Source organism: Eretmochelys imbricata, chromosome 2 (assembly GCF_965152235.1).
Source record: "Eretmochelys imbricata isolate rEreImb1 chromosome 2, rEreImb1.hap1, whole genome shotgun sequence".
In the NCBI taxonomy this organism is placed as follows: Eukaryota; Metazoa; Chordata; order Testudines; family Cheloniidae; genus Eretmochelys; species Eretmochelys imbricata.
This window is the reverse complement of record NC_135573.1, coordinates 46,980,471-47,557,186: the sequence shown is the minus strand read 5'-3', so window position 1 is coordinate 47,557,186 and position 576,716 is coordinate 46,980,471. Positions and strand designations below refer to the sequence as shown.

At 41.3% G+C, this 576,716-nt stretch overlaps 2 protein-coding genes across 2 annotated transcripts; both read right to left on the bottom strand.

The window, feature by feature from the left end:
* Positions 1-25,757: 25,757 nt before the first annotated feature.
* On the bottom strand, positions 25,758-29,566 carry LOC144260110 (uncharacterized). Its single transcript, XM_077808674.1, has 4 exons — positions 29,454-29,566; positions 26,683-26,790; positions 26,422-26,482; positions 25,758-25,872 (listed from the first exon to the last, which is right to left on the bottom strand). Exons 1-4 carry the CDS (start codon positions 29,488-29,490, stop codon positions 25,758-25,760), a joined length of 321 nt encoding a protein of 106 aa, XP_077664800.1. The 5' UTR covers positions 29,491-29,566.
* A 109,411-nt stretch (positions 29,567-138,977) lies between these two features.
* Positions 138,978-382,930, bottom strand: MMP16 (matrix metallopeptidase 16). Its single transcript, XM_077810049.1, has 10 exons — positions 382,799-382,930; positions 266,877-267,025; positions 256,273-256,395; positions 231,426-231,730; positions 204,388-204,549; positions 200,983-201,200; positions 163,210-163,348; positions 153,443-153,593; positions 147,928-148,043; positions 138,978-143,395 (listed from the first exon to the last, which is right to left on the bottom strand). The coding sequence occupies exons 1-10, from the start codon at positions 382,928-382,930 to the stop codon at positions 143,061-143,063; spliced, it is 1,830 nt and encodes a 609-aa protein (XP_077666175.1). The 3' UTR covers positions 138,978-143,060.
* Between the last annotated feature and the right edge of the window lie 193,786 nt (positions 382,931-576,716).

Sequence of the window (576,716 nt, the reverse complement as noted above, 5' to 3'; positions counted from 1 at the left end):
TGACGGAGGGCTTCGGAGAACTCGGCCAGGGTGAGAGGCAGCTCTAGTCAGTCTCGGTCGCCCACACTGACAGTGGGGAGTTCCTCCCAGAGCACCCTGCAAGCGCCAGGATCAGTCAGATCTGGGGAGAAAAGGCTTGTGTAGAAGTCACGGGCCCTCCCACACATCTCCACCGGATCCGTGAGGGGGGTGCCGTCTTCTGCTAGAAGGCAGGTGATGTGTTTCTTGGCCCTCCTCGTTTTCTCCAGGGCATAGAAGAAACGGGAGCCGCAATCCATCTCCCGAAGGAGGCGGATGTGGGATTGAACAAAGGCACCTCGGGCCCGGTGGTCCTCGAGGGCCCGGAGCTCCTCCCGCTTCTCCCGGCACGCTCCGCAGAGGAACGGATCCTCGGGGCTGGCGGCCAGACGCTTCTCCATCTCTAAGACCTCCCGTTCCAACTGCTCTATCACCTCATTTCTCCGTTGGCTGGTGCCCCGGGTGTAGTCACGGCAGAAGAGCTTGGCGCGCACCTTCCCTAGATCCCACCATCGCCGCGCCGAGGGAAAGGCACGCTGCTCTCGCCAGGGCAGCCAAAACTCCCAGAAGAATGTCACAAAGCCCTCATCCTCCAACAGGCTGTTGTTAAAGTGCCAATAGGATGGCCCCGGCCTCTCTGCATGGAGGGAGGCTGTTATGGTGGCTAGATGATGATCGGAAAATGGGGCCGGCCGAATGTTGGAGGAGTGGGCTTGTGAAAGATGGAAACGGGATAAATAAATACGGTCCAACTGAGAGTGGTGTGACCGATGGGCCTCCACCTGAACAAAGGTGAACGTGGAAATGTCATCTGGGTGGTGGTCACGCCAGACGTCTACTAGGGAGTGATGTTCGACTATTTTTCGGAGAACGTTCACAGTGGCCGGGCTCAGCTCGGCCCCTGAGCGGTCCTGTTCCTCAAGGGTGTTGTTAAAGTCCCCTCCCAGGACTAAGCACTCGTGAGAATCTCGGGTGCTGAGGAAGTCAGACACCCGCTGATAGAATTGCGGCCGCTTCGGGCTCGTTGTCAGGGCATAGATGCTAACAAAGTTGACCATGAGCCCCTCCATACGGACTCGGAGATGCAGCAGGTGGCCCAGAACGGTCTCAGTGACCCCTAGCACCTCGGGCCGTAGGTTGGGGGAGAACAGGGTCGCCACTCCAGCTTGTCGAATCGTGAAGTGGCTAAAGTAGACCCCGTCTCCCCACTCCAGCCGCCAGCTGTCCTTGACGGTCGGATCCGTATGGGTCTCCTGCAGGAAAACCACAGAGTACCCCCCTTCCCAAAGGTAAGAGAGCACCTGGGACCTGCAGAGAGCCATCCTACAGCCCCTGGTGTTCAAAGTTGCAATAATGAGAGGCGTCATGTGGGGGGTTGGGAGGGGTGGGGGTTCCTTGTTGGCGGGGGTGTTCGCGGCCCCTGGCGGGTCGCACAACAATCCGTGACCCATCCCGTAAGTGAGTAAATCATCACGGAAGCTGCGGGCCCGCCCGTAGGCCACGGCACCGTGCCTTCCTTTCCCTCTACCCTCCTTTATAAGGGCTCTTGTGGCCTGGAGGATTTGATCAAAGTCCCCCATAGCTGGAGAGCTAACTGTACCCTGTAGCGGGAGCCATGGATGTCTTCTAAAAACACTTGCAATGCTTTTCGCAGTTAATGGGGGGCTGGGCTTACAATTTCCAGGTTATTCCCTGGTGGGGCTCTTGATGCAGCCTCGTGGTCCGCTGAGGTGGCAGGCAGGGTGCAGACCACCGACGGGGTGTCTGACAGGCTAAAGTTATTAGGTCCGTCTTAAGCCTTGGGGTAGAAGGGGATGGCGGAGGGAAAATTGCAGCTCCTAATGGGTCGCGGCAGGAAAATACAAAGGCTGCTCCTTGGGGGGAATCCACAAAAAACGGGAAAGAAATAAACCCAGGGGTGGCAATAGCATTGCAGGAGGAGGTGGATTGGGCAGGGGCAGGGGTGGGGGCGGGGGCAGGGGCAGGGGCGAGGCTCTGGGCTTCGGGAGGCAAGCAGCTGAAAGGTGGCACCTCCCGAGCAGATTCGAGGGTTAAGGGGGCGGGGAGGGGGCTCCCAGTGATGCTAGGCACAGGCTCTGTGGTGGATTTGGCAGCCACGGCATCAGGTGGTGGACCACTTTCTGTAGGGTGCCTGCCCGGGAAGGCGATTAGGGGGAGGGAACATGGGGAAAGGGGGACTGGGGTGAGGTTGCCCAGATCGAGGCTGGCCAGCAGTAGGTCATCCTCTCCCTGGGTGACTGGGGTCAAACCTAGGGCCCTGATCTCCTCATACATGGAGGAGAGGTTGCCTTCCGCCACCCCGGGGGTCACCCCTCTGGCGCCCGCTACGACGGTCGCTTCGGGGTTTGCGGGGGGGTTCGGGTGATATTCGGGCAGAAGGGGCTTCCTCAGGGGTCTCGGAGGGGAGGGTCTCCCGTGGAGGGGAGATTCTACCTTCCAGTGCTATTTTGTCTTCCGCTCCCGACACCGGCAGATGGATCTCACTCGTGGGCATAGCAGAAGGCTCAGTGCCAGCGCCTCCCTTCCTGGTCTTCCGGGAGGCCTCCGCATCAGATAGGTGCAGCGGAGCTCGAGCCTTCCGCTTGCCTCGCTTTCCCTGGACTAGGGTCCAGCCCTCCATAGCATTGTCTGGGGGCTGGTTAGCAGGGGTCATGTCGGGAGGCAGAGGCGATGGTTCAGGAGCTCGGGGGGGTAACGGTGAGGCAGCATGGGGGGGGTGGTTCTCCTTGGGCGGGCCCTCCCCTATGCCAGGTAATATCTTTGCTGCATCCTCCTCCATAGGCTCTGCTGGATTGTTAACAGCAAGGGCGGGACTCCCTCGCTCGTCTGGGTGTTGTAGGGGAGGTGTCTCTTGGGCCCGGGCAGGAGCACCGGTGGATCGAGCAGGAGGAGAGGTGGTTTCAGGTACCGGGCAGCCAGGGGTGTCGGCAACGACGGAGTCGATGTCTTGCCGGGTCTCGGGGGTCTTGGGTGCCCCTCCCTGCCAGGCCAAGGGGCAGTCTCTTCGGACATGCCCTGCTGATCGGCAGAGGTAGCACCAGGCCTCTCCCGTGGAGTAAAAGACCCGATAGCGGGCTCGCTGGTAGGGGACTAGGAAGGACCCCTTGAGCCCCTCTCCGTCACGCGCCGCTGGCAGCGGTACAAGCTGCACTTGCCGGTGGAACGAGAGGACGTGATGGAGGGTGGGGTCCTTGCAGCCCAACGGGAGAGGGCTGATGACAGAAACGGGTTTTCCCAGGGTGGAGAGAGCGGGTAACAGGGCGGCATTGGGTAGAAAAGGAGGGATGGAGGTTAGGACTAGGCGGACGACCAGGTCCTCTAGCGGTTCCAGGGGAACGAACACCCCCCCACCGCCAGGCCCTTCTCCACCGCCTCCTGGGCGGCAGCCTCCGATGCTAAGAAAAAGACGACCTTCCCGTACATTTTGGAGGCTGCCACAATAGCCGTGGGTCCTACCACCCTTGCCAACGCCTGCACGTATGTCTCCACATGAGGCGAGGCGGCACCAGGAGGCAACGGATGCCATGCTTCCTGGTCATGGTGGGGAAGGGGCCCCGGCCGCTATTGGTGGTAGCGGAGGTGGTGGGTGGGCGAGATGACGAGGCGGCAGGCCTTGGGGGGGCTGCTACCACCCGGGCATATGCCCTGGGGGTTGGGGGAGGGACGCTCGCAGAGCTGGTGGAGGCAACAGCGGGGAGAGACGCCATGGTCGATGACGAGGCCACAGCGGTGGGGGTAGCCCCTGCCATGAAGGGCTTGGTGGTTGTAGCGGGGCCCTTTCCCTTTTTCACGCCCTGGCCTTTCTGGCCAACTGAGGGGGCTCTCCTAGAATCTGGGGGGGCGGTAGGCATAGCAGCAGCAGTAGTTGCCCCAGTAACTCCTGCTGCTGATGCCCCAGTGGGGGTGGTGGCAGGTGTTTTGGCAGCAGTGGGGGGGGGAGGGTTGGGTAGGGGGGTAGGTGGGGGAGGGGCAGCTGAGGTTGTTAGAGTGGTCTCACCCCTCTCATTCCCCGTCATTGTGAGCAGGGAAAGACGGGGAGGCACCAGAAGGAGAAGTGGGGAAGGGGAAGCAGATTAACCACTTCTGCTGGGCTGCAGGCGGCGGGGGGGCAAAATGGGTCAGACTGGACAGGGGGAGGAAACAGGAGTTGGGGTCAGGTAGTAGGGGCAAACTGTGGGATGGGCAGTCAAGGGGCGGGGGGGGGGGGGAATGTGGACCCACGGGCGTTTGTCCAAAGAGTCTCGTTTAGTCAGCTGTTGTGTCTGGTCCGGATGACGAAATTCAGAGCAAGCAGCTGAATCCAGAGGCAGACGGCAAGTTGCCAGCAGGGACGGACGGCGGGGGGGCCGTGACGGTTGTAGTAGTGTTGAGGGAGCACCGATGGATCGGGGGGGCAGCTCCGTGCCACACCCCCTGTGCCCCTACAAACGCAGTTAAGACACAGTCAAACTCCCCCCACACGAGAGTACAGTTCAAAAGTTACTCAGTCTTACGGCCCCCTCCACGATGATTTGTAGCTTCCCTGGGCGATGTCTCTGTCGGCTGTCTTCTCTCCCGGGATTTGTGCAGCATTCCAAAAATGCCAAGCACATAAGAAGAAAAAAATAACTTGTCGGTTAATTATGGGTCCACAAACAAGCAGCAAAATGGTTGGGTCTGGGGGCTTCCACTCCCCTCCTCCAGGGAGCGGGTCAGCAGTCCTCCCCCCCTCCTCCGGGGGTTTCAGCTGAAGCAATAGCAGCGTCCGAGGGCAGGCGTGGGGGGGCTAGCAGGCAAGCTGGCAGCCGACCAGCACTCGAACGGCAGCAAAAAAAAAAACAGCAAAAAAAACAAAACGAAGAAAAAACATCTGGCCCGGTCTGGGGGGTGGAGGGGGGGACTGAAGCAGGGGCGAAAAGCAAGGAAAGCCCAGGCCAGAGGGCAGCAAGAGAGTGTGAGAAGGGAGCCTTCTTCCCTGTAGAGGGAAGAAAGTTTGCTATAGATTAATTAAAGCACCTGAAGCCAATTAGAGCACCTGAACCAGTCTCCTGATAAAACCCCCCTACTTCAATCAGACAAGGGAAGGAGTTGAAGTGGGGTGGATTGGAGTTGGAGCAGAGAGCAGTTTGGAAGGAAGCAGAGGTGAGTTTGGAGAAGTGCTGTGGTGGGCTAAGAAGACCAAGACCCTAGATAAAGGGACACCTGGTTTGTGCAGAGGGAGGGCAGGAAGCCCCACAAACTGAAGGGCAGGAGAGGGAAGTAGCCCAGGGAAAGGAACCGCTAGTTCAAGTGGTTTACCGCTTTCCCTAGGGCCCCTCGGCTGGGACCCGGAGTAGAGGGTGGGCCTGGCTCGCTCCCTCTCCACTCCCCTCCTCTAGGACACTAGTGGGGTTGTTAATACCCCAGTTCAGGGGTGAGAAACGGTGCCCTGAACCCATCCCAAGAAGAGAAAGCACGAGACCCATCAAAGTAGTGCTGGCAATTTGCCACAATAAGTAGATTCCATTGTATTTTCTTTACTCCTTTAAGCTCTTAGGCTCCACCTTATTTATTCCTTTGTGTGTATTACCATTGTCCTAATAAGATGCTAAGATGTTAAGTGAGATGGTATACAGTTTTATTAAACCTTTCAAATGCTCCACAGTCCACCAACTGCAGCTGATACAGAACTTCAGTGAGAGTTGCAATAGCTCCACACCTCTCAGGGTCAGGCCCAAGAAAAGAAGCAAGCTACCTGTAGCGAGAGAAACTGTTTCCTTTCACGGAGAGAGACCAAGCTCTAAGAGCAGGTAAAGCTCAGAACGAAGGGCAGCCACTTGCTAATCTGGACATAAAAAAGATGAAGGATTAGAAGGAAAGTTTGGAATTGCTACAACAGGAATAAGTAAATCATTTTCTTAGCATTGAAGTTACTGTTGTGGGGGAAAAAGTGCCAAACTGACAGACCTGGAAACTATCACCCTCTGTAACTACAGGCCCAACACAAGCCTATGCACCACTTAAGTCCTATTTGGAGGATTCAAGTGGAAATTAAGTGGTGCATGAGCCTTGTGCTGGCCCCTCTGCACGGGGGGGGGGAATTTTACCCTCCCACAAAATGAGTACAACCCAGACAGTGGAACTGAAAGCTTTCCCATGCAATAGGGTCGCCAAATTTCTAGTTGGACAAAACCAAACACTCCTGCCCTGCCGTCTGCCCTGCCCCTTCACCAAGGCCCTGCCCCCCAGCTCGCTCCATTCCCCTTCCTTCTGTCGCTCAATGTCCCTGACCCTCAGTCACTTTCACCCTGCTGGGTCAGGAGGCTGGGGTGTGGGAGTGGGGTGAGGGCTCTGGCTGGGAGTGCAGGCTTTGGGGTGGGGCGCGGGATGAGGGGCTTGGGGTGCAGGTGGGGGTCTGAGCTGGGACACATGGTTGGGGTGTGAGAGGGGGGTGAGGACTCCAGCTAGAGGCAGGCTCTGGGGTGTGGCTGCAGAAGATGGGTTAGTGGTGCAGGAGGGGGCCCTGGGATGGAGCCCAGGGGTTCCGAGTGTGCGAGGGGGTGTGGGCTGCAGCTGGGGGTGTGGGCTCTGGAGTGGGGCTGGGGATGAGGGGCTTGGGGTGCACGAGTGGGGTCCGGGCTGGGGAAGGGTGTTAGGGTGGGGGTAGGGATTGCAGGGTGTGGTCTCTGGGAGGGAGATTGGGTGCAGGAGGGGACTCCAGGCTGGGGCAGGGGGTTGGGATGCAGGAGATGGTGCGGGGTCCCAGCGGTGCTTACTGTGGCTCCCAGGAAGTGGCTGCCAGGACCCTGCAGCCCCTAGGCACATGGGCAGCCAGGGTGGCTCCATGTACTGCCCTCATGCCCACAGGTGCCACACCCACAGCTCCCATTGATCGTGGTTCCCGGCCAATGGGAGCTGTGGAACTGCGCTCGGGCCGGGGCAGCATGCGGTGCCACCGTGGTTGCCCATGCACTTAGGGGCCACAGGGACCTGGCAGCCACTCCCTGGGAGCCGTGCGGAACCAGGGCAGGTTGGGAGCTCCCCGGGTGCACACTGCGCCACCAACCAGACTTTTACCCATGTGGTCAGCACTGCCAGGCTCCCTTTTTGAGCGGGCGTTCAGGACGAAAACTGAATGCCTGTCAACCCTACGCATACAACCTGAGTGTATGTGCTTTAATTGTAACAGAGGGGCGAGAGGGTATTTCATTTCTCCATGACAATTCAATCCTTGGCCAGAGACAGCCAGAAAGGGTACTAATCGGCGACCGTGATGATGGCAGCTTGTTGTGATGTAGACGCATGTTTGGTCAGAGCTGTAGACCACCCACCCATGGTGTGTATCTTACATAAACCACTGAGCACCTGCCAGAGCTGAGTGCTAGATTAGAACAATTGTCAGCTGTGGGGGCTCTGAGTCAAACTGGAAGCAGTGAATGAAAGGTGAAAGGCTCCATTTCCCACTAACTTGACCCATACTTTATTGTAACTAGACTGAGTGAGTCAAATCCTGCAGGCCTTATTCACTCCTTAAATAGTTGAGATTTCATCCTAGTTAATGGGAGCTTTACCTGAACAAGGAAGGTGGGGTTTGAACCTATATGATTTGATTACAAAGGGATTCCTTTTAAATGGCATCCTTTTCAGGTAAAAGCACTATTCACCCATAGATCTCCATGTGCTTCACTAATAAGGTGAATTAGTTAATATCCCCATTATACAGATGTGATAATTGTGGCATGTAGAAGATAAGGCCAACATTTTCAAACTTGGATGCCTAAAGTATGGCAATCAAATTCATATTTAGTACCTAAATAATTGTCCCACTTTTTGAAGTACCAGCAGCTCCTATTGGCATGACGAAATTCAGGCTTTTCATTTAGGCCTTATCTACATGAGGACATCCCAGGAAAATTAATCCAAATTAATTAAAAGTGTGAATCTGAAGTGGATTGTTAAACCACATTGAACCCCCTTGTGAACACTCTCATTCTGAACTAAAGTGGCCTGAATTCAGTTTTGCATAATTCACAGTTTTAGGCCCTTGGGTTTGAATAAGCTGATTTAAGGAACTTGTTTGAGGTCACAATGAGTTCGTGGCAGAATAGGGATTAGATTCCAGGTGTCCTGGCTCTCAGCTTCACTTAAGGCTCAAGCCCATAATTGACAACACAATTGTCCCACTGGTGATTGATCTGCTCAGCAACAGAATTAAACAGTAAAGTGAAAGTCCATTAAACTGTAAAAGTCCTACTGGCATATCCCATTTTTTAATCTTTCTTTCCCCATTCCTCCCTACCACTTTCAGTTAGTAAGAGAACGGGATATAGTACAATCAGATAAGGAAATGTTTGGTAAAAGGTGAGGGTTCAGCTGGAACCTGAATCAAGTGATGCTGAAATTCCACTAAAAGATTGATCAATGGTGTAATGTCTGAAATTGAAAAAAGAAACTCAAGCCAAGCCATTAGGCAAACGTAACCCATTACGTGAGCAGACACTCTAGTGCTTCAGGGAACTCTTTGTCTTTTTGGTTCCTCTCCATCCTGCTCTTTTAATTTTGCTCTGTGACTAGCTATCTACAATTTGAAATGTGTTGTCTGGATCAAATCTTCTCCTCCAGGCTCCTTTCCCTGTTTATAGAAACTTCAGTAACTGTTCCTCTTAGCTACTTTTGCACTGGTTTCTCTGCTGATACATTCTCTCTTATTTTAATCATTCTCTAAGTGACATTAAGTAAAATAGCAGTAGCTGCAAAACGAAACAACCCCCTAAAATAATAGCGGTCTCTTTCATTTTTATAGGTACCATTATTCCATGAGCAGCTCCAATTGTTTTCAAAGGGCAATGAAAAAAAAATGGAAGACCGTTTTACTTGTTCTAACAAAGGCTCTTAATTAACTGTGATGTTACAACAAATTCTACAGAATTAAAGGCATAGCCATAGAACTAACCATCACTATTCCTATGGCAGCAAATGCTGCTCTGCTCGGCTATGCTGGTTAAAATTCGTTAATATGCATCTTCAAAACAACAACAAAAAGGGAGAGTGAGAAAGGGGTAAAAGAAATGGAAGAGGCAATACAAGAATAGAGGAAATGATCTAATAGATAGTGGAAGAAGGGGAAAGATAGAAAACAGAAGAGAGCGAGGAAGAAAATTTGAATAAAGAAGTAGAAAAGAGGGGTAAAAAGATTAGATATGTTTTTTAAAAAATCTTAAATGTTCTATGCCTCCATCCCACAGGAACAAGCACCAGAGAGACTTTTATATATTTTCCCATGAAAGTTTAATTGGGAACTTGCAAAGTTCCAAATAAACTCTTTAAATTAAAAGGAACAATTAAAAACAGCCATGGATAAAGCTATTAAACCCCTCACTCAGCTCCAGGGGTATGAAAGTAATATTCCAACTGCATATTGACACTACAGTAGTGAAACAATGATTAAATGATTTGATTTTAATACGAGCTGGCTGTGGATACTCCATACACATTTTTGGCATATTTTTATTGACAGGGCACCATTAAATAGTAAGCTGTATACCACAATATTAGACAGCATATTTGTGTTTTGTAGTATAGGTTAGATTAAAAACACAACACTTGCAACCAACACCACATAGTTTTTGTAAAGTGGTATTTCTAGTTACTTCAGGTATCAAAGGTAGTGAATGGTTCATTTTAGTGATATCACACTGAAAATTCGGCAGGCTGAATGATGTCCTAATTTACACTAGAACCAATGTCAATTCCTTCAAATGATGTCGTCACTAACATATGGACAAATCCTATTGTCTTCACTGGGTTTACACAAGCGTGATTATTTAGAACTTAAGTATACAAGCTATTAATCATACACAAAGTGGAACACAATCCATTTCTAAGTCTCTTAGCTGTTGTTGGCTACAAAGTAAGAATATGTAAGTCATGATTCAGATCACAGTTTCACTGAGGTAACTCCATTTAAATCAGTTAAGTTACTCTGGATACAAATAAGATTGGAATCTGGCCCACAAGCAGTAAAATCAGCAGACTTCATTCAGAAGGCTGAAATACAGTAGATGAAAATCATCCCACTGTAGAAAGCCAGCACAATGCCTCAAGGAGCTTCAGTGGGACTTAAGTGGTGCATAAACCTTGTGACCACTCTCTGTGCAGGGGAGATTTTTCTCCAGGAATCACATCTATCAAATAATTTTTAATATAATCGCTTCCCAGATTAGAACCGGACTGTAAGGGCCAGATTCTGCTCGCATTAAATCAGCTGAATTTTTTTTCAGTGACTTCAACGGGTGTACTGTCAGGATCTATAGCAGTAGCAATGTATGCTCCAGCCCCATGTTTCCCCTGCACCACGCTTCCTACCTTTCTTCATCCCAGTATGTGGCTTTTAGGTTTTATGCCGTGCTATAGCCACAATTATCTGTAAGGGGCAAGTCTTAAAACAAAAAATAAAAACAACTTATTCTGGAGTTCCACCAGATGATTTTGAAAGTCTAACGCACAAGAGCATTGTGATGATGATTGAAGAAAAACGGTACCTTTCACAAGCTCTTTAGTAGCTGGCTTGTTTCAATTGATAGAATTTATAGGTGCCATTCCAAGGAGAACTAGTTAATGGTTGTTTTCCTTTTGATATACAACTGAAATAGTCATCACTGCATGATGTTTATGAAATCTTAACAGTTTTCCTCTGGTCTTAATACTATAATTTTTCATAAATCTGTCTGGCTGAACATTATATATATATATATATATATATATATATATATATATATATATATAATATATATATTACACAAACAAACACACACATATATGTACAGAGGAGCCCACTTCCTGGGCTGTGCTTGACCCTCGCTCCACCCCAAGCCCCGTCTCCACTCCATCCCTTCCTGCAAGCCCCCACCCTGACTCACCTCTTCCTGCTCCCACTCCACCTCCATCCCACCTCTTCCTGCCCCTGCCTCCTTCCCACCCTGTTCTGCCCTCTCCCACCTCTTCCTGCCCCCTGCTTCTCCCCTCCTCCAGCACTTCCTGCATGCTGCTGAACAGCCAGTTGTGGCAGACAGGAGGGAAGAGGAGGAGCTGATCGGCGGAGTCTGCCAGCAGGTGGGAGGGCTGGGGGGGGGAGGGGTATAAGCTGATCCATGGGGCTGCTGGTGGGTCCTGAGCACCCACTATTTTTTTTTCCATGGGTGCAGCCCTACAGCACCTATGGAGTTGGTGCCTATGTATATAGATATAAATTAAGAAAAACTTTCTAACTATAAGAATAGTTATATACTAGAATAGGTTATCAAGGGAGGTGGTGCAATCCCATCACTGAAGATTTTTAAGACCATTTTAGGCACAACTGATGAGAGTGGAGGAAGGGGGGGGCAATTGTACTGGCGTCCTGAGATCAGGTGACCCCCAATGTCTTAAACTGCGGTGAAATGGGAAAGGATAGGGCCTCACGGAACGTGATGCACTAGGGCCCCACATTTATCTTTAAAAGCCTGGGTCTAGGTATGCTTGGTCCTGTATCAGCAAGGGTGAATGGACTAGTTGACCTTTTGAGGTAACTTCTGGTCCTACATTTCTGTGACTGAATGATTTTAGGTGCCTTATTTCAGTGCTGCTGGTGAAGGCAGAGATCGTACAAAGATGAGGGGGGGTTAACCTTGTCCACCAAACAACCCTCTCTACTCTGCTGTATCCCTTTTTAAGGCCAGTTTCTCCAGAAATCCATCCTTCCTTATTTTCCTCAATATCTTCTACAGACCTTTGTCCACCTAAACTGTTAGTCCATGTCTTAAAATTCTTGTCCTTTTTTGTTTTAAACATAGGTACATAAGAAGAGCCAAACTGGGTCAGACCAATGGTCCATCTAGCCCAGTATCCTGTCCTCTGACAGTGGCTAATGCTATGTGCTTCAGAGGGAATGAACAGAACAGGTAATCATCAGGTGATCCTCTCGCCCATTCCCAGCTTCTGGCAAACAGAGGCTAGGGACACCATCTCTGTCCACCCGGGCATCTCTGTCCACTCTGTTCATCAGCCATTGATGGACCTATCCTCCATGAACATATCTAGTTCATTTTTGAACTCTGTTAGTGTCTTGGCCTTCACAAAATCCTCTGGCAAGGAGTTCCACAGGTTGACTGTGTGTGTTTTGTCTCTCTTGGAGAAAACTTCCTTACTTACCCTGACTCCACCAAAGTTCATAGGACAAGTGTTACAATATAATGGCCCCCTTTTTTTAGGGAGTTTTTTGCCAAAACTGTGACGGATTATCATTACCAATCTGCCCGAGTCCACAGTTGATCAGGCTGGGGCCACAGGATCTTTCTGGGGAGGAGGTGACGAGGCACACCAAGTGTCTAAATTTTAAAGCTTTATTAATAAAATAATAAAATAACAGCAGAGAGTGTTGGGAACGCTCCCACGTCTCTCGGGGGAAGAAAGAAAGTGTTAATGCCCCAAGCCCTAACTCACTTTCATACTCACACACATCTCCCAGATTGGCCAAGTCTGGGTGTAACATCAGAAGAAGATGGGGCGGGGGGTGGATGGGAGTGCTGTCCTGGGCTCAGGCCGTCCTGGTGCAATCTCTAGCATCCATGCAATGAGATGTTGGGAACAGATCAGGGAACACTTGGAGAAGAGCTATAGAGTGGCATGTGGATTTGTGGGCTGTAGTACTGGCTGAGGAGTAGCTGTGTTGGTGTTTTGTAGCCTGGGAGAGGTTTCCATCTATTAACTCCCTTGTGCAAAGGCTATTTTCCAATGCATCCTACAGAGTGACCTGTGACTTAAGCTGTTCAGTACCAGGCACATGTGTTTGATCTGTTTTGCAAAAGTTCATGTGTAGTTGCAGCTCTACTGAAATCATTAGTAATAGGGTGCAAGAAGCTGCATATTATTTTAATTATTAAACCTCTTAGGAAGAGGACTACAAAAAAGGTGCTTGGTCACTTTACAAACTCTCAATATAGACCTATTTCTTTCTTTGAAAAGGTGGCCAGTAGTTTTCTGGTACTTCCTGTTCAGAATTAAACTGTAAAACCCAAGCACAGACTGTCATGGTATCATATTTCAACACATTAAGGTCTTGTCTACACTAAAGGGAAAAAAGGAAAGGAGGACTTGTGGCACCTTAGACTAACAAATTTATTTGAGCATAAGTTTTCGTGAGCTACAGCTCACTTCATGGGATGCAAAGGGAAAAGTTGATCTAAGCTACGCATATTGAGTTATGTCAATAGCGTAAGTCAAATTGACATAGCTTAATTCTGTTTAGCACAAGGTCCACACTATGCAACATTGATGGGAGACGCACTCCCATTGACTCCCCTTACTCTTCTCAATCAGAGTACAGGAGTCGAGGGGAGAACGATCGGCAGTCAATTTAGCGGGTCTTCACTAGACCCACTAAATCGTCCGCCAATACATCCATTGTCGCAGGGTCAATCCTTTGGTAAGTGTAGAGAAGCCCTCAGTTCAGAAGTTAACTCAAATTTTTAAACCTCAAAGCAGGTTAATTTTCAGTGTTTAATTTATCCAGATTCTCCATCATTACTTGTACAAATTCCTGTTAAGGAAGGTGTTTCCTTGCTATATACAATATCTGCCATGGTAACTATACACGTATGGATAAATACATCTCATCTATTTACATCGTAATTGCAGGTTCATGTAACCATTTTGAGCTTCCTGAACTGATATTTTTTTTGTCTGCCTTCCTTATTGATCTCTGATTTTGTCCTACATGTGAATACTGACATGCTGTGGTGGGGTGGGAAGGGGTGTTTGAACACCATTAAAACATGGAGTGTCAAAATCTCCACCAGGGAGGTATGGGTTTGGGGTATTTTTGTTACCTACATATATCTGTTTTACAAATGGCTTTGGTTCTAAGGGAGAGCTACTTCACAGAATATGTTTAGTCTATAATATGTTTTTCCCTGAATTGCTAATTGAACCACTTAGAAATACATTACTTCCCTTTAATTTTTTTTACCTTCAGATATTACAGAAGAGACTAGCTACTTTTGTTTACATTGTGCATCATAGAAAAATGTGACCACAAGGGAAATTCTAATGCATCTGAGCTCAGCTAACTTAAATACCTCCTTGAAGCTCAAAACCTTTGCTTTAACTTCGGTGTGGCAGTTAGGCCAAGTAATCCACAATCTGTTCACTCTCCCTCATGCAACCAATGAAATCGTTGCATGAAAATTAGCTGCAGAATAAGATAGTGAGTGGTTCAGTTATCTCTGATATCACAATGGTCTAGGGTGCCTGGCATGGCATGGATACATGCCTTACTGTAGCTGTGCATTACATGGGTGTCATTTGTAAAGTCAAAATGGCTGAAAACGTAAAAGTTGGATGGTAACAGACTGAATCCCAGTGATTCTGAACTTTATTTTAAACAAAAAGAGCCCTCAACCATGCTTGTAACTCTTTCCATTGCTTCATACCGACTCAAGAGACATTCTAGGCTTCAGAGTGACACACAGACAGAGTGATAATCCTGGCATCTTATTATATAGATATGTCTGATCCAGCAAAATGATCCATTCAAGCAGTTCCTTCTGAGTCCAGCTTTGCAGGATTGGGACATAAATGAGGAATGTAGTAACTGAATACCCCTGGTCAGAATGCAAGTCTACGATAACAATGATATGTTGTTATTGATGTTTCCCCTGTCCTCATGAACTAGACAGGAGTAATGAAAAATGAAGCTTTCTACTTAATGATATTACATAACCTAGAACTGCAGAGAACCACGTCCACAAGAAGAGCAATTATAACTACATAACAAAGAGATGGGAAGAACTAGATCCATTTAATGAATCTCAAAAACCTTTAGGACTTTTTGAAGTCTGCATAAGTTTTCCAAAAATGTGTGTCAGGAAAAATATAATCATAATAAACCAGACATGTTTTCCCAAACTAAATAAAAGTATTTATATGCTGACATAAAATAGTAGAGCATTAAACTAACATCATCTCTCATGTTCAGGGCCATGATATGATGAACCTTTTAAGATTTTGTAGGGATCTGATAAAGTTCTGGTTGTACCACAAGCTGAAATCTGGACATATTAACAGTCTCCTGGATCTCTCCTGTAGAAGGTCAGCATTTATGCAACAACCTCTCCCATTACCTAGCTCAAGTGTTTCATGCTGTGTCCTTGTCTGTGACTCCCTTTCACAGAAAAGGAAGGAATGTGACAGAATAGTTAATCTGTGCATGAGTCATATGTGAAAGACCACAATTAATGCTAAAAATAAATTATAATAATTATATAAGCCTTGCATCGTTAAAAGCAGACTAAGCAAGACAATTAGCATGCAAAAGCATGGTCATTAAGGCCAGCACAAAGGGCAAATGGTATTGGAGTGGGGAATGGTTTCTTGTTAAGATCCGAATTTGAAAAAAGAAAGCAGGTACTGAAACTGTTTATTAACAGCAGTGAATACAAACCCGAGAACATGCAATAGACAGGGCATGACAAACCCTTGAAAATACAAAGACCCCAGCTAGAGTACGGTATCAGATCATGTTTAAAAACGTGAAAAGAAAAGGAGCTATAGCTCACGAAAGCTTATGCTCAAATAAATTTGTTAGTCTCTAAAGTGCCACAAGTACTCCTTTTCTTTTTGCAAATACAGACTAACCCGGCTGCTACTCTGAAACCTTTAAAAATGTGGTAGCACACATTTTAACAAACCTTTTTTTTTTTTTTTTTTTTTTTTACATTATCATATAGCAAGGACACCTTTAAAACTTGATAACTGGTTGCTGTGGTATTGGGAACTGCACATTTAAGTGGTTTCCAGACAGGAAGTCTGGGAGAAGAGAACTGCAGAAGCTTATTTTCTGTTATATAGAGGCAATTGGGAGCTTCATGACTGAATAAAGGACATAAGAAGGGTCATATTGAGTCAGATCAAAGGTCCATCTAGCCCAGTATCCCGTCTTCCGACAGTGGCTAATGCCAGGTGCCCCAGAGAGAATGAACAGAACAGGTAATCATCAAGTGATCCATCCCCTGTCACCCATTCCCAGCTTCTGGCAAACGGAGGCTAGGGATACCATTCCTGCCCATCCTGGCTAATGGCCATTGATGGACCTATTTTCCATTAACTTATCTCATTCTTTTTTGAACCCTGTAATAGTCCTGGATTTCACAACATCCTCTGGCAAAGAGTTCAACAGGTTGACTGTGCATTGTGTGAAGAAATACTTCCTTTTGTTTGTGTTAAAACTACTGCCTATTAATTTCATTTGGTGACTCCTAGTTCTTGTGTTATTTCCTTATTTACTTTCTCCACACCAGTCATGATTTTATAGACCTGTATCTCATATCCCCCCTTTGTCCTCTCTTTTCCAAGCTGAAAAGTCCCAGTCTTATTAATCTCTCCTCATATGGAAGCTACGGTGACCAGACAACAAATGTGAAAAATCGGGACAGGGAGTGGGGGTGGGGGTAATAGGAGCCTATATAAGAAAAAGACCAAAAATCAGGACTGTCCCTATAAAATCGGGACATCTGGTCACCCTAATGGAAGCTGTTCCATACCCCTAATCATTTTTGTTGCACTTTTCTGTACCTTTTCCAATTCCCGTATATCTTTTTTGAGATGGGAAATCCAGATCTGCACACTCAAGATGTGGGTCTACCATGGATTTATATGGAGGCAATATGATATTTTCTGCCACTGCCCATTGAGTGGATTTTTCAGAGAACTATTCACAGTGAGTCCAAGATCTCCTTCTTGAGTGGCAACAGCTAAGTTAGACCCCATCATTTTATATCTATAGTTGGGATTATGTTTTCCAGTGTGCCTTACTTTGCATTTATCAACATTGAATTGCATCTGCCATTTTGTTGCCCAGTCACCAAGTTTGCTGAGGTCCCTTTGTAACTCTTCACAGGCTTCTTTGGACTTACCTATCTTGAGTAGTTTTGTATAATCTGCAAATGTTGCCACCTCACTCTTCACCCCTTTTTTTCAAATCATTTATGAATATGTTGAACAGTATTGGTCCCAGGACAGACCTCTGGGAGACACAACTATTTATCTCTCTCCATTCTGAAAACTGACCAGTTATTTTGACCCTTTGTTTCCTATCTTTTTACCAGTTACTGATCCACTAGAGGACCTTCCCTCTTTTTCCATGACAACTTACTTTGCTTAAAAGCCTTTGGTGAGGGACCTTGTCAAAGGCTTTCTGAAAATCTAATACACTATATCCAGTAGATCACCCTTGTCCACATGCTTGTTCATCTCCTCAAAGAATTCTAGTAGATTGGTGGTGCATGATTTCCATTTAGAAAAAAAAAAACATGTTGACTCTTCCCCAAGAAATCGTGTTCATCTATGTGTCTGATAATTCTGCTCTTTAATAGAGAGGACTTCTTTCAATCGCCTTGGGCCCCAAATAATTACTGAATACCATACTTGCATCCAGCTCTTGTCTTTGCTAGTGTTTAAAAATGTGTTAGCTAAAATATTTTAATATATGTTTTAAAACATATTAGCTAACATATTTTGACTTATTTTCCTAGACCAGTCAGGACCCAAATATTTTTCAGAGTTTGAAGAGGGAAATGACATGCAAGACACCTGAAAGCAAAAAGGATGTGTCGCTGACTGGCTAGATAGGAGAAAGCACTCAGTAGAAATATGTTACTTTACTGTCACTAAATATAAAGTGTCTGTGTAACAGATATGATAATATCCTGGACAGCCCTTACTGAATTAAGTTAAACCTTGTTACATTAAGTACTTTGGAAGTCCACTGTATTGAAAATGCAAATATCTATGTACTGGGATTGCGTGGAACTTCAAGACATGACTATTGCAATCAACTACAAAGGATTTTTTGGGATAATATGTATGAAGCAGATCCCCCAGGAAATACCTGAGGGTGAAAGAAATGCAAATGACCCATCTCAAATCCATCCTTTTGAAGAGACACTTTGAGCAGAGACCCACTGTTTGGCTGATTATTTATTCATAGTCTGTTCAAAGAGCCAAACTGGATAAATGAGTGACTCAAAGAGTCATGGGTTGTTCTTGTTCTGAGTAAAGAGTGTGGGTAGGTGGTGCAACTCATTATATATTACATATTACAGTAGGCTGAATCCAATCATCCTTCAAAATCCACAGTGAGTGCTCTGTATGCCTTTTTCCTCTTTTGGAAGTGTAGGTTCTGACTTTTTAGACCTTTGAGATTGTTAATGTGTTGTGTTAGTGGCTGTTAGTTAAGAACTTCCCTCTATGCTTTTCCTGCATTTTATAACTTCCTGCACAGCATCTCACCAATGATGGGATCATACTCACATTCTAAATAAGAATCTATTTTCAGTGAAATGTAAGACATGTAATTTCCTGTTTGTGCAGCAAAGGAATGCCTGAAGGAAGACAGTTTCTCATGCAGATGGAGTAGCCTGTGCTGAGTCCCTGTCCTGTGGTGTGTGACAGACTTCCTACAAAAAGGTTAGAGAAAGCTCTAATCTCTCTCTAAGAATGTCAAGATCCCCTCCACCCTATTAAATCACACGTGATGCCATTTATAAATCTAAAATAACTCTTAAATGCTCTGCATTTAGTCAGTTCTGAACACATTGTTCTTGGAATTAGGCATGGTGTTAGGCCTATTTTCCCTGGTATGATTAACAGCTAAGCTGCTTATAAAAACTGCAGACTAAATACAAAATCATTTTGTTCAGAATATGCCTTTATATAATGTTTACTTGGCACTTTCTAGATGAGCCCTCAAAATAATCTAATTCTAGGGATAGCTTAATCAAAAGGTCACCTATTTCTGAAAAAGACATAACAATTTCCAACATAAATTTCCTCTTTCTTCTTTCATGCTTAGATTGTTGGTGTGAAAGGCCCCAGCAGGGTATTACTTACCTGCTATATGCCCCTTGGAGTCTCCTCCGCTAAGAAGTGTTGAATACTGGAGTTATTTACTGGCAGAAAGTATGTCAGAAAAACATGCATCAGGGACAGTGGGCATCTCTATATTCTGATTGGCTGAGACAATTCCATTGCAGTCAAGTCAGATAATGTGGGGATCGTCCCTGTTTCTCGGGCATTATTACTGTACAGGAATTGTCTCAACCAATCAGAGCGCAGGGAGCTATCTAGTCGCTGACCTATATTCATACATTTATTTCTCAGCACCGCAATTCCCTGCACTTCAGCTCAGAGGGTCTGATTTGCATAGAGATTGCATGGTTATTTCCAGTAAACATATATTAATATGCTAATCACTATTTAGCTAATCTGACTGGCTACTATAACTTGCTCCACTCTGATTCACTACTGAAATATAGTTTCCTTCCTATACCTTCTTCATAGCCTGCCCCCTTTCAATTCTTGGACATCTTTAGCAAGATTAGCTCCTTGTAACAGGTCTCACTCACTGCTGGGTGCCTCCTTGTGACTGGGTCTGGAGTTTAACTCTCACACCATCTGGCACTCTTTCCATTGGTTTCTTGCACCATGGCCTCATTCTCTCTGGGACTCCCAGTGCTCCCTCTTCATGACTTAGCCCACCAGCCAGGTCACTATTCAGTCCTCCTCTTCTGGGGTCTCAGAGTCCTGTTGTACAAGCTGTCTATGCCATATCAGGCAGTCTTCTGACCAGGTCCAGTGCCACTTTCCCAGTGACTTGTAGGGGAACCAGGCCAGCCCACTACTCTGAGTTAGAGCCCAGCGACTCTCCTTCTAGCGACCACAGTCTACTCAATCTCAGACCCAAATATTTCTTGGGCTCCTTCATACTTCACTTATCTAGTTTCTGGTCCACTTCTGGGTTTACCAGTCCAAGCTTCCTCCACTCCCAGTGGCCTCTTCACCCCTCTCAGCTTCTTGCAAGATTTTGTAGTCCAAGGCAGGATACCAGGGCTTATTTCCCCCCTGGAAGTCCTCCTTGTCCCTAGCCACACCCTCTTTCTCTCTGGGAAGGGAGAGCAGAGCTCCTCCCTGCAGCCCTCTTCTGTTCTCCCCTTCTGGGTTTCATAAAAGCACAGCCTGCCCTTGCCCAGTTGTGCTTCATCATCAATTATTTTATCAGTTAAATTTAAAGTTAAATCAAATTTATCAGTCCCTGTCTCTCCTTCAGGTGCAGCCTATAGGATCATAGAATCATAGAACTGGAAGAGACCTTGAGAGGTCTTCTAGTTCAGTCCCCTGCACTTAAGGCAGGACTAAGCATTATCTAGAACATCCCTGACAGATGTTTGTCTAACCTGCTCTTAAAAAATGTCCAATGACGAAGATTCCACAACCTCCCTAGGGAACTTAACCACCCTGACAGTTAGGAATTTTTTGCTAATGTTCAACGTAAACTGCCCTTGCTGCAGTTTAAGGCCATTGCTTCTAGTCCTATCCTCAGAGGTTAAGAAGTACAAATTTTCTCCCATCTCCTTGTAACAACCTTTTATGTGCTTGAAAACTGTTATCATGCTCCCCCTCAGTCTTCTCTTCTCCTGACTAAACAAACCCAGTTTTTTCAATCTTCCCTCATAGATCATGTTTTCTAGACCTTTAATCATTTTTGTTGCTCTTCTCTGAACTTTTTCCAATTTATCCACATCTTTCCTGAAATGTAGCACCCAGAACTGGACACAATAGTCCAGGTGAGGCCTAATCAGCATTCAGTAGAGTGGAAGAATTACTTCTCGTGTCTCGCTTACAATAATCCTGCTAATACATCCCAGAATGCTGTTTGCTTTTTTTGCAATAGTGTTATAGTGATTCATATTTAGCTTGTGATCCACTATGACCATCAGATCCCTTTCTGCAGTACTCTATCTTAGACAGTCATTTCACATTTTGTATGTGGTGCAACTGATTGTTCCTTCCTAAGTTGACTACATTGCATTTGTCCTTATTGAATTTCATCATATTTACTTCAGACCATTTCTCCAGTTTGTCCAGATCATTTTGAATGTTAATCCTATCCTCCAAAGCACTTGCAACCCCTCCCAGTTCAGTATCATCCACAAACTTTATATGTGTACTGTCTATGTCATTATTTAAATCATTGATGAAGGTATTGAACAGAACCGGACCCAGAACCAATCCCTGCAGGACCCAACATGATATGTCCTTCCATCTTGTCTGAACCACTGATAACTACTCTCTGAAAATGGTTTTCCAACCAGTTATGCACCTACCTTATAGCAGCTCTATCTAGGTTGCATTTCCCTAGTTTGTTCATGAGATGGTCATGCGAGACAGTATCAAAAGCCTTACTAAAGTCAAGATGTACCACATCTACCACAGGCTTGTTACCCTGTTAAAGAAAGCTATTTGACACAATTTGGTCTTGACAAATCCATGCTGACTGTTACTTTTTACCTTATTATCTTCTAGGTGTCTGAAAATTGCTGAATTATTTACTCCATTATCTTTCTGGGTACTGAAGCTAAGCTAGCTGGTCTGTAATCCCCAAGGTTGTCCTTATTCCCTTTTTTATACATTGGCACTATATTTGCCCTTTTCCAGTCATCTGTAGTTTCACTTGTCTTCCACGACTTTTTGAAGATAATCGCTAATGGCTCAGATATCTCCTCAGTCATCTCCTTGAGTATTCTAGGATGTATTTAATCAGGTCCTGGTGACTTGAAGACATCTAATTTGTCTAAATAATTTTTAACTTGTTGTTTCCCTATTTTAGCCTCTGATCCTACCTCATTTTCATAGGCATTCATTAAGTGCGATGTCCAATTGCTAATAAACTTTTTGGTGAAAACTGAAACAAAAAAAGTCATGTAGAACTTCTGCCATTTCCATATTTTCTGTTATTGTCCTCCCCCCCTGCATTGAGTAACAGGCCTACCCTGTCCTTGGTCTTCCTCTTGCTGCTAATGTATTTGTAGAATGTTTTCTTGTTACCCTTTATGTCTCTAGCTAGTTTAATCTTGTTTTGTGCATTGGCCTTTCTAATTTTGTCCTTACATAGTTGTGTTATTTGTTTATATTCATCCTTTGTAATTTCACTTAGTTTCCACTTTTTGTAGGATTCTTTTTTGAGTTTTAGATCATTGAAGGTCTCCTGATTAAGCCAGGGTGGTCTCTCGCCATACTTCATATCTTTCTTAGGCAGTGGGATAGTTTGCTCTTTTTTGCCCTTAATAACTCTTTGAAAAACTTCCAACTCTCTTGAACTGTTTTCCCCCTTAGACTTGTTTCCCAAGGGCTCTTACCTACCATCTCCCTAGGTTAACTGGCCCTTTTTAACCTGCTCAGGCTTTTTGTGTGGCAGACATCCCATCACACTCCTATCCCACAATAAATAATATTTTGTACATTACCATTATCTTAAATCTTACCTCTCCTTCCCATTCTATGTCTCATCCCACTCACTTCTCTTTATTCCCCCTCTGCCATCTTGCCACAATTTTCTCTTTTTTTCCTCCCTTGTCCTTTTCTCTGGCTCTGGGGCATTCTCCCATTCATAGGGCATGGCTACACTTGCAGGTGTAGAGAGCGCTTTGAGTTAAACCCACCTTCGGAGAGCACGGTAGGAAAAGTGCTGCACTCTGTCCATGCTCACAGGAACAAGCGCACTGGCATGGCCACATTTGCGGCACTTGCAGCGGCATTGGGAGCAGTGCATGATGGGCAGTTCTCTCACAGAGCACCACTTCCCATTCTGGCGCTGTGGCTTGTGGGAAGGGGGCGGGGCGTGCGGGGCATTCTGGGTCCTGTCCCAACACCCCATGATCCATCGGATCGCATCCCAGCAATCCCTGTTTTTCTGTCCACATTTGGCACCATCTTTCAACGTTTTTTGTACTGGGTGCTCTGTCTTCCCTTTCGGTCTGCGGGAATGGAGCCCCAGCACGTCACGTTTGGCAGTCGAGTTATTCCTTATGATCCAAAGTGACAGTGAGGGCTGCGACGATGATATTGAGTAACGCATATGACATGAGTTTGCTTGTGGCATACACAGACATGCTCACCACCGTGGAATGCCACTTTTGGGCTCAGGAAACAAGCACTGAGTGGTGGATCGCATCGTCATGCAAGTCTGGGATGACGAGCAGTGGCTGCAGAACTTTTGGATGAGAAAAGCCATTTTCATGGGACTGTGTGAGGAGCTCGCCCCCACCCTGCAGCACAAGGACACGATATTGAGAGCTGCCTTGACAGTGGAGAAGCAGGTGGCTATTGCAATCAGGAAGCAGGCAACTCCAGACAGCTACTGATCAGTTGCTAACCAGTCTGGAGTGAGGAAATTGACTGTTGGAATCGTGTTGATGCAAGTTTGCAGGGCCATTAATCGCATCCTGCTCAGAAGACTCCAGGTAACATGCATGACATTGTGGATGGCTTTGCACAAATGGATTTCCCTAACTGCGGAGGGGCAATAGATGGCACACACTCCAATTCTGGCACCAGCCCACTTAGCCTCCAAGTATGTTAATCAGAAGGGGTATTTTTCTATGGTTCTCCAGGCACTTGTGGATCACCGTGGGCGTTTCATTGACATTAACACAGGCTGGTCCGGAAAGGTGTATGACACTGGCCTGTTCGGAGCACTGGCCTGTTCAGGAAGCTGCAAGCCGGGAGTCTTTTCCCAGACCAGATGATCACCGTAGGGGAAGTCAAAATGCCCATTGTGATCCTTGGAGACCCCGCTTACCCTTTAATACCGTGGCTCATGAAACCCTACACAAGGAGCCTTGACAGCAGCAAGGAGCGGTTCAACAGGCTGAGCCAGTGCAGAGTGACTGGAGTGTGCTTTTGGCCATTTTAAAGGGCCGCTGGCGCTCTCTGTATGGGAAGCTGGACCTGGCTGATGACAGCATCCCCACGGTTATATCCATGTGCTGTACCCTCCATAACATTTGTGAAGGGAAGGATGAACGATTCACGCAGGCATGGAACTTGGAGGTTCAACACCTGGAGGCTGAACTTGAACAGCCAGAGAGCAGAGCTATTAGAAGGGCCCAGCGCAGGACTGCAAGGATTAGGGATGCCTTGAGGGAGCAATTTGAGGCTGAAAGCCACCAGTAATCTCTGGTGCCCTGCAAGGGAGTGAAGTGCAGTGGTTCCAATGTTAGTAGGAATCTGTGTTTGCTACAGTGACTTGAAGTGCCTGTTTCTTTCCTGGGCTAAGGTATCTTTTACTTTATGCAATAATAAATAATGTTTTCAAAGCCAAAAATCCATTTATTGAAAATAAAATTCATTTATTGAAAAGAAACACAACTGCTTGGGAAACAGAAAGCACCAGGGGGTGGGGTGGGTTGGGGAACTGTACAATCCACAGACTTGTGTATGTCCTTTTATCATACTCAGCCTTCCTGAGCAATGAATGCTGCACTTCAGGATGGCTATACTGTGTGGTGATGGGGGTTAAGTGCAGTGGGTAAGGGTTGTAGTTTTCAGGGCTAGGTGGTGAAGCTACAGGTGTTGGAGGCAGCTGGTGGCAGTAAGAACCCGGATGTTTGGGAAAGTGGGTTGGAGGTGACATGGAGGCACAAGGGAAAGTTTTGGGACAAGGACTGCAGGGGGGGTCAGGCACGGTAGTGTTCCGCCTGCATGGCTACGAGCGCCTGGATCAAGTCCACTTGGCGCTCCATTATGCTTATCAGCCAATCCGTGCTTTGCTGCCAGAGCACTGCGCTTTTGTGCCGGTGCGCCTCATTCTGCTGGCGGATCCTCCTTTCACTGTCCCGCCACTCCTGCACTTTTTGATTTTCATTACTTGAACTCTGCATTACCTCATGCAACATGTCTTCCTTGCTTCTACGTGGCCTCTTTCTGATTCTTTGGAGTTTTTCAGCCGGTGATAACACTGACGGCTGAGATCTCAAGGTTGCATCTGTAAAGGCAAAATGCAACAGGTCACAGAGGCAGCATTGTTCACACCAGACAGAGCAGTGATTCCCCCATACTTAAGGGCAAGCACAGTCTGCACAATAGCATAATTTGCCTGTCCCAGAGTGAGTGCACATAACCCACGGGAGCCCCAAAATGGTGAGTAAGCACAGGGTCAAGCGTGACTGATTGTTTCACGACTGTACTGTCCTCTGGGATTCTGTGCCTTGGGGAGAGCCAACAGTGGCAGGGGCCCCCTGTACTGAACACTGTCCCCACATTTTCCATGGGAGTTCATCCTGGAAGATATCTTGCAGATGAGGGTGACCTGGGAAGTAAGGGAGGGTCTTCGACTGCAATGTGGATTCTGCCATGGCCCATATGCACTTACTTGTGTGCAGCAATGGTCTCCCCGCCCCTCACGGCACAGTGGTGTGGACAAGTTAGCTTTACTGGGACAAGGAACAGAGTGGCTTTCCCGAGAAACCTGCCAAGTGCATTGCCCAAGTTCTGGATGAGATCTTTGAAGAGATCACTGAGGCCGATTACCACAATGTGAGAGAGCACATCAACGCCCTATTCCACATCTAGGTGTGCATGCAGCCCTAACCCCCCTCACCCCAAGAGCCCGCACCGAATAACTTCTTTCCCAGAATAAAAGCCACTTACTGAGAACCTCCTCTGGTGTTTGTCCTTCCCCAAGCACCGGCCACTGTGACTGGCTACCTTCCTCCTTGCTTGAGAACAGCTCCTGGCTGCATGCATCTAGGGATTCCGGGGTGTCTTCCTCCGCCTCAGCACCCTCACTCCCGCTTTGCTGCTGCTCCTCCTCCTCCCGTCTTGTTGAACTGGGCTCTGAAGTGTCCATGGTGGTACTCGGAGTGGAGGTGAGGTCGCCCCCAAGTATCTCATCTAGCTCTTTGTAGAAATGGGGCTCCTTTATTGCGCTGTAACTCGCAAGTGTAGCCAAGCCCATAGTTACTTGAAGTTGAGTGGAAGCTCACAAGTCTCAGACAAGGAAGACTGGATATTTTAACAATAAAACCACAGTGAAACCTGTTAGTAATGGTTATCATAGTAACAAGTGGCATATTAATACAATGTGATTTTTATATCGTCCCCATGAAGATCTAATCTACCTGGGAAGAGCCTGAGCTAGAATCACATAAATTTAGGGCTGAAAGGAACCTTTTCTGTAGTACTGCCACCTAACCAGTTATTCCCTATTTTGTAGCTGTGCATTTAATTTTTCCTTCCTACGTGAAGTACTTTACATTTGTCGTTATTAAATTTAATGTTGTTAATTTCAGACTAATTCTCAAATTTGTCAAGGTAATTTTAAAATTTTAATCCTGTCTTCCAACATGCTTGCAAACCCTCTCAGCTTGATGTCATCTGCAGATTTTATAAGCATAAGCTCCACTCTATTATTCAAATCCAAATGGTAATACTGAATAGTACTGGACCCAGGACTGACCTCTTTGGGACCCCATTAGATACACCCTCACTGTTTGACAGCAAACCATTGATAACTATTTTCTGAGCCAGCCTTTCAAACAGTTGTGTACCCACCTTATAGTAATTCCATTTAGACCACATTTCTCTAGTTTTCTTATGCGACTGTTATCTGGAACTGTGTGAAAAGCAATATTAAAATTAAGATATATCACGCCTACTGCTTGCCCCATCCACTAGGCCAGTAACTTTGTCAAAGAAGGAAATTAGGTTTGCTTGGCATGGTTTGTTCTTGACAAATCCATGGTGGCCATTCCTTTTAAGACTATTATCCTCTGGGTGCTTACAAATTGATCATTTAATCATTTGTTCCAATACCTTTCGAGGCATCAAAGTTAGGCTGACTGGTCCCTGGGTCCTCTTTGTTCCTTGTTTTAAAGATAGGTATGATGTTAGATACTGTGGTGATGGGTGGTATACAAAAACCTAGGATGGATGGAGTGTGAAGCACATTAGTCACATAATAAGACAGGTTCCTATGTCAAAACTCTTACAGTATAAATAGTCAGTGGCCAGACAAAGGAGAGTAAAAGAGAATGAACTGCAATTTTTCCTACCCTTTATAATTTCCCAAATCTGAGATCATCAATCCTTAATTACTTTTCTTGATCTTGCTCCATCCTTTCTCATTATGACCCTTTATTCACAGCCACTTCCTAACATTGCCACCCACAAATCAGGATCGATACGAGTAGCCCTGTAAAAGACAGACGATGTGGCTGCTGTTAAGATGCTAGGTCAACGTTCTTTTTAAAACAAAAAACTAAAGGTTGTTTCAGCTGGGTAGTTTCACATTATGTACAGTTTCTAGTATGGTCATTTAAAGTAATCTTTTATTATCAGTCATGTACCATATGTGAAGTACTTGTTGATTTTCAGAACCTGTGTCATGAGAACTGAAAAGGCTTTGTCAAACTGAAAACCTGGCATAGACAGTCCATGGGAAATTAGACGTGTTTATTACAACATCCTAATTTTATTAAGGTTCTTTTTCTATTTTTCTGTTCAGATCTGTGTTTCATAGAAGTCTACAAATTTCATCAAAAGATTTTCCTTGGAACCTCCAAGCAACATTGTGAATCAAACTCAATTGATTTGCTTAGAAATTAGGGTGAGTCTTCTTCCAGAATAGATACAAGCGATCCTTAGTCACCCTTTCCATCTCTACAAAACACAAAGACTGGGCTCCAGCTCAGCTAAGTCAAATCCTGTCCACTTCATGTCGCATGTGTAATCTGTTTTACTTGGCTTGTATTTCCAAAGTGGAAAGGATATCTAAACTTACACAATCTCATCTGAATTAACAGCACCGATTCCAAGAATTACATTTTCACATGGCTATGAAAATTTGTAATAGCAACATTCTGAACCCGAAATGTGTCCTTCTCTCTGTCTCCTTTTTGTTTCTTTTAAAAATTAACACACCTGGTAGAAGGATCTGAAATTAAAGGTGAAAGCACAACACATCCTTTCAGTGGTTATGGATGATCTCTACTGGACTAACACATCTAACATTAATGTTTATGATGACAAGCATACTGTTGATTATCTTCCCTCTTGGATTGAATTAATGTGAATACAATATGTGAAGCCAAAGATCCGAACTCATTGCAAGATACTATTCTTTTTCCTTTTTCTTCCTCTTGCCAATGTACTCAAGAGGAACTTTTCTGTTTTCCCAAAGAACAAGGATGAGAGGGACGTTAATTAATTAATGTCAGTTGCAGTAGAAAGCAATCTGCATGTCAGACAGAAAAAAAGGAAAAAGTTCAATATGGCATTTAAGAAGGAAAAAATGAAAAGAAAAGAAAAAAATATTTTAAATGTATCTTGTGCAGCTAACATCTTGATGAACCCTCTCTGCAACAAGTATTGATCAGTATTTCATTTATATACTAGACACAGGGCAAACGTCAGTCAGCAGTTGCTGCATGTGGGCAGCTCCTATTAACTAGGTTCATAGGAGCTGCCCACATGTATCCTAGCAATCAGTCTATCTAGATTCTTACAGCAGTGTTCATCTCTTTAGCAATAATAAGAGATAATAAACAAAATCACTTGCTTACTTCTCAGAAGGCAGTTGGAAGGGGGGTTGTTTTTTTCTGCATAATTTATTATGGCCATTCGAAGGGCAGTAAGATTTGTGAGCATAGTTATCTCCTTAGCATTGAGTTCTAAAGCCCTTGGCCTGTAATTAAGAAAGTCCTGCCTCCTTCAAACTTCACGCTAATGCTGGCAACTGAAGAGTTCTTGAGGTGAGTAGTTCTTGAGGGAGGCAGTTATGAAGAAAGAGGTGCTTTCTGAAAGGTCATAGGTCAATTCCATGGAGCTCTTTGGAGGTTAACTCCATGACTTTGAATTTAACCCTTTGAATTCAAATACTTGGATTGTGAAAGTTGGCCAGTTTTCCCTTAGGGAAGGGGAAGTCTTGGAGGCATATTGCGTTTTGTATCTCCAAGTCAGTCTACAGGTTGTTTGATAGCTGGGTGAGCTGGTGGAGGCTGACCATTGCTCTCAAAGGAAAGAGAAGACCTAGCTATAGGCTAGTTGGTTTGGGGGATTGACAGAGCCCAGCTCATGCTGGACTCTGGGCCACTATCTTTAGATAATTGGTTTAATTTGTGAATTTATATATATATCTTTTTTTTCCAGTCTTGCTCAGGAGGCTTATTCATCTTTCTAGCTCCTGCAGTGGCCGGTTAGCCTACTTTTGGTGGGGCACCCAGACAATGAGAGTTTTTACACCTTATGGTTGTTTGCAAGGCCTGCTGGGCCCACATATAGCTTCCTAAAAATTGGCCAGTCTGTGGCATCCTTTAGGGTAAATGTGTCTTCAGAGTGATATTGACAAACTCTGTCAGAAAGAGTGCTAGATAGTCTTGTGCATCTCTCTTCAGGAGCAATGGATTTGAATTTGGAGGGGGAAAAAAAACAGTTGGTGACTTTGGTTTCTTTGAGCCCTTCTAAAACATGCTGCTCTGTGACTATGCTGAATTCAGTATTGCTAATCCCAAGTGTTCAAATTCATAAGTCAAGCCCACACAAAGTCATGAGATTTAAAAAATACATTTAGGGTTCTGTTTATTTACCTTTTCGTTTTTGAGCCCCTAGGTCACACTTGGTCATCTTTTTAAGCTTTCCTGTGCAATCATGAGGGCTAGAAGCATTTTAAAAAATAAAAAAAAAAAAGCTGAGAGGCTCGTGTAACCACAGCAGCTGGGACTTGAAGAGAAACCCTAAATATACAGAGATATGTATATGACACTTGACTGCTCTAGCATGATAAGCAATTAAAAAATTACAACCTCACGATGACATGCTTATCCACTGAGATAACAAAATGCGTGTTTCTACAGACCTTTTTCACTGCTTGGAAATTCTTTTTGTAACCCATTGCACACCCTTAATGTCAGCATGGGTGTAGGTGAAAAGAAAATGAAATAACATGCCCCCTGAAATTCCTTGGGGGAAAAAAAAGCAGTTAAATGGTTTCTGTTATGGTGCCGACAGGAGACTGTCAGTTAGCATTCAGCAGTTGTAAATGTAATTGAGGGGTTTAGCTGGGACCTGGCTAGGACCCAGGGACAGTCCCCTCAAATAGAGGAGCAAGCCCTGAGAGATGCTGGGCTCCTTACTGTTCTAGCTGCAGGTGTTCAGCACGTTGTCAGGTTTGGGCCAGAGGAACAAGCAGCAGTAATCGGTTTGTACGGCTAGACGGACATTCTCAAAGCAACAGCCAAGAAGTGATTTTCAAAGTTTTATTCAGTGGGGCTGAACCCATTCCGGTCCTTCAGTATCTGTGGCAGCATTGCTGCTCTGTGATAGGACCTGTGTGACTGTCAAAAACCGCACAGCAGTAACAGGAACATCTGTGCGACATTACCTTTTGGGCAGCAAGAACGCATCCCAGCGTTAGAGTCTACTCAGAGGCAGGGACAATAGCCAATCATAACACTCTTTGACTGACTACAATCCAATAATAATTTCACTCTTCCGTCTGTTTCTGTCTTTAATCTATTTTTTAGTTACTCCACCAAATAGGGAGGTCTTCCATTCACTTATATTCGACTAAAGGTTTTGCTGTAACAGGCTGTCAATGCTACCATTCTTTCAGTTTCTCCAGTGTTTTGTCTTGCAAAATATCAGTAAGAGGTGATTACAATGCAAGGCTTTTCCTGCACTGCTTTCATTCTTTGCCTTCAGAATATATTAACAGATAGGCACATAAAGTCTTTGTTATCAAATATGTAATAGCCTGCTCTACGCAGTGTAAAATATATACAAGCTGCTAAAACAAAACAAGCCCCACAACAAAACCTTTCCAAACCTCAGTCTGATCCTGCCTCAAATGCCTGGGGAAAATAAAAGATTTCTCACACTTTCTACTCTGTCTGGGTTAGATTTTCCAGCTCCTTGGACTGCTGGACATGAACACACACAAGGCAAAATTTGGACAGCTTTACAGATCTCTCTCATCACACTAAAGTTCTAAACCTCTACAAATAACAAAGCTATGAGTTTGTACCACGAATAACTTGGGAACTGAGCCTGTTTCCACTGAAGTCAATGGCATAACTCCCATTGACTTCAGTGGTGCACAACCAAGCATCTGCCAAGGCCCCTTTAATGTGAATACAGTAAGACTGACAATACAAATTAGCACTTGCATAGTGCTTTATGGTTTTGAAAGGCCAGATTTTTAAAGATATTTAGGTGCCTGACACCTATTGAAATCAATAAGCCTTAGGCACCTAAATACCTTTCAAAATTTGACAAAATGTGTTTTACAACGTAAAAGCCCTGGTTTTTATTATCCTTCCTCTGGTGGAGTGGTTGTACATTGTGTGACTAAAGGGAGCAGACTTTGTCCCTAATTATGTATCCCTATAACATTGAAATATATAATTATGATGATCCTTGTTTTATAGTGGTCTCCACCTCTTCCTTTAGCGGCTCTCTCATGTCACTATCACACCCCCTTATAAACCAGGATTCAAATAGGGGAAAGTAGAATGGAAAGGCAGCTCTCCCTACTCTGCTATAAGCAGTGTGGGAGCTGCACCTCCTCTTCTTTTCTCCCTCCACAACTCTCTTTATTCCTTCTGCTTTAACCACTGTTGTTGTTTTTTTAAAAAAACAACAACAACAACAGAAAAACATAAGTGTGTGCAATTAACCACCATCCCCACTATTCCCTCCTGCCCTACCAAGCCACAGAAACCAAAGATAGGCGGCTTCCCATACAAATAACCCGGGCTGCCTCTTTGCTGGTTTCCCTGGGAATTTCTCCATTTTGTATTGTCTTTATTAATTTTGTCTCCAGTATTTTTCTCCAAATATTCAAGCTGTTTGTATATTTCGGCAGAATGTCTATTTTCTCCACAATGGCTGCAGAAGCAGCCTGCAGCTCTTCCAGCAAAAGATGTACTTGCCTGATCATTATCTTTATTGGCATGGACAAGATTTACTGGAAACCTCAACCATTTTTTCCTAGGGTTATTTTCAGCATCACATCTGAAGTTCTTTAGAGAAATATCCAAAGTCAAAGCTCCACTGGGTAATGACAGAGCTTGCTTATCTGTTTCTGCAATGTGGGCATCTCATTAGTACCATCCTTTCCTTTGCAGCCTCCATCATCCTACCATGTGTTCTGGATGGAGGTTTGTGTTTTGCTTTGTTTATTATAGGCGGCTTCTTCTGTTCTTTAATAACCTGCTTTTCTTCCTTCTCTCTCACTGTCCCCATTAACTAGGGAAAAGATGGAGGATTTTGCAGCCTCTTAGAGGTTGATGAAAAAGATGCCATCAAATAGGATACTTCTTAAAACCTGGTTCAGTTGCATATGATTTTATCATAGCTTGCTGTATGCACTCCTTTACTAATACTAGCCCTTTGCAATCATTTCTGCTGATGCTGGTAATAACAGGAAAGTTTCCCCCTATCCTTATGGCCTAACTGATAATTCCTGCCTTGTCCCACAAAAATCCTTTGTAAAGTCATCAGCAATGATTTCCTGGTTTGTAATGACCATATTATGTTTGTGATACCTGTCTGACACCACTTTTTTTCTTCGCCTCAGTTCCTTATTATCCCTGAATGATTTCTGCTGTCTGATCAATAATCTTGCCAGGGAGTCAAGTGGAATGCCCAAATGGTGTGAGTAGCATTGGTTCTAAGCTCCCACCTGCCAAGGTCTCCTGAGAGAAATAATTTAAGGAAACCCCACACAGGGAGAGACCAGAAGAAGAGAGAGAGAGAGAGAGAGAGAGAGAGAGACACACTCTCTCTCTCTCCAACTAATCGGAACCTGTACATCCTCATAATGAAAGAATGGTCCCTGCCCCAAACAGCTTACAGATCTGAGTTAAGATTAGCATATGCCAAATTGTCCTCCATACCTCACAAAATGAAAGACATGGAGTTTTGGAATTTGACGACTATTAGGATGATAGAGACAATAAGTGACAGACAGCAATTTTAAAAGCTGAAACAGGAGTGGGGATCTTGCCATCTCTAGTACATGTGTATATTCTACAAAGGTGTTGATGCATGTGATGAGATTACATCATCTTCTATAATGGGATAAAGTATACTTTGAGTCTCCAAAAAGACCCATAGCTAGCTATGCAAATGTACATGCCCAGGATGGGTAGTAATTTACTGCTGACGTGGGCCGGAGCTAAGAGTAGGTTGGGAAGAACTGAGACTCCAAGTTGTGTGTTGTCTGAATTGCTCCTGGTGCTACCATGGGCTGTTACAGTTTATGCACCACCCTTTACTTACCACCTTATACCTAACATCATAATTTAGTAATTTAATTTAGTAATTAAATGAGCTCTCAATCCATCTACCCATGCAATAAAGCTAAAGACTTTACCCACTTTCTTTTGTAGCTAAAGTGGGAAGCCATCTATCATCAATCATTAGACAAAGGGCTTGACTCTCCCCACTTACCTTCGTGTAAATCAGGAGTAACACTGGTGTAAAACTAGTGAGAAGTGAGTGTAAGTGAGAAGAGACCCAGCCCCAAACTGTTTTGTTTTTCATTCTCGTGTAGCAAGAAAAGGTAGAAAAATGGATTTTTTGGTCTCAAACATTTATTAAATACACTTCCTTCAAGTGAGGGTAATACGGTGATGAAAATCATCTCTGTATTCATGAACAAAAGACTAGAAACTCATCTCCTATATTACTCCCAATGGAGCTTTAATAACCTGCTTCTGCAAGAACATTATACAAAATAAAAAGGCAAAATATATTTGGAAGCAAACAACACAGAGGAAATTTCTCTCTCATTGCTATGAGAAACTACAAAACCAGACTGAGAAGCTATAGAACACTGCATTCAAATGACAAGAAGAAAGAAAATGTTGCAGCAAAGTAAATTAGCAAAGAAACTAAAACACAGACGTGCTTTACAAACCCTTCCAGAAAAAAAGTGGGTGGAGGTAGGAAACACTGTAAAGCCACATTGTTGTTGTTCAGTGAACACCGAAAACAACCCAACCATTTTTATATCCAAAACAAAACTTTTTCTAAAAATTGAGTATGGGGAATAAATGAGGGACAATGCTTGGTAACTTGATTCATAAAGATCCCTCAGCGTGAGTATTGTAAGTGCCTTGCAACACAAGGGGTGCAATCACAATTACTAAATCTCAGCAAATAGTGAAAGAGCTCGGCAGTTTCTATGAGCAACCTGATGCAACTGATTACAGTCAAGGAGAAGTCAGGGTCAAATGTTTGCCACTGGTTAACTTTCAGAAACCTGCAGAATGCTTGGAACCTCACTAGAGCAGGGTGAGATTGAACAAGCCAATAAAACCACCAAATGGGGAAAGGACTCAGTTCTAGATGGACTGAGTATAAAGCTTGACAGACGGAACTAAATCCTACCTCCAAAGTAGGCTTAAAGATGCTTTTCTGATGATAATTATTATGTTTTCCATATACAAAGATCAACACATGAGCTTTTAGTCTGCATGACTTTCATTACTAGTTAAGGAAGCCAAAAAGGAACCTACATCTTTTAAAAAAAGGAGAGCGAGAGCAAGCACAATCCCTCTAAAACAGCCATTTTGGATTGACTCCCAGCACTACCTGAGAACAGCCAGGCAGAGGTATAGCACACAGTGAACAACCATTAGTGCAAGAAAAATTAGGGGCATTTTTTAAACAGGTAGGAACTGGCTAATGCTGTTCATATCATTCAGTTTCCTTGCTCTATGTTGATGTTACTCCAGATCAGCCTGGTACATTGATTTGGTTGGAGCTGTGTTGTCAGAAAGCCACAAGAATCCCAGCAGACAACAAGAAAAGCATTCAGTGTGGCAGTGAGCGGGAGCAGAAGCAGAACTCCTTGGGGCACAGGACTGGCTGGAGGGGGGCAGACTTGGAAATTGTTAGCAAGGAAACTACCTGCTGCTGTTTGTTCCTACTGTGTTTGGAGAAACAGGACTTTGTGAACATTCTTTTAAAATAAACAGGATTGCACCTAATACCTGAGTTATGTCATCCATTTCTCCTTCTAACAGAAACAAACTGGTAAGACCCAATATATTGGCTAACTGCTTGGGCCAAGGGGCATCTTACTGAGGATTGATTGAATGGTATTTGGCAAATTACACTATTAAATTTTGTTGTGCACCTTGTACCTGGAGGGATTGGGGGTCACAAGCCCTGTGGCAGTGCAGGGACCCCACTGCAGCTCTTCTGTCATGGCCCCACTCAATCACTACCAAGACTGCAGAGCTACAGAGTGCTCCCAGTGCTGCTGCATGAGCCAACCATGCAGCCTCCCCCACGGCCAGGGACTTTTCCTCATCCTCCTTTCAGTCCTCGCTGGAGGCCTCTGCTATGTTACCTGACCTATGTATTGTCTGAATCCCTTCCTTGTCCCGAGCATGAGGTATATGGAGGACAAAGAAGGGATGTGGCTAAAGCAGTGGTTCGGATAATAGGATTTAGCAAAAATGAAGCATACTTACTGTGAACTCTGTTACCACAGAATGGGGCAAACTGAATAGGTGACCCAGCTGCAGGGATGAATCATCACCTAGCAAGAGGCAGGCCATCATGGTGTTGGAATGATTGCTGGCCTGAGGCACTGGAAACAGGGGAAAGTGGTAGCTCAGCAAACTAACCAGTAGACAACACCACTGGTAAGCCTAGCCCCTGTCACAGCTTGGTGGAGAATGCAGGCAGCATCCCAGGACCACTGTAAGGCTTAGAAAAAATCACAAGGGGGAAGGAGATGGAGATGGATATAGACAAATTGTTGAAGTGGCTGATGAGACAGCCAACAACAACAGGTGGGCCAACAGCAGAAGCAACAGAACCAGCTATTCCAGGAAATGGCTGCACAGCAACAACAGCAAGAGCAGCAGCTCATTTTTGTGGATTAGCTGTGCAACCGAAAAAGCAGCACAGTGCCTGGTCCAGCAAATGGTGACCCTTTGACAACCACAGGGGGGCAAACATGAACCTTGCAGCAGGGCTCCTGAGCCTTCCTGCAGATGCAAACATTCTGATGCAATGTACAAGGAGGAGGCTTGGAGACGACACAGAAGTCTTCTTCGTCACCTTTAAGCAGGTCACAACGGTGGCACAGTGGCTACCTGAACGCAGGGCTATTGTGCGGACAGCTTACCCGACAGGACCAGCCCAAGCTGCATGTCAGCACTGCTATACTGCGGCTGCATAAGACTATGCACAGGCTCACGTGACCATCTTGGACATCTCTGATATCATGGCCAAGACCCACCGACAGCACTTTCACCTGGAAAGATACCCACCGGGGCCCGGCCTCAAGCAGTGGCCCAGAGCCTTAAAGAACATTGTAGGCAATGGCTCCAACCTGAAAAGCACACTTGGGAGCAGGTGGCCAAGCCGTTTGTACTAGAAGAATTTACAAAATCCTCCTGACCGGGGGATGGGAGTGAGTGTTGCTGCATAGGCCCAAGACATTGACTGACACAGTGAGGCTGACAGAAAAGTTATATGGCAGCCACAGACCCGGCCATTGAAACTCCAAAACCAGAAGCTGCTTGTTCCAGGGGATCGTTGCTTGTAGATAGTTTCCCAGGGGCCACCCTCCTTGCATATCCAAACAATGTATCTAGCCCCACTTCACAATCAGCAGCTATGACAACGCCACAGCGCTCTGGCCCCATATGGCCCAAGGGGCTGGGGAAAAGCCTGATGCTGAGGAATAGTCCTCCTCGAGCACCCAACTCCCCCTAAGACAATCAAGGTACATTGCAACTGCCCCTTTTTAGGCTGTAACTATGGGCAAGCATGGACAGCTGATACCAGAGCTCAGAAAAAAGATCTGGCCAAGATGTTAATCCCACTGCAGGTCAATGGGGTAGAAATGCCAGAACTAATGGACTCAGGCTGCAGCCAGATTTGTTAATTAGGAAGCAGATAGTGTCCCCCAAGGATGCCTCTGGGGTCTGCTATCTACCTCCAGTATATTCGCAGGGCTGTACATTCACAGCCCACGAATGAGATAGTTAACCATGGGAAACCACTCAGGACTAATACAGGAGGTTTTCACTATGGGCTACCACTCTAGCTTATCCAACGATTCTGGACCATGATTGAAAGTATTTCACGGGTCTTAAAATTATGGGGCAATGACCCCTTGAAAGTACTGACCTTCGTGCGGAAGCCCCCGTGTCACAAGAACCATACGAGTTAGCAGGAGTTGGAGAGACAGAATATGCCAGTGAAGGAACCTCCCAGCAGGACCAAACCTCTCCATCCCCCCTTCTCATAATCAAGAAAACTGGAGGCCTTGCACCCCCTGGACATAGACCAGCTGGCATCAGGCATAGACTTCGTATGCAAACAGAAGGATGATCCAACCCTGAGCACGGGTATGAACAACTCACCTATGTGGCAGGCAAAATAATCAATCCACAACTGATGAAGCAGTGGCCCCAGTTTGAACTGAGAGAGAAGAGGGTGTACTAGGTGTCGAAGGACCCCCAAACCTGAGAAATGAGGGTACATCTCCTGGTCCTGAAGAAATTCCACAGGGAAGGGTCATGGTGTCTGGAGCGACTCACAGGTGAGAGTGCCAACCTCAGGACAGACTGTTAAGAAGCAGGGAACAAACCCCAAACTGATGGTGGGTTCTATAAGTAGATTTCACCAATTAACAATCAAGAGTAAACTCCTCAGGCACTGCAACAGCCTTAACATGGAGTCACAGACTGTCCCCATGGGTAGTTCAATCTATCTTTTCACCCAGGCAAACTTGACTGTGTGATAGTTGGTCAATTTACACCAAAGACCACAGAATATTCAAGTTACTCCTAGTACCAAAGGACCAGTCATTCACCACAGGTCAATTTGCAGGAAAGACAACACTTGTACGCAATCCTGTAATAAATTAACTAAAGGTTTATTAACTAGGAAAAAGAAATTATAGTTATTTACAAGATTGAAACAGATAAACATACGAATACAAATGAGTTACAGTCTTAGGCTTCAGATGGCGATAGAGTTGCTGAAATGTGCTAGCTTTATATGTCCATTATGGCTAACCCAGGTCAGTCCTAGGGACCTCTTACTTGTGTTAAGGAATCTTTGCCCCTTAGAGTCCAAAACAGAATAAAAAGACCCTAATTCCTTCTGGTCAGAGATTTTTATTCCAACCTCTGTACATAACCGCTTCATGGCTAGAGAAGGGTGAGGGAGGAGAAATCAACAGTCTTTGTTCTACAATGGCTCATTTGGATTCAGTAGTCTTTCCTGATGGGAAGGTGACAATACCTTTTGTAGGAATCCAGCCTTTTGTATTAGGTGAAGTTTTTTCCCTCCATTTGGTGAGCTACATAGTTTCAGAACAAACATTTTACAGTTATAGAACAAACACATAAATATTGTCTTATACCACGGGATACAGATATTATAAGTAGGATTAATACATGCAGCATCCTACAAGCATTCCATAAAGTCTAAACACAATCTTATAACACTAATGTCTATTGAATTATACTAACCCACAGGTGAGCCAGACTGGTTTCCAGCTATGCATTTGTCAGTGTTCAGTGAGGCCCCGGGCCTTGGTATGAGTTGGCATCTGGTCTGCCAGCATCACAGGATGTATTGTGGTGGCTCATGTAGGACTTTGTGATGTATACCTGGGGAGAGAAGACCTTTGAAAGATAACAGTCAGGCCTTGCTGGCCATGTGTACATGAAGAGATTAGAAACTACTGCTTGTCATGCCCTGAGTGTCAGTGGGACACAAGAAAATCCCAAAGGCCTCACTAGTGCTTCCCCCGGTCATTGGGGTACCCTTCAAGAGGATCAGTATGCACCTGATGGGACTGTTGGAAAAGAATGCATCTAGATACCACCACATATCAGTAATCCTAGATTATGTCACATATACTGTGAGGCCATCTCCCTTCGCTTAACCACTGTGGTGACCACCACTCCTGAACCGATGAAAAAGTTTGCTTGGGTAGGAATACTGAAGAAAATACTGACCTACTAGGGAATCAGCTTTACTTCACAACTAATGAAAATGTTGTGCCGTATGTTAAGCCTTAAAGACATTGTTTTATGACCCTGAGATGGACAGACTGATGGAATGCTTTAATAGGACACTATTCATCCCCAACCGCTTCATGTTTCAGAGGCCTTTCACTCAACCTGCAGCCGGGGGCTGTGCTAGGCTGGAGCTCCCCAGCTCCGTCTACCCTTCCCCAGCACTGCTCCACTTCAGGTATCTTGCTAGTACCTTTTGTGGGTCCTTAACTTGGTCTGCAGCCACAGGGTTTGCTTGGCTGGAGCTTCCCAGCTCCCTCTACGTTTCCCCAACACTACTCCACTCTAGGTACCCTTCTTAGCTTCCCAGGCAGCCAGGTCCTTCTCTCTAGGAAGCTAGAGAGAGTGTCTGTCTTTGCTTCTGGCCCACAGCCCTCTGTGGCTGCTTTCCCAATCAGCCTGCTTTTCCTATTCACAGCCCTCTCCCGGGCTGCTTTAATCCCTTCAGGGCAGGAGTGGGGTAGTCACCCCGCTACATAACCCCATGAACAATACTCCGTACCTTACATCAACAATATCGTCTTTTAGAGCCACAGTTGGAATGACTACTTATGGCACATCACTGCAGTCCTGAAAGCTTTCAGCGAGGTAGGACTAATGGCCAACCCTGTCAAATGTAGGCTGGATAACTGGGAAGTGACTTATCTGGGCTATATAGTGGGGGGTGCAAAATTATGGCTGCTGGTTAGCAAAGTCCAAGCCCTATCCTGATCATCAAAAAACAAGCACTTCTCGGGCCTTGCTGGCTATTATAGATGCTTTGGGGCAAAGTTTGGCACAATTGTGACACCCTTGATGGACCTGATGAAAGACATGAGCTTTACAAAAATTCAGTGGTCAAAGCCCATTGAAGACAATTGAGAGGCTTTTATCTGTAATGATCTTGAGATTAATTAAATAACAAACCAGTGAATGAGAAAGGAATAAAACTTTAATAAAACAAACTGGAGAGCGTCTCTGGTGAACTGATGCACACAGCCATGTGATGTTCCCCACCCCCACCTCCAGGGCACATCTCCAAATTCCACACTCAGAACACAGTCCCTTATGAGGGGGCATCTCTAATCACAATATTTCATAAACATATCTCTACATTATCAACTTCGGAAGGCTTTGGAACAGACCCTGCCAGCATTAACTTTTAGCCTGAAAGAAAACTCCTACAACATTGTTGACTAGTGACTAGCCTTTAGTAGTTTGATTTCATAGATGTATTCAGTTATGGATGTGCTCCAAAAGATATATTTGGCTGCAACCACATATTAATTTTCTAAATAACCATGAGCTCATGTTTGACAAACATTTTCCAGTACTGATTTCTAAAACAAACAAAAAAAAACCAGTCTGATAAGATGGGTTCCTTCAAATTTTAAAATCTGCTTGTTTAAAAAAATCTGTAGGGAGCAGTTCTACAACACTGTACAAATTTCACTTTGTTAAAGATCTCAGTAAACATGGATAATGGTATTTCTAATTTACAGATTCAAGAGTTTATTTGTATAAACAGTGTAAGAATGGCACACACAGCCTCAATTTAAAAAGCAAAACAAAACCCACAGCTATCCAGGAATATACAGCATTTGTGCTGTGGTTATTACTAAATTTATCTTTTTTATTCCTTAGAAACCAATGATTTCCTTTTACATAACCACACCATGTATCTACAATATTCTCTTTGTATACAGTGAAGCAAGTAGCAATAAAGCCTCAGCTAACTGAAAAACCACTTATAGTCAATGTAGTGGGGCGAGCACCCTGCTCTGGAGCGAAAGGGGTTAATACCAGCTCTGGGAACGAGGTGCACCGAGGAGCCAATCAGGCGAAGTCAGGTAGCAGTCAATCTCGGGCTGGTATAAAAAGGGCTGTGAGCTAGGAGGCAGGCAGTCTCACTCTAGCCTTGGGGTGGGAAGGACTGGGCTGCCTGGGAGCATAGGGTACCTTTGATAGAGCAGTGCTGGGGAAGGGGCAGGCTGAGCTGGGGAGCTCAGGCCTGGCGACCTCCCAGGCTGAGGCCTGGCAGGAAGGCCTAAGGAGGTGCTAAGGCTGCCGGTACAACCCCCTGGCCAATGATGAGTGGCTACTTCAGACTGAAGTTTGCTCCTGAGGGACAGGGCTAGATGTAGACTGGCAGTGGGTCACTGAAGTTAGGTGGGCTCAGGGGAGTGGGATTCCCTGGATGAGGGGGCAGCACCCCAAGGTAAGGGGCACTGTGGTCCAGGAGGGACGTGGGGCCTATATGTGGTGGAGATAAAGGGACTGCAGAGGGGTAAGTAACAGAGGGTGAGACACTGGCCTATAGAGGGCGCTCTAGGGCTGAGAGAGCTAATTCCCGGATGACCAGCAGGAGGCACTATGCCAGTGAGTCAGCAATCTGCTACAGTCAATGAATCATACCTTCTTCTAAAAGGTCTCCTTTTACTATAAATTTCGTTGATTTTAAATTGCCTTTCAAAGGTCTGATATCCTTGTTCTTCTTCTAAACAAAATCAAACTAAAGTAATTCATCAGTTTACATATGTAAAACTACAATCCATATTGGAGCGAACAAATTCCTTAAAGAGAAAAGCAGTTGCTAAGTGGAATGCACTTTACTAAGGTCTTATTGATACTACTGCAGTAAGTCAACCTAAGTTACGCTACTTCAGTCACGTGAATAATGTAACTAAAGTAGATGTAGCTTAGGTTGATTTATGGTGGTGTCTACACTGCGTTGTGTCAACAGGAGATGCTCTCCTGCAGACTTACCTTACTCTTCTCAAGGAGTCCACAGGAGAGCACTCTGCTATCGACTTAGAAGGTCTTCACCAGACCCGCTAAATCGACACCCACTGCATCAATTGCAGCAGTGCCAATCTACCATGTAGACATGGCCCAAGGTAAGCAGATAACACCCTGAACTAAATGGGATGGTTTTTCTTATGGTAAATGGAGCAAAAAATCGGCTTTTGAAACAAACTGAAGTTCACTTTTGACAGGAATTACTACCCTGCTTTCCCTAGTCATTAGACTAAAGATGATCTGATGTTTAGAGGCCAAGAAGGAAGTCAGGAGGCCTGGGCTCTATTCTTGTGCTACTGATTTACTGAGTGACCTTGGACGAATCACTTTAAGTATCTATGACTTGGCTTCTTTATCTGTAAAATGGGGATCCTAATTACATCCTTAAGAAGATGTTGTCAAGATAAATTATCTGATGGTTCCAAAGCATACTGAGCACAGGGAAGCGTCATTGGTCCAGTCCTCCCAAGTGTTATACATCCTGATTTCAGGAAGCATACAGCACCTCGTAGAATCAGTTCGGGAAGCAATACATTTCAGAACATTTCAGCCCTTGGGACTTAATAATTATAATCCTGATATTCCCTTTCCACCTCTACATTTAAAGTTCTTTACTCTGTTAACCTTTGTGACTTAAGATTTTGTTGCCTCAAAAAATATCCAATTTTACCTTTCTCTTCAGTGGAGGTGAAATCATTTTTATTCATTTCAACAGACTCAAGGTTTAAATTTCATTTTTAAAAGTCAGTTAACATTTGATATTATTTGTATTTAAAAATGTAAAACCACAAACCTTATCCAACAATGAAGATGGAGGCAAAGAGGCCAAAGAGGAAATATGGAAAAGAAACAGATAAAGATATTAAGATACCCCGACATTCATTAAGTACAGCAGACATAAGTCAGATGTGAGCGTGAGGGTCTGTTTGCTCACCAAGCGGCTAAAGGGGAAATTAAAGAAGATAAACTCTAGAGAAACGTTATATTAGTCTTGACTCCTAGGGATGAAGAGATTCCTATTCAGAGATTATTTTTCATGGGAAATCCAGGAGCAGCACGGACAAAGATAGAGATATCTCAGAAGCGTTGTTAGCAGAATACAAGAAGAAGAATAGCAGTAAATCATCAGGGCTGAATGGCATTCATCCACCAAGAGCTCTGAAGGAGCTAAAAAGCAAAGTAGTTAATGAAAATAATAAATTTAGCACAGTTCCTAAGGACTAGAAGTTGGCCAGTGCTGTGCTTATTCTTTTAAAAGAGTTAAAGGTGCTTCTGGGATTATAGGCCAGGGATCTTCACTTACATACCAAGAAGCTAGTTAAGAGTATGATTAAAAGCCGGGGAACAATTCTACCTGTTGGCAAGTTCCTTGTACACTGCTGCAGCAGCTTATAGAAACAATAAATGCCCATATCTGGCTATGGGAGCCCAAGCACAGGCACTGCCTAGGATAGCTGTAATCTGTCCCACACAGACACCCTTGTAGGTACTAGTGTAAGTGGTTTGCCAGGGCTGGGGGCAAGTTGAGGGCAGGAAGGGAGTCCTCTGACTTTATGTTGCTACAGGAGATTCTGAGCTGCCAGGGGCTTCAGAGAGCTCCTCCCCCAACACAGGCAGCCCTTGCGGAGGGGGGACTGTAATTTAGAGCAGCTCCCGGCTGCTATAATTTATAAGGGCCTGTACTGGTCCCCAGAACAGCCCAGAATAGGGAGTGCAGCTACCTTTATCACCCCAACCTCCTGGGCTGGGGCTTTTTTTATATTGCGCCTGCCAAAGGCGCAACGCAGAATCTCAACCCACATGAATAAAAAAATAATAGGGACAAACTTGCATGTGCCTGTCAAACCTAGGATTCTTTGAGAAGCTGAAGCCCTGGGATTTCTTGCCAATATAAGTCATTAGGACTTTATAGAAACAGTGAGCAGTAGTTCTCTCAGAAAGGAGACCCAGTAACCTTGGGATGAGAGGCTAACTCCTGTCACAGATTGAAAACTAGTTCAACTAAAGATTCATAGATTCACAGCTTGCAAGGCCAGAAGGGCATATTGTGATATCTAATCTGACCTCCCGTATAACACACTACACAATAGAACTTCCTCAAAATAATTTCTAGTGGAAACGTCAAGGGAAAATAAGGGGACAGCAGCCACCTCCACTGGTGCTCGATTGTAGTACGGGGGCTGAAGCAACAGACCCTGCCCCCAGAGTGATGTCTCAATGCCTGCTACGAGGCATCCCCACATTTACCAAGGGAGCTGCTATTGATCAATTCTGGTGCCTTTAATAACCATCTCATGCAAATTAGGCTTCAACTCATCTTCCATACCACAGAAAGTTGGATTCACAATGAGACTAGTGTTCTTGAGATGAGGCCGAGGATGAGACTTGACAACCCTTGGCTTCATCATGGGTTTAAACAGGTTGGTTAAGCCTGGGACTTGTTAGGATGTTCAGGCTATGAGTATTGAAAGAGAGGAAGGCTGGTGACAAAGCAGTGGCAACAGAGAGTTAGGATCTGTCTCTTTAGTCCAAGTTATATCAATGTAAAACCTGTGTAAATATAAAAGATCAGCGTCGAACCTGAAACTTTTCCCCAAGACAGACTTTCACTGAAGTCAGAGCAAGTTTGGCCCAGACATCATAAACCACAAGGACAGCAGGATTTGGTTACTACATCTCATTCTTTATTTACACGTGTGTTTTTAGATAAGAACTCTGCAAATCACATGGGAAATATTAGTGTTCAAAGTGAAATTGGGTCAGTTGATCCAAAGCTGCATTTTGCCCCGAGTCCGTTAGTATAAAAACATTCTGCTTCGTTTTTTAAATTCATTCTTTCTTTTTTCTTCAGTCCTTTCAACTTCAAGGGGTTCCTTTGGTCTGAGTGGATTTTTTCGACTATATTTTGCCTGCATTATTATTATCCATGTACTTTGTGTGTTTAAATGTATGTATAAAACTCTCAAAAAGCCCAGTTTTACAATGTCCTGTTATCAGTCATTTCAATTCTCAGTGCACTTACGAGTCAGGATGTGTTTGCCATTACTGGGCCAAACTGTCTATCGGTTTCCCTAGTCCTAGATGGAGCATCCCCTAGGCATTCCTGGAGGCTATCATGCTGGAGGTGATCTCACACCTCTGCTAGTTTAGGTCCAGATCCTGCTGCTCTTGAAGTTAATGGCCAATCGTCGACTGAGCAGGATTGGACCTTTAAAATGAGCTTTCTAAATGCATTGTGAGAGATGATGCACTAATATTATTTGTAAAAATGATTTCCTTAGGAACTTTGTGTGAATATGGATCAGGATTTTGTCTCTAGAGAACAACTCCTGAACTTATCAGTCCAGAATTTTCCTGAAAACCTGAATAACAGAACTGGCTGCCATTTGCTCCAATTTCTCATGCACCTGTGTTTCAGCCCTTCCTTTTGTAACCCATCTAGTGGGGCTCTCTAGCCCCCTCTAAAAGCTGGGCCACTGGGAATTATTGTGAGGTAGTGCTATGGTCTTTTACGGGAGGTCACATTAGATGATCACAATGGTCCCTTCTGCCCTTGGAATCTATGAACCCACAGAGAGGTTTATGAATCTACTACTAGCTTTGAGCTAACAGAGTTTTGTATTTTTTCTTGGGGAGTAGAGGTTAATATTTGTAGCTCCAAAGGTCCCAAGTTCAATCCTCCCTACCCCAGGGCATTGTGTTACACTTGCATCTCAGACACATTTAAAAGATCTTTAGTTCCCCCCTAGACAATAGAACCAGGAGCACTTTGGTTGTTCCGCTCAGTAATCAAATTGCCACAGTGCAAAACAACTCTGAATTTACTTTTTAAGCAGAGAAATGTTAGCTGAACTACATTCACCGGGTAGAATTCTGTTTAGCCAGTGACAGTGACTTGATGTGGTGCCGAAAGCCCCTGTGAGCTGCAGGGTCAGTCGACTGAACATGGTCACTTCTGGGTTTCTGCCTCCTGAAAGAAACAGAAAAAGAAGTAAAAGGAGAAGACTTTTTTTTTTTGCTTCACAGAAGTACTGTGTTTTTGTCTGGTTCAGTACTGTATGTATATATATATATATATATATATATATATATATATAAACACACACACAATGGCAAAAAATTACATTAACACTGAGTTAATCCCCTTTTGTCTTTTAATCGTGTTAGATGGAATACTGTGGATGCGAGTGAATGGGTTGTTAAAGAAGGTGAAGCGCTTGTACATTTCAGCAACTAGCAGACTAAAGATATATGTGCTATTGGGGCATTGCCAAAAGAGGGATGAGTTAACTCTGCATGAGCAATCTTCACTGTGCATTTGCTGGTTTTGCTTAACCCAGTGTTCAGCAAGGGAACGACCCACCACCAAGCAACCTTAAATCTGCATTACTGTTGATTTTTACCATTCAACGTCCAGTTTTTTGAACCAGAAACTATAGGTTATTGGTAGGAGTTAGCAGCTATTTAGACAGTTGTACATATCCTGACCCAGCCAACCCACCATCCCCATGTCAGCCTGGGACCATCAGCCCTGCTTTAGCACACCTCCCTAGCCATGCCTCTGACCCATTCACTGCATTCATCCATCCAACGTGGCCCCGCTCCCTCTACTGTATCTATCCCCCCCTTCCCACCATAAGCAGGGCATGCAGCTCCCTGAAGTCTTATTCTATGATATATAAATATTTCTATTGCTGTTACTTCTCCCCCTCCTATATTCCATCTCACATGAAATGCCTGGAGTGAGGAATAACTATGTTACAATGACAGGTTTCAGATTAGCAGCCGTGTTAGTCTGTATTCGCAAAAAGAAAAGGAGTACTAGTGGCACCTTAGAGACTAACCATGGAAAGTTGTTCCTGGTTGTGTTTCACAATGGTAGGATGCTGACATTTGTAGCAGGGTTGGTGAAAGAAATCAGCGACAGGGTTTCATATCCAAAATACTGACAGTTTATACTTGAGAGAAAGCTCCTCTGATCTCTGTCACCAAGAGTGAGGTGTCAGAGCTTGTAATGTTTCTATGCCATACAGTACACATTTTCTGGTCAACCATGAACACTCTATTTTCCTGATTAATGTCCTTCCAACACTTGTTAATAGCTTTCATAGTGTCGCTGTAGTAATTACTCAGACTCTCAGCCAAATCAGAGAAAACTATCACAGCTCTTGGACACAAATCTCTCAAATGATCCAAAGGAGCTCTCATACATGGTATGAGGTGTACACCAGGAATAAAGTCCAGATCATTTCTGCCCAAGTGAATCATCACAGTGTCTTGTAGATCACAAGCTCCTCAGTCATGGGTTAGATGTAGAAGCATGGGCAAAACATGATGCAAACACAGGCTACCTCTCTCCACTTAGCTGTAGTCAGCAATCCCCATGTCATGATGTACTCCTGGTCCTCCTTCAAACTTCTACAACTTCATGATCGAGGAATCGTCCAGAATCCACACATTGGCAATGCTGGCAATGCACATATTTCTTTCCCCTCAGCCATCAAGGTGTCTGCACGGTTAGTTCCAAACTACCATGCCATGTATCTTTGGAGACACCACATTAACCTGCCCTGAGATCAGGAAGTAGCCACTTCCCTCCACGTCTGCACCCTTGGGGCAAGGAAAACACAGATTTCTTCAAACAACCAATCCAAGGCTTGCCTATCACCTGTCCTCATTTCCTACCCCCTCCAGAGCCACAGCCCCTGTCCCTGCCCTCACCTCTCGACCAGAATCCTTTCTTTCCAGCTCCTCCCCACCCAATATAACAAAAATGTTGCTTAGACCAGCTGCAGGCTATTCTTCGGTGTTCACAATAAACCTCCCCATAAAATAAAAACACATTATAACAGAGGCCACTCGTAGCAAGCAACATGTTACTAAATCTTTATTGCACAGCTGTACAGACATTTGGAGAAGAAACATCAGTGGCAGGGTGTTCATTGGGACACTGTTGTCGGCACTTTCCCTCAAATTACCCAGGCCAGCATCAAGTGGCTGCATAGAAACCCTTACCTCGTCTTTTTCTTTATTGGCGCACGTGCACTGTGTCTAGGCCACAGGTCTATGCAAGCAAAGAAGAGCACATGGTCTTAAATACCACTCTCAGGTTGGGTCCCTCAAAGATTTAGTGGGTGCAATATACAGATTGAGACCATTGACCTGCTTCACATCAATAGTTTGATCTCTGGGGCTTTTGTTTACACGAGCACTTTTGTCGGTAAAACTTTTGTCTGAAAGTCTGAAAAAACACACCCCTGAGCTACATAAGTGTCACCAACAAAAGCACCGGTATGGATAGCACTATATCAGCAAGAGATACTCCCCCCCAACACAGTTACCACCACTCACTGGGGATGGATTAATTATGCCGACGGGGGAGCTCGCTCTTGTCGGTATAGAGCAGCTACACGAGAGATCTTACAGCAGTACAGCTGTGCCACTGTGAGGTCTGTAGTGTAGACATAGCCTAATGCACCCACCTAGAAACTTTTTGAACGATATCTTTTTGGGGGTGGGAGGGGATCTTAAGTCTCCACAACACCTAGACCATATTACCTTGGATTTGGGTCACAAACCCTACCCTTCACCCTGCTAAGACAGCTTTCAAAGGAATAGGACTAAGCTCGGACTTAGAAAGGTTGACCTTTAAACAGAAGTTGTGATGAAGCCTTAATTACAGTGGCACTATTGCACCACTATAATAACAGAGACAGACCCTGTCCCAAAGAGCTCACCATCCAAGTGAATTGGTGGATGTGTGTGGGGTTTATGCATGAGTCAGTGTTGGGTAATGAGTCATTACCAGAACTGTGGCATGCAGGAAGGTTGGGGTGCACAGGGAGAGCTGCTGATGCAGGAGGTTGGGGTGCAGCGTTGGGGTGCACTAGCAGACCTGGCATGCAGGAAGGTTGGGGTGCATTGGCAGAGCTAGGGGTGAAGGGGGTGAGAGGCTGTGGCATAGCTAGGGCTGCATAGAGGTTTGGGTTCATAGGAATAGCTTGAGGTACCACACCTTCCTCACCTGAGCCCCCAACCTCTCTTCCCTCCCTTACCACCCATCCACATTTATCCCTGCATCCATCACCCCCCTCCCCTTGCTGCAACCCCAAACTCTTCTCCTTCTGGTCCCCCGTTCCTTTGTGGACCATACCTTTCAGCCATCCCTAAATAATATACCCTTTAATTCAGTGTTTCCGAACCTGAATGTGAACAGACCAGATTTGACAAAGAGGGTGCAGGTTAGCATGGGAGGGGAAAACTACATAACTCATCCCATTCTCTACTGTAACCCAGGTTTCTGCTGCTCTGGGAATAGTGAGGTAGGGGGGAAAGAAAGTCAGGGAAATTTATGGGGATGGGAAAAGGGCGTGGGGACCTACAAAAAGAGGGGAAACAAAAAAAAAACAGATAACACTACACTGAAAAAGAGGGGAAAGGGCAAGAAAGGGGGGAAATGACATAGTCCACGAGATAGTGCTCTGGAAGGGAGGCTGTAGGGGGAGTGAAGACGGAGCATGGAGTCATTGTGGAAGGAGGACTAGAGAGAGGGAACAGGGAGGATAAGCTGTCAGTCGGGAAAGTGAACTGAGGTTAAAGGAGATGTGAGCACATCAGCAGGAGCCTGAAAAGAGAAGGATGCTGCAAGTCACTGGAAAGGGGGCAGAGGCTGCAGATGAAACAGGAGCTTGTGGGAGCCATCAGAGAGAGGAGTTTGATTGTAGAGGATGTAATGAAAGTCTGAAGAGCCAACATAACATTGAAAATGTCTGGAAATACCATTTTGACTTAAATACCAGTAATATCATAAGCACACAGCTATCAGGTTGATCTGGTATTTCAGTTGGATTGTCCAGTTGTTTAGCCCATCTGTTTCTAGCTCAGGAAGAGTCTTTCTTTCTAACACACTCACATCTAGACACACCTATCTTCTCTTCCACAAAGTCTGAGATGTATTCAGGGTCTCTGGCATGCTGCTGCCATGGGTTCCAGCACTATTTGAAAATTCCCTCATGACTCAAAACCTCGACTATTCAAACTAATCAACTCTCCCTGCCTCCATCACCCAATCTGCCGATCCACCTCATGAAAGTTATACTTTTCTACATCAGTGCATTTCAAACCCCATGTAAGTGCTATCAGTGGGACTGTTATGCATGCTTAGATGAGCATAGTTCTTGGCTGGCCTTCACAATTTGTGAGAATACATGGTGCCACAGGGGAAAGGAAGGTCCAGGTTATCATTTTCCTTCATCACCACCAATCCTACTGCTAAAAGAGAGGGAAATTTTTCCTTCCCTTCTGGTACTGCTGGCAAAGGAAGATAGAGAACAGAGTTTGCACATGCCTCCAGATGCCTCCAAACTGTGGGACTTCAAGTGGCTATTTACTTACTAAAGACAGGCTTTACCAGAGATGTGGCTATTTGCCAGGATGGGCAGGAATGGTGTCTCTAGCCTCTGTTTGCCAGAAGCTGGGAATGAGCGACAGGATGGATCACTTGATGATTACCTGTTCTGTTTATTCCCTCTAGGGCATTGGCCACTGTCGGAAGACAGGATGCTGGGCTAGATGGACCTTTGGTCTGACCCAGTAGGGCCATTCTTATGTTCTTATGGTTACATGCAATTCAATGCAGCTGATGACCCACCGAGAGAATCTTCACCATCAAGATGTAAGTGGTGTTTATTCTTCAGGAAAGCCTGTGCTGAAAATTCAGTTTTGCAATATAAAAGGAAAAGTACTTCCTTTCAGCACTTCGCTCAAGCTGTGGGGTTTTGTTCTGCTCTTGTTCACTACAGCACACTGCACAGTGCAGCTGTTGGTTGTGTTCCAGACCAGTACTTGTGAGAGCTAACAAGATATTTAAGGTTATATCTCCAAGCTCTGTTTACAGGAACTGCTTTTCTTTCCCTGATTGCTGCAAATTACTGCTTTTGCTAAAAAAATAACCCCCCTCTCACTGACAATCAGACCACAGAGAGTGTTTTAAGTGGTAAGAGGCAAAACACAGTAGCTAGTCAGCCAGTCAGTCAATCAAGCAAATAGTGAAGATTGGGTGTGCAGCAGTCTCATACATATCTATCCCCCCTGCATTGCACATCAATGTGAGCGTCACAATGCAGGCACATGAAAGCACTTTGATAGCTGCACAGTCCGTCATCACTATGTATTTCAGCCACCTGATAGCTGAACTTGATTGAGTGAGTGAATCCCTAGTCAGATTTCCCTATCACCACTGTATGTGTTTTGTTTTCAGACACCTTTTTCCTGCAAGATCTACCCTTCCAAAAAATAAAAAAAGAGATGGATGAACCACATAGGAGTTGTGACCCACTGGTGTGAGAAACTGATTTAAAAAGCTTTCTCTAAGCTGTCTCATTTCCTCTTCCTTCTCTTTTGACCTTTTCTCTATCATTTATGTGTTTTCCATAGTCTTGTACCTTAAAGTTATCCCACTATATAGACATAGTCATATAGTCCATTTACATTCAATGACACTTAGGCACCTAAGCAATTTAGGCATAATTGAAAAATGTACCTCAACTCTCCAAGTCCCTTAGAGAAAGTTAAAATTATATCTTTTGTCACTTATTTATTGCATTGTACAGCCCAGTATTCTGTTTGTCTTTTTATCAGAGCCATACTTCGTGCTGACAATTTCATGGTCCAGTTATTTCTCTCTACAGTTTCTCTCCCATTTTCTGTTCTATAGCATACACCCATGAAATGTATTCTCTCTATTTCTTAACTTGCATAAATTGAAAGTCATGAGCTATAGGTCTGGTCATATGCCTAATACATTTAAATCTCTTTGGATTCCATCCCGTTTTTTCTACACAATTTGCTGGTCCACCTATTTTAATCTCACCTGGAGACATGGAGACCATATTAATGATAGTTTTATCTTCCTCTACATCATTTAGGTACACAGTGAATGCATAAGAGTCAATAACTCTCCTTGTGGTACTATACTAACTGTTGAAAGACACTTTTTTTTTAAAGAAAGAAAATAATCTTATTGCTACACTGTACCAATCTTTTCATTATTCCACTAACATTAGTGTCTCTGTTTTCTTAAAGCTTGTCCTTATAAGCTTTAGTGGTCTCAAACCCCCTTCTAATAACAACTCCCCTGTTGCTCATTAGTTTATTAGATTATCTTCCTTGCTGCCAAAATGTGTTTCTTGTTTTCACCTCTGAGACTACATTAACTGACCCTGAGTGGGGTAGGTGAGAACAAGCATTACTTACAGGATCACACTTTATATTGGAGACACATACGTATTTGAGGTTGTGGAAAACACTGGTATTATGTTACAGTGTATTATTTGAGATATAATATGTGATTTCATAATCAAAGACTGTAGCATCGTAGACAAAAAGAGAACAGAGGTAAAGTTGTGAATGTAAAGATGAATGCACATGCTTTAACTTTGAAAGTGCTTCACTGTGGACCTTCATATGGCATGATTCCTGAGTTCAAGTATGGATGGAAGCAATCCTTGAAAAGGTGTGATTTGAACTGGAAGTGAGTGTGACATGGATATTCCACTAGAGTGTTTATTTTGTAAAAGCTTTGGAATTCCTTTGTTTGGAAAGTTTTACTTCTGCTAAGTGGGAAGTATATTTCCTTTTCCATTTTCTAAACAGAAAGATACTTGGCGCCCAGTGCTAGTCACTGATGACAATAGATTAATGTTATAGTGCTTCTGAAATGAGTAGTGCATAGGCTAGAGTCCGATACTCTGACTTGCCCTGAATAGTAAGGCAGGGTTTGGTCTGGCAAAGTGCTGAGCACTCTTATCCCTATCAAGTAAAGCACATTAGCATGTACTTAATTTTAAGCATATGAATGGTCCCACTGAAATCAAGCAGTGTTAAAGGTGAGTGAGGATACCAGAAACTGGCCCACACAGCTTCCATCCCATGCTTATTCATCTACAATATTTAATTTGAAAAACATCTTTTTCTGCTGTTCTTTCATCCAAACCTACTGAAACTTTTGCAGGCAATATATCTAATCCTAACACTGATACGAAACATAATCATTTTACCACCATGAGCTGAACTTTCTAAACAAACTTCAAAGCAGATTGTATGCTGTGATAACTGTTTCCCGGCAGCATCATTTGTTAAGCAGCAGAACTTTTAAAGGTGACCTTAAAAGGAATAAAAATGAGTTTTGCACTGTTTGGCTTCTTTATGATAGGTCTGTGTTTTGTTTTTAAAGGGGAATGGGAGTAGCCAGCCAGTGACAGTGGTGGGAAGGGAGGGTGAATTTTTGTTTGTTTCAGGTGTTATCTGCTCTGAAAGAAGATTCTGTGTGACTTGAGTCTCAAGAACTAGTGTGACATCACAAGGACCAAGAGAATGAAGGTTGTGGACAGAAGGTTGTGAGAGAGTCCAGCGGAGGACAATGAAAATGATTAGGGGGCTGGAGCACATGACTTACGAGGAGAGGCTGAGGGAACTGGGGTTATTTAGTCTGCAGAAGAGAAGAGTGAGGGGGGATTTGATAGCAGCCTTCAACTACCTGAAGGGGGGTTCCAAAAAGGCCAGAGCTAGGCTGTTCTCAGTGGTGGCAGGTGACAGAACATGGAACAATGGTCTCAAGTTGCAGTGCGGGAGGTCTAGGTTGGATATTAGGAGGGTGGTGAAACACTGGAATGGATTACCTAGGGAGGTGGTGGAAACTCCATCCTTAGAGGTTTTTAAGGCCCAGCTTGACAAATCATCCTTGGCTGGGATGATTTAGTTGGTGTTGGTCCTGCTTTGAGCAGGGGATTGGACTAGATGACCTCCTGAGGTCTCTTCCAACCCTAATCTTCTATTATTCTAAGTTTGAATGAGTGAGAGGTTAAGGGATTTTTAGTCAGGCTGTTTAAAATTTTGATCTATTGTTAATTTTTGTTCACACTTATTTCACTTCAGTGCCTTAATATTGTGGATAAAGAATTTTTCTTTTACAATTTCTCCCTTCCCCCTTTCAATAAACTTGTTAATATTCACACCAAGCATGCTCTGAGGTGGCCCCTCAAAGAGATCCTCCAGCAAAAACAGACTTCACAGTCCTACTATTTCTAATGTAAAACAGCAAGAAAAATAAAAAAAAAACCACTAAACAAAAAAGCCCCACTGGCATTTTATATAGCTCGCCAAGATAGAAACAAAGAGCACACCCCAAATTTTTAAAAAATCTGTTGTAGATTACCTTTGAATTATGGATCTACTATCTACAATTTTCCTGTAACAGCTGCCACTGTTTATTGAATTGGTTTCATTTGTTCATTCGTTTGTTTATTTGAAAAAATCCTGGGTTACAGTCAAGGACTACAAAAGGTTCCCCCCCCCCCCGCCCCCGGCTCTCCTGCTGGTAATAGCTCACCTTACCTGATCACTGTTGTTACAGTGTGTACGGTAACACCCATTGTTTCATGTTCTCTGTGTATATAAATCTCCCCACTGTATTTTCCACGGCATGCATCCGATGAAGTGAGCTGTAGCTCACGAAAGCTTATGCTCAAATAGATTTGTTAGTCTCTAAGGTGCCTCAAGTCCTCCTTTTCTTTTTTAGTCAATGATCATTAGCTCTGTGGACTTTAAATGACCTTGAACATCTACATAGTGAAAAAAGTTGCAGACTTATTCATTTGTGCTTCTTATGTCACTACCCAGAAAACAATATTTTTTCAGGTTTCAAAGTAGCAGCCGTGTTAGTCTGTATCTGCAAAAAGAACAGGAGTACTTGTGGCACCTTAGAGACTAACCAATTTATTTGAGCATAAGCTTTTGTGAGCTACAGCATGCATCCGCTGAAGTGAGCTGTAGCTCATGAAAGCTTATGCTCAAATCAATTGGTTAGTCTCTAAGGTGCCACAAGTCCTCCTTTTCTTTTTGAGAATATTTTTTCTGGGAGTCTCTCTTCAGCATGTCAGTAAGAAGGACAGAGATGAAATTGTCAGAGGGTCTTTCAACCACCTCTAAGGAAGAGGATGCATCTGCAAAAAAAAGCTATGGCTCTCTTTAAAAGCTTGAGATGTCTTTCCAAAAAGCTCATATAAAGCAAAGGTATGTAAAGCTTCTCTATGCATTCAGAGGCCCCTGAGCCTACTGAAACTGAAATCTTTCATAAGTTCCCTGGAATATGCTATTTTGCTCTGACAGTAATGTTGTTTTGCATGGTGCTTAATCTACTTAAATAATGAGGAAATTCTACACGATTTACTACCATGTCCAAAACCAACTTTCTTATACAGTATGAACACAAACATTGACTCCAACTTCTTTAACAGTCCTGAACTGTGACTGTGTTGAGAAACTAAAATGCAGATGTTGCCTGTCACATATGTTTACCTATAGTGGCCTGAGTTGTCATAAATGTCTGAAGCTTAGTTTAAGTTTAAAATGTATGAATAATAACAACAGCTAGATTAACTGGGACAATTATATGAGGTTCTAGTCAGCAAAGCCCTGTGCCACCATAATCCAATTGCTGGTGTGGCTCATTGGTGACAGCCTTTACATTCTCTCTCCTTATCTTATGAACTGCAAAGTTGTTGCCAGTTTATGGGATAAGAGGTTCATTAGACCTTCTGTTCAAGTGCCTTAACGCCATAATCCATTATGGCTCTGCCATTAGTCGTGACAATTTTTATATGTAGCCATATTCTCCAATCTCAGTGTGATATAATATAATTTGTGGTGACTCCTCACTTCTCTGATAATCATGAATTGAAACAAAGGCATTTGGGGTGGGGGAAGGGAAGTGATTATGCTTGAATAATGTATGTTTAATTTTATTGTTTCAGCGCGAAATAATAAAATAGAGGATTATGTAGATGACAGGTATTAGAAACATCTGTTCTTTGTAAACACAGTTTATATCAAATGGCAGTATAATTGGGAATAGGTATTGCCTCAGGCTGCTAGCGGGTTCAATCAAGTTAAGACCCTGCTCTTCCGGGGGGAGCTGATTAAAAAAAAAAAGTATGCCTGTTTATATCTTTGATTTGCATGTCTATGAGTTTTGCATAAGTGCAAAGTATCAGCGTCATTGTTTTAGACTTGATCCCGGAAAGTGCTGAGAACCTCTCATGAGGTCAATGGATGTGGAGGGTGCTCAATAGATCAATGGAGATGTTCAACATCTGACAAGATAGGTCCTCTATGCAGACAAGCTAGGACATAGGATTCTGCTGAGTAGGTTGAGGATAGTTGTTCCTACTCAAATGCCATAACTGTAGCTGAACCTAAACAAAGATTCTTCTTTCTTTCCCGCAGACTACTGGTTTCTGAACTCATTTGAAAAATGATGAGTAGAAGGCTGTCAGTGAAGGCATTAAGACAGGTCTGACCCAAAGCTTGGAGTTAATTCATTAAAAACTTGCTAGGGTGCAGTAGAATTTAGATACAAGTGATATGAAGATAGAATCAATCTCAGGCAGGAAGACCAAGGATTTGAGTACAGGTGCAAGAAATTGCGAATCCCTAGACTGGGTACTATGTCATTTTAGAGAAGATTTTAAAACATAATAAATAACCCATGTGTGTTTGAAAGGAGTTCTTTTTCACTAGGAAATGAGAATCAAAGGGTCTAAGGACTTGTATGTTCGCAGGTGAATTGCCAGTGGACTTGGAAGCCAATCTGCCTATAGTTATTGATAAATACCTGAGAAAAGCAGTCCAGAAGCTGTGAGGACTATCAAAATAATATAAATGTCATCTTACAGAGCAGGCTATAGAAAAATAGCCTAGTCCTTCACTGAATGACATGAGCTTTTGTGTTTTGCTGAATAAGGATGGACTTAATCACATGTTTTGAATGCTTTCCTGACTCAGGGACCAAGTGACTTGCTCAAGGACACAGAGACCGTCTATAAGGAGTTGGCAACTGAATTTCTGACTCTGGTCCACTGAGTTGAGCACAAGACCTTCCTCATTCTCTATTTATTACTGGAGACAAGAGAGAAAAATAAGAAGGTTTTCCACTAATATTTTGAATAGATTTATAGCTCATTAATGTTGTCTAACTTTTTTCTTCGTTTGAAGGTTCCATGGGCTGTTCGTTGCAGATCTCATCTCCCTCTTCTTCTCCCTAGTGATCTAGGTTGCCCTTTCAACAGCAGCTTATGACCCAACAGCCATGTTCAACTCATCTTCTACAATAAAAACTGAATGCAGTTACATATATTAATCTAAAAATTGAATTAAAAGTGTCAGGAGTTCCCAAGCTGTAAGGAGGACTTAGTACTTTGGGTAGATAGGACAGTTTAAAACTATTGCCTTTTCTCTTCTATCCTTTTTTCCTCCTCTAGCTGCTGCTCTTGCCACCCTTCACCCTCCCTCTGAAATAACCTGAGTTATGTTGGTCTGACCATTATTTTTTTGCCCATCCATTTCTGATATTGCGTGTAAGAGATTTTTAGAAGTTTTTTTGTTGTCAATGATGGGGTATCAACTGTGCCCCAATGTGAGTAGGCAGAGAGGTGTGGCATTATCCAAAAGGCCCAACCAGACAATCAGACTATGGCTTTGAACAATGAAGTCAAGATTTTCAAAAGTGACTAGTGATTTTGGGTGCTCCAATTTTGGGTTCCCAACATGAGACACCTTTAAGTTGTCTCATTGCGAGAAAGTGCTCAGCACATGTAAGGTCTCATAAACTGTGCACCAAAAACTTCAAGCACCCAAAATACCCACCCACTTTTGAAAATAATGACCATTGTGTCCAAACTCAAACTCTAATTTATACACAGAACAGATACAGTACTAACTTCTCCACATGGCCCTATCAACAGACCTCAGGCCCGTGCTGGAGGGACCATCTCTGCGGGTGTGAGAATAGTTCAGTTCTCATGCCCATTCAGTCAGTCACTGTTCCAAGTGTAGGTCCAGCTAGCCAAAGTTTTGTCACTGAAAGTTTTAAGACATCAGGTTTAGATGTCAAAAGTAAATAAAAATACCCTAATAGTTTTCCAGATATTATTTTCCCATGTAATTCTAATTTCTTACAATTGGAAACATAGTGACAGGGATGTCTATAATTGTGAATGAGAACGGAGGCAGTAGATGAGGTAATCTATTACAATATGGTCTATCTTGTTTTTTAAAAATTTTGGAACCCCAACTATGCTATTCTGTACTGCACTACATTATACATAATGGCTAGAATACTGCAGCTTCTCAGAGAAAAATATTAGGTATTTAAGACAATTGGCAAGTTTTTAAGGGTGACCACTCTAGGTTCAAACTCTCCCTTGACTTTCATCCCATGCAGCCTCAGTGACTTTAAAGGGTTGCACAAGATGTAGGTTATGGCAGAATTTGGCCTTTAGGGTTCTTCTTACACAGTCTACATGCTGGTAGAGATTGCAACATGCTAGGGAATGAATTGCATTTGATACTGTCTTTGAAAATTTTCATGGAGAGACAACAGGAGATAAATGAGAAGTCTGCACTTGAATCACTGAACAATCTACTTGCTTCAAACAAACATTCTGGATTTACAAAGTTGACATTTGTAATTCAAATACCAAATGGGAGATATATGGATATAACATTAAATTTAGCCTGTTGCTCCAAGCTAAATTTCATTTATCCTGGAAATGGGCATTCTTTGAAATCCTACAGATCACAGAGCAGCCAAGGAATTGTAATCTAAACAAAAATATTTTGTTGGCTGGAATGTCATTGTTTTGGATAGAAAGGACTTTAGAAATAACTAAATAACATTGCCACTATGAAAGCTGAGTAATTATTTCTAATAGCAAATGGGAGATTCTAGCCTCATAAACACCCTTTCCTCTTGACATCTCTCATCTGAAATGCTGTCCCGAATAAACTACTCTTTATATGCTTCAGATGTGTTTTGTTTCTACAATTAAATAAAATAACAAACAGGTAAAGCTAAATGCTGCCTTTTTGGGGGTTTTCAACTAAACAAAACCACTTAGGTTTTTGTTTCCCCCACACCATCTTCAGGAGGAGAAAACTTAAAATTTTGAGCCAAGCAACAATGTTTATTTCAGTTGAAAAGCTATTTTTCCTTAAAAGAAAAGAAAGTTTTGCCAATATACATCAACCAGTTCTTTTGTTTAGATCACTTGACTAGCTGTCACTCAAAGTCACCAACACTTGCCCACAGCCATATCAATCAAAATATTGCCTTAATTTCCACAAGCCATTGCAGATTCATCTGGCTTGTTCAGTTGGACAAAAGGGATCTACTTTATTAATATATTTTTGAAAGTAACTCCTGTATTTGTGATAATGGGTGAGACAATGGGGCAAGAATGATCTAAATTCCCTACTGAGATCACTTAACTTAATTCAGTAACCCCGGTAGGATGTTGGTTGGCCTGAAATGACTTAAGTTTTCCCAAAGAGAAATGCAGTCATCTCAGATATTGCCTATGAATTCAAGAATTTTTTTTTTGCCTTTGCATCTTTTACTACATTTAATTGTTGTAGCATGTTGCCTGCTTTTTCATTTTTCTATTACATATGACAAAAGACTGGAAAGTGGCGGGAGGTGGGGGGTGTTTTCTTTCCAGCAAAAAGATTTTTCTGCCTTTATTTTAAATGAAATACCAGGAATGGAAAGTCTTTTTAACTGGAGGTCTTCAAGCATGACTCATAAATGTAGAAGGGGAGCTTTCTAAAGCCTTCATTGAAGGAGAGGAGATGTTGAATCCGTAACAAAGAGTATTATTCTCTTAAGGGTTTTTTGTTAAATAGATGTTAAAAAGTACAAGCCCAAACACATAATTTTAAGCAGTTTGAATAAAAATAAATCACTCCTCCTCTGAATGAAGCATCTTTCACTTTCTTGGTATCTCTGATATCGAAAAGCTACTAGATTTACAGTCACCCATACAGTCTTGCACAGTAGACAAGATGTGACTTGAATGTCTAGCATAAAATCAAGCAAAATCTCTCCCTTTCTAGAAGGAAAACAAATAAAAATGTTTATAACTTGTAATAACATGATAAACTGTGGTAATGATGCTGGCATTATCTGGGTGATAGTGTACAACTGTGTATTTGAAAAATCATCTCTCAGGCCCAGTGGTACACACAAGAAGCTAATGAGATATCTCACCACTGGAATACAGCATAACCAGTAAATCACAGCAATACATAAGCAAGAGAATTAATATCCTGGATTCATAGATTATTATTTGTATTATTGTAGTGCCTAGGAGCCTCAGTCACGGAACAGAACTCCATTGTGTTAGGTGCTATACAAACACAGAATAAGAGAGTCCCTGCCCCAAAGAGCTTACAATTTAAATATAAAACAAAAGACAACAAATGGACACAGATGGACAGATGGGGAATACAAGGAAACAATGAGACTATATTGATCAGCATGATAGGCAGTGGTCTCAGCACACCAGAGCGTGACCATTGTCAAGTTTTGGTTGTATCACAGAAAAGGAGAGTTTTAAGAAGGATTTTGAAGGTAGAGAATGAATTCGCTTTGGGGAAGTTTATGAGAAGTGCCTTCTAAGCATGAAGGACAGTATGGGAGAAAGCATAACAGTGCTTGTTAAAAAAATTAACAAGAGGCCAGTGGAGGTCGGCTTCATGGGCCAATCGTAGGCAAGGGGCTACATGTTGAGAATGAATGGGAGATGGTAGATAGGACAAGGATAAGCTGTGAAGGGCCATGAAAGTGACTACAAATATTTGATGCTAGGGGCAGTCAATGGAGGGATGCAAAGAGAGAGGTGACATGGTTGAAGTGATGGGCTAGGAAGACGATCTTTGCTGAAGCACTGTGAATGGATATGAGTGTGGAAAGATGGCATTTGTCAAGGCCAGAGAGAAGAATGTTGCATTAACTGAGACACAAGATGTCGCCAGCCTGGATGAGAGTTTTAGCTGTTTGGATAGATAGAAAAGGCCATATCTTGGAGATGTTATACAGAAATAAGAGGCAAGATTTAGACATAGCCTGGATGTGAGGACCAAAAGAGCAGTGTGAGTCGAAGGTGACACCCAGGTTCAGGTCCAAGTGAATGTCGGGGTGGTGGTAACTGAGAAAGGAAGTAATGGGGAGGGCTTCTGGAGGAAGACTAAGAGCTCTGCTTTATCCATGTCATGCTTAAGCTGATGGCTAGATATCCACAAGGAGATGTCAGAGAAATGGGCCAAGATTTTAGTTTGGGTAGAAAGGGCTGGAATAAATATATAGCCATCTGAATCATAAACATAGAGATGGTAGATGAATTTGTTGTTATGGATGAGATTACTCAGAAGTAAGGTGTATCAGGAGAAGAGGTGCAATTTGAGAGAAAGGAGGAGGAGAACCAGGAGACGACAGTGTCACAGAAACCAAAGGCAGATAAGACTTGAGGAAGAAGAGCAGGGTCAATGGTGTTGAAGGTGACTGACAAGTCCAGAAGGATGAGGATGGAATATTGGTTCTGAGCTTTAGCTAGGAAGAGGTTGCTAGAAATTAGGGGAGAGCAGTTTCAGTGGAATGCAAGGGGCAGAAGCCAGAGAGGGAAGTCTATGAGGGAAATGGAGAAAAGGAACTCCAGATATCAACTGCAGACAGTACAATAATTAAACTTAGACATGAAAGAGGGAAGGCAGATGGGTTGGCAGTTGGAGAAACAAACAGGACAAAGGGTGTGTGTTTTTAAGAAGAGAGAAACCAAAGCATGCTTGTATTATAAGGGGAAAGAGCCAGAGGAGAGTGAGAGGTTAAGGAGAATAGTAAGAGAGGGGATGAAAGTTTGGGGGTTGGGGGTTAGACGAGGAAAGCAGATGAGCATTTTCTACATCTGTGACAGGGAAGAGGAGTTGAGAGTTGTAGGAGAAGGGAGGCAGTCCCAGGGGACAAGAAGGGTCATGTCACATTTTGTCAGTTTTCTTTTGGAAAAGATCAGTGAGATCCTGTGCAGAGAAAGAAGTGGAGGCAGAACAAAGGGAGGGTTTCAGAAGTCAGTCAAAGGCACAGGTGCCGGAACTAGAAGTGCAGGGGGTGCTGCAGCACCCCCTGGCTTGAAATGGTTTCCATTATATACAGGGTTTACAGTTTGGTTCAATGGCTCTCAGCACCGCCACCATAAAGATTGTTCCAGTGCCCCCGGTCAAAGGTGGCAGGAGGGTGGCTGATATTGACAATGTGGGATTCAATTAAATTGGAGAAGTAGAATTGGTAAGCTAGGGACATGGCAAACCTGAAGGAGCAGAGAACAAAACTGTAGTGAAGGAAGTCAGCCTGGTCATAGAATTACCACCAAAGACACACTCCAATGCAAGAGTGGAATAGGGCAGTGGTGGAATCTCCATCCCTAGAGGTTTTTAAGGCCCGGCTTGATAAAGCCCTGGCTGGGATGATTTAGTTGGTGTTGGTCCTGCTTTGAGCAGGGGATTGGACTAGATGACCTCCTGAGGTCTCTTCCAACCCTAATATTCTATGATTCTAAGAGCAGGAGTGGGAGAAACATATATTAGGTGTGAGCGAGGACTAGGAGTGGGCAGGTTGGTCCTTGTGATGGAAGAGAGGGGCAAAAGAGGCCAGGGTAGAGAAGAGTGAACCATGGAGAGAATAATCAGCCATATCAATGGAAAAAAGGAAAGAAAAGACAAGGAGGAGCGGGCTGAGAGCTGACAAAAAATCATCAATGCTAATGGACTGCAAATCACAGAAACGCCAGGTGACAGGTCATAAGGAAGGAGCTGATGGGTTATATTGAAAGAGACCATGTGATGGTCAGAGAAGGGGAAATCAGCAACACAGCAATTAGATAGAGAGCAGTGTTTAGTAAAGACTAAGTCAAGTGAATGGCCCTTGGTGAATGGGAGAGTTGAACCAGGGCTTCAGATTGAAAGAAGAGGTGTATATGAGGAAACATGCAGCTAAAGGGTTGGATGGGTCATCAATGTGGAAACTGAAGTCTGAGTGTGAGAGATTGTGAGGAAAGTAAGAGAGCTAGCTCATGGACCCTACATTCAAAAATACCCTGTATACTTTCCAGCCTGAAGAAAAGCTGGAAAAACGTAGGCCTTTTCTATACTGCAGGCCTGGTCTACACTAGGTGGGGACTGACCTAAGATACGCAACTTCAGCTACGAGAATAGCGTAGCTGAAGTCGACGTATCTTAGGTCGATCTACCTTGCATCCTCATGGTGCGGGGTCAACTGCCTCTGCTCCCCCGTCGACTCCACTTCCACCTCTTGCCGTGATGGAGTACAGGAGTCAACGGTAGAGCAATCGGGAATTGATTTATTGCATCTGCACTAGACACGATAAATCGATCCCCGATAGATCGATCACTACCTGGGGAACAGGAGACAGTTGTAATCTTTCCTTTCCACGAGCTTGCTGCTAGTAAATCTCATTTGCTCAAATATTCCCTTCAAATTAATATGCAAGGTATGTTAACATGGGCAAAGCATTGTACCTAAAAATGTAAAACTGAGAACAAATAAGGATAAAGAGCATTGATTAAACAAGATGGGAATAAAAACTTGACATTCAGAGATCTCACATATAAGGCCTTCAAGCCAGATCAGGCATCTAGAATTATTTGATTCAACCCTGTAATCTAAGAAACACTTTAATCTGAGTCTGGAATGTCAAAAAATGACAAATTCCTCCTAACTCTTTTGAAATGGTTGTAGCCCACAGTGCTGAATCAGCAGAGTCATAAAAAGCACATTCTGTCAAGCTGAGAAGAAGCACTGCTTCCAGATCTGCTGATTCTGCATGGGGCCAGTAGTCCCACCGCAGCTGGAGAGTTTACAGAATCTATTTAATAAAACACAGGAATCCAGTGGAGGGCTCTTTTCCTAAACTAAACAGTTTGTGTAGACTGGAGGCAGACCATTGATTATTGGGGATCAGGGTCCCATTGTGTAGGTACTGGACACTCTCCTCTGTTGCCTCACAAACAATAGCCCAGAGGCAGTGATTTATATCCATATTGGCTTACTTGTTTAAAAGCTTTGATGCTCAAGTATTTGGAGTACGACACAATCAATTATTGTAAGCATCTAAAGTGATTAAAGATAAAATACTTTTGCACACAAACTTGGAGCGTGTGGGGCTGACTGTCAGTGTAGTACGTTTTATGTAAGTAAAACGGAATGCTATGTATTGGAACAGTGCAAGAAACAGGCGGCAGTAAAAATCATGACAAAAAGCACTGATTTTTTCTTGTTTGACTCCCAAAGTCACTGTGCTATTATTTTGGGAGATCTGTTTAAAATTAATTGCAATTATCTCTGTTTTAACTGCGAAAAAATAATTCAAGAACAATGTATTAAGAGACATAAATTTGAAAATACTGTAATGCTAAGCTTAATTATGACACATTTGTAGCAATGTACAGAGAGAAGTCCATGCAGCATGCATACTATATATAAGGTCTGGCAATCCAATAAATAGTTGTATTTCTTTAAGGGAGGCTCAGTATAACATACAATTAATACGTCCTTTGAGCATGGGATAACCCCATTCACATATCAGAGGGTATTCCTGCAAATCATGATAAAAATATAAAGAAATAGGATTTTGGTAAATTAAAAATTGAAATCTTACTTACTCTGCTTTTGATAGATTTTTGAGTGATACATTTTAGAGTGAGCTTTTGAAAATAAAGTATGTTCAAGATTCAAGCTCTGAAGGCTTGAATTATATTGTGTGCAACATGATTCTCTTCTCACTCATGCTGGTGTAAATTAGGAATCACTCCACAGAAGTCCATGGAGTTATAGTGAATTACAATCCGTTTTAGTAGAGATTCTAGCCTCTTGTTTTTATTCTCTGTAACTTTTCAGCTGTTTTGAATATTGATTTGCTTTTATCTATATTGAACATTATTGTGAGATTTAAAGGGGAATAGGAAATATGTCCATATAATACTTATATACTTTCATCTTGATTCTTTGCACAATTGCTTTATATGTATAAATAGTCTAATATTTAATGAGAATAAACCATTAAGAAAATGTAATGTCAAGGTTTCTGGGAGTCCCCATTAAAGGGGAAAGGATGGAAACATGAAGCCCTTCAGGGGAGAAATATACAAATGGCTTTTCTTCAAGCATTGAAAGAGACCAGAGAATAGATATTAAAAAAAAAATGATGAGGAAATATCTGAGTCTTATCAATATGCCTTAAGCTATTATTCTGCAGTTGGAGGACTCTTAGGATGATATATTTCACTAGTGGGTGAAATTGATGAAAATATATTTTTGGTAATATAATTAATATCTTTATGAGTATGTTTCTTTTATGGACAATCCTGAGATTTTTCTCATCTAATGGCCAAAAGGAGCATTTACTGTAGATTTGTTTTGTAATCCAAACCCCAGTGCTGGAAGGCACTTGCCTTAGGGTATGTCTACACTACCCGCCGGATTGGCGGGCAGCGATCGATCCAGCAGGGATCAATTTATCACGTCGTGTCTAGATGCGATAAATCGACCCCTGAGAGCTCTCCTGTCGACTCCTGTACTCCACTGCCACGAGGGGCGCAGGCAGAGTCGACGGAGAAGCGGCAGCAGTCGACTCACCATGGTGAAGACTCCACAGTAAGTTGATCTAAGTACGTCGACTTCAGCTAAGTTATTCACGTAGCTGAAGTTGCGTAACTTAGATCTATTCCTCCCCCCCCCCCGCCAGTGTAGACCAGGGCTTATTCTAAGGCTGGGATAGCCTTTGCTCTGTGTGATAGTTAGGTTCTTTTAAAGCTTGTTAAAGTTCTCTATATTTCATGAACATGGAGGAGCTCCAACCAGAATGAATCGGATAATTATTTGTCTCCTGTTTTCATGGTAGCTATTTTACGATGGATCTTTTGTTCCAATCGCTTTAACTCTGCTATAGACTAAGATAAGATCTATTTCTCAGTGAACTCTATGTTTAGATGTAGATGAAAGGCCATCTTATTACTATCCGACTCATCTCTGAGTTATTCATTCAAGTTCAGAAAGAAGTTTTCTCTTAGATTGACTTCTTCACTGAAGAGGAGGAAATGGCAGGAACTTAAGAAATATTGAAGCTAAAATCATTATGCCTAAGAACTGTCATAGAATATCAGGGTTGGAAGGGACCTCAGGAGATCATCTAGTCCAACCCCCTGCTCAAAGCAGGACCAATCCCCAATTTTTGCTCCAGATCCCTAAATGGCCCCCTCAAGGATTGAACTCACAACCCTGGGTTTAGCAGGCCAATGCTCAAACCACTGAGCTATCCCTCTTCCCAGAAGTGATTTTTTTTAAAACTTGCCTGGGACTGACAAACTTGCGAATATATAAATAATATATTATGAATTCTCTTGCATCAGCATCTGTCACCAATAAAATAATGCAAAGGCCCAGAACCAAAATTAATATTTGAACTGTGAGAAAAGGGCAACCCTGAAATCCCCTTGTATGAAAAAAATTGATTTCCCCGCAGAAAAGGACACAATGCCTGCCCCCAGGTAGCCCAAACCTGGATAAATATAAGCTAGAGTCTACAGTAGTACTGTATCCAGAAGGCTGTGAAAGGATTTATTTTGGTCATATTTGCTGAAGTTTCTCTTTTTAATTTCATTTTCATTGGCTACTTTTCCTATGGTTTTTTGGTCTTGTGTTTCTCGGACCTGGTGAGTAATCATTTGCCAGCTATACATAGTTGTTGTTCAAATGTCTCACTAGCTCAACATACTTTTAGTTAGACAGTCAGATTGGAAGTCATTGGTGAAAAACTGTTTGACACAGAAGGCATATCCTACAATAAAAGAAACAAGTACAAAGATTTTTGTTAAGCGATCAGAATGCCCATGATTTTAAATGTCTCAAAATGCTGGGTTTAGCAAAATCTTCTTAACAAAAAGCTGCATTATCAAAGCACATTGATAAAATGTTTTCTTCCCAATGCCACACAAAATACAGAAGTAACACTTCTCAAGTGTCTTTAAAAGTACCATTAAAAATTAAATGATAGTAGCAGATACATGAACTTAGCCAAATACTTCAATGAAGCAAAAGTAATTTAGGCACAAAAATGGTGTAACTAAGCAAAATGGGAAAGCCTCAATGTCCAAATATCCACAGTTATACATGAGGAGCCTAAATGTCCTTCATCTGGAGAAAAGGCATAGAAGAGTGGTGTAAACCAGACAAAGGTCAAGCCCTGGTACAGGGCAGCCACAAACATGATCAGATCTGGACGATGTGTCAAAAGTAGGGGCAAAGTGATTGCTGCTCCTAGAGGAAATCCATCAGGCACTGTATGCAAGACCATGGTCAAGCATCTGCCAGGCTTCAGGGAACAGGGTAATTTAAAAAAAAACAACCCAACCCTTTTTACAACACAGTGAACACCTTGCTCTTAACTCTTAACTACCATCCGAACTAAAAGTAAGCTAGAAAATCATAAGCAGCCTTCCTCCCAGTGAAAACACACCCACAAAGCACACACCATGGGAAGCCACAACATTGGCCGCCATTCTGTGCCACCATTCTAGCCACAGGACGCAGTGAGCGCTGAAAACTTCTATACTGCTTTCCTGAAGGCTCTCTGGATTTCTGAAATCTGTGAGCTTTTTGTGTGTGGGACACCCTACCTCTCAGTCTTAGCAGCTAACTATGCCCTCTGTCACAGCTATAGACAGTTTAATTCACAGATTTTGCAGAATCCTTCTCCCAGCTTTCACACCCCGGAAGCCCGATTTTCCATGCTCTGTTTTAACTTATGTGGCTTTTTCATTTGGTATTGAAAATTTTTGACCATTATGCCCCTCACCTCAATTCATTTTTCAAGAAAATGAGAGAGGAAATGCTGCTGTTTGTAGATGTGAGGTAACTATTTGATTAACTTCTTCTTGGTCAGGTTACATCTACTGAGGAAATTTTTTTTTTAAATTTACTATAACCACTTACAATAACCAATTTACAACTACAGTGGTGTTTGTATGCACAGTGATGGGCAAACTATACACATGGCAGACAGATGGCTGGTCAAGCCTTCTGAAAATTATAGATTTAAAAATCAAAGGAATGTAGGGCTATGGAAAGGTGCTGGACAGAAAAGGCAGTATTCTGCTAATCCACAACACAAAACTGCATCACCTATTAGCAACAATCATAGAAAATCAAACAAGAAAATAGCAAAATCCACACATTTTCTATTTTTATAAAGAAAATATAAGAACAATATCATGTGATCTCTGTACTAAGTTTCATTTATAGATAGGTTTCAGAGTAGCAGCCATGTTAGTCTGTATTCGCAAAGAGAACAGGAGTACTTGTGGCACCTTAGAGACTAACAAATTTATTTGCGCATAAGCTTTCGTGAGCTGATGCATCCGATGAAGTGAGCTGTAGCTCACGAAAGCTTATGCTCAAATAAATTTGTTAGTCTCTAAGGTGCCATAAGTACTCCTTTTCATTTATAGATAGTTTATAAAGGGTTAATACATGAGCCACAAGCATACTTCAGACATGAGTAATATGTGTTATTGATGGTTATAAGCACAACAATAAAAGGTGTTGTAAATTGCTATACACCATTGACCTGCTGGGCTCTATAGTAATCTATAACAATTGAGTAATAATGTATTAAAATATCTATTAGTCATGTATTAGCTCTTTATACATTATTTATAAATGAAACCTTAATTGAAAGTGTAGCCCACTGCCATAAGGAAGAGAAAAATATTATAAATGAAAAACAATAGAATAGTTCACAGTATCAGGCATTATTATAAATTATGTCTGTCTATCTTTGTTAGTTACATGGCCCCCCAGTACCATAGTGTGTGCATGCCCCATGATCATTAATGTGTTTGTACTCAGAATATCCCTTTGAGATAGGGAAGTGTTATTATCCCCATTTTACAGATGGGGAACTCAAGCACAGAACCTCAAGGGTATTTAGGCTTCTGACTCCCACGGAAATCAATGGGAGTTAAATGCCTAATACTTTGGAGAATCTGGGCCAGAGAGACTAAGGGCTTGTCTACTTGGTTGGGTAATGTGCTCAATGGGGGTGTGGCTTCTAAAGCTCACTAACATGTGCGTTAATTAGGCCATGTAGATCTTGCTGGTGTGTACTAAAGGTTCCCCAATGCACTTTAATGTAGTATCATTTCAAATAGCAGTATGTTAAAGCAGACCAGAAGGGTCTGCACAGACCAATTAATGCGCAACATGTTAGTACTCTTAAGAAATCACACCATTGAGCACATCATCCCACCGTGTAGACAAGCCCTAAGTAATTTGCCCAAGATCACACAAGATGACTGTGGTGGAACAGAGAATTAAACCCAGGCCTTCCAAGCTGCAGGCTAGCCCCCTAGCCCCTTGTGAGACCTACATCTGAAAAGGGGCAGGAAGCAGCACAAACTACTGGCTGCAGAGTCAAGAGACTGGGCTACTGGTCCTATTTCTGACAGTGACTCAGTATGGAACCTTGGGCAAGTTGCTGCACACGCTGCTTCTGTTTCTGATCTACAAAATGAGGATGAAAAATGCTTTTCAAACATTTGAAATAAGTTTTTATGCACTGGTAAAGTGAAGAGAGGGAAAATATGAGGAAAAAGTGAGAGAGAGAGATTTGTAAAATGTCCAACAGGTATAGAGAAACTTGAAGAAAGAAAACAAAACCAACACTTGGATAAACACAGAAGTAAAGAGATGAATTCACTGTACAAAACACTGCATTAAAACCTGTTTTTAAAAGATAGAATAAAAAAAACCCTAATTTCTCCATAATTCTTAAATGAATGCAGATAAGTCCTTTCACTTTATGTATTATGGGTCCTATGAATGTCTGGGTTTAGTCTGCTTTTCTTTTGCAGTTCAAGTTAAAAACATTTATCTCCCCATCATTTTCTTTTCCAAGTCGGGGCACTTGACAGATGTTGTTCATTTTCCTTCTTTGTTCTTTTACTTACTCAGGAAAATTGTAATTCCAGTGATACAAAAATCGGCCCAAGTATAAACATGAGATATAGATGAGGGACTCAACTCAATATGTTCTCATTTTCACCACCAAAATGGGGTGGGTAGGCCTGTGCTGTCCCATTGCACCCTAATGGCCTGCACTTATACACACACAAATGTCAGTGGTACTTGTCCTCAAGGGATTGCCAGACATTTATAGGAAATCTTGATCTATTTAAAAAGAAGCTTCTTATGAGTCATTTAATTCCAAAAACTGTTTGAAAAGTGTCATAATCTCTGAAAATCTCCTTTTTCCTTATGGACTTCAACAAAAACTCCAGCTAGATGGAACTTTCCCAAATATTAAAAACATCCCCTTTAGGTGAGAATAATAAAGAAAAGAGACAATATGGCCTGGTAGCAGGAAACTTGGATTCTAACCCCATCTCTGCCACTTCATAGTGTGTGATCCTGAGCAAGTCACACCAGGACTGACCCTGGAACCCTTCCTCATGTGAGTTGTCATAAATATAAAGGGAAGGGTAAACCCCTTTGAAATCCCTCCTGGCCAGGGGAAAGCTCCTCTCACCTGTAAAGGGTGAAGAAGCTAAAGGTAACCTCGCTGGCACCTGATCAAAATGACCAATGAGGAGACAAGATACTTTCAAAAGCTGGGAGGAGGGAGAGAAACAAAGGGTCTGTGTCTTTCTGTAGTCCTCTTGGCCGGGGATAGACCAGGAATGGAGTCTTAGAACTTTTAGTAAGTAATCTAGCTAGGTATGTGTTAGATTATGATTTCTTTAAATGGCTGAGAAAAGAATTGTGCTGAATAGAATAACTATTTCTGTCTGTGTATCTTTTTTGTAACTTAAGGTTTTGCCTAGAGGGGTTCTCTATGTTTTTGAATCTAATTACCCTGTAAGATATCTACCATCCTGATTTTACAGGGGGGATTTCTTTATTTCTATTTACTTCTATTTTTTATTAAAAGTCTTCTTGTAAAAAACTGAATGCTTTTTCATTGTTCTCAGATCCAAGGGTTTGGGTCTGTGGTCACCTATGCAAATTGGTGAGGCTTATTATCCAACATTTCCCAGGAAAGGGGGGGTGCAAGTGTTGGGAGGATTGTTCATTGTTCTTAAGATCCAAGGGTCTGGGTCTGTAGTCACCTAGGTAAATTGGTGAGGCTTTTTACCAAACCTTGTCCAGGAAGTGGGGTGCAGGGTTTTGGGAAGTATTTTGGGGGGAAAGACATGTCCAAACAGCTCTTCCCCAGTAACCAGTATTAGTTTGGTGGTGGTAGCGGCCAGTCCAAGGACAACGGGTGGAATATTTTGTACCTTGGGGAAGTTTTGACCTAAGCTGGTAAAGATAAGCTTAGGAGGTTTTTCATGCAGGTCCCCACATCTGTACCCTAGAGTTCAGAGTGGGGGAGGAACCTTGACATGAGTAATCCTCAGTCAGGTTTGAAGTCTCTACGATTTCAGTAATTGCCCAACTAAGGACATACCTAAGGGGTCAAAATCTGGCTCAAAAGCTCTCTGTACCTCAGTTTTTCCATCTGCAGAAGAGGGATGAAATAGTTACCTCTCTCACAGGACTAATGTGAGGCCCTGTCTATATTAGAAAAGGCCATCAGTGAAATACCCATAACTGTAGTTAATCGGAGGTGTCCAGCTGTGATTGTGTTTGAATTCTTGGAGCTGTGTCATGTGCTCTCATTGAATGTGCTATCATTCAGTTCTGTCCCTTGTTTATACTGATACTGCACTGCCGTGGCTTTGGCACATTACCTTCTGCGTATGTATCCCACAATTCCTGGCACTGCTTGTAGACCCACTGCTTTCTGTGCAGTCTTTGCTCAGTTTTATGGGATACCTCCAGTTGAATTTATTAGTCAGTAGAATGTATCCCAAGGCAGATGGTTTACACAAAACCCTATGCACTCCTTTTGCTCTGTATTAGTGTTTTCAGCAGTGCACAGGGCCTTAGGCAAATCCTTTGCACTGAGGTGAATTTAATGCCAGAATCCTTTTGAGAGGCAGCATGCTCTGGTGGATAGAAGACTAGACTGGACTAGGGTTCTAAACATGGGTTATAATAAATGGCTGATCTTCTGTGTAACCTTGGGCATGTCACTTCACCGCTTTATGTGTCTATTTCCCCTACCCCTTTGGTCTGTCTTGTTTACTTGGATTGTTATCCGTTTGGGGCATGCACTGTCTTTTATTGTGTTTATAGAATGCCTAACGGGGCCCCAATTTCAGCTGGCGCCTCTAGGTGCTCCCGTAATACAAATAATGATGATTTGATGAAAGGTGCTGTGAAAATGCAAAGAATTATGATATTCTTATTGTTAAAATGTATTTTAAAAATGTGGCTCCCTCAGAGGCTGACCAATTTCCCTAATGGTTAGAGTCAGCTTAATCTGCATGAAAGTCTTACCTCACTCCTAGATCTCTTTCTGTCTCTCTCTCTCTCACATTTTTATGGAGCAGATACATCAATTTTCAAATGAAGCACACTGTCTAGCAACTTGAAGGTGGCCTAATTTGCTCTCAATTCCATTATTAATGAGAAATTCAGCTTAATTATATTTTCATATGCCTTCAAATTATAATGGACAGACCTTTGCAGAACACAGAGACATTTTCCAGTCAGCCATTAACACTAGCATACACATTGTTTATTTTTTCTGGCAACTGGTCTTTGCTTTTTAAACTCCAAAGTAATGTTAATTTAATAATACAGGATAGAGTTCAATACTGGAAAAGCCATCCTGTCCCATTAGGGCTTATGCACAATTCTAAACCTTCTCATTCCTCTATCTGAAAACCCAGAAATCCCCTTGGTCGCAGCAGGAAATAGTTTCTGGATCCTCCCATGGCAGTATGTAGGAATTAAATGCTTGTATCATGTGTTTCTGAAAGTGCTATTCAGCAAACTATGAAAAAGTTCTTTTTTTGCTTGGGTTTTTTAATGAACTTTTCTTTACCAGTAACCTAAAGAGGGAAAATATGGATTTCTGCCCTTTTTGTCTCTTTACATTGTATACAGAAGGCTTGGAAGGTTTTTTGTTTTGTTTTTAATTTCATGCTTATTTTTACATTAGAACTTCAGATCTTGTCTGTCCTACCTTTCTGAAACTGGAAGACTGTAAAACTAGTCAGTTTAAGACATCAGAGATTCCAAGTAAGTAAAACATGATTAGCTTTAGAAAATTAACTGATTTATTCAGATTGTTTAAAATCCTTTTGCGATGTTTGTAGTTTTTAACAACTGTTTACCTCAAACACCTAAGGGACACTTTCAATCTTAAACAAATGCATCTTTTCTCCAAACTCTCTCCACTTCAGTGAAGTGCTGGGAAAGCTCCTAGGCCTCACTTGAGACCTCCATGGAGTCTCCCAGCAAAACCAGGGCAGACCAGATGTGACATTTTTTAACCATTTTTAAGTTATACAAATGAAGCTAACAAACCCATACCTTCAACCCCAGTCCCCACTCCAAAACAGCCTTTTAAAACATCATAAAGAAACACGATAGGGAACAAAACCTAAAGGTTTTTTTTCACTTTACAGAACAACTGTATTGAAATGAAAATGACAGATGTTGCCCCAATTCTGCTTGATGCTACAAAACTCCTGGTTTTCACCAGTGCAGTGTCACATTTATGCACAAGCTCTGCAAAGCTACGGACTCAGTGCTGAGACGTGCTAAGCCTCCTCTGAGAGAGGCTCATTACCCTCAACTAACACTGACCTCAACAGGTATTGTGGCCACTCCACATTTCTCAGGGTCAAACCAACCAGGCTGTTTTTTCCTCCCCAGCCCAATACACCTGATCCTATATTATGATCTGAGCTGCAAAATCAAAGATGCAAATCATGTTTGCATAGTGTACTACACAAGTCTAACTAAATGCCTCAGAGATGTCTTTTAATGAAGTGACCCACTGATGGCACATGACCCACGGGGATCCATCTGGAATGAGGCCTAGGAACTATTTCTCTGTAACAATATACACAAAGAAATTTAGTTCAAAACTTATCACATCATCACTACAACTCAAGAGTTTCTTCCTGTATGCAGTGATGAGCTGCCAAAATCTTAACAACCAGTTCCCTATAAAAAGTTCTGATTTAAGGGATGTGCCAAGAGGTGGAGGGGGCGGGGGTGTAGTGGCAGGGAAGAGATTGCACAGAGGTAAACGGGGCTCACTGCAGGGGGAGCAGTGGCAGGGAGGAAGTGGCACAAGGGAGAAGTGGGCAGGAAGGGGTTGTTGCAAGGGGCTGGCAGGCGGGGCTTTGTATGTGACCAAGGTTGTTGTAGGGGGGGTGAAGGTGGCAGGGAGGGGTTTCCACAAGGGAGAAGTGGGCAGGAGGGAGATGGCAGGCTGGGGGGAGGGGGTCCCGAGGTTGATGCAGGGGTGAACGTGACCTTGGCTGGCTGCGGGGGCATTGCCTGGTGGAGGTTGCCCAGAGGCAAAAGTGGCAGGACGGGGTAGGTTGTTGGGGTGGTGGGTGCACAGGGGAGAAGGTAGTTGGTCGGTGGGTGTTGGAGGGGGTGGCACTGGCTGGGGGAGGGGTGCCCGGGTTGCTCCCACATACACCATTCCCCAGGCCAGGGACTGGACCTGCTCACCCCCCGGCACTCCGCGGGACCGTGAGGCTCTCTGCGGCCCGGCTAGGTACCTTGCAAGTGAAGTAGACACCCAGCTTCTCCGCTCAAAGAGCAGAGCACAGCTGCACCTTCTTCCCCGCGCCACGGGCTGAGCTCGGCTCGGCCTGCAGCGCGGGGAAGAAGGCGCAGCTGCTAGTGCTAGACCCTCTCCTTCCCCGCTCTGCCGCCGGCTCTTCCCCCCGGTGGAGGGACTGGCTGTGCCACGGGTGGCCCCTCTGAAGCCAGGAGGCGGGGAGCAGCGGCAGCCTTGTGTTCCGCTGTTTAAAAAAATGGGGGGGCACCTCTTTTTGGCACCCCAACCACTTGGCGGCCGCCTAGTCTGCCTAGTGGTTGCACTGGCCCTGCCCGACAGACCCCCCCGGAACTCCCACGCCTACCCGACCCCCCCCCCCCCGTTTCCCGTCCCCTGACCGCCCCTGCAGAACCTCTGCATGCTCCCACCACTCCCTGCCCCTTATCCAACTCCTCCTCCCAGCCCCGGCCCGGCCCCCTTACCACGCTGCTCAGGGCAGCGTATATGGATGCCGCGCGGCCCGCTGGAGCTCACCGCCCCACCCCCTGACCATGCTGCTCAAAGCGGCAGGATCTGCAGAGCTGCCCAGGAGCGGTCCAGGGCGCTGGCGCCAGCAGCAAGGCAACTGAGGCTCAGCGAGAGGGGGGAAGATGGGGGAGGGGCCGGGGGAGCCACCCCGGCCGGGAGCTCAGGGAGCCGTAACAATTTTTAGCAACCAGTTCTAAAACTGGTTCAAAATTTAACAACCGCTTCGCGCAAACCAGTGCAAACCGGCTCCAGCTCACCACTGACTGTATGGCATCTCACTTGCATCAGCTCCCAGTCCCAAATGTTTCTGCACTGGGTATCTATCTCAGCTTTAATACTCATGTCTAATAAAGCAGATTTTTCTATCTCAGAAGATTTCCACTCCTGGTAGTTGATATAACATCTGGCAAGCCTTGCTTCAAAAAGTGAAACTCATACTGCATGCATCTACCAGCCACATTTACTGTACAATAGTGTCATGGAATCTCCTGATTTGGAGAGGTGTATTAGCTGAAGCATTTCTAAAGTAACATCAGACCAGGAAATCTGAATTCTCCATCAACTAAACTAGGGAAACAAATCCTTCTGGAATCTTTCTGGCAAACAGTCCATCACAGCTTTGATCAGTCTGAGGTGCATCTGGTTTTTCAATATATTACATGATTGCTGTTATTACGTCTAGGGCTGCAGACATCCACCTGGAACCACATGCAGCTCAGAAAGTTGAAATCAAGTTCTAAATAATAAAGGAGTCAGTCAATAGTTATGGAATCAAAATTACATGAGCAAGCAAATATTCATCTGCTAATTATTATCCATTGTCTACTTGTTTAATGGACAGTTACTCAATCTTTCTCTTGGGTTGTTTTGTTCAAATATTTTTTTCTTTTTAATATTTTTTGCAAAAAGTACAAGGAAAGCAATGTAAGTTTAAACAATGATTAAATTCTGAGGATCATAGTTATTTTTAAGAAAGCAAAAAGTTGTCTCACAATTCCACCCCAATTTTTTTTCATTCCCCCAATGCTTCTAGCAGAATTGACATGTGATTTCATGGACAAATCTATTTCCTTCAGTTATATCATGAATAGAAATCTATTCTGCATTAAATCAGGGGAATTAATCTAGGAAGGATTTGGAAATCTTTTCCACATTCCATTCAGCTGGCCTTTAAGATTATATGCTCGCTGAAAAGAAACATGAGCTGAACTTAATAAAAAGAGTTTAGATGGGTTTATTTATTTATTTTTAATAAAAAGCATCTCCCTAGTTTAATTTGGAGTCTAATTTAGTTTAAGTATAAAATCCATCTAGATAGCAGCTCTGTTAGAGCTAACCACATGGGATAGCGAAAATGTTCTTTCAAGAAGTTCTACTAATAATCTATGAACTTGCTGTATATTCTGTATTTATTTTCCACTCTATAATCTCAAAGCATGTTACAAAAATTAACTAAGACTATGTCTACACTAGCACTTTTTTCGGTAAAACTTTTTTCGGTCAGGGGTGTGAAAAAACACACCCCTGATCGACGTAAGTTTCACTGAAAAAAGCGCTAGTGTGGACAGTGCTATGTCAGTGGGAGATCCTGCTCATTGGGGGTGGTTTAATTACGTAGACAGGAGAGCTCTCTCCCACCAGCATAGAGTGGCTACACGGGAGACCTTACAGCGGTGCAGCTGCAGTGATATAGTTGTGCTGCTGTAAGCTCTGTCGTGTAGACATAGCCTAAGACTCACAACCCCACGCATTATCCCCCATTTAATAGTTGGCAAAAGTGAAGCACAGAGATGTTAGTTGACACGCCCATGGCCACAGCTTGGCAAATTAATGGTAGAGTTGGGAATGGGACCCAACAGTACTCACTATAGCTACGAGAAACAGTTGTATGTTTTATTATCAATTCAAAGCTGAACCCAGGTAGTCCAAACATTTGCAAACCTGGGTCAATTGAATGAGTCACATAGAGTCCATGCAAGACTTGCAGTTTGATACAGAACTAGTAGAAATTCAGGGGAAAGGCTTAGACTGTGTTTTCTTTTGAATTTTTAGGTTAAGTGGAATCCAAGACAAAGCCAGACCAAAGGGATACAAACCTCATTGAAAATGGAGAATAGGTTTCTCCTCTCCTGGCAACCTCTAAGTGCTCATTTTGTATGAGTCTAGTGAACTCTAATTCCACAGCTGTACCCAATGGACACACTGCACAATGATTTTCTCACTGTACATCTATACAAAAACAAGGACAAAAAGAGGGGTTAAAATAAGTTCTATCACAGCTCCATTTCTCTTCCAGCCATTGCTTATGCTGGAGAACGTAAAAAGCTATTCAAAACTGAAATTTCAAAACAGTCTTTTAAAAACAGTCTCATATTCATTTCAAGTTGTAAGCCACATGCCAAGAAAAGACATAGGGAGCTTTATAATGATACTAAAATATTGAGTGAAAATGTTACATTTCTTGGAGATAAGGTTGGAAGAGCAGGATGCAGAGAGAATGGAATTAAAGTGACAGGTGAAAAGGCAATTCTGGAAAGTCTTTCACATAAATAAGATGGGGAGAGGAAGGTAGAAACAGAATATAAGAAATGTGTACCATGATTGAAACCTACTGGACAACTTATTTCTGTTGTAATGTAAAGGCTGATGATGATGTACTGCTTATGTTAAGAACTTATCCCTGTTTTTGTTGGTTTGCCTTAGTTTGCTTGGGTGTATGAAGCAAACAATGGATTACATCATAGATGTATGGGTTCCCCCACCAGAAGGGACCAGTGTGATCATCTCATCTGCCCTCCTGCATTGCACAGGCAATAGAACTTCCTCAATGTAATTCCTAGAGCAGAACTTTTAGAAAACCATCCAATCTTGATTTAAAAATTGCCAGTGATGGAGAATCCACCACAACCCTTGGTAAATTGTTCCAATGGTTAATAATTCTCGCTGTTCAACATTCACCCTTTATTTCTAGTCTGAATCTAGACTTCAACTTCCAGTCACTATAACTTTCCCTGCTAGATTGAAGAGGCCACTATCACATAAGTGGCAAATCTCTGTACCAAAGAGATTATTCAGGTTGCTTGTGCAAATGCCCATTTGTGTGTACACAAAATGGATGTCCTTTATAAATTTGGCCCATAAAGGCCTTATAGTTGCCTCTATGTGTGATAAAACAATGTAGCACCAAAGGGCAATGCATGTCAGCATATGGAAAATCTACATTTACAACATACAATACCTGTTGTTGATAAATCTCTATTTGCAGATCTGGCTATGAGAAGGGTTTTCATACCCAAGTATTTTGCAATAGGGCTTATTTTCAGCTCAGAACTGCGTTTCTTATTCTTTCACTTTATGCCTCACTGAGTAGGTCTACACAGGGATACAAAACCCACAGCTGGCCTGGGTCAGCTGTGTCAGACTCGCAAGGGCTCCAGGGCTGAAAAATCACTGTATCAATGTTAGGGCTCAGGCTGGAACCAGAACTCCGGGACCTTGTGAGGGGTGAGTGGGTCCAAGAGCTCAGGCTTCAGCCTGAGCCCAAATGCCAACACAACAATTTTTAGCCCCACAGCCCAAGACTGAATCAGCTGACCTGGGCAATCTCTGTATAGACTTACCCACTCTGTCTATCTAATCCTAGGCATTTTGCCATTGACCTCAGTGGGTCAGGATTGAAAGATCCTTAAAATTCCACCTGCAGGAGGAAATGTCTTTTCTACAGGAAATCAATAATATTCAGTGGAATTCACCCTGTGGGGCAGGAAGTCTCATTCAGGACAGGTGGAATTTTAATGCCCCAGTTGCTAAACCAGTTACAAGATTCACTCAGTAATTCAGTTTATCATATCCCACATCAGTGTCTAGTAGAGACTGCAGTGTTTCATAGCATACCACAAGCCTCTCTGTGAAATGAAAGGTTCATCATGCTGGTTATTTCTCTGAGCTAGGTCACCTGCTTGAGGTTGTGACAGAGCACAGCAGAAAACAAGATGTGTGGCTCACCACAGAAGTTTGCAACATGCCAGAAAATGCTACAACCTCTCTGACATTTTGTATGAGCAAATTTCACTCTGTTGTATTATCTGCCTTGAATTGCCCTCAATTCACCCACTTTTACACTGGTTTCAAGGGATTTACTTCTGACATCCACTACTGTGAAAACAGAATCAATCCCATGGTGTTTTGCAGCATTTAAATCAAAGGTGTAATATTTTTACCTATCATCAGTACATAGTATCTACCTATTCTTGGAACACTTTCTAAAGCAAATTATTATGTATACCACTGTATATATCTCACAGACAAAACAAAACAAAAAACACAGAGAGAGTCACAACGAGCCCAGAGTATATAGCTAAAGGCAATGGGCATGCACAGATTTTTAGCTAAGTGGTGGATTTCCCCTGCAGAGTCTGTAGAAGACTTTGCAAGAAAGAAAGAATCCAGCTTGACTTTGAATTTCCAGGCTGAGTTATCAGGGTGGCCTGTTGGAAAAAAAAACTTTTGAACTGAGGAAATTTGACATGAAGTTAATAGACACAGTAAACATTAAGTCCCACATTGGTAGTTCTGTTAGTTTTCAGAGTGGGAGCCTCTTGAATTCTCTGGAATATTTTGATTCTACAAATAAGTGCATAATTTATGAAATTATATAAATCATTTGAAAGTGCCATTTAGTATCAAAAGGTTTTTAACGCTGATTTTGTTGAAAATTAATGTACTGGATTATTAAAAAGCCAGACAGAGCTTTCTTTCAGCATGCATGTCTTAATGTAGGTTCTGGCACTGGTCATAATAGTCTTTGACAATGAATATAAATGTTTAGAGGATAGGTACCAAAGATTTCTGTTGATAGCTAGAAACCAGCCACTTTGTCAGTTTGTGTTTTCTGTGGATATTTCCTTCCTCAGCCCAGATAGGGCCTTGTAATGTCATTCTTAACACTGTGTGAAGTTTTGTTGTAGTTGCGTTGGTCCCAGGATATTAGAGAGACAGGATGGGTGAAGTATAAAAGATATTACTTTACCATTCTTAACATTCTTAATGGTCAGTTTCTAGAGTTAAAGGGGAGTCAGTAGGGGAAACTGACAGAAAGAGGAAGGATTTCATGTTTCTTGTAGGCAGGACTTTTGCCTCAATTTGACCCTCTCATTGGGAATATACTTCTCTTCTGGCCTGTCCCTACTGTTAGTGAGCTATGTCCCCTTGCCCCACTGCCAGAGAGCGTACCTACTACCTTAGTCCAGGAACTAGCAAGGGACAGGCAGTGCTCACTATGAGAGTAAGCTAGAGGTAGAGAGTTTGAGATCTGGGGTCCAGACTAGCTGTGTGCCAAGGCAAGCTGATGACCAGAACTATGGCACCCAGTAGTGTGAAGTTCCGCACTCCACAGTAGCAGGGCATGGTCTTCTGCTTCTTGTTGGTGGGAGGTAGTGGATGGGTTCAGGAATGGAGTCTGACAGGTGCCACTGTAGGTGAAGGAAAGGAGGAGGAGCTTAGCTCCCAACACTCCCAAGCCTCAGCTGAACCATATGGATGATTGTACTTGCCCTTGGAGATCTAAGGGTTTAAGTACTCAACCAGCAATACCCTGGAACCATGTTGCAGTTGTGTTGTTTTATATTCAAGTAATCCACTAGTCTTAATAATAATTCATTGCTAGTAACTTAACTGTCTTTAATAGGTACATAATGAACATATACCCAGAGCATCTTAACTCAAGTCAATCTAACCGTTTAACCTAAAACCAGCTGCCTCCTCCCACTGTCAGCTCCTACACCCTGAAGATACGTTTTCATTCTTTTAAAGCCATAGAAAATCCACATTTCTTTTCTTTTCTCTTCTGTTCTTTTCTCTTTTTTTGGCACAAATGTATTCATACATACATCTTTTAACAGGTCTCCTTTGATGCAATGACTGTATAACTTCTATATTTGCTGTATTGTTGAAGTTATTCTTACTATTTAGAGAAATTATGTCATTTTCATTTTGTTGCTGCTCTTGTTGCTGTACTGTATCATTTCTTCTTTCAGCTGAGTCTGGTCTTGCAGATAAAGATTGCAAATGTCTCCAGTTTTGTTTTTATACTTGACCATGATAAGAATCATAAGAATACTTTTGTTACAGTGGCTTGCTGAGCCCAATTTCTATCTTTGTAGATAGGTACTCTATCATTCGGTCATATAAGGTAGTTTATGCCATCCTCTATAATAATAATTATTTTGATACAAGCTCAACTAATATTTATACTTATTATTTTCCTTATATTCTTCTTGAAAAAACATAGGTAATCTGTTTCTTAGCTTTTCGTTAAATAACAACTGTTCAAGTGATAAACCTTGATGGAATGGTGATGTTCTATAATTTAATAATGCCAAATATAAATCAGTATTTGTTTCTTCATCTTTCGTTAGTAATCTTTTTACTATTTTAACACATTTTCAACTAGCCCATTAGATTTTGGGTAACTGGACTTGATGGAATATGTTCAAAATTATGCTATAGCAAAACTTTTAAACTCTTAATTGTGAAACTGAGGTCTGTTATCAATCATTACTGTACTGGGAATGCCATGCCTTGCAAAAATTGATTTAATGTTATTAATGACTTGTTTGGCACTTGTGTTTTCTGGTGTAGATATTTCAGGAAAATGTGAAAAATAATAAAGAACTATAACATATGTCAAAAATATAGAAATGTTCAGTCTAAACAACCTATACCATATATTCAAGAAAACTGAAGACCTTGGTATAAAATAATAGGTTTCAGAGTGGTAGCCATGTTAGTCTGTATCAGCAGAAACAACGAGGAGTCCTGTGGCACTATAGAAACTAACACATTTATTTGGGCATAAGTTTTTGTGGGCTAAAACCCACTTCATCAGATGCATGGAGTGGAACATACAGTAGGGAGGTATAAATACCCAGCATATGAAAAGATGGGAGTTGCCCTACCACGTGTGTGGGGGTCAGTGCTAATGAGCCAATTCAATTTAAGTTGGAAGTAGGCAATTCTCAACATTTGACAAGAAGGAGTGGAAATCACTTTTGTAGTGTTAATGAGGCCAATGTAAACAAGGTGGCCCATTTCAAACAGTTGACAAGAAGGTGTGAGTATTTAGCAAGGGGAAATTCATTTTTATAAAAACAACGAGGAGTACTTGTGGCACCTTAGAGACTAATAAATTGATTTAGTTTCTGTAGTGACCCATCCACTCCCAGTCTCTATTCAGGCCTAATTTGATGGTGTCCAGTTTGCAAATTAATTCCAGTTCTGCAGTTTCTCGTTGGAGTCTGTTTTTGAAGTTTTTTTGTTGAAGAACTGCCACTTTTAAATCTGTTATTGAGTGACCAGGGAAACTGAAGTGTTCTCCTACTGGTTTTTGAATGTTATAATTCCTGATGTCAGATTTGTGTTCATTTATTCTTTTGCATAGAGACTGTCCGGTTTGGCCAATGTACATGGCAGAGGGACATTGCTGGCACAAGATGGCATATATCACAGATGTACAGGTGAACAAGCCCCTGATGATGTGGCTGATGTGGTTAGGTCCTACGTTGGTGTCCCTTGAATAGATATGTGGACATAGTTGGCAGCAGGGTTTGTTGCAGGATTTGGTTTCTGGGTTATTGTTTTTGTTGTGTGGTGTGTAGTTGCTGGTGAGTATTTCCTTCAGGTTGGAGGGCTGTGTGTAAGCGAGGACTGGCCTGTCTCCCAAGCTCCTGTTTTTCCAGACATCTCTGTTTACAAACTTTTGCTAAATGGTTCTGTTTGTTGATGATATGACAGGTTTGACCATGTGCTGGACATTGTCTAGGCTGGTGCCTCCTTCCATATCTAGAGCATGCTTTCATATACTTATATGTTTTAACTGTAATACTTTCACTCTGTTTTCCTTCAGAGACTTGTTTTTTACTTTTCTTTATTAAGTCTATATTCACATGTTTATTTTCTTTCTAAAATGTGCTATCCTTGTTGATTAAATTCAGCAGTTTGGCAAATTCTCATAGCTTTCCCCAGATTTAGATCTGTCTCTTCTAACAGTCTTTTTCTTAAACTAGTATCTTTTATACCCATCAACATTTGATCTGTTATCATTGACACAGATAGATTCTGGAAATTACATGTCTTCCTTCTTATCTTTAGATCTGTTGAAAATTATTCAAAAGTCTCTTAGAATCATAAAAGTGTAGGACCTCAATAGATCATCTGGTCCAGTCCCCTGCACTCTAGGCAGGACTAAGTTATTGAATCATAAAATCATATGACTGGAAGGGACCTTGAGAGAGAGAGAGAGAGAGAGAGGTCATCTAGTCCATTCATGGCAGGACTAATTATTATATAGACCACCCCAACAGGTGTTTGTATAACCTGCTTTTAAAAATCTCCAATGATGGAGATTCCACAACCTCCCTATGGAATTTATTCCAATGCTTAACCAACCTGACCGTTAATGTCCAACCTGCCCTTGCTGCATTTTAAGCCCATTATTTTTTATCCTCTCCTCAGAAGTTAAGGAGAACAATTTTTAATGCTCCTCAGTGTAACAACCTTTTATGTACTTGAAAACTGCTATCATGTCTCCCGCACAGTCTTCTCTTCTCCAGACTAAACAAACTGATTTTTAAAAAACTTTCCTCATAGGTCATGTTTTCTAGAACTTTATTAATTTTTGTTGCTCTCCAATTTGTCCACATCTTTCCTGAAATGTGGCATCCAGAACTGGACACAATATACCAGTTGAGGCCTTATCAAATCAGAATAGAGTAGAAAAATCACTTCTCATGTCTTGCTTACAACATTCCCTGCTGATACATCCCAGAATGATATTCATTTTTTTGGAATAGTGTTACACTTACTCATAAATATACATATATGAGTAAATGGTATTCCTCAAATGTTTTTAAGACAAACTCAGTCAGCTCATTTTCTAACATTAAGTTAAAATGAATAATATAATGAAATTGCTTCAGTATCTAAAAATATTCAGAATGATGTGCTCTTTTGTTCATCTTCCATATAAGTAGATCCAAATGCCCTCAAAAATAAAACAAATTTTGGTTTAAATCTTTTCCAGTTTTCTGCAGCATTTCTTGACATTCTCATAAATGTGGGAACTCTTAATTAATACAGTTTATTTCATTCAAATATGTTTTTCACTTCTGAGTAACTTTTACCTCAGGGGTTTATTTTTGTTTGTTTGTTTTTAATGTCTTCCAGTTCTTTTTGTCACTTCCTTCACTCCTGGTACCATATGCTGTTTTATATTCAAGTAATCCACTAGTCTTGATAATAATTCATTGCTAATAACTTAACAGCAGTATTTATTAGAGACATAGTTAATATATACCCAGAGAATCTTACCCGTGGTCAACCTATCAGGCTAAACTCCCACAGTAACACCACAGCAGTGAGGTTATATTTACAAATTGTCTGAAAACTGGGAATTGCTATAACCAGAATTTCACCTGGTAGCTGACAAACAATTAAGGATCTTTATTCTCACTATAAGTAGAGTTTCACTTCGTTCATTGCCACTTTCAGTGGGTTCATCAGTATTTCAAAAAAAAAATATTAAGCACAGCAATATTGGACCGTGATTCCTAGGAATACTGTCTTCTAGGGCATTCTGGGTCTGGTTAGAAAAACACTGCAGCGTTCACTGGTTATCAATGTCAACAGTTTGAGTAGCAAAATATTTATTCTTCCCCCATAGGCCTCTGAACAGAGCTTCCAAAGGCTTTTAAATGGTTTCAGTTCACCATTACTACAAGTGTTGTTAAATGACAGGTTAGACTCTTATTTAAACAATAAGACATTATTGAATTGTCAAGACTTTAGTTGAGAAACTTACATGTTCTCTTGCTGAGTGTCAAGGACAGCTCTTTGGATAGAAACCAAATTCTATTTAATTTACAAATCTTACCTTCCATGAAATAGTAGATTTTCTTATCTACAAAGGACTGTTATCTAGTATTATTTCCATTCCTATTAGAAAAACAAGAGGCAGCAATGAGGAGAGAAAATACTGACCCTAGATTTTTTCAGCAATATTTTAACTTTACATATTTAAATAGCTGTTAGGGAAACATAATGTATCCTGTGTTCTTGATAAATTTTGGAATACAGATCCTCCCATTATTACTATAGCAAACTCTGCTGTTTTTTATGCTGATTAATTGAAAAAAAAATTGCTAGAAATGATGAACTATGTTATTTCTATTTTCAGTGGATTTTCTAACATTGTTTAATTTGAAATTTTATGGTATTTTAAACTGCTCTGCCCACAGCAAATATTAAGTAGCACTTTTCCATCTGGATAGGGTGACATGTCATCCAGATGGTACTGGTATTTACTCCAAAGCTGTCTTTAAACATCTGTCAGGCTGAGAAATTAAAAATATTCTTTCTGTTCTGATCAGAAATTACTTTCTGATTTTATTGTACCATAAAAGCATTACATTCAGATTAGTGATAGGCAACCTATCTATTATTCCTTTAGGAGAGGTTGTGACATGGATCGGAGTGGGTGGGGAGAATGCTTAATTGAAAAGATAAAAAGCTTAAAATCTAATCCTGTGCATATTGGAGTCAAGTTAAATGGCAGAGATGAATCAGCACAGAGTCCAGATGGAGCTGGCTGTCAAAGGCAGATGTGCAGTGAGCACGGAGCTCTTGGGCCAGTGTAGTGAAGAGGGGATAGATGAGGGTTTGTCCTTGGGAAGGTGGGTGGTATTTTGTTTTATTCAGGAGTGGAAGAGGCAAGGAACATGAAGGGACCTTGGTCCGCAGCTGGTGGGAGAGAAGGGCTGAGGTGCCAAAGTTGAATATATTCATCCCTCAGCATTCTAAGGACTAAAATAGTGTTGCTATTGAAAATAGGGTACTAACAGGCAGATCCTTCTGCGCTGAAAAACTGAGAATTGGTCAGAGTAATTTGAGTTAATATTCCTCAGTGGAGCTGACTGGTGTGGATAGTGCATGGGATCATTGCCAACCATTGTCCCCCACCCTTTTAGGGTGGCTAGTGACAGCAGCAGTGTTACCCCTTTGTAGTCCCCTGTGTTTGAATTGCCTCAAGAGAGGCTCTTTGAACACCCACAAATGGGCAGACCACAGTCTGCACCATAATTAGAGCAAGGTTCTGAAACAGTGCAGCTGCTCTATTCAGCATGTAAACTAGACCGCCGTGGAAGGCACAATAGCAATGGATGATGTAACTTAGGCAGTGTGGTCCATCCGATAGGGCTCTGGACTATAAGAATTCTGTTCCTGGCTTTGCCACTACCCTCTGACCTTGGGCAAGTTGTTTCCCCTCTCATCCTTTGTTTGTCTCATCTGTTCAGACTGTAAGCTGTTAGCGTACTGTCTCTTACTATGTGTTTGTACAGTGATTAGCGAAATAGGGTCCCAGTCTCAGTTTGGGCCTCAAGGCACAACTGTAATATAAATAATAATATATCTAGTCCATCTCTCTGCCACTACACAGTTGTTTTCCAAGGTACATTTTCTAGTGTTATTACTATTCCCTTAGTCATTATTTGGACAAGCTATGCATATTTAATTCTTTTGTTCTTTCCAAATCAATCCTTCTAGCCCCTTCATCATTTTTGTTGCTTTTCTCTGAAGGAAGGAGGTAAGGAGACACTAACAGAATAGTAGCCATACATTTTTCATTATTTGTATCATCAATGAAAAGGAAAGAGTTTTCTTTTATCCTTAAGCAGTGGGGTATATATGTTTTTTTTTTAAAAGGTGCATTGATCTCAAGAATGTTTGCTTGATTATTGTACCACAAACTTCAGTGTGCTACAAATTAGTTTCTAGTATAACTTCCTGTGTCTTCACTGTCATACATTTCCAGAGCATGTTCTCCACACCTACAGCCTAATTTTCAATGGGGCCTCATACCACCCTCCGCTAGTGTGCATACAACTTTTCACCCACATGGCCATGCATGTTGATGTACTAACACTTGAGTGCATAGCTTACAGCTTCTAATGCCTAAATGTGCATTTGGAGAAATGGACTTTTACGTATGCAAAACATCTCTTGCTGTGACAGGGCAAGGCCGGATGGCCACAGAAAAGTAGTGAGAAACAGGTACGTTAGCCCCAGGCTAAACAAATCCCTGTTACCATGATAACCAAATGACAGTTGCTCCAGGTTAATCAAGACACCTGGGGCCAATTAAGATCCTTCCAGAAAGCAGTGGAGATAGCTAGGTTGATTGGGACACCTGAAGCCAATCAGGGGCTGGCTGAAACTCATTAAAAGCCTCCCACTTAGTCAGGGGGTGTCAGGAGCTGTAGAAAGGACTCATGCTGCTGGAGAAATGGAGCAGTACAGACCTTATCAGGCACAAGAAAGGAGGCCCTGAGGTAAGAGTGATGTAGATATTGAGGAAGTGGGGGCTGCTGTGGGGAATTGTACTTGTCCTGGTTCCAAAAAAGTCAGCTACCAAGAGCTGCTACTATCAGGGTCTCTGGGCTGGAGTCCGGAGTAGAGAGTGGGCCTGATCTCCTCCCTCCCCTCCCTGACTAATCACTGAGACTGGGAGACAACAGAGACTGTGTGAGGGAGGATAGCGTCTCCTGACCTTCCTTGCTGGCTTATGATGAAAATAGCTCAGTAGGCTGTGACCCTTGCCTCTAGAGAGAGAAGGGTTACGTGGAGGGTCACAATGAGCCTCTGAGGCTAGCATAATCCACCAGGAAGCGTGGGACCCACTGAGACAAGGTTGGAGCTTTGTCACACTGCTTACAGGTGACAGCGTACAAAAGGGAGCAGATATATGTGCCATGCAAAATTGATGAGCACAAGTGGAGACTGCCCATTGAAATTCAGCCTCATATGCTACCAGCTTTTGGAAAAGTTTGAAGAGAGTCTCTAGTAGTTTTTTAGGTCTGTAAGTGTGGGGAAAAAATACACTTTTTCCATGTAAAAAAATCTAACCACAAATGTTAAAACTGTGTTATAAGAAACATGGATGAAGACTGGATCTTGAAATGTACTGTGGGCATAATCCTCATGGAGAACTAGTACCTCATCTTAGATTGGAGAAAAAAGTGGTTTTTTATTATTATTATTTGAAAATAGTCCTATTTAACAAATGCACTGCAGATGCACACACAGCTACTATAGTCACTGCTAACTATGTGAACACCTATTGTTATATAGCTCTCACAACATCATCTCTAGTTTCTTAGGAACCGTAGGTAATATTGTGATCAAAATTAAATTGTTCATTTTTTTCCTGTTAAATTTAAGTGAAATATGTAATGAACACCTTTAAAAAATGGCAACAGCTATGCATACGTATGCACAGGCAAATATTGGTGAAGCAGTTTAAGGAACAGACTGTGAATGCCTTGCTCACACTAGTGGGCAGTTACTCACATGAGTAACCCCAATGGAGTCATTAGAACTATTTATGTGAGTTCCTGCTCACCTGAGTGAGGTGCTCAGTCTGTCCCTAAATAAACGAGAGCTAAATGTTTCCAAATTTGCTATAGGAAAGAGGAAAAGATGTGATTTTGTTGTGAAAAAGATCACTTTAGATCTGCCAAGGGAATAGACAGACCATTAAAGGTGGCACAATATATAACAAGAATAGGCAGAGCAATCTAGATCACTGAAGAGCACAGTACAGATAAAATTAATCCAGTTTGTATAAAGTATTAATTGCCTGAACCTCCAGGCTACAGGAGTACACACTGTTATATGCCCTAGTTCTGTTGGGAGGGTTGGCTGTGTGCTCCGGGCCAGCAGTATTGCCTAATGGTGATACTCCAGGGTGTAACACCTAATGGGGAGAGTCCAAGGGTTAGTTTCCCTGGCAGGCACGGCTTGGGGTAGTGGCTCACTGGTGAGAGTCCAAAGGCTGCTTTGCCTCGAGGCAATAGCTCAGAGTAGTATCACCCACTGGAAAGAGTTCAAAGGTCACGTTGCCTAGCAGAAATAGCTCAAGGTACCATTGCTCACTGGTGAGAATGTGGGAGGCAGGGAACCCAGGCCCATCCTACTCCACTGGGTTCCAACCCAGGGCCTTTTGGAAAAGTAGCCCTTGTCCAAGGTCTAGGACCTGATACCCCTGGGTCACTTCTTTCTCTGGGTCCAGTCCCTCCAGCGTCATCTTGGGCTGGACTGGGGGGGTCCCTCCTGTGTTCTCCCACAGAGCCATCTCCTGAGTCTTCTCCACTGGCAAAGGTGAGTTGTCGCCTTCAACTTCCACAGTCAATGGTCTTCTAGTGGTTTGGCTATGAGCTCAATCCTAACGACTTGGAGTCCCAGTGGCTTCCCAGTGGGCGGCTGCTGTACCCAACTGCTCTCCTCCGCTGTCAGCCCAGACAGAGCTGAGTTGTTCCTTATTAAATGCTCCCTCCACTGGGAGCATGCCCAACAGAGGCAAGGGGGCATGGCCTCTGGGGCCCACATCAGCTCTTTAACCCTTGTCGAACAAGTATAGACCCAAACCAAACTCTTGAATATGAATACCCACAGACTTTCAGTAAGTTTGGATAACAATCTGAGTTTCGTAACTAGCTCTTATTCCTATAACAGATCCAGCCTTAAGGTACTCAGTTTTAGGGCTAGTTCAATCGGGATCTGGCCTTTGTGATTTAGGTCATCTCTAATATTAATAATGTTCACACGGGGCTTGATGCAAACCTATAGATTTAAAAGAGAAAATGATGATTCTGTATCAACCAGTCTGAGTAAAAAAAATATATCCTTCTTCTCTGATTACTGGAATGCAGAAACAATAGCTACAGCACTGTTTGATTACTGAGCTGTTTCTCAAAATTATTGAAAAGAAATCTGAGAGAAGAATTGATAAATTAACTCTGCATGACAAATATACATAAATACAGTCTTTCAAACAGGCGTCTGAAATTTAGTGTCAGGTGTAAGCTCACTTATACAATCATGGTGTAAGATCGTGAAGTATTAACGTATTAGTCAATAATATAAGTCTAGATAAGGTCAAACACCTGAGGTGTTATCTCCAGGGCTATAATTGCTGTTCGTAGTGGGACGGCTGCCCCACACCATGAGAAAAAGGGCTGGAACAGGCCAGAGAGGCTGCACAGACCAGCAGCCAATCAGCAAGTGCCTGTGGAGAGTCAATCAGGGCTGGGCTGGGCCCTATATAAAGGCTGCCTAGCAAAGGAGAGAGAGTCTCTCCCTGACTAGCAAGGGAGGAGGACTGGCTCCCAAGGTAAGGAGGTAGCACCTTGGACAGAGCAGTGCTGAGCAGGTTCTGGGGAGCAGAGGACAGCTCTGGCACAGTTACCTGCCAGGCTGCAGCCCCTGCTAAAAAGGGTCGAGAAGGTGCACGGGGGCCAAAGGGGAAGTGGCCCAGGGAAGACAGACTGACAAGAGGGAGTGGAGGAGGGCAGAGAGGCTGCCACTAGAGGGTCCCTGGGTCGGGGCCCAGAGTAGCGGGTGGGCCTGGGTCCCCCCCTTTACACTGCACCTGGCCACAGAGGAGTGTGGCCGAGACAGACTGCAACTTGCCCTGAGATGAGGGCTAGACTTTGAGGTTGTGGTTGGCCATGGAGGGAGGTGCAAGCTGAAGGACTGTCGTTACCCCCCATGCCAGAAGGGGGTGAGAACAGAGTTGTGGGCACTGCCGGAGGGCAGTGTCCTGAAGCAGACACCACCGAGCGGGGAGCAAGGCTGTTCCAAAATCAGCAGAGCAGACAACGGGCAAGACACCAGCCCACAAAGGGCACTCCACAGCTGACAAGAGCTAATTCCTGGAGCAACCAGCAGGAGGCACCAGCGGTGGTGAGTCATGATGCCATTACACTGTTATGACATGAGTTCATGAGCAGCATGTAACATTTTCCCTTTTAATAGGGAAAAGAATAGTTGGCAGTAACAGGCTGTTCAAGGATAAACCTAAAATATGCAGCAAAATGTTGCCAATAACTATACTATGACGTACATATGGTGCACTGCTTCTGTAATTATAGCAAGGGTTGTATTTTTGGATGGCTTATTCAGTCCCCTTATATGATCCTTTTGTGCCAGTTAGGTAGTGCAAAGAGAGTGGAAAGTATCCACTTCTCCATGACTTGAGATGTCCTAGCCACAGGGGACTTTTCAGCAAATACAGAATTGATGCAAATGGCTCCTACTCCACCACCCCCTTTTCAAGGGCTGCATCGGGGCAGGAGGAGGCGCAGCAAGAGCATATCATGCTCCAGCTATCCCCAGCTGGTAAATGATCCTTTGAGAAACCATTGATAGCTGGTGTAGATTAGAGCAGCCCAGAGGCTGCTCTAACCTACACTGAGGTCAGAGCAGAAAATCACATAGCCATAATTGACAATACCCATCTCTGTTTTGCTGAGCAGATCTTGACTGCAGTAGCAAATCTCCCGCACAGTGTTTGTCAGTGCTTTAAGGGGTAAAAATGATTAACAGTGCATTGAAAAGGGAAAATAGGAAGAAGTCCCAAATAATGAGGTACTTTAGTTAAGTATCTAATGTTCTTGAGTACACGATGAGAGGAAATGAGAGTTGTACAGTATTCATAACTCTCTTGTAGCCAGCGTGGAGAAGCAAGCTACAATAAGTTACTAAAGGCATAAAAGAATTGTTCCTTTCAAGCAGGGATTAAACAGTTGTCACCATTCAAATGTATGGCATTGATTAGGCTGCCTGCAAAAGCTGACAGATAATAGAACTCAAAGATATATTAGATTAACTTTAGATCAGGAGTATATTTTCCTTAATATTGAAGGTCTTCAGACTATGAAACACAGCAGTGTTGACTAGGATATTTATAAGGAAAAACATATCTTGGAAGTGAATGCAAACTACAAAAAATATGCACAGAGTAATTGAGATTACAAGTGCACAGTAAAATACAGCTTTCTCAAGCTGTTGAAAAAGCCTTAGCAGGATTAGAATATGTCAAGACTTCCATATGGATTTGTCTCCTCTTTCACATTGCACAGCACTAGCATGTTGATAGAGGTTATCAGTATGCAAGCCTCAGAAAATATATTTACTTTGAAAGGAAACAGCTGTATATAGATTACATGCAGCTGGGTTACATATTATACTGGGTTACATACTGTACATACATACATAATATTAGGTCCCAATCCTGTAATCCGATCTACTCAGGAAAATCCTTGAGCCCAGGTGAAGCCTCGTGGACAGGGCCGGCCCTAGACCAAGTGGAGCCCTCTCCATTTGTTAAACTTTTTAATACCTTATTTTTCTATTGCACTTGTACCCCATTTCATGACTTTGATGCACAACTTGCATGCATGATTTATCCCTGTCATGTAAGATGATAAATTTGCATGCTAGGATCTGTAAATCTGGAAAATTTGCCAAAGTTAATTCATGAATTTTTGTTTCCTTTTAAAAAATGTGTTATATAAAATATGGTGCATTCTAAAAAATTAATCTACCTATACTATTGATCTAGGAACATGCAGTGTGCTCATCCCCTGGTAAATCTCATCCCCCCTTTCAGAGCAATGAATGAGTCTTGAATGCGCAGTCTGAAATTGGTTTCTCAAACATTTTGTTAAGGGCAACTTCGAAAACATTTGAGCTGAATAGAAATCGAGGCTTGGATTCTCCCTTCCCACAAGAAAAGCAGAGGGAGGAGGAAAAACTCCTCTAAGTGGTCATGCTAGTCTTATCGGTCAATGATCTCCTGTATGCAATGGATAAAGGTCTATCTATCTGGTTCTTTTACAAGGATGGATCAGTTGCCTTCAGCACTGTTGACCACATGATGCTGCTGACAGAGCCTGACAGCAACTGGATTATTGTGTTTAGGCAGATGGAGTATTTTCTCTGAATGGACCCAGAGGATCTTCCTGGGCGATTGTTCATTGTCCCCTAAGGTTCATTTGAGGGATACTTCACAGCTCTATTCTGTCACCGCACCCGTTCAATGTGGATGTGAGCCTGCTAATGGAGATTTCAAAGCTTTTCCTGAGGGGATCATTTGAAGCAGGCTTTTTGATAGGGTTGGAGAATATTCACTGCCATTCCCTGACACCTGCTCAAATGATCATTTAATAGCACACTCCAAGAAAAAAAGCCCCAGCAGAGACAATTAGCCATTTGGCCTTCTAGCACCACATGACCCCTCTCTTCTCCTGTGACCCCCTTCTCCAAACATTTCTGAAGGAATTTGTTGGTAGTCAATCAAACTCCTCATGAGAGAGAAGTTTGGTGCTGGTAGGGATACAGAGTGCATCAGTAAGGATCATCAGGAGCTCAGTGGACACCTCATTAGAACAAGGCCAGCCAGAAAAGAGAGCCCATGGGAGAGGCATTGTTCTGTGCCTTCATAGTGTAAAATTGTGTGTGACAGGGCACACTCACCCCCACATTGGAGGGGAAGGGGATAATCCTACATTGTGGACTGAGGAAGTCACACCCCCTTCACCCTACTGTGCATGCTCCAGGTGAACCAGGATGAAAGGGAGCAGCTCGGGTCAGTTGGGGCTGGCTGCCATGGAGGAATTACATACGCTGTCTGCTCCAGCCAAGGCTCAGCAGAAGCCTGCGACCCTAGGAGCTGGAGATGCTGCAGCCCAGGCAGATGCCAAGGCAACCCCAGAGACCTTGCAGGGTTCAGAGGAAGGGCAGACCAGAGAACCTAGAGGTAGCAGGGAGGCCCAGACCATGAACGGCAGGAAGCAACCCAGGGGAATCCGACGGCAGACCGGTGAATAAGCTGAAGCCTTGAGTCAGCGTGTTTCGGTAGGAACCTTTCCACGCTGACTCAGTGGCCCATGCTATGGCCACTACCAGGGCCGTGGGCTGGGATACAGTGGAGAGGGAGGACCCAGATCCCCTTGCTGGGGGGCACAGAGGCTGCTAGACCTTACTGCCCTGCAAGCAGGGGCTAAATTATTGACTTGGGCCACTAGGCCTTACTGCCTTGTGAGAAGGTGCAGGTTTCCTGACTCTGGCCATTAGGCCTTACTGCTCTGCAAAAGGGGGTGAAGTTATTGACTTGGGCCACTGGGCCTTACTGCCCTGCGAAAAGGGGCAGATGGACACTGGCCCCTAGGCTTTACTGCCCAGTGACAAGGGTGAATGTATGGACTCCAGCCACTAGGCCATACTGCCCTGCTGCTAAGAGTGAGCATATGGACTCCAGCTGGGAGGGATGTAGATGTAAGATATGTATGCTCCCCCCCCCACTTCTGTAAAAGAGGTGGATGCACTTGCCCCACACAGGATGGGGTTCCCCCCAAGCCTATCACAGTGTGCTTTTTGTGTTGTGCATTGCTGATGGAAGGAACGGAAAACAGCATACAGCCTGAAGTATGGGAATCTGTCTCACTGAGCAGCACCATGTTTGTTGCTGCACCAAGGTAAGAAATCACTAAAGAGGAAGAAAGGAAGGAGATGCCAATATCCTATTACAGAAGACAATACCCCTGCAGAAGCAACATCAAAGGTGATGAGGCACCACTGTGGGCTGCAATGATCAAAAGGAAGCACATCCCCAGCTACCGAACTATGACATCTAGCTTTCAAACAAGCCTAAAATCTTCTTTGCCTTTTCAACAACAATTTCTGTGCCAGTATCTTACATACATACATACATATATTACACACTGCAGAGTTTTTCAGACATGCTAAGAAACTGTAACTGATGATATTTATAAAATCATGTGTATGTGCTGTTATGTACATACCCAAAATTTATTGGGAAAAGGACATAGGGTCTGATCTTGCTCAGTCTGACATCCTTGGGAGCAGGATTGAGCCCATATAACAGGGATTGGCAACTTTTGGCACGCGGCCCACCAGGGTAAGCCCCCTGGCAGGCTGGGCCGGTTTGTTGACCTGCCATGTCAGCAGGTTCGGCCAATTGCAGCTCCCACTGACCGCGGTTCGCCGTCCTAGGGCAATGGGGGCTGCGGGAAGCAGCGGCCAGCACATCAGTTGGCCTGTGCTGCTTCCTGCAGCTCCCATTGGCCTGGCGCTGCGAACCATGACCAGTGGGAGCCACGATAAGGTGAACCTGCGGACACGGCAGGTAAACAAACCAGCCCAGCCTGCCAGAAGGCTTATCATGGCAGGCTGTGTGCCAAAGCTTGCCAATCCCTGCCATATAACCTAGTTTTGGAAATATTTTCCTTGTCATTCATAACACATCAGTGATTAAATTCTGGATGGTAGTCTTTAGCCCATCACTCAGATAGGAAAAATCAATTTTAGAGTTCTGGATTAAATTATTCGCTATGTTTAGTTTTTCAGTTAAAAGTATTTTACATGAACTCCTTGCTACCTTGACTGTGATTTTAATTTTTAAATAGTAACGGAATCGGTTCAGGCTCTTCAAAATTATTTGAATATTCTTTGAAAATTTATTTCCAAGTTACTCTAAACTACATTCTAATTGACCTATACTCATAATAGTAGAGCCATTATGCTCGTGGAGGCATATAGTTCCTGCAGGCAGGGAGTGTCTTTATTTTCTTTTTACAGGAACTCTGTGTCACCCAGTGAAATTCACCCTGCAGGCAGGAAATCCCCTGCAGAACAGTAGAAATTTTCAAGCTGTACATAGATTGTTGTACCCATTCATTTATTTGTTCTGGTCTCTGATGTCATTCTGTAAGATATAGAAAAATACTTCTTGCAACGTGTTGAGCTCCAGATGCACTTTAAAATTTTGATAAAAAAATGTCTCTAAACTTATCTTATGCAGCTCACTTTGGTTTACAAAGTATATTAATCTGTCACAGTGTTTTTGTTCATTAACTCTAACTTCGGTTACTGTCTACAGAGGCAAGATATATCTGATTTCATTTGGCAGATATTTTATATAATGGACTTCCCCCCCAATGTTAATATAATTCTCATTTTTTTGTGGTTTGTTTGCATATTCTTGCCTAGATAGCTCAGAAAGTGCTTATTTTAAACAATGGTCAGAATATATAAATGTTTATGCAAATAAGATTACTTATCATCCTAGACTAATTAGGTATATTTTTTCAAATGCTTACATATATCAGAGCAAACTTATGTTTGCTGCATTTTTCTTAGTCATAAAACTCACAGGACAAAGTATATCCGATTCCATTTTACACCAAGAGCCTTTGGTTTAGGCCCAATATGTCACAGAAGAAGTGACTAATTACTACTAAAAAGTACAGTTAATGTACAAAATGGAACAGACTCTTCCATTAAGAAGTCAGCCTGTAGTGCTAAACAAAAATTAGCAGAAAGCTTCCCCCACTTTGTTCAGTCAAGTTTTTGAATGTTTTCTATTGCCGATTTCTAGATATTCACCCTGGACAGAATCCCACACCACTAGATTCACCAGGGAGCTGTTCCCGGGCACTAAGCCCACTGGATTAGCCTGTCCAATCACACAGCCCAGCATCCAACCTCTAGCAGCATGAGCCAAGAGGGAACAGAAAATGTGTATCAGACAGGAACTACAGAATGACCTCCTACCCAGAAGTACCTCACTTTATTAACACAATGTGTCTGGGTCCTATCTAGGAATTGGAACACCAAGAACTTTAAAATAATAATAATTCCAGAGTCCACATGGGGGGAATATAAAATCTCCCAGAAGCCACTGAGCTCCAGCAGCATGAACAGGGTAGAGAGCAGGGTCTGCCAATATTGTTCTACTGATTCTACCACTTGACAGTCTAGGGTACTGGCCTCAGTTATCTGCAGCAACCTCCAGGGGTGGCCTGTAAAGACCCAGTTCCCAGAAGCCATTGCACTTTGGTAACTATCATTTGGAGGAAAGAGCTGGCACAGCCTCAACCACCTCCTAACTACAGTTGGGTGAAATTTTGCAGCCAGAAAGTGGGGGTGGGGGAGGCGTTTGGTGAATTCATATCAGTTTTGCCAAATTGTTCATGTAGAAAAAAGAATTGCAAAGAAGCTGAAACACTTCATTTTGACATTTTCAAAAAGGAAACATTTCAATTTTCATTTAGAAATCCCTTTTTGTGTCAACATTTTCTTCAATGTTAATGAAAAAACAAATGTTAACCACTCAATCATTTTCGGGTCAAATAAACCATTTTGTTTGACCCAAAACTATTTATATAACTTTTGAATTTACTGAAAATTTGGAAAAAAATCATTTTTGCATTAACAAAAATGATTTTTTTTAAAGGAATTGCCTGTGGTCAAGCTGTCTGGAGTGGCTCAATCATGTGAATACCAACCTCAGGGCAGACTGTTACAAATCAGGGCACAAACTCCAAACTGGCTGTACAGTCTATACTTAGATTTCACCAACCAAGCATCAAGTATGAACTCCTCAGACTTAACAGTCACAGACAGTCCCCTTGGGTAGTCCAGTTTATCTTGCCACCTACGCAAGACTGCCTTTGTGATAAATGGCCCCTTCCACCAAAAGTCACAACAATATTCAGGTTACTCTCAATCCCAAGGACCAGTCACTTACCCAAGGTGAATTGTACCTTAGATTTCACACCAATGACAATGCTTGTAGTCAATCCTATAATACATTACTAAAGATTATAAGCTAAGAAAAAGGAATCAGAGTTAGTTACAAGGTTAAAGCATGTAGGCATACACATGAGTTACAGTCTTAGGATCCATAGGGTGGTAGAAGCTTCTATGATAAGCAAGTTCTGTATGTCCGTTAGGGCTAATCCAGGCCAAGCACAAAGGATCTTTTGCTTATGCCCCTCAGAGACCAAGCAGCATGAAGACACAGTTCCTGCTTGTCAGGGATTTTCATTCCCTTCCCCCAGAGTTCAAGCTGATGGGACGAGTCCACCTGCGTGTCTCTTCTTCATGGATTTGCAGGGAGCAATCAACAAAGTCTTTCTTTTTAGACGTTTCACAATGGCTCATTTAGTTTCAATGGGACTTCTTGGTGGGCGGGATGTAACCTTTTCTGTAGGAAGCCAGCATTTGAATGCTCCTTTCCTGTTCAGTGACTTACACAATCACAGAAGATTACAACACAAACATGTAATATCACCTTATAACATGGGGTACAGATGTTATAAGTGAGATTACTACCTGCAGCATCCTACAAGCATTTCATAAAGTCTAAACATTAAACACATCCTTATGAACATAAGATCTGTTTCAACAATACATACACACAGGTGAGCCAAACTTGTTTCCAGTTCTTCATTTGTCACTGTTCAGTTGAGGCCTAGGAGCTTCTGCCAGGGTCGCACCAGTGAACTGATGTCAGTTATTCACACAGCTCTATTCCTAACAATACCTACATTTATACAAATATTGAACTTTTCAACATCTTGGCTTTGGCAATTGAGTTGAATCTATTGCCATTAGTTCCTGCATTACTTCTTCATCTCCTCCTACTGCCCCTCTGTGACAGATCCTCCACTGTGCCGCCTCACTCTTTTCTCTTCCCTGAGCATCACAGCCTCCTCTTCTTTATTGCTGCCTCCATCCAATCTTGCCCATGTGCTCAGGGTTCAGCTGATCGCCATATTTGCAGTCAGGAAGGAATTTTCCTCCAGGGCAGATTGGAAGAGACCCTGGAGGTTTTTTGCCTTCCTCTGTAGCATGGGGCACGGGTCACTTGCTGGAGGATTGTCTGCTCCTTGAAGTCTTTAAACCACGATTTGAGGACTTCAGTAGCTCAGACATAGGTGAGAGGTTTTTTGCAGGAGTGGGTGGGTGAGATTCTGTGGCCAGCGTTATGCAGGAGGTCAGACTAGATGATCATAATGGTCCCTTCTGACCTAAATATCTATGAATCATCCCCTCCCTTACAGTTCTCTGCCTGGCTACTCTCCTCCTCCTCCTTGCCTCCATCTCCCCTTTCCTCCCCTCTTACAGTCTCCTTTTGTTTCCACAAACCCAATCTCACCCTCTTCAATTCCCTGCCCCAATTTACACAAACTGCCCCCAAAAGCTTAAACAGTCAGTTACAGCATCAAGAGCGAACAAAGGAAACCACAGCAACTATTTTCTTACTCTTGTAACCCTCCTCTCTCTTGCCTTTGTGCCTCGCTGTAGTCGCTCACCAAACTATGTCTCAGTTTAGACTGTAAACTCATCAAGGCAAGGGCTATTTTTCATTTGCCTAGAAAGTGCCACATCCGCCTATTGCAGTAGATGAAGATTGGCATACATGTTCAGAAGTGGCTACTCATTTTCTGCACCTCGGTTTTCAGGTGCTCAGCTCAGGACAACTTAAAGGGGCCTGATTTTTGGACGGCAGGTGCTCTGCATTTTCTGAAAATTAGGCCCCTTTATGATATCTCATTTTGGGCATCCAAAATCACTAGTCAATTTGAAGTATTGGGTCAATAATAACAGTAATCCCCTGCCTTTAGCATATGCAAATCCTACTGGAATCAATAGACATTTTTTGTGAGGAAGAGGGGAGAGGTCGGAGGAAGAGCAGCCCAGAACTGGGAAAGAATTCACCCTCAAACAGTAACTGCATAAAAAAAAATCAAATTTGAATTATTGATCCTCCAACTGGTAGTAAACGTCTTGCTGGGAAGGAACATCATTTCTATTTCGAGCAAACACGGGAGCCCACTGACAGGGCCTGTAAAGCAGCTTCAATAATGTGTTACCACTTTAAGGAAATGTTTAATTTGAAAACATTAGATGCAGTGATTGTTAAATCAGAATAGAAACTACAGTAAACTATTCTCTCTGACACTGAGAGCCCATTAAGAAGATGATAGAAATGGATGCGATGGCACTTTATAGAAAGAGAGTTGTCACCAAGGCGGGTGGAACATTCAGAAACGGTGCTGCCACAGCAGCAAGTCGGTTTGTTTTTAAATCGGCTACAATTCAGAATAAAATATTCAAGATGGAAAGTGATTCTCACCATGAGAATTTTCGGAAAGCTGCACAGAGGCAGAGAGGTAATACTTTCTTTTGAACAGATCCAAAATAAATATTTTACCCAGAGACAAGCAACAATATACATACGCCAAAAGAAGGGCAATTCTCAGCAAGTTCAGCAACTGCTATAATTACGTCTGCAGCCAGTAAATACACTAACTGCAAAACTCGAGGAGACAGTGCCACGGCAAATAATGCAAGCTTATCTAAAATGATAAAGTAGGATTACTCCATGGACATTGTCCCTGAAACTTTATAATCTTAGGTACAAGAGTTCATTCGGATAGTTTCACACTGCCATTTCATTAACCTGATTACTCATAGTTTTGCTGAAAACTGGACATAATATTTACTCTTTTGTCTATTTGAGATCCATCCTGAGTCTTTATAGGTTTTAGGTTTGTTTGTTTTTTTTAGTTATAGTTTAATTATAATAATGAAGTAAAGAACAACCATATACCTTAGAGTTAGATGATGCTTGTTAGGCACAGGGACACTTTGGGAGTGGTGCAGAGATTCACTACTTTGGGAAAGGTTTGAGGAGTGTCCTCCCCTTTCTCTGAGGGATCAACTCCCTGGCATCTCTGATTCCCTCTTTTGTGATTGTTGTCACTTCAGTGGTGCTGAAGAAGAAGTTCTTAAACGCAGGAAACAGCAAGGACTGCAATTGTGACTGGCCCCTGTGTAGGCAAAGAGTGACCATTCGTCCCCTCCCTCCCTGCAAGTGTAAGACAATCTGTCTCTTTTTGCTTTACAATTAATAAGATTTATCCTATATAAGAAGCTCTGTATGAAAATGGTGTAGAGAGCTAGGCTGCTGCTTGGTGGCACATACTAGATAAACATATCATAGACTTTAAGGTCAGAAGGGACCGTTATGATCATCTAGTCTGACCCCCTGCATAATGCAGGCCATAGAATCTCACCCACCCACTACTATAACAAACCCCTAACCTATGTCTGAGCTACTGAAGCCCTCAAACTGTGTTTTAAAGACTTCAAGGTGCAGAGAATCCTCCAACAAGTGACCCATGCTCCACACTGCAGAGGAAGGCGAAAAACCCCCAGGGCCTCTGCCAGTCTGCCCTGGAGGAAAATTCCCTCCTGACCCCAAATATGGCGATCAGCTAAGCCCTGAGAATGTGGGCAAGACTCACCAGCCAGACACCCAGGAAAGAATTCTCTGTAGTAACTCAGATCCCACCCCATCTAACATCTCATCACAGGCCATTGGGCATATTTACCGCTAATTGCCAGAGATTAATTAATTGCCAAAATTGGGCTATCCCATCATACCATCTCCCCCATAAACTTATCAAGCTTAGGCTTGAAGCCAGATATGTCTTTTGCCCCCACTGCTTCCCTTGGAAGGCTGTTCCAGAATTTCACTCCTCTGATGGTTAAAAACCTTCGTCTAATTTTAAGTTTAAACTTCCTGGTGGCCAGTTTATATCTGTTTGTTCTTGTGTCCACATTGGTAATGAACTTAAATAAGTCCTCTTCCACCCTGGTATTGATTCCTCTGGTACATCTGTAGAGAGCAATCATATGTCCCCTCAGCCTTCTTTTGGTTAGGCTAAACGAGCCAAGCTCTTTGAGTCTCCTTTCATAAGACAGGTTTTCCATTCCTCAGATCATCCTAGTAGCCCTTCTCTGTACCTGTTCCAGTTTGAATTCATTCTTCTTAAACATGGGAGACCAGAACTGCACACAACATTCCAGATGAAATCTCACCAGTGCCTTGTATAATGGTACTAACGCCTCCTTATCTCTACTGGAAATACCTCGCCTGATGTATCCCAAGACCACATTAGCTTTTTTCACGGCCATATCACATCGGCGGCTCATAGTCATCCTGTGATCAACCAAAACTCCAGGATCCTTCTCTTCCTCTGTTACTTCCAAGTGATGCGTCCCCAGCTTATAACAAATTTTTTTGTTATTAATCCCTAAATGCCTGACCTTGCACTTTTCACTATTAAATGTCATCCTATTACTATTACTCCAGTTTACAAGGTCATCCAGATCTTCCTGTATGATATCCCAGTCCTTCTCTGTATTGGCAATACCTCCCAGTTTTGTGTCATCAGCAAAATTTATTAGCAAATTACCAATTTTTGTGCCAAGGTCAGTAATAAAAAGATTAAATAAGATTGGTCCCAAAACCGATCCCTGAGGAACTCCACTAGTAATCTCCTTCCAGCCTGACAGTTTACCTTTCAGTGTGACCCATTGAGGTCTCCCTTTTAACCAATTACTTATCCACCTTTCAATTTTCATGTTGATCCCCATCTTTTCCAATTTAGCTAATAATTCCCCATGTGGAACCATATTAAATGCCTTACTGAAATTGAGGTAAATTAGATCCACCGCATTTCCTTGTCTAAAATATCTGTTACCTTCTCAAGGAAGGAGATCAGGTTGATTTGGCACGATCTACCTTTTGTAAAACCATGTTGTACTTTTTCCCAATTACCATTGACCTCAATGTCCTTAACTTTCTCCTTCAAATTTTTTTCCAAGACCATGCATACTACATGTCAAACTAACAGGGCTGTAGTTACCTGGATCACTTTTTTCCCCTTTCTTAAAAATAGGAACTATGTTAGCAATTCTCCAGTCATACGATACAACCCCTGAGTTTACAGATTCATTAAAAATTCTTGTTAATGGGCTTGCAATTTCATGTGCCAGTTCCTTTAATATTCTTGGATGAAGATTATCTGGGCCCCCCGATTTAGTCCCATTAAGCTGTTCGAGTTTGGCTTCTACCTTGGATGTGGTAATATCTACCTCCATATCCTCATTCCCATTTGTTATCCTACCATTATCCCTAAGCTCCTCATTAAAGACTGAAGCAAAGTATTTGTTTAGCTATTGGGCCAAGCCTAGATTATCCTTAACCTCCACTCCATCCTCAGTGTTTAGCGGTTCCACTTCTTTCTTTGTTTTCTTCTTATTTATATGGCTATAGAACCTTTTACTATTGGTTTTAATTCCCTTTGCAAGGTCCAACTCTACATGGCTTTTGGCCTTCCTCACTTTATCCCTAGATGTTCTGACCTCAATAAGGTAGCTTTCCTTGCTAATCCCTCCCATCTTCCATTCCTTGTAGGCTTTCTGCTTTTTCTTAATTACCTCACTGAGATGCTTGCTCATCCAGCTTGGTCTACAACTCTGCCTATGATTTTTTCCCCTTTCTTGGGATGCAGGCTTCTAATAGTTTCTGCAGCTTTGACTTGAAGTAATTCCAGGCCTCCTCCGCCTTTAGATCCACAAATTCTTCAGTCTAATCCACTTCCCTAACTAATGTCCTTATTTTTTTTAAAGTTAGCCCTTTTAAAATGAAATAAACCTTTGTCACAGATCTTTTTTTGTTTATCCTTCCATTTAGTTTGAACTGAATTAGCTCATAATCGCTCGAACCAAGCTTGTCCCCTACAACCATTTCTTCTATGAGGTCCTCACTACTCACCAAAACCAAATCTAAAATAGCATCCCCTCTTGTTGGTTCAGCAACTACTTCGTGAAGGAATCCATCAGCTATCACATCTAGGAAAATCTGAGCCCTAATATCGTTACTAGCACTTGTCCTCCAGTCTACATCTGGGAAGTTGAAGTCTCCCATAATCACACAATTCCCATTTGTATTTACTTCATTAAAAACATTAAAGAGATCTCTATCCATATCCAGATCGGATCCCGGTGGTCTGTTGTACACCCCAAGCACTATCCCAGGGGAGGCTCTAGTAGCTTTCTTCCACAATGTGATTTTTGCCCAGACAGACTCTGTCTTATCCATTCCATCACTTCTTATTTCTTTACAGTCTACCTCATCATCGATATACAATACTACTCCACCACCTTTGCCTTTATTTCTATCTTTCCTAAACAGCACATACCCTTCAATACCTGTAGTCCAGTCATGACTACTATTCCACCATGTTTCTGTTATCTCTATATCTGGTTTCATTTCCTGCACCAGTAGCTCTAGTTCCTCCATTTTGTTACCTAGGCTCCTCACAGTGTACAAACATCGTAATTTTTGCTGTTTGTCTTCTCTCACATTCTTTACCTGATTGGGCACGGACATTCTACCACCAGTATCACCTATTAGACTGGTATCTACACTACCCTTCCTCCTTATATCCATTCTCCTACCCTCGGCTCTATCTTTTCTTATTTCGTTTTCTTCCCTTCAATGTTAAAATCCGGCATGGAGATTACATGGACATCTCCCAACCATCTCCCCCAAATTCCTAGTTTAAAGCTCTCTTAATCAGTTGTGCCAGCCTCCATCCTGGAAGTCTATTTCCCTCCCTACTCAGATGGAGTCCATCCTGAGAGAACAGACCTCTGTCCATGAATGTTTCCCGGTGGCCATACATCCCAAAGCCCTCCTTATAGCACTGCTGCCTGAACCATCTGTTGAGCATCATAATCTTGTCACACCTTTGTTGCCCTTCTCTAGGAACAGGCAGAATCCCACTGAAGATCACCTGAGCCTCGATTTCCTTAAGTGTCTTCCCCAGCCTTGCATAGTCTCCCTTGATACGTTCCAGTAAGAATCTATCTGTATCATTTGTTCCCACATGAAGGACAATCAGTTGATTCTTTCCTGCTCCCGTTAGGATCCTCTTCAGCCTCAGGTCCACATCCTGTATCTTAGCACCCAGCAGACAGCACACCCTTCTGTTCTCTGGATCAGCTCTTGTTACAGGCCTGTCTATTCTTCTCAGTAAGGAGTCCCCAATCACATAGACCTGCCTTTTCCTGGTGATGGTGCGATTCTCCGCTCTGTCCCCTGTTCCCTCTGGCTGCAAGTCCTCACAATTACTATTGTCCCTTGCAATTCTCTGCAACCCATCCTGTATCCTCCTGGGGCTCATATTTGGTGTTAGCTTCATTGACTCTTCCCCTCTTCCTATAGCACTAGCTGCTCTTCTCTTCTTCCTTGCCCTCTCACTTTCAGTGACCACCTGCTGTGCCCCTTCTTCATTTTCCAACTCCACAAACCTGTTCCTGAGCTCTATTTCTCCTTCACTACCCTGTATTTTCCTCTGCCTGGTTCTCTTAGTCACATGCTTCCACTGTCCACTTTCCTCACCCAGCAGTCTCCCCTCAGAGTTCTTTGGTCCTGCTTCTATCTGCAAGTCTGAGCTTTTCCCTTCAGCCTCCTTATGTCTTTGCTCCAACATATGTTAAGAGCACTCATATTGTTTAATGGTGGGTGCTTCAGAAATGCATATAAAAATGGTACACAAATAGAAAACAAAGTAATTCTAACATTTTAGTATTATTAAGTATTATAATTGTATGGCACTCATTGTGTACATGTCATTTACTTTTCTCAGTATATTTCAGCTAATGGTATTTGCCTATGTTCTTGTCACTAGGCCCTTTCAGAGGTGGAACCATTCTGACATACTTTATACTTCATTTAGTTTTTCTGATACCAAAATTGATATTTCGCTATCTTAACATCAGATTATTTTACTTACTTTTGAGTAACTTTTCTGTTTATGCAACTGCATGCACCCAAAATGTATGTCTAGTGCTCAGGTTAAATGCAAATGCAATTGTTTGCTTAATTTGTATGTGCAGTTATTGTAGCAGCAAACACAAACTGAGCCTTTACATATGCTAATGACTCATTAGATAACTAGCTGGACATGGTCACATGGAACTGAGTTTTCCAGTTTGTTACTCAATTGCAAGTACATTTCCAATGACTCTCTAGCCCTATGAATAAATTTGCTTTACAGGCAAATTTTACAGGCAAATTTTAGTCCCTGGGCCCAATTCACTATTGATTACATCAATCTAACTATTAATTTCAGTGACCAGCATAATACTGAAGGAATTCAGTAGTCATGTGTCACACAACTATGTAAATCATTAATTAGCCTGTACCAGAGATTTCTATCGGAATAGCATTTGCTTATACCAGGCATGTGGTGTAAGAATGTGAAATAATCGCTTGTCTGAAGAAGAGAAATAGTCTGAGTTAGAAAGATGCATAGGGACAATGCAGGAAAGTGCTTCTCTGCTTTTAACCAGAAAAAGGCCATTAGACTAAAGCCTTAAGAATATTCCAGCATATTCACTGTCCCATGAAGATAGAATAGTTTGGAGCTTGTTCAAATGAGATCCCTAAGTCTTTTGCTCTCACCACTCTCTCAGGAATGTTCTTTTCACATATACATGTTTTTTTTCCAGGTTCCTCTCAGCCTACAGCTAAGAAAACAGACAGTTTCCAGGACTCAATAACACTCCATAAACAGCTACTGGTAAAGACAATTAAGTTTCAAATATGATCTTCTTTGGTAAGGATTTTGAATGGAAAGCCTGTAGTCAGCCAAAGTAGTAAGCTCATTTTTTATATAATTGTCAGAGGCTTCTATTCCAGATGAGCCAACCCCATAATAAGTGCTCATTCTTATGAGACAGCTTCAAGCCTTTAATGGATGCTTAGGTTTACATCACAATGATGTAAGCTTCCTTTTTGATCTTCAACATAAAACATGGGGTTGTTATTAAAAACAAAAACAAAAACCCTCCTATTTGTCCTGCCTAAGGAGGACTCCCATAATGAGCATTCACTGGAAGTGAAGAATCATGCCAAGCATAACCTCCCTGAAGTACAGTGCAGTCAAAAAGGACTTTAGACCTGGGAGTCTCATTCTACACAGTGCTGAATGGTCTTGAACTTCAAGGGGAGGGGAGAAGACTCAGATCCTGGAAGAATCAAGCTCATAACATTTATTTTACACTATTTTCAAGATCAAAGCTGTCAAAAGAGAATAAGAATAAAAGGGATTGTATAAAAGACAATCTCTACTGAAAAGTAACTGAAAGGTCACGCAGATAGAGGGCCAGTTTCCACCAGCTGAGTCTATGGCCCATTTATGGCCCAGGATGTTCTCATTAAAAAGGAGAGTTACAATCTTTGCGATCTCATTTCTGTAAAGGTCAGGGCATCTAGGGGAGAGAGCAACACTTCACCAGATACTGGTGGAGACAAATGGTGAGCAGGGGAACTGAACATCTGACTTTTATTAAAAGGTACAGCAGAGAAGCTGAGGGAAAGAGTCACAGAATTTATGTATTGAGAAATAGAATCAATCAGCAAATCAATTAATTTGGGAGTTAAAAAATGATTTCTGTGTGGTGTCAGAAATACTGCTTTGGGGCACAGATACCAGCTATCATTGGCTCTATGGCATTAAGTTAAGAAGAGTTATTGCCATTGTAACAACATTAGGCCAAATGATGTCCTTAGGCACATTTATGCAACTTCTTCTGCCAATATGGGGAATTGAGAATGTTCATATGAGAGCAAGATTTGGATGTGTCGACCTGCAACAATGTTAGATCCTGTGGTGTGTTGAAAATCACCCTTTTTCAGAGAGAGAGAGAGAGCGCATACTGTGATGGGATCTATAATGCAGTGGCGACCCACTCAAAAAATAAAGGGTCATTACATCTTCACGCTGACTTTTGTTGTTCGGTTCTGTACTGCCAGGCTACCATAGTGCCTAATATTCTCTCATCTTTTCTTTTCCTGCTGTTGACTAATTCCTGCAGTCTCTGCTTGCAGGAGGATGGTTTCTAATGGTAGAAAGAAGCAATTCCGTTTTTATCTGTATACTTCTTCTCACAGCTACAGTACTTATCAGCCCAGAGTGCCCCCCCTTCTGTGGAGAGTTTATCAGGCATTACATTATTTCAAGTTTCTATTACTGGATGTTTGAAACTCTTAAAATTTCTCCTCAGCATATGATGCAATTCAGCCACATATTAGGGGAAGTCCACGTTTCCAGAACTTTCCAGCAGAGCTGCGTTAGCCAGCGGCCATGACTAGCTTTGTTAGTTTCCACCTTCAGGTTGATGGATTTTATAGTCATGAGAAACAAATTTACAAGTAGGAACAAAAGGCTAAATCCACAAAAGGACTTAGGCATTGCAATCCTTAGTGTTGCAGTACCTAACTTTTAGGTACCTAGCCACCCAGTAAAATCCACAACCCATGAATTAGACACTTAGGCTCTCTATACAATGCATGGAGAGAGATAGGCATCTAAGAGTGGGATCTACAAAAGCCAGCATGCTGAGTGGGGAGCTGCCTAAGTTATACAACAGCAGAGGGTGAGAAGAGGAGTGGGTCCCAGCACCACCTCTCTCAAGGCAGGTTGGCACCTACATGTGATCCTGAGTGAAGGGCCTATCTCCCTTGAGATGATCAGGTGCCTCAGCCATTTGTTGCAGAAAGGTGGTCATGCATGCCACCTAAGACCATACAAAACAGCTCAGGGAGGATGGGGGGTGCAATATCCTCCCTCATAACCTTTTGCCTGATGGTTAGGGAACTCATTCAGGATATGGAAGCTTTCACTTCAGTTCCCACCTCCACCCTCCATGTGTAAAAGGGATTGGAACTAGGGTTTTCAACTTCTCAGGTGAGTGCCATAACTACAGGATGATAGAGTCATTCTGACTAGGCTTCTGGCCCAATGCATATTTAGTTATTTCACAGTGGAACAGCTTCAAGAGAAGAGACTGAGAAAGACTCATGGCAGACTGTCCCATTGCCCAGTAGTTAGGATGCTCATTTAAGAAGTAGGAAAGCCTACTTCAAATCCCTCCTGAAAGGGGCATTAACTGGAGTCCTGGATGAGTGACCTAACCATTGAGTTAAAAGTTACAATAGTGGCTTATTCCCCACAATCCACTCTGTGTGGGTTCAGCATGCTCTGAATGGATTAGGCCACACAAGCAAGCTAGGCAGGGCAACACTTTTAGTTTGAGGATCCTGCTGGGGCTTATGCATGAGACAGGTGCCGAGCTCTTTGGCAGGGTCAAGACTGAACAAGCTATGCATACGCCCAGACACCAAGGAGAATTTTTCAGCACGGTGGGAGGTTCCAAGGGACTTCAGGCTCCTGTCAGGTTAGGCAGCAGCTAAGTATTGGTTTTCAGGATCTCAGTGGCACCTACGTATTTCATGGACCCGGCCCAACTGCTCTCAATCTAGCACACTATGGCATATACTAACCTTTGTCTGCACTATGACATGCAGGGTGAAGTTCTGATGCCACTGAAGACAATCACCAAAGTCCCATTGAGAACTCTTTCCAGAATGCAATTCTGCAAGAGTACAGTCCGTTTTAGCTGTGAACTTTGCTAACATGCTGTAGTTATTCGTAATGCGTTCTTAAGGACTGTCTGCCATCTGGAACAAAAATTATCAAGTGTTTGCTTTGAAAATTCAAAAGGTGGCAAGCTGGATGGGAAATAAGAACAAGATTTGCGTTCAGATACAGTGGCCTTATCCAGGCATCAGTGAAGATAGTACAGGCAACACCCAGTTATTTCGAATTAAATGCCCTGGTAACCATCAGCCTCGTGTTACCAAAACCTGGGAGAATCAAGGTCAGAGTTTCCTTTTTGACTGATTTGTTTGCTCATCACAAACAACAGTTGAAGGAGGGATGTGGTCATTTTTTGTTTAAAGTATTTTTCACTGCCTCTCTCCTTAATTACAGGTCTCTCTTCCAAATTCTACCAGCTGCTGCCCTGCAATGGCTAAACAAATCAACTTGAGAAGCTGCTTAGCAAGATGGGTTCTGAAAATATATATGGATTCTAAGGTAAGAAAAATCTTACTGTGAGGAGAGTTGGTGGCTGCATGTTAGGAAAGGTTAAGACTGCCTTTTTTTAAACAGATGTAGAAGATCATTAATATATATGAAAAAATCAATACATGTATGAAGTATTACTCATTATTTATTCTCATAGGGCAAAGTACCATAAAGTCACATCACAATGAACAGTAAATACAACACATGGGAGTTAATGGCCAGCAATCTTCTTCCACATTTTGTGGTCTTCATACAGCCTTGAGAAGTGTACCATACCACATCCTGCTAGTCAGCCAAATCATCAGATAAAACTCCCCACCATTGCCCTTTGCCTCTGGCACCTGGAAAATGTTTTTCAGCCATCTTCCTCCACTGATCTGACCCACATCTCCCACAAACTCAAGATTTCTTCTTCTGATTCTCTTGATGATATCAAGTATCTCTCCGGTTATGCTGTAAATTTGGTTGATTACCTCTTTCTTAGTTGTGTGCAATGTATAGCTAATGCACAGCAAACACATGTACCATTTCAATTTGAAGGCAGAAAGCTGCTTTATGTCCTGTTTCCTTAGCATCTGTGTCTGACATGCATATAGCAAGATGCTGAAGACAAGCTGAAGTAATTTAATTTTACAATTCATAGTAATATCTTTCTTTGTCCAAAGGTGGTTGAGTGTTGCTAGGGCAGCAGTCATGAGTCCAATTCTCTGTTGGATCTCTAAGTGATCTTTAGCATCCCTTACATTCATGCTACCAAAATATTTGAAGTACTCAACACACTCCAACACCTCCTCAGATCTGAGTAGAGATATCTTCACCTTTTCAGCAATCTTAGATGTCACCATTTTTCTTATCTTTTTGTGTGATATCATTAGAAGTATAAATTGATAAAACCCTGCATTCTATAGATACCACAGATTAATACCCAAAAAGTGGTGTTCAGTGTCTAGCAGTCAGTTGAGGGTCTAACGTAGAGATACTAAAGTTAAAGAGCCAGAATTCAGTACTCTCATTCATACTGAATAGCACTTCTACTCCACAAGTTGACCCACTTGGAATCCATACAACCTGTGACACAATCAACCTGTACTCCATATCTGTTTTACAAATGACACCCCCCATCACACCCAGACCTCCAGTTCTTAGCTAGCTGTTGATGCTCTGCTGAGGTGGCTAAGCTGTCAGCAAATATAATTAAGTAATAGAACAGCTGATGAGACCCAATCAAAAAAAGAATTAAAGTGGGGTCATATAAGTAATCCCAATCAAAATGGATTTATGGAAAATCAATCTTTATTTAGCTTATCAAAAAGAAGATTGAGAGGTGACTAAATTAGTGTGTAAGTACCTTCATGGGGAGGAAATACTAGGTACTAAAGGCCTCTTTAACTAAACAGAGAAAGACATAACAAGAGACAGTGGCTGGAACCTGAAGCCAGCCAAATTCAATCAGAAATTAGGTACAGATGTTTCTCATTGATGGTAATTGGCCATTGAAACAACCTGCCAAGTAAAGTGGTTGATTCTCCATCTCTTGATGTCTTCAGCACAAGAGTGGATGCTTTTCTGGAAGAGATACTTTAGTCACACACCAGTTATTGGGCTTAATAGAGGGGTAACTGGTGAAACCGAATGTCTTGTGATACACAGGTCAGACTGGATGGTGTAATGGTCCCTTCTGGCTTTGGTTTCTGCACAATTCTATGAAATACTGAGTCACAACTGTCCCCCACCCCCATTCCAGAGTTAATCAAATGAATCCATTGGGAAAAATCTTCCAGGCCTTCTCAGACTACAAAACTCTTCCCCTGTTTGCTCAAGGATTATCCCTGCAGAGCTACAGAATATCAACCTTCACTGGATACAATTCCTCTTCTGGACTCCTCCTGGTCTTGCAGTACACTTACCCTGATGGCAGAGGGCCAAAGAAAGAGGACATCCTCCCACCATTGCTGACAGTCCCAGTCTGGACCCGTAAATAAATGAAGTGTCAACTCCATTCAACATCCCTCTACATTATCTTGCCCAGACAGACCTATATAGATAGCTCTTCCCAGGTTCTCTCTAACCCTAGGTCTCCTGCAGGAGTCTGCGTACTCCCTGCAGGTCTCCCTCAGTGAGTTACTTGTCCACCTGCCTTCCTGCCTCTTTTCTAAAGATCAGGTGACATACAGGGCTATCACATGACCCATGGGAAGCTCATAACTGAGCACAGGTGGCACTGATACTAACTCTCTTAAAGGACCAGCCACCCTGTGACGCTATCCACTGCATTGAACTGGACCAATGCGATTTAAAACCTGATAGTCTGATTAGTTCAATTTACATATAGATAGTAAACAAGTTCCTTGGGAAAGCAAGGGTTAAGGTTAGATACCAAATCCAAAATATGTCCATTGATGTCATTGGGAATTGAGGGGATTCAGCATTGTGAAAGTTTGGCCCTTAGTTGTCAAGGAGTTTTACCTTACTAGTACATACTGAAGTCACACAATCAACACAACCTAATGTTATTACATAGTAGAGCTGGCCAAATAATGCCAACATTTGATTGTATATCATTAGTAGGTGAAAAAATGCCTGAAATCCCATTTAAGATTTTTGTCACAATTGTTATACTTAGATTGTAAACCATCTAGATTGTAAACCTTCTGTTCTGTGTTTGCACGTCGCCCAGCACACTGAGGTGCTGGTTCATGACTGGGGCTCCTAAGTGCTATGCTAATACAAAACTAATAATTAATAATAATAATAATAATTAATAGCTCTTATACCCAGTTAACATTCCCCCTAATCAGATACACTCTCCCCAGATCCTTTCACATGTACTCTACCAACTTCCCAAATACCAACATAACAAAAACTCAAAAGACTAATAATACCCATCCCTCCAACTTCTTGGATGCTAGATTATGACGGTTCCTGCCTGGGTGCTTGTGGTGGTGGTGTGTATGAGGGAGCGGCACAAAATAGAGATTTGAGAGTGCCTTCCATCTTGTGCCTCCCCCACCCAGTGCCAGGGACAATTACCATCTTGTGTGGTAAGGCAGGGGCTGCTTCCTCATAGCACTCCTGGGGTACAAAGCAACCCTCTCACCATGCACCAGCTGGCACTGCTGGCCTGACTTTCAGAGGTGCTGAGCACCTGTCCTTGAGGTCATGTCTTTGAGTATTTCTAAATAGGTTTAAGCACTCAATTTTGAACACATTGGTTTATTTTCTAATTAAGTATTATAACTGGGCCAAATCACGTAGTCTTTAACTGTTCTACCTCCCACTGAAATCAAGAGTAAGGCCTGCATAAAAACTGAATAGGCCTTAGAACTTGGCCCATTGTTGTTATTACTAGGGGGCTGCACACTTAGATGCTTTTGTAGGCTGAGCTCATTGAACCCACCAATGATTTCTCTTTCCCCCATACCAGTGGCCCCATTCTCTCCCCCCATGCTAAGAGTTCTGTGTGCTCCCATTCCCCCTTTCCCCGTGTGTCCCCTGCAGTCCCCCCACCCTCAACAAGCTTCCAGTGTAACATCTCTACTTCAGGGACTTGCAACAACCCACTCCCTTCTTGTGGGTCAGGGGCTCTGTGTGCCCCCCATTCCTCCCTCCCCTCTACCAAGCCCCCCAGTTCCACCTACCCATGGAGGTTTTTGCACCCCCCCCCCAATTCCTCCTTCCACTACATGCCAGGGGCTCTGTATGCCCCCTAGTCCCCTCCTTCTTCTAATGCTAGAGAATCTGTTTGCGCCCGTTTTCCCCTGCCCCCATTCCAGTGTCTGTGTGTGCTCTCCACTCCTTACCAGGGTCCCCCATTCCCCCCATGCCAGTATCTCTGTTTGCCCCCCATTTTCCTTTCACTACATGCCAGGGGCTCTGTGTGTCCCCCACTTCTCTTGTGGAGTGTTCCTTTCAGCCTACCCATGTCTAGAAGTTTACACAGTTCATTGCTTCGGTAGGCCGACGTCCCTGGACACACCAGAGGCTGCTTGCATGCCTCCACTCCCCCTACAATTTGTAATTTATGATTTTTTTCCCTTTTTGTCTGGGAGATAGATCATTCATGGCATCAACATTTTAAACTTTATTGGGACAACAGACAGAGCTTAAATATGGGAAAATGGTATGCTGGAGGTGTCAAAGGCTGCCATCAACTGGTTCTTGGATTTACAGACAAATATATAACTGGATGAAGCTGCTTAGTCTGCTAATCAGAGCTGAGGGGCTCCATATAGCCCCCATTTCTCCCTTCCTGTTTTCTGATTTTCTCCCAGATCAATGAGAGTCTAGGGCTGACACCTAGAAATTTCCTGAAATATTGGAATTGATCAGATGCAGCATTCAAAAGTTATCAAGTTACATCCAGACAAACAAGTCAAGAAATGCTGTTGAGTTGAGTATAAAGCCTCAGTTCACTCGACCACTTATTAGATTTTTAGCTGTATATATTTTATGGTTAAAGGGAGAATTGAAGGGGGATTTTTTTAAAAAAAGCAGTCATTTAAAAGGAAAAAAGACCTGGTTGCAGATGCCCATTAAATGGGCAGGTTATCCTCTAACATCTGAAAATCTCTGTTTAGAAGGAAAATGTTGACACACTCTAAATAATAGCTGTAATGCAGTTAGGTAACTTCAGAGTGTGCAGGTACATTGTTTTTAATTTAATAGAAGGCTAAATGATTTATGAATGAGACTACTCAGGCAAGGCAAATATAAATGGCTTCCTCAACAATCCATAACATCACAAAGTCCCAGACTTTACTTTAGACTTGGAGATTACTCTACTCTGTGGTGAGATGCCAATTTTCCACCCTAGAGATATGATCTGCAAAGGATATTTTTTCAGCTTTTTAGGATGGGAAAATATATTTGACTATAACCCAGATGTCTGAATGTATTTGACATTTCATGGCCTTGGCCTTTCCATGTTTTCTCCTCCTTGCTGGATCTGTCCCTCTCTGTTTAGCTGCCAGAGGAATGGAGCTGATATGTCTAAGTCGTTTCCTTGTTGTATCATAACTGCTCTGATTTACGACTCACTACTTTACCTGATGAGATCAATCTGCCCTTTCTATAGACACAAAGTAACAACTTTTCCCAATATGCTGGAAGCAAAATCATTCCAGCTTCTCAGAAATGCTTATCGTCGGCTTCTTTTCGATAATATGCAGCTGCAATGTGTTTGAACCATTTTGTTTTGCATTTACCTAGCTAATCCACAAGTTTGTTCTAGCCTATAATCCTAAAAACCTAGCTCTCCCTCATTATTGCAGTTAGCACAGGGAAAAACAAACGGAACATCCTGTACCTTTGTGGGTGTTCTAAATCTGGTATACTTTATGCAGATGTCAGCTCATATTTTCTGTGCCATTTAAGTGACAGTGTCATGGAATATGCCTTTCTCATTTCAATTTCATGAAGCTGTTAGTCTTCAATTCAGGTTATTCCATGTTACCCAACTCATGTTACATTACAGTGAAAAGAATTGCACCTGAAAAGAAAGAGGGATCAAGCGAAAAGGAATGGGATTGGACCAAAAGAGCATTTTATACACATTCTCTCCCTGGAAAAACAAGCTGTATGCCAAAAAATTCCAATCCTGTAAATTAATGTTGACTCAGGGCATCTTTACCTTTTGCAGCCCTTTTGTTACACTTCATAATGGTGGAGCAATTCCTTATTTTTTCATGAACAGCTAGCAATCTCTCTAATCTTAAAGGAACAGTCATAGATAATCAAACATGCAATCACTCACACACTCCTATATAAATAGTGCCAATAAAAACAACATTAAAACATGTCAGCTACAACCATTTTGTAATCCTAAATTCAGCTCTAAAAACATTCTTTGAAGTGAAGTACTCCTCTCTCTTCTAAAAAATAACCTGTTATAAAAGCAATAATGTATATTTATGCATAATATCATGTTAAACTGCTACTTTCCCAAGCATAGGGATAATGCCAAGCAAAAATATAAATTATTTTCAAGTCCAATTTACTGTATCATTTGGTTGTGGACTTCAAGGGTACTACAGGTTCAAGCCCCTAACTCTCTCTGGATTCTTCCTCTCCTTCTGAATTTCATAAAACAGAACAGATGTTAAAGAATTTGATCCTGTCTCCACAGAAGTTTGTGTGTTGCAATTCAGTTCAGTGCGAATATGACCAGGCCCTAAGATGTTACTGGAAAAAGCACTGACACAAAGAATGGCTACTTACAGACAAAGTGTAAGACTTTGAAACAACGGTAGGAAGAATTTTCTTATCTAGGTTTCTTAACCAGAGGAACTTACTAACATTACTTACTATTAGGGTCTGGAATTGTTGATTCTAGCAGCCAAAAGGAGAGACAGATTTCCTGGTTTCAACTTTTTTTCTGGTCAGGGGACCAATAGCAAAGGTGATGATGAGACAGGGAGGAAGATGAGGTGAGTCAGAGATGGTTTTCGCTTTATTACTCTTGGTACTTCTGTCTGTCTTCTACATGACATAATGAAGTACCATTTGCTGTCCTGATTATGCATTATGGCTCAACTTGGAAAGGTTAACAAAGGGTGGTTCTGGGCTCAGTCTATACTTGGATGGATACCTAAGGGTCTTAGCAATCCCTACCTGCCATTAGAAGACTATGGGTAGCTATCTGAATCTTACCCTCACAAAGAAGCCTTCTTCTGTTCTAACTGGACCTGAGGGCTGATAAGGATCTTACTTGGAACGATGTAACTTTGGGGGAACGCCACATAAATTACTAGAATGCAGTCCCATGGCACCATCGGGAGAGTGCGGGGAAGAATTGAGAAGAAATATTTTCACCCCTATTTCGGATTCATTATATTCTCTTAAGTCAGAAACCTGGCAAACCTCTTAACTTTGTGCCAAGTAGTGATTACAAGAAAAGAAACAAGCAACAAGAGACACAGAAGTTGTTGAACAAAGCCAAGCTGAAAAGAATTATCTGGGCTACCCTCCCTCATAAACACACTTCATGCTTACACGGCACACATTCCAGGTGATTTTGCTCATGCAATTTTGAAAACTATGTTTACTATGAAATGGTTTGTTGTTCGTCTGTTTCAGTACTGACCAATCACAATACAACAATTACAATGGGAGTCCTGTTGACCCTAATTGCCTGATTTTTCAGCACCTTGGGCACATAACACAATTGCCTGTGCAAATCATATAACTCTGTAAATGATCATAGTGAGTCACTTGTATGAACAATTACCCAGTCTCTACCTGCAATCACGGTAATGGCACATGCACATTTAGATTGTGCTTTTGAAAAGCACAAAGTCAGTAGGAGTCATGCGTCTACCTCCCTTTATCTATGCGCCTAACTTGTTATTAAAACAATCAGATTCTTAATGTTGTCCACGTTACTAAATTAACATATATGTGTGACACAAGGACCACGCTATGTGGATTTAATTATGTTAGCAACAATGTTTTCTAGAACAGTGTCAGGCAAGATTCTGCTTTGGTGCTCTTTGACTCACAGCTGATTTCCAAACTGGGTGTGGCTGCTATGAATGTGGCATGGTTTCCCTGTCCAGTATTGGCAGATATTTTTGTGAAGAGCAATGCTAGTTCTAGCTATGCTCCACCCTCCATAGTTACTCATGGGCATCATTATTTGCTCATTCATGCTATGGTTTATATGTTTGTTAGGTGTGGATGGAAATCAGGTTAAAACTGTGTTACGCAAAGTGCGAACCAGGTTTTAGATATTTGTTTGGCATTTAAGTTATCAATCAATATCTATCTTAAGGTTTTCTACTGCTGCCCACCACTGCAGTCTCTGAGCACGCTCACACTTTGTGACATCCTATCTTAGGTTCACAAATAATGCAAGGAGATAAATTCCTTTTTAAACTAAGCCCTGAGCTGTTTTGAAGTCACCACTTTCTCAGAAATACAAATTAAGCTAGTTTAAAGCACATGCCATGAGACTCAGTGTCACAAATGCCGATGAGCGAGCCTCTTTATGTTGTTTGTAAATCCTTTTCCGCTGCCATAGTGATTCACATCCCTTTAATTTATACTTTGCTTGGTTTTTCTGGCTTTCCTCAGTTTGGAGGGAACATGCACAGCTGATGTATGTGTCATCCCCCCCAGGGCAGCTTTAAACAGACAACTCAGGACCCATTAAAATTAGTTATCCTGTTCCTTCCAGTCTCAAACCAAATTGACATATTTGTTGGATTTCCTGTAATTCATTTAACAAACAAACAAAAGAAAAAGTTAACCTGTAGGATGAAGACACCAAGCAATTGAAAGCTGATGGCAGATGTTCTTAGTTGCCAATCACAGCAAAATTTCACGTAAACCAAAAGCAAAGTTTTAGGTTTACATGAGGTGCCTCTGTGTCAGTTCTATATTTAAAGTGCAAAAGATTAGGGTTGAACTTGTATTGCAGATCTGCACCTTTCCAAATAAAAAGGTGTTCTCAACTTCCAACTTCTCTGTATGGATATATATATCTTCTTACTATATGCTCCATTCTATACATCCGGTGAAGTGGGCTGTAGCCCATGAAAGCTTATGCTCTAATAAATTTCTTAGTCTCTATGGTGCCACAAGTACTCCTGTTCTTTCTTGTCACATGAATGCTATTCACCTTAGGGCCTGCCTACATATTTGTGGATTATGAGACCCAGGTCATCGGTATGCATATAGATGAGGCTGACCCAGGCAGATTTATAGGCCTGGCATTTAGATTAACTTTTTTCAGGATGACAAAGCATAACCTATTGTTACAATTAGGTAAATAGAGTGGCTTTATGTGCAAAACAAATTTTTCATCCTTCTGATATTTGTTATGAGGTAAAATTCTTCAGGCTACTGAAGAACATTCCGTAACTTGCATTCAGCTGTCACTTTGGATTATGTAAGAAGACTTTCACCATTACCAACTACAGCCAGCGATTTAAAATCAGTATTGTGAGCTGTGCCCGGTTCAGCTAAATGGAGGCTAGAACTATGTACACAGCATAGCAAGCTTGCATCGTAAGCTAAAATTTGGTACTGTCATCTTGATGATGCCATCTGTCTCCCTGAAGGACAGCCCTATTCAGTCTGCTGAGCAAATTTAGAAATTAAATCTAACTTCGAGGAGAGAAGCATTCAAAAGGATCCACAAATCATCACATGCAAAAATACCCCAGAAACTTCAGGTCCTATTCTTTCAGGTCAGGATATAAATAATTTGCACTAAAAGCAGTGGGAGTAACTCTTGAAGCCTCCTTACTGACTGACCATCTTTGCCTGAAATACCTGACCCAGTTAGCAGTTGTTGATCTGGCTCTGGAACAGTAAGTGGGACACTCTGAGGCAGATGTTTCAACCAATCCTGATCTAAGGTGAATGGGGGAAACAAAGTGCAAAGGGAGGATTGGCCAAGGATGGGTGTAAGGTTTGAGCTAAACTTTGTGTTATAATATCTGTCTTAATAAAACCAAACCTCAGGAAAGGTAGGGATTGGAGCCTACAATTGGCTGTTTTTCAGAGAGGTTTGCAATGGTACCTCCTCAGAGAGGCTTACCTCTTTAAACTGGAATTGAAATAAATGAATGTAGCCTGAATGCTTTTTTTAGGTCCAGAGTTCAGCCTCTAAAATGCAGGCTGAGAAATTTTTTTTCTCCTAACTGACAAACTTAGGCTTTTCAGACCAAGAACAGTGGTACATTCACATGCATGACTGACTTCTCTCTTAATATTCCAAATCTGAAAAAGAAAAAACCCTATGTTTACTGACAATAGATTCATTAGAATTTCTATCCTGATGCTAACAGGCACAGGAAAAAAAATAAATTTCTCTGGCTAAATATCTTGGCTGCTTCTAGCGTTGACGGAAAAACTGAAATGTCTTTCAATAGCATCCATGGTAAAAGGAGATCTTTGTTCTCTGTTCTGTTGGGTCTGAAAACATTCATTTTAAAACTCAGAGGTGTATATTCTAGGAAGTCTTAGGAGACATTTGTTAATATAGTGTGCTCCAACAGGGGAAGTTAGGTTAACTGTGTCACCATTAAATTTATGATGAGTTCCAGAGGCCCAGAGACTTTTCATTTCCATGGAATCTTGAATTAGTGCCGAAAAATTAAGGAATTTTTTTCATGCACTTCACAAAAGTAGATTAATTGGCTGCACACTTCTACCTGAGTACAACTTTAAACTATACAGTTTTAATTTTGAATATTAGGAGCACCAGATATATCCAAAGTATAGCTCACAATGGCTCTGAAAGGATTTTTTTTTCTATTATTCTACGAGACCCCAATCCATGTATGGTTATGAATATTTCTTTGAATTGCTTGCAGAAACTAGTAAATATCTCCAAGTATTGCAGCTTTTTTAATCTGTGCTTGCAATTTGTGCTTTATTTTTAAATTGATAATGGCATGGTTTAAGGAATGGTTTTTATGGCACAGAATGGCTACCTATTTTGTTTCCAGATCCATTTCAAGGTCTCTGAACTAATTTTTAAAACCCTATATGGATTGATTATACAAAAAGTTATAGTGTTCTCAACTTCCAGTGACTTTAATCAACATTAATGGGAAATGAGGGTGCTTAATACCTCAAAGGAGGTTCCCAGCACATTGCAAGCCTGAACCCTTAGTGCAATAGGATGTAGAGGACGTAGTAGTTTTAGAGATTGTTTCATCTTCTGTGACTCACTGTAACAGCTACATTTGTTGGCTGAAACTCTCATGGGGCAGAAGGCCTGGGGGAATGGGCCTTTTTGGTATGGGGATCTCAGCTATCCTCCTCACCATGAAGATCAGGATGAGCCAGAGCCAAACAATCAGACCACAAAGCAAGGCTACTCTTCCTGAGCAAACCTTCTCATTCACAATGGCAGTAGAATGGCAATGTTTCTCATTTTTTAATAAAATAAATAATAAGTGAAAATAATAAAACATTGCAGGAAAAAAGTCAGTGAAACAAAGTTCAGTGGATTCTTTGTCCTTATTGGAAAAATGTATGTTTTGGTCTAATTCTGCATTTAGTACTCAGACACCACAATGAGAGGCACCCTATAGATGGAATCTGGCAAGGATATAACACAGTTCCTTACCAGATATTTGGCATGTTTCGCTTGTCTCTCAAACTCAAAAGTTGCTAAAGTGTGTAATACTGTATTACCTCTGGGTGATGTTTACAATAAATGCAATCTTTGAGAGATAACAGTTTGTGATGACACTAAGAAGAAAACAAAAAAATTCCAAACTCAATTAAAGTTTCTAATATATATAACTTTTAGCAACACTAGGATGATAAACAGCATTTGGTGTAGTATAATCTTCCAAGTGACATATAATTTCCTGCAGTTAGATAAATCAGTTTTCTGTGAATAAAATCACATCACACTACAGGTTCATGGTCAAGATTAAGAGGCATTGTAGAATACAGATATGGATTTGTATTATTGACTAATCCTTCTCCAGTACAACCAAATACCAAAGGCAAATGGGTCACAATTCAGCAGTCCATCCCTATTCAGCAAAACACTTAAGCATATAAGTGCTTTACTGAATAGGGATAGATTTAATCACCGGCTTAAATGTTTTTTTGCTGAATTGGGGCCATAAAGGGTCAAAATAGGTGCATATGGATTATCTATCTATTCTCCCTTTACTATGTGTGTATGACTCATTACCCCTTCAAAATCAGCTACTGCTTGTGTGCATAACTATTTGAGCACACCCCTTTTCCATTCTATGATATTTTAACTGGTTTCAAAATTGCAAGTATATAGCCTTAATGGGTGTTTTGGGGACCATTACTGAAATCATTACAATGGATTCAGTTAATGAATGAGGGTTTCATATGCAAGAAGTCTTGTTTTGATAATCAGTAGTGTTGGTCTATTTGGTGTTAACATGGAGGCATATATACATGTCCAGGAAATAAACCATCTTTAAATTAAATAAATGCTTACATTATTTCTCATTTAATATTTAAAACTTTTGGGATGCCTGTTATTGACAAGAAATGCATGTCTTTTTATATTCTCCAGTGCTGACAAGAGAGGAGAAGGAACTAATGCTGGAGCTATTTGTCAGCAGTGTCTTTGGACAGACTCATTTTGTTTTGATTTTTATTTCACTGTTATTCTATTTTGTATGTAATATGTAGTCTACTGACAAAATCAATTTTTCTTGGCCTCATTCAAAGTACTGGTAAAAATATGAACCATCGGAACAAACGCTGTACTTTCACTCAAAGAAAGACTCTTTCAAATTTGTTGACAAAGTTCATTCTTTTAGGATTAAAAATGTGTCACCCACCACCTGCGTCTTTCTTGGCTCTTTTTAGTGCATCTGTCCATGAGAACATGTCAAATCACTGAACAGCCTTTAACTGTTTAAAGCAGACACTCAAGACACCCCCATACAAAATATGCTACTGTTATCATGGAAGCTTCCAAGGGCCAACATGTTTTTGTGGCTTATTCCATGCTGATCAGAGTGTACCACCATTATTAAATCCATTGCAGCGTCTCTTTGAAAAGTCAAGGACTGAACTCATAAGGGGATCTTGCTCTTACATTCACATCTAGAATGAAGGACATTGGTAAAGCTGGGTGGGAGGAGCTGGTCTGTTCAACATTTTTATACATCATGTTATCTTGAAACATTTTGTATTTATTTAGGGAAAAATCCTGCCTTGTTCTTCACAACTCTGAAGAACAACCCTCCTCCAGTGGAACTGGTGTGGTTCTCTGTACCAAGGAGACAGGGTTCACAGAGATAACACATAGGATAGACACCTCTTGCACATAGCTGTACAGCTGCAGTTTAGGTGGGGTGGGGTGGGGTGGGGATGGGGGTGGGCTGCATGAGGGGTGGGAACTGGGTACTAAATGAATCCACCTGCTATTACCCCATGTCAGGGATGTGCAAATAATATGGAGGCCACTCTATGTATTACTATTGATTTTTATTACAGTAGCACCCGGGGCGGGGGCTGGGGAGGGGGGCGCTCCTTGTGCCAGACACACAATATACATGGGACTAGATGTTCAAATATACCTGGGAACAGTTTTAGATACCCATGGTCTCATAGAATGTTACTTTATAGCAGGCCTGTTTCCACTGAAGTCAGTGGAACTACTTGTGGAGTAAGGGCATGCCAATCTGACTCACAGTAAGAGACAATCCCTGCCCCCAAAGCCTTACATTCTAGACAGACAAGATGAATAAAGCAGAAAGACACATAGATATAAAGTGATTTACTTGAGTTCACACAAGGCTTTTGTGGCTGTGCTGGGACTTGAATTCAAGTCTTCTTATTTCCAGAGTTAGTCGTGTGCTTTACCACATGGCTAGCCTTCCTCTCCTAGTTCTCACTGCACTCCCAAGGCTGCAGAACAGCTGTGGAGAAGCTTCAATGCCACATAGTCTATGTGGAGGGAAGGTTCTTAATCCCCAGGCCCAGGAAATCTCCCCATCATACAATCTGGCTGCATGGCCTGTGGACCAGGACTTTTGCTATAAACACTATAAACAGAGTTTGAATGGACAGATAAGTGGAGGGAGCCTGATTTCCAATGTTAAAATAATAAGTTTAATATATAAGGAAAGGAGCCCTCCATGTAATACCATTAAAGGCATATTTCCATAGATAAAGAGGCACACATAATTAAGCCCCTATAATTTAGAGCGAGATGTGACTAGAATCTCAGTCCCTTAAGGAGCACCTTCTCTAGCTCAAGCCAACAGAGACTCATACATAATGCACAATTCCACACACCCTGACCGGTCAATGGAATAATTTAATCTTTAGAAATTTCAATTTCTTGTCTCTTTGAACCACTTAAATTCAATTCTTTTAATTAACATTTAAATGAGATTACAATTCCCAGTTTGAGTTTTCAAAGGCCAGTAGGGCATTATGGCATTTGGCAATGTCGCTTTCATGGCATAGGCTTTGAGCAATCTCACACTCAGTCGTTTTTTGACTTTCCCAATAACATTGGGCTAGATTATATTTCCCCCCTTCTTCTTTAACTGCTGGATGTACTTTCATTTAATAAATAGCCTGTCTGGGGGAAAATTGCATAGAGTACAAAGTCTCACTCAAGGGAGGCATACAACAGTGTCTGCTCTCCGAACATCTTCCTGCAACTATGAAACAAAGCTAAAAAGCTTTATTTCTACATAGTGCTATTCTTTGCTTTGCCCACCCTGCCCCGTTTTTTGCAGAATGTTTATCACTGTAGCATTTTCATGTTCCATTACTTTACAGCAAGATCGGTATTCTCCTTCATGTGTCCACACAATTGCAGTGGATTGGTGATATGCAACATAGCTATATTTCTTTATTTGAGCCTAGCGAAGCTGTAGGTGTAGGTTAAGATGGAGGTGGTGCAGAAACCTGCTGCCCTAGGTTGTCTCCATGCAAAGAGTTGTGCTCACTGAGCATATTCATTCCTACACCCCTTATGCTCCCCCATTCACATGTGTCCAGCTCTGCGTGATGGTGTGGAAAGAAGGCAGGCTTATGACCCAGGTTCCACCTTGCCCTTACTGTAGGGTTGCCAACCCTCCTGGTTTCGCCCGGAGTTTCCTAGTATTGGACTTTATCTCCCGGAAGCTACTGAAGCCAAACTGGGAGCTTTTAGGCCACTAGAAGTCCAGTGGTGCAGAGGGCTAAGGCAGGCTGCCTGGGGCAGGGGGGAATCAGAGGGCTCAGCATGCTCTGGAACAGGGTCTCTGTGCGCTGCCCCCACCCTGAGCACTGACTCCATAGCCCCCATTGGCCAGGAACTGTGGCCAATGGGAACTGCAGGGGTGGTGCCTGCAGGCGGGGCAGCACATGGAGCCCTCTGACCCACCCTGCAGGGGCTGCAGGGATGTGCTGCCTGCTTCTGGGAGTGGCATGTGGAGGGGGCAGTGCACGGAGACCCCTGGCCCCAGTCAGCAGCACAGCCGGCCTAAAGCAGGCTTTGCCCCCGCAGATCCCATTGGCCGCAATTCCCGGCCAATGGGAGCTGCAGAGTCGGCACTCAGGGCGGTGCGACTGCTTGGAGACTCCTCCCACCCCAGGGCCACAGGGATGTGCTGGCCACTTCGGGGAGAAGCACAGGCCAGGTCAGGCAGGGAGCCTACCTTAGCCCTGCTGTGCCACCAACCAGGAGCTGCCTGAGGTAAGCGCTGCTGGCCAGAGCCCACACCCCAACTCCCCTGCCCCAGCCCTGAGTCCCCTCCTGCACCCAAACTCCCTCCCAGAGCCCACACCCTTGACCCCCTCCTGCACCCCAATCCCCTGCCCCAGCACTGAGCCCTGCCCCAGAGCCTGCACCCCGCACCCTCTCCCACACCCCAACCCTCTCCCCAGCTCAGAGCCCCCTCCCGCACTCTGAACCCCTCAGCTCAGCCCAGAATCCGCACCCCTTCCCTCACGCTAACCCCCTGCCGCAGCCCGGTGAAAGTGAGTGAGGGTGGAGGAGCACAAGCAATGGAGGGAGGGGGAAGAAGTGAGTGGGGTGGGCATCAGACAAGGGGTGGGGCTTGGAGAAGGAACGGGAAAGGGGCGTGGCAACGGTGTTTGGATTTGTGTGATTAGACAGTTGGCAACCCTACCTTATGGTGTAATTTGTGCTCGAGGAGGTGCTAGGAGGAAGAGATTCCCATGCTCAAGAAATTTCAGGGGCAGCAACTGTACCTCCCCCCATCCACCCAGGCATGGTCCTTTCCCAGTCTGGGCCCTGAAAAACCTTGAAAGCCCTTAAAGAAGAAGAGGATATAGCACAGGCTGCTAAAGTGAGGTGAAGAGACAATATGTATATTGGCTGAAGACATCTGAATACTGAGATCAATTTGCCAGTACCAAGGGCACTGTTTCTAAGAGCGCAATTCAGTGTAATATTTACAAGAAGCTTCACTGCACAAATAATTTTCAGGACATCATCATCTGCGTGTAGAAGTAAGGTTGACATACTATAACCTACTTAATAATTATGGCCCTTCGTATTTACAGCTAGATTTTGGAGGGCCCTAAGACAAACATGACCTTACTGCTGCTAAAGCCCCAACAATGCAATTAATTAACAACGTCTGCAAACGGACACTGCAACTGATTCAAACAAACAGTGGAGAAAAGAGCACATCTGCACTGGGAGGAAGTGCTGCATCTGGAAACATCACAACATTTCCTGTCTCTGTTGAACAGGAGACTCTGGGTGAAATCCTGGCTCCATTAAAGTCAGTGGGAGTTTTGCCATTGACTTCAGTGGGACCAGTATTTCACCCCAATGTCCAGCTGAGTTGCATTAGCATAGTGTTCCAGTGTATTCAGGCAAGCAGCTAGATGACTGATATCCTAGCACTGAAAAATGTTTGTGGAGGTTTCTTCCTTCCTTCCTCTCTCTTTCTGTTATTCTCTTTCACTCTCTTTCACTCTCTTTCTGTTATTCTCTCTTTCACCTAACCCCCGCATTCCACTAGTATTCCTGACATTCCTCATTCCCTTTATCTCAATTATCATGAGGCATGAAGAAGGATCTTCTAATGCTGCTAGTGCAGTAGCTGCTTCTGTTGTCCCTTTGCTCCCATGCTCTTCAGGGATTCACTGACTACAGTAGACTGTTGCACTACAAGGAAAAACTGCTAGGGCTGCAGATTTGGGGGAGTTCCAAGTTTGAAGCCCCAGTTCTATTTCATTGAAAGGCTGTATTCTAAGAAGAAACCCCCTTATTCAGGCAACCTCCAGCTGAGCAAGCCACTAGGTGGTGAATATAGGAGTTTCTTACAAAATGAATGAGGCCAACAGAAAAAACACTGTTTCATTATCTTCTAACCTGAATCTATGACCCAAGGGGAACCTGATAAAAATGACTACGTGCAAGGACATGTAGAAGGATGATGCCAGGTGTGACTAAGCTACAGTTTCCTAATGTAAAAGCAGAGGACATGCACGCACAGGTGTCTGTTGTGATTGTATGGACAACCTGTTCTGTATCAAAAACTAAAGTGTCAAATACCCAGAGACCTCAGAGCAACAGGCAGAATTAAACAGTGCACAAGAAGAAAAGGAGTACTCTTCTATCAGTGATCAGACAATAGACTAGCAAGTCATGGATAACAAGGTTGCCTCTACATGTCTCTTCAGGGGACCATTTAAAATAGAAGAGTGCTGGAAAACAGAAGAAACATAATCAATACTGTGATTAATTACAGTAATTTTACACAAACAGCTTGGCAATTAAGCATGCTCTTTAGGAGGTGTTTCTCACAGTGACTCGTGAAAGGATGAATGAGTTTCAAACCAAACTTCACATCAGTATATTGAACTGTGCAGCAGTAAAGACGACCACCTTGGGTTGGAAACTTTCCAGCAACCAAATATTCATTTAAAACATCTCTGAAAAAAAGAGGCTCTTGAAGTGCTCTTCTTTCTTGGATGCTATTTTACCTTACAGGTTACCCACTCCTCTCTCCTAGTAATTGACTGCTTTTATAACAGCAAAATTTTGGACACCAAATAAAACAGAAGACATGCACAGGAACATGATACTTAAGTTACAATGGTCTACACTCTGGGCCTGACCCAATGCCCGCTTAAGAAAACAGAAGTCTTTCCAGTAAGTCTCACTGTGATCCAGAAGGTTGTATGGAGAGTGGTAAACTACACTTCCCTAAGCCTGAAAACCTCCTCACTCCTTGGGGTTTTCCCTCTGTTGTCCTGCCTCAGGTTTTCCACTGAGGACAGAAGTAGCTTTACCTCCTGGCTGAAGCTCCGTAGGGGGCGGAGCTGTGGAGGGTAGGCATTGAATCAGTCCACAGCCATCCTCCTTTCTGGACTCCACCACCTGCTTCCTCCACCACCTTCAGGCAGCACTGGCCACCTACGGGGCATTCCAGACACATGGGAGGTTACGGCATTTTGTCACAATGTTATGGATTATCCAGTGTCCGATCTGTTTACTAACAAAAACCCATTATCACTACTGTCCACACTGTACAGCCAATGTAACCGGGGGAAAGCACGCAGCCTTGTATGGGTTTTTAAATTTGGAATTGGATACAGTGTTTGTTAAAATGTGTCCCACTTAAATAAGCCATAGCTCAGGCAGGAACACACACAGTTTTGCCATTGCGTTTAATATCTGACCTGCAAAACACTCCTGTCATCCCAGTCTTAGGCTTCCCCTGAGGAGAAGTCACCAGTGTGCAACTAGACGCTGCATAAAGCTGGAAGAGCAACTAAAAATAAATCATTTACTCCATAAATTTAGCCTCTTTGGAAATTATTCATGAGCAGGTGTGGTTTTTATTAATTTAGTTACGGTTTGTAATTGTTCGAGCAAGTTGTTTGTATGAACAAATTTTAGCCCGTGGGTTGCTGGAAAACTGTTCTATAAATATTTATTATCACAATTTATTATTCGCATAGTCTGACTGGTCACCTAATTCTTATGGTGTTGTTTCTGTTTCCTGATTGGGAGACTTAAGCTTTAATTTAAAAAAACAAAAACAAAAAACAATTCCTGAAGAAATCACACACAGTTGTCCATACAAAGCTCAGTAGCAGCGTGGAATGGCCAACTTTTCTCAGTAACACTGGACAGTGCCCCACATGCACGCTAAAGCCCTATTATTAAATATCGATGCTTGACTGCCTTTCCGTTCACAAAAAGATTGAAGACTCCTAGGAGCTGAGGGCTGCTTCTTCAGTGGCAGGTGCTGAATAATTTGCTTTCATCAAGAACCAGCAAACAGCCCTTTGCCAGTGCTAGATGGCTACATCCTGGCATCGTCTGGAGAGCAGTGAGAGTAGGAGAGTGCTTTTGCCTCCTGACATGTAACCTCATACTAAAGCCACTGATCATCACAAGTCTGTTGGCATATACTATATCAGGCTGTGCAGCAGTAGCAGCTCACAGCATGAGTGAGGCCCACTGAGACAGGCTGGTGGACTTGGGCAAAAGACTTGAAATCAGGTTTGGAGATGGAAAGGGGAGATAATGGATCCCAGATGACTGGCATCCTCAAATACATTCTTAACATTCATCAGCATACACAATAATAATTAGATACTGGGCGGTGAGCTGCCAATTATGAAATACCAGATCACTTCTTGTCCTCTAATAGCTCAGCATGAACTGGACCCAAACTGCTTGAGACCTGAAGGCAAGCAGCTATAAAATCATCCAGGTTCTTCCTCAGTAAACCAACCATAGCCTCGATTTGATTAGGACACTGGATGATCCGTCAGTGTGTGCAGGCATTTCCTTGGATAGAAGGGAGAAAAATTGAGTGGGGTTGATAGTGGTAGTAATGAAGTCTGTGAGGGAGATCATGCTGGTTTGAGAAGGTGTTCTGTGAAATTGGTTTAAAGATTTATTTAATGTATGTTTTAAAAGTATGTGTTTTTAAATATACAAAGGGCAACTTGAAGGTTGGGACAGGTACAAGTAAGTGCTAATAAAATTAATTAGTTTACAAGTCAAATAATTTGTTTTTCTTTTTCTTTGACTGAACATGTAGTACCCACAGGTCTCAAATACGCCTGGGGTCTCATTATGCTAGGCCTGTACAAATGCAGTCTCTATCCTGAAGAGCTTACAATCTAATTAAGGCAAGCCACAATCATTGAGTGTAACTCAGAATAGCAGGGAAGGAGTAGGAGGGTCAGAATAATGGTGGCACCATTGGTAACAAAATAAAACATAGATTTTAAAAAGAAAGTTTAGTATTTTCAAAATATTGTAGGATGCAGCAAAAATGCGAAGAGAGGTGACATCAAATAACAGGCTACTTAATTTTATCACTGATTATCTACTGTCATGTTCAAGGAAGGTATTGTTGGGAGGATTTTACTCTGTTTTTATGGAGCCACTTACAATAACCCAAAGGCACCTTGCTCCAGCAACATCTTAAGAACAACACCCAAATCCCCGGGTCGGTCCAGGAAGGATGGGCATTTTGATATCACAAAGGGCGCAAGGTCACATTAGGCTTTGCTGAACTCTTCACAAAAGCCAACTGAGCATGTTCAGAAGTGATTTGTTTCCAGTCTCGTGATAGCTTTATTTTTAATACTTTTCTCTAAAGTTGAGAACAAGCTCGGCTTTCATCCCAAACAAGGGAAAGTGTTCTTGTAATCTCAAACTTTTTTTTTTCTGTTTGCTCTGTTCCAAGAAGCATGGCTTGATTTTTTTTTTTTTACACAATAGGTAAATTATTTCTCTTATTCTCCCTACTGTAACTCAAGTACATCTGAAGGGATTTTGCCCAAACATTAAAATAAAATCCCATACCACCTGCAGGCATACTCAAGTCTGCCAAATTTCATCATTAAAAGATGACTATTTTGGAAAGTAATAAGCATATAAAATAGGATTAAACTGGAAACTGTTTTGCAACCTTAGCATGATATAGTGTGCCAACTATGGATCACTAGCCATGTAACTAATAAGGTTTTCCTCTTCTGATAGTGTCGTAAACTAGCTAAAGGACATTTTGTTTTTAACAGATTTGAGTTCCAGCAACTTCAGGGTTGATTTATATGATCTCCATAACATTCTGTTCAGACTAAGTTGTCATGGGATAAGAGGGAAGATCCTGTCATGGATTGAGAACTGGTTAAAAGACAGGGAACAAAGGGTAGGAATGGTAAATTTTCAGAATGCAGAGGGGTAACTAGTGGTGTTCCCCAAGGGTCAGACCTAGGACCAAGCCTATTCAATTTATTCATAAATGATCTGGAGAAAGGGTGAGGTGGCAAAGTTTGCAGATGATACTAAACTGCTCAGGATAGTTAAGACCAAAGCAGATGGTGAAGAACTTCAAAAAGATCTCACAAAACTAAGTGATTGGGCAACAAAACGGCAAATGAAATTTAATGTGGATAAATGTAAAGTAATGCACATTGGAAAAAATAACCCCAACTATACATAATATGATGGGGGCTAATTTAGCTACAACTAATCAAGAGAAAGATCTTGGAGTCATTATGGATAGTTCTCTGAAGACGTCCACACAGTGTGCAGCGGCAATCAAAAAAGCAAACGGGATGTTAGGAATCATCAAAAAAGGGATCGAGAATAAGATGGAGGGTATCTTATTGCCCTTATATAAATCCATGGTATGCCCACATCTTGAATATTGCGTATAGATGTGGTCCCCTCATCTCAAAAAAAAATATACTGGCATTAGAAAAGGTTCAGAAAAGGGTAACTAAAATGATTAGGGGTTTGGAACAGGTCCCATATTAGGAAAGATTAAAGAGGCTAGGACTTTTCAGCTTGGAAAAGAGGAGACTAAGGGGGGATATGATAGAGGTATATAAAGTCATAAGTGGTGTGGAGAAAGTGAATAAGGAAAAGTTATTTACTTGTTCCTATAATATAAGAACGAGGGGCCACCAAATGAAATTAATGGGTAGCAGGTTTAAAACAAACAAAAGGAAGTTCTTCACACAGCTCACAGTCAACCTTTGGAACTCCTTGCCTGAGGAGGTTGTGAAGGTTAGGACTATAACAGGGTTGAAAAGAGAACTGGATAAATTCATGGAGGCTAAGTCCATTAGGGGCTACTAGCCAGGATGGGTAGAATGGTGTCCCCAGCCTCTGTTTGTCAGAGGGTGGAGATGGATGGCAGGAGAGAGAGAGATCACTAGATCATTACCTGTTAGGTTCACTCCCTCTGGGGCACCTGGCATTGGCCACTGTTGGTAGACGGGATACTGGGCTGGATGGATCTTTGGTCTGACCCAGTATGGCCATTTTTATGTTCTTATGACTTTGATGTTTTACTTGTCAAACTGTTCCCAGACCACCAGTGAAGCTTTCCTCTCTCTTCTAGCCTAGTCTAGTCTAATTCTTATGCTGGATCCATAACTGCAGCATTTTTGTGTCTTCCAGTCGTGTACTGAGCGACAGGCCTAGCAGCTGTCACATATGGTTCTTCCTTCTCTCTCTCTCTTCCCCTCTCTGCAGGTGGAAAGTCATAGTTGGATTTCTTGTTATGATGCTTATGTTTATATACTAGCAAATGCAAAGGTCTGAGATAGTTCAGAGCTCTGGAGGCAGTTTGCTTTAGAGTCTTGGACCAGCCCCCAAGAAAGCTCTGTCTATGATTGTCAGGCATTGTCATGCTGCAAAAGCACCAAAGCACCTTCATGTTATTTCTAATTTGTTTTTGATATGTTCCTGCTTTCCACAGTGAACGTTTTTGAAAGCACACACATCTCATCCGGTGCAATACTGAGATCTTTCTGCTGTATGAATTGGGGAAGGCTCAATATCTCCTGACACAAAAGGAGCTTAGAAAATGGCAGTAATTATACACACTGAGTAAAACCACAATGCCTTTACGAAACTTCTTTTTTCCTGTTCTCTTATTTATTGACAGATTTTTTTTTAATTACAACACAATGAAACAATGGTAAGTACATAAGATGCAATAGTATAAAAAGCCATTTTAACCCTTCCCTTGGTTAAGACACTTACAGCAGACAAGAACTGCCCCACCCCAAACCCCCCCTCCTCAAATGAAAACAAAAATAAATATAAATTAATAAATATAAAACAAATCACTGCACAGCCCTTAACTCTTTGATTGCCATGGCAAGAACCATAATGATTCTAGCATGTGACTTTTTTTGTGGTTAAAGGTTGCCGCAGCAGTCAAAGGGTTATAGTGTTGTAAACATAAGTACTTTGTTGAAAATGTTCAGTTATGTTAATGGTCTACAGCAATGAGATTAATATCATGACCCCTTGACCTTTAATGATGCAATGTTACAAGGAGTTAAAGAGATAATAGCTTGGTGAGCTGTTACATAGAGTAATTCACCCATTTTATTTAACAATGCACAATGAGGCCTTGATTTACTAATAAAGAACAACTTGTGTATAATAAAACACTGTCCAATGTATTGATCAATAAAATCAATGAAAAAATCAGTCTAAGCACCACAAAATTTTGCCTGATTATATCTGACAGACATAATACACTTTAGCACCATTGAGTCAGCCTTGCATTTGCACACAAACTCTGTGTTTGTCAGTAGACGCTACCTGAAAGAATAACATATGTCCGTTATAAAAAGATTACGGTATAGAATGCTGTGTGAGCAATAGAATAAAATAAAATAACAATCATGAAAAGAAAGTTAGTTAAAGAAAGCAAGTAAAAATGCTCCAGTTATTTTGTTGCCAATACAGAACATAATGAGCAAAACTCTGGCATGAGATGCATGTGGGGCTATGCAGCAAAACCAGAATAAGGTGGGAAAATGCGCAGCACGCACTGAGATCGTTACACCTATATTCTGGCTTATTTGTAGGGCTATCTAAAGTCACATGACCAGTTGCAGTATGTGGTTCAGGGTGCAAAGCTTGAAAAGAGTTTTGGTTTGTCCAAAGGTGGATTATGTCACGCCTAAAAACCCATCTAACATAGTCTAAGCCTAAGTATTGCACCAAATGCCATGAATGCACATGAAAACCCCATTCATACATCGTATTCTATCTCAAAGGTGGAGTAAAGCGAGCACACAGCAATGTGGAAAGGGCCACTAAGTTGTAATATGCACTTCATCACATACTGGGACCAAATCAGTTTCTACAGCAAGTATAGAGAACAGCTAATGGCAGGAAGAAGTGGTATTTAGATGGAAACCTGAAAAGGCTACTGAGATCAGAACCAACATAGAATCACTCGAACTGAAGCAGCAGTTGAGTTATTGCAGCTACTAGGGCACAAAGCACGGAGAGTAAGCAGGCATTCAGGAGAAAGAACAGTTGAAACAAGATCTGTGTGACGCATCAGATACAATGGACCCTGATCAGTGTATGCTTGCCAACATACTAGGGAAAACAGCCCCAGAATCAGATGCTTTAGCAACTGACAGCACTAACCACAGACCTGGCAAGGAGCAGACATCCCCCTCGCACCACTCGGCAATGGCTTCTGTGTGAACAAGCACATCTCTCTCACACAACAGACCTACAATGTCCAAACGCGTGACTCTCCCTGAAAGCCATAATTTACACTTCCAGGGTTTTAAACCCTGTGCATGGTAGCATATGTTACAGAGACCTGTGCATAAATGTGCTATGAATAGGTATGAGTTAGTGGAGATTGGAAACAAGATAGTAACACAATGCTTAGGAAAGGGTCCCACTATTTAATAATGTTGGCTCAATAAATTATGATACAAGGCTGGTGGATATGTGTGAATGAACTGAGGTGTCGGAAATAAAATACCCCAACAACTCAATAGTATAACTGTAGATTACCTACCCTCAAGAAGAAAAATAACATTAGAAGGAGAAAACGTTAAATCACAATGTTTGCAGCTGCCAAGTATTGGTAGCATGATAGAAATGACGGGCGTATGTGCAGAACAATGCTAGCACTGTTGAAATACAGCCTCCTGGACAGCTCAGCCATCACAGCATGAACACGTGTGGACAATGCACATGGGCTGACACCAAGATAATACACTACCGCTGTAACACCATTCACAAAAGATGTACAAAACCAGACATGATAACCTGAGCAAGCAGTTTGTGATGCTTACTGCAGGCTGTGCAAACGTTTTTATCCACAGTTTAGGAAAGAAGCAATGGGCAATGGTTGAGGGAGACTTTAAAAATCATGCCTGAATCCCCGGAAACTTGACTGTCCATGTGAATATATGGATGCAGCAAATCAACCCTGTGGATAAGAAAGATTGAAATACTAAAATTAGATGTGTAAAAGATGTTGATGTTGTCTAACGTCATTTTAGTGAAAGGTGTGCACAAAATGCCTCAAGTATGCATGTGGAATGACTTAAATAATAGTAGCCACCATCACATCAGCAATAGACACAAAAGGGGTGGATTTCCTTGTGACTGATTGCAACTCTGGGTGTCTGTGTCAGAGTGACCAATGAGACATGGACAACATTTTAACACCTGCTCCCAGTCCGCATAGTTCACTTGTTACTGCTTGCTAGTCTAGCTAAAGTGGAGAGCATTAGGCACCAGCCTTTTCAGTAGGAAACTCACAATGAAGAGAAATGATGGATCAGAGGCGTACATCAGCATACATGGAGAAACAAGCAATTCATCCAGTAATTGTAGCCATGCTTCTACCTATCACCGAAACATATCATACGCTGTGGCTGTCATGGAGGCAAAGAAGTGTTTCTTCTCTTCCATCATAACATCTGAGAAGTCTTATCCAGTGGAGCTCTTCACATGGCAGAAAACGCAAGTGAATCTAGGATGCCATCATCTGAAAATAGAGTTGAGTACTTTTCACTGTGACAAATTGGATTGGATTCAGAGTGGTTTTACCATATCTATGAGGAAAGATGAAAGCTATGTTATGTCCAGTAGGTTTTCAGTTGGTTTTACTGATTGAGAGGGCAGGGTTCCAGTGTCACTAAGACAAGCCATCACTAGGCCCTTGCACAAGAAACCTTTGACACTGATTATCTCTCTATCACATTTTCTCTAGCCTATTCTTTTTGGAGTAAGGTTACTGAGACTGGTTGAAGGCAATTCTGGCTGCACCTAGAATCCTAGGTCTCCTCTATTCCAGTGAAACTGCTTTCAGGTGTGGGTATAGAGACTGACCTGTTCTCATTTGTTATTGGTATCTCCTCCTAGAGATGAACAGTGGTCAGGTGCCTATGCATATACTGTTATATCTCTCAGTAACCTTTAATCAGGAGGTTGACTCAACTGTGGTTACTGGCAGTGGTGGAAGGAACTCCTCATGAATAATTTTAATTATTTCTTTTATGAGAGATGTAAGTGGGTGGTGCTGGGTAACTGCATTTGTCCTCACTGTGAGCCAAGGAATGCCTCTGGCAAAGCCAACATATACAAAGAAGGTGAGAGCCCATATATCTTGTGCAATGTGAAGGACCACGGACACAGATATAATCCAATGCGATGGTTTTCATCCTTACACAGTAAAACAGAAATACTGAGTTACATTACGACTCAGATGTGTAAATGGTGAATTGAGAGGAGATAGCCTCATGGCACTAAAACTATGCACTAAAGATGGTAGTAAATGGGTGATAGACACTTAGTTAATAGAAGATGTTTTATCAAATGTATTATATAGAGGAAAAGATGAAGAATGAATGTAAATGATGTATAACTGATTGACACCATTACAGACTTGTTGAGTACTGGATTCCTTTCCTAACTAAACATGCATGCTCAACATGAGGATGATGGTTGCATGGGTATAACTTCATATCTGTCTGATATTTCAGATCACCATGGATATTGACAAGCAATGAACTCTGACAGGACATGGCCATGTAGAGTTATACTAGGGGTATCATCTAGCTTTTGGCACATGGCCATGTCATAATTTGGTAGCAATTGTTTACCTGCATACAGTAGTTAGCTGGCAGGTATGTTGATAAAAACCAGAATCTGTATCATACGTAGCAGTGAATATCAGAGTTTGACAAGATCAGTTAAAACGGCAGATGATCATGGCAACACAGCAGCACTACCAGCTGTTGGCAATGCCTACTGAATGTATCTCGTCGAGAGATTCTTCCTCTGAAAGCATTTATCCATGTATACCTCCAGACAGCTGACAAAAAGGGAATCAAATCTATTGGTGGTGCCAATATGTAATCGAGAAGAGCATCCACTGTTCTTATGCCAGTATCCAAGAAGAGCACATATGCTGGGCATAACCGTTTGCATTCAGATTCACCACATGCATAGATTTGGGATTGTCTAGTTATTAGTCAGGATATGCGGTCCTATAATACTGCTTGCTGGGATATGCCCAAATCTCATGTAATGGTACACACTGGAAAACTCAGAGCACTATCAGCAATCACTTTATATTGTTGACTATTCTACCACAGCTCATACCTGAGCATAGTAATGGCAGTAGTGGATTCATAATTTGTTCATACAGCACAGTAATTAGCTTGACATGCACGTATGTTTTTAGGGTGACTGTCAGTTCATCACATGGATACTAACTCGTGGTTTATGGGAGTATAGGCAAATGTGCCTCATCAGGACAAGAGCTGCATTATGTGAGCACACTGGAATGATAATACAAGCAGAAAATTGTTATTATATGACTTCACACCCCAATGCTTGCAAGTGCTTAACCATTATGGGAATGGTACTAATTTGCAGGGATACATTATGCTTTGCCTGCTGAGTGAAAGATGAAGTGCTTCACCCAAGTCACTGATAAATGTGGGTTTATACTGGTGAGGGTGAATGACCAGTTGTGTATAGAATTGTTATGTGACTATCTGACCTTGGCATCATGTTGAAACAAAAGGGAACCATAACTGACAACTGTATTGTGTAAACCACATGTGAAGAAGGATGTTGATGAACATACCATTTGAGGCATGTCATGGATTCAGCACGATCACTATGTCTGCACTTGTATCACATGATGAAATATGGCAACTGATCACTGTGCACTATTGTAACAGCGAGAGGTGACTAGGTGACTAAGATTGTGAATTCAGGTTTGTCCCTGAATATGGGAAAAAACAGAGACTGGCTGGTGTGCGACCATGCGCCACTGCAGGTGACTGAATGGGGCAGCAATTATGAAGGAGGTGGTATGTGGTTTGATGGGGACATCTGGTTCAATGGGTTTAGGGTCATTGTTGACTAATCAGGGCTTCACAGTGAATATGGATCACTCACCATGATAATAGTTTGTGAATGCTGTCATTCTGCATAGGTTTATGAGTTCATGCTGCCTGACTGCAAGGCTGATGTATATCATCAATAATGGCTACACTGTGTAACACTTATCATGTATGGGTTTTTGCTGTGATGGCAATTCACACTATAGTGCATACATAGAGAACTGTGGATAGCTTTTTCTTTAGGATGTCATCCGTGTTTCTGCAGCTATCACTTGCACAGGTTTCATTATTCTGTAGCATTCCCTTGACTGTCTACACATTACAGCAGTGTACAGTGGTGTCTACAACCACGTCTACACACTGTCTATGTCATATACTATGGGATGAGATATATAGTATACATAACATGTGTGAATGCACACATAAACATTGATGAAATGAAGACAATTGGTGGCTGATATGCTACAGCTTATCTACGTTAGGAAAATAAGAATTTTATATCATGTATCCTTGGTTAGCATAGTGTTAATCAATACTTTGGAACAACATTTACTTGCAATGATCATGTATTAATGTTACTCAAACATCTGGAACCCTATTTATTAGTGAGCTATTCCTTCTACATATTCATCTATAAAATAACATTGTGCCATATGGAATCTACATTGTATGATACTAGATGGCCCCAGGGTCAGCTGTTGCATGGGGTCAGCCATTGCAGTCTATGATGGTGATAAGCTGATTATGACTGTTATATGAGCTCAGTTTCTTTGTGCCAGCTGGTAGGCAAAGCACAAGAGTGGATTAGAGAAATAGGAGCATGATCATGTACTGCCACGGTATTTTGTCATGAGAACTTTGAGGGATACTGTGATGACTTTAATGGGCATACAGAGGTTGTTACTTTTATGTATATATGAGGTACTTTGGCTGTGTTTTTGCCCCTGACATGGCTCCATGTAATCAGCCTCACCTCAAAATAACATAACCACTATTTTGGCCCCACAATCAGCGTGCTATGACCGAATAGTGTTGAGTGTTACAACAGTGAGGTGTCAGTCATGCTTTTATCACTACACTATCTGTGCTCTATCAGTTCTTTAGTACACACAGAGGGACTATTTGCTTTACAGCACAGTTCAACACCCAACTAGACAGGTGGTCATTTGCACCTTCCACTGATGAAGGTGCCATTCTATGTTGACTGTGGTGCTGCAATCATTCATTCAAGGGGCTGGAAGCACAGCAGCCAAAAGGCAGACAGGGCCACAAGCACAGATAAAAGGCAGATACTGAACCCAGCCTTGTCTCCTTCCCCTCTCCTACTGCCTGTATGACTGAGGCGGTTCTGGCTGTGCATAGCTTCCTCCACCTCTAGAGCCACTGCCAAACTAGCAGATGGGTCGAGCCTGACTTTGAATGGGAGATAGGACCCACAACAAAACAAGAATCCTGGAAGCTGTTTCCTTGTGCTTCAGTCTGTTCCTCTTTGCATGGTTCCAACTTGTGCTACTATGTGTGTGGTAGTTTGGGTCCCTACTTGCTTTAATACATAATTAATGGAACATGCTCTGTTTGATCTTCACTATTTGATTATGTGTCTTTTCAAGCCATGCCCCCACCAATAATACAAATGTGAAAAGCTAGAATGAGAGTGTAACGTTCCACTGTTTATAGGCACACCTATTTTTCTGCTCTATGCACTTTTTCCTACCAACAAGCCAGAATTTGATTCCATATATTTAACTAAGTACCAAAAGCTGCATTTAACTAACATCAGGACTGCATCATAAGCCAACAAAAGCCAAGGAATTCCGAGTTAAGTCTTACACTCTATTCTTAACCCACAGTATTATAAAGTCAGGGGTTCTGGGATGGGCGGGTGGCGGAAGGGATCCACACACATACTGCTGTGGGACAAGAGAAGTTTGGTCCTCCATTTTGAAATTTCCTGGCTTTCATCAGTGTTTCACAATCTTAATCTTTTTTTTAACCTACTCCCCAATTCAACTCCCAAAAAAAGAAAAGAAAAAGAAAAATCGTTTACAGGATGTTAAAATATGTGTATTACATTTATTCAGGGGATTTGACAGGGCTCATCTGGAGCCATCTGAGTCTCTCCATTTCAACCTATCGAGTAAATATACAAATACATATTCTGTTAAATTTATTTTCTGATAAAATTTAATTTAAATGTTTTTCTTTCTATAGGAAATAGCTTTTTGTTATTCTTGACTTACACTAAATCTGTATAATCAGCTTGCCAGATTTTAAGAGACTGATGAAATCCATATTTAGTATTGTATATATTCACAGTGTAGATTGTGACAATACTAATATGGGATTATTAAAAACAGTAGGAAAAAAGTTACTGCACATGAGCAGAAACCAAACGTTCAAAACATAGTTCATCTGTTTTATTCTATTCTTTGTTGACACCAACAATTATTAGACTCTACTGAGGAATAACTGTTTATCAAATTTCATTTTCTTAAATCATAAGGTGTTTTTGATTTATATGAGTTCAAAACTAAACCTGGGAAAATACCTCATTTATTTTGAACTCCTATAATTTAAAAGCAACCAAATATACATTTTTGAAATTAGACTGAACATAAACTGCTCCTAGATCTTTCAGCCTGAAGCAAATGTTAATGGCTGTGTTATAACCTATTGAAAATAGAAATGTATAATCATAGAAATGCTGACACAAACTTAACCTGCACGGCATGAACATGCCATACAACACTCTTTTTATTCTTCCTCTCTCTGTATATAATATATGTGTACTTTTACCTAAAAGAAAATAGATTAAGAATCAAGTTATTATGCATTCATGTATCTATGATGTACCATATATCAAGCACTAGATTATCACACTTACCTTCCAGCGTAATTACTGTAAGTTAAATTCTCCAAATACAAACATTTTTTGTTACCTTATCAATGAACAACAGTCAACATGCTGAGCACTTCATTATTCTCAGGGAAATAGTTGCACAAAAAGTCAAAGCTGCCATGAGAGAGACTTTGAAAATGAAGTGAAATAGTTAAGTGAGTAAGAAAACTGATGAGATGCTGTTCTGTTTTAAGGATAATATCAAATTGTCTGGTTCTCTTGTTGCAGAGGAAAATCAACTGCAGGTTAAATAATTTTGTCAGTGGTTTCCACCAACTATCCAAGGGACAAAATCAGAACAAAAACATGAGTCCTTTTGTTCTATCTGTTGCAGAACATAATTTATAGTTGTTTATGGACAACAAAAGTCACCCCGTGGATTAAAAAAAAAATGACATGCAGGCATAGTATTTTGAATTCCCTAAATGAGCTGATGTGTAGTAAATATTATCCTATGCTCTGTAGTTGTGAATTCACTCTTTACATTTTCAGCAACAGCTGAAATGAATCTACTGAAGAAATGCTATGGGCTGATACTGGTGCACTTCTACCATACAGTACCTCTACAAAACATCTCCAAAATGCCATCTGCATTGCATATTTGCTGTAAAACTATACCTTTTTTTCTAACTGTTCCTTTTTGTTAGCCATACGTATATATATTTCTGTTTGTGTTCTAAGAAATAACAGTTTGCGATGCTTTATAGCATGCCACACGTGATCATAAAATAAGTCTTCAAATCAAAATCAAATCATGTAATTGAACATAAAAGCATACTAATTTTTCATGCTAGGCTCAATACAAATATAAATTCAAGGCAGTCAAGCTATCCATTACCAAAATAATCATAATAATCACCATAATATATTTATATGTATATATATACCTACACTCTCTAAAAAATGATCCAGTAATGTATATTAGGAAATCAGTAAGAAATCTGTTGAATCTAGTATAAAAATCTTGTTTTATGTAAAAGCCAGTGCTGGCTGTTTCAAGTATTTAAGTACTTTTCTCGTAACTTTGTCACTAATAACTAGTTATTTGTAGAAATTACTAATTTTATATTGAAAATTGTATTCAAGTTAAATAAAAATTCACTTCTACTGTAGTTCATTTTTAGAGTGTGCACGTATACATAGCAAAACGCCCATCTACAGATCTACCTTAAAATTTTTTGTTGCTGTCACTTCTTTCCTAAGAAAACACTTCAATGCTTTTCTGTAATCTTGGATAATGAATATCAGGCCATTTAAAAACAAAAACTAATCCAAACTGATTAGCAACACCAGATTATCTTCAGTTTGTGCCAGTTTGCAAGTTAAAGGTCAAAGAGCGAAGACATAGGACAGTGCAATTTAAGGAAATTCAGACAGTGAAGCTTTTCACAGAAGACAATGTTTAACTTGGTAATGACAGTCAACAGATCAATAATCGAATTCAAGGCAAGCTGTTCATTATTTCAAAAGCGACTCCCCTCAAATCCTGGCTTTCATACAAAGCCAGGTGTCTTGACTCATGGGGTGCATTCATTCTGACCATCTCTAATAAGTTCACAGCCCAATGACTGTAAAGCCTATCACTGCAAGAAGCAGCTCCTAAAATCAATAAAGAGGTCTGTCAGTTACTGACTTTTCTCTAGGAAAAAAATATTGATACAAACCTGCTCTGCAGGTCACATGAAGATGACAATACTGCTGTTAGCACAAATTACCCACAATGACAAAATGCTTTGGTGGTCCCTTGGCTCTGTCAGTGATTTAATGTACAGCTAAATGCCAGAGATCTGACTAACCCTTTGAGAACTATGTTAAACATGCAATAGGTAATTCACCCGATATTCATGCAACATCAGAGTCATCATTTTAACTTTCCTTTCAAACTGTAACACTATCTTCATGTATTCATGTACCAAGGCAAATTGAATTATCATGCAACATAGTTTAAAACAGAAATTCAATATGTCTAAGATAAAAGGCTAAGCAGTAAAACTATAGCCAGTTCAAAAAATCCTATGTGAGTGCTACAAGTTATTAAAATAAGTATTTATTGAACCAGAAAGTAGCTGGCAAATATATTTTTGTTTCTGTTCATTTGTTATAAATGCTTTTTATCAATAATGCAAGTAATTAAAAGCCCTTACTTACACTTACAGGATATCTGTTTTAAAAACCTGAATTTCATTAACCTGTATTTCCACATACCGCTTCTGCAGTTCTATACTTCCATGGCAACCAAGATTAGCATCCTTCAGACTCTAAAAGCTAATCCTATAGTTCTCAAAGGGTTACACCAATGTAATGCTAGTGTCAATTTTCTCTATAACATGACTGTCACTTTAGTTCATTGCAATCCACTTCAGAAACATGCTTTTTTCGCTATGCTTTGGAATGAGTGTTCCTGACAGACCTATGAAAGGCCTGGGGCGGTTGGCCTGGTACAGCTTGGGAAAAAAATTGATGCAGGAAAATCAACAAAAGAAAGAAACAATAAAAAGGTTCCGTTTGAAATATAGTAATCAATATAAATGTGTTAAAACATTGAGGACGTAGCTCAGAACAGCTGTATAAAACACAAAATGAATGTATCATTAAGGCTGTTACTATATTGCAGATATTTTGGCCCCTTGTTTGTTGGAAAATGGCTGTCCGAACAGTCTGAAGTCCTGCATGTCATCCTGGTCTCCCACTTGACAAAGATCGTGTGTAGGAGTATACAACTATATCCATTGCAGACAGAAAGCAATCCTCTTTGGAGACAAAGCTGTTTGGGTCTTCACACTTTCCTGAAAGTTCAATGTGGGTTGTTGTGTTGTTTTTAATTAAAAACAAAACAAAACAAAACGTTTACTTTCAGCAAAATTATTTTCAAAGGGGAACAGGCTTTAGGGGAAAAACAGTAGAAACATTGGGTTTTTCTTTTCTTTTTTCCTCTTCGTTCGTTAATCCTGATAGTTTATTGGGTATTGAGCGTGCAGAGGAAAGGCCTGGAACCGAATGACAAAGAAAGACAAAGGACTGAAGAAACGGCAGATACTGTCTATCATGGAAGCTTCCCAGTAGAGTGAATCCCCACTCATGTGCAGGACAGGCAACCCCCTGGGTTTTATAGATCAGCTCTGATTCAGGCTGACAGATTCCTGCTCCTAGCTAGGAAACCACACAACAGCTCTTATGTTGAATCTCAAGTTACCACAAACTCCTGGGAGACAAAAAACCCCCTACATCACACCCACTCTTGCATAGAGCGTTTGCAGTACAGTATGTGACGGGGTGTTCCTTTCCTCTTGAACTGGAACACAGTGTAAACCAAGACAAGGAGGCACAAGGCCAGGATGCAGGGAATGACAATGGCTATGGCTTTCACAGTGCTGGCTGTGTTGTCCAGTTTGATGACAATGTCCACGTCATCTTGAGGGCTGTGTCGGTCTTTGTCCCGGTCTGTTGGTCCATCACAACCCATAAAATCCTTGAGGATGGATCTGGGATATCCAGGTTCCACCCTGAGCATCTGGTTATTGAATTTCCAATACTCCTTTCCTTTGTAGAAATATGTGAAGCCTGGGAAACAAAAGTGCAGTTATTCATGGTCATGTCGACAATCTGCTTATAAAGACTGAAGTTAAACAGCCTCCAATATTCACCAAATGACACTGAGCTATTTTCTGAGCAGAGGAATCTATAAAGTTAAAGTAATATAGGTTATTCAGGTGCAGACCAGGGTAGGAAACTTTCAGATCTTCTTGGCACTAAGTATATGGCTCCTAAGAAAGCTCTTGTCCAAACTAGCCTCCAAGGCAGAACTTCACTTCCTTCTTGTCTTTAAAAAAACCTTAAACCTCGAGTTTCCCATATGAATAAACTCGGATCTAGTCTTAGTCTAATAATGTGACTGTGAAGAAATGCTAGAGAAAAAGAATTGAGGAATTTAGGGGCCGAACGAGTCATCCGTTAATTGAACATTTGACCACAATTAGAATTATACCACAGTGCCAGGGCTGAGTCCCAACAGTTCAAGGAGTCAGAGTCCCTCTCAGGATGGGAGATCAGTTTAAATGAATTCCAACTCTGTGCTAGACCAGGCTGAAATGAGAACTGATTCTCTTCAATGCCATTTTACCTTGCTGCTGTTCTTCAGATGGAGGAAACACTATATGAACGAACAGCAGCCTTACCAAGAGAGAACAGGTGTACCCAGCCTCACATTTTCTGCAGGGAACTGGTATTTGATCATTCAGATGCAATCCAATATAAATTATGAAATATGCCTACATGAAGAAATCCTAGTATCCTGCCAAAAACCTAAATTATGTTGCTATCTCAGCTGAAAAATGGCATTGATCTGGCATGAAACAAACCACAATGGGTGCACTTCCTCCTATTGTTTATAACCTGAATGCATACAGTTGGAGGTTTCCTGAGCTTTACTTGATAAGCCTCATGTTCTTTCCTACAGTGCTAAAGGCCACTACAAGCACTAAGACAGATTGGGTATCACCTGTCATACTAATAATGGCATACTAATAATGCTTGCTGGAAAGATTAGTGGACCAGATATTAGAGAGAATATTAATAATCTCTTACTCAAACAAAGGTCAGGCACTTTCATTTGTGCAGAAGAAGACATTTTAGTCTAGTTCTTTTCCAATTCAGAACTACACACAAAAGCCTTTGTCCCTCCCACCTGCACATTTATCAATGTGAGGAATTAAAAAAAAACTTTTTGCAGTCACTATTTATTTAATTCTAATTATTCTGCAGACAGTTGAGTAGTATTATTTGACATTGCACATGGTTCCCTTCAGTTTTATTGTCTAAGACTATGTGCGTATCTGTATCTCCATATCTATAGCTCTAGCTAGAAAGGTACACGATTGGCTGAAAAAAAGAAAAATAGTGAGCTATATCAAAACAACTGTTAGGACATTTGGTCATGAAATGCCTTCCACTCATTGGATCAAAGCATAAAACATCACTATTGTTAATTCTGTGCCATCAAATTTGAGTTGCAAACGGTGAGATTTTCAATAGATTAAAAAGATCTGAAAGGAATCTGTAGTTTAAGCTTTGAAGCAAACAAATGTGTTCATCAGCGAATGGAAAATTACAGATGTCTAAACCATAGTTTACAACAGGGATCTACACTTATGTCTTCCATAAAATAATGTGTTTTTTGAAAAGCACTGCACGTGTTGACTCTTAATAAGACTCCACCTTTGGCAATGGTAAACAATATGGTTATTAACAAACTTTATAGACTTGCATGATCAAATGAGAGGGGATAAAACCACAGGGATTCAGGAATTGCCATGCTGTGTCACACCCTAGGTGCATCCAATCTAGCACCCTGTCTCTGGCAGTGCCCAGAACCAGATGGTTCAGAAGAAAGAGTAAGAACCCTGCAGTATGCACCTATCGACAGTCTGCCCCTGCCCCCACCCCCCCGACCTGACTTTCGGTCTCATCCTGATCTCTAATCGAGAATGGCTCAAGCCCTGATGCCTGAGGGGCTTAATATCCGTTCCAGAAAATTGTGGTGACAAGTTTATACTACCTACCAGTCTGCAAAGACAGACAAAGCTATAGGCCTTGGCAAAGTTATTACTCAAGAAGGCTAAAGAACTTAAACAGAAAAATAAAGATGTACCACTCAGAAAACTAACTGGCTGCAGTCCTCATGGCCCCGGCATTAATTGCTTGAACGTATCCAGCCCCCACTCTTTGCCATCCTTCTGAATCTCTCTTCTCTCCAGCTACTGCCTGGCTCCTCACCCATGCAGCAGGGATCTCTGGGGGCAGAGGTGCTGTGTTGCACAGGAGGCAGAAGGAGCAGCAACTGTATGTACTCCGTGGGGTTGAGCAGTTCTTGTGAATGCAGGCCACGTGGGAACAGAGAAGGAAAGTTTGCTGCTTGCCGTGTCTGCTCCTGCCTGATAAGGGTTCCTGCTGCTGCACTAGAAGACAAGACCACAGTGCAGAAGCAGCAGGGAAAGCTTCACAAGCATCACACATGGCTTACTGAGCTTCTAGATCATCAAATGAGTCAGAAAGCATTCAAAGTGCTGAGCTGGCAACAGCAGAGGATCTGGGATTGCCAGCTTTTACACACCCCATCTTGGTGTGATTCTACTCAATTTATTGTTGTTGTTTTGTATAGTTTTTTGGAGGAGTGGATTTAGCGCCACTCATCTGCCATCTCTAGCAAACCCAACTCCGTTTTTAATAGAAACTAAAAGAATGAGGATAAAAAAAGATACATTCTTTCAGGTGATATGGGTTAAGTGGCAGAAATTCTTCCTAAGTTTTCTCCCTAAAGCAATCTGGTAAAATTTCATGTCAAATCTTTATCTAAGCAGTGGAAGGAAAATGGTTTGGGGCAAAATGTAATCAGAATTCTTTTAAACTAAGCTGTGGTTTTTCTCTTTTGTATCTTTTCTAGTTTCATTATCTCCATGTGCAATCGCCAATGTAATCATGCTCTTTAAAGAAATATCTGTTATCCTGTCTTCAGGGACTTTCCTCCGGGTCTCCTCTAAGGCTCTCCAAGAATCCTGAGCATCTCTTATTTTCCCTCTTTTTCCCTACCCCTCCCTGAAGAACTGATGCCATGTTTCACTGCTCTTCTGGCAGTTGCATGCCAGGGGAAAGTTCATCAGTGCGACTCTTGAGATGGGCAGAGGGTTTGACGCAGGGTGACTCAAAGAACTCCCACTGCTCCAGGGATAAGCGCTTTGTCTCTGCAGCACTTTCATACCGTATCTGTCTGTGTGTGAGGGGAAGACAACTTTCATTGCTAATAGGAGATACATGTATAATCCACGGAGCACAACACTGACACTTTACATGTGATGGTGAGTCTACTCTATCCAGAAAAAAATATGATTATAGTTCCATGAAATAAGCAAATATTAAGAAGCAAGTCTAAATGATCATTTGTTTAAGGGAGCAAAGACTAAACCCATTATGTATATATGTATACACACAGAGAGTGAGCTATTGAGTGTGATATATGCAGAATGTCATCCTGCCTGACCTACTTTCCTGTTTAAAACAAAAAAAATCTAGCCAAATGCCAGAATCAGGAGAGAGTTTCTGTTGATGGATGAAACAGAGACAAAGCAAGGAAGTGATTTAGCATATTTCCCCAGCAAATTAGTTCATCTAGTTATAGGAAGAAATGAAGACTCTGAAATGAACTACACCAGGAAAGCAAGCTTTATATTTATCTACTAAAGGGAAATGAAAATAAGATAGCAAGAAATATGTGCACTGTCTGAAAAAACAAACAAACAAAAAACCGCAACCTTCCATCACTAATAAATTAATCCCACATGTAGTAACACTTGAATATTTGCAGCAATGAAAAGTTACCGCAAGCACATATTTTTGTTTACATCAAGGACACATCTAACTTCATGCAGCTGAGGGCTGTGCTGGCAAATTGCCGTTAGCCTGAGGGCAGCACTTAATTTGCATAAAATGGAGCAGATTTCAGCTGCTCTCGTTCATATGGAGGTGCGGCCAGTTAGAAACTATGGGTTGCAGGATGAGATACTCCATCTTGGTGCAGGTACTACCATGGCATGCTGAATTTCAAAGTCTCTGTGAGCTGTAGCTCTGCAGTATACATTTACGCCATCCTTGATTTACAGATTCTTCAGGATACTTCTATTCACATACCAAAAGAGCCTGGTTCTGGACTACAGTACAGCAAAGTGAATGTAAAAGCTTTTATCCTATATGAACCATTAACATCATGGAGATTCAAACAGATGCATGTGGATAGGAGACTTATTTTATGAAGTACTAAAATCCTGCAAAACCAAAACGAATACCCCAAACCCAAATGAAAGCTTATTCCATAAAAATTAAGAATCTTTTCTCTCCCTCATTGTGATTTAAAATAGACTAATCAAACAATTATATGCAACGATTTAAGAAGAGATGAGTTCCACAGCATGAAACATCCCCTGTTTGCAAAATAATGAGAGGTCAGCCAGCCCACCAACCTGATTAGCCAATCATTTCTAGACATCTCTACATCATGATAACAGATGTTCGGAAATGACTAAGCTCGGAAAGTGCTTGCATACCATTTTCTTTGTGGACAAAGGCTCCCTGAGGAGATTCTGGGATACCTTTCCAGATCGTGATTGGTTTGGGATAACCAGGGTCCATAGACCTCATTTCTTCACTGTATCTCCAGTACCTACATAAAAAAATACAATAAAAATAGATAACCAAATATGCATTTATAAAGATAGCTGAGATGCTAATTGCATGCTGTTTTCTTTCTAACAAAGTGCTGCGTTTAACAACTGAAACTGGGGCAACCGGAGCTCTCCTGTTTAGCAATACTACCCGGGAACAAAGAAATGTAATCCTGCTTGCTGATTGGACAGCTGTTTCAAGCATGTACACCGAAGATAAAAGACTTCTCCAGCTTGACAACTAAATCAACATGCACCTTATTTATGATCAGAGCAATTCTGGTGCCTAGGGCCTCTTCACAGCACCACAAAGAGATATAATATATGCAAAAAACTACATTATGTTTCAACTGATTCTTAATCATACAAAAGCCAGTGAATTCAGAGTTAAAGCTCCCACAGCAAGCTTAACTCTACTCTTTAGTGTATTCACTACAATAGTCTTTCATTAAATCTATGATCATATAATATGTATAAAATAATAGAAAATGCTATGTACTTTGTGTGTCTCTTTGGTCGGAAGGAAAAAAGTTCAATGTAGAAATCAGAAGCACACAAGTTCAAGGCAATCTGAACTTGTGAGAAATACGAATAAATAATTGATCTTATTTACACTGACAGAGCAGTGTTAATATTCAGCGTATGTTTGGAGGCAGCAATACAAAATAATGTATGTGTGCATCTTTGGTTATAAAAATATGTGGTTTCATGGTAATACTGTATCATATCATAACAACAATGGCATCTTATTTTATGTAGACCTCCCTCTGTTTAAAGATCTAAGCTTGTTAGGATGTATTAAAGCTTGCTGTAGGATCCCCAGGTCTGAACTCCTCTTCCCTACTCTTGAATAGTTGCTGTTTATGAAAAAGATCAAATATCCCCTCCTGAACATTTGGAACATGGCACTTTTGTGCATGCTATGATCATTAAGAAAAGTTCAGTGATTTACTGCACATGCTCAGTACACTATAGCATTTGTAAGTGATCATAACTTGTTATTTCTAAATCAAATTATCTTATGCAAAGTTCCTACAGTTTAACAGAGAATCATCCTATATATATATAAATATAGTTTAATGTATTATATTCCAACTATATAATTCTATAGACTGACTAAATAAAAACATTAAAAAGGATTCTCTTTTAAATTCCATGAGTTTTTGAATAATTTAAATATTACATTCTTTCCATACATTTTTCATATCTTCCAGAAAGGCATCCAGTCTTGATTCAAAGACATCAAGAAATAGAGAACCCTCCACTTTCCTTAGCAGTTTGTTCCCATGATTAATACCCTCGCTGGTAAAATATATACGTAATTTCTTATTTGAATTTGTTTGGCTTCAGCTTCCAGCCATTGGTTCTTGTAAAGCCTTTCTCTGCTAAATTAAAGAGCCCTTTAGAGCCTGGTGTTTTCTCCCTGTGAAGGTATTTATATACTCTCATCAAGTCACCTTTTAATCTTCTTTTTGATAACTAAACAGGCTGAGCTCTTTCGAACTCTCAATGTAAGGCTTTTTTTCACTTGGCAGTGAAATTAAAAGGTGACAAATTTAAAACTGATAAAAGAAAATAACTGGCGTTCATAAAAATAAATTTTCTGACTGTGTCATAAAACATTTTTAAAAGCCTGATTCCTTAATCTAGTTACATATTCACCAGTAATCAGACTCCAACAAGTCCCATTAGCAACATCATTCTGTCCCCTCATATTAACAGAGCTTTTGGATATCCTTCAGAGCACTATAATAAATAGGGGAAACAACATATAGAAATAATCAACACACATCTAAAATATTAAGTGCATCAAACCTTTTTTCCTTCACCATTTTAATGGTGCATTCCTTAGTTTTCCATTTTCTCTTCCCCATTTTTTTTGACCAATCTGCTTTTCTCTTCCTTGGCTTGCTGTGTCTCTGAGTTTAACATTGCAATTTCCTTTTTGTATTCTCTCCCTCCTCCCTTCTATCATCACTGGCTGTCTGACCTTTTCACTTTATTCTATGTTCATTTTTTCTTGACCCTCTTTTTTCCCCTCTTGCTTATCTTTCCTTGTTCTTCCCTGAATTCTTTGTTGTCCTCTCTGCTTTTCTTCCTCCTCCCTCACTACATAATTCTCTCACTGCTTCTGTTCTTTAGTATTCCCCCTCCTTGGGTTCCTTGTCCTTCCTGCCAGGATGTCTGAGATAGGTGGTCGGTCCTCTTGAGCTTTCAAAAATAGGCGCTCTGGTTGAAATAGGTTTAAAAAATAGGTTCCGCTGGAGCACCTAGCTGGTGTAGGCCTGGCAGCCCTGTGATTGCTGACTTTTCTACATTGCTAGGAACTCTCATTGTGTATGGGTTGATTGTAGTTATCTCTTAAGGTCTGTATTGGAGCAGGGAATCTATCTACAGTGTGAGGAATAGTTCAGTCCAGGTCTTCCTCAATACTCAGTGGCTCTCTAAAATTTTAATATTTTGATTTTTTTCACCAACAGGAATTAAAAATAAGTTTTTTTCTTTTACAAAATCAGAACCTCTGAACGAAAACCCAGACTTCCCAAATTCCAGTAGGCAGACTCCCTCCGCCAGTGCCAATTACAGGTGCCTTGATAACACAGGACAGGCTGGGGCTCCTCAGTGAATGGTGGATTAGCAATTATGGGGGTGCACTTAATGGAATTCGAAAAGGGAAAAGACACGCACAAGGTAAAATAAAACTGCACATTTGCTAACGTACTTTATATAATGCTGGTTATTTAGGCATTCAGCCATTTCGAGTAATGTTAAGATTTTTAAAAGAAAAAACAGTTAAACTTTACAATGCAGAAAAACAATACACCTGAGTTACTGTACACCTGAGTTACTGTAAACAGGGTCATGGGTCAAAAGGTGCGAGCCTGTCATCACCTGAACAGACACTGTTGCATTCCAATACAAAAGAAATAGATCATTGAGCTGTAAGCTTTTTCTCCTCCTAGCTCTCTTATTCAATTATTCAGGAGCACTATCTCCCTTATCTCCCTGGCTCACTTAAGAATACATGTTTATGGCAATCCCTGTCTCCCCACACATAGGTTAATTTGGACATGTCTTATTCTATAGATGTTTTTTTTAGTACATATGTTCTATTAACAATTGGGTTTAAAATAATCTTCAAGTTGTCAAAAATTTGATAGCTGATGTTTAAGACCTCATAAGCTACCATCCTTCATACCTTTTATTTATATCACCGTCTTGGGACTTTTAAAACTATGTCTAGATTCTCTTATGCAGCACATACACCACATATTACTGTCAGGACAAAAACCTAGAGCTCCTTGTAATACATAACTTGGAGAAACACACCTTCCTATTTTGACATTGGTATAACCTCTTGCCCGTTTTTTCATTCCTACATCATACTACAAAAGAAGCAATATTGTGTTGTACCTAGTTCAGAAAAAAAACTATAACAGGCTTATATATATAATTAAAACCAGCAGGAGAATTCAACCCTAACATTACATTAAGAAAAAATTGTGATATAAACAATACATACTGAAAAGCTTAGTGGGATATGGGTTTATTCCCACTGGTGGTCAATATCCTATAATAGCTCAATTATCTCTGCAAGGCTCATGTTCTTTGATTTTCTCCTTACATACTGTACTGCATTTTCTTTCCTGCTGAGCCTCATTATGCTTGTTATGGCTCTAAGTAGCAACTTCTCCATCAATAGAAGTTTTCTTTGATAGTTCTCTGGTTTGTGTTACTGCTAACAGGATTTTTAGGAAGGTCTTGACTTGAACTAGCTGTCTATGCATGAAAATCTATTATGTAATGTCTCTTTTGAGTAAAGCCGAAAGAAAGTATAGCTCACATAAGACTCTTAATGTACATGTTTTCCCAGAAACATGCAGGTAGAAAACTATTAACTGATAATAAGCTTAAATAAAAAATCTTCTCAGTCACAGGATGCAAATTGTGGAACTGGTTTTGTTCACAGTGGAGGCTGATTGTTTGGAATACGTTTGAAAGAAAACATATGTTTCAAACACCAGAAATTTGGTTCAGTTGCCTGCATCCTTTCCCATGAATGCTCCAGAAATATGAAGATTATCTATATATTTTTTAAAAATTGTGGTTTCTTTAGTATACTGTTAACCTAGTTCCACCAAAACAAACAAACGAACAGAACACCAGTATGGTTAACAGCAGTATGACTGACACGCTATATAGCATATTAAAACATATGTCTTAAGATACCCAACAACACTTTTAATGTCCTAAAATACTGAAATCCAAATGACACAGAGTAATAATAGTAGTAGTTATAATAATTTGTTTTTTGAAGCGAGATGCTTCAAAGAAAGCAACAAACACAAATATAATTTTAATAATAGTAATGTGTTGTATGTCTACAAAGTCACATCACTTAAAGTGCTTCACAAAACAATTACTCCTCTCGATAAATATTCTAAGCCTAATTTTATAGATGTAAAAAGCCAGGCACAGAACCTGCCCAAATAACCTGCCCAAAGTCACATAGCAAATCTGTTTCACATCTGGAACAAAACACATATCTCCTACCTCCCAGTTCTGTGCTTATTAACCACAAGAACATGTCGCCTCCTGTAAAGGGACTGTAAAATTTATTTAACAGTAATTCAATTAAAGCATGATCTTAAACTGCTCAAGAAGTTCTCTGACTTTTTTCCCTTTCCAACCTCATTTCTAAACAGTAGCACAGAAGCCATTTTAATGAACTTCAACAGGCTTTGGATCAGGCCCTTCCTGCTTACATGGTAGGGATTAGAAATGAAGGGGGGGAAGCATGAGAAAAATGGAAGCTAAGATTGAAGATCAGAGAACTATGACTGAGAAACTGAAATTACATTTTAATTACATTACTTTGAATATTTAAGTTTAAATTAGTTGAAATTCTGAATTTCCTGCTGATTCTTAAAAAAGCTTGCCCACCAAAAAAGGAGACCCAACATTTCAGTGAGCTCATTCAAAAACAAAAATTTCTCCTGGAAAATTCAAAGAAAAATATAAAAACTCAGAGAAAAATAATCTGAAAAGAAGCCTCAAATTTGAAGTGATTTCAAATAACCCCGTCCCACCCCCAACCTCCCAGCATTTTGGTGAAATAAATTACAGACACTGAAGAGGAAAACATGTAGAGTGAAACTCAGCCCTTTGTAGAAGGATAGCACAAGTAAAGGCACCACTTAAGTCCTCACAATAGGCATTAAGTAATGCATATGTTTTGTTGATGGCCCTCTGTACCGGGGTGAATCTCACCCACACTTCATATTTAATAGTCTAAATGGATCAAATTGTTTCTTTGGGGAAATATGAGGAAACAACAAATATGTCTTGGCTGACATTAATCAATCAAATAACTTCCTTCTAGGATTCCTCTACCAACCTATCTCCTTTGAAGAAGTAGGTTTTCCCAACGTCCTCCCACCAAATTGCTGAATCAATACCATGGGGAGGAATTCCACTTCCAAGTGTTATCAAATCATGAGGGTACCCTGGCTGGAGAGTGGTATCCTTGAAGACCCAGAACTGGTTACCTGAACAAAAGCAGATATATAAGTTAACTTCCAGAGCTTTCAGTATTACAATTAAAATACTCTAAGGAAATAAGAAAGACACTCAAAGGAATAAAGCAATATGCTGATTCTGCTAAATATATTCAACTGGAAAATGTTTTATTAGTGAAGATACTGCAAAATAAAATGAGGTATGGCCGACAGACATCTTATATTTGTACAACATTTTTTATTCAATAGTACCCCAGAAAATTGTGCAGACAATCCATATAAGAATCATACTCAGACTGAAAATCAAGTCACCTCGGGAGGTGGTGCAATGTAATCCATTTTACAAGAGCAACACTACACAACAGATTTGTTTTTCACAAGGGCAGCTGGGTGAATTTTAGGGTAAAATTTATATTTTTTAAAAAAAGCATAACCCCTAGAAATTCTGATTTTCCTAGACACCATATACTCCTATTACCATGTGCTCTATTGTGATACAGAGAGCTAAAATGTTTACACATGATATACTAGTTCATTTTTAAAGTATTTTAGGAAAATATTTGAACATAAAATCTATCACTTTTCTTTCATTGGGCAAGCAAAGAGAGGAAATGAGGCACTAAAGACTCTGGGGGACATCCTGGCCCCATTTAATTCAATGGGAGTTTTGCCACTGAAGTAAATTGGAAGAAAATTTTACCTTTTGAGAAAAAATTTCAGATGCACGAAAGTGACTTGGGTGCCTAAAACACATTAGCACTTTTAAAAATATTATAATCTGTGCTCCTTTTCCTCACCATTCAATCTTTTCCACCAGTCTACAACTCCAGCTTCCTCCATGCATCTATTTCCTTTCAATCTTCTCCCAAGTCATAGAAGTCTGGAGAAGGTCCAGGGAGGATACTAACTTCCTCCACTACAAAATTGTCTTTTCTTTTTTGTCAGATAGCTTTATTTCTCTTTCCTGATCAACTTCTACAAACCCCCCACCTCTCCCTGCCTTGTCAGGCCCCTTCTGAGTTTTTTCGCTCCCTCTGAAACTTTACCTCTAGCTAGAGCATTTTCTGCAGGTGTGGCTGGGCAGGGTCTTTTGGGCCCAGAATTGCTTCTTAACCTTTTCAGTTCTAGTGTGGGGTTTATACACAGGGCTCTTCAATCTAGCAGAGAAAGGCATAATATGATCCAATGGCTGGAAGCTGAAGCTAGACAAACTCAGACTTGAAATAAGATGTACATTTTTAATGGTATGGGTAAGTAACCATTGGAACAATTTACCAAGAGTCATGATGGATTCTCCATCATGGGCAATTTTAAAATCAAAACTGGATTTTTTTTTCAGAAGAGATGCTGTAGGAATAATTTAGGGGAAGTTCTATGACCTGTGTTATGCAGGAGGTCAGACTAGTTGATCACTAGATTTCTTACCACAGTCACTTCAATAATGGCTCATATTCTCATGGCAACCTAATACAATCTGTGTTAATTTTAAAAGGTCGGGGAGGAGTCCTAATATGATGCATACCTTAGGACTAGTAACATCCCAAAACCTTAGTTTGTTCAGTGTCTTCCCTTTTCCTGTGTCTTATGTCATCTGTCCCTGTGTGATGTCATATTGTGTTTATGCTAGATTGTATGCTCCATTGGGTAGGGACCATGTATTTATCCTCTCTCTATATAACATTATGGTCATGCATGTTGCTAAAAATGTTATTACTAATAACAATATTAATCTCTGAGAGGAGTAACTATTACTTAGAAGGCCTGTCAACAACTTGACAATCCTTTAGACTGGCATAATAGAAAAGGTCCAGAGAAAGGTAATGAAAATCATTAGACCTCTTGGGCCTTCCCGTACAAAGAGAGAGAATGAAGACCAATGATCAGGGACCTGGCATAAAACAGGTGGAACCCATCTGAAATTCACTGCAGCTCCCCACAATAAGACCCTCTCAGGGGAGCTGGTGCATCAATGGACTTGCCTGTGTTGAACTTTATTTCCACCAGTGTCTCCCTTTCTGAAGTCATAACAGTCCTATTCATCACTTCTAAGTTGCCAATAAGTGGAGTTTCAACCATGACCATTAACACTAGTGTAAATTTGAATAAATCAGTGGTGAATCTGATCCAAAAAATGTAAATCAAAAATGGGTCTCTCCCAACCCACTATATCCAGAAACACCCTTATTTATGACAGCCAATGGAAAAGACATTTTAAAATGCATTTGCCTAACTACACGTCTACGCAGATAGCCCAGTGGCACATGACAGATATAAGAGTGGCAGTACATACTATTCATTGTATGAGCTATGTGGCTGGGCAGGCTGCTTCACAAACACTTATCTATCCTTAGGCATTCTCTTATGTAAATATTTTATGAGGAAACTTAACTTTGCCCCACAGACCTAGGATCAAGTCTATGCCAGAGTCACTGGGATGGAAAAACCAGAAAGCTGTATTCACAGTTTGTTTTATATTTTAGTTATCCCTCTGTGGTATTAAATAAGGGAAGTCTTAAAAAAAGTAAAGGAAGGCTTTATCCTGTCACCTGTACCTCATCAATTTACAGCATGCTTTCCTTTTCATCACATTTTTAATTAGGAAAGGGGATACAGTTTTAATCCCTCCCATGTGGGCTTGCAAAGTAAATCTTTTATCAGTGTCTTTGCAGCTGCTTGTCACCCTCACTATCAAGCAGAGGCATTCCAGCTTGCCTGAGGATACTTCTCCTGGCAAATCTCAGAACCATCCCTTTTTCACATGCAAATTTCCTATCCTTCCATCTTCTGCCCTATCCCCAACACTACTCTTTAGCATCCTTCAGGTGACACAAAGTCCCAGGTCAGTAGTGGTGCTCAAGAAAGCATTTGTAGAAGCCTGGTTCAATACATTTTCCAATGTATCAGACCAGAGGAAGGAAGTGTGAACATATGAGATTTATAGGTTTCAAGAGTAGCAGCCGTGTTAGTCTGTATCCACAAAAAGAAAAGGAGTACTTGTGGCACCTTAGAGGCTAACAAATTTATTTGAACATAAGCTTTCGTGAGCTACAGCTACAGCTCACAAAAGTTTATGCTCAAATAAATTTGTTAGTCTCTAAGGTGCCACAAGTACTCCTTTTCTTTATATGAGATTTATAGTTTCTCTAGGAAATTTCTGTCATTCTACCTAGTTTTCTCATATTCTCCACTGGTGTGCTCCTATACTGCGAACCTAATACTGCCTTCCAGTAATGAAAAGAAAGACCTTCTGAAAGGTGTCTTACAGAAGATTCTCATGGAAAGACTTCCCTTCATTTCATGTCTGGTGGAGAGACCTACGCACATATAACCAGACTCTCTCTCTTCTTAAGCAAAATGTAGAAAACTCATCAGGACCATGTACAGTAATGACAGGTTTCAGAGTAACAGCCGTGTTAGTCTGTATTCGCAAAAAGAAAAGGAGTACTTGTGGCACCTTAGAGACTAACCAATTTATTTGAGCATAAGAATGAAGTGAGCTGTAGCTCACGAAAGCTTATGCTCAAATAAATTGGTTAGTCTCTAAGGTGCCACAAGTACTCCTTTTCTTTTTATGTACATTAATGTGGCCTTAAAAATACTGAAGCAGCTATTAGCACCTTTGTGACAAAAGAAATCATAAGGAAAAGAGTGGTGAACCCACTTGTATGTTCATCATAAAACTTGAACTTTTTACTTAATTAAAAAGATAATAAAGATAATTTATGTTTAATTTTCCAATATGCAATAAGACAAGAACCACAATAAAACTCTTTTTGAGTTCAGATGTTCAAGCTGTCAACTGCATAATTTGGTGTCTTCTCTAGAAATTTCCTAGAAGGAAGTAAGCCATGATTACATTTCCATTTCAAGCAGGGGCTGCCGCTCAGTGTAAAACAGGAAGGTGTGGTCAACTCTCTTTTCTATAGGTTGTTAATGTGTATTTATTTGGAAGATGAGGACATGAAGGTGATGTGATACAGGCAATCAAAGACACCAGCTTTGACATTATACATTGAGAAACACTGATCCTCTTCACAGTTATTGCATGTGCCAGGCAGGAGGAAGAAAGTGTTCAGAGAAGACCTACAGGGAGCTTTGTAAAGTGCAGAAAATAAAGAAGTGCTAGCCTATGAAGAGTGATCCTTTGAAATGCACAAAAGATTAGGTCTGTGATAACCTAAAGGCTATTACATTTACTTTAATTAGGGTGTTCTACAAAACTTAATCCTAGGGAAGATAAGGCTCTATCCTGAGGGTTTCAGACATTCATTTCAGGTGGTCACACCTTTAGTATTTCACAGTTCTCCTTCTCAGCTGAATTATACCTCTGAGTCTCAAAACTACTGGTTCACTTGGCTGTATATAAATAGATGGCTTCAGAAAGGCATCATAGTTGGAAGTTCAATACTGAGAGAAGGATCATGCTTTTTGGACCCTTCCAGTTGGTACTTACGGTGCAAACAACAGATGGTGTTCAATGACCGATACTGTGCCAGGTCATTTCTGTTGTAGAAGATCATTCAAAATGACAGTTGCTGGGCAGCATGAAGAGGCATGTTCTACAATGTATGCAATATTACTGACTATTTCCATGTCTCACAAGGAGTAAAAATAAAGGAAGTTGTTAGGAAATGATATTTGCCAGCTGTATCCAATGAGTCAAATTTTGCCCTCACATATGCATGATCAACCATTGAAATAACCAGGCTGAACATGAATATTATAAAAGGACAGCATAACTGAGCCCAATATCTTTCGTATATCCAGGGGTTGTTGGAGCAGGAGCACATTTGAAAAAAGTGCAAGGTGTACCGGGAATGCAAGACTAGACTGAGACTCTTAATTAAATCCTCCTTAGCAAATTTCTTACTTTTATTTAAGCAAGTTCATTGCTGAGGGTAACTGGAGAGAACTTAAACCTGAGACTGCAGGACACTGAGTACTTTAGCAATTATAGGCAAGACTGCTATTGGCTGTAACTAGACACCATTTAATATTTGCATTCTAAGATATGTTTAGTTCGCTTTAACTGTGACCATTATTAAAGTGTTCTGTCTGGCTGCAGCTTTTTGTTGTTGTTGTTCTTCCCTCACATGGAGAAATGATATTGGAAAGTGGTTGACTGTTGGTCAGGGAAGCATTTTGTGGGAGGAGGACTGCAGTTCAGAGAGTCTCAGCAAGAATCTGAAGCTTTCACACTCAGACCTGAATACTAAGGGGAATTTAAGTTACAGATCAGAGCAAAGGAAGCTTGATTTTAACTAGGATTAATTCCGTCTATTTCTAGTTTTAGCGAGCTAATTTGAAGTGTCTTAAAAATGTATCCAAAATGAGGACTTAAGTCACATTACTCATTATTTGCTTTCATTTAGTTTATATCTAGTTTCTTTAATAAATTATAAGAACAATGTATTGAAGACCTGTTTATTCATGATGATTATAATAAAAATAAGGAAAGAAAACCAGATATTATTTGAATAATAATGGTTTGATCCTTCTTCCAGATACATGGTCACTCATATAATAATGCAAGTGATGCATCTCCTTGGCAGCAGCAAGCACTACATTTGTTTTACAAAGTTGTTCCTTTCAGGTCTGGTTTGTGGATTTATTATTCTCATAGATTTTAATAAATCACCATGTTTCATAAAGTCCGGTCAATCTTCTGAATGTTTCATTTTTCACCATCTATTCCCTAATATAACAACAAGCAGGATGGCAAGGTCACAGGCTGAGAATGAAGCATGTGATAAAGTCAAAATGTTTTGGTTTTTTTGCAATAATGATTAGCTAAATACCCAACACCACAGGGAAACAACTTGAAAAATATGGACTGTGATTGTAACTACCTGAAGTCTTTGAAAATCTATTGTTGACATTCTGAAAATTGGTGAGAAATACAGGACACACACAATGAGTATATATGTTTGCTGTAGCATACTGAGGTTTTGATAGTAAATATTGGTTATTTTGGACTTTTTAATTATCTACTGACCATTACAACCAACCACACAGAAGATATCAACTATACTACATCCCCTTTTGTATATAATCAGGATGTAAATTAATCAAAGGTTTCTTGAGTTCTCAAGAACTAAGTGGAGTATTCTGTTCATGTCGTTATTATGCAAAAATGGAATTATGGTATGTGCATTTTATAAGTACTGTGTACAGTATTTAAAGTATTTAATATAATAAATATTAAGAAAAACTCTACTCATGGCAATAAAATCCATTAAAAAACCTACTCTCGTGTCTCTTTGTCTTCCTCATTCACATTCTGGAACTCTCTTCTCCCCAATATTTAAATATTTTGGACCTCAATCCCAGTATGTTTTGTCCTCCTCCCTTTTTCCTCTAAGCTTTTCCAAGTCCTCCTATTTATCTAGCTGGCCCCTGTCACTTCCCTATTTACTGCTTCGTCATGCCGCACTACAAGTAAATTTTAGTTTTCAAAATGAAACTGTCAAGTAGTGGGATAAGAATTATTGAGAGTTATGGTGGAAGTCATAGTATGAATTTTACAATAGCTTTGCCATTGCTACATTTGGCTGGCGATAGGTTTCAACAATGCAGATGTCTTGACAGTTTCATTTTTAACACTATTTAAATTCCAAAAGGTACACAGAATAAACTTTACTATCTACATTTTTGCCATTCTAAAAATATATATGTACCTTTCTGGTGTTATTTTATTATTATTATTCAGTATGGATGTTAGTACTGACTAACAATAAGAATATAAGCATCTGTTTTTTATAAGCAGCCTTCTATGTTACACCACATACCTTGCGTGCATTATGAGCCACAAGAAAGAAGGCTTCAGAGAAGTGAGCTGTAGCTCACGAAAGCTCATGCTCAAATAAATTGGTTAGTCTCTAAGGTGCCACAAGTACTCCTTTTCTTTTTAAGAAAGAAGGCTGACTTCAACTCCCCAAAACAACAAGCATTGCTTTATAGTCATACTCTCCAAGTGTACTACTGAATTTTTACAAATGTTTTTCCTTGTATAAATAAATATTAATGTAAATTGAAGGGACATAAAACTAGTTCACATTGAAAACCAAAAAGTCTCAATGCTCTTCAGAGAAAGGGAGACTTGATTCCACAAAAGCAGCAAATTTTTTACAAGTAGCCATAATTTATTAAATATGCCCCTAAAATCAGTGGTCTCCACAGACAGACAATACAGAAAATATACGGATGTGGTGATAGGATTTATTAGTATGAATTTGGGATAGCAGAGCTATAAATTATGAAGATTGTCCTAAAGGAATGAGAATAACACTTGCATACCATATCACCGTTACAGATCATCTGCATGTTCCTTGTATTTAACAGCACAGGTCTGCTAGAAAATGTAAGCTTGTTTTAAAGATTTTTATTTAGTTCCTATTTTATATTTCTTCTTCTTTAAAGTAGAATTGCCTTAGTGCCATTAATCCAATTGGACAGCTGGCGGGAGAGATGACTGAGTATGAACAAATAAAACCAAACCCTCAAAACCTCAAAAAATTATCTTTTTTTCTAGGTTTTTCTAGGTTTTTTTCTAGGTTTTCATAGCTGGGCTTATGAAATCCACTGGGCCACTGATAGAGAGAGGTTCTAAATAACACAGTGATGGGCAACCCTATAGAAACCCAGACAGAAAACACCTAACCAGGAACCTAGATAGAACAAACACCCTACAACAACATGGCTAGGCCGAAAGGTGGGGAGAGGAGTTGAGGAGTTGATATGCAGCACATTGGTCGATTCCTCCCTGATTCCTTGGTTCCTGGATGGAAGCAGAGGAGGTAAATCTCTCTCTTCTGCTGCTTTACTCTCTGTGTAACTGGGGCCCTGGAGAGAGCAGACACGGGAGAGTTGATGTCTCTTTTGTGCTGCTTTTTTCTCCCTTTCCCTTTATCCTTGCTTCTATGCTTCTTCATCTTTTATTGGGCTAGAATAGGAAAAGAATGAATAAGGCAGAATGAAAGAGAGCACAGCGGGTGAATTCGGAGACAGCTGTTGCTCTACCCTTCCAGCATGCAAAAGGCAAACAACCAGGAAGAAAAGGGTAGACTGGTCCTTATACACTACCTGTGACTGACAGATCTTTGCCTCTTGCTCGCTGATTAGTTCAGTCATAACACCTTCCTACAAGTGCTTTATTCGGAAGGATGGGAGTAGAGGGATGCATGACAATTTTTTTGTGGTACAGTATAACCTTTATATTAGAAAATGCCAACTGTTGCTTGGAGGTTTTGAACATTGTTCATAATGGAGAAAGATTAGGAGGCAGAGTGTTACTGAGAAGGTTAAAGTGGAAAATAAAATTCAGTTTATCATATGGTAAACATTTTATGAGCTGGCTCTAGAATTTAGCACATGCATGCATGCAGACATAAAAGGCATGTGTTGTGTGTTAACATATGGTAAATAATGTAAATAGAAAGACCTGTAACTTCTACATCTCAAACAAGGTGCAAGTTCTTTTTATTAAGTGAACACACTATTCATCTTCATTGCCTGTATTAAACTGTTGTGTAGTATTTCTGCACAATTACAATTACCCCTTCACACTCCAGAGGTGACCATAGTTCTACTACAGTACAGGTGGGTCCATTTATTGACCTGATAACTTTGTTCATATTTTGAAAAAATGGCAGGGAAAATGTCTGCATTGTTCTTCTGCCTTTCCATAGGCACAATTATATGAAAAAGGACAGAGCCAGTTACAATCCAGATAGCTAACTCTAATAGCTTCACAACTGGATTCCTCATTCTCAAATCACATTCTCCTTTGTTTTCACAATTCTTACCTTATAAGTAATTACATTTTACATTGGTTTCATTCCCAATGAACAGGTTCCAATGATAAACTACTATTTATCTAACATAAAGTATAATTTTCACATTAAATCTAAATTAGATGCATATTTAAGAACTTTCATTTTAAAGAACAGCTGATGCCTGGAGTAAAACTTTAAAAAAAAAACAAATTGCTTAGCAACAATTCAATCCACATAACCTTATTTTCTGAGATTTTTCCTCTTCTTAAAAAATTACTAGGGACATTTGCATGAAACAGGGATATCTGTTAATAATTCATTTCCCACCTCAAATTTGTAGCATCATAATTTCCAGACCAAATAATTAGAACGTGGCACAGATAACATGATAAAATATATGCAGCAGGAACAGATGCCACTTAGAAATATGCAAATACCCTAGTAATAAGAGAGATGAAGAAAGAGAACTAGAAAAAATATAAAGAATCTCATTCATTCATATTTTCTTAATCCAGACAACTTGTAGTTCACACATACAAAGTGTGAGCAAAGACTTAATAGCAGATCATTGCTGTATGGTCTTTACTAGTAAGACTTCACTAGTTTTACAAAATATACCCCAAAATTACAAATATGAAGCATTATCATTAATAATAACCATAGTTGCCAAGTGTGCAAAGTATGTTAGATGCTTGTTTTTTTATCTGTTCACTTATTTGCTAATTCTCTACATTCTGAATTTGCAGTGGGTATGACAAGCCACTAGTGAAAATAAATAAGATTTTACTTCACTATAAGAAGAAAGTTTTAAAATGTTTCTATTGGGTGTCGGCAGGCCTGTAAATGTCACCTAGATTTCTTGCCCTTCTTACCTTTAAAGAAAACAAAATTCCCTTCGCTGTTTTCATAGACTGCATCGATACTTGGAGGTAAACCCCTCCAGAAGTAGGTAATCTGCATGGGGTATCCATCCATCACCCTGTTGTTTCTAACACGCCAAAACCACTGATCCTGGAAAGCAAACAAATGCATCTCTTAGCACATTGGAGGCCTCTATCCTTGTTGATCTGTTTCTGACAGATGGAAAAGCCATTCAATGTCAGTTTAGGACAACAAACTTTACTATGTGTCTAACCATATTTGTATTAATATTGAAGGAGCACAGAACTGAGTTTTCCCTCAGAGGAGAAAAGGAAGGAAAAAAATGTCCCTCTTAAAGAGTGATCTAATGATTTCTTAAAAACAAAAATAAACAAAGCAAAGGTGCATTCAAAGGAGAGGCAAAAATTTGGGGATAATTCTTACCAACGAGCTGACAGTCCTATAACAGATGTCCATTTTGCTTAAAAATGAAATGTAGGAGAGTGTGTGTACTGCAAAATACCACTGCTCAAATTCCACTCAGTTACACTGGTAGAACACTATTTTAGGCTTACAATGGGGTAGCTAAAAGCAGATTTGGGGTCCACGTTTCCATTGAATTACAGCACTAATTTTAGAATATCTGATATATTTGCAATGTCTAAAAGTAAGATGTGCATAAAACACCCAAGTCCACTCTAGTTAAATTTGTTGTTCTGTAGGAAAGCCCAGTAAATTTAACATAACCAGTCCTTTGTCAGGCATTTGTTTAGGAAGAGTTTATAATAAAAACCCTATTGGTCTGTTTCTTTTCAAAGCCCCTAGTTTGAGTGAACAATCAAGGCCAGATTCGAGCCCTCAGTATTTCACTGCATATTTCCGAATCCTGTATTAAGTTATATGAGTGAGTGCCTGGCAGCAGCCTCATCATATATTTGGCAAACAATCAATTTCATGTCATCTTCCAAGACTGCAGATACCCAGATCTGTATGTTCCCCATGATGTGAATTTATTATTAATCTGAAAAGTGTCAGATGGACATCCCTGGAGACTGAAGCCTTCTCTGCACAGAACAGATACAGCCTAGGAAGAATCACTGTGATCTGCCCCACCCCATCCTTACAATGGGCCTAAAGCAAAGCTCAGGGCAGTCAGTGGAATGAAGCCCGCCAATTCTAACTGGATTGGGCTCAGTTATGGTGTGCGAGCCCTGGTATGAATGGACTATTTCCAGGGCTGTGTGGATAGTTCATTCTGCAATGTGATTCACTTCTTCTCTGCAGTGACTGAGAACAAGGAGACCAGGATCAAAATTTGTGATAGGAGATTTGGAATGTTGTAGTCTTAGTGTCCACATTGCAAATCTACCATCAAAACTGTTGGCCCTGGCCTTCCTGTTAGCAGTCATTCCACTAAGAATTGCACTAAGACCATCAACTCACAGCACATGGATCATCACGTGGCAAAGACTTTCTGTCCCTATATGTGATAATAAACAGCATCCAAGCTGGTGAAAGGTTATGTTTCCCATGGCACAGTCAATACCATAGACTCTCAGTTCTCTTGTGTTTTCATTGTTTACAATGGCATATCTTTATGGGCTAAACCAGCGTTTCTCCAACTGGGGCTGGAGTGAAGTGGGGGTGGGGCCTGGGGCTGAGCAGGGGGCTTGGTGTCCGTGGAAAATTTTTAAATCAAAATGGGGTCCTCGGGTTGCTAAAATTGGAGAACCACTGGGCTAAACTATGGCTGCTGAGTGACTGAGCCAGGCTGAGGGTGCACTGCCCAAGCTGGGGAATGTATAGAAGTTATTTTGTCAGCCCGAGGGGAATGCAGGAAAAGCTGCCCTGGCTATATCTCTTCAACACTGTAACCACAACTTCTTCCAGTGCAACCGTATCAACATGCCGAGATAGGGGCCCTGATCAAGTGCTTACCCCTTTTGTGTGTGGACTGCAAACCTAATTACTCTACGACAGATGATAGCCCTGAAATAATGAACATGCTGAACCACCTTCCTGGGACAAGTAAAGGTTATCCCTCTTCTTACCCTTTATTATGAAATCCCAACGGTATAAGAAATAATACAGAATTAATATTACTGGGGAAAAAAACGCAAAACAAAACAGAAAAATATCGCATCCTGTCACATCTCTGTTGCACGGCAGCCCAGACATTCTCTCTGAATAGGTCAGCCTGTCAAGCAAAGCAGATCTGTAGTGTTCTAGGAACTGGTGCAGCTTTGAAACCAAACTAATATTTTTGCTGGAGCAGGCATACAATGGGTTGTATTCATCATCCTTCTCAAGCATAAGTTACATCTCTCTCTAGTTCATTTTCCCACAGACGCAACTATTCACAAATTTGTGAAGAAAATATTAACCTTACATAGACACTGCCTAAGTGCATCCAGAATAGAAAGGGTTGTTTCATTGTACAGTGCAGGAGAGGAGCCAGTGGTCATAACACATGTAGGTACCAGTGATATAGGGAAAGGTAGGAGAGAGGTCCTGGAGGTCAAATTTAAGTTACTAGGTAAGAGATTAAAGACAAAATGCTTCCAGTTCCACACACAGAGCCAGTTAGATAGGCAAAACTGCAGGTACTGAATGAGTGGTGTTTGGAGGAGGGATTTAGGTTTATTAGGAACTGGGAAAACTTTTGTAAAAGGAAGAGCCCACACAGGAAAGAAGAGCTCCACCTAAACCAAAACAACCAGATTGCTGGCATATAAAATTAAAAAAGGTTGTAGAGAAGTTTTTAAACTAAGGGCTGAAGGAAAGCCGACAGGTGTGAAGGAGCACATGGTTTGGACAGACACATCCTTTAGGGGAGGATTTACTAATGGGGATTCTCTATATCCTAGTACAGAGGAGAAGATAAAAGTTGATAATGTGCAGATAGTATCTGAAGAGAAACAATCAAATGAAAACGAGTCCCACTCACTTTCATCACATGAATGCAGACAGCTAAATATTGACAAATTTTATAAGCATACATGTAAACTATACGTAGAAAATGATGAGGTCTAAATTAGCTGTTACCACTCAAGAGAGAGATCTTGGAGTCACTGTAGATAGTTCTCTGAAAACATCCACTCAATGTGCAGCGGCAGTCAAAAAAGCGAACAAAATGATGGGAATCATTAGGAAAGGATAGATAATAAGACAGAAAATACCATATTGCCTCTAAAAGAATCCATGGTATGCCCACATCTTGAATACTGCATGCAGATGTGGTCACCTCATCTCAAAAAAGATATATTGGAATTGGAAAAGGTTCAGAAAAGGACAACAAAGATGATTAGGGGTATGGAATACCTTCTGTATGAGGAGAGATTAATAAGACTGGGACTTTTCAGCTTGGAAAAGAGACGACTAAGCGGGGATATGATTGAGGTCTATGAAACCATTACTGGTGTGGAGAAAGTAAATAAGGAAGTATTATTTACTTCTTTTCGTAACACAAGAACTAGGGGGTCATCAAATGAAATTAATTGGCAGCTGGCTTAAAACAAACAAAAGGAAGTATTTCTTCACACAACACACAGTCAACCTGTGGAACTCCTTCCCAGAGGATGCTGTGAATGCCAAGACTATAACAGGTTTCAAAAAGGAACTAGATACATTCATGAAACATAGTTCCATCAATGGCTATTAGCCAGGATGGGCAGGGATGGTGTTCCTAGCCTCTGTTTGCCAGAAAGCTGGGAATGAGAGACAAGGAATGGATCACTTGATGATTACCTGTTCTGTTAATTCCCTCTGGGGCACCTGACATTGGCCACTGTTGGAAGACAGGATACTGAGCTAGATGGATCTTTGGTCTGACCCAGTATGGGTGTTCTTATGTTCTTATAAGTGTTGTATACAAATGCTAGAAGTCTAAATATTAAGATGGGTGAACTTGAGTGCCTGGTATTAAATGAGGATATGGATATAATAGGCATCACAGAATCTTGGCAGAATGATGATAATCAATGGGACACGGTAATCATAGAATCATAGAAGATTAGGGTTGGAAGAGACCTCAGGAGGTCATCTAGTCCAACCACCTGCTCAAAGCAGGACTACCCCAACTAAATCATCCCAGCCAGAGCTTTGTCAAGCTGGGCCTTAAGAACCTCTAAGGATGGAGATTCCACCACCATCCTAAGTAACCCATTCCAGTGCTTCACCACCCTCCTAGTGAAACAGTGTTTCCTAATATCCAACCTAGATCTCCCCCACTGCATTGCTCCTTGTTCTGCCACCACTGACAACAGCCGAGCTCCATCTTCTTTGGAACCCCCCTTCAGGTAGTTGAAGGCTGCTATCAAATCCCCCCTCACTCTTTTCTTCTGAAGACTAAACAAGCCCAGTTCCCTCAGCCTCTCCTCGTAAGTCATGTGCACCTGATCATTTTCATTGCCCTCCGCTGGACTCTGTCCAATTTGTCTACACCCTTTCTGTAGTGCGGGGCCCAAAACTGGACGCAATGCTCCAGATGTGGCATCACCAGTGCCGAATAGAGAGGAATAATCACTTCCCTCGATCTGCTGGTAATGCTCCTACTAATGCAGCCCAATATACCGGTAGCCATCCTGGCAACAAGGGCACACTGCTAACTCATATCCAGCTTCTCATCCACTGTAATCCCCAGTTCCTTTTCTGCACAACTGCTGCCTAGCCAGTCGGTCTCCAACCTGTAGTGGTGCATGGGATTCTTCTGTCCTAAGGGCAGGACTCTGCACTTGTCCTTTTTGAACCTCATCCGATTTCTTTTGGCCCAATCCTCCAATTTGTCTAGGTCACTTTAGACCCTATCCCTATCCTCCAGCGTATCTACCTCTCCCCTGTTTAGTGTCATCTGTGAACTTGCTGAGGGTGAAATCTATCCCATCGTCCAGATCATTAATAAAGATGTTGAACAAAATATCAGGTTATGAAATATATAGGAATGACACCATACATTATGCTGGTGGGGAAGTGGCACTATGTGTGAAAGAAAGAATAGAGTCAAATATAGTAAAAATCTTAAAAGAATCAAACTGAACCATAGAGTCTCTATTGATAGAAATTCTATATTTGAATAGCAATAATAATATACTACTGACCACCTGACTAGGATACTGATGGTGACTGTGAAATGATCAGGTTGATAAAAGAGACTACAAAAACAGAAAACTCAATAATAACGGGGGATTTCAACTATCCACATATTGACTGGGCAATTGCCACTTCAGGACAGGATGCTGAGATAAAATTTCTAGACACCATTAATGACTGCTTCTTGGAGAGCTGGTCCTGGAATCCACAAGAGGAGAGGCATTTCTTACTTCAGACTTAAGTGGTGCACAGGATCTGGTACAAACTGTGAATATGGCAGAACCACTTGGTAATAGCAACCATAATGCAATTAAATTTAACATTCTTGGGGGTGGGAGGGAATACTCAAGAACCTACCACAGACTACTACTAACTGATATGTAACCTATTGCTTAAATCAGCCTCTGTTCCAGATGACTGGAGGACTGTTAATATAACAAGGCACTACAGGTGACTTCAGTTCCAGGGAAATTAGTTGAAATGATAGTAAAGAACAGAATTATCAGACACATAGAAGACCACAATATATTGGGAAATAATCAACATGGCATTTGGAAAGGGAAATCATGCCTCACCAATCCATTCAAATTCTTTGAGGGGGTCAATAAATGTGGACAAGGGTGATCTAGTAGATATAATGCTTTTGGACTTTCAGAAAGTCTTTGACAAGGTCCCTCACTAAAGGCTCTTCAGCAAATAATGAGTCATGGCATAAGAGGAAATGCCCTCTCATGCATCAGTAACTGGTAGGAATAAACGATCAGTTTTCACAATGGAGAAAGGTAAATAGTGGGGTCCCCCAAGGATCTGTACTGGGCCTAGTGCTGTTCACCATATTTATAAAAGATCTGGACAACAGTGAGGTGGCAAAGTTTGCAGATGATACAAATTTACTCAGGTAGTTAAGTCCAAAGCTGACTGCGAAGAGTTACAAAGGGATTTCACAAACTGGGCAACTGGGCAACAAAATGGCAGATGTAATTCAATGTTTATAAGTGCAAAGTAATGCACATTGGAAAACATAACTCCAATTGTACACACAAAATATTGGGGGCGAAAATAGCTATTAACAGTCAAGGAAGGGATCTTGGAGTCATTGTGGATAGTCCTCGGAAAACATCTGTTCCATGTATAGCAGCAGTCAAGCAAGCTAACCAAGTGTTAGGATCCATTAGGAAAGGGATACATAATAAAACAGAAAGTATCATAATGCCACTATATAAAACCATGATATACCCACACCTTAAATACTGCATGCAGTTCTGATCATTCCACCTCAAAAAAGATATACTAGAATTGGGAAACGTATAGAGAAGGGCAACAAAAATGATTAAGAGTATGGATCAGCTTCCATATGAGGAGAGGTTAAAGACAGTGGGATTGTTTGTTCAGCTTGGAAAAGTGGCAAATGAGGTGTGATATGATACAGGTCTATAAAATCATGAATGGTGTGGAGAAAGTGAATAAGGAACTGTTATTTACCCCTCATACTCCACATAACACACAAACCAAGGGCCACATAATGAAATTACTAGACAGCAGGTTTAAAACAAAAATATTGGAATAATACTTCACACAGTGCACAGTCAACTTGAGGAACTCATTGGCAGCGGATATTGTGAAGGCGAAAAGTATAATGGAATTCAAAAAATAATTAAATAATTTCATGGAGGATAGGTCCATCAATGGCTATTAGCCAAAATGGTCAGGGATGCAACCCCCTGCTCTGGGCGTCCCTAAACCTCTTACTGGTAGAAGCTGGGACTGGATGACAGGGGATGGATCACTTGATAAATTCCCTTCTCTGTTTACTCCCTCTGAAGCATCTGGCACTGACCACTGTCAGAAGACAGCATACTGGACTATGTGGACCATTGGTCTGACCCAATATGGCTAGTTTTATGTTATCCTGTTAATCCCAGATTTATAGGAGGAAGTTAACCTAGCAAAAATTACTCAAATAGATTTCTCAGTATGAAAGGTTTTCTTCTGAAAAAATTATGGTTGGCTGGAAATAGTTCTATCAAAAAAATCCTTCTAATTTCTAGCTGTGTCATTGCTCGTGCAATACTATTATACATTATAGTTTCACTATGCTTGTCTGACACTAGACTACTATTTTCAGCATTAGCCACTTTATACTGTAAGATATATTACGACACTTAAGGAAGGACAGCAAAACAATTTTTAGGATTAATTGCCTAAATTCCAGTATGAGAACAGGAAAAAGGAAAAAAAAAATGAAATGGTAACTGAGAGAAACAAGTATCTAGGAAGACCTAATTGAAGCATATGTTCTGAAAGCCAGTGCAGAGAATGTCAGCTTCAGTTACTTTTTCATTATAGCACAATGCTGAGACAAGAAAGCTTATTGTAAGTAAAAGTTAAGGAAAAACATCCTCAAAACAGACTTTAGGAAGCACTTTTTCACTCTGACAGTAATAAATGCTTAGAACAGTTTTGCGGGCAAGATTTCTGAGGCATCATCAATCTAAGAATGAGTAGGTGCTGTTCTGGGACAAATGATGTAACGATAAGTCTCAACAGGCCAAATGGCTTTTCGTCATGCCCAAATTTTCTATAAAACCCTCATAACACAGACAATATCTCAGAGATCAGTTATTAAAGAAGAAGAAGAAGAAGCAAACAAGCAGCAACAGTTTGGAATTGCTGTATTTCTAATATCTTTTGCCACATTTGCTGGATGGAATTTTCCCACCTTGTCATTTTGCCTCACAAGCAAGATATTTCAGATTGTTTATCTGAATTTAGTAGTAAAAATAAATCTTAGAAAAATATTGTATTTACACTACAGGCCTGAGCCAACTTCCATTAGCTCTCCCAGAAATTGGTCCATTGACTTTAATGGGTATCGATCCAGGTATAGGTTCAGATTAAGCAAAGCACATCAGGTTAAGCAAGTGCTTAAAGTGCTTTGCTAAACAGAGATGGAATTAAGTGTGTACTTAAGTGCTTTGTTGGATTGCAGGCTCAGTGAGGTCCTCAGGCTTCCAGCAGTTTCCCAATGGGAGCCTCACATTTAGCAAAGTTTGGACATACCTTTACAGACAAAGCTTATAAAGTTTTAGGGTAGCTAATAAAGCTAGAATTTCAGCTGGTACACTAAAGCATATCTTGTAAATCATAGTCATGCATTTTAGAGAGGACTTTACATAGCTCTAATTTCCTTTTGCTTGGACTTAGTCTGTAGCATCAAGCTGCCAAGAGATACAATTTACAAAATTCCAAATGTATTTTAATTTTAACAGAGTTTAAAAAAATAAGTATGAAGAAATTCAGACAAAACATTGGAGAATGGTGAAAGGTGACTCTACTGCAACAATTTCTATAAATTTCTGTTATAATAGAAAGGGAAAACAATCCTTTTCCATAATAATAACAATAACATGAGGGCTAAATACTATGATGATGATGACTGAATCCCGTGGCAATTTGCAATATTCAGTGGACTCATGGCTCAGACAGACAATGTTCTATTTTCTTTTAAGATTCAAACATAAAGAGAAATATAGATAACTCCAGGCAATAACACAGTCCTGTCCAGCACCACTTTCCAGACTATAGGGGACAGTCTAACTCAAATGAGATTCCCCTGGGATCCATATAGGCCGTTGTCAACAAAAAAAGGGTGATAGTTCTTTGCCAAATTGAACATTTGCTTCTGACAAAAAGGGAAGGATGGGTCACAGAATTTCCACTGGCCTACAGAATGCAGTATAAGTAATTGCCAAACTCCTGAGGGACTTTCTGAGTTCAGCACAGGGATGACTCCAGTTGTTGCCATATCTGGGGGGACTTGCACTCATTAGCACTACTTCATTACTTTATAGCAGTATATTTAAAAAACAAAAACAAACCTACCACTACCCTAGATTGTTTTGTCCTCTTATCTAGCTTATTAATTTTACAGCTTGGTTCAAGAAGTTCAGTGCGCTGCTTTCTACCCAACATAGCACACTTTTGTAAAGGTCAAGAAATAAAGAGCAATCCAAGCCTTTAAAGTAACACTGACAACCTATTTAGGCACCTGAAACTACCTTCCATTAGGTAAATTGTATTGGACATCACTTATAAAAATCTTAATTATAACCATCTTAGGACCTGGCCTTGAGGTTCTTCTCCAGCAAACTCCCACTGACGTCATTATTATTTTTTTTAAAAAGATAGGAGTACCCCTTACTCCACTCAATATTCCCTGAGTTTTCAAGTACTAATACAGCTGACTGGACTTGCCAGGTATAATTTTTTTTTGTCTAATTTTGCACTGGCTACTGGCTTTTGTCATTTCATCACTGCCGTAGTCATTTCTGGTGTAATACTACTGTAGCCAAAGGAATTACACAAAGGATTAATCTGGATCTGGTTCTTTAGCTGAAAGGGCTAGTGAGCAGTTGCCTCCCTGGTCATCACAAATGCCACAGTTAAGATCAGCTTGTTAAATCACAGAAAACTGTACTGAGCCAGGGCTTTTTTATTTTACTAGTGAAAATATTAGGCTATTTATTGTCTAAGTTATTTAGTGAGGCAATAAAGGACTATTATCTTGCTATAACGTGGTGCACATCATTACAATAGACATGATTATAGCAAAAGCAGGACAGTTTTCAACCATTTGCACAGTATATAAAATTGCATAAACCCCAGGAGGTTATATTTTTTTGTCATAAGTCTATGCGAGACATACACACTTTCTGTCTTTTTCTCAATAGATAATTCACTATGGTCAATTAGAACTTAATACATCCAGAGTGTTATTGTTCATAAATATCAATACTTGATCTGCACAGAACTTTTCCCCTCAGATATTAGAGACAAATGTCTCCATTCTGTGCTAGACTTATTTTAAAGAGCTGCCATGTAAAAGAGGTGTCCTTAACTGAGTACATTTAAAAAAAAAAAACTTGCTTCATATTACCTGAAATGTTTGATCCAGTTTTTAATATCTCGCTAATTCTATTTAGGAGCAGAGGCTACTGCTTTTAAATAGCTAGATGTTTGCTGCTTAGTGAGTTGCACAGCTAGTTTTCTGCTTTTGACTCCTGATTTCAGAGTCAACTATCACAATTTAAAGTAGGCATCAACAGTCTCTGAAAGCCATTAACTTGCTGTTTGTGGTGTCAGGCCTTTTTGACTCCCTTCTTCATCAGGACATTCATTTCAAGATCTAGTTCAAAATTGCTCTTCATGTTCTTTAATCCTCTCTAGAGTCTTGCTCTAACCTATCTCATATGCCTTGTCTCTTTGCTCCATTCTTCATCTCCTCTGCATATCTAACAGCAGCACTAGACCCAGTTATGTCATTTCTTACATCTGGCCACTACAGGTGCAAAACAATCTTCTCCCCTATTGTGCCTACCATCTGGAACAACCTTCTTTGCCTCAAAGAGTATGTCTCTCTTTTCAAATCTCAACTGTAAACATACCAGGCCAGCTTCTGACTGGTGTAAATTGGTATAGCAACATTGAGTTCAATGACATCAGTGGAGCTACACCAATTTATGCCAGCTGAGGATGTGACCCATATTTTTTCCCCTGTTTCTCTTAACATCTTTCCCTGTGCTATTATACATTATTCAACGGTACGAATGTATTATTGAACTCTAAAGCTTTCTGAAACACCATTCACATGAAAGACAGTAGAAAACATCAAATTATATTGTATCATGTGGCTTAATTTTCTTCTTTGATATAGACAGATAGCTTGGTTTATTTAGAATAAAATAAACCTCGTCAATGTGGATCAGGTGATGATTCATGTTCTCTCTCTCTCTCTTTCTCTTTCTCTCTCTGTTTTCCTTGCCTTTCCCTTGTTAAATGATCAAGGCTTACACTTAAAAACTCAAACAAAACTTCTTACTTGCCTAAAAAGCGTGTTAGAGTGGATTGCCAAGTTAGACTGTGAAGTGTCACAATTAAAGCAAGCTCTATGCCTACAGTCCATTTATGTGAGAACGTGACTGGCACACTGAGGTCTATGCTTTTTAGTAAAAGCTATCTACCTACACGTTACCAGTTGTGAAGCTATCTAATCAATCTTACTGACAACTGCCCTCTAAGAAAAGAACACTCAGTGCAGAAGTAAACCACACATCTAGTGTATCACACTAAGGTCTAAGAACTTGAATCCAATTTTACCTCTCCAGGTATTTCTTCTTTAATCACCAATGGCAGTGATTCACTGACACACTCCAACAGTAGGACACTGAAAGCCTCTAATTTTCTGTTCAAACCTCTGCATTTACATCAACATTTGGTTGTGAACTAAAGACAGTGGGTGTACACATCATGCTAATCCAATGCTTTAGGATTATGCTTCTCTTTTATTTGCAAGAATAAAAACAAAGAATGTGCAATTACATAAAGCAGCTCTCACTTGATGTATAGTAAAAATATTTATTTTATAGTGACCATTTCTCCTTTAGCAGCACTTCAAGGGTAGTTATGTTTAATCTGCAGTTGCCTGACCTTAAACAACAAGGATTGTGGCAAAATACATAATCATTTAAAGTTTCTTAACCTTGGCTTTATTTATTTTTCAGTTCAGTTGGATCCCAAGAAATTGCCCACAAGCAAGGGACTTGCTGGTAGAACTCTTTAGGGAATATGGTTTACTGCTGGAGCTGGCTGCTGGGAGCAGAATCGCAACCAGAACCATTTGTATCATGGATTGCAACATGGGAAGAAGGAATACATTGTGTGTGTGTGTGTGTAAGTGCACACACATGCATAGACAGATACTCCTTAAGACTAATTTTTCTCTGAGAGAATACAAATCCTATGAGAATCTACTTATGTTCTCTTGTATTTGTGAACTCAGATACATCTCTTTGTCAATATGAGGAAGCTGCAGTGGCAAGCAGCAAGATGTATCTATTCTTTCTATCCTTCAGATCATTGAGTCCTCTCTGCACCCAAAACGGCTCTTTCTGGTCCAGGCATGTCATAGCTTTGGAGGGACGCTGACTTTCTTACACACAAGGAATTGCTTTCACTGCACTTCAGCTCCTCCAAGGTCAGAGTTCTGTTTCTGATGAGCACATCAGAAGGTAATAGCCTCAAAATTAATAATGGAAATACCCAATTCGTTTTAGCTTAAACAAAGTTATCTGACAAAGTTTCGTGGTTTTAAAGTTTACACAGAGGCAGAATATGCACATAAAGTGTCTTCAGTATGATTTAGGTAATAGAGAAATGGGAAAGTGATTTGCTCCTGAGAAATGCGAATGTAGTCTAGAAAAGCTCCCAAATACTAAAAGAAAGTTTCCATCTTTATTGAACCAACTTCTGCTGGTCAGAGAGACAAGCTTTCAAGCTTACACAGAGCTCTTCTTCAGGTCTGGGAAAAGTACTCAGTGGATATGTTTGCACTACAATTAGGCACCTGAGGCTGGCCAGGGCCAGCTGACTCAGGCTTGTGGGACTCAGGCTAAGGGGCTGTTTAAATGTGGTGTAAACATTCAGGCTTCAGCCCAAGCTCTGGGATGCTCCCACCTCCCTGGGTCCCCAGCTCCAGCCTGAACCCAAAAGTCTACACTGCAATTAAACAGCCCATTAGCCCAAGCTTTGTGAGCCAGAGTCAGCTGGCACCTGCCAGCCACAGGTTCTTAATTACAGTGTAGACATACCTAGAGCGTCACAGCTAACTACAAGGTGGAACACACTGTTTAGCATAAGCAGGGGAGAAAGGAAGGGGCAAGGAAGACAGCTTGAGGGAGCACTGTTAGTGGATTATAGATTGTAATAACCCATAAATGCGGCATCTCTGTACAGTCCACATTTATTAGTGCTTAGCAAAATTATGAATGCAAGTTCCCAGGCTTGTCTTTTGAAATTGTTATACTTTGAGGTTTCCTTTGAGGATGAGGACTGATAGGTCATAGATAGAGTGATCACTTTGTGAAATTAAGTAAAATGCATCAGGTACAATTTGATTTGGGGAGATCAGTTATCCCAGATCACACAAAACCAGAGTTGAAATTTTATCAGGGAAGTGGCAATGGGAATAATATATATTAGAATTGGAAGAGTGTCAGCATTATAGGAGAGAAATTCTTTAAGGTGGCTCAAGAAACAGCAAGAAGAATAATTAGAAATTTTAACAGGTTTCAGAGTAACAGCCGTGTTAGTCTGTATTCGCAAAAAAAAAAGGAGTACTTGTGGCACCTTAGAGACTAACCAATTTATTTGAGCATGAGCTTTCGTATGGGCTGTAGCTCACGAAAGCTCATGCTCAAATAAATTGGTTAGTCTCTAAGGTGCCACAAGTACTCCTTTTCTTTTTTAGAAATTTTAAGGTGAAGTTGAGGAATGAGAAATTGCAATTGGACATTAGGGCAAATGTCCTATCCATAAGGGTGGTTAAAGTCTGTAATATTCTTTTGAGGAAAGAGAGTAAAGCCTTATGGGTAGTTACTTAAAAGGAGACTGAGACAAAGACATTATATGCTAATCATCCTGCACTGGCAGAGGATGGACTAAATAACCTTAATCTGTTTCTGTGAGCCCTAATACTTAGCAATAGGGAACATGAATCAGTAAAACAAGATTCTATTGTCAGTTCTGCCACTGATCTGTTAGGTGATTTGAGGCAAGTCAATTGACCACTGTATGGCTCAATTTCTTTATCTATATATTGGGTATATTAATAACATATTCTTACCTCTCTAGAGTATTGTGAGGATTGTTTGTCAACAGTTATAAAAACCTGTGAGATGAAAGGTGTTAGATTATAGTGCTCACCACTAAAATCAGTATTTCCCAATAGTTCCTACACAATGGTATTAGATACCTGAGTTTCCTCCTATTCTTAGAACAGGCAAAAGGTAGTGTCTCAAAGACCATAGGTGAAATGTTATCTTTTTAGGAGGTATCACAGGAAGGGCACATTCTTCTTATTATTTAACTTTATGAACATTAAGTCTAGAGCTTTACTGAACTCTTTTTTTAAACATTTCCAAATGCAAGAGAAGAGTTTGCTTTCTTCTTTTTCTCTATGTCCATTTGCCACCTACAAATATCACTATCTTCTCATTTTTAAAAATGAGCTCACTAATCTGTATTGCTATGAATATTTTATTTCAATATAAGTCTTTATGCTGACCCTAAACTGTCCTTCACATTCCTTTAGAGACTCATAACAATGCTGATGCTGAGGAGAAATAAAAGCCATTTGCAGATCTTTCAATTCCTCTGTAATAAAAAATCCAGTTGAGTTTTCAGGGCAAATTAATGGAGCTTTTTTGCCTTTCAGCACATCATTTTCTCCTTCTCCTCTACCAATAACCAACAGCAACAGTAAAACATTAATGTACTGTAAAATCTGTGGAGATTTGCCCTTTATTTTTTATACCTAATCAACTCTATATATAACTGTCTATCTATGAATTGTACCCTGAATTACAGTAATAGGAAAACTACCATATGCAATAGACATTAAAACCATGTGCATAGACTTGGGGCACAGAAAGACAGGTGGAAATCTTTAGAGCAGCAACTTTTGTAGCTACTGGCATTCAGTAAAAATACTTGTTACGCAGGAGCAGAGGGCACATTTACCTAATACCACATTAGGAAAAATGTGTTCACTACCAGCACAGTGAATGGGACACAGAATGATTTTCAAGACTCAGAAAGCTAAAATTATGCTCTCAGATTTGCTAGTCTTTCAATTCCAGAGAGGAGTGCCTTAGTTTTAACACAGAGAAAAAGAAGACAAAAGGCCTTGTCTTTGTTTGACTGATGCATATTCTTCATTCTATGATGGTCTTCCATGTGACTTGCATGATATTTGGTCCACCGTAAAAGACCAGTTCACAGGCACAGAGTACACCAGCATCAAGGGAGAGAGAGGGTGCATTTGATTTTACCACTAATTTTGTTCAATATCTGCTTTTCACCTTTGATGATCTAGAGGCTAATCCAAATGCACTGACTGCAACAGCCCTTTTTGTTCACTCTGGATAAAGTTCACCCTTTAAAATAAAGCTTAAGGTGAATTTCAGTGGTGCATATGTAACCCACACACCTCCTGGGTGTGGTGTTTTGTCCCATTTAGTGGCACTGAGAGAGAAATAAAATTAGTCTGCTTTACAACCTTAGCTAAGAGGCAGTTGGCTTTTAGCTCATGCTGTAGAAGCTCATGCACTAAGCTCCAGAGGTTCCCCAGTTCAGTCCTGCCCACTGGGGTCTGTCGGTGTTACACATAGGTCTTGTGCTGCTGCACTGGGGTGCTATGAATATGCACAGTAGGATGGAGGCAGTCATCAAGCCATCTCCCACGCATATTACTTATTTCTTGTATTACAATGATAATAAATATATATACTAATATATGCACTATATATGTACTAATAATTAATAGTATGTGACTATCCCAATAAATTATAATGATTTTGAATACCTACCAGCAGAAGCAAACAGACAGAAGTACACGTGAATATACTAATACAAGGTGCCACACAAAAATGGACCCAATTAAGTCAATGGAAGCTTTGCCAAGTATGTTGCCAATATGATTGCAGGGACAACAACAGCATAATCCTGAAAATATCAGCCAAGGAGTAATAAACCATCAATAATGAAGTAAGTTGTCTCCATCCAAATAACACATGGAAAGCATTAAATCAAAAATGGATTGTAATACATTTGGATCATCAAAACTTTAGTGCTAAAATATGGTAACGTTTGTTCTTTCAATTATCAACTTTTAAATTATTTGTTATGAAATAAACAAAACCAGTTAACTAGAAATAGAATCTTGTACCAGTTTATTTTTGGCTGATGTTTTCAACTAATCCTGTTTACCACTGGATCAATTATATAAAATTGAGAGACATATTTATTAAAAAACGAATCATGATCCTACTCATCAACAAGCTGTATGGCTTATATCATAATTTTTTTATTGTCTTGCAGCTATGCTGCTTGTCCTCTACATACTAAACTCAAACAATAAGCAGGGTAGGCTCTGAAGATTACTTGGATGTGAGATATTCAGGGAAAACACAGACTACCTCAGGAGTAATGCTGTGATTCAGTAGGGATACTCTTCCATCTGAGTCAGGACTGAGCCCGTGCTCCACCATGATGTTAAAGTGCTGCCAGAGGTAGCTTCATTCAGGTAAGATGCAAATCTCAGATACTGATTATTTGCAGCTATTAAGGGTCCCCTGGCGTTTTTGTAATAGCAGAGGTTTCACTCCAGTGCCCTGGCCAAATTTGGGTAATTTCATTCCGCGTATTTAGCTTCCCGCAGTAATATCAACTCATGCAGCATTCTTCACTTCCTGTCCTGAACTGTTGTATAATATTGCTATTAGTCATCTGCTGAGTTCCAAACCATATTATTTATGTATAAACATATATATTTCATACACGACCACATGCTCCCCCAGCATCCACCTCTTGCCGTGAGCACAGGGGAGCGTATGCCAATGGAAGATGGAGTTTGCCACTGCAGCATACTCCCCTGATCCCGTGCACGCTCCTCCCCTAGGCTTGGCAGGGCTGGAGGGGGCATACTGTGCTGAGGAAGCAGACTGAACTCTTCTGGAGTCTCCCCATCTGACACAGGCAAGAGAAACCAGTGCAAGTTAACAAAGCTGAAGGCTTAATACATTGTGCTCTTTACGTTATTTCCTTAAGGGGATAGGAGAAAACCCAGCTGTGGATGGAGGAGCCCCCTAGAAGACAGCCCCTGCAGCGATTGTGCTTTCAGGGCACCAGTGGGACTAATGAAAGCCCTTATCCCCCTGCAGAGCAAAATGTGATTATTGAATTGCTTCCTGTACTTTGTGAGTGAGGATAGTCTCGAAGGTTATTAATATAATGCAAACAATGGTAAATTAGGCAAAGAGTCCTGTGGCACTTTATAGACTAACAGACATATTGGAGCATAAGCTTTTGTGGGTGAATACCCATTTCGTCAGATGCATGGTAAATTAAAAATCTAGCAGCCTCCTTTTTTTCAGGGTCATATTTTTTTTCCCTGTGTAATTTTCCTCTTTATGTTCATAATCTTACAGTTAATGGGAATTTCACCAAAGGATTTCTGTGGTGGTAGTCTTGGTCATAGAATATCAGAGTTGGAAAGGACCTTAGGAGGTCATCTAGTCTAACCCCCTCCTCCTCCAAAGCAGGACCAATCCCCAATTTTTGCCCCAGAACCCTAAATGGGCCCCTCAAGGATTGAGAACTCACAACCCTTGGTTTAGCAAGCTAATGCTCAAACCACTGAGCTATCCCAAGTCCCTCCTATAGACCTGTAGTGTTAAGGCTTTGTTGTTAATCCTTTCAGCCTCTCAGACATTTCTTTTGATAACTTCTATTTTCCATATTGGAAGTTCTGAACGTTTAGCGTTATATTCTAAAAGGCAACAGAGCATGGAATAGGAATATGAAATAAAATAATTTTTAGTAACTAGTCTGCAAAATAATTTTTATGGGGCAGAAGAGAACAACATAACAGCCTAGAGGGCTTAAATATAGACGACATAATGAGACAATTCCATTATTTGAGGATTTCACTGTTTTGGGTGGTGGTGTGTGGGGGGGGGGGTGGGGGAGGGGGGTTTGTGGTTCTCTTTTTAATCTCATTCAGAATTTAAAGCCTGCTGCTACTTCCACGGAAGTAAATAGCGAAGAACCAACTGACGCCAATGAAATCAGGATCAGGCCTTGCTTTATCATATAAAATGCATGTGACAATCTAGATATCACCCAATTTAATTCAATTTAGGCAACAATGAAATTTAAGAGTGCATGGTACCCTTTTTGAGTCACTTTATTGTAAAGCTGTTTCACACTGAGGGTATTTCTACACTGCAGCTGGGAGTACGCGCCCCAGTGTGGGAAATGTACTCTCTCAGCTCAAGTTCGCACTCTAAAAATAGAAGTGTAGCTGGGGGTAGCATGGAGAGAGGCTCAAGTGAAGTACTGGAATATGTAGCCAGGTGGTCTGGGCAGGGTTGTACTCAGGTGGCTAGCTTCAGCTGCTGCCCAGGCTATCTCAGGCCAAATGGCTCGAGCAGAGCTAGTGCGTGTCTATCTACCAGTGCAGGGAAGCCAACTCTCAGCTGCAGGGTGGACGTACCGTCACTCATTTATACACTCTAATGTACTTTAATATAACTGTAACTAGTATCAGTTCATTAACAAATCAATGTACAGTTGATTCCACATGATGTATCTAAACTGTGGAGGTTGAAAAAAAATACAGCTCTTCCAACAGGTTTGAGACAGCAGAATGTGTATGGTAGGTTAGTACATGAGGGGCAAGCCCTGTGAGGTGAGAATTCAGGGCACTGAGCACCTCTCAGGAAGACCACAGCATCTAGTTATCTGATCCTGATCGTTAGGCTGCAGGGGCTAAATGCCCAAATTCATTCAAAAGGAAACAGGATGCAAATACGACATCCAGAAACCTGCCATAAACTCCCACAAACACTGAATTTATTTCCCTTGCAGTCTATTAATAGCATTAGTTACATTTCTGCCTGAAAACGACTATTCAGCAGTAGAAACGGCTCAGATACTGAGGCAGTCTTATAAATGTGAACACATTAAATGCATTATCTGTTATAGATTTACTTAAATTCCTAGCAACCATCTTGTGTTGTACTTGTGTTAACATGACACAAGCAGCAGAGAAACTACTGGTTTTATATACCAAGAGATGATTGGGGTAAATAGCTCCTTCAAGCACAAATGTTATTAAATGATTTTATCCAGGAAAGGCCTGTTCAGGAGCAGTATAGGATTATCAGCAAGGTCCATTCTTTTACCTGCTTTTCTACCTGAGTTGACTGAGGTACAGGAGAATCACATGGTTTTTCCAAGGCCAGAAATGGAATTCAGTAGCTTAGTTTACGTTAGAAGCCCAGGCTTTTGGGGGTCCCTGTTCCATAACCCAATCATTAGACCATATTGCCTCCTTAGCACATTTGAAATATATGCAAAATTCTTTATCACTGCTTAACCTGGACATTTATAGTCTTCTTGAGAGCAATTGTAGAGACATATGGTTTAAATATGAGCAGCTGAGATAAGGAAAGCAGGGTTCAAAGACTAAGGAAAATGAAAACAAGTGAAGCTTTTTGTAAAAGGAATGCGGTAATCCATCTCCACTTTGGCTGCCTGCTTCTTTATAAGTACAAAAGAAAGCATTTTTTGCATTTTAAATCTCTTGTATACATCTCTTTTATAAGCTCCAAAAGAGGCATAATGGTAACATACACTCCTGGTCATCCAAAGTCTGAATAGCTGATTTCTATTTTGTAGGCTAGGAAGACGAGGATGTAATAGAAGACAATATTACTGAAGTTTCAACATGAGAGCCTTCTCTATACAGCAAGTTTCAAAGAATGCTCAATTAGCCAAACTTTTAACAATCCCCTGGAAACCTCTTTATAGTAACCGCAATAAAACATTATGCTTGTCACATTCCAGTTTTTCTACTTCTAGTGATATATGATATTGGGTCCAAAATACATGGTTGTACATTCCTTTCACCATCCTGTTCTCTGTTTCCCGCTCCCCTTTTATTTACATTCTGCTCTTCTGTCTCTTATTTTCTTCATTAAAAAGTGGGCTGTTTTCTTTCCAGAACAGTATCTTATCTCCGTTCTGTGCACTTCCCTGTGCCCTGCATTCTGTGTTGTCTCTCTCATTGCCTCTGTGTCCCTTTCTCTCCCCCCACCCCATTCTTTGGTCCTCTCTCCTCGCTTGCTGATTCTCTCATCGCTTCATCTCTCTTCATCACTTTCCTGGTTCTTCCTCACTGCTTTCTCCAGTGGTTCTCTATCCCACCTCACTCTTCCATGTCATCAGGTTGCTTTCTTTGTTTTTATTTCAGTTTTTATTTGGCTCTCTCCCCTGTGTCACTCGCCTCCTTCTGTAATTTTCTCACACTCCGGGTGCTTAGCCCTCAGCAGTGTGTAAGAGATTTAGGAATTAGAATGAAACCCTAGGGATAGTGAAGACTCACTGGATATCAGCAAGTAGGCCCGCTTTTAGCCCAAATGGCCAGGAGCTCAGCCCCACTAAAACTATCCATAACCTTCCCTAGTATGAAAGCTCTGCAAGACTGCAGATGCTCTCTCGGTGATGGGTCCCACACACCAACTGCAGATCTGGCTTCTGGTCAGCAGAGGTTTTGTTTTTTTGAACAGTTTTATGAATTGTTTATCTATTAGTATTTTTCTAAACAAACAAGCAGAGCCGGATTTACACGCCCCTAGGCACAGCACCTTCATTCCTCCCCATGCCCCACACCTATAGCAGCTTTTGTGTTTTCCATAGAAAATGAAACTTTCAGACCACTTTTAACTTTTAAGTGTCCCTAGAAGACCGGCGCCCCTGTGCCTAATTGAAAATCCGTCTCTGCCATCAAGTAGAGATTGAGTTTAGAAAATTTCAGTCCCGAGATGAAAGTTTTGGAAATGCATGAGCATGTCATTACAGGAAATTATATTGTAACTAGGTACCTGCTATGTTATGGCATAATTAGCACAGCCTCCCAAAAGTTTTTGCTCCATCCCATACTTCAAATTGCTTGTCTGGTGCATGTAAGGGCTTCACTCTTTCCCCGCCATCTTTGGATTCTGATATAAATCTTTTCAAATCCTTTCCTGGGTGAGTGATATATAATTAACTGAGGGGAAACCCATATTGTATTATGACTTTCCCAGGAGCATACTTGGAAAGTATATGTTTATTGGGCTCAGCAGACACTAAGACTGCACCCCCGAAGTATTAGGGAGAGACTACTTCCATTTAGAAATAGGGAATAACCTCAGCAGCTGCAAAGACCAGGAGGCCCTTGTTACTGTGTGAATAAACAAAAACTGATTAATTGACTTCACAGGGAAAATAGTGAAAGTGACCACACCCTTATGGATGTCAAAATGCTAGGCTTCCTTACTCCAAACACTCTTCTGCTTCTATGCTATCCATAGAGTCTGCCTGGTGGAGAACACCTGCTGCAGGAAACAGGCCTACCCCAGGAAAACTGATCTCTTTCCCCTTTAGACCCCGTGGTTGGGAAAGGAAACACCACTACTAATTTTAGGATAACAATTACTGAGTATTATTAGATGAGCCTATGATGTGGACATCTTATAAAATCTGTATGGACAGCATTTAGCACTAGCTGGGGAGTAAACATATGTCCATCAGCTGCTATCCATGGCAGTCACAGATTTTCAAAAGTTCTTGCTTTTTTGTGTTTGTGTCTGGAATTTAAAATTCTTGGGATGCGAGTTATTTCAGTTAACAGGGGATTTTTACTATAGCACTCTTCACATCTGTAACAGTGGGTTCTGATCCAATAGAAAGCAATCAGAAATTTCTATTTCATTTACATTCAGAATGACCATCCTAATACTATATTTTCTACCATATGGCAATCCCTATATGTATATTATCATGTACACTTCATCTAGGACACCTATATTTATATATAATACACAGATGACTGTAAAGCTTCTGGCAAACAAAATATTCAGGAAATATGCAATTCTTCAACTAAGCTCTCAGCACACCCACACATATTTAGAAAATATTCCATATATCATCTTTTGTTTGTACACCTGTCACATCTGCAAGACAAGATTATTTGTTCAGTTTGTTTTTTTCATTTTGTTGAGAACCAGCAAGATTAAAAGGACACTACCCAAATAATCTTTTCAGAATAAGAGATTGGATTTTGGGTGTGAGATTCTACTTTTGTTAAATATATTGTATATAACAAAGTGTATTTTCTAAATTAGGCACACGGTACCTTGAGCCTACATTAGCTGTGCCTAACATATACAATAAAGTACTCTGTGCAATTTGGATATTTGCTGATGCATATGGAAATTTGGGCATCTGATTGGCTGTAAGTGTGCACAGATACTTGAGTTGCCTATTCATATTGGGTATTTGGATGTATAAATTACATGCACAAAGTAATGTGCATAATAAATCTGAAAATCACGTCCTTAGAACAACATCCAGAAGAGGTCGTTAAAAATCTTTCTTTTTTAAGGAAAATGTTCTCAGCATTTTTTATACAGGAATGTCAGAGAAATTAATGTTTTTAACAGTGGCATATTTCCAGAGAAATGTATGGTAATCCAAACACTTCCAAAGTAGAAGGGTACATCACTCACTATTTTCTACTAAATTAATCAATGAACTCTACTTAGAATTTTTTACTTGCCACTAATTCATTTAGGAACATGTTCTGAAAGGTGTGCTCTCCTTGATAAGTAATCCTGGGATATTTTATCCTCCCTTTTCTCCAGACCAGGAATCTACAACAAATGCCCATTGTAATTCAACCTTTGTAATTTCAACCTTACCTTGTACGTTACTCAAAATATTTAGTTGATACCTTCTTCATTATCAAATTGTATCTCAGCTTTTGAAAATGTTTTTGACACATTTCCATTTATCCTCGCTGGTTATTTTTTCTACATAGACTGTATCAATGACATTTATACACTACAGCACTTTTTATCCAAAAAGATTCCAAAGTGTTTTACAAACTGCAGTAGAAATATTTTCACTTGTCACTGATATACAGGCCCCCCAGTAATATTACAAAATATTTTAGGAGAGAAAGTAAAAGTGCTGTATCCAGCTGAAACTGTAAGGGGATATTAGTTACGCTGAATACCTGCAAAACATGCCACAGCTTCTTTCTTTGCGCAGGTGCTATTGGATATTGCATTTTATTTGAAAGTCAGCACATTCAGCAGTACAATGGGCCCCAGCAACATGCTGATTCAATCCTGATTCAGAAGATTGTCACCTACTGCGTCATCAACAGTACTTCCAATCACACCTGGCTCTTCCCAAAAGGTCTTGCCTACAAGAACTCACTCAGCCTAACTGCTTAGTTTCTGAGGTCTGACAATATTACAGACTTATAGATTCATCGATTCATAGATACTAAGGTCAGAAGGGACCATTATGATCATCTAGTCTGACCACCTGCACAACACAGGCCACAGAATCTCACCCACCCACTCCTGCGAAAAACCTCTCACCTATGTCTGAGCTACTGAAGTCCTCAAATCGTTGTTTAAAGACTTCAAGGAGTAGACAATCCTCCAGCAAGTGACCCGTGCCCCATGCTACAGAGGAAGGCGAAAAACCTCCAGGGCCTCTTCCAATCTGCCCTGGAGGAAAATTCCTTCCCGACCCCAAATATGGCGATCAGCTAAACCCTGAGTATATGGACAAGATTCACCTGCCAGATACTACAGAAAATTCTTTCCTGGGTAACTCAGATCCCACCCCATCTAACATCCCATCACAGCCCTTTAGGCCTATTGACCATGAATATTTAATTACCAAAACCATGTTATCCCATCATACCATCTCCTCCATAAACTTATCGAGTTTAATCTTAAAGCCAGATAGATCTTTTGCCCCCACTGCTTCCCTTGGAAGGCTATTCCAAAACTTCACTCCTCTGATGGTTAGAAACCTTCGTCTAATTTTAAGTCTAAACTTCCTGGTGGCCAGTTTATATCCATTTGTTCTTGTGTCCACATTGGTACTGAGCTTAAATAATTTCTCTCCCTTCCTACAGAAGCACAGCCAGAGACTGTACTCATCAGTGCTATCACTTCTCTACTTACCATGTTGGTATCAGAGCACATTATTGCTAATGTCCCAGCTGTGAGAATTATCCCAAGTTTTATTTTTGCCAGCTATGTAAATCTTTTTTCTCTTTTTAGTAACTAGCTTGTTGTGTGTGTTCTCCATCCCCACAATGTAATTAAATATTTCTTTCTACCCTTGTTTTTTTTCAAATAATTTAAATGATTAAATCCCAGTAAAATGCTTCAATTGTCCCACGCTGACCATTCAACATGAACAAGTAGACAGACACAACGGAGACACTCTGAAGGCAGAAAACCTAGGCTAGCAGCAGAGTGTCTGGAATGTTCCCATTTCCTCTAAGGCTCTGTAGATAATGGCTCATTCACCTACAGTACAAGATACAACACTTCATCAACATGAATATCAGGAGTTTTCCGAGGAGTTGACTATTTATTTCCAAACACAGTGATTGCCTTTTTACATAAGAGATGCTGCAAATTTCGCTGAGCCCAGTTCTGCCACCTATACACATACATGTTCATGATTTCATAGCTTTACCTGGGACTATTCCTTGAAAAAAATGGCATTCAGCATGAGGAAAGGTGGCCAAACTGGGCACATCTATACTAGAAATATATAACACTTCCTCAATTAAAATGGGAAAACTTTTTCCTGGTCTTGAACAAAGGGCCCTACTAAGGTATAAAATATATTGAGGGCCAATATAATCTAACAGTGATGCCTATGATGAAGCCACAACTTGTTCAAGCACAAAGCTTGAAAATGGGCATAAAATGGGTAACTGGAAACCTAAATAATATCTCTCTGTGAAACTGCATCTCTTGTGGGACATTTTACATTGCATCTTCATGTGCATATGCAACAGCCCATATTTGAAACTTTTGCCCCTGGGCAATACACAATAGAGCAGGCTGCAGGGGTCTGGGAGCTCACTCAGTGGCAGCATACAGGGTGGAGCTAGGGGATCTAGTACTGTGCAGCTGTTCTCATCCATGGGAGTGTGAAGTGGGGGTGGGACTAAAGGTTACCCTGTATGGAAAAGTTTAACACAGATGAAATCAATAGCATGCAACTTCAATTAATGTAAACATCCCTCGGCCTAAGCCACTTCCCGCAGCCCCCATTGGCCTGGAGCAGCAAACCGCGGCCAGTGGGAGCTGCAATTGGCTGAACATGCAGATGCTACAGGTAAACAAACTGTCCCGGCCGCCAGCAGATTTCCCTGATGGGCCGCATGCCAAAGGTTGCCGATCCTTGTTGTACACTTTTAATCAGTCAAGTCAAATGAAGTTATTCAATTTTTGTTTACAAATATTCTTATTTTCCTTCACCGTTTCAAAAAGATGCCCATTTCACCTATATTCACCATTATAGAAACCATCTCCTCAGATCAGTTATATACATACCTCTTTGATGTACACTTTTCCTCCTTTTTACTGGGCTTTGCTGGTAAAGGGTGTTGTGAAATGGACCCATCTGTTCCCAACCACCTCAGCGGGAAACAGGGTGGTGTTTAGACTGCCACCCTTCGGGGCTCCACCATGGGAAGACAGCTTTAATCTTTGGCTATGGCTGCATATGAGACCTGCTCTTGCAAACTTCCTGGGCTATGTGCTGAATCTGTTCCAGCCCTTGGCCAATCTGGCCTTATCCTCTCCCCAATCTGCACCTCCCATTTTTGGGTGCTGATGGTGTACAGACCCCCTGAACCATTACATCCCCCTCCAGGGGAGCTTTCTGGGAGATCTAATTTATCCTATAATCACATTCAGGCCTGGGGTGTGTGTGTGTACAGATCAGCATTCATGTCGCACTCCAGATCAGTACCCAGCCCAAGCTGGGGAAGCTAATGATCTAACCAGCAGACCAAATTCAGTGATGAATCCACCAGAGGCATGCTGCACATACACTAGATTCAGACCTTCATGTTAATTGCTAGTTTAAATAAAACAATCATGTTGCTTCTTAATCGTGTCTCAAAACTAGATAAATCTTACTGTCATTACCCTTGTCTCATAAATTAGGCCTTCATTCCACAAATCAAATGTGATATCCTATGTTGTACTTTCTTCAAATAAAACAGTACATTACAACCTCTTTAGGGAGAAAAAGATTAGCCAGGATACTGAGATTATCCTTCTCTCTCAATGAAAAGTGTCAAAAGGATTTGAAAACCTGTGCAGAAAAGATAAAGATAGGAAAAGAAAAGATAGAAGGACATCAGCATAAAAAAGCTTTCAGAGATACACAGCCCCTAATTACACAACTTTCCCTCGAACTACTCTGTGCTGGCAGGGCCCATATTAGTAAAGGACCTATAACAGAAACCTTCTTTCTCATAAAAAATGAAAGTGCTGCCAACTAAGGCACACTGATAATCCTCTGGAGAATCAGAAGGTCTGCCCCACTGCGCTCCTTCCATAGGTTTGTTGCAGTAAACCCTGCACCAGTAACGTGTCACATGGACATTAACTTGCATTTATCACAGCTCTTTCTTGAGTGAAAAAACTACTTTCTGAATTTCCCCAGCTGGGTCTAGGACCATTGGTGAAGCAGCTTACGTTGCAGTGCATGTCTTCTCCCACTCTTTGGCTGAACTTTTGCCACCCAGGCCCACAGCCTATTTGCCACTACAAATCAGTCTTTATATTTGAAAAAAAAAAATGACTTTGACCAAGTAACAGACACAAGCTCATATAAACATAGAACAGGTTTGCACTCCTCAGGCCTACTTGACTTGCAAATGTGTCTGAGTCATCACAGAGTGGGTTATGACTCAGAGACATTTGTAGTAATAGATAAAGAAAGTAGCAGGCTCATCTCTCATGCCGGAGGTAAAGCACCACACTAAAAGTGAAACAGATGATATGGGCAGACAGGTAGAGAAAACCGCAATCATTCTGATTTAGCTAGTATGAAGGTTGGGCAAAGATATCAAGGAGAAAAACTGACAATGCCCCAGCCAGCCTCCACTCGCAGAACACAGCAGGAGCTCAAAGCTACTTATCCCTTCCCAAACTCCTACTGGAGGGCAATGGGGAAAGTGGTAAATCCATTTGTTATAGAATGGCCTTGGCTGCAGCAAGTTATACATAGAAAATATATCTGGTTATTGAGACATTAATGGAACACTACGGAAGGGGGACTCGGAAATATACTTTCACAAATGCAGGTAACACAATGTTCACTATTTTCTATACAACGGCCTTTTCAGCTTAGAAATTGCTATTATAATTATTATTATGTGCTATTAATATTAATGTTCATATTACTGATGTTAATAGGAGTTTCATATTTTACTATAGACACAAATATGTACATATCTTTACATCTAAATATATATTGAATATTTGTGACAATAACTGGGCTGACACAACACTCCCAAGAATGCAAGAAGAAACCATTCAAAGACTTTGAAGGACAACTGAAAGCTGTGCAATATCTCTAACTGGGAAAAAGGGGCAAGCAACAGAGCTCAGAGGAGGCCAGCAATTTCCAAAGACACCATATAATCTGATCGAAACCACATAGTACGTGTCACAAACAGAAAACAGTCCCAAGAAGAATTCCACATCAAATACAGCTCTGAACAAAGCTGCAGTTGTACCCTTTGCATTGACCTAGTTAGCTATCTGAGGACCCACAATAGGTATGCTCTTCAAATTACATAATAACAATGACCAGATTTGATGGTTTGATAGACAACAATAATTAAATATACAATCCAAAATATATTAATAAAGAATGCTAAGAGCAGTTCTCTCTCTCTCTCTCTCACACACACTGTATCTGTAAAACAAAAAGGGTTAGTCATCTAAATGGCATGGGTTCATCCAGCCATACAGGACAGTGAGGAATCCAGTGCGGGATGATTTGGAACACTGTATGGTTGTTGACCAGAAAAAAATACAGATTCGACAGCTATTTGATCAAGTTTGGGGTAGTATTGAGCCAGCTGAAAAGCTGTGGATTTCTTTAAAAACTTTTGAAAATCTAGCTCATCATAGTTAGCAAAATAAAATAGTGGCTTCTTTGCAAAACCAACCAGACACCTAGAAACAATGTAAAAAGTTTTTTTTTTTTTTATTTTTTTATCTATCAACCAGAGCACGGGATGATACCTTTATGAATGCAAATAAATAAATAAATACTTCTGCTTTGTTTATGTCTTTGTTCTTATACTAGCAGCAGTGATGATCTCATCAAAGATGACAGCAGAACGGCATATCTAAAGTTTGCATGTTCCTAATTCTGTTGTTTGGCTGGCTTTGCAAAAGACATTGTACCACCATCCAGCTACATTGGCTATTTCATGAAGAATCTGGAGGATTTTAGGTTAAAGATGAAAACACTTAAAGTTTGTTCAACCATTGGAACCAACGTACTTGATATTACAAATGATATGTAATTATACATAGAGCTGGTAGCATTTCAAAACACCAATGGAACACAAGCATTCTAAAGAGCTCAGCCCACATCACTTTCAAAACAGCAGCACCACCACCACACCATCGCACACTTTACTGAGAACGCTTGAGAGCTGCTAGAATACTTGGAGCAGTGAGGGTGGGTGAAAGAGCCAGGTTGGGCCAGGTTTCACCCTCTCCAACCACACCATTGCACTCAGCACATAGCCGGAGAATCCCATTCCCCTCACTGGCTACCACATGGAGAAAGAGTTCACCCAGACCTCACTGGGGAAGAAAGCCTCCTTGTTTATATGCATCCAATATTTTACACAAGTCCCATGACCAGTTGACTACACAGGCTAGACACCAAGGGGGAACAGAATTAAGGTTGCGTGGCAACCATAAGACTGGCATTTCCTAATTTTTCAATGCTTGACACTGCTTGGCTTTTGTTTTAACATAGAAATTACATGCAAAAAACTGAGTTTTATTTTACTTAATACATGTTGTTCAAAAAGGTGTTTGCTCCAGTCACACTAAACATGTTCGCAAACAATGGGTGCAATCCAGCTCCCGTAAAGTTAATGGAAGTTTTGCCATTGACTTCAACGGGGCCAGGATTTCACCTTTTTCCAGAAAGATTATGCGTCCATATCATTGGTACCATGTATTTTTGATTACCCCATCCAGGAGGTACCAATTTCCCAACTGGATGAAGCTTCAAAAACATTTAAACCACACACATACCACTAGCATTTGGGTGAATATATATAAAGTTTCTCTGCTACGTGGAAATAGGATTTATAATAACACTCAATATTTGAAGAACAAACATATAAATATTGCTCTAAGTTACCATGTGTGACACCAAATCCTTCCAAAGGGAGAGAGACTGGAGAGGAAGATAAATAATTCAGAGGAATACATTAACTGAGTCTCTTTTCAACCCTGTTGAACAATACCTGCACTGTCAATTGCCTAACACATTGAAATGCCCCCTCCGCCCCAATAAAGAGCAAATGCAAAAAATGAAAATGTTTAGAATATAGAGCTTTAGTTGTAATTTCATGTTACACAAATATTTTCAGAACAATTAATACCGCTGTTGGATAAAGCTTACATTACAAGCAATTCCAATTGTTTCCCAAAATGTTTACCTAAATTAGTTGAAAGGCCATGATTTTGTGCAACAAGAAATTTTAATTAAGCCTTGTGCTTGAAGTGTTTTTGCAATTATTCCCTTTGGTTCCATTAGACTGTAGCCCCAATTACAATGTATTGTTAATATTACAAGATAACACTTGCTGGTGGTACAAAATTGAAGATATGTCTCAGTGTAATTTTAGATTATTCCTTGCTGTGAGATTTTGTAATTATTTTGTCAATGATGCACTTTTTTGTTTTCCTGCCAACAAAATATTTTTAATCAGTTCACTCAGTTAAAAGTGTTGAAAAAAACCTTTCCCTTAGGTCCCTAAAAGAAGGCAAGTTCCAAAGGATGTAGCATCTTCTGTCTGCTAAATTTGATCTGTATTCAACTAGAAATGTTGTTTGTTCGTTAATTTCACCAGTTTTGTGGAAGTTATTTTGTGAAGAATAAATTATGCTAGCTAATTACTGTATTCCAGTAGAGAGCTGTAAAAGGATGAAGAAAAAAGTAAGGGACTGATTCTGCAACTTCTAGTCCTGTGATTAGGCCCATCGGTTGCTTAAAATGTAAGCATTACCTAAATCTGAATGACTCATATGAGTGGTGGTTGCAGGATCAAGCCCATAATGTAAATCAGTTAGTCTGTATTTTAATCTTTTTTCTAACTCTTCCATAGCACTCTGTTGTATTATATCTGCTTTATTGTCTCTCGTATTCGGAATTGTGTAAAATATGCAGTTTGAGCCTGCTCCAAAGCCCTCTGAAGTCAACGGGATTACCTCCATTGATTTAAGTAGGCTTTGGATCTGACCCTTTGAGAAATGGAGAAAAAAAATAGACATGACAATGACTAGCAATGTGAATAATTCTAGCTACATGTACCGTTATAACATGTACAGTTTCCCCCCCCAGGCCCCAGCTTGAGTCTGGAATTTGCATCCCGTCACTTACTTTATTCTGGAGTTATAGTTATGGCTTCTGGATTTTACATCTTTATTATTTCTGATTTTCAATGCTTATTTTTTCAGGTGCATAATTCAATTTTTAATCAGTATAATAAAAAGAAAATCCTTGGAATACATTAAAAAATGGGCCCTTCTGTATTTCTGTGCTCCCAAGGATAAAATGAGTTTGGGAAAGAGGACCCACCAGCCCTTCCACAAAAATAATAACAAAAAAATGAATTCTATGAAAATGATAAATTTCTGGTATTTTGGGTTACATTTTATAAAGATCTATTCTCAGATATTTGCTTCAGTGGGGTTTATTAGCTTCAAACTAAATAAGGAACAAGGCCTTGCTAATGTGCATGTTTAACACCAATACATATTTTTAACTCACAAGACTTTTATGGACAGTAGCCCCAATCCCACAAACATTTACACATATGAGTTTCTTTAAGCACTTCAGTAATTCCATTAAGTTCAGCGGAACGACTTAAGTGTGAACGTTTTTAAAGGGTCTGTCCTATGCCTCGTTCAGGGCCGGCTCCAGGATTTTTGCCGCCCCAAGCAACATAATTTTTGGCCACCCCTGCTTTTTTTCAGCCCTGCCCCCGGCTCTGCCCCAACTCCACCCCTTACCAACCCCTTCCCCAAATCCCCGGCCCCGCCTCCTCCCCCAGGCGTGCCGCTTTCCTCCCCCCATTGCTTCTTGCGGCTCCCGCTCCCGCCACCCTCCACCCTAGCTCACCTCTGCTCCGCCTGCTCCCCTGAACATGCCGCCGCTCCGCTTCTCTCCCCTCCCTCTCAGGCGAGGGAGAAGCAGCGCGTTCAGGGGAGCAGGAGGAGCAGAGGTGAGCGAGGGGGGGAGAAGTGCAGGAAGTAACGGGGGGAGTAGAGGAACTGCTCCCCGCCCCAGCTCACCTCCGCTGCACCACCACCACCACCTCCCCCGAGCGTGCCGCCACTCGGCTTCTCCTCCCTCCCTCCCAGGCTTGCCGTGTGGGAAGGGAGGGAGGGAGGGGGGAGAAGCAGAGTGACTACGGCGTGCTCAAGGGAACAGGCAGAGGCGAGCTGGGGTGGAGGAGGAACACTTCTAGGGGCGGCATGGCTGGCGCCGGAATGCAACCCCTAGAAATGTGCCACCCCAAGCACCTGCTTGTTTTGCTGGTGCCTAGAGCCGGCCCTGGCCTTATTAATCTACTCCACCAAGGCATAAATTGGGGGCCCTTTCAGTTTCTCAGTGAATCTTCCTATGATCTTCTCACTGTTGCTACTGCTGCTGGAAGTGGTTTCACTGCCTTTGTAGGTAGTACTCTCCCTTGTGAAACAGAATTAAACCAATGTTTAATTGCGGTGTTAGGAGACACAGGTTCACAGTTCATGTTAAGTTTACATTTATAAATATCTTTTAAAGGGTTAATAACTGATAAATAGATGTTTTAATACATGGTTAATCAATTTTATAGATTGTTAATGAGTCCAACAGGTTAATAAGCTGCTTATAAACAGCTATAACAGATACACTCTTAACTGTGACATTCTTATAACATCTATTAAGCATTTATGAGTCCTTTTAAAATGTTTTATAAATAGAACCTTAATCTAAAGTGTGACCCTGGTATGGTATTGTTTGAGTTGCCATCTCTGGTATAGACATAAAACTGAACTCCTGGCCACTTGTGTGACCATCCTATGACACTTTAAAAAATAAAGAGTAGGGGTTTAACCTTATTGTTCTGGCCAAAACATAACTCAGGTAATTACAGTCTGCTTACCTAAATCCCCCTGAAGTTTGATATGGGATACTCCCACATTTCCTGGCCTATAGCTTTGTTGCTGGGCAGAGTGATCACTCAATCCCTTACCTGTCTCACATGTGTGTGGAAAGGCTTGAGTAATACTGGTAGCGGGGTGAGATCTTCAAATAAAAAAAAACTATATAAGTGATAAGTATTATTAATATTAACTGCTGTCCATCATTATTCCAATGCAGTTCCACCCTATTCTTCTATTTCCTGGATCCCTTACCATTTATTCTGATGCCAATATTTCTGGCACATCCCTTGTCTCTTAATTTCCAGTGGTCGCCTACTTTAGATGAACTAAAGGCTAAGGTCCCTGCTGAGTTTTGTTTTGCACTTCACTTCCTCAATGCTATTGAAGCTAGAGTTACTTGAATTACAGCTGTCCTCTTCATTACTGAGCTAACCCACCAGAGTGTTCTTTCTAATATAATAAAAGGAAAAGTAGTGTACAGGAGTCTGCTGTCTACAGCTTTAACTAATCCTGACCTCTTGCTCTCACTCTTTCATGGCTGAAATATTCAATGTTTTTTCCCTTCTGGACCCCAAAGTGCGCTCTGCTGAACCTTCCCAGGCTGCCATTGGCAGTCCAGACATTCACAATGCCATGTGACACAAAAGAGTTACACAGGCAACCCTGGAGACCTTTGTAAAAATCTCCACTCTCACATACAGTCAGGTTCACTCTCTTATTGCTGTTGTTTCTTTGTCTCTTCTGTTTAATATTAGTTTCCCCACCCATATACTCTTTTCTTTCCTGTTACTACCCAAAAATACCAAAGGCTATATATAATGCATGGCGGATTTCTTTCAGAATTCCTCACTTGTTTGCCACAGACTGGAAGACAGATTTTCTTTTTATTTATCTGTGTTTAATAGGGTACTCTATGTAAATGCACAATTCTGAAATGGAATTTTAATTATATCCATATAGTTTCATGTGAATACAACTGTGGTCTAGACTAATGTCAAGGGGTAATGACAGCTACCACTTAATTACCAGAAAACCAATCACAATATTGTTTGTACTTTATAAATGCTTTTTTTCAATGTTTCTCTGGATGTGAAGAGTCAGAAAACATATTTCTACAAGTTGTGAAGGAGGCATTATAAGATCATAAAACACAGCCCATTTAGTCCAGCCTAAAATCCATCTTCTACCATCCACCGCATCAAAATTTCAGAAGATAAGTTTCTTAGGAGTACATGATATTTCTCTCCCTCCCTAATTAAATGGATTTACACCTATCTTGCACTTGAACAGACACAAGCAACAAATGGAATAGCAGAATTTTTAACCACTTACTACAGATTCTCTCAAGGAACCTGGTACTATTATAGTAGGTAGGAGTATGTAAGGATAATTTTACTGTTTCTTTAAAGCTGTTTTATTAAGTGAGGCAGAAAGGGCTGGAGAATTGTCTAGCCAGAAGTTCTGAAGTGAAGCAGAGAGAGGCAGAATACCATTACAAATAATAGTGTGGTCCTTATTCTGATCAAGTTCCTTTTCCAGAACTTTCTGCAGCTTCTTCTGCCATTCTTTAACATTGTCACATAGTGATGGGGAGAGGACTATGTCCCCTATATGCTTTGCAGGACAAAGTCCAAAAATATAAGTGTAACCCTAGTGTGCCCTTTCCTGGTAACCACAACCACCTATTTTCAGATTGAGCTGCTACAAAAGCCAGGGATTTTGTGAAAACTCATGAAACTGAGAAGTGGCCAGTGAGCACACTACTGATGATGAGGATGAGGATGATGGCGGCAGAGCTGGTAGGCACTCTTGTTGGTAAGGAATAACCATGGTGTTGAATTAATCAAAAGCTGTGAAATTCCCCTGAGCAATAGTTAGAAAAAATGACTGGGATGGCTCCATCTAGAATCCCTGGGAAGCAATGAAATGGTACAGCTCTTTCAAGACCAGGACAGATCTGTCCTCTTAAACATTTTTTAACTATGAAATAGTTTGTCTGAAGAGATTGATCATCATTGATCCCACAGATCGGAAATACTGGACTAGCTTTAAACTCTGGCTCTCTGCTTCAGAAGACTAAAAAAGCAGAATGAATGATATAAAACAGGGGAAGTAAAGGACATTTATAAAATAACCACCTGCAATAATGGATCTTGCCAAATGATTTGAGAAAATGAAGTTCCTTTCAATGAAGCAGATAGCCCCAGATGTGCTGACTGTCAGAGGATTCTTTCTCCTGAGACTGAGGAGCAGATGAGACTGTGAAATGCAGATACAGAGTGCTACACACAGTGACAGAGAGATTCTGCATTAAAGACAGAGGGACAATGGTGTGACAAGTGGCACAGCTTCCCCATGAGAGAAGTACCAGTTTGTTTTCTTTTGTTTTTCAGCCATTTGCTACATCCCTGTGGGAGGCATAACTAAATAGGGAGGGAAAATTAGCTGAAATAAAACACTGAAAATAAGAGTGAAAGCTAAACACTCATCCTATTCAGCATAATTGTGGGGTCTAAGAGGAGCTTCTGGATAAAAACTGTTGGTGCTCAAAATTCTGCTATCCCATTTGTTGTTTGTAGCTCTTCAAGAATGATTAAGCAACTCCCACAAGTTAGAAATCGACTTTGTCCATATGAAGAAACTACTTAATGCAAATGTCATCTATAGACTCATAGACTTTAAGGTCAGGAAGAGACCATTGTGATCACGTAGTCTGATCTCCTGCACATTTCAAGCCAACTATAAATGTTATTCCTATGCTTCCTTTAACTAAAACATGTTTTCCCTTTTTTCTCGATAGCAAACTTCTCCCCCATGTATCAGAACTGGCAGGGGTGTTCTAAGGGCAAGGGGATTCCCTAGTGTTTTGAGGAGATTTCCTTGTGGAACTATACATTTATGTGGCTCTAATTATAGTGTATTTGAAGAATGGTAATTTGCTCTCCCCAGAAATCTAAACATTGTTACTAAAAAGGTTCATCCACAAAATTAAGTACATTTGCTGATCTGTGGGAAGTCTTAAACAAGTGAGCTGCTTTGCTCTTGTGTTTATAGTTCGAGTCAGAGCAGGGGCAGCTCTTCCTCTTATTTGAAATCATCTTTCAAAAACTTTACAAATCTATCAAATACTGTTAGTTGGCAGAATGGTTATATTGTAAAAGTAATGATAAAACTCAATAAAAAGGGGTGAGAAAAAATCTTTATATTGTACTTTTCTCTTAAAAATAGTTTTATTAACTTTCACTCTGGAAATATCCAATTAGAAACTGATGTTTTTAAGATGGTCTTAAAAATTGCAAACAAAGATCATGAATTTGAACAAAAACTCTGATGCCCTTGAATACATCCTAGTAGCTGAACTAAAAAAAATAAGTTTCCTTGAAATTAATATTGCTTGTAGTTTCCTATGAAAATACACTGTGAATCTCAGACTGTTTCCTTTTACATCTCAGTTCTACTTTTAACTTTCTAACAATCAAGCCAAATTTTCAGAAGTGTTCAAGTTCTGCAACTGTGTATCCAATTTGTATAAGCAATTCTGAGAGTACATAAAAAAAAATGCATATTTTAGTTTGCCAGTGATCAACTGGATAATTATTAACTGGCAATTTGCAAGCACAATTATGCATATTACACCTGTCATTGTGCAGGTAAAAATTGCATATACATTGTGGAAAGTCAGGCCTCAAATATGAACCTATGTACTCTGCTGGTTATTAGAATTGTTGGAATGAGCTTTAATCATGTTTTGTCACTGAGGCGCAGTAGCGTGAATAGAAATCTGCTTATTACTGAAACATAAAACCATCTTTGCGTTGATGATGATGATGAGTTGAGTTCATAATGTATGGTAAATAAAAGATTTTAAGTTAGTATATGAAACTGAATTGAAATGATTTTCTCTTAACTGCTACAACTTTTATTTTCACATATAAAGGAAAAAAGTAGTTAGGGATTACGTTGAATCTATTTGTCTGGAAGTACAGGCTTAGCTAGACAGGCAATTCTGTATTAGTGGTAGATCAAGTCAGTATTTATTGACACATGTCCTCAATAAATGAGAGTACGTTCTGTTGTTCTTGAGATGGATGATATGAGATGAAGTAGGTATTTTAATATCCTGTTTAATGTATTTCAGAAAATTAGATTCTTCCTTAACCTTTTCGTTTTATTCACAAAGATTGATGGTATAGCACTTCCAAAAGAAAGGCACACAATGTTTGAAGAGAAGCCAAATATTCAAATGATAGGTTATTTCCTTTTTTCAGAAGGACTGACAAAATCCTCAGTCTTTTATGGAAAAATAATTCATTTCTTGCCCTTTGCTTGTGAAGAGAACCCAATAATCTGAATGAATTAACATAAAATAATCAGCATATAAGTAAATTATTTTTAAAGAAGTCTTAAAGCAATTCAAGGGCTGTTGAATACTGATAAAAGGTTCTTTGGAGAAGGTATATAAGGGGAAAATGTGTTGAGTATTCTATCAATCTCTGCAAAGACAGGGCACAGAAGAAAAGAAGACAAAAGCTATGGTAAAATATTGGATTTGTGGACCAGAAGGTCAATCTGATAGGACAAATTAATCCTGTTGCTAATGTTTTCCCCTAGGGCTTGGCAGAAAAACTTCATGGAGGAAAATGCCTGTTCTCACTAGGTATAATTTTGAAATCAAGAAGAGTCATAACATATATTTACAAAACAAAAATCTCACCTAGTCCATTGTTCAGCCAAATTTAGGACATCTCTGTGGATTCCAAGATAATATACTACATTAACACTACCTATCGCTTATTGCTGGCAATTTGCACAACAATAACTGTCAGCAAATTAATTTACTTAAAAGACTGAATAATGATTCTGTTATTTCTGTAGCCTGCAGTGCAATTTGGAAATTATACAAGGTGCTCTGCTAGATCATTCTTCTAACAAATGGCTTTGCTTAGATTTGTCGTCTTTGAACCTTTAGTGAAGCCGCTCCATGAAAAGGCTAGTCCAGTTGGTGAGAGATGCACCATATATACGCAGCTCCAGACAAAATCATGAATTGAAATAAACAATAAAACATCTGCAAGGAAGTTCTTATAGCAAAGACCTTTACTCAAACATGTATCAAAGGAACCACTACACTATGACAGGTTTCAGAGTAGCAGCCGTGTTAGTCTGTATTCGCAAAAAAGAAAAGGAGTACTAGTGGCACCTTAGAGATTAACCAATTTATTTGAGCATAAGCTTTCGTGAGCTACATGAAGTGAGCTGTAGCTCACGAAAGCTTATGCTCAAATAAATTGGTTAATCTCTAAGGTGCCACTAGTACTCCTTTTCTTTTTACACTATGACAAACATCCCTTATAAATGACTGATCTAATTATAAAGTTAAATTACAAGGTCCTTGTAAAGAAGTGTGTGCTGAAGACACAATAACTGCAATGTGACTGGAAGTGGCTAAGTTCCCAACAAAATCATTCCTATCAGCTTCTATTCATGCCTTGAATTATGCAGTATTTTTAATCTGTGCATAAGATGCTGCATTTACTTACCCTTAAATTTCGAGGCATTATAGCTTCTGCTGACATGAATGTATTCCAAAAATAGAACATTACAGCAATGCTCTGCTAGACATTTAAGCCATTTGTATGTTTATTCTTTAGTTTCTTTTCTTGAACTTTCTAACTGTGAGAAGGCTGGGAAAGTGGAGTCATGATGAATGAAAGCTTGTTTCCTGAAAAAATTAGAAATGCAGACACTTGATGTAACACTAAAAAATTCACAGTGTCCTACCTTGAAAACAAACATTTCCCTGCGAAGAATAGCTAGAGTGTTGAAGTTCCCATCACAGATGTTTGGTTTGGCTCCAGGATAGGAAGGTTTGTCAGCAGTGGGCGGCCGAGGTGGTTTAGGCTGCCTGTCATTCTTCCGAGGGTCTGCTGGAGGGACAGAACGATGCGGGGGCACTGTTGGCAGAGGTCTTGTTGGTGGTGGGATCTTGTCAGGTGGACCTTAAAAATGTCAGCAGCAGGACATTGTTTAGATCACTGTAAATTGGACTGCAGACAGCCCTACAAAAATATACCCCAAAGAATACTCCTGCATTGGCAGAGGAATGGCTTAGCTGGTGTAATATGCTCTTTTCCAAATTCTGATCTGTGAAGATAGAGTATGACAATGTGTGCTTTGGATCCATAAAGTCAACGTACTTATGAAGAAAAAAATGACTGCTGGAATTCTGATACCTTCCTCCTTTATTCCCCAACAAGCTTTCAGACCACAAAATCCACCACAATTTAAGATTACACATGGTAAACAGTTTGTGCTTGAACAACAGTGTATAGAACTGTTTTGGTGAGAACAAAACTTTCATTGGTTATGTAAAATGTGGGAAATTTGTCCTGACAAATGCATTTAATAATTCTACCATCAACCCATGTTTTTGAACATTCTAATACCTACATCCATCCATCCATCCATCCACACACACAGCACATGTCGTGGTTATGTGATTAATGATACAGGCATGTGATAAATTGCATTTATTATGCACCTTTGACAAATTAACCTGCTGTCTTCTCACTAATCTATCTTTTCTTGAACTACTTCTAATATTCAATGCTTCTGAGCTGCTTCTGTAGCTGCCTTTTTGTTTTATAAACCAACCAGACTCAAAAATATTTCCTTCTTAACCGCAGAGGTGGAATTTCTCTCCCGAACCCTCCAACTATACTGACCTAAGTTTCCAGCCAGGTAAAACTGAGTTCTGAACTAGTGATAGGCTTGAACCATCAGGGATACAAAGAGAAGGTCACAGGAAAGGATATTTTCCCAGCTCCTGTTGGGGCACAAAGCACCTTTCTAGCCGTGGAAGGTCTTGAGATTGGGCTTTAAATGTTGGGCATTTATGTATATAGAATGCATATTTAGATTTTTTTAAAGAAATGTTTGAAATTAATTGTTAATATTTTTCCCTATGAATCCTGTAAAGTTGGACTCATGGCAACCCTGACATTTGATTTTATGGGCAAATGGATTGAAAAGGTTGTCCAAACTTAAAAATAGTGCAAAATAATAACAATAAAAACCCTCTGTGTAACATTTCTAAAATATCTGTGCTATAAACTATTTGACTTACACTGAATAAATCATGATGTGGTACAATACAAAGCTTTTAATGGCACTCATTTAGGATGATCTGATTAGTCCATTCTTAGTTTTACTATTTGTAAGTAATACGGTCATTCTAGGTTCATGCTGTTAAAAACCCTTATGTGTAATGGGCAGCATAAGAAACTTCATTCCAGGTCTAGAGATATTATTGGGTCTAGTGATATTTTCCATTTTAAATATATGACATCTCTGTAGGACCAGTAATATCTCTGGAAGTAGGACACACTTTTTAAGTCTGCCCATTCTGTGTAGCTATCTATCTAGATCAGTTTAACTGCAGTGTCTATTTGTACATGACAAAACAGTCTGCTTTAATTCATCTGCATGACAGTAGGTTAAGGAGCATCTTTGCAACCTGAGACAAAATTAAATCTAACATAAATGAAATCTGAATGTCCAGTACTTGATCAAAGAAAGTAAATTAACTAGGATAAATGTTTACTGATTGAATATTTAAGGCAACCCAAACTACCATCAGTGAAATTTAATAAGACATTTCCTTCATAATTTTAAGGAGCATGACATTCATAATTTACAGTTAATTAGGCTGTGATGAATAGTGTAGCTCAACATAGTTACTTTCATAGGGGTAACATTTTTTTCAGACATTCAGTCCAAATCACCTTTTGATTTTAGTACAGGCAGCAAAGAAATTAATTTGCAATGGATAATATTTGAATGATTCTAAATCCAAACCAAAGTTTCCACATGCAATTTGGTAGTGCTGTCAGGCATCACTTCCCAGGAGCAATAAAGTCAGCATACAGCTGTTAGAGCTTATTATTTAGTATATGGGCAAAATGTCCTTGTCTAGACTACCAACTTATGAGTTCATGAAAAACAACCTCTTTTTTTCGGTTAACCATATACAATAAATTTTAACAAGCCAATCACTTTGTTCCCTTTCTGGACCATCCAGAGTATAACATCACTTAATATAATATTTAGCATAGATGTATTTGGTTTCTAATCAGAGGTGCACCATTATTCTTTACGAACTCATCCGGCTTTCCTAACAGCAAAAGATCAGCAAGAAATGTGACCTTGTTAAAAGTCAGTTTAACCCAGAGAGAACACTTACCACTTAGACATTTAAATTGGAAAAGTAATGAATGCAAAACAAATTAGTGAACTTAAATGACATCGTTTGCACATGCAAATGATATCTACCAGTCACTTAGCATTAACATACAGATAGAACAGATTTTTCACTATAAGAATGTAAATGTAAATGCTCCATTAATTTAGCAAAGCAGATTCTTTAATGGTTAACTGTGTATGTCAAGCTTTTTAAAACTTATGTACTACAAAAGTTGCCTGTGGAAATGTCAGAGAGAGTCCTGTGTTACCTTAAACCTGCAATGAGTAAACTGCTTTTTTTCTTTCCAATTATGTTTCTTTCTTTGACTGAATACAATAAAATGAGAAATTATTTACAGTGGATGTTTCTTTCATTTTAGGCCACAATAGCCAAATCTGATATATATTTTAAAGAGCAGGATTTTCCCTCTCCTCCCCACCCCAGCTATGTCATGTTGTGCAAAACCTTGGGTTGTTAATAACAAGCTTTTGAAATCAATTTGCTATATTTATTGCAATAAGAATGGGGGGTGGTGGGACCACAAAACTGCTTTACCAAGGGAACTGCACATTTTTATAACTGATATATTGAGAACCAACCAATCCTCCAGTTATATAAGCTGGTGCCACAGAGCACTTTGGAAATGAGCAGGTTATGGTTAAGGCCTGCGTTTCTTAATATTTTAATAGTTTAGGATCCCTTTATAGATATTCTTCACTAGCAGTTTAAATATTTAAGATTATCATTCCAGCGGAGTGCAGATTTAAAGGCAAACTGTGAATAGTGTGGGACTAAATAAGAGAGTTTCATCAAAATCCATGGCTTTCTCACAGCAAGAAATCAAGGCCTCTGAACTACAGCTGACAGAGTATATATATATATAATTTGTCCTCAAATATGTTCTTAAGCAAACTATTTAATATGTGTAATAAAAAATGACATACCATATATCTTCTGAATGCCCTGTAAATCATCACTAGGTAGTTTGAAGTTGTCTGTTTCCATATACTGGTAAAATGGAGCCATGATTGCAGTAGGGTCATTGGAATGCTCCAAGCCTAGAGCATGCCCCAGTTCATGCACTGCAACTAAAAATAGATCATTTCCTATGGAAACAAAAAGAGGAAATGCTTTAGAATAATATGAACAATAAAATAATACAAATACAGAATCCTGGACACTGAATGACATTTTAATGAGTTCAGATTTTATAACAAAAATCAAGAGCCAACATATGAAAATGAAACATAAGGGGAACTGTAGAACCGTAGTAGACTTTTTTCTTTTAAACAAGTGAAGAATTATTATCACTGTGTGATGAAAGAGATGTGGTGATCATTTTATGGATTCAAATGACTGTATTAATCTTTGTTCAAATAGCCTTGTAAAGAGTACACAGTGCAAAAACATATTACTGTACACAAGTCTTGATAGTCATAGCTAGCTTGCATGCTATTTCAAATTCTAATTGAATCTTATAATGAGACTGAATAAAAGCATTTGCATCGGGAAGTAGGCTTGAGCTCACAAGGAGAATATTGCTGCCATAAGTGGTAAACTTCATAAACTGTACACTACCTACTTAGGATAAGTCCTGCAGAGAATTTTAGTCTCCCAACTGCTTACAGTTGGACCCCTGCTGATGACCTGAACATGGGTGTCCATTTCTGAATCATCCTAAGTTAAATCATTAGGAAGATAAAGAAAGAGGTGGGTGTCCCATTATCTCTCTCAAACCAGGATGCTACCTCTATGTATATATTTTACAGTGGGGTATTAATAGATTCCTCACTGTGTGATCTGTTTACAGAAGTAAGTGGTTATATAAAAATTAGAGCTTTTTATTTTAGGTAGGTCTCAATAATACAATTATATGCAGTATTTTCACTTAGTAAAAAGAAAAGATTAAAATCAGTTAATTGATTTGTTGCATATCACCCCTTGATTAACTCAGACAGTGTTATTTACTAGAAAACAAACAGGGCAAGCTCACGTTTTGTTTGTGCATTTTTGAAAATCCACAAAAGAAATTAGAGATGTGTGAACTGATTTCACTTCTTAAAGTCTTTCCCTCTGCATAGCAACGTTCCATTTTTATTGCAAAGAGCTGGGAATAATTAGAAATGCCGATCTCTGCCAGTATTGCAGCCTTGCTGAAAACTACAAATATGGGCCCTAATTATGTAATTCCACCACAAAGTATATTGCAGTATCAGGACTATACATTGCTTATTGTTTAATCATCTCTCTCCCCCCCCCTCCAATCCCCCATCCACTCAAAAAATTACTCTGTGTTTCTTCATGAGCTTTCTTTTTAAAATAGAGACTTAAGCCCTAATTCTGCAAACTTCATGCAAATAGACCCATTGAAATCAATGAGACTACTTGTGTAAAGTAGTAGTGTAAAGTGTCCCTAGTATCTGGCTTCTTGTAGCAACACCACCACCAAGAGAGCCAGAGTAAATGTGAGATGTAAGAGCCATATTGTCCCTAGACAAGCTAGTCCCAGGTAGGGGAAAGGAAATACTCAGAGTCAGCACTTGTCACAGAGTGTAAGATCTTTGGAGCAGGTCCCTGATTCTCCATATATTTGTATAATGCCTAGATCTTCCAGATGCTACTGCAATGTAAATGATAAATAACAGAGAGACAAGGTGAGAGAGGTAATATATTTTATTGGACCAACTTTTGTTGGTGAAAGGGACAAGCTTTTGAGCAACTCAGTGTAGCTCAGAAATTTGTCTCTCTCACCAACTGAAGTTGGTTCAATAAAAAATATTACCTCACCTGCCTTCTCTCACTAATATCCTGGGACCACCATGGCTACAACTACACTGCAAAAAATAATAATAGTAGAAGTTCCTTTTAGTTTGTCTTTGCCACCTGCCCAAAACATTGCTGGGGGGTTAGTCCCCAAACTTAGTGGCTTTCCATCTAAAGAGACCTGTGATTCCACACTGCCTCCTAAATTTCCAGGTTTCAAGAGTCTGTCATACCAGCTGCTATTCTTGGAATCCTCTTTAACAGGAAAGGGTTTCACATCATGGAGGGGGAAAGAATGTTATTGCTGAACCTATTCTGACTAGTCTGAAGGCAATGAGGGGTACACTGCAGCAAAGAACAACCACACAATGGAACTGGTGAAAGGTCTTCTTCAGGGACAGGGATGGGGGAGTAAGAGTGATACCAAGGAAAATGTTCTTCTCTGTCCCCGTCCCCCCACCTTTCTTTTCTCTTCTGCCAAAGGAAAAGGAAATCAGAAAGATACTGAATCTCTACAAAGAAATCCAATCAAGATGCAATACTGGTTTTCAAAACAACATAGCAAAAACAGAAAAACAGACAGACAAACAAAAAACCCCAACCACACACATGCACACAAATTAGAATGAATAAGAAATATTTCTAAGTATCAAGTTGATAGCACTTTCAGTTTTTCAAATATTGTCTACTGCTGCCATGTAAAAAATAAACCTTATCCTGAGTACCCATGACAATATGAACGCTTAATGCTAAATACCTTCATGATATATGGAGCTATTATAGAATCACAAAATCATAGAAATATACGTCTGAAAGGGCTCTCAAGAAGTCATCTAGTCCAGCCCCCTGAGCTGTGGAAGGACCAAGTAAACCCAGACCATCCCCGACGGGTTTATTCAAGTTGTTTTTATAAACTTTCAAAGATGGGGCTCCCACAACCTCCTCGGGAAACCTATTCCAGAGCTTAACTACCATTGTAGTAAGAAAGCTTTTCTTAAATCTCCTTTGCTGCAGATTGAGTCCATTGCTTCTTGTCCTATCTTCAGTGGGTCTGGGGAACAACTGATCACCATCCTCTTTATAAAAACACTTAACCTTCAGGGTTTTTTTTTCCTGAGACTAAACATGCCAGTTTTTTTAACCTTTCCTCAAAGGTCAGGTTTTCTAAAACAGTTGATCATTTTTGTTGCTTTCCGTTGGACTCCCTTCACTTTGTCCACATCTTTCCCAAAGTGTGGCACTCAGAATTGGACACAGTACTTGAGCTGAGGCCTCATAAGTGCCAAGTAGTGTGGGACAATTACCTCCTGAATCTTGTTAATCTACCGAGTTACAATAATAATAACTATAATAATATAGTAATATATAGTATAATAATATAGTAATAATATAACAACTAGCCAGTTATTTCCCCCTTCTAGTTGTACAGGTGATTTTTCCTTCCTACATGAAGTACTTTGCACTTCTCTTTACTGATTCTGTTGAATTCAAACCAATTCTCCAATTTGTCAAGGCCAGGCTAATCCTGTCCTTCAAAGTGCTTACAAACCTCCCAGCTTGGTGTTATCTGCATAGTTCCCACTCCATTATCCAAGTCATTAATGAAAATATTGAATAGTTCTGGACTCAGGATGATCCCTGCAAGACCTCACTGGATATGCCCTCCCAGTTTGACAGCAAACCATTGATAATTACACTTTGAGTATGGTCTTTCAACCAGTTCTGCACTCACCTTATAGTAATTTCATCTAGACCCCATTCACCTAGTTAGCTTATGAGAATGTCAAGTAGGACTGTGTCAAAAGCCTTATTAAAATCAAGATATATCACAGCTATAGCTTCCCCGGTACCCAGCAGGTCAGGCAAAGAAGGGAATTAGGTTGGTTTGGCATGATTTGTTCTTGACAAGTCCATGCAGGCTGTTGCTTATAACTAAGGATACGATTTAGTCATGCAGGTCACGGCAGTCACGGATACTGTGACTTTAACGGACTTCTGGGATTTCTTTGGCTTCAGCTGCCAGTGGCTGAAGCCAGGACTGGAGCCGGGGCTGTGCACTGTCATCCTTCCCCCACCCCCACAGCTGCCACCAGGGCTGTAGATGGGACTGTGTGCCCCTGTCCCGTGGCTGCAGTTGTGGCTGGAGCCTGAGCTGTGCACCCTTTCCACACAGCTTCAGCTGTGGCCGGACCTGGGGCTGTACCCCGCTCCCCCCATGGCTGGAACTGGGGCTGTGCCCCCCACAAAGGCATTGGGGTTCGAGCTGTCAGTCCCCACCCATGGGGCTCCAGATGACATTCCCCACCCCCACCCACCCTCGCCACCAATTATTTTGAGTAAAATTACAAACAGGTCATGGGCTCCCATGAATTTTTGTTTATTGCCGTGCCCTCTTCATGACTTTTACAAAAAATAACAGTGACAAAATCTTAACCTTACTTATAAACCTATTAGCTTCTTGGTGCTGACAAGCTGATTGTTTAATAATTTGTTCCATTATCTTTTCAGGTATTGAAATTAGGCTGACTGGTCTATAATTTCCCATGTCCTCCCTGTTCCCCTTTTTGAATATCGATACTATGTTTACCCTTCTCCAGTCCTCAGGGACCTCACCCATCCTCAGAAGTTCGCAAAGATAACTGCTAGTGTTTTTGAGATTGTGTCCGCTAGTTCCTTAAGTACTCTAGGATGAATTTTATCAAGCTCTGCTGACTTGAATACATCAAACTTATCTAAATAGTATTTAACCTGCTTCCCTCCCTCCCCCCCCCCCCCCGCCCATTTTGGCTTGCATTCCTTCACCCTGGTTGTTAATAATAATTGTGTTCAGTATGTGGTCACCATTAAACTTTTTAGTTACGACTGAAGCAAAATAGGCATTAAATAACTCAGCTTTCTTGCTGTCATCAGTTATTAGCTCCCCTTCCTTGCTAACGAGAGGACCAATACCTTTCCTTTGTCTTTCTCTTACTCCTAATGTATTTAAGGAACTACTTCTTGCCCGTTACATCCCTATACCTTTTATGTAACTCATTTTGTGCCTTAGCTTTTTTGATTTTTTTCCTACGTGATTATGTCATTCTTTTGTACTCCTCCTTAGCAATTTGTCCAAGTTTCCACTTTTTGTAGGATTCCTTTTTGATTTTCTGATCATTAAAGAGCTCCCAATGGATACATATTGGCCTTTTACTATTATTTCGGTCTTTCCTTCACATCAGGATAGTTTATATTTGTGTCTTTAATATTGTCTCCTGGAGAAACTGCCAGCTCTCCTGAATTAAATTTCCCTTAGATTTTCTTCCCATGGGATCTTACCTACCAGTGCTCTGAGTTTGTGAAAGTCTGCTTTTTAGAAATACATTGTCCTTATTCTACTGCCCTCCCTCCGTCCTTTCCTTAGAATCATGAAATTTGTAATTTCATGATTGCTTTCACCAATGTGCCTTCCTCCTTCATATTTGCTAGCAATTCCTCCCTTTTAGTCAGAATAAAGTCTAAAATGGATGTCCCCTTTAGTTACTTCCTCCACTTTCTGGAACAAAAAGTTGTCCCCAATGCATTTCAAGAAATTATCAGAAATGTTGCATTTTGCCATAAAACTTTATCAACAGATTTCCTAAAGTAGTTTAAAACTGAATTTTAGCCAGGTCAAGATTCATTGTTTTTACCCTAGTGCAAACAGGAGTTAAGTGGAGATCATAGGACTTTCATTAGTGGCTTCGTTATCGGCCTCTTTTTCCTCTATATAATCATTTTTTTCTAATCTGTAGCAACAGTTTTTACTTTCATATTCACCCTTTTGCGAGCAGACAGTCACTTCCAGAGTCACATAGTCACTGTGACTAGCTGACTAGCTGATGAGAGTGCAAAAGGATAACAGAAGCTCTGCTCTTTCCTCTTCTCCAGGCCAAGTATCACTTTCCAAATGTTTCTAGCCTCAGCCAATCTCAGAAGAGTGTCCCAAATCACTTAACTCCTGACATGCATCAATTGGAAGCAAGTACTTCAGTCCACTTGCTGATTGTCCACTTGATGTTCACTGCTCAACTATTGTATAAGTATTTGCTGGAGGTTGGAGAAAGACTGCATAGCACATGTTCTCCCCTCCAAAGCAATAATATTATTCATCAGCATTGCAGGGACTGGAAATATTCCTGCTCTGAGTAAGAAAGCCCCCCAGATTAACAGTACTGACACTTTTCCTTCCAATGCACTTTTCTCTGAGACCTATCGTGCTCTCATTGCAACTGACTGGAATTTTGCCATTGACTTCACTGTGAACCACTACAGGACCTTGAGAAGAAACGGTACATAGGCCTCTAAGTTTTCCTATAACTAGTGATAATGTAATTAAATTGTACATGCAATTTCATAACAGTACACACACAGTTACATGTTAAGTAAGTGGTTGAGACAAAATGCTTATTTTTACATGGATATTCTTGTATGAAATTATATAACATTTTAGGCTTTAAATCTGCTTTACTTTACAATTACTGACCAAACTCCAGATTAAAAAAACAAAATGAAAAACTATTCATAATATTACCTCAGTTGCCAACACCGTGTGGGATTTGGGCCTAACTTTTTTGTTTGTTCCAATAGCCATTATTTTTGCAAGCCACGTGATAAAACAAGCTTGTGAATGTGCGAGCAGCAGATTATTAACCAACCCGATCTCCAGAGACTAGCTGAGGAAGGCAGTGAGCTTGCTGGTGTAACAGTCCCTGAATTCATCACCTGGACTTCTTTTTGGAGTAACAGTAAACCTCTCTTCATGCCCTCAACTTTCCCCAGTTTTCCTGAGCTATCCTGGCAGGATGGCTTGGTCTAGTGTAAAAGGCTACCATTAGCCCTGCTCTTCTCTTTGGTAGATGAAAGTCACCCCTATAGAGATGAGCTCAAGGACTATACATCACTTAAATTCCACCTAAACTCTATTTTAAATACTTAAGTGGTTCATAGGTCTTGCATTGATCCTCTGCATGGTGCGGGAGGGTGGGAATTTTACACTTTTGGGAGTTAGTGCAAATTTTTTATTTTAAAACCCAAAGGAAGTTGAAAACTACCAGAAAAAGCAGCTTATCTGGTAAGAGATCACTAATCTAAAGGAAGTCCTATTTTTAAGTGAAATGCCTTATTTTTCATATGCCTACATTGATAATTTCAGATTAAATCCACACTGTGCTGAAAAGTAAATCTGTACAGGACAGACTTCTACTGCATTCCCTGTATTTACCAAACAACACCCCAAGTAATGTGTTACTACACTGAAGAAGAAGTTTAAAACTCAGAGCACTGTGAACCCAGGTTGGCAACTTTTTCAGCAAATATTATGTGTGCTGACCAGAAACTTATATTTTGATATATTTACTGCTTTAATTTTCATCATTCACTTCATTCTCACTATGGAATGATCAGATTACAGTTGCCGAACTCCAGCTGGTTTAGCTTCTGAAAAGCTCACAATAGGATTCTTGCTTTTACATAGCAACCAGAAAAAATGTTATAAATCTACAGTATTAATATTTCTGGTTATTTCATCAGACAATAATATCACAGATGTTCTCTCTCTTTATTAGATTAACTTTTGGACTCTTTTCAACATCGAGAAATTAAACATGTGTCTGTCTGTCTATCTATCTATACACACACACACACAGAGTGGACCTACATATAAAACAAGAGTGGCACAAGCAGAAGCAGCAGGTTCACATGGCTGTGATGTAGCCATGATGGGGCGTGAAAAGGACTCCCATCTTGAATGATCCCTTGCAAGTCTTCTTTCTTCCACAAGGGTCAGTATGGGAAGATTTAGGCTTTGTAAATCCCTAAACATTGCATCTTCCAACCTCATTTGTGGCTGACTTCATGCTCTGCTTCCTTCAATCTCAGATCAAAACTGTTTCAATTGCTTATTAAACTATTTTGGTAAAACATAGGTAGACAAACACCTATCGTGAAGGTTTCACAAGTGTTTTCAATCTAAGATACTGTTTTCAATGATTTGTAACTCAAATTTTTGCCACTCTCAGTGAAATCTGGCAGCCTCAATATTAATCTTGGAGCAAATTTTTGTGGAAAGTGAGAGTCAAAACATTTCAGCCATTGGGAAAAAAATACAAGAGTGAACTGACTCCCGCCCCACACTTTTCCCATCATGTATATATTAAAAAAATAACTATTGTTTTAAAAACAGGCCAACACATCACTAGTAGATACCAGAAATTTGGCAGAGACATTATTTCCTATGTTGCAGATGTGCCTTTCAGTGATGATTGTTTTTGATTTGTTACAGCGATATGAGTTTAGGAAAAAAACATGTTTTACACATATGCACTACATATTTTAAAGTGATTTCTTAACTGTCTGCCAATGTTCTGTTGGTTCTGCACATGACTGCATCTATTAGAAAAGCTCATTAGTATGATTGGTAAAGCTTCATATGAAAAGATGTAGACATTTGCAAGGAGTTCACCTTCTCCCAGGTGCATGTGTACTCGGCTCTTCTGAGTGGAAGGCTAGTGTCCTAACGTGTGGACCATCCTTCCACTCTTTCCTGCCACCACGTTACTTACATTTATTACACAGTGCAGAGCATTCCAGTGCTGCCTAGTAAATAGTTCAAGCACGGTGGTATTTATTTGTTTCTTCATTTTTTATTTTCCCAAAGCACTGATGCAAAGGTCTTCTCCTGTTGTCTCTCTACAATCACAGTCATTGCACACTCAGAGTCTAAGGACTCGTAAGATTGGTCCCTAAACCAACACCAACCTGCCCAGAAACTGAGAGGTGAAGCAGAGCTGACGCCATGAGGGAGTGAAAGCAGAGGTGAAGCAGTGGCTGTGTGCCACCTGCATTTATGGAGCTCTGGAAGCATTGCACTTGCCTTAGTCTCAATGTGTCGAGGAACCCTCATTGGGGTGGCAAACCTTCAAACTGCTCCTAGTACCAGCTCTGGCTTATGTATACTACATAAGCCACCTGCCACACACATATAGCCCAATCATCTGGAGTCAAATTGCTTACTATACAGATCATCACAAACAAAGGTCATTACTGTTTAACTCATGCTATTTTTGTTTGTATATTGTGCTTGTAAGAGACGTAGATCCACAGTCACTGTAAACTTCCAAGATTAGCAGGTGCACTATGCAGAAGATCACTAGTTCAACGAAGCATTATATTTTATATGTTTTCCTGTGAATCAGTTGCAACCATGCTGTAAATAGTCCAGAGGCTAACTTCCTCTGTAAGTACTGAATTTTTAAAGTCCCATTTATATTCTGCTAGTAATAAAATCTTTTCAAAGAATAGTTTTTAAAGGTACTTCTTTTATTCCAATACAGCATAGCAATGGATATCTTTAGAAACTGCAGATTTAAAGTAGAACTGGTTGAATTTTTTCATCAGAAGTCTGCATATTTATGAGGGAGAACCAAGAAAAAACAAAGGAGATTTTCATGAATTCCCACCTTTCAACAAAATTACTTTAAAGTGCATGCCTTTAAAAAAGACTTGGAAACACACTGGTCTCCCATATAAAATTACAAATGACTAAGTAACTAAATAAAGTTACCTCTCCTCTTGCAGTAGTCTCAGTGCAACAAGTATTTCAAATACTGTAGCAATCGTATCTAATTATACTCTCCCCCATCTTCTCTCTTCTTTGTTGTTGGTTTTAGTTGTTGCTGTGAGAATGCTAAGCCAAATAAGTGAGTTTTACACTTCATTCTGAAGGCCCTGAGAATGAATTTATGCTGGGATTGAAGATATGGACATACATATGAAAAGAGCATGCACCACTCAATTCTCTGCTGTCCTGCACTGTTCTGTTTTTAAATATCACTCATGGGAATGAAATGGACAAATTTCCAGTTCCATCAATACAAGGCTACGGGAGCATGCAAGAAACTTTAAGAGTTCCTGTGCCCCTGCTAAAACCAAGCTTTTGACTTCAAAGCCAACAAATCTAGTCTTGTTTTTAGGTCACCCAACTCAAGTACTGGGATGTTAAGATTCTGGCAGTCCTTGTTTTAAAGGGATGACTTTTTTCATTTAATATCCAATGAATCATAGAATCATAGAATCATAGAATATCAGGGTTGGAAGGGACCCCTGAAGGTCATCTAGTCCAACCCCCTGCTCGAAGCAGGACCAATTCCCAGTTAAATCATCCCAGCCAGGGCTTTGTCAAGCCTGACCTTAAAAACTTCCAAGGAAGGAGATTCCACCACCTCCCTAGGCAACGCATTCCAGTGTTTCACCACCCTCTTAGTGAAAAAGATTTTCCTAATATCCAATCTAAACCTCCCCCACTGCAACTTGAAGCCATTACTCCTCGTTCTGTCATCTGCTACCATTGAGAACAGTCTAGAGCCATCCTCTTTGGAACCCCCTTTCAGGTAGTTGAAAGCAGCTATCAAATCCCCCCTCATTCTTCTCTTCTGCAGGCTAAACAATCCCAGCTCCCTCAGCCTCTCCTCATAAGTCATGTGTTCTAGACCCCTAATCATTTTTGTTGCCCTTCGCTGGACTCTCTCCAATTTATCCACATCCTTCTTGTAGTGTGGGGCCCAAAACTGGACACAGTACTCCAGATGAGGCCTCACCAATGTCGAATAGAGGGGGACGATCACGTCCCTCGATCTGCTCGCTATGCCCCTACGTATACATCCCAAAATGCCATTGGCCTTCTTGGCAACAAGGGCACACTGCTGACTCATATCCAGCTTCTCGTCCACTGTCACCCCTAGGTCCTTTTCCGCAGAACTGCTGCCTAGCCATTCGGTCCCTAGTCTGTAGCGGTGCATTGGATTCTTCCGTCCTAAGTGCAGGACCCTGCACTTATCCTTATTGAACCTCATCAGATTTCTTTTGGCCCAATCCTCCAATTTGTCTAGGTCCTTCTGTATCCTATCCCTCCCCTCCAGCGTATCTACCACTCCTCCCAGTTTAGTATCGTCCGCAAATTTGCTGAGAGTGCAATCCACACCATCCTCCAGATCATTTATGAAGATATTGAACAAAACCGGCCCCAGGACCGACCCCTGGGGCACTCCACTTGACACCGGCTGCCAACTAGACATGGAGCCATTGATCACTACCCGTTGAGCCCGACAATCTAGCCAGCTTTCTACCCACCTTATAGTGCATTCATCCAGCCCATACTTCCTTAACTTGCTGACAAGAATACTGTGGGAGACCGTGTCAAAAGCTTTGCTAAAGTCAAGAAACAATACATCCACTGCTTTCCCTTCATCCACAGAACCAGTAATCTCATGATAAAAGGCGATTAGATTAGTCAGGCATGACCTTCCCTTGGTGAATCCATGCTGGCTGTTCCTGATCACTTTCCTTTCATGCAAGTACTTCAAGATTGATTCTTTGAGGACCTGCTCCATGATTTTTCCAGGGACTGAGGTGAGGCTGACTGGCCTGTAGTTCCCAGGATCCTCCTTCTTCCCTTTTTTAAAGATTGGCACTACATTAGCCTTTTTCCAGTCATCCGGGACTTCCCCGGTTCGCCACGAGTTTTCAAAGATAATGGCCAATGGCTCTGCAATCACAGCCGCCAATTCCTTCAGCACTCTCGGATGCAACTCGTCCGGCCCCATGGACTTGTGCACGTCCAGCTTTTCTAAATAGTCCCTAACCACCTCTATCCTACTATATGGAGAAATATATGTAATTTTTGGCAGAAAGGTCAAACTTCTGCTGTCAACCTTCACAGTGGGTGAAATTCACCCCTACACAGAGGACCAGTATAAGGCAAAGGGATCACCAAAGTCTCCAAAACTAAGCGGAATTCAATATGCACACAAGTCTTGTGCTAGTCCTATGCACTGAACTGAATTTCATCCACTGTTCCTTATGTTAGTCTTCAATTCAAACAACACCCAAATCATCAGACATGGGTTTCTCAAACCTACTCTATGTAATGAAATCTGACTTCCAATTGCATATTAGCTAGATTTTTTTAAAGTTAAAATAATATGCTCTAATAAATATTATGGCATTTAATATGATCAGTCCTTTTCCTCCATCAGTTCTATATTTCTTTAATTTCCTATTCAATTCATATTAAAAAAGTGTCATGATGGAATTGTCTGTATTTTTCTTTGCCCTTGGCCAAAAGATAGGAAAACCTGGAATTTAGCTTCAGAACAGGCAAAGTGTTTAGAAAAAAAACATTAAAAAACACTCTAGTCTGAAAAATAGAAACATTTTCTAAGTCTGCTGACTTCAAATAAAATGGTACAAATATCTATAATATTCTAAAATCTAGGCAAATAGATTGGATGACAAACCTATTACTTTTGTTTTCACTGTTTTATAATTTATTAAGGTATTGAATGGTGTGATCTGGTTAAATGTACATCCTAAATTTGCTCCTACCAAAGACATGTGAGCTCATGAAACGAAGGTTTTTTTTTAAACAAATGCTGTAATACATTTATGCTGTAATACATAAATTATTCTATTAAAAAAGGGGATAACACAGGCTAAGATTCTGAAAAATAGGCACCTAAGGGCATGTCTATACATAAAAGCTGTATCACTTTAACTATGCTAATATAGTTCAAGTGGTTCAACCTCCTTAGTGTGGATGCAGATCTTCCAGTATAAAGGGGCTTAAACCAGTATATCACATTCCCATATGAGAAAGGGAATAAACTATGCTGGTGTAAGACACCTTTAAATCAATAGAATTGTGTCCATAGTAGTGGTTGTGTAATGCCGAAAGACCCCAGTTGCCATTGGGCGGGGTTGAACCTGGGTCCTCAGAAGCTTAGTGTATGAGTCTCTATTGCATGAGCTAAAAGCCAGATGGCTCTTAGCAAAGATAGCACAATGGTTCTCAACCAGGGGTATACGTACCGCTGGGGGTACGCAGAGGTCTTCCAGAGGGTACATTGACTCATCTATATATTTGCCTAGTTTTATAACAGGCTACATAAAAAGCACTAGCTAAGTCAGTACAAACTAAAATTGCATACAGACAATGACTTCCTTTTACTGTTCTATATTCTTTACACTGAAATGTAAGTACAATATTTATATTCCAATTAATTTATTTTATAATTATATGGTAAAAATGAGAAAGTAAGCAATTTTTCAGTAATAGTGTTATGAGACATTTTTATCTTTTTTTTGTCTGATTTTGTAAACAAGTAGTTGAAACTTGGGGTATGCAGGACAAATCAGACTCCTGAAAGGAGTACAGTAGTCTCAAAAGGTTGAGAACCACTGCTATAGCAGACTCATCCATCTCTAGATGGTCTAGGTGTCACTAGAGGGTGGCAGAGCACCACACAAGCAGGCATAGGTTACAGTTGAACTGATAAAACTATTTAAGTAAAAATCATGCCTCTAACTTAAATAGTTTTATTAGTACGAAATCTGTGTGTGGGTCAGGCCTAAATGTTGGCTTCTAAGTCTATATTTAGGTTTCAAAATTAGGGCTTGATCCTACACTCATTTAAATCAGTGGCAAAGCTCCTATTCACTTTAAAAATGCAGGATCAGGGCCTAAACAACCTGATATTCAAAAGTACTGTGCAAGCATCAATTATCTGAACTGGAGTTCAGAACATGCACACTAGCAAACCGTGAAAGGAACAGCAATAATGCGGGAAAAGTGTTGTTTTTCAACTACCTTGTTCTGATCTCCCTGCTCTGATCTTCCTAAACTGCTGGTTTAGTACTAGATATTGTCAGGCAGGTGCTCAGAACTTTTGAAAGGTGAGCCCCTTGAAAGTCAAGACCCGGTATCAATCAGAAAGCTCGAGCCCTGCAGGGATCTCAGAGAATTTATGGGTTTGTGGTGCTAAACCTAATGCTCATTCCAAACAGAAACAAATGCCACTTCCCCCCATGATGAAACAATCTGGGGATTCCTAGAGATAGTTTCTCCCTTTTTTGTGCCCTCCCATTAGATTGAACCATCTTTTAGTTACTAGTAAAGTTGCCTGAACCATTCATTTTAAACAATTTATGTATCATGTCTTTTAGTTGTGAACTGATCATGATTGTTATGAGTTTGTTCTAATTATAGAGGAACTTTTTTAGCAACTTATCTGGGTCTTTCACAAGCTTTCCTTAGCTAATAATTAGGGTTGCCAACCTTACAGGATGGCCTGGAGTCTCCATGAATTAAAGATTTATCTTTAATTTAAGATTATGTCATGTGAGGAAACCTCCAGGAATGTGTTCAGATGAGGAAAGATAGAAAATGTTACAACATTTAAAATAATTTCCTTTCCTTTTTCATCTTAGCCAGGGCACTGTATTTGCCTCTGTCCTGTACATGAACCCAGATTTCAAATTAGCTAGGTCCTTTAGGACTGAGGGAAAGGTATGATACAAGCTACCTTTATTTATAGGCAGTATAGTAGATTGGCCTTGCCATCCAGACCACCTTAAAGACCTAGCTAGAGATCAATACGGGGGGCTGCTCAGTCTGCTCAGAGGCCATGCCCATGACAACAGCATATAGTAGATTTTACATTCATTTTTCTCTTGTTACATTCTCACACCGTAATTGTGGGTATGTATAGAGCCACGTAAGATCATTAATATATTAATGAAAACACCTGTTTACGTCACATATGCTCATTCATTCAAAACAGTCTCATTTGCGTGAATAAAACCCCCTACCCCAATGGTTTTTCAAGCAAAAATCAGTCACACACATTTTTGGAGAAAAGCAAACAAAATGATAGAAACGTGGTTGGATTCAACCAAAATTTTGATTTACCAAACGGTCCAAATAAATCTTTCCACTTTTCTAGGTATTAGCATATGATTAAATAAAATACAGAGTTTTACTAGGCAGGGTGGTGAAGTCTCCTCTTCCCCATAGTACATCCAATTATGGGACAAAGAAGTATTTGGAAAAAATATGTTATCTGCTCACAGAGACTAGAAAGAACATTCAGAGTGTTGGGTCAGGTCTCTGTACCTTTCTGGTGCATTGCCCTGATAGTGACAATCTCTGTTTGGCAATTAAGCATCCGCATAAATACAACTTGGCTGCTAAAAAGGCTAAATGCTTAGTGTGGGATGACCACAGCAGTTTACTTTTTTATTGCTTTAATTATATTATTACAAGTTCCATCTAATTCCTGACATGTTCCATTTTAGACCAGGAAGGGAGCAAGGAGTATGATGTTGCACATTGACAGACCCTGGGATACGTTAAAAGCAGCCAACTAACTAAACATCTAGAATACTGTACTAGATTCATCCACAAGACTCTGCCTTCGCTGACTGTTGGTGTTTAGCAGATTTTTTTTAATGACATGTAAACAAAAGCACTTTTCTCAAAGCTGGAAGAGCGTTCCATGAAAGGGAAAAAAAATCAATAAAAATGAGCTCATACCTTGCCAACTCTTAATATTTTCCATCGTCTGGCTTCCTGACAGTAAATAGAGTCTAGCAGACAGATCCTCTTCTGACTGTACAGACCTATGCCTAATGACTGAGTCCTCACAAACCGGCCAGCATAATTTTTTTAACAAGTTTTCCATTGCTTGAATGGTTGAAGTGGTGTTTCTGTTTGCAAGCATAGCTTTATATCCCAGTGGTAATATTCTCAAGGAGGAATTTTATGCAGCAGACACTGACACCATTTCAAGTTAGATCTTAAGGTATTTGGACACTGAATAAATGGAGGCTGTGTTCACAATGTGTAGGAAAATCCAGCCAAGGGGAGACTGAGGAACCTTGTGAATAGATTACTCTATGAGGAAAGGAGTACTTGTGGCACCTGCCACAAGTACTCCTTTTCTTTTTGCGGATAAAGACTAACACGGCTGCTACTCTGAAACCTGTACTCTATGAGGGTACATCAGCAGAACTTATAGTTGCTGTGTGAGAGACTGATTTGCATTTTCATTTCCATCATGTAGGTCTCATGGGTGCATTTATTGCCAAAATTGAATTTTAGCGACAGAAAATATTGTCTCATGGCATGAAGGGGTTCAAACTTTGACGGAATTGGATAGTGACTATCAGCAGGATAAGAAGAGGAGAATTTTTGGGGAAACGTATGAAGAGAAAAGAACTAGTAACTCCCTCATTTCATCTGCAACTTCCAAAGTCATTTTTCTGTTGGTAAGCAGCTCATTGAAATATTAGCTTGGCATCATCATCATCAAATGTCATTACTGTAATAGCCAGTTTTGTTTTTCACATTTGTACAGTATCATCAATAGTCTAGCATTACACCATATACACCTTCTGTTCTAAGTGTATGGTACATTTTTTTGACCATGCCTTTTCTAACAAACATATAGCAAGGTGCATGTATGTATATAATAAAAACAAAACCCCAAAGCAAAGCACTCCATTGCGCACACCTCTCCTTTTGGGGAGAGGATGGGAGAACAAACTCTTGACTGATGTTAGACACATAGCTTAACCCATTACTGGAAGCTGCTCAGATACTATGCTGCAAAGTATGGTATAAATACCTATATAGAAAAGGACCAATTAAGTAAGAGCAGCATGCTATATGAAATATCAGGAGTGCAGATACTGTAATTTAGAGCATCCATTAATCTGAGGTCCTGGCTCTTATTATAACTGAACACTGCACATGACATGACCATTACTGAGACAGAAAGCCCCCTCAAGAGACTTCTTTTTCAACTCCACTAGTTTGTGTTTCCAGCAGCACATATCTGCTTCACTGTGTCAACCATGCTGGCAGCAAAGTGAAATTTACTAGAAGCTGATCTCTGCAGTTCAGAGATCAGGATTTTCATCAATTTCACTTGGCTGCTAGCAACTACCCAGGGTAAACTGACTGTGTGCAATCTATGTACTAAATTCTAAGTATGTTTCACTTGACATTGTATTTACATCATGTCTGAAAAGACTTAGCTTGCGAATCTACAAACCATGGGCATAGGCAACTCATTTTTGTGGCTAATAGTTTGCAAAAGATCAATAATTTTTCAGAGAACTGAAGAGTTAACAAGGAATAATCAAATCCCTGCAAAGGTTTTCCCATAAGACAAACTTTATGTACATATAGATTGCAAATGTTCTCTCCTAATGCAAGCCCGTTGCAAACATATTTTCCTTCTATTTCAATGCAAACAGTTAGCAAAACATCTATTGCTTATCTACTGTTACTGTTTAAAAAGTCTTCACTGTTGCTACTTCTCAGTATCCTAGCTGTATCTTGAAGGATGAACTGACTTCTGCAGGGCTTCATTATACTGCAGTCATGGTATTGGTGAATCTGCAATAGGACAAAAATTTTTTCCTCAGATCCACATATTCAACTTTGACTCCAAGATTCTGGTTCTTCACAGGTAAGAACTGCACACAGCGAGACTAGATTAAGAGAGCTGAGACCCACCATATAGATCTAAGCAGAGATTTGAGGGCGTCTGCGCTCAGCTTTTGCCTACAGTTTACCATCATTGCTACCAACAGTAGGAATGCTAACGTAGACAAGTCTCCAGGCAGCAACTGACATTTAAGCACTATACCTTGTTGTCCAACACTGTTCAGCTAACAAAATACAGGAAGGGAAGGTTTCCCTGTTTTCTCTGAGCAAGGTTTCTAAGGCCTTGTTTATATTAAAAAGCTACCCTTGGGCGACTAGACCAATTTAAAATTGACCTAGTTAAACTGGTGCACATCTGCAAGGTGTATGCACTTAAAGTGGTTTACATAAATTAGGTAATTTACCAAAGCAAATTAAACTGATTTCAACAAAGGTTTAAAATAGTTTAAGTGCATCTACATTAGGGATATGAACCAGTGTAATTAGGTCAATTTTAAATCAACTTAATTAAACCAGTGCAACTTTTCTAGTAGAGACAAAGCCTATGTTTGAAAGTTAGAGGCTTTTCTTTTCTGGCAGAGAACAAAAAATATTCAAATTCACATTGCTGAAGAGAGGAAAGCTATAAATTAAAAAGGCAAAAAATGTAAGATAATGTGAATTAGTGATGGGATTGTATCCAGAAAGGCATTTCTAATGTAAGTTTCTTTATTAGAAGTTTCATGGTGCATAAGTCTTTATCCATGATGTCCTGATTTATAAACATCTTCATCTCTCTTTTGCTTACATTTATCTTTAAGATTTTACCTAAGAACTTGTCCTATTTAATAGGAATTATGTTTACAAGAAAACATGCAATCACGGTAGAAAAGAGATAGATGGAAAAAAAAGATGCAAAAAAGATGCAAGAGAATAGTGTGATGGGGCAAGGCCAGATGGCTATAGAAAAGTAGTGGGAGATAGATATATTAGCTCCAGGCTAAACAAATCCCTGGTACCAGGATAAGTGAAATGGCAGCTGCTCCAGGTCAATTAAGACACCTGGGGCCAATTAAGAACTTTCCAGAAGGCAGGGAGAATGCTAGGTTGATTAGGACACCTGAAGCCAATCAGGGGCTAGCTGAAACTAGTTAAAAGCCTCCCAGTTTGTCAGGTGGGTGTGCATGTCAGGAGCTGTGGGAGGAAGTTGTGCTGTTGGAGAGGCTGAGTAGTACACACCATATCAGGCACAAGGAAGGAGGCCCTGAGGTAAGGGTGAAGTGGAGCTTGAGGAAGTGAGGGCTGCTGTGGGGGAAGTAGCCCAGAGAATTGTACATGTCATGTTTCTAAAAGGTCAGCTACCATAGCTGATACTATTAGGGTCCCTGGGCTGGAGCCCGGAGTAGAAGATGGGCCCGGGCTCTCCCCCTGCCCTTTTGTCCCCTGATTAATCACTGAGACTGGTAGACAACAGAGACTGTGCAAGGAAGGATAACTTCTCCTCACCTCCCTTGCTGGCTTATGATGAAAATGGCTCAGTAGACTGTGACCCTTGTCTCTAGAGAGGGAAGGGTTATGTGGAGGGTCACAGTGACCCTCTGAGGCTAGTGAAATCCACCAGGAAATGTGGGACCCACGGAGGTAAGGACAGAGCTTTGTCACAACAGTAAGGAAGAGAAACTGACAAAAATACTGTCAAGAATACTTTAAATTCATTTTTGGCTATGATTTTAAATACACAAAATCTGTTACCTATAACTGCTATTTCTGCACCTTAGTCATCATGACAGCCCCACCAGAAGAGGCTACCTATAATATGTGCTGAACCAACATATTTCTTGTATGTCCTGGTTATGCTCCTGACCCAGTCACCACTCCAGCATCTCCCACATTCTGGGCTGCACTTAATGGTTCTTGGACCACTACATCCCTCTCCCTTCAAATGACTTTTTGTCACTGTGGGCCCTAGATAGTGAAATCAAGCCTAGTGACCATTGAAAATAATATCTGGAGATGATTAATGGAAATATTTAAAAATATTTGCATTATTCCAAGTGTGTATGTGTGTGTTTAGAGGAAGACGTAGCTACTCTCAGTACTACCTTTGCCAACATATTATATTCTCTTAACCAGGTAAAGTTGAGAGGTGGGTCTCCGTCTTAAGTTGTGCCACTGCATGAATGCACTCTTCTTCTTTTTTAAATTTATTTTGCTATTTGTAAACTTACAAGAGGGACAAATTCACAATTTTAAGTAAATGTTTGGCACAGATTTGTAAAGACCGTCCGCCCCTCGTTTACACGGACAGCACTATGTAGGTGAACAGAACTTAATCCTTCCATATCTTAAGGACATGAAATCTCCTGTGTTGCAGGCATAGCACTTGGCTTGTATGACCATACCCATGCATTGGAACATCATGGAATAGTGCTCACAGAGGTGCGTCAGGAACAGGGGGCTTTGTGATTCTCGAGCACAGCAGAGCTACTACAGAACTGGCTCTCTAGTGGCTCTACTAAGTAATCTCCTGCGACCTCAACAGTGTTGATTTATTGTGGCTCACAGTGCATCAGAAACATCCAGTCTATGGATTTAACAGTGGCCAGAGGAAGATGTGTTGCTGGAAAGCCTTCTAACAAGAAACAAGACATCCAACAAGAAATATGTGATCTTCCGTTTCAATGTGAAGACTGATAAAAATCTTCAAATGTATTAAGGGCTGTTAAAGAGGATGGTGATCAATTTTTCATTGTTCTCCATGTTCACTGAAGATAAGACAAGAAGTAACTGGCTTAATTGGCAACAAGGGAGATTTAGGTTAGACATCAGGAAAAAAGACTTTCTAATTGTAAGGATAGTTAAGCTCTGGAGTAGGCCTCCAAGGGAGGTTGTGGAATCCTCATCATTGGAGGTTTTTAAGAACAGGTTGGACAAACTATCTATCAGTGGCGGTCTAGGTTTACTTGTTTCTGCCTCACATTAGGGTGGAGGAAGACCCACTAGATGACCTCTGGGGGTCCCTTCCAGCCCTACATTTCTATGAATCTATAAATACAGGGAGCAGTGTACAGTAGAGGATTTTTCTGATAGCAGCAGGAAAATTTAGTTCTTAAGGCACCTCTTTTTCTTGTCTTGTGACTTTAAATTTCATGACTGCAGTTTGATATTTGTATAATTAGATGAATTCTTTGAGATGGGCTCTTGTTGGGGATTTTGACAATAAGAACATAAGAATAGCCATACTGGGTCAGACCAAAGGTCCATCCAGCCCAGTATCCTGTCTACTGACAGTTGCCAATGCCAGGTGCTCCAGAGGGAGTGAACCTAACAGGTAATAAGCAAGTGATCTCTCTCCTGCCATCCATCTCCACCCTCTGACAGACAGAGGCTAGGGACACCATTCCTTACCCATCCTGGCTAGTAGCCACTAATAGACTTAGCCTCCATGAATTTATCCAGTTCTCTTTTCAACCCTAGCCTTCACAACTTCCTTAGGCAAGGAGTTCCACAGGTTGACTGTATACTGAATGAAGAAGAACTTCCTTTTATTTGTTTTAAACCTGTTACCCATTAATTTCATTTGGTGACCCCTAGTTCTTATATTATGGGAACAAGTAAATAACTTTTCCTTATTCACTTTCTCCACACCACTCATGATTTTATATACCTCTATCATATCCCCCCTTAGTCTCCTCTTTTCCAAGCTAAAAAGTCCTAGCCTCTTTAATTTCTCCTCATATGGGACCCATTCAAAACCCCTAATCATTTTAGTTGCCCATCTCTGAACCTTTTCTAATGCCAGTATATCTTTTTTGAGATGAGGGGACCATATCTGTACGCAGTATTCAAGATGTGGGCATACCATGGATTTATATAAGGGTAATAAGATACTCTCCATCTTATTCTCTATCCCTTTTTTAATGATTCCTAACATCCCATTTGCTTTTTTGACTGCCACTGCACACTGCATGGAGTCTTCAAAGAACTATCCACGATAACAACAAGATCTTTCTACTGATTAGTTATAGCTAAATTAGCCACCATCATACTGTATGTATAGTTGGGGTTATTTTTTCCAATGTGCATTACTTTACATTTATCCACATTAAATTTCATTTGCTCGTTTTGTTGCCCAATCACTTAGTTTTGTGAGATCTTTTTGAATTTCTTCACAGTCTGCTTTGGTCTTAACTATCTTGAGCAGTTTAGTATCATCTGCAAACTTTGCCACTTCACTGTTTATCCCTTTCTCCAGATCATGTATGAATAAGTTGAATAGGCTTGGTCCCAGGACTGACCCTTGGGGAATACCACTAGTTACCCTCTCCATTCTGAAAATTTACCATTTATTCCTACCCTTTGTTCCCTGTCTTTTAACCAATTCTCAATCCATGAAAGGATCTTTCCTCTTATCCCATGACAACTTAATTTATGTAAGAGCCTTTGGTGTCGGACCTTGTCAAAGGCTTTCTGGAAATCTAAGTACACTATGTCCACTGGATCCCCCTTGTCCACATGTTTGTTGACCCTCTCAAAGAACTCTAATAGATTAGTAAGGCATGATCTCCCTTTACAGAAACCATGTTGACTTTTGCTCAATAATTTATGTTCTTCTATGTTTCTGACGATTTTATTCTTTACTATTGTTTCAACTAATTTGCCCGGTACTGACATTAGACTTACTGGTCTGTAATTGCCAGGATCACCTCTAGAGCCCTTTTTAAATATTGGCATTACATTAGCTATCTTCCAGTCATTGGGTACAGTAGCTGATTTAAAGGACAAGTTACAAGGACATAGTTAATCGTTCCGCAATTTCACATTTGAGTTCTTTCAGAATTCTTGGGTGAATGCCAACTGGTTCCAGTGACTTGTTACTGTCAAGTTTCTCAATTAATTCCAAAACCACCTCTAGTGACACTTCAATCTGTGACAATTCCTCAGATTTGTCACCTACAAAAGACGGCTCAGGTTTGGGAATCTCCTTAACGTCCTCAGCCGTGAAGACTGAAGCAAAGAATTAATTTAGTTTCTCTGCAATGACTTTATCGTCTTTAAGTGTATCTCGATCATCCAGGGGCCCCACTGGTTGTTTAGCAGGCTTCCTGCTTCTGATGTACTTAAAAAACATTTTGTTATTACCTTTTGAGTTTTTGGCTAGCTGTCGTTCAAACTCCTTTTTGGCTTTTCTTATTACATTTTTACATTTAATTTGGCAGTGTTTATGCTCCTTTCTATTTACCTCACTAGGATTTGACTTCCACTTTTTAAAAGATGCCTTTTTATCTCTCACTGCTTCTTTTACATGGTGGTTAAGCCAACTATTTTTTTTAGTTCTTTTACTGTGTTTTTTAATTTGGGGTGTACATTTAAGTTGAGCCTCTATTAGGGTGTCTTTGAAAAGTGTCCATGCAGCTTGCAGGGATTCCACTCTAGTCACTGTACCTTTTAATTTCTGCTTAACTAATCTACTCATTTTTCCATAGTTCCCCTTTCTGAAATTAAATGCCACAGTGTTGGGCTGTTGAGGTGTTCTTCCCACCACAGGAATGTTAAATGTTATTATATTATGCTCACTATGTTGATGCCATATTTCCCTAACAGTGCCACACTCTGGAACAGGTATTTTTTCTGGTTTTGGACCCATTGTCCAGTATCTAAACTTTCCATTAGGAAAATGAGGTGATATATAGCATCTAAATGGCATGGAGTCATGAGAATGATCCATCTCTCTCCAGCAGAAGGCTCAAAAAAGTCATATTTCTTTTTTTAAAAGCATCAAAATCCATATGGAATGGGGGGGGGGTTACTCTCTCTTTTGCTTTTCTCTTCCTTTGCAACTTCTTTATCCCATTCTTTTTCAGTATTTGGTATTTTCCTTTTGTTTAATTTTTAAATCATGTTTCATCTTCTTTCCCTTTAAAAATCTTGCCTCATAGTTTCCCCCCCCCCCACACACACACTTTCTGATTTGACCTCCACTCTATTTTTTACCTTCAGTGTTTCTTCTCTCTGTCACTGTCTTGCCCATCATCTTCTTCTACATCATTACTCATGTTTGTTTTAGAACCGTATGCAGAGGTTTAATTAGGGTTAGGGCCCCGTTACACTGGGTGTGGATTAAACATACATGGAGTCACTGTCCTCAGCCCAGAGAACTTAAAGAAATCTAAGGCCCTGATCTGGTACTGTACAGAGAGACACCAGAAGTAAATGGGGCACCTACATGAAAGGGCCCACTCACATGGAACAACTGGAAGAATGGAGGCCTAAAATAACAAGTGACACATGAAGGATGGGTGGAGAAGGATACAGTCCAATATATAAAATACACAGACAATCATATCTCTATCCTTGGCTCCCCCCCCCCCGCCCCCTTGGCTCTCCACACACACAAACTGCTCTTGTTCCCATTCCTCTCCCTTAACCATCTGTTCCACAAATGCATTGTCCCATAGAAACAAATGGTCTTAGAGACACAGCTACTCTTGAGTTGTGAGAGAGGAGGACTTTATCTAAGTGGAAAGCCCATTTGCTCCATGAGTCTCTCCTGTTCTTCCTTCAGAATGCAGGTGTGGGGAGGGCTGAGAGTGCAGTGCTCCACACAACATGTGCGACTTGTTAGCTTTGTGGTCCATAGCGATATACCACTGGGGTGAGAATGGAGATAAGCAGCACTAAAATATAGGGAAGTCATATTCCTTTGGATGTGTCATTTCAGACTGTGACATTAATAAACCCATACAAAGTGAGCATAATGAGAAAACTCAGAACACCAGGACATTAAAGGAAAAAAAAAACATGATTGTGACAATCAGGATAAAGTAACATTAGAATATAACCACAGTCAGAGCGCTGGTGCAAAGAATTAATTTGTACATGTTTCCTTCCGGTCAGATTTTGGTTTCTAACAAAACTTGATTTTTCTCGTTGTTTTTGCATTAACTCAAGAGCTTCAAAAGTAGGGGTAACCCAAACAAAATTTATAGAAAACAGGATAACAATGTATTAAGGTTTTACTAGCACTCCAAGAAGTTGTTTATCTCTTTTGAGGTAGACAGAATTCAAATTGCCTTCATTAGCAGTGCAATATACTGTGGAAAATGAGCTTGGTACTTATCAAGAGGGTCCCTGATTTGCATTTTTGCTAAATAACCAAGCTGTTCTGTTTTTTTTTCCAAACCACTCTAGAGCAGTAGAACAGGAGAGAGAGAAAAACTCATTTAGCTAAGTAATACGTGCAGCATTTTGGGGGTAGATTTTTTACAAAAATCTGTCACTGAAGTTCTCTGCTCTTTTATTAGATTTTTAAATTATATAGACTATACTAGATAATGACTGTACTGCATCATACTGAAACTACTATATAAGCAATGAACCTTAAAAACATAAAGGCTGTCTATGAAGAATAAATTGTGGTTCAACACCAGAATATGCTTTGCACCCCTTTGCCTTTCAGCGCACTGACACTGAATTCAGACAAGGTATTCAGACTTCATTATATATCACCTCAACAACCAATCCAGCAGTCCACAAAATTTGGAAGCACTCTTATTTTTCTAAGAGAATTGTCTCTTTCATTTCTCACAATACTGTGGAATCCTGGTTAACATCACCAGCCAGTTTTGTTCCTGACAGTATGTTCCATTGTAACAGGAATATCCCCTCCTTAAATATAAATGGATACACAAAAGCACATGGGCTATTAACTGCACAAAATGCAAATTGTGAATGGATAATATAATAAAGTATATTAATTTTCACTGATACCTACCATGGTATAATAGTTTACCCTTGATACAGATGTCACAATCTTCCCCTCCAAGTGGTCAAAGTATTAATTTTTATAAGAAACTTCTTTTTAGGGATAGTATTCAAACACCTCAGCTAACCCTTTGCTCTCCAGTCCTCTCCCACTTTTTTCTCCTTACTGAAATGTATCTCTTAAAGTCTTAGAGTTTGTTTACATAGGGATATTAACCACAACTGCTAACCCACAACAGTCATTCAGCAACAGACCCCATGTGGACGCTCTTATTCAAGAATAAGAGCGCCTTTTCCTGATGGGATTAAACTACAGGCACAGCTATTGCTCCTAAAATTCACATTTTGCCTTAATTCAAAATAACTTTCAAGTGCATATCAATCCTCAGATTCTACTGAGGGCCCAAATTGATGACAAAAAGGAAGCACACAACAGGAGGTTCTGTGCAGTTTCCTCAGTGAAGTCTGTATATACCAGGGGTTCTCAACTTTTTTCTTTCTGAGCCCCCCCCTCCCTCCCATGCTATAAAACTCCATGGCCCACTTGTGCCACAACAACTGTTTTTCTACATATAAAAGCCAGGGCCGCCATTAGGGGGTAGCAAGCAGGGAAAATGCCTGGGGTTCCATGCCACAGGGGGCATCACAAAGCTAAGTTTCTCAGGCTTCAGCTTCAGCTCCTGGTGGTGGAGCTCGGGGACCCCAGCTGCAGTCCCATGTGGTGGGGCTTTGGCTTTCTGCCCTGGGCCCTAGCAAGTCTGATGCCAGCCATGCTTGGCAGACCCCCTGAAATCTGCTCATGGCCCCCCATGAGAACCACTGGTATATAAAATATTTTAATTGAGGTCTGCAACAGCTTTACTATTAACTCTACCTAACTGAACTGTGTCTGTTCGTGCTGAACTGAGCAGAGATTTTAAATTATAAAGGGGGTAAAATACAGCAATACAATCCCACAGATTTTTCTGCATTGTCAAGAATTTATGCTTTCATTCAACATATAAATGAAGTTTCTGGTAGACATTCTATTAGTTAAGGACTTCACAGTCTAGATCAATGTATTGCTGTCTCATTGAGCCTCCTACACTGAAAGAACTGTGCCATTAGAAGCGTTACCATACCCTATATCCATAGTAATGAAATATTAACTTAAAGCCTTGTTGCTAGCACCTATGTGAAAATGGTGTTTAACAATAAACTGAGGCTCTGACTTGGAAAATCCCTAAGGAAAAAAATTAAAGCCAGAAATTCCCCTCAAACTGAGCAGCATTATATTTGTGTTCTTAATTGCTTCTTTTATTTTTTTCTTGTGGGTTAATGGATTTATCACTTCAGTTGAGCAGATATTTAATTAATTGTTTCTGCAGACAAAATAAAGATTTCTAAAGATAGTTTGTCCAACCCCTCCCTCGTGAGTGATAGAGGTCCTACTGAAGACAACCAAATTCATTATCTTAATAACCTGTGGCCAACTTTAACGCAGGCCTCTTACAAGAAGCCGGTATACTCATCCAATTAACTAAATCTTATAATAAACTAACAAAGCTTAATTTGATGAGTCATCCCAACTAAGGAAGCATTAAATGGTTCTCAGCTGCTTATGAGGTATTCAAGCACTTCCAGTTTGAATTTCAAGAACGGATGTGTAGACACTGGGGATAAATGAACTATTTTCCTGAAATGGCAAATCAAGGGTTGATTTTGCACCAAGGCATGGCATCATCATGGCAAAAAATAGCAGACCAGGTTGTAGGTTCTAATTTGCTATTGGTCCCTGTTGTTAACTGATATTTTTCTGTCATAATATCCCTGCTATTAAATGTTCATTTTTTCCTCAACCTAATTAAAGATAGTATGGTAAACAAAATGCACATGAAGGGCACATTACATAAATAATTCAATGGTTGGATGAACTCAGTAGCTCCTAAAAGGAATTTCATCTATCTCCAAAGAGGAACAATAATTATGTAACTTACATTTACAAAAAATCATTTCATGTCGAAGATCCCTAACAGACCACATATTAATTGACGTATTTCTACACTAATGTGGAATTAGTGAAACACTGACAGGTACTTCGGTGCCCCAGGATAGTATGGAAATTGTTTTTTTTATTGCAGAAATGCACACCACACTTGAATTCACTATTTTTAAACTAAAATCTGCTCTTACCATCATGATTAGGATTTCCCAAAGTCCATGGCTCGTCTGAGTCAAAATGAGTGTCTCCCCCAATTCCTGGCCCAGGGAAGTAAGCATGGGCCAAAAATCCTCCCTCCCCGTCAAAGGGAGAACTGTCTCCATGAAAACCGGATGCAAAAATTATTGTAATATCCACGTCCCTCTTGCCATTTTCTAATTCAATGTAAGGAACTTCTTCAAATGTCAGAGGAGTTACATTCTGCCACACATCAAAGGCACGGCGAATGGCTTTGCGGGTTTCGGCATCACCTACTTTTGGAGTGACGTTCTTTATGCTGAAACAAACAAACAAACAAATTAATCTGATATAGTGCTCAGTGACACAATTCACGTTCATTTTACTCTGATTACTGCATACACGGACATATACAGTGCTGGTAAGGCATTATATCCTCAGAGAAAAATAGCTTTAAATAAATAGGTGAGAAATTACTACATTGATCTGTGCAGTGTTTTATGCTAGATCTCATTATGGGTTAGTTATTCGATTCTCAGCAGTACACATTTCTTATTCTAATATCATTAAAAATATTTTATGAAGAAAAAAAATGCTTAACAGTGGGGTAACTGGATTAATCAACCACTGGCCATTTATCTCTTGGAACACAATTAGAATCAAGCTCAGCCAAAGGACTGCATGTCATTCTGATCAAAAACTGCAAATGTTCCCAGTTTAAATGAGGTTTTAATTTCTTAGTGGTTACAATTAACAACAGAATAATACCATGCTGTGCCCACCAACCAGAACTTAAAAGGCCCTAAAAACAATTCTTGCTACATTCAGAACGACACAACTAATTCGTAATTAGAAACATTTTTTTCCATTTCATTACAGGTTAAGATGTCCTTTTGCTGTCTTATTAAGCACACAGTGACCTTCTGTTAAATTAAACAGTCCACAGGAAGAATAATTTGACAGAAAAGTTTGAACTACTTCAGGAATCCGTACTGTTCTAAACTATTTCATCAAAAGCAAGTACTCCATCTTAATTTCCATAAGAAATGTGCAGAAGACGCAAACAATGTTGATTAAAATGAGTGATGGTGGAAAGTATGCTACAATCAGGGGTGAAAGCAGACCAGTACGGGCCGGTATGGCATACCGGTAAGAAGCCAGTACCACCCCGGAGGCAGACCATGTTAAAGAGCTGCCGCAGCAGAACTTTAATGTCATTTGCCTCCCCTCCTGGGCCGACAGGAGGGGGGGCAAAAGGGGCAGCTTCTCCGGGGTCGGCAATTTAAAAGGGCCTGGGGGTCCCAGCCACGCCGCCACTACCGCAGCAGTGGTTGGAGACCCGGATCCTTTTAAATCGCTGCCGGAGGCCCAGGTGATGGGGGTCAGGCAGCGTGGAGGGGTCAGTGGGGGAGGTTGACCCCCCCAGCCCTGCCCCTTCTGCCTGGGACCCTGCCCCTTCTGCCCGAGGCCCCGCCCCTTCTGCCTGAGGCCCCATACCAGTAAGAATTTAATGTTCCTTTCACCTCTTGCTACAATGGAATCTTTACCAAAAATACGTATTTAAAATAAATAAACACACACACACAGAGTCCCAAACTAATCAATTTGGAATCAATCCAGTTCCGCACTGCTATTCAGAACACATTTTTACCTGATATATACCAGCCATTCAAGCCTTACTTTGCACCCTTTTTTGTGTCTGTATTGGAACTATTGCATTTGGATGAATATTGTTGATTTGACATGTGGTTTATTAAATGCGCAGCAAAGATTTTAAAAGAAATATCATTTCAGAGTACATTAAGTTGAGTTATATAAGTTCTCAGTGCGATGTGTTGATGGAAAAGAAAAATATTTTATCAATAAAACTGGAAAGATCTGTCTTTGGTGTTATGAAATGTGTTTGATTTTATGATGTGGTATGTTTAAGCAAGTGTATATAGATCTTTCAAGTTTCTGTTTTCTAAACTCATATGTTCATAGAGTTTACGGGATCAGTAGATCATCTAGTCTGACCTTGTGCATATCACAGCCCATTATATTTCACCCACTTACAAATGTTTTGTACCCAGTAACTTGTCTTTGGCTGACTACAGCATATCTTCCAGAAAGCCATGCAGGCTTCATTTGAAAACATCAAGAAATGGAGAAACCACCATTTTTCAGTTTGAGTAACAGATATGGCAGTTTCTTGCAATATCCTGGACAAAACTTATTGATTTCAGTTTAAGTGTCGTAAGAGATCATTGTAAGAACATAAGAATGGACATACTGGGTCAGACCAATGGTCCATCTAGCCCAGTATCCTGTTTTCTGACAATGGCCAGTGCCAAATGTTTCAAAGGGAGTGAACAGAACAAGGCAGTTATCGAGTGATCCATCCCCTGTCGTCCAGTCCCAGATTCTAGCAGTTAGAGATTTAGGGACACACAGAGCAGAGGGTTGCATCCCTGACCATCTTGGCTAATAGACATTGATGGACATATCCTCCATGGACTTATTTCATCCCCTGGCAATGAGTTCCACAAGTTGATTGTGCACTGTGTGAAAAATTACCCCATTATTTTTGTTTTAAAACTGCTACCTATTAATTTCATTGGGTGATCCTTGGTTTGTGTGTTATGTGAAGGGGTAAATAACAGTTCCTTATTCACCTTCTCCTCCTCATTCATGATTTTATAGACCTCTATCATATTCCCTTTCAGTTGTCTCTTTTCCAAACTGAACAGTACCAATCTTTTTAACCTCTCATCATATGGAAGCAGCTCCATACTGTTAATAATTTTTGTTGCCTTTAAAAATTTTTGTTGCCCTTCTCTTTTTCCAATTCTAATATATATATATTTGTGAGATGGGGTGATCAGAACTGCATGCAGTATTAAATATGTGGGCATACCATGGATTTACATATTGGCATTGATATTTTCTGTCTTATTATCTATCCTTTTCCAAATTACTCCTAACATTCTGTTAGCTTTTTGACTAAGGCTGCCCACTGAGCAGATGTTTTCAGAGAACTTTCCACCATGATTCCAAGATCTCCTTCTTGAATGGTAAAAGCTAATTTAGATCCCGTCATTTTGTATGTATATTTGGGATTATACTTTCCAATGTGCATTACTTTGCATTTATCATCAATGAATTTTTTCTGCCATTCTGTTGCCCAGTAACCTAATTTGCTGAGATCCCTTTGTAATTCTTCACAGTCAGCTTTGGACTTAACTATTTTGAGTTATTTTGTATCATCTGCAAACTTCACCACCTCACTGTTTACCTTCTTTTCCAGATCATTTATGAATATGCTGGACAACAGCCAGTTACTGATCCATGAGATCCTTTTTATTCCATGACTGATTATTTTGCATAGGAGTCTTTGATGTGGGGCCTTGTCAAAGGCTTTCTGAAAGTCCAAGTACACTATATCAACTGGATGACCCTTGCCCAGATTCATAGATTAATAGATACTAAGGTCAGAAGGGACCATTATGATCATCTATTCTGACCTCCTGACAATGCAGGCCTTAGAACCTCACCCACCCACTCCTGCAAAAAACCTCACTTATGTCTGAGATATTGAAGTCCTCAAATCGTGGTTTAAAGACTTCAAGGAGCAGAGAATCCTCCAGCAAGTGACCCGTGCCCCATGCTACAGAGGAAGGCGAAAAACCTCCTTCCAATCTGCCCTGGAGGAAAATTCTTTCCCGACCCCAAATATGGTGATAAGCTAAACCCTGAGCATATGAGCAAGATTCACCAGCCAGATATTACAGAAAATTCTTTCCTGGGTAACTCAGATCCCACCCCATCTAACATCCCATCACAGCCCTTTAGGCCTATTGACCATGAATATTTAAAGATCAATTAATTACCAAAATCATGTTATCCCATCATACCATCTCCTCCATAAATTTATTGAGTTTAATCTTAAAGCCAGATAGATCTTTTGCCCCCACTGCTTCCCTTGGAAGGCTATTCCAAAACTTCACTCCTCTGATGGTTAGAAACCTCCATCTAATTTCAAGTCTAAACTTCCTGGTGGCCAGTTTATAGCCATTTGTTCTTGTGTCCACATAGGTACTGAGCTTAAATAATTCCTCTCCCTCTCCAGTATTTATCCCTCTGATATATTTATAGAGAGCAATCATATCTCCCCTCAACCTTCTTTTATGCTTGTTGACCCCCTCAAACAATTCTAAGAGATTGGTGAGGCATAATTTCCCTTTACAAAACCTCTGACTCTTCCATAACAAATCGTGTTCAACTATAGCTTGTCTACACTTGAAATGCTACAGCGGCACTGCTGTAGCATTTGATTGTAGACATTACCTATGCTGATGGAAGGGGTTCCATCTTCACTGTAGGTAGTCCAAGTCCCTGAGAGGTGGTAGCTAGGTCAATGAAAGAATTCTTCTGTCGGCCTAGTGCTGTCTACAGTGGGGGTTATGTTGGCTTAACTATGTCACTCAGGGATGTGGATTTTTCATACCCCTGAGTTATGCAGCTGGGTCAACCTAACTTTTTAGTGTACACTAGGCCTAAGTGTCTGATGATTCTGTTCTTTACTATAGTTTCACCCAAACTGCCTGGTACTGAAGTTAATTTTACCGGCCTGTAGTTGCCAGGGTTGCCTGGCAAATATGTATGTATTCTCGTGGAGTAGTATGAAACCTCAAAGGTGACTACTGTAAATTTAGGAAGTGTTATGAGTGTCAAAGGACTATTTGAAACAACGTACCCCTGCCAGTTATGCAAGTCCCTCAGCCTTTGCACCTTCCATTATGGTCTCTCCAATGTCATATACAGAGGTAAAATCACCTGAATACTCCTACTCACCTGTTTATACATGGATAGATCACCTTAGCCTTTTTTGTCAGAGCACTGCACCGAGAGCTCACCTTCAGTTGTTTGCTCTGACCCTAAATCCTTTTTAGAGTCACTGCTTTGCAGGGTACAGTCCTCCATTCTGTAGTTATAGTGTACATTCCTGGTTCCTTGATGTGTGAGAACACATTTTGTTTGAATGGGACCAGCTTACCAAGTGATACAGATGTCTTTGTAGGACTGCCCTGTCCTCATTATTTACCACTCCACCAATCTTTGTGTCATCCACAAATTTTATCAGCAGTGATTTTATGTTTACTTCCGGAACACTGATCAAAATGATGACTAGCACTGGGCCCAGTACTAACCCCTCTGAAACCCCAAAAGAAACACCCCCATTCAATAGTGATTCCCTATTGACAACTACTTTTTAGATCTGTCAGTTAGTAAGTTCTTAATCCATTTAAAGTGTGTTCTATTGATATCATGTACTCCTAATTTTTAATCAGAATGTTATGTGGTAATAAGTCAAACATTTTACAAAAGTCTAAATATGTTACAGTTACGCACTTATCTTTATCAACCAAATTTGTAATCACCTCAAGGAATGAAATCTGATTTGTTTGACAAGATATATTTTTCATAAAACCATCTTGATTGGCATTTATTAATCATATTAACTATTTCTTGTAGCAACTAACAAAGACCTTGATGATAAAATGCGCTCTGTCTGAGTGGATCCCTAGGCCTTTGCAGAGCTGATTGCAAGATCAAGGCTGTATTAAGATTTTTTGTACTGAACACCATTGTACTAAAGGTTATTGTTAAAGTATATGGGAAGAGAATCCCTTGAATAGGAAGTGGTATTTAAAATCTCCTAGCAATTTGTTGTTTTGGTAAGTTTTAGAGAGCAAATTTAAACTTCGGGGGGGGAGGAGGGGGTTGTATGGCAGGTGAGGTAAAAATGAGTGAGGATGAATTATATGGTGGTGGGGAATTCACTGGATCCCTCAACTACTAATTTCCAGAGTTGTTAATATTTGGATTTTTTTGAAGTACAGGTTGTATTTTTTTGTAAGAGTATGCAGCATTTTTCAGAACTCCACTGAAATGCACTTTTGCATGTTGTGAAAAAGGTTTGCTTTTTACACTTTAAAGATTATTGATCAAAAGGACTTAATAGCAAATTAATTTGTCCTGAGATGTTTGGGTCTGAAACAAAGACTATTAAAATCAATTGGGGAGGTGAAGTGGAGGGGGCTTTCCACTGACCTCAGGGGGGTTTTGATCAAGCCATTAATGAGTGTATCAATTTGCTGAAAAATCATTAAGGATTTAAAAAAACAGCAACAGATTTTAGTCCTGCTTTAACTGCAAATCTTAACACAACCTTAACAATGGAGCTTCTAGCAGCACTTCCAACATTTTTTTTTAACTGTCCAAGGCTTTCGGTTTTAAGAAGCAACTTCTATTCATATGACAGGTTTCAGAGTAACAGCCGTGTTAGTCTGTATTCGCAAAAAGAAAAGGAGTACTTGTGGCACCTTAGAGACTAACCAATTTATTTGAGCATGAGCTTTCGTGAGCTACAGCTCACTTCATCTAATGAAATGAGCTGTAGCTCACGAAAGCTCATGCTCAAATAAATTGGTTAGTCTCTAAGGTGCCACAAGTACTCCTTTTCTTCTATTCATATGCTATATTATAACTACATTTTCTAGCATACTTTGAGGAAGTATAGTGTTAGCAGCATAGTGAACCAACATTGATCTGGTGATAGATCATCAGAATGCTGCCAAGTCAGATTTTCACTCCATTCACACTGTTGTCTGTGGAATTTCCCTAGACATACAGGTTGCTGCAAACCTTAGGCACAATGGTGTAAGTTAAGTGTAGAATGAAAAGTTTAAAGTTGAAATGCCCAGCCTAAGTGAATTTGAGTGAGACCTTTAATGTTATCTTAATACAGATTTTTGTGCACTACATTACACGTTTTAATTTCATAGTGATTACTCTACAAAGGACTGGCACTGATTACTCAACAACAAATTGTGCAAGTCACTGTAGTATTATGCCACTTTCACAAAGATTAAATAGCCTCAGGCACCCTTTTCATCAGGCTTTAGCTATCAAGTTACTTCTGATAGTTCTCCAAATCTTGCCTTTCAAATTCAAGAAAAGTCCATTATTTATGGCTCTTCCACAACATACACTTCACACACTAGAACAAAAGACATTCTTGGTTTCCAAAACAGCCTTGCAGAAGGGTGAATTACATTTAAACACATAGCATATGAAGAAAATAATATAAACTATTTGTTTATAACAGAATGCCTTTTGAAGTTTTCTTTAATAGCTACTGTGTTTTGGAAAACTCCTATAATAATTGTGCATTTTAAAATGTATGTAACACTAGTAAATGTGTCCATGACTGACTAAAAAGGGGCAGATTTTCATCTCATTGACACTGGTGTAGATCCAGAGTAGTTATATCAAGAATCTTGCTTAAAATATGCAACAGAAGGGGACATGGAAAAAAATGTGTCTGCATTATAGGTATTATGGTGGCAAATAAACTAACTGGGAAAACAGTTGTCCTATTGGAAGCAACAAGTTCATTATAGCAGTAGTACACCGCATTAGCACAATGGTGCCCCCAACCCTTGCAGTCTAGGTGTTACTGCAATACAAACAATGATAATCTCTTAAAAGACTTCATTTTGAACATGTCACTGAAATAGCAAATTAAGAAGTGAAAAGGCCTAAGGACTGCCCCATAATACCTGAGCTATAAGTATATATCTCATAAAACCACAGCTCACCTTCCCTCGCTAGAAGAGAGGGACTGTTGACAACTACACACATAGAGGTACAAGAAAGCTTATTCACAATGTACCAAACTTACAGATGCAGGAGCAAACAGTAGGTTAGGAATATACCAGTGGGGGAGCAGTTATACTGTATGTCACCATAGTATACTGAGGGTTTTCTTAAAGTAGGGTTTTCCAAACATTCAGACCTGGCAATCTCCTTCCAGAATAAGATGTGTTCTGGGGAGAGAGTTATGAAAATTCTAATTCTAACCTTGAGCTGGTGACATTTTGTAACTGTAACTAAATCAGAAATAACTATGAAGATTTGAAACAGGAACTTTAATCACATAGAAGGGACACAATTATAAGCACAGTCAAAATTCCATGTGATGGATGAGGCTTTCTTGTTGATGAAAGAGGTTCCACAGGAGGAAAAAATGAGGAAATACACAGTTCCCATAATTTTTGATCAACAGGTAAATTGCTATATAGTCACCTTTTGTCAGTTTTGAAAGAAGTTGTTCTCAAGACATCCATGGCCATATAGCTAATAGTATATCCCATCATGGAACGGGGCACCCAAATATCCCAAGAGAACCTGCTTCAATACAGGGGGGGAAAAACCTCCAAACACACACCCATAGTTGTCACCTATCACTCAGCACTGGAACCCAAAGGGTTATCATTAAAGAATTATAACCCATACTCAATGGGGACCACCTGCTGAAAGAAATCTTTCCCAAACCCCCTCTTCTGGCCTTCAATCGACTCCCAGGCTCACCAAGATCATACTCAGAAGCAAGCTCCCCACAGACCAGGCCACATGAACTCAAAAGTGGCATCAGACCCTGCCATAACAACAGATGCAAAACCCACAGACATATCTCCACTGGTATGATGATCAGCACTACCCACAACACACCTTTCAAGAGCCATAGGTCCTACAGATGCCTATCAGAACATGTGGTGTACCTCACCCAGTCAGTAAATGCCCCAATAACAACTATGTGGTGAAACAAGACAATCACTATGCTCTTAAATGAACTCACACAGAAAAATAATAAAAGGCACCCATGGGCCAACACTTATCACAAAACCATCATTCAATATCTGACCTCTCAGGCCTCATCCTGAAAAGTAACCTGCACAACACCTTCAAAAGATGAGCATGGGGGCTTAAATTCATAGCTTTGCTAGACACTAAAAATCATGGTTTTAATAAAGACACTGGATTTATGGCATATTACAACAATCTGTAAACCACTAACCCCTCCTTTTTTGTCCTATAACTGGAGAGGCGTTAATCGGTCATTTCATCTTGAATAGTCTCTCACAAAATGCGCTATTTATGCTAAACAATCTGTTCCATTTTGTACTTAGTTGCGATACTCTGAGTACCTTTCCCAGATGTGAAAATGAGTTCTGTGTAGCTCAAAAACTTGTCACTTTCACCAGCAAAAGTTGGCCCAATAAAAGATATTACCTCATCCACCTTGTCTCTGATATATATATAATAGGGAAGAACTCAGTGTTTTCTTCTTGTTGTTCTTTTTTGACACAAACACTATTTTCAATTTGTTACTTGCTTCAGGCACTAGAACTTCTGAATCCATGTCTTTTGCCCATGAAAGAATACAGTTTTCTTCAGTGGAATGGACTTTTCATTGCTATATGATTTCTACAGATATCAAATACTATGTCTAAAGGGCTTTCATGTTGACATTGCTAGTCTGAGTAATTGAATCTTGTTGATTTTAGAAAGGTCTCAGGTTTTCTTCTCCCCCCCCTGCCACCACCCCAAGAAAAAAAGAAAGAAAGACCAAACGTCTTCATCCTTCAGTAACAGAAGTTTTCTAAATGTCGCAGCAAATTTGGGGGCATCATACACTCAGTAACTAGCTCTTCAGGACATATCTCACCTGATGATTTGAAATCAGTCAGCATAAAGCCAGATGTCATATATTTGCCATCATACTTTGGCGTTTTCTTTTTCTTCCTTCACTATCAATAAAATAGTTTCCCGCTGTCTGTATGCCAATTGCCACTGAGTTTTTTATTAAATGATCATCCATCTTTCTGAACCAACCCAATCCCAGAAGGGAGTCCCAACAAAGCCTGAAGGATGCCCGTAATGTCTGCATGTGAAGCTATCACAGCTCAATGACATGTTTTATCATGATCTGTGGGCATGGATACTTGTAGTGCCTGTTGTACGTAATAAACAGACGTTTTTAATGGGGTTTGTACTGCTTTACCTAGGTTAAATTCAGTATACCAATTTAATATTTTATTAGCAGGGGCTCTAGTGGCTTGCTGTACTGATCTCACTGGATCACTAGCTAGAGTTCTCAGAGCTATGACAAACCCCAGTTACTCAGGGATGAGGTGGTGTATCCATTTTTAAAAATAATTTTAACTCTACAGATTTTTCCCATAAAGATTTATATTTTTATTTGATTTTCCATGACTCCGCCTACAGCATCCCCAAACACAGATCTCCTCTGAGATCTGCAAACCATGGGCTGGGACACTCTGTTCTAAAGACATGAAAAGCACAGGATAACAGTGTGGGACAATTGTCTGAATGGGTAAAAAACTCCAGTCCTCAATCTATCATAAGCGTCAACCAATTCTAGATTCATACTTGATATGAAAAGGTTAACTTACAATGAAATTTAAACAAGGGCTAATCTGGGTAACTTGTTAAAACCTTATCTTCTCATTGGTTCTGCCGTCAATCAAAGCTAAACTGAGATGAATACCTTTTTTTGCTTCTCCTGTCTGACTGCTTGTCTTATTGAAACGAATGGATTGCCTCTGGTCAAATACAGATTTCATTTTATGCCACTCTTTCCCCAGAGACACTCTCCATCAAGTTACTTCATTAATCTGTCACTGGTTTGGGTTAAGTTTTAGCTTAAGCGTCTTTCTAGTGTCATTTTGATAACTTTTTGTAGCCGAAAAACCTTTTTCAAGTGAAGTGTGATCTTGATTCACACAGTTACAGAATCAACTGATTAAACCTAGATCAGAGATACTGTTTGTGGTTTTCTTATTTCACAACCAACAGTACTGTCATATTGGATAGGGACTATAATTCTTTTGCCTTTTCTTCTCCAAGTATGATAACTCATTAAAAATGAGAAAGAAAGGAACAATTAAAGGGTAGGTTTCCAGGATCCAAACCCAAGAGTAACAAAACACATTACAGACAAATACTTTTATTGAGCAGATGTTTTATGAACCCTGAAATCCATAACTTACTGGCTTGTTTAAAATGTGTAAAACTTACGAATAACACTTTTAAATTGAATCTATGTTCCAATATTTTATTATTTCAGGATTGCTGAGATAGGTAATTATTAAAGAAGTGAGAACTAGTGTTTCACTATGGCGGTAAATTTTAGATGAAATCAGCTGACTTAAAAAAAGACGTGGTAAAGAGGAAACATTTTTCTTTATTAATTAGCTATGCTCTTCCACAATATAATCAGCTTAATTGACTGTTATGCATGGATCCTCTTGGATGTACAGATATCAGGCCTTTTTCCATAGCTCACAGTTTACTGTCGGCATGGTGTAACTGAATCACCTTTCTGGGCATACAGGGTATATTTTACCCCCTTATTAACAGGTTAGAAGTGCTGAGGTATAAAACAATGGATCCTCTATTGCTAACACCGCTGTAATACAAAAAGGGCAAACATCACCTTTTAGTAAATCTCATTTTAGGTAACCAATATGCTGTAAGGTAAGGGAAGTTATGCTTAATCAGCACATTGGAATTGATAACTATTCTATGATATTCAGATTCTTATATTATGCCCAGCACTGTGGTATCTTAGGCCTAGTAGACCCTAGAAACTTTTGCTAGTATAGTATACTCCCAGTTATCCGAACCCCATGGGGGACATGGATTTTATTCGGATGAGTTTGGATAATCAAGATGGCGGTAGCCATTCAACAGCAGGGTGGCTTCTCACACAGCCGGGGGTACGTCCTCTTCCTTCTCACAGTCCTGGCTGGGATCTCTGCTCTGCCTTGCACACTCACTCCCATGATAGCCAGGGTGCAGGAGGCCCCCTGCATTGTCAGAGGGCCAGTGACACCCAATCCCTGCAGACTCAAAGTGCAGAGCAGAGAGCCCCGGCCAGGACTCTGCCCCACCAGGACCGCAGCCAGGTGCAGGGATCACTGAGGAGTCGCTGGCCCTTCAGGGAGCCCTCTGCAGCTCCTCTGTTATGGACCTGCTCACTCACTTCTGGACAGTGGGGTGGTGGAGGGCTCCCATGAGCGCTACTGCATGCCAGTGACACCAGATATAACAGAGAAGTATCTGTCGTGTGGTGGGCTGTCCATTCCTCCACTCAGAGGGAAATGCTGTGTGTGTGTGTGTTTGTTTAATTATATATCTCAAAAAAAATTGTGTATTATATGTTGCTTAGCAGGAAAGGAGGGTGGGGGAAGTGAATATCACATTTGAACTGGGAAATGGTGAGGTTTGTTCTCATTCTAAGCAATATGATGAAAACAGAGGAAAATGTTACAGCGTAGCATTGCCATAGCGATATTATGTAATATAATGCAACTTCATTTTGTATAGACTTTTTCATATTCACTATGTCCCAAAATGCACTAAAAAGTCAAATAATGCAATTGCAAAGTTAAAAACAAATGAAATCAGAGGGAGAAATAAATTATGAGTCCACGGAGAGAAGAGAAAACCTGTTTTCTGACAAGAGCGGAAGTGGACATTCTAGAAGACACAAATACAGAGGAAGTTGCTCGAGAAAGTTGGAATTGTGCCAACAGTGGTGAGATTTTTGTAAAGAGAAGAAGTCCTCAGTAGATAAGCAGATGAAGAGTGCAGAGAATGTAATGCATGACTCATGAGGTAGTCTGCAAGAAGTTCACAGAGGGTTTTTTACAAAGAATAAGGGCAATTTTGTACTGGATACTCAAATGAGGAGTAATTGAAATTACCTGAGGATGAGGCTCATGTGTTTACCTTTGTAGATGTGAGAAGGTAGGCAACAGCATTCTACAGATGCTGGAATATGTTGAATTGGGACTTGGGGAGGCCACAGAGATGGAAGTTGGAATAGTCAAGGAGATGAAAACATGGATGATGACTTCAGCTATATCCAAGTAAAGGCAGTGGCAACATGCACACTTCTTTGTTGTTATGGCAGTTTAGATAGGAAGATTTGAGACAGGAGCTGTGAGAGGAAAAGTGAATTTTAAAGTAAGAATGATACAGGCATTACAGACAGTTAAGACAAAAGGGAGGTCTGCATTTTGGAAAAAGTTGTGTTTGGCCATAATTGTCTTGCCCAATAAAAAGGTTCTTTTTCCTTTTAAGATTTTGAGGTGAATTAAAATTAAATAAAGCCATAGATTTGTTTGGTTAAGCCAGGAACAAGAGTGAACCTGGAGAAGTTATTAAAGAAACTGAACGATATACACAACTGTGAATCATCAGTGTAAAAAGAGTAGGTAAAGAAAGAGGAGATAGGTATCAGATAATTTAATGGAAAAAGTACACAGGAAGAGAACTCAAACTTAAAACTCCATGTAGGAGAGATCTTGGAAAACAAGAATAGTTTCTCTATAGACAGAGGGAGAATGGCTTGATAAACAGGAGACACATGACAAAAGGGCCCTGGAGATATAGGCATAGCTCTGCTGGAGGTCCTGGAAGTTGGAGTAAGCCACAGAACTCAAGTAAATTACGTAGTTATTGTAATTAAAGGAATAAGGAATAAAGGAGTAAGTATATTTCAATCATTAAAAGAGAAAGGAAATCACTAAAGGGCAAATCCTAAGGTCCACTCAGTTTTATTTTGTCTTCACAGGCAAAACCTCCACTGACTTTAAACATCACAGTGACTTTAGAGGGAGTTTGCCCAAGTAAGCACTGAGTAAAAACAGAGAGGGGTTCAGAATAACACACTAAAATATCCACAACTTAAATAAAACAAACAGTAATTAACAATCCAACAGGAAATGGCCATCTTGGTAATTTTGGTGTAAAATGGGCCAGAAAGAATTAGCTTTACCATTAAAACACACTGAAAATCAAAAATTTAGTTATTCTAAGACATATTATTAATTTCTTTAAAAATTGTGGAGAAATTTAAGAGTCGATTTAAAAATGCTAGATTTCCAAACCGTTCTAGTGGCAACACTGTTTCTTTCAGTCTTACTTCACGTTACAATCCATGACCCTGGTGGGATATATTAAAATTCAACCTCCACTAATGGGAAAACAGTCTCATTCATTAACTGTAGAAATGAAATAGTGACCAGAAATTCAAAAAGAGTTTTGAAAACTCTCTCTTTTTTGGATTCTATTCTTATCTAGTAAATAATCAAAAATGGCCAAATTGTGCAACCTGCTCTCATGCTGGTGAGCCCTTAATCATGTGAGTAGTTTATTGGCTTCCATAGGATTACTCACATAAATAACACTAACCAGTATACTGGTGGCAGGATCAGGTCCTACTGAATGTTAATACTGCTTAACACGAAGAGTTATCTCATTGCAGTCCCATTAGTTCTTAAGGATCAGGCCCTATAATAGCATAACAATTCATGGGAGTTTTCCTATAGGGAATAATTAGTATTTCTATTATAAATCTCTATTTTCTGGAGTCTTGATATGCTTTTACATTTAGAGTCTGAAGTAATACTGTCATGTCCTATGACAATAATGCATAGCATAAATTTACAGGTGTCTGTAGCTGTAAAAGATCACTTCAGTTCTTACAAAACACATAAGGCTAAATGCTCATAAAGTCACAGGCAAGTAATTTTGTTCATCTAGTCCCAGAATGTATTTTTTGTTGCATCCTGGCACATACCCAGATCGTGTAATCAGTTTCAAAGGATGTAAGAGTTCCCAAGTGTTTGAAAATCTGTTATTTGCCCACACAGAGGTTCATGACCCTGAGGTACTAGAAAACAAGGCATTTTCCAAGTACTATATTTTTGTCTTTCAGAGAAACTTCAAAGCTACATATGTAGTCACACCTCCTTCCTTATAAGCTCTTAATCACTCTCTCCACATATGAAGATATCACTACTCAATAGCGTATCTCTAAGCTCTTTTTCTATACTATTTACAGAGTATGCTCAGTGACAGAGTAAACTAGATAGCCTCAAATACTTAGGGCCTGAGCGTGGAGCCCTTATTCACACTAGCGAGCACTTATTCAAGTAGTCCCAATGGTTTCAAATGAGGTGTCCTCAACCTGGCACCAAACAACAACAACAATTAATATGTATGCATGTAAAAGTAATGTGCTTATGAGATGTGGCACTATACCCTACATGTGTTTGGAAAGTTTTAGTAATACTCTTAGGATATAAATGAATACAACTGAATTACAGCTGGTTGTTTATAGGGAATAGATCTATAGACGTTAAGTTCAGACGGTACAGTCATGATCATCTAGACTGACCTTGTACACACTGCCGGCCACAGAACCTCACTCACCTACTCTGTAATAGACCTCTGACGTCTGGCTGAGTTACTGAAGTCTTTGGACCATGCTTTAAAGACTTCAAGTTACACAGAATCCACCATTTACATCAGTCTAAATGGGCAAGTGTCCCATGCCCCATGCTTCAGAGGAAGGCAAAAAAACCCCAGGGCCTCTACCAATCTGACCTGGCGGGAGGGGGAATTTCTTCCCCAAATATAGCAATCAGCTCAACTCTGAGCATGTGGACAAGACCCAACAGCCACACACCTGGGAAACAATTCTCTGTACTAACTCAGCGTCCTCCTTTTCTAGTGTCTATCAGGAGTGGTCTCCAGAGTTAACAAGTGCCCACAATTTCAGGACCGCTGAAAAAAATCAGTGGTTAACATTTCCCATCATATCTTCTTTTAATTTTTGCTCATATCTTGACCTGCTTTTTTCATTTGGAGTTTGAAATAATACTGTCATGTTTAATGAAAACAATGCACAGTTTATCCTTACAGTCTGTTGTTGACTGCTGGTGTATATTAAAAGTCAATATGTAGGCATTAGTCCCCCTGCAATCATCATCTATAAATTGATGTATTTATGCTTTGTACATTTAAGTGCAATCTGTCTCTATGCAAATTCAAAATATTTGATTGTTTTCCTGCATGTCAGTTGGGCTTCATGGAACGTTTACTTTTCAAAGACTTCAAGCCCAATAGCCTCTTTCTCTATTTCTTCGTTTAGAGAGTGTTTCCTGAAGATTTAGCATGACATTCTCTCCCCCGTTACATCCATTTAGGGCTGCTCAGGCAATGCAAGGTAGCAGAATCTGTTGCAAACTGGCCAGGGGAGAATTTCCCTGCCATAAGGTAGCTCACATCTGTCAGTAAGCGGTATAACTGGCCAGCATAAAATGCCTCCCTTCCGCCATATTCTGAGCAGAGCTCACACAGAAAGAAATTAATCTGGATCAGTGATAGAGAAGAGGGTCGCTTACCTGGGATCTGATCCAGTGCCCAGTGAAGTCAGTGGAAAGATCCATTGATTTTAATGGGTGTTGGATGAGGTCCCTCACCCACCCACATCAGTTAAATAAACCCTGAAGATGAACTGAATGATACATCTTGCAGAACTATCAAAAACTGTTTTAAACTCAGGAATACAAAACAGAGCTGCAGAATGGTGTTTAATATATTAAAAAAATTGTGAGTAACCCTGCTTTAAAAAGTAATCTTGAGTTTTATATAACAGGCTTTGTTCAAAATACATCTTTACCTTTTGATTAGCATAGTGCTACTTCATTTCTAAACATTTACTACAAGCTGAGGGCTCTTTGCAGACTCCCCTTTGTCTGACTCCTAATGCTAGAGTTCAAATTATGAATAGTAAGATTACCTTTCTGATTATGGAGATTTTATGGTCAATAATTCTCTAATGTGTTTTTCTAACCAAATCCACCTTGATAGTCATTATTATAAAGATGACAGTTTTATTCTCATTGATTTACATCATGGTATCTTGTTCAAAAAGTTAAATGGTTTATTTCCTGAAGCCATAAGTGGAGGTTGTTATTGTGACAAGCTCATAAAATATTTTCATGTGAACTGAACATTCTATTAAAAAAAAATCCTCCCTAAGTACCACAGACTTCTTCCCTGACTCAGTATCATGTTCATTAAATCACTGGTTATATAACACAATCCCAAACTCTGAGACAAAATCAGGTTGTACCACATTAGTCTCTGGCTTGCTTTGGAATGGGAAAATAGTTTTCTAGCACTCAGGACCAGTGGTTCTCAACCAGGGGTACATGTATCCCTGGGAGTTCATAGAGGTCTTCCAGGGGGTACATCAACTCATCTAGATATTTGCCCAGTTTTACTTACAGTAAGCTACATAAAAAGCACTAGCAAAGACAGTACACACTAAATTTTCATACAATGACTTGTTTATACTGCTCTATATACTATACACTGAAACGTAAGTACAGTATTTATATTCCAATTTATTTATTTTATAATTATATGGTAAAATGAGAAAATAAGCTATTTTTCAGTAATAATGTGATGGGACACTTCTGTATTTTTATGTCCGATTTTGTAAGCAAGTAGTTTTTAAATTAGGTGAAACTTGGAGTACACAAGACAAATCAGACTCCTCAAAGGGGGTATGGTAGTATGGAAGCCCTGGCTGGGATGATTTAATTGGGGATTGGTCCTGCTTTTGAGCAGGGGGTTGGACTAGATGACCTCCTGAGGTCCCTTCCAACCCTGATATTCTATGATTCTATGAAAGTTTGAGAGACACTGCTCTGGACTCTCAGTTTAAACACATACTCTCCTGCCAGCTAACATGTTCAACACTTCTCAGTTCATAATGGACTGATTTCTCTCTTGGGTAAAATCCCTCTGAGTGCTGAGCGCAACATTTTAAATATGGTACCAGTACAAAGAACTATGATTACAGAATGTATTAATATTATATACAAGGCAAAACTACTGTAACACAGACTGACCCTGGTCATTGGCAGCTAGGATCAAACCTGGGAATCTCTGGAGTTTAATGCATGAGCTTCTACTGCTTGAGCTAAGAGACACATCTCTTTTAGCTACTCCTGTAACAGGCTCATCAATCTCTACCTGGTCTAGCCAGGGACAGAGCGCCACACCAAGCAGGCATGGGTTGCATAATACATCACAGGACATATACTGTATCATCCATATAGAAACTGAATTACTAAAAATGTCCAGTAAATACATTTATGTAATTGGAAAGTTATGTTACAGAGAAAGAAAAGGGGAGAATTAATAAAAATGGTAAATATCAATTCTGTGCTAAGGACTGACACGCATACACTTAGCCAGTGAATGCAGGAATCATCTTCCTTTCTTGTGGTGTCATCCTTACCCATCTCCTAAAGACCAATAACCCCACACTGTGAAGGACTGGGAGGCTGGCTTCATCTCGATATAGGCATCCTATTTGGTTCACACACATTATTTCTCTGAGTCTCTATTTCTTTAGAAGGTCACAGGAGACAATGTGGGTGCTCAGAACATCTTTCTGAAATGACGTAACTTAACCCCATGAAATAGATTGGTTTCAGAGTAGCAGCCACGTTAGTCTGTATTTGCAAAAAGAAAAGGAGTACTTGTGGCACCTTAGAGACTAATCAATTTATTTGAGCATAAGCTTTCGTGACCTACAGCTCACTTCATTGGATGCACGAAAAGCTTATGCTCAAATAAACTGGTTAATCTCTAAAGTGCCACTAGTACTCCTTTTCTTTTTATGAAATAGATTGTGGTTCTACCACTGTTCCTATGGCAGCCAATCATTTGAGCCTCAACAGCCCATGTGAAAGATCAGAAACCATTTTTCCCTCTGGAGTTGTTAAAAAATCGCCATTATGCTTCAACACGGACAGTTTTTAAAAATTATTTGCACAGCTGAGATACTGGCGTCTAATTCCACCTCAGTTCAAAATTTTGGTATTTGGCAAAAAAGATACACCTATGCTGAGAGAAAATTATTCATATGAAGTTTCACTGAAAATGTGTCAAGTTTCATTGAACATTTCTAAAGTTCCATGAAACTGCTTCAAATTTAAGAACTTAAAATTGAAAATAGGCAAATTTACAAATTAATACATTTTCATGCAAGTTTTTTGTCTGCCTGAATTGATATTTTTTATTCACCACTGAAAGGGTATCCTGCCATGACAAAGCAATGGATCAGCTGTGAACTTAAGAGACAACTTAAGTATAATAACTAAAGTAGCCCTTTGACACCCCAATGCTCCTTTTCTACAGTAGAATGGACCAAAGGATCCATTCAGCAGTGACTCAATTCTATTCAGCTTCTGATACTGCACTCAGTCAGTTTTTGTAAACTGCAGCACCTAGATGTCTAAAATTATAGTAGATAAAAGCAGAATTGTTTTAGTGGTATACAAGTTCAAAAATGATATAATACCAGTAATATTTTCCACTGTTACTTCTCCAAACCTACCTATCTGAGCTTGTCTTCCCCGCTCCTTGTTTCCAGTTGCATTAATTTATTTAAATTCAACATGGGTGCCAGAAGAAAGTTCCAAAAGTTTGGCCTAAAGTTCTTGGGACCAAAATAACAGTGACAAAGAGAAAATACAGAAAGAAAGACAAAAGACACAGGTAAACATGTCCAATAAGTTCTTGGGATGTATTGGGGACAACTTCTTGTTTCAGAAGGTGGAGGAAGTAACCTGTGAGGCCGGCCATTTTAGACTGGATTCTGACTAACAGAGGAATTGGTTGAGAATCTGATGGTGGAAGGCAATTTGGGTGCAAGTGATCATGAAATGACAGATTTTGTGATTCTAAAGACAGGAAGGAGTGAGAACAGTTGATTAAGGACGATGGGATTTCAAAAAAGCAGACCTTAAAAACTTCATAACTCATAGATAAGATCCCATTGGAAGGTAATTTAAGGGAAAAAAGCAATTCAGGAGACCTGGCAGTTTCTTAAAGAGACAATATTAAAGGTACAACTGCAAATTATCTCAATGCAAAGGAAAGATAGGAAGAATAGTAAGAGGCTAATATGGTTCCATCAGCAGCTCTAACGACCAGAAAAATCAAAAAGGAATACTATAAAAAGTGAAACAGAAAAATTACTAAGGAGGAGCACAAAAGAATAGCACAAGCACATAGGGACAAAAGAAGAAAGGCTAAGGCACAAAATGAGTTAAACCTATCAAGGGACAAAAAAGGCAATATGAAGAGGTTCTATAAGTATATTAGGAGCAAGTGAAAGATGAAGGAAAGTGTAGGTCCTATACTTAGTGGGGAAGAAGATCTAAAAATGGATACTATCAAGAAGGTGGGGGTGTTTAATGCCTATTTTGCATCAGTCTTCACTAAAAAGGTAACTTGTAACCAGATACTTAGCACAATTAATATTACCAGGAAATGGGAAGGAACTCAAGCCAAAATAGGGAAAGAGCAGGTTAAAGAATATACATATTGAAGTTGGCAGGGCCTGATGAAATGCACCTTAGAATACTTAAGGAACTAACTGAAGTAATCTTGGAACCACTAGCAATTATCTTAGAGAACTCCTGGAGTAAGATCCCTGAGGACTGGAGAAGGGCAAACATAGCTCCTATCTTTAAAAAGGGGAGAAAATAAGACCTGATGAATTATAGATTAGTCAGCCTAACTTCAATACTTGAAAAAAGATACCAAAACAAATTTTTAAACCATCAATTTGTAAGAATTTAGGAGTTATTAGAGTGATAAGTAATTACCAACACAAGATTTTTCAAGAATAAACCATGCCAAACAAACCTAATTCCCTTCTTTGACACGCTTACTGGGATAGTAGATAAGGGGAAAGCAGCAGATGCAACATATCTTGATTTTAATAAGGCTTTTGACACAACATTGTCATACATAAATTAGGGAAATGTGGTCTAGATGAAGTAACTATAAAAGTGGGTGCACAACTGGTAGAAAAACCATACTCAAAAGAGTAGTTATCCATAGATAGCTGTCAAACTGGGTAGGACATATCTAGTGGGTCCTGCTGGAATCTTTCTTGGGTCTGGTAGTAGTCAATATTTTCATTAATGACTTGGATAATGGTGTGGAGATTATGTTAATTAGATTTGCAGGTAACACCAAGATGGGAAGGGTTGCAAACAGTTTGGATGACAGGATTAGAATTCAAAAGGGCCTTGAAAAAATTGCAGAATTGGTCTGAAATCAACAAAATGGAATTCAATAATGACAAATGTAAAGTACTACACTTAGGGAAGTAGAATCAAATGCAAATGACAAAAGAGAAATAACTGGCTAGTTGGTGCTGAAAAGGACAGGTAGGTTATAGTGGATCACAAACCTGATATGAGCCAACATTGTGATGCAGTTGCAAAAAATGGGTAATATCCTTCTGGGGTGTATTAACACAAGTGTCATATGTAAGACATTTGTGTTAATTGAGGTAATTGTCCCGCTCTACTTGGCATTGGCAAGGCCTCAGCTAGCATACTGTGTCCAGTTCTGGGCACCACACTTTATGAAAGATGTAGACAATTTGGAGAGAGTCCAGAGGAGAGCAACAAAAATAGTTAGAAAACCTGACCTATGAAGAAATGTTAAAAAAACTGGGCACATTTACACTTGAGAAAAGAAGACTGAGAGGGGACCTGATAGCAGTCTTCAAATATGTTGAGTGCTGTTAAAAAGAGATAGTGATCAACTGATCTCCGTGTCCCTTTAAGATAGGACAAGAAGTAATGGAATTAATCTGCAGCAGGGGAGGTATAGATTAGCCATTAGAAAAATTTTCTAACTATAAGGATATTTAAGCAAGGAAATAGGATTTTAAGGGAGATTATGGAATGGAACAGGTTGGACAAACATCTGTCAGGGATGGTCTAAATCAGGGGTAGGCAACCTATGGCACGTGTGCCAAAGGCAGTACGCGAGCTGATTTTCAGCAGCACTCACACTGCCGGGTCCTGGCCACCAGTCCGGGGGGCTCTGCATTTTAATTTAATTTTAAATGAAGCTTCTTAAACATTTTTAAAAACTTATTTACTTTACATACAACAATAGTTTAGTTATATATTAAAGACTTATAGAAAGAGACCTTCTAAAAATGTTAAAATGTATTACTGGCACGCGAAACCTTAAATTAGAGTGAACAAATGAAGACTCGGGACACGACTTCTGAAAGGATGCCGACCCCTGGTCTAGGTACATTTGTTCCTGCCTCAGTGAACTGGACTAGATGATCTCTCGAGGTCCCTTTCAGACCTACATTTCTATGCATCTACATATGATCTCAATTATATTTTACTATTAGAAAATATCTGACAATTAAAAAAACCCATAAATATTTGATTTAAACACAGCACCTGAGGATATAATCTAGAAACCACTATCCAGAAAGTTAACAAGGGTAAATCCGGTCCTCACCTCTGCGGGTCAGGGGCCCTCTTAGCATTAGAACTGATGCAGTTCTGCTGCGTGTGGGTCAGAGGCTAGATCTCAAGAAGAAACCCACATTAGCACAATGTGGAGCCTAGCCAAGCTTTGGACTACAGTGTTTTTAGATGTCAAGGACGTGACGATGGCCTCATTCTGCTCCCACTGAAGTCAACAGTAAAACTCCCAGAAGCTGAACACTTTTGAATGTCCAATCTACAGCAATTATGTTCTGTGAACTCATGCTGATTTTCATTTGAAAGGAAAGTAGTGCTTGCTACTAACAGTGGAATATTGAAATTTTAGAAAACTTCAATTTTAGAAAACTTCTGGCAAAGTTTGATCTGGAGGTTAATGTTAAAAGGCAGAGGCATATGATAAGGTGACACAGCAGAGTGAAAATTTTGGAAAAAGGGCAGGAAGCAAAGAACAGCCATAAATTCTTCAAGCTAGAAAGGTTACTAGAGGGTTACCAAACAGATTAATCTTGGGATCCCCCTTTGTACTTGTCATAAATATAAAGGGAAGGGTAAACCCCTTTGAAATCCCTCCTGGCCAGGGGAAAGCTCCTTTCACCTGTAAAGGGTTAAGAAGCTAAAGGTAACCTCGCTGGCACCTGATCAAAATGACCAATGAGGAGACAAGATATTTTCAAAAGCTGGGAGGAGGGAGAGAAACAAAGGGTCTGTGTCTGTCTGTAGTCGTCTTGGCCGGGGATAGACCAGGAATGGAGTCTTAGAACTTTTAGTAAGTAATCTAGCTAGGTATGTGTTAGATTATGATTTCTTTAAATGGCTGAGAAAAGAATTGTGCTGAATAGAATAACTATTTCTGTCTGTGTATCTTTTTTGTAACTTAAGGTTTTGCCTAGAGGGGTTCTCTATGTTTTTGAATCTAATTACCCTGTGAGATATCTACCATCCTGATTTTACAGGGGGGATTTCTTTATTTCTATTTACTTCTATTTTTTTATTAAAAGTCTTCTTGTAAAGAAAACTGAATGCTTTTTCATTGTTCTCAGATCCAAGGGTTTGGGTCTGTGGTCACCTATGCAAATTGGTGTGGCTTTTTATCCAACATTTCCCAGGAAAGGCGGGGTGCAAGTGTTGGGAGGATTATTCATTGTTCTTAAGATCCAAGGGTCTGGGTCTGTAGTCACCTAGGCAAATTGGTGAGGCTTTTTACCAAACCTTGTCCAGGAAGTGGGGTGCAAGGTTTTGGGAAGTATTTTGGGGGGAAGGACGCGTCCAAACAGCTCTTCCCCAGTAACCAGTATTAGTTTGGTGGTGGTAGCGGCCAGTCCAAGGACAACGGGTGGAATATTTTGTACCTTGGGGAAGTTTTGATCTAAGCTGGTAAAGATAAGCTTAGGAGGTTTTTCATGCAGGTCCCCACATCTGTACCCTAGAGTTCAGAGTGGGGGAGGAACCTTGACAGTACTGCTTTCATGATTAATGTCTTGGGTGGCAGAACAGAATGATATTTCAGTTGCAGGACTTAACAGTGGTATCAAAATGGTGTAATAGGGTGGAGAACCAGGCCTACTGATTTGAGATTTGGGATTACAAATGAAGAGGAAGAATATTAAACACACACACACACACACACACACACACACTTCCCATTTAAATCCCTAGATTAAGAAGTTAAAAATGTGGATAAATGTAAAATAATAAATTTAGACATACTCCTGCTAGGTGCTAAGCACCTTCAATTCCCATAGACTACAATACTCAGCAATAAAAATACGAGTTACTTATCTACTGGAACAACTCACTGATGATATGGGGGATTCCCCCATCACTTGAAGTCTTTAAATCAAGATTGAGAATGCTTTTTTGAAAGCCATCCAACCAGAAAATATGGGATTGATAAAGGAATTACTGGGTAAAATTCTATGACTCATGTTACGCAGGAGGTCAGGCTAGATGATCATAAAGGTCCATTCTGGTCTTAAAATCTATGCATCATATAGTACTGTAAATAGCTGGTCAATGAATTTTATCCCAGAGAACATTCAGTGCCATGGTAGATCCCATAATCCTGAACAGATTATGATAAATTTCTAGAGGACTACATACAAATCTCTGCTTTGCTGACAATTTTTTGGGCCACATACTGTGTACACATGACACTTTTTGGCTGACAGCACTAACAGCAGGTACATATTTTTGCATAATATATTTTATTTGCCAAGCCAAGGTCAGCTTTGATACAGCATGCAACACATCCTGTAAATTGCAAGTCAGATTGAGAGTTTCACTGATACATACATGCCCCCATGCCTATTACTATGTGAGCATGAGACGGCTGTGTAACTGACTCACCAAAATTTAATGAAATTCATTTATATTTTGAAATAGACCTGCAGGCACCTGCATTTGCAGTTACTGCCTCCCTCCAATGACCTAATTTGCATATTTAAATTAGAGCCCCCAATTCCATTAGACTGTTCCTGCATTCAAAGTGACTTTTCCTGAGAAGTTGCCAAGTGGGTTGAAAGGTACAGTTGGGGGGACATTGGAGGTTAATTTGGTGCTGCAAGCTTCAAAGAACATTCTGTTTAAATGCAGACAATTTAAATCCAAGAAACTCATTCTGTGCTTTTGCAGCATGTGATTAGTTACTCCAGGGATACTGAAATCAATATTTTTATACCACACATCAACATCTGGACAATGCATAGTACACATTTAGAAAATAATATCTTAAAAAAATATTTGTTTTCTTTTAATAAAATGCTTAGTGATATCACCGAAAGGTTTATTGATTTTTTTGTACCTGTAAGTGATATGTTTGTGTTGCCACTTCTGTCCTGTTAATGCATATCGTTTTCGACGAATGTTAAACTTGGAGTTACCTCTTCTCTGGTCAGGCACACCACATCGAGGCTTCTTCATCCAACTGCAAAAATCAGTATTGCACAGTTACACTACCTTATCAGCCATATTCAGGCCAGAAAGCAAATTGCAACAGACTTATCCAACAGACGGCAATATCAACACCTCTTAAAAGTTATACATTGTTCGCTTTTACATTTACTCACAATAATGATCACAAATATGAGAAGTTGCATGGCTAAAGAAGTTACATGGTTGGTGGGGGGGGTGAAGAATAACATGGGGCAACAGAGCTTCGCCACCTCCCATGCCTTTCAAATATAAATTCCTCTCCCATTATTTTTTAAATTTGTGTTCCCTGCAATCACTGCATAATAGCGCTTTGCCATCTCTCAACTGGCCAAGTCTTTTAGCATTAATAATTTATTCTGACTCTAATGAGATAACCAGGATCTATATTATAGATTATTGACTACAGGTGAGGTTAAATATTTACATGAAGATTTAAAGTCTTGATTCTTTAATCATAATTTTTCATTTCATATTCTTTCTTTTCTGCCACAGTGTCTTTATGTTTGGACAAACCCAATTCCCTTTCATCAAATGGTCCACTCCAAAAACATAAGGGGATTTTATCCAAGAGTCTGGGACTGTTAAAGTAACTATATCATTGAGTTCCCCATTAAATATTTGACTGCTCTACTGCCCCTCTATATTAGGAAGAAGAGCCACCTTAAATAGTAAATGTAGCATCTCAAACTCAACAATTTGCCTGAACATTTTGAATGTGCTGTGTAGCATTAACTTCAAAGCCTCTGATCCACTTTTGCTATGTCCCACAAGAGTTCAACCAGCTAGTGCCAACTGGTGAAAAACAGAGAGCAACATGAAAGTGTGTTGAAGCTCTAGTGTTTCTGTGGAAGGTGTTTACTTGGAAAGGTGGGTTTCAAATATTTTAAGTTTTAAGAAGTGTATGTCAGAGTTATAGATTTGGTTTGATGGTATGATTTAGGTGTACATAAGAAAGTACCAGATTCTGATATTCATGCTCTAGTTGAATGAATGGTTTCTCACTTGTGGAGTAAGGGGTTATTTACCATGAATAAAAGTATCAGAATCCACGACCACAGAGATTATGCAATAGAACTGAACACTCACAAAGTAATTGTCCAATGCCGCCACACACATAATAAGACATTTACTTTCTAAGTGGAAGACATTCTGTGGCAACTTTCTAGTCCATTTACTTGATTTCTATTATGACAAATAATTAATGATGTAGATGCTGTAGTTTTATCTGCTGTTTTCTGATACCATTGTCCTTACTATACCATTACTGAAAAGCTGTATTCTGATTAGCTTGGAGAACAGATTTTCATTTCAGGCAAGAGTTTAAGCACCCTTTCTATAAATTGCATTTATCTCTATATAATGTATACTGTAAGTATACATATATACATATGCATTTTTAATGTCCCCACCCTTTGATTGGCTGACAAAATTCACCTGACCCATCATCAAATTAATATTTAAATTACATTTACTATATCAGTCCCCAACATACAGAGATAAAAAACAGACTTTCATTTGTCCTACAGAAGCTCTTACTGCAGTACAACTGAGAGAGATACAGAAAAGTCTTTGGGGTTTGTCACAGTGGAAACAGTGCATGCTATTGTGATAAGGAGCACTTTTATAGATGTGTTCCAATGACATCATTGAAGTGCTAAATGAAACAGATCTTGTCAGACAAACTGCAGACAGAGGTTTAACAGTACTAGTGATGTAAATTTTCAGTCCTATGCTCAAGGAATTAAGTGTGCATTCTAATTTTTACACACCTTAATACAATGCAAATCATATGGTAGATTAGCTAAATATTTAAAGACAGGAAAATGGAATATGGTGCTCTTCTCTAACATAGGTCATGCTAACTTCCACATTTTAGATATTTATATACACATAAATTCACATCTATGCATGTCAGGCATTATATACACCAGAGACATGCATATATATATATACAAGCTATTATTTATGTGACTACATATGAGTTGAGGTGCCTAACTTTAGGCAGTTTGAAAAGTTTAGCTTTTATGCTTCTTACCACATAAAGGAGACATATCAATATCATCTGTATATGCTGCTTGATATGTACAGGCATCTCCTGTAAGATATGATCCTACAAACATGGAAGTACGTGCAGGGCCTACTCATGCCAGTAAGGGTTGTAGGGTCAGGTCAATCTTTTCAAAGACCTTGACTGGTTACATCTCCATAATGTAGCATAAGTATAGGAGCCAAAATTTTCAAACTTGGCTGCTTAAAGTCAGACACCTAAACCATATTTAGGCAGCCTGATTTTCAGAGGTAGATATCACCATCTATTTAGGTGCCTAAATATGGCTTTCGGTGCCTAACTTCTGGCAAACAAGCCTGAAGTTTTGGTCATCATGTTTAAAAATTACTATTATAGATAAATTACAGAATAAATATAATTCATTTTCTTAAACCTAACTACAGATTCATGTCTTGCGTGTGAGGCAGTTGATGATCATCAATATTTTCAGAAGGATTCTGTAGCCTCTGCAAAGATAGCCACACAATCTGTACTCCTTTACTTTCCCCCAACCTGCTAAACTATTCTTCTGGATTACAGCTGGTTTCTCATGTCTTTAAACAACCTGGATTACACAAAGCAGATGTCAACAATTTGCAGGGATATATTATGACTGCCAGCTAAAATTTGTTCTAATAATAAAATAATAATAACAGAGGGCCAGTGTGACATTATCTGATTAAAATATAACCATGCAAGTCATTATTGCTATTACTGTCATATAATTGCAACAAATCTTATACAAAGTGTGACATGTGCCCAGAAAGGGTTAAACATCCTGCAGGCTAATTGACCCAGAGTCAACCTGTTGAGCCATGTCAGAAATGGTAAGGAGGGCCATTCTATGCTAGATAGGCTAGAATTTAGAAGTGCAAACCTGTATTGTTAGAGAATTAGAGGTGATATTAATTGTGTGTGTTTACTTATATCCTAAATGCTAGCCATGTAAGCATACAGTTCCTGTCTGTCACTATAGCTATTGATTCAGAGATCAAAATGGAATAGTAACATTTAGATGACTCATTGTTTATATATCTCGTTAAAGTTTGTGATAAACTGCTTAATGGATAAATTATCTTATGTTAATCCATGTAGTTAATTACTGGTGAGATATAGGAAACAGAAGGTTACATCAAAAGCCTATTGTTCATCCAAGACTGTATGGTCAAGTGGCTGCTAGAAAACTGTATAAAAGACCCTTGGGTCCTGATCCTGTCATCTCAGACATGCTTGATGTTTCATGCAGGGGAAGCTTAAGTTGTAAGGCTGAGATCCCAGTCCTACGCTGGAACACCCTGAATATGAACATTGGTCTATAACCCATGGACTAATTATGAAAGAACTCTTTGCAACTACAAAGCTCACCATCTCTGCTATTAATCTGAATCTCAAGAATTGTACTCATATCTGTATGTATATTGATTTTATAACCAATACTCTCTCTTTTTTTTTAAATAAATTTTAGTTCAGTTAATAAGAAGTTGCTATAAGCGTGTATTGGGTAAGATCTGGAATATTCATTAACCTGGGAGATAAGGTGTCCGATCCTTTGGAATTGGTAGAACTTTTTTATATGATGAATAAGATTTTCAGTAATCCTCATCATATTTGACTTGAGTGTCTGGGTGGAGGCCTAAGGCTGGGTTACCTCAAGGGAACTGTGTTCTTGTCTTCTGGGTAATTATAGAAGCTATTTTGTGTTGGCTTGGTCAATCTAAGTATTGGACCAGCTTTGGGGATTGCTTGCCCAATTCTTTCAGTTCACCCTGATTGAGTGACCTCAGCTGGCTCCCCTGGGACTCTGGTCACGGTCAGTAATTTACCAGCAAAAATTTGTTCTAATAATAAAATAATAATAACAGAGGGCCAGATTTAAATTTCAGTCACAACAATGGAGATAAAGGGGAGTACCATTCTTCTCAACGGAATTACCTTGGAATTACATCTGAGTAAATGAGATTAAAAACTGGCTCAGAGTTTTGCATGTTTTTATATATACACATTGTCAATAAAACTTATTCTCAGTAGATGTTAGATCAACATGCAGTTACCATGCATTTAAATTACAGGACATATTTACTCTATGTAAAGGAAAACACACCCACACAAACATTGTAAAAAGCAGACATATAAGTAACAAAAGACAAGTTCTCTCACCTTAAGGTGGTATCACTACGTCAAATGAAAGAAGCAGGGAATAAAGCAAAAACCACAGAACTATTAATATTTTGTTAGAAACACTGCACAGAAAAAATCAAGCTCTGGGACACATTAAGAAATCTCTTGGAAACAGAGTATGTTAACATTGCTGTCTTGAAATCAGTTGAATTAGTCCTAAATGAAAAGATGCCCAGTTTTAAATTAGTCAGCTTAACTGATGGAGATCCGTACTTAATAACAGGGTTGGCTCACCTGAAAGACACTGGCCTGATAAACACTGTAAATATCCAAAGCTGTAAATTGGAAAATGAATCCTTAAAGCTATTATTGGAATGAGCTCTGAAGTTATGTAAAAGTTTCAATATTCTTGGAGAGAATTTTGTTAGCATTCTAAAAGGCTTTATACTCAAGAGAGGGATTTAATATAAAAGACAAGACCAACTCGTAGCCAATGGGAATTCAAATTTCAGCATTCTATCATTTCACTTCAGGTTTTTACAATCTAAATAATTTACCAAATCCCCAAACACCATGATTTATTACATCTTTTTTTTAAGTAATTACTTCTACATAAGGTTTTAAAATGTCATAAATCTGTCAAATTGTATCCTTTTAAATTGGAATGGCCAAATTATGACCTTCATAATCAGACCATGTTCCCGACCTCTAACCTAACGTTAAAGGGAGAAGTGTGGCCCACACAGACTATAAATCCCAGTCTAATTCAAACTGAGGCCTTTGCACATCACATGTTGGCTCTCTAGCCTTGTATCAAATCATACCTCTCTGTATTAAACCTGAGAGGAGCTTCAATCTTCTTATTTTAGTGCACATTAAGGATTGGACTCCTAGCAAACTGACAACATAGCCCTCAGCTCAGCTATTTTTGGTACCTCAAAGTTTTAAGTGATTTCTTCAATGTCCAATGTCAAGAGTCCAAATGCAAATCATCAGTGCACATCCTCTTTATCACAAAAGTAAATGCAGATTATAAACACTTTATGGTATACAAATTCCTCTGGGCTTTTTTATTCTTAAAATGATGTAGTGAATATCAACAACTCTATCCTCCCATTGATTGCAGGGAAGCTTCACATGGATAACACAATTGATGGTTATTAAATCTGTGTATTTGGGGTATATTCTTTCCCCCAATCTCCCTATGTATCAGTAGGTGAACTGACAACTATAAAGCACACTGACTCATGCATTTCTGGTCAATTTGGAAACAGCATAAATTGACAAAAATAGAAATGAACTTTCAACAATAAAATATTTTCTCAAGCAACAAAAGGGAAACAACTGTTGTTGTTTACGAAAACGGAGCCTTTCTAGGAATGTCTTTTTCCTTAGTTCATTATTTACACTTCTATTTGAACCTGTAGAACTCATCTGTGTAACAGCTCTTCTAGAGTATTATTTTAAGTGAATTCAACACTTAAGAAAGGTGCCAGATTGACAGCACTTGTGACTGAAGTCTTTGCTTTGGCTACAGGATACTGCACACCAAATTCTGCTCTCAGTCCATCAATGTAAACAGTGAGGAACTCCACTGAAGTCAATGAAGTTACACCAGGGTGGATCCAGAGTAAATGAGAGCCAAATATGACGCAATATATACCCTGAGCAGCCCCAGACTCCATATAATTCCACCCTAACTTTGTAAATCTAGAGAACCTTGTACTGAATATGTCCATGATTATTATTCAAGCTAAACAGAGCCCTAGATAGGCTTTGCTTCACAAGTAGGGATGGTGAGCAACTTTTTGAATAAACTTTGAGTTGGAAAATGCCAATTTGTCAAAACCAAAACTTTTCACAGACACAGTTTTGAACGTAGATCGCAGATATCCAAAGAGAGTTCCCTAACCACCAAGCTATAAAATCAGTCTCTCTTGTGCTGGCCACATGAATATTTAATTTATACAAAATGGAACAGTTCAAACAGGAGAAATTGAGACCGGCTGAGTCTATAACCTAGTGGGTAGGACACTGGGCTGTGGGACACAATGATTCAAGTCCCTGTTCCAAATCAGGTACAACAGGACTAACATCAGGTCTCTTACTTTGCAGGTAAGTGTCTAACCAATGGACTATTGGCTATCATTTGCCAAGAGGGGAAAGAGTTCCTCTTTCTCTCTCTCTCTCATTTTTTTATGGACAATTTTGAAAGGTTGCATTTATGTTCTGATGTGGAATAAAAACAAATTTCAAAACTTCAAAAATGTCCACTAATGGAATTCTTGTTTTCTGGCCAGCCCTATTAACAGGTGCTCTCAGTTGTTAAGATTATTTAAGATCAAAAAAAGTATGTGAGCATCAGTATCTACATTTTTCAGAAAGAAATAGAGGAATGATCTGGACCATTTTTTTTAAAGAAGAAACAACCTTGGCTACCAAAACAAGAAGAGGCAAAACTGGGAGAGAGAGAGTTACAAAGACTAATGTTAGATTCAGCAACTGAAAAAAACAAACAAAAAAACAACCCATTGACAGTTTAAGGATCCCACTGAAGGGTATTTTTTTTCTTCAGGGTTTCCTTCTCTTATCCTTTATTTCCTTCCCAGCCCCCCTACCTCAAGGACCCCACCATGGCATTACATCATTTCCACAAGAGTCTGATTTCAAGTCCATTAGTCAATGGAAATCTTTTCATTAGCTTCAGCAGTCTCTGGATCAGGCCCTTAGTCAGCAAAGATGGATGTGGTTCCCTTTCCTCCTTGTGTTAGACAAAGGGAGTCTCTGGAGATTGATGTAAGATGTTCCATTTCATGCCAGGGACTGAGTGTGCTGCCTCTGTAATAGCTCGTATCCACAGCTAGTCTAGGAAACCAAGTTCAAGGCTTCAGCTCAGAAAATGTGCATGGCTAATCCTCATATGTTGTTTTCATATCCAGTGCTATGGCAGCTACTAAAACAAACCACTGTTTTTGATTTAATAGCTCAAAATTTCTGCTCATTATCATTTCTGAGTATTAAAAACTGACAATTAATATTTAAGCAGCAGAGGCCACAGAGAAGTGGAACTCCACCATATCCTAATTGTTTCTGCAGAAACAGGCTTGTAGAGAGCTCCTGAAAAGAGTATTACTGGAAGCATGCTCATTATTTGACTTAAAAAAAATTACAGAACATTTCTTTCATGAACTTCATCAAACATCACATTCTATTTAGAAACTTGTGAACTATAATACTATCACTGGGGCAGGCAATGTTCTACACTAGAGCACTTATTCTAGGGTATCTGTGTTTTAATTAATACAGTTTTGGCAGAAATGTACATCAGATGACTGCAGAATGGCATAGCTACTCTTTTTACCATAGATTGCTACAGTAAGCTAGACTTTCGTTGATTTATTTCAGGCAAGTGAAAATGTAGAAAACTGATCAAATGCGTTAACTTTTGAAAACATCATTTCTATGAAGTGTTGACTGAGGTTATTAATATATGGATGTCATCATGTAAAATACTAATGAAAACGCCAAACAATGTTCTTACTGGATACAATCTCCTTCCTGTTGGCATGTCATTACAATGATTTCTTTCTTTTCCACCTCTTTCTCCCAAGCCCCATCTATAAAACAGTTATCAGGTTTCTCAAGTTCCCTGATAAACAAATTCCAAAATACATCAACAAGGCCATTATGGAAACAGCATGTAAAAAGGGACAGGTGAACTCCTATAATATTTTTGTATGCCAAATATTCCTTAAGGGATATTTTGTTTTATACAAAAACAAAGTCCTCCCAAGAGACTTTTGATGATGCTGTTGCTGCATATATTTCTCTACTAATATTCCCAAAGTTGGTTCCTGTCAAGCAACTGTATTAAGCTCTTTTACTTGTTTGTCCTCTGATGACTAAGTGGTAATCTCTTCTCAATGCATGGGAAATGGGCAGGTAAAGCCCTGTGCAACAAGATGAGAACAAACTCTATTTCTACTGGTTTCAGAGTAACAGCCGTGTTAGTCTGTATTCGCAAAAAGAAAAGGAGTACTTGTGGCACCTTAGAGACTAACCAATTTATTTGAGCATGAGCTTCTACTAGGTCCTCACTGCAGTATTTATTTTGTACAGTGAGTGTCGTCTGTTGGTTCCCAAACTTTTATTACCAGGTTTATTATTCACAAAGGAAGAAATGTAAAATTGTCAGATATTTCTAGCTGAAAAAAAAGTGTTTCCTCTCTCCAGATCAGACTGTTCCAAAATATTACAATATCTGAATAATTTAAAAGGACTAATTCTGTTATTAGTTACATAGATGGAGCTTCCATTGATTTCAAATGTCAAATGGATGTAACTGAGGGCCAGCTTTGGCCCTGTATGTATGCTCGTCTCTCAACATAAATGCCCCATGGGCCAGATTCTGCCTTCAAATTACTCTCATGCAACCTAGTTGAAGTCAGAGGAAATGCAAGTGTGCAAGTGAATGCAGAACTCACCCCAAGTGGCTTACATGTGCCTAGGAGAAAAAGACAACATTCCAGAGTTTGTACAGTGTGCTTCTGGATGTGAACAAGCACATCATGCTTTACTACGTACATTGAGGAAGACAGATGGTCAAGTATACAAGAGAACACAAAACAAAAGATTAGAACTGCTGTGTAAGACAACTTTACTTGTATCCCAGGTGGCATGGAAATAAGACAGGCTTGCCAATTTTCTAGCTAACGTGCCCACTTTAGTTTAGCTTCGTTTGAAATTTCTGGGCATTTCCAAATATTTTTCGTTCAGACAGAAGCTCTTTATATCTGCTGCTCGACACCCAGTAGCAGAGAACGGCCACTACCTTTCCCCTGCTTTGCCACGTCCTATCCTTCCCTTGCCACCAACTCACAACAGATTCTTTTCCTTTTTCAGAAGAATAAAGGGGCTCCTCAAAACCACCACAAATGCAGCTTTTAAAAACCCAGTAGTGGGTGGGGCAGCTACACTCTCCCTGCAAAGCTCAATCATTTCAGCTCCGCAAGGAACCTTATCTGTAATCAGTACTCTGGAGGCTGAATCCAAGACATGCTTCTGAACCTGGTTATTTCACAAGGTAGCATACACTTTCTGTTTCTCTTCCTGCTGCATTATCTGTTACAAGGTCTTTTAAATTCCTAAGTCTAGGGATGTCTGACCCCCTCATCTCCCCTTAGGGCTGCCCTAAAACTGCTTCGCTTTATTGCTTTTCAGTGCAATAATGCATGTGCTATTGGGATACAATGATTTTTCCATCCTTCTTTGGCATCAGCAGTTTAGGCAGACCCTTTCCTAAACTGCCAAGTGATTGAAAAATCATTCCTGTCAGCTATTTTACTGTGAAAGAATAACAACATATGCCACATTGGGGGGAGGGCTGGGCACAAGAGAGAAGAATTCTTTTCAGAAAGCTTTTTGTTAATTTTAGAATAAGAGTATGGATTCATTTGCATGTAATAACCAGTGGATATATTGCCATGGTGCTATATTTTTCCTCTCTTGATATTCAAGCAAAGTAACTTATCTAAAAAAAGAAATAAAATCCCCGTTAAGTTTCCACAGAGAAAAGGCAAGCAAGCAGTTTATTTGTTACAAGTGTCCAGGTTCGTTTTCTTAAGCGTGCACTACTATCCTTTTATGATTATTCTTTTTCTTTGACATTGCTTTATGTCTTTGTACATGAATTTCAATCACGGTGTTGCACCAAGTTAGGCTGTGTACACCAATATAAAATGCAACATGGCAAGGAAATCATACATTATACGCTCCACATCACTCACATTTCAGAGAGCTTGCAAAACTAAAAGACCTATTTTATATTAAAATAATCACATGTGTTTATGGTACTGGAAACCATTAAATGAATGGACCAGTGGACAGCCTGAAATATTTTTGCATTGAGGAAGAGAAAGGAATCTTCCCTGACGATTTTCCACCAAAGGGAGAGTCACCTTGAAATGTTTATGCCCACCAGGATACTTTTTCTGACATTTTTCTTATCCATGATCAGCTGGCTTCTGTGTCGCCTTCTGTGTTATTAGCCGTTCCCACAGTTAACCCTCCAATCCTTTATTTTTAATCACACTTCAAAAGCAAAGGGCAAGGGGCTGACAGTGGAAATTTGCCAACTGGCCAGTATGAAATAGAGCAGAAAAAATGAAGACATTTCCATTCCCCCTTTGAAATTGCTGCACTCTTTGGATATCCCAATCATTGCAGTTCATGTGCTTTCAAGTTCCTACAGTCCTACTTTATTTTGTTGAAATATAGAAGTTGAGAGCACTTCAGTGCCAGTTACTTACTCAATTGTGTTCCTGTCCACTTTTCCTGTCATATTAATGCCATAGAACTGCTGCATGGCAGCTATAGCTGATTGCATGGTCTCTGCAGAGCGTAACACCGACATGCTGGGGTCAGTTGGTGGAAGGTAGCCATACTTTTGTAACCATACCTGCAATGACAAGTACAGTTCCTATTACATAGAAATTACAGTTAAGTAAAATATTACCTAGTAGTTAGCCTCCATGTCATATCTGATGAAGATTTTAATTCACTAAACATAAACCATGTTAGTTAGTTTGTAAAGAAGAAATTCTTTGGGGCTTTTATCTCACCAACTTTACTCAGGATTCTGCTGTTTTAAGACCAAGAGCAGTTTATATTCTTGAGACAGTTCTCATTATTATCTGCAAGTGCCAGCTTCAATTATTTACAGTATTTATTTATTTCAAGTAACAATTGAAGCACTTGTCCCTGGCTCTAGGCACTTCTACCAATTTTTAAAGCAGACAAATTATAAAATCCACCACACATATGTCAGATATAATTGACTACCCACGTGGTGCATAATAATATTTGCCCACTATAACAATAAATCTACAATGGCTCTTATACACAATAACACTGTTCTTATTTCCTTCTCAAACAGTCATGAAGAAGATGGGTTTGAAACATGCGAAGAAGGTTAGCAAGTCCTTACTCTCACAGGCAAAAGGGTGGGGAGGAGGGGCATGAGGAAGTACCAGAGTCAACGCCGATTCCTGGTGAAAAACCTGCTAACAGCCTCCTCCTTTCTAAATCAACATGAATCTAGCTTAGATGTTTATGATGCTCCTAATTGTGATAGTATGGTACATGATCAGAGGTGATTACTCCTGGGGGAGGGGCAGGTCCCAAACCATTTAAGGCTTTATAGGAGGGGTGGCTAAACTGATTGACCCTCCAAGCCACATATGACAATCTTCAGAAGTTCAAGAGCTGGGGTGCACCTGCTGGGGCTTCAGCCTGCGTGAAGAGGAGTCTTGTGGCCAATGGAAGGTGCAGGAAGCGGTGGCCAGCACATCCCTGCAGCCCGTGTCATTTCCCACAGCTCCCATTGGCCAGGAATGGCAAACCACAGCCACTGGGAACTGCAGGGGGCTGTGCCTGCAGATGGTCAATGTAAACAAAATGTCTTGCAGCCCTCCAGCAGATTACCCTATGGGCTGTGTGCCTAAGGTTGCCAACACCTGCTCTATACCAAGGGTTCTCAACCTTTCTCTTTCTGAGTCGCTCCACCTTCCCCAATATCCTATAAAAACTCCACGGCCCACTTATACCACAATAACTTGTTTTCTGCATATAAAAGCCAGAGTCGGTGTTAGGGGGTAACAAGCACGGCAACTGCCTGGGATCTCATGCCACAGGGACCCCCCTTCTCCCCCCCACCCCATAAAGCTTCATTACTGGTGGGGCTCAAGACACAGGTTTCAACCCCATGCAGCAAGACTTCAGCTTTCTGTCCTGGGCCCCAGCAAGTCTAATGCTGGCCCTGCTTGTTGCCCTGCCCCCCCCCCCAAAAAAAAACCTTCTCACAGCTCCTCACAGGGCCTCGGACCACTGGTTGAGAACCACTGCTCTATACCCAAGGTACCTACATTGGCTCCATCACCACAGTATCTGAGATGCTCACAATCTTTAATGTATTTATCCTCACGATATCCCTGTGAGGTAGGAAAGTGCCATCACCCCCATTTCACAGATGGGGAACTGAGGCATAGAGGGCTCTTTCGCTGCAGCCCCAATTTGTGAATTCGAGGCTCTCCCCTTCACTCATCTTATTCATTAATCCACAGCTCTACCTCCAAGCAAGCTTTTCTAATCAGTGAATTTGGGGCTTCTCCACCATAAATGAATTTCAGGCTTCTCTCTCTCCACCTAATCACTGAATTATGATCCTTTTCCAACCTTCTAAAGTTGGGGTGACAAGACTAGATCCTCTGGCACCCTGAATGAAAGAACACTTAGGACATGTGAGAAAGAACTATCCTTTACGACCTCTCACATAAGCAGCCACCCTAGAGCAACTCCATCCACCCTCGCAAAGGAGCACAGATACGTAGCAACACTTTGTGGTCAACAATATCAATATCAAATGAATCAGATGAAAAAAGTACAGCCACACCTTCTCAGTCCTACTTGGCCTCATGTTAGACCATATGCCTGGCTGGATAAAAATGCAACAGCAGAGGTCTCACTGTGTCATTCATCCAAGTCTTGGTTATACTTGCCAAGTTGAAAGCCTTATTGTTCACCAAATCATTGATGGTGATAACTTTATTAACTACCGACCATCCATAAAAGATGAAGACATGGGTCATTGCCAACACAGGAACAAGCCTATTATATATGACTGAAATGAAATCCTCATGTTTATCAGCAGCTCAGAAGTCTTAACTCAAGTAGGCTTAAACTGTACCTGCCTACCACATCCACAGTTTGTGTACAATCAGAAGGATGATGCTGTGCTCATCTGGCTCTACAAAAAGGGGAGGTGTTTTACCAAGTCATTATTAGCATATGCCCTGCCCACTGCTGCCTCAACATACCAACTCAAAGCACAAATGCGGCTTAGCCCAATAGCAATGTTCCATGCAATGGAAGAGATTATACTGTCAGGTCCCATTTGACTCCAGCTTCCTCATTTTGGGCCAAAGTTCATTTACTTCATACAGTTCTGCTCTCTGGACACCTTCTGGTTGATCAGGTCTCTGAATTTCAAGACTTTCCGGTAATGTTTTCAAATAATGAAAATCCTACCTGCTGCAATGCCCTCTACAGGAGGTCCACATCTGTTTTCATTCTTGGATTCTCACTCCCTAGGCTGGGGCCGCAGGAGCAGTGTGAAATGTGAGGTGGAGAAATGGGGAGCATAGTCTCCAGCAGATTAAACACAGAGTGGATGGGCTTTAAAGGGAATAGGTACGACTCCCCTAAGCAGAAAGTTGATGGTGACACTATGAAGACCCAAGAATGAGGTTATTTTCTGGGCTCACACTTATCACCTCAGAACAGAGCAGGTCAGGGGAAACAGAGACTTGCAGAGAGTGAGAACTATGTAGGAAATGAAAACAAACCAATTAAGTAAAGTGTGAAAGAAAAACCATTCTTGACAACACTTCACTGTTGCCTGAGACAGTACCAGCTTCTTCCTCTGGTATTCCAAATATGGATTTGTACCCTGTGGAGCAGAGACTGCCCTTCCCCAGTACTAAAATTAGATGTATCCTCTGTTCTAATCCAGTGCAGTGTTGTCAGGGAAGTGCACTTTCAGAACCCATCTCATACTCTAGGGAGCTCATCTATCATGAAATAAGAAAATAGTGAAGTACACTCCTCATACATGTAATGACTGGGGTTGCAGTGAAGACTGCATTAACTCTGTTACCCAGTTAACAGTGACAAAGTGTGTAATAGATTTCACTCATTTATGAGATTAATATAAAAAGATGCATGTTATCCCAAGTACAGTTTTCCAGGTAGAACTTTCCCATCATGCAATAAACTGTATGGGGTAGTTTTCATATATATGTTTTTTACTCACTGTTCACAATAACCTCTTGGAAACCTGAAGTGTTTCATAACCAGTTTCCCCCCCTCCACTGCATATGCATACTAGTTTCCTACTGGGTTACCAATAAGCATTGGGCTGTAACAAAATGATTCTGGGATTATTTTAAGAAGAAATAAAGCATTGGGGCTGAAGCATTTTACATAAAAAAATAGAATCCCACAAATTTTAAACAAATTATATGAGTGACTTAGGAGGCAATTCTTATTTTCAAAAAGGGGCAAAGGTATTTACGTACCTGAGACGCATTGAAAGATAATAGGATTTAGGCACCTAAATGCCTATGTCACTTTTGAAAATGGGACACAGGCTCCTAAGTCATGTAGGCACTTTTGTAACTGTTACCATATGTCTATGTGAAAATGTACACCCATGGAGTTTCTTGAGTTACACTACTGTCCTTCAACCATTACATGGCCTTCTTAGGGCTGCCCCAATAGTGCCTGTTGTAAACTGGAAATTGGTGTATTCTAATTACAAGCCTACCTGCTGTAACAAACACTGACGATTTTTCAGTGACAAACTGTTGAGGCAGATCAGAAACTATTGTTTACAGAGAACAGTATAGAGCAGAGGTGGGCAAACTACGGCCCGTGGGCCACATCCGGCCTGCGGGACCCTCCTGCCTGGCCCCTTAGCTCCTGGCTGGGGAGGCTAGCCCCCTGCCCCTCTACTGCTGTGCTCCCTTCCCCGTTGTTCCCCCCTCCCCCGCAGCCTCACCTCGCTGCCAGCGCAATGCTCTGGGCGGCGGGGCTGTGAGCTCCTGGGGCCTCACAGCTGCAGAGCCTGGCCTGACCAGGTGCTTTGTGCTGTGTGGTGGTGGTGGCAGCATGGCCCGCCAGCCTCCAGTACACCAGGCAGCGAGGTAAGGGAGCAAGGAGCAGGGGGATAGAGGGCAGGGGAATTTGGGGTGGTGGTCAGAGGGTGGGGTGTGGATAGGGGTCGGGGTGGGAACAGGGGGTTGAATGTGGGCAGGGGTCCCGGGGGAGCAGTCAGGAAGGAGTGGGGGTTGGATGGGGTTCCGGGGGCAGTCGGGGACAGGGTGAAGGGGTGGTTGGATGGGGCAGGGGTCCCGGGAGCGCAGTCAGGAATGAGAGGAGGGGTTGGATGGGGCATGAGTCCCGCGGGGCGAGGGGGGGGGAGGGCCACGACCTCCTCCTCTAACCGGCCTTCCATACAATTTCCGAAACCCAATGCAGCCCTCAGGCCAAAACGTTTGCCCGCCCCTGGTATAGGGTAATTTCTGCTCTGCTTCCCGCCCCCTATATTTCTGAGTTCACCAGTCCTGTACTGAAGGGCTCTTCCTCTTTTTAATGTCCTGAGAAACAGCAGGGCCCTTCAAAGAGCACCGAAATTTTGGATGCCTTCTGCAGCAAAGCTATTCGGTATGAAGCTTCCCCAGATGATAGGATAACAAGTCTTGTGGATGGGAGGAAGCAGTAGATATCATCCTATCTCAACTTCAGTAAGGCTTTTGACACTGTCTCACATGACTTTCTCATAAACAAAGTAACACAATATATCCTAGATGAACCTACCATAAAATGGATGTACTACGGGCTGGAAAACTGTACTCAAAGAGTAGTTATCAATGGTTCACAATTGAGCTGGAAGGGTATATTGAGTGAGGTCCCACCAGTTCTGTTCAATATGTTCATAAATGATTTGGCATAGAGAGTATACTTATAAAGTTTGCGGACAATACCAAGCTGGGAGGGGTTGCAAGTGCTTTGTAGGACAGGATTAGAATTCAACGTGATCTTGATAAACTAGACACATGGTCTGCATTAAAACGGTTGAACTTCAGTAAGGATAAATGCAAAGTACTAAGTACTTAGGAGGCAACAAGCAACTGCACATACAAAGTGGGAAATGACTTCCTAGAAATAGTACTGCAGACAAGAATCTCGGGTTGATAGTGGATCACAAACTAAATATGGATCAACAATGTAACACTGTTGCAAAAAAAGCAAACATCATTTTGGAATGTTTTAGCAGGAGTGTTGTAAGCAAGACATGAGAAATAATTCTTCCACTCTACTCAGCAGTGATAAACCTCCATTGGAGTGTCATGTCCAGTTCTGGGCACCACACTTCAGGAAAGATGTGGACAAATGGGAGAAAGTCCAGAGAAGAGCAACAAAAACAATTAAAGGTCTAGAAAACATGACCCTGAGGAGAGATTGGAAAAAACGGGTTTGTTTAGTCTGGAGAAGAGAAGACTGACTACAGTCGTCTAGCATGTAAAAAGTTGTTATAAGGAGGAGGGTGATAAATTGTTCTCCTTAACCATCGAGAACAGGACATAGGCTTAAATTGAAGTGAAGTAGATTTAGGTTGGACATTAGGCAAAGTTTCCTAACTGTAAAAGTAGTTAAACACTGGAACAAATTATCTAGGGAGGTTATGGAATCTCTGTCCCTGGAGTTTTTAAGAACAGGTTAGACCAGTGGTGGGCAACCTGCCGGCCGCATGTGGCCCATCAGGGTAATCTGATTGCGGGCCACGAGACATTTTGCGGACATTGACATTCCACAGGCACGGTCCCCTGCAGCTCCCAGTGGCCGCAGTTTGCCGTTCCCGGCCAATGGGAGCTGTGGGAAGCAGTGGGCAGGGATGTGCTGGCTGCCGCTTCCCGCAGCTCTCATTGGCCGGGAACGGAGAACCGCAGCCACTGGGAGCTGCAGGGGGCCATGCCTGAGGATGGTCACTGTCAGCAAAATGTCTGGTGGCCCGCAATCAGATTACCCTGATTCACCGCATGTGGGCCTCAGGTTGCTCACCACTGGGTTAGAGAAAGACCTGTCAGAGATGGTCTAGATAATATCTAGTCCTGCCTCGGTGCAGGGGACTAGACTAGGTAACCTGTCAAGGTACTTTCCAGTCCTACATTTCTATGATTTCTAAAACTTACCAAAGATAACATGTTAATATGTCATAAATAACAGCAACATAAACAGTGGGAGAAGGTATCCGAGCCTGTTAACAGTATCTATAAACATGGATAATAACTATAGCAATTAACAAATGAACTCAACAACTCTGACTGGTGTGTTTGGTGGAATCTGAGATAAAGGAAACAAGTTAACAACTAAGAAATCCTGACTCCTCAGAACCCACTGACCTGGATCTAATAAGCAAGCCCTTTCTTTGAAACCTCATATTGGGGTGGAAGAAAACTTAATTGGAAACAACCACCTTCAGAAGTTCACAAACAACAATTCTGTCTGCTAGTACAAAGATGTCAAAACAAGTGTTTAGATGGAACAAAGGAGGAACCAAACTGTTGGCCTGCAAATTTAACAGATGTCCTCTCTTTCCAGACAGGAAAAAAGGTGACTGAGTTCTTGTCTAGTGAAAATACTGAAATAAACTGGATTGCTTTCTGAGCCCCACTGCCAATACAAACGATCATTGTGACAGTTTGGGGATATGTCTGTGTCATGTTATGAATTTCAAGTTGTTTTATGAATGTCATTTATGATTGTAACCTTCATTGTGGATTAGATCATCCATCCTGAAGCAGGGAACTGACACCCAGTGGAGACACCTATGTCTGGGAATCAGTGACAGAGCAATAAAGGGCCAGCAGCACTGGAGTGGAACAATAGGTCTGCAGCTAGCAGGAGCCATTTACATTGAATGACTTTCTACCCAGAAGCTGACTAGGTAGGTATGGGAGCTAGGGGCCAGAGCCTGGAAACTCCCCAATACAATTTCCTGGGCAAGAAAGCCGACAAAGGCTTTTCCGAGCAAGAAGCCATTCCCTCAGCGGAAGCAAGACAGTTACCCCAAGAAGGACACACGGGTTGCCTAGTCCAAGGATTCAGACCAAACCCAGGACTGTCAGAGATAGTCACAATGAAGAGGGATATGTTCAGAATAGTTGCTCTCCTAAGATCTAACACTGTACTGTTGTTTAAGAGTAAAAGTGTTCAGAAGGGCTGTGGCACTGGTTCCAGGGTCAGGACAGCTGGACTGTGGGGTCTCACTTCTTAGACCTGGGATTTGTACTGAGGAGTGCAACTGAAAGTCCCAGTCACTACCCAGACCCAGGGTACTTGGAAGCACATGGGATTCAGCAGTTGGACCCAACAGCAACAGACTGCTGTCCAGCTAGAGAGCGGGTTGGGACCAGTTGGGACATATTATGACCAAAAGCTTGGCCCTGGAAGGAAATTTCTTTGGGAGACATGATTCAATTATCCACAACAAGAGTGGATTTATTACTTTATTACTGACTGAAGACTGAGAACCTACTTCACAAATTATTCAGGACAATGCTCTCCAGTCACTAACAGAAATCTCTGAAGAAGTCTATTATGAAGCCAGGCCCAGGGAACCACCTCCAGATATGAAACTAACTGTCCAAATAGATGTAAACATTCCCTCAGAGAGCATATGTTAAGAGACGTTATCCTCCTTATGGCTTGCTGGATTTTCTGTAGCCTCTTAGAAAATGAGAATACTTTTATGAGGAGTGTGCTGTATGGAAGAAATTGGCCAGATAACTAAGATGCTGGAAAAGGTGAAGAGAAGCTCTTGAAACTTATATAACTAAGTCATAGAAAGCCTGCAGAACCCTGTTTATGCCTAATTTGATTAATCCACAGAGAAGTCCCTAGAGGTGTCAGACTTCCATGTACACAGTTAATGACATTCTTTTTACTGAGGGCTGCTGCGATATCTCTGTCATATCTCTCCAGATCTTCTGTGAGATGGCCAAACCACAGGCAAGAGCTATTGTGCACAATATATCCAGGGTGAAACAAAGATAAATCTGGTGGGACAGGACAATGTGCCTATGAAAATCTGTCCTGGAGCCAGATAATTCCATACAATAACAATTTTATTCACACCAAAACTTAACTCTGAAATCATAGAATCATAGGACTGGAAGAGACCTCAAAAGGTCTAGTCCAGTCCTCTGCACTCATGGCAGGACTAAGTATTATCTAGACCATCCCTGACAGGTGTTTGTCTAACCTGTTCTTAAAAATCTCCAATGATGGAGATTCCACAACCTCCCCAAGCAATTTATTCCAGTGCTTAACCACCCTGAGAGTTAGGAAGTTTTTCCTAATGTCCAACTTAAACCTCCCTTAATGCAATTTAAAACCATTGCTTCTAATCCAATCCTCTGAGGCTAAGAAGAAAAATTTTTCTCCCTCCTCCTTGTAACAACCTTTTATGTATTTGACAACTGTTATCATGTCCCTGCTCAGGGATATATGCTCCTGAATTTACCTGAGAATAAATCCTTTGCAGTTTGTGTTCCTGCTGACCCAACAACATGAAAAAGCAATCCCATGAGAGTACCCTTTTATTTTATTTTAACTGGAAAGACACTGGGACAGAATTATCCAGGAGAGGAGCCCATATTGAGTACACTAATCCTTTATTATTTCTGTCATGACCCACACATGTGCAAAGTACCACTCCAAGTCCTTTGAAATGGGATAACCTATACTCTAGGAGCAAAACCAAACATGCACCTGAATAGTCACAATGTTTCCCCATCTCTCTAATCTTAGGTCTGCAACTGTCTGCTCCTACCATGAGGATTAAATAAATGATTCACAGAGAATCAGGAAACTGAATAAGTGTCCCATTTTATTATTTTGGGGGGAGGGAGGCTCTAATTGGGAAAGGGCCCTATTGTGCTAATCTGAACAAACCCAAAATAAAAGATAGTCCCTACCTCTTTCATGATGAAAGAGTATTTGTGCATTTTCATAATCATTTTCTGAAGTTTTTGCTCAATGGTTTCTGTAATGCAGCTTCCAAAGTTATACAGTCAACTTCTACTCAGCTAAACATCCCAGTGCGTTGGATCTTTATATAAAGTTGAACAGGCTCACCCTAAAACCTCACAATCTTCCATCTCCAAAACAGGCTCACCTTACCTATAGATATTGTCCTGGGGAGAAGCATTCTCAGAAGGATAATGGCTGGTCTACCTCCATCTTGACCTACCTAAGAGAGGGAGATACTGGGGCTGTAGGGCACCCCCTTTCTCCAGGGAACTTTCTACAGAGGGGACATGGGCTTCTCCCCCTTCTTTCACACACAGGAGTTAGCCTCAGGCATCTGCTAAGGGTCCCCTCTTCCCATTTAGATCCCTCACAGCTCACCCTATTGAAATCCTGTTTCTTTCTCCCCCTTACTTTGCCTCACTTCTCCTGTGAATGATATCCATCTGTCTCTGTGTGCTCTCCGACAGATGTCCTCCATTTGTGTACCACTTCATGCACATCCTTTCTGTCTTTATGCCTTTCTATGCTCCACCACCTAAGCCTGCTCTGTACAGGCCTATCTAATGGCAGGAATATACAACAGAACAGCTCATTCAGCTGCCCAGGACACAGAGCACTGCTGGCCGATCAGGATAGTTGACATACATGCAGTGTGTTCTAGAGGAGTGAGCATGAGGCTGACAGTCAGGAACCAATCCTGCCACTGACTCTCTGTCTGGGTTGGGAAATTTGCTTGACCTTTCTGTGCATCAGTCTGTACAACATGATAATATTTACCTACTTCCCTCCTCACAGGGTTGCAAGGATTTGTAAAGGGCTTGGAATGTGTAAAGTGCCATATACTTGCCATCGTGATTTAATGAGGTCTCAAGTACAGCAATAACTAGAGTTCAAAGTGCTTCTTTCTCATCATTACACTACAAAGGATTACAGCAAGTTGAGGGGATAAACCCTAGCATGCCTTAGTATTAGCATTTCTTTGATCCCCATACATTTACACTACCTCACCTTCAAGCTGAATATTTCTGTCTAAATCTATCTAATCTATATACACAGGCTTTATCTGTAGTGTGCTCATCACCACAGTACTTGTGAGGAGGGGTGTTTCTTCCAAGTCATTGGCTCGAATGGTAAGCAGGGGATTGATACAGCTTGCTGCTTTCTTCCTACAATTTAACACTTTCTTCTCTTTTTTACCTCATCTATTTTAGATTCCATTGAACAAAGACATTAAAAGATATAAAAAATGATCACAGACATACATCCGCACCATACCAAAAAAAAAAAAGAAAAAAAAGAAAGACAATCTGCATTTGTTGCCACCATCTCATAAGAAGCAAAGAAGTGACTGAAGGTGCTTGTGCTAATTGGAAATCCTGCAGAATTTTCTGAGCTCTGTGAGTGATCACTGCAGCCTGTCAATTACTTCCCAAAAGAAGCACCCATCAGTTTTGCCTATGCCAGCTATGTGGGGGTAGAACTATCTTTGTTGCCTGTATAAAAATTTAGCTTCATTGTCTATATAAGAAAAATAGGAACTACTTTATATACATTACTGATATAGAATTAAATTTGCATTGCATGGCTATTTGGCATTCCTGCTAATGTAATTTGGGTATGTACCTATATATATGATATTGATGAAAAAAACTGTCCTTTGTATATGTCCCAATAGATGGTTTCAAATTATCTTAATAAAAGTGTAGAAACTTTGTTCTAAGACATTTACACAAGAAATACATACATACATAATGTACCAACAGATGGTGGTGTGCTACTTTAAAAAGGCTCATGGGAAGGTAGTCCATTGTAATAAAATCAAAAGGTCAAGCTGCAAAGTTCCTTTGGGGAAATGATTATTTAAACCACATCTGACATTTGGTATTTGAAACTATTAGATAAAGTAACTACTATTGCACTTTCCAAGGCTTTACGTTTGCATCAGCAAATTTATGGATTACAAGATAAACATCTATATGAAACTTGTATTAGTCAACCCATTTTTTCTTGTTGGTCTCCATAGCACTTTCATTTCATTTCTTGTTTCCTCATATTTTTTTTCTATCTTTTTACAGACCTAAGCAAAAACAAATTTTGAATTCTAGAAATATATCCTTAAAATATAAATACAAATAATAGTGTTCTCATATTCCAGTAGAGATCAGATCTGCAAAACAATAAAAACCAGACCAAAGCAAATTAACAAATACCATACCACACTGCACACTCAGGTGCATACAGTCAACATGTAAAATTCTACAACTGTAGAGAAAAAGAATCCAAACTTAGTCCCACTGAAATCAACAGCAAAACTGACTTCAATGACAGCAGCATTGGGCCCCAAGGTACTTCACTGAAATGGAAGTTATCTTCTCTTCTTTCCAGGGCCAGCTCCAGCTTTTTTGCCGCCCCAAGCAGCGAAGGGAAAAAAAAACAAAAAACAAGCCTGGTTGAGCTACCGCCTAAGTGCCACTGAAGAGGAAGAGAGGGAATGCAGGGCTTGCCGCCGAATTGCCGCCAAAGACCTGGATATGCAGCCCCAATGACAGACAGAGTGCCACCCCTTTCTATTGGCTGCCTCAGGCACCTACTTCCTTCGCTGGTGCCTGGAGCTGGCCCTACTTCTTTCTCTTCCACCCCTCTTCCACAAGTAATCCTGTCCCCATTCCTTGCAATACATATTCTAGCAGCTCAGGGTTCAGTTCAGATATATACTTTGGGGATGTAGAGACAGTAAAAGGTTATATTAATTGCTGTTCAGTATTTTAAAAAGCTTGTGATAGAAAAACTTCAAATTCTATAATATTTGCAACCAATTCCAAGCTTGTGTAAGGGAATAATTTTGAATCCCATGATCAAAATAGCCTTTTACAATAAATTCACACTAAAACTACTTTTAAAACTTAGATTTCTCATTTCTGCCTGTCTCTTCTTTTCTCAAAAAAAGTCAGCTGTTTGAGACCTAAACTTTAGAGATGCTGTGGTTCAAAGCTGCCTATTATTCTGCTAAACACATTCTTGTAGTTTAGAATCAGGCTTTTTCTGATTATTTCATAAAATTATAATATTTTAAGTGCTATAATCTCCCTTTGAGAAACTTTACTCCTGTTTTTCTTTAGAAGCCTGGAGAAGTTAGATGGATTTGGATTTTATAAGGAAAGTAAAGCCTATGACTATAACCAAATCATAGCCTCCTATGGAAATACAGGAGAGGGTAAGAAGAGGCCACAGAAAATTATGCAAGGGTCAGTCTTGGGAGTTTCCATCATATCTTCCTCTTTAGGTGAGGCGTTAGGGGGTTAGCGGAGGAGGCAAGGAGTGCAATCTCCCCAACCTACGGATTTCCTGGGGGAAGGAACCCCCAATCTTGGGAGCAGTTTATGTCTTCCATTTAACTAGTCTGAACCCCATTTTCCCCCGGCAGACACCATCTGCAGCCGTGCGGTAAGTGATGATTGGATTTCTAATCAGAAACTACAGGAGTCACCAGGAGATGCTTGTATGAAAAATGGCTAATCTACTACTCCATCCCCACCTACCCCACCTTTGCAGCCTTGCCTCCAATATTGGAAGAATGCTAATACTATAGTGCTCCAGCAGAAGAATTTATATACTTACCTGCAACCGTTCTCACTGACATTCGCCACAGGTAACCCTTGTTTTATTTTTCTTTGCTTTATGTGTGATTTACATGGAGACATGCCGTAGCTCTGTACTGTAAACAGCAACGGTGACAATGCCAGATAAATACATTGATATTTTTACATCCCTTTAACAGTTTCCATTTCCTTCATGTTAATTCTGGTCCAGTAAATATGACAGTTTGTTAATAGACTGGCATTTCACCATGGTTCAAATCCTACTTAGGTCACACATGAAAATGAGTTTAGTGATTCATCATAGTGCCTTGTTCGACATTTGCCCATACTTCAAAATCGCCATAAAACATGTCACAACTGGCTTCATGACTAGATTAAAAAGTATGTTACAGATGAAGTACCTGGACAGAACAATGTGCAGAAGGTTGTACAGCTGCTGCCTGCTAGCCTGCTTGCTGTACTATGGACCACAGTCAATTCTGGTACAAAACATCCATTGACTGATGACAGAGTATGACCACTGTGGCTAGCTGTACTAGACCCTCACTTTCATGAACCTACAAGCCATCAAATGTGTTCACTTTAAAAGTAACTGAATCCCATTTACTTAGCAGATGTATGGATTCCTTCCACAATTAATAGAAAGGCAACACGCATTTCAGTGCATCTGCAATTCTCCTTTTTATGTCACTTTCCAAAATTCCTTTTGTTGTTGTTGTTAAAGGGCAGGAGTACGAAAGTAAAAGTGGTGAATGGCAGATTCATGCCAGTGGGTGATGTGACAAGGTGATTCCTGCAAACAAGGAGGGATACACAGGAATTGTTTCAAAGCAAACCAGGAGACTGTCTCTTATTAGCTCCCCTATGGGGCTACTGTCATCATTACTTCAATTTAAAATTCAGTAGTGCAATTTTTGCATAGGTTAATTAGTGACCTGATCATGCACATTGCTGAGCTTTCTCAACTGTCAGAGGTTGCAATGGGAGTTGAGGGGACTCAGCACCTTGTAAGGCTCAGCAAGAGGTGCCCACTGTCCAGCAAGAGTAGAACTTACACCTGCATTTGTAATTAGAAAAAAATGGATCATTAAAACTGAGACAATAGTTTTCCTTACAGTAAACTTGGGTAAAATTATTTCATTTTATAACAATGTACGCATTGTGTTTTTCTCTGTGCATGCATTATCTTTCTAGATCAAAAAATACAGCTACATTTAAAGATGATGAAAGGGGAATGAGAGAAACATTTTTTTTCTAAGAAGCATGATCTTCCATACAATTAAGGAAGATAATATGCAAAACAATGCCATCTAATGCATTTTAGAAACTGCATTTGTAATGATTAAACATAATAGGTTCTGTATTCTTGTATCAATGTCATTAGCATGCTAATCCTGTGAACATTATGTTTAAATACTTCAAGCAACATCTTATTAGATACTCATTTGTGTTCAATTTAACATAAGACATTTTGACTTGATCTACTATAAACCACTGGCAAATTAGAGATGGGCCAGCCCTATCATCCAGCAGCTTGGTCCATCTTTTCAAAAGGGTACATATATGTTTGCATAGGCCCAACTTGCTAGTGTACAATCCCTGACACACAGGCACAAGCTGAGGACTTGTATGTGTGCACCCTCCCACACTGTGTGTGTATACTGCCTGATGTGTGCACTAGAATTGAGTTTAACACAGAGATACACAAACTTTTGCAATTTTGGCTTTGAAAATAAGAAACCAGCTTTGGAAAAGTGGTAGCGTTGTTAAATATAAATGTGTGAGCTGAATATTTGATTCTCTGGGTCTTTTATATACACATATGAATAACAACAAACACTGGGATTAATCACGGGGGGATAGAGCCAAAAATATGGAGGTTGGGAGAGTAGCAGTGACTTTTCCCTTTTTGCTCCTCTCAGGAGCCAGAAGATCCGGTGAAGCAGTAGTGGAGACCCTTCCCTCTCACATGAACCAAGAGATGCTTCATGGGAGAAGAAAAACAAAGCTCTTTCTCCTGTCCTAAGGGTGGAGCTTCATATTTATTAGTCATGTATTAGTGAGAGGAAATTTTGAAAGCTGGAGTCTTTGGGCAGGGCCAGAGACATCACTCTCCCAGATTTTTCAACATCCTCTTCCTTTCCAGTCGATATTGTGGTTTACAGAATCACTGAATCACCTCAGTTGTGCTTTCCACAAGGTCCAGTATTATGATTCCTGGGAATCTCGGTCTCTAGAAAAGAAATATCAGCACATGCCTCTCCCTCCAGTCCCATTGGTAAAAAGTGAGATATGACTAGGCTTGCATTGGCTGTGAAGAGTCTCAAGCAACAGGGATTTCTGAAGACATATCAGATTCCAGATGGAAATAAGGTTTTTTGGTTCCCTCACTTCTCTACAGAGATTATCTTACATATTTCCTTTCCCAGGTGACCTTTCTTGATCTAACCAATTCTCCTTCTCCCTATACTCCTCTCACTGTCCTCCCACCAGAGCAAGCAATTTGTCTTTTGATCGGCCTTGTCAAGGTTCCTCCCCCACTCTGAATTCTAGGGTACAGATGTGGGGACCTGCATGAAAAACCTCCTAAGCTTATCTTTACCAGCTTAGGTCAAAACTTCCCCAAGGTACAAAATATTCCACCCGTTGTCCTTGGACTGGCTGATACCACCACCAAACTAATACTGGTTACTGGGGAAGAGCTGTTTGGACGCGTCTTTCCCCCCAAAATACTTCCCAAAACCTTGCACCCCACTTCCTGGACAAGGTTTGGTAAAAAGCCTCACCAATTTGCCTAGGTGACTACAGACCCAGACCCTTGGATCTTAAGAACAATGAACAATCCTCCCAACACTTGCAGCCCCCCTTTCCTGGGAAATGTTGGATAAAAAGCCTCACCAATTTGCATAGGTGACCACAGACCCAAACCCTTGGATCTGAGAACAATGAAAAAGCATTCAGTTCCTTACAAGAAGACTTTTAATAAAAACAGAAGTAAATAGAAATGAAGAAATCCCCACTGTAAAATCAGGATGGTAGATATCTTACAGGGTAATTAGATTCAAAAACATAGAGAACCCCTCTAGGCAAAACCTTAAGTTACAAAAAAGATACACAAACAGAAATAGTTATTCTATTCAGCACAATTCTTTTCTCAGCCATTTAAAGAAATCATAATCTAACACATACCTAGCTAGATTACTTACTAAAAGTTCTAAGACTCCATTCCTGGTCTATCCCCGGCAAAGACAGACCCACAGACCCTTTGTTTCTCTCCCTCCTCCCAGCTTTTGAAAGTATCTTGTCTCCTCATTGGTCATTTTGGTCAGGTGCCAGCGAGGTAACCTTTAGCTTCTTAACCCTTTACAGGTGAGAGGAGCTTTCCCCTGGCCAGGAGGGATTTCAAAGGGGTTTACCCTTCCCTTTATATTTATGACAGGCCTGTTCTACCTGCACTTTGTGCTTTAGGGATATGCTTCCAGATAGTGGAAGCCCTTCAGACTTCCTCCTACTGTAGGACTCCTCCTGGAGTGCACCCTGAAGTAATGTCCTGTGCAGCCATGCTTAAACCATATCTGTGGAGCAACCATTTGATTGCTTCTAAAACTTGCTTCCCATGGTAGATTATTACTTTTATATTAGTTTTTACTAGGTATCCAGCACACTGAATCAATATTTAAACTAAGGGAGGATGTTCATGGTGGAAGCATACTCTAGCCTCAGCCTCAAACGGCTTTCACAGATTACTGAAAAACAAAGAAAAGCTGAAGCATTTGATAACTGCAAAAGTCATTAATTGGCTGTACATGACAGTATTGGGAATATTATTCCTATAGCACAAGATGAGGGGAGATGAGAGTTTTGGAGGTCTGTGTTTCTATTTTAATAAAATAATAATTTTAAAATGAATAAATAAGAGCAACATGAAAACTGCCACAAAGGAGTATATCAGGGATGGTCTGTCCACATCTGTATTCTGTCTCTGACAGTAACCACTTCCTCATAGAAGCAATCATAGAATCATAGAATATCAGGTTGGAAGGGACCTCAGGAGGTCATCTAGTCAACAACCTGCGCAAAGCAGGACCAATCCCCAACTAAATCATCCCAGCCAGGGCTTTGTCAAGCCCGACCTTAAAAACCTCAAAGGAAAGAGATTCCACCACCACCCTAGGTAACGCATTCCAGTGCTTCACCACCCTCCTACTGAAAAAGTTTTTCCTAATATCCATCCTAAACTTCCCCACTGCAACTTGAGACCATTACTCCTTGTTCTGTCATCCGCTACCACTGAGAACAGTCTAGATCCATCCTCTTTGGAACCCCCTTTCAGATAGTTGAAAGCAGCTATCAAATCCCCCCCCTCATTCTTCTCTTTTGCAGACTAACCAATCCCAGTTCCCACAGCTTCTCCTCGTAAATCATGTGCTCCAGACCCCTAATCATTTTTGTTGCCCTCTGCTGGATGCTTTCAAATTTTTCCACATCCTTTTTGTAGTGTGGGGCCCAAAACTGGACACAGTACTCCAGATGAGGCCTCACCAATGCCGAATAGAGGGGAACGATCACTTCCCTCGATTTGCTGGCAATGCCCCTACTTATACAGCCCAAAATGCTGTTAGACTTCTTGGCAACAAGGGCAAACTGTTGACTCATATCCAGCTTCTCGTCCACTGTAACCCCTACGTCCTTTTCTGAAGAACTGCTGCCTAGCAATTCGGTCCCAAGTCTGTAGTCGTGCATAGGATTCTTCCGTCCTAAGTGCAGGACTCTGCACTTGTCCTTGTTGAACCTCATCAGATTTCTTTTTGCCCAATCCAATTTGTCTAGGTCCCTCTGTATCCTAACCCTACCCTCCAGTGTATCTACCACTCCTCCCAGTTTAGTGTCATCTGCAAACTTGCTGAGGGTGCAGTTCACGTCATCTTCCAGGTCATTAATGAAGATATTGAACAAAACCAGCCCCACGACTGACCCTTGGGGCACTTCGCTTGATACCGGCTGCCAGTGGAGCCATTGATCACTACCTCTTGAGCCTGATGATCTAGCCAGGTTTCTATCCACCTTATAGTCCATTCATCCAGCCCATACTTCTTTAACTTGCTGGCAAGAATTCTGTGGGAGACCGTATCAGGGGAAGATGTTTGAAACCCCTTACTGGACAATTAGGGAATAACTTGGCCATGGAGGAAATTTCTTCCTTGCCCCAATAATTTAATAGTTGGCTTTTGTCCTAAAGAGGCAGGGATTTTATCCCCCATATGTTTTTACTCTAACACAACCATGGATACAATATTTTCAAGTCTTTTTTTTAAACATCCTACTAGACTCTTTGACTGGATATATTGTGGCAATGAGTTACAGAGGTTAATTATGTTCATATAAAAAAGGGTTTCCTTTTTCAGTTTTAAATTTGTTCCTTTCCATTTTTATTGATGTGTGCACACATGTCCGAGGAGCCTGTTTCAAGGTGATCAAGGGTCATGTAACAGCTTGAAGGCAGGACATCCTATAAGAGGAACTTGCTCACTCAGGGATGGAGATGGGGTCAGAGGAAGGACCTGGGATGCATCAGCCCAGGAGAAGGTCTGAGAGGAGGTAGCTGCAAGAAGCAGGAGAGGAAGTTTAATGGAGAGAAACTGTAGGAAATGCCATGCAGAATGACCTGAGTTTGGGGGAGTTAAAGTGGACACTGAACTGGTTTGTTAAATAAAGAAAACCATGAAGAAAGGGACTGAAATTCTGCTGCTTTTGTGAACGATATGTGATGTATTAGCTGGTGAGTTGGCCCACAGGGTGCATGTGCAAATGCTTTACTTGCCCACACAGGGCTAGAAAGCTGCAGGGATGTGTGCCTACTTATCCTGTGGCTCCTAAAGTATAACTGAAAATGTTTGTGTCATGTCAAAATACATTTGTGTTTAGGTTCAGAACAAGCTATTTATTTTATTTATTTCTATAGGGTGCCTACAGAAGCTGAAATGTCAAGTTCTGTACATGAAACTCTTCATAATAAGAGACATGCATTAACTGTTCTAAAATTTTTACTTCTCATTATTATACTACAAAACATATTGAAATTACTTTCAATTCCCCATTCTTGTGAAGGTTCTGAGATGTTTCAGACACCGTACAGTAGGAACAGAACCCAGCATTATGTTAGAAAACCTTGGAAAGATTGTTCCTTCACACTAATTTTCATGTTCACTTTTCTATCTTGACCTCCCAAATCTGAAAACTACCAGTGCCGGAAAAACAGCTGAAGCTGCTCAGAAAGACTGTTTTGACCTTCTTGCCAAAGGAAGATTATATTGTGAAAAGTCAACTTAGATCTCAGACTCTTCAAATTAAGTGAGGATGTAGCACCTTTAAGGAACTACTCTTGCCACTCAAAAATCTTCCAGAGTGACTGCTCTGTACTTGAAAGGCACCATGGCTAACTTTGAAGCAGACAAACTCAAGTGCCGAACTGAATTTCTACAAAAGATAGGGCAGACTGCATTTTGTGGAAGCATGGGCCCCAATTCAGCAAAGCATTAAAGCATATGTTTAAGTCTATCCCTATGTTATCAACAGTATTTATATGGTTTCTTTTACCATAATATCTGAGCATCTCACAATCTTTAATGAATTTATTCTCACAACACCTACAGTAGGGATGTAGGAAGTTATTGTTATCCCCATTTTACAGATGGGGAGCTGAGGCACAGAGAGTTGGACAAGTGACTTGTCCAAGGTCACATAGGAAGTCAGACACAGCTCACCCTGCTGCTCTGTCCGCGCTGCACTGAAACTCCCAGGCCGCACTAAGAAGGTAAATTTGGGGGCTGGGCCCACATGAGCCCTTATAGCGTCAGCTCCCATCTTGGGGCTGTGGTGACCTCCCTGACATTACAGCACTTGCTGAAGGGAGGACATCATGTGAAATCACATGCTTCTTTACAGAGCTGAGATGCGCAACTGACCCAAAAACCTCTCAGGAAGATAACAAACCAATATTAGCAGCCTCTGCAGAAGGGACTAGACCCTAAGAAAGCCATTTCCCACTGGACTATCCTTCCATAAATCCCTTTGAAGTCAAGCGGAGTTAAGCACATGCCTAAAGTTGCTTAAGTGTTTAGCTGACCACGGAAGGATGGCTGAGTTGGGGGCTAAGGAAGCTTTTGGGCCAAATTTTTAGTTTTCTGCAATAGGGAGCCACACAAATGTGTGCACATCTGGTGTTCAGCTATACCCCACTGCATTCATACACAGGGATTAACTACACACTTAAAACACATGATTTAGCCTGCACATGAGCATGTACACACTTGTGTAGTTTCCCACTTGGTCCAGACTTTGAAAACATGCCCCTTTCTTTATCAGACTGAACATCATTTGTATTGAGGGTCATCATCGAACAAACTAGACTCATTATTCTGCCCTTTACGAAACTTCACATTATATCATTCTTTCAAAATAAATGTCAGCCTACTTCTCAGCAATGAAGATTCAATATTACTAAGACTTCATTGTCATTATAAACTATACTGAATTAATTAGCACATGATGGGTTATTATTATAAATAATTAAAACCAAACCACATTTATCAAAATAAATGCATAAAGTACTTTATGACATATCATTGTTGTTCACCTTCTAATTCACAAAAAATAGTTCATTACAATGTCTCAACGTTGACTGCAAATTAGCAAAAATTCTATTCTTACTCATTCAACAACCAGAAAACTTTTCTATGAAAGTTGATTTGACAGTAACTTTATAAATTCTCATTATGTAAATATAGATCTTTCCGGTCTTTAAACTGATATACAAATCCTAGTTTTGATCTACAGCTTTTTTGTGTATATTTATAAAACAAAAATGGACCATCAAAAAATCATATTCAGATTTGACAAAAATTCCTCTCCAGAATTCCTCTTCAAAGAATTTCCCTATATAAGAACGTAAGAAAAGTACTGGGTCAAACCAAAGGTCCATCTAGCCCAGTATCCTGTCTGCCATCAGTGGCCAATGCCAGGTGCCTAGGGTTGTCAGGCATCAGAGGAGTGAAGTTTTGGAATAGCCTTCCGAGGGAAGTAGTGGGGGCAAAAGATCTATCTTGCTTTAAGATTAAACTCGATAAGTTTATGGAGGAGATGGTATGATGGGATAACATGGTTTTGGTAATTAAATATTCACGGTAAATAGGCCCAATGGCCTGTGATGGGTTTTAGATGGGGTAAGATCCAAGTTACCTGGGAAAGAATTTTCTGGGAAAGAATTTTCTGTAGTATCTGGCTGATGAATCTTGCCCATATGCTCAGGGTTTAGCTGATCGCCATATTTGGGGTCGGGAAGGAATTTTCCTCCAGGGCAGATTGGAAGAGGCCCTGGAGGTTTTTCGCCTTCCTCTGTAGCATGGGGCACGGGTCACTTGCTGGAGGATTCTCTGCTCCTTGAGGTCTTTAAACTACAATTTGAGGACTTCAATAGCACAGATATAGGTGTGAGGTTTTTTTGTAGGAGTGGTGGGTGAAATTCTGTGGCCTGCGTTGTGCAGGAGGTCAGACTAGATGATCATAATGGTCCCTTCTGACCTAAATATCTATGAATCTATGAATCTATGAATCTGGTTTTCAACCAGAACGCCCTGTTACTCGGGATTCTTTCAACCCAAGGCTCTTGGTAACTTTTACTCTGTGCGAGGTGGGGTCGGGAAATAGATCAGGGGAGACACGGATGACTGGCACAAACAGGACAACACAAGAGTGCTTTCACTGAAAGCTAAACTTTACTTAGTCTCAAGCACTTATACAGAAGTCTGCAATAGGTTAGTAAACCACCCCAACCCTTGATAATTACCAAAGCTGAGTGTGGCTCTCGAGTGGCACAGCGGCAGCTTGTCTGCTAGTGGGGAACACAAGATGCATCCAGAGGGAGAGTCCAGTCCTGAAGAGTCCCCACCACCTCAAACTTTTCCCCCTTATTTATACATTAGTAATAGAATGACATGTCCCTTAAAGAAAACTTGTTAAGCAAACAGTTCCAGTGGGCAAGCAAGAGGCTCCTTCTGATTATCGATTAACCAGGTGGGGGGGGGTTTCCAGAGTTTTCAGCCTTGAGGCCCCAATAGACATTCCTGGGGAAAAATCCTGCTCTTCTAAGATGCACGTATCAGCAACTTCAACACAATTCTTATTAGGAAGGACACGGGGTCATGCTGCCCTCTCTGTGGCACCCAAAAACCCCTCCTCCCCTCCTGCCTTGGTTAAACTGAAACTGCTGAATGGCCAATTTACAGCCTGCTGACTTGGCTGCTTTTAGCAATAAGCCATAGTGGTTTCAGGCACTTTACTGGTTTGCCAAAATCTCCCTGTACAGCCCAGTTGAAAGGGACTCTGGTGGCTCCAGTCAGCACTGTTGACCAGGCTATTAAAAGTTTGGTCAGCAGCTCAGCAGGGCTAAAGGCAGGCTCCCTGACTGCCCTGGCTGTGCATGGCTCCCAGAAGCAGCCAGTATGTCCAGCTCCTAGGCACAGGGGCAGCCACAGGGGCTCTGCGCGCTGCCCCTGCCCCGGGAACTGCAGCCAATGGGAGCTGTGGGGGTAGCACCTAGAGGTGCAGACAGTGTGCAGAGCCCCCTGGTCCCTCCTCCTGGGAGTTGGACATGCTGGCTGCTTCTGGAAGCAGCCTGATGTAAGCACCAACCTGCTGAAGCCCACACCTCAAACCCGCTCACCTGAGCCCAACCCCCTGCCCCAGCCCTTAGCCCCCTCCCACATCCAAAATCCCTCCCAGAGCCTGCATCCCACACCCTGTCCCGCTCCCCAACCTCCTGCCCCAGCCTGGCGCCCCCTCCTGCACCCCAAACACCTCATCCTCAGCCCCACCCCAGACTCTGAACCCCCAGATGGAGCCCTCACCCCTCCTGCACACCAACCCCCTTCCCCAGCCCGGAGTCCCCTCCCTTACCCTGAACTCCTAATTTCTGGCGCCACCCTGGAGCCCACATCTCCAGCCAGAGCCCTCATTCCCTCCCACACCCCAACCCCCTGCTCCAGCCTGGTGAAAGTGAGTGAGGGTGGGAGAGAGTGAGCAGCAGAGGGAGGCGGGATGAAATGAGTGGGGGGGGGGCGCCTTGGAGAAGTAAAAGGGCAAGGACAGGGCCTCAGGGAAGGGACGGGGCAAGGGTTTCGGTTTTGTGCAATTAGAAAGTTGGCAACCCTACAGGAGCCCCAGAGGGAATGAACAGAACAGGTAATCATCAAGTGATCCATCCCATGTCACCCATTTCCAGCTTCTGGTAAATAGTGGCTAGGGACACCATCCCTGCCCATCCTGGCTAATAGCCATTGATGGACCTATCCTCCATGAATTTATCTAGTTCTTTTTTGAACCCTGTTATAGTCTTGGCCTTCACAACAGCCTCTGGAAAAAAGTTTCATAGAGCTGATCAAACTATTTTCCAATTTCAATGAAATTTTAAAGTTACAAAAATGAAAAAGAAAAGTAGACAAGAATTTTATGGGTTATTTCCCCCCATTTTTGACCAACTTTAGAGATGGTTTAAATTATTCAAATTTCAGAATTTTGAATTTCCACATTTTATAAACACCGAAAAAACCTCTTCAAAAATCATGATGAAAATGTTGGCCCTTTCCCCCCTCTGCCAACCAGCTCTATTAAATATCACATCAAGGCAAATCTACGAGTTCTCCTAACCAAGAACAACACTGATCCCAAAGTGTGGGGTTTATTTCAGAACCCAGGTGTGTATGTTGTGCCAGTGGCACAAAATAAAAACAAAATGTTATGTCTTACTTCAGATCTACCAGACTAGCAGGTCAGTCTCCTGGCCGGAAAGAGAAAGCTTAATGTGACATTTTCACATAGGGAATAATTAGGCATGTACTAGAGACTATACTGAAACTGCAGTAAGACATTTGTTTTAAAGGAGAAGAGTGAGAGAAGTTATAATAGAGGTATGTAAATTAATGAATTTTATAGACAGCTAATGGGTGCCACTATTTGGCCTTGGTAAAATTTTCAAAAGCACCTAACTGACTTAGGAGTCTAAGTCCCATTAATTTTCAATTAGGCTCCTAAATGCATGTCACTTTTGAAAATGAGACTTACGATCAGATTTTTAAAGGGAGTTAGGCACCTGAATCCCTTTAAAAATCTAGATTTTAGACAACTTTTGAAATTTTTATCCCATGTTCCTTAATAAGAAATAAGGGGGACTCTCTCTCAAATGGGTAGAATCCTTAAACTGGAAAAAATATTCTAAGACGGACCATTGTACTGGATTTGCCAGGTACATTATGGAGTTTTTAACCTTTTGGCATAATCTGCTCTTTTTTTCACTGCTGGAGTTAGGATTCTGATACTAAATAGAAACTTGGTCTCTTCCATATAGCATCTCCTAACCCTCTTCCTAAGAAAATTTCATAAAGCAGATTGCATTGCATTGCTGCAAGCTAATGAAATATAGTAGGAAACATGAATAATTTCATTATGGATGTACTGTATGCATGTACAGATAGTGTCACTCCTGGACAGCTTACAAGGGCTTTTCTAAGACTATATGCATCATAAGAATCTAGACACTTTCTAAAAAAAAATTCATCTTTGCTTTCAATATTAATTTTATGCAAATCAGAACTATTTGTTCTCTCTTCAGTCAACACTACACATCTCTCTTATAAAGGAAATGAGCAATCTAAGGCGATGTATTTTATACCCAGGAAAGAGTAATTTGGAAAAGCCAGCAGTACTCAGATGATGCTAGTATTCAAAGTAATGCCTTCCGTGGATGATTGAATTTCCTCTGAAGATATAATTGTCGTCATTTGATATCCTGCTAGAAAGCTTTGATGGGGTGGATTTTCTGTGGAACCAGACAGAACTGGAATGATCTCTTCCCCGCTCAGACAGTTTTGATTAAGTTTATTCAAATTAATTTCTCAATGCAATCATTTATTATTTTGTAACTCAGCTCATGGATTCTTTATTAACTAATACTCTTAACCACAACAGAATTGGGGGGAGAGGGAAATGAATGCTGAGCATGAACATAGCAGGAGCCAACAAAATAATAATATTGAACGTGCTCCAGGCCACACACTCTGTGTCACAGCAGAAACTGGAAGGGAACGTGTTCTGGTTCTCAGCTCCACATACAGCCAACTAGACTAAGCTGTGCACACTGTGGATCCTATTTCCTTACATTCTTCTTCATGCCCTCTTTGTTCAAACCACGTCATTCATCTGAAGTCTGCCTTTGTATCTTCTTTCATGTGGTGCTGAATGTCTGGATCCCTCCTGACCATACCTAATACACCATCACCCACTCTTCCGTTAAGTCCCTCTTAATGACTAAGTTCTTTGGAGTGGATTATACGCTACAGTATATTTTATTTGATGTATATATATACACATGTGCATGTATAAGCTGAGAGAGAGAGAGGCCCTTTAAAACACTCAGAAAGCTGTTCCAACATCACAATGATGGGCATAATAATACAATCTGAATAGAATACTACCAAGTGATCCCTTCATCCTTGTGCTGCTAGCCAACTAACTCCTCCTTTCATCACTGCCTCCTGAGCCTTAAAAGGTAAGTTTTCAGAGGCATCTTCCTTAGATTTGTAAAGTGCCATGCTATACAAGGAATAATAATATGGATGAAAAAATGAGGGGTAAAGTTTTCAAAAGCTCCTATGTGAGTCACTAAGACCCATTATCTCAGCTGCACATGTATGCTGCCACATATCCTGATCAATCTGATGGTAGGCTCGCACACATGAGCACATTGGCTTTTTAGCCAGGCATGAGATTATAGTCTAAAATTCCTAATATTTAAAATCAAAACTCTGAACAATTAAATCAAGGAATGCGATCCTCTTTAAAACCTGATTGCTGGGTCAGGCATTATTGAGCATGGGTGATACTTATAAGCATTTATGGGTGAGTGCCACCTGTTTAACTATTTCAAACACCCAGGGGTTCAGTTATGTTATGAACAAATCTTTTACCCACTGAAAATAATTTCTGGAACAGTACAATATCCATTTGAGAAAACTACTGTTTGGAAGGATCATAAAATACTGTAGATTTTGATGTTCAACTTACATGAAATTATAAAAAGAAACATGAAGAAAAAACAGGAAACTTCCATATTTCAACTGGAATTACTGATGGAATTCTGATACACTGTTTGATTAAACCAGTGAACTTTACATGGCAAGGATTCACTCTACTTGCAGCTGAGTAGCAGACAGTTCATAATTTCACAATGCATTTGCTTTTTAATTTTTACTTCTATTAAATTAGCTCTCTCTGAGTTTGGAAACACTTTAATGATTAGCACTTGATTTTGTGATCAACTCACTATCCTTCACGGGTACTTCTTTTGCCTCCATTGCATTAAAAATGCCTTTTGTTTGATAAAATGTGTTCACATTCCAATTTACTTTGACATCAAGTTTTATTATGTTATATACTTGGGAGTTATTTACTAGATAAAAAATGAAGCAAATTGACAGCAAGGCAAGAAGCTTTAAATTCAGTTAGGGAGTCTCCAGGAGCACAGTTCTTACCAGACATTATTCTTGCCCTGTTATCGGTGACAAGACCCATAGATTCATGTGACATCTTAAATACTATCATTTTACTGTAACTGATCTTGGCAACAACAGCTCAGTTTTCATTTCAATATTCTCTTTCTTTGGAACAAAATCTGCAGACACTTAAGAAAACCATGAGGTCCGTGCTCTGCCACACTTTAATGTATCAAAGTAATGCTATTGATACTACTACTAACGCCCAAGCTTCAGTTGCTAACTATGCTCCAATTAATTAAATGAATCGCAAACCAATTTGGTTTTTACAAACCCTTAAGTTTACTTTGTTTTTTCACTGTTCAGCTGAGGAAACATGATATTAAATCCAGACCCAGATGTCCTCCCTTGTGTGTTACAAATTCCTGCAGACTTGCACATGAGGAAAGGCTTAGGCGTAATGCTCATGAAAGTCAGAAGTTTATTATCTAAACTGGATATTATTAAAATTGGGATTAAAGTGGCCTCACCAGATGTTTTGCTTTTGTGAAACCTGGTTGACAGGAGTGACACTGAGCTAGGCTATGAATCAGCTTCTTGATTTTTATTTTGATGAAAAATTGATAGTTATTTGGCTTTAAATATTTAATAAACTATTACAGGTGTTTTGGAAAGATGGTTCTGATTTTACTGACCACATTTTTATAAGCTTTGCTATTTGTATTTGTAAGATTTATTATTTTTAGAATTATTTTCAGATAATGGTGTAGGGTGAAGCTTAGATTTTCATTTTATATTTTTCCAGAATATATTATACTGATCCCATATTCAGAGAGTCGCGGTGACAACAAATCTGACAAAGAACCTCTGAGCAATGCCATCTGTGTTGAGAATCTCACATGTTCAGCCATACTAAGGTCAGTGCAGAGGCACAACTTAGCTTGCAGCATTCTTAACAATGGAATTCAGCTGCCTGGATTAGGTGGATACTTTCCTCTAGCCTGACCTATCGCAAGGTACCAGGGCAACTTCCTGAGTACCAAGGATCAGCACTGGGATATTTCAACACTGATTTCACTTTTACCATCCCATTCCGCCCCACGGTGACAACGGTGTTAAGCATTGTGAATAAAACCTTTTCAAAAGCCATTGACCAGCAGTTGTCAGAAACATGAGCAATACTGAATGAGTGAAAAATCAGTTTATAGTGTTCCTTATACCACTGACCCAACTTGAAAGCTAGAAGCTATTTGCAAATATATCTTAGCTTTGATTGAAAAACAGGCACTAAATTGCTGGTTTCCCTAGCTACCTTTTAGAATAATCAAACAACCTGCAAGCCCGGTCACTGGCCTCTTAATCTAATTCTGGAACTGTTGCTTCATCCCTCACAGGTTATGTGACCTTCTCTGCATCCCCAGTGGCCCTCATCAGGCATTCTGCCACACCGGTTTGCAGGAACACTGTGACCGTCTCTATGGCTCGTCTCTGTGTTGTGATACCCAGGTAGAATTACCATCATCGTGCTGTACCTCCTCTGAGCTCAGAGTTCAGTTTTCCCTAAATGTGCCAGGTAGCTACAGCCCTCAGATAATATATGGGTATTCTGAGAGGTTTTTGTTGTTGACAATTTGATAGAAGTATAGAGATAAGTATAACATAAAAATGTAATAAATAGATAGCTCTGTATAGAAACTAAGGGTGGCAGAAAGGAGTGCTAGAACAACACTAAATAAAGTTACAGCACAAGGACCTGGGAACTACTTCTACTAAAGTCAGAGTAAAAACTCCCATTGATTTCAAAGGCTAAAAATGTAATTCAGATAACAGATAAGATGCCCAGATCCTATGGTGATAGGAACTAAACCTGTAATTGTTAGAAACACCAATCACAAATATTCACAGAAAACTAACCCATTAAATGAATATGTACAAAGACGGATTTGGTAACCTCAAAAATGTTCTCAATCTATTAGCTGCTTCAGTGCTGCCTAATGAACAAAAGGTGCAAAATTCACCTCCAGTTTCTTGTAGTATACTTATTATGACCTCTTTTAATTGCCTTTCCCACATACAATCTGTAGTGCCATTCTCCAGAGTGTCTATGTGATGTGGGTAAACCCGTGCCAGCTCTGGCCAAGGCTGTAGGTGTTAGCTAAGAACTGAGAAACTCATAGCTGGAAGCCAAACCAGCTCACCTGTATAGTAGTTTTGTTCAAAATAGGTATTAGTCTTATAAGAATGTATTTAGTGTTTATACACTACTAAATGCTTGTACATTGCTGCTTGTATTAATCTCACTTGTAATGGCTGTATTATATGCTACAAGGTCAAATATAAGTTAGTTTTATAATTGTAAAAATGCCTGCTCTGAACTTGTGAACTCAGATGGTAAGAGTATCCCTCTCCACCCATCCAGGAGAGCTATCAAAATTTAAATGGACCATTATAAGACAAAAAAGCTTTGTTGATTGCCCCAGCACTAGAAGTACATACAGAAGGCCTTGTCCCAGGCCTTGTCTGAATGCTGGAAGAGGGAAATAAAAATAGCTAACATGACGATTTTTCATCTCTTTCCTGTTTGGACTCTCACAAGGGCTGGAGCTAAGAAACAAAAAGCAGAGATTCCCCAGGCCGACCTGGGTTAAGCCTGAAAAAGGCATTCAGTGGTGACAGATTACTACATCTGTCACCTTTTGAATCATAGACAAACTCATTTGTGCATATATGTTTGCTTTAACCTGTAAATAACTCTCTTAATTCTTTTTCCCAGTTAATAAACCTTTAGTTAATTTATTCCAGGATTGGCTAGAGGCATTTTCTTTGGTATAAGACACTGATTCTCAAATTTTTGTATTAGTGACCCCTTTCACACAGGTTTCAGAGTAACAGCCGTGTTAGTCTGTATTCGCAAAAAGAAAAGGAGTACCTGTGGCACCTTAGAGACTAACCAATTTATTTGAGCATAAGCTTTCGTGAGCTACAGCTCACTTCATCGGATGCTGTAGCTCATGAAAGCTGATGCTCAAATAAATTGGTTAGTCTCTAAGGTGCCACAAGTACTCCTTTCCCTTTCACACAGCAACCTTCTGAGTGAGACCCCCCTTATAAATTAAAAACACTTTTTTTATATTTAACACTGTTATAAATGCTAGCGGCAAAGCAGGGTTTGGGGGTGCAGGCTGACACCTCACGACCCCCCAGTGTAATAATCTCATGACCCCCTGAGGGGTCACGACCCCCAGTTTGAGAATCCCCAGTATAAGATCTAAGATACAAATTGATCTGGGGTAAGTGACTGGTCTCTTGGGGCTGGAAGCAACATGAATATTTTGTGAGTTTTGGTGTAAGTGATAGGCTGGAGAGCCCAAGGGGACTGTCTGTGATTCCATGGTAAGACTGTTACAGTGATCTAGTTCACATGCGTCATTGCGTTGGGTCAATCTAATTATAGAACATACAACCCATTTGGGGTGTCTGCCCTGTTTTTGACAGTCTGCCCTGACGTTGGCACTCTCCGTCATGAGCTACTCCAGACACTCTAGCATGCATATTGCTTAAGAATCTCTAAATACACTCTAGCATGCATATTGCTTAAGAATCTCTAAATATAATGGAAGGAGAGGAGAAAGGAGGGGAGGGACGGAAATCACCTTAAAGGTGACCTGCTACAAAAAATTATGAGTGTATTTTAGTTCTTCAATTTGTGCAAAGTTCTTCCCTAATCAGATATTAAGTAGGGAACTGAGCATGCAAAAATCTAGCTAGCAAGCCAACTATTGTTAACAATTATTTTGAGGTCTTCTGAAGTTCTCTGGCTGCTTCCACTTTGATATGATATTTCAGAGGATATTATTCTAGGTCAGTGTTTCCCAAACTTGGGACACCGCTTGTTCAGGGAAAGCCCCTGGCGGGCCGGGCCAGTTGTTTACCTGCCACGTTCCGCAGGTTGGGCCGATCGCAGCTCCCACTGGCCGCGGTTTGCTGTGCCCGGCCAATGGGGGCTGCGGGAAGCGGCACGGGCCGAGGGTCATACCCTTTACGAGAGGTGGGGTGGTTCTGCACTGCATTGTGTTTCAATTATTTATACCACAGCGCTGTCCAAAGGCCCTAGACAGGCTCTGTTGTGCTAGGAGCTGTATTAGCACATAGGAAGAAAAGGTCACAGTCGCAAAGAGTTTACTATCTAATTTATGTTTCCTAGATTTCCTGCAGAGAACAACAGCTGTGCAACCCTCTTCAAACGTGCAGTGAATGCTACCCTCCAGTGCGTTATCCATGGACAAGTCTCTGTCCAGGGCCACTGGTGTCCTTAGCCAGGATGAGTGGTCAGGTGAAAGGAAGCACAGACAGGTTGTCCCTGAACCCTGGTAATTCCCAGCTCTCCTAATGAGGCCCAGACAAACAGAGCAGCATATGAGGTGCTCTGACTTGCACTCACTTGTGTTTAGGGACCAGCCCAGTGCAAAGCCAAGATGGCTTAAAGCCATTTCTGCCCATGAATCCCTCAAGATGTCCTAACCCTGCCCTAGTCACAGCTGGGGATTTAAACCAAAACATCTCTAATTTGAAAAAAAAACCAAATTCATCTTTGACTTTCAAAAGACAGGAGCTTCCAGATATTACAAGTGTCAAAGTAGATCAGCTTCTGACTAAATTCCAGCTACCTTGACAGTATCACTTTAACACAGCTGCAGAAAGAAAGTCAGACAATGGAACAGGACAGATGAGATTTGATTTTAGTTTGACATTTATCTAATTGCAATGATAGCAGGAACTTCTTTTTATGATTGTGTAATGCATCTACTTTTTCCTCAATATAATAAAAAAGGCACATTTTGCGAAGGGCACTTTGATGACAGAAAGTAACATTTCACTGCATATCCCAGATAATACACAATTTCCTACCATTTGAAACATGAAAGCCAAAACTGATCCAGCCTGTGTGTCCCAGGAAAGCTCACATCTGTAATGCCCATAAGCTGATTTAAGTCAGCTAATGGAGAATCCACAATACCCAACAAAAGGAATACCCCACTGATGTTTCCAGTTTATAAAGGAATTTAATAGGAGACAGTGATATAATCCAGTAACAACGCAAACCTTAGCCCAAGGTTTGATGGAGACAAACTGGATTTGCTCACCATTGTTTCAAATTGGTTCCTTCTTGAGCTCCAACATGGCTCCATCTCTTTCAAAAATCCCTCAGAGTCTTGGGATATCTAGCAATCCCTGCTAACCTGGTTGCTGCCTTCCTGCCTCATGAATTTTGTGGGTTCTCTGAAGATGGAGTGGAAACATGGATTTGGGGATGTCACTCATCCAGAGAAACTCCACTATATACGATATCTGAGCAGAGTAGGCAGAAAGATCCTAGTAGGGAGAATGCCAGTTCTAAGGCCTCTCCACTGGCCATCTCACAGGGTTTTGGAGGTGTGGGAGAGGGACTTGGTGAGTGGGGTCAGAGGTAGAGAAGGAAGAGAAGACTGTCATTGAATTCGGAGTAGAATGGAAGACACAGAAGAGGGATGGGAATGGAGAAAGAACACCCATAAAAGTTCACATAAGCTTTTCACAAACTTCCACACATCTAGAGGTTTATTCAAGTCAAGAACTTGAACTGGTCCAATATATACCAGTATATCGTTGTGGCCCACTTTTGCCAACATGCCCACAGGGGTGCAGTGTACCAGCATTCAAACCTCTCTCAAGCTCACTTTCTAATTCTCCATCTTACACCTTCACAGAGTACACAAAAAAGCCTACACAGACCTTACAATATGCACTGCTTAGGGTGCTGTCTTTCAGTCAGATCATTTCTGGTTTTATATACATTTTCCAGGTTAGTAAATATTGCTTAATTCATTTGGATAAATATTTTGTCTACCCGGCAAAAATTGGGGAGCTGAAAGCAAAGAGAAGGGTCCATCATAGTTCCAGAAAAGGCAGGCCTGGGGAGTGCCGGCAAATCGCAGGCTCATCACAGCTCTAGAAGAAGACAGTAATATATCAGCACTTTTATTTTTTCCATTCCAAACACAGATCCAATCTCTTTAGGAGATTTGCAAAAAGAAAAGGAGTACTTGTGGCACCTTAGAGACTAACCAATTTATTTGAGCATGAGCTTTCGTGAGCTACAGCTCACTTCATCAGATGCATACCGTGGAAACTACAGCAGACTTTATATATACACAGAGAATATGAAACAATACCTCCTCCCACCCCACTGTCCTGCTGGTGGGGTGGGAGGAGGTATTGTTTCATATTCTCTGTGTATATATAAAGTCTGCTGTAGTTTCCACGGTATGCATCTGATGAAGTGAGCTGTAGCTCACGAAAGCTCATGCTCAAATAAATTGGTTAGTCTCTAAGGTGCCACAAGTACTCCTTTTCTTTTTGCGAATACAGACTAACACGGCTGTTACTCTGAAACCTGTCTTTAGGAGATTTGCTCATGACTAAGCCTTAAACAGTGTGAAAATCAGTATGATATTTCAGCCATCATGGCCCTTCTTCAGGGGCGTTATGATTTATGTGGAAGGCAACTTATAATTTAATGTTCATGGTCTCTAGCAAATGGAAGTGGAGTCCTGACATCTTCAGGATCCCTTGTTAGGAAGAGTTTCCCTGCACAGCTTCCCAGTAATATACCAGATAAGTGTGAGCATAGATCATGTATAGCTATATACTCTCACAAACATGTCTGTCTTAAATGAAAATAAAATTCATTACAGAAAGATGTGCATGGATTTTCTCAAATAAAAGCACAAAGAAGGCCATCAGCAGATCAAAATTCACAGAGAGCTCTAAAACAGCTGTGTGATGATTCTGCCACACTGACAGACAGTGCAGCTTGAGAAATCTTCAACAGCTTCACATCTGTCCTCTGATTACATATGTGGAGTAAAAATGCAGTGATGTGCTGAAGCCAATTGCACCTCACCTCACCAGAGATTCTTTATGCATTTAAACTATATTTAACACATTTTCAATAAAAATAATCAGCCTTCCCCTAAATCCAGCTATTTTAAATACTAATACCAATTTTAAAAGTGTGTACCACATTTTAGACTCTTGTTTTTACACTCAGGGTTGCTCAGGACCTCTTGGACCTCCATTTCTTTGCTTGCTATCTCTTTTTCGCATCCCAGACTGACGTAGTTAAACCAACCTAATTATCTAGTGTAGACCAGGCCTCAGCATAGGTGCTGGCACTAGGAGTGCTACCGCACAGCCTGGCTAGAAGTAGTAATGACCACCCAGATTTGGGACACCAGGTGTCCGGTTTTTGACCAGAACACCTGGTCAAAACCAGATCCTGGTGGCTCCGGTCAGCGGTGCTGCAGAGCTAAGGCAGCCAAGTCCCTACCTATCCTGGCACCGCACTGCACCCCGGAAGCGGCCAGCAGGTCCAGCTCCCAGGCTGGGGGACCACAGGGCTCTGCGCGCTGACCCCGCCCCAAGCACCGGCTCTGCACTCCCATTGGCCAAGAACCACGGCCAATGGGAGCTGTGGGGGCGGCACCTGCGGGTGAGAGCAGTGCAAAGAGCCATCTGCCAAGCCTCTGCCTAGGAGCTGGACCTGCTGGCCACTTCCAGGACGCAGCGCGGAGTCAGGACAGGCGGGAGCCTACCTTAGCCCCACTGTGCCGCTGACTGGGAGACACCCGAGGTAAGCCTGTGCCCCGACCCCAAGCCCCAAACCCATGCCCCAGCCCTTAGACCCCCCAAACCTGGATCTCCCTCCTGCATCCTAACCCCTCATCCCTGGCCTCACCCCAGAGCCTGCACTCCCAGATCCCTCACCGACCCTGCACTGCAACCCCCTGCCCCAGCCCAGAGCCCCCCTTCCCACACCCTGAACCCCTCTGCCCCAGCCTGAAGCTTCCTCATGCACCCCAAGCTCCTTATCCCTGGCCTCACCCCAGAGACCGCACCCCCAGATGGAGCCCTCACCCCCTCCTGCACCACAACCCCCTACCCCAGCCCAGAGCCCCCTCCCTCACCCTGAACCCCTCATTTGTGACCTCACCCCAGAGCTCGCACCCCCAGTTAGAGTCCTCACCCCCTCCTGCACCCCAACCTCCCGCCCGGGCCCAGTGAAAGTGAGCGAGGGTGGGGGAGAGCGAGTGACCGATGGAGGGGGAATAATATGAGCAGGGGGCAGGGCCTTGGGAGAGGGGGTGGGGCAAGGGGCATGGCCTCAGGAGAGGGGCTGAGCTAGGGTGTTCGGTTTTGTGCAATTGGAATTTTGGCAACCCTAACCCAGATACATGGTTTCCACCTTCAGCACCCCCACTAAAAAAATGAGCACCCCTGGGCCTCATTTTATCACTGTCCCATTTCCCTCAGCCCCTTTGTCTTTAAGCCACTTGAGAAAGTGGTCTGTTCCCAATACCTTTGAACTTTTCTTTCAACGCTCTCTTCAACTCTCCCGCAATCTGACTTCCTTCGTCTGCACTGTACAGAAACTGCTCTCATCAAAGTTACTGAAGACTTCCCCTTCACCAGTATTCTCTCTACTAATTCTCTTTGATCTACTGCCTTTGACACTGTTCACTACTCCCTCCTCCTTCTCTCCTTTCTGAGCTCCTGAGACAGAATGTTCCTGTGGTTCTCTTCTAACCCCTCTGACTGCTCCATTATGTCCTTTGGAGACATTGCCTCCTCCCACCTTGGACAGACGTCCCTAGGGCTCTGTATGCAGACCTCTCTTCCACCCCTTTTCCCCCCTTCCCCGGCTTTTCTATACTCCAGATCAGCATCATCTCATTCTCTCGCACAAGCTGAGCTATCACCTCTACAATGGGGACTCACAAATCTGCCTACCTATCCCTCACCTATCCACCTCTGATAACTCCTAATTTGTGCCTTGCTAATTTATGACTAAGTCTTTGTTTAAAGTGCTCCTTTTATGGTTCCCCCTCACCAACTGTGATGAGCACAGTTTAGACACAGCCCAGGAATTAGGCTCTCTGTATCAGATTGGTACTAAAGTTCTACTTTAAAGGGAAAACACACAAAATTCTATTTTTTAAAAAAATCCTGCTTTATATTTTGTAAATCTAATGTGCAAAGAACTGGCCATAAAACCTCAAATCTCCTAACAATAGGCCTGGTCCTCCTCTTATTTATGCTGGATTTACTCCTTACTTGCATCACTGGAATGGTCCCTTATCTTCATGTTGTAAGATGAATATACAGGATTTGGATAAAGAAGTACTGGGCTTTCTAGTCTATTTTTCTCTATCATATTTTATTACTATTTTTGGAATGCCCCAAAGTGAGTGTCAAACCTTGTTACATATTAACTGTATTTCTACTTTATTGCCAAACATGCAAAATGACAAAGAAAAACTTCACAGAACCCCCATCTGTCTTATTGAGATTGGCTAGATTCAATTAAAGATAAAAAAGAAGCAAATAAATAACTGATTAAATTACCAGTAGTTCCCCTTTACTAAGGGGTGTGAGCTGGTATAAAGCTTTCTGTATTAAGATTTTATTGCATCACAAATCCAAAACAACAAATGTAATCATCATCCTGCTCCCCCTCAAAAAAAATATGAGAAAGAGAGAAGGAAAGAACAAATGCCACTAGAAAATTGGTTCTTTCCCTCCTTCTGTTATGTAAGCATACAATGCCATAAAATTACATAGTGCAATACAAAGAATACATGTACTGAATGGCCCTGAAAAGTTTACATTCTAAAGATGTGGCCTGGAATACTAAAAAGCAACACACAGCAGAACAGATACAGTTTTGTATGGGTGGCCTCACCAATCCCTACTGAGACTGGAGTTATTGTTGCCTTATCATCAACCAGCAAGTCAGTCTGCCCATCCACGTACTTATCTATGATACTGCCTATCACTCTGGTATCTTCGTCCGTCCCCACTCCAATTCCTAGCAGCACTCCACTATGTAATGAAAAAAACTATTTAATGAAAGAAAGAAGCAATCAATTTGCAAACACCTAGAAGATAATGAGGTGATAATAACAGTCAGCATGGAATTGTCAAGAATAAATCATGTCAAACCAACCTGATAGCCATCTTTGACAGGGTATCAAGCCTTGTCAATGGGGGGAAGCGGTAGATGTGGTATATCTTGACTTTTGATACTGTCTCACATGGCTTCTCATAAACAAACTAGGGAAATACAACTTAGATGGAGCTACTATAAGGTGGGTGCATAACTGGTTGGAAAATTATTCCCAGAGACTAGTTATCAGTGGTTCGCAGTCATGCTGGAAGGGCATTACAAGTGGGGTCCTGCGGGGATCGGTTCTGGGTCCGATTCTGTTCAATATCTTCATCAATTATTTGGATAATGGCAAACAGACTACATTTATAAAGTTTGCAAACAATACCAAGCTGGGAGGGGCTGCAAGTGCTTTGGAGGATAGGATTAATATTCAAAATGATCTGGACAAACTGGAGAAATGGTCTGAAGTAAATAGGATGGAATTCAATAAGGACAAATGCAAAGTACTCCACTTAGGGAGGAACAATCAGTTGCACACATACAAAATGGGAAATGCCTTGGAAGGAGTACTGCAGAAAGAGATATAGGGGTCATAGTGGATCACAAGCTAAATATGGGTCAACAGTGTAATGCCATTGCAAAGAAAGCAAATACCATTTTGGGATGTTTTAGCAGGAGTATTGTAAGCAAGACATGAGAAATAATTCTTTCATTCTACTCCGTGCTGATTAGGCCTCAACTGGATTATCGTGTCCACTTCTGGGCGCCACATTTCAGGAAAGATGGGGACAAATTGGAGAAAGTCCAGAGAAGAGCAACAAAAATGATGAAAGGTCTAGAAAACATGACCTATGAGGGAAGATTGAAAAAATTGGGTTTGTTTAGTCTGGAAAAGAGAAGACTGAGAGGGGACATGATAACAGTTTTCAAGTACATAAAAGATTGTTTCAAAAATAGTTCTTCTTAACCTCTGAGAATAGGACAAGAAGCAATGAGCTTAAATTGCAGCAAGGGTGGTTTAGGTTGGACATCAGGAAAAACTTCCTGTCAGAGTAGTTAAACACTGGAATAAATTGCTAAGGGAGGTTGTGGAATCTCCATCACTGGGGATCTTTAAGAACAGATTGGACAAACACCTGTCAGGAATGGTCTAGATAATACTTAGCCCTGCCTTGAGTGCAATGGACTCAACTAGATGATCTCTCGAGGTCCCTTCCAGTTCTATGATTCTATGAAACATTGGGTCAACATCTCCCTGGACAGGGCAGTAGCAATGTCTCCACTGAATTGCTTTAGTAAACAATGGTACTTGAATCATTCCAAATTCTGGGGCTTACCAAATTATGCAAAGTAAGGATTAGGGACATCTCCACTGTGTGCCAGGACACAACCAATCAAAATGATGGATTAGGGCTCAGAACAGTGGCAGATGAACTTAGAGGTCATCTTTAAGATAGTGGGAAGGGAGGCAAGGCAGCCAATGGGGTGAGAAGAGGAAGAAGCTCAGAAGCTACCAAGCCCCCTCACAAACCCAGTGACAAGCACCCCCATCCTCCAACATAACTCTACTCTAACTTACCAAACTCCCTCACAGTTCGTACCACAACTTAACCTAAGACTAAAGTATATTGCCTATTAATTCCTGCCCCGTTATGAACAGGTTGAAGCTAGCTTCTATTTCAGAGTGCCTCGTACAATAGGGCCTCACTTTCCTTAGGCACTTCTATAATATAAATATTAGATAAATAAATAATAATAATAATAATCCAAATTCGTGCCATATATCTGGGGTGGATCTGAGCCCCTTTAGCCCTTAAACCACCTGACTTTCCTCATTTAGTGCATCTCTACAACTACCTATTTTATATAAGTTACACCATCCATCAAATATAATCAAAATCCCATCATCTCTGCAGAAAACTGGCACTACATTATGTGCCAGGGTCCCCCGGCATATGAAGCAGAGCTGCACCGACTCTGAGAAACAGGGAATTATACAGCAATAACTATATACAACATCATCATTCAATAAGCTTTCATTTTAGTAAAATAACTTTAAAAATGCACGATAGAATACAAATATGCCTTTAATGGATATTATATTCAAGTCAAACAAAATGACATTTTACTGACTCCAGATACTGATAGGAAGTATACAAGAGTGAATTAATTCTAATGCTTAGGAGTTCATTCAGAGCTCCTACTCAGCTTATGTATCCACAGAGCGGTTGTCTAGAAGAAAGTCGGTCTAGAGGTTAGGGTGATAGCTTGGAAGGCCTGGGTTCACATCCCTACCCAACCAAAAATTTAAGTGAGAAAGTCACTTAAGCCTGAATGGCCACAAAACTAGTGACATGCCTAAGCCCCAGTTCTGGGACCACTGCAATGCACAAAACTCCTGCTGAACCCTGTAGGCCTCTAAACTCGATTGGCACCTGAGCATATGCAGTAAAATTTCCTCGGACACACTGCTGCCTCCCTCTTGGTGCTCAGATGCCTATCTCCCACCTAAGCCCCAGAATAATACACATACCAGGGGAAGTTAGGTATTTGGTTACCTAAGTTGCATGTGGGGGCTGATCCAGTAGGTGTGCTCAGAGGATGCTTAGGCAAGTTCACACAAAAAGGCTGGGGAGAGGGCGCGGGAAGAAGGACCAAGAAGGAGAAGGAGAACCTTCCTCATAGCTTTTAGCTCAGTGGGTAGGATACTCACCTGGGATGTGTTTGTGCGCTCTCTCTCACTCTCAAAGAGTCATTTGGGAGAGACAGCCCAAGCATGAGACTGATTCTATAGCCTGGTGGTTAACTCACGCATTCATCTGGGAGGTTATGAGACACCCAGGATCCAGTTCCCCAGCTCCAATGATTCTTTCATTATTTATCCAAAGTGTCAACAGGAGGAGAGACAGAGGGAGCCCCACATCAGAAAATCTGATATATAACCCAATGGTGACCAAGCTGAGAGGTCCCTGGTCTAATCCCTTTTTGCCATCAGGTGGATCAGGGACTTGAACTCGGGGGTCAACCTCATCCCACTTACCACTGGGCTAAAAGTTAAGAAGAGGTGCTCCTCCTTGCTAAAATGACATAGGCCCCTACTGCCAAGAGAGGGTTTGCAGCTGAGAATTCCAAGCAGAGACAGGTGTCTCCCTGGACTTAGGAACCTATCTCAGAGACAAAGGTGGAGTTTAGCACCCCCACCTCTGGTTAGCATCTCCCATTGCCTGACTTAAGCAGTTCCCCACCTAGTGTGCTGGCTTTTGTGGAGCCCATCTCAGGTGACTATCTTTCCTCATTCCTCGTACAAAGAGCCTAGGCACTTAACTCATCTTTTTGAATCACAGTAGAAGTTCAGCATTATGAAGCTGAGAGTCACAACAACAAAGTCCTTTTGTGCATTCACACCTTGTCTCCCTCCAGTCTCAGTTCCCCATTTGTAATATGAAGATATCAACACTTCCCTTCATAGATGCTGGAACTAGGGGTGCTGTGGGTGCTGCTGCACCCCCTGGCTTGAAGTGGTTTCCATTATGTACAGGGTTTACAGTTTGGTTTAATTGCTCTCAGTATCCCGACTAAAAAAAGAGTTCCAGCACCCTGCTCCCCTACTTTTTTTTGGGGGGGGGGGCGGGGGGAATGCCGTTAAGATAAATACATTAAAGATTGTGTAGCACTCAGATATTTCAGTAATGTCTACAGAAATACTCTTGGTTTTAATGAGAACTGGATCAGCCCTAGATGTGCACACTCTCATGAGATTTAAGAGAGCCACAAAACAAGCACCTCTTCCTGCACCGGTTCCCCAAAAGGCAGTGTTTTATCTCCTTTCACACTTGTTCTCCTGAATTGTGAAATCTCTCTCCTCTTGCCTCTCTGGTTTTTTCCTTTAAGGGCTCTAAACTCCTCCTTGAAAACAGAAAAAACATTGTGATGGAAAAAGAGAGCAAAATGTTGGGTTGACAAGCTGAGGATCTTGAAAATGGCTATTTAAAAAAAATGCAATATAAAGAGATTTGATACATAATCATATAATACATACTCATATAATACATGATGCGTTATGTTTTCAGATTAGTTATATTTAATTTGTGACAGTCAAATGTTAGATTTTGATTTTAGGTTCTCACTTCGCATTTGTAAATATCTCAGTCTTGGTGTGATATGCAGTTAAATGTAGATTGGATTAATGCAACAGAAGGAAACAGGGATGCATGAAGGCATAATTACAAAGTCAGCATTAATGTACATATCCAAATTTGGAATTAAAATTATTGAGCTGGAAACACTAAAATCCTTGAGATTACTCTGGATTATATCAGTATAACTGAGAACAAAATTTGGCCCATGATCAGTCTCCCAATTTTTGTGCAGCACCTACAGGTTTCCTGGAAGACAATATTTTCCTAATGGAAGAACGACTTGGTTAAGTTATGAGAGAACTCCTGAAATTAAACTTTAAATTATTCATAGGAGGATAGAACCATGTAAAAACAAGATATAAGACTGCTGTTCTCCATGTGCTAGTACCAGATCACATCATAATAATCACAGATAACTAAATATAAAAGAAAACACTAAGACATAAATCTAACAAAGAGACAGTCATCTAGTGTGGCATCAGTGCAACTCACTGATGCACTGACGTACAGCAGACCCTAGTATAAGACTGACTACGAAAATTCTACTCTTGTGAAGAAGACTTGGTCTCAAAAGTGAAGTCAAAAGCAACGCTAATAAATGAAGCACAATGAATACCGATTTTAGTGGAAACTGCACACTTCGTTATTTTCAGCCACAAGTAAAACTTGTTGATAGGGCCAGGAAATATATATATATATTTAATGGATAGAAGTAAAAGCTCTGCATGTGGTAGATTATATTATTTACAAAACAGTGAATACTTAAAATGCTTTCAAAGTCTAAACTTACAGCATTAGTGAATTTCTGTTAAAAAACAACATTACCTGGAGGCCTGATATTCATTTTTCAGAACCATTAAAGTGTTACCAGCAGAAAGTAAAGTATTAAGAGGAAAATGTCACTGTTTTGCAAGAAGTAAACAAAGCCTTTTACAAAATCACTTTAACTGTTACCAATAGAAAACTACTCTTACAGAACTGGCTTTCACGTATCATCCATCAACTGTGTAAGAACAAATTAGGCAGAATGTAATGTTACACTGCTATAACTATTGACACATCTTTCCTTACTGCCATTAAACTTCCTTTTTCTTTTAACTTTTCTTTCCCTTTGTGAGGCATTTTCAAATGAAGATTGGGTTGGGTATGGAAATTCATTTATCATTCATAACAACAAAATATAACAACATATACTTTCATACACGCCTCCAAGAGAGTTGAACAAAGTCAGAATGCTCATTCAGGATCTTCTCTCGTGGTCATTGATCTTTGCAGAATTTAAGCTTTTGTGGGTGGAGTTCCTAGCAAGTACTGTTGCAAAAGAAATCCTTCTGAATATGAAATGATGCAATATATTCTTACTGAATTAGTCAGCATGAAACAACTAGCCTCATTCTCCTCTCATTTACACAGGTGTAGATCAGGTCTGGAGTAACAATTAATGCCAGTGGATTACACTATTGTAAAGTTTGTGCAATGGAGGAATACTTTAGTACACTAAACAGGGGCAATCCAGCAAATGACTCCATCTGAGCTCATTCAGTGCCTCTGTTCCCTGCCTACTAGATATGTGAGCCTCTTTGGATAATGCCTTATGCTACACACCACATTTGCAATCCTCCTCTCCCCTCCTCCCCCCCCCCCAATCAAATATAAGGATGTAATCCTGAAATGTGAAAGTGAATGGGAGTTTTGCCATTAACTTCAATGAGTGTGGAAATCAGTCTCTAAATGCACAACTGTGCATGTGTATTCCCTTCCCAATTGACAATGATATTTTTTTACATCAGAAAGAAAGTAAAATATCACCCAAGGAGAACAATCAAATGTTTACAAAGTGCATGGAACACAGTACCATATGTAATGTAATGAAATCCTCATAAATCTTTCCTCAAAGTAAATAAACAATGTAGCAGTAAAGGAACAGACAGAAATCTAAGTCCTGGATTTCCTTTTTTAGGATTCAACCTCCTTCACTTGTTATTTTGTCAGTGCTTTAGGTAGTTGGCTGCATAACAGCAGCAAAATGCCAAGTGCCTTGTCACTGCCTTAAAGTACAAGGTATTAAGTGAACATCTGTCAATCATGGTCCTTGACCGAATTATGACAAGAATCTTAATTTTGATTTTCTATAGTAGCAGGAGAAAATTATGGATTGCAAAGGTTACGATGAAAAACAAAACATCCTCATTCCTTTCCAAATTGGCTACAGTAAAATTACCATTGGGAAGTACACAGAACTTAAGACCAGTTAGGACCAAATCCCACTTGCCTTAGTCAGTAGAGACATCCCAGGGAAGGCCATGGCGTATGACACAAGGGTTCCTGGCACTGTTTCATGGCCTACTGCACTGTGGACATTTTTCACACTGGATCGTAGGATACAAGCAGAAGTATGCTTGTCTCCATGTGAAACGCTACAGCTGCGCCGCTATGGTGCTTCAGTGTAGTCGCCGCCTACACCTACAGGAGGGGCTCTCCCATCTGTGTACATAATCCTCCTCCTCGAGAGGGGATAGCTAAGCCAACAGAAGAATTCTTCCATTGACTTAGCACTGTTTACACCAGGGGTTAGATTGGCTGAACTACATTGCTCCCTGGTGTGGATTTTTCACACCTCTGAGCAACATAGCTGGGTTGACTTATGGTTTTAGTGTAGACTAGGCCTAAATAAAAATTTAATGCAATAGCACAAAACATTTGCAGAGGATATCAGTTTCCTGCTGCTACATAAATGCTGATGCAAAGCAGAGACATTAATTGAAAATATTGATACTGTGACAACTATTACAATGACATTATTTCCAATACATCAAATACATTTAATCGTTGTATCTGATGGATGCTGTTGCAGTATCATGAGACTATTTCAAGTGGGCAAGAGTGTACATGTTCAAATCTGATTGGCTTATGAAACAAATGTATTGCATGCTTCAGTCAATAAGGGAATAGCTTAATAAAGCAAGCTATACTGTTAAGAGCTAGTTTCTTTTACTCACTGTAACTGAAAAATGGTCAATGATTTAGCAATCTAATTGCAGTCTAAACATTTACAAAAGTGCCAATCACTCCAGTATTAAGTGCTTAGAAATATTTAAAACTTCCCCAGTGGTGCTAAATTCAGTTGTCTGCCCTGTTCTGGGTTCAGTTAAAGTCTTTTATTATTGAGTGTCAGACTATGTTTTCTGTGTCTTACAGAATGGCCTAAAAATGGTGAGGGAAAGGCTCTTCCTGATGTCCCATGTGGGGCATTCCAAGGTCTTAAGTCTGCTGTTCAGAAGGCTCTGTTTCCTGCTCCCTCCAGTCTGTAGCTGGGTTCTCTTAGATGTAGTGAGCTGTGATTGGTTCCAGAAGAAGAGGTGAGGTTTGAGGTAATTTAGGCCGAATCTATGAGGGCTTTAGAGGTCAGTTCAAGAACCCTGGATTTGATTCATTATAGCACAAGAAGCCAGCAATGTGATTGGCTACCTACGAGATTGTAAAGATATATTTACCAGATTACATGATTTGGGGCCACAGTTTCAAAAAGGCTTTAATTTGGCTCTAAATTTGGGATTACACAGAGTTCCCCGCAGGGGACTGAATTAGGAGGAAAGAGGGAAGAAATGTTCATTAATTAAAATAATAATTAAAACTTAATATTGGGTAACACACTGAGATGAGGAAAACAAATAGAAATTGAGGAAGGGAGGGAGCCGTGAAATTTTAGCCACTGAGCAATGTCATCAGTCTTTGTTAAAAACAAGTCAAATAACAGTCAATAAAAGTTAATAAGAGTTAATAACAGTCAAACAGTTAATAACAAGTCAAATAATAGTCAATAACAGTTAATAACAGTCAACAAGTTGCTGGATCTTGACTGACACACACACACACACACACACACACACATTGGACAAGCCAAGAAGCTGAAGGCAAACTCCACTCCTAGCCACCTAAAAACAGGAGAAAGCTCATAATGTCAAAAGGTTCACTGGCTTCAACAGGATTTTACATTCCTCAGGAAACAGATACATCACTTTGCTTTAATGTTCTAATTTACTAAGAAATCTAGGTCTGAAAACAAACTGTAGTTGCAAACCTAATGAAAAGAAGAGGTGAGGACGGCACTGGAAAAAGTGCTTGTACTGTACTGACATGTCTGTAGATTTATACAAGTTTCAGGAGAAATCCACTCTAAACAAAAGAAGGGAATAAAGGGTCAGACATCAGGGTGAATCAGTCTTAGATTTCATAACTAACAACTTTATCTCACCCTTGATGTTGAAAAAATAAGTTCTCTCTGGTCTGTTTCTACTAGTCCAGGGGTCAGCAACCTGCAGCACGTGTGCCAAAGGCGGCACGCGAGCCGAGTTTTACTGAGACACTGCTGCCAGCCTGGGTGAACAGAACCCTGCTGGGTGAACAGGGACCGCGGTGGACAGAACCCCTGACCGGCGGCGGGCTGAGCCGTTCAGCCTGCTGCCGGTCTGGGGTTCTGTCCACCAGCGTAGTGTATCAAATTTCTCCTGGTAGGAATGTGCTACCCGCAGAGCACCATGACTGGCAGCCATAAGTAGTACACTGTAAGTAGCAGGTTTCAGAGTAACAGCCGTGTTAGTCTGTATTCGCAAAAAGAAAAGGAGTACTTGTGGCACCTTAGAGACTAACCAATTTATTTGAGCATGAGCTTTCGTGAGCTACAGCTCACTTCATCAGATGCATACCGTGGAAACTGCAGCAGACTTTATATATACACAGAGAATATGAAACAATACCTCCTCCCACCCCACTGTCCTGCTGGTAATAGCTTATCTAAAGTAATCTTCAGGTTAGGCCATTTCCAGCACAAATCCAGGTTTTCTCACCCTCCACCCCCCCACACAAATTCACTCTCCTGCTGTAAGTAGCACTTTCCTACAGGGAGACATTTAATACACTACACCACAGAAGGGAAGACTGTGTCTCCCCAAACAGCCGGCCCACTTCCCACCCCCTGACTGCCCCCCTCATAAGCCCTGACCCACCCAACCCCCACCCCCTGCTCCTTGTCCCCTGACCACCCCCTCCCGGGACTCCCTGCCCCCTGACTGCCCCCCTCAGAACTCTCCACCCCCTACCCCCGCCGCTCCTTGTCTCCTGACCGCCCCCTCCTGGGACCCCACCACCTCATCCAAGCCCCCCTGCTCCCTGTCCCCTGACTGCCCTGACCCCTATCCACACCCCGACCCCGGACAGGCCCCCCAGGATTCCCATGCCTATCCAACCACCCCTGTTCCCCGTCCCCTTACCATGCCGCTCAGAGCATCAGGACTGGCAGCGGTAAGTAGTACACCGTAAGTTGCACATTCCTATGGGGAGCAATTTAATACACTACACTCAGCCCCGCTCAGCCCACTGATGGTCTGGAGTTCTTAAAATATGTTCTCTCACCCCTTATCAAAAATTACACTACAATTAGCTTAAAAAATTGAATACTTTTTTTGTATATTACAATAATCGTTAAAAAATGTATAATGTTAATAAATACATAGGTTTGATGAAACAAAGTAGTTGTACTTATGTGCCTGTGCTTAATTTGTGTTTTCGATGAATTACCTTCTAAAAAAATCTTGCATGTCTCACACCCCCAGAAAGGGCATCTCGCACCCCAGGTTAAGAACCACTGCACTAAACTGATAAGATCTGCATTTTAATTTAATTTTAAATGAAGCTTCATAAACATTTTTAAAACTTTGTTTACTTTACATACAACAACAGTTTAGTTACATAATATAGACTTATAGAGAAAGACCTTCTAAAAACATTAAAATGTATTACTGGCACACGAAAACGTTAAATTCGAGTGAATAAATGAAGACTCGGCACACCACTTCTGAAAGGTTGCCGACCCCTGGACTACTCTATGTTGTTTGAACCACAGAATGTCAGCTGTTTTTACTTCCTACTCTGGAAAAGAACATAACTTTTTTCTTATTACCAACAAACACTGAAGAAACTCAACAATATATTCCTTAAATTCACTCTATACGAAGAAAAACTTGTTCATGAAATTATACCGAGGCACTTGAGGTTAAGTCACTAACAAAGACTGTTTAGTCACCTACATAGTGCAGTTGAGGAGGTATTGCTTAAAGGAGACTGTTTAACAATTAGCTTGCTTTGGGGCTGACAGTTGATCTTAACATTACTTTTCTGTTTATCCAGAGAAATTCTAGACAAGAATTAAATTAGCATTCTATTATTAGAGAGATGAGGTAGATAAGGTAATATCTTTTTTGGGGCCAACTTGTCTGTTGGTGGAAGGTTAGGGTTGCCAACTTTCTAATCACACAAAACCAAACACCCCTGCCCTGCCCCTCCCCTTCTCTGAGGCCCCGGCTCCCATGCGCTCGATCCCCAATCCCTCTGTCACTTGTTCTCCCCTACCCTCACTCACATTCACTGGTCTGGGGCACGGGGGTGAGGGTTCTGGCTGGGGGTGCAGGCTCTGGGGTGAGGGGTTTCGGGTGCTGGGGCAGGGGGTTGAGGTGTGAAGGGGTTGCAGATGCGGGCTCTGGGAGGGAGTTTGAGTGATGGAGGGGACTCTGGACTGGGGCAGGGGTTGGGGTATGGGAGGGGGTGTGGGGCGGGGCTTACTGCGGTTCCAGGAAGTGGAGGCCAAGTCACTGCATTCCTAGGCACGGGGGGGTGAGGGGGAGGACAGTGAGACTCAGGCCTGCTGCCACCGCCCCCCAGCTCCCACTGGTTTTGGTTCCCAGTCAACTGGAGCTGCTTAGTCGGCACTTGGGGCGCGGGCAGCACGTGAAGTCTCCCTAGCTCCTCCATGCGCCTAGGTGACGCAGGGACCTGGCAGCCGCTTCCTGGAAGCTACGCGGTGTGAGGGCAGGCAGGGAGCCTGCCTTAGCTCTGGGCCCCTGCTGCGCCGCCAGCTGGACTTTTAACCGTCTGGTCGGTGATGCCGACTGGAACCGCCAGGCTCACTTTTCGAACAGGCGTTCCGGGCAAAAACTGGATGCCTGGCAACCCTATGGAAGGTACAAGGTTTCGAGGTACACAGAGATCTTCTTCAGGTCTAGAGAAAGGAACAGAGTGTCTGAGCTCAACACAAGTTGGGACAGAGGTTGAGCAGAAGAGGTAACATGTGGGAGGCAGTCACAAGAAGTGAAGTGGGCAATCGGGGATTAGATTGTTATGCATATAGGGTTTGAAGTGGGCAATTAAAGGTAGCAGACCATGGGCGGTTATCGTGGGCACAGGAAGCCTCTGCCTTCCCAAACAGCCTGACGTGTCCCCACCCATGCTCCACCCCCAGACCCCATCCTGCCTGCTGTTCCCTTTGTGCCAAAGGCTGGGGCAGGCAGGCTGGGGGACACACCACGCTGTCTGTCCTCCCGGTGCTGGGGCCGCACTGCCCGCCCACTGCTCCAGCCACGCCGCCTGCCCGTCCACCCTCAACACTGCGGCTGGGGGTGCTCCAGCCACACCATCTGTCCAGTGCTGGGGCTGGCAGCTCGGCTGGCGGGCACCTTCAAGGGCGGGGGGGGCCGGTCAGCCAGGGGTCTGACCAAGTGGTGCGGCCCGGGGTGGCTCAGGCATGCTGGCCAGGGGTCAGGTCTGGCGGCATGGCCCAGGGAGGCTAGGGCATGCTGGCCGGGGGTCAGGCTGGGCAGTGTGGCCAGGGGGAGGATGAAGATGCGCTGCCTGGCTCTCTGGGTGGGACTGGGGGCGCTAGCCTGGGGCAGGGGCCAGCGGCCACAGTGGGGGGGGCTAGGGGTTGGGCATGCTGGGCAGGGGCCAGCGGCCACAGTGGGGGCTGAGCTCCTGTGGGCATGGAGAGGGCGGGGCCTCAGTCGAAAGGAGCAGGGCTGGGGGCTAGCCTCCCCAAGCCAGGGGTTCACCCACCACCGATGTAGCAGACAGTGTGGTGTGTTACAAATTGTTATAATGAACCATAACACCAGTGTCCCCATTAAATCCATGTCTTTTAGTATCTAGCAGAGTTATGAATTTAAGTTCCCATACTTGCCTTCTTATAGGCATTGTGCAGATTTCTCTTGAGGACCAACATGGCTACGACAACAGTGCAAATATTCTATTATTGTCCAGATCCTTCTTTTTGCTTAAAGAGGCACAGATATACCGGGCTAAATTCAGCGCCAGCTTACAAAGGCTGTGGAGTGGAAAGCGCACAAGGGAAGAAAGGAGTCACAGCAGCTCAACATTTCTGCAGCACATTAGGGGAATCAGAAACTGGCCAGTGCAACTCAGAAAGCAGATAGCCGTAGACTGGCTAAGCCTTCTTCACAATTGTGTCATTTCTGTAACACACACTCATATTCCCTAGTATGTGGTTGTACTTACTTGAGTCAAATGGTAACATACAAAATGGCCTACTATAGTTCATTTTAATTTTCTTACATCAGCTGGGTTTGAGGGTCTGTTTTAATGAAGTAGATATGTGGCTATCAATCCCCGCCTTCAATTAGTTCTTTGTTCACCTAATGTCCCTAAGGTTTATATTTAATTCTCAAACTAATTTGCACCTATGTATTTCTGTCTAGGCAGAAGAGTTATTTTTAGTAATTTAATTTACCTTTTTTATATTGTCATATAAATGAGAGAGACGGAGATGCTTTTAGAACCCTAAGAGTAAAAAATCTGTCCCTAGCTCCGGTCTCCAGCAACAAAACCCAAAATGTTACATAAAAATAAAATGTTTTTAAGGGAAAAAAACTTGTTTTGTTTAAACCATCCCGATGAGTCGAAAGAATAGTAAATATGGCAGGCGTCCGGCTTGGCTTAACGGTGAAATCCTAGCGGATCTTAAACATAAAAAAGAAGCTTACAAGAAGTGGAAGGTTGGACATATGACCAGGGAAGAGTATAAAAATATTGCTCGGGCATGTAGGAATGAAATCAGGAGGGCCAAATCGCACCTGGAGCTGCAGCTAGCGAGAGATGTCAAGAGTAACAAGAAGGGTTTCTTCAGGTATGTTGGCAACAAGAAGAAAGCCAAGGAAAGTGTGGGACCCTTACTGAATGAGGGAGGCAACCTAGTGACAGAGGATGTGGAAAAAGCTAATGTACTCAATGCTTTTTTTGCCTCTGTTTTCACTAACAAGGACAGCTCCCAGACTGCTACGCTGGGCATCACAAAATGGGGAAGAGATGGCCAGCCCTCTGTGGAGATAGAGGTGGTTAGGGACTATTTAGAAAAGCTGGACGTGCACAAGTCCATGGGGCCGGACGAGTTGCATCCGAGAGTGCTGAAGAAATTGGCGGCTGTGATTGCAGAGCCATTGGCCATTATCTTTGAAAACTCGTGGCGAACCGGGGAAGTCCCGGATGACTGGAAAAAGGCTAATGTAGTGCCAATCTTTAAAAAAGGGAAGAAGGAGGATCCTGGGAACTACAGGCCAGTCAGCCTCACCTCAGTCCCTGGAAAAATCATGGAGCAGGTCCTCAAAGAATCAATCTTGAAGTACTTGCATGAAAGGAAAGTGATCAGGAACAGCCAGCATGGATTCACCAAGGGAAGGTCATGCCTGACTAATCTAATCGCCTTTTATCATGAGATTACTGGTTCTGTGGATGAAGGGAAAGCAGTGGATGTATTGTTTCTTGACTTTAGCAAAGCTTTTGACACGGTCTCCCACAGTATTCTTGTCAGCAAGTTAAGGAAGTATGGGCTGGATGAATGCACTATAGGGTGGGTAGAAAGCTGGCTAGATTGTCGGGCTCAACGGGTAGTGATCAATGGCTCCATGTCTAGTTGGCAGCCGGTGTCAAGTGGAGTGCCCCAGGGGTCGGTCCTGGGGCCGGTTTTGTTCAATATCTTCATAAATGATCTGGAGGATGGTGTGGATTGCACTCTCAGCAAATTTGCGGACGATACTAAACTGGGAGGAGTGGTAGATACGCTGGAGGGGAAGGATAGGATACAGAAGGACCTAGACAAATTGGAGGATTGGGCCAAAAGAAATCTGATGAGGTTCAATAAGGATAAGTGCAGGGTCCTGCACTTAGGACGGAAGAATCCAATGCACCGCTACAGACTAGGGACCGAATGGCTAGGCAGCAGTTCTGCGGAAAAGGACCTAGGGGTGACAGTGGACGAGAAGCTGGATATGAGTCAGCAGTGTGCCCTTGTTGCCAAGAAGGCCAATGGCATTTTGGGATGTATACGTAGGGGCATAGCGAGCAGATCGAGGGACGTGATCGTCCCCCTCTATTCGACATTGGTGAGGCCTCATCTGGAGTACTGTGTCCAGTTTTGGGCCCCACACTACAAGAAGGATGTGGATAAATTGGAGAGAGTCCAGCGAAGGGCAACAAAAATGATTAGGGGTCTAGAACACATGACTTATGAGGAGAGGCTGAGGGAGCTGGGATTGTTTAGCCTGCAGAAGAGAAGAATGAGGGGGGATTTGATAGCTGCTTTTAACTACCTGAAAGGGGGTTCCAAAGAGGATGGCTCTAGACTGTTCTCAATGGTAGCAGATGACAGAACGAGGAGTAATGGCTTCAAGTTGCAGTGGGGGAGGTTTAGATTGGATATTAGGAAAAACTTTTTCACTAAGAGGGTGGTGAAACACTGGAATGCGTTGCCTAGGGAGGTGGTGGAATCTCCTTCCTTGGAAGTTTTTAAGGTCAGGCTTGACAAAGCCCTGGCTGGGATGATTTAACTGGGAATTGGTCCTGCTTCGAGCAGGGGGTTGGACTAGATGACCTTCAGGGGTCCCTTCCAACCCTGATATTCTATGATTGATTCTATGATTTGGCTTTGGTTAAGTTAATTTAAAATGGTGAATAATTAAGAGCAAGTGTACATGCTGTAAACCTCACACTCAAATAAATAGGAGTCCACAGCAACCAATTTATCAATAACTGCTAGCAAACGTCTAGAAGTTAATTATACTAATTTCACACACTAATGACTTTGCAGTGCACCTGAAAGAGCCTACAGCCTCTTTTCTGAAAAGTAAAAAACATTCCACTAGTTACTGCAAGAGTGAATTTGAACAACATTGTATAACTCCTGTTTATATCTCATTGCAATTGTGAGGTTATATTTGATTTAAATTCTCATTTAATATGGCAGCTTGTCAAACTATGCTTTCATTAACACTAGATCTAGTTGTATGAGACTTTGCCTGTATTATTTATGGTCAAAGAGACAAACTCTATTGTTAAACTCTGGTTCAAATGGAAGAGACAAGATCAAGTCTCATTTTCTAAATGGAAAAAGCCCCATTTGGCAACTAGGCTAGGTCCATCAGCAGCCTATCAGAAACAAGTTTAAAAAAGGTAATGCCTTACACAATATTTGGAGATTCTACTCCAAATAGTAAGAAGTAACTACTCACTCCTAAGCAAGTTTTCTTTTTGACATATTCTGATAACACATAACATATTCATGACAGTGTGCTAATCAATGCCCAGATAGTTGCTATCAAAATTCTAGCACTCTGTAAGGGCCTCACTCTGTTCCCATCCAAGTTAATTGGAGCTTTGCCATTGATTTCAAAAGGATCATGATAAGGCCCTTTGCAGACCACTACAGCCATCCACTTAAAGTTTTGGGTCATGCCTATCTGCAATGAGTATGGACCAACTAGCCAGGCTTTGTTTGCGGGTTTACTTCTGTCAGGTATGTGGCATCTTCAGTGGACAAGATTCCTTTCTGTGAATTCTCCGCTACACAGCCTGCAAGCCCAGAGCCAATGCCACACGTATCCCTTGGCATGCAACAGTCATGCAAGATTTGCCAGTTTGTCTACTTTTGTATACAAGGGATTCATATAATGACACTTCAGCCATACCTATCAACCAGACTGATTGCCATGCTATCCATTATACTCATTCTCCTCAAAAATCGGTCTTTGAGCTCATGCAAACATATTAAAATCATCACTAACTCCCCACTAGCTTCCCCACCCCCCAGCCCCCATGGCTGCTAAAAGAAAACATGGTGGACTCAGTCCTGGCAGTGCAGTTTCCAGAGGAGAACAGTAAGAAAGGGCCAACAATATGCATCTTGTGATAAATAAGAAAGCCACAAAAGTGCAGTTTAAGGTTGAAATAATGCATTTCTATGAGGCTTCAGGGGTACATAGCCATGGAGAAACCACATTTACATATCAATACCATTGAGGAATGTATGACACAAATACCTTATGCTAGTAATCAGAACCTTAATTATGGTCCCCTGGAACAAACATGTGCAGGGGATCAGACCTAAATCAAATATGGGGTCCTGGATGTGTGCAGGCTTAAAGAAAAAGGGTATATAAGGAAGGTCAGACCAACCCCTAGTTGTGACATCACAATAATAGGAAAGTGGAAACCAGATGGTCACTGTCCACTCATTCTCCACTCACTATCCTCTTCAACTTTGTTTCTGATGGCCTCCCTATGCACAATGCCGGTGTGACGGGTTAGATCCCCCATTCTGGGATGCCACCTGATGTACTGGGATTTCACTGAGCCTCCCCTGCTCAATCAGCCTGAGTTCCCTCTCCCTGCTTTCCTGAATTAGGCTCTCCGACCTCTGGCAGCGCATACACACAAGTAGGGGCCACCCCGCTGCAGACACAGACTGAAGTCAGCTTTGTGTGAGAGGACTCCCCTGGCACTCACATGCACACCCCTTTTTGGGAGATAAACCCAAAATAATACTGTCTTGCGCTGTTTAGAAAAATCTGTGCAACGCAAGCTCATAAAAATCCTCCCCCTTCCTCAGTGTGAAGAGAGATGTGCACACTCCTTGTCCCCCCCCAGTTAGAAATTGCATAAACTGGGTTTTATTATAAACAAGAAATGAGTTTATTATCTACCAGTGGATTTTAAGTGAATAAAAGAGATAACAGACAGAACAAAGCAGATTACTAAGCAAATGAAACCAAACACTAACTAAGCTAGTTTCACTAAAGAAATTGGTTACAGATAGTATTTCTCACCCTAGATATCGTTGCAGGCAGATTACAGAAAGTCTTGAAAGGCAGCTGCACTGGTCTTCCTCTTGAGACCTCAGGAATTATTACTCACAAGCTAGATGCCCTTCCAGCTTGGGTTCAACCCTTCTCTCCTCAGTTCATTTTTTTCTTCCCAGTGTTTTTCCTGTGTCTATTTGGGTGGGAAGACAGAGGAGAACCACAATGATGTCATTCCCCTGCCTTATACAGCTCTTGTGTAAGGTGGGAAACCCTGGTCTTACAGTAGAAAACCACTGGCATTCCAAAAGGGGAGGAGGGGTATCCAGTACCAGGTGACTCGGACTCATGTCTCTGTATGGCACTGGCAGCCATTGCTCGTAAGCTGTCTCCAGTGTCCACAAGAAGACTAAGCTTTTTCACAGTCCATTGTCTCTGCTTACGGCCCATGAGCCCTGTCTGGTTTTGCATTGTTGTACCTGAAGCGCTGGTTGGGGGTGACACCCAAAGTAACACATTTGAAATACAGATACATAGTTAATATTCCTAACTTCAGATACACAAATGATACAGGCATATAAATTGGATAATCACATTCAGTAAATCATAATCATACCAATAGTATCTCACATGAGCCATCTTGCATAAAGTATATCTCAGTTATGTCATATTCATATCATAAGCATATTTTCATAAAGAATATGGAGTGAAACGTCACAGCAGGAAACAATTTTACCGTACTTATACAGATTTTTCTGTGATTGCAATTTCCTTGATTGTATCTGAGTATTAAATACAGTTTCCATGTTCACTCATCCATTTGTCCGACTCACGAATCTCATCTCCTATAATAAATTTACTTAGCTATCTGAGTACAAGAACCTGGTATTAGTGACTTGTACCATTTGCACCCTAAACTTATTCAACAGTACAACAGCCATTTATACAGAGATCTAGTAACTTCCTACAGAGATCTAGGGGCTTCCATTCCCTTTGGATCCCCTGCATCTGCAGGACTGGGAGGTCTTGTTTCCTGCCCAATCTGCTGCCCTGCCCACTTTATGCTATCCAAATTCTTTGCAATTAGAAAGAACAATTCCCCAAAAAATCCCTCCAGTTTTGGTTTTCAGACCCATCAAGGCCATTTCTATGGGTTTCTCTACAACAAGCAAGATAATCTCTCCCTAAGATTTTGGGTCTTCACAGACAAGGTCAACTCCCAGACTGCTGCATTGGGCAGCACAGTATCGGGGGGAGAGGTGAGCAGCCCTCAGCGGTGAAAAAGCAGGTTAAGGACTATTTAGAAAAGCTGGATATGCACTAGTCCATGGGGCCAGATCTAATGCATCCAAGAGTTCTGAGAAAGTTGGCTGATGTGATTGTAGAGCCATTGGCCATTATCTTTGAAAACTCGTGGCGATCGGGGGAGGTCCTGGACGATTAGAAAAAGGCAAATATAGTGCCCATCTTTAAAACAGGGAAGAAGGAGAATCCAAGAAACTACAGACCGGTCTGCCTCACCTCATTCTTAGAAAAATCATAGAGCAGGTCCTCAAGGAATCAATTTTGAAGCACTTGGAGGAGAGGAATGTGATCAGGACCCGTCAACATGGAATCACCAAGGATAAATCATGCCTAACCAACCTGATTGCTGGTACATCACGATAACTTCTATGATGAGATAACTGGCCCTGTGGATGTGGGGAAAGCGGTGGACATGATGTATCTTGATTTTAGCAAAGCTTTTGATACAGTCTTCCAAAGTATTCTTGCCAGCAAGTTAAAAAAGTATGGACCAGATACATGGACTATAAGGTGGATAGAAAGCTGGCTAGATCGTCGGGCTCAACAGGTAGTTATCAATGGCTCGATATCTAGTTGGCAGCCAGTATCAAGCAGAGTGCCCCAGGGGTTGGTCCTGGGGCCAGTTTTGTTCAACATCTTCATTAATAATCTCGATGATGGGATGGACTGCACCCTCAGCAAGTTCACAGATGACACTAAAATGGGGGCAGAGGTAGATAGGCTGGAGGGTAGGGATAGGGTCCAGAGTGACAGACAAATTGGAAGATTGGGCCAAAAGAAATCTGATGAGGTTCAACAAGGACAAGTGCAGAGTCCTGCACTTAGGACGTAAGAATCCCATGCACTGCTACAGGTTGGGGATCAACTGGCTAAGCAGCCGTTCTGCAGAAAAACACCTGGGGATTACAGTACACGAGAAGCTGGATATGAGTCAACACTGTGCCCTTGTTGCCAAAAAGGCTAACGGCATATTGGGCTGCATCAGTAGGAGCATGGCCAGCAGATTGAGGGATTATTCCCCTCTATTCAGCACTGGTGAGGCCACATCTGGAGTACTGCATCCAGTTTTGGGCCCCCCACTACAGAAAGGATGTGGACAAATTGGAGAGAGTCCAGCCGAGGGCAACGAAAATGATTAGGAGGCTGGGGCATATGATTTATGAGGAGAGTCTGAGGGAACTGGGCTTATTTAGTCTGCAGAAGAGAAGAGTGAGGGGGGATTTGATAGCAGCCTTCAACTACCTGAAGGGGGGTTCTAAAGAGGACGGGGCTAGGCTGTTCTCAGTGGTGGCAGGTGACAGAACAAGGAGCAATGGTCTCAAGTTGCAGCACGGGAGGTCTAGGTTGGATATTAGGAAAAACTATTTCACTTGGAGGGTGGTGGGAGCACTGGAGTGGGTTACCTAGGGATGTGCTGGAATCTCCATCCTTAGAGGTTTTTAAGGTCTGGCTTGACAAAGCCCTGGCTGGGATGATTTAGTTGGGGTTGGTCTTGCTTTGAGCAGGGGGTTGGACTAGATGACCTTCTGATGTCTCTTCCAACCCTAATCTTCTATGATTCTATTATAAATGTAATTATCTGAACAAAATATTATTCTTACTAGAAAACTGACATTTTTCATAAACTACACAAATATCCTCCCTTTTTTTGGTAGTTGGCATTTTGATAAGCCATGATGGTGTATTACATAATGGAATTCCTGTCAATGTAACAAAGAAACACACCAGATTAACAGGAGAGCCACCCAAAGTAATATTTCCTGGTGTGTGCCTTAAATATTATGACTGATTTGTCTTTCGTATAGCAGAACAATGATCACGAACTGTTTTGGAGTTTTCTCAGACTAACAGACTGATTTTTGTAATCAAGTTCAAAATATCTTAACGTTCTGCAATCCTCTTCTGTCCAATCAAGCACCATACAATTGTCTACACAAAATGTAATAAATTAATTAAGCTTTTTTTGAGATCTTAACCTGGAATTTGAGTCTTGCCACCCACAACCGAGCTTCAGATCCACACACCACTGAAGGCAATAAATTATAGCAATATTTAATATAGACCTTTTCATCCATAGATTTCAAACAGCTGTATAAAACAAGGTATCACTATTCTCCTTTTGCAAATGGGGAAACAGAGGCACCGAGAGGGGAAATGACCCAGCAGGTAAAGCAGAGAGAACCCAGATTTTTTGATTCCAGTGCTCTGTCCACTGGGTCATGCTCTCTCAACATGGAATTACTTGTCCTAAGACAGGATTTTTTTAAAAAATACAGTATGCACTACAGAAGTTGACTAGATTTCAGTTTAACAGTGTCCCTTTAAGGGAGAGAAAGATTTTTAAAATGCAAAAAAACTTAGCAAGTCTGTGATTTGCAGCTCTTTTAAATTAAGCCTACTACAGCAACAAGCCATTTTAAATTCTAGCTTTGTTTAATTACAACTGATGGTAAATCTCCTTTGCTTGTGCTTAGTGAGAAACATTGATATCTATGGCAACACCCCTAGTATAATCTATTGTTACCTTGTTCAAAAACACTCCAGTGTGTTTAGCTGATTGTCAAAACCCTTTCAAGAATAGAACCAGCCTTTCCCATGGTGGAAGGAAAAATAATGAGTCTACAATAGCTTCCATAATGGTGATCTCTGTTTTAAAGAGACACAGTCAACATGACATATAGTGGGACAAGATGGTCGGGGTAATATCTTTTATTGGACCAGTTTCTGTTGGTGAGAGAAGCTGGTCCATTAAAGGATATTACCTCATCCACCTTGCCTCTCTAATCTACTGGGACAAATCTGGCTAGAACACCACCGCATGCAACATGACATATAGTCAATTTCAAAATATGAGTTAACAATAGTTGCAGGTTCTATACCTGCCCATAAATCCTGCATGAATTTTTGTGTCTCTCTATAATCACATTTTCCTGTTTTTAAAACTCTCCCCTGTTGCTGTATGAAAAACCCATATAAACAGTTACTGGCACCATTTTTAAAGCAGAGGAGAGCTAATGGCCAAGGATGTTGTCTGGAGTTATCTGAAGGAGTAAAGTAGCTCTGCAGCACGTTTATCTCCTTACCCTTGTTCATGAAAATGTCTCTGTACACTAGAGATATTGTGGGTGTCGGGGCAGAAGCTAGAACCAGGGAGCAGCTACTGTATGTAGCTTGCTCCCCTTGGTAGGATTGTTGGTCACAGCACATTAATTTCTGGTATTAACTCCCCACAAAGGCGTAGCAACACTCAGAGCACTAAGAACTTAACTATATGTTTTGAAGAGGACACAGCCAAGCTGTCAGAGGGAAAGGTCTTCCTCAAGGACACAAGGAGAACAAGTGCTCTGCAGGTGTGGTTGAGGGTGGGGCCTGTGATTTTTTCTTATCTCCAGTTAACCATGATTCTTTCCCCAACAGGCCTGCCTTCCCAAATCACTGAAGGAATGAAGTATCACCAACACCACAGCAAGCCACACAGAGTATGGCTTCCCTCCTGCATGTTCTCTGTGAGGGGAGTTCATTGGTCCAAAGACAACTTCCAAACAGCTCAGAAACTATTTACAACATGTGGTCATTCTTGCCTTTGGTAGCAGTCATAACTTGTTGCTCTAGTGGGAGGTAGAAGATATAATACTTCTACCTGTGAATTGTGGAAATGCCATTCATAATTTCTGCCAGTGCTCAGTTTGCACCCTGTTACTGTAGGTTGCATAGCTACAAATAATATTGGCGGTCAAAATTATCCAGCCTTCTTTTTTTAAAGCCAGACAAAGAATTTGGATGATAACCTCCTGTGAATTCCACTGACTTATTAAATACTGCCTGCTACATCTCCTTTGCTTGGTTCTAAATTTACAGCCATTCAGTTCCATCCATTGTCCTCTTGTTCTTGTGCTATGCAGCTGTTTACAATGAAAAAGACTGATATTTTCTCTGTAGTCTCAGGAAGCTAAACAGCACTGCTTTCTCCTTCCAATGTTTATCAACAGGCACACATCTATCTTAAGTTGGTTCATTCCTGTTATAACTCCATTAAATTGTTGGCACAACCCAGTAATGTGGCACAATCTGGTCCAGTCCCACTCTCTCAATGGACACCAATCTATTGTGATGGGATTCAACCACTGAATCCCATACACTGCTGTGCTTCATGGGTTTGGGTAATGACTGATCTCTGTTCCTAGCTCTGGATCTCAGGCACACCTCCCGAGGTGCAGACCTCATGTTCACCTCTCTTGGGCAAAAGGGCCTTGTTGTCCAGCCACCTAGGCTCTGGAACCCATACCTCAACCTTCCCAAGTTCCTCAGTTGCTGAGACACATTCCCCCAATAAACCAGCTGGCTGTGGGAGTTCTGGTTTCTAGTTAACCCCTTCAGGGACAATGTGGCAGTAAAAGGAAGGAAACACAGGCTTAGCAAAAATATAGTGTCTATGTATCAGAGTTATCTTTAAAAAGCACAAGAGAGATGCAGATCTACAGAGAACAATAAACTCATGAATGCATTTCTCCTGTGTGACCTCACATCCCTTTGTAAGTCACTAGGATTCATCCAAGTCCTTTAAGGGAGGCCAAGTCCTGGCAACAAAAGTCCTGGCTCTCTTTGGTTAGAGAGTATGTCTCTCTTAGAGTAATTCTGTCACCTTTTCTGCCCCTGCTCTGCTGCTGGGGATTTGCCATGCTATAACACTCCCCACCCCCACCCCACACTCTCAACATTCGGCCACAGGCCTAATCATTCCAAACCAGTAGCCGAGCCCTTACAGCCCACATTGCCCGAGAGGGGAAGAGTCATTCAATACTGATGGCCCTTGATTGCTCCAGCACAGCTTTTCACACAGTCCTTCCACCAGGTGTCATGTTCCTGCTACAGCAAGCCAGACACAAGATTGCATTCAAAGCAGAGGTTCAAATACAACTGGCATTGACAAAACAAAAGTGGAATTCATACACTGGGAGACGTGTCACCCCAACCGTGCCAACTGCATTTTTCTGTAGCATAATAAAACGTTAGTTCTCAAATTGGTGACAGCAGTCAATTCTGAAGGGAGGTTCCACTCTGAGAGGCATCATTGTGAAAATGGCATCATGGGGCTCAGTGTTTGTTGTTTCTCAATAGCCTTTCTCAGTTTACAACATGGCCAGCAAAAAAAGATGGTTCCCTAACTGCCAGCCCCGCAGCGAAGTGTGGGATTCAAACAGCAAGCTGTTTTCTTTTGACATCATCCCCAGTAATCTTGACCCAGGTGATGTATATCACCATTCCAGTTAAGGTGCAAATGAGGAACTGATGCGCTCTTGCTGTAGCTTTCGGGCAGATTCACTTAACTTTTTCTCAATTTCCCCATATGTAAAATGAGGACACTAATACTTATATGGGTGGTGATGATTAATTGGTTAATATTTGCAAAGTGCTACATTAATGCTAAACTGCACCAAAATTCACCCCAAACTCTCCAGTACCCAGGAAGCTACAAGACCCATATGCCCATCTTATTTGAAGAATTGACCCTTAAAATCTTTGTTCATGTTAGCATCAACACAAGCAGTTGGATTCCAGTTCTCTGGTACCAGGAGACTGGGGAGGACCTGAAAATATCCTCTCTCTTACATAATGAGACAATTTGGGAGACCCTCAAAACAGCTTCTTCATGCTTTCCCAGTACATAGTGGGGTGATCACTATGGACAGGAAGCTGGTATGTTTAGGTTAGGGAAAAAGGGGGGAAAGGGGCATAACATTTTTCGTAGAGCCACTCCAAAATGCTAAGAGTGGCTCTCACCCGAAAAACTTTTTTAAATTAATGCTCAGGGACAGGTTTCTTAACTCTCCTTAAATTAACTGTAGACGGATTGTAAGCAGCTAGGGCAGAGACCACATCTTTGTATGTGTTTTTGTGCAGTGCCATTTCAACATATAAATCAAATAATTCATTTGAAATATCTAAGGGTAAAATGTCAGCTACTTTAACACAGAGTTTGGTTTCAGCACCTAATCGGTTTGACTGCATGAAAGAACCTCCACCTTTCACTATACTTAACATAATGAGAGGTTAAATTCTTGATTACCTAATCAAATAACTGCATTTTGCAGTCCCTGGCTGTGTAATTAAGGGTACAGCACTATGCTGCAGTGTCCAGAGTCAATAACTGAAAAATAATTAATTTAAAAAATAAGCCTGGCATTCTCCAAACCATCCTTCAGCTACACAGTCTTTTTAAGCAGATCAAGAGGATGACAAGGTTAGAAAAAAAAAGGACTATTTCATACTGTCATACATTTTCAGAAGTTTAATTAGAATGTAGGCTTGAGACCTCTCAGTATGATAGGGCTATTAAGACCACATACAGGTGTAATCATATGATTACTGTTCTGTTAAGAATACTATTTAAAATTGTCTTGGCTTTCCAAGATTTGATATTTGTTGCAATTTAAACACTTCTCCACACAGACTTCCAATAAAATATTATATTCATTAACTGTATAGTAATAATCCCCAGAGCTGTGTATACTGTAGGCTTCATTTATCCTGTCCAGTAAGATCCTGATTTTTCCAGGTACTTAAACATTAGCTAAGCATGTGAGAAATCCACTGAAGCCAATGGAACTACTCTCATGTTTAAAGTTAGTCACATACTTAAGTATTTTGCTGAATGCAGGTGTCTAACTTCAGTTTTAAACCTAGAACTCCTCTACTCACGAAGGGCAAGATTCTGCAAGTCTTTCTCAGGCAAGACTCCCACTGAGGCATTTTGCATTAAGAAGGACTGAGCAAGGCCTGTAATATTTGACCCAGAGTTCTGCATGGTGAACAGCCCAAGTGCAATACTGTGACATATGCAGTAATGAAAGCAAATTCAGTGAATTACTGAATTTTGTGATTCAGCAATTAGGCAATATACTGAATAGCAACACAAAAATTACTTTGTTCATTTCTTTCACACTTGTTATTAGTAAATGCTCTGTAAGATTTTTCATGTAACCTCACTGCACAACTCTGATAATAAATCTATACTGGAAATCAGGAAGACACTGCTGTGTTCAAATTTTCCAGATTATGGTGGTTCACTATAGAGAAATGCCAGCTTGCAAGATTGTACTGTGTACATACCGCAAATGCAACAGTTCCTTCAATGTCGGATTACTACTTATCAAAGAATCTAGATTAAACAAAAGCCAAATGCACTCTGTTTCCAAAGAAGACCCTTTAAAAACATATTGAAATAGAGGAGATGGGCCTAATTTTCCACTGTGTTGCATCATTTTTACATAGTTGTTATGCCATTGACTGCAGAATTATAGCCATATGAATCCAGATTCAGGCCCATATGTTTAATGGGCTAGATCACAATCTTGAAGACTAGAACACCTGCTGACTCTGCCTTATATTTTATATATGACCTTAGAGAAATCAAACACTGAGCTCAGTTTACCAATTATAAAATGGGAATAATTCTAGTTATGAAAATTGCTACTCATTTTTTTATTATTTTTGATAAAGTAGTAAAATATAATAGTTTTCCCATGATCATCAATCATCCAGGGAAAAGTATCGTAGGAAGAACCAAGCATATTTTGTACCTGAACTGGACAATTTTTGTCACAGTTTTCCAAGGCTATCTCACAAAGATGTATTAATTATTATAAATTAAATTTTCCAAAGCACTTGAGATGCTTTTATTTAGTGATTTGTAAAAAGCATCCTTCTCTGATATTCCCTAAGATAAAAATTTTCAATTCCGGAAGACTGGAGGAAGTAAACACTTCTGTGCTTCTTTACTAGATTTCTAAACTGTATAAGCCCTGACCCAAAAACCAAATTACACAACACAAAGCATGATAAAAATACATATGAAAACAAAATGATCCTATAATTTGCCATGCTTTACAAACAGTGTCAAGTGTGGGACATACCAAGGTATCCAAGAGGGATGTGAAAGGTATTCTTTGTAGTTTCATGTATGAATACATAGGTCACCCTGCTACTCTTCAATTATGGTTGCTCTGGGGCAAACAGAGGCCTCAAGTTTCATGCTTGCTTAAGGGTAAAGAACAAAACTCCTCTCCTTTGCACAAATCTTAGATTCTTTAAAAAAATCATGTCAACTACAATGACTGTTTAACATTCTATGCTTGTTATCTGAACTGTACTTTTTGTACCCATGATGCCTTTAGAGAGAAATCCATTGCACTGAAGCTTCATGGTGGAGTTGTTTGTGTAGGCAGAGAGAGAGGCTCCACGCTACAGAAAGGGACTCCATGCTAGCCACAAATAGGCGGGGGCAATGCTGGGAAGGGACTACATGACTGGTGATCACACAAAACAAGTAACTGACTGACTCCTTAACAGCAATTCCAGACTACAGCAGTGGCCATAGAGAGCCCTTGACCTGCTCACAGAACTGTAGGTTAAATTCCATCTTGCACAGTACGAAACCCCAGTATTTGCATTTAATGTGGGAGGAGGGACTTTTACTCTTAGACTACAAGTTATCCAAGCCAGACACCTGTTCTTTTTCATGAACTACAGTGTATGCTAGTCATGCTATATGAATAATGCTTGCCTGCCTGAATTCCCTAACACCACTGAAATCTTATGTCCCTGTTTGCTTTGAGATCACTCTTAAGTCCTATAGTTTTTCTCCTGTGGTGCTCAGTTTTAACTCCTCCTCTACATGTGATGTTTCAAGCTCACAAAGGAGATAAACATAATGGACAATTACATTTCTCATATTATAGTAACTAGTACAGTTAATGGACAGTACTGTTCTATTACCCTTGCAAACATCCCATACAGCCTTCAATCCGTGTGCTACTATAGAGAGCAGTACATGAACCAAAGTATTTTATTCAATTTCTCTCTTCAAAATTGAAGAGGGCCCTCAGCAGTTCAGTATCACAGTCATGCCCAGTCAAGAATGAAGCATTTTTCATTTTCAACAGAGATATATGTTGCTTTCTGTACCTACCTTTACCCTGAGCTCTGTCTCTCCTTCCAGTGCTCCCATCCTAAGCCACCAGGCAAAGATGGACATATTAGAAAAGAAGTTTGGGAAAAGTAAAAGTATAACACAAAGTTAAAGTTGAAATGTAATCAGTTTTTTAAAAGGCCATTTCAAAAAAGTCACATTCATCAGCTCTTTTACAGAGAGATGGAAGAGCTGGGGAAGGGTGCAGGAATTTATTTGTATGATTAAACACTGCAAACACGGTTAGGTGGTGTTAAAATTTACTTCCCCAATAAAAAAGGGGAATCAAAATGAAAGAACATAGATTGCTCCATGGTGACTAACGTAACTTTTTATGGATCAAATCCTGGTGAGCATTTACATGGCTATACTGGCCAGAGGACTGCAACATTTGAGTGTGCAATGGGCCAGCTAGTCCTGAGGACAGTTAGCCCTAAATTAAAGGAGCACAAAAGAGAGCTGAACCTACTTCAGAGGAATGCTCCTGTGCCAATCTGAGGAAGGGTACAGAAGCAGGTTGGCCAAACTACTAGAAAAATGCACTATAAGGCACAATCCTGCCTGGGCAGGGACAGGGACTCCCTCTGTTGGACTCCCTCCCATCTCTAAACACTCCTGGTCCCTCTCTCTCTCCCTCCTTGTGCAGATTCTGTGGAGTTTCCTGCATAGACCTAGGACTGCAATAAGCATCTTGGAGCTGATGTAGAAGGAGAGAGGAATTGAAAATTAGCTCTCTTCAAAAAACAAACAGAAGTCCTATGTTGAGTGGATGGTTGAGTGGGTTGATGAGCCCTCAACTGGTTGCCCTCATGAAAGCTACGCTTTGGACCCACCAGACAGAAGTGCTGAACTAGGGACATGTGGTTTGTTTAAGATTCTTCCTGGATATGTGTAAGATTGCAAGTATCATCTCCTTTATCCGTTTTAATTAATTTAGGCTAGGACTTCCAAAGGGCACTAGAGAGTTAAGTGCCCAGTGAGAGTCAATGGGAGATGGGCTTCTAATTCCTTAGGCCCATTTGAAAATTCCCAGCCTTATATTTGATTATGTTGCCATGGAAAAGATAGTCCCTGTAAGGAATCTGTGGAAGGAAATGGGCATTGAGAAGAGATTTGAAGGAAGAATGGAAGGTCGCACAACAACATGTGTTCAGGTAGCACGGACACTATGTGGAGAATGAGAGCTGCACCCTTCTGTCAGGAAAACATTGACTTATCTTCTTGTGTCTTGAATGGAGTTGAAACTTACATGTTTGTATTTGTTTAACAACAAGAATAACTTCAGCTTGTACAGTTCCTTGACTTTCCAATACATCTTTGTTTGTGCACTAGCATCATTGATTAATATCACCTTAGCTCTTGGAATAGTGATTGCTTTTTAACTGTTCCTGCATAGCTAAGAGAGGGACTAAAATATTTTGGAGAGAGCCACAAAAATAGTGGCTTTTTAAAAAAAGCCCACAACAACATAGGCTGAAAAAAACAGGTTTAAACAATGGCAATCTGAAGAATTTACCCCAACAGAAGACAACATTTAAAAGGCAGGTCAGATTTAACTTGTCAACTACAATATTTTATTTCTGGAGAAATACTAGGTGCCAGAGGCTCAACTTGTATGAACTGTAGTAGCTCCCTTGAAGACAATGTAGCTATGAACATTTACACCAGCTAAGATTCTGACCCTAAATTATTATTGATTTACAGGAGTTCCCACAATGCTCTAGGTGTTGTACAAACACAAAGAAGGCACAGTCCCTTCCCCAGAGAGCCCATATTCCAAAGAGATAGACGAAAGGTAGGAGACAGGGGGACAGCAAACAAACATGGAGGCCAAAGTGGTGACTGGCTACATCCTGATAATATAAAATTTTAGTAACACAATGTTGTCTGTTTTTTTTTTAATTATATGACACATACAGACAATCTCAAGTTCTCTTATAATCACAATCTTATAGTTGTAGGAGTCACAATAGAGGTGGGTCTTCTGGAGAGATTTGAATGAGGGGAAGGGAATGGCCTAGAGGACAAACCCAGGAAGTGCTAATTTACTCCATATTCTCTTATCGTCTTTAATTAAAGATAAAGATGCCTTTCAAATGACTTCTGAATTTTTGGTGCTTGTCCAGTGTGGTAATATTTATTTTTCAAGTAGAGTTTGTATAAAAAAAAGTATAATGTTCAGAAATGGAATAAAATTTCCCTTTGTGAGAGACACAAGCTTCTGAGCTACGAAGAACTCTCTACAGCTTGTCTCTCCCTCCAACAGAAGTTGGTCCAATGAAAGATAATGCCTGACGCACCTTGTCTCTCTAACATCCTGGGACCAACATGGCTACATACTAGGGCTGTCAATTAATCGCAGTTAACTCACACGATTAACTCAAAAAAATTAATCACGATTAACCGTACATATAACAATAGAATACCAATTGAAATTTATTAAATATTTTTGAATGTTTTTCTACATTTTTATTACAAATATATGCACTGTAAAAATGATAAACATAAGAAATAGTATTTTTCAATTCACCTCATACAAGTACTGAAGTGCAATCTCTTTATCATGAAAGTGTAAAATGAAGATTTTTTGTATTACATAACTGCACTCAGAAACAAAACTGTGTAAAACTTTAGAGCCTGCAAGTCCACTCAGTCCAGCGTCTTATTCTGCCAATTGCTAAGACAAACAAGTTTGTTTACATTGACAGGACATATCGCTGCCTGCTTCTTATTTACAATGTCACCTGAAAGTGAGAACAGGCGTTCATATGGCACTTTTGTAGCCGGCATTGCAAGGTATTTACATGCCATATATGCTACACATTTGTATGCCCCTTCCATGTTTCGGCCACCATTCCAGAGGACATGCTTCCATGCTGATGATGCTTGTTAGAAAAATAATGCGTCAATTAAATTTTTGACTGTACTCCTTGGGGGGAGAATTGTATGTCTCCTCTTCTGTTTCACCTGCATTCTGCATCTATGTCATATTATAGCAGTCTCCGATGATGACCCAGCACATATTCATTTTAAGAACACTTTCACAGCAGATTTGACAAAACGCAAAGAGGGTACCAATGTGAGATTTCTAAAAATAGCTAAAGCACTCGACCCAAGGTTTAAGAATCTGAAGTGTAGTCCAAAATCTGAGAGGGACAAGGTGTGGAGCATGCTTTTAGAAGTCTTAAAAGAGCAACACTCTGATGCAAAAATTACAGAACCCAAACCACCAAAAAAGAAAATGAACCTTCTGCTGGTGGCATCTGACTCAGATGATGAAAATGAACATGCATCAGTCCGCACTGCTTTGGATCGTTATCAAGCAGAACCCATCATCAGCATGGACGCATGTTTTCTGGAAAGGTGGTTGAAGCATGAAGGGACATATGAATCTTTACCGCATCTGGCATGTAAATATCTTGCAACGCCAGCTACAACAGTGCCTTGTGAATGCCTGTTCTCACTTTCAGGTGACATTGTAAACAAGAAGCAGGCAGCATTATCTCCTGCAAATTGTAACCAACCTTGTTTGTCTGAGTGATTGGCTGACCAAGAAGTAGGACTGAGTGGACTGGTGGGCTCTAAAATTTTACATTGTTTTATTTGTGAATTCAGGTTTTTTTGTACATAATTCTATCATTTCTAAGTTCAACTTTCACGATAAAGAGATTACACTACAGTATTTGCATGAGGTGAATGGAAAAATTTTTGTTTTTTGGTTTTTACAATGCAAATATTTGTAATCAAAAATAAATATAAAGTGAACACCGTGCACTTTGTATTCTGTGTTGTAACTGAAATTAATATATTTGAAAATGTAGTAAACATCCAAAAATATTTAAAATAAATGGTTTTCTATTGTTGTCTAAAAGCATGATTAATTGTGCGATTAATCATGATTAATTTTTTAATCGTTTGACAGCCCTACTGCATACATAAAATCTTCCTTGTAATTTAGCTGTTCTACCAGGTAACTGAAGCTGACCCAGACTCTGTTTCATTTGTCCTGGTGAAGCAGTTAACCACATTTACAGAATTTCTGTATATCTCTAAACTGTATGTGTTTGACTCAGCAATCAGATACAGATAGAAAAATATATTTTTCAAATGGTAAATCCTACAGTAATAGCTTTAGCAACCTGGGACTGTGGGATTAAACTTCTTCAGTAGCTCATCAGCCACAGTTTAGCCTAGTCAAGTAAAATTAAGGTCAGAGGTTCAAATACAGCTGCCTTTAGCTGATGAGTTCTGGGATAAGCAGGGCTGGTTCTCTAATGCTATAATAGGCCTGGAAAATGTTTAGAAAAGCATGTTTCCATTTCAGTTTATTTCTAAAACAGTACAGTTTACCACAATGGAGTTTTTCCACTGTAAATTCACCTCAGTGGAAGTTTGCATGTTCCATGTTTTAATTTCATATCAGTGTTCTAATTCACCAGTGAAGTATATTTTGCTATCCCTCCCTATAATGGGCTTACTTTTCTTAGCCTTTTCTCTGTTGTACTTTGAAACCTGTTTCATCGGTTATCCCTAGAGTCAACTGGAACAAGAAGGACACCAAATACTGAAGAACCAACAACCCAAATTCTCATTTTTGAGGTTAACAGAACTCTCTCAGCTGGGAATACTTTTGTAAAGGTGAAAGAGAATGAGGTTGCTTGTCAGGTGGGGCACAATGGAAAGGACAGAATGGAGGGAACAGAGCACAATGGGAAGTAAGTGTGGAGAATCAGTGGGAAACTGAAGGTAGGACGGTTGGACACATGGGTGGCACAGGATAAGTATGAAGGCATACTGCAGGATAGCACCTTATAGTGTGGACACTGGGACAAGAGTAAAGAAACATGCACAAAGACATAGAAGAAAAAATAGAGAATATGAAATGGAACTAAAAAGAAAAACTAGGAATCCATAGTGAGGTGTTTTTTAATTTTTACAACAAGGATATCAGGTAACAGTGGGATGGCTGTGTCCATTATGAAAAAGAAAAGATGCCCAAGTCTTTGTAAGGAGAGAAGGCAAAACCTTTCCCGGACCTTTGGAATCAAGATATAAATGTCATCTCTTCACTGACAAGTAAGTTGTCTGATTTCAGTAGGCATACTTTGGTCAGGCTATTTTCCTTCTGCATGTGGCCAAATGAGAGCACTGGAAGGGAGAAGTTGTCAAAACTCATATCCACCCTGGAGGAAATAACCTCTCTTCTCCCAGCCAAAAAAATTCACTCCACTTGTGAGAAATGACACCAAAAATGCACTCTTCTAAACTTGGCAATTATATTTAACTTTAAAATAATAAGCTGAAGATAAATAACTGAGGGGCAGGGGGAAATTGCTGGTTAGAACATTAATGAAGTTGTGGGAGTCATTTACAAACCTTCTCTTCCCCTCATCCCCTTGAAATCTCAGTAGACCTGGCATATATAACAAAGTAGAGTACTCGTCATTTTTGATGAGATGAATGAAATCAAGCAAAGCACAAAGATTTTTTTTATAGCAACATGGTTAATTAAATAGCTTTCTCCACCTACATCAGCCATTGCAGAGGGAATGAAAGACAGGTTTTAGAGAAAACAGGAAGACATTTAAAACTCTAAACTATCTGAGCTGGATAAGTCATCACAACTTTTTGACAATGTGGTCAAACTAGTACAATTATAAGAAAATAGAAAGGTAAGCATAGCAAAGCCAAGAACATTCTACAGCAAACTATTTTTGACTCCCCATAATTTAGAATTTTTAAAATCCTCTCTAGTAATCAGATTCTGAACAATCAAAAATAAACATGAACAGTTAATTCTGGAAGCCTCAAACAATCAAACAGGGAAGAGCTATCCAAGAGAATTAAATTAAATTCTCCAGCTGCAGTCATTTATATGGTACTAGAACAAGCTTTTCAAGAAAGACAGAGAAAATGAAATGTACAGTAACAATTGAACATAAAAACTCAAAACATAATCAGCGTGGAATAAAAACACACTGTTTAGAAAAGACTGCTATTTTCTGCAGCTAAAATACACATATATTTTAGAATGTAAGGGATATATAAGAAAGAATAGTATGGAATATCTTAATAAGAGAATTAACCAAAATCAATAGCTAATCTGGCCATCTAAAAAGGTAATAAATTGTAAATCTGTAATAAATGATTACTCAGGTTTAACATTTACATTCACTCACAAAGAAATGCAAAATACAGTGGGCATCAGCATCAGTTTAGCTTACCACAGACCATATGGAAGGATGTCCCAATAGATTCTGTATCTTGTATTGGCATGGCATCTGGTGTACATAGCAACACTTTATCTGATGTAATAAGGCCTTCTGCTCTCAGTCATTCTAAGTTATAAAACAAATGATTAAGTGATTTCACCATGAGCAACCTCATGATATACTCACAAGGTGGGATGGAAATAATGGATTTAATGTACAACATGCTGCCTGCATGTCGATACAAAGTGTATTTTGAGGTATCTCCAAAGTTCTCTTTTTGTTATAAGTATATATTGTTTTTCCATAAAACCTAAAACTGATATTTGTCAACCAGCCTGATGAGTGGAAGCTCCTAGAACATTTTATTTTGTGTCTTGTTTATAGCGTACAACCATTGCCTAAGCTTCTGAGTGCATTTACCTAATTAAAACACAATTAAAATCAATGTAAACGACATGCTGTCAACTACTGGCTGCATCAAAACCAATCTCCAGAATTATTTCTATTTAATACAATGGAATAGTCCAGACAACTGCAAGTTACTCAATCTGTTCCTATGAATACAGCATTCCTTCACAATCAGCTTTCCATTAACAAAAAGGTGAGAGCATTGATGGACTTTGAAGGTCATCAACCCCAGGCCAGGGCAAACTGAGAAGAGATGTAATCTCCAAAACAGAAGATCTTCCAGTGGAGTGCCTTTCCCCTGCCTGCCTGCCTACCTACCTACTCCCTTCCCTTCCTGCTCTCCCCTCCCGCCCCCAACCCACCAATCCCTGCCTAGTTTCCTATGAAAATCTGTTAACAGAAGTACCACAAATGAAATCCACTATTGGAGGAAGAAAGTGAGCAAGAGGGAGAGAAGAGAACCTCTATCTCAAACAGGCACCAGAAAAGAAGAGACTGCACCATCAGAGTCTAATAATACCAAATATTTGAATTCCTTCTTATTGATGCACTGAAACCCATAACATCTTTTCTCTAGCAGCCATCTCTCTCTTCCTCTCTCAAAGGAATGGAGATAATGAAGAACAACCCCATCCATTACTGCGAGAGTTCACAGGTGAATTGTGTTATCTCATGGGCAAGTGTATCAAAGAACTGGAGTACTTGTGGCACCTTAGAGACTAACCAATTTATTTGAGCATGAGCTTTCGTGAGCTACAGCTCACTTCATCAGATGCATACTGTGGAAACTGCAGCAGACTTTATATATACACAGAGAATATGAAACAATACCTCCTCCCACCCCACTGTCCTGCTGGTAATAGCTTATCTAAAGTAATCGTCAGGTTAGGCCATTTCCAGCACAAATCCAGGTTTTCTCAATGTTGACAGATGATAATAGAATCAATGTGGGAGAGCTGGTCTTTATCACCAGAGAAGCTAACCGGACAGATAACACCAGATGTCTCTCTCATGGCCATGCCTAAAGCAGACTAGTAGGGATCGGGGACGCTAGAGATATTTTGTCACTGGTCACCACCACTTCAGTCATCTGGCTCAAAAGCTGAAAGTTCAAAACTCAGTGATGAGAAATGAGACTGCCAATGACAACACATGGCTCCTGAGGCACAAGGACCCAACAACCACTTTGTGGAATCCTGCAGGGAGGCATTGGTTATTTGTGTTAAAAATGGACTGGACCCACTCAATCAAAGACCTTGGTTTCATTAGCACTCAGCAGCAAGAGTCTATCTTGTAGTTTCGAGACTGCAGTTTGTCCAGTACTCCTGGAAATTCCAGAAGGAAGAGTGGTCAAAATTCAACCACAGAAGGTGTGACATTTATTCCTCCCTGCTACACCCATGCACCCATGAACCTGGCCAATCCTCTCTTAAATATGTTCACCCAAGATTTTTTTTTAAATAGGTGCTTGAAGTTAGGCTCCCAAAAAAGTGTCCGGTCTCTTTATATGCTAAAACTGCTGAGCACCCCGCAACTCCCATTGAAGTCATAATGTCAATTATGTAGATTCTTCTAAGGGCTTTGTGAACTTATTACTATTTAAAATCATTATATCACCAGTCACTCACAGAGCTGTCCAATATTTCTCACTCAGAGATTTCTGAAATCAGATGAGAACCATCACTCTCTAAGGGTGAATTAATTAAATCTGTCCCCTGACTTTATGTACCTCAGTAAAAGGTCTAAGTTTTACTCCTCCCAAGGGAGCCTCATAAGGGCTTCTGTACTGAAAGTCTTGTGTTGCATGGCCTTTACTGATAAGTGATAGTCATTTTGATCAATTTCTCTGTCATTTCTATCAAATATTTGTATGGTATTTTTTCAAGAATCTTAACAGAATGAAATGGACTGCCCAGAATTCCAGAAAGTCAGTATGAAGTCTGCTTTCCCTTAGGGACATTTGGCTGTAAGCTCCTTCACACTCTGAGCATGTCCCTTAGCAAATACAAAATCTGCATCCCAAGTCAGAGTAAGCCAAATGCAGTGTAGCAGGGGGATTCCTTTCATCATTTTCTCTCTGTATAGCTACCAAATCAATGTCTCTTATTAATGGACAAGAAAAGACCTTGATTTCCTAGCCCCTCTAAAGTCCACAACCAGAATGAACAATTAAGGAACCTGTAAGGAACTTTGTAAGGAACCTACCCCACATAATGAGATCTAGATATGAAAACACCAGGTCTAGGAAAAGCATGTACTGCAAGTCATAATTTTTACCTCAGGGACAGGTTTGCCTGGGGTTAATCTGACTAGGACTTGAATCTAGTGCAGTTTTTCTTCCAATAAGTACTCAATTCCCATGTCATATCAATAAAGGCACCTAGGTAGCTCATCTTCACAGGTATCAGAATGCTCTTCTCCAAGTTGACCATGTATGGACTAAATTCTGCCCTGAGTTACACCAGTATAAATCCAGAGTAATGACACTGATAATAGATTTACACTTTGACTTACTTTAGTTAGCTAAGGGCACAATTTGACCCTGGAGCTAGTATTTCCGTAGAAGAAAAAGGAATATATGTTTTTTATTAATTGTTGAGTTTCTTTTTAGGAAATCACAAAATAGCTTTTCAGCAGATAATTCAGAAACAAAAGCTCTGGTGATGCTAGACAACCTTTCAATCCATTCATCAAAGTGCTTGCAATTTACATTTGAAAGCAGGTGAAACAATTATAAACACTGGACAGAAAATGTTAAGCAGTGCCCAATGCATTTTAATAAAGCATTTTTTCTCTTTTATACATGAAGCAGATCAATTGTCTACCGCCAACTCTTTCCTGTAAAATAATGAGCCAAAGTATGCTTTCCTTACTCAGACAAAATTGCCACTTACCCTGTTAAAATGAATGGGAGTTTTGCTCAAGTAAGGGCTTCATAAGAACTGCAAAATGAAGTAATACATTTTCACCCTTTAAGTTTCCTTAAATAGGTGATACATATAGGAGAACAGATTTCAAAATGCCATTAAGATGCCTAGAGCAGCTTCATTAATTTTTAGAAAATCTTTTCTGTTCAGGAGGAATTAATCAAGTCATACATATAATTCAGCTTTATTCTTTGTGTTATAGTTGCTATCTCTTGTCTTTCTCTCACTGCAACTGTTTCTACTGTCAGGAAACCGGAAATTCAAGAAATGGACTAAAATACTATGGTGCAGGCTATCCCTGCTCATGGAACCAACTTCTCAAGGGACACACATGTTAGCGAGCACTATGCTTGGTATTATGTTTTTGCAGGATCTGACCCTATTATTATTAAAAATAATAAACAGGCTTAATATTCTTTTAAAGACAGATCCTAAATATTTTTACATCACATTTCCTCCCACCCATACAAAGAGCTAATGAGCAGTTCTCAAACAGCTGAACAGATTGTTATTGTGTTTGTACCTGCTTTATTTTGATATACAGCCCCAACTAGCACCCAAAATATCCCTTTATCTATAAAAACAGAATGTGTTACTTTCTCGTACCATGATTAAAATCCTGAACCCATTCATTCAATTTACCATTGAAATGGAATGAGATGTGCCTCCATTTCCAGATATAATTAGCAAAGAAGCAACCTAATGGAACCTCTGAGATTAAAGTTTGCAAAAATTCTTCAGTGGCAACCAATATTTCAGTCATAGCTTTACTGCACTGACAAACATGAAATGTTCCACATGCCAGAGCAATGCTGTCTCATATATAACAGAGAGAAACTGTACAATTCCACTATAACTGAAAAACTGTGCAAGTCCAAAAATAATTACTCAGGATATTTCAGATGGGTTAGTCAGAGTATATTAGGATTTATAATCCAGGAGGTTCAAATAGACAATATCATAGCAAAATAAATGTAAAAATATGTTATCCAAAACACAAGCCCCATATTCAGTGATATCACCAGAGACTTTCTCATATTCCCTTCTAGGTTCTATTATGTACAGTAACACTGATTAAATATGGCAAAATGTAGTAAGAGTACAAATGTATTAGCAAATATTTTCAATGTAGGAACCTCATTCAGTAAAGGTCCCATATGCATGGGCATAAGAGCCCACACTTACAGATCCCTATATGAGACTGAAGCTTGACTTTGCAGCTGCTGGGGCCTACGTTTGCAGCTTTGAACACACACCTAAAGAAGGTCGTGCTGCTAATTGAAAAGCATATGTATGGCTGCTGCTGACCAGAGCTGGGTGAATAACTGATTTATAATTTCAGAGCCTGAACTGGGAGAAAAGAAAACCAACTCCCAGGCCAGTCTATCTCGGAGCCACAGACCATGGGACACCATTCCAGGAACTTATGTTTCTCAGCTCTACAGCAGTTAGCCTGCAAGCCCTGACTTGAGTTGGGGTTCTGAAGGCTTCCAAGCTCCCTGCTGTGGAGCCAGGAGCCAAGCCCTGGTTAGAGTCAGGGTGCCCAGGATTTCCAGGCTCCGGCCCGGGATCAAGCTGAGTCTCCCAAGGGATTCCAGGTCCTGGGTTACATAGCAAGGGGCCCGGAAACCCTGGAAGACTTGCCATATGGTCTGCCCCTGAGCCACAGGCCCTAGAGGCACTGGAGTCCCCAGTACAGAATCTGTCCCCTGATGTGTCTGCCCAAGCCACAGACCATAAAAGCACCTGACTCTACCACAGCCCGCCAGGATTCGGGATGCACCAAAAATTTGCTGAACACAGGTGTTTCAGGCTAATCATTTCAGGCTTGACAAACTGAAATTTTCCAACTAAACTTTGTTTTGTCCGAAAATTTCGGACCACTCCTACCACTGACCAAGGGCCAGCTGCACACTCATGCAGGAGTAAGAGCCTGCAGTCCCACCACACACACTCATGTGCAGCCTGGCTCAACCCTAGGATCCACAGGTTTAAGTATATATCCGTTACTCCCTCCCCAATAGCAGGTGGATGAGGAGTGATGGGAGGAGATGGTGCCTTGACTACACACCCATTTGTGTGATGTCCAGTGCATCTGAGTATTGCAATATTAACACCTCTGGAGCAAGAGCAAGGGAGCAAAAAGAGTCATGCTTCTCATTCCTGATTCCTTCCTTGCACTGCTCCTGGAGTGGCACAATCTAGCTTTCAAATGTTAAAATGCTTACCTGAGAGCGGAGGGAGCTTGTTGGATATAAACGTCTGTCAGTAAAGACATTGGACTTTGCACCATTCTAACAAAGAAATTAGTGAAAGGATGAAAAATATGACAAGATACTGCACATGTGTATCTCAGGTTCCAAGAAAAATGTACATCACATTGCATGCAAGATCATGCAATTAGACTGTTTGGTAATGAGTATTTACAAGAGGGCAGAACTAATGTCCAATAGGCAACATTCACTTTGTCATCCCCTGAGCTGTGTGTGCTTTTAACACTTTTTCAAAAAGTGTGATTTCTAAGGGTTTTATTTTGAAAGGAAAAATATACCCCCAAAATTTTCTGTAATGTGGAATTATTTGGCTTCACAACACATACACATAAGGTCCCAAAGATTTTGGAACAAATCTTCTTCTGCCAACCTTAGAAACTCTGCAGAAGATTAACAACCCTAAAAAAATTCAAAGAAAGCAAAATGTATCTTGCTTGCTCTGTTCAAAATTCGCAAGAGTTAAAGAAAATTATTGTGCAATTTTCCCTCTAATCCCCCTACACTCATTTACCTACTCACCACAGCACTCAGAAAACTCATCTATGCTGCCCTCCCAAGCTTATGAATTAATATAAAGTAATTATTAAAGATATATTTTTATATTTTTCTGATTAAAACCTTTTATTATTTATTTTCTATAACTACTGTTTCCAAAAGAGAAATGTAAGAATTATAGAATCATAAATATCACCCTTCCCCTTCTTATGTAGCAATCATCTTCAACAGCTGAGCAGTACCGCTGGTGAGAGGTACGAATGTATTCAAGGAATTCTCTTTCTGCTCTATTTGGCTAGGAGAGTTATTCTATTCTAGCAAATTTGATTATTAATGTGTAGCAGAATATTTCATTTCAGAAAAGTGGTAGGATATATACACCATACCAGTGTGTAGACAAGCATGGGGGAAAAAACATATTGTATACATATATGGTGGATCATCTATTATTGCTATAGTATGAACCAGTTAACAGTCCTTAGCTACTTTCACGGCTGCCTCTCTGAGTTCTACTTCTCTTCATAAAGTATGGCTGCTCCATAACTCACCACTAGCAATGAACCAGGAACACATTTCCTTCGTTCGAACAACTGACTTACTTGGTGTTACAATGACTCACAAATTATCTTTTCCTATACATTTCATAGTTTAGTTTTCTAGAATGCCAAGCCAAACCCAACCATAATTAGCCAGCAAATGCATGATCACTGTAAAATAAGCAACCCACATTTTCTCTGTTTCAGCCACTTATCTAGGGCCCTAAATCACATTTTCAAAAAGTGTAGAACTTGGGTCCTGCTGCCTCTTGATCTGAGTTCAAAAGGACTGAAGAAGGCAATTCCAACATCTTCTCTGCCAGGAGAGCCGTTGCTTCTTGGGCAAAGTTTCCTGTATTTTCTTTCCTATCTAAGGTTTTTCTATAGTGCCAATCACCATAATAATTGCTCCCCGCACATTTTCCTTCTAGACTCAATGTCTGGAGGGCACAGAGATGGGGGCTGAATTGCTTCACACTAAACTCCCAGGATCCCAGAAGTCCACTGGACTGAGCATCCCTAAAACCCTTTCCCTACTCTACATGAAGTGCCACAGGAAGGACAGATTGTGGCCCCAGCCCTTGCTGGGAGGTGGGAAAGAAAGAGAAGGGAAATGAAGACTGGACCGGAGAAGATAAAAGGAATGGAAGAGGGAAGAGAATGAGAGGAACACAGGGAGAGTAAAGATTGGAGGGCAAAAGAGGGCAGAGAGTGGAGTGTGAACACAAGCTGCAGTGAGACTGAAGAGAAGAAAAACAAACGAGCTAAAATTCTGAGGAGAATCTCTCTCGCCTTTCATCTAAGGGAGCCTACAATGGAGCAGATGGGACAGTCTGAAGCTGCTCTCTGAGGTGTCAGAGTCACACTGAGATGACAGGTTGCAGATGACTGTCACATCTGCTCCACAGGAACTTCCATACAGGAATAGAGAGAAGGCCCCTTTAAAGTTTCATCTTGGATTGTCTTGTTTCTCTGTCTCTCTCCCGAGATATCATTGGAATACGTTTGCACTGTTAGTTTAACATACTGTTGAAGGATATTGTGTTAAGTATTGTATAAGAATCAATGTAGACTAGAATAGAACAGAATAGAAAAGTGAGAGATTAATTTATTTCTCAGTGCTGACAAAGGAACCTGACAAGAGCTATCCACCACACCCTGCCCCCAGCTTGCACCAGATTTTGGGAGAGAACCAGTATTTGGAATAGATAGGAGCAGGAGAGCACAAGGACTACAGTATGCCCAGCTCAGTATATGGGCACAAAAGGGTAGGAAGCTCCTTGCATCCCCATCAGAAAAGCCAAAAGGAAGAATGTATCCAGGAGTGAGCTCCCACTATGATTAGTGCTAATATTCACTTACTAGCTCCATTCTCTGTAAAGCACCTAATGCGGAGAGCTCCTCCCAACTCTTGTATGTCAGTGGAGCTACTTTGCATTAAGGTTGTTGTAATCATAATATGGACCACAACAGACCTGCAAGCATTTACTATACTAACCAGTGCAATATTTGCACATGGTACTAAGCATCATGGCCCACAGTTAAGTGTTTGCAGGACTGAGCCTTTCATATACCTTTCTTACCATGAAAGGGAACAGTTTTGTAAGGCACATCTTTCATTCTGGGCTGTCAGCATTCACAATTCAGAGTGAGGCAGACAGTAATAGATGTTCCCTTTAAACTCCACTTTAGCTGATAAGCAGTGATGTAAAAAAATGTTTGAGAAAATCAAAGTTTATGAAACCATATAAATTCATCACAAGATGTTTGTGAAATGAACAAAAGGAACAAACGTTTTAGAGGTAAAGCACACGGATACAAAAATGGAGTGCAAACTGCACTGATGAGCCCCATCTCAGCAAAGCACTTAAGCCCTGCAGAGCTTTAAGCCTTTCCTTAAATCCTCTGGAGACAAAACTTTAACCACTTGCTTCAGTACTTTCCTGAATCGGGGCTATAACAATCCACAACTGAGTGGAAGATGTGAGTCCAATAAGCTTTGCAAAATTCATATTCACCTTAAAAACAGAAAGAATTCAAATACTCCTGCCAAAATGAGAGCTGTGAATTTTGAATTCACAAATATCTATCATGCAATATTAGAATTGCTACTGTTATAATAGGAGGCCAAGGAATACTGAAATCCAGCATTTGACAAATATTGACTATTTTACTTTGGCGTTCATCAACTCACCCCCTCTCTCATGGAGAAAAAGTGGCCACCCCAATCAAGTAGAAGTTCTCCCTCCACAATGAGAGTGAGGAACAGAAAGAACTCCAACAAGGTTCCCCGGACACTGAACCCCCAATCCACAAGGGGCTGAAAGACAAATAACTTTCCAATATGAGATTTCCACTTGTAAATGTGATCACCTGTGCACAGTAGTGTCAGACTCCATCAACTGCACACACAGATGTCAGTGGTCAAATAGGGCAGGCTCAGATATCTGCACTGAAGAAGTTGTACTTTCGCTAGTGGGAGCTGGACTAATTCTTTTAAAAAGTGTTTCCTTTATGTGCACACAACTATTTGAAAAGCTAAGTACAGTTAATTATCATATTATTACTACTTACACACTATCAACAACAACAATAATTGCAAACAATATTTCTGGACGAGGCTATATATTGAGGAACAATTTACAAACAGCCCCTAAATTATCTAGACTTTCCCCCTAACCCAGAATGCAGAAGAAATATTTTCAGATGAAACCAAAGATCTGCAAACACCACATGAATGGAAACAAACAATTGCCAACTCTGCACTCAAATTCTGCGCAACAGGAAATAAATATTTCTTTACATAAAAACCTAGGTATCTTACTACATGTTTTGCAGATTATTGCAGGGCACCACATTTTTCATCACAACTGGCAGATTGTGCTCAGGGAAGACCCCAAGGCCAACAGCTTTTGCGTCAGGGTAACTATTTCAGTGGGGCGGTGGAGGGGGGGCGGGGGAGGGGGTTGTGCCATTTCTATCAGAACAGCTATTCTGGTACAGCCCCTGGTATGGATAATCAGTATAAAAGTGTCTTATACTAATATAGCTTATTTCCCTTCCTAAACAGGAATATCTATACTGGTATAAAGCACCTTTATACCTATATAACTGTGCCCATACTAGAAGGTTGTACCACTTTAACAATATTAGTGAAGTCAAAGCAATACAGCATTTTAGCGTAGAGAAGCCTTTCTAGAAGTTAAGTCCTGCAAGAAGAATAGTTTCAGATATATCTGGCAAAGCAGAAAATGAAAAAACAGAAGACAGCTACCCATATTACCTCTGGCTTCTGAATTGATGATTTCAGTTTCCTATTCAAGGATTCAAATCCAGTAGCCTTCATCTCATCAATTATGCTCATTAACAGCTAAACATATATGCAAAAAAGCAAAGAATACAAAATATCTGTAAAGAGGAGTTGTACAACTGAATACAAACTAGCAGCTGGAAACAAGGAGAGTCAACATCAGATGTCCAGTCTGCTCTCTGTGGACTACTGTCAAGTATCATAGAATCATAGAATATCAGGGTTGGAAGGGACCTCAGGAGGTCATCTAGTCCAACCCCCTGCTCAAAGCAGGACCAATCCCCAATTAAATCATCCCAGCCAGGGCTTTGTCAAGCCTGACCTTAAAAACTTCTAAGGAAGGAGATTCTACCACCTCCCTAGGTAACGCATTCCAGTGTTTCACCACCCTCCTAGTGAAAAAGTTTTTCCTAATATCCAACCTAAACCTCCCCCACTGCAACTTGAGACCATTACTCCTTGTTCTGTCCTCTTCTACCACTGAGAATAGTCTAGAACCATCCTCTCTGGAACCACCTCTCAGGTAGTTGAAAGCAGCTATCAAATCCCCCCTCATTCTTCTCTTCTGCAGACTAAACAATCCCAGTTCCCTCAGCTTCTCCTCATAAGTCATGTGTTCCAGACCCCTAATCATTTTTGTTGCCCTTCGCTGGACTCTCTCCAATTTATCCACATCCTTCTTGTAGTGTGGGGCCCAAAACTGGACACAGTACTTCAGATGAGGCCTCACCAATGTCGAATAGAGGGGAACGATCACGTCCCTCGATCTGCCCCTACTTATACATCCCAAAATGCTATTGGCCTTCTTGGCAACAAGGGCACACTGCTGACTCATATCCAGCTTCTCGTCCACTGTCACCCCTAGGTCCTTTGCCGCAGAACTGCTGCCTAACCATTCAGTCCCTAGTCTGTAGCGGTGCATGAGACCCTGCACTTATCCTTATTGAACCTCATCAGATTTCTTTTGGCCCAATCCTCCAATTTGTCTAGGTCCCTCTGTATCCTATCCCTGCCCTCCAGCGTATCTACCACTCCTCCTAGTTTAGTATCATCCGCAAATTTGCTGAGAGTGCAATCCACACCATCCTCCAGATCATTTATGAAGAAATTGAACAAAACCGGCCCCAGGACCGACCCCTGGGGCACTCCACTTGACACCGGCTGCCAACTAGACATGGAGCCATTGATCACTATCCGTTGAGCCCGACAATCTAGCCAACTTTCTACCCACCTTATAGTGCATTCATCCAGCCCATACTTCTTTACTCTACACATTACCAGTGTGGTCCATGAACCAGAGCTTGGGAACTTCTGCTGTAATATCCTTTTAACATTTATATTCTTTACACCATTTAGCTTTAAGGAATTTCAAGCCAAACCTTTACAAATGCATTTTTTAGTGATCAATATTCTTGCAGTTAGTCTACATTTATCCATTTCAGGTTTAATCGTGATGAGTAACTGAGATATGTGGATTAATTTAAACTTTAACACTTCTGTTTAGGAAATAGCTAATAAGAATATTTATCATAATGACAACGATCAGTAAACAGAATGCTACAAAGTGCATTGCCACAACTATTTTCGACCTAGGCCACCACAACTGAACATTGGGCTGTTCAGTGGTACAGAATGTGGCCTAAACTTTGTTTCCATTCTAAATACCAGTAACATAAATTTAAACTTTGTATGTTAATCCTCGAATTGACCCCACAGCAACTTTTGCCTCATGTGCTCATCCTCCTCAAGGAATAATTCTACAGTCTTTACAGAAGCTTAAATGAGATATGAGAGTAATTCTATGCTTCCTTTTCTCAATTTTATTTATGCAAATATTCAACTCAATCTGATAGAAAATTCCAGACGAGGATTAAGCTAATCAGCATTTAAAGGAGACAAGGTTCACTGCACATAAAAATAAAAATTCTAAGTGCCCCTTTTTGAGTCATGATTTACAATAGAAACTTTTTCTCCCACATTCCAACTGCACTGGGTTTTTAAAGGCTAGCTTGACTAATATGCAATGTATTTCTTAAATAACCTTGTTTTTAATTGCCTAAAACTAAAGAGACTACATTACATACTCTTAAATTATGGATTGCAGTCTTCTGCTTCAGCAAAGCTATGAGATCATGCAGTTGGTTAAATGTTAATTAGCGTATTTTCTTTCAATTCACTCTTAAATTTAAGGACATTGGGCCAAATCTCATAGAAGTCAATTAGGGCAAAATTATCTTCTTGTGTACACTGGTGCAAGTGGCAGATATAATAGTATAACATTCTTATTAAATAAGAGTTGTATCTGAGTAGGAACTGACAGTTTTTAAATACTGACTTACAGAAATGCTCTTTGTTTCAGAAAGTGTATACATGATGAGAAAACATTCACCAAACAATGTTCTCTACAATTAGATATTTGGTTTTTTAACTATTATGTTGAACAGAAATTTCTCTTTATCTTACAGGTAACTTGAGTGTTTTTGAAAAGGAATGTATTTATTTAATTTACAGTGAGCCCAAAATATGTCTGCTTTAGAACAAGTAAAAAAGTAATTGAATCCTATAGTAACTCTTAATTAAACTTTAATTGAAAACTAACGATGTGCAAACCTCATGTTTCTTTTATTACTATCCTTTGTTCTTGTTCCAAATATTTGGGCTGAAAATAACAACAGAAGAGAACAAAGGAGAAAAAGTAGAAAACATTGTAATTCAATACTAAATTATACTTTTTAACTGTCTGCACATCACTTTTTAATTATTGGTATATTACATAAGAAAATAAGAACGGTCACACTGGGTCAGACCGAAAGTCCATCTAGCCCAGTATCCTGTTTTCTGACAGTGGCAAATGCCAGGGAATTAACAGAACAGGTAATCACCAAGTAATCCAACCCCTGTTGCCCATTCCCAGCTACTGACAAACAGAGGCTAGGGACACAATCCCTGCCCAGCCTGGACCTATCTATGAACTTATCTAGTTCTTTTTTGAACCCTTTTTTGAATTATAGACTTGGCCTTCACAACATCCTCTGGCAAGGAGTTCCACAGGTTGACTGTCATTGTATGAAAATATTAGTATGATTAGTATTTTAAGGCTGTAAGAATTTCTGTTGCCGCACATCTGACTTCCAAAAACACATGAGCCAGTTAGCAATACATTCAACATATTCACAAAAGCATTATGATCAAGATTCACAGGTGCCTAACATAGAGAGCTGCTTGAACATGGAGTGTGAAGTCCTGCCTCTACTGAAATCAAGGGAAAATCTCCTATTGACTTCAGTAGGACTAGGATTTCATCAGGAGACTTTATTCAAATATTCTCTTCTTCCTAACAGAAATGCTGATTCACCAGAGCCAAAAACCCACCTTATTCATCTGCAGAAATAATTTTTAGAATTTCATGTTTGTCCAACTCTTTGAGTTGGAAGAGACGGTCATCCTCCATACCATAAACATGGTTATTTCTTGGTTAATAATCAAAAGTATTGAGGTTGCTGTGATATCAGCTCATGTCTTTTGGACTGAGGCTTTTGCCAGGTCAACAGCCTTGAATGTCTGTTGCCAAAGATTGGTGCAACACTTCAGGACTGTTAAAGAGATACCACCAACTTGAAAAACATATGCTGGAACAAACATATTTTGTTAACTGTATTATTAACAGAATATTAAAAGCTCAGACTATTTGTTATCCTTTAGGCTCTTTGATTATCTTCTGAATTTTTCTCAGATTATTCAATGAAATTCAATCAAACCAGTTTCATCAGTGTTTAAAGTCACTTTCACATTCAGATTCTCAGTGTTGCAGTTGAGTTTCTGTAAAATATTTATTGTATTTTACTTTTGCAAACAATTGTTTTCACTGGATTCTAGAAAATGTATGAAAGCATTTCAATTTGATTTAAGTTTTATATAAATTTTTTGCATAACACTTAAATGCTAGGCTAAATTTAAGATGACAGTGTCCACCACTGACAATAAAGCTACCAAAGTACTTTGTAAATTAAATATAATCTTTGCAAATATGCAGATCCTCCATCTCCTCAAGAATGACCAAAAGTACTTACTGGCTAAAACAAATGAATATGGAAGCTACAACAATTAGCTTTCAGAGCATCTTATAGCTCCATCTGTTTGCTCCTTCCAGATTTAAAAGGCAGCTCCTACAATAGAGCATGCTGGGAAAATTTCCTATAAAAAGGAGAGAACCCAAATTGAAAAGCTAAGTAGTAACGAAAAAATCAAGGGGACAGTGCCTGTGGATGATTGAAGAGAAAGTAGTGGAATTTTAGTTTCCTTGTAGGTCAGATATTTGTGTGCTTGTTGAAGATATTTGTGTTCCTGTGCTGTAGTGTTCAACAACTGTATTATGTTTATCCAATAAAAATTACATTTCTTTTCAGTATCATTAACTGTCTGTTCTTGAAGTGTACCATGCATCTTCACACTTATTTTGTAAGCTGCTCGAAGACTTGTATTTATTAGCTTATAACTGGGCTGTGTATTACTTGATTTTTATTTGAGGCTGGCGTCTGCAGAGATGTGAGACATGCTAAAGAGATTTTTGATATGTGACTTCTTGAAGTGTTTAGGAGCTAAAAAATTTCCTTCACCAAATTGCTGCATGTTTTATTTTCACTAATGGCCCATGATTGAACCAAAATGCAGAGTGTGATTATTAGATTGACTTACTTCATATCAATATACTGATTTGGTGAGCTCCTTACTCCTTATGTCCTTCCATGGATACGACCTTACTTTAGTTAGTGTTATGCATATCATATAAAATGGGGAGATTGTTTCTTTGTTCTATATGATCAAGAAAGAAGATTCTTAAACTGGTGGAAAATCAGCTCAGAATACCATTTTCACATTCATACATTGAAATTGACACTGATATATAGACTGATTCTCTGACATGACCACACTAATGCAGAGTGATACCAGTTTCAATACGCAAAAGAATACAGAGTTTGAAGGAAACCTTGCAGCTCATAGAAAGCCATACATGATCGACAGGAAGATCCTACTGAAAATAAAGTAAATACTTCAGAATTTTGAAGGGTTACATGAAGTGTGCATCTGCTGTTTTTAATGTATATGCTTTATATGCACTGTGTATATTATATATGTCGACACATAATTGCACTGCTGTTCGATAATCTTATTTGTATGCATTTTATCCCATTTTTATAATATTAGATCTCACTTAACTTTTAATTCCTCCTCAGCCAGAGTCTACTTGTCTATGGACCAAGGAACAATAAACTGAGAAAGATGCAAAGATGCAAAGCAAGATGCATTTGTAAGCTGATGGACTGGAACAACAGAAACAGAACAGAGAACGGTCAATAGGGCTTTCTTCCAAGGGTAATGCATATAATCAAAAAAAAAAATGACATAAGCAACAAACTACCAGAGCCTGGATTCAACCGAGAGAATGTTACTTTCCCAAAGGCTGTATCCCCTCTGTCTCTCACACAGCTAATTTATAATCTTTTCAGGGGCGGATCCTGCAACCCGTCACATCACTACTGTAAAATTATAGAGGGATAAGGTAAAACAACCCTTAGCACTGATCACTTTTTGCAAATGAAACAGGGATTTGTTTAGCAGCAGCATAAAATACACAACTTTTCCCTAAGGAAGTAAACCCTCAACTCCCTTTGTACTTTGGCTTTCTGAGTCTCTTGGAGATAACTATGGCCGGGTACTGCAGACGCTTATGGACATACATAATTCTTTGCACAATCGCGGCATAAGACAACATTTTGAATCTGACCCAAAAGTTCAAAAAATGAATCCACAAAATTTGTGCGCAAGTCAGGAGTGCCTTCACGCACACAGTACATGCAGTTAAATGTATGTATTACCTTCCGTCTCTCTTCCTCCCCCACCCCCCGTGTTACTGGTTTGAGCAGATATTCCCTATACTAATAATGAAAGCTCAGTGAATAACTGTTATTTCAGTTCATCGGCAGTTTTAAAAAGAAAACCCACTGATTTGACTCAAACCAAATCTGAAAATTTTTAAAAAAGTCAGCAAATCAAAAAAACTCCTTTGGGGTTGAATGAGACACGTTGTTCAACCCATAACAACTGACTATTCATTGTCATTATGAATGACTATGAATGCCATAATGAATGACAATGAATAGTCAGGAGACCATAAGCATACTTTGAGAACAGCCTAGTGGCCAGGTGCTCACCTGGGATGTGGGAAAGCCAAGTTCAACTCCAAGGACTAGTTTATTATTCATAAAGGTATAAAAGCTTCAACAGGAGAGATTAAGGCAGACCCACACTAGATTCTTCCATAGCCCAGTCTCTCCTGAGACTTAGAAGACCCATGTTCAAATTTCTTCTCTGCATTAGGCAGATGATAGAATTAATGCTATGCTTTCCACATCCCAGTGAGTACGTTAACCACTGGACTAACAGTCATAAGGTGGGCCCCATTACCTCCTATTCCTGGTGCCATTTTGCCAATGGCATCTAAATCCTGGAAAAAAATGTTTTTGCCAAAAGTATTTGATTAATTCCTGTCAAATGTATGAATAGCTTCAGGCTGAATCAATCTACATGTTTTGGCAAATAAACCATGAGTCCAAAAAATGTTGCCCAGCACTACTTATAAGAGGGAATAAGGCTAGAAATAATCATATCTTTCCTATTTTGTTTTATTTTAACTCTACTCACTGTAGGCAAATGCTTCAACAAATCCTCAGCTTGTGCATATGCATTTGGGACAAAATCCTTTTGAAAATAATAAAACAATTATTTAAAAAAAAACAACCCGCAAACATCCGACTGTGACATTGCACACTATTAATTTCTGGATCTCCCAATGCTGTATGATACACAAAACTCTGCCTTCATCATTTGGTATAATCACGGTCTATGGTGACATATCATAAAAAAAGATGATCAACAAAATCATTGAAACCGTTCCAAGATAATTATAAGACTAATATCAAAGAAAGAAGACTGACAGGCAACAGAATGAATATTATGCAGTCTTCTATTCATTCTCACTGACAAAATATGGGGATACTTCATAGATAAACACAAACAGTGAAGCTCTAATAAAAGAAAAGCAAACTCATCATCCTGTTAGCTGATGAGAACCCCGGAACACATCAGCCTAAGCATACTGATGTCACCTTACTGTTCTCCTCAGTCACTCGCTAGGAGCCTGTTGCTATATTTTTCTCAGTAGAGCTAAATAATTCATCAGGGCATGGTGTTTTGTGAGCAGGCCACTCTGCAGGCAACTGTCCAAGACCAAGGTCGCCATGGAGACCCACAGGCAGCTTCATACACATTGACCTCCCGCTAAAGAGACATATACAAAATATGGCACACTGAACAGCCTGCCTTGTCCCTTTTCCCAACGTACTGTATGTCTATTTTTAAAGAAACAAAATAAGTGTATAAAAGGGCCTTCGTTGTAATCAAGACAAGAGGCTTAACTGAGGACAAATTACTCATGAGATAGGCTGTATTTGCACGGATAGAAGCACTATTTTACAGGGGGGAATGTGCAAAAAGCACATTTAAGAACCATATTATTAACAAAATCTTTCACTGCTGCTTTTCTAACAAAACATATCAACCCATCAAACCATCCTATATATGAGCATTTGTGATTAATAATCATATTATTTAATATGCAATATGAAATCAAGCACATCTCTTTCAATTCTTTAAACAAAACTATTAGTGATTGCACAAATAAAGAATTCCAAAATTAAAATAAAATGTAACAAAAAAGATAGCTTATTTACACTGACCTCATCCACACTTGTCTTATACATACTTGCTCAAAAATATTAAGTCAAAATTCTGTTGTTATTCTTGAAAAACCAATAGTCATATTCACAGAAATAATATTCACATATGCAGTAAATTACATGAAAGATGAAAAGATGCTTTTGAAATTTTTACCATCAAAACTTCCTGTTATTTCTCAAGGAGTTAATAGCATATGACAATTAAACAATAGCATGTTTATATCTTTTATCAAAGACCAAAAAGAAAACCTGTGCTGAAGTACTCATGGTTGATTAAACTCTAACTTAACTTTTTACCCTGAAGTCCTTTCTTCATGCTAACATTTTTCTAAGATCATTTTGCTTTTCTTGCAACATACAAAGGGATAACACATTACTTCTATATTACAAGTCTACTTCAAGAACCTTAAGGTGTTCTACATTCTTTGATCATCTAGAACAAGAGTTAAACTTCACCATATTCTGCACCATGTTCCAGAATACTCTACAAAATTACCACCTCTTTCATGATTACCGCCCTAGCTCTCTTACCTATTTGCTTATAAAAGGAACTGGTTCTATAGGATATTAATAGCCTACTATTTCAATAGCAGGGCTATTAATGTGTATTTTGCCAGTGCAGTGATGTGCTGTGTCACAGTTTCAGGGTTACCTGCACCTCTGACCCCTACCTCATGTCCTCCTTTCAGGACACTTACTTAAGGTTTCAGGCTCAAACCGCCACTTCTCCCATACAGACATGCACGTCTCTCTCCCTTCTGGTCTTCTAGGTTTTGGCTTGCAATCCATCTTGACCTCACTGTGATTTCCCCAACAGGTCTGACCGTGACCCACAGTTGCTGGTCCTCTTTCTCCAGGGGCTAAAACAGTGTCCACCAATTACCAACCTGCCTTCACAAGCAAATTACAGGTGCTGGCTATTAAACAGACTGATTTCTTGGGGATATCACAGTGTATGGCAGAGGCTGTGCAGCCTGAAAACCCTCAATCAGAAGGGAGAGTGACACAGGTTCCAGTGCCGAGACAGGTGATGGCTGGAGGCCTAAAAAAATGTCTGGGTACTTCTGGAGTGGACCACAAAGAAGATACAGGTGCAGTTACAAATACATAGTGTCACAGTTTCAAGGTATCAAACTTGAACTCTGAATCACACTGGCCCAGCCCATTCTGCAGCCTCTGTGACTCATATACATTCACCCAGCCAGCCCCACTCTCTTAACTCTAACAGCTGCCAGAACCTAAGCCTGAGGAGCATATGCCCTCAAGTGTCCTCTTCAAGCTAGAAGAAGAGTTGATCATCTGGGTGCTGAGCTGGGAAAGAAGTCTGTAGGCCCAGAGAGAAACTGTTCTGGTAGGCAGTAGGTGTGGGAAGGCGACTGTGGGAAAGAGCCCCAGGATTAAGGCCTGGTTGACACTACAGATTTAGGTCGATGTAAGGCAGCTTATGTCGACCTTACTCTGTAAGCATCTAAACTAATTCAATAGCTCCCACCAATGTGACTTGCCCATGGCACCGACTTAATAACTCCACCACAGCAAGAGGTGTAGCACTTAAATCATTGTAATTAGATCGATGCAGTGTCAATGTAGACACTGCATTGCTTACATCAACTGTTGCTGCCTTTCAGAAAGTGTTCCACATGGGCAGTTAAATCAGTGCAAGTGTTCCTGGTGAGAACATGCACCGCTGACACAAGGAGTATAGTGTGGACACGTAAAACCAATTCAAATCCTGCACTGGCTGTATGTCAACATAACTTAGGTCGACTTCATTTTGTAGTGTTGACTTGCCCTAAGAGGACCTTCTGTTGGTACTTGGAGCTACAAGAGCCCCAGTGGCCTAGGAGGTCAGGTGGGCTTGAGAGCCCAAGCTGCAGCCTCAGCCATGGTGTCCAGACTGCTATTAGCCTGCTAGCTCAAACCCCGCAAACGTGATGCTGTCTAACTGGGCTGGGAGGCTCCCAGATCCAGTGTAGATGTACCGTGAATGTCTGAGCTGCCAGGCCTAGACTGACTCCATCTTGAAGAAATTCAGGAATCTGTGGTACCAATACAGAAGCGGAGATAAGACCCTTGCCCTGGCCCCAATGGATAAAAATTCAACAAGGACCCTGACTCCACTGAGTTCGAAGATTTATTTCTGGAAGCTAAAAGTGTGGCTATTTCCTCTTCTGCATAATCACTTTGGCTTAAGTGACTCTGTTCAAGACCCAGACAGGTAGGTGCAGATTGTCTGGATTCTGATGCATAATTGGCCCTTGTAATATCAGATCCCTTCTAGAATGAAAGCAGATGGGAGGTTTGAGAATCATATCAAGGAGGTCAGAGCATCAAGGCCTCCTTGACCAGAACGGGACTACCAGAACTACCAGTGCTGCTTCTCTCCTGATCTTTCATTGTGTTCTGGTGTGGACAGGAAAAGGGAATTCTTGTATAATTTGACCATCTTTGCAACAAGGTGTCTATTCCCTGGCTTTGTGAACCTACAGGCAAAAGAACACTGAAATCCTCTGATTCAGGTGGGAGGGAAACAGATCTATTGCTGGGAGACCAAATTCTTTTACCAGTAGATGGAACATCTCCAGATCTAGTTCCCATTCTGGATGATCTAATTTTTGCCTCCTGAGCCAGTCACCAGTACCATTGATTTTTCCTTCGATGTGAAGGGAGCTAATTGACTGCAGATCCTCCTCTGCCCAAGTCATCATGAAGTCAGATTCTCTTTGAAGGACTGTAGACCTTATTCCCCCTTTGTCTATTGACACAGGACATGGCTGACATGCTCTCATGATCAGCATGAGGGGAACTCGGATATGGGAGCAGAGCCTTGAGACCATATAGGATGGCCCTGATCTCTTGCCAGTTAATGAACCTCTCTGTCTCAGTTTCCCCATCTGTACATGTGTGATGGACTCAATAAGCACCCAAGGAAAATTGTATTTGATAGCAAAGTGACAAATAATCTTGTGGCATGTGAAATTTCCGCATAATATTATGGAGTGGCGTTATTCACTTGTACCGGGAAGAATGCTGAAGTGGAGAGCTAGACAGGCCTAGATGAATGATCAGTGAAGGCTATACGCTGAGGATTGAGACGGGACAATCAGGATCCTGGAATAATGACTGGAAACTGTGACTGGAGTGATTATTAATATTTTCTAGTGAGTATACATAAGGGTGTCATAAATGTGTGATAAAATGCTGCAGGGACTGCAGGAGATACTGCTGTTTCACAGTATGATTACCATTACTGGGAGGATTTTTAGTTAAAGTTTGCCAAGCACTTTGACAATGTAAATAGTTTATACATGACAAAAATATGTTTAGCTTGTGGTTAGCCCCTCCTTGACCATGAAGGGGGGTAAGACTCTCCACCCAATTCCCCACCACATTTTCCCTGAATCTTGACACCCAATATTTCCTCCTAGAGAAGAGAAGAGTGGGTGGATGTTTGGTTCTATGCCCAATGTATAAGCCAGCTCGGGGGTGGGGGGGGGGCGTGACGGGGAGTAATCTGCTACTGATCAGGGGCAGTAGAGATTGCTTTTTCAGATGGCACATGGAAGCGATTTTGAGTCTGAGAACCAATTCCTTCCCTAGCTACTCCCTAGGGCAGTGCGCCTACACTAAAGGCACAATCTAGTTCTTAATTAATAGTTATTTGCCATGATACCAGCACAGCTTAATTACATCATCTTGTAGATTTGACCACCCACCCCCCTCAGTATTCAAACAAATCATGCATCCTGCCACATGCATCCTTTTTCCTGCGCAATATTTTCACCCTTTTTCCTGTAGCTATATTTCTGATCCAGTAAGTTTCAGGGACTATGAAATGGAATTGTCGAGTTCTCTGATCCCTGTTCTCTTTTTGACAAATCACTTTTTGTTAAAGAATTAAAGTTAATTCTGGGAAATGAGCACACTCTCCTTTGGAGAGTACAAGTGAAGCACAGCTAGTGTAAAGCCTCTCTCTCTCTCTCTCTCTGGCTATATTTTACTGTAGGCAGAAAGATACTGTTACGTATGGTGTGCTGTATGTCATTATCAAGACAGGAAATAACAAGCTGAGTTTGGTCCTGGAAAAAGGAAAGATAATACACCTGCAGAAAAACAATCCGCAATACAGATATTCAGTGTGAGGGAGACACTTGATGAAAAGGACCTAAAAGGGCGATAGAAAATGAGACTGGATGTAATGAGAAGAAGGACACTCAACTCCCTAGGGTGAAGCAACAGCAGGTAAAGCCAGTTGAAGAGTGCCCTGAAAAAGATCTGAGAATGCCCCCAAATAAGCAGAGAACTTTCCAGGAGAAGACCGCTGCAGTAACTCTAGCAGAGATCTAAGTGCAGTTTACATTTTGTTGTAGTGGTGGTGAGATTTAGTGGCCATTCTGAGGAGTTCTGGGAGTGAACAGTTTTGAATTTAAGGTTGAAAATGTTTCAGGGGGGAATGTAAAAGCATGTTTTATCCTTCATCTTGTGCACCTGGCATATATATGTAAATGAAATATACCTTGAGATGAATTTTGTTTATAAAATTTCAACAGGCAATTGGAGATGGGAAAGGCGTTGGTGGGCCATTTTATCCACACTCCTGTCAATGTAGGATTGTTCTTGGTATGATATATTCTTGTGTGTATTGTTTAGGTTAGTTTAGTAGGCTTGCACCTCTTCTTTGGGAAGTTATTTCATATTCTAGTAGATCTCCCCATCAGAACATTTTTCATTTGATGTTCAGACTCAATTTCCCTTTTAAAAAATTGAGTATTTGTTGACAGTAATACACCATTTGGCAATGTAACATAAGCCAAAAATAGAATTCACAACATAAAAAATATTGCACGTGCATTGGACTGAATTTCCTCTATGAGTATCTTTTTTGTTATTGTAGTGACCAGAAATAAAGCCAGTGTCCATTGCTGCTTTAGAGAGTGCTTATCAGCAGTGGTCTACGTGACTTGATGCCTCTTTCATGCACCCTGAAAACACATAGGATTTTTCCCATCCACACTATACTTTTTGTTAATTCTAATTATTTATTGTTGGCATTTTAATTTGTAAAGGCAGAGTGATATGACATAAATGGGACTTCTCACATGTGTCAGGCTGTCTGGAGTGGCTCATGAGCATGAGTGTGAACCTCAGGGCAGATGGTCCAGGAACAGGGCACAAACCCCAAACTAGCTGTAGGTTCTATATTTAGATTTCACCAACCAAGTAACAAGTGTAAACTACTAAAGCACTATAACAGCCTTAACATGCAATCACAGACAGTCCCCTTGGACACTCCAATATATCTTGCCATCTGTCTTTGTCACAGATGATCCCTTACACCAAAAATCACAACAATATTCAGGTTACTCCCAGTCCCAAAGGACCAGTCACTTATCCCAGGTCAGTTACACCCCAGACCTCTCACCAAAGACAAGGCTTGTAGCCAATACTGTAATAAACCAACAAAGATTTATTCACTAAGAAAAGAAATGAGTTATTTACAAGGATCAGTGAGGCCTGGAGCCTTTCATGAGCTGGCATTTGGTCTGCCAGTTACACAACATGCTTAACTTTAGGCATGTCCATAGGTGCTTTGCAGAAGTGGGCCAGTGTGCTCAGCACTCAAAGTATCCCGTGACAGCATGGTTTCTTCTGCCTTCCTGCCTGGCAGCACCAGCATCACTCCCCTCCCCCCTGTGCAGAAGGTTGGGCAGGCTTCCACAGGAGGAAGGAACTCTGTGTGGGTTGTGCATGTCGGTGCAGGGCACAGAATCTACCCCTCCAATTCATGGACAGGCCACAGGGCTGTATTGCAGCCCTTCCATGGCTGATGACCTGCCTATGGGCTGGAATAGCTGGCATTATCCATCCTTGGCCCCTGTTGTTGGGGTTTGGGGCCAGTGGGTCATAACCATAAGCTTAGGTCCTTTGGCTCTTCCCCTAGTTTCCCCCACCCAGCCTGACTCTCGTGCTTCTCTCCAAACTAGTCTGTTTGGAGCCAACATGGGATCATCTCTGCCTAGCCACTACTCATACCCCTCCACAGTACCTGGAGGCCTTCTACATCAGCACTGGGGTGAATTTCACCCTAATCACATCTGTGTGGTGTGATGAAATTAACTTTTCCACTTAAACAAATAAGGAAAAGAAACATCAAAACTATCTTATAATTACAGCAAATGGCTACTGATTATCAGGCTAGCATGGAACTTTTAGGCCTCAGATCTCTCTCAGCAATTCCTACAGTTTGTTCATTTGACATCCTTTGTACTTTCTTCAATAATTTGTGGTTCAAGTCTCCTCCCAGAAAATGAAGTGTTGTTAGCTGGGAGTAATGCATCAGCTATTCAGTGGGATTCAGCCCAAACCTACTGTTGCACCCTCTGTTTTCCTATGTGTCCTTGCTGGGCTGAGCACAATTTAGCACATTGTCTTCCATGTGGTTGCACAGATGTGGTTTCAGGAAGAATTTAGCTCTGCAATTCTCTTGATTATGCACAGACCAGAATAGAATCCCACTTACTTTCCTATAACAGTTGCGGTTCTTTAGGGCTAACAAGAGAAAGCCATAGAAAACCTTATTTATCTTGGTTTCAAAGATGCATTTACCACTGTACAACACAACAACATTTTCACTCAAGGTCAAACAGCATTTTATTGGGGAAAAAACTGTTCAAAGGGATTAAGGATTGGATTAGGAAAAGGGAACAGAGGGTGCCAATAAAAGGAAGCCATTCAACTTGTAGTGAGGTAACAAGCAAAGTGATACAGAAGGCTGGCATTAGTCCTGCTTTTGTTTATACAATGTATGAAACTCAGGAGGGTACCAAAAGAGGGCTAATTATACTAATGACAGAAAATAAGCACACTGGGCTTCATTCTGCAAGAAACTGGGCACTCTGGCCCTGATCTAGCCAAGCACTTCAACATATGCATTGCTGGATTAGGGGCAGCACCGAGCAGGATCGAACCAGAACAGTGTGAACACATTCAAATGTCTTTGGATGGGGAACTGAAAGGCTCGGGTAACGGGATAAAGAGCTTTTTCCATCTAAGCATGTGTTCTAAATCTGGGAGTGACCCAATGTCATTGCTGCTGAAGGATGGGAGAGGTCTGCTGGTATGTGATATGAGATGGTGGTCTCAGTACATTTCAGGATAAAGAATGAATGTGTCTTAATTCTAAACTATGTACTCACCCTCAGATTAGGTATGCTCCTCCAGGTAACTTTTGAACCTCATTAGCAGGGCACAGTGGGTAAGCTTTCATTTCCATTGTTCGTATTGGGCCGATCCTGAACATAAGGACTTCAGTATCCAGTATGGTTAACCCTGCAGCTCTCAAACATGTTAAACTCACTTTTAAAAAGAAAACAATCATAGAGGAAATAGCTCACTGGGAAACATAATGCAGATCAGAGACACAAACAAGATTTTCGGGGGGATGACTGTCAATCTATTTTACATTAAAATTATTGGCATGATTTTGGAAAAACTGAAAATGCAAACAAGGGGTTACCATAGAGAGAAGAACTGTATGGAATGTATATAGCTAAAATGTAGTATGTCACAATACACAGCACTAGTAAGTAATAAGATCAGAGGTCTTATTCTCTACTGCCTATACACTCGGTCTGCACAGATGTAAATGGCTACACAAGATGAAAGGCAATGGAGTATCAGGCTCTAGAAGTAGAATGCTGTGTGCGATTCTGGTCACTTGACCTTAAGAAGGACATTTTTGAAACTGAAATGACGTCCCAGAGGGCAACAAAACTATGGCAGGATTTTGAAGTTTAGATTACAGATAAACTTCAGCCAGAGTCAGTGAGCCATTGCACACTGACTCTAGAACAGGAGGTCCTGGGGGAGGAAAGTTTTTCAATGGAGTTACGATCCAAGGTGCAATCTTCCCTCTGCTATGAGATAATGGAGGGAGGGGGAAAACACTGTTCCAAAAACGGATGGCATGGTCCACAGAGGATTTGTGGTTAAAGCACATTAAATATATACCTGTTCAGTGCACTGCTGCTGCAGCTTCTTCTGCCAGGACCTTTATGGAGTCCTGGTGAAAGGTAAAACTGCCTTCAGCTGTGAATAGGTCAAAGAAGTGCCTGCCATCTCCTGGAGTTGAGAAGCCTTGTTGTGCAGGAGAGGTGAACCTGGGCCAGATTAGTTAACTTAGGCAAATGTTAGCAAGAATCAGTAGATTTGATACTGATTTTTGTACCTTCTGATATATCACAGTTAGCTTGAAAGTTAACTTGTCAGCATATGACTCAGCTTGACATGGGATTGATATTTGTCATCACAAGAGCAGTCCTTGAAAGGACTGAGGCTGAGCTCTGGTATGGATGCTTATCCAAACTCTTTGGTTCAGAAATTGTGCTGGAAATGTCTTTAGAACAATTTTTTAAATGAGATTTCCAGTAGTTCTGGTTTCAGTTGGGTCAGTAATGCAGTAAGCACAACTTACTTTGTGATATATCAGCATTTCTACACCTGGTCAGTCCTATGGGAAACCAGCACAAGGTATTTTTATTATTTAATATATTATATGTAACATAGTCAGACTTTTTTCAAAGATGCCTCAATACCATGTTCATTCAGCATAAAGCCACATTCAGCAGTAACCAGAAGCTCTACAGGGCACCCAAGGGACAACCTAATTGTACAGGTTTCAGAGTAGCAGCCGTGTTAGCCTGTATCCGCCAAAAGAACAGGAGTACTTGTGGCACCTTAGAGACTAAAAAATTTATTAGAGCATAAGCTTTCGTGGGCTACAGCCCACTTCATCGGATGCATAGAATGGAACATACAGTAAGATATACATATATATACACACACACATACAGATAAGTTGGAAGTTACCATACAAACTGTGAGAGGCTAATTAGTTAAGATGAGCTATTATCAACAGGAGAAAAAACTTTTGGAGTGATAATCAAGATGGCCCATTTAGACAGTTGACAAGAAGGTGTGAAGATACTTAACTTAAGGAAATAGATTCAATATGTGTAATGACCCAGCCACTCCCAGTCTCTATTCAAACCCAAGTTAATGGTATCTAGTTTTCATATTAATTCAAGCTCAGCAGTTTGTCCTTGGAAGGATTCTGCGTGGACTCCTCCTGAAGCTAATGGGATAGGGTCACTCCAGCCACACAGGACATCATGAACTAAATTCATCCCAACTTCTTTAGAGACACTCTTAAAGGATACCGCTCACAGGCTGAATCTGACCCCATCAAGGCTAGCAAAGAATCATACCTAAAGATGTTAACTCCTCTGGGTGACAAGCAGAATGCCACATGAAAGCCAGGGCATTCATAGACAATCACCTGGCCTTGCCCATCTTATGGTCCCTGCGAGAGACCAATCATTAAGGGAGTTTTCAAACTTTTGATTACGTGGTTAAGAGTCAATAGTCCCTCCCCTGTATCAACAACCTGTGTGAGTACTCCTCTTACAACCATCTGCAAAAAGCACTACCTGGGCAGTTAACTAAATAAACGCCTATTCCTATACTCAGAGTAACTGCAAGTTGTTTAATTCTCAAAAGGCAAATGAAAAAGGAAAAGGGAAAACTGAAGGGAAAAATTATATCTCCTACACAGAAGAAATGTTTCACGTTAGATACATAGGGAGAGAACCACAAATATTATAGCCTAGAGCTGCTCAAAGAACAAGTTTATGTTGTGTGGGAAATTCCAACATTCTGAAATTTGTTGTCATCCCAAAGTGCGATGAAATAGTTGAAATTTTTCACAGAGCAGAAATTCTGAAATATTTAGATGTGACATCAAAATGATCTGGAATGTTTTGTTTCAACAAAGTCAAAACATTATATCATCTCAAATATTAAATATGGATATAGTTGATTATTTTATATCAGTTGGAATGAAACAAAATAAGAAAATGAAAATGAAAGTAAATGAAAATTTCATTGAAATCAACATATTCCATGAAACAGTTCAGCTTCAACAAAACAGGATTTTCCAACAGAAGAGTGTTTCTTCTAAATTTTTCAGCCATCTCTATTTTAGCTTAAATTACCTATATATATCCATCTTTTAGGTAGGTTGGAAGAATGTTTATATTATTATCTGAATCAACTCCTGTCAAAGTCATTGGTAAGATATAATCAGTTTCTAGTTGATGGTTAAATGTAGAACATGAATATAAACAGCATTCATGATCGCAGCCCTAGCTACAGAGCAATGAAACATCTTCTTGCTCCCTACTCCCCCTAGGGTTGCCAACTTTCTACTTGCACAAAACCGAACACCTTTGCCCCGCCCCCACCTCATTCCATTCCCTCTGAGGCCCCGCCCCCTGCTCATTCCATTCCCCCTCCCCGTCACTCGCTCTCCCCAGCCTGACTCACTCACTCACTCACTTACACCAGGCTGCCTCAGGCTCTGTGGTGGGGCCAGAAATGAAGGGTTCAGGGTGTGGGAGGAGGCTCTGGACTGGGGCAGGGGGTTGGGGTGTGAGGCAGTGAGGGCTCCGACTGGGGGTGTGGGGCTGGGGATCAGGGGTTTGGGGTGTAGGAGGGTGCTCCAGGCTGGGACCAAGGGGTTCAGAGGACGAGATGGGGATCAGGGCTGGGTCGGGGGGTTGGAGGTAAAAGGGGTTGAGGGCTCCAGCTGGGGGTACGGGTTCTGGGGTGGGGCTGGGGATGAGGGGTTTGGGGTGCACAAGGGTGCTCCGGGCCGGGACCAAGGAGTTCGGAGGGCGAGAGGGGGATCAAGGCTGGGGCAGGGGGGTGGGGTGCGGGTGGGAGTCAGGGGTGCAGGCTCTGGGTGGCGCTTACCTCAAGCAGCAGAATGTCTCCTGGAAGCAGCAGAATGTCTCCCGTCCGGCTCCTAGATGAGGCTGAGGTTCCTGGACAATACGAGCTGCAGAGCCAGTGCTTGGGGCAGGGGCAGTGCACGGAACCCCCTGGCTGCCCCTACGTTTAGGAGTCAGAGGGGGGGCATGCCTCTGCTTCCGGGAGTCACACAGAGACTGCCTTAGCCCCACTGCGCTGCCATCCAGACTTTTAATGGCCCGGTCAGCGGTGCTGACTGGAGCAGCCAGGGTCCCTTTTCGACCGGGTATTCTGGTTGAAAACCAGACACCTGTGAACCCTAGCTCCCCAAGCAATCACAAGCCCTGATGGCGCAGCGAGTAAGAAGAGCTAAGTACAATGTCTCCACCACACTCCCAATCCCTGCTGGTGCAGAGAATTAAAGGATGAACCGGGGAATCAAACCTCAGTCTCTCTCACAGTAGTGTAGAGTACAGGCCAGCAGGCAGACCATTTTTAAATACTTTAACAAGGCTTTGCAAATTGTATAATTACAGTGGTTAGCAGAAAGCTTTTCAAAAATCAGTGTTTGACAGCACTAAAAAGAAGCACTTTAAGCTTTTGAAGTGGCAAGTTTTAATAGTGCCAAAATAGCACCAGAGAAAGTATCAACACAGAAAAGGGGGGACTGGAGCAGAACTGGTGCTGCATTTGGAGAGCCAGGAGTGAGGTCTATTTTGTTAAGGAATCATCTGAAATGGAGCTGATACTGTCATGGCAGGACTGATAATAAGGGTGGTATACTTCAAACGAAGGAAAAAACAAATTTTACAATTTCTAAAGAGTTAAAAGGAGATATCTGTATCTGCTCTCAAGAGTACATGAAATTATACAAATGCTCCCAAAGGTTCTACCTTTTGACATTAATTGGACACTATCAACTTTAAAATCATATACCTCAAACAAACAATTTTCTATAAATATTACTAACAGCACCCTAGGTTATTTTTTTTAACCCAGGAGGCTTTTTGTCATGATGTTTGTTTACCTCTTGCATTTCTCTTGGTTTGGACAATTAAAAAACAAATTCAGTCTGTTTTGCTGTTGTTTATAGTCAGATTTGTTTTCAGGATCTCAATGCTGAATTGCTTAGGTTACAAATATTTCATGCATATGCTTAAAGTGTTGCCAGCACCTGAGATTTTATTGTGACTCTTGCAATATTTCTTGTTTTTCTTAAGGCCCCAGATTCAGGAGTGATTCCATTACATCAAAATCTCAGCTTTCACTGAAATTTAAAAAAAAAAAAAAAATGTTATCCCTCATGGTTGTAGAGAAAACCTGAAATGTGAAGGCTAAAAAAAAAAGCAGAAAACAAAATGCTCCCAATACCCTTTATCTCTCATGATTTGATGCCAATCTCATGTTTTTCTAGGATCTGACTCATGATTGTTGAATGACTGGCCGGGCGGGTGGGGAGGGTGCGGGGAGGGCAATACCATGCTTAGTTGTTTTTAAATGACTCTTTTCACTGAAGCTTTTTTTTAAAAATAAACATGTTTTTACACAGTCTAAAATTTTGGGTCTACTTTGCATCGACAGTGTCTCTTTCAAAAACAATCCTGCAAATAGAGAAAAATGTTCTCATATCCATTAAAAACACATCTAATCAATTAATCTGTGAGGGACTATGACTAACTTTATCTCACAGCTGAGACATAAAGCAAATTCTCTTTGGGAGCAAAAAATAAAGATTAGATTATTCACAAAGGGGCTAAAATACTGTTTTCCCTGTGCAATGAGCCTGCCAGTACAAAACAAGAGGAAAGAGCTAAATATCACGAAAGAAGCTTTTCTGCAAGAAAAAAGGTTCAGTAGTGTTACTGTGTCTTGCAAAACACCGAGTTTACTTATGAACAATCTGGCAGTGCTGAAATCACAAAATAAGGTTCATGAGTAAAAACAAAAGGACAAATACAGCAAGTAACATCTTCAGGTTTTTTTCAGATGCTGGATTTTGAGCTATCACATGAACTACAATTCTCCTCATTTTGACCCAGTTGGGTTTAAGATCCTGTTTCTGCAGTCTCAAAGCAAGTTGTCCAACTGACATCAATGAAACTACGCACTCGAATAAGATGAGCAGCAATTGAATGTGACCTCTGACACTATTAATTACGAAATTTAAATTTATATTGAATCAAAATTATTTTACGCTAATAAAATAATTAAAAATAAAAGATATAGTTAATTAAACCAAATGTATACTTATAAGTAGGGGTGTCAAATGATTAAAAAATCATCACAAATTATTCGCAAGATTAAAATGTAGTTGCCATTAGTCACAGTTTTAATTGCACAGTTAAACAATAACAGAATTCCATTTTAAATTTATAATAAATTTTTGCATGTTTTTCTACATTTTCAATTATATTAATTTGAATAACACCACAAAATACAAAAGTATATAGTGCTCACTTCATATTATTTTATTATAAATATTTGCACTGTAAAAAAGATTTTAAAAAATCTACAGGTCAAAGCATGAAAGAGCATACGAATGTTTAGCATATCTGGCATGTAAATACCTCGCAACACTAGCTACAACAGTGCCATGTGAATGAACGCCTGTTCTCACTTTCAGGTCACATTGTAAATAAGAAGCAGGCAGCATTATCTTCCGCAAATGTAAACAAACTTGTTTGTCTTAGTGATTTGCTGAACAAGAAGTAAGACTGAGTGGACTTGTAGGCTCTAACGTTTTACATTGTTTTGTTTTTGAGTGCAGTTATGTAAAAAAAAGAATTCTACATTTGTAAGTTTCACTTTCATGATAAAGAGAGTGCACTACAGTACTTGTAATGGGGGAACTGAAAAATACTATTTCCTTTGTTTATCTTTTTTACAGTGGACATATTTGTAATAAAAACAATAATATAAAGTGAGCAGTGTACACTTTGTATTCTGTGTTGTAATTGAAATAAATATATTTGAAAGTGTAGAGAAACATTCAAAATATTTATAATAAATGTAAATTGGTATTCTGTTATTGTTTATCTGTTCGATTAATCATGACTTTTTTTAATCTTGTTGATTTGTTTTTCTTTAACTGCAATTAATTGACAGCCTACTTATAAGCCTCAAAATAATTTAAAATGTAGACAACATCCTCGTGGAGTTACTTGAGCCATGTCATACCATCATAGAGATATACTGCTTTTTTGTTTTGGCACTTTGTTTGGGACTTTGTATACTGTTTTAGAAGTTAAAAATGTCAATTACAGGCATTGTTTCTACATATTAAATAGAGAAAATGTTTTGAATGGTGTAGGGTATTTTTGTTTTATGCATTTTCCCTCTCTGATGGGCCTGTTGCTAAATAGTGAATATTTAATGATCTTTAAGTCTTGCAGGTTCTTAGCCAGTAAAATGATTAAAATGCCATTTTCCTTTCTATCTTCTTGGGGATTGTCCATCAGGCAACAGACATGTAACTAGCTTATTCTTCTCAAATATTTTTTCTAATTAGTTAATGTTTACTGAAATGCTTACCTGTCTGTTCTCTCCCCCTCTGGGGCAATGCATAGATGTTTAGAATTTTGGATGTTGGCTAGTCATTTTTTAAGGCATACGCCTAACAAGGGCCCTGAGTTCTATTGTCAGTTTTGACACAGACATCCTTTGTGACTTTGGGCAAGTCAGTTAAGACAAAATCCTGATCCCATTGCAGTCAATGGCAAAAGTCTCTTTGATTTCAATAGGAGAAACACTGGCTCCTTTATACCCTTAGGTAAAGATTTGACTGTGAAATTCACCCAAGTGCAGGGAGCCAGCATCAGACATCCTTGTGCTGATGGGGACATGCAGGTAGTGCTGTGTACATGGGCATGAGAGGGTGCCGCATAGCAACTGGGGAACTGGAGACCATTTATGGAAAGGAGGAGCCTATACAGGAAGGATGAGCTCTACCTCAACCAAAATGGAATTAGACTGATGGCATGTAAAATTAAAAAGACTGTAGCGGAATTTTTGAACTAAGGGCTGAGGGAAAGATGCCAGGTGCAGAGGAGCACACGGTTTGGGCAGAGACATCCCGAAAGAATGAATTTATTAAAGAGGAAATTATATATCCTAGTAAAAAGGATAGGGGAAAAAAGATGGTAAAGTACAGATAGGAGCTAGTGACAAAGTACAGGTAGTAAAACATAACAAAACCCCACTTAAATATAACACATGAAGGCAAGCAACTGAATACTGACAAAATGTACAAATGCCTATTGATTGAATATATGTCACCTCAGAAAGAGATGCAAAGATAAAATTTCTAGACACCATAAATGACTTTTTTTTTTGGAGTAGCTAGTCCTGGAGTCCACAAGGGGAGAGGCAATTCTTGATGTAATCCTAAATGGTGCACAAATTCTGGCCCAAAAAACTGAACCACTCGGTAATAGCAACAATAAAGTAATTAAATTTAACATGTGTGTAGGAGGAAAAGACCAAAGAAACCCACTACAAATGCATTTAACTTCAAAAAGGGGAATTAAACAAAACTGAGGAAGCTAGTTAAATAGAAATTAAAAGGAACAATCACAAGGGAAAAATCCCTGCAAATTATATGGAGTCTATCTAGAAACACCACAATAGAGGCTCCAACTAAAATGTATACCACAAAGAAAAAAATGCCAGCATGGCTAAACAGCAGAGTAAAAGAGGCCATTAGAGGCAAAAGGCATCCTTTAAAAATTGGAAGTCAAATCCTAGTGAAGAAAATAGAAAGACGCATAAACTCTGGCAAGTCAAGTGTAAAAGTAAAATTAGGCAGGCGGGCCAAGAAAAAATTTGAAGAGCAATTAACTAAGGACACAAACACTAAATAGCAAAGCAATTTTTAAGTACATTAGAAGCACGAGGCCTGCCAAACAGTCAGTGGGGCCATTGGATGATCAAGGTGCTAAAGGAGCACTCAAGGAAGACAAGGCCGTTATGGAGAAGCTAAATTAATTCTTTGCCTCGGTCAGCACTGCAGAGGATGTGAGGGAGATCATCATACCCAAGCCATTCTTTTTAGAGGAGGTTTTGAAACAAACAGATAAGCTAAACAGTGATAAGTCCCTATGCCCAGATGGGATTCACCCCAGAGCTCTGAAGGAACTCAAACGTGAAATTGCAGAATTACTAACTGTGGTATATAACCTATCACTTAAATCAGCTCTGTACCTGATGACAGGAGGATAGCTAATATGATGCCATTTTTTAAAAAAAGCTCCGGAGATGATCCCAGCAATTAAAGGTCAGGAAGCCTGACTTCCGGACTAAGCAAACTGGTTGAAACCATAGTAAAGAACATAATTATCAAACACATATATAAACACAGTATTTTGGGGAAGACTCAACACTGCTTTTATAAAAGAGAATCATGCCTCACCAATCTATTACAATTCTTTGAAGGGGTCAACAAACATGTGGACAAAGGTGATTCAGTTGATATAGTGTAGTTGGACTTTCAGAAAGCAATTGACAAGGCTCACTAAAGGCTTTTAAGCAAAATAAGCAGTCATGGGATAAGAGGGAAGGTCCTCTCATGGATCAGTAGCAGGTTAAAAGGTAGGAAACAAAGAGTAGGAATAAATGGTCAGTTTTCACAATGTGAGAGATAAACAGTGGGGTCCCCCAAAGATCTATACTGGGACGTGTGCTGTTTAGCATATTCATAAATGATCTGGAAAAGTTGGTGAACACTGAGGTGCCAAAATTTGAAGACGATACAAAATTACTCAGGATAGTCCAAAACTGATGGCGAAGAGCTACATAGGGATCTCACTAAACTGGGTGACCGGGCAACGAAATGGCAGATGAAATTCAATGTTGAAAAATGCAAAGTAATGCACAATGGAAAAAATAATCCCAACTATATGTACAAAATGAAAGTGTCTAAATTAGCTGTTACCACTCAAGAATTTGTGTCTATTCAATTGTTGTGACATCAATAGTGTCATGCAAACATGTAAAATTTCCAAAAGATTCTTGAAAGAGGGGTGATAGTGGGTTGTCTATCTTATTAATATTTATTTAATAAATTATATTTAGTTTATAAAAGAAATAATCATGATGCATCACCCTCATCAGATGAAACTTTCTTCAGAATACACAGTGGCACAAATCTATATCTGCAACTTCATTTCCATTTAAAAACAAGACATCAAATTAGATGCAGGATTGGAGGTGGCCATATGTTAAAGTCATTGGACTGGGACTCAGGAAAACTAGGTTCACATCCCAGGTGACCATGGCAAGTCTTTAACCTCTCCTCGCATCACTTCTCCATCTATAAAATAGTAGGCTAAAGTTCTGGGTATTCATGAATGAATTTAAAAAAAAACAACTTTGTCAAAGGTGCCCAGAGCATTAAAAGGGTTCTCTTGTATTATATTTCATAAAAATCCAAATAAATAACAAAACTAATACGGAGGCACTCTGATACTGTAGAGATGAAGCCATATACATACCCACATTGAAATTAAAATAACATTGTTTTCAATTTTTCTTAGAGTGGAGAATTTAGATCTGTTCCAAAGTCCATTAATGCTAATAGGGGTCTTTCCATTGATTTCAGTGGGCTTTAGATCAGATCCAGTATTTGTTTTTACCCTTGGATTATGCAAAAGTGAAAATGAACAGATTTTACTCAAATGTTCCCAGTAAAATTCATCTCCGGGCTGAAACTAAGCACAAAAAGTTTCAATCCAAAAAGGAGACTTTTAGATTGTTATGGATGTGGAATCTGGAGGATGTAAAGCAAGTTCCCTTTAAGCTTGTTGCAAGCATTTGCTACTATGTTACAGCTCTAATTTGCACATGTTTGTGGGTTGGAATGTTGTTGTGGAAATTGTAGTCGCTTTTTCTGTTCTGCCACTTGCTCTTGAGAAAACTGCCTAATTAAAAGAAATTATGTTTTGGTATTCTTGTTATATGTAGAAATCTTCTAGCACAGCTACCTAAAATTAAATATAATTTACATATTAATTATTGTATTATTATTACTATTATTGTTTTTTGTAGAAAGAAAGAAAGAAAGAAAGAAAGAAAGAAAGAAAGAAAGAAAGAAAGAAAGAAAGAAAGAATTCTTAGCTCTTTTATAGCACTTTTCAGCTGTAGGTCTTCATGCACTTTAAAAAGGAAGGGAAGCAACAGTGTTCTCACTTTACATATGGAGAAACTGAGGCACAGAGAAAGGGAAATTGACTTGCCCAAGTCACAGAATGGAACAGTGAGAATAAAAACCAAATCTGCTGCCTCCTAGAACAGTGCACTAACCTCTGGACAACACTGCCTCCCCTCTTCCATTTGAAAGTATATGGAAGATTCAGAGGAAAATAAATAATTTTATTTATGTGATAGAAAGAAGTTATAGTAGCATCAGAATACAGCACTTCACTGTCAGTCAGGAAACTAAAAAACAGAACACATTTTTCAAATTATAAAGAAGCAATGAGAAACAGCCCTGTCTGCAGTGACCTGAATCATTTTGTATATTTATCTAGTTTAATACTATTACTAATTATAATACTGGGTTCGGCATGCAAGCCTGTAATCCCAGCTACTTGGCAGGCCGAAGAGGGCGGTTCTGGGCTGCGATGCACTATACTGATCGGGAGTCCAGTGCCACTGACAGCCTGGCCAGCGGGAGGCTGAAGGACTGGCTAGAACAGTGGTTTTAAAAAACTTTATTTTCTGGCAACCCAGTTGAAGAAAATTGTTGATGCCCGCAACCGAACGGAACTGGGGATGAGGGGTTTGGGGCATGGGAGGGGTCAGGGCTGGGGCAGAGGGTTGAGGTGCAGGGGTGAGGGCTGCAGGGTGGGGCCGGGAATGAGGGGTTCAGGGTGTGGGAGGGGGCTCTGGGCTGGCGGTGCAGGCTCTGGCGTGGGGCCAGGATGAGGGGTTTGGGGTACAGTAAGGGGCTCAGGGTTTGGCAGAGGCTCAGGGCTGAGGCAGGGGATTGGTGTAAAGGGTTGGGTCAGGGCTTACCTCGGACGGCTCCTGTCAGCGGCACAGCGGGGGTGCTAAGGCAGGCTTCCTGCCTGTCCTAGCACCACGGACCGTGCTGCACCCTGGAAGCAGCCAGCAGCAGGTCTGGCTCTGAGGCGGAGTTGTGCAAGCGGCTCTGCATGGCTCTCGCCCACAGGCACCGTCCCCCTCCCAGTGCCCATTGGCTGGTTCCCGGCCAATTTGAGTGCAGATCCAGTGCTCGAGGTTGGGACAGTGCACAGAGCCCTGTGGCCCGCCAGCCTAGGAGCCGGACGTGCTGCTGGCCGCTTCTGGGGGGCAGCACAGTTTCAGAACAGGAGGGACTAGCCTGCCTTAGCCGGGCAGCAGCACCAATGAGACTTTTAATGGCCCGGTCGGTGGTGCTGACCAGAACCCTTATGACCCAGTGCGTTACATTCCGAGACCCAGTATTGGGTCATGACCCACAATTTGAAAACCACTGAGCTAGAACAACACGAATGACTTGTTGTGATCGATGCTCTCTCTGTGAGGGCTAACGGACTGATTGATCAAGGTGATATCAACTAATTATAATATAATAGTTTTATTTTGTAGACAGATCATTAATTTTACTTACAGTTAACAATGAAATTTCATCACAATAGATTTGTGCAACATCCAAACCACTGCATGTAAATAAACTGCTACAACAACCTCAGCTTCAGCTTCATGGAGAAGACAGAAGGTTAAAAAGCTCCTCTAACAGCACATCAAGCAACCCACAGCTAGAACTGGGAAGGGCAGCACAATAGGATTGTCACCCAAGGGACAAGACACAGCATAAAAGTGAAGACAATTTCTCCCTGGAACATTGCATGAAAATCCATTGAGACCTATCAAAGAAGGGTGTTCCCTTCCATAAAAGGGATGCTTGTTTTTCTGTTGTATTACCTATCCATGTTCTAAGTCATTTCCCCTTTGCCCCTTAGCTGCCATTTCACTGGAAGAGGAATCTTTCCCATTGTCAGCCTGCATCCCCCACTGGAGGCCGGAGATGTGTTTGTTGGCCAACAAAAACAAACAGGACCACTGAAACAAAGAAGTCGACTTTTCCTCCAGAAGGTGAGGAAATCATGAAAGGGCAGATTTGTCTGAGGACAATCTTCTACACAAAGGTGTGAAACTAGCCTGATACTTTGTAATGCTAGAAGATTGGGGAGGGGAGAGGAGAAAGATGAATGAAGTCATCTTACTGAAACAGAATCAACTGTGTCATATCAGGGAAAATGCTGATGGGACTGCAGATGAGGTACATGGACTTATCCTACAGCATCTAGGGTTAGTGTGTGTGCCATATAAGCACAGGATGGGAGATGCAGTGGCACCCTCCCAGGGGAATCAGAGGGAGGGATTATTCCTCAGGGCACAATCCTTCTCCCAGCTCTCCGATGCACAGGCTACACCATCTGCAGGCCAACTGGGTAGTGAGGAAAGAGACAAACACGCCTCCTCCCTGTGGCTTTGGTGTGCTGGGCATCCTTTAGGGCACATGTAGGAAATAGTCCTGTGTTCCTGACAGTATGCAGGGACTGAGTGCGCAAGCGGGTGGGGAGGGGGGGAGATCCAGTCGCAAGCTGGCCCATACAGAACAACCAGAAAACTATTCAAAAATAATCTTCCTCCACAATACAAAAATCACATGTTTTATTCATCTGTTATCATGCACCGTAATGAAAGTTTTCATTGTTTTCCACTGAATCTTCTACAGAAAATATTGTGGCTCATTGTTTCAGCCACACCTCCACTGTAGTAGTAATAAAATTTATTTACTGCTTTTCAGCTCAGGATTTTAAAGTACTTTTCAAACACTGGACCCAAGCCTGCAATACTTGAAATCTGAGGCCCGATTCTGCAAGGTTTCTGACTGCCTCTTTTTTAATGCTCAATGCATTAAAATTAATAGGATCCTGGCAGGATCAAACGATTAAACCTGCCTGTGGAATCAATGGGAGATTTGAGTGTGCAAAAAAATTTAAGATTAAGCCCATTAGTTAATTAATCCTTACAACACTCCAAGAGGTATGAAAGAATTACTTCACCCATCACTAAAAGGCAGTCACTTCTTGAGTGGTATAAAGCAGCTGTTGTCAGTATACAGAAACAGTACACAACAGTTTCAATCAACAGATAAATTATATAACTAAGTATTTCCATTTCTACAGTTTGTCAATTGTAATTCTTCCTTGAAATAAGCTGTTACAGTGTAATTGTTATTACTCTACAGTAAAATATGCTTATAACGAATGGTCATAAGCAGTAGCATGAATGAATAGTTGCCAAGCAACCAATAAATAAACTAAAGGTTCCAAATAGCATGACCTCTCTTTAAAAAATAAAGCTCTAACCATAATCATTTTTAAAATCCATTTCTGCAGCAAGCAAAATCATGTTTGGAATTCCAATATAGGTCTTCTTAATACAAACTGAAACCAAATCTGTCATGCGACACATCAGAGATAGCAAACCAAGCATAGTCAACCCACCCCCTCACATTATGGTGAGTGGCAGGGAGTGGAGATGGAAAATGGGCCAGGCAATAAACTGTAATCCAATATGGAGGGGTCAACCGCATTCATGATTAAACAAGAGCATTAAAAAGATTGGTTATATTAAGTACCTTCAAACAACATCAAGAAGAAGTCTTCTAGGATTTTAACACCATAAACCAATCATGAGTTAAGGTAAAAGAAGGGGAAAGACTTTAAAACTGAGAGGACAGATACAGATTAAAATGTTTTGAAATCTATATAATTCACCATTTTATCTTTATAAACTCTTACAACTGAGCCTTGCTGAGTGAATAAGCAGAATTAAGGTGCCTAGAGCACTGACCTTTTAGATGGATTCAAATAAAATTGACAAAGAGAGGCATAAATCTTAAACCACTTAAAAAATAATATACCCACTCTGAGAAAACAATGGATGGTAATGTATTAATTTCATAATATTTTACTGTAGGATGGCCTCTTGGGTGATGGAAGCTGAATTTTTAAGGCAATAAATTCAATAATTGTTATATAAAGATCTTATGAAATAAAAGATAAATACACTGCAGTTTGCTATGTTTATCTTGCAAAGTTCACAAAATACTTTATTTAATCAAACCTCTTCTTTCATAAAACTGAGAGCTACTAATGTATTTGATGTTCAAATACTAAACAATGGTAGATGAGATTCATTCCAATTCTAAACAGTTCCCTCTCATTAAACCATAGAAGCCCTAAAGAACTAACATATGACTTGGATTGTGTAAACTCCTTGGGAAAGGGACCATCTTAGTTTTGTGTTTGCATATTGCCTAACACAATGGGGATCGATCCAGGACTGGGCCCCTCCATATTCCTGTAATACCAATAATAAATAATATTTCACTCCAGTAGTACATTAATCCGTTGGTATTCTTAAACACAGGAATTATGTTTTGAATTATAGCAGGCAATACAATAATCCAAACAATAATCTCCATGCATATTTCATAGTCACACTGAAAGGAAGGCCAATTCATTGCATAGTACCATCTGCTTTTTATGATGGAAGAGCGTGAAAAGCCTTCCGTTAGCTACCAGAGCTGTAACTTTCTGATTAACATCCATTTATATTAATGCTGTGGCACAATGCTAGATGTATAGATCTGTTTGTCAGAAGCCTTCACAGATAAATTTCTTTGTACCTGCTTTTTCTAATTAAGTACAGGCTACATTACATTATATCTAAATTCTCTACTGAGTGATATACCTCATCCAGCTAGCTACACCCACGGTCAATATTAACAAATGGTCCTTCAGCATCCTTTTATAAATATACCCACAACTTCAGTGAGTAAGGAGTGCATGACTGGGCCCTTAAAATACTTGAATGTAATATATAATGCTTGTACATAAAAACAATATGAAGGGCCTGTCAAGTTCCTTTCAATACAACTGGCAGTGTGTAATGTAAGGAATACCTTTAACTCCTTCTTTACATGTATTTTCTGGGCTTGCTCTTTAACACGCTCTCATTACAATACCGCATAGCACTTGCAATTCTAATTAAGTATTCCCAGTTGAAAAACATATAAAGGTGAAGAGGCAGATATTTTTTTCTTCCCAATTGTTTATTCTCTTACAATTACAGGTTGAAGAGTTAAAATGATCAGTTTTTTAAAGTTTAGAAAAACCCAACACGTAGGGATGAAAAGGTCATGTATCACCATTCAGCAAGAGTAGGACACTAATTGTAAAGTTTGTTAACAATGAAAACAAAGAGGTTCTCAGCTGCTTGTTACCGTGGAAAAATGCTACCAGACAGTATTTCTCTGAAGTTTTGATTCCACTGTGTTTTGTTCCACAATAAGCAATTTAACTGTCATACTTACTTGAAAGGAGGGGAGGAGAGAAAGAAGGTTGTATTGTTTTAAGGTGTTGCTCATACTAAAATAGGACTCACTTTAAAATCCCCTTAGGGACCCAAGCATATATATTTAGCAATAGAAGATGGAAAATATAGCATAACAGTCTGCTTTAGAAAAGAAATGATGAGCAATACTTTTCCCTCTAGTATTTCCCCCAACACTGATGCTTTTAGGGAGACTAGACATGATCCTGCAAACACTTCTTCACCCAGTACTCCTTACTCAAATGTATAGTTGAATTAACTGGGATGGGGCTACTCTACATGAGTAAGGGTAGGCAGGATGAGAGTTGGGGAGAGGAATGTGCTGTATAGCTCCTACCCTGTCTTTTGATATAGGTAATTTGTTTCAATGGGTTTTGATTCCCCCTCCCTGCCATCTATTAAAAAGATGAAACTGTTCTTAATGCAATATAAATAAAAATCATTACAGAAATTCTTAAACTATAGAAAAATGTCAGCTTTAGGAAAATAGTTATCAACAAAATTACAAGTTTAAGGGTCACATTCTACACTTTAATCTTTGTAACTACCTATGAGTGTTAGAGTTCTGCTTGTGGTCTTTAACAGGGAAATTGCCTATAAACACTAGAAGTATTTAGTATCTAATAAGGCAAGAAACAGTTCACACAATGAAGAACCCAGTGGAAAAAAAATTGTTTGTCTGGCAATTCCATTACCCTACATAGATTTTCAAAGGAGAAAATCCAGCCAGGTCATTACAGGAATTCTATACTGAAAGATCTGTCAATTAGTAGCATAAAAATCTGAATTTTAAATATCTTGTTAATACCTAGTATCCCATTTACTACCCCATTGATGCATCTGACTTGTAGAGTAAGACTGAACTAAAAATTTAGGGAAACGCTGAAAACCTCTGGTGAACAAGCATTCACACAAGTAGACCTCAGACTTTGATGGCAGTACTTATGTGAGTAATGTGGAATGAACAATCTGGACCTTAATCCTAACCTTTGATGCAGATGACACCTTAGAAAGTGATCTCCAAAAGTCCAGTGATGACCAGGAACCGATGAAAATAAAAGCTAAAACTTCCTAAAACTAGTCTTACATGAATTCTAGATCTCAAATATTGTTACTCAAATCACTCATGAATACTTGAAATAAATGGTGGATTTACAGCCCTCCCTTAGCTAAATCCCTTGCAAAATTTTCATTGACATCAGAGAGTGTAGGTGTGAGAGCAATACTATGGTTAACACAATAAATAAATGACTGTCATTTACATTTCTCACTCTGACCTACATCATACTCAGCTATGTCTAGCTATTAAAACAATATGTACCATATGAAAGTCATCAGTGACATTCATGTTTCAGAAATTACACGTCAGCTATCATTGGAAGCAGGACCTTCACCCACTTCCATCTGGATGTTTAGCAAGAACAAGTTTTACAAACAACCAACATGATTTAAAAAAAATTGTCATTCCGATTATGAACTTCAGGTTCCTATTTTGTTGTCTTAGAGAACGATACCTACATTTAATCTCTTTGAATTTCAGTAGTATCCCTTGAGACGTGTTTTGGCTCAGTCTTACAAACTCAAGTTGGAAGCCAAGAAAGCCAGCATTTCTATACAAATTTTATTCAACACCTAAAATGTTAGACTATATGAGTCAGAATTACAATAGCAAATAGATTGATCCCATGTTTTCCAATGCTGAATAGCTTTCATCAGTATTTCCTCCAAATTTTAATATAATCAGAGAGTATAAAAATCAAAAAATAAAATTCTAAATTCACATGAAACCTCAATTAGTATAAAAATAATCACATCACAGTCTGTTTTCCAAATACATATATTCAGTAGAACTGAATTCAACAGAACTGGCACTAGTTTTTTAAGGCACCCTAATTTCTACGTGTATTTTAATGGATCTTGGAATGAATTTGTCATATTCCATTTTACTGATTTATTATAGAGCGTAAGTGTTTTATGGGTCTGATGCTGACACACAGAATTGTATGGCACAGTGTCACCACATTGTTGCCAAGTCCTTTGCCTCACATTCCCTTCTGCTTTGAGACTGTGGCACCTTTCAATATTACAACAAAAGACAACTGCAAAGCTGTGAGGAAATGAAAATACCTTGGAAGTGCTAGCATGGAACACATTTTCTTTCAGGGGGAAAGGGAGGGGATGGGAGACGGGACACCTCTAAAGGAATAGAGAACCTGAATGGCATCTCATGAGTTCAAGCACTTTCCCCCTCTCTTCGGCTTTTCTTCCTTGTGGTATTGTTCTTTCCCCTCAAAATCTGCTATTTTCCATACAGAAAAGAGAGGAAAAAATAAATCGGCTTCTCCTCTTTCCCCTGAAAACCTCCCACATGCTGTGGCTGGCCTCCCTTTCATGCCCCACGAGACTACGACATTCTCTCTCTCTCTCTCCTGGCACCATAACTCCATCTACTGCTCATCTCTCCAGCAGGATCAGCGGCCAGCAAAGAAGTCTACAGAGGGAGATGGAAGTCCTTCTGTAGCTGAAATTTTTTATATCCCCAGCAGGGGGCCACTAAGGGAAGACAGGAAAGGGTACACAAAGCTGTCTCCCTCTCTTCCTCAGTGATTCCTTTTATATTCACAAATGAAAGAATGAAGTTGAGAAAGTATCAGTACAGCAGGGGACATGGTTGAGAGAAGAATCAAAATGTGCACGTCAGCTTGGAAAGGTGGGAGAAACACTGGGGGGAAGGAAACAGAGCAGCATTGCATGTGAGGAAAAATACTGAGGGAAATGAAGAAAATTACTAGAAGTGAGTGTTATTATTTATATTGCAGTAGCCTCCAAAGGCCACAATCAGGATCATGGCTCCATTGTGCTACACATTTTACAAAAAGATGGAAAGACATGATCCCTGTCCCAAAGAATTTACAATCTAATACAAGAGGCAGGGAAATATTGGGGGAAAGAGAAAAGTATGTGTGTGTGTGTGTTGGAGATATTGGTGGTGAGGAGGAGCGATCAGAAATGGCAGAGGAAGAGATCTTAGAGCAAAAGAGACCAGGAGTTTTGAGTGGGGAGGAAATCTTAATGATGGCATGGAGAGACCAGGATTACATGGGGAGAGACTGATGTGAGGAGACCACGAGTGTGTGTTGGGAGATCTTGGGAAAGTGACTCCAGGAGAATGTGTGGTGAGGGGGAACTTTTGGTGGTGGAGAGGGAGAGACTAGTACTGGATCAGTGGGAAAATCTTGGGATGGAAAGAGACCAGAAGTGTGTGTGTAGGAGAAGAGAACTTGGGTGAGGAGAGAGAAAGAGACCTGTATTGTATATGGGAGGAGATCCTGAAAGAATAGACCAACAGTGTGCAGGGGAAGACTAGAAGCGAGTGAGTTGGGGGAGAAAGGGGACATGGATGGGGAAGGAGACCACGTCTGTCTGTGGGGGAGATTTTTGGGGGTAGACCCAATGTCTACCCTGGAAGAGATTTTTTGTGGAAGTACAGATGTGTCTGGGGTTGAGGAGATATGGTACAGGGACAGAGGGGTGTCTGAGGGAGATTTCTTCAATGTTGGGCAGAAACGTGTGTAAGTGGGTGAGAGTTAGGGGAACAAGAGTTTGTGTAAGGAAAAGAGGAAGTGTGTGTGTGTGAGAGAGAGAGTGTGAGAGAGAGAGAGAGAGAGAGACAAGAGTATGATCCCTGTCCCAAAGAATTTGGGGACAAGAGTATGTTTGTGCTAGAGAAAGAGAGTTCAGGGAATACAAGTGTGTGGGTGAGAGACAGTCTGGAGACAGGAACAAATGGTCTGTATGGTCTATGGGTGCTGCAGAAAGTTCAGAAAGCGGGATGGATGGGAGAGAAGCAAGTGAGAAGTATGGGCAGATAACAAAAGAATGGAATTATAGTGTGAGTGAGAGAAAGAAAGAAATGTGTAAAGTAGGGAGACACACACAGGACAAGAAAGAAAGGAAGGTGAAGGACCGGAGTGGATGGGAAGAAAAGAGAGGGAAGTATTATACAGTACTGAAAAATCAGATTAAAGGAAATCAAACTGGGAACTATGCAGAAAAGGATACATAAAGATACACCATGAAAGGCAAGGAGAAAAAAAGGAAGGAAGAATATGCACAAAGGAGACGTAGTTAATAACAATATTTCTTAATGGAAAGCATAATGTAAAAAATAAAACTGAAAAGTGGGGTGGATTAGAATAGGAGTTGGAAATGGGGAGCATACACTGAAATCTCACTATGGCAGCAAAATTCCTAGGGTTAGCCCTGCCTGGGAAGCTATTCATTTTAATTCGCTTTTCTACATTTAAAAAAAAAAAAATCTCCTTCTTGGCTCTCCCCACCCTCCAACTTTAGTTGCACCTAAATGGCATTTATTTAGCCATTTCTAGTAACAAGCATTCAGTTATGCTTAAATGAGAAAAAGATCAGCTTTTGTGCTTAAATATTTAACATGGAAATATACTAACATAGCAAGTTTCCCTCCCCCCCTTCTTCCACATTCGACTCTCTTTCATTCATTCTTCCCCTTTGTTTAAAAAAAGAAAGCCAGGAAGACATCTGAAGTCAAAGGTATCCCTGCAGCTTTCTCCGAGCTGTCTGGGTATGATTACCCTAGCGCCTTTTATTATGCCACTGGCTTGTGTTTAGGGATTCGTATCTTCCCTAGAAGAGAGGTATATCCCGGCCACAATGATGTGGTCTAGCTCTGGGCTGCCGAGGATAAGGGGATTCTCAGGCTAACAGGCATCCATCAGGCAAGGGAACTCGGCTCCGAGAGCTGGCTGCTGCAGGAAAGCAAAGCCAATGTGCATGTGTGTCTTGGCTGCTCTGGAGACATGGCTGGGGAGCTGTTTTACTGAAGCAGCCCAAATATTGGGGAACAGCCCTGGGAAGAAAGAGAAGGAGGGAGGAAACACACACACTCACACATACACCCGGCTGATCTTACCTCCACATTGAAATACTGCTCCGCTGTGCACACGGGGGCACATAAAATCCAAAGCAAGGTTTGCAAGAAAAACACCCTGGGATGATGTACGAAATCCAACCGGCTTCCAGCGCTGAATGCGAGTAAGAGCATAGTGAACTGCGCCTCAGTGGATGGAAGAGCCCTCTTTCCCTCCGCTCTCTCTCCGTCCCCTCACACAAACAAACAGTCCCCAGTGTTGGTGGAGAACCCTAAAGACAGGTTCACCCACAACAGGGGAGGAGGAGGAGGAGGAGAAGAAACAGACACTTCACTCCACAACACAGATAGCAGCAGCAGGGTCAGCTCTTACTCATCTTCGGTCCCGTAAGGGGGGAATGTGGCGTCCAAGTACAGCTGCAGCTCCTACAAGGCTTTTCCCTTTGCACAGCAGCCGCCTCTGTGTCCTCCTCCTCCTCCCCCTCCTGCTCGGCAAGGCCTTTGCTGCCTGGCTGCCTGTGCTCCCCTGCCCTGCCTGTGCTTGTGCCTCTCCTCTCTCTTCTCTCCTCCACTCCAGAATGTTCATCTGTAATCTACATAACTCCTCCTCCAGGGTCAGCCTCCTCACAGACATCTTAAAGGAGACAGTCCTGGAAGGCTGTCTGTCTGTCTGTGCTGGAATGGACCTGATCCCCCCTCTAGGGCAGGAGCTCTCTTACAAGCTGCTAGAACTGTTTGAATGAACAGATTTCCAAGAAAGGGAGTGGGATGAGTGAGTTTAACACACACACACGCACACGATTAATCCCTAGTTAGGAACTCTCCTGCCCAATGAAGTTTGACAAATCTGTAAATTCCTTAAGTCCCTCAATTCATAGGAATGTGTTGGAGCCCACTTCTCCGTTTTCATCAACTGCCCTGCTTGCCAAATATACTGTGACACCAAATTGTATGTGAGGGACAAAGTTAGCTTCTGTTTATATACTGCCCAGCCCCCTCCCTGTTAAGAACACCTCTACACAATTCTCTATATGCACCTTTCATATAAAGCTCTCTATACATTCCCTAATGTCCACTTGTAGTATAATTATCTTTATATATCCCACATTATACACTACCTTTACACAGCCCTCTTTATAGACCTTTGCTGTACAGCTCTGGATACACTTCTCGTTATGAGCAACCTCAAGACAAGACTGATTTTATGAAAAATTGGTTCTGTCAAATTAACTTGACTTTTTTTTTTTTTTTTGGTAATGAGATCACAAGTTTGGTTGATAAAGGTAACTCTTGCAATAACAAACTTAGACTTTTATAAGATATTTGACCACACATCCTGATTTAAAAAATAGCATTATACAAAAGCAATGCAGTGCACAGTAAATGGATTAAAAACTGGGTATAGCTTCCTGATGAGCTCCCAGTGCAACTGTGTGGCCAAAAGGAATAAAGTGATCCTTGGATGCATAAACAAGGGTATCTTGAGTAGAAGTAGAGAAGTTATTTTACCTCTGCATTTGGCACTGGTGCAACCACTGCTGAAATACTGAGTCCAGTTCAATTCAAGACGGATGTTGATAAATTGAAGAGGATTCTGAGAAAAGACACCAGAATAATTAAAGGATTGGAAAACATGCCCTTTAGTGACTGACTCAGGGAGCTCAGTCTATTTAGCTTAACAAATAGAAAGTTAAGGGGTGACTTGATTACAGTCTAAAAGTACCTACATGGGGAACAAATACTTGATAATGGGCTCTTCTAGCAGAGAAAGGTATAACCTGATCCAACGGCTGGAAGTTGAAGCTAAACAAATTCAGACTGAAAATAAGGCATAACATTTTTACAGAAAGAGTAATTAACCATTGGAACTGATTGCCAGGGGTCACACTGGATTGTCCATCATTGCCAAATTTTTAAATGAAGATTGGATTTTTTTCTGAAATATATACTCTAAGAATTATTTTGGAGAAGATCTATGGCTTGTGTTGTACAGGAGGTCAGAGTACATGATCACAGTGTTCCCTTCTGGCCTTGGAATCTATGATAGAGATCAGAATGTAAATGTTAATGGGGCATGGTCATTAAATGGGGGTTACTGGGGTCCCACAAGGATATGTTATTGGCCCAGTGCTGTCTATTATCCTTATCAGAGTGTGACAGACTGACAATATCCTGTAATATCCCAAACAAACTTTATGGGATGAAGATAAAGTTTATTTAATTAAACCTTATTGAATGAGGGTTGAAAAATCTGGAATGGTTCAGACTAGGAGTGCATGAGTATGTATGTATGCTTGGGTAGAAGAGGCCCAGGAGCGTGTAAGGCAAAGGAGATCTTCAAAGAGAGAAATACCATCCGGAGTGTTTGTATGGGGGAACAAACACTAGAAGTGTGTGTGGTGGAGAAGGATCACAACTATATATATAAACAAAACAAAAAAACAAACAGCTACCACAAAAAAGCACTTAGCTGCACATCCTTCTCCTCATGTGAAGAGGGCAAAACACCAACACATGACAGATGTTAGTCAAGCTGCTTAATGCGCTACTGGAAGGCACTCAGATACTACGATGACGAGCACAGAATAAGAACCTATATACAACAGATCACTGCAAACTGGAGACAGGAATGTGTGTGAGTGCCTCGCAGAGAATGGGGGAGCTGTAAGGGACTAGGGTACAAGAATCTGCGTCAGAGCAAGAGGCAAGAGAAAATGTGTTTGTGTATATAAGGGAGAGAGCTTGGGGACAACAGTGTATTTATGTGCGATTGTGAGAGAGAGAGACATCTATCTTGCATATGTTGGACTTTCACCATGTGCTCTTCATCCACATGAGGATCTCTGCAAAGTACCAAGATAGCTGGGATATGGTGGTGTTTACATCTTATGTCCAAAAGCTGTAGAGCAGAGTATTAATGCTGAGACTTCAGCTGTGTTCTCACCAGCTCCACCAAGACTTCATGGAGAAATTGAAGAAGATGAGGGCTGTAGAGGCAGAGGAACTGTTGCCCATCATGAACCTCTAACTCTAACTCTGACCAAAGAGGAATGACTATTAGCTATTAAAGCTATTTCAGGTTTGAAAGTTTCATTCAGAAACAGGTTTAGTTCCCAATTCAGCCAGACTTTCTCTGTGACTTAGATTAAGAGACTTGCCCATGCCAGGTCTCACTTCCCCATCTGCAAAATGGAGAGAGTATTTCCCCTATCTCACAGTGGTTTGTGAGGCTAAAATCCATCAATGACATTATGGTGCTTAGGGCCATTTCAGTAGCTAGTAAAGGTGTTTCCCCACAGCCTCTTGGAGGCAAGAAGAAGATGGCTGATGGGAGAAGAAAAAGAGGGAAATGACTATACAATGCTGAAATTTAGGACTGGGGAAAAACACACTACAAAAGATAGAGAAAAAGATACATTAACAAAGGAAAAATTTCTGAAGGAAAAATGTGGTAACAGTAAAAATTAAGTACTTCATGAAAACATGTTTTAAAAATTATTAGAATGGAGTTAGAAATGGGGTGTAGCTATGGAAATCCCAGTGGTGCATTCAAATTCCTAAGTCAGGTGCTACTCACCTCGTCTGCATGTATCCTCACATTTAATTTTATTTTCTAAATTTTAAAACACAATTATTCCTCTTGGTTCCTCTTCCCTCCCCACATAATCTCCACTCTTCAGCTTTTGTTATGTGGCATTTTACCTCTAAAAATAGGTGCTCCTAACACAGGAAAGACTCCTTTTTAAACCTCAGATCTCCCAGCAATTTCTCCACATTCATGACTTCAACTCAAGGGCTCTTTATGCCTGTGCACTCACAAATGAACCAGATGGCACTGGGATTGTGACAATGATTACTCACTCAGCTTGTGGTAATGCTGTAATGCCAGTTCAATAATGACTGTAAAATCTTAATAGTTTGTGTTGAATATCATCCCTTTAATTTATGTGAGGCACCTTGAGTATGAGATAGGTGTTGTTAAAAGCTAAAGAAAGAAACAAATAAAAATAAATAATGCTCAGTAGCAACAGGCGACTCGTACAGAAGCTGAGGAGCGAACAGCAAGGAGACCTGAGAGGATATTCCTGCACAGCAGAACAATTTGTGAAAGGACAGAAACTCCTACAACTCTTCTAAGAGCATCAGCAGATCTCCCAGAGGATGCCAGTTGGTCAAGAAAGAAGCAAATAGGCAGCTATTTAGGATAAAAACAAAGGGTGGGATGTCCCATACATGGTTTCATGGGACAAGGATAAGACCCCTATAACTTTGTGTCAAGATCCACCTAAATTCTGAGGCATGTTTCCTGCATTTTGTGGCACCCAGGTTCAGAGGAATGGAAATTCTGCAGAAGCTTAATTTAAATTTTAAAATTGACTTTTTTTTAATGAATCAATTAAAAAGTAACAAACAAGCTTACCATGCTAAGTTCCTCCTGTGTGGTTTATTTTGTTGTCAAATTAAATTCATTGTACACTCCCCCCCCCCCCCCCCGCCCCCATTATCAGCTTTCAGTGTTTTTGTATTGACACTATAACAACATAAAAGAAGTTGTTGGTGGAAACTGAGGTTCTGACAGCTAGCAGGACAGTTTTGAAATTTGGCTACTAAAGAGTTATTTGGGGATTATGGTGTGAGTCCTTGAGCTGGATGCTTCTGCCAAAATGAACAGCAATAAAGTAGTTAAAGTTGACATTTAAGTCAAAATCAGTAGATTTCAGTTAATAGCTAATGAGATGAATGGTTTGATTTGCACCTTTCAGAGCTGTTGTGCTGTAAATTTGGGAAGACAGTGCATCAGATTGCACTTGCAATCGGGCAACATCAGATATCCTTGCCACCATGACAGCAAAACACTTTTGTCTAACGCAAGCTTAAATTCTGGAGCAAAGTTCTACTGCAAAAGCAGCCCAAGAAGTGAACTCACTGGCCTCAGAATCACTGAATACCTGGGGCTCCTGAGTCAGAGCATCTTAATTTACAGACTACTTGTGAGAGATTTGGGAGCAATGTAGGAACTATTTAAAGAAAGAAGATTCCACACTGTTCTGGTAAGAAGAGAGCACCATTAATAACAGGAAATGAATTTGAAGAGAGTCCACTTGCAAAAAAACATGTGAAGAAGCCAACCTGCAAGAACCAAGGGAGAGAACCCACCTAAGAGACTGGTACCTATCTCCTAGAGATAGGCCTGCAAGTGACAAGGGAAAGGCCTTCTCACATAGAGGGTTCATAGTGCATGGCTCCAAAATTATGTGTTTTATTGTATTGTTTGAGAAATAGGTGATCATGTAATCAACGACTGTATAGTAATACATATGTACAAGGGAGCAGCATTAACTTCAGACCTAAAAGTTGCAATTCTTCAATGAAAAAACTTCAAAAACAGACTCCAACGAGAGACTGCTGAATTGGAATTAATTTGAAAACTGGATACAATTAACTTAGGCTTGAATAAAGACTGGGAGTGGATGGGTCATTACACAAAGTACAACTATTTCACCATGTTTATTTCCTCCCCCTCCTCCCCCCCCCCCACACCGCCTGCTGTTCCTCAGACATTCTTGTCAACTGCTGGAAATGGCTCACCTTGATTATCACTACAAAAGCCTCCCCCCTGCCCTGCTCTCCTGCTGGTAATAGCTCACCTTACCTGATCACTCTCCTTACAGCGTGTATGGTAACACCCATTGTTTCATGTTCTCTGTGTACATAAATCTCCCCACTGTATTTCCCACTGAATGCATCCGATGAAGTGAGCTGTAGCTCACGAAAGCTTATGCTCAAATAAATTTGTTAGTCTCTAAGGTGCCACAAGTCCTCCTTTTCTTTTTGCGGATACAGACTAACACGGCTGCTACTCTGAAACTTCAACTTTGTAAGTTTTTGAATTTTGAGAGCTTAAACAGTCAGTTTTAACATTCTCACAATTTAGTTTTATGATGGGATACGTATAGGTATTATATGAGAGAGAGAAAGGTGACAAGAAAAACACCTTGATTCACATAAAACATAAAAGAGAATTACAAAAATATTACATATTACCATATACAAAGAGAAAGGAATAATAATAATAAAAAAGAACTCCACCCCAAGCAGACACTACACAAGGATCACTGAAAGAACTGCTCCAGCCCATCTGTGCCATGGTAACAGCATGGATGGAAGACAGCGAATTCCCCTATAAAGGGCAACAGGAAGCTGCCAAGAAGGGGGAAGGCTCCTGCCAGGAAGACCCTGATCTTAAAGGAGTTGAGTAGTCAGAGCCAGGAGGCTGGACTTCAGCCAGAAAAAGCCTGAGAGTGACTGTGATAGGACCCAGCTCTAGGAAGGAAGGCTAGGAACTGCTTACTTAAGGGGAGAGAGAGACACTGAACTGGGTTGGGAGGCCGGAAGGGCCAGCATGTACACAGAGAACTAAATAAATTGGACCCCCAGAAAGGGAATGATTTTATTACCTTTGGACTGAGAGAGTTATTAGGGGCTCTGAAGAGGGGAAAACAAAGGCAGGATGCTGCTGAGTGACCTCTGGCCATGAGGGAGTACTTAGGAGGCAGCTGGCGCTCTTACAAATATGAATAGCAACCTTAGGAAACTAGAGGACTTTTAAACAGTAAGTATTGCCAACCCAAGTGTTCTAAAAATCACAAATCAGGCCTCACAACAAACAAAAATCAAAACAACCCTCTTCTCCCCCCCAATATTGCAAGACTCATGATAAAATAGCAAGAGTGGACAACACTTCACACTCATAGCATCAAGAGACACCCCAATAAAGAACTGAAGCATATTTCTTTCACTTAGGCCTGGGTAAGAAGAGGCAGTATAAACATATGACCTTTAACCTCACAGAGGCTTCTAAACAGTGCAGCCATACTTTTAGGCTAAGGTTGTTGAAGCTGCCTAGAGGATTTGGCTGCCTATTTCTCATTAATTTTAATGGGGATTTACAGTAAATTATTTAATGACTAGGGCAGGTTGAAAAATGGAAAGTTCTTCCTCTGAAATTTCATGTTTTTTTTGAAAAAATTCATCCCAAATTGAGACAAACATTTCAAAATAAAAACTTTCATGGGAAGGGATTTTTAGAAAAAAAATCCATTTTGGGAGAAGCAACATAGAATTTTTCCATCTTGCTGGCTGTCAGTCAATTTGACTTTCTCTCTGTGGGGAAAGCCAGGAGGCTGAGCACTGTAGATGAAATTAGCAACTTAAGGTGGAATTGACAATAGCTTTCCAGGGGGAGCTGTCATTTTGATTTTCCTGATGGAAAAAATAAATTTCCTCACAACAAAATTTCCAATTTTGCAAAAAGGATATTTTCTGTTGGAAAATCATTCTGAAGGAAAATTCCTCACTAGCTCTATTAGCTAACGAAATGGGGGGTACTGAAGGCGCATGGTGTCCTGTAGGAAGTGCTCTGGACCTTGAAGGAATGGGCCCTGACTTGACTAGGAAAGATAGACACTGGGGATTTCAGCAGGAAAGTAGCACAAAAGTAGTTGCTTTAGTTGTAATGCACACATCAAGAAGGTTCCAACTGTGTGTGCGCGCACATGGGCATAGGGCAGAGAGAGCGCACATTTCTTTTGATAGGAAGAGCAGAGTTTTATGTTTCCATTATAGATAACCAGAGAGCTGGACAAGAAGTGAAGGGAAATTCAGGATTGTAGGTCATGTACTTCTTGCTTTCTCATCACACAGACATGTGTATGTGTCCGTGATGTTGGAATATGTATAGTGCTTAAAAGAATCTGTGTGTTTATATATATATTCTGTGTCTATAAGATACACAAATGAATATAGAATTGAATGCGCAAAACAATGGTTTCAAAGAACTCTTATTTTTCTTTGTACAGTTTGTGCTTCTTTTGTTATTTAAGTAATAGAGCTGAGGAAATGCTAAAAAATATATTTGTTAAAATTTTCTTTTAAAATTGCTTTGACTGTTCTTGTGTTCATTTTTATCTTGGCTTTTGAAAATGTTGTGAACAAGCTTTACTAGTGGAAATATTCACAAAAATAAAAATGATAAGCTTGAATACTCAAGTATTCACAGAGTGGGAGTTTATTTTCAAATTGCGTAAGTGGTCACATTTCAAATTGCTAATTTTACAATCAAATATGCAATTCAAGGTCTGTACTTTATTAGTTCGGTACATTCTTCAAATCAATCAAATGAATTAGGTGATTAAAGAACACAGTACAAAATTTGAACATTCCCAATAAACTGTTTTGCAAAGGACTTCCAGACTAAAAATAATTTGCTAAAGACATTTGCAAATAATTTTGAGAAATAAATACACACAATAATGTTGCAATCTGTTCACAGATAGTTCATGAACAGTAAAAGAGGTGAAACATATATAATAATTTATTTGTTCCATATTATTTTCTCAGGTCTACTGCGTCCAAAACCAGATATATTTACCAAAGGCTGTTTTACAGGGCAGATCTTCAGGTAGTGTAAATTGTCATAGCTCCATTGATTTGAATGTCTACATGTCTAGAACTGACCTGGATAGTCTCCCATAGCACAGCACAACCACGTACATTGCCAGCATGTCACACAGAAATATCCAACAAGAGCAGGTAAAAAAATATAAATGGTGAGGAATGCAATAACGATTTTGAGGGCTACGTTCTTCCTTCGGTTAAACTAATATGTATACCAAGTAACTTTACAGTCTGTAGAATCTGGTGCTTAAATCTAATTTATTTATTTATTATCTCAGGTGCAAGAATGCAGCTGTTATACATTTAGAAAGCATTTTTACTAGCCATTTTAAAGATACTTAACAAAATTAAAGTCTTTTTCCTGAACAGACTATACAGTTTCTTGACCCCATATTAACCCCAACTTTTGACCCCAACTTTTCCCTTTTAGGAGGATAATAAATACAGGTGACATGGTACACCAACATATATCACATATTTGTTTAACCATTACTTTGAAAAAATACAGCATTAGACACCAGATATGCATTTTCTGGGTACCAAACTACTTGGTGATACTTGAGATCATGGCAGCGGGCACCACAGTAATTTAATGGTTGCTCAGATATTTTCATTCTCCTGACCCTTCAGTAGAATACAATCAGTTCTTCACATTTTATATTTCTGAGCTATGATGCTTCACGCCCAAAATCTGTGTAAACTTTTTGCTCCACACATTTTAGGTGAGTGCTCTGATCCCCAACAAGGCATTTTGTTGCTATGGTGATAAAATATTCCCATTCCATGCACTACAGATACCAGTCAATTCCATGTATTTGATTGGTATCTGTAGTGTGGGGGGGGGGAAGGAAGGGGAAGTGGGGCAAGGGTATGGGCTGAAGATCTGGGATACTGCATGAAGAGTGGATGGGAGGGGAAGCCTCGTAACTCGTCTGTGTAAATTATGTTATCATCAAGTTTTTACAGAAGTAAAATGTAATGTTAATTATTCATATATTACAACCAAGTGTTAATTAAGTCAAAACCCAAACAAAATGTGTCTTTGATCTACATTAAAATATAGAACTCTGCCTTTATATAGATAGTAATTTCTTCCACATCTCAAGGAGGAGGATTATATACTCGGGACGTATTTTAAATTGTCCACTTCATACCTTAAGATTATTTACTACAATTTAAAGTTTTCTCCAACTATATTAGTTTTATTTTTGGATGGAAAGATCTTCATATGCTGGGTATCCTTGCATGCTCACCCATTGACTGTTCAGTGGGAGCAATGGTTGAAATATTAATACTTTCTTCCCTCATTTTGTTGATTGTTAGAGGACACATTTTTCTTTTGCTCCAGGAAACAAGCTTTTCATTTAATGGTTCAAAATTTACTTGACTGGGATGGTAAGAGCTGGCTAGTATGAATGAGATGATGACAGTAGTATGGTTGGGGTGTTACTGTTGGATAAGTACAGCATGTGTAGCTTTCAGAAGTGATCTTACTTCTTACTTAGTTGATTGGGTGTAATAGTAACCATCACTTGTACAGCACCCAAACTCTGCCTCTACTAGAGGGGGAAAGGGTGAAGTTCACCTTCCGCAGACACTATAATTCAGAATGTGACCACTTGTAAGATGCCCCATTGACCTTTTCATGGCATGAACCGGGGATCCCAAACCTTTTCAAAGCACTAGCCATGTGTTAATAAAGATTTGTTTTGGGGACCACTTCCACTCCTGTTAGCAACTGAATAAAATCTCTGGCAATAAAGCAATTGCTTCACTGCTAAAATTATTAGGAAATATATAATGTCCTTTTGAGCTTTCTTTTAATGCATTTAGTAGGTGGAAACAGAAGGAGCCCTCATCGTATGACCACTCAGCTGTCTCTGAACCACCAGCCATTGATCATAGGTGTGGGAACGAGGAGTGCGGGGGGTGCTGCAGCACCCCCAGGTTTTGTGTGGGGTCCCAGCTGCCGACCCCATGCCCAGGGTCCTGATGCTGCTGGCCCTGCTTCGGGGCTCTGCTGCCAGCCCCGCACCCGGGCTCCTGCCTGCCACCAGCCCCTTTCCTGGGGTTCTGCTCCTGGCCCCAGCTGTGGTCCCAGCCTCAGCCCTCTTACCCCTGTCTGTGTCTCCCCACCTTCCCAGAGCCATGATCCAGTCCTGGCCTCAGCTCTGGGGAGAGGGGGTGTGGACAGGAGTAAGGGGGGTGCAAAGTAAAAAGTTTGGGGACCACTGGCTTTCAGCACCCCCACTCTAAAAAGTATTCCAGTGCCACTGCCATTGATGGTTCATGGTGTAATCTGGGAACCTTTGGTTTAAGTATTGCAGTAGAAAGTGTAGTTGTGCAGAGCAAAATATCCAACCCTGCTGTTTAAAACAGCACACAAAATGAGACATGAAGGAGCATGACATTGTGCTGTGTTTCCTTCTCATATTGCTATGGGACTTATGCAAGTAACTTCCATTAACTGGAGCTGGTGAACAGAGGAAAGGTTTTTTGCAAATAACCACTTCAATTTTTAAACATATTCACTTCAGCTGTGCTCATTTCCTGTTTGTGTTTGCTTTCCATGAATATTCTAGTGAACTAGAAGGAATTTTTTTTTTTTTGGCAGAAGGAGCTAATTTTAAGTAAATTCTGGAGAATATTAATGAAAAGTGAATTTTGAACCCGTAAAACAGAACTATTAGTCATGACAACTCAATACAACATAGTTGGAAACTTCTTCAGCTCAAGGAAGGAGCCTGCAGTGAAGAGAAGAAAGCAAAGCAAAAGCACTTTATGCAACTAATTATACAGGACTGGGGATTAGGCTTTAATGGTTGAATTTCCCCCTCCAAATATTCTGAGGAGGCCAGCAACATCTGCTGCATCTCTGCACTTCTCAGCAACTCCTCTCCCCATGGCTCAAGCTTCTCCCGGAGCCCCATAGTGTGAGAACCAAGGCTTTTCCTTTATCCCCATAATCTCCCTGGAGCTAGAAGGGAGATGATATGCAACCACCTTGTATCTCAGCCATCTCCCTAACCTGCTCAGTCATTTGATCCAAGGACTTCCCAACTCCTCCCTTTGTAGATGGGGCCCGTTAGGTGGCTTATCCACCTGTGGGGAGGGAAGAATCCATGTGCAGATGGTCTCCTCTGCGTATGGAACTACGGGAAAAGGATTTACGGTGGGATTGTGCCAAGATACCGTGCCAAGGAGATCACATGGAATCTTGAACTGCATGAACTTTAAGTTGATTTATCAAAGATTAAAAACACAGAGCTAGAAATCACTGCATCTGCATCTATGACATTTGGGCCAGAGACATCAGCTCTGGTTTGGACAGAAACAAAAAGGAATAATTCTCTTCTTTTCTAAGAAGTGATTCAGCTGCTGCATCTGTTTTTTGTTCAAAGTTGTGTTTTTACCCAGTTTCACAGTACTGCTGACACAGGCCCAAGTTGGCCAAGTGAGTTGCTTGAGGTGATGCTGTTAGTCAATGTATTAGACCAGACTGGAACCCTAGATTTCCCTGCTTTCAAATGTTTCTGATTATTATCCATTTCATCATCAAGTTTTTTAGGACTCCTACGTACACCAAGCAGCACATCTAATGCAAGTGCTTTGTGTAACACTGAATATTTCACTGGTCATCAATAGGAAGTTTTAAAACGTTACAGATTTTGTACAGATGACAATGTATTCCCAAGGGTGCACTGGGATATTTCCTGAGGCTTACATAATTGAAGACTACTGAAGTCTATTACTGTGGCTGTTGTCTGTAGAAGACTTATCTACACAGCAAAAAAGCCAAATCAAGCCAAAACAAAAAAGAAAGCCCGTGCAAAAGCAAATCTCAGAGCCTAGGTTAACCAAACTTGTGCTCATGTGGCTTGGGCTGGAGTCTGGGATCTGAGACCCCACCATTTTCTGGGTTTCAGAGCCCAGGCTCCAGCCAGAGCCCAAATGCCTTCACTGCTATTTTTAGCCCTGCACCACAAGCCTAAAGTCAGTGGACCCAGGTTCAGAGACTTGCTACCGCATTTCCTTTTTTTCCTGTGTAGACAGAATACGTAATCTATAGGACTACTGCAAGCCATGTCTTAACAAAAAGTTACCTATTGACTATTTTACATGTCCTCAAATGGAGGAAGGAAATAAAAGGATATGAAAAAGGAGGAAGGGGGAGAATGGAGGAGAAGTGAGGGGGTCAGACTGCAACTTTCATGCATCATTCCCTGTGCATCTGGCTTGCTCCACACCCCCTCCAAGCCATAAGCCTGTTTCCTCCCCATTTTGGGGGAGCAATTTGCACCCCACAGGTGCAAGGCGGGTGCAGTCTCTGTACTATGATTGTGAAACCCATGCAAAAATCTGTCACAGACTGGCCCATACATAGTAAGGAACTAGGAGCACAAAAGGAAGTGATATACAATCAACAGAGAAGTAGAAAAAGGAATAAAGAAGTGGTGAGTCTGGTTGAAGGAGGAAGATCGAGTGGCTCTGTTGACATGTAGAGAGATCAGTTTGATTACATGTACAAAGCAAGAGAGGGTGACACATCAAAGTGAATGGAGGAAACATGATGCCATCCTGAAAACATCCTGGTTTGATGCAAAGGCCAAGGAAAAGATGAAGTAACAGAGATGGGGAAAGGGAGGATGAAGTCAACAATCAGAATGATGTGATTTCAGCATTGCACATTATGTGATGGCAGCTCAAGGGGCATATTTTTCAAAGGGAGATTACCAGGAATATGTTGATGCAAGAATGGAGAAATGGACCAGAATAGAATGACAGAGAACAGTCATCTCCCTGCAAGTTCCCTTTAACCTATGCATTGCCCGTTGCCTTCCTATATCTCTTTAAGTGAGTATTTGAAGTGGTCTGAAAAATCAGATTTTGATGTACTTTAGTAAATAAGGTGGGAGTTTTGCCATTAACTTCAATGGGGCTAGGATTCAACCTTCACAGTCCTCTTTACCTCATTTGAGGACCCTAGTATAAGTGTTATTTTTGCCAAAATCAACAGCCAGTATATAGAAGTGAGATCATTGTTGGCAAATTAAACAATTTGCGAATACAATTTAAACAAGAGATTCAACATAATCTTTAAAATAATATGTGATTTTGAGCATACTATACATGCAAATGATTGAAGCAGAGGGGGTATAAATTATTGTTGTGCCAGATTTAATGTATATTTACAGCAATGTGAGAAATACAGGATACAGCAATTTGTTTCTAATTCCTTGTGAGTGAGTGATGGAGGTTCTGTCTGCCTTTAAACTCACAAGTTTTAAATATTATTCATAAAGTATAAGCAAATTAAATACTCTGGGTCTAGTTTATTGACTTTTTTTTCCATTCTTAGAGCAAAACTGTGGTCTTATTTACCAGTGTAAATACAGAATAGTTCCATTTACTTCAAAGTAAGGGCACTGGGATTTACACTAATGTAACCTAGATCAGAATTTCTCAGAGTTGTGGCCCTGCTTGTATCATGTGCTAAGCAGTTTGGAGAAATAGTTAATAATTCAATAGGCATTTGTTTTGCTATTTATGACCGTGAAAGAAGCCTTGTCTTTGGTCAAAATAGCCACAGCACACCTAAAAAGCGGTAAATTATTATACTCTGTCCTCTTTAGTGGTAAAAAACAACAACAAAACTCAAAACCCATTCAGAGATGCAGTATTTGTGAAGCTACGCTTTACTCCCATTAAGTTATTTTTCTGTTTTTTTTAAAAAGGTAGATCTTATCAAAACACAAAACACTCTAACTCCTTCATCCAAATTAAAACATGAAACATATAGGTCATATTCTTTGGTGTAAGGACCAGATTCACAGGGGTATATAGGTGCCTAAAGATGCAGCCACATGCCTATTGGGATTTACAAATGTGCCTCTGCCGGTTAGCTGCCTAAATCCCACTGATACCAATAGGAATTAAACACCTAACATGCTTAGGTGCTTTTGAAAATCCCACTAGATGTCTATTTGCAACTTTAGGCACCTAAATATCTTTGTAAATCTGGCCCTTTCAACTTTAGCCTTTCTACTGTAATCCAAAAAGCCCTGAAAATTTTTCAAAATATTTTTGACAATAGCTCCTTTTATTTTCTTTATCAATACTTCCTCTCACTTTTTGATTGATGGAATTAAATATGAGGCTTGCTTGCTATCCCCAACACAAGACATGCCCCTTTTATATGCTGGCTAATTTGGAACATTAAACCAAGCATTGAAGTTGCAGTAAAGCATGAATAATGGCTAGGGATGATTGAGTTTGATTAATACATGTATTGTAGCATTCAAGTGACAATCACCAACTCAGTCTAATTGTACTATTTGAGGTTTATGCAATCCTGTTTGATTGCTTGGCTGGTGCCTCTGTTGGGTGGATTTTGAATCCTTGGGAACAACAGACTTTATTCATTGTTTGATATAGTAAAATAAATGTTTCCCTCCTTTAGTATAACATATGTTTTGTGACCATAGAAAAAATCCACTAAAATCAAATCATAGGATATTTTCAAATCAAGGATATTTTCTGGTTCACACTTGTAATTATGTGTCACAAAGCATGTGCTTTTAAAGCCTCTCATATCAGGATAACTACACAATTGCAAATAAAGAAGCCCACTAGAGGGCAATAACATTGTTAATCTTGTTGAAACTGCAACATTCCACTTTTTGAGGATAAATGCAAGTACTGCAGGCTCCATTTTCATCATTTAAAAACAGATAAAGTTCATCTACAAATTGGTAAATGTAATGATTGATGTTTAAGGAACTATGTGAGTCCTCTATTTCCTTAGCTCTCGTAGCGCAAAACCTGTAGAGTGCTGTAAGTATATGGACAGGAGAAATGCAGGATTTCTTCATAATTATAATTCCAGAGTTTTGCATAGAACAATCCCAAAGATATTGAAGGACTGAATTATTTGCTAAAGAGCAAGCCACTACTAAGAAACTGCATACAGCAAAATGATCTATTCTCTGCTCAACTACTCTTAAACACATCTCTTTCCGTATCAAAAAGGCATGGTGTATTCAACTCAGTAAACATTAAGAAATTATGCTCTGTCATTGCATCTGCTCAAACTTTATATAGAATGCAAATTTACTTTGTTGTTCAAAATGATCTCACAATATAATCATAAAAAATGAAATCATGAAAAAAAATGCAGCAATTGACAATATGGTGATGATGTCATCTTTATTAGTTTCAGAGTAACAGCCGTGTTAGTCTGTATTCGCAAAAAGAAAAGGAGTACTTGTGGCACCTTAGAGACTAACCAATTTATTTGAGCATAAGCTTTCGTGAGCTATAGCTCACTTCATCGGATGCATACTGTGGGAAGTGTAGATCTACACTTTGGTTAGTCTCTAAGGTGCCGCAAGTACTCCTCATCTTTATTAGTAAGCCTGATGATTTGCTTTAGGAGCTAGCACTACAAGAAGTTAAATGATGTGGGGATTTGGATTATACCCAATTAATATAATAAACAGCATATAATAACCAACACAAGAGCTGGACAGGAAGAGACTGTGCTAGTGATGGAATCCTGCTGTGGTCTATACTGTGTCAGGAAAGCGATAGTGACAATGATATTTAGAAAAATCTGCCAGTGGCACACTCAGCAGTCATGAAAATGCAGAGAACTCAGCAAATGGTTGAAAAGGATACAGTATCTCATTTAGGACATCCCTAAATTCCAAAGAATGTGTGTTTGTGACTACCAAGGAGAGGCTAGAGGAGCGATGATTCATCCAATTGCTCTGTGAAATTTGGCAAAAGGAGAACCGAGAACTGAGTAGACATTTATGAAATATGGTGCTAATTCCATTCCGTAAGGAAGTGATGGGACAAGAAGAAAACAGCACAAGTGAAGCAGCTGCTTTGAGGAAGATTTGAAGGAGAAAGCTGGAGTATTTAGATATTTATCTAGGAGTGAGGAAAGAACAAAGGAATGAACCACAGAACAAACTTCAGGATCTAATCCAAAGCCTTTGAAGTCAGTAGAAAGACTCCCACTGACTTGGATGAGGCATACAGTATATTGCTAATACATTCAAGTGGTTAACATGAGCGGTCTGAAACACAACTCTGGTCATTTGCAGTATTCACTCCACCTGGAAAAGGTTATATTTTAATAGGACATCTAGGGCCTATTCCTACAGTTTTTATTCAGGTAGAAACAACCACCACTAAAGACTGCAAATTAAAGTCCTGTGGATAACGTATTAGGGGCTTTTTCACAAGTCTGCTAAATTGTTTTGTTCTGTAAAGCTAATGCACAATTGTCCACATGCATAGTCTGAATGTCTAGTTGGATGTTTTTGGTGCTATTATATCTGCATTTAAATCTTTTACAAAACACAAATACAACACACCAGTCTGATCAGCAAATTATGCCATTTACATAATGAATCCATATACAAATTATGCAAACAAGACAAAAGAGAAATAGTAGAAAATCTAGGAAAACCAACTTTTCACTGCATTTAACAGAAATTCAGAAAAAGCAGCCTGAAATATTATAGTCAAGTGAATTATCTGCAAAAAAAGAGTAATTAATCAGGTGGATTTATCCTTTGCTTCTGATTAAGGAATATGCAGAAGTAGATCATGATTTATTTGAATTCATTACTTGAATACTGTGACACTGATCCAGTGAGGGTTAAGCAAACAGCAGGCTAAGTGACCCTAAATCAACCTTTAAGAACACATTAGAAAAGTATTGAAATAGTAAACAAGGCCATTTATTGTAGATATTTAGTCAACTTTACCCAGCTTTGATAACTTTTTAAAAATGTAAGCCTGTATTGTCAATAAATTAGATACCAATTGTATGTCTGTTTACCTGTATCTGTTAGAAGTTTATCAATGTGAACTAATTAGCTTGTAGATGATAAACTTCTGTTTTTGTTTGTTACTATATTCTATCGACTCAGAGATCAAAACGAATATTAACATTTACATTAAACTCGTGGTGTAATAATATTGTCTATATTTTTCTTTGAAGTTTAGTAGTAAACTGTCTATGAACTGCTTCAATTGTTAATTACCTTATGCTAATGAATGCAACTAGTAACTGCTGTGTGCCTAGGAAATAGAGTTTACTTCAAAGCAACAATGTATATTACCTATTCTTCATCCAAGGAATGCCTGCTGTCATGTCTGCTGTCAAGAGGCTATCACAGCCTGCTAGAGAACTATAAAAGAACTCTAGGGCCTGATCCTTTTAATCTCAGATCTGCTTAAACTTTGTCAAGGGAAGTTCAAACCACAAGACTGAAATCTCTAGGCCTATTCTGGAATATCCCTGAAAATTCTCATAGAAGAATTTGAAACAACTCTACACATGGACTGCCTATTGGATTATAGCCCATTGAAGTGATTCTGGAAGGACTTTTATAAATCAGCAACCTAACCATCTATACTATGAAACTAACCTAAGAACTTTATTGATATCTTCATGTAAAATGATCGTTTAACCACAGTAACTCTTTCTTTCTTTCCTTTTTAATTAAATCTTAGATTATTTAATAAGAATTTGCTGTAAGCATGTATTTGTGTAAAATCTGAAACATTCGTCAACCTGGTGGGTGATGTGTCTGATCTCTTGGGGCTGGTAGAACTATATATATATGGTGAATAAGAATTTAAGTATTTCCTGCTATATTGACTTGGCTGTCTGGGTGGGAGACAAAACCCGAATTGCTTAAGGGGGACTGTATTTTAGCTTCTTGGTAACCAGGAAGGTACTACAGAAGCGGTTTTGTGACTGGCTTGGGGAATCTAATTATAACAACAAACCACCAGTTTGGGGGATTGTCTGCCCCATTCTTTGAAGTTTGCCTGGATTGAGCATTCTCAGGGTGACCCCTCCAGTGACCACAGTCACAAATGCATTCATCAAAAATATTTTCAAATGGTTTTAGTACTAGATAAGTCACATGGGTTTTTCTTCTGTTCTCTGATTGGGTAAGCCTATAAGCAACAGCTGGACTATGCCAGTAAGAGAAAGTTGAAGACGCAGCTTGTACTTTAAAGCCCAAATACCAGCTGGTGTGTTCAACAGCTCTGTGTGGCAGATGCATTCAGGGGCATGCACAGGAATAAAAATGTGACCACCTTTGGAGGGGTACGTTCTGTGCTCTCCCCTCTGTGGCCTCAGTGCCAGAGGGGCTGTCAGGAGACAGAGGAGTTTGTGCCCCTGCTCCCCTCCCGCGCCCCCCCCCCCTTGTGCACACCCCTGGATGCACTTGGATTCTTTAGGCCTGTTTTTCTTACTTAAAAAAAGTCAAATCAGTCATATTAATCTGCTCTGAATTAGATAAGACTTTTTCAACAGAACATGAAATGCTAAAAGAATTCTGCTCAAGCCATATTGGAAGGGCAGAAGCTGGTGTATGAAAGTAGATTTTCTTACTGAAAAATAATTAGCTGTTATCACTCAGAAAAAGAGATCTTGGATTCATCATCGCTAGTCCTCTGAAAACTTCAGCTCAGTGTGCAGAAATGGTCAAAACATTGAACAGAATGTTAGGTAGTATTAGGAAAGGGATCAAAAATAAGACAGAAAATATCACTGTATCCCTATATATAGGGGACCCACATCTTGAATACTGTGTGCAGTTCTGGTCACCACAGCTCAGAAAGAATATAGTGGAACTGCAGAAGGTTCAGAAAAGAGTAACAAAGATGACAGAGGGTATGGAGCAGCTTCTCTACAGCAGATATTAAAAAGGTTAGGGGTGTTCAGCTTAGAAAAGAGATGACATGGGAGGACATGATAGAGGTCTACAGAATCATGAATGGTGTGGGAAAGTGAATAGGGACGTGTTATTTACAATTTCACACAATACACAAAACCAGGAGTCACCCAATAAAATGAATAGGCAGTAGGTTTAACACAAAGAAGAGGAAGTACTCTTTCACACAACACACAATTAACCAGTGGAACTCATTGCCGTAGGATGTTGTGATGGACAAAAGTATAACTGGCTTCAAAACAGAACTAGATAAGTTCCAGGAGGATGGATCCATAACTGGCAAGATGGTCAGGGATGCCACCCCATTCTTAGGATGATCCTAAACCTCTGACTGCCAGGGCCAGGGAGGGGAAAAACAGCAATGGATCACTCCAACTGCCCTGATCTGTACATTGTTGGAAACAGCACACTCAGCTAGATGCACTATTGGTCTGACCCAGTAGGACTGTTCTTATGATAATTTGTCATCAAATCTGTTTGTCACATGAGTTGGATGCTTCTGCTAATGTGACAAATGGATTTGGTGATAAATTGATTGAGCTCTAGAAAGAGGAAGCTGAAGCAGTGATTAAAGCTCTCACCAACAAGCATGTGCAGATTTAATGGGGAGATATGTAACAGATACTTCAATTTTCTGCATATCCTTGGGCAACCTTATTGGATGAAGTTTAAGAGTCTTTGAGCTCCTTTGCATTAAATGCAAAGTTTATATCTTGTTGTTGGCTCAGATTGCATTTAACTTCTCTACAGGGGGGCTGTGATGTGAGACCTGGAAGTTCAAAGGACTAGGTTGAAAATGTACCCGACCAGAATGGACTTTTGGGATAATTAGCGTAAAGTGTATTTCCGGGAAATATCTAGGGAGAGGTTATTGCAAATTCTTCCTCCTCCAGTTATGCCTAAACTCAGCCTTTTGAAGCTACATCCTGAGGAGTGTCTCATTACCTGTTCCTGAAGACAAGATCAAAGATCTGAGATCTATAAAGAAATAACTGATCTGCCCAGGCTGAGTTCTGGTTCTGAATATTAGACAGTTATGAATTTGTAACCACAGGGAAAACGCAGTTGTGAATTTTGAAGGACTGACATTAGCAGAGCCTGATGTTGGAGTTGGGCTGACCTCCGGTAAGCTTTTTAGCATGCATGCAGCTTTGTTTTTTTAAAAAATGTTTTCTCCATTACACTTTCACCATGTGACAATATAATTCTTTGAATGGATCACAACCCCACTCTCCGGCTAACCTGTATGCAAGCCTTCTAGTCATGAATCCTCAGTGTCCCTAATTGCATTTTAAAAAGTAGGAACTTCTATCACAAAAACTTCATTTAAAGTTGCTCAAGTGTATTTCCTCAAAACTGGAAACATCAAGAGCAAGGAAATCATAAAATAATCAGGAACTTTTTACACCTAACATGATATCAGTTTCCAAGCATTAGTTTACTACTATCTATGTAAATATACTAGCACAGATATCTTCTTTAATACACTCCGCTTCCATTCAATAATCCAAACACCTGCAAAGCACACATCAAACTACTGAAAAATTACACAGTTTTAAGTCTGACCCAATCATTTATTTGGTTATATAAAGTATAATTATACACATGCATATATAGTTTACCTTTACACTTCATAATATCTATTTAAGATTTTGTCTGGCACAGCGCATTGCACTGTTGATCTGATATTATTTTAAGTCAAAATCTAAATATATAGAAGAAATCTGTTCTCTCTGTCTGGTGTAGGATACATGGGGATTCTAACTTTGAGGTGCTCATGGTCATTAAATTATTAAATAATGTAGGAATGAAAAGTCAGAATTAAGATTCTGAGTATTAGAGGCACTGTTTTTGACTCCATAGTAAAGACTGAGTTCCATTTTGTACTTAAGACAGCAATTCAACCTCTGTTTTGAAAAAATACAGTGTAAGCTCCTTATCTTATGATAGTTACTCTTTGAGTACAAAAGGAATTTTGGAAAACATAGAAGAAAATCCATTCATCGGGTTATGAGTTAAAATTAATTTAAAAATCCAGTCCTTTAAGAAACTTAGCATCTGTGTCAGTGTTTTCTTTGTCCCAGATGATTGTAACAATGGAATAATGCAGACACTTCAAACTTTCTATATAGTTAAAATTAACTGAAATCTTGTGCATAGAGTGTATTTGAAGAAGTTAGTTGCAATTAAGCTAAGTTTTAAGGATTTTTTTCTATTTTTGTGACTATGGGCCCAGATCCACAAATGGACTTTAGGAGTTGTAATGCTGAGCATCTTGGTTCCTATATTTCAAGGATGTAAAAAAAATCACTGGAACACCACAAGCCTGGGTTGGATGCATAGGTTCCCTATACAATGAATGGGGAGAGATAAGTGCCTTAGAATGTGATCCACAAAAACCAGCATGCTAGGGAAGAAGCCAGCTGTCTAAGATAGCCAATAGGAGATGCCAATAATCCAGCTTATGTAGATAGATGTCTAAGCCAAAGCCACAGGGCAGAGTCTATTTCTGCTTAGTGATCTACAAGCAGGAACCAGACACTGGAGTCAGGTGACTTATGTGCTTCCTGTGGGAATGAGTTAGGCAACCGCCTGACTTCATACAAAACAGGAGAGGAGGAGGTGTAAGTGGTGTTTTTTTAGCTTTTAGCCCAGTGGTTAGTACACTTACCTGGGAGTGACCCAGGTTCAACTTCCCACTCTGCCAGAAGGTGAAAAAGGATTTGAACAAGAATCTCCCTCTGGTCAGGGGAGTTCTCTAATCACTCAGTATCTCAGATATCAGATGTAGGGTTCCCACAGTGATTAGAGTGATTAGAGCAGAGGGAAAACTCTGACTCTTTCTCTGGCCAAATGTCTATTTAAGTATTTATCCACAGTGAAAGTCACTGGGTCAGAGAGAGGGTGAAAGAGAGTGAGAGAGAATGAGTTTATAGTCCAGATCATGCCTGCCCTGCATGTGACTTAGGTGTTAGGCTGCCTGTCTTCCTTGGTTCATGCATTGCTCTGGGGCTCAGGGAGAGAGACAGGCATTTGGACCTCTAGAGGAAAGCAGCAGTGCGCATGCCCAGAGACTGAAAATTAGGATTCAAGGGAACTTTTATCCTGAAAACTTAGGCACTGAGTGAGTTTAGGTGCCTTCAGGGTTCAGCGGGAGTTCTGTGGATTGCAGTGGATCCAAAACTGGGACTTAGTTGCCTAAAACAGATATAGGCTCCTAAGTCTGGGGTTTATGTGCCTAAGTTTGTGGTTCTGGCCCATATAAACCTACAGATAGGCTCAGGTCAACAGCTCTGGTAAGCCTTGAGTGGGGCCATTGTGATAGCATAGGTAACTCAACTACTCACCACTCTTCCTGTACAGCTAATTTGCATTAAACAATTCTACTGTTTTTAATGACTCAGAAATATGAGGAAGAGTAGACATATATTTCAAGAATTCTCACTGGTAAATTACTTGGTCCAACAGTTACTACTCTTTAAAGGTTCCCTGCTCTCAAGAGATGCCACCTTGGATTCGCTGTGCCTTGAAAAAGCACTTCAAGGAAAACTGAGGAGCACTTGACCTACAGAGACATTGGGATTCAGGACCTAGGGTCACACTGCTCACCCTTCACGTAGTACTGGGCTCACACAGCCTTCTAAACCAGTAAGTCAATTGTAAAGTAAGGGCCATTTTAAGAGAGTGGCTGACCCCTGTAAATGAAGCAGGCCCCGCTCTCATGTGCCAGAACAGGTACTCCCAGTTTGGACAGCTAAATAGGCAGGGCAGCACCAGGAGCGATAAAGGATCAGGGCCCTGAGAAGGGGGACTTGGTAAGTCAGAGTAGCCTGTGAGAATCAGTGAGCAAAAAGGGCAAGTGAAAGCTGCCTGGGAGTCAGGAGATTGTCTCTGGGGAAAGCTGCAGAAAATTCTGGAAAAAAGGAGGAAATATGAAGCCAGCAGAGGTGCTAGCTTGCTGTGTTTCAAGAGCTGAAGCCAGTGCAGAAGGCTGAAAGGGACTGGGGGTTAGGAAGCCAGGGGAGGAACTGGCTTGCTGACCCTCCTGAGCCAGAGAGCCATAACCAGAGAAGGAGGGAAACAGCTGAAGGCCGACAACAGCAGAGGAAGATATCTGCTGGCTCTCAGGGTTGCAGAATTGAAGCTGGAGGACGAGAGAGGTCTGAAAGCTGTGGTGAAAGATATCGGAGCCATACAAAGAGCTGGGGCATGGTGAGGGATGCCAGGACTCTAGCTCTTTGTGGTGTATTTTTATGGGACTTGGGTTATGGTTTATGTGTACTGGGCTTTTTTTTTGGAATAAATTAATCCCGTTGGGGTATTTTTACTGGGAAACTGTTTGGACAATTTCTGGGGACTCTTAAGGAGAGAAACTGAGGCAGATGCCATTGCTGTGCTGTGGCCTGCTGCAGGAGGGCACTCCAGACAGGATTTGGAACAGAAGCTGTAAACTCAATTTAACAGGCTGCTGGGCTCTGGTTGCTTGATAGGGCTTTGGTACAGTGGTGAATCTACCCTGAAAAGTTAAAATTTAAGAAATTGAAAGTAGATTGTATGTATCAAAAGCATTAGAAATATTGCATGGTAGCATTCTCCTTAGGATTCTCTTAGTTCACTGTTATATGAAACAAATGTTTAATTTTTTAAAAGTAAGGAAATTTATAGACAAAAATATATGTTATGATGAAGTCAGAAAACCCAAACCAGCAAACTAATTTGTACTCCTGCTGTTGACAGCATGTATTAGTAACTTAACTCTATATTAATACATTTTTGTGTGTGGAACTAGATGATACACGCTGGTGATATCTGTGTGATAAATTACAAATCCATGTAATTGGTTATTGGCTGGCGCTAAACATAATACGCAGTTTTCATCAACACGCAGACACACTGTCATTTTAGGAGAATAATCAGTATCTTACAAGAAATGGAAGATCTATGGTAGTTTCAGAAGGGAGACATTTACCAGGTTCTCCATCATAGTAGATGGTTTATGCCATGTAATTTTATAGGGGGTGGGGTGGAGAAATATCTATGTAATATTTATGCTGAAGAGAAAGCACACTAGAACACTTCTGGCAACTTAATATCAAGCAGTTTAAAGTTGGAACGTTTTAAATTTCCTCTCCTGTAAATGGGACTAGTTTCAGAATCACACTCCCAGGTATATAAAACTTATGAAAAGATGTGCAACTACAATGAACAACAAGATAAAAACTAGTGGTTATTTCAGTCTTGATATTCCTTTATCATTATTTCATGTAGAAAAGACACAATAGTGCCTCTTGATAAATTTCAGAGGGATTTCAACCAGGTATTGAATTATACAAATAATACACTTGGGCATGGAACATTCTTTGGTCCAAAATAACTTTATTAGCCTCAAAAATTCAAAGGCATGTCATAATGATTAATAATAACAGTTTTGAGATGCAGAGTTTATAATAGAGTAATAGGTATGGAGTTACAACCATTAGCAGTGCCCCTTTAAAAGGCTGACAATGTTGGTGATTCTCCTTGAGTACCATACCACATGTCCACATTAAATGGTTATTTTAAATCTAGATTTAAGTTGTAATATAGCTGTATGGAACTAATTTTAATATTGCATATTGCTACTGAGGTATTCACAATATTTTGAACAACTTAGGGTATGTCTACACTACGGAATAAGGTCGAATTTATAGAAGTCGTTTTTTTAGAAATCGGTTTTATATATTCGAGTGTGTCTGTCCCCACAGAAAATGCTCTAAGTGCATTAAGTGCATTAACTCAGCGGAGTGCTTCCACAGTACCGAGGCTAGAGTCGACTTCCGGAGCATTGCACTGTGGATAGCTATCCCACAGTTCCCGCAGTCTCCGCTGCCCATTGGAATTCTGGGTTGAGATCCCAATGCCTGATGGGGCTAAAATATTGTTGCGGGTGGCTCTGGGTACATATCGTCAGGCCCCCCTTCCCTCCCTCCCTCCGTGAAAGCAAGGGCAGACAATCGTTTCGCTCCTTTTTTCCTGAGTTACCTGTGCAGATGCCATACCACGGCAAACATGGAGCCCGCTCAGGTAACCGTCACCGTATGTCTCCTGGGTGCTGGTAGACGCGGTACGGCATTGCTACATAGTAGCAGCAACTCATTGCCTTCTGGCAGCAGACGGTGCAGTATGACTGGTAGCCGTTCTCATCGTGTCCGAGGTGCTCCTGGCCACGTCGGCTGGGAGCGCCTGGGCAGACATGGGCGCAGGGACTAAATTTGGAGTGACTTGACCAGGTCATTCTCTTTAGTCCTGCAGTCAGTCCTATTGAACCGTCTTATGGTGAGCAGGCAGGCGATACGGATTGCTAGCAGTCGTACTGTACCATCTTCTGCCAGGCAGGCAAGAGATGAGGATGGCTAGCAGTCGTACTGTACCATCTTCTGCCGAGCAGCCATGAGATGTGGCTGGCATGCAGTCCTTCTGCACCGTCTGCTGCCAGCCAAAGATGTAAAAGATAGATGGAGTGGATCAAAACAAGAAATAGACCAGATTTGTTTTGTACTCATTTGCCTTCTCCCCCGTCTAGGGGACTCATTCCTCTAGGTCACACTGCAGTCACTCACAGAGAAGGTGCAGCGAGGTAAATCTAGCCATGTATCAATCAGAGGCCAGGCTAACCTCCTTGTTCCAATAAGAACAATAACTTAGGTGCACCATTTCTTATTGGAACCCTCCGTGAAGTCCTGCCTGAAATACTCCTTGATGTAAAGCCACCCCCTTTGTTGATTTTAGCTCCCTGAAGCCAACCCTGTAAGCCGTGTCGTCAGTCGCCCCTCCCTCCGTCAGAGCAACGGCAGACAATCGTTCTACCCCTTTTTTCTGTGCGGACGCCATACCAAGGCAAGCATGGAGGCCGCTCAGCTCACTTTGGCAATTAGGAGCACATTAAACACCACACGCATTATCCAGCAGTATATGCAGCACCAGAACCTGGCAGAGCGATACCAGGCGAGGAGGCGACGTCAGCGCGGTCACATGAGTGATCAGGACATGGACACAGATTTCTCTAAAAGCATGGGCCCTGCCAATGCATGCATCATGGTGCTAATGGGGCAGGTTCATGCTGTGGAATGCCGATTCTGGGCTCGGGGAAACAAGCACAGACTGGTGGGACCGCATAGTGTTGCAGGTCTGGGACGATTCCCAGTGGCTGCGAAACTTTCGCATGTGTAAGGGCACTTTCATGGAACTTTGTGACTTGCTTTCCCCTGCCCTGAAGCGCATGAATACCAAGAGGAGAGCAGCCCTCACAGTTGAGAAGCGAGTGGTGATAGCCCTGTGGAAGCTTGCAACACCAGACAGCTACCGGTCAGCTGAGAATCAATTTGGAGTGGGCAAATCTACTGTTGGGGCTGCTGTGATGCAAGTAGCCCACGCAATCTAAGATCTGCTGATATCAAGGGTAGTGACCCTGGGAAATGTGCAGGTCATAGTGGATGGCTTTGCTGCAATGGGATTCTCTAACTGTGGTGGGGCCATAGACGGAACCCATATCCCTATCTTGGCACCGGAGCACCAAGCCGGCGAGTACATAAACCGCAAGGGGTACTTTTCAATAGTGCTGCAAGCTCTGGTGGATCACAAGGGACGTTTCACCAACATCAACGTGGGATGGCCGGGAAAGGTACATGACGCTCGCATCTTCAGGAACTCTGATCTGTTTCAAAAGCTGCAGGAAGGGACTTTATTCCCAGACCAGAAAATAACTGTTGGGGATGTTGAAATGCCTATAGTTATCCTTGGGGACCCAGCCTACCCCTTAATGCCATGGCTCATGAAGCCGTACACAGGCAGCCTGGACAGTAGTCAGGAGCTGTTCAACTACAGGCTGAGCAAGTGCAGAATGGTGGTAGAATGTGCATTTGGACGTTTAAAGGCGCGCTGGCGCAGTTTACTGACTCGCTTAGACCTCAGCGAAACCAATATTCCCACTGTTATTACTGCTTGCTGTGTGCTCCACAATATCTGTGAGAGTAAGGGGGAGATGTTTATGGTGGGGTGGGAGGTTGAGGCAAATCACCTGGCTGCAGCCAGACACCAGGGCGGTTAGAAGAGCACAGGAGGGCGCGGTACGCATCAGAGAAGCTTTGAAAACCAGTTTCATGACTGGCCAGGCTATGGTGTGAAAGTTCTGTTTGTTTTTCCTTGATGAAACCCCCCGCCCCTTGGTTCACTTTACTTCCCTGTAAGCTAACCACCCTCCCCTCCTCCCTTCGATCACCGCTTGCAGAGGCAATAAAGTCATTGTTGCTTCACATTCATGCATTCTTTATTCATTCATCACACAAATAGGGGGATGACTACCAAGGTAGCCCAGGAGGGGTGGTGGAGGAGGGAAGGAAAATGCCACACAGCACTTTAAAAGTTTACAACTTTAAAATTTATTGAATGCCAGCCTTCTTTTTTTTGGGCAATCCTCTGTGGCGGAGTGGCTGGTTGGCTGGTGGCCCCCCCACCGCGTTCTTGGGCGTCTGGGTGTGGAGGCTATGGAACTTGGGGAGGAGGGTGGTTGGTTACACAGGGGCTGTAGTGGCAGTCTGTGCTCCAGCTGCCTTTGCTGCAGCTCAACCATACACTGGAGCATACTGGTTTGGTCCTCCAGCAGCCTCAGCATTGAATCCTGCCTCCTCTCATCACGCTGCCGCCACATTTGAGCTTCAGCCCTCTCTTCAGCCCGCCACTTACTCTCTTCAGCCCGTCACTTACTCTCTTCAGCTCGCCACCTCTCCTCCCGGTCATTTTGTGCTTTCCTGCACTCTGACATTATTTGCCTCCACGCATTCGTCTGTGCTCTGTCAGTGTGGGAGGACACCATGAGCTCGGAGAACATTTCATCTCGAGTGCGTTTTTTTTTCTTTCTAAGCTTCACTAGCCTCTGGGAAGGAGAAGATCCTGTGATCATTGAAACACATGCAGCTGGTGGAGAAAAAAAAAGGGACAGCGGTATTTAAAAAGACACATTTTATAAAACTGTGGCTACACTCTTTCAGGGTAAACCTTGCTGTTAACATTACATACATAGCACATGTGCTTTCGTTACAAGGTCGCATTTTGCCTCCCCCATCGCGTGGCTACGCCGTCAACCCTCCCCCCTCCCTGTGGCTAACAGTGGGGAACATTTCTGTTTAGCCACAGGCAAACAGCCCAGCAGGAATGGGCTCCTCTGAGTGTCCCCTGAAGAAAAGCACTCTATTTCAACCAGGTGACCATGAATTATATCTCACTCTCCTGAGGATAACACAGAGAGATAAAGAACGGATGTTGTTTGAACGCCAGCAAACATACACTGCAATGCTTTGTTGTACAATGATTCCCGAGTACGTGTTACTGGCCTGGAGTGGTAAAGTGTCCTACCATGAAGGACGCAATAAGGCTGCCCTCCCCAGAAACCTTTTGCAAAGGCTTTGGGAGTACATTCAGGAGAGCCGCGAATGCCAGGGCAAAGTAATCCTTTCACATGCTTGCTTTTAAACCATGTATAGTATTTTAAAAGGTACACTCACCGGAGGTCCCTTCTCCGCCTGCTGGGACCAGGAGGCAGCCTTGGGTGCGTTCGGGGGGTACTGGCTCCAGGTCCAGGGTGAGAAACAGTTCCTGGCTGTCGGGAAAACCGGTTTCTCCACTTGCTTGCTGTGAGCTATCTACAACCTCATCATCATCATCATCTTCTTCGTCCCCAAAACCTGCTTCCGTATTGCCTCCATCTCTATTGAAGGAGTCAAACAACACGGCTGGGGTAGCGGTGGCTGAACCCCCTAAAATGGCATGCAGCTCATCATAGAAGCAGCATTTTTTGGGGCTCTGACCCGGAGCGGCTGTTCGCCTCTCTGGTTTTCTGGTAGGCTTGCCTCAGCTCCTTCAGTTTCATGCAGCACTGCTTCGGGTCTCTGTTATGGCCTCTGTTCTTCATGCCCTGGGAGATTTTGACAAAGGTTTTGGCATGTCGAAAACTGGAACGGAGTACTGATAGCATGGATTCCTCTCCCTATACAGCGATCAGATCCCGTACCTCCTGTTCGGTTCATGTTGGAGCTCTTTTGCGATTCTGGGACTCCATCATGGTCACCTCTGCTGATGAGCTCTGCATGGTCACCTGCAGCTTGCCACGCTGGCCAAACAGGAAATGAGATTCTAAAGTTCGCGGTTCTTTTCCTGTCTACCTGGCCAGTGCATCTGAGTTGAGAGTGCTGTCCAGAGCGGTCACAATGGAGCACTCTGGGATAGCTCCCGGAGGTCAATACCGTCGAATTGTGTCCACAGTACCCCAAATTCGAGCCGGCAAGGCCGATTTAAGCGCTAATCCACTTGTCAGGGGTGGAGTAAGGAAATCGATTTTAAGAGCCCTTTAAGTCGAAATAAAGGGCTTCATCGTGTGGACGGGTGCAGGTTTACATCGATTTAATGCTGCTAAATTCGACCTAAAGTCCTAGTGTAGACCAGGGCATAGTAGAGAAAAGTTGCTTCGGGTTTTCTTTCCCCTTTTCTATTCAGAGGATCAATTTATTTTTTTTTTTAAATAATCAAGATCATTCATTCTTTGAGTTGTTTCTCCAGAGACTGAAATTTGTCAGCTCAAGTTAATAAATGGACGAGAATGAAATCTAAAATGTCTTGTGCCTTGTGATATATTGAGGACCTTGGTTTCATTCTTGGCTTTGTTTTTGTACAATTCCTTGTTCAAAGGTTGAATATAATGACCTTTGGTTTTATTCAGTACCTTTCATATTCAAAGCAACACAAAGTGTTTTACAAAGTACGCCAACTGGTAGTTTTAGTGTTTGTGTGGGAACACAGTGGAGTACCTGTATGACTAGAAGTAGCTCAAAAAAAGGGCTGATCCAGCAGTCGTAATTCTGGCAAAATTCCTATTGACCTCAGTGGGGACTTTGCCTGAGTAATTACAGTAAGATGTGCCCATATATCTTGGGAACTAACAGCCCTTCTCCCATTAGCATGGGAGAAGAATGCTAGCCAGAACATATGGGCCAGATCGTCAGCTGGTGTAAATTGGCATAGTTCTATATATGGCTGAACACCAGCTCAAAACCAACTGAGGACCCGGACCAGGGGTGGGCAAACTATGGCCCGGGGGCCGCATCCGGCCCTCCAGATGTTTTAATCTGGTCCTCGAGCTTCCATTAGGGAGCAAGGTCTGGGGCTTGCCCTGCTCCAGTGCTCCAGCCAGGGAGTAGGGATTTGCCCCACTCCGCGCGGCTCCCAGAAGCAGCTCCCCTTTGGCTCCTACACATGGGGGCAGCCCCAAGTGCTGCCCCCGCAACTCCCATTGGCTGGGAACCGCGGCCAATGGGAGCTGCAGGGGCAGTGCCTGCGGACAGGGCAGTGTGCAGAGCCACCTGGCTGCACCTCCATGTAGGAGCTGGAGGGGGGACATGCTGTGCTTCTGGTAGGGCCGGCTCTACAGTTTTTGCCGCCCCAAGCAGTGAAAAAAACTGCCGCTGCAGACGGCAAAAGGGAGAAGCTGCCGCCGATTTGTCGCTGCTGCTGGCGGAACAGAGAAGCTGCTGCTGAATTGCTGCCGCCGCGGAAACACTGCTGCCCCTTTCTAACTGCCGCCCCAAGCACCTGCTTGGAATGCTGGTGCCTGGAGCCGGCCCTGGCTGCTGGGAGCTGCTTGCGGTAAGTGCTGCCGGGAGCCTGTACCCCTGACTCCCTCCCACACCCCAACCCCCTGCCCCAGCCCTGATTCCCCCTCCTGGCCTCTGAACCCCTCTGTCCCAGCCCGGAGCAACCTCCTGCACCCCTAATGCCTCATCCCCAGCCCCACCCCAGAGCCCACACCCCCAGCCAGAGCCCTCACCCCCTCCTACACCCCAACCCCCAGTTGAGCATTCATGGCCCGCCATACAATTTCCATACCCATATGTGGCTCTCGGGCCAAAACATTTGCCCACCCCTGACCTGGACCAATGTTCCCTCTAATTTTTGACAGGCCGTGTGTGCAAAAAATTTCTTCTGTGCAAATTGTTGTGCTTCTGTACAAATGTTTGTGTGCACAGTGTTTTGCTGTGTGTGCGAGGTTTAGGATCTATGTGTGCGTGCGCACACGTGCACAGCTTAGAGGGAACAGGACCCTATTTTCTAAAACTTCTGAGGGTTTTTATTTAAACACACTTCTACTAGGCACAAGAAGAAGCCCCTGCAACAACCTCCAGTATTCCGCAGCATTGCCAACTTCAGGCATTCAAAATTCATGAGGCACCCCAAAAACATTGTGACCGGCTTAAAATCATGAAAAGTTAAAATTTAAGAGATCATGACATTTTAAACATAATGAAGTTGGGGGATTTTTCTATGCCTCCTGATATTTGAAGGTACATTGAAGCCTTTGAAGGTACATTGAGGGCTAGCAATTTAAAAGCTGAGAGTCTCATGTAATCACTTGGCCTCAGGCGCTGGGGTTTTAAGAAAAAAAAATCATGGGACTTGGCAACACCAATTAACATCAGCTCAAATATTGGTATGGTACTTGAATATAATTTTCTCATCAAAAGACAACACAGCTACTCTGAGTGATACTTACATCTTATAATATCATACTTGATGCACACATTATTCTATAAAAAGAACAGGAGGACTTGTGGCACCTTAGAGACTAACAAATTCATTTGAGCATAAGCTTTCATGAGCTACAGCCCACTTTATCGGATGCATTCAGTGGAAAATACAGTGGAGAGATGTATATACACAGAGAACATGAAACAATGGGTGTTGCCAGACCCACTGTAAGGAGAGTGATCAGGTAAGGTGAGCTATTACCAGCAGGAGAGCCATGGGAGGGGCGGGGGGGGGAACCTTTTGTTGTGATAATAAAGGTTCTTGTCAAGTGATGGAAATGGCCCACCTTGATTATCACTACAAAAGGTTCTTACCCCTGCGCCCCCCCCCCCCCCCCCCCCCGCTCTCCTGCTGATAATAGCTCACCTTACCTGATCACTCTCCTTACAGTGTGTATGGTAACACCCATTGTTTCATGTCCTCCTGTACATTAATCTCCCCACTGTATTTTCCACTGAATGCATCCGATGAAGTGAGCTGTAGCTCTCGAAAGCTTATGCTCAAATAAATTCGTTAGTCTCTAAGGTGCCACAAGTCCTCCTGTTCTTTTTGCGGATACAGACTAACACGGCTGTTACTCTGAAACCTGACATTATTCTATGCATAGCAACGTGCTTGGAACTTGGGACAAAGGTTTCAGGAGGAAAGCATTTGGAGGAGATGCTAGGAAATCAGTGTGTTTGCATATGCTGCTGCCTGCAACTGCAGCATCCCTATAAATAGCTATCTTAAAAAGAGCCAGTTTAATGTTAAAACATGCAACCCTTATGTTATTACTTAGCACACAGAACCTGAAACAATAAAAGCCATTCAGCATTTAGGTATTCTGTGAGCAGTCAGTTTCGATTGGCCAGATTTTGATCCCATACGGCAGTATTAATACACTGTCTATAGGGAAGTTATTCCTGATTTACACAGGTGTGAGATCAGAATCCCAATATCCTTAAAAAAAAATTGATAAATATTTGAAATAAAAGTTTAAGTACCATTTTTCACTGGCAACTAAGTCTGCACTTTTGCTATGGATTCTGTGGTTTCAGAATTCATACCCCCCACCCCCTGCAATATTCATGTAAAATGAACTGCACTAGAAAAGTAGCTTATATTCCCTTTCAAGACCTTTCCATTTACTTGCTATGCTCTCACAGACCATGAACCCAATCTGTTCATTCCCACATCTTCTGCACTGGTGTCCAGAAAAATCAGTCAGATCTAACCCATTCTCCAACTCTTCCAGCCCATTCTCACAACACTGGCTGCCGTGTCTCTTATCTCGGCACAATCCTTCTAAATAAGGCCCTGATGGTGCAACGTGTTCTGCTGGTACAGACCTTAAGCCCATCAAAAGTCCCATTGAAGGATCCAGCCCTAAGTATGATCTGTTAAACCAGTGACTAACCATCAAGTATCTTTTGCTACTACTACCTACTTCCGGATCATACCCCACTGATTCTTGTAAACTGTCCCAAAATGATGTCTGTGACCTTTGGTGTTTTTAATTTATATCTGCAACTGTCCCCCTTTACACTACCATCTGTCTATTACTATTGCTTTTCTGAAATATCTTCATGGCAAAAATACAGCCCTACTAATAACAAAACACTGATGTTAGATGTGCCCAAATATGTTCAATATATCTCATGGTACAGATTTATGCCGCTTATGCAAACACAATAGGATGGAGAATTGTGATCTAGAATTTGTTTGGAATATAAAGCATTGTTATTGTAATCATTTTCTTCCTGCATGATTTTAGTAGGCTTGTGTTACTCCTGTATAATGCTAATTTATTTAAGTGTTCACATACAAAGGCATGTGCATAGCCTTTTATATATGTCATTTCATCCTAAATAGATTATATGCAACTAGCACGCAGTTCTGGCATCACTGTGAAGTGCTTTCTGCTGTAATGGTCATCTATGAAAGATTCAGTTGGCTAACATCCCAGTCACTAGGACAGTATACAATTTTGCAGAGTTTCTCTTTGACATATAAGGGAAGAACTTACTCAGCAGCAATTCCAGGAGATATCACTTAAATTTAATTTGTATGAGGAGGACTTAAAGAAGGTTTTTACTCTTATCTTCATCACAATAGCTCCCAAATATGAACTTCAATGGGATAAACAGAAGTTACTCAGAGAAGCAGAAACTTAATGGGAAATAGACAGCATGGATTTAGAAGGGCAATATCTTCTTTAATCTCCTTGACTCTGTGAAGTAGGTTACAGTCAAGGTTGACTGGGGCAGTGCATATTTCACAGTTTATCTATATTTTCAGGAAGCTTTTACTAAAAGCGGCATGAAATACTCTTGCTAAAGTGAAAAGCATAAGAGATCTGGAGCAGAAACACAGGTGGGTGGAATAAGTGACACCAAATACTGTAGTGATAAGCAAAAGATCTGTATTAAAGTGAGCTCTGATATCTATGCAGTACATGGTATTACAACATGCTAATAATGGCTTACCAAACAAATAGTGATAATTGGGCTTGACACCACAAGAACACACAATCCCATGTACCTTGGGAGGTCTGTAGGAGGAAAAGCCATACCTTGTCATGCAAATCTGTGGAGCTAAACAGTTGAGGAAAATGTTTTACCTCTTCCCTAACTGTGGAGCATATAAGGTGATACAGGGACCTCGTACCACAGTGGCGCTTATACCAATGAGGCTCTGATCTTTGTTGGAGCTGCTCGGCATTAACGATTTCGCACTTAATCTTTGTCTTTTCTAAAAAAAAAAAAAAAGAGAGAGAGGAAAAGTGAGTGAATGCATGTCAGTATTCCATGCTTTGGTCATTTTCTTTAAAATAGGTACAAGTGTTTTCACAGGTATGTATTCATATGCACATCTGTCTGTATATAGGTAACCACACAGAGGCTAAGTCTACACTGATGGAAATCTCTATTTTCACAAGTGTATCCAAAACTAGAATTTGGTATCATAATAAGTAATAGCAACAATGATGTTTTGAATAACTCAAACAGCCACATAGAATTGTACATAAATTACTACAGGTTTCAAAGCATATACCATTTAGGCTTTAAAAAAAGTGTGAAATGTCAGCCCAGGTTATTTTTAAGCACCTGAAAGGCTTATAATGAAATTCAAACTGCAAATAAGACACACCAGTTTAGCAGTGAGAGCAATTAATCATTGGAAGAGGTTACCAAGAGCTGTGGTGGATTTTTGTGCCATTTTAAATTAAGATTTGATGTCTTTCCAAAAGATATGTTCCAGTTAAACAAGTTACTGGCCTTTCAGAAATCACTGGGTGAAATTCGGTGGTCTATGTTATACAGGAGGTCAGATTAGATAACCTAATGGTCCCTTCTGACCTTTAAATCCATAAAATCCACTCTCACCTAAAACACATCACTACAACAATGCTATTGTATGAAGGTTAGTATAAGTTTTGGCTATGTAAGAACACAGACATATCCTTACAGTTTTAGGCACATCTGCAGAACAGATTTATATTGTATACTTGTATTTTTACTTATGGTTGGTATGACAAAACCATTTAGTTTTGTTTTACATTTATGTGTAGAGAACTTTTATTTAATTTGTGGGGGTGGGTTAATAAGTGCACAGAATGAAATAGCTAATCATGGACGTTTCAAAGAATACACCATTTAGGCGAAATAAAAAGCATATGAAATCTCAGACTTAGGGTAAAATGTAAGACATTGGAGTCATCCTTATCATGGCGAATCCCAAATCCTTGCAAGTTGCGTGCCACTCAGATCAATATCTGGCAAGGTGATCTGCATGTATATTCAGTTTATATCCAAAAATATAAATAAGATGCCAGAGTAATGTGTAGTAAATACATAGGGTCTGATTCACCTTTGTGTTATCAGTGGAATTACACTAACAGAACAATGGTGTAATGCAGTGTTACAAAATAGGCTCCATAATATGTAATACATAGCTTTTGGTGAAAAAAAAATGGGGACATGGAAGAGTTTATTTTCAGGGGAAAATGGAGGGAGGTTAATAAAATCATGGGGTGTTTTTAATGCAGACATTAAATGTTAAGAGTTTTAATTGCCCTGGCATTGCATTAGTTATTAATTCAAGTTGGCAGCAGGTAGTGTAATACCCTTGTCTCTCTGCTTGTGAGAGAGAACAGATGATTTTCATGGATATTTCAGGCCTAAGGCCGTATCTAACCAATATTGGAACGGTTTCTGTGGAAAACTGGCAGCAGCACCATAGGGGCCTCCCATTTCTACTCAGAAGTGCCTCAAGTCTACTAAAACAACAAGGAGTCCAGTGGCACTTTAAAGACTAACAGATTTATTTGGGCATAAGCTTTTTGGGTAAAAAACCCCACTTCTTCAGAGCATTGGAGTAAAAATTCTACTAATATTATTCTACTAATATTTCATATAGACACCTCTCTGATGGATGGATTTCTTTTACAGGATGGTGACACGGATATGTTTGGACAGTTGTGCTCTGTCTTTTTGTCCCCAATTTTCAGGTTATAGTTTGAGAAACAGGTGCCTCATATAGGAGTTTGGTGTTCCTCCTGATCTCTAATGCTTTTACTAAGGCCAATTAATAGGTGACTGAAAATCTTGGAGACTCTAGAATTATAAATAATCCTGGGTTGAACTGATGTTCACCAATGTGATTTTGCCCCCCTTCCCCTTATTCAAGACTAGGCCAAATGTTTCCTATTTGCAAAAAGAAGCAGAAAATAAAAGAATCTTTAACTATTTAACCCTCATCCTTCACTCCATTACAGTTACCTTTCTCTGTTGTCATCATTACTGGTGTGTGTCTTGCATACAGTATAAAATTCTTGAAGCCGAGACATATACTCAACTATAGCCAAAGAACACACAGTACAGCATAGAGGTGTGTGTGTGTGTATGGGTGTGTGTGTGTGTGTTCACATGCAAACAAAGGTAGTTGTAAGTAGTGTTGCCAACTCTTGCAACCTACAGTGTTTCTCTTAAAGTTCTAGGTCCTGGAGTCATGAGAATCTCAGCTTTTCTTAAAAATAAGTGAGTTTCTAGCCTTCAGGCACCTTTGCACTGTTGTACTGATGAGTCTTCAGCCCAACAATGGATTACATGCTAATAAAACCCTTGTTCAATGGTACAACATTAACCAGTTAATTGTGGTCTGCGGTTTTGTGTCAAATTATCACTGGCTTACTCGATTGTAACAATCACTATTAAACATATTTTAAATGCACAGGGGAAAAAAATCGGTGAAAGCATTTGAAGTTTAAATAATTAAGTAAGGTTTTCATTTGAACCATTTCCCTTATTCTTTCCCTTTAATTCTGTAGAATGTTCTATAGGGGAAAATCATATTTTTAGAAGAACTTAGAGATGGTATTAACTGTTTTTAGAGGTAAAAAGAAAGTTCAGGTGTTCTTGAGTTGTTGCAATCCAATCCTGTTTTCTTTAAGACAAAAGAAGACAAACACACATAGGCAGAAAAGGAGAACAAAAGATAAGATGCAGCTTTTTCCTTGAGGCTTATTCTCACTTGCAACCTAGATGCTGGGAAATTATAGACAGAGCACATGGGTAGGGCCCTACCAAATGCACAGTGCATTTTGGGCAATTTCACAGTCATAGGATTTTAAAAATTACAAATTTCATGATTTCAGATATGTAAATCTGAAATTTCACAATGTTGTAATTGTAGGGATCCTGACCCAAAAAGGGGTTGTTGAGCAGTTGCAAGGTTATTGTAGGCGGGGGGCGGGGGGATCTGTGGTACTGCTACCCTTACTTCTGCATTGCTGCTGATGGTGGTGCTGCCTTCAGAGCTGGGCAGCTGGAGAGCAGCGGCTGCTGGCTGGGACCCCAGCTCTGAAGACAGAGTCACTGCCAGCAGCAGCCAGCAGCGCAGAAGTAAGGAGGGCCTGGTATGGTATTACCATCCTTACTTCTGTACTGCTGCCTGCAGAGCTGGGCCCTCAGTCAGCAGCTGCCACTCTCCGGCCACCCAGCTCTGAAAGCAGCAGCTCAGTAAGGGTGGCAGGGTATGGTATTGCCACCCTTACTTCTGCACTGGTGCTAGCAGGATGCCCAATTCAGAGCTGGATGCCTGACCAAAATCCACTGCTCTCCAGCCCCCCAACTCTGAAAGCAGTGCAGAGGTAAGGGTGGCAATACCGCAACCCCCTAAAATAATCTTGCCACCCACCCTGCAACTCCCTTTTGGGTCAGAACCCCCAATTTGAGAAACGCTGGTGTCCCCCATGAAATCTGTGTAGTATAGATTAAAAGCACATAAAAGACCAGATTTCATGGAGGGAGACCAGATTTCACAGTCCGTGATGCATTTTTCATGGCCGTGAATTTGGTAGGGCCCAAATTGGGCTTATCAGCTACTCAGACCTGGAAAACTTTTACCATTGTTGGTAAGGTGTGTGCTTGTGGGTGGTGGAATAGAGGATCTGTACTATGAGGTGGTGTCACAGGTTCACTCACCCCTAGTGGCGCCTCCTGCTGGTCGTCCTGGGAATTAGCTCTGCCAGGCATTGTGCACCCCCTCTGGCGGTGTCTTCCACTGACCTGGCTTGATCTGTGGCCCCTCTCACTCCAGAGACTGTAGTCTCCTCTTCACGGCTTGGCCCTCCAGCCAGATCACTAAGGTCCTCCCATTCTGGGAAAATCAAAGCCCTTCCAGACCCACTGGCTGGCTGGCGTCTCCAACGCCCTTGCCACTTCCCAGTGGCTAGAACGGGAATCCAGGCCCACCCTCTTGTGACACTCTGTACCTCAAAGTAGCACCCTGGAACCCTCACATTCACCACTGTGATATGTTTGGTACAAAGTGTGCCTTGTGAGGTATCATTTTAAAAATCTCGATCTGTTGAATAATACCCTATTGGATTGAATGTACTTTCATTGTATGTGAAGTTATGAAGTACTACTATATGTGCTACTGAAATACGTTGTGCAGCTGGGAGATGCCCACAGCCAGCCTTTCAGCTGCAACAAAGGAGGGCCAGACAGGCACTGATGACCCAGCAAGAAAAGAATCCACGATTCCAGAGACTTCTCGGAGAAGGCATGTATGCCATGGGGGAAGACTAACCCACATCACAGCAAGAATCTTTCCAGCACAGTGGTTCTCAACCCGTGGCCTGCAGGCTGCTTGCAGCCCAATCAGCACAGAGCTGTAGCCCATGTGACATTCTCAGGAACATACAGGTAATATTGGATGCAGCCCACATAACATATTGTGGGCCACATATGCAGCCCACAATGGTACACAGGTTTAGAACTACTGTTCTAGCAGCTGGAAAAAAGTATAAAAGAGCGACAGTAACATCATCACTGAGCCTCTCTCCCCCCATCTCAACACCTGGAAGATTGTCTTGAAGACAAGGACTTCGAACTATGGAGATTGGTCCCAGGATGGAAGGGGGGTCCAGTCTGTGTATTGAGAAACTATAAGATGATTATAATATCTGCTAGGGTGAGTGGTCACTTTGGATAAGCTATTACCAGCAGGAGAGTGGGGTGGGAGGAGGTATTTTTTCATGCGTTGTGTGTATATAATAAGATCTTCTAAACTTTCCACAGTATGCATCCGATGAAGTGAGCTGCAGCTCACGAAAGTTTATGCTCAGATAAATTGGTTAGTCTCTAAGGTGCCACAAGTCCTCCTTTTCTTTTTAGGGTGAGAGACTATTTGATTCAAATCTTGCTTAGTCTGTTTAAGTTAGAATCTAGACTGTGAATTTATTTTTATTTTCTTAAGTAACCAACTTTGATCTCTAGGCCTGATACTTATAACCACTTAAATATCTATCTTTCTGTAGTTAATCTGTTTCATATTCTATCTAAAACAGTGTGTTTGTAGTTGAAGTGCTTGGGGAATCTCAGCTCAGGAGACAAGAGCTACTGTACGTCCACTACCATTTTGTCAGAGTGGCAAACTAGGCAATGAGCTTACACTGGTCAGAAGCCTGACCAGTGTAAGATGGTCTGGTGTATAGGGCTGGAGCTGGGGGGAATTAGCTGAAGCCTCTCTATTGATGGTTCATGAGTGGCTAGAAGATCATTTATGTAACTCAGTTGGGTGTGTCCCTGTCTGTGGATGTCTGTGTAAATTCTGTGCCTGTCAGAGCTTGACATCAGTATCACATTGTGAGAGACTGCCCAGGCTGGTGGGTTTGGAGGACTCAGTAGTCCCACAGTCCAGGTTGCATCTCAGGGATCCCATCACACCTCTACAGTGGGTTCCAGCCCAAGGACCCTATAATGAGCAGCCAAGGTCTCTGCACAGTCCTACCCCTTGCTACTGTTTTCCTCAGCTTCTTCCTACTTACCTTGTATCCCCTTTCTCTGTGCTTGCCAACCTCCAAGCTATCTCCACTCAGGGAGTGCCTGCCTGCCTAGGCCCCATCTGTTCCTGTACAGGGGAGTCTGCATGCAAATCAGTTAATTCCCTGCTCCCCAGTTTCTCCTACAGGTGTATTCTGGGGAGTTAATTGGCCAGCCTGGCCATCTTAACCCCTCCAATTCTGTGTGGGGTGGATACCCCATCACACCAGGCTTAACTTTTCATTTCCTTGCTTAAGTTTGTATCAGGCATGCTGTGTGTAGCACCCCTAACTACTTCACAGCAAAGTATATTTGCGTATTAATTTCCTTAGGTTTTTTTAAATGGTTAATTCAGAGTAGAAACCGAAGGGTGGGGGGGAGAACTTGCGGGAGGTAGGAGTGCAGCTGGTGATGGAAAGTATTTTATCCATCATCAGCTGTGCATGGGTACTTCTGTGTTGTAGGCTAAAACCTGACAACAATGCATAGCTCCTAACCAAGAAGGCTTTATGTGCACTCACCCATATCAAGCATGTCTGCACTTGCCCAGGCCCCGTTAATCAGGTTGTGTGTGTGTACCACACTCCCATCAATTCAGGCATGTATACATCCAGCATTCCTCCCTATCCTACCAGACAATCAAGTTTGTGTGCACAGTGCATAACGTTTCAGTTACAACATGAACAGTAAAAAAATTCCTTAAAGTTCAACCTTTATCCTTATAAACTTCCTTTCAACCAAGTTTTGTGTAGAAATATAAATATTTTTTAAAAGATAAAAGTCAAGGAAAGGTAGTACTGTCATGGACAATTTTCAGCCAGAGCTCAAGTTGAATGATTTCTTATTAAAAATGTATGAAGAGAAACCAAACAAAAATTCAAAAAACTTAAAAATCAAACTGAACTGTCATGCTAATTGGCTACCTACTTTTAGTGAAAAAGAAGAATGTTTGCCCTAGTGGAACTGTCTACTCACCACAGGTGTGCCCCCTCAGGGGTGGGTGTGGAATAGTGAATCTCCTTCTCCTTTGGGGCTCCCTGGTGATGCCACTCTGGCCTGCAGTGGCAGACCTCTTTCTGTGACTTGGCTCTTTGGACAGATCACTTTTAGTCCTTCCCCCTCCAGGGAAACTCAAGTCCAGCACGCCATCAGTTCGACAGCACCACACCAGAGGTTTGGCTCAACTTCAGGCTTTTGGGCCTGCCAGCTCTTGGCTCTGGGATCTTTATGCCCCCATAATAGGTGGGCCAGTGGGGAAACCGAGGTGCACCCTCAACACTGGGTTCCAGCCCAGGGATCCTGTATTAAGCAGAATACATCTGTTTATCTGGACCTTCTGCTGTGTCTCTGGGCTGCTTCCTACTGGGGCCTGCAGCTAGGCCCTTCACAGTCTTTTCCCAGCTGACTCTTCTGCAGGTCCCAAAACAAAGGGGATCCAAACTAGTTAAGGAACAAAAGAAACAAAAAGGTTCTACACTAGGCCTTCCTCCCCAAGGCAGCTCTGACACTTAGGGGTCTCTGGTTAGGCTTTAGCCCCAGGTGTTCCTTCCAGGCCATTTCTAGTTAGTTTCTGGTCCAAGCCAGACCTTCCTTCACAGGGCTAGCTCAAGAGGCCTACTCCTTCTACCAGTCAGCCATCGCTGAGCTTGGCTTTTTCTTCTTAATCTCCTCCCTTGAGCCTTGACACCTTGCTTGGGTGTAACAGGGTGGGGCTGATTGAGTGGACATGTCTCATTAACCTCTGTATACCCCATCACATCCCCACTTTAAGTGCACTTTAGAATGTGATCCTAAGTACAGAGTCACTGCCTACCAGGGGTCTCCATGGTGACAGAGCAACATCTACAAGCCTGAAAAGGTCTGAACTAGAGCAAATATTGAACTGCAGAAGCCATTTTCAGAGCTACTTTATCAAACATGGCAAGCTCATTTCTGGAGAAAAGGTAGGGAACAGATTTGTGAAATCTAGAAGTAAACCAAGGTCTGAACTAGAGTAAATATTGAATTGCTGAAGCCATTTTCAGAGCTACTTTATCAAACATGGCAAGCTCATTTCTGGAGAAAAGGTAGGGAACAGATTTGTGAAATCTAGAAGTAAACCCCAGTTCCTTCCTTGAGATTCACCTAAGGTGGTACAGCAATGCACAAAAGCTTTTATGGACTGTGACGCTGTAGATTTAGAGATAATCAGAAATTTTGACAACAGCCCAAGCAATAAGATATCTCACAGGTTGAACAAAAACAACTATTTTTTATGGTATCAGTACCAAAGCTAGAACATGGAGATGGCAATATTACAGACCTTATTTGCATATGAAAAAGTGGAGGATTTCTGTATTAAACTCAGAGTTACTCAGGCCAGGAAAAGTTACATCTTCTGGGATCTTGAATCAGGCAGTAGTGCACTGAAGAAAATCCAAGAAGAAAATTAGGCTGTATTGTCTACAAACAAAGGCCGCAATTTTGCTGACTATAAAGTATAACCATTGAATTTACCACACTGACTGGCTGTTTTCATCATGGGCTAGATTTTATTATTAGAACTAGTTGAAGGTTCACTGTTGTAATATTCCCCTCTCTCAGCAATGCATTTACTTAAATTGTATGTGTCAAAAATACTGTATAAAGCCTGTTTCCATTCATTCAGAAATTTAACATCTGAAAGGTTATGTGGCTTTTAGACTCTAAGTCCTCGAGGACAAGAATAGTCTCTTGATTCATGTTTGTATAGCATTCAATAAAATAAGGCCTCAGTCCTGACAGGAGTATTGGGAGCTACTATTCTAAAAATGTTTAATAAATAAATATTTATTAAGAACATATATACCAATAGTAACCCTAGGAATAACTGGGAGCTATAAAGTTTCAAGATTTTTTTTTTCAAAAATGTATAAGTGTTTTAGGAGCTTAAGCTCAATTTTCAAAATGTTGACTCAAAATGACATTTTTAAATGAACATTTTATTCTGAAAATTGTGTTTTGGAATGAGATGTCAAAACAGTTCATTTTGAAAATTTGAGAAAGAAATGTTTCAATATTTCAAAAAAGAAATCAAGTTTTTTTGTATGAAATTATTTGCCAGATTTGACCAGAATTCATTAATGATTTTGATGCCCCCCCAAAAATGCATTTTTTGGCAAGTTTATTATTCTTTAAAAAACTAATTCACCCAGTTTGAATATTGTACACTACGTCCTAGACTGAGGCTACCTTCTGAGAACAACATATGAAACACAGGGAAACTTGAAAGACGAGTAAATGAATGTTCAATAAGTTGCTTTAGTCAGTCAGCAAAACAAAAAAAAACGGACAAAATTAGAGGAAGACCAGGTTACTCATCAGGTTATCCATCTGTTACTCAACTCACAAAATATAGGATTGAAATGCAGATGAGCTCATTGTGTACAGCAGGGGTCTATAATATCATGGATATCCTGGGTCCACAGAAATCAGTGAGAGTTTTGTCATTGACTTTAGTGGGGCCAGGCTTGTACTCATTATGTTTTAATCTTTATTTTCTGATTTACTCATATCTTGTTCATGATGCTTTGATTCTGTTTCATTAGCAAAGATTATAGCTGAATGTAGGTTAAGTTAAACACGTGGAACTTTATTAAACCCTGTGCACTGCTCCGAACATATGGCTGAGTTGCTTCCAGTCTAACTCCGCACATTTCTTGTTCCCTGGGTGTCCCCTCAATAACAATCTCTCCCAGGAATGTGGACCCTCTGACTTGAGTTGCATTAATCATGGCACACTCTGGGGACTTCTCTACCACGCACTAAAACTCCACGCACATTTTGGTCTTGTCCTGCAAGTGATTTACACATCTGCTTGACTTTAAGCATGTAAGTGTCCCATTAACTTCTGTGGGCCCACTCAGATGCTTAAAGTTAAGCATGTGCATAAGTGCTTGCACAATTGGGACTTTAATTTTAGTATGCCTCTCTGAGAAGAGTATTCAGGTAAAAGAGATGCACAGATTTCAATGTGAATTCAATGGGGAATGAACTTGGACCAGAGTCTCTATGACTGATGCTCCCTTCACTTTAAGGATAAAATGACATCATGCATAACTCAGGCATTTTCTAAAGGTGGGGCCTGTCCTCACACTTGCGGTAATACCTACTCATCTCCTCCTTTTATGTTATGATCTCATTTCCTTCCACAACCTGATGAAGCCACCTTGGAGCACTTGTATTATACACACAGATTCAGATTCTGCCCATACTAGGTCTCCTTTGTGTCACTCTGGCTACACAAAGGGAAATTAAAGCTATCCCAAAGGAACATGTGAGGATTTCCCTTGTGTAAGGGAGTCTTCAGGCCGGAATCTTCTCTCCTGGTATAGGCATACTAGGGGTGTTGTAAGGGTTGCTCTACTGAACCTCAACTGCTGGAATAATCATGAAGGCTCTTCTAACTAGCACTAGTTAGAGCAATCCTGAGGCTGCTGTAACTTACACAGGGTCCAAATCAGTCCCCAGAGGCTACTATGATGGGTGTCGAGGGCTGAGGCAGAAAAATGGCTTTCTGCAAATATTTCTCGCTAATTCCTCACCTAGGTACTCTGAGCTCTACTCAGGCACTTCTGAGGAGCTGTCCTAGTGTATTTGCTCTCGCTAATGTACTTTACCACCTTTGTGTTTCTAGTTAAAGATGAGGAGTACTTGTGGCACCTTAGAGACTAACCAATTTATTTGAGCATGAGCTTTCGTGAGCTACAGCTCACTTCATCAGATGCATACCGTGGAAACTGCAGCAGACTTTATATATACACAGAGAATATGAAACAATACCTCCTCCCACCCCACTGTCCTGCTGGTAATAGCTTATCTAAAGTAATCTTCAGGTTAGGCCATTTCCAGCACAAATCCAGGTTTTCTCACCCTCCACCCCCCCACACAAATTCACTCTCCTGCTGGTGATAGCCCATCCAAAGTGACAACTCTTTACACAATGTGCATGATAATGAAGTTAGGCCATTTCCTGCACAAATCCAGGTTCTCTCACTCCCTCACCCCCCTCCAAAAACCCACCCCCATACACACACAAACTCACTCTCCTGCTGGTAATAGCTCGTCCAAACTGACCACTCTCCAAGTTTAAATCCAAGTTAAACCAGAACATCCGGGGGGGGGGGGGGTAGGAAAAAACAAGAGGAAATAGGCTACCTTGCATAATGACTTAGCCACTCCCAGTCTCTATTTAAGCCTAAATTAATAGTATCCAATTTGCAAATGAATTCCAATTCAGCAGTTTCTCGCTGGAGTCTGGATTTGAAGTTTTTTTGTTTTAAGATAGCGACCTTCATGTCTGTGATTGCGTGACCAGAGAGATTGAAGTGTTCTCCAACTGGTTTATGAATGTTATAATTCTTGACATCTGATTTGTGTCCATTTATTCTTTTACGTAGAGACTGTCCAGTTTGACCAATGTACATGGCAGAGGGGCATTGCTGGCACATGATGGCATAAATCACATTGGTGGATGTGCAGGTGAACGAGCCTCTGATAGTGTGGCTGATGTTATTAGGCCCTGTGATGGTGTCCCCTGAATAGATATGTGGGCACAATTGGCAATGGGCTTTGTTGCAAGGATAAGTTCCTGGGTTAGTGGTTCTGTTGTGTGGTATGTGGTTGTTGGTGAGTATTTGCTTCAGGTTGCGGGGCTGTCTGTAGGCAAGGACTGGCCTGTCTCCCAAGATTTGTGAGAGTTAAAGATGATAACATTTTGCACTTACTGCCTTTCACTTAAGGATGTCAAAGTGCTTTACAAAGAGGAGTACTATTATCCAAATGTTACAAATGGGGAACATGAGGGAGAGAGACCAGCCTCTCCATTTTATTGATATTGAAGGCACCCAGCACCTTGCAGGATAATGCCCTAAGAGTTTGATCCCGCATTGCATGGAAGGAAGACTTGCATGGTAAGTTGGCACAGTGTCGGCAACCTCACAATGAGCAACCCCATCAATCTAACGGAGCCTCAATAAATAAGTGTGGTTATGACCCAGTCATTGATATACATAAACCAGTACATATATGCATCCATCACCTTGAGCCTGAAAACCCTTACTGTTGGTTGTCCTTATCAGAGTAGTACCCATGACTTCAGTGTTACTCCCTGGATCTGTTTAAAGGTTATTCAAGGGTTTTCATCATGTTTTATTATTTCATAGTTCCTTGTTAACTTTTTCCTTCTTGAGAATTTTATTGAGGCCTTATTGTAAACAACAAGCTGGATCAGCAAGAAGGGGCCCTCAGGTAGTGGCTGTCTGGAAAGCTCCTGCCTTTATTTAGCCCTATCCTAAGGGCTGCAGGTCTGTTCTCTTCCCCAATCTGCCAACAAGTGAGCTCATCTGCTCCCCTTCCAGCTGAGTATGACTTGCTTCTTACTGATCTGCTCCTCATCCAGCCTGTGTATGATTTGCAGGTATAGCAGGGTGGGGCTGACTGAACTCAGGGTACTCCTTAATCCCTTGTTGTCCAGTGGGGGTTTGTATGCCCCATCACACACACCTACAAACTTTGAGACGGTTTCACTAGGGGATCAGTATGGTGCTACTTTAAGTTATTTTATCACCTGATCCTGTGGTGTTATATGTTGGGATAATACATTACTTGAAATGTGAGAGGATACCTTTATTTGTCTTGTGAAACTTGATTTCTCTTTCTTTTTAATGTCTGATTTTATAAAGACAGCTGCCTCTCCTTTCATCCCCCCCAATGTTAGCACATAATGGGGAAGGACAGATAAATTGCACAGCCATGTGACAGCTTGTAGAGTGATTTAACACATTCATGTATTCCCCACCTTTGACTGTCTCACTGGACCTGTGCCCACTAATCCATGTCCAGAAAATTTACTCTAACTTTCCAAACCTCTAAACAGCTGCAATCAGACACAGGATTGGAAACGGGAAAATTATATGATTGGGAAAGAGATTTTAGCCTTGCACATCTAGAGGTTTTAGAGAAGTACTAATGTTTTAGCTAGAGGGACACTGCTTTAGGTCATTTTAAAATGTTTTTGTGGTTCCATCCAAGCCACTACAGAATCAGGCTCATGGTAACAAGGGTGGCTTATCAATATCTCCCACTCCTCTTTCCTGTGTCTCAGTAGCAGCTGTTGCATAAAGCACTCCCTCTGTGACTAACAGATTAGACTGTTGTGCTGTCCCTTGAGAAAAGGGCAGTGGTGTGAAAAAGATTATATGCTAGCCATCAGAGTCTAGGCTCTCTCCCTAATCTTTGACCACTAGGTAGTGGTTTATTCAAGAGGTATAATGTAAAGCGGTTTTAGGGCTGCTCTAAATTATGCCAGGTGCAATAGTCCCCAGTGTTGCTCAAGTTTATCTGAACCCAAAGCTGTGGTAGCTAATCTCCGTTTTTCAGGTGATGTCAGGAAATAAATCAGTGGGGGACACGGCACCTCTGTCTGATAAATGATTGGTACACACAAGAGTGCTTCGACCCCAAAATCCTTGTTTTTATTGAGTACAAAGCACACATCAAAACTAGCAATAATCTTGAAGCACCCCAAAAATAATTACTTGAAGTTTGAAGTGGTATCAAGTGATTCAACGGTAGGGTTTCTGTGGCAAGCCTTTCTCCTAGCCACTGGGGAGTGTGATGCCAGACTCCTTGCTCGCACAAAATCCAAACCACTCTCCCAAGCTTCTCCAAATGCACATAATAAGTGAACTCTTTTATATTTAACTCAAAACAAAGCACTCATAATAACTTCTAATAGGCTAGAGTTTCTGTAGCAACAGCAAAGATAATAATTTCTACTTATCAACAAAGCAGCTTCCAAAAAAAAAAAAAAAAAAAAAAGAGGGAGGGAGGGAGAAAAAACCTTACAGCCACAGGCACCCAGACCAAGGTCAATTTTCCACATTCCCTCCTCCCCCAATGAATCTGTCCTTGTTATTAACACACTTCAGCTGCTTTTGTCTGTCTAAGCAAGGCCAGATTTTTTGACTCTGTGGTGTTCTCACTTCAAGATGCACATATTATATCAAATCCAGTTCTCTCATAACACCAAGGGCTTCTGTTCCAGAAGTCCAAGACTGCCAAACAGCAGGGCACTTTCAGCCACACCCCCTTTCTCCCATCCATGCCCCTTGTACCAGGGCCAGAAAAGAGGGGTAGAACAGAGCTGACTTTGATGGCCCTTCATCACTCATTTTTCTATGCTGAGGGAATCATTTACTAGCTTGTTAAACCTGCTTTCCACTTGTTGGCTGCGAAAGCAGCACAAAGCAAGTGGAACGGGGGCCAGGATCTGGCTCTGCATCTTCCTCAAGAGGCCAAATGAGTCAGCTGTACAAAATCCCCATCCTCAGCAGAACCATGAAGGATTAATCCCAAAGATGAGCCCTCCATTTGGCCAGGCTACAGTGACATCCAGTTGGTCATTAGGCCAATCCATGGTGCTTTAATATTTATTTGTGAAACAAAGGATTTCCTCAAAATAAACTTATCAGAGCTGTTGAAAGGTCTCCGCTTTCTGCATCATCTGCTCATCTGCTAGGAAATGACAATTTTACACACTGGAATCCTTAGGCCAGACAGATTAGTGGCCTTTCCAATAGCAAAGTATCAGTGAGTAGCAAACAACCATTTTCCCCTTTGAAAGCTGTATTGTGAAAATAGTGTACATCTTACTGTACAGAATAAACAGATTAGTACCCCGTGTAACTGATGTTTTTGTACAGCCTGGGCATTGACATAATAAGCTTATGAAGCTTGGGCCAGGCCAGTTATAGTTCCAGGAACACAGCAAGAGATTGATGAAAGTGAGTTTTCTACCATTTGTGGTCGGGTTATGCTTGGGATAGTTCATATATCTGCAAGAGCAGCAATAAATATGCCATTGAGGCAACAGGTTTGCATGAAGAGAAAAAAGGAGAAACCAATCAGACTAGAGCCACAGGTCATGCCTCTCAGTAAGGATACATGGAAGACAGCTCAGTCTAAGTCTTCCATAAGAAAATATCTATAAGGGAAAGCTGGTACTGCGGGATGCTTCCTCAGTGGAGGATTCAGGATTAAAACATTAATGGATTGTAATATTTATTCAGTTAACTCTGGTATAGATATTTTGGCAGAAATTCAGTCTAGATTAGTGAGGCAATAGTAAAATATATATTTGGCTGGCAATGACTGACTCCAAATTGCTCTGTTGTAGTAATGAGACTGCGAGTAAGGGCAACATTCAGTCATGGCATAAATGGATGCAATTCCATTGCCTTCAATAGAATTGTGCCTGTTTATCCCAGCTGTGAATCTGGCCAGAAAAGAGGCATGTAGAGAAAAGGAGGCCTCCTTCCCCAAACCTTTGGCTAGCACTGCAGAGCTACCCGCCCCCACACACACACAAAATTACACTTAGCTGTACTTGTGCCACTTCTGAGACATCTGCAGTACATGTCTTGTGCCAGTTCCTAGGGTGGGTTGGCACAGAGCTCCCTTAAGATCTGAACTACCAGCACAAATAGCCACCAGTAGCAGTTGTTAAACATGAGACATTTATGTCAAGTGAGAAAGCACAACAAATATTGTTGGGAGAGAGCGCTCCTGTTTAATGTTTTGTTATCTCAAGCATCTAGCTGGAGCAGAGAAAGGCTTGCTACTGCCTATGAACATTTACCATTATAACAAAGAATTCACAAAGCCCTGGTTATTACAAGGTCTTCTTTCCATATTTTAGGTCAGGAAAAAGGTCTAATTGGAAACATGAAGGAATGTGACATAATTAAAGTGAAAGGGTAATATTCTGCTATCAATTACACCAATGTAAATTTGGAGAAACTTCAGTGGTTGAATTGATGAATGACAGATTTGCACTGGTGTAACTGAGAACAGAATTTGCCCCTTTTCTTTGGCTATGAGGATTTCTACCACAGTGGAGCGTTGTGTACTTGCTGTGATGCTATAATGAGTAGTAGATATAATGATGCATTTTCCTGATCTTATATTGCATTTAGAAACAGTGTTTAATCCATCCCCTCTCTAGACTGGGGCTATATCTTGGTTTTTTTACTGATATATTCAGTGGCAAATATAGTCTATAATGATGATTAATTATACTTTTAAAGTATTAGTATTATTGTATTTGTTATATTGCAGGGTTTGTTGGGACAGTCCAATCCTGCCTCTCATTAAATAACCATGAAGCAGCATGGGATTAGGTAGTAATGCAGACAGACTAAGCAGCTGTCATATATCACTATTATATCCACTGGCATTGTCTTGTATAAAATGCATTATAATAAAATAATTCTAATAACATCACTCTTTCCTTTGATAGGAGCATCTTTTTACTTCACTTCCTGGTAAAGGAATCTTTCTGAACCAATGTCATTACTGTAAGGATTCACTGGCTTTAGACCCTTTTTTTACTAAATGATTGCTCTTCACAATTACATTTATATCCTGAAGACTCGGTATATTTAAGCCACACTCCCCTTTTGACTTGCTTAATGTAATTTCTGGTGGCCTAAATAACTTTACAAACAATAAGTATTCATCTATGTTATTTAGACTTTAATATTCACACCTACAGCTCTGATTAGCTCTACCCATGTATGACTTTTTGTAACAGTTTTTCATTTCACCAAGACTAATTTTGGTCCCATTTTCTGGATTTCATTGTTGAGCTCCTCCGTCAGCCCTTAGGGAGCATGTGCATTGTGTGTGAGCAATAGCATGCTGTATGCCATTGTGAAGCAGATGTATCTCTTTTGTTAGTCTAATAATCCCACAAAGTCTTCTTGATATAACTAAATCATGGGCAGATTTGGAAACAATTATTTCCTTGTCATATATCGCATATACTATTGTGTACATATACACACATTTACTATTAAGATATTAAATATAATACTAAACCACACGCATTTTATTCTTTACCACTCGTCTATGGGCATCTAATTTCAGAGAATTTTTCAGTTGATCTCACACTTCTAAAGCATTGTCAGACAAAATAGTAAGTTACAATAGCTCATCGTGTCTAAGTGCATTTATTAAATGAAGAAAGTAACTGTTAAAAATCCAAAGCCAAATCCTTTATGTTCTCTTCATTGATATGAATCAGTCATTGCAGAGAAATACAACTGCGCACTGCTTTTTCATAGAGTTTATAGCATCCAGAGAAAGTTAATTCTATCTATATTTTTCTAGATTGAATAATTGTCATAGAATCATAGGAATGTTGGGCTGGAAGGGATTTTGATAGGTCATATAGTCCATCCTCCCATCCTGAGGCGTGAGCAAGTTTACCTAGACAATCTCTGATAGGTGTTGTCTAGGTCTAAAAACTGTACAATCATGGGGATTTCCCAACCTCCCTTTGTAACCTGTTCCAGCAATAAAGTATCCTTATAGTTAGAAAGTTTTTCCTAATATCTAACCCAAGTCTCCCTTGTGACAGCTTAAGCCCATTACTTCTACTTTCATTGGACATTGAAAACAATTGATCCTCTTTATAACATCCCTTATAACATCCCATGTTTGAAGACTTATCAGGTCCTCGCTCCATCTTCTTTTCTCAAGACTCAACATGCCTATGACCTTTTGTCATAGGTCAGGTTTTCTAAACCTTTTATCGTTTTTGTTGCTCTCCTCTGAACTCTCTCCCACTTGTCCACATCTTTCCTAAACTATGGCACTCAGAAATGGACACAGGACTCAAGCTGAGGCCTCACCAATGCTGAATAGAGCAGGGAAGTTACCTCCTGTGTCTTACATACAATGCTTCTGTTGATATATACCAGAAATATATTTGCCTTTTTTGCAACCACATCATATTGTTGGCTCATATTCCATTTGTGATCCACTATAACACACAGATCTTTTTTTCTGCAGTATTAATGCCCAGGCAATTATTCTGCTTCTACGTGTAGTACTTTGCACTTGTCTTTATTAAATTTCATCTTGTGATTTCAGACGAATTTTCCAATTTATGTAGGTCCTTGTGAATGCTAATTCTGCCCTCCAAAATGCTAGCAACCCTTCCCATCTTGGTGTTCTCCACTTCATTATCCAAGTCACTAATAGTCACTGGACCCAGGACAGAACCCTGCAGATATGTCCTTCCAGCTGGATAGTGAAGAATTGATAAGCACTCTTTAAGCATGTTTTTTTCATCTAGACCCACGTTTAAGATTTTGAGCCAATTCCTCCACTGATATCCTCTTGTTGCTCCTATGACCCTATTGTCATTTTCTGTATCCTTCCCACCACTTAGTTTTCTGTTAAGGTTGCTTTTTTTTATAGGTCACCTGTGGGCTTTTGTCACATGCCCCCTTTAAACCTAATTTAAAGCCATTCTTACTTGAGTGACGAGTCTGTGTCTAAAGATGCTCTTCCCCTTCATCTGGTAGATTTCATCTCTTCCCAGCAATCCTCCTTCCTGGAACAGCATCCCATGTTAGAGGAAGCCAAAGCCCTCCCATCAACATTATCTGCAAGCCATGCATTCATCTCAAGGATGTGTCTGTCCCTCCCTCGGTCCTTACCCTTAACAGGTAGGATGAATGGAAATATTACTGCATTTTTGCCAAAAGACAGCATGGATCAGGCAATTAGAGGACTCTGCCTGATCCCCAGACAGCAGAATGAATGCACCATTCTCTAAAGTCCCATGGACACAATGTAAACCAGGAGCTACCATGCCCAGGCCAGAATATGGAGCCAACCACCAGTAGCAGAGATGGAGTCTGTGATGCTGGACCAGCTAGCGAACACAATGGCAGGGGATTGGGAGGGGAGATGCATTGACAAGGAGGGACTGCACCAAGAGGAAGGAAGGCTGGTCCAGTGATAGGACACTAATCTGAGATTCAGGAGATCCAGGTTTAATTCGTGGTTCTGCCACAAATGTCGTGTGTGACCTTGGCCAACGCATTTAATCTCTGTTCTTTTAACAGAGGGTTTTGTATGTAATGTCCTGAGTTTTTTAAATGAAGTAAACTGAAAAAAAACCTCCAAAAAGTCCATTTGGCATCATTTTAACATGCGGTGTTGGAATCTGCTCAGTCCTGGGATGGAGCATGCCAAGTGCAGATGGAATCTTCAGGGAATTTATCAGCTAACCTATAAGCCATCTCTGAGTATGTGAGAGCTGTGATTTTTCAAAGTCTTATAATTTGGCCAAATTTGGGCAGTTTTTTTTACAGGGATGGCAAAAGGCACACCCCTGATACACAGGGTATTCTTCTGCCTTATTTAAGTCTCCTTTAAAGCATGGAGGTGCCAAAGCTGTTCAAAGAAAAAGCTGACTTTTTTTAACAAGTATGACAATGTATTTTTCAACATACAGTTCTGAGAAATGGCTGAACCATTATGGCTAAAATTTTCCAAAACAATTTAGCCTGAGGTAGACACTTAGCATGGAAATTTTTCAGCCCAAACAGTTAAAGTCTGGCAAAGTTTTAAGCAATTGAAAACACCTGTAATTAAGAGGGTCCACTGTGTCAGCAACTGCATGTCTTAAAACCTGGGGCACAGGGCTCTTAGAAGTGAGTCAATTCCAGCCTGCCACCCACTGACCTGTTAACAGTGGTCAGAATAGAAGCTGAACTCTGACAGAGGACTCCAGTCCTGGGCTCTGATTGGTGGAATGCTGGGGGGTAGGGTTTCCAATTTTGATTGGATGTATTCCTGGAGATTATCACATGACATAATCTTTAATTTAAGATTAATCTTTAATTTAATGGAGACTCCAGGCCAATCCTGGAGGGTTGGCAACCCTAGCTGGGGGGTCCTGACTGGCTCCCAGCATCTATTTAAACCAAGCACAGAAACAGGAAGTTATCCATGTAGCTGAGTTCTTCCTGCTTTGGACTGTGTCCCCTGCAATATCTGCTCCTGTTATATGCTGATGATCTCCTGATAATCTACTCTATCTGCCTCCTGACATCTGACTCTTGGTTTTGCGCTCTGGTTTGTCTCAGACTCTGACTTCTTGGTATCTCATCCAGCCTGACTCCTGACTCCTGCACTGACCACTAGGTCAGACCACCCATGTTCCAGTCGTGACACGCTGTGACTCATTTCATTTGAAAAGGGATCCTGGAAATGCAGCCATATGGATACAATTGCTTAATGTACATAATTACATTAGAAGAAACTTGTCACTGAGATTGTGTGTTATAGCAAGTGGAATAATAAATAATATCTGAAAAAAGATTTGCTGAAGAAATTCCGAAGGCTGCCCTGTCATTTTTGTTAAAATATTTATAGTGAGAACAGGTTCAATGTTACCAGAAGAATCCATCATTTAACCATGAAGAAAAATGCATCAGGATTAAACAGCGGTGGCAGGAGAACAATGTAACACCATGTGGCCATCTTCAATGTGACTGACAGAGTTAAGTATGAATTACCCACAAGCTTTTTACCTCAGCAATTAAAGGAATTTTCTTAATCAAGAAATCAACCTCCTAAAAAGCTGTCATCGTTAAAGGGAGTTTGAGTACTAGCTCACACTCCCTAGAAGTGCCCCATGCAGCTGGCATAATATATAACCTCTGACAGCTAAATTCCTGTCAAGGTTCCTTCCCCACTCTGAACTCTAGGGTACAGATGTGGGGATCTGCATGAAAGACCCCCTAAGCTTATTCTTACTATTCTTACTAGGTTAAAAGCTGCCACCACCAAAGTGTTATACAAAGAACAGGGGAAGTGCCCACTTGGAAATGTCTCCCCCACAAAATATCCCCCCAAGCACTACACCCCCTATCCTGGTGAAGGCTTGATAAAAATCCTCACTAATTTGCATAGGTGAACACAGACCCAAACCCTTGGATCTTAAGAACAATGAAAAAGCAATCAGGTTCTTAAAAGAAGAATTTTAATAAAAGAAAAAGTAAAAGAATTACCTCTGTAAAATCAGGATGGTAAATACCTTACAGGGTAACCAGATTCAAAACATAGAGAATCCCTCTAGGCAAAACCTTAAGTTACAAAAAGACACAAAAACAGAAATATACATTCCATCCAGCACAGCTTATTTTATCAGCCATTTAAACAAAAGAAAATGTAATGCATTTCTAACTAGATTGCTTACTAACTCTTTACAGGAGTTCTGACCTGCATTCTTGCTCTGGTCCCGGCAAAAGCATCACATAGACAGAGAGAACCTTTGTCCCCTCCCCGCCCCAGCTTTGAAAGTATCTTGTCTCCTCATTGGTCATTTTGGTCAGGTGCCAGCGAGGTTGTCTTAGCTTCTTAACCCTTTACAGGTGAAAGGGATTTTCCTCTGGCCAGGAGGGATTTAAAGGTGTTTACCCTTCCCTTTATATTTATGACAACTCCTACCACTTGCCTTCTCAACATGGATATGTTCTGAACTGAAAGTGGGGATGTGAAAGGTGGGTGTACGGTGCCTTATAACCAGACTCCTCTGGGCAGGTGGGGCTTGGTAGACATGGTAGGCAGTCCATCTCAGAGAAGAGACTCCAATTTCTAGCCAAGAACATCAGATATGCCCAGCTGTTTGTAAAAGTTGTGCCAATCACACATGCACTATAAGTTTGTCTTCAGGGAGTTTACCAGTATAATGCTAGGGCATCCCATGGAAGCAACAAATGACCACTTCATGTGACAGCTATGGAAAGTAGGAAGAGGCTACCACATTCTGGGCATATGTAGCTAAAGAAGTGAGCCAAAGAGCTACATTTGGCTTCCCTGAAAGTGGGAACAGTGACTGGGAAATCAAGAGAAGTAGCCAAGATGTTGAAAAGAAGGAGAGTGCATGTTGTGTGTATACAAGAAACAAAATGGAAGGGGTCAAAATACATGAATACCAGGGAGGGTTACAAAATAATGCTCAGTAGCAAGTAGGAACAGAGAAGGAATTACCACAGCAGAAATATTATAGGATAAGGTAGTAGACATCCAAAGAAAGAATGACCAGCTAATGACAGTTAGGATAGGACTTGGCAGATTACAAATATTTAATGTTTGAGGATAAATGCTCCTGGTTGGTTGTATGATTGATGAATAGGTGGAATTCCAGATAGTGCTAGACCGAGTGATAAGTGAAGTACCACAAGCTGAGTACTTGATTGTCAGACGGGATCTCAATGGGCAGGTGGGAAAACACAGTGAGGGCCACAAAGATTGTTATGGAGGATTAGGCTTTGGAACCACAAATGAAGCTGGTGAGGATATCTTAACTTCCTTAGAGTTAGCCAGAGCCCATGGCCTAATTGTTGTCAATACGTACTTTATAAAGGAGGAGCACTTCATTACACACAAGAGTGATATCTACAGGTCTTGGATCTATTGCTTTCTAACTAGAGTAAGAGATCTAAAAAACATGAGAGGCTAAAGTGATCCCGGAGAGCAGATTGCAGAGGAACAGAGATTGCTTGTAGTAGATTTCTGTCTGAAAAGACTAGTGGAAGACAAAATATGAGTTGTGCAACAAAGGATAAAAGCAGGGGAGGCTCCTGGTGGAGAAGTTAGTCTTAGATTTAAGGATGAAGTACTACAGAGGTTGGGGAATGACCAAATTGACCATGACGATACCAATAAGATTTTGGGGAAAATATCCAAACATTTTATAAAAAGTGCATAAGCTGCCCATGGCCAAATGAAAGGAGGGACATTTCATGGCAAGGAGATGTGGTTACAGTCCAGTGATGTGCAGTAGGCAGTAAAGAAGAAGGAAAGGTTTAAGCAATGGCAGAAAGAAAGAATGTTGGACAGTTAGAGGAATACAAGCTGGAAAAGAAAGTGGAAAAAAGAACAGTTGCAGGAGTTAAGGGTCAGGCATTTCAAGCCCTATACACTGGACTACTAACAAAGGAAGGGGGAAACGGATATATAGATTAGACAAGACTAGGAAAAAGAAGCATAAGAGGAGCTGTGAAATGTGCCAAAGATAGAAATGGCAGTGTGGAGGTGGAAGACCCTGAAAAAAATTAGGGGGTGGCAGTGGTTTTATTGGAAACTGCTCATTGAAGAGAATGTGAAGAAACTGTTGAGGGAAGTATGTGTAAGCAACAACCTCATAAAACCTGCCACCATGGTGGAGACTCAGACAGCACTGAAGAGGATTAAATAGGAGAAGGCAGTGGGACATGACAGTGTCCCAGTTGAGGCATTTAAAAGCATTAGTATATGAAGGAGTGGTGATGATGAACTTTTTCAACTTAACCCTCTGAACCCTCCTGAAACGTTTGTGCTATTGTCACATAACAAAAGCGGCAGTGTGGATGTGGGTATACATGTGTATATAATGTTATATCCATCTCCAACACAGCCAAAGTGGAGGTTCTGAGGGCATGGAGAACACGCGCAAGCATGTACATGGTCAACTATTCAAGTATTTAGACAAAGCCTTAGACTGTCATATTCAAAACAATCAGATTATGGATGAATTTGCACATGAAAAATTCATGCTAAGACTTTTCTTTTAAATATTACATTTTATTGATTTTTAAATATTACAAAAAGACATACAATTATATAGCACACAGAAAACAATTTTAAATGGTTCAATAAATGTAGGAGACTTATGGGGAATGACAGTTCACAGACCCTACTTAGTTCATAGTTTATGGAAAAAGAAAAATGAAAATGCTCTTAGTTCAACAGTTCTAAACCAGAGCAGGGCAAATAGTGCAAACTATTCTGTGAATCTTTAGTTGAATTTTTAAATACATTTACTTCAAACTACATTTATGTCACTTTTCTTATTCTTTTTAAAGCGTTTGTGAGAATGAATTTTACTTTCAAAAATGTTTGTGAAACGTGAATTTCAAAGTCACATGCGTGAGTACAATCTGAAAGCAATTTCTACATTTGCATGTGTGAATATTTGCACCAGAACTGCTCATAGCTGCTGGAACTAGGGGTGCTACTGCACCCCCTCACTTGAAGTGGTTTCCATTATATACAGGGTTTACAATTTGGTTCAATGGCTCTCAGCACCCCCACTATAAAAATTGTTCCAGCACTTCTGAAACTGCTTGAATGCTTACCAGACAGGAAATAAAACCCATACCATATGATTTATCTGACCAAATCAATTAATGGCACTCCAGTATAAATATCAAATATGCTACAAGAACAGTTTGTGATCAAAGGTAAAAGCAAGTTTAAAAAATGTTATTTAATTCTAACAAATAAATTTGAGGGAACTGAAATCTGCTTGCAAATATTCCATGAGCAGAAAGTATGAATTAACTGAATAAATTATGAATTGCAGCTCATTCACTCAGCTATATTATAAACACTACTCATTAGTGCTCTTGCATGGAGCCCTTTTGCACCATATTTGAACAAAGTAAATTAAAAGAGTGGTTGTTACGTTAGTCAGCATCTAGTACATAAAGTCCCAAGGAAGAACAATCGTAAAAGCTATTTTAAGGAAGGATCTTTCATGTAATTTCAGATAAAATTTCCACTGCACAGTACTGGTCCCACAAGTCAACACCATATATAGCAGGTGGCAGCTCTGTGCCACTTTTGAAAGACCAGTCTGCCAAAGATCTATGATCAGACCAATAGGGTATTAGATTCTGCAGTTGCTATAAACAGTATTAACCCCCCCCCACAAAATCTGTAGAAATCCCCAAATCTAAGAAACCTAGGAAGATACAGACAATTATTATTTATATGGAAGATCCAGATCTTTCAATGGGATCCATGTGCTAGATCCTGTGTCTGTGGGTGTCAGTGGGGCTTCAGGGGGACACAAGGGGACCTCATATGGATGCAGGTGCAGGATCAGTGACTATAGTGCTCTCTTGATCAAAATAACAAAACCAAAGTTTTGGTCTTGGAATAGTACATGAAAGTAGCAAATAATGCACCCCATGGGCACACACGCACACAGGGAAGGCGTTTTACTCACCGCTAGTGCCTGCTTATGGTCAAAGATGGCACAACATCTCTTTTTCTGTCAAGTAACTCCTGCCAGTGGAAGGGACACCTCTGCAGTGGTCTGTTTCTTCCTGCAACTTGGCCCACCAGCCGGATCGCTTTAAACTTTCTCCCCTTCCAGGGTACTCCAGGAATAAAAAGCAAAGGGAATTAATGCAAAAAACCTGAACTAATAGGAAAAAAGAAGGGAATGATTCTTTCTCAAGGTGCATCATAATCTGGCCTCCCTTCTCTCAAGGAGGGGTCATCAGGGAGCAGCCACCTGGGAAGCTCCTACCTTCAGTCAGTCCTTTCCTCAGGGGCTGAAGGTCTGTTCTCTTCCCTGATCTGCCAAGAAGTGAGCCACTCAGCTGCTCCCCTTTTAAGCTCCTCCTCCAGCCTGTGCACACCTTGCTGCTGTGGCAGGGTGGGGCTGCCTGAGCCCAGAGCAGCTCCATAGCCCTGTGCAATGTAAGGCTTGTATACAGTGATGAGCTGACAAAATCTTAACGGGTTCCCTCCTCACCCCACAAGGGGGTTGTTGCCCACCCCTGCCCCCTGCGACTCCTGCCCCATCCAACCTCCCTGTGTTCCTTGACACACCCCCCCCCCCGGACTCCTGCCCCATCCACCCCCCTCCCCTGTCCCCTGACTGCCCCCAGAACTGGGCAGGAGGGTCTCGTGGGCCACCATAGTGGGTGCTCACCCCACCCCTAAGAGCCAGAGGCACATGCCGGGGGGCGAGGTGGGGAGTCCCGGAGGTGCTTACCTGGGGCAGCTCCCAGAAAGCATCCGGCAGGTTCCTCTGGCTCCTAGGGGTGGGGGAGCGTAGCTGGCGGGGGTGCAGGGGGAGTGGCAGCTCCCGCACTGATCACATCAAAAGTGGCGCCTTAGGCGCCGACTCCCTTGGTGCTCCGGGGCTGGAGCACCCATGGGGAAAATTTGTTGGGTGCAGAGCACCCACCGGCAGCTCCCCACCCTGCCCCAGCTCACCTCACCTCCGCTCCGCCTCCTCCCCTGAACACATCGCCCCGCTCTGCTTCTCTGCCGCCCCATCCCGCGGCTTCCCGCTCAGGCTGAGGGTGGCGGAAGTGAGCTGTGGGGAGGAGCAGTTTCCCTGCGCACATCTGCCCCCACACCCACCCAGGTTACGTGCTGCGGCACGGGAGGCCCTCCGCACACCCCCCCCGCCCCAGCTCACCTCCGCCTCCCTGGGCATGAGCGGGAAGCCGCGGCCTGCTTCTCAACCTGCCCCAGCTTCCCGTGCGAACAGCTGATTCACGGGAAGCCTGGAGGGGCGGAGAAGCAGAGCGGGGTGGTGCATTCAGGGGAGGAGGCGGCGGTGGAGTGGAGGTGAACTGGGGCTGAGGGTGGGGCGGGGAGCTGCCAGTGGGTGCTTTGTACCCACCAAATTTTCCCCTTGGGTGTGCCACTTTTGGCCGGTTAAATTTAGAAGCCCTTTTAGAACCGGTTGTCCCTCGTGGAACAACCGGTTCTAAAAGGGCTTCTAAATTTAACAACTGGTTCTAGAGAACCAGTGCGAACCGGCTCCAGCTCACCACTGCTTGCATACCCCATCACAACACACACACTGATCTGTGTCCAAGACTGAATCTCAAGGCAATGATTCTGAAACAACTTCTGAAACCGCTGATTTTCTTTCTTGAACAAATATCTCTGCTTCTCCAGGAGTATGCAAAACAAATGTCTTGAGCCCATAAACACTCTAAACTTTGCTGGATAGAACACAGTGATGATCCTGCATCCCATACTGGAAAAGCCATGGTATCTCTTTATTAAAAATATAAAATAATCAGGACAAATCCCAGTTTTAAAATTAGCAATACCCACTGCAATTTTTTAGGTTTTAGACAAGTTTAAGATTTCTGAAAGAGAGCTATTATCCAAAATACATGGATAATCTATTACTTATCTGCTGCTGATGTGATCCAGTTGGGAGACATGGTCCTTTAGAAGATGTGGATCTTCTTGCATCAAATTCTGCTCCTGCTGCACCCCACTGTCAGGGAGGTTGAAAGCTCCAGAAACTCAAACAGCAGCTCCTCCTGTTCCCATTTTAGACTCCCTCAAGCTCTTCCTTTCTTCAGACCATGTTCTGCCTCAGAGACCATGCATACCTAATCTCTTGCTGAGCTGGATGATGTGAATATTTCAACTTTGCTTTGCTTCCCTGGTAGGAATAGAAACATGTCAAAAAGACCTGTGTCATGAATTGGAAGCCAAAGCAAACCAAGATCCTAGTAACTAAGCTTTTTCTATTGGCACTTAAGCTGTTATAGTCAGGTTCCCATGCACATGGGAAACATGATGGAGTCTGCATTTATTTATGCCTCCTCTGGACATTATGGAGGTGCTGAGTAGAGACTCCACAGTTAAGGCAGTTTTCCACAATGACCTTAAAAATGGGGCATAAATTGTTTTTCTCTATAAGCAGGTGGCCAATTAGTAGGAAATTTCCCACAGAGTTGTTTTTTAAGCTCTCTGAATTTTCTCTGTAGCTTTTGGTTGGTTTCTCTTCATAAATTTTTAATAGGAAAGTCTTTGAATGTAGGCTATGGCCGAAAACTGTCAATAGGAATCCCTGTTCCTTGTTGACCAATAAATCTTTTAAAAGAGTCTCTCACACAAAACTTGGCAAAGAGATGACTCTTTAGTAGATCTGGTGAAATGGAGAATAGCTATAAAAATGCAGTGTTGGATTTAGGGTAATTTTTAGCCATTTTCTGGTGGTAGCGGAAAAGCTAATCACTGTTCACCCAAACCAGATTGATGGTGAGCAGGCACACACAATCCTGATTGACTGGGCTGGGTGTACACCAGAAAGATTGATGGGGGTTGCCCACCTTCCATCACTCCCTTTAACTGACCTTCTGTACACAATCCTTTCTGAAAATGGTAAACGGGTTATGTGCAGGCAGGTGAAAGGGGTGCAGAGTTAAAGCTGCAGTGATTGATCTATGGTGTATGATGGCTTTGGTGATGTGTATGTGGGTGGAGCAGCAGAAGTATGTACTGTTAGGTGGCTTAACTTTTCATTTCCTTGTGTTTGTGGGTTTGTATCAGACACTGTGTCTGTAGCAATCCTCACTACTTCACAACAAAGTTTTTTGTCTATTAATATATAGAGAAAAATAGTTTTAATTTATCAAATAAATATTAAAGATGGGAGTAAGCCAAACACCCATGTCTGGACTTTGCAGCTCAGATCCATTTCTAATAAATATGTTTCTATATGTTTACAAGAGTGTATAAGAAAAGGTCTATATTTATTTGTAATTGATTTTGTTCTTGGTTGGGGATATTCAACTTGTTATATGTCCAAGCTCTCTAGCTTTTGTTGTGGCATCATGTTCAAAAATCACCTAAGAGGAAAAGAACTTGCTACTCACTGAGGTTATGTCTACACTGCAATTAGACACCCATGGCTGGCCTGTGCCAGCTGACCTGTGCTCACAGCGCTCGGGCTGTTTAATTCAGTGTAGACGTTCAGGCTCAGGGTGAAGCGTGGGCTCTAGGACCCGGCAAGGTGGGATGGACACAGAACCTGGGCTGCAGCTCAAGCCTGAATAACTTCATTGCAATTAAACAGCCCCTTACCCTGAGACCCAACAGCCCAAGTCAGCTGGCATGGGCCAGTTGCAGGTTTTTAATTGCAGTGTAGACATACCTTGAAAGTCCAATTATAAGCTTTTGATGCAAGGATCATCACCAGACCTCATGTGATAGAATTTTAATGGCAAAGTGAACAATGAAAAGGTGGAAAAATGTATCTATGCTTCCCTCAGATAAACAGAAAGAGAATTACCTGTTGTAGAAATCAAAGGCAATCTGTTGTAATGACAGAGAACAGAAATGATGTTGACTTTTTTATAGCAAAGAACGAGGATGCCTAAAGTAATAACCACTGTCTACTACATTTCAAATTTTACACTCTTTCTATACTGTATTTATGAATCTGAAAAATATGGTGGTTATCAATTTACAAGAATCATTTTCAGTGTAAATGACTGCATTTCATGCTTTATATCATTCAGCAGAGAACTGAAAATTGAATTTTCCCTATATCACATGTGGGAATGCTTGTCCTATGTCACCAGACTGTGCAGTTTGATTTACTGGGAAAGGATACACTATGTCAGGATTTAATGCAGAACAGTTTTATCCTTAGAAATCTCAGGTCATATACATCCATAGTGGAAGTGGTAGCATTATTATATTAAACACCAAAAGACCTTGCACCTGTGTATAGATGGGCCTTCAGTGGGACTCCACGTGGTTGGAGGGATTGTTCTACACAGCTATGGTTGCAGGGTCAGGGCCTAAGGTTGGAAGAGCTTAGAAGGTAGAACTTACTGGCTTTGTTGCATTTTATTTTTAGTGAAAATGCATCTTAACTCCCTCTTATCACTGGAGATGTAGAAGGGGTGACGTAGGCTGAAAATGTAACACAGTGCACAAAAGGGGCTGTGAGCTGGGTTTGGGCCCTTATACTCATGTGCTGGTGAAAGCACGCTAAAAGATTACGTGGAGCTATCTAAGTTAAACCACCCCAACCGCTATTCTAAAAATGGCTTATTGGTCAGGTGTAGAGTTGGTTGGAAAATGGCAGGTATTTTCAGTGAAAAATTTTGACAAAAAACGATTATTTTTTGTTGTTTTTAAAAACAAAATTTAGCTTTCTTCTAAAAAAAGAACAATTTAAAAAATTTTAATTGAAACACTGAGAAGTTTTGGAAAAAAAGGCCATTTTTAATTGAAAAAAAAAATTCAACCAGCTCTAGTCAGCAGTTAGTATACCAATCCTATTGACCACTTCCCTATGCTGATAGCTGCTAGATTATTTCCTTGTATGTTATAGGGCAGATAGGCCCTTCATTGGCAGTGAGAGGGTTAATGAAAAGTTGTGGTCCCAACTGGCCTCACGCAACTGCACCTGCCACGAAGGTGAGGCACAGAGAGGGGAGTTAAAAGGAGAAGACCCAGCCTAGTTCAGAGCTGATCAGGAATGAGAATGGAGCTCTGCTTCTCTTGATGGGAGAAAAATCTGGATGCAGCCCAGAGATGGAAATCACTTTCTGGTCAGATGAGCCTGCTAGAAGGATGATCAGATACTGGGGGATCAGTGAAAGCAGTCAGTCTGGAGACAAGCCCTGAACAGAAGGGTGGGATCCCACTGAAGGTTTGTTGGGTGATCCTGTTTTGAGTTGTGGGTTGTTGTTTTTTCCTGATTCCTTTAGATCTTAACATCCCAGAAAGGGTAGGACTGAAATGTGTTTTGGCCAAAGCCCCGCAATCTCAGACCTCAGAGAGACCGTGACCTACCTGAGGAGACCCACAGCTGGGTGAATTGTCCCCTGATGTGTCACAAGGGCGTGCTGAAGAGGCAACACAGTCACATTGCAGAAAACTCTGCTATGAACTGTTAAAGCACAGGTATTTGGTAAGTTAGTACTTTTTCAGTAGCAAGCGCATACAATAAATGTACCCGTTTATATTGAGGAATACAACTTTCTTTGAAGTGTCTCATTTATCCCCACAAGAAGTGAGGTGACTGCACAGTAGAGTTTGCTCTTTCTGGAGCATCTAACGTGTGCCTCTCCTTGTTAGCACGGAGGCGAGGAAAGGTAGAGAAGGAGTGCAGTGGGGCAATAATGAAGAACCAGAAGATAGTGCCTACTTGGTTGGCCTAATGGAAGAATAAAGCTGGGGATACTGTTGCAAAGTCAGAAGAAGGAACCATAGACCTTAGAAAAAGTGGACAAACTTTAGAGAAGGTTCCAAACTTTTGGACATTTATCTGAATCAAACTTTCATATATTTTGATGTTTGTGTGATTTTAGTCTTGTCCGTGATTCAAACAGAAGGACCTGAATCTGAGGGTGGACATGGGACTTTAGACCCTGATCGACCGTTGAAATTGAACAGAAGAAGCACACCTCTGGGTCACAGTGAAAGCAAGTACAAACCCAGTGGCGCCCACAGCTGTACACAGGAGGCATACCACTGGCAGTGGTATAGAGAAGCAGCACTGGGTGCCCCACTGCCCACTCAAGTTTGGCCACACCAGCCATCTGTTTTGACAGAGGGGCTGTGGGGGCTAAAATTAAGTGAGTGGCATTGCAAGCCCTGTGCACCAGGTCACAGTGCCACTCCCTCAGTTTTGGTGCTGCCATCCCTCCAGCATGATGGAAGGGCTGTGGGGCCAAACCTGAGTAGGCACACTGAGCTGTGGGAAGGCCAAGGCTGCTTCTCCTTACTGCTGCTGTGGGACTGGCTCCAGCACCAGGGTTCACTGCTGGGGGCCTGGGTGGTCTCACTTCATTTCCAGCAGCCCATATCCCCTGTCAGAGATGGGGAATGGCACAGGCCCGTCACGAGAAATCTGGGGCCCCACTCCCTCCTAGATGCCACTGATGTTTTTGGGACATCCCTGAGCTCAGGGCTTTGGTATGATATCCCCACACCCCCTCTCACCAGCTCTGCCAGAGCGAGTGTGACATGAACTTGTTGCTTGAGAAGCTGGAGCTAGCGAACAGGAGCAGCTAACTGGGGATTTTTGTGAGGGAGTTCCCCAGGTGAAGGAGCAGCAATTACGTGACCCTTGGGGTAAGTTTGTTTTGTGTGTGCATGTGTGGGTGTCGGTGTTTGTGGTGTGCTTGCTGCTTGACTGAATTATACCATGTGGTCTGTTTGTTTGCTGAGCCTAGCGATCTGCTAGGCAAGGCTGAGAGCTTCTTAACGAGGCTTTGATCCCTAAGCCCTTTAGCACCCATCAACTCTTAATCAGGGACCAGGGCTACTCAGGAAGACCGGGGCTTTAAAAAGCCCGCTCCTAAGTGACCAGAGGAGCTAGCAAACAAGAACCACTAACAGCGGATTTTTGCAAGGGAGTTTAGATGGGGAGTGGGAGAGTGGGGGGGCTAGATACACTTAACATTCTTTAAACTTAACTTAAACACCCCCTGATAAAACCAAAACATCAACCAAGGAACAAGCTTCAGTAATAAAAAGAGAATGCAGGCAGAAGCCCAGCAACTGAGTGAGGGCTTTCCAGTTTATTGAACTCAATGCAGCATGTATGATTACCTGTCCCTATGGGCAGGTGGCATATGTGTGCATTTGGTGCAAGGAACTCCTGGCCCTCAGAGACCATGTACGGGCTTTGGAGGCCAGGATGGATGAGCTGGAGGAGCTAAGGGAGACAGAGAGGTACAGAGATGAGACTTTCCGGGACACAGTAGAACGGTCCCATCCCGAGTCTGACAGCATCTGTGCTGTTGAGGAGAATGAAAGTCTCAGGGAAGGAAAACATCCAACTGGAGCAGAGGGAAATGATCCCATAGTTGGGCCCATCCTTCCAGATCATGTTGTGGTAACCTCTCACACTGATGATACCTCTCCGGAGGAGGGAACTGCAGTTATTAGGAAGAGGCAGGTATTAGTAATGGGCGATTCGATCATTAGAAACATAGATAGCTGGGTTTGCGATGACTTGGAGAACCACATCGTGACTTGCCTGCCTGCTCCAAAGGTTGCGGATCTCTTGAGACATCTAGATAGACTTATGTGTAGTGTTGGGATGGAGCTGGTGGTTCATGGTACATGTAGGTACCAAAGACATAGAGAAAGGCATGAGCGAGGTCCTGGAGGCCACATTTAGGCTGCTAGGTAAGAGATTGAAGTCCAGGACCTCTATGGTAGCATTCTCTGAAATGCTACCAGTTTCTGCACAAGGCCAGTTAGACAGGCAGAACTGCAGGGTCTCAATGCGTGGATGAGACAATGGTGTAGGGAGGAGGGGTTTAGATTTATTAGGAACTGGGGAAACTATTGGGAAAGATGGAGCCTATGCAGGAAGGATGGGCTCCCCCTAAACCAAAATAGAACCAGATTTCTGGCACTTAAAATTAAAAAGGTCGTAGAGCAGTTTTTAAACTAAGGGCTGGGGGAAAGCCAACAGGTGCAGAGGAACACATGGTTCAGACAGAGACATCCCTTAGGGAGGATATATTAATGGAGATGCTCCATGTCCTAGTAAGGAGGAGATGATGGAAGATGATAAAATATGGTAGGAACTGATGAACAGTTTCTTGACACCTTAAATGACTGCTTCTTGGAGCAGCTAGTCCTTGAACTCAAAAGAGGAGAGGCAATTCTTGATTTAGTCCTAAGTGGAACACAGGATCTGGTCCAAGAGGTAAATATAGCTGGACCACTTGGTAATAGTGACCATAATATAATTAAATTTAACATCCCTGTGGTGGGGAAAACACCACAGCAGCCCAACACCGTATCATTTAATTTCAGAAAGGGGAACAACACAAAAATGAGGTCGTTAGCAAAACAGAAATTAAAAGGTACAGTGCCAAAAGTGAAATCCCTGCAAACTGCATGGAAACTTTTTAAAGACACCATAATAGAAGCTCAACTTAAATGTATATCCCAAATTAAAAGACATTGTAAGAAAACCAAAAAAGGGCCACCTTGGCTAAATAACAAAGTAAATGAAGCAGTGAGAGGCAAAAAGGCATTCTTTAAAATGTTGAAGTTAAATCGTAGGGAGGAAAAGAGAAAGGAGCATAAATTCTGACAAGTGACATGTAAAAATATAATTAGGAAGACTGAAAAAGAATTTGAAGAACAGCCAGCCAAAAACACAAAAAGTAATAGCAAAAAAAGAAAAAAAAAGTAAGTACATCAGAAGCAGGAAGCCTGCTAAGCAACCAGTGGTGCCACTGGACAATAAAGATGCTAAAGGAGCACTCAGGGATGATAAGGCCATTGCAGAGAAACTAAATGAATTCTGTACATTAGTCTTCATGACTGAGCTTCATGACGGAGCTTCCCAAATCTGAGCCATTCTTTTTAGGTGACAAATCTGAGGAACTGTCCCAGATCAAGATGATATTAGAGGACGTTTTGGAACAAATTGATAAATTAAGCAGTAATAAGTCACCAGGACAGATGGTATTCACCCAAGAGTTCTGAAGGAACTCAAATGTGAAATTGTAGAACTACTAACTGTGGTTTGTAACCTTTCATTTAAATCAGCTTCTGTACCAAATGGCTGGAGGATAGCTAATTTTTAAAAAGGGCTCCAGAGGTGATCCTGACAATTACAGGCGTTAAGTCTCACATCAGTACCAGGCAAGCTGGTTAAAACTATTGTAAGGAACAGCATTGTCAGATATATAGATGAACATAACTTGTTGGGGAAGAGTCAACATGGTTTTTGTAAAGGGAAATTACACCTTACCAATCTACTAGAATTCTTTGAGGGGGACAACAAGCATTTGGACAAGGGCGATCCAGTGGATATATGGTACTTAGATTTTCAGAAAGCCTTTGACAAGGTCCCTCACCAAAGACTCATAAGCAAAATAAGCTGTCATGGGATGAGAGGGAAGGTCCTCTCATGGATCGGTAACAGGTTAAAAGATAGGAAACAAAGGGTAGGCATAAATGGTCAGTTTTCAGAATGGAGAGAGGTAAATAGTGGTGTTCCCCAGGGGTCTGTACAGGGACCAGTCCTATTCAACATATTCATAAATGATCTTGAAAAATGAATAACAGCAAGGTGGCAAAATTTGCAGATGATACAAACAGGGCCAGCTCTAGGCACCAGCAAAGCAAGCAGATGCTTGGGGCGGCACATTTGCAGGGGTGGCATTCCAGACAGCCTTTTTTTTTTTTTTTTTTCGCCTAGGGACCGGCCCTGCGGGCATTCACCCAGGTAGATGCTGTCCTGACCCCCAAGCTGACGCCGAAGTCCGGGGGGAAGAGCCGCAGCAGGTGGCCAAAGCTGGCCCCGGGACTGGGGTCCAGCAGCACAGCGCGTCATGTGCAGGGGGCACCCTGGGGCCGCTGTGGTTCGCGCCGCCGGCTGTGGCCGAGCCATCCAGTGGGCTCCAACACATGGAGCGCAGGGCACTTGGGCTGGCGGTCGCCCCATGGGGCGCACGGAGCCACCTGCAAGTGCCGCAGGGTGGCTGCCCCACAGCGCTGCAGCCGGGGCTGGGCAAAATGGCCCAAGCCATCCAGGGGCTGCAGCAGGACAGCCAAGAGCAACAGCAGCAGCGGGACATAGAGGGAACCAGTGCCTGGGGTTCTGCCGAGTGGGGCCCGCGTCTCGTTCTCTGGGGCTCCGCTCCCCGCCGGCCACTCCCTCTGGGGCTGCCCTGCCCCAGCTCCTCAGTCTCCCCGGCTCTGCCCTCCCGATTCCCAGCTGGTCCTGGAGGCGGGAGCCCTGGCTGGAGAGACTCTGGGTTGAGGCACGGCCTGGGAGCCCCGCTGCTTACCCCTACCCTGCCAGCACCGGACCGGCTGGAGGCGAAAGGAGAGTGGGCAGAGTCAGAGCCCACCTGGGCACCGGGAAGGAGTCGGGTGGATGCAGGCTCCGCCCCTGCTAGTGTCATGAGTGGGATGCTTATGACCTGCCCTGGGAGCAAGTTACCAGTGACCCACGGCTGGGGTGGCAGGGGATGCGGGTGAGGGGGGTGAGAGCCCAGGGATGAGGGGGGAAGGGCATTGGTGGAGGGAAGAGGGGAAACCCAGAGATGGGGCAGTAGGGGGTGCTGGGTGGGGGAGAGCCCAGGGCTGGGGTAGCAGAGAGGTATAGTGGGGAGCCCAGGGCTGGGGTGGGAGGCAGCCAAAACATTTTTTGCTTGGGGTGGCCAAAAACCTAGACCGGCCCCGGATACAGAACTACTCAAGATAGTTCAGTCCAAAGCAGATTGCGAAGAGCTACAAAGGGATCTCACAAAACTGGGTGACTGGGCAACCAAATGGCAGATGAAATGTGATAAATGCAAAGTAATGCACATTGCAAAACATAATCCCAACTACACATATAAAATGATGGGGTCTAAACTAGCTTATTATGGATAGTTCTCTAAAAAATCCACTCAATGTGCAGTGGCAATCAAAAAAGCTAACTGAATGTTTGGAATCATTAAGAAAGGGATAGATAATCAGACAGAAAATGATCAAATTGCCTCTCTATAAATCCGTGGTATGCCCACATGTTAAATACTGTGCGCAGATGTGTCCCGATCTCAAAAAAGATATATTGGAATTGGAAAAGGTTCAGAAAAGGGCAACAAAAACTATTAGGGGTATGGAATGGCTTCCATATGAGGAGAGATTAATAAGATTGGCACCTTTCAACTTGGAAAAGAGATAACTAAGAGGAGATATGATACAGGTCTATAAAATCATGACTGGTGTGGAGAAAGTAAATAAGAAAGTGTTATTTACTCCTTCTCATAACACAAGAACTAGGGGTCACCGAATGAAATGAATAGGCAGCAGGTTTAAAACAAACAAAAGGAAGTATTTCTTCACACAATGCACAGTCAACCTGTGGAACTCTTTGCCAGAGGATGTTGTGAAGGCCAAGACTATAAGAGGGTTGAAGAAAGAACAAGATAAATTCATAGAGGATAGGTCCATCAATGGCATATTAGCCAGGATGGACAGGGATGGTGTCCCTAGCCTCTGTTTGCCAGAAGCTGGGAATGGGCGACAGGGGATGGATCACTTGATGATTACCTGTTCTGTTCATTCCCTCTGGGGCACCTGGCATTGGCCACTGTTGGAAGCCAGGATACTGGGCTAGATGGACCTTTGGTCTGACCCAGTGTGGCCATTCTTATGGAGCCACTGGCTGCAGCAGGGATGGATCCACAAGGATTAATAGTGATTGTCATGGTGTGACAGGGTGTACCAATGCCGCACTGGGTTAAGCAAGGGTTAAAGCAAGGGCTTATAGTCTCAGGCTTTCTTCCTACTACATTCCCCAATTTTTTTTTGTTTTTGTTTTAATGCAAAAGCAAGCACTGGGTTAAGCAAGGGTTAAAGAACAGTTCTGGGCCCAAGTGGCCATGCCCCCTTCACTCCTGCTGGGCATGGTCCCCGTGATGGAAGCATTCAAAAGGGAGCAGCTCAGCTCAGTCTGGGCTGACTGAGGAGGAGAGAGGTCATGTGCAGCAGCAAGGACTCCAAGCAGTTACTGGGTTGAGCCACCTAGCTGCACCACAGAAAGCCAGCTGACCATGGGAGCTGAGAGGGACAGCATTCTGTAGCCAGCAGAGGAGCCACTGGAGAGGAAACAGAAAGCACACGAGAGACATCGCACATCCAACCCTGGACATGAAACTGAAGTGACTGGGACAAGGGTAGGAAACAACCCATGGAATACACTTTGGGGTTTTGGGACCAGAGTACTGTGTCAGGGCACCTTGTTTTGAAGGGCTCTGGTTCAGAACCCGGTGAAGCAGGCTGGGCATGGGTTCCCCTACTTTCCTGACTCTTGCTGCTAGGTGAAGTGGGCCCTTGGACTCTGACCAGCAGGCACTACTCCCTGGAATATCGCTGTTAAGTGATACTGCTGGCCTGGGAGTCTGAGATAACCCTCAACTGAAGGTGGACAACACGGGCAACGACTGGGTCCTGTTAAAAGGATCAGCAGGGAATTTAGAAGATTATAAAGACAAGGAATCATTGATCCAGAGAATCTCCTAAAGTGGGTGCTGGAGAGCCAACTACAGCAGGCAGCCCAACAGCACCTGGAGGCAACACCATCCTTGCAGGACTACCCATAAGGCTCACGAAAATGGGCGCCAGAGATGACCCCAAGGCTTTCCTGGTTACCTTTGAGTGAGTAGCCACCATGGTGTGCTGGCCAACAGAGGATTGGGCTACCTTGGTGGCCCTGTTCTTGACTGGGCCCCTTCAAGCGGCATACCTAAGCCTGGACCCTGTGGAAGTACTAGATTACACCAAAGTGAAGGGGACAATACTCGACCAACTGGTAATCAACCCCAAAATGTACAGACAGAGAGTATCCTCCCAGAACCCACCCATGGGTGGTGGCTCAATGTCTGTGAGACCACTGCTGGCACTGGCTGAACCCAGAGAAGCAGACGGAGGCACAAGTGTCAGAGATGATAGTTTCTATGCCTGGCCCACTCAGTACCATGCACCGGCCACTTGGGGTGAGAGAAAATGCTACAATTTTTTGTTGTTGCTAGACATCCACCAAGAAGTGGGAGAGTTTTGCGCCTCATGCCCTGAATGTCAACTCACAGTATCCAAAGGGATACCAAAGGCTTCTCTGATCCCACTCCCTGTAGTGGGAGTACTGTCGAGCAGATAGAGATGGACCTAGTGGGACTTCTGGAGAAATGTGCATCTGGATTCTGAATCATTCTGGTGATCATCACCAGATATCCAGAGGCCACCCCACTGTGTATGATGAAAGCACCCACCACAGCAGGCAAGCTCATGAAGGTCTTCACCAAGCTTGGGATCCCAAAAGAAATTCTGATGGACAGGGGGTTCAATTTCTCATTGAAGCTGATTAAAGAGCTGTGCGGAGTACTGAAGAGCTAGGCCTTCAAGACATCCATATACCATCCACAAACCTGATGGGCTGGTGGAACGTTTCAATAGCACACTGAAATCCATGCAAATAACAATGTCAAAATAACAGTGTTTAGCTCGCTGGGTCATCTTCAGTCCATGCATTATGCTTTTCCCAAACAATGGGTAAACATCCTCCCCATTAAAACAAAAACAAAAAAAAATTGGGGAATGTAATAGGAAGAAAGCCTGAGACTATAAGCCCTTGTATTAAAGGCCTGGTAGGAGACAGGACCTGCTCACAAAATTTAGCAAAAACAGGGCTGATATTGTAGAAATACACCTTCCTAAAAAGTGCTAGTCACAGAGTGCTCACGCAAACACATCCGCTATCAAGTGGTACCAAAACATCCCAATATCAAAAATGGTACAAAACCATTCCCCAAGAATAACAGGAACACACTGACCCCTCCTAAAAGATAAGGTCAGAATAACAGTATGTAATAAAAATGTTTTAATCAAACCAACATGTACAAGATAGTGAGTAATAACTAGCAATGTCAGGGAGCAGTAACTAACTACATCAAAAGGGCAGTACTAACTTGTTTGTATAGGGGTTTAAAGCTGTATCTCAGAGGGAGTATCTATGCCAGCCTAGGGAGCAGTGGACAGTCCCGTCACTGACTGAGCTGCATCCATTGTTATGGGTGTACATGTAATAGTGGTCCAGTAGCATCTGTGGGATACTAATACTTTGAGTCATTGACAATAAACCTGGCTGGGTGCCTTCATCCCTTAACGAATCTTGTGGTCATTGGACAGTTCGCTCAAGGTCTGCCATGCCAGATGTCTGTGCAGGGCTGGGGCAGCACACAGAGGGAAAACACACATGCAGCCAAACATCTGTCAACATCTAACCACAGATGGATTCTCCATAGAGAACCTTCTGAGAGCCCAACAAACCTAGGAGCACCTATACAATCCGGGGGCCTGACTGTGGATGTTCAAACCAAGAGACAAGAGGGTTTCTGTTGTTCCTGTCATTGGAGTCAAAGCTCTTGGCCCTATGGCAACATCCCTTAGAGGTAATTCAGAAGGTGGAGCCTGTGCACTATGAAATCTGTCTACTGGAGTGGCAAAAGGAGATGCAGATATACCATGTTAACCTCCTGAAGGCCTGGAAGGCCCAGGAAAATCTGTTGATAATCCTGTACCCACAAGAACCAGAACTGGGACCTCAGCTGAACCCAAGTCCCACACTGGTGGGACCAGAGCTTAGTCTGGAACAACAAGACCAACTGTGCCAACTGTCTACCCCTGATAGTGCTGCTAGGCGAAGCGGCCCCTTGGACACTCACTGATAGGTGATTGTCTGATAGTACCGCGAGGCGAAGTGCCCTCTTGGACTCTTGCTGCTACATGACTCTGCCCCTGATAGTGCCGCTGGGCAAAGTGGCCCCTTTGAACTCTCACCAGCAGGCGTTATGCCCCAGAGTATCACCATTATGCAATACTGCCAGGCTGGAACAGCCAGATAATTCCCGACACATGGGAAAAAATTCTTGGGCAGCTCCTGTGCAAACCAGCTCCACTCAACTGACGAGAACCAGAGAAAAGTGAAGGAATTAGAAAGAGAGTCTAGGGGCAGGGTAAAGAGAAGACAATCCAACCTCCCCGACGTCCATCTTTACTTTGCACTATGTAGATAAAGGAGTTGTTTTGGAAAGGTCTAAAAATGAGACAAAATATTTTGAAAAGAAACGTTAATTCCTTCTGCACTCAGCTGCTCTACTCTACTCTGCAGTTGAGCCTTTGTCTTAAATCACTGGGAAAACAATAAAGTAGATTTTTCTTTACTCAGCACTGTGAAATTTGTATTTGAATCACTGATGCTGTTTGGGTCCTCTCTGCCACCATCACTTACTTCTGTGGTTAGAGAACTTCTTTTCCTTCCCCTCCACCACCACTGCTGCTCTTTTGTTTCTGTTCAATTCATCTAAGTCTCATATACTTTATGTTTGCAGTGCTGTAGCCGTGTCAATCCTACGATATAAGAGAGACTGGGGTGGGGGGTCAGGTAATATCTTTTATTGGACCAAGTTCTGTTGGTGGAAGGGACAACAACTTCACAGAGCTCTTCCTTAGGTCAAGGAGCTCTTCCTCCTTACCAAGACCTGAGCGGGAGCTCTATGAAGCCTGAAAGCTTGTCCCTTCCACCAACAGAATTGGGTCCAATAAAATATATTATTTCACCCACCTTGTCTCTGTATATGTTACAACCTTTCTTTTGCGAGGGAAGAGCTAATGTTTTGCTTGCAGGCCTTCCATAACTTGACTACTGTTAGCAATAACGCCGCTAAAATATAAATAAAAACATGCATACAGTAGTTTCCTTTTATTTCTAAGTGCTGATAGCATGGCAGCCACTCATAAATCATTAATGATGAGCTTCTAATTATGTGCAGGAATCACAGTGGGACCCAACATAATGCTGAAAATTTGCATATTCATGAATCCATCCATACTTATGCATGGCAGAATCCATAACAAGAGGGAGACGAGTAATATTCTTTGCCATTTGCAAAGTGTTGTTTGGCTCAATTTTGTTCTTCTTCTGAAGGTATGTGTCTTTATTGAATGGTCTCATTTCACACAGTTTTCTTTGGAGTCAAATTTTAGAATGTAGATGGCTTCAGTTTTTCCAAAAGAATGCGTCTAGTCTGCAGTGCCCCAGATAATGAATACTGCAGACAATTTAGTGTCCACTTCATTTCTACTAGCTGACATGAATTTGCGTTAAAAAATATAGCAGGGATGTGTTTAGTCTAGAACTAATGGGCTTTTTTCTAAATTTCATGCGACATAACTTGGCATCAGAATTTAAAAAGAAAATCTGCTCTTTTTTCACTGGATATTTACAATTGCCTGGAACCTGGAATGTTTGTTTTGGACAGTGTAGGTAGATTCTTTAGTGGATCAGCTATAATGGATAATTTGTAAATGTAAATTGTAAGGGTCTTGGGTAAGGGGCTGTTTTTTCATTATGTGTGTATACAGTGTCTGGCAAATAGGGCCCTGATCCCTTCTAGGCACTACTGCAATACAAGTAACACCAACAATAATATGCAGTGTTGTTGTAGCTGTGTTGGTTCCAGGATATCAGAGAGACTGGGGTGGGGCGGGGGGGCGGAGGGGGAAGGGTGAAGTAATACCTTTAATTGGACCAACTTTCGTTCGTGAGAGTGACAAGCTTTCGATCTTACACAGAGCTCTTCTTCGGGGTCCAGAAGAGTTCTGTGTAAGCTCAAAAGCTTGACTCTCTCACCTACAGAAGTTGGTCCAACAAAAGATATTACCTCACCCACATGGTCTCACCAACAATAACAGTAATTTTAGTTTTAATTACACAAATCTGTGAATAACATTGTGCATTTCTATAGAGCCTTTTCTTCAAGGATCTCAAAGCACTTTCCAAACAGCTTAAACAAGCATCACATCATTTCTCTGGAGGACATAAGGATTACATAAGAACAACCACCATTGCTGCAGGAGTACAGCAATTTAAAGCAGGAAGTGAAAGTTCTACAACTAGGTGAAACTACACAAGAAATTGATGCAGGCAGAACAAAAGAATGGAATACAGGAATTGCCAGTATGGATTAGATCAGTATGCTGTCTCTGACAGTGAGCAACACCAGCTGCTTCCAAGGAAGGTGCACTAAATCCTGCAGCAATCAGTTCTGGAATAAATAACTTGCTCAAAGATAAAGTTTCCTTCTAACCCCTGAGCTATGAATCAAATGTAAACTGGGCTGGTGTCCAAAATAAGTAGTGGTGGAGAGCTTGGCTATTAGATAGAAACTCTTTTTAAACAGGATGGCTGACCATCCTGCCCCCCTCACCATGTTCCCACCCACACACTTACAGAGTCATGTCTGATCTCCAAGGAAAAATCAATCAGCTGACTAATGAATTTGGTGTTCTGGCCCCTCCCCCAATAATTTGTCTGCTCTAATTGCCACCACTGCTCTCCAGCTTCTTCTGAAGATGAGCAAACTGCCCCCCACCACTCTGCCCCCTGCCTCCCCCCTGAAAAAAAAAAGCCAGCAGCCACAAACCCTCTGGTCCTTCTTTCACACCTACCCTCTTTGCCATATCCCAGTCTGTCCTAGAGCCTCCTTTCACTACAGATCAAGCCCCTTCAACACACATACACTTCCCCTTTTCCCCTGGTCACAGATCCTTAGTACCTGCTGCCTCCTTGAAACCATGGGCTGGCCATCTACTTGCTGGCTCTGCGTCAGCTTTCTCTAACTGTGGCCCAGTGTGCTTCTCCCGAAGGGAAGGTGGAGCTGCACACTGAGGATGCATCTATGCCAAGACTCTGGGGTACTCTGATTCTACCCCACTGGCAGCCTATGAACATGCCCTGAGCTCGGAGCCAGAGGCAAAATGAAAAAACAACCTGGCAGGAAAACTTTGAAATTTCAAAGTAGTTTCCATTCTACAGGTGACAGACCCATTTTTTTTTCTTTTTTCCCCACTATTTTTTTTGGTAATTTTAATTTTTTTTTTTTTACCAAAGTGTCATTGAAACTCCTCAGCCTGATTGATGGGCAATTAAAAATACCGATAACCATTTTGATAACTGTTTCAATGTTACTGATCGTTTTAACTGAAAATCTATGTGATTTTTTTTCAAAAAGGTCACCAAGGTTTCTCAAAAATAAATCCATTTTTGGAAAAAAATTCACACTTCAGCAAAAAATCATTTCATTTGGAACACTGCAGCCAGCTCAACTTTCAGAGGATGAAGGAACTCTCTAAGGGCTTGGCTACACTTGCAAGTTAGAATGCATTAAAACAGCCTCAGGTGCCCTAACTCCCGACCCGTCCACATTGGCAAGACACTTAGGGTATGTCAACACTACGAAATTAGGTCGAATTTATAGAAGTCGGTTTTGTAGAAAGCATTTTTATACAGTCGAATGTGTGTGTCCCCACACAAATGCTCTAAGTACATGTAGTCGGCGGAGTGTGTCCACAGTACCGAGGCAACCATCGACTTCCGGAGTGTTACACTGTGGGTAGCTATCCCACAGTTCCTGCTGTCTCCGCCGCCCATTTGAATTCTGGGTAGAAATCCCAGTGCCTGATGGGGCTAAAACATTGTCACGGGTGGTTCTGGGTACATATCGTCAGGCCCCCCCCTTCCCTCCCTCCCTCCATGAAAGCAAAGGCAGACAATCGTTTTGTGCCTTTTTTCTTGAGTTACCTGTGCAGACACCATACCACGGCAAGCGTGGAGTCCGCTCAGCTAGCTGTCACTGTATGTCTCCTGGGTGCTGGCAGACGCGATACTGCATTGCTACACAGCAACAGTTTATTGCCTTTTGGCAGCAGACAGTGCAGTATGACTGGTAGCTGTCATCGACGTAGTCCAGGGTGCTCTTTTAACCGACCTCGATGAGGTCGGGGCGCCTGGGCAAACATGGGAGTGATTCAGCCAAGTCATTTCCCTTTTAAGTTTCGTTTCATGGCGATTCAGTCCTTCCGGCCGTGTAGTCTTTTAATCTGCAGCTAGCAGAAGACAATGGCCAGCAGTCATACTGCACCATTTTCTGCCAAGCACCCAGGAGATGACAATGGCTAGCGGTCGTACTGCTCCGAGACAAAGCAAGCCATTAGTGTGGAATGTGGCTTGCTGTGAGTGTGAGAGAGAGGTGGGGGGCGGGGTAAGGTGGTGTGAACTTACAAGACAGCATGCTGACACCCCAAAAACACACTCTCAGCACCCCAAAAACCCACTCTCTCTCCCCCCCCACACTCCCTGTCACACTCTACCCCACCCCCCGCATTGGAAAAGCACATTGCAGCCACTTGAACGCTGGGATAGCTACCACAATGCACTGCTCTTTGTGGCATTGCAAGAGCTGCTAATGTGGCCATGCCAGTGCGCTTCCAGCTAAGAGTGTAAACACTCGCAGCGTTTTCCCTGCTGCAGTCTCTGAAGGCTGGTTTAACTTCCAGCGCTCCACATCTGCAAGTGTAGCCATGCCCTAAGGCCTAGTCCACACTGCTATAGCTGTACCAGTTAGGGTGTGATATTTTTACCAAAATGGCTATACTGGTAAAAGCCCTAGTGGTGATGCAATTATACTGGTATAAAGGTACCTTATTATGATACAGCTTATTGCCCTTCACGTACAGAAATAAGCTATACCTGCCAGAATTTTTATGCTGGTAGAACTGTGTCATACCGCTTTAAGTATAGTTATACTGGTATAGTTAAAGCGTTACAACTTCTGTGTGTAGACATGTCCTTAGGGATAGAAGGCCACATGCCTATCCTTCCCTGACTGCCCTCTATAGTGTTGTACTGAAGGTACTGCCTCCTGCTAGTTCCTCCTTCCCTGCTGTGCCACTCTTTGCTGCTCTCCATTGGGCTACTGGAGAGCAGGGGAAAATGAAAAGCACCTACCACAAAGGACTTTGGTTCGCTTAAAGAATAGAGGAGAGAGAATTTAATTAGTAGCAATTAGCTCCATTAGCCTCTACTTACCAAACTGTCATTTACTTTAAGGACCTCTGAAAGCAGAGAAAATAAAAAAATATTATACCTCATCAGTATTTGTTTGTGCCACATATTGCCTTATTTTGTTAAGGTGCACATGTTCTTTCTGCCTTTTCTCACACTGAGCTAATGGTACTGCATATTAGTTATTATGGAACAATGGTATTGGTGTAGGAAGAGTTTAGGGATATCTGCTAGTGCAGTATAATTAGATAGACAAGGTGGGTAAGGTAGTATCTTTTATTGGACCAGACAAGCTTTCAAGCCACACAGAACTCTTCTTCAGGTTCCGAAGAGCTCTGTGTAAGATCAAAAGCTTGTCTCTCTCACCAACAGAAGTTGGTCCAATAAAAGCTATTACCTCACCCACCTTGTCACCATGAGATGCTGGGACTGACACGTCTACAACACCACTGCATAGCACAGTGTAATGTTGTTTATGTAATGCTTGAACTTTATACCATTGTTAGTGACATAAAGGGGTTTATAACAGTTATCAGGACCATAAAAGTGGTACAAAATGAATCTTTTTTTTTTTTAGCCTCTAACTGCAGAGATGTGAACAGGCCACTTCAGCTTGAATGATCTCTTAGAATACGGCTTAACTACTTATGCTAAACAACCTGCTCCACCTTGTATTTAACTGTGACTCTATGGGTATGTCAACATTGCAATTAGATACCTGTGGCTAGCCCATGGCAGCTGACTCAGGCTCACAGGGCTTAGGCTAAGGGGCGGTTTAATTGCAGTGTAGACATTCAGCCTCAAGCTGTAGCCCAGGCTCTGGAACCCTTCCACCTCACAGGGTCCTAAAGCCCAGGATCCAGCCCAAGCCTGAATATCTATATAGCAATTAAACAGCCTCTTAGCCTGAGCCCTGCAAGTCCAAGTCAGCTGGCATGGGCCAGCCTCAGGTGTCTAATTGCAGTGTAGACATACCTTTTGCATACCTTTCCAAGATCTGAAGAAGAGCCCTGAATAGCTTGAAAGCTTTTCTTTTTCATCAATGGAAGCTGGTCCATAGAAGGTATTACCTCATCCACATTGTCTCACTACACATCTTGAAACTCTTTTAAAGAAACGTGGACCTTTAATATTACTAAATCCAAATGCTGACACAGACAGCCCATAGAGGATCATATTCTCCAATGCACAGCAGCCATTTTGAATTACACTGGTGGTAGAACTTGGCCCAGCACCCAGTGTAATGAGCCCAGAAAACTTGCCTCAATGTACATGTGATTCTCCAGAGGTGTATGGCTGGTGTGAGGGCACTTACACTTCCCTACTGTGATATGGCATGGAAAATAGGGCATGGTCGGCTATTATTTTTATCCTTGAAATTAATCCAAACAAACCCTTATTCACCTAGTTCTGTCCCTGTGGTGTTTAATCCTTTGTCTTGTTGTCTACAATCCTGGGATCCTTTCATACCAGCAAACCTTGTAAAGTTCAGAAATCTCCAGCAGTGGTATATGGCAACCCTCTACGACAAGGTCATTTTATGTGTTTTCTCTACTGATTTCCAATTTTCCCCCAGGGAAATTACTCCATAGGATGACCTCTTTGCTTGGTTCAAAAAGATTAAGAAACTTGGCACACATCAAACTGGGATTTTTGACTTAACCTGCAGAGCTGGGAACTGAATCACATTCAGCATACAGGAAGCCCTCAAACTCTGGTTAGATATAGGAAAAATATTGCAAACCATCCTTTGAAACAGTGAAATTTCTTACAGCAGGACATGGAATTTCTTTGTATCCTCCTAGATATCAACCTGCTATCACAGGGTATGTCTATACCATTAAACTCACTAGCACAGGTAATAATAGCATAGATGTGGTAGCATGGGCTCCAGCAGGGCTAGCAATGGCAGTATGTACCCACGCTCCCCAGTGGGCTTGTACTCTGGTTGTTAGCTCACACTGAAGCCCATGCTACCATGGCTACAGCACTACTGTTACCCATGTTAGCTAGATTAAAGCTAGCCTGTGCTGCAATCCCACTTTCACTTGCAGTGTAGACATATCCCAAGTGGCTTAGGTCCTGATCCAGGGCCCACTGAATGCAGTGGAAAGACTCCCACTGACTTCCCTGGGTTTTGTACCAGGCCCATAATTAGTAGAAACATAATGGGCCAGACCCTCACCCTGTATGATCTGTGCAGCTCCACTGATGTCAATGGAACTACGTCAGTTAACACCAGAGGAGGATTTGGCTCAGGTCTGCCATTTCCAAATCTTTGTTTCTCATCTTATTTTCATATTCTAGAAATGGTAGCCATGCCTACTTTCCTGCTTTGTCAGATCATCCAGGAACTTTTCTGTTATGAGACCGTCCCACACACTCCGGAACCACAAGGTATTTTCAGGAGGCATCTTCCTTTTCTAAAATTCTGCCAGAGCACAAACTGCTGCTAGCAGACGGTTATTCATTTCTTTAAAAACAAACAAAACAGAAAATGTAAACCACAAGCACAAAGTACTTCAGTTATGAAGAAAAAAACCAAATGCACAAATACAAAACGGGGAATAACTGGCTAGGTGGTAGTACTGCTGAAAAGGATCTGGGACTTATAGTGGATCACAAACTGCGTGAGACTCAACAATGTGATGCAGTTGCAAAAAATGCTAATATTATTCTGGGGTCTATTAATAGGAGTGTTGTATGTAAGATACATGAAGTAATTGTCCAAGCTCTACTTGGCACTGGTGAGGCCTCAGCTAGACAATTGTGTTCAGTTCTGTGTGCCACACTTTGGGAAAGATGTGGACAAATTGGAGAGAGTCCAGAGGAGAGCAGCAAAAATGATAAAAGGTTTAGAAAACCTGACCTATGCGGAAAGGCTAAAAAACTTGGCATATTTAGTCTTGAGGAACAAAGACTGGGGGTGGGAGTGGGGAATCTGTTAACAGCCTTCAAAGATATTAATGGCTGTTATAAAGAGAACTGTGATTAATTGTTCTCCATGTCCACTGATGCTAGGACAAGAAGTAAGGGCTTAATCTGCAGCAAGGGAAATTTAGGTTAGATATTAGGAAAAACTTTCTGAGTATAAGGATAGTTAAATTCTGGAACAGGCTTCCAAGGGAGGTTGTGGAATCCCCATCACTGGTGGTTTTTTAAGTACAACTTGAACAAACACGTGTCAGGGATGGTCTGTGTTTACATGGTCCTGCCTCAGTGTAGGTGGCTGTACTTGGTGACTTCTCAAGATCCCTTCCAGCCCTTTATTTCTATGATGAACAATTCTATCCATATCAGCAAGCTAAAACAATGAGAGATATGTCCACCTATACACTTTTAATTTGATTCGGGCCTTTAAAGGAGTGTTTTGGGTAGCTAGTTTTGACTAACCTACTTACATCCACTCTCACATCTAGACTGGCTCTTTACATTTCTGACAGAGAAGGAAATGTGAGCTTTGTAACTTCACTTTTGGTAACTATTTGAAATGAAAAAAATGAACAAACAAGCTCATTAACAATCACAAAATTAAAAGAAAAAACAATTTTCAGAATATAGACTATAATTTGTCATCTTTCTGCTTGTCAGTAATGATGGACACTGCCTTACGCCAAGTCCCACTTCAAGCATCCTGGGTTGGTCATGGACCCAGGCACCCGTGGTTTAAATCAAATCAACAACAACAACAACAACAAAAGGCAGAGTCAAAAACTCTTTAATAAAAAAGAGTCAAAAAAAGCCCTTGGTCCTCAGGACTTTCATCTCTGTCTACCTCCCTGGTACTTCCAAGGGGTTGTAAGTTTCTCAGAGGCAGCCTGGTGCTAGCTCCTCTGGCAGAGAGTTGATGCTCTTTTGAAATCCCAAGCTCTTTTGCCCCTTCCCTTCCTGTCCTGTTCCTCCCTCATTCATTAGGCTTGCATTCATTAGCTATAGCAGCTGTGTGCTTGTCTCTCCATAATTTGTATGCACTGTTGTATGTGTCAGTCCCAGGTTATTAGAAAGACAAGGTGGGTGAGGTAATATCTTTTATTAGACCAACTTCCGTCTGTGAGAGACAAGATTTCAAGATAAACGGAGCTCTTTGTGACCTGAAGAAGAACTCTCTATAACTTGAAAGCTTGTCTCTTTCACCAACAGAAGTTGGTCAAATAAAAATGATTACCTCACCCACCTTGTCGGTCTCTATAAAGGATATTTCTCACAGTTGAGCCAGGGCAGGGCTGATCGTGCTGTCTGCAGGCAGGGAGGATTCTAAACCCCTTCCTACTTGTATTTTGTGTGGGGTTTGTAGACCATATCACACTGCTATTTACTATGGGGAGCACTTATATTGCAATGTTGGCATTCCTAGTCATAGATTCAGGACTCTGTCGTAATATGCAGAACTTCAGTGGATTCACCATGACTTGTGCCATGTAGTTCCATGCAGCTTTAGACACGCATACAATATTTGATCGAATGGCCTGTTCTTGCCACAGACTCTATGAAGCTGTGATTATTCTGCCTTTTACAATGCAAGTTGCACCTTAAAGTGATTTAGGTAATTTTAGTACACTTTACTATCAGTTTCAGATATTGTGTAGCACATAGTTTTCACCTAATAAAGCAGAGAGCAAATATAAATTCTGTGAAATCCTGGCCTTCAGAAGGCAATTGCAAAACTCCCATTGATTTCAATTGGGCTAGAATTTCATGCATACTATGCCCAGTTTATATATATGGCCTTTTTCTGTTTCCTATAAATATGCAAATAGCTTGGGCAACATTAAAAATGAAAGTATACCACACCAGTAAGATGGTAAAACATTAAAATCGCACCCATTAAATGGATTAAAAACTGGCTAACTGATAGGTCTCAAAATGTAATGTGAACGGGGAATTGTCTTTGAGTGGGTGTGTTTCTAGTGGAGTCCTGCCGGGATAGGTTTTTGGCCTTAAGTTATTTAACATTTTAATCAATGACCTGCAAAAAAACATAAAATCATCACTGATAAAGTTTGCAGATATTACAAAGGTTAGGGGAATGGTTAATAATGAAGAGGACAGGTCACTGATACCGAACAATCTGGATTGCTTGATAAACTGGGTGCAAGCAAACAATATGTGTTTTAATATAGCTAAATGTATACATCTAGGAACAAAGAATGGAGGGCATATGTCACAATGGGGGACTTTATCCTGGGAATTAGTGACTCTGACAAATATTTGAAGGTTGTGGATAACAATCAGCTGAAGATGAGCGCCCAGTGTGATGCTGTGGCCAAATGAGCTAATGTAATTCTCGCACCACTCCACCTTCCCACAAGGTTACAGATTGTAAAGATGAACATTTTCCCTTTTTTGGGGAAATTCTGTATTTGGCATTACAACAGCTCATTTATTACTTCTGTATGTTGTTCTGATATTACAAACGTGTGACAGGCTCCCAATAGAAATACTGCTGTACATTTTTATCAGGAAGAGTATTTAACAATTGGAACAACTTACCAAGGACTGTGGTGGATTCTCCATCACTGGCAATTTTTAAATCAAGATTGGATTTTTAAAAAAAATATGGTCCAGTTAAAAATGAATTATTTGGGGAAAGTTCTATGTCATAGACAGGAAGTCAGATTAGATGATCACAATGACCTCTTCTGGCCTTGGTGTCTATGAAATTAATGAATCTATGATGAATGGACATTTACCACCACAGTCTTTATCTTTATTGTGGGATTTGTGGTACTCCCTATACTTCACATAGGAAATACTGAATTACTCTGTAAATTTAACAACTACCACTTGTAAATATCCAATCTTTATTAGCACTTACCGTAAGATGGACAGGGCAATTAGTAACTTATAGTGATGGGCTGGAAAAGATTCTTTCTCCATTTATGCTTTGGTCATGCTTCCTGCTTCTGAAAATCTTTTTAAGTGAAGGGATTGCATTCAGAATGGAATTCTAGTCAATGATTTCCAGATCACTATGGAAAACAACCTTTCATGAGCTTCTGTTGGAGCTTTGTAGTAATAAAATCTCAAGGAGATTCCACTCTATGAGGCTGATGGAGATGTAGTTGGAGCAGTGGCTGTGAAGGTTGTGAGGGAGCAAGAAGCAGAGTTGGTAGGGATGACTGGAAAACCAAGGTTTGGGAGGTGGAGGAAAAAGCAAGAAAGGTTTTAACGTGGAGGAGAGGTGGAGTGGGGAAATTTTGTATGTAGCAGAGATCTTAGAATGACCTCCCTCTCGCATCTCGAGTAAATGTGGAATAAAGTTTTCATTCATTTTTTCCTTTCATTCATATCAGGCCTTGATGAGCTCTCTTAGGACTGGGATTTGAAACTTGCAGTCCCCCACAAGGAAGCAGCAACTTCTAGTTGCCAGGCCCCAGGAGCAGAGCAGGGACTAAATTGTAACTCTGAGAGTCACAGCTCAGTCCATTCTTCACCCCTACTGCATTGGGGAAGTAAATTGCACTAGTCCATTCCCTAATGCAGCTTAGTTTCCCTCCACTTCATTTCAGCTGTGCTGGCTGGTGACTTGCGTGGAAAGGAACCAGGGCTCTGGCTACTCCCCACACTGCCTCCCCACAGGTGGCTGTTCTATATTCATATTTGACCTACAATGCAGATAACTCCTGTTTGTTCCTTTGCCCGCCAGTACATAAGTAAAGCCTGGGTCACAGTCTGGTCTTTAGCTTTCTACCTCTTCTATTGATCATCAAAGAAGCTAAAGTGTATATCAGCAAAGGCAAAATGCTTCTAATCTCTATCACAGACAAATACTTAGTCAAACTATATCACTGTATATGGTTGTGATCTGGAAGTCAGTTGAAATTCTGGATACACAAGGAATGCAGGATCACGACCCAGCTATGAGTTGTATAAATCAAGTGAGACCTGATTTCAGAGGTTTTGAGCACCCATACTTCCCATGGAGACAACAGGCACTGACGGTTCTCAGCTCCTCTGAAACTTAGGCCCAAAAGGAACGGAAGAGGTAGATATTTTGTTTGGTAGAAGTGTAATGATTAAGAGATATTTCTGTCTGTAAGTCTCCTACTTTTGAATTCTAAGGAAATTCTAGGGATACATTTTTGTTTTCTATATTTATATGAACTAATAGGAGATGAGAAATAATGTGACGTCTTTATAATTTTAGCTCATTTCAGTGGTATGGCTGTACCTTAACTGTGAACCAGCCCGTGACACTGAGGAGAATCAATATGAGCCATCATGCGTCGGACACTTTGAAATTCTAACGGTTTATGATTGGGAATCCACTCATTATATCATTGCTGTACCTCAGCTAGATTAAAATTAGTTTTTAATTTAATCTCTTGCAGTTACTAGAAGTACTGCTTGCATTACAGCTCATTTCATAGCATTCAACACATCTGCAAGTTTTTCACATAGATCAACTTGTTACCATCTGGTGGCTGTTCATTTTACAGTCTCTGTCTTAGTGGACAGGTGCTCACATTAAAAATCTTGATTATAATAATTGACCCCCCCTTTAGACACTCATAGCAATGAGATCCAGTATCAAATGGCCATTGAGACTTCAATAATTTCTCACCTCTAGAGACAGTCCCCACGCAACAGGCTTGAGGCACATTGGCAAGACAGTCGAGAAACTTCCATTGTCACTGCCCAGGCATCTATTTTGTGCCAAGGGATTTCCAGAATCATCAAGATGGCACCTTCCATGTGCACTAAATTCACTTTAAAAAGAATGAGAGACATTTTAGACATGAGCTCTTTTAGACACTAGCACTAACGGTCCATTTCCCATTCTCTGACATTTGGAGACATTTTTCTGCTAATCAGAGGGAGTGAAGATACTGTCTACTACTGCCTAAAGGCAGGAGGCCCTTTTTTGAACATATAAAGGACTGTGATGACAGAGAAAAATGGATTCTGGTCTTACTTACACAGGTTCAAATCCAAGAAGTCAATAAAGTCACTCTTAAATTGCCCTGGTGTCAATAATGTCAGACTCAGGACCTCTAGGTGAGGTGAACCTTGGGAGTTTTGCTATGTTTTTGTTGGTGGCCTTTGTGTCTTCAGGAAAGTAGAATCACCGTATAGGCATCTGCCATTCTATTACAATTTCCACACTATGCTTTGGAAGGCAATCCCTTCAAATAAAATGTGATACTAAAAAATAAATTAAAAATATAAAACACAAAGCAACAGCTTAGTACCTTACCGTGCAGTCTCTTTCAAACAGCTTTTAGAAATGTCCGCCCCCGCAGCCTCGCCGTTAATTTGTGTATTTTCTTAAGCACATAATAGCACAGACTTCTCAGTATAAGACTGGCACTATTCATAAGTAGAAGGAATGAAAATTAAGTTTGTTTTTATTAATTCATGGAGCAACCCATGTCTGGTACGCACAGCCTACGTTTCGCAAGTTAAACACAGAAAAGGAAATACATTCCCCCTTTATTGCTGCAGTTGCTTTAAATTAAAATGCTGAAGAAAGACAATGTTATGTAACACAAAGATTCTTTTATTTCTCTTAACAAGCTTTATGAACATACTGATGTATTTTATAAACATAATAAATTTTATCTGTCAAATCAGTGGGAAAACACAGCCCCAGGGCTCAGTGCTGTGTTGTCTCTGAAATGATACTAGTAAAGTCATACTAAAAGTAAAATAAAGATAAGAAGAAACCTTTTAGTGGGTGTTTACAACATTTTAATACTAATGGGACCATGTTTGCTGCAATTGAAAACAATTTGGTAAAAGCTCGTAGTGCAAAAGGCAATGCATTTTCTTTATACAAATAAAGAATATAAGATTAGAGGTCCAGAATAAAACTGGCAAAAGCCATCTCTTCATTGCTTTTACTGCCACTGAGAGAGGATGATCTAACTTGCTTGTCTCATGAAGAAAGTGTGCCTGGCTACTCTGCAGTTGTTGTTATAGTGTGAAGGAAACAAATAAACAGATGAATATAAAGAGATGAGGCCTACATATGGTAAGATCTGGAGTTCCACTGTTGATGGCCAGCTGGGGAGAACACTTGGCCTCAGACACTCTAGGAGTTTCACTCTGAGCTCTGTCAGCAGCACTGTGCTTGTCAGTCAAAGGTATTATGGGGGCCATGTCTTTGATGCTAACTAGAACCTGTGCCTTTGCGTGTCCTAAAGACTGGAACCAGGATCTGGAAGCATATTCAGAAATTAATGGGGAAACTGTGGGAGATCAGAGAGGGCTTTTATGACAGTAGTCTGTCTTGCCTCAGAGGTAAGCTGTTATGTCCCCAGATAGCTTATAGAGAAAGGTACTTCTGACCAATTCTCTTATCCTAGCATTAGTAATGACTCCAATAAGACCCAGAACCTGCACATTGTCTTGACAATCAGGGGCAGACATCTTCAATGGAAGGTGAGGTCAAAGCTCCTGGTCTTTCCTCCAATTGATTCACATTTCCTGGCAACATCACTTCTATATTACCTAGACTATCCTTGAGGCATTTCGGTATTGGCACTTTTCTCGCAAAGGCACTGGAATGTGTAAGTGATGATGCTGTCCATGTTTCAGAACAAGATGTAGCGATGGGTGTTATCAGTATATTGTGGGCACTGATGTCCCAGAATCTCAAAATCTGAACTAGTTGTTTCACCTAGAGAAGGGACTGGATTGAGACTTGCAGCATCCCAGAGGTGAGAGTTCTCAGTGAGAAAAAGATGCTGCTCACCACAAATGCTTTGGGATCTCCCCAAGAGAAATGGGTGAAGCCAGCTCAATGAGACTCCATTACACGTCTTAGGCCTTGCCCTCAGTATCTCATGGTGAGCCATGACAAAGATTGCTGACAGATTTTGGAACATTGCCGTGGATATTAATTATATCACTATAATTCTCTCTCAGCATCAGCAGTGCTGTTTCAACCTTATCCTGCTCTGAAGCCTGATTGGGAGGGATTGAGGATTTTGCCGGCGGACAAGTTCTGCTGGAACTAGTTGGTGCAAATTTCTTAATCACCTTATTAAAAAGTCCAGACTAGAGGTATTCTGAAGTTTATCTTACCTTTATTTTTATTTCGTATTTTATTTGCATTACACAATGTGAAAGGGGCTATTTCAATTACAAGGTGTAAAAACTTGGAGAATAAACCCAATATCCTCTTTTCAGCCTTTGTTTTGGTAAATGTCGTTTTTAAAAAAATTAATACCTTTACATGTTTAGGGGCAAGAGACAAATTCTTCACTCAAACATTTGTATGAAGCTTAGTCTCTCACCATGCATTGCTTCTGCCATCCACAGAGAAATCTTCAAGGAAGGAAATTGGCAGTTGAAGGAGTTCTGAAATGTACATTCAGTAAGCAGTATAATAAGAATAGTATTTGTGTTGCTTGAGTTAGGTGATATTTGTCTTTCATTACAAACCATTCGCTATAATATACTTTGAGGATAAAGAGCAAACGAAGTCTGAGTGCAAGAGTTTTTCGTTTTGGTTTTAATTTGAAGACAATAAGTTAGGCTCTGGTGGGGATTTTTTAATTTGTTTTATTTATTTACCTGTATAAATAAACTGCTAGCTCAGGCGCTATACACCTTTGCCAATAGTTAATACATGGTCATAGGATCGCTTTATAGAAGTGTGGAAACTGAGGCATGACAGTGTGACACATCCTGCCCAAATGACTCAGAGTATTTTCTAAAGTTTTCAGGGCCCGGTGCTGATTGTCTGTTTGCTCCAACTCTCTGCCATCGCCTTCCTCACAGTCTCTTTACCTCCAGCTTCACTCCACATTGGACCTCATACCTTCATCCCCAGTCTTTCCCCTTCTTTAAATGCCCCCCTGCCTTCTCTTACCATTCAATTTAGCTAATTCCCTTCCAGCTGACCCCCACTAAAGAAAAACATGGAACAAATATGACATCTGCTGCCATCCATCGTTCTCTTTCCTTGTGTTATATCCATTTTTCCACTAGCTGCCGGTCTGGTCTGTTTAGAATGTACGCTCTTCATGGCAGGGATTGATTCCTATTCTGTGTTTGTACAGCATCTAGCACAATGGTACTGTACATTGGTTGTTCCTTAGGGACTACTGTCCTAAACATGATTAATAATAATCAGTGGCAAAACGACAGCTAGAATTCTTTGCTACCCCTCCACTGACTGATCCACTGGTCCACACTGCCTCCTAGAGTAAAAATGTGTATTACTAGAGTTACAAACGTAGAAAAAATATGTTTGGATTTTTAAGATGCGCTCTTTGCCTGCTTACAAATTAACTGTGTTTGTAACCTTTTTGAACAATATTATATACAGTATTAATATTGGATTTGTCGAGTTAAACAAACATAAAACCAAGAGTTAATTTAGCCCTGACCTACACCATGTGCCAAAACTGTCTCAATGTTTTTCAGCAATGCCTGATGAGGCTTGTGCTGCCATTTCGATTGTTCAAGACAATGACATTGTTCTTGAGCATCTTAATAACATAACTAAAAAAATCTTGTGCTTGCCTTGCCTTGTTGTAATTATGAAGTATTTCAGAAGATCACATTTTATCTGGTTCTACATCAGTGAATTTCAACACTCCCCCCCCCCAGCCCTTTTCCAGATCATTAATGAAGAAATTAAATAAGACAGAACCTAATATTAACCCCTCTGGCATTTCAGTAGCATCTTCCCCCAGCTCAATACACTGATGTTGATTTTTGCAGTAATGAATCACCGGCCTTTAGCCAGTTCTCAGTTCATCTCCAAGCCAATTTGAATTTGTTTTTCAATGACCACACTGTCAAATTGAAGGAGGGCAGAGGAAGACAACAAAAATGAGTAGGGTACTAGAAGTATTAAAGATAAATAAAAGTTATATTTTACATTAGTTATACAAAGTTATATTTTACTAAACCACAACTGAGAGAGGGGAGAGCATGAAAACAGTTTATAAATATTTGAAAGGAGTAAACACCGAGGACCAGAGGAATTATTTAGTGTAGTAAATGGAGATTTCACTAGGCATATTAAAATTAGGAAAGGGACATTTTAGTATGAATATTGAAAAGAAAATGACCTGACAGTGAGATCAATTATGCTGTGCAATAGTCTGCAAAACAAATGGTGGAAGCCTCATTACTGGAGCCATTCAGAGTTACAATGGACAGGGAACTGGGAAAGTACTGTGTGCAACAATTGTATACTGGCAGTGAGGTGGACAGGATGATCCAATAGGTATTTTCCTTGCACTTCTATGAAGATATTTATTTAATACTAGAGAACCTTCACACACACACCTGTCAAAGTAAAACAACAAATGAAGCTGTTTCCTTAGTAATGGCGACTTACCAGAAAAATACATGTGGGGGGCAGTAGGGGTAGGAATATGTGAAAGGATGGGAAGAGTTAGACCAGCTATAGATATAAAATTAGCATGCAGACTTAAATCTAGGTACATTATATGGACAAGCACCACACACAAAGAAAACATATGTTGGAACACTACATTAAGAAGCATGCCTCCCTTATCACTAAAGAATAATAGAGTTGCAAAGCTGTTCTGATATTTCTCAGCCAAACTCCCTCCTGCTAAGAGCCCATGCAGAGAGACAATGTAGCAAATTACAAACAAAATAAACAGTAAAAACAGGATAAAACTGTCTGCTCAGGAATAGTCTTGCATTTCTTATGTTCAAATCCAGCCCAGGGATCAAGTTCAGGATATGACCAGCTGTATCTGGGATCAGAGAAAACTGTGAGAAATTTGAGGTGGAATGCTCTGATAGGTTTTTGGCTATCCTGTCAGAGACATTGCCAAATAGAAGTTGAAAGCCTTAAGACAATAAGTCATGGAAACCTAACCACGTCAGACAGAATCTCTGTCAGTTCCCCTGGGAACCCTTTGAACCCAGAAGGGAATAGAATGGCTAGTCCAACCCAAGATTTGTCCTCCCTTGTTCTGGGCATGTGGTGAATAATGTGCCTGGGTATGAGGAGTAAGGTAACACCAGTCCTGGATGCAAACCAGGTCAGGAGAATCATCAGCAACAGGATCATGGATATTTTGGGTGGTATTTTGGATTCCTAGATTATGAGTGCATGAGTCCCAGCAAATGGAATGGCATGTCAGTGTGTTACATGAAAATCCAATCAAAATTTAATTATTCCTTTCACACAGGGCCTGACTGAAAGCCCTTGAATCCCAGTATATTGTTGTTGGTATTTCCCATCATAGTTGATTGTATGAGAGTCAGTTTGTTTCAGTGCATCTTCTTGTGTGAATGTGAACTCATGAGGGATCTACAGATGAGTCCACACATCAGGCAGACATGGCTGCATGTTTTTGCCACAGCCTGCTTTCTTTGCTCAGACTTCTTTGGCTTTTTGCGTTCTGCTATTCTCAACAGGTCTGCTGCCATCCTGATCTGTCCGCAGCAGTAGTGTCCCATGTGTTTGGGTTGACTTGACCAGCTTTTCAGGTGAGCTTTGAGTGTGTCCTAATATTGTTTTTACTGGCCTTCCAGCAAACGTGCTCCTGTTTTCAACTGTCCATAAAATATGGTGTGAGGAGTTGCACATCATCCATATGTATGAGGTGACCAGCTCTTTGAAGTTGTGTCTGTGTGATTAGGGATTCAAATCCAGGACTTTGATGTTTGGTATCCTTTCTGACCTCTTGATTTTATATATGAAACACAGTATATATTGATGGAAATGTGCATAGCGTTTCATATATAGTATAATATTTTCTTTGTGGACTCAGCTGGATGCCTCTTACCTCTCATATTTTATGTGAATGGATAGAAAGAGAGTAAGCAATCCAGTTTACAAAGCACCTTTCAGCTGAAAATCCCAAAGCATTTTAAAAAGGGAGATGAGTATTACTATTCCTATGTCACAGGTGAGGAGGCTGAGGCACAAAAGGCAAGACTTTAAAGATATTTACATGTCTAAAGCTGCAGATAGGCACTTACTGGGATTTTCAAAAGCACCTAAGCACCTAACTCCAGTGGGCACCTACTCCTTTAAAAATGTGTCCCAAAGAGTGTAAGTGAATCAGTCCCTCACATCACTCCCAGTCAGTCAGTAGCTGAGTTGAGAATAAAACACTTGGGCTCCATTCCATACTTTTGGGTTGAAATCCTAGCTCTGTTAAAATTAATGGTAAAACTCCTATTAAGTTCAAGAGAGGCAGGATTTCACCCATGAAGTCAAATGAGGTTTTGTCATTGACTTCAAAGGAGCTGGATTAGGCCCACAAGTCTCCCAACATCAAGTGGGCACACTGTACTAATCACTGGACAGCATTGCTTCTCACAGGATGAGAGCAGAGAAGCAGCAGAGCAGAATGAGCATAATTTAGAAATGGCTAAGGAGTAGCTGGTTGACCTGACCAGGGTCAGAAGGAACCTGGGAGCATCAGGGAAAGTCCAGAAAGTAGCCAGGAGGATAGAGAGTATCCTAGAGAACAGGAGTAGCAGTCGTGAGGGCTGGGTAAGTGTCAAAAGGGGAAAAGAAGGAGGAGCAGATTGGAATAGTTTCCTTTAAAATGTCATTTCTCTAACAGGTTTATGGTTCAGCTGTTTAAATTCACATTGGGCTGAAACTTGAAACACAAGCTGTTAAACATGTGCAATAAGGCTTGTGTTAAAAATGGTTTAAACCAGGCTGGTTTTAAAATCCAGAATAATCACCTCTGATTTTTTTTCAACTGCAAAGAAAAAAAAAAAAGACAGCCAATAAAAATAGAAACCTCCAGCTTTTGTGAACACGTCTTCTGTATTGTGCTGAGATCATTAATTTTTTGTTCTTCACTCAAGTTATTTGCCTTTGAAATGTAGCTGTAGTATCTGGGTGTTGGACATTCATACAAACAATATGCATAGGGGCAGGTCTACACTTAAAAGGCTGCATCGGCACAGCTGCACTGATGCGGCTGTGCCATGGAAGTGCTTACGTGAAGATGCTCTTAAACTAACAGGAGAGTTTCTCCCATCAGCATAGCTTGTGGTGGTAGCTATATCAATGGGAGAAGCTGTCCTGTCGACATAGCCCTGTATACACGGGAGCTGGGGGTTAGGTTGGTATAATGACGTCAGCCAGGGTGTGGTTTTTTCACACCCCTGAGAGAGGTAGTTATACAGCTATAAGCTGTAGTGTTGACCTGGCCTAAGACTCCACATCACAAACACATTGTAACTGTTTGCTGATACTGATAGGATCTACAGAAGAGGCCATTCCATTATCTGAATGCTGCCTTTCTGTTGGGAGGCTCTCTCACACATTTGTAACAGTGTAACAACATAGAGACATAATAAATGAACTGTTGTGATGCCAAATAAAGAGTTTTGAAACAGTTTTCTATTCCACATTTAATTTTATTAAATATTCTTGTTAAGCCAAACAAAGGGAAAAATGTTCATCCTTATTATCTGGAACCTTGTGGGAAGGTGGACAAGGGAGAGCAGAGTGGTGTTGGCTGTGTACACATTCCCAGAAATATTCTGTTCGCACGAAGCAGGAGCACTGAGGGATAAGAAGGGGGGAAAGTGGTAGGGCACACCTGGCTGCTTCTTTAGGGCTTGATCTTGCACAATTGAAATCATTGGGAGAAATGCCATTGACTTCAGTAGGCGCAGGGACAAGGTCTGCATGCATCACCAGTTGTTACATGCTGCACATTGCAATCTAAAGACTGCTCATCTGGGAACCCAACTGTGTCCCTTAGATGGCCCCTCCACTTTCCAGTTGGACTTTGATGTTCTGGTGGGCACAGTAGCCTGATTCCTTTGAGTCTTGGTTTGAGACCTATCCTGCAGTTGCATGGTTGCTTGAAGGAGCCCCTCCATTCTCTTTACTTCCCACAGCGCACCTATGCATCAGCAATACTCATCATTGGTCTAACTCTGCTCCAGTTCAGTCTGTGATAAAACTGCCATTGATTTCAATGGGAGCAGAGTCAGGCCAATGTTGAACATTTGTGAAAATTCCACTCTCTTGGTGTAAACTGAAAACTCTTTGGGACCAGGACTCGTTGTTTTATGTATATAGCACCTAACACAACAAGGCTCTGATTCCTTGCCAGGCCTTCTAAGCACCACCATAGCATATATAAAAACCCACACAAAACAGAGGATGCAGCCATAAGGATCTAACAAAATGACAAAACTAAAGCTAAACACTTTAGCTAAAGCAAAGGTGCTCCATATCTGCATATGGGATAAGAATAGGGGTGAGGAGATGTGGGGAGGCAAAGATGGGAAGCAAAGAACAGATGGAGTGTAATGTGTAACAACTACACTTTCCTCCATTCCTCCAGAATGCTCATCTCTGTCCCTGCCCGGCTCACCCCCATGATAGTCCTATAGCAGAAGGCAGGACTGGCACTGGAATAAAGTCTGTATGCTGACTCCATGCTGGCTCTGTGCTGGCTGGGGAGGCCCCAGTGGGTGGATCCCAAAGGAGAACCAGGCCCTTTATCTTGCCTAAGTCCTGCGGTGGCTCAGAATAGTTAGAGATCTTATAAGGAGATAAACAAGATGTCATAATACGTAGGCACAAAATATTGAGTTGTATATACAGCGTTGACGCCCAGTCTTGAATTTAATTGCATTGCCTAATTTTAATCATCATCTACTGTTAGGGACAGGTTTTAAAAATATAAGCGATGTAGTGCCAGCAATATGTTCATCTGTAAAGATGTGCAACACTTTCACACAAACCAGTGTTTGCACAAACAACGTTTTTCGTACGGGCTTTCCCCTGCAGTTCCACTTGCACATATTTGGCACATAGTTTGGATACCTTGTTTGGAAAACTTGGCCATCATTGCAATAACAGTTTCTGATACAATATTTTCTTTAATTTAACAATGAGGTTATCATTGAATGTCGATGCTATGAATCACATTCTCATTCTGCTATACCAATATACCCCAGATGAGGACCTACTCCTTTGTCTTTACAAAAACTAAAAATGACCAAATACAAATCCACTGAAGGGAAGCTAGTGAACATAGTAGCAGAAAGCCAGGTGGAGCTTTTCTTTTTTGATACGGTGTCTGGGAATATTCTTACAGTTATCTCCAAGAGACAGATAATTAGCTCTGTCATAGCTTTAAAATATTGAGATAAAAAGGGACCTTCTGGAAAAATGACTTATGGCATTAGGCACAATACATAAATATTCTCATGATGGAGAAATACATTCAAAATTACACACAGACCAAGGCTGAGCTCATTAATCATCTAGCTGAATTTATTTTATTTAGGGCTAACAGGAATTTTAATAAAGAATAGGATGAAGTCAGTGAAAATACAGGTTTGCTGACTGCGATAATTATGCGGATGGATCTATCCTCACTTTCTTGACAATACCAGTGTAATTACTACAAAATCACAGTAACTTGAGAAACTCTTGTTGATTTCTATATGTCATCATATTAGTCAGATCTTTGCTTTTTTAAAAAAGATCGATATGGTAATGGACTCAATCCTTCATTCAAACACGAGACAAAAGCTACAGCTTCATAAGAAATTATAATCGTGATAAAGGCATTATAATAAGAGCGGGGAGGGAACCTCCTGAGGCAAATGAGAACCCGGAGGAATTCTATGAATAATTTAAAGATCAATTAGCTCTTCATCTGTTAGGAACTTTTACTAATTCTTTGTAGACAGCATGTTTCTTCTTCTGTGCAGATGGCAATAATTTCTATATTATTTATAAAAGACAACAAATGATCTTAGTTTTTTTGGCATGGACTGGTATCATTAATCAGTTTTGACTGTATGTTGTAGTTAAAGTCTTGGCAGCTCAATCTTATGTAATTTAACACAGGTTAATTTACCCAGCTCGAGAGAGGTTTATGACAAAGTTATTCAAGTGTGTGTGTATGTCAGTAACTATACCCAGACTGAAATGTTGCCCTATGCTACCCTGGTGCCTAACAGAAGTGAGAGAGCATAGGAAGGCTTTTCCCTCATGCGATCCACAGGTAAGGATACTCCTATAGCTGTATGGAGACTACTAAGGATATGTCGACTTAATGCACCAGCCTACATACCATACACCGAAGGGCATGTGGTCTGCCTGCTAGGGGTGTGGCCGGCTCCCCAGTGTGTATGCTGTAGTCAGTAGTAAGTGCATGCATTGATAGTCCTTCTCAAAGACACCATAAAGATCTTTCATTGCTTTAAGGAGGCCTACCCTGACCTAATCCATCCTGCAATGGCACAATGACTCTTGTGCCAGGTATATGACAGACACTGCTCTGTTCCGCACATACTATAGGATGATTTGTCTTGTTCTGAGGAGTGTGAACTGCCCCCATTCAGTGGAATGAGGTGCTAACCTTGTCCAGTGATAATTTAAATATCAATATTGTTAACTATTTCATCCCTCCTCTAAGAAAGGAGAGGAAGGATCACAGATGTAGGCAATTTACTGCAAGTGGCATCTCCTTTTCATGCCACAGTAGATAGCATTTGGAAGACACAACGACTCGCCCCCGCACCAGACACACACCCCCAATCAAGAAGAAACCCAAGGAGTTTAGCAAAGCCCATGGGCATATTCAAGCCCCACTGAGAGGGAGCCAAACATATTTTGAACATTTCCACAATCTACTGGGAGGAGCATTACACTCTGGCAAGTCACATGGGTGATATTTACTCTGTGAGTGGAACCTGGAATACCACCACAATTCTCTTTCCTGATGGGTACAATTATAATGTCTGTCATGTACCTCTTCAAAAGTGGATGCTTTCCAATGGTAGATTGAAATGATTCCTATTATTAATATACATAATGTGTAATTCCGTAAAGCCCTTTAAAGAGCACAGAAGAAGCTAAGTGCATTAACAATAAAAATATTGCAGTTCTTCTGACTCATAACCATCATCCACTACTTTAGAACACTGTCGTACCTCTAATGGGGCAGGATTAAGGCAGGAGGATCGGCCCCACCTTTAATGTATTGGAGAGGTTTGAATTGATTAGAGCTACCAATTAATCTCAGTCAACTCAAGCAAGTAACGCAAAACAAATTAAATAGATTAAAAAATAGTCACGATTAATCGCAGTTTTAATCTCACTGTTAAACAATAACTGAATGCCAATTTACATTTATTATAAATATTTTTGGATTTTTTCTACATTTTCAAATCATTGATTTCAATTACAATACAGAATACAAAGTGTACAGTTCTCACTTTACAGTGAAAATATGTATAATAAAAATACTATAAAAAGATAACCAATAGAAATAGTATTTTTCAGCTCAACTCATACAAGTACTGTAGTGCAGTCTCTTTACCATGAGAGTGCAACTAACACATGTAGAATTATAATTTTCTTACATAACTGCACTCAAAAACAAACCAATGTAAAACTTTAGAACCTACCAGTCCACTGAATCCTACTTCTTGTTCAGCCAATGGCTCAGACAAACAAGTTTGTTTATATTTATGGGAGATAATGCTGCCTGCTTCTTATTTACCGTGTCACCAGAAAGTGAGAACAGGCATTCAAATGGCACTGTTGTGGCCAGCGTTGCAAGGTATTTATGTGCCAGATATGCTAAACATTCGTATGCCCCTTCATGCTTCAGCCACCATTCCAGAGGACATGCTTCAATGCTGAATTTAAATTAGTATTTTATTATTAACAGTGCAATTAAAACTGTGATTAATCACAACTATTTTTTATCTCGTGATTAATTACAATTATTTTTTAAAATCATTTGACAGCCCTAGCATTTATTTTAATAGCATGATAGAATCCTCTACTAGGAATGCGAAAAAGATGACACAGAAGGCCCCGTCTAACTTAGAAGCTGTTGCAGGCTACCATATAAATACATGGGCCCAGACTGTAATGTTACACTCAAGATTGCAGTGCAGGGAACTCCAGATGGGACTGTGATTTAGGGACACCATTTCTCTCTCAGCTCCCCAATGCATAGTACAAGCGTGCACACTATCTATCTTTGATGCTTTTATTGCACCCATTGCTGTGGTATCTAAGCACAAGTACGTAACCCTTTGAATGGTGACATATACTCCCAGAGAGCAGAAACTGTTCTTATGCCTGGTCTTTGTGTGGGGGATACAAAAGGAGGAAAGGCCTCTTGAGAGCAATCTGGCCCATATACTGTAATATGTACTCAGAGCCAGATTTTTAAAGGTACTTGGGCATCTAACTCTCAATGGAAGCTTTAAAAATCTGGCTTTTTCTACCTAATTCTGCCAATTTTTACTATTTGAATAGGGAATTTTTACATGGGTAAGGTGTTCCGGATCTGATCCTTAGTTAAGTATGAAAATCCTTATTATTCTGTAATTCAAAGGATGGAACAATTACCACCCATTGTGGCCACTTTCCTATACTTTTGTGAGGTATTTCTTTTATCATTTTTCTCAAATGAGTATTTAAAGAATCAGAGAAAAAGATACCTCTTCGCAATGCTATCATCAAATGCAAAGTATTTTGGGTGAAAATCACATTCCTAATGAGCTCTCATTCTTGTTAACAATTGCCACACAGTTCAAAAGGTCAATAATATGTCATATTTATTTATGGGACAGCATAAGCAGAAAAATGTAACATCCCAGAGCTCTCTTTTCACATCTTCCATTTCCCTAAATGGGATAGAGAGGAATTACATAGAATGTTTATAATATGGTGGGGGGGAGGGGAGGATTAAAAAGTGACGTGCTACTTTACAGATGTTGAGGACACCTGCTAATTTATCTAGTAGTTATGAAGTCTGTGAAGGCTGATCGGTATAGGATTTACAGGTTTTAATTGTATCCATAGTATTAAAGGCTAATTAAAGTGTTAAAAATACAGCTATTTCAAACAATTTCAAGCAGTGCATTCATAGGGAAATTTTGAACACAGGTAAGACAGCTGCAGCTAATTTCTAATCTTGCATTCCAGTAGTCTTTATTTTGCAAACATGTGAGAACAAAAATCTCTACTTGCTAATTGCAGGTAAATTCACAGTTATAGAAACAGTTTGGCACCCTGCCATGAACCTGATGTTGTATTACAGCCAAAAGGTAATGTTCCTTTGATTGAGAAGATGAATAATTTAGTTAAAGATGTAGTAAAAAAAAGTGTTAGCTTCCCATTGGCTTTTTTTTATACCATCTTTCTGGTTAGCAATTTCAATATTTAACTCCAGAATAGGAGCTTAACTTCTGCCCTTTGCAGAGAAATACACTAGGCTTTCCACTCCTCCGTAGTAAGCTTAAAAGTTCTGCCTGACAAACCTTATGATAAAGGTTCTATCTTAAAGCGTGGGTGTGTGCATTTTTATATATGTTGTGCATGTATATATATATATACACACACACACACACACACACCCCATATATATCTATAAAACCTACACATACCCCAATGGGAAAGATGAGGGAAAAATGACAAATATAAATTAATCAAGCAAGACATAGCTCATAATATCTATATATGTGATAGCTATACTTAGAGATCAGTGTAAGGGATATGAGGAATTCAATTTCTTCTCCTTTATCTATGATCTTACATTTTGCTTGACGGATGTAGGGTACTGTCAGTCATTTTTCCTTATCATTTTAACTGGAATAAAAATTAGGAGGATAACACTAGTATAATCAGGAGAATTATCAAGCCCCATACACCACCTACAAAACAGTGGATCACAAGCTTTAAAATCATCTAAAGAAAATAATTGCTCTACACTAAATACACCTTCCAAGCTAGATATCTGTCCTCTGATAAATAATTTAGGAAACTTTATGACCCCGCACTTACATATAAGTAAAATGTAACCATAGAGATTCCAACAAACTGAACAATGAGCATGTTAACTCCAAGAAAGTATAAACTATCACAGGAAGGTTATATCTACATGGCCCACAGGGCATGAAGAACCCTCTATTGGGGAGCCAGGCTTGCAAATTGTGGAGGCCTCAGGTTGTTGGTTTTGAGGACATTACTGAAGTTCTTTGTGCTTTGTTTTTTTGGATGCTGGGATTGATGATAGCATGTAATGGTGTCCTGGAACTGATGCCATTTCTATACACACAGATATCGCTCTTAATAGCTAGGACATACTTTAGCCTATTAGCTCCAGTTTATAGGAGGAATGCCGCATGGATCCAGGGACAAAAGAAATGGAGAAAGAGAGGAAAAAGTACTTCTTATCAACCTGACCTATTCATGGGCTGAGGGACAAATAACTACATCATCAGTTGTCTCACTGAGACTGTATCTACTGGAAAGGCAACATGACTTTTAACCCAAGAAGTAGGGGTCAGGTAGAGTATGTGAACTTAGGACATATAAGAATGTCCATAGTTGAAAAAGAGGAGATGACAGAAAGTTGTGTAGGTCCTGACTTCACATGGTTTACCTGGCTCATACTTCTTTAATCTGTCTTTCACTCTATGAATTTACAAATGGTGACCACTTTGTGGATGTGGAGGAGATGTCAACATCCTTAGGAACTATATCCCACTGCATGTGGTGTACAAAAGAATTTCTGAATTCTGGTCATATTTAAAATTCATGCTGAATAGAAATAGGCATACATCTAATATTCAAAATCATGATCCCAAGCAGCATATGAACCAGTTTGGTCAAGAAGACTATTAAGGAAAAAAACTACAATTTAGAGTTCTTTTATTCCGGTAAAATATTTGGGAAGAGATTTTTTGATTTATATATTTAAAAATTGCCCTATTCTAGTCTTAATGTATGATTTTTATGTAGCAGGATCTGAATGAGCTCTCCCTGACAGCTAGCTGATGGGGGGAAAAAGTCTTCAGGACCGGACTGTATCTGCATGCACACACCCACTCGGTCTAGGTATCCAGCAGATAGAGCTGTGTTGCAAAAATAATTGATTTTGGCTGGTACTGAGTTAAAAAATTGCTTTGGTACTGAATGCAGGGTAATGAAATGTTGTTACCCTTATTGAGTATGAGTAAAGGGCAGCAGAACTGTGCTTAGCCTGTCCTGACTGAGGTGTCACCCTCAACTGAACTGAACTTGCTATACAGGCAGCTTGGATGCCAGACCCCTGTGGTATCCTGTGAGAGAGAGAAGGGGTGGGGACAGGTGTCCTTGCCAGGAGATGTGGGCTCTGCTTAAGAGTCCTAGGCCTGGTTTACCCTGCCCTTCCCTGCCGTTCAAAGATGGAGTTAATTAAGACTCCATTAGGAGTCTCTTGTTTTGTTAAGTGATCACTAGAGCTGAAATCACTTCTTGTAGGACCGTGTTTCTGCCCAGGCTGTTTCAGCAATGAAGTTCCCCCAGTAAGAGCTGAAAATACTGAGAGATGGCTGGACCCTCAGGAGACCAATCGACCTCCAGAGGTCACAGTAGAGAAGCAGGTGGCAGCAGAAGGCGACAGTCTGCATCAGTGACGACTGGCAGGGTGGTCAGAGGAGAAGCTGGCAGGGCAGCCAGCAGAACGGTGACCAGAAGACTGGCGAGCAGCTAGTAGGGTGGCCAAAGAAATGGTGAGTGACCGGCAGAGTGGAGCAGGGTGGTGATACCAGAGCAAGTGGTTGGATGGTGGAGCAAGCAAGGTGCCTTCTCCCCCACACCAGGATGGGAGGTGAACTCACACAGACACACCTCTGAACTCTGGGCCTTCAATGACCAAGGACAAACACTGTGAGTGGGGTGTGGTGAAGGAGCAGAGAGGGGCACTTTAAAGGAACTTTTGGTTGTAGAACTCAAGAATCTGAAGCAAAATACAATGCCCAGCGTACTCTGGGGTGGGTATTTTTTGCTTAAGGTTTTATGTTAATTAATCTTGCTTGCAGCATTTTCCATATTTAATGCCGGGTGACTTCCATCCTTTTATTAAAAGTTTCTTTTAAGCACGAGGGGAAGTATTGCCTCTCAGAGGCACCAAGGGGTGCTGTTTAATTTTCCCAGGTTACTGGGTGAGGGCTTGAGCTGGTTCTGTGTCGTATTGTTGAAAAGGAACCCCTAGATATTGAACCCAGCCCTGGTTGCTGCCAACTCCACCTGACAGAAAGGTTACATTTAATTCTGGGCCTCAAAAGTGAAATATAAATTTTACCTGTCTAAAAACTAAATAAGAGTCTAAAAAGAAAAATACTTTCACTCATTATGACATTTAAAACTTGATTTTTTTAAAAAAAAGAATGTATAATTTCCAAATGTTCATATTATTAGAGCATAAATACTATTGATTGCATTCAATATCCAGTACTCCAATTTCAATTGAAATAACTAAAATCTATCTCTTTTTGCGTGAATCATCAACGGAAAGGGTGTTAAAACATTTTGGGGTGTGTGTGAAATACATTACCAGAGTAGTTCAGAAGCTACCAGCTTTACTATACAAGCAGTTTCTCTGTAATATTGATTTCTGCTACCAGAGAAAAGAACTAATTTTAGAATGCAAGGGTGGACAATAGAAGCAGCATCAACATTTGCTTAAAATAAATGTTAACACTGGAGATTTGAATCAATGAAATGAGCAATTGCATGTTCCGTCCTTATGGACAATGCAAATAGCATCCTTTGCTTTTCCAAAAGCAACAGTATATTGTATGTCATAGTCTATACTAGCAATTTTACATCTTATGTAGATCCTCTTTGGCTGAGTTTATTTGTCAATTTTATTGTTCGCTATTGCATTACATTTCCCTTAGTTTTGCTTTCTGAAGCAGTTTAATACATCTTTGGTCAGCACTTTGGAATTAAAGATGTTATATAAATAAATCCAATGTAGTGACTGTTCTAGCCCTGTCCCTTATTACAATGGATGACCCTTATTTTAGACACAAATTTGTGTGTGACTTACACAAAGTGAGTGCTATCTGGATCTTTATTATTGCGAATTATTGACCTCAGCAATGCTGACTCCTGAAACTGAGAATGTATCCAATGTTATTTATGTTACAGAAATGATTCTCACAATGCTCTAAGTTTCCAGTGCTAATCTTGAGCATGTGCCCCTTCTGGTTCTAGTCCTCATAGTTTGTGTCCCAGACTTTGGCCTTGGCAGAGAGCTATGTTCTGGAGGCTTTTGTCAAACTAAGGTCCTGCAGCACGTTCCTGGCAATTTTGCAAGGCTCCATTAATCAAGTTGTGATAGCTATACTTTTATATTTTAGAAGTAAAATATTTCAAGATCACAGTTTCTAAACATCTGCATAATTGTTTGACACATATCAATAAGATTTTTGTCATAAAATTTAAGAACATGGAACACTTTGTGAGACAAATCTGGATACTCTTACAGGAAAGTCATTCTGAATGTAGTAACTGAAGAAAGTAATATTTTGTTTATAGAAAATTGGCGAGGGCTGGCCTAATACTCAGCACTGCCAGACTGATCCCCTCAGTTCATTTCTAGGTCCCAGTTGTTCACCTCCCAGGGTGAGGAGAGCTGTAGGTCATATGCTTAAGCCCTGATCCTGCACCACTGAATGGGGCTTCCCCCCCACTAACTTAAATAGGAGGAGGATCATGTCCTTAGATCCTGATGAGTGAGTGTGCCTGGAATTTAAATAGTTGTGGATAAATCAACAGCCACCCCACTGGATGATTAAGGAACAGTATCAACTGAGTCTGTAATGAGCCTCATCTATTTCTTCTCTGCTGAAAGGATAATGGCTGTGACAGAAAACTGTGGGGTGGGTTTAAATCAGGCATTTCGGGATTCCATTAGGTATACATAATAGTTCCTGAAAATAAAATAAGACCACTGAGCTAGTAAACATGACATATTAAAAGAGTCTTAATTTGACAGCTGCGCTCAAGGACAGTGGGTTGGGAAGCATAGCAGTCTGCTTCGGAAAGGTGATTTCATTGAACAGAACAATGGATACCGCTGACTAGGAGCCAAATCATGTAGCTAAGAAAAGGCTAGGGTCGAGGGAACAGGAGTTATGGGTAGTAATTTAAAAGGAAGTTGGTTTGAAAGCAGTGAAAGTGCAGCGGGGATCATGCAGTAAGGAAAGTGCAGAAATACATACATGCTTCTGCCCATAGGAAATGCACATCCAGAATGCTACAAATGATACTCCTTTGTACTTAGGGACCTTGGCTTTATTTGCTGTCCTTCTACAGAACGGCAAAATCTGCACTCTCACAAAAATTGGGGGAATGGTAAATAATGAAACGGGCAGTCACTGATAACAGAATGATCTGGATCACTTGCGACTTTGAATTCCAGTAAACAATATGTATTTTAATTTAGCTAAATGTAAATATACACATTGAGGAACAAAGAATGTAGGCCATACTTACAGGATGGGGGACTCTATCCTGGGAAACAGTGACTCTGAAACTGATTTGGGGGTCAGAGAGGATAATCAATTGAACATGAACTCCCAGTGTGATCCTGGGTCCCAAAGGGTTAATGCAATCTTTGGATAACAGAGGAATCTTGAGTAGGAGTAGAGAGGCTATTTTACCTCTGTATTCAGCAGTGGTATGACAGCTACTGGACTGTGTCCAGGTCTGGTGTCCATAATTCAAGAAGGATCGTAATAAATTGGAAAGGGTTCAGAGATGAGCCACAAAAATGATTAAAGAATTAGAAAACCTGCCTTATAGTAATAGACTCAAGAAGCACAATCTATTCATCTTAACAAAAAGAAGGTTAAGGGGTGACTATGTCTGTAAGTACCTGTATGGGGAACAAGTATTTAATAATGGGCTCTTCAATTTAGCAGAGAAAGATATAGCATGATCCAATAGCTTGAAGTTGAAGCTAGACAAATTCAGACTGGAAATAGGGTGTAAATTTTTGTTAGTGAGGGTTATTAACCATTGGAACAATTTATCAAGGGTCATGGTGGTTTCTTCATCACCGAAAATTTTAAAAATCAAGATAGGATGTTTTTCTAAAATATATGCTCTAGGAATTATTTTGGGAAAGTTCTGTGGCCTGTGATATGCAGGAGGTCAGAATGGTCCCTTCTGGCTTTGGGAACTATGAAAAATACAAGAGTTGGCAGCACTGAAGTAATTCCTATGTTCCTAAATGCCATTTACCAGCTGTGTTCTAGCAAGTCTAGCTATTATAGGAGCAGAAGCTCCCAAATAAGCTTGTTATTATAGACTTTTACTGTTACTAGTTGCCTTCAGAAACATTGGACCATTTATTTATAACAACTGGTATAAAGTTTCTGTCTAGTAACATATAAATATCCCTGTTACAGAAGTATCTGGTGACTTTCAGGTAGGTGGGAAAAAGGCAAGGGGGGTGGTGGGGACACACCACACCAGAACTTTGAAGAGGCTGACAGGAAAATGGTGGTGATGTGAACAGAAATTGAAAACGAGGCAGAGGGGAAAGCTTTGGAAAAAAGATAAGGAGGTCAACAATCATGTTCATGAACCTGAGCTGGCAGTGAGACATGCTGAATTAGGGACCAAATGCCTGGGTAGTGTAAATAAAAATGGCTCCACCAAAATAAATGTGGTTGCTCCCATTTACATCAGCTGAGCATCTGGCATGGTATGACTCAAAGAGACTAGACAGAAGGGAAGATATCAGGAGTGGAAAGGTAGATTTGTACAATTGATTTGTGGGACCACAGCTGTAGAGAAGTCAGGGACATTTATTGATTAGAGATCAGGAATGGACTATGTTGATGATGAAGGGGAGACCCAGAGTGCTACTGAAGGAAATAATATGGTGCATGGAAAGATATCCAAGTGGGACCAAAAAGAGAGGCAGATATACAGGCTTCATCTACACTACCACTTTTGTCGGTAAAACTTTTGTTGGTCAGGGGTGTTAAAAAGAACACATCACTGACCGACAAAAATTTCACTGGCAAAATTGCTGGTGTGGACAGCGCTATGTCAGCAAGAGAGGCTCTCCTGCTGAGATAGCTAATGCTGCTCGCTAGGGGTGGTTTAATTACACTGGCAGGAGAGCTGTCTCCTGCCAGCAAAAAGTGGCTATATGGGAGACCTTACAGCTGTGCTGCTGTAAGGTCCATAATGTAGATATAGCCACAGAGTGCACTATTCATGTTTGTTTATTTTGAATATCCCCTCTGCACTTACAGTTAATTCCTTAGTCTTGAAAATATCCAAGTTCTAAATTTATAATCATCTCGATTTTAAAGTGAGAACTCACATTTACCAGCTAAAATGTCCGATATATTTGGTATATAATAAGTTTTCAATATCACTCTATTAAGATTGTCTGCCACTTCTAGACTATGCAATTCAATGACTTTTATTTCTGATATGAGAAAGCAGAAATTAAAATTAATTTCTCAGTTTTAGGATTCAATGAGCATTTTATCTCAGCATCCTCAATTTCTGTCTGTACAAGATTACCCTGTAATTCATGAGCAGGAGGTAAGCCTATTTGCTGTGATACATCAAGAATACTATGAAGCATGCAGTATTATGCTCAGGAGCTGGCTTGCTGCCATTTGGGAATTCTGCAGATGCTACGTCAGATACTCTTTCTATTTCACTTTCACTTCTAGAGATTTTCCAGGACCATCATGATAAACCGGACATATAGTATCTGATCGGGGGAGACTAAGGTTAATGTCCGCACTGCAGTTACTTATCTGTGTACTGCTAGATTGTGTACCCCATACCCACACAGAGGGTCCACATATGTTGTGCTGGGCATAGGTATGTGCTGTGCACAGGCATATACCCTCATCCACACCACTCCTTTTTGGTATGCTTTGTCAGTGCCAACATTTAAGGGGCGATATCCCAGAGTCCTGTGTGTCACAGGAGACACTCTAGGAATGGACTTGCTCATGTTGATGGAACTGTACACCACTGTCACGCATTTGACAATGGTGGCTCCCTGTTATCTCTCAGCAAATTTTTGATGTAGCAGAAATTCAAGCTGGTTCTTCAGGTTTAACATCAGGGCAAATGTGGTTGATCCACCTTTGTAGCTCACCAAACCCCTTCACTCGGCAATATGTAGAGGGGTCACCATTAGCAAAGAACATCTCTCTGGCAAAGGTGGCGGGGTGTGCTCTACAATACTGAAAAGCCACTTCTCTTTTCCTTTCCAGGTTTTTGCAGAAATCACAGCCATGTGCTGTGAATCCTGCTACCTCATTCCAAACCTCAGGGAAGTATCACTTTGCTCATACTCAGAAAACAAGGTGTCATAAATGTAAAGGGAAGGCTAAACACCTTTAAAATCCCTCCTGGTCAGAGGAAAAACCCTTTCACCTGTAAAGGGTTAAGAAGCTAGGATATCCTCGCTGGCACCTGACCAAAATGACCAATGAGGGGACAAGATACTTTCAAAGCTGTGGGGGGGAGGAGAAAAAAAACTTTCTCTCTGTCTGTGTGATGCTTTTGCCGGGAACAGAAAAGGAATGGAGTCTTAGAACTTAGTAAATAATCTAGCTAGATATGCGTTAGATTCTGTTTTGTTTAAATGGCTGATAAAATAAGCTGTGCTGAATGGAATAGATATTCCTGTTTTTGTGTCTTTTTGTAACTTAAGGTTTTTCCCAGAGGGATTCTCTGTGTTTTGAATCTGATTACCCTGTAAGGTATTTACCATCCTGATTTTTACAGAAGTGATTCTTTTACTTTTTCTTCTGTTAAAATTCTTCTTTTAAGAACCTGATTGCTTTTTCATTGTTCTTAAGATCTAAGGGTTTGGGTCTGTGTACACCTATGCAAATTGGTGAGGATTTTTATCAAGCCTTCCCCAGGAAAGGGGGTGTAGGATTTGTGAGGATTTTGCAGGGAAAGACGTTTCCAAGCGGGCTCTTTCCCTGTTATATATTGTTAGATGCTTGGTGGTGGCAACAATAAAGTCCAAGGGCAAAAGGTAAAATAGTTTGTACCTTGGGGAAGTTTTAACCTAAGCTGGTAAAAATAAGCTTAGCGGGTTTTTTCAAGCAGGTCCCCACGTCTGTACCCTAGAGTTCAGAGTGGGGAAAGAACCTTGACACAAGGTGCACACACAAGTGAAGTGAGCAGTAACTTTTATTTACATGCATACATCAAATGCAGAGATAAATGGTTTGTAACAGGAACAAATGAATCAAAAAAGGGCCAAATCCCCTCAGAAGTGGGCAAACATTACTTTCTGTGTACACATCTCTCCACCCTGGCCCTCCCCCTTGCCCTGAGACGTGGGGAACAACCACAAAATATTGTGGAGGGGAACAAACATAGATGTGTCCTGCACGGGTTTGGGGGCCAAACAAGGGCTGGACTATATATAGGGTGACCAGATGTCCTGTTTTTTGGGACTTTTTCTTATACAGGTGCCTATTATCCCCCGCCCATCCCATTTTTTCCACAGTTGCTATCTGGTCACCCTAGGCTATAGCGACTGTATTGGACTCCTTGTTCCCTTCCTGGATGCTCCGGAGGGTTCCCCTGAGAGAGGGGTTTTGGGTGACTGAGAAGGATGTGGTGCTGGGCATCCAGCATGCTCCTTCCCAGTAGTAGAGGAGTTGGGATTCATTGCCTCAGCAGCAGGCTGGGTGGCAGCTGATGGATGCAGGGGAGATGGTGGCTACCTGTTCTGGGAGAGGAACAGTGGAAATTACTGTGGGAGGGCCCCAAAAGTCTTTCACCCCCACCTTATGTGGACCAGGGATTCCATGACTGTATGATCCTATTCCCCCATTCATACTCCCATTCCTTGTGGGCATGATCTCATTTTCTGCTATCTTTCCATGCCTCATTCTGCCTAAGAGCCCGATCCTCCCTTGCCCTAAAAAAGTCCAACTACTCCTGATTCCTTCTGTCTATGTCAAAAAGCTGGTCCTCCAGGGTCGTTTGGTGTCTTCCTCTGCTCCTGCCTTCCCATTGGAATGGGTTCCCTGTTGGCATGGGAATGTCCTGACAAGTCAAACACATGGCTAGCATTATACTTCATTTCTCCTTTGAACCTAAGAAATCTCTGCATATAACACAAGTCTGCTGCCGAAGGCCACAATATTGATATATTTTTAGCATTGCAGGAATGCTACTGTTACAACCTCCTCTCTTCAGTCTACTTTTTGCAGCCTGTGAGGAAGGAGTTAAGGGTCAAAATGGTTTACAGTGCATCAGTGAGTTGGTTGGAGTGTAGTCTGGCTCCTTCTAGAGTAGTTATCAGTCATCCTTTTTCTTCTTTAAAGGTTGGCCACCACTTGGAGAACGGAGCAGTCCTGAAGGTACTGGAATGGAAAAGAGAAGTGGCTTTTCAGTATTGTAGAGGACATCCGGCCACCTTTGCCAGAGAGATGTTTTTTGCTAATGGTGACCCTTCTACATATTGCTGACTGAAGGGATTTGGTGAGCTACAAAGGTGGATCAACCACATTTGCCCTGATGTTAAACCAGAAGAACAAGCTTGAATTTCTGCTACATCAAAATTTTGCTGAATTATGCTTAGAGGACTGCATGGCAATTTGAGGGGAAATTCTAAGATAGCAGATCGACCACCCATGGAAGAGGAACAGAGAACCACAGAGAATGCCCACCCACCCGCAAACCGCCACTACATCTCCAGAAAGTCCGGCTCTGTCATAAATATAAAGGGAAGGGTAACCACCTTTCTGTATACAGTGCTATAAAATCCCTCCTGGCCAGAGGCAACATCCTGTTACCTGTAAAGGGTTAAGAAGCTCAGCTAACCTGGCTGGCACCTGACCCAAAGGACCAATTAGGGGACAAGATACTTTCAAATCTTGGAGGGGGAAGGCTGTTTTGTGCTCATTGTTTACGTGGTTGTTCTCTCTTGGGACTGAGAGAGGCCAGACAGAAATCCATCTTCTCCAACCCATCCTAATCCAAGTGTCCAATATTTGCAACCAGTATAGGTAAGCCAGGCAAGGCGGATTAGTTTATCTTTTGTTTTATGTGATTTTTCCCTGTGTTAAGAGGGAGGTTTATTCCTGTTTTCTGTAACTTTAAGGTTTTGCCCAGAGGGGGATCCTCTGTGTTTTGAATCTGAATACCCTATAAAGTATTTTCCATCCTGATTTTACAGAGATTATTTTTACCTTTCTTTTTTTTTAATAAAACCCTTCTTTTAAGAACTTGACTGATTTTTCCATTGTTCCAAGATCCAGGGGTTTGGGTCTTTGATGATTTTGTAACCAATTGGTTAGGATATTATTCTCAAGCCTCCCCAGGAAAGGAGGTGTGTAGGGCTTGGGGGGATATTTTTGGGGGAAGATGTCTCCAAGTGGGCTCTTTCCCTGTTCTTTGTTTAAAACGCTTGGTGGTGGCAGCATATTGTTCAAGGCCAAGGCAAAGTTTGTACCTTGGGGAAGTTTTTAACCTAAGCTGGTAAGAATAAGCTTGGGGGTCTTTCATGCTGGTCCCCACATCTGTATCCTAGAGTTCAGAGTGGGGAAGGAACCCTGACAGGCTCCTGTGTCCAGCGAACAGCATTGAAAGAGACAGGGAAACAAAGAATAGCATCACAAGTGTATTTTCTTCCCTGAAGTTTTGGATTAACACCCACAAGTCAGTCACCTCTCCGCTGCTAACGGACACAGCGTTGTGTCTGTGGAACAGCTGGAGCAGATGCTTCATCCACCCACCTCTGCTTCTCCTGGCTTCTGCAGAATGGCTTGGCACAGGGAAAGACCACACACCAGGGACTGGGAACAGTAACAAACATTTGAAGTGGCCACAGGGAAAAAGAACTGCTTTGACTTTCGTCAGACAAATGGTTCCCTTTCCCTTCCTGGACCCACACCCAGCAATCCCCATCCCCGTTCCGCACAGCTCCCGTTTGCAAGGGGAAGGAAAGATGGTGGGAAGAGGGGTGGTTTGGGGTCCTGAACAACTATAAAATATCAGAGAACTGTTCTTTCCCTACCTGGGCCCTTTTGGAACCACCTCCCTTTCCTCACAGTCGGCATGGCCCAGGGACTATCGCTGGTCAGAGTGCACGGGCACAGGGACCACTCATTGATATTCTGTTATAGCTTCTGTTAAATGCTTTACAGTGGTTCATGGGATTTCAATCAAATGTTTGATTTACAGCTGTGTCTTGCTCGTGTACAATGTTAGGATGGAGTGCGGTTGGATGTGGTGAGGGGCTGGCTTCAGGCATGTGTCACTGGAGCAGGAGGGGATATTTCCAGGGAGTGTGGGGGTATATTGTAACTTGTCAAACTCAGATTCTGGTTCCTGCTGTAGCTCCGGCTCCTCAGAGAGGGCTTCTTCAACCAGGTCTGGGGGGTAGAGGAGCAATGGGCTCTTCTTCCTCCCTGATCTCCCAGGGCTTCCTCCAGGACTTCTTCAGAGGTTCCAGCTTCCTTCTCACCCTGCCTCTCATTTACATTCAGTCATCTGATGAGGCCAGTGCGGTTGAAGAGGAGGGTCAAGGAGGGGATCGTGCCTGGGCAACAGGTGAATCCCCACTTTGCACAGGCTAGCTTGCTGGCTGCACCCCTTCTGCCCGAGGGCCTGCCCCCTTGCATGCTGGACCCACCCCCCATAACAGGAGAATCCCTGAAGGGGCCCTCCCCCACCATTAGGGGAGCCCCGGTGTGTCCACTCCAGCCACAACAGACCACTCCTCTCCCGAGCACCAGTCTGGTTTCAGCCACACTGGGCTGAGCCACCACCCTGAGCCGCAGGCTGAGCCCCTGCCCCACCCCCAGCTGCTGGTCCCGGCCATGCCAGGTTGAGCTGCCGGCCAGACCGGGCCTCCAGTCCAAGCTGAGCTGCTGCCCAGGCCGAGCCGCTGGGCCAACCCGTGGGCCAGGCCGAGCCACCAGGCTGGGCTGCTGGCCAGGCCGAGGCGCCAGCCCCACTTCCTGTGCCAGGCCAGCCCCAGCACGTGGCTGAACCACCTCACTCCCCCATCAGACCCTCCTGCCCACTGCTGGTTAGCCACATTCCCTGCTCCTTCCTGCGCCCCGGAGGAGAAGGGATGCAGTGAGCAGTGGCAGGCAGGCAGGCAGCAGCAAGCAGTAGGGCCCTCGAGGAAGGGGAAGGGACAGGGCCACCATGGCTCAGGTGTCTGGCAGTGAGTCTGCAGCAGCTGCGCTAGGCTTAGCCTTCCTTGGCCTGTTATACCTGCCACTCATGGCATTGTGACTGAAGTCAGGCTCAGTACTCGCAGCTCTGGAGAGCACCCTATAAGTATAAATGGGAATTGCATGTCCATTTGGAGTGGAGACTGGAACCCCTTAATTTTAAACACATTCAAGTCTAACTATAGGTAGGGCCAGTAGCATTGCCTATTACTTAGAATGCCTGGCGCTTCCCAATATAAGACCCCATTTTCAGTTGTGTATTATCTTTGACAAATTTTCACCATCTGGCCTGAACTTTTCTATGAAGTGTGTCTGCCTCAGGCTGAAACTTTTTGGAAAGCTTCAGCCAGAATAGTTTAGCTGCTTCCAAAAATGTAGCTCCTACCTTTTGGGCCCAAGCACTAGGTAAGAGTGAAAATGACAACATGAATCTTAAAATATAATGATTTTTGGGAATTAAGCGAAGGCTGGGTAGGACAAAAAAATAAAAATTCCCTCTATAAGTAGGGTACAGAAGTGGATAAAATAAATGAAAAGAAAGGACTGAAAGAGAGCGACATCCATATCTATGGGAAAACGCTCTATCACTGGAAAACCATGGACATGGAATTATATAATGAAATTATATGATTAAATAAACAAAAGGAGAAGACTGATAAATATCACAAATATATTGACCTTCTATATCTTGAAGAAGTGGGGACACTGTTTCCAAATAAATACAGATGGCCCAAAGAGGAAGGAACAGGAAGAGTGGGAACAGCTTTTTGCATGCCCTCACTCAGAGTCAAGAAAACCATATGGCGAACTAACTTTATAGCTGTCTTTATGACTGAGTTAACAGTATTATGCTAGTACTAAACTGGGCTTTAAATGTGCAGTCAGCTGATGTGGCCATCCTGCTCAACTCCTTATTAGGACTTCAAGCAATTTGCAGTGGTAAATATGACAGCAGAAATGATATTAATGAAATATTACTACTAACAATAGAACTGGTGCAACTGGATATAACCATAGTAACAGCATGGCTCCCAGCATATGGAGAGATAGCGGGCAACAAATTGGTGGACCCACAGGGAAAAAGCGCCATTAATCACAAAGAAGTTGACTGAGGAATCCCCACATTAGCAAACTAAAATTTAAACACCTAATCAAAAATGAGCTAAGGAAGGAAGGGCAAGATCTGTTGACAACTGAAATGAAGGGGAAAAAATTCTGAGAATTATGCCCAACAGTTGAAAACGTTGATATAATCCAAGGCCCTGACAGGAAGAGAGAAGTGGCTCTATTTAGAATTTTTACAGGGAAATGTGGGTTAAATAGTAATTTAGTTCTATTTAACATGCATAGAGATGGATTATGTATAACATGTAAGGTTCAGGAAATAACAGATCATCTCATTTGGGACTGTATAGACTGTACCAGTGAAAGGAGGTGTTTATATAGAAAACTCAGAGGTTTTAAGTTAACCGAAATTTTCCTTTCAGTATCTATCAAGAATACAAGGAAAATGGGGCCAATAAAAAAAGCTCTTCTGCAATTCCTTAAGAGTACCAGGAAAAGTACAAGCTCTTAGTCATGAAAAAGATACAAAGTACAGTGCATGGTGGTCATATAGATTCAGGAAGTGAGTCTACTGCACCACAGAACCAAAGAAGAAGGGGCTGGAGGGCTGCTCAGCTGGCTGCTGGGGTCCTGACTGTGATTGGGCAGCTCCGGCCCCTGAGAGAGGGACTGTGATAGGGCTGGGGTTGCTGAGCCAGGGATTGGTAGACTGCGGGCTGGCTGAGCTGTTGCTGGCTGAGGCTTTGGCTGACAGGCTAGGCAGAGTGAGAGGGAAGAGATAACAAATGAAATGGAAATCAGGCTAGACAATGAGGCTATGGAAAGCATTGAGGAAGACTGGATGCAAACCATGAAAAGGAAAAGGGTAGATTTTCTGAAACCAGAACAAAGGCCACGCAATAGGAGGGCAGGAACACAGGAGCCAGGTTTCTCCTTTCCCCAGGGGTGCTCAATCCCCGTTCCTCCCTAGGCCCCGCCCCCATTCCACCACTTCCCTCAAGGCCCTGCCCCAGACCTGCCTCTTCCTAGCCAGTTCTGCCCCCTCCCCTGAGCACGACCCATCCCCGAGTCTCCCCCTGGAAGGGAGAAGGAGGAGCTGATTAGTGGGGCTGCCGGCAGGTGGGAGGTGCTGATGGGGGTGGGAGGAGCTAGCTGCCGGTGGGTGCTAAACACCTGCAAATTTTTTTCCATGGGTGCTCCAGCCCTGGAACACCCATGCTGTTGGTGCCAATGGACAGGAAGGGGAAATGAGGAGAATTAAATAGTAGTAAAATCCCTAGGTAAGGACATAAAGATAGGGGAAATCAACCCCCTGAGGACTGCAAAGTGGGTCAAAAAAGTGCTGGAGATAGAAAGATCTAAGGAATAACCTTGTTAGTGGAATGTAAAAACAAAAAACAAATAGGGAAATTCCTTAAGACAAAGATGTTATGTACAATAAAAATAAGCTGTCAGATACCCAAATTCCTCACAGGAACAAGATGGGTAATATACGCCAATTGAAATGTCAGAAGAAGAAATAAAGCAAGGAATGATTGAAGATAAGGTGATAACTGCTAGGAGGCTAATTAGCAGAATGTTGTAATAGCAAGTGTTCGAGACCTGTGCTGGTCACATTTAAGGGAAGAATGCTACCAGACTGAGGCCTGGTCTACACTAGGAAATCAGGTCGGTAAAACGACATCGTTCAAGGATGGGAAAAATCCACACCTCTGAGGTTTTTAAGTGTAGACTTTTAAGTGCAGACATGCTATAAGCCCTGTATTCCTCCTCCTGTGAGATGCTACAGGTGCCAAGTATTTGGTCATGTAGCAAATAATTGCAAAGGGAAAATACAGCACAGTAAGTGTTGAGGTGAACATTCATATGATAATTGTGAGGAAGGGACAGAACTAAAATGCTGCAACTGTGGATGTAGGGGATGTACTGAGGCAAAGAGATAGAGAAATACCCCTCCCCCCCAAAAAAAAATTACTAACAACATCTCATATGCAGAAGTTACTAGGAAATACCTAAAAGGAAAAAAAAAAAGAGGAAAAAAGGAAATCTGATAAGGGGAAAAGGAATAGCCAGCAACAAATTAATAGGAAGGGAGTAATGAGTGACATTGGGATAAAAGGAGGTGACAAACTACTTATAGAAACAGAAAGATTCATTGAGTTTATGATTGAAGTAATAAATTATACATCTCAAACAAACAGGAAAGAAAACAGAAAATGAGAATTGTAATTAAAACAGCTGAAAAGTACCTATGGACTAGCAACCTATCAGGTGAATAACTTCATACTTTCCTAAGGGAAGGAAATATTGAAGGTTAAAAGAATGGTGGTGACTACCCTCAACTGGAATGCCTGTAGCTCTATAGTGCATTGGCAAGAATTAAAGAAAAAATATACAGAAGGAAAGCCTGATATAATATTCATATAAGAGACTTGGCAAATAGAAAACAAATGGCTATGAAATTCTGGGATATGGCATATATAGTAGACATGACAGAGAAATAGGAAAGGATGGAAGTGTCTGCACCTTTGTTAAGAAGAACCTGAACTACCTTAAGGTAGAGGTTAAAAAGCTAAATATTGACTATAAAGCTATTGAGACATGCATACAAAACAATTTTGCATCTCTAAGACTTTATAATGTTTATAACCCATTCAGGAAACTAGAGGCTATGGACTGGAAAGAATTAATTGCAGATGTCACATGCCTGTTCATTATCTGCAGTTATCTGAATAGTCGCAACAGATTGTGGGGAAGTAAGAAAAATGATATAAACAGATGTCTAGAGCAATTTTGGGAAGACAATAATTTAGTAATATTAACTGATGGAGCACCAAGCCGGTTGAATGTAGCACCCAGAAGCCTCTCTTGCCTGGATCTGGGAATAGCTTCTAGCACTACAGCAAGTAAACACAGCTGGGAAATTTACAGAGAGGAGGCAATGGGTAGTGACCATTTCCTGACGTTAATTATGTATCAAGGAAAAGGAAATACCAAAGACGAGGATAATATCCCCATTTGGAAGCTAAAAAAAGCAAATGAAAAACTCTGTAGAAACAAAAGTGAGGAATGTGAATGAGCAATATACACATGAAGATACTGCAGAATTATATTGCAATGTTACAAAGGGAATCATAAAGACAGCCAGCCTAGCTATTCCTAGGATACCAGCACTACTGAAAGATAGGAAAAGTGCTCCATGGTGAAACAAGGAAAGTGAAATGGTAATTAGGGAAAGGACTAAAGCATACAAGACAGCGAAAAAAATCCTTAAATGGCAAGGACATAATGAAATATTGAAAAGTAAGGCAGTTGCACAAAGGGCTACAAAAGGGCAAAAAGAGAAAGCTGGAGAATATACTGTCGGAAACTAAATACAGATACCAATACAGCAGAGGTACATAAACAAAACTAGAAAAATGAATTGAATAAAGAATAAGAGCCACATAATGCCAAGCCATGCAGTGCAGGTCCTACCACCCCTGCTAATTAGACCAATTATCGAATATGGATGAGTCAACCACAAACACAAATCTGAGAAAACTAGACTATACCCAAGCACATTACAGCATACTTTCAGGGCCCAATTAAGTGTCACAATCTCTAACTTCTACTACAGAAAATAGCACAGAAGTACTGCAGAATGCCAGGCACGCTAAATACTTGACAGAATTCTGTCATTACTGACATACACAAACACACTTTAATAAATATAATAAAATTATACTATTGAATCATATAAAAGACAAATGCTGGGCAAATTAAATAAGAGTAATCATATGGAGGTTATAAATGACAATGAACAGTGAGGTCACATATATTATTATAAGATTCAGAAAGGCAGTGATTCAATATTCTCCACCTTATCACAAACTAGCTGACCTTAGTGATACTAGCAAATAAAATTTATGGTTTTCAATAACTCATAAGATTCACTTGCAATGCCTGAGGCAACACAGACCCATATTTTTTATACTTTTTACACAGGTTAGTGCAATAAGCAAATGACCTATTGTTGCCTGGATAACTACAGAGCAATGAAATAGTGTTGATACCCTGTTTAATCCAATGTTTGATGTTTTTGACGCATTTCATTTTGTGCCCAGTGAGTTTCTGAGAGAAGTGAGATGGCCAAATATCAGAAAATTATGTATATACTTGACATTTTTCATGCTAATTTTATAATTTGTGTGTGTGGTTGGGGAAGTGGTTTTTTCATAGACTTTAAAAAAGTCCAGGTATTGCCCCTGTAGAGACTAGAAATGAGAAAAAGGTTGGATTTTTTTCCAAATCTCAGTACTCAGAGCTTGTCTTTGCAAAATCCATGCCAGCTCCTAATTAAGTCAATGGAAAGGTTCCCATTGATTTCAATGGGAGTTGGATTAGGCTTTTTGTACTCAGGAGCCAACAGCTTCCCATGATTTCTCCATGAAATACCTGTACCTCACTACTCTTCATAGCTGTAAAGTGGTGTTGGGTGTTCCAAAGATTGTGGGCAAGGGTGTTAATGGCATTGCTGGCGGATGGTCATGTCTAATCATGTCAAATCATATAAAATTCTCTTACTTGGAGCTCAACTATTAGATTGACTTATAAATTGTTTATGGTGCACATGAATGTAGACATGACTTTATGTACCAGGAAAAATAATACAAAAAAGGGGGTGGAAATAAAGTAAATACCTTCCTTTCAGTCTTCCAGGATGTCCTGCTTATCTGCATCTGTTCCCTAGGGCCTGAGGTTGTCATATATCTTCAACAATCTTTTAAGTCAGTGGGAGTTGAGGGTGCTGTACAGCTCTTGAGAGAGATTCAGCAGCTCATAGGAAGGGAGCCTCAGATTATAAACACGCATCTCGGGTTGTGTTTGGTCTTGTACATCTCAAACCCCAGAGCTGGTACTTAATAAACTAAATAAATAGTACTAAGGAATTTGATAGAGCCTAGAAGAAAAATGACTGTGTGTCATATGAGGATAATTGCATTTTGTATTTAAATCTGAGTGATTTATAAATCCCTTTTCATTAATGTAAGTGATGGACACCAGACACTCAGCCAGATGTAAAATGAGTCGGCAGTCTCCATGAAGCTCTTATTGGATAGCTATCTGTGTCATAGAATCAACCTCCAGAAGGACCATGACTGGCTATCCCATTGACAGTCTCTGGAGTCAGGCCAAGGACATGGAAACTGGATAGCATTCTCATGCCCAGAGGTGGATCCTCTAGAACTGCCTGGGGCATAGTGATGAGGGCAGTATGGAGAACAGGGATGGGCAAACTACGGCCCGTGGGCCAGATCCGGCCTGCAAGCTGTTTTAAGCCGGCCTGCAAGTTCCCACTTGGGAGTGGGGTCTGGGGCTTGCCCCATTCTGGCCAGGGCGCTGGTTCGGGGGCCGTATCACGAGGCTCAGCCCCGCTCCAGCCGGGGTGCTGGGTCGGGGGCCGCATGGCCCCACTCAGGTTCCTATGTGCTCCAATGGCCCCCTCCAGCGCTCCAAAGGGAGCTACATGGGCGGTACCTACAGATGGGGCAGCATGCAGAGCCGCCTGACTGCACCTCTGCATAGGAGCTGGAGAAGGGACATGCCACTGCTTCCGGGAGTTGCTTGAGGTAAGCACTGCTCGGAGCCTGCATCCCTGAGTCTCTCCCCATGCCTCAACCCCCTGCCCCAGCCCTGATCCCCCTCCTGCTCTCCAAACCCCTTGATCCCAGCCCGGAGCACCCTCCTGAATCCCAAACCTCTCATCCCCAGCCCTATCCCAGAGTCCTCACCCCCAGACAGAACCTCCACCCCTTCCCGCACCCCCACCCCAGCACTGATACTCCTCTCAACCTCCGAACTCCTTGGTCCCAGCCCAGAGCACCCTCCTACACCCCAAACTCCCCAGCCCCAACCCAGAGCCCGCACCCGCAGCTGGAGTGCTTACCCCATCCCATACCCCAACCCCAATTTTGTGAGCATTCATGGCCCGCCATACAATTTCTATTCCCCGATGTGGCCCTCGGGCCAAAAAGTTTGCCCATCTCTGGTGTAGAAACTTGCATTGTTTGCACTCAAACTGTCCCCGTTTAGTGAATAAACAGATTAGTTCAGTATTGTCACATTTCAGCAGGACTAAATTCAGCATAATAAAAAACCCAACTAAAGACCCAGAGGCAAAATTGGTTAAAATGTAATAAGAATAAATGAATGAATGCTGTTCCTCTAAAAAAATTGGTAATGAAAATCCCCTGGGGTGAGATCAGTGACTAAATGATGGTTTTCCACAGTATAAAAAGGTTTGTAAGTTATTACTACTATATTAGTTATTAGAATAAATAATAAAGGAATCAATATGTAAGCACTTAGATGTGGACATTTTGTATCATAAGCAATACATGTTCATAAAAATCAGACCATCCTAAACAGTGCCAATCGTTTCCTTTGATAAAATTACAATCTTGATGGACAAAGGTGATGCAGTAAATTAAGTTTAATATAAAGTCTTTACCAAAGCGTAGATAGAGTTCTATGCTAAGATCTAAAATTAGAGGGATGCAGAGTATGGATACAAATGTGTCTCATAAAGCAGGTTTCAGAGTAGCAGCCATGTTAGTCTGTATTTGCAAAAAGAAAAGGGAGTACTTGTGGCACCTTAGAGACTAACAAATTTATTTGAACATAAGCTTTTGTGAGCTACAGCTCACTTCATCGGATGCATGTAGCTCACGAAAGCTTATGCTCAAATAAATTTGTTAGTCTTTAAGGTGCCACAAGTACTCCTTTTCTTTTCTCATAAATCAGTAACAAAAAGAGTAATCTCAAATGGGGAAAGATTAGACGCTGATTAAACACAGGGTTCTGGGTTAGGACTGATATTCCTGTCATCTTTGTTAGTGATTCAGAGGACAAAATAAGATATGTTTAACCTATGGGTTTGATTCTTCTCTCAAACACATGGTGTAAATCAGGAGTGACTCCAATGAAGTTATTCGGGTGAAACTGAGGGATCAGAATCAGGTCCTGTCTTTTGGCTTCCAGGGTACGATGGCATACGAGAGAGGGATGACAAGCAGGACAGATGACACTAAACTGGAAGGAGAGGTAGATACGCTGGAGGGTAGGGATAGGATACAGAGGGACCTAGATAAATTGGAGGATTGGGCCAAAAGAAATCTGATGAGGTTCAACAAGGACAAGTGCAGAGTCCTGGACTTAGGACGGAAGAATCCAATGCACCGCTACAGACTACGGACCAAATGGCTAGGCAGCAGTTCTGCAGAAAAGGACCTGGAGTTACAGTGGACGAGAAGCTGGATATGAGTCAACAGTGTGCCGTTGTTGCCAAGAAGGCCAATGGCATTTTGGGATGTATAAGTAGGGGCATTGCCAGCAGATCGAGGGACGTGATCATTCCCCTCTATTCGACACTGGTGAGGCCTCATCTGGAGTACTGTGTCCAGTTTTGGGCCCCACACTACAGGAAGGATGGGGAAAAATTGGAAAGAGTCCAGTGGAGGGCAACAAAAATGATTAGGGGACTAGAACACATGAGTTATGAGGAGAGGCTGAGGGAACTGAGGATGTTTAGTCTACGGAAGAAAAGAATGAGGGGGGATTTGATAGCTGCTTTTAACTACCTGAAAGGGGGTTCCAAAGAGGATGGGTCTAGACTGTTCTCAGTGGTAGCAGATGACAGAACAAGGAGTAATGGTCTCAAGATGGAGTGGGGGAGATTTAGGTTGGATATTAGGAAAAACTTTTTCACTAGGAGGGTGGTGAAACACTGGAATGCGTTACCTTGGGAGGTGGTGGAATCTCCTTCCTTAGAAGTTTTTAAGGTCAGGCTTGACAAAGCCCTGGCTGGGATGATTTAATTGGGGATCGGTCCTGCTTTGAGCAGGGGGTTGGACTAGATGACCTCCTGAGGTCCCTTCCAACCCTGATATTCTATGATTCTATGATGAAGTGAGAGGGGAACTTCTTTATCTGTGTGGGATGATCTTTTCTTCTGCCACTGACAAGATGTAGAGTTACTTACATTTTATGTGTTTTATTAAGTTATGTACTTGTGCCACAAGTCATATCGAAGGGCAATTTTTTTCACAGAGGATCTAAAAAAATAAACATTTGCAGATGATACCAAAATAGGAAAGACTTTCAGAGACTGTGGAAGATAAACTGAGATGACAGCATGATCCGGAGATCTGTTAGAGATGGCCTTAAAATAAATAGGTTAAGATAAGAGCCAAATGCCGTGCTTAAGGAAAAGAAAATGCCTACTATAAATTCAAAATGGGAGAGTGTCATAAGATGCCCCCTGCCTGTAGCATCCTCCTAAACAAACTGTGACAATGACATGCATACCTACCTCAGTTTCCCCTTGCAGAGTTCCTAGAAATAGTTCTTAGACTTTTCAAGTATGTATATATATATTTATATATATATAACCCTTGTGGAGTTAACTTATTACCTCCCAGGCAATCTGGACCTAGTGATCTTTGGTTGCAATTAGGGTGACTAGACAGCAAGTGTCAAAAATCGGGACAGGGGGTGAGGGGGTAATAGGAGCCTATATAAGAAAAAGACCCCAAAATTGGGACTGTCCCTATAAAATCGGGACATCTGGTCACCCTAGTTGCAATATACCAAAGATCACAAAAGATTCAGGTTGCTTCCAGTCCCAAGAGACTAGTCACTTATCCCAGGTCAATTTGTACCTCAGATCTCACACCAAAGATAACACTTATAGCCAATCCTATAGTAAACTAACTAAGGATTTATTAACTAGGAAAATGAAATGACAGAGCTATTTACAGGTTAAAGCAAGCATGCATAAATACATAAATCAGTTACACCCTATGGTTCCAAAAGGTGACAGAGTTGTAGCAATCTGTCAGCACTGAATGTCTTTTAGGGCCAACCCATGCTAAGCAGCAAGGAGATCTCTTGCTTATGTTTAGCAATCTTTGCCCCCAGAGTCCAGACAGCCTAAAAGATCCAGTTTCTCCTTGTCAGGGATTTTTATCCCCTTCACCCCAGGGTCCAAACTGATGGGATGAGTTCATGCATAGGTCTCTTCATCCTGGAGGAAGTTAGGAATGCAGTCAACAGAGCCTTTGTCCCTTGATGCTACACAATACCTCATTAGCCTTCAATGGGCCAGCTTATACAGGATGAGCATTTTACCTTGATTAATGCTTCTCTTCCTGATTGGTGAATTATACATAGGGCCCTACCAAATTCATGGCTGTGAAAAACGTGTCATGGACCATGAAATCAGACCTCTTCCATGAAATCCAGCTATTGGAGGAAAGGGGGAAGGACGGGGCTGGGGTGCACCAGGCTCCAGCTGCTAATCCCAGCCAAGCTGGGGAGGGACAGGACTTCCTCTTCCCCTACATGCCTGCTCTTATGCGGAGATCACACCCACCTCTCGGTACTTCCCCTGGCTGCAGGAAGCTCTGTGGCTGCTGCCTTCAGTTCAGCACTATCTTCAGAGCTGGACTCTGAGGCAGCACAGCCGCAGTGCTTCCTGCAGTCCAGGGAGGTACCCAGAGGTGGGTCTAATCTCCCCACACCTCCCCAAGAGCAGCCATGCAGGGGAAGAGGAAGTCCCGTCCCGCCCCAGCCCAGTCACAACAAGCAGCTAAGAGCCCCTGGCTGGGGTGCTCCCAGCAGCATGGGGGAGATCAGACCCACCTTCACCTCCAGGAACCTCCCCTGGTTGCAGGAAGTTCTCTGGCTGCTGCTTTCAGAGCTCAGATCTGAAGGCAGTACAGAAGTGAGAGTGGCAATATTATGATCCCCCTAAAACAGCTTTGCGACCCCCCTGGCCCCATTTTGGGTTAGGACCCCAACGGTTACAACACCCTGGAATTTCAGATGTAAACATCTGAAAATGTTAAACTGATTAATTCTAAAACTCTAAGACTGTGAAATTGACCAAAATGGGTGGTGAATTGGGTAGGGCCCTAGTTATATAATTATAGAGGTTTACAGTGCAAATATCCAATATAACTTTATATCATGGGCTATAAAGGTTATAAGTGAGATCAGTACATGCAGCATCCTACAAACATTTCAAAAAGTCTAAACATATTTTTATCAACTTAACATCTAATATCTGTTTTGATAATGCTAACATACAGGTAAGCAAGACTGGTTTCCAGCTATGCATTTGTAAATGTTCAGTGAGGTATGGGACCTTGCTATGAGAGGTATGTCAGCATCACATTCACTGTGCCTCCTTCCCAGCCTTCAGTCCTTTCTGGCCCTGCAGCTCAGAGAGCCACCACGTATCTCCCTCTACTGCTTTTAGCCTTCAACCCTCTATAAACCTTCTCTGGGATTGGCTGTCTGAAGTTCAGCAGGACTGCCTCCTCACTAGCTTCAGGACAATTCATCCCTTTCTCCAGGAAAGGCTTGTAGATATCTTCCTATACTCTACAGCTTTCCTCAGACACCATCTCCTGTCTCCAGACAGCTTTCACCTGCTCTTTATTAGATTGACCGTCAGGCAGCTCTCCCATTCACATGGCCCAGGCACTCTCTGATGTGGCACAGGTGGACTGGCCCTGCTCTCTTTTAAAGGGCCAGTGTCACCCTGTGACAGGGAGATTAGAGGTTGAAGGGTAGTAAAGCAAAGATGGATGAAGAACTGGACACTAACTCTCATCGCCTAATTCACCACTAGGTTTTCTGAACCTAATTACTGGGTGTAAGGTTGGTTTAACACAATGGGAGGTAAACAGAATCTTTTGCTGAGTACAGCAGTCACCAGAGGGAAGCTGAATCCTTCCCACATCAAAGATAAGAGGCAAGCAGGGAGGGATATACAAAGAGATCCTGGAAAGGTTCCATTCATTTTTATACTCTTTAGATAAGCCTTAAACCATTTGGCTATTTATCTAAACTGAATCCTGATTCTCTGCTTTGTGAGGTTCTCCCTTTGCTACTTGTTATACCAGGAATTTACTTGTTAGATATTTTAGTGTGGGTTAGTTGCCTTTATTGTATGGCTGAATGAAAGCTACATGTTACTATACTAGTTACAGATTCATAGATTCCAATGCCAGCAGGGACCATTGTGATCATCTAGTCTGACCTCCTGTATAATACAGGCCACAGAACTTCCCCAAAATAATTCCAGAGGATATCTTTTAGAAAAACTTCCAATCTTGATTTTAAAATGTTCAGTGATTGAGAATTCACCTTGGAAAACTGTTCCAATGTTTAATTACCCTCAGTGTCAAAAATTTACACCTTATTTCCAGTCTTAGTTCATCTAGCTTCAACTTCCAAAGATTGGATAATACTATACTTTTCTCTGCTAGATTGAAGAGGCCATTATTAAATATTTGTTCCCCATGGAGGTAGCTTATAGACGATAATCAAGTCATCCCTTAACCTTCTCTTTGTTAAGATAAAGAGATTGGCAGACTCAAGGATCTCACTATAACAAATGTTTTTTTAATCCTTTAATCATTCTCATGGCTATTCTGTTAACCCTGTCCACCATGACCACCATTCATGGGCAGAGGACTTTCTCACGAACTAGACTCCGCCTGAGTAGGGAGGGCAATAGACTTCTGGGATGGAGGTTGGCATAACTGATTAAAAGAGCTTTAAACTAGGAATTCAGGGGAGATGCTCATATAGTCTCCACCCCAGTTCCAATCAAGTAAGAGAAGATATGGCAATGGAGAAAGGAACAGCAGAGGGCATGAGAATGGTTATCAAGAGGAAAGACAGTACCAATGACACTAACAGTCAGGTAGATGATACTGGCAGTAGAATGACTACCTAATCAGGTGAGGAATCTGGATGAAGCCAAGCAGAGATAATTAACATGTCTGTACAAGGGGCCTGGGTAACAAAATGGAGGAACTAGATATACTGGTGTAGAAAGTGGAACCAGATATTATAGGGATAACAGAAACATGGTGGAATAGTACCCATGACTGGAGTACAGTGATGGAAGGGTAGGTGACTGTCATGGGGTAGATACACCCTCTTGTGGGGGTCAGTTGAGGGAGACAATTAAAGCGGTAGCTACAGATCAAGTGGCAAGAGTCATTACGATGTCCCCTGTCTTTAGGGTAGCGTGGCCAAATGGCCAGAGTCCTTAAATTTACCCATGCTCTCAGGGTAGCATGACCTAGTGGCCAGAATCCTTAAAGCTGCCCTTGCTCTCAGGGTAGCATGGCTTAGTGGTCAGTCACACAGTAGCAGAGATTTCCTGTGGAGTCAAGCTATCACCAACAGGAACTCGGGGGCCCCAAGCAGGGTGAAACAAATGGACCATTTATAGTCCCTTGGCTGCCTGGCAGGGGCAAAAGAATAGCTGTTCAAAGGCTCTGGTCCCCTGGATGGGGCAGAGCAAACAGTCAGTCAATTGCCCCTTGCAGCCATGCCTAATAGCAAGTGCAGGGTAGGGTAAGGGAACCCATACACACGCTACTCCACCAGGTTCTGACCCAGAGCCCTGTGAGGCCGGTAAACTCCCTCATGGGAGTTCAAGTATTAGCTCCTTACATATTCCCTGGGTCACTTCCTACTGCAAAGCCCATCACAGCCATCTCCTTGGCTGGCCATGGCTCAGCATCCCCATCATTCTTTGTGGTTGGCTGGCCCTCCCCGGTGCAGTCAGGGTCCACCACCTCTTTGGTCTGAAGAGTCAGTTGTTCCTCTGCATCCATCCTCTTCCTCAGTCCAACACTGAGCTGAGCAACACCTTTTAAATTCTGTTCCCAGTTGGAGCATGCCCAGCAGAGGTGAGGGGGCAAGGCCTCTTCCACCCACTACGCGGTTTATCTCAGTTGGGCCAGTGCAGGATAAATACACCCCATCACAGTGCTGTTCAGGAGAGACAGAAATAAAGGGGAAGGTGGTGGAGTAGTATTGTATATTAATGATGAGGCAGACTAAAGAAATTAGAAGTGATGGAATGTACGAAACAGAATTGGTTTGGGTCAAAATCACTTTGGGGAAGGCAGATACCAGAGGCACCCCTGGGTTAGTGCTTGAGGTATGCTACAGAACCCCAGGATTCAAACTGGGTATGAATAGAGACTTCTAATATTTTTAATGGAAAAATACTGCTGTGAGTTGTATCATTATGGGAGACTTTAATTTCCCAGATACAGATTGGAGGACAAGTGCTTCTAGTAATGGTCAGGCCCAGATTTTCCTGGATGTGATAGCTGACAGATTTTTTCACCAAAAAGTCACCAAACCAACAAGAGGTGAGGCCATTTTAGATTTAGTATTGGTGAGTAGTGAGGACCTCAGAGAAGAATTGGTTCTAGAGGACACTCTTGATTCCAGTGATCATGAGCTAATGAAAAGATAAACAAAAATAGGTGTGCAATTAGGATCCTTGATTTCAAACTTTAAAAAATTTATGGAATTATCTAGGGATATGCACTGGACTGAAGATTAAGGATTTGAATGTGGAGGAGGCTTGGAATTACTTTAAGTCAAAGTTGCAGAGGCTAGCTGAAGCCTGCATCCCAAGCAAGAGGAAAAAATTCATAGGGAAGGGTTGCAGACCAAGCATCACAAACAGGTAATTAAGTGGAAAGCCTACAAGGAATGGAAGATAAATAACAATAATGAACAATATTGTCAGACATATAGATTAACATAATTTGTTGAGGAAGAGTCAACATGGTTTTAGTATGGGAAATCATGCCTCACCAATCTACTAGAATTTTTTGAGGGGGGTCAACGAGCATGTGGACCAAGGGGATCCGGTGGACATAGTGTACTTAGATTTCCAGAAAGCCTTTGACAAGGTCCCTCACCAAAGCTCTTACGCAAAGTACGCTGCCACAGAATAAGAGGGAAGGTGCTCTCATGGACTGGTAACTGGTTAAAAGATAGGAAACAAAGGGTAGATATAAATGGTCAGTTTTCAGAATGTAGAGAGGTAAATAGTGGTATCCCCCAGGGGTCTGTTCTGGGACCAGTCCCATTCAACATATTCATAAATGGTCAGGAAAAAGGGGTAAACGGTGAGGTGGCAAAATTTACAGATGATACAAAACTACTCAAGATAGCTAAAGTCCAAAGCAGATTGTGAAGGGATCTCTCAAAACTGGGTGACTGGGCAACAAAATGGCAGATTAAATTTAATGTTGATAAATGCAAAGTAATGCACATTGGAAAGCATAATCCCAACTATACATATAAAATGATGGGGTATAAGTTAGCTGTTACCACTCAAGAAAGATCTTGGAGTCCTTGTGGATAGTTCTCTGAAAACATCCACTCAATGTGCAGTGGCAGTCAACAAAGTGAACAGAATGCTGGGAATAACTAAGAAAGGGATAGATAATAGGACAGAAAATATCATGTTGCCTCTCTATAAATCCATGGTATACCAACATCCTGAATACTGTGTGCAGATGTGATCACCCCATCTCAAAAAAGATATACTGGAATTGGAAAAGATTCAGAAAAGGGCAACAAAAATTATTAGGGATATGGAACGGCTTTTGTATGAGGAGAGATTAATAAAACTGGGACTTTTCGGCTTGGAAAAGAGATAGCTAAGGGGAGATATGATTGAGGTCTATAAAATCATGACTGGAGTAGAGAAAGTAGATAAGGAAGTGTTGTTTACTACTTCTCATAACACAAGAACTAGGGGTCACCAAATGAAATGAATAGGCAGCAGGTTTAAAACAAATAAAGGAAATATTTCTTCACACAACGCACAGTCAACCTGTGGAATTCCTTGCCAGAAGATGTTGTGAAGGCCAAGACCATAACAGGGTTCAAAAAAAAAACTAGGTAAATTCATGGAGGATAGGTCTATCAATGGCTATTAGCCAGGATGGGCAGAAATGGCTCCCTAGCCTCTGTTTTCCAGAAGCTGGGAATGGGCGACAGGGGATGGATCACTTGAGGATTACCTGTTCTGTTCATTCCCTCTGGGGCATCTGGCACTGGCCACTGTTGGAAGACAGGATACTGGGCTAGATGGACCTTTGGTCTGACCCAGTAGGGCCATTCATATGTTCTTAAGATCGGAAGGAACAGCAAGGATCAGAAGCTACCTCTTAGCGGCAAAGTGTAGTGAAAATTTGAGAACTGCCAAAAGCCAAGCAGAGTTGGACCTTGCAAAGGAAATTGAAATCAACAGTAAAAGGTTCAATAGCCATATAAATAAAAACAAAAGAAAGAAAGAAGAAGTGGGTCTGCTAATCACTGAAGATGGGGTGCAGATTAAAGATAATACTAAACAAATACTTTGTCTCAGTTTTTAATAAGGGTAATAAGATACTTAGGAATAGTGGAATGGTAGGATATAGAAGCAGAAGTGATCACATCCATGGTGGAAGTCAAACTCAAACAGCTTAATGGGATCAAACTGGATGCCCTGGATCATATCCATCCAAGAACATTAAAGAAACTGGCACATGAAACTACATGGCCATTAGCAAAGATTTTTAATGAATCGATACACTTGGGGCTCATAGCCTATGACTGGAGAATTGCTAATACAGTACCTATTTTTAAGAAAAGGAAATAAGTGATCTGGGAAACTACGGGCTTTTTAGTTTGACCTTAATGGTATGCAATGACTTGGAACGAACTTTGAAAGAGAAAATAGTTAAGGACATAGAGTTAAATGTTAAGTGGGATAAAATGCAACATGTTTTTACAAAAGGTAGATTGTGCCAGAGCAACCTGATCTCTTTCTTTGAGAAGATAACTGATGTTTTTAGAAAAGGGAAATGAAATATGTCTGATATATCTGAATTTCCGTAAGGCATTTGATACAGTTCCACATGGGCAATTATTAGTTAAATTGGAAAATAGTGGGAATTAATATGAGAATTGAAAGGTGGATGAGGAACTGGTTAAAGGGAAGACTATAATGGGTCGTACTGAAAGATTCACTGTCATACTGGAAGGAGTTCATTTGCTGGATGAATGTTGTGGAAGTGGAGTTCTTCAGAGATTGATCTTGGAACCAGTCTCATTTAACATTTTCATTGATGATCTTGGCTCAAAAAGTGGGTGTAAGCTAATAAATTTTGTGGATGACAAAGTTTGGAGGTATTGCCAATATGGAGGAGGACTGGAATATAATACAAGAAGATCTGGATGACCTTGAAAATTGGAGTAAGAAATAGGATGAAATTTAGTAATGCAAAATCATGCATTTAGGGACTAACAAGAACTATTATTATAAGCTGGGGCTTTATCAGTTGGAAGCAACAGAGGAGAAGAGCAAGGTGTATTGGCTGATCACAGGATAACTATGAGCTGCCAATGTGAGGTGGCTGTGAAAAAGGCTAATGCAGTCTGAGAATGCATCAGGCAAGGTATTTCCACTAACTATAGGGAAAAGTTATTACCATTATACAAGGGACTGGTGAGACCTCATCTGGAATACTCTGTAATTCTGGTCTCCCAAGTTTAAAAAAGATGAATTCAAACTGGAACAGGTGTATAGAAAGGCTACTCGGATGATCAGAGGAATGGAAAGCTTACCTTATGAGAAGAGACTCCAAGAGTTTGATTTGTTTAGCCTAACCAAACAAAGGCTGAAGGCAGATATGATTGTGCTCTATAAATACATCAGAGGGATAAATACCAGGGTGGAAGAAGTTATTTATGTTAAACACCAATATGGACAAAAAAAAACCAAATGGAAATTAGACAAAGGTTTCTAACCATCAGAGGAGTGAAATTCTGGAACATTCTTCCAAGGGGAGCAGTGAGGGCAAAAAAACCTAATTTGTTTCAAGACTGAGCTTGATAAGTGTATGAAGGGGTTGGACTGATGAATATGCCTATAATGGCATGAGGACCATCTGTGACTGCCAGTACAAAATATCCCCAATGCTGAAGATGGGACACTAGGTGGAGAGGGCTCTGGATTACTACAGAGAATTCTTTCCCTGATTTCTGCCTGGTGGGTCTTGCCAACATGCTCAAGTTTCAACTGATCACCATATTTAGGGTCAGGAAGGAATTTTCCCCCAGGTCAGATTGGCAGAGAACCTGGGGTTTTTTTGCCTTCCTTTGCAGCATGGGGCACAGGTCACTTGCAGGTTTAAACTAGTGTACGTGGTGGATTCTCTGTAACTTGACATCTTTAAATCACGATTTGAGGATTTCAGTAACTCAGCCAAAGTTTAGCAGTCTATTACAGAAGTGGGCAGGTGAGACTCCATGGCCTGCAATGTGCAGGACTTCAGACTAGATGATCATGATGGTCCCTTCTGGCCTTAAAGTCTATGAGTCTGATTCTATATCCTTCAATCCTAAATTAATATATATTTTGAGGATATTTGAGCTAATAACTTAATCAGATAATCTGCATCATAGTTAACACAAGAGAAGATCTGAATAAGAAATTTGATATTTGGATAGTAACATACTCTATGCATGATTAGAGAGCAAAACTAACTCTTTCTTCTGGTGTTGTGTTTTTTTCATTTTCAGAATCTTTTATAATCTTAACCTATTAGCTGAGGGTGAAATTCACCCCAAAGCCAATGCATCTCTTATGTTTCATTTAAGCACTCAAAAAAACCCAAAACCCTTAAATGGGAGTTTAGTGGTTCATAAGCTTTCTGCTGGCCCTGTGCACAAGGATGAATTTCATCCAGAGGGCAGAGCCTTGCTTTTAAAAGCAAAGCTTGGCAAACAAATAGACGGGATACTCACAATAAACATGTTCCACTCAGTTTCTGTTTGTTTGTTCCAGTTTGGATTTTATATTGTTTCTTTTGTTGCTGCTTTTGAAAGGCATGGAGTGGCCAGGGGCCAGTGACCTGCTGATTATGAAGATTCAAAATTTTGTTCTTTACCACACAATTCTAATTGAATTACAGTTCCCAGCTAAGTATCAAACATCTATACATATTAATAGGTAGAGCTGGTAGCAACCCTTATAGTTTAGTTAGTCTAACATTTTCCATTATAAGACCCCACTTTCATTGCTTATAACTTTGCCAAACTTTAACCATTTGGGCTGAAACCCTGAGGAGACCAGGACTGAGAAGGACTTACCCTGTAGTTGGTTCCCCTTTCTGCCAGGGTCTGCTGTGGCATGGAGTACTGGAGTTAAGAGCAGGGAGACTCTATCCTGTGTTCTCAGTGTGCCCCAGGGAGCAGGGGAAAAAAACGTGAAAGGAGACTGAGAGAAGCTATGGGAGGTGGAGTCAGGAGATGAGGGACAAGGATGGGGAGAAACAGGAGCCAGGGGAGGAAGGGCCTAAACACACTCCCCTTCAGAACTTGGAATTGAACCCAGATTTCCTGAGACTTAATATTCCTCTGCTGTCAGCAAATATCTGTAAAAACCACTGGCAAAATGTATCTCTCATCTCTGTCCATTGATTGGTCTCTACATGGAGGGTGACAACATTTTGCTATCACTTGCTGCAATAGCTCAACTGGAAGAGGCGTGTGTTTTATATCTAAAGGTACCAACCCTGCAGATGGGTTGACAAAATGAAATTTCTGGATTTTTTCCACGTCCTTAAAAAAAAAGTAGGAAATTGCATTAAAAAACTATATGAAAAGAATGTTTATGTTGCCCCCAACATGCCCCCTTCACTTGATGAGAGCAGGAAAACAGGTGGCATAAAGCCAGATATGGAGAAATCCTCAGCTGCCTGTGAAAGCAGCACAAAAGGAGACTCAAGAAGACTAAGGATCTGGCCCCTTATTTTCAAATTCACACTTACAAATTACTGTAAACAAGGGTCCAGTTTCTCTGCTGGTGTAAACTGGCACAGCTCCATTGATGTCCATGTTTTTTTTTTCCTTTCTGCCTTTATTTCTGGGAGTGATTGCTGCTAAAATAATGTGAAAGTTTTAAAACATATTGGTGAAAATACGCAAAAGAACACTAAAGAAGGGATGGGAAGGGAGCTGGGTATATTAGAAGAATCTGAGGGGTCTCTTACATAGGACTGTGCTATTAAATCACAACAACCCTGCACACTCTGGGCAGTTGGTGGTGAAGCATCCTGGCCCCACCTGTACTTCTGCTCCTCATAAGAATACCGATTTTCCTGGGAAATGGCATTTATGCACCTCGTTACCATATTGTGGGACACAGCTCAGCATTATTATTCCAGAAACACTCAATCTCTTCCCTGCAGCATCCTCTCTTTGGGGTGCTTTACACTCAGGAAGAAGACAGTGAAGGCACAGACTCCAGTACACTGTGTGGAACATGGTACTCTGGATTTTGAATGCACTTGCTGGCTGCCCATCTACTGATATTGCATATGCAGCACTGCACATCTCTCATCCGCATAAAGAAGGATTGTACCCTAGATTAACATGTTGTGGTGAAATTTTAAATGTGAAATAAGTGAGTCAATTACAGTTTGTTTACTCTTCTGTGGCACTGCTGTGATTTGAAATCCAGAGACTTCATCCAGCTTCTCTCTGAAAGCTGGAGACTTCATCCTGCTTCTCTCTGAAACACCATGTAGCCTGAAGAACTGCAGTCACACCAAGGGATTTAGAACAAGAAAGCAGACTACGGCAGCAGTGACAACAATACTGACAATTTGCTGCTGTCCCTTTATACAGTAATCAGCACTTTCTTGCAAGGCTTTTATTGTCTTGTTTAGATAATAGCAAATATGCAATTTGAAGCTATGGATCAAAAGGATGAATTCATAAATACAGATACTTTTCATTCTGTTATTTCCAGGGTAAAAGTTAGAAGCATATCAGATACCTTAGATGTGAATATTATCAGTAGAAAGATTAAACATACATCTAAAAGCTCATAAGTAGCTCTTTATAGTTGTAACTAAAATAAATAATGAAAGAGGATGACAGACTTCTATTACCTGTTATGCGTATTATATTTTCCTCGTAAGCCATGATGCTGTATTTTATGTAAACTCTAGTAACATTTTACACATTTCTCTTTAGAAATAAAATCAAACTTCCTATCTTATTGTGCGGAATACATATAAAAATAGAATAAATGATCCTGAGAATTATGTATCACTGTTTGTACACTACACTGAAAATTGCTTTGTCATTCCAGTACTCTCAAACTTTGTCTTAGTACTATATTGTTTCACCACAAAGTAATTCCAGTGGAGCTATTGCAGTATGAGGAACCCAACAACTAGCATTAATACAAAGAACTTCTTTTTAATATTGTTGACTTCTTCATGTTTAGTTCAGAGCACTCCAGATTGATGTGAAGCTTTGGAACCCCTGTTTTATTCACTTTAGGCCTCAAATCCCACCACAGAGAACGCTACATCTTCTGGATGGATGGGAGACTCTCCAGAACCCATAACTGATTAGATATTGGAGCAAATTGAGGCTTAGCATCACACCAACATAGTTAAGAAGGGTAAATCCAAGAAACCAAGGGGAATCTGTCATGTATCAGTGAATACTATTTGTGCTCTCCACAATGCACTTCTTATCTTGTTGTACACTTCTTGTCAGTAGAACTCAAAAGCACTTTATCCCAATTATTTTACAAATGGGGAAATTGAGGCACACAGCAGGGAAGTGACCTGCTCAGTGTTACTCCGCAGGCCTGGGAATAGAACACAGCTCTTGGGGGTCCTAGGCTGGTATGCCATCCACTAGACCACAATGCCTCCTCTCAACAAGTTCTGTATATCCAAGTTAACCTTTATATGGACCCTCAGTATGACCCAAGATCATATTTCTGAAGTGTCTGCCTTGGACTATAACTTCTCTAAATAGAGAATGAAAGCCTGTAATCAGACAGCTCAGGCAATTACGATAAATCTAACAAAGAATGGCTGCCATATTTATGCTGATCTTAGCTATTCAGATAATATTATTTAACACTTTCTATTTCTGAAGGACTTTACCACCTTGGCTAATTGCCAAAGCAGCTGGTATTAGTGAAGGTTGAGATTTTCAAAGCAGTATAGTGGATTAATTTTAAGTGAAGATGTGTGACTAACTCCCCTGCACTTACTTTGAAAGCCTCAACCAAAGCATCTACTTAACTCTGTCATTTAAAATAGAGTATGTTGAATCCAATTGACAGCTCACATTAGGTGTCTCTCAATTGGAAATCTGCTGGCTCCTCCTTATCCTCACTTATCCATCGGAGACAATTTTTACTTATGTGGGCTCTGGTGCTCACAGAGTTTGCTCAGGAAGTACTGTCCCACTCAAGGTGCGCAGCAATACTGTCATTTAATTTTTAAAAATGTACATAATCCTTATTGATATTGGAAATAGAATAAGTGCATGTAAGTCATTGGTTACCATGATGGCACTATTTTGGAAAGTTATATATTGGTGCCTTCTCAATACTTCTTGCTTACATACTTGCAGTAAGTACATGGGACGCTGAAACACAAGTGTTGATCTTTTTTGCCTGCATAGGTTACAGACCTCTGCACCAATGATTACAGCTCATGCCAGATACAGTTGCTCCATTTTTGCACTATACCCAGAGTAGCATCTATAGCAAATCAGCTGCTGCTCACTTGTCCTCAGCTACCCAGCCTCATTAGGTGTTAGAGCAGCAGAGGGCCTCTTATCATCTGGAACTGGTGTAAGCTCTGTCTCGGCAGACAATGGGTGGATGGAAGAATCATTCAGCTCCTCAGCATGCTGCTGCAGAAATGGAGTCTAACTGCTTGTTCCTTTGCACACTTTACAATTGGGTTACATCAATTCACATTTTCAAGGCCATCTTTGCAAGGAAAAAGGCTAGAAACTTAACTTGTTTTACAAAAAAGGAAAGATTATATTTTCTTTCTTGGGCCTAATGGCCAGCTCTGTTAACAAAAGGGGCTCACAGCAGCTTCTTCTGCCTCATTCATGCTCAACGGTATTTATATGTTTTATCCAACTCTCTGCCTAAATGTGAAAATCCAGAAGGTAATCTTTGTCCATTGTAACATATTCAAATTGCTTTATGGCTATAATGTATTAATAAACCAGGTCTCGACAGAGCACTGCCAATCCTAGGTATTGATCCACCAGTAAGTGACAGCTTAGCAATTCAGAGTCACAGGAAAAGTTGTGTTAGCATTTTTCCCCCCGATCAAACAGTTGATATAGCAATTTCAAGTGAAGAATGAGATTCTTGTGCCTGGAAGGAAGCAGACAGCAACTTTAGAAGATTTTGATAAAGTATGATTTTGCTCTATACAAAAGTAAAGAGAGTGTTAAAATACTAAGATTAAAAAAAGAGAACTGGATAAATTCATGGAGATTAAGTCCATTAATGGCTATTAGCCAGGATGGGTAAGGAATGGTGTCCCAAGCCTCTGTTTGTCAGAGGGTGGAGATGGATGGCAGGAGAAAGATCGCTAGATCATTACCTGTTAGGTTCACTCCCTCTGGGGCACCTGGCATTGGCCACGGTTGGCAGACAGGATACTGGGCTGGATGGACTTTTGGTCTGACCCAGTATGGCCATTCTTATGTTCTTACGTACTAGCAGTTGTGATTTAGGTGTTTGCTATTTCTTGCAGCAAGAAGTTACATTCCCATTTCTTTGTTTAAAATTTGTTAGTATGTTTTTCAAACATGAAATAGCCCTCCCTTCACATTTTAGCTGTCTGGCTTAATTCTTTTTTTTTCCTACTAGAATGATAGAAGGTCATCTAGTCCAATCCCCCTGCTCAAAGCAGGACCAACACCAACTAAATCATCCCAGCCAGGGCTTTGTCAAGCTGGGCTTTAAAAACCTCTAACGATAGAGATTCCACCACCTCCCTAGGTAACCCATTCCAGTGCTTCACCACCCTACTAGTGAAATAGTGTTTCCTAATATCCAACCTAGACCTCCCCCACTGCAACTTGAGACCGTTGCTTCTTGTTCTGTCATCTGGAACCACTGAGAACAGCCTAGCTCCATCCTCTTTGGAACCCCCCTTCAGGTAATTGAAAGCTGCTATCAAATCGCCCCTTACTCTTCTCTTCTACAGACTAAATAACCCCAGTTCCCTCAGCCTCTCCTCATAAGTAATGTGCTCCAACCCCCTAATCATTTTCATTGCCCTCCACTGGACTCTCTCCAATTTGTCCACGTCCCTTCTGCAGTGGGAGGACCAAAACTGGGCGCAATACTGCAGGTGTGGCCTCACCAGTGTCGAATAGAGGGGAATAATCACTTTCCTTGATCTTCTGGCAATGCTCCTACAAATATAGCCCAATATTCTATTGGCCTTCTTGGCAATGAGGGTACACTGTTGGCTCATATTCAGCTTCTCATCCACTGTAATCCCCAGGTCCTTTTCTGCAGAATGGCTGCTTAGCCAGTTGATCCCCAGCCTGTAGCAGTACATCAGATTCTTTCTTCCTAAGTGCAGGACTCTACACTTGTCCTTGTTGAACCTCAGATTTCTTTTGGCCCAATCCTCCAATCTGTTTAATGGTTGGTGATAATCTGGGAAATAAAAGTATGCTCTGAAAGCTGATTTTAAATGAGCTAAAAATCTAAAACACCATGTTAGCGATACAGAGAAATTCTCCTTATTTACTGTTTTCTGAACCAAAAGTTATGGCCTCCCTTAATAAAATTTTCTCTAAATTATACAGGAACAACAAGAAAGCCCAAGCAAGAAATACACTAAGAACAAAAGTACAGATGAAGATTTGTTGAGCCCAAACATCAAGAGTGTTAAATTATGTTTTATATTATCAGCTTGAGAGAAGATACTACAGTACATTGAAAAAGAAACTTATTCTCAGAGCCCATGGCACCAGTGTAACACATAAGAACCTCAGTATCTCTGAGAGATAAGGGACTATGGGTATGTCGGATCACTGTTTGGAGACTAACTTTAGGGTAGATGTGTGACAAAACTGTGGAGTGTCTAGACTAGCATTTACAGTTGTGTTAATTGACTTGAGTTAATTGACAAGCTTTTAATTCATATTAAAACAAGAACACAACTCTAGTTTAAAAGAATCTTAAGGGCAAAACACAGTACCCATTGAATCTCCTCACTTTAAAAAAAAATAGGGATTTTTTAAGGGTCTTCCCCCATGTAATGAAATATAATTTAGAAAATTGTTGAATTGAGAGAGCCTGATCTTGGAGTCCTTACTGAAGGGGAAAGTACATTGATTCATATGAATTAGGATTGAAGGATAGGCGCTAACAGGAACTAAAGTATAATGCTTAAGAAGAGAAAGTAATTCCTGCTGGGAGTATTAAACAGGAAGTGATCACATAAGCACATATACATCATTGCTAGGCTGCAAAATTTGCCCTCTCTTCACCCAAAAAGTTTCTTTATTGTTGTGATTCTCCCAAGACATACTCCTTACTCTTGAATGGTCTCATTCTCAAAGTAAATTATTGTGTTTGGCTGCAAAGAGCTCTCATTTTAGTACTTTCTCTGGTGGATATCCCTGCAGTTGGCATATCCACCCCATTGCCCCTGACAACAGTAGACTTTTTCATTTGCTTTGTACTGGCATAAATTGGAATGTGTAGTGGTGAATCAGGTCCAATTTTTGTTCCATGTCTCAGCAACTGAATTCATCTAGGGGAAGTAAATTTCCTGATGAAACGTTGTGTTGTGATAAGAACATGAGTGGCAAGTTGTGAAAGCCAAAAGTTAATACCATCAGGTTTGACAAACTTCTATTGGAAACTGTTTCAGATACCACAGTAAAATGTATGTTCTCTGAAATATGTTATGCGCTGAAACAGATCTTACAAAATACAATGATCTCAGTGGATAAGAAACTTAAAACTACTTCTACTAAAATGGATAAGTGAGTGACAACTACTGAAAAACTTCATGGCACTGAAGAGTTTATTCCGGATTTAAAGCAAATTATGCAAAAAGCAAGATATAACCAGTTACTGATAAATCATTTGACCTTTGAACAAAGAATGAAACAGCCTGAAAAAAATCAGATCTGGACAAGAAATGCAAGAACAGGGAATACCAGCTGGCCAAGTGTTAGTGGACCCAGTGACTTTTGCCCAGAGGTTAACTAGATCCATTTTGAGACATATCACAAAGATGTGTTGCAAAAAGTCTAGAAAGGGAAGTGTAATAACAACCATTTCTGACAGTAGGGATAGGGCCTTAGATCTTTAAGGAAGGAAGAAACAAGGACATCCAGGAAAAAAAGCTTCCTTCCTGATTTTAGGCCCAGACACCAGGTAACAAGATGGAACTGGCAAGTGTTAAGTTACTCAATCAAGAATGCACACAAAATATTTATATTCATTGTGTCTTCTCTCAGTTATGCCACCTCCCCAGCAAAAAAAGAGTATGGAGGTGACATCAACTCTGTATTGAGCATTGGGTAATGGTCAGTTTTCACAATGGAAAGAGGTAAATAGCAGGATCCCCCAAAGATCCGTATTGAGACTTATGCTGTTCAACATATTCATAAATCACCTGGAAAAGGGGCAAACAGTGAAGTGGCAAAGTTTGCAGAGGATATAAAATTACTCAAGATAATTAAGTCCAAAGCAGACTGGAAAGAGTTACAAAGGGATCTCACAAAACAGCCTGAATGGGCAACAAAATGGCAGATGAAATTCAATATTGGTAAATGCAAAGTAATTCAAACTGGAAAACATAATCCCAACTATACATACAAAATGATGGGGTCTAAATTAGCTGTTACCACTCAAGAAAGAGATCTTGGAGTCATCAGGGATAGTTCTCTGAAAAATCTGCTCAATGCACAACAGGTCAAAAAAGCGAACAGAATGTTTGAAACCATTAGGAAAGGGTCAGATAATAAGACAGAAAATATCATCATGCTACTTTATAAATCAAAGGTACGACCACAGCTTGAATACTGCGTGCAGTTCTGGTCACCCCACCTGAAAAAAGATATATTAGACTTGGAAAAGGTACAGAGAAGGGCAACAAAAATGATCAGGGGGCAGAATAGTTTCCATATGAGAAGAGATTAAAAAGACTGGGACTGTTCATCTTGGAAAAGAGACATCTGAGCAGGGATATGACAGAGGTCTATAAAATTATGACTAGTGTGGAGAAAGTGAATAGGGAAGTGTTATTTACAGGAATAACATTTATATAACACAAGAACCAGAGTTCATCAATAATATTAATAGGCAGAAGGTTTAAAAATAATATAAGGAAGTACTACTTCACACAACACTGTCAACCTGTGGAATTTGTTGGTAGGGGATGTTGTGAAGGCCAAAAGTATAACTGGGTTCCAAAAAGAATTAGATAACTCAGGGGGGTTAGGTCCATCAATGATTATGAGTCAAGATGCTTGCAGTCCCATACTCTGAGTGTCCAAGATCTCTGATTGCCAAAAGCTGGAACTGGAAGACAAAGGATAGATCTCTTGATAATTACCCTGCTCTGTTCATTCTCTTTGAAGCACGTGGCACTGACCACTGTCAGAAGACACAATACTGCACTAGATGGACCATTGGTCAACACACTATGGCCATTCTTACGCTCTTATTGATGAGACCATTCTTGGAGTACTGTATCCAGTTCTGGTATCCTCAAGCCACTGGGACACAGTAGAATATCCAGGCCATCTCATTTGAGGTAACTAGAGGCCTTTAATAATCTAGGGAACAAAGGCATAACAAGTTCCAATGTTTGGAAGCTGAAGTTAGAAAAACTGAAACTTGAAATAAGATGCAACTTTTAAATAGTGAGGACAGTTAAACATTGTTAATGGGTTTGAGGGATGTTGAAAACTCCCTTAAACTTCTTGTCTTTGAATCAAGAGTAGGTTTCTTTCTAAAAAAAAAAAAAAGAAAAAAAAAAGAAAAGAAAAAAAACTACTCTATTTAAGCCACAAATTAATGGGCTTGATAATGTTCATTTACATAGCAGGGAAGAATAATTCCCTAGACTGGAGAAGTTACTGGGCAAAAAATCTATGGCCTGTATTATGCAAGAGGGCAGTGGATAGTTATAATGTGACGTCTTCTACTATAAGAACTCCACTGCAAAAACAGATACAGTTTGGAACTCTCCAGTTGTAAATACCTGGCAAATTTTCTTGTTGGTAAGCTCAGCAGAGGTGACAGTTGGAACCTCAACTATTCTTCATCATTTATTATTGTAGCTACAATTATGGTTTCATGTAATTTAAGTCTTGACAACTGGCTTGGCATTGTACTAGGCACAAATACAGAAACCATCCTCATTCCTGAGTTAACAATATGTGGCAAAATACCTTGTTCGCCTCAGTAGGCTCAGTCCTTTTTAGTCTTGGAACAAGGCAAATCCTTATAGGTGGCACAGGGTCCTGCTACTCCTCTCCTCAGTCAGTCCCTCGTGCTTGTTTTCCTTCCCTTCTGGGGAGCAAGTGCAGCCTCCCTACTGGGAAGGTCTGGTGTCTTGCTGCAAACAGCCTACTAGCAACTTCCCTACTCCCTCACTCCCCCTCCTACCACCCAGGGGAAGGTTTAAAAACGTCCCAAGTAGTTGGAGTCAGCTGAACCTAATTAGTTCCCTAGCAACCCCTTTTCTAGCTGAACCTTATTGCCCCCTGCTTCTCTCTCCCCAGTGGATAGGGAGGGGCCTTTTAATCCCTTGGGACTAATTACTACTCCCCTTTTGTAGCTGTTTGTCCTGGCTTTATCACAAATACAAAACTACTCTACTCCTAAACATTGTTCTGCCAGGTGAGAGCTGAGGAACATTGCAAATCATTGTGGAGAAATTTTCGTTGCCAGCACTCTGCTTGATCAAAGGACAAATAAATTACTTAATTCTCCAGGACTGCTTGGCTGGCACATTTCATGTTCATTACATTGACATATACACACAATTAATATTTACAAAGTAGCAGAGCAACCTGATTTAAAAATCCATAACATCCTCCTATGAGCTAGCATTCTGGAGGTTGAGCAGATAAAGATATGAGACATTAGAAGTTTACAGTTGTGGGTCCTGTTTTGTGTCTGCAGCATAACAAATATTTGCAAAAAGAAAAGGAGGACTTGTGGCACCTTAGAGACTAACCAATTTATTTGAGCATAAGCTTCGTGAGCTACAGCCACTGTATTTTCCACTGAATGCACCCGATGAAGTGAGCTGTAGCTCACGAAAGCTTATGCTCAAATAAATTGGTTAGTCTCTAAAGTGCCACAAGTCCTCCTTTTCTTTTTACGAATACAGACTAACATGGCTGCTACTCTGAAACATAACAAATATTAACTTTCATACTGTTGGACATCTGCTTTGTTGTTTGTGCTATATTATTAAGGGACACAAGATTTCTCTTACAGAGTGCCCTATCTTTCGGCATCCTTTTTTTCATTCTGTGTAAAATTTCATTCATTTCACAGCTTTTTCTTGAATTTGGGTTTGGGGGCAGTTCATTTTGGGGAGTTTGTTATGTCAATGATGTAAAGAATCATCACGTCCAAAATAAAGAGGTTCTCATGTGAAAAATCAAAATATCAAAGTTCCCACTTATATTTCCTTTGAGTCTGAATTTCTATCTCCTCTGACTGCTGCTCCCAACTGATATTATACTGTCATCAGAACTGAAAATTCAATATAGCACTTATTGCAGATAACGGAGGATCTACTGCCTTCAACTGAATATACACTGACTATTCGAGATACATGCCACAGTATAGACATTCAAACAGTTAAACCTTTTATAAAAATAGGTAATTGGTGAAGCAAAAGAAGATAATGGTGCCATCTCTTCCCTCTTGGTAACATTACAGATGAAAAAACCCTAATATCTAATCCAGTGGTTCCCAAACTTGTTCCGCCACTTATGCAGGGAAAGCCCCTGGCAAGCCGGGCCGGTTTGTTTACCTGCCGTGTCCGCAGGTTCGGCTGATCGCAGCTCCCAGTGGCCGCGGTTCGCTGCTCCAGGCCAATGGGAGCTTCTGGAAGCGGCAGCCAGTACGTCCCTTGGCCTGCGTCGCTTCCAGCAGCTCCCATTGGCCAGGGGCAGCGAACCGCGGCCACTGGGAGCTGTGATCGGCTGAACCTGTGGACACGGCAGGTACAGAAACCGGCCCAGCCTGCCAGGGGCTTTCCCTGCACAAGTGGTGGAACAAGTTTGGGAACCACTGATCTAATCATTTTTTTTAAAAACCAACACACATTATGAGCTTTATTCCCCTCCTGCCTTGTATCCTATGTGTAAACATGGTTACGTCTGTGTGAGTGACTGTAAATGTGCTACCATTTTTTTTGGTAGTGTTTGCATTCATGTCACACTACTGTAATATCAGGGCCTTATTATTATTAAAGACACCGGCATGACTCACACAGCAATATTAATGGTGACACTGAATGAATTTATTGATTATTAGAATACATTTATTCTCATTTGTCCTTGACATCACTGTCAAAAATGTCACCAGGATTTCAATATTCAAAAAAGGAGAGTAAAAGTACAAAACATAATGGCCTTTGTCCCTTCAATTATTCATCTTTCCACTAGAAAGACTGAAACAATGTTTAAATAATAGCATATGGTTTTTCCTCCAGATTAAATCTTTATTCCTTATGGCATGAAAGAGGGTTTGCTAAAGGGATATTATAGCATGCTCAGAAAGCTGCTGCTGAAACAAAGCTTTGAATATTTTAGAAATATAAAATATGAAAGACTTTTTTTTAAATGGAGTGCGATATTCTTGGTTTTCCGATTTGTCATCCCTTTATATCTAGGGTTGTTACTGTGTGAGTGCTAGGGTGCACAGCTGAGCAGGACAGATCAGAAAGAGTTCTTTAAGTGCTCAGCAGCCCTGGTGATATGTATGCTATGAACAACTAGATAATTTCGGATAGGTATACATGTAGGGAGGTAGCTAGATCTGATAAATGACTTGGACTTCTGAAAAGAGTTGGGGAAGAAATCATGCATGCCTCATTTTCAGAACCTGCACAAAATTGAGGCCAAATGCATAGCTGGTATAAATCAGCATAGCTCTGCTGACTTCCATGGAGATATGCCAGCTTACACCATTTTAAGAACTGGCCTTCTCTCTACCTCGAGACTATTCTGCGATACTGTATCCGACCAGCCTTTGAACATCTCTACATTCTTTACCCCTAAAAGTTGCTTAATTTCTACATTATGTGAATGTAATCCCTACACATTTGTACTAAAATATCATAGACTCAACTGCATTCAGAGTTAGGATTAATACTATTATAACTATATGGTAGGTGCTCTCAAAACACTAAAGAAACAATTCCTGTGCTAAGAAACTCACTATCTAAGGACCAGTAAGTAGACAGCCCTTAAGGACAAAGGACCTAAAACAAGAATGAGCAAATTATGTATAATTTATACACAAGTCCACTAAATTAATGTTTTTAAGAGCAATTTAAACATAGTCAGGGTAGGGACCTTGTGGATGAGCTCAGGTGGTCATACTAAGCATTATAGGGACTGTCTACAAGAAAGCATTGATGTGATTGTCTGAGAAGCTGCTGGCAAGCAGGTGTGCAAGGTCGGGAGCACCAGTGTGTGTGTCTGGGGAGCAACATGGAACTTGAAAACACAGGGTAAGTAGGAAAAGGCTGAATTATGCAGCATTTTGAAGACAATGAGAAGTTTAAAATTTGATATGATGGTGGATATGGAGCTGTGGAGAGATTCAAAGAGGAGAGCTACCTGATCAAATCAATGAGCAAGGAAGATGAGTTGTAAGGTGACTGGTATTACTACCTGCTCATTTCTGTACAGTGTGTTCAGTTTAGATGGTGGTATAGTCTGCCCATAATAGCATTCGGGCTCAAGAAACCTTTACAAAGAATTAAAAATTCAATCAAATCTAATCTAAAGCCAGCAGCTCCTTCTCACTCCCCAGCCAAAGAAAATGAACAATCACAATGAAATCAAGACCAGAGACTATCTCCTTTCCCTATAGACACCAGCCATAAATGTGCCCTTATCTCCCCAAAAGAGATGGGCCTGTAGCATGCCCTGAAGGCTGGCAACTATTAGGATGTCATTTCCTCAATACAGATGCCAGATGCAAATGAATCCAGCTGATTAAACTACTTTATAGAAAGGTGGAGGGGGGAATTTGTCTCCATCCCAGGAAAGGCAAGATGTGGAGCCTTAATTGCTGGATAGAAAGGATGCCTTTCCTCAGGCAGCATGAGTTTTGCAGTTCACGGCGGGTGATGCTGCATCCCACACTCTGCCTCTCCTGCAATCTGTTCATACTAGGACTATCCATCTGTTTAGTCTAAACAGCCCTCCAGTTGCTTATATGTTTGTTCACAGATGTAAGTAGGAGATTGACTGCAGGTTTCCAAAACTCAAATCCAAGATTATGAGACACATTTGCAAACATACTTGCATACAGCAGAGTCTTATCTTTGTGCTGGGAAATGGCCTATTGTTTGACTTGCTAATCTGTTCCATTTAAATTGAAACATGGTGGTGATACATAAGCCTATAAAATTAAATCTGAACAATATTTTTTGCTTAAGTCGAGAACCACAAAATATACAATGACATAAAACGTTAAAGACAACATCCAGATAATCATTATATATAACAGACGTTTGAAATAAAATTTATTTGAATGGAAATGAAATTCTGCAGGGACGCAAGGAAAATCTGCATTAGAACAAACTCTGTCTTCCTCCAAGGAATCTACAAAACCTAGAAATAACAATGTACTTTTCAGTTGACTCCCCAATAATACTTTACATTAAATCAATTACTGTATGGGGGGCATGGATCAATGTTCATGTCACACTCCCCATTAGTACCCAGCCCAGGCCAGGGAATCTAATGATCCAACCAGTGGACCAAGGAACATGCCACTCAAGGAACATTGTGCATATGCCAAGAAGAAGAATTAGTGCATTTTATCAATGAGTCAAATCCTGAGGTCCTTTCTCAAGCAAACTCCCACTGATTGCACCAAGGACTGTTGTAATTCCCATTGGAACAAATTCTGAAGACTGTACTCAGTTTCTCTCAGTCCTTAGGCAAACTCCCAGACAATCTTGTTTTTCCTCCAACAAGCCCTGAGCAGCTGGAAAGTAATCAAACACAAAAGAAATCGTTCAGAATAGAGTGCACCAAAACCCGACTGTCCTGTTTTGGCATGAAGGTAGTTCTGTGGGATGATACCATAATATTTTGCACAATGTAAAGCAGAAGTTTCTCCCCACTCTACCAACTGCTGTAGATTATAAAATTTCAATCTAAAAGTAAGATTCAGGACCACTTGCCTTCATGGCTACTCCAATTAAGTATTTGAAGTTTTGTAGGAATGGCCCTTAGGCTAGGTCTTTGATTACTATTTTAGACCACATATAGACATATTTCATTGGGCATAACTACTTGATCACTGAATAATAGTAACCTGGGGTGTCCAAGTCTTTCCTGGACATAAAGACTGTGTCAGAAATGAAAGCGTGCAGCTGTGCTGGCCCTGTCCAATGCGTGCAGCTGGGCCACAGAAGAACCATTGGATTGGCTAAGGCAGTCAGATGGCTTGCTCCTAAGCCCAACAACAGCAAAGGGCTAGCGGCTGTTCAGTGTGTGTAGCTGTGGGCTCTCTTTCTTGCTGTGTTGGCCATATTCCAAGCCCTGCTCCTGTGTTGCTCTAGTCTGGACTCTGATCTCCATCCAGCCTTGCTCTGGCCTAGATGCTGCCCTGCACCTGACCTTGTTCCAATTCTGTCTCAGCTTTGCTCCTGCTTTTATTTGTGCATAGTGGCTGTCACCCAAATGGTATCACAAAACGAGTGCAATCAGGGTGACCCAACTAATTACTGTTATCCACAACAAATCATCTTATACAGGAACTGTGCATGACTTTTTGTGTATAAGGAACAACCACAATGGCATAAGAAAGGGTAAGGCCTTTGAGAGACTTAAAAGCAAATAACTAGCCTTGAAAATTAGTCCTGTAATAAACAGGCAGCTGGAGCTAGCATTAGAAGTTTTGTTGAATTTGGAAAATAAAGTGGAGCAGAGGGAAGTTGAACTAAGACACTTTCAGGCAGTCCAAAGAAAAGTCTGTTAAAGTAATTAAAGTGTATAAAGGCAGAGCACAATTTTTATAATATAGTCCAAATGGAAGAAGCAAACCTTGGCGACATTAAAGCATGGTCCTACTCTGAAATGTGACTTTGCAAAAGTTGCATTTGGACTAGTTCAACATTTAAATCATATGAAACCCAGATCAAATTTCCTTGGTTTAAAAAAAAAAAATGTATTCCAATTCCAGCCCTGAAAATTCAACCTGGAATCTGTGAGTCAGTCTGGGTACCTTCTGTCTTCTGCATCACCAGCATGAAATGGAACTTTGGTAATATTTCTGTTGATATTGCATGAACCAGAATAAAAATTGCTACAGTCTCCAATAGGTGTTGCTTCTGCAGTGTTAACAAGAGTAAAAAGCAGTAACAACTTATTTTAATCAGTGAAGTAGGTAGATGTGACTGTCAGTGTGCAGCAGGCAGAGATCAGTTAAGTATACACCAATTTTAGTTGCTCTTTAGGATAAAAGCACATTTTAAGAACATGTGGGCCAGATCCTTAGCTGGTGTAAATCATCATTACACCATTGATTTCAATAAAACTGCCAACTAATATCTGCCGCAGAGAATCTAGCCCATACACTTTTAAAAACAAAGATCTGAATTTCTCATGATATCCCAGTTTCTCACTTCTGATATATTAACTTACAGCTGTCAAAATACACCTTAATATCAGGTATCCTTTCTGAGATCTGTAGTGACAGTCAGGCTTCTGTTTAATTTGCATTCACCTGTAGGAAATTTTTCTCAAAATGCAATAAACAAAATCAATGTGTAAGCGTAATGTATGGTAAGTTTTTTTGTTGCAGAGATATGTGGAGACTTTTACAGTTAATATGCCCTGAAAACCAGTAAAATTTATTTGCCTCTCTGAAAATAGTGGGGAGGTTTGTATGAAAACAGTGCGTATTTCACATCAGAGGGGAGGGCTAAAGGTCAATGATGAATTCTGCTTTCTGAAACATATGGTCTCAATCTGAATCTTAATGACATGATCAGCAGAGTACACCCTGCCAACCAGAAAAGTTAGGAGGTGGCTATGGAGCCAACAGGATAATGGAAAAAAACAGAAAATGGTAAAAGAGACTATCAACAGTGAATTGATGAAAATCAATTTCATTATACGTTTTAATTCTTTAGGTTCTCTCCCTGCCCCCCCCCACTCCTTCCCTGCCCCCAGATGGAGTTCACAAAAATCTGAAAAGGAGATTGAAGTCAGATGTGATTGTGGCAAAATGGAAGGGAAGAGAAACCCAAGAGCTGGCAAGAACAATGTATCTTCTTTACCAGTGCTAACCATGGCCTCCAAAAAAAAGGCACGCTTTCAATTTTATGGAGGCACAAAAGGCAGGAAGAAGCAGATGCTCTAATGGCAGCAAATAGAAGTAAAGTAAAGCAGTAGTTACATGGGTGGTGTTAACTTGAATGCTGTTTTGGAACCAGCATGAGCTGATAACACGTTTCCTGGCTCTTGTGCCTGTGCAGGTTACAGTGCAAAGGTGACGGCCAGCAAAGATTGGTGAGGTGTCAGTTTCCTCTCGCTTGAGAGTTGGAGGGGAGAATCATGGGGTAATGTGCTGCTATTGTGTGAATGATGATGCCCGCTGAAGATATTGGACCTACTAGAATTTGGTGGGGGGAGAAGGAAGGGGTTGGAACTTGAATACAAGAGTTCAAATAGCGGCGTGTGTATGATGGTTTTGTTACAACTGACCAGCAGAGTGCAGGACTGGAAAAGACTGAAATAAGAACATGTAGGAAGGCAAGGCATTAGTGGGAAGACTTGTGGGAAGTGGGGGTAACTCTTATTATCTGTTGCTCTGCCTTAAGAGTCAGGCAGAATTTAAAGAGAATGGAAGGAAACAAAACCTACACTTACTAATAGAGCTAGATTAATGCCACAACTTTTTTAGTGACTACTTATTCAAATAAAAACCTGAATTAGCCTCCCCTGTGCTCATGTCCTTCTTTACATTGGCTTCCTGCAAATATTCTACCAGACACTTATTAGCTAGAAACTTTGCAGAAGCAGTGCACTGTAATTGTATTTTAGATAATGTTTGCCAGGAGTGAATTTTGGACTTATAAATGTATTTGCACCAGAAACTGTTATGCTCATGCAGTCAGGGAACAGAAATGATACCAGGTGACCTACGTATTAAATCAAAGCTAATCGACTGAGTTTGAAGTTTAAATTCCGATTAGCAAATTTTTGGAACTGTCTACAAGCTACCATCCTAAAATGTATTTATAAAGATTATTAGGTTTTCCTTCTGTGTATTTAGAGTTACCAAAGTTGCTTCCAGACATTTGGGGGAAAGTAAAATGAGAATTGCAATAAACTATTTGCTATGAATTATTCTTTCAACTTACTTACCATTTGATAGTCTAATGATCCCATTGCATGGGTTGTCATCAGGATTTGAAAACTGGACCCTCATCACTGCAGTAGACCTGCATTACTTGACCTAAGGTGTAATTCCATTAGCTGGTAGCAGTAGACCATTATCCCCCTTACTGGTTTGCTCCATATAACATGCTTTTGAGGTGCTTTGACATAGAGTGACACTGCTGGTATTAACTTAATCCCCCAAGAAATGTTAATCTGGATGTCTGTATAGGTATCCTAAAATGTAATTCGTAATAAAAGTGTTCTAAGTTCTGTACCTGTCTTCTAATCTTTAGCGCCCCTGATGTTGCCATATACATTGTACGTGGGAGGGAGGGGGAGAGGACAGTTGATGTACATTATATTTTAGTGTTTGTTTTTAAACAGACTTGTAACTTTCAGTTGGATCTTCACTTATAGAAACTGTTCCTACTTTAAGGCATGAACATAACATTAAAATCCTCTTGGTTTCTTTACTTTTAGGTAATTAAGTATTTGGTTTACAGGAAGGTTTATATTTCAAATCTTCAATTGTCATGTCTAACACACATAATTATAGAAATTTAGGTAGAGTATCAAGGATGTACAGAATTTATTCTTCAATATTAAAACTACCGTCCTTATCCTGTCATACCGTATGGTGAATAGGTGAGTTCATCAGCACACACATATACTATACAGCTGATTTTGTTTGGAACAGCTCAAGGTTGAAACAAAACATCAGTACATACACTTATAAAGTACCTTTCATCCCCAGGCTCTGCACAAGAAAAAAATAATACACAGCTGGCTGTGAAGGTTATATTTGTACATATTTGGTAGCCTTCTGAAAACATCCATTTGTTAGTGCTTTAGTGATTAACATATTTTTGTATAAATGAAGCCATCAGCTGATGCCAACGCTATTTAAAATGCCTCCTTTGGTTAGTCAGTAATATAGAAATGTCCAGGAATCAGGGCATGAGAAGACCTCTGAATATAGGCCTGGGAGGGAGAAACTGAAACAGGCAGTGTTTACTTAAAGTTGTCTACAATAACTCTTTACTGATTTTACCTATTGGAGACACAGAAGGAAACAATGAGAAATGCTTCCAAGAAACTTTATGATGAGTACATGGCATTTACTGTCACTTACTTAATGGAAGAGCAGGAATGGTAGATTGTGTGTTAAATTGATTTTTCTAGGAAATGGTTGTCATTCCTATCTGTAACCGTCATGCTTAAAATAAACTGATTTTGACTGCTATAAACTGCACCTCAGTCTTGTATTAAACATTTTGATACCAAATGTAAATTAATTCACAGCTGTTAAAAAGGGCTATGCTATTATAATCTATACTTCCCCTAAAGTGCTCTAATGGTGATACACAAGGGAGTGCTTCCAGGGGCCAGGGGCAATTACCGTGCCAAACAATAAGCAGCTGTGTGGAGCCACTGTAAGTTAGGATGGACAGCCCCAGGCAGCTGAGCAGATCCCTACCATAGCTCAGAATTCAGGAGTTGCACAGGTGTCCATCCTGGGCTGGTGCCCTCCTGCATTGTATCTCCTGCGAGGTGCAGCTCAGAATCAGGTCCACTCATTCTGTTTAGGTTTTCTTTCATGTAGGTATAAATGGCTGCACAAGGTGCAAGACCCCTGGAGAATCAAGTCCTAAGTGTTTGTCACCTGCCCATCCAAGTACTGACCAGGCCCAACCCTGCTTAGTCTGAGATGTGGCGGGATCACTACATAGGGCAGCGTGGCTGTTCACTAATGCTGATACAAACCATGCTATGTGTAACTAAATATTAAGTAGCACAGTTCTGTTAAAAATGCATTAGTTTAAAAGCATGTAGCCTATGGCAGCAATTTTTGTAGGAAGCCAGTGGTCTCGTCTTTCTGACTTGAATACGCTAAAAACTGAGTAGGTGCTGCAGTCTCAATTCTAGCAAGGAACTCTTCCACAAACTACATCATGACAGCCCCCTGAGGGCTCTTTTTTTAGGAAAGCACTGGTGCAGAGCACAGAAATCTTCCACCACTCGGCTTCTAAATAAAACTGGCATGTCTGGGAACTAGGTAAAGCCAACTCCAGCATGGAGTCAAATAGTCTTTACATTTTTTCTTGACTACACATCTTCTCTCTCTAATAGCAGCAAGGCACTATTCTCTCTCTAATAGCAGCAAGGCACTATTCCAAGGCACTGTGACTCAGGTAGGGCTCACCTTGGAGGGCAAACAATGAGAGAGGATCTGAAACTGAGGCCAGGTCTACACTACAAAGCTATATCAGTATAATTACATCACTCAGGGGTGTGAAAAATCTACATTCCTGAAGCAATGTAGTTATACGGATCTAACCCCAGCGTAGACAGTGCTGTGTTGACAGGAGAGCTTCTACCACCCACATAGCTACTGCCTCTCAGGGATGTGGATTAACTACAGCGACTGGAGAAGCTCTCCCGTTGGTTTACTAGCATCTTCACTAAAGTGTTCCAGCAGCACAGCTGTGCCACTGTACTGCGGCACGTGAAGACAAGCCCCAAGTGAAAGAGGCAGGAAACAATCAAGGATTATTTGAGGAGATATGTTTAGCTCTCACATTCAAATGTCTAAAATTAAAGTGAGATCCAAAGGCCATGTAACAAATGGTAAAACACATTGACCCCAGGCAACTTTTCCTTTCATTGTGTAGTAGGACTTTTATTTTTCATTTACAGAAAACATTTTTAACTATTTGAATGAAGATTGGCATGGACCAAGTAGATGTTGCTACATTTGCTTTTGTTTTTTTAACAGTAATTAGCAATGCTGTAAGCACAATTTATTTTCTCAGCTACTCTTGAACCAAGAGGTCTTTACTCAGGGCCCCATGCTCCCTCCACGAGAAGAGAGGTGTCTGCACGAGACAAGTTCCACCTCTGAGGCATGTCCCCCAAGCCCACCAATTACCTTTCTAGTTGCTCTGCAGTACTTCAGCTCTACTGAGGTGGAGGAAGCAGAGAACATAATAAAGTGTTGTGTGTTGTGTTGTGGTGATCTAATAATACTGAGTATGGACCCCTCAAATCCATTAGGTGGCTTTTTTTAAAAAAAAAATCAATTATTTGCTATTTCCATTAAGCAGAAAAGTTACCTATTTGACTAGGCATTGATGTGTGCTCTTATTACATACATGGCACTGCTCTCCTTGTTGTAAGGCATCTCTACACTACAAAATTAAGTTGACTTAACTTGCAGTGGCATACAGCTGCCGCAGTAATTACATCACTTGTGTGTGTCTACACTTTGCTCCTTGTGTCGGTGGTGCACATCCTCACCAGGAGTGCTTGCACTGATTGAACTGCCAGTGTGTGGCATTGTGGGATGGCTTCTGAAAGCTAGCAACAGTCGATATAAGCAACACATTGTCTACACTGACACTGCATCGACCTAACTACATCGACATGGACTCTATGGCTCTTATGGAGCTGGAGTTACTAAGTTGGTGTAGTGGGCAAGTTACACTGGCAGGAGTGAAATGCTAGTGAAGATACTGACATAGTTAGGTCAACATAAGTTGCCCTGTGTCAACCTAACTTTGTAGTGTAGATCAGGGCTTAGACACCTTTGCATTGTTATAATTGCCTCTTCCATTTGTTTACTCTTCTCTGTATGCCTTGGTATATTTTGAATAGATGCATTTAATTTATTTTGCTCCTTGCTAACACTTTCTTTTGGGAAGCAGAGTTTCCACTAGTCCTCCAACTATTGACTTTTTTGAAAGAAATTGAAGTTTTCCGTATCTTTGTTTTGCCCTGGTTGATCAGTTATACAACAAATAACATAGTTGCTAATTAGTCCGTATGATGTTCCTGTGTGGATTACACTGTGCATGAAATGTTATCATGGCTTTGTCTAGCACTTTGCAGTCCCCTTCATGCTCCCATTGGACAATATTGTAGATCTCTAATGCCTGGTGGCCTGCCCCATGCAGCCGTGTGAAGGGTGTCACCCTTTCTGACTTTGCAATGCCATTTGCTTAAAAAAAAAAAAAGTTGGAAGTGCTGCAACCATTTCCTCCATCTCTCTGCCAGTTTTCCTTCCAAAGTGAGGTGGTTTCCTTTTTGCTGAAGATTTAGTTTTTGTTCTAACACCATGTAATAAAGGGGTGACACACAGGACTCCTGGTAAAAGACCGTTAACTATTTCTTGGCCCTTGTCATAAAGCTGGTGGCATGGGTTACAGAAGACTGCAAATGGGATTTCAAAGGAGGCTTTGCAAGTTAGGTACCCAAATCCCTTAGAAACTACTGGGATTTGGGTACTTAAATCCCTTAACTATAGGTTGGGATTTTTCAAAGGAACCTCCTTGCATCACAGGAGTCAATCTCTATTGACTTTAGTGGCTTCTGTTAGAGGGTGCTCTTTTGGAATCAGGAATCCTGTTAGACCCTTACAGTTCAAAATGGCAGAAGCCAGTTGGTGCAGCAAAGAAAAGGGCCAGCTGTGCCAATTTCATTTGGTTCCTACAAATCCCTAACATCCACTTAGGTCATGGAGATCGGCACATACAGGAGGGCAATCCCTAGTTTCTTCCATGGGCTGGAGTGTTTGGCAGCTTAACCCCAGAACAGAATAAGTCAAAAGAAACTTTCTACATTGTAGGGTGGAGGAAACTGAAAATACATAAATTTCAAAGTTAATTCTCATGCAGGAGCACACAGGAGCCTTGTTTTAACTCCATATTTACTCAGGCTATGTCTACACCACAGCCTATGTCGTCATAACTTATGTTGCTCAAGGACGTGAAAAAAACACCTCCCTGAGAGACATAAATTACACTGACATAAGTGCTTGTGTGCACAGCACTGTGTCAGAGGGAGAAAGCTCTCCCGCTGACATAGCTTCTGCCGCTTGCGGAGGTGGTTTTGTTATGCCAACTGGAGAGCTCTCTCCAGTGGGCATAGAGTGTCTTCACCAGACATGCTACAGCTGGCCACTGCAGTGCTGTACATATAGACATGGCCTTTGTCCCACTAACTTTGGTAGGAATGTGCCGGAGTAAGGACTGAATAAAAATCATACTGGAATTTTCAAAAGCAATTAAATCACTGCGCTGCTTTTGAAAATCCTCCCCTGAGAAAGAATTTTAGGCTCAGTATTACCATCTGACTAAAATATTGGAGTGTTTCATGCGGTGTATATGTTACTAAGAGGCACTAGGGCATGAATAAATAAAGATGGTATACATTTATGATACCAGCAAGGGGTTCAGAAACTGTGGGAATTATCTAAAAATGGGGGGAACTCAGAACTTCTTTACACCAGAGGTTATGGCTGTCTCTTGTAAATGACAGTGATGACACAGCATCTTGTGGGTTCACTTGTGGCTGTGTAGTTCAATCTGCAAGGAGCAAGGACATGACCAGATGTTTCAAAGGTATATGTAATCTCCAGTTGAAGACTAGGAAGGATGATTTGCCCTTTTTAAGATGTGTTTACACCATGGGCTGTAATCGTTTAGAATAAGTAACCAAAAATAAGAAAATCAGATTGAGACAACCTTAAATCTCCAGAAGAAGAAGATGGCTGAGTTGTGGTAAAAAATTAGAATAAAGATAAACAAAAAAGGCAGGCTGTTCCTAAAATGTGAATTTTCCTGTATGTCATAAATATATACACACAGAGATCCTGAGGGGACTGCCTGGAAGACTGTAGGTAGAAATCTCATGGTCTCATGGGAGACTTTCATAGTCTCATGGGTGACTTTAATTTTTCTGATATCTGCTGGAAGAGCAATACAGCGGTGCATAGTCAATCCAGGAAGTTTTTGGAAAGCGTAGGGGACAATTTCCTGGTGCAAGTGCTAGAGGAGCCAACTAGGGGGGGAGCTTTTCTTGACCTGCTGCTCACAAACCGGAAAGAATTAGTGGGGGAAGCAAAAGTGGATGGGAATATGGGAGGCAGTGACCATGAGTTGGTTGAGTTGAGGATCCTGACACAGGGAAGAAAGGTAAGCAACAGAATATGGACCCTGGACTTCAGGAAAGCAGACTTCAACTCCCTCAGGGAATGGATGGTTAGGATTCCCTGGGGGACTGACATGAAGGGGAAAGGAGTCCAGGAGAGCTGGCTGTATTTCAAGGAATCCCTGTTGAGGTTACAGGGACAAACCATCCCGATGAGTCGAAAGAATAGTAAATATGGCAGGCGACCAGCTTGGCTTAACGGTGAAATCCTAGCAGATCTTAAACATAAAAAAGAAGCTCACAAGAAGTGGAAGGTTGGACATATGACCAGGGAAGAGTATAAAAATATTGCTCAGGCATGTAGGAATGAAATCAGGAGGGCCAAATCGCACCTGGAGCTGCAGCTAGCAAGAGATGTCAAGAGTAACAAGAAGGGTTTCTTCAGGTATGTTGGCAACAAGAAGAAAGCCAAGGAAAGTGTGGGCCCCTTACTGAATGAGGCAGGCAACCTAGTGACAGAGGATGTGGAAAAAGCTAATGTACTCAATGCTTTTTTTGCCTCTGTCTTCACTAACAAGGTCAGCTCCCAGACTGCTGCGTTGGGCATCACAGCATGGGGAGTAGATGGCCAGCCCTCTGTGGAAAAAGAGGTGGTTAGGGACTATTTAGAAAAGCTGGACGTGCGCAAGTCCATGGGGCCGGACGAGTTGCATCTGAAGAGTGCTAAAAGAATTGGCGGCTGTGATTGCAGAGCCATTTAGTCATTATCTTTGAAAACTCATGGTGAACGGGGGGAAGTCCCAGATGACTGGAAAAAGGCTAATGTAGTGCCAATCTTTTAAAAAGGGAAGAAGGAGGATCCTGGGAACTACAGGCCAGTCAGCCTCACCTCAGTCCCCGGAAAAATCATGGAGCAGGTCCTCAAAGAATCAATCCTGAAGCACTTACATGAGACGAAAGTGATCAGGAACAGTCAGCATGGATTCACCAAGGGAAGGTCATGCCTGACTAACCTAATCGCCTTCTGTGATGAGATTACTGGTTCTGTGGATGAAGGGAAAACAGTGGATGTATTGTTTCTTGACTTTAGCAAAGCTTTTGACACGGTCTCCCACAGTATTCTTGTCAGCAAGTTAAAGAAGTATGGGCTGGATGAATGCACTATAAGGTGGGTAGAAAGTTGGCTAGATTGTCGGGCTCAATGGGTAGTGATCAATGGCTCCATGTCTAGTTGGCAGCCGGTGTCAAGTGGAGTGCCCCAGGGGTCGGTCCTGGGGCCGGTTTTGTTCAATATCTTCATAAATGATCTGGAGGATGGTGTGGATTGCACTCTCAGCAAATTTGCGGATGATACTAAACTGGGAGGAGTGGTAGATACGCTGGAGGGCAGGGATAGGATACAGAGGGACCTAGACAAATTGGAGGATTGGGCCAAAAGAAATCTGATGAGGTTCAATAAGGATAAGTGCAGGGTCCTGCACTTAGGATGGAAGAACCCAATGCACCGCTACAGACTAGGGACCGAATGGCTAGGCAGCAGTTCTGCCGCAAAGGACCTAGGGGTGACAGTGGACGAGAAGCTGGATATGAGTCAGCAGTGTGCCCTTGTTGCCAAGAAGGCCAATGGCATTTTGGGATGTATAAGTAGGGGCATAGCGAGCAGATCGAGGGACGTAATCGTTCCCCTCTATTTGACATTGGTGAGGCCTTATCTGGAGTACTGTGTCCAGTTTTGGGCTCCACACTACAAGAAGGCTGTGGATAAATTGGAGAGAGTCCAGCGAAGGGCAACAAAAATGATTAGGGGTCTGGAACACATGACTTATGAGGAGAGGCTGAGGGAACTGGGATTGTTTAGTCTGCAGAAGAGAAGAATGAGGGGGGATTTGATAGCTGCTTTCAACTACCTGAGAGGTGGTTCCAGAGAGGATGGTTCTAGACTATTCTCAGTGGTGGAAGAGGACAGGACAAGGAGTAATGGTCTCAAGTTGCAGTGGGGGAGGTTTAGGTTGGATACTAGGAAAAACTTTTTCACTAGGAGGGTGGTGAAACGCTGGAATGCGTTACCTAGGGAGGTGGTAGAATCTCCTTCCTTAGAAGTTTTTAAGGTCAGGCTTGACAAAGCCCTGGCTGGGATGATTTAATTGGGGATCGGTCCTGCTTTGAGCAGGGGATTGGACTAGATGACCTCCTGAGGTCCCTTCCAACCCTGATATTCTATGATTCTCTGATTCTCTGATTCTAAATACTGTGCATACTCAGACTGGTGAAACGGTGACTGCTTGTAATTCTTAGCATTATCATTCTATGCAGTGACATCACAGCACCCGCCTATGCTGACTGACAAACTCTCTAATATCACATATGGAGCAACCAACCAATGCATGTTTTCCTGAGCCTGACAAAAACAGAGGGTGGCCTTCTGATGTATGGTGAGCCATTAGGAAAGAATCATAGTCATTAATGATTTGGATAACAGAGAGAAAATTATGCTTATAATATTTGCACATGACAGCAAGGCATGTAGGGTTGCAAGCACTTTGGATGACAGAATTAGTACTGAAAAAGACCTTAATGAATTGGAGAATTGGTCTGAATTCACAAAGATGAAATTCAATAAAGACAAGTAAGTACTTCACTTGAGAAGAAAAATCAAATGCACAACTACAAAATGGGGAGTAACTGGCTAGGTTATAGAACTGCAGAAAAGGATCTGGGGGTTATAGTGAATTACAAATTGAATGAGTCAACAATGAGATGCAGTTGCAAAAAAAGGCTAATATCCTGATCTAGATTTACTTGGTCCTGCCTCAGCACAGACGACGGAACTAGATGACATCCCGAGGTCCCTTCCAGCCCTACATTTGTATGATATTTTAGAGGATTTTTTTGTCAGTCAGGGAAGATTGTTCATTGGTCCTAGCCCATTTTAGGATTAGTCACATGTTCTTTCTACAATGCTGATAGCAGTGGGAAAAGAGGCAATGGACCAGCCAACGAAAGAAAGGACAAAATGAAAAGGAAAGTTATCAGTTCTGGTTCCAAGATGGGGTAGAGAATCTCTCTGTCTTGTTCACAAGACTTGAGGTGGGGCTGGTTGAGGAAAGCAGGTTGTCCAACCCACTTTTCCCACACATTGGAATACTTGGTAGCATGACTACACAAGTAAGTGTGAATTGACTTGTAGGGTATACTTACAAATGATGATTTAGTAGGAGCCTAATTATTCCTCTGTGTATTATAGTGAGCAAACTTGTTTTTAAAGCTTTCAGTCATATCAACTATCTTTCCTCTTAGTGCTTTCAGTAAATATTTTACAGTAGGCTACTTAAACTAGGGATTTCAATCTGTTTTCCAGATGAATTGTTCCCATTGTATATACTGTCTAAGTGAAACCAACTGGTCGAGTTTTTTATTTTGGGACTAGAGGCCTGACACAGTCCTTCCTGACAGCCTGAACAGAAGGCAGTTACACTTGCACCTTGTGTGTTCAGTTCCATCCATTCGAAGTGGGGGTAAAACTCTACTAAGCCAGAATGGTAGCATTTTGCACCCCCTTTGCACAGCTGCCGTTGACTACACAGGATGCAAGGGGGGATAAAGTCAAGCCTCTGATCTCTTTAAAGATATGTATAGATGGACAGATCATGGTGTAGAAGAGGATATCCTTCAGCTAACACAGTAAAGCATATGTCACTGCAAACTGTGAAATGGAAATGAAAAAAACCGTGGTTCCATTCTTATTCTGGGGATCAGGACTGTGATTTGAGAGCTTGACAAAGTTTTCCTGTGACAAATTAGCAGGAGGAAAAATGTGTTATGCTGAATTGTTTCCAACTGTTTAACTAGACAACTCTGACTCATTACATACTCAGAACATACTGCTCAAACACCCACCATATCATAGCTAAACATGAACTACAACCTTGTAGTCATCATAATCATGACCTTAATCCATTTTCATTACATTCTTGATAGAGGATGTTGAAATGCTTAAAGATCTTACACTATATGGATTATTAAGTAACACTTCAGGTATAAAATGAACATTTCCTATTCTTTAATTATGTAGAGGACTAGACTAGAGTACTCCTGGGGGAATTCTGCACCAAAAAAATTCAAAATTCTGCAAACAATATTTCAAAATTCTTCAAAATTCTGCATATTTTATTTGTCAAAATAACATAGTATAACCACTCTGGTTTCAATTAATTCAGTAAATTATTTAAACTACAATACAATGAATGGAGAATGGGAGTGGGGAGTACTGGAGAAAATCCTCAACCCCCCTTGCCTAACAGTAATGTAGCTAGGTTTGATGCTTTATTTCTAGTTATTAGTCAACAAATATATCCAGCAATACGCTCAGTGTTACATCATAGGCAACTGAAGCGAAAGTGAGGGCTAGAGAATCAAACTCACAATTTATACTGGCTACTGACCATCTCCAGGAAGGTCAGTAGAAAATAGTTCATGGACCGCATTTTGATAGGAATTTTTTTCAGTCCCAAAATTTAGACCAGTTCTAATCACTAAAGCACCGTAAGCATTTATAAGGCCATGCTGTCCTTTACACCAGTCTGGCAATGTAAAGGAGCCTTAAAACTTCTACAGCTGTTTTAGGCTGCTGGGGGAATTCACAGAGACCATGGGAACAATTCACTAAGCAGGAAGGCTACTACATTCTGCTTTGTCTGAGGGGGCAGAGCCTGCCCCACACATACCTTCATAGAAACATCCCAAAGCCTGGCCCCTCTATGCCGAGCATGCTGAAACAGTGAGTGAAGGGGACACAGTGTCTCTCTCTCCCATGCATGACTGCCCAGCCTCCCCCAAAGTAGTAATTTACGTCTCTACCGGCTGCTTCGGGCACCCGAACCAACCTGCCTGCACTACCAGGGAAGACATGTGACTGCTCTTGAGTCTTCCCTTTGCTTCCCTGTCAGAAGTCATTTTTCTGTGGGGCAGCAAAGAAATCTGTGGGGGACATGAATTCTGCGCATGCACAGTGATGCAAAATCTCCCCAGGAGTAACTCCTGTTTGGGTGAGTATGCAATGAAGCTTTCCCTTTCAACCCTTCCTCCCCAAGATTTTTCCCCTTCTCCAGGGGCTTACCACAAATACAGTTCCTGTTAATGTCCACTGAGGTGCAAAACACCTTTAGATGTGTTCATTTATGCACATTTCTATTGTGAAATCATTGAATATTATGGTAATAGTCATTCCTCATTGAATAACATGTTTTAAGTCTTGCATAAGCTAACTAAGTTGTTCTGAAACTAACTCTTTGAATAAAATCCTAGTCCAAGTGAAGTGAATAACAAACTTCTGATGACTTCAAACTGATTATTAGAATTTTACCGGCGTCAATTTATATAACTATCATAGCTGAGTCACTCTACTTCACGAAAATGTGTCTCAGAATAATAGCCTTCATGATTTTTAATTAAATTTGTACTCTTGTGCACTCTTTTCTTAACTCACTCTGTTTTACCTGGGTATTGCAGAGGACTTTAAATGGTGAATAATCATATATACGGTACAATCTAGTAAAGCATATGCTGCAAAGCAGGCTATATGGTGGTGGGACTTGGATCACTAGTGTATTTTCTCTTAAATGATCACTCATGTCCCCTTTACACTACCAGCCTTCAGCCTCGTGGCTCTATGTGCAGCCACCTTGTTCTCAGTGTACTACTGCAGGAGACTCCCATTAGAATCCATGAACACACCTGCTGCAAGTTGTGTCTTTTCTGCCCACAAGGTGATCAGCATTTGTAGCCCCAGCAACTGAGAGTGGGAAGTGCGCTTGAGTCTTCTGCATGGAAGTGCAAAACACTGCTATTTGGCTACTAGGTTGGTCTGTTGATGCTTGAGTTGATTGTCTTTAGAAGCAGTGATTCCCATAAATCTGATAAAAAGAAAAGGAGGACTTGTGGCACCTTACAGACTAACAAATTTATTTGAGCATAAGCTTTCATGAGCTACTGCTCACTTCATCAGATGCATGATCTCATGAGGTACAAGGGTAGTATGACCACAGATTCACTTGCAGTTGTGGGGGAAAGTATTGTTGACCTGACCCCATCCCACTCTGTGACAAGATCTATGCACTATATCCAGCATAGGCAAGAGCAGTAACGCAAGAGGCCTACAGACCTGCATCCTGTAAGACTTAGCTTAAGCTAAGAGCATTTACATATGCTGGGCTGTGGTATTTTGACCCAGATAACAAACTAGGCCAACCTCTAGCCTAGCTCAAGTCCCTAGCTGTCCACTATATGCAACCCCCCCAAACCTGCAAAAGCCCCTAGACAAAACACTGCCACAACTAAACTGCAGATCTTGATAATAACGAAGTGCACCAGCACAGTGCTAATTATGATACTCAAAAAGAAAAGGAGTACTTGTGGCACCTTAGAGACTAACAAATTTATTTGAGCATAAGCTTTTGTGAGCTACAGCTCACTTCATCGGATGCATTCAGTGGGAAATACAGTGGGGAGATTTATATACACAGAGAACATGAAACAATGGGTGTTACCATACACACTGTAAGGAGAGTGATCAGGTAAGGTGAGCTATTACCAGCAGGAGAGCGGGGGAGGGGGGGAACCTTTTGTAGTGATAATCAAGGTGGGCCATTTCCAGCAGTTGACAAGAACGTCTGAGGAACGGGGGGCAGGGAGGGGGGAAATAAACATGGGGAAAGTTTTACTTTTTGTAATGAACCGTCCACTCCCAGTCTTTATTCAAACCTAAGTTAATTGTATCCAGTTTGCAAATTAATTCCAATTCAGCAGTCTCTCATTGGAGTCTGTTTTTGAAGTTTTTTTGTTGAAGAATTGCCACTTTTAGGTCTGTAATCGAGTGACCAAAGAGATTGAAGTGTTCTCCGACTGGTTTTTGAATGTGATAATTCTTGACATCTGATTTGTGTCCATTTATTCTTTTACGTAGAGATTGTCTAGTTTGACCAATGTACATGGCAGAGGGGCATTGCTGGCACATGATGGCATATATCACATTGGTAGATGTGCAGGTGAACGAGCCTCTGATAGTGTGGTTGATGTGATTAGGCCCTATGATGGTGTCCCCTGAATAGATATGTGGACACAGTTGGCATTGGGCTTTGTTGCAAGGATAGATTCGTGGGTTAGTGGTTCTGTTGTATGGTGTGTGGTTGCTGGTGAGTATTTGCTTCAGGTTTGGGGGCTGTCTGTAAGCAAGGACTGGCCTGTCTCCCAAGATCTGTGAGAGTGATGGGTTGTCTTTCATGATAGGTTGTAGATCATTGATGATGCGTTGGAGAGGTTTTAGTTGGGGGGCTGAAGGTGATGGCTAGTGGCGTTCTGTTATATGATACTGTTTACCATGGCTCCTTATATGGTTTTATTAACAATGCTTGAGTAATAAAAAATTAAGGAAATGTATCATTTGACTTGAATGAAAAAAAAACTATATAAGACTGGTATTATAGGGGCAGGACAGAGAGAGAGACCAGGGTGGTACCTGCGTGTGACCATCTCTGTCTCCTTCTCCCTGCATGCTTGTATTCAAATAAAAGGACCTCAGACTGTTTGAACCAAACAGATGGTGTGACTCGTTTTCCACAACACAGTTAACTGTATTCTAGCCACCTGAGTTAGTAGAACTAATGAGGAATTAAGTGGTGAGTTCTGTTGTACAGATTTTCTAGTGTATGTTGTCAAGCATCACATTTGAAGTTAATTGTGGTTCTCTTAGCAGACTCTGTCATAGACCTGCTTAAAATCTCATGCAGCAGTGGGTTGTCTGGAACTGAGCAATGTTTTTGCTTCAGTTTCTTCTTCCATCTATTAGATACTGCTGTTTCAATTGCTGCTGTGTTGTAGATGGTGCCCTTTCTCATGACCCATACAGGATCTGGTTTACCTCTTGGTGCCTCTGAGTACAACACAGTGGAGAACAGGTAGAAGGAAAACTGAGATAGCATGAAGAATGTGGTGGACACTGGATGCATCATTCAACTGTCTCCCAGCCCTTGACAGTATAAGCAGAATAGGTTGTAGGGTATTCTAGCAGGAGTGAGGGGGAATGAAGAGAAGGAGAAGAACTGAAGGATTGATGGAGGAGATCAATGTGGAGGAAGGTAAGTTTGGAAAAATCTGGACTGGGCAATGGAAGACAAGATTTGACCATTCGGGAGAATAGTGGAGGGGATAAAAAGTGTCGAAGAGATATTGAAGTACAAGGAGTTCAGAGAGAGACTGGGACAGAGAAAGGAGGTGAAAATAACTGAAGGGTTTTTTAAAAAATCAATAGATGTGGCCAGATCAGAAAAGGAAGATGTTTTGAAGAGAAAGGTTTTCTCTCTCCAACCTCTTAATTTCTCTAACAGTTTAAAAGAAAACAAAATTAGTCCTTATCTACAGTAAGCCTTTTTTCCCAAAGGTTTCCCAGCAGCAATAGCAACAGTGGGAGCATTCATACAGATTTAGTTTTTGGAAACTAAAAGTGGGTTCCAGTCAGCCACCAGCATTTTAAGCCCAGTATTGCACAAAACTTCTCTGCACATTTGTTTCTTCTAAGGGCACATTGCTGCCCCATTCTGCAGAGATCCTTGAGTGAAATTTCCTCCACTTGCCACATATGTTCACTTTCAGCAATGAGGTGAAGAACATCTTGGAGTCTTGTATGACTTAGTCACTTGAGCATTAAGGCCCCAGTTCTGGATGGAGCTCTGCGCGGGCAAACCCCTATGCCTGGGCAGAGCTCTTTGCAGGTTTGGGGCCTTGGTATGGTGGGCACCATTTAAAAACACAATATCATCTTGGAAAAATGGAGGTGGTAATCATTGGTAAATGCTGATGACACTAATCACAGCCATTTCAGTTATCTACCTGCTAGTAGCTTGCAAATATTAGCATGTCCCATGAATAACAACTGTCTAAGTAAGCTATTGCCCTTTGCTAGAGGAAATGTTAGATTTGCTCGCAAGTGTGCAAATAGAACCAAAGGTCCTGTGTTCTCCCTTGTCACTGTACAAACGGTGGAATCTGAATCGACAATGGGTGGAATCAGAGCTGATTTGCAAGATTTTTGAAAACATTTTAATCAATTCAAACATTTTCAAAATGTTTATAAATGTTGCAGGTTTTTTTAAAGCCACCTTACAGAGCGTCTGTTTTTAAAAAAATATCTCAAAATGTTGACTATTTTCATGAAAATATTCAAACATGGTTTGTTTGCAAAAAATACTTTCTGGAGTTTTCAACCAACTCTGTGAAAGAGTTGGTGCGCATGAAGTCCTGTGGGGAAGTTACTGGAATTACTGAAATAGATGCTAGCAATCAAATGTACTTGAGAGAGAGCTTACTATACTGTAGCTGAGAAAGTATGGAACCTACTGGCACAAAGTAAATGATAGTCATGCTTTGCCTTCAAAAAATTATGAAATGCCACATCTTCTCTCTCTCTCTCTCCTTCCTCTCTTTTCAGCTTTCTTATATATTCCCTTCCATATCCAGTTTAAATCAAGAAAGTGACACATGGCATATTTTGCAGATGGATCTTCAGCATTATGTAGACATAGGACTGTAGTTCCATGGAGTGTCTAAGTACCTGCCAGGAAAGTTTTTAAATTATTCTAATTGAAACATAGCTATTCACTCTGCAGGGCTGGTTACTTGCCAGCTGCTACAGTATACGGTCAACTCAGAAGCAGCAATATAACACTCTGCAATTTGCAGGAAAAATAGACACCTAAGAAATTAGTTGTTTACTACTTGCTCGGAACAATTCTGCTTTTCAGCTGCTTTGTTGGATTTAGTTGCTTAACTTTAGGCACCCAGGTTTGAAAATTTTGGCCATAATTCTTATCTTTAAAGTTTGGCTGTATGATTGTACCATATTTTGGCAGAGACTCATTTGCCACAGATCAGCAACTATATGCAGCTTCCATCTGGCTCAAAATAGGCTTTTTAATGGCATTATACAAATCACAGAAGTTAAGAACCAGGAACTAACTTCTTATTCTTCTGTTCTATAAACATTCTATATGGCTTGAGCCTATTACAGTACAGTAGAAACACTAGTAATTAATTTGCTTCAAAGTAGTGGGGTTCTCTAACTTGCTAAGTGTATTTCTCGCTGAACTAAGCCAACACTTATTTCCATAAAGCCTGGAGCACTAAGCTTTGTGGTATAGAAAATGAAACCGGTAAAAGAAAAACATCCTCTGAATTTTTTTCCCCTATGTGTTTAATGCTTCTTGTACTTGGGCACTCCATGCATTCTTTTACTGTAAAGGAAAACAACATGCCGCTGACCTGAGACAGTTCAGCCTCTGAGCAGTGTCAAATCAACAGTGGTCTAGGCTAAGGGATATCTTAGCACTGTGTATTTGGTTTGTTCTCCCTCTCACCCCCACATGCCAAAATTAACCAATATTCCTACATGTTTATTATTTTTCAGAATAATCTCTGGCTGCTTTTTGACTTATTCACACCCACAAGTTCCCACCAGGCTCTATGACAAGCCTTCTTTAACAAGACCCTTAAGGACCTGACTATCACTGAGTTAACGTGTTATATTCCTTTAGAAGTAAAGAGACCCTTCGCAGTTCTTAGAGCTGGCCAGAAATGTTACAATGGAATGATTTTACACCAAAAATGCTGATTCAATGTAAAATGATACTTTAGTGTTGTGTCCTGATTTGGCACAAGTAAATAAATACTGCGAAACTTTTCATCGGAAGGGATTTCCATTTTCCCCACCAGCACCAGTGGTTTAATTTCCTCTACAATTGAAGCAAACAGGCAGTTGCGTCCCTTATTCTGGTGTCAAATTTATGAAAAGAGTTACCTGCCTAGCAGCCCACTCACTGCAATTCAGATAGATCTATCAGAACCCTCTCCTTGGGTAGCCCATCATGGTGGGTCTGGCTTTAGACTCTGCTGCTGCCCCCCACTCCCCGCACCCTGTTAACCAGTCTTCATGGTACAAGTGTTTCCTTAAGAACCTTCCCCTTTAGGAAGCCTGGTTTATTAATGTAAAATTCAAAACACCTCAGATCTTTCACCCAGCCTCCTACTGGTTCACAACCTTCAGTGCAGGGTTCTTTGTCCTGTCCCGGCAGAGACTTTTCTCCTACAAGGCTTAGTCTCACCAGCCTTCCTTGCTGATTCTTGCTCCCTGCAGGCTTGCTTCTTACTTACATGACACCCTCCCACTCTAGTCATGTGGTCCTTTCATTCTTTCCCTCCAGCTGGGGAGATGGACTAAACCTGACACAGGAGACAATGAGCCCCAGACCCCATAAAGGGCCAGCTCCTCCTCCACCTTGATTTGGCATTCTAAGATTGCCAACTTATCTGCATGTATACGTATATATATATATATATATGTTCCATTCTATGCATCTGATGAAGTGGGCTGTAGCCCACAAAAGCTTATGCTCTAATAAATTTGTTAGTCTCTAAGGTGCCACAAGTACTCCTGTTCTTTTTGCGGATACAGGCTAAAACGGCTGCTACTCTGAAACCTGTCACTAATGATATGTGATCTATGTCTTGATAGAACACTTGTTCAGGACTAGCAATTTTTAGGAATGATTTTTTGTACAATGACCATATTAGAGAGTTTTTAAAAGACCCTGATTTAATTAGTCTGACTATTCCATGTTGCTGAAACCTTTCATGCAGTTCTTAGACTAGTTTGGTCAGCAGGTACCAAGTACAGGGCCTGTGTAGGATATAAGTTTTGTTACTGAAACTACCACTAGATTTGCCCACTGAGCATCTTGGGAATATAGCACTTGACTATCCATCTTCAGCGGTCACACATTACTTCTCTTTATTGCCTATAGCTTAAAGCTTATAAGATTACTGTACTGGAATTTAGAACATAAGAATGGCCATACTGGGTCAGACCAATCATTCATCTAGCTTGGTATCCTGTCTTCTAACAGTGGCCAGTGCCAGATGCTTCAGAGGGAATGAACAGAACAGGGCAATTATCAAGTGATCCATTCCCTGTCAACCAGTCTCAAACTTCTGGCAGTCAGAGGTTTAGGAACACCCAGAGCATAGGGTTGCATCCCTGACCATATTGGCTAATAACCATTGATGGACCTATCCTCCAGGACCTTATCTAATTCTTTTTGAACCCAGTTATATTTTTGGCCTTCACAACATCCTCTGGCAATGAGGCCCACAGGTTGCTGTTTACTGTGTGAAGTAGTACTTCCTTATATTGTTTTAAAACCTGCTGCCTATTAATTTTATTGGATGAACCCTGGTTCTTGTGTTATGTGAAGGAGTAAATTACAGTTCCCTGTTCACTTTCTCCACACTTTTCATAATTGTATAGACTGATATCATATCCCCCGTCAGTCATTTCTTTTCCAAGCTGAATTGTCCCAGTCTTTTAAATCACTCCTCATAGGGACGCTATTCCGTACCCCTAATCATTTTCTTGCCATTCTTTGTACTGTTTCCAATTCTAATATATCTTTTTTTGAGATAGGGTAACCAGAACTACACACAGTGTTCAAGACGTGGGTGTACCATGGATTTATATAGTGACATATTTTCTGTCTAACTATCCATCCCTTTCCGAATACAGTAAAAGCTGTTTTATACGGCACTTCACCATCCAGAAAGCTCTATAAACTGGCATTTCTGATCTTCAATGAAATTGCGGTTTATAGTCCAGTTGGGGCGGGCTCTGGGAGGGAATCTGGGTGTGGGAGAAGGCTTGGGGTGCAGGAAGGGGTGCAGTGTGCCGTATCTGGGGGCCTCTCACCTCAGACAGCTCCCTGCAAGCGGCGACCTGTCCTGGCTGCTCCTAGGCGGAGGCGCAGCAGGCATCTCTGCACACTGCCCCCTTCCCACCCCGAGCACTAGCAATGCAGCTCCCATTGGCTGGGAACTGCGGTCAATGGGAGCTGCGGGGGCGGCTCTTGCGCTGCCTGGTCTGTCTTTGCTTAGGAGCAGCCGTGACAGATCGCTGCTTGTGGGGAGCCACCCGAGGTGAGTGGCCCCTGGATACGGCACCCTGCATACCCTCCTGCACCCAAACTCCCTCCCTCTTAGTTAACCGGCATTTTTCACTTACCAGCACCCCCCCTTCTCCCAACATGCCGGATAAAACAGCTTTTACTGTAGTTCCTGATATTGTCTCTCTTTTTTTTTTGACTGCTGCTGCTGTATATTGAGTGGATGTTTTCAGAGAACTATCCACAATGACTCCAAGATCTCTTTCTTGAGTGGTAACAGCCAATTTATACCCCCATCATTTTATATGTATAGTTGGGATTATGTTTTCTAATGTGCATTACTTTGTATTTATCAACATTAAATCTCATCTGCCATTTTATTGCCCAGTCATCCAGTTTTGTGAGGTCCCTCTGTAATTCTTCACAGTCTGCTTTGGACTGAACTATTTTGAGTAATTTTGTATCATCTGCAAATTTTGCCACCCCACTGTGTACCCCTTTTTGCAGATCATTTATGAGCATTGAACAGCACTGTTCCCAGTACAGATCCTTGGGAGACCCCACTATTTACCTCTCTCAAATTTTGAAAACTGACCATTTATTCCTACCCTTTGTTTCCTATCTATTAACCTATTACTGATCCAAGAGGACCTTCCCTCTTATTCCAGGAATGCTTAGTTTGCTTAAGAACCTTTCTGAGAGTCAAGATACATGAAATCCACTGGATCACCTTTGTCCACATTTATTGACCTCCCTCAAAGAATTCTAATAGATTGGTGAGGTGTGATTCCCCTTTACAAAAGCCATGTTGACTCTTCCTCAACATATGCTGATCTGTGTGTCTGATCATTCTGTTTTTTACTGTATTTCAATCAGTTTGCCTGGTACTGAAGTTAGGTTTACCAGCCTGTAATTGCCGGGATTGCCTCTGGAGCCTTTTTTAAAAATTGGTGTCATGTTAGCTATCCTCCAGTCGAAGCTAATTTATGTGATAGGTTACATAGCACAGTTAGTAGTTCTGCAATTTCATATTTGATTTCCTTCAGAACTCTGGGGTGAATACCATCTGGTCCTGGGGACTTATTACTGTTTAATTTATCAACTTGTTCTAAAACCTCTTCTATTTGACACATCACTGTGTGACAATTCTTCAGATTTTTTGCCCAAAAAAGATAGCTCTGACGTGTATCTCCCTCACATCCACTGTAGTGAGGACTGATGTAAAGAATTAGCTTCTGTGCAATGGCCTTGTTTTCCTTGAGTGCTCCTTTATCACTTTGATCATCTAATTGCCCTAGTCCCTGTTTGGCTGGCTTCCTGCTTCTAACGTACTTAAAAAATTTTTTTTTTCATCTTTAGCAAGCTGTTTCTCAGTTTGTTCTTGGCCTGCCTTATTATAGTTTTCCATGAAACCAGCTACAGTTTGTGCCCCTTCCTACTATCTTCACTAGGATTTGATTTCCAAATTTTAAAAGATGACATTTTGCCTCTAACTGCCTCCATTACTCCGCTGTTTAGCTATGGTGGCATTCTTTTGGTCCTCTGATGGACTTTTCGTATACATTTAGTTTGAGAATTTTATGGTGTTTTCAAATAGTTCCCATGTTGCTTGCAGACATTTAAACCTTGTGACAGCTCCTTTTAACTTCTGTCTAACAAGCGTCCTCATTCTTGAGTAGCTACCCTTTTAAAAATAAAATGTTAATGTAGTGAGTTTTTTGGTATCCCCCCCTGCAAGAATGTTAAATATAATTATATTATGGTCATTATTACTGAGTGGTTCAGCTATATTCACCACTTGGACCAGATCCTGCATTCCACCTAGGACTGGAGCAAGAATTGCTTCTGCCTGAACCGTGTGCTCTCAGCACCTGTTGGCTTTTCCCTAGCCCTTAGTTTAAAAATACCTTTACCACCTTTTTAACTTTATATGCCAGCAATCTGGATCTGTTTTGGTTTAAGTGGAGATCATCTGTTCCTGATAGGCCACTCCTTTCCAGTTCCTAATAAACTTAAATGCCTCCTTCATACAGGATTGCCTTAACCATGCATTGAGATGTTGCAGTCCTGCTTCTGTTCCTGGCCCTTCAGGTGGTACTGGATGCACTTCAGAGAACGCTACCATGGAGGTCTTGGACTTTAATCTCTTAGCCTAAATTTGGCCTCCAGCAACTCTCTCCTACAATTCCCTATTTACTGTTACCTACACGTACAATAATGTGGTGTTTAGATGTTGCTTGTAATTATTAGAATTGGGGACACTGGCTGTTGGGAGTCTGAAAGGACAGGAAACAGGAAGGAGGGGGAGGAGTTGAGAGGCTGGGAGAAAGCTACAGAGGGTGCAGCAGCAGCTTGGTAAAGAGGTTTCCACTTTGAAAATAAAGTCCTGTTGAAGCTTGTTAGTACCTTGCCTGGTTGATACAATACTTTGGCGACGAGGATGGATCTTCTGCCTCTGAATCCACCTGCACCCTTTCTGCAAAGCCCAGGTGAGCCTCCAATTGCTTTTACTACCTGGATCCATATGTTTGAGACTTATCTGCTTGCAATCAGTGCTACAGAGATTTCTGAAGTAAGAAAGCGTGCTCTGCTAACCCGCTGCCTTGGAGCAGAAGGGCAGCATATATTTTACACTTTTCCCCTTGCAGATGAAAAATCTGAGACTGCACTCACTTCATTAAAGAATTTTTTTGTGCCAAAAGTGAATGTAGTAGCTAATCGCTACAGATTTTGCCAGCATGAGCAGAAAGCAGGGGAAACTATAATGAAGTATATTGCTTCCCTGAGGAGTCTGATTGTAATTTGTGACTTTGGGAATATGGCAGATGAGATGATTATAGACCAGCTCATTGAGAAAACAACCATGCTTCATGTAAGAGAACGCTTACTTCTAGAACCACAACTTACACCAGAAAAAGCAATAACCATTGCTACCTAGATTGAGTCAGCTACAGCTGAAACCAAAATAATGAGCATGGATACAGGAGGCACAGTTCAGGCTGTGACTCCTTTGCAGAAAAGTTCACTACCACTGCAGACACACAATTGCAAGAGGAAAACTAATGAAAAACCACCAAATCAGCAAATTCAAAATACAGTAAAAGCATGTTTTCACTGTGGATCCCCTCAACACCTTGCAAGCCTCACAGGATGTCTGGCAAAAGTTGCTCAGTGCAATCATTGCAAAAAGATTGGACATTTTGCTAAAGTATGTCGCAGTAGCCAGTTCAATCAACAGGTGCATGCAGTTACAATACCAGATGTTACCATGCTGAGAGTGGACAAAATCACTACTGCATATATTCCAGAACAGATAAAGAGCACTGTAAATGTTTCCGCCATACCCTCAGGCAAACCACACTCTATTCAGCTAATGTTGGACACCGGCTCAGCAGTATCTATACTACCTGATTCCATCTATCTGCGTTATTTTAAAGATGTGCCTCTTACTGAACCCAAACTTCACTTGGTGTGCTATTTGAAAAAAAAAAACATATTCCAGTACCTGGCTGCCTACCAGTAATAGTTACTTTTGGTGATTGCTGTGTAATTGCAGAGTTCTACCTTGTCCACAAAGGCACTCCTATCTTTGGCAGAGATTTATTGGCTGCTTTAAATCTCAGGGTAGTTAATGGACAAATTGATCTTCCTCAGCAAAGCACTCTTGCGGTACACACAAGTTTCAGCTGGGACCCAACACCAGGTTGAGGAGAAACTCGGCTGTGCTTATGGGTTTCTGCATAAAGTTAAAATGCGGAATAATGTGATGCCTGTATGACAGAAGTTACAGTGCTTACCATTTTCAGTCACGGAAGCTGTTTCAGAGGAACTTAGAAAACTTGTGCAAAAGGACATTATTGAAGAGATCGTCTCCTCGGAATGGGTTTCACCTATAGTAGAGATGCAGAAGAAGTGTGGAGGCATTTGCCTTTGTGTGGACTTAAGGGAGCCAAATAAAGCTATTGTGATTGACAGCCATCCTCTTCCTCACATAGAAGAAGTATTTGCAGAACTCCGTGGAGCAAAGGTGTTTTCTACTCTTGATTTGCAGAGTGCATACCACCAGGTTATGTTGCATGAAGATAGCAGAGACCTCACAGCATTTATTACACATGAGGGACTATTTTGTTTTAAACGTGTTCCATACTGTCTCGCATCTGCCTCAAGTGCCTTTCAAAAAATGATGTCATTGATTCTGAAGAATCAGCATGGAGTTCAGTGCTATCTGGATGATATTATCATCCTTGGAAATACTTCTGAGGAGCATGACAATAACCTGCAGTCTGTACTAAACTGTATCAGCACAGCAAGCCTCCAGCTCAATACGTACAAATGCAAATTTAGACAAACTGAACTCTCCTTTCTGGGGCATACAATTTTACAGGCTGGACTAAAACCTGATCCAGATCATATCCTGACAATTTCAAATGCTCCTCCTCCAACAGATTTGCAAACCTTACGTTCCTTCTTGGTTCTTACCTCCTGGTATGCAAAATTCATTCCCAATTATGCTTCTGTCATTGAACCATTATGGGAATTAATATGGAGAAGTTCAACCTTAGAGTGGACAACGGATGCACAAGCTAGCTTCGAAATGGTAAAAGTCTTGATCGTACATAGTCTAGTACTTACACTATTCAGTCCTGCATTGCCCACAATTGTAACTACTGATGCTTCTGATTATGGACTTGGGGCTGTTCTCACACAACTGCATGAAGACAACATAGAGAGGACTGTTGCATTTGCTTCAAGGACACTAAGTAATGCTGAGAGAAAATATTCTACAGTCGAAAAAGAAGCACTTGCTTGTGTCTGGGCTACTGAAAAATGGAGAACTTACCTGTGGGGCCGCACGTTCAAGTTGCGCACAGACCACAGCCCTTTGACGACGTTGCCCACCACAAAAGGACTGGGAAGAGCAGGATATCGTATTGCTTGATGGTCTGCAAGACTACTCTCTTTCAATTATGAACTGGAATATAAGCCTGGAAACCAAAATGAGGTTGCTGATTGCCTTTCTCACCTGCCTTTCCTTCACCAGATGGTCCACTGGAGGATGAGGATGTAGTGGTTGCGCTTATTATAAGCACTCTCACTGCAGGTACAAGAGAACAATTTCAAGCTGCTTGTTCAGCGTGTCCAATTCAACAAAAACTACGGGAATTTCTCACAAAGAGATGGCCCAGTCACCCTAAAAACCTTGACCCAGTTTTGCCACAACGCAAAGATCACCCGCAGAGTTACTGCATGGGAAACAGATGAATACTAAACTGAACATTGCTGGATTGTTAAAGGCACAACCTGATGCCCCAAACAAGGATGATGTGAGAAAAACAGTTGAACAGAACCAAGCAAAGTCTAAGGCTTTCACAGACAAGCGGCGGGGTGCTAAGAAACCAAAGTTTGAGTGTGGTTCCTTCGTTAGAATACAAAAACCTGGACTTTTATGCAAAGGGGACCATAAATTCACAGTTCCTCTTAAAATCATAGAGGATTTACACCTATCATAAAATCATAGAGGATTTACACCAACCTTACACCTATTGACTTTCTGATGGGCAGATATGGAATGCTTCCTATCTTGCACCTGCCTATGCACCAAGAGGAGATTATGCCAACACCCAGTTTACATTGGATGACTTTACCGTAGTACCAACACAAGACATTGCACTGGAACCGGGCCTTGAGAGATGGCCTGTCAGACCCAGACGACCACCTGTCTGGACCAGAGACTATGTTATGTAGTATCTACAGTGTTTTCAGTGTAATATTTCTGCCAACAGTACAGTGTCTTGTTTCACATTTGTTCCTGTGGTTAGAACAATAACGTTTATTTTAATTGGGAGAGTTTCTTAAGAGAGGAGGGAACGTGGTGTTCAGATGTTGCTTGTAATTATTAGAATTGGGAGCACTGGCTGTTGGGAGTCTGAAAGGACAGGAAACAGGAAGGGGGAGGATTTGAGAGGCTGGGAGAAAGCTACAGAGGGTGCAGCAGCAGCTTGGTAAAGAGGTGTCCACTTTAAAAATAAAGTCCTGTTGAAGCTTGTTATCGACCAGGCAAGGTACTACAACAAATAACCACTGGCTGCTCCCTACCACTAACAATAATGCTATCTAGATGTTTTGTGCTGCTATCTTTGCAGCTGGCAGGCAATTTACGATATAGTTCTTGTAGTCACCACAAACCCAACTATCTATATTTCTAATAATTGAATTCCCCACTTTTATTGCCTATCTCTTTCTAATAACTGGAGTCCCAGCCCTGGAGGGATATCCTTGGTGCAAGAGGATATCATAATGTCATCTGGAAGGTAGGTCCTAACTATGGGATCATTTCCCTCTGCTCCAGCTTGCTGTTCTCCTGCTCTGAGACTTTAATCCTCCTTATCAGCATGTGTGCTCTCGGACAGGAGGCTGGACCATGCTACTCTGTCCCTGGAGGTCTTCTCTATTTACTTGTCGGTCTCCCTTTGTATCTCCAGTTCACTCCACTCTGGTTTAAAGAGCCCATTGTCAGTCTCTGGGAGCCATGAGTTTCTTGCCCTGCACACACACACACACACGCTACCTGCCCACCAAGCAGGTATTCATACATGTTGCACTCAATGCAATAAACTGGGTAGCCCCCACACCCTCCTGCTGGTCTTCTGCCTGCCTTTTTACTCTTATGGTGTTTGTTTTGGTAGCTTAAGTTTTTTAGGTGTATTTGATTTTCTTTATTCTGTCAGGTACCTTCCTAGGGCTTGTCTACACCGGCAATTTATGGCGCTGCAACTTTCTCACTCAGGGGTATGAAAAAACACCCCCCTGAGCGCAGCAAGTTTCAGTGCTGTAAAGTGCAAGTGTAAACAGTGCACCAGCGCTGGGAGCTACGCCTCTTGTGGAGGTGATTTTTTTTAGAGCGGTGGGAGAGCTCTCTCCCAGCTCTGCGCCGCGACCACACAAGTCACATGAAAGCCTTGTGGGATTTTAATTGTTAAAATCCCTCAGCTGCACTCAGACTGCAGCCAGACTCTCCTTACCTTGGCAGCTCAGTCTGTCATTGTGCTCTCTGTCTGCTGCAGGCTCTCTCTGCTTGAAGGGGCTCTAATAGAAGACCTCTAAAATTTATACCTGTGGCTAGGTCACTCACCCCTCCCACCTCCTATACATTACTTGAGTCCTGGTCTTTACAGTCTATCCTTTTGATCCATAAGTATCACTAAGGAGTCACTTACTCAGCTGCCACAGTGCCTAGCCCCTCCCAGGAGGTTTTGAGTCACCAAGCTTGGAAGTTAAGACTTTGATCTCGGTAAGCCTTTAGATTTTAAACTAGAATAAGGTAAAAAAGATTGTCTTCTTTCAGCAGTGCCCCAGTGTGATGGAGTATGAGTAGTCTAAGGCTGCCACCACTTGGCAAGTGTCCCCACATAGGCCAAATTGAGGAGATAAGTGGTTAAGGACTGGATGAACCAGAGAAGCCTCCAATCTCAGGGATGTGAGATCTCTGCTTATGGAGAAGGTAAAAGTCTTATATGGTGGGGGGAAAGAACTTGTATAAAATACTATAAATGAAGTACTTGGTGTTGAAGTTGCTACCGACGCGTTAGGACTGTTTGCAGAGAGGAATACAGCAGGAAGGAACCCTGTCTTATGACACCTATTATGCCCCATTAACACACACTCTTTACTCTGCCAATCTAGGGTTGCCATATTTCAGGTTTCCAAAAGGAGGACGCTGCTGAAAGGGCAGTGAAGGGGAAAGAGGGTGCTGGAGGGGTGCTTGTGGTAGGGGTACTCACTGGAGGTGGGGGGCAATGTCACTCCTGGTCATAGTGGCAGGGCAGCTGGGGCAAGCCCAGGACACAGTGACAGCCATCAGCCAGTGACTCCCTGTGGGACCATCTCCACAGGGCTAGCAGCTGGGGCTTGGGTGGGCTGGATCTGGTAGCTGTGGCCCCAGAAAAAAAATTTTGGGTGCTGAGCACCCACTGGCAGCGACCCATCAATGCCTTCCCAGCGCTTCCTGCCCACCGGCAGCCCCACCGATCAGTGCCTTCCCCTCCCCTAACTCCCGCTCACCATGGATCAGCTGTTCCACGGTGTGCAGGAGGTGCTGGGGGTAGGGGGAGGAGCAAGGACAGGGTGTGCTCAGGTAACGTGGGGCAGGGAGAGCAGGGAGGGTTAGATAGGGGGCCCCAGAGGGGCGGACGGGATGGGAAGCAGGGGAGATTGGATGGGGTGGAGGCCCCAGGGGTGGTCAGGGGGTGAGGAGCAGGGTGGGTTAGATAGGGGACGGGAGTCCCGGGGGGATGGTCAGGGGGCAGAGGGCAGGGGTGTTTGGATAGGATGCGGGAGTCCCAGGGGGGCAGTCGGGGGTGGGGAGCAAGAGGGGTTGGATGGGGGTGGGGGTTCCAGGGGGCTGGATGGGGGCCAGGCCACACCTCGCTGTTTGGGGAGGCATAGGCAGGGCTCAAACAGGGCGGGAAGAGGTGGGGCAGGGGTGGGGCCTTGGGGGAAGGGGATGGAGTGGGGGTGGGGACTGGGGCGGAGTCAGGGGGACCCCCCCCAGCACATTAGAAAGTCAGGGCCTATGGTGTACGCTATGTCAGCAATGCACAGGGCTTTCATTACAAAGAACACTGTCAGAGGTGAGATGGAATATGAGAAGATTCTAACATTTTGATGGTGGTTAAGTGAAAGTGCAGGCTGAGATGGAATCCTGTCAGTAAATATAGGGGAGTTGTTAAAGCCTGAGAAGTGGTTCTTAAACTGCACATGGATGGTATTCTTCCTGAGGAGTTGGCTAAGTGTGGGATTTTATGCCAGGATCTGAAACCTCCTGAATCTGATCGCACATACTCATGCTGGCCCTTGGCACTATGTGTATTGATGCATTGCTCAAAGAGGGTAGAGGGAATGTAGTGTGGGCAACCTTTTTCTTTTGGGCCCTTTTAACTGTGTTAGGTAGAGTCCTGGTGGGTGAGAGTGAATGGGTTGTTAAAGGAGGTGAAGGTGTACATTTCAGTAACAGCAAGTGTGGGTTTGGCAGAGTAATGGTATTTATGTTAATGGGTTGCATTAGGGCATTGCTGAAAGAAGGCAGAGTTAAGGCAACATGGGGTAATCCTTAACTGTGCATTTCTTAGTTTTCAAAAGTTTAAGTCTTGCTCAACTCAGCATTTGGCAAGGGGACGACATACGACCAAGCTACCTTAGCTCTGCATAAACATTGGGGTTGGTGGAGGTTTTTTGCCACTGACTATATCATTCCCTCAAGCCCCTAGCAATTGTTCTTCTCTGAACTTTGGTTTGGAAATACCTTTGTGATAAGGTGGTGGTCATGAATGAATGAAATGAAATAGTCCAAGTGTGGTCACACCACAGCTATATAAAGAGACTATTGCTTCTCTGCATGGTGACCTGATGACTTTGTGTATGATGTTCAAAAATGTAGTGTACTTTATATTTATTTTTGAAAGTATGTGAGAGTTAAAACTCAAGTTGGATTTGGTGTCTAACATTGCTCTTTAGTCTCTTTAGGCATTACCTTTTCCCAGTTTTTTTTTCTTGCCATAAAGTACAATTTTTTAAAATTTTTCTTCTTCTTCTTCCTCGAATGTATTGTCTTATTATTTCTCCCCCTGACCCAAGCTGAAATTACTAAGGAAATACCAGATATCAGTGTGATTTTTTTTTTTTTTTTTTTTTTGGAGAGAGCCACCAAATGCCTCAAGGAAAATGAGGCCAGACTGACAAATATCTTGCCTCTAAATTGATGAGAGTTAGGTTCTTCTCCAGCAACAGTTGTGGGCGAGACAGAGATATGAAGAGACAATACTGCTAGAAACTGTAACAGAGATTTACTTGGATGAGTTTATATGCCAGCTCCACTTTGACTGAAAGAACAAAACTGTGTAAAGGGAATAAACATTGATATGATAGTGCAGTTCTTAGGTTAGATCCTTGGGGATGACGCCAAAGAAGGAAATGTATTCCGGTTGCTAGAGCAGGGCACTGGAAATCAGCGATTTAGATTCTCCACAGTCATACTCACCTTTTGACCACAGGCAAATCATTTGACCAATCTTGGCTTCTGTTTCCCTGTCTGGAAAGGGCATTCTCACATTTAAAGCACACTCAGATATCTAGATGAAAGGTGCAATATAAGTGCAAAATGTTATTACTACCTTATCCAAGTACTGTACCATGTACAGTATATGACAGCCAAAAATCTCCATGATTCTGCTGCAAGAAAGCTTTGATCAACTGGCACTCTAAGAATTTTGCAGGAAGGAATCTGTATAACAAACCACTGAGACCCTAAGGTGATGAATGAGAACATAAGAACAGCCATACTGGATCAGAGCAAAGGTCCATCTAGCCCAGTATCCTGTCTTCTGACAGTGGCCAATGCCAGGTGCCCCATAGGGAATGAACAGAACAGGTAATCATCAAGAGATTCATCCCATCGTCCATTCCCAGCTTCTAGCAAACAGAGGCTAGGGACACTATCCCTGCCCATCCTGTCTATTAGTCACTGATGGACCTATCCTCCATGAATTTATCTAGTTCTTTTTTGAACCCTGTTAAAGTCTTGGCCTTCACAACATTCTCTGGCAAAGAGTTCCACAGGTTGACTGTGCATTGTGTGATGAAATACTTCCTTTTGTTTGTTTTAAACCTGCTGCCTATTCATTTCATTTGGTGACCCCTAGTTCCTGTGTTATGAGAAGGAGTAAATAACACTTCCTTATTTACTTTCTCCACACCCATCATGATTTTATAGACCACTATCATATCCCATTAGTCATCTCTTTTCCAAGCTGAAAAGTCCCAGTCTTATTAATCTCTTTCCTCACAGAACCCATTTTGCTTACCTGAGATGAGTTACAAATTGGGTGAAAAATAAAATTACATTGGTTTATAACTATCAATTTAGAAACGGATGTATATAATGTATTTTATGTGATGTCTCAAATCTGTTAGAGGCTAATCCCCAACCTGTACTAAACCCCTTTCTTACATGCAGTCATAAATTCTAATATCTTAACATCCAGTAAAATGCTTGCATCACTTCTTATAAAACATCTAGCCTCTTCTCACAAAAGTACCATACATATCATTACTGTGACTGCCTGCTTCTGGTTAAATTTCATTATGTTTACAAATCAGTTCTTCATTCAACTTTCAGAGAGTACCTGTTAGTCTTTTAAAATGCCTATAACAGTTCTGTCACATTAAATAATAGAACTCCATGAAATTCTTTCTATAAATCTAATGCTCTGACACTGAAAATTCATGAAGCTCTGTCTTCAAGTAATGCCATACTGATCCAGACAGTGGTCACTGAACTTCAAAGATACCTTTATCCAACCTATTGTTAATTTTTGACAGGCGTTTTGGCCTGTTTCCACAGACTGGGAAGAACCTCATGTCCATTAACTTATAACTAGAGTGAATATTTATTGCTATGGACCTTTATTTATTTTTAACTTAGCTGCTAAAATGTCAAAGTATTCATTATAATGAGACTTGAAGCAACTTCCTCTGGCAACACAGATTTTATCATAAATATCAAATTAGCTGATACAAAGGGAGAAACATGCTAATACACAACGGACAGCTTTTAGTTTCTCTTCTGGGTAGGCCAGTGCTGCAATAAAATACTCATGGCTGGCCCGCACGTGACTCAGGCTCACAAGGCTTGGGCTGCAGGGCTATAAAACTGTAGTGCAGACATCTGGTCTCAGGTTGGAGTCCAGGTTCTGGGACCCTCTCTCTTCATGGGTTCCCAGAGCCTGGCCTCCAGCCTGAGCCCAGATATCTACCCTGCAATTTAAAATACACCTGTGAGCCCGAGTCAGCTGTCCCTTGTCAGTTGCGGGTGTTTTATTTCAGTGTAGACATTCCCTCACTCCCTACCAGAGTGTTGAAGCATTGGCCTACCCAGAACTATCTCCAAGATATTTATTTACTTTAGGTCTCATTTTCATTTACAAAGTCCCTTTTCACTGCAAAGGAACCTTAATATAAATTAGAGTCAGGCTCAGGCCCTTTTTCTTTTAGATTACCTAGGAAGTTTCTCAGTTAAAGTGAATCCTTGTCCTCCCAAGCAATAACTGCAAGGTACTAATATTACAATACAACAAAACGTAATTTGTATTAACCCCAGCATAAGGTCCAGAGTGGAAAAGAGCCCAAGACACAAGATTGGGATTTGGATCCAGACTCTAAAGTTTCCATGCTCTTGGGATGTGAAGATAAATATATGTGGTTAAAGTTCTGCAACGTTGTGGTTGATAGAGCCTGAAGCTCTAGAGAAGCACTGAAAAGATCTTCCATTAAATATAAAAATATTACTCAGGGTAGGAAACTGCTTTCTTAAACCCTCTCCTCACCAGTAAGTGCCTCAATTGAGTCCATTCACTGTTTTTGTGGAAAGTTTCCTAAATTCAGATCTAGATAAATGAAAATCGGTTCTCTTGAAATTGTTTTTCCTTTTTGAGTGTCTCTGAGAATTTGTTCCTTATCCTGAAACCTTATAAAATGAATAAGTGGATATGGAATATTATTTTCCTTCTGTCTTAAAGCTTAAAGGGCTTCTTCTATTTCAAAGGCAGACTTTTGGTTTTTTTCTTTGTCTGATCTTGTTTAACAATTTCTGTGCAAAAGATTGACTCCTTCAATTTCTTATTCCACTCTATTTAATCTTATATTTCAATATATGCTTCTGTTCTTTAGATATATCATAATATTTTAGCCCATTTGTGTGTATGTAAAGCTTGCACCAGCAACCTTAATTCTGGCCTTTCCTAACTTTTGAGTACTTGACTTTGCAACCTTAACATTTTATTTGGAAGTTACATTAAAAAAATTATCTTATGTTTAAAAAATTGAAAAAAAAAGCAAACATTTCATCATGTGGAATCATACTGACAACTCATGTATCATCATCAGGATTAGGATCTTTAGATTCAAAGCAAGATCCCTACACTTTAATATTAGATTTGCCACTACAGAGGCAAAGTCTGCTGCAGTTTCCACGGTATGCATCTGATGAAGTGAGCTGTAGCTCACGAAAGCTCATGCTCAAATAAATTGGTTAGTCTCTAAGGTGCCACAAGTACTCCTTTTCTTTTTGCGAATACAGACTAACACGGCTGTTACTCTGAAACCTGTCATACAGAGGGATGGAGACATATACTTTACCAGTGGTTTTCACAGCTAATTACTAGAGAGCAAAGGAACGTGCAGACTCAGGAATTCCAGGTTCTAACAGGGAATGTGTTTTAGTGGTTAGACCTCCCTCCCTCTGAACCCTCAGTCTCTCCTTGTCCTGTTGTGCTCCTATCCTTATTGTCTCATGCCCCACAAAGGCACAGGGGTTGTCTGATAGGAAGTGCAAGTGGAAACAGTGACGCCCAAATAATAGTAATAATACCTGGCATTTCCCATGGCAGAATTTTGCAGTAATGGTGCAAAACTCAGCAAGAGCACTGATAGCAACTAGAGTCTACTGGGCTGGGCACAAGTCTGGGAATCTGATCTGCCTCCCAGCCCTAATCACTGTAGCAAGTCACTCTGCCTGGTCAGTTTCTCCATCTACAAAATGAAGATAATGATGCTACTCCCCTTCTGTAAAGTACTTGGGGTGGAATCCACAAAGGGATTTAGGTGTTGCAATGCTGAGTGTCACAGCACCTAGAAACTCACAGGAACGCACCGTGATCCATAAAGCTGAGTTAGGCTTCTAGGCTCCCTGTACAATGCATGGGGAGAGGTAAGTGCCTAAGAATGCCATCCACAAAAGCCAGCATTGCCTCTTCTTACCTAAGCTAGGCATGGGAGAGGCCAACAATGGGAGAGGCCAACAACAGGCATGTGTTAAGCCCTGCCCCTTTTTAAGAGATAGGCACGTACATCCAAGCTGCACTGAGGCAGCTACGTCAGTTTAGCAATCCCCAAACAGGAACTCACCACCTGGAATCAGATAGCTTAGGCACCTGCTTCATGGATCCTATTCTTTGAGAGCTAGAAAATGCTGTCTGACAGCTAAGTGTTATAAACAGGAATGCTTTGGATTGATGCTGCAGAACAATGTAACATAGCTCTTATGTCCTCAGCTAGATCTCCCGAGGGAAGCAGTGGACACCCTATTGCTCTGCACATTTAAAATTCTCCTGGACCAATTACTAATAAATGCAGAAGTGGGCACAATCCTGTGTTGGCAGGGAGAAGGACTGGATGATCTAACTGGTCTTTTTAATCTCCCGAGTCTGTGATTTACAAACATTGACTAATGAATCCACAATTCTCCAAAGTGAGTGGAGAGGGGACTGGGGTTTGAGGAACATTGCCCTAGTGCAGACTTGTTTATTAAGATGCCTATGTGTTGCAGGAGTAGGCAGTGTGGCTGAATAGACTGGGCATTGAGCTGGGAGCCTGGAGAGGAGAGCTCAGTTCCTGGCTCTGCCATTGTCCCACCATGTCATCTCAGGCTTAAACTGTAGGGGCCTCAGTTTTCTCGTCTGTAATTACACTTGCTTGTAAAGTGCTTTAAGATCTTTCAATAAAAGGTGTGATGTAAGTGCTGGGTATTTATAGGTAGATAAAAAGACAGGAATGCTGCCTGGAGGAATTGACAAAATCAGAAACACAGCAAAGATGCCAGTGGGCAATGGCCTAAGGAGGAGGAAGAGGACAGCAAGAGGCTGACATAGAGAACAAACCATGCTTCTTGCACTAACTTCTTGCTTATTACATCAATTGCACTAGATTTCTGTTAGCCTGGATATCCTTACCAGGTTAATTCCCAGCAGCTTTTCACCTGACCAAAGAGCCTTTTAACTGTTGTGTCCCCGGACTGCACTTTCCCTTATGTCTGAGACAAACAAACAGCCTTGTGCTGATCAAAATGTTAAAGTCCACAGACACTGGTGCTTTCACAACCAAGCTATCAATCCTTGCTGCTTTTAACCTTACTTGAGGACATGCAGGTATCAGTCCATTCCCCTCCTGCACCCCCTTTGCCCCAACCTCTGCACTCCTTTGTGGTCCTAGCTCCCTGCACCCCATTCCTGTGCAGTGCCCCCACACACTTGGTGCAGCCAACCTCCTACCTCCAGCACATGGCTGCACGTAGAGTGCAGCCCTTCCCCCCAGCCAGGGCGCTCAGAGCCCTGCCATTGCAGTCCTAGTGCTGGGGAAAGCCTGCTCCAGCCAGGGTCACTGGGCCCATGATACTTCAGGGAAAGGGGCCCTGAGCACCCTGGACTCTGGCCAGATGATGTTGGGCCTGATCCTGTGAGGCGGAAGAGGGGCTGACACCACTGAGCGCGATTCTACGCACCACCCCATTTTTGTACCCTCAGCAGCTCTGCACCCTGAGTGCCTGCACTGTTCGCTCTGCCCGAGTTACCACCCTGGTAGCAGAGTTCAGAACAGAACTTGGATCTCTTTACTCAGTCTAGGGCCAATGCTGCCTTTCTGAGAGGAGAATATGAAAGGATTTTTTTTAAAAGGGGAGGAGGTTGAGGGCAAGGAGAAGGGAGGTCATTATTCTACATATAACCCTGATGGACCAGAATGCTCGGTCTCTGTGAAGAGACTTATCACAACAAATCAACTGACTGTTGACAAACCATTATTAAAAGGCATTTTAATGCCTCCAAATTAAAATGTAGATAGCAATAAATACATTGTATGAAACTGCAATATTACTACTTAGATTTTACAGATAAAACCCTTTGGTGCATGCCATTGTGGATATCTTCACTCACACTGATTATTGTAATATTCTTCTGGAAAAATATCCTTTGCATATTTTATATAAGGAATAGGTTCATACTTTACATGCTAATTTCTCAGTGATAAGAGTTTTGAACTTATTTCTTATCTTGTTTCCTTCTTTCCTCTCTTCTTTTTGCCTTTTAATCTCCACTGGTTCCCTCTTGCCTAGAGGCTGGAGTTTTATCCTGTTTATTACTTGGAATTCTCCTCTCATGAGCCCTCATCCCCGCCCCCTCATGCTTATTTGTTTGATCTTAGTAAAGTGCATCAGACTCTGCCAGAAAAACAGAGGCAAAATCTTCAGACATATCTCCACTGATCTCATGATGAGCAGCACCCACAATGCACCTTTAATCCATGAGCCCTACGCAGGCCTATCACAACATGTGGTGTACCTCATCCAGTACCCTAAATACCCCAATAACTACATGGGTGAAACCAGACAATCACTAAGCTCTCCAATGAACTCACTCAGGAAAATGACAAAAGACAAAAACACCGCATCAGCCATAGGTGAACACTTTTCACAAAATTATCACTCCATATATGACCTCTCAGTCCTTGTCCTCAAGGGAAACCTGCACAACACATACAAAAGATGAGCCTTTGAGCTTAAATTCATAACTTTACTAGACATTAAAAATACTGGTTTTAATAAAGAGACTGGTTACTACAACGGTCTGAAAGCCACTAACCCCCCTCTTTTGTCCTCTGATTGCAGGGTTGTTAACAGGCCACTTCACCTAGAATGTTCCCTTGAAATGTGTTAACTGCTTATGCTAAACAATCTGTTCCATCTTGTATTTTGTTGTGATACTCTGAGCTTGTCTTCACATACAGTGCTGTAGCACTTTAGTGAAGACACTATTATTCCAACAGGAGAACTGCTTCTCTTGGTATAGTTAATCCACCAGTCCAAGAGGTGGTAGCTATGTTGACAGTAGAAGCTCTCCTGTAGCACTGTCTACACACAGAGGGTTAGGTTGGTATAACTGTTGCTCCAGGGTGTGGATTTTTTTACACCTCTGAGCGATCTAGTTATACCGACATAGGTCTATAGTGTAAATCTGGCCCCAGAATACCTTTCCCAGACCTGAAGAAAAGCTCTGTGCAATTCAAAAGCTTGTCTCTCTGACCAACAGAAATTATTTCAATAAAAGATATTACCTCACCCATCTTGTCTCTCTAATATCCTAGGACCAACATGGCCACAACACCACTGCAAACAACTTAATAAAGGGACACATACAGAATCCCTACTAAAGTAGAGTTTTTCCTGTGATGTTTTGTGGCTTATAGGATGTTGTTCATTCAGTGACACTGCTCATACACTGAAACCATTGAAGTAGTATCTTTAGTTAGATTTCAAAGTATTGTGAAGTCTTGCCTTTGGTGAAGAAATTTAAGTCGCTAATTCTGTACTGTAGTATAGTATGTTTTGTTATTATCCATCTTTTCCTTAGAGTTTGTATATGGATGCTGGTTTATTTCCATCGCTTAAATTAGCCAGTTGTGTTTGTCAGATGGTGACTCCTTGAGGTTTGTTGAAAGGGGTACCAGGTCATGTGCTGTTAACTCAGCACCAAGCCCCTTTTGGGGAGGCAGGCAACTAACCCCTAGAAATGGAGACTACACTTACCCGTAAGATAACACTTTTATCTGAGTTGGAGTGAGCCCTCTCTCAGTACCAGGAGTGATCCCAGGAGAAGATTCCTAAAGGGAGTTACACATATATCTTCCTCTAAAAATAGGGCAAAGGGCCCAGTCCCCAATACCTAAATATACAGATTAATGCTCACTGACCTGCTCAATTGTCGAGCCAACCCAACTCATTTAGGATGTAAGCACCTTTTAATCCCCTTTTAGTACACTCTCTGGTGCTTTCTAGAGTGCAGTGTAAGCTCAGATGAGTCATCCTGCCTGCTGCACAGGGTCATGCTGGTCCCCTTGCTGTAGGGTTGGTCTTTGCATCCTGGGCTCTGCTCTCTGCTGCTCGGTTCTCTGCTGTCCTGGCACAGACCTTCCTTTGCTGCCAGTTCTGCTGTTCCCCTCTCCTGCTGTGCTCCTCTTCCAGCACAAAGTGAAAGTCTATACTGGGACAGGAGAAAGTGTGGCCTTTCTCCTCACTCCTCAGCACCCGCACAAAGGAGTCAGCTAGCTCTACAGAGAAGAGTAAGCTGCATTGCCTGAAAAGGTGTATCTGTGGATATGCTCCCCTTGCACACCTGACAGCTCTGGGAAGCACTAGGCTCAACATCATCATGAGTAAAGGGCTATTTCAATGCCAGATGCTTACAGTGGGTTTGCACCTTCCTTCCTTGTATCCCAGAACGTCTGCTGAAATCTAGTGGGTGTGTTGAGGGCCCAAGGAATGAATGATGGGGCCAATAATGGAAAATATCTGCATAGATGTGTGTTCTCTGGATACATTCATGTTTCTAAACAATAAGACTATAATTAAAACATAAATAATAAAAATATTTTGAATGGGCTGAGTCCCTACTCCATCCTCAACAGAGCACACAAGTTCTGATTTAGTCTTCAAAATGTATCCCTTTTTAGAGTTTCTTTACTGATGGCTCAGGAGCAATTAGAAAACATGAATTTAGCCTAAGCTTCCACCTCAGTCTTGACAGTTTCTGCTTCTAGCACTTCCCTCCATGCCCACCTGTGACCTAGTTCTTATTGCATGCAGAAACACTCCTTAATAGGCTGGTTGGAGTTAATAGGACACAACAGCCAGCCTAGCTGAGCAGTACTTTCCCTGAAACTTAATGCAGGGTTGACTTAACAGCTATGCATTCCTATTCAGGATCTTTAGCCTTGTTATATTGGGGGAAATGACACACCGACATTCATGCTACTTTTAACACTGGTTCAGCATGTTAGAATTGAAGGAATTTTTTTTCACTTCCCCCATGTATTCAGGACTATCGTCCTGTTACATGGAGTAAATAAGTGCCTGCAAATTTATATTCTCTTTGGTCTTTTCCCCTGCTATTTGCTCCTGGTTATGTTCTCTGGCTTCCCTTCTGTAGTATTAGAACCAGTCCTTTGGCCACATTCAGTGTGTGCTTAGTAGCTTTATTTCCCTGAAAGTAATCTGGAGAACATAACAATTTTTCTTCCCAAATGGTACAACTGTAGATTTCTGGTGGGCTCTATCACTGGTTTCTCTGACTCTACTCTTGACTTGATTTCATCAGCTGTAACCTTCTGGTTGCAGCTTTGCCTGGGCTCAAATTGCTGAAGGGCTGCCCTGACATTTTGAATGCCATTTAACTTTTGGTTGTGTTTTAAAAAAAATCAGTCACATGGTGTTCAACAAATACTGCATTACATCCATATTCAATGCCCTTCTATGGGGAAACTCTGGGTGGCTCCCCTATGTCTGTATTTATTCTAGTAAATGTGTGCACTATTGTCTACCCATTGCCTAAGTTCTCCATATTAGTTAATCAATTAATGCCATATTTTCTCAGCAAGTCAGAATTTAAACTCATATTCTTCCTTCTGCAAAGATATATATGTCTGAAGACACAGTCATGGAAGCAGCCCCCACTCCCCAATAGGCTCAAAGAATTGACAGAGCTTGCTTTCTTGTTTAAAAACATATATGAAACAAGCCTTGCACCATCTTGCCATGTTGAATCATGCTCCCTTGTTTTTATATGCTGCAGTGGCAATGTTTTACTGTGGAAATGCTGTATGGATAGCCCTACAGGCTAGAGAGGCTACAATATAAAAATATATTTTGATCAAAATTCTATAAAGCAGAATGTCACTTTCTTTTCTCCAAGTAACAAATCGCTATGTGGAAGGCCAAACTTGTATCTTTGCCATTATCAGAAACAAACCCTTACCGGCCTTTTTTAAACAGCTATTCCTTAAACAGAGGGGTGGGGACGGTGATGATGATAACAAATGAGGGTGAATTACTTTCCTTTCCACAAAGGGGATCATCAGAGAAGAAAATACATTTAATCATGACAGTTTTACTCAATTATTTAAAAACACTAGACAAATCTATAGACTTGCCTTGTTTGTATAGCCCAGTGTATTCATTTCTTTTAAAACTAACCATGGACATATCTTTGTAGGTCTTCCTTCTTAGTTGTGCTTTAAATAACCATCCCGTTTAACTCAATTCAATTGAATTGAAGTCTTCTGATTTCAAAGGCAAAAAAGAGCCTACCTGCCACATGGCAACATAACACTGTGATCCTGCCTTTGATAATGATTTACTGTGTAGTCTTAAGTCACTTAAACTCAATGTGTCTCAGTGTCCCAATCCGTAAAATGGAGATAATGTTACACATTTTCACAAAGGTATTGTGAGGATTGCAATTTGTACATTTCTTCAAAATGTAAATTGTCACATAAAAGTTTAAATATCATTACTAAAATGAATGATGCCCTTTTGAAAGAGTCTGTTCAATCTTCCAGTGTGCATGAAGTCAAGTACCAGCATAAATGCACTGAATGTGTTCTGAATATTTGAAATTCAGGAAAGGGTCAAATCTCAAAGACATTCAAACTATTAAAATGTACATAGCAATACTGTTTCCCAATCTGGCTTGTGTATCTTATATATTTATATTGCAATGTCCTTATAAATTCAGGAGGTAAATTGTCTATCAAAAACATGCCAGACAGTCTGATATTACCATGGAGGTGAGCTAACTCTACAATCTTTTTGTGAATAGCAAGATTTATTCTTCAACCAGCAGTTTAATCTATGCAATCCATCTTGCAAAGAACAATGGAGTAAAGAAAAAGGGAAGTGTGTGTTAGGCTATAGTTTATGCTTTTGAAAGGATCTCTGCTTCAACCAGCTTACCTTGTGTGGGGGGAGAAGAGCAAATAGTTCAAAGTATGACCTCCTTTGAGAGATGCCTAGCAAATGTTATATGATCACTAGCTTTTGTGCTGTTAAAGCAACAGTTTCTTCTCTGAACCATCTAGACTCTTATTATCTCTCATCTGTCACAACTGCTTTAGCAAAAGAGCTTGGGTTAAGGTCAAGCTGTAAGTAGCAGTGGTGGAAGATGAAAGATATGTTCTTCTCTTTGGTGAACTAGTTTCAGTTCTCTTTCTATAATGATGTTAGTCAAATCTCCAGGACTTAATGAGTGCCAAATGTTTTCTTTCTCTGCAATGTTATCTAATTACAAAGGTGCTAAGTAAAACCTTTTAATTTCACCATTTTCCAGTTATTCTTTAGGAATTCTTCAGGCACACATGATCCAGTGGTAAAAAGCAGCTGTGGTCAGTCTTTTCAGGAAATAAAAAGAAAGTTAGCATCAAGCAGTAACTTCCTTTTTTTCTAGATTTGGGCAAAACAGTAAGTTCCAGACTCTCCGAGCCTGGAGGGTTACGAGTCCAACAGGCCTCAGCTTCCTTTATGTAGCACATGCAACATGAAGTTCTGTTGTATAATGAAGTTTCATTTAACTTCAGTTACATTCCTACACCTCAACATTTTTCAGTGCTGCTTCAATGCTCTACAAATTATGGTGACTATTTTTAGCAGTGACTAATTCTTCCAAATTGTCCTGAGGCCTTGATCCTGCATGATTGGGGCCTGCATACTTGTTATAACCATTTTTACTATGGTCCTAATTTTCAAATAAGCTTTGCTTTGCCTCAGCCTGCACCCACATGGAGCGCATTGCAGGCAAGGTTGGGGCCTTAATGAAACAGACTAGATGATGAACAAACCATCCTGATGTGCAGAAAAAATAGCAAATATGGCAGGCGACCAGCTTGGCTTAACAGAGAAATCTTTGGTGAGTTTAAACACAAGAAGGAAGCTTACAAGAAGTGGAAACTTGAACAGATGACTAGGGAGAAGTATAAAAATATTAACTGGGAATTGGTCCTGCTTCGAGCAGGGGGTTGGACTAGATGACCTTCTGGGGTCCCTTCCAACCCTGATATTCTATGATTCTATGATTCTATGATTCTATTGCTCGAGCATGCAGGGGTGTAATAAGGAAGGCCAAAGCACAATTGGAATTGCAGCTAGCAAGGGATGTGAAGGGTAACAAGAAGGGTTTCTACAGGTATGATAGCAACAAGAAGAAGGTCAGGGAAAGTGTGAGACTCTTACTGAATAGGGGAGGCAACCTAGTGACAGATGATGTGGAAAAAGCTGAAGTACTTAATGCTTTTGTTGCCTCGGTCTTCACAGACAAGTTCAGCTCCCAGACTGCTGCACTGGCAGCACAGTATGGGGAGGAGGTGAGCAGCCCTCAGTGGTGAAAGAACAGGTGAAGGACTATTTAGAAAAGTTGGACATGTATAAGTCCAGGGGGCAGGATCTAATATATCCGAGGGTCTGAGGGAGTTGGCTGATATAATTGCAGAACCATTGGCCATTATCTTTGAAAACTCATGGTGGTTGGGGGAGGTCCCGGAAAATTGAAAAAGGCAAATATAGTGCCCATCTTTACAAAAAGGGAAGAAGGAGAATCTGGGGATCTACCGACTGGTCAACCTCACCTCAGTCCCTGGAAAAATCATGGAGCAGGTCCTCAAGGAATCCATTTTGAAGCATTTGGAGGAGAGGAAGGTGATCAGGAACAGTAAACATGGATTCACCAAGGGCAAGTCATGCCAAACCAACCTGATTGCCTTCTATGATGAGATAACTGTCTCTGTGGATATGGGGAAAGTGGTGGACATGATATATCTTGACTTCAGCATAGCTGTTCATACAGTCTCCCATGGTATTGCCAGCAAGTTAAAAAAGTATGAATTGGATGAATGGGACTATAAGGTGGATAGAAAACTGGCTAGATCGTTGGGCTCAACAGATAGTGATCAATGGCTCAATGTCTGGCTGGCAGCCGGTATCAAGCAGAGTGCCCCAGGGTTGGTCCTGGGACTGGTTTTGTTCAACATCTTCATTAATGATCTGGCTGATGGGATGGATTGCACCCTCAGCGAGTTCACAGATGACACTAAGCTGGAGGGACAGGTAGATATGCTGGAGGGTAGGGATAGGGCCCAGAGTGACTTAGACAAATTGGAGGATTGGGCCAAAAGAAATTTGATGAGGTTCAACAAGGACAAGTGCAGAGTCCTGCACTTAAATCCCATGCACAGCTACAGGCTGGGGACCAACTGGCTAAGCAGCAGTTCTGTAGAAAAGGACCTGGGGATTACAGTGGACGAGAAGCTGGATATTAGTCAACAGTGTGCCCTTGTTGCCAAGAAGGCTAATGGCATATTGGGCTGCATTAGTAGGAGCATTGCCAGCAGATTATTCCCCTCTATTCGGCACTGTTGAGGCCACATCTGGAGTATTGCATCCAGTTTTGGGGCCCCCACTGCAGAAAGGATGTGGACAAATTGGAGAGAGTCCAGCGGAGGGCAACAAAAATGATTAGGGGGCTGCGGCAGATGCCTTACGAGGAGAGGCTGAGCGAACTGGGCTTATTTAGTCTGTAGAAGAGAAGAATGAGGGGGGATTTGACAGCAGCCTTCAACTTGGAAGAGGGGTTCCAAGAGCTAGGCTGTTCTCAGCGGTGGCAGATGACAGAACAAGAAGCAATGGTCTCAAGTTGCAGTGGGGGAGGTCTAGGTTGGATATTAGGAAAAACTATTTCACTAGGAGGGCGGTGAAGCACTGGAATGGGTTACCTAGGGAGGTGGTGGAATCTCCATCCTCAAAGGTTTTTATGTCCTGGCTTGACAAAGCCCGGGCTGGGATGATTTAGTTGGGGATTGGTCCTGCTTTGAGCAGGGGGTTGGACTAGATGACCTCCTGAGGTCTCTTCCAACCCTAATCTTCTATGATTCTATGATCCTTGTTTATTTAAAATAGATTTATTTCCTGGTGTAATTTATTGGAACAGGGCCACATTTTAGCCAGTAGTCATTGACGTGTTTTTCTATTGGAAAATAATATTCTGCCATTGCAGGGGAGAATGAATTTGATTTATTTTCCTTCTTTAAGTAATATGATCATATGACCTTCATGCCAGTATCATGATTTGGTTCTAAATGACATAAGTAAAATCAGTCATGAATATTTACTCAATACTAAATTCAAGAGTATAATAGTGAGGTATATCTATTTCCAATTATATATCAATAATTCTTAGCAAATTACAGAACCTTATAAAGGCAGGAACAAGAATTAAATCTTGAATAGGAATACTGGATGTAACTTGTGACTTTCTGAGGCAGGGACTGCCATTTACTATGTGTTTGATGGATATGAATGTACTTATTGTTGGTAAGGCAAGCACAAGGCCTCCAGTGAGACTGGTGTGTTGCATAGATTTTGGGCTGACCTTTGCACAGGGATGAATTTTGCCACAATGTAAGACATCCCTGTGAGAGAATAGGTATCTGCATAGCTCTCTTGTTAATTGAACTTGGCAAACACGCTCAGTGCTGTGTTGCTGATTTGTAGGTAATTTCAACTTCATGTGAACTAATATATAACTGGTTTCAGAGTAACAGCCGTGTTAGTCTGTATTCGCAAAAAGAAAAGGAGTACTTGTGGCACCTTAGAGACTAACCAATTTATTTGAGCGTAAGCTTTCGTGAGCTTCCGATGAAGTGAGCTGTAGCTCACGAAAGCTTATGCTCAAATAAATTGGTTAGTCTCTAAGGTGCCACAAGTACTCCTTTTCTTTTTAATATATAACTATTTACCTATAATAAACTTCTCCTAAGGTGCTGGTTTACCACTGTAGCAAGATAACATAAACTGAATCTTTAGATTGGGTTAGCTTCCTCATGCTCTTCTCAAACTGAATGCAACAACAGGTGGCCAAATCTTCTTTTATTAACATACCCAAAGCTGGGAACCAACCAAGGCTTAGTCCAGAGACCTCTAAAGGGATCAACATTTGTCTAAAGGGATCAACATTATCAGAGGGCCTCAGAGAATAACTCTGCTTTCTTTTCAACTCAATTGGGCCATTGTTTAGTCCCAGCAGACTATTTTTTAAAAAATCACAGTAGCCTAAAATTAGAGAATTTGATGAATCCTGCAATATATGTAAATTACGATTTGGTTTTTTAAGTGTTTACCTTCATTTAAAATCAGTAGGTCTCAATTTTGTCACTTCAATTTTTGAATAAAAGGTAGTTATGATTAAAAGAGAAAATGATAGGCCATTTTGTTTTATTATATTTCAAGTCAAAAACCTTGTACGGGAAGTAACTTTCTTGTTCTGTTTCACTATAAATAACCAGTGAATGCAGTGTGGGCACAGTCAATAGCTTTGAAGATACAGTAGGAGGTGCCTTACCTTGGTAAATCTAACCTGACTGTCCAAAGTTTCTCTTTTTAGCTGCAGGGAAGCCTCGTGCACCTGTAAGCCAGGTGGCCTGATGCTGTAGAGCAGAGGTCGGCAAACCACGGCCCGCGGGCCACATCTGGCCCACGGGACCGTCCTGCCTGGCACCTGAGCTCCTGGCCCAGGAGGCTTGCCCGCTGTTCCCCCTCCCACGCAGCTAAGCCGCCGCGCGGGCAGCAGGGGTGCGAGCTCCTGCTGCCCTGAGCTGCGTGGTGGGGGGAGGCGGTGGGCTCGTGACGGTGAGGGGGTCCGAGGGGGCAGTCAGGGGACAGGGGGAGATTAGGGGCGGGGAGTTCCGGTGGGGGGGAAATCAGGGGACAGGGAGCAGTTGGATGGGGCGGAGGTTCTGGGGCGGTCGGGGGTCGGGGAACAGGGGGGGTTGGATAGGGCGTGGGAATCCCGGGGTGGCCTGTCGGGGGCAGGGGGTGTGGATAGGTTGGGGCAGTCAGGGGACGGGGCGGGTTGGATGGGGGGTGGGATCCTGGGGGGGGGGGGTTTGAGGCAGGGGTCCGAAGAGGGGGCGGTCAGGGGACAAGAGCGGGTGGGGGGGTTGGATGGGTTGGGAGTTCTGAAGGGGGTAGTCAGGGGGCAGGAAGTGGGAGGGGGCAAATAGGAGGCAGGGGCAGACTGTTTGGGGGCACAGCTTTCC

Excerpts from the sequence above, each read along its gene's own strand:
- LOC144260110 (XM_077808674.1), bottom strand. The coding sequence starts at position 29,490 with ATGACCAAGTGTGACCTAGGGGCTCAAAAACGAAAAG. Across the intron at positions 26,483-26,682 it reads TAACTTTGATGCCTCGAAAG|TTCCAGATAACAGTCGCATA; the intron begins GTATTGGAACAA and ends CTTTTCACACAG. Across the intron at positions 25,873-26,421 it reads CTAAATGGAATTACTATAAG|TCTTCCTTGTCTGAGACTTG; the intron begins GTGGGTACACAA and ends TAAAATATCCAG.
- MMP16 (XM_077810049.1), bottom strand. The coding sequence starts at position 382,930 with ATGCTCTTACTCGCATTCAGCGCTGGAAGCCGGTTGGATTTCGTACAT. Across the intron at positions 201,201-204,387 it reads GGGCATTCAGAAGATATATG|GTCCACCTGACAAGATCCCA; the intron begins GTATGTCATTTT and ends GACATTTTTAAG. Across the intron at positions 163,349-200,982 it reads GGGAAATGTTTGTTTTCAAG|GATCAGTGGTTTTGGCGTGT; the intron begins GTAGGACACTGT and ends TTTGCTTTCCAG.